Here is a 576,716-nt window from a genome sequence, read left to right on the forward strand (position 1 = left end):
CTGCCCTTGGATTCACAAACGCCCACCACGTGGCGGAACAACAGTCCCACGCAATCTCCCTGTCCCCAAAGAGCCTCTTGCTACATTAATTGCATCATTGATGCATTACAAAAATTAAGTGGCCTTTTCATTCCAAGGCAACCATTTGAAGGAGAAAATATCCTAGGCTAGCCTTTGTAACTGTAACTGATAACACTGCTTTTGTTTTACTTTACAGTTGTGGTCTCTCTGAGCAAGGAGAAGCATATCTAGTGTGTTTGTAGAGTAATGCTCTATAGTTTCAGTGCATTTGCTAGAAAAAAAGCTCAACAAGATTGCTTTAGCCAAAAGAGTCTCAAAAGTAGAAGGCTAGTTCATCTCTAATGGAATCAATCTTCAATACTTGGTTAGTCCCCAAAACACTGGTGACCTTTGGACAAAGGGAGGCTTTAAAAAGTTATGAATTTGGCTTGATTAAAAAACAAAACAGAAAACTTACATGATCACCTCATTTCCACAAAGAGTTAATAAACAGCCAGTGAATTAATTTGCCTGTCCAGCTAACAGCTGCAGTCAGAGCCCCACGTTCACAATGCAAAGAGACAAGTGAATCTGACTAGTGTGCCTGCACCTGCTCACCTTCCCAACCTGTATGGAGGTGCTCCTGACAAATGACCCCGACCTGCTAACTCCTGAGGCCCCTGCCTTGGGTTTAGGCTGCAGTGACCTGGGGAATTCCCAGCCCTGTGTGTAGATTTCACATGCACCTGCTGAAGGCGGCGGGGACAGTGCCTCGTGTGTGTGTGCGTGTGTGCACCTGCTGAAGGCGGCGGGGACAGTGCCTCGTGTGTGTGTGTGTGTGTGTGTGTGTGAGAGAGAGAGAGAGAGATCCCTGACAGGCAGGACAGATGTACAAATGGCTGTGAGAGCCAGGCGACTGAGATCATGGATGCGGAGTCCCAGCTGGGTGGGCGGAGAGTAGGGGCACTGACCTGGAAGATGAGCACCTTGAAATGGTTGCGCCTGAGGAGCTGGGCGTGGTTGTTCTCTAGCCGCTTCACTTGCGCGCACTGCCTCTCCAAGCGCTCCCTGACGGCGCGCGTGTGGGCGCTGACCTTGCGGGACTTCTCCAGCAGCTTGCTCACCGTGTTGCTGGTGGAGGCCTGGTACTTGGAGAGCTTGGTGAGGTCGTTCTGGATGCCCTTCACGGAGCCCTCCAGGCTTATCTGCCGCTGCTCCATCTTGTGCTGGTTCTCCTGCACGGCGTCCAGCATGTTCACCAGCTTGTCCAGGAGCGTGAGTACTGTGACGGCGTTCACCTGTGAGTTGTCTCGGATGGCCTCCTCCGTGCTCCCCGGGTTCAGGCTGGGGCTCGGCGTGGAGGAGGGCACCGGGCTGGAGCTGCCCGGCTTCTCCTGCCGCATGTCAGGACCCGGGTGCTGGAACTTTTCGGCTTGCGCAGCGTCCTCCCCCATAGCTGGACAGGTGCGAACGTTCTTCTGGCTCCGGCGAGAAAGACGGTGGACAGGGGTGCAGAGCGTGGCCCTCTGGTTTGAGCTCAGAGCACCGCTCTCTGGGACTGGCAGAGGTTCAGACAGGCAACAACTGGCTACACTGATGAGGGAAACTGCATTCCAGCTGCTCTTAAAAGACCTACTCCACCCAGTGGGAGGCGAAGGATACAGAACTGAGAACCACTCAGGGTTTAGAGGCATGCACACACTTCCTAACCGCGTACTCCTCGGCACAGGTCACTTTCCTGCAGTTTAGCTTTTCTTTCCTGTGCCTCTTCCCTTTTAAAAATAAGTTCAATGTCATGTTTCACTCATGACTTCATCTAGAGGCGGAGAAGAACACGCTAATTTGGCCCAGCTCCACAGTCTCCAATTGGCTAAAGCTAGTAAACTTTTCTCTGGCTGCTATGCTGCGTATGCTACAGAGTGCCTGTTTGTTTGTTTTTTTTTTTCCTGGATACAAGTTATTCTAACGGAAAGTATTGTTTGCCTTTGCCCTAGAACAGATTGATGGGCTGCAGAACGCCTGGTGTCCTAATGGAAGGGGCCAAGTTTAAAGGGTACTTGCAGTCAAGTTTGTAGTGTTACTTTTTAATTTCCAAAGGGATAGAAGTAACATAATGACAAGGAAAACAGCCCAGTTCTTACTCTTGCAATTGGTGATGCAAGATAAGATGAAAGAGATTGAAATTCAGGGATGTTAAGACATGCGATGCTGTTACAGTTATCATGTAATAGATGGAAATTTTTTGAATGACCACTTTAAAAATAGAGTTTCTTTTGAGAAGTAAAATTGACATAGGAAAAGCCAAAAAAAAAAAAAAAAAAAAAGAAAAGAAAATTATGTTTTCTTTAAGAACTTACCATGCTGATTTGTTTTAACTAATTTTGAATCAGGGCTGAGAGATTTTCTCAAATGCCCATCTCTGCAAGGCATTTATTGACACGTGCCCAGAAGTGTGACTCTAGGGCAGGTTGAGCTGGAGTTTCTGAAGTGCTTCTAATGTTTGACATTTCCAAATTCCTGCTCAGTGAAGTGGCACACCTGTTCTAAAATGTGGCCCTCCTCAGCTAAGCCCTTGGGACTTGGGGCTTATTTCCTAAAACGACTTTACATGCTTGAATTGGTTTTAAACTTATCTAGCCTTTGAAAGTGCTTTCAGCAGGAAGTTTGTAATAGGCCTTCAATGTACAATTTTAAGAAGAACAAATACCAGCTCATTTGGGGTCAGGGTTGATAATGGAAAAAGTGCCATTCATCAACGGCAAAATGTACATGTGAGCCAATCAATCAGGATGTCATTCGTTGTCACATTTATTGAATTTGTGAGTCCCCACTATCTGTTCGGTTCTATATTTGATGAGCTATCTAGAGGATACTAATAAAGTGTGATCTAAGACCCTGCCCTCAGTGCATATGCCTGCTAGTTAGGGAGATGAATCAAAGATTTTACAGAGGCCCCCAATTTTCCTGAGATAATTGGTACCCCCCAAACCCACTTAAAGTGAATCTTTTCAAAATAGGGAGAAAAAAAGTAAAAACATTTGGTTGAGAAAATATCTTTTAAAAATGTAAGAAAATTATTAAAATGGATTTACCTTACATTTAACAAAATTTAGTTGGTCGGTGATGTGTTAAACATTAGAACAAAGGATGAATCAAGTGTTAATTCTGAGAAGCATAATTTTCTAACAAAATTATATGGTATCATGACACAATATCCATTTTACATTTGACTTCTATGGGCAAATAGAAGTCATTATTACAAAAATATTTGAGGGCTTCATCAGTTTTCCAAGAGCCTCTCTTAAATTTTGACATTCTAATCATTCCCTTTTGAGGCACTTATTGTGCCATCATCTGTGTGGATATTTTCTTCTTCAAATGTTAAGTATTCCAGCTGCAGATTCTCATTTCCCAGAAGAGTTGCCCACGATTCAAGGGCTTCTCTAACATTACCTTCATCAACTTCATGATTTCTTAACATATTTTGAAAGATTTGCAGTTTCACACTATAATCACTTTGCCCTGATTTTGCATTGATTTGCACTGATTTTGCATTGCATTGTTGGGTATTGTATAATCAGTTAGATGAATAGAGACGTTAAAGACACGGGATGAGGTGGGAAAAGGAGAGAGGCTAGTTGTTAAACAGGAAGAAAGGTTTGCATGTGGCTTATTTATTTTTTAAAATCAATTGTGAATAACACAAGTAACTTAACAGTTGTCTATTGCTGTGTAACAAACCAGTCTGAAATTCAGTGGCTGAAAACAACAGCCATGAATTTTACCTACTAATGATTCTGGGATTGGCTAGGCAGGGCTTAGGTGGAATGGGTCATCTCTGCTAGGAATGTTCATATAGGAATCTGAGATGGTCTCAATCACATGTCTGGCTCCTTAGCTGGGATGACTAGAATCCTGGGATTTCTCTGTCCTCCATCTTTAAGCCTCCAGGGACTCTCACTCTGATCTCTCTAGTAGGGGAGTCACACTTCTTTACCTGATACCTCAGGGTTCCCAAGAAGTGGAAGCAAAAGCTGCAGGATCTCTTAAGGTTAGGCTCTGGGAATCTGTCACTTTCATCACATTCTGTTGGGCTTAGCAGGTCAGTCGGTTTCAAAGGGACAAGAAATAGACGTCACGTGTTTAGGGGAGCAGCAGCAAAGTCCCATGATAAAGGGTGAGCAGCATGGCAGAGACTGCTGTAGCCATCTTTGGAGAAAATCTACCTCAGCATGAATATATTTTTCTTTCAAAAGACTATTACAGGGCTTCCCTGGTGCCGCAGTGGTTGAGAGTCCGCCTGCCCATGCAGGGGACACAGGTTCGTGCCCTGGTCCGGGAAGATCCCACATGCCGCGGATCGGCTGGGCCCGTGAGCCATGGCCGCTGAGCCTGCGCATCCGGAGCCTGTGCTCCGCAGCGGGAGAGGCCACAACAGTGAGAGGCCCGCATACGGCAAAAAAAAAAAAAAAAAGACTATTACAGATAAAGCTGAAGACCCTATCAGTCACCATTTTCATTCCATTCCCTTTCACCTTTTGTCAGAAGTAATCATTTTTATGGATTTGGAATACATCTTTGGAAATTATATTTATAAGCGATCAATTCATTAGTGAATAGTTTCATGTTGTGTTGTAATTTGCTTTGTTGTACACCCTTATGGGATCCATGAGGAGCTGTATAATGGTAACCTATCCTGTACAAGATGGCATGTAACTAAGTAATAGAGTGTGACATAAATTCTAAGGGCATTGAGAATTTATGCAAGAGGAAAGCAAAGGTAATAAAAGAAAGCACTGTTGATGAGTTAGAATTTGAGGAAACCCTGAGCAGCTACACTCACCATCTAGCTGACCTTAAGTCCTATTTCTGTCTGAAAGAGATTAGTGAAACTCAGCAATCAACTCTTACAAGAAATTTTAAAAAAATTATATCTACTTATTACATACTATGATGTTCCTTAGAAATTAGGTAATGGAGTTTAGACTTGATACAGTGGCAGATAGGAGGCTCCTAGAGGTTTTTGAATATGTAAAAGTTTGTGTTTAAGAAGGATTAGTACAGAAATAAAAGGTAGCAAGGGTCACTTGGTTGGTAATGTTTGTTGAATGGGAAATAAGTGCTGGGCGTTGGGGCTGCAAAGGTGAGTGACATATATTTGTAGCCCTTTAAAAGCTCCCGCTTTACTGGGAGAACTAGGCAGGTAGACAAATACTGGGTATAGATATACAGGTGTGGTGCTGAAATGGGGTAACATGAGGGCTTTAGTCATGGCAGGGGATAGCTAGGGGTCTGAATTCTCTAACTGACCACCAGCTGCCTACTGTTACCTCAGGTCTCTAAGTCATATAAGCACAGAAGTCACTCCAAGAAAATGCTTTATTACTGGCTAGGGCATCCATCCCAATCTCCATGTGTTTTCCCATTCTGTAAGCCCCAGGTCTTGGTTAACCCTTCAGTATAATTTCTAAGCCAGAGGCAGAGGCAGCTCAGCGGCCGCCCTGGTTTGCCTTTTCCATTTAAACCCATAATCCTGGGAATCCTGATATTCTTGTTCTTCCTACTGTGGCAGGGATAGGAGACCTAGAATGATGAGCCCACAGAAAAGAAAGTTTTTTTCCTCAATGGCTAAGGAAGCAGAGAAGACTAAGCTGGCCACTCCATGCATCTTTTCCTTTGAACCTATATTGGTATTCAAAAGCCTTTCAAATGTTGGGTTCCTTCTTGAGTAGGAGGTCATATGAGTATATAAACCACCTGAAAGACGAACAACATAACACAGTTTTTTTTTTTTTAAGAGAAAGAAAGAGAAATAGAGAAAACAAAAGGAAGGTGTCTTCCAGGAAGAAGAGAAATCTTTCCACCTTTTTACTCTTAATGAAATATCTTTCCACCACCTACCATATAAATGTAAGGTCTCCTTTATGTCCCTAACTTCTGGCTGTTGAGAGGCAATTCTCCATGGATCTTTCATATTTCTGAATGTCTTTTGAGCGGATACACTGACAATCTTTTGTTCTGGACTGTCTTTTCAAAAATGTTTGTATAGTGAACAACTTTGGAAAATAGAGATAGTAGTAGAGGATATATAGAGAGAGCAGATGGTAGGGTTATTTGATGTCCAGTATGATAAAGATGATGTTTTCCTCTGGGGCGAAGGTTAGGCAGCTTGTTTGCCACCTCTTATAAAAGCTTGAGGTTTCCTAAACTTGGGGTTCCTCAGATGTGATGCAAATCCATGACATGTGCAGGATCCACCTATACCCACCTCTGTGTCACCCCCATGTGACTTGGAGGGGAGGCAAAGGGAACTGATGTGAACGTGAAGCTTATGTTCCTGCTGTGTCATGAGCAATAAAGTCTTTGTCTCGAAGCCAGGAGTCTCTGACCTTCTGCCATGAAAACTGTAGCAGGTTTAACTTGTTTGTCTGCAAGTAGGGTAAAATATCTGACCATTCGCAGTTCTTGACACTGGTCAGTTTTTCGGTTAACCATAATAGGTTGTATGAATGAAGTTAAGAGAATGAGGCTGAGAATATGGAAATTTGTTTAAAGGCACTGGAACCAGAAGGCTGGTTAACTCAGGAGCCTCGAATGGCATTTGCATCTGCATTTTTTGTGGGCTGAGTATTGCCTGGAGAGATGTGTCAGGAGATGATTTCTAGTGGTAATCTTGTCTTGGCCCAGTAGGGGTTTCTGCTACTAGGGCATGCTCACAGCTCAGTGCCTTTGCGTCAGGAGAGAGTGGCCCCTACACGCTAGGAAGGTCTCCAGTAGGTATAATGGAATCTTGGTGGTTACAGGTTTTATTTTAGAGGCTGGGGAAGATTCCTATCAAAAGAAGCAGAGCTTCCGTGTACATATTCTTGCTTGGTGGTTTTGGTTTTAGTGAGTGGCATGGATATTTGCTACCCAGATTTATTTATCAAGCTTCTAAGAGTGCATTAATTCATATATCCATTGAATAAATATTTATTGATCACCAATCATTTGCAAGGAATTGTACCCATTTCTGAATGCATATTATTGCATAAAATACATTTGTCCTTATTTTTACAGAATTTAACTTCCTTAAATTAAGGAAGGGAGATATATAGAGTCTGTGTTTTATATTGAGGTTATGTTCCAAGAAAATGCAATATGGTAGATTAAAATTACTTGCTACTCTTCCCACTGAGAGGTGGAGTCTAATTCCCATTTCCTTATATAGTATCTGGAATAGCCTTAGAGTGTGCCAGAAGTAACATTCTGGTACTTCTGAAGCTAGGACATGTGAAGGTTTGTAATTTAATCCTGGATTTCTTGGGACATTAGCTTCATGTAAAAAGAAAATCTGACTATACTGAGCCTTCCATGCTGTGAGGGAGCCCAAGCTAGCTACATGGAGAGGATATGAGAAGAAAAAAATGCCTGGCTGGCCCCAGTTGTCTCAGCTATCTTTAGCCACTTGAGTACTTCCTTTCCCCTTCCCTGCCCAGATGATGCCGCAGTCATTGCAGAGCAGAGATGAGCTATGCCCTGTCCAAATTTCTAACCTACAAAATTGTATGCCTAATAATTTTTGTTTTACGTCATTAAGTTTTACAGTAGTTATGCAATAATAGATAACTGTACACATGTAGTTTGCAATGAAAATGCAGTTCATTAAGAATTATTATTAACAGTATGTTGGTTCACAGAACTCCTGTATCAAATATTTTTATATGTCCTACTGTTCCCAGAACTTAACTCCTGAAATAATACTGTACGACAAAATAAAAGATTTTGTGTAATTATTCTTACCTTAAGAAAAACTTAACTCTGAGCTTCATACCAAAGGTGGTGGGATAAAAGCATATTACTGATAAAAGGAATTAGGCAGAAGGGAAGGAGCTGAAGTATCATTTGACCATATCCCCTTCACTCTACACTGCATCCTGGAGTGGGTACAGATGAAAGTGAGGGTGCAGTTTGGAGAAGGCCTGAAGGTCCTGCCTTTTCCTTATCCTTTTGCTGAGACAACGGAGAGGAATTGAGTGTTCACTTTCACTAGAAAGATTAATGGTGAAAAAGCACATGATCACATGACCCTAATCTCTCCCAATCAAGTCGCCATATAACCCATCAATGATGTCAGTGTGAAATAGAGCAACATACAAGGAAATCCTATATAAATGAGTGATGGAGCATAAATAATGTATAGCGTTGACGTAAGAGGTAGACTGTACTTCACTTCCCATGTGCTATCATTTGGGAAATATCACATTTTTGGAAAGTCTAGAGGGGCTTACATTCTTAAGGCCTCCTCTGCCTCTTGGACTCCCATTTCCCTGCATGCCATTTCCATGCTTCTCCATTCCTGCCCCGTTGTGAACTCCAACCCCTGCTTTAAGTGTGTCAGAATCCACTCACACAAAGCACTCACAAGTGTAGTGAGTGTTAATGAAACTTCAGGGTCATAGTCAGGAAGATTTCTGACATCTTACTGGTTCCTGTCTTCCCAGTTTCATGTTTTCTGTTTTCCCCTTACTTCCACTTCCTATTTCATGAAGGGAAATTTTACTCAAATACTGGCTTTGGGTTTTATCCTCTATCTCAAGGGGATATGTTATTATCATGAAAGACAGTTTTCTCCTTTGCTAAGAATTCTGGTGCCAGTTAAGATAACTAAACCAAGGAGGGAAAGTGGTGGGGTGGTGGTGGTGGTGGTGGGTTGAATTGGGAGATTGGGATTGACATGTATACACTAATATGTATAAAATGGATAACTAATAAGAACCTGCTGTATAAAAATAAATTAAAAAAATAAAATTCAAATATTCAAAAAAAAGATAACTAAACTCTTTCCCATCTTGTTTTATTGTCAAGATCAAAGGCAGGGAGGCAAGTTAGAATACTGCTTATTCATCGTTCATTCTTTCATTCCACAAATATTACTGAGCAACAAGTAGGTGCTGGGAACATAGCAGTGATCACGAGACAAAGTCCCTGTTCCTATGGAGCTTATGCTCTGAGAGGTGGTGGTGGAGACAGATGATAAAAAGTAAAATGTAATGTCAGACTGCTATAAGTCCTATGAATAAAAATAAAGCAGAATAAGGGGCCGGAGAGTGACATGGGTGCTGTGTTAGATAAGGTGGTCAAGGAAGTCCTCCTTGAAACAGGGCCATTTAAGCAGAGAGATGTTGCAGGAATCCAGGTGAGAGGACAGGGCCTTCTTCTGTCATAACATAGTGTTTTTAACACAGTGATGGAGTTTTAGGAGGGCACATGTCCACCCAGCTAAAACTACACTTCCCAGCCTCTCTTTGAGTAAGGTGTGGACATGTTACTAAGTTCTGTTCAGTGGATATAAGCAGAAGTGGTCAGGGTCACTTCCACAGGCTGCCCTTCAAAGGATTTGGTGTGTGCTCCACAGATCCCTACCCCTCTTTCCTCCATATTCTTTTCCTAGGAGATGGTAAAAGCTGACTTGGATGCAGAAATGGAAACCATTGAATTACAGATTGAAAATGGCAGCTCTTCCTTCTCTTTTCACTCTTGCTCCCTCATAACTCTCCCTCCCCCGCCCCTCTTCCCCTTTCTCTCTCTTTGTCCCTGCCCAGGTGAGTCAGCTCACAAACAATAAGAGCTGAGAGCCTGGACTCTCAAGCCAGATGTCCCAGGTTCAAATACCAGCAAGGTTGTATGACTTTGGAGAAATTGCTTTTCCTTTCTAAGCTCCAGATTCTTATAAAATGAGGATAATAATAATTCTTACTGTCTTTGTTATGAGGATTAAATGAGTCAATATTTTTGAAATGCTTGGACCAGTACCTGTAACATGGTAAGCAGCATATGTATGTGTTAAATACATAAAGTAAATAAATAAAAACCCTTAGTATAACTGTCTAGTTTAGCTTCTTGGCTTTGAAGATGTGATTTGATTTTTTTCAACACTATGTTCATGTCTTGTGTTGCAGATGCCATATTCAAAATGAATACTTCTGCCTTTGCTCATTTACAGAGCACTCCATGGCACACCCAGAGGTAATATATGGGGGTGCCTCAGCCTTCCCTACCAATAAATTAATCAACTACTTTGAGGTGCTACACGCTCAGCATAAACTGAGACTCTTAGATAACACGAAAAAAATGTAAATCAAGGTCTTCATCCTGGAGAAGTTCAGAGTCTTTGGGGAAAAGTAAGTTTTACCCCCGAGAAGCAATTAGAAGACAATACAAGGCAATACCTAATGAAGCGCTGAAGTTGTCCCTCTTCAGTCGCAGGAAACCCCTTAACCTTCTGATGACCTTAGCTTTGCTTGTCTCATTTCAGAGCCCTAAAACAAACAGGAACTGAGGCAAAGAGATTTAAATGAGAAGAGTAACTTAGTACTAACGCTTTTCTTAGACTACAGTGCTTTTCATGTATATTGTCTCAAGACACTGTAAGACCTTGTAAAACAATATTTGAAGGAAGTGGGCAGGAATTCCACTGTTTTTTCACGGCCGTACTGATACTTGGGAAGGCCTAGGGCTCTGGGCAGACTGAGATGAGCAGATTAATTTGTCACTCCCTTCCTCAGTTAGATAGGCCTTCTCCAGCCTTTTCTCTCCATTTCCCCTCTCCCTTCCCCAGCACCCTGCCACTGTCACTGAATCTTAAATCTCCCTTATGAAGGACATTCTAGAGATTCCCTTGGTCACCTGTTTCAGAGTTTAATAAGCCTTACTTTTAAATAATTTTGAGGCCTATCTTGTGAATTTGTTCCTTGAAGTATCACGGTGAAGGGATATTAGGAAGTCATACAATTTTATCCTCTATTTCATACACACAAAAAAACAAAAATCAAGGACAACAAAAACTTCTTACCCTGTCTTAAAAGGAAGTTATATTAGTTTGAAACCTTTAAAGAAGGAAATTCCAAAACCATTTTGGTAACCAAGTCTGGTATTTGTCAGGAAGTCCTTCTTCACAGATAATTTAAATCCTTGTAGCAGTAAAAAACCATTTCCTCTCATTCTGTCCTGTTTTTTTAGAGTCAATGAACATCTACATAATGGATTTCTATAAATTACCTATTAATCATATTTCTGTAATTTCCACATATTCATGTTAAAAGCTAGGATCCCTGATTGAGGCTGTATCTATGTAGAACCCACTTATATAAATATTTTTTATCAAAACTATTTTGGCAGTGCAGCATGTCTTAGCAATAAAATATTTTTGTAGGCAAATAATGGTGATAGCAAGAAGCACTTGCCTGGTGGTTTACACTTAGAAAGCACTTGAACTATCTTGAATTATCTCTGAATGCTAAAAATGTGCGATTCCAAATTCCTCTCCCTCTGGGCTCACATTTGTTGGCCTCAAAGAACTGTTATCTTAGTTGAAGCTATGGTTCTGTTCCAACTGAAAAAATAAATAAATACTGAGTGAGCCACAAATCCAGGTAACAAGCATAGGTGACAAGAGCAGAGGCAGGAAGTGTTTGGCTGCTTGTCCACATGTGCAGGACTGCTTTATTAGAACATATTTGAGTCTCTCTTTCTAAAACAATTTTAGGCTCTTGCATAGACATAGCCATAATACCCGGCCTGATTAATGGCAAACATGATGGAATGTACTATAATGCAAAAGGAACTTAGTGTCTTTAGGCCTTACTTTCCTCATTTGTAAAACGTGTCTACTTGATTTCTAAGGCCTTTTTCTAGTGATAACATTTTAAAATTTAATGAATGCTTTAACATATTTTTTGCAGAGTAATTTTGTTAGTATTGTCTGAGATTCTCAACTTTAAAAATAATTCTGACAAACATACAAACTCGTGGGTCAGGGACTTCTACGAGGGAGGGGCCCAGTCACTCTGCCCCACAGTCCTACACCTCCAACAATGGACTCTACTGCCCCTTCCTCTTTCTGGTGTGGGATAGGGCCTAGGCTGGGCCTGGGGTCTGACCCTGTGGCTCGGAGCCCAGGTCCTGGCCCCCCCACTCCATCCCTTAGCCCTTGGGATGAGCTGCAATTGGAGTCCAGAAGGCTACCTCCCTGCCCATGAGTCTTTCAGGTCCTGACCTCTCACCTCTCCCAGCACTTCCACCTGCCCTCCCCACCCAGCTTACACCTCAAGCCCAGCTCACAATGTACCTTGAACAGAGGGAGGGGAGGGTTCATGGCTCCCCCTCACAGCCTGAGGGACCATAGAGCCTCCTCTTCTTCTGCTCTTTGTATTTAATAAGAACTAAAAACAATCAAAAACAGAAACAACCAGCAAAATAAAATATGAATAGAAATCTGAAACAGACAGACAGCACAGCATCTTTTGGTTACTGGATCTCACCTCTGATCACAGCCCAGGTAGTTTGACAAAGTGTGGCATTTGAGTGGATTGGGATGTCAAAAGACCTGAACTTGATTTTCAGCTCTGATACTAACTGGATGACATTGAGCATTCAACCTTGAGGGACTGGGTTTCCTTATGTGTAAGACGAAAGGTTTGACTGGATGATCTAATTCAATTCAGTAAACCTTTATTAATAGCTTCCTACATTTGAGACTCTTAAATGGGACACAAGGGTGGAGTTGGGGGAAAATACAAAGATAAAGCTGTGGAGAAGCTCTCATTGAAATACAAATCCAATGGGAAGAAAGAGAGGGTTAAGGATTGTAATAGAAAAAATAAATCACAAAGTTCTAGGGGCACAAAGGGGCATGATGCAATTTTGAGTTCTCAAGTATTATGAAAGCTGATGCTCACCTATAGCTGAAGAGGCTTTCCAGGAAAGGTGTGTTTGGTCTGCATTTTAGACACTGTCACTAGTGCATACAGTTCATTGCAGTAGCTGCTTAGAACCGCAAGCTACTATGGTGATTAGGCATGTCCATCTCTCCCTGCTAATTGCACTCCTCTGCAGGGTGTAAGAAATGAAAACATGGGAAGATGGAGTTTTTCCAGTTCAGGGATTGACCTTTAAAAGAATCAGGGCAGAGAGAGGGTAATGAAGCCAGTAGAGGAAACTGGTGTAAATATCCCTGACATAAGATTGAACTAATTTAGTTTAAATGGGAGGAAGTCCAAACTAAATTGGAGAAAAATATTATCTGAATTATGGGATTTTTTAAAAGAAATGCGGTTATATTATTTTCAAGTATGTGTGGTAAGATGAACTGATTTCTAGAAAAGCAGTTGTAAGTTTAAGTGCTATTGGAATCTTTTAATGAATAGACAAGTTCTGATTCATTAGGACTATCTTTTGAATGCCTATAATTCATGTATTAACCTGTTTAAAATAAAATGACTAATCAAGCTCTTTAAATTTTGTTCATGCTGCTCCTTTGTTTAATGACTCCTCCCTCCCCTTTTACGTAAACAGTTCAGAGATAAACTGGAGTCCAACGTACTTCTAGTTTTCAAAACGTTACAAATTAGTGGGGTCTGAGCAAATGCTGTCTCACTGGTTCTTGTCTAACGTTGCAATTTTATTACAATCAAATCTGAAACTTTTATCTCTAAAAAGCTGTCCATAAAAGAGATCTCGCAGAGGGTGGCCAGCTGGCTGCTTCAGGCTGTCATATGCCATGACATAGTGAAGGGAGACATGACGGGAGAGCTTCTGGAAGCGCTTCTTGAACACAGAAATATTGGCAGCCATTGGGAAGATGGAAATAAAACAAAGAAGTAAGGAGAGTTCCTCACAGAGTCTGCTCAAGCTTGGCTAGTAGTTAGGAAAGAAAGAGGTCACATTTAGACAAGAGTTAAGGAGAAGCTGAGAAGACAAAGTTAAAAAGCACCCTGAAAGGCGAAGCGGTCTGGATGCAGGAGCCGCCAGGAGCAAGAAGCTGCCGGGTGGTTTTGTTGAAGAGTATTTGAATACGTGGGCAACACTGTGTGAACTTCTGGGGTCAGCTTTGGAAGCTATGAGAGTGCTATTAAAAAGGCAGGAATTGTCATATACCGACCTTCCACTCTGTCCAGTTTTCTAGTTTGTAGTTCCAGAAATTTAATCTTATCTGCTCACTCTTAGATGCTAAGGTTTGGGGGAAATTGACTCATACTCTTCAGACTCACAAGCGAATGATTTAAAAAGCATGTGTATTAATTAATAGAGAGCTACCCAGCATAACAATCCACAGTGGTCATTTCCTCTGTTCTGGCTCACTGTCCTGGAGGTTGTCCCTCCTCAGGTACAAAATTACATATCAGAAGGTAGCTCAGTAAGTGGTGAAATAAGGCAGAGGAAGACAAGTATTCCTAAAAAAATAATTTACTGAGGTGAGAGTGACTGTAGGTACTGCTCTTTCAGGTTTAGGGCATATTTCTATTTGTCCTCCAATTCGTAGCCATGGGGGTGTTTTCACAAATCTATAGTAAGATTGTTTAAAAAAGGGAAATACAATGGTCTTACCGTAAAACCAAATATAATTAACTTAATGTGCTTTATTCTGTGATTATGTCATTGTTATTTTTGGTGTTAAAAACCTTGATTTTAGGGAATTATAGTACTATCTTTGTAAACATTTTTTTTTTAACTTGGCAGAATGAAAATACTGGCAACCCTATGACAGTCTCAATTTTTCCTTTTCTTCGAGGGTGATTTATGTTTCCATGATATCCCAAAGTCTGAGAACCATTGGGTTAGAAAACTGAAATAATATCTGTACTATACCAATGGCTTTTAAACTTCTGATCAAGACCCACAGAGAGAAATGCATTATCACATCAAAAAGTACATGCAACCCACACATATATAAATATGGATATACAAATATTTACAGTAGAAAGTAGTTTCACAGAACAGTACTTTACCTCATGCAATATACCCTGGTCTAGTCTATCTTACTTGTTAAAAATGTCCGTTACTAAACAACAATTTGATTTCATGACCCACTAATGGGTTACAGCCCATAATTTGAAAAACACTGCTTTAGACTCAGAGCCCTCTCATCGCAGGACACAGCTGAATAAACACTGACAGGTGTTTCCTTTTTGGATATCCTTTTCTGGATTCCATTCAAATCACATCCCTCCTGCTGCACATTTTTTTTTGCCCTAGAAAGGTTACAATACAATTGATTAAATAAGAACTGTCTCTATGCTGGTTGTATCCCTGTCCTTAGGATATTCTCTTGCCACCTTGCTTAGACTGGGAAATATTCTCTACCTCTGTTGGATTTAGAGATCACATTGGTTCTTTTTACAACACAAGGAAGTCCCCTGGACTCATTAGCCCCACATTTACAAAATACATCTTACGGTAAGTCATTCTGCAGACTAGCAATTCACATCTGTTTTAATTGATTCTATTCACTTCAGTTGCAAAGCATGACATTTTAGTTACTACTCAAATTCAAGATTTGGGGAGGGACAGAAGGGGACATCTTATTCCAGCCCTCCAACACTGACGAAGCATGCAAGATAGAGTCCAGAGGAGAGAAGGCAACTCAATTAAACAAAAAGAATGGTTAAGAATAAGTTAAAATGTCCAGATATAATTAGTTTGGCTTTGTAAGCCTGCCACCAGAGTAATGAAGAACGGAAAATACGCCAGGCATGTTTTGTGGTCACTATCATTTTCTTTTGGACCCTAGGGTTGAAGCCAGTGCAGCAGTGTTATGTGATGGTTCAGAGCATGCCTGTGGTGACAAACTGTCTGCGATCAAACCCCTCCTCTGCCTTTTACCCTCATTAGTAGGTACTGTTTATGTCCCATTTTCAAATGAGGGGACTGAGCCCGCCTCAGAGAGATTAAGTGACCTTGGACAAGTTTCTTAACCTCGCTAAGAGCCAGCTATAAAACGAGAAACGCTAAGAGTACCTACTTCATAGGGTGGCTGTGAGGATTCAGTGAGTTTATATATGTAATGTACTTAGCCTGGCCACATGGTAAGCATTTAATAAAGTTTAGTTATTATTGTAATTATCGGCTAGTTGTTTACAGGCTGGGTTTTAGAGTCAAATCACCTGGATTCTAGTCCTAGATTCTACTTGCCAGCGGTATAATATTGAGAAAAGTACTTAATTTTTCTAAGCCTCAATTTCTTCATTAAAAAATTGTGCTACTACTACCTACTATAGTGTTGTTCCACATTTCACAGATTTAATAATACCACACAGTGCCTATTACGTAGAACATACATAAATACCAGCCAGCTAGCCAAAATTACCAACGTGCCCTCATTTTGCATTTATTTATTAAATACAGTCTTTCTAATATATTGATTGAGATCTTGACTTATACCTCAGAATCTTTGCTAAAGCACAGTTTGATAGCTCTTCATCTCTTTGTTTTCCTACAAGAGAACAGCATTCCTTCCCCCAAAGAATCAGATGAACATGAAACTTTAAATGAAACTGAAGAATTCACTCCAGTTCAATAACTGTCCTTTTGAATTTCCATTGTGTGCTAAACACAATATCCTATAAGGCAAATTTATGCCTGGCAAAGGTTGAAGAAAAGCCACATTGAAAAGACTACTATAATTAGAACTTTTGCTAATGGCACTTGAACTGATTAATGTCCGATAGTACCTACTCTACCAAAACATCATTTTTAGGCAGTTATACATTTATATTAAATTAAACATTCATTGAATAGATGAGCTTATGTAGTAGTGTTTCCATATAGCTCTTGGAGTTAATTCTGTAATGACACAGCCAGTGTAGCTGAGGGCCTTCTCCCTTACTGTTTTCTGTGCCTGGAACGTTCTTGCCATTTCTTCTCACGTGGCTGGCTTTTTTCTCATCATTCCGAGTAGTCTTCCCTGGCCGTTCTACCTAATGTGGGTCTTATTCTCAGCTTCTCTCCACCACCACCACCACACTCCGTATTTTTCGTGGTACATATCACTAGTTGAAATAGTCCTGTTTATTTGTGAGCTTGTTGTTGTCTCTTCTGCTAGATCTAAACCTCCGTGAGAGCAAGGACTCGTCTATACTATTCACTGTCTGTATTATTTTTTCTGTTTAAATTTAGCAGCTTAAAACAACACACATTTAACATCTTAACAGTTTCTATGGGTCCAGAGTCCATGCCTGGATTAGCTGGGTCCTCTGCTCAGGGTTTCGTGAGGAAGAAATCAAGGTGTTGGCTAGGCGGCAGTCTCATCTGAGACTCTTCTGAGCTCATTCAGGTTGCTGGCAGAATGTAATTTCTTGTAGTTTTAGGACCTAGGTCTCCTTTTCCTTATGGGCTATCAGTTGGTGTGATATTTTCAACTTCTAGAGGCTACCCAGGGTTCTAGCCATGAGACTTTCCCACAACGTGGCAGTTTATTTCTTCAAGGTGAGCAGGAGAGTCTCTGACATCTAGATCTTTTTTTAAGAGATCACCCGATTAGATCAGGCCCAGCTAGGATGATTTGCTTTTGATTAAGTCAGAGTCACCTGATCTAGGGACCTTGTTTACACCCTGCAAAACCTTCTCACTTTTGCCACATAAAGTAACTTAATCAGGGAAATGATAGCTCATCATATTCACAGGTGCCCCTGCACTCAAGGGGAGGGGATTATATAGGCAGGTACACGAGGGGTGGATCTCCTGGAAGCCAGCTTATAATTCTGCCTATCCCACTGTTGTGGCCCTGAGACCTAGAAGAGCATCTGACACTGAGTAGATATTTAGTACATACTTGTGAATAAATGAAAGAATAAATGCCAATGAAACAAGAACCAAGCAATCAGTGAGAAATGAAAATAAACTGTCGGCTCTGTATTCAGATATATGTTTAGCATCCTATGTTGATTTCAAAACAGTCATGTGATTTGATTGTCCATTTAATTTACTGTCCTTCCTGGGGGGGTTTATGACTATCACATGATATAAAGGGAAATCAATCAGTATTTGTTGTATTATATGAGCAAAGTTTCTGTAGTATAATCTTGATGAATTATTCTGCCCAGCAACCCTTTGAAGATGAAATCATTAAACCTAAGGATGCTAGAAAGGCTTGCACATGGAAGCCCAGCACATCATTAGCAAATCAGGAATAACTGAGATTAGAACTTGGACTTTTGCTGTCTGTTGTTCAACATTTAATACTGCACTGCTTCCCCAAATCAGAGAAGAAGGAGGCATTTTCATTTCTAGGAGAAATGATTTAAAATCAAGTTCAGAAAGATGTTGTCAGGGCTATATCTAAGATACAATGTTGTGAAATGACCCTCTTAAGGAAAAGTCAGCAGTCTCATTATTTGAGACCTAAACTGCAGGGATGAGGCAAGCATAGGATAGTGTATTAATCTGCTTGGGCAGCCACAACAAAATAGCACAGACTGGGTGGCTTAAACAACACACATTTATTTTCTCACAGTTCCGGAGGCTAGAAGCCCTTGATCAAGGTACCAGCAAATTCCATTTCTGGTGTGAGCTTTCTTCCTGACTTGTAGACCACCACCTTCTTGCTGTGTCTTCATATGGTTCTTCCTCCGTGCCTGCCCTCGGGGAGTGAGAGAAAGCTCTGCTCTCTCTTCCTCTTCTTATAAGGACACCAATCCTATCAAATTAGGGCCCCGCCCTTATGACCTCATTTAACCTAATTACCTCCTTAATTAAACACCCTGTCTCCAAATACAAGTCACACTGGGAATTAGGGCTTCAACGTATGAGTTTGGGATGCACAGTTCATGACAGACAGCCAAGGAAGTTAACAGGGGAACACAGGGAGCCAGGTAAGCAGAGCAAGTAAGAGCTCAGGTTTTGAATTTGAATTCCAACTCTTCCTCTTGCTTGCATCAGGGGCAAATCCAATTGTTGTGGGCCCTGGAAAATTTTGTATTCCCTGTCTTAAAGAGGACTTTAAGACAGGGAATACAAAATTAAGTATGGAGTCTTGGAAGCGGCTTATGAAAACACTGGGCTCTGAAGCTTAAACTTCACTAATTTGGCAGCAAGTCTGCCTCTACTTGCTGTACAGCTAAGCAAGTTACTAAACCTCTCTGAGTCGCGATTTCATCAGATGTAAAATTATTATATTTAAATCCTAGAGGTATTGAGAGGATTAAATTGCAACTTATAAACTCTCCTCATTAGCTATTATTATTGTTACCTTTATTATTGTCACCCTCATCATCATTATTCAGCTTCTTCATTTTACAGATGAAGAAATAGACAAAAAACGCTTATATCATTGTCCTACACCACACAACCAGTTAGCTAGGAGACTGGGCCAGAGTAATTCCTCCTGACTCGTGGTCTGTCTCTTTCTATGGCTCTGTAGAGATGGCCTTTTGTACTTTCTTTCCCCAGTATTCATACCTGTAAAGGGGATGTTGCTATAATCACAATCTTCACCCCCTTACATCTACTCTGTGGCTGTTATAGAATGAAAGAGATCTAAACAGCAGCTATTACTTTGGTTGGATTTAAGCTTTATTTTCATTTTTATCTACATCTAATGGGGTTGAGTCTATGAAATAAAAAAGCTATATACATTCAATCTAAATTTTTTTATCATTTCTAATTGGAAGGCTAAGTTTCCATCTGCATTTGGGATGAAATGATGACTTGAAAACAAAGAAGTTCTCATCTGGGAGTGATTCCCAAGTTCCCACATGCACAGATTTTGCCAGGGACTTTAGGAGATTTTCCTGGGAAAGTTCCGAGGAGTCAGTCCCAAGGGCTCTAATGCGCCCCTTGGAAATACGTACTGGATGACAGAACTTGGCTCTTCTCCATTCCCCTCACAGCCCCACATATGTGAGAATCGTTCCATGTTATCTTGACTCCGGCAGAACTCTGTGCCTCAAGCTAGTTTTAACACTTTTCAAGTACAGATAATGTTGATTCCAATGTACCGGAACTTTTTTTTTTTTACAGTGACCCACCACATATATTCTGGCTTTGCTCATCAGGGCTGGGCAGTTTCAGTCTGATTGATATTGGACCCGAAGATGCTCCTCCTTAAAATTAGTACAGTGTGGAGGATAAGCAACATTTGACTCAGGGCTCTAAACCTTTGGCCTCTGGGTCTGAATGAAAAAAAACAAATACAACCGAGTAGTAAATATCTTTCTCGTCTCTCTCATTTCCAAATGCACAATTATAGAATCGTGAAAGTATCAAAACAAACTATGTAGCAATTTATATGTATAGGACATGGTTCAGCCTGGGTTTTCCTGCTCTGCTGTTGGCTGTAATAAATATAGGTAAGTTATAATAGACATAGGTAAGTTATTTAACCTGTAGTTCTTATTTATGCATAAATAATAAAATGAGGTTCTTAAAGCTCCTAGAGGAAAGAATGTCACTTACCTACAAGGAGGCTATGAATATTATTTTATTATCATTATTAATATATCTATCAGAGATATGTTGCTAATGTTGTATGACTAGAAAACCAGTGCTGATTTTTGCTTTAGGATCTTCATGAGGACACTCCGGGTTTGTCTACCAGACCTGCTGTTTGTTAAACAGCCATGAGCATATAGTAAAACCAGATAGTTAGGAGAAGTGTAGTGACAGCCAAGCACATCTGTCAGGGGACCTCTCCCTTTCTCTTCTCCATCCTTTTAGAATTGTAGTGGAGAGGCTGGTGGACTCTTCCTCTGGACTCTGCACCTTTCCTAACCTCCTGCCTGCAGGTTCTCTGCTCCGCTGGTTTCGGGCAACTGCACCATCATCCTTTAGCTTCAGCCTTGCATCCCTGTTTACACTTCCTCCACAGCATCACAGTTCCTTCTTTCTAGTCTAAGTCTCTCTTTTTGGCCCCATCCTATTCAGTAGAGATTCTTAAAGGTATCAGGGCCTAATTTATCTGCCCTATTTTTTTGTTTTAACACCTCGTTATATCTTAAGTAGTTATTAAGGTGTTACATTCCTACAGACACAAGAGAAGTAAACGCTTGATCATGAGGACTACCAGTCTTTTCTTTGTAAACTCTTTTTGTATAATATAGGAAGATGCAAAGAATGATTTCTTGGTCAGTTACACATCGAAACAATAAAAAAGAAGTCTCCATGGATCCAGATAGTATCTCCTACCAAGGCTCCTCTTCTGATGCCCATCAGAAGTAGTCTATATGCTGATAGACTATATGCCGATTAGTCTATACGCTGATATTCGGCAGCATGGGACTGTTTACTTCTTAATATTTATGAGCAGAGTATTACATCCAGGAACAATATCGTCTCACACTTGAACTTAGAATAGTCATTCTCAATCATCATTTATTCAACAAGTATGTGCCAGGCACTGTTCTAGGTGCTTGGGATAAATCAGTCAACAAAACAGAGCCTCCCCCCCCCCCCAAAAAAAAAATCTCTGCCCTCATGGGGCCTGTTTTAAATTTAAAATGTTTATGTGAAAACACAGGTGAGTTTCTATACCTGCTTGCATCCTCCAGATATTCCTGCATTTTGCCGTTGGGTGCAGTAGTTTGTCTTGTATAGGAAATAGCGTTCCTCCCAGCACAGTGAAAGTTATGTCACAGGCTGACTTTTCAAACAGGATGAGATTGGCAGGCTTCTCTTGAAGCCTGTGAGAGACTTTTGCATGCTTCTCCAGAGTACCAGTGTGAAAACACTTTTCAACTGGAGCAGGGTTGTGCCACCGGCTGTGAAATGCTATAATCCCAGCTCAGGTTTGCACAAGCAGTGTGTGCTCAGTGTTACCCACAACCACTATGCAGAGTTTTCGTTTATTTTTTTGACAAGACAGAGTTCGAAAACAGTTAAATAAAACAAAGTTCACTGCAACATTTCCAAAAGTAGTAACTACTATTTGGCTATTTTCAGCGGTAAGAATAAAAAGTTTAAGAGTAGGCTTTAGATAAAGCATGGAGAATTGTCACTGCTTAGGAGATTTGGAAAGTAAATAATTATGCTTGGATTAAAAGAAGACTAATTCATTTTGCTGTGCAGTAGAAGCTAACAACATTGTAGAGCAACTATACTCCAATAAAAATTAAAAAAAATAAAAGAAGACTATTAACACACACAGGACGTGGATCAAAATGGATTGTGTGTGTGAGTGTGTGTGTGTATCTTAGGGAATAGAAGAAATGTGATTTGTGAGTTGGGGAAATGTAAGGTACCGCCTGGCTTCAGAACCGGTAATCTCTCAAATGCTTCGTAAATGCACAAGATGCTCCCTGGGCTGGATTTGAAAACCTCTGAATTTGCTGAAACAGCTGTACAATCACTTGGAGACAGTTTACAGTTGACTGCAAATCAAAGGAGGCTTCTATATGTCATTTGTTCTAGCAGGCACGGGGAATGTATTGAACTTGTGAAATGTGCCTTTGATAACCCGTTAACAAAATCTGCCTGGATTACAACCTCCAACCTTCCAAACTCCCATTTTCCCTTTTTACCCCCATATTAGGGATAGTTAAAATCCTCAGCCCTGGGAGCATGGAGGAGGCTGTTTTCAACACAGGCTGTGGTAGTTTGTTGAGTGCACCCGGGCTGTGTTCCTTGCTAGATCCTCCACATACCCAGTCTGGACATAGAACTGATTTCTGTCAGCTCTGATGTGCCTGAAAAATTTCTTTCAAGGCAGTTTCCTCTTCCAACATATCCCAGGGGAATTTCCCCTAGGGGGTGTGAGGCAACATTAGATTGTGACTGTGATAAGTTATTCCCATGTTGGAAGAGTTTTGTATGACAAGCAGCACGTTACATCTGTTGTTTTCCTTATACAGGGTGTATTTCACACGGAATGATATTGGAACACAACCCAGGACTCTGTCTTAACTCCCCTGCAGTCTTGTACTTCCCCCTCCTCAGTGATGGCAGACCCCGAAACACTTAGTGATGTATGGTACCCTATCTGTGAAGTGTGCTGAATGCAGTGCATTCACTTTCCGACTCTGGAGTATTGTGTTTCATTTTGGGCATCATATTTTTTAAAGGGATGTTGACAAACTGGAACTCAGCCACCAGAAAACTTTTTTGGAACAAGGTTGGAGAAAAAATAATTACATTCCTGTTTGCCTAACTGGTACCTGAGCAATAGAGGACTCCAAGGATGGTGAAGCGTCAGCAAAGTGCAATGAGAAACCGTTTTAAAAGAACTGGAGGTGTTCAGCCTAGAGGGATCCATTATTTATTTATTTTTTGCAGTGGGTGGTGGCCGTGAGCCAAATGTTTGAAAGGCTGTCATGTGAAAAAGCAAATTATTTTTTCTTTCTCCATGTAGTTCCAGTCAGCAGAACTAGACTCAGTATGTGGGATTCATGGGTAAAATGATTTTTATTCTATGTAAGGAAGATCCTTCTGCTTATTAGAGTCGTGCAGTGATGGAATGTGTCTGTGCAAATAAAAGATATAAGATCTTGTAAAGAGAATCCCTATACTGAATAAGTAGTCAGGTCAGATTTGTGAAGATTTCTTCCAATTCAGATATTCTATAATTTTCTGAATTAGGAGTTTCTTGTTCAATTTTCATTTGGACAGAGGATTGATAAAGGCTTGAAAGGCTTTTTTTTCCCCCTTCCTATGTCCCCTAATAGCATAAGACAATTGAGCCAACCAAGCTATTCCATGGCTTTAACAAAATTGGTCTTACATCTGTTTTTTTGTTTTTGTTTTTTGAGTTATTTTCCCTTTTGAAGCATATAATCCTGTATTAAGGAAAACTTAATCCATGGATCCTCATTGTAGCCTGGACAACCTCCTAAGATTTTCTTTTTTTTTTTTTTTTTTTTTTTTGGTGGTACGCGGGCCTCTCACTGTTGTGGCCTCTCCCGTTGCGGAGCACAGGCTCCAGACGCTCAGGCCCAGCGGCCATGGCTCATGGGCCCAGCCGCTCCGCGGCATGTGGGATCCTCCCGGACCGGGGCACGAACCCGCGTCCCCTGCATCGGCAGGCGGACTCTCAACCACTGCGCCACCAGGGAAGACCTCTCCTAAGATTTTAAGTGAACTTTGGTATCTTGTTACTTCCTTGCCTGTAGAGCTAACCTGTGGGTTTTGCCCACCCAGTATCCGTTCCCATTCTCTCTCGTTTTCCACGCCCCCACTGCATGCAGTCCTGGTATTTCCCTCAATCAAAGCTCCCTGCCTTTTCTAGGCCGAGGCATGGGGGACCGACTCACACTTAGCCAATCAGATTCCCTTGGGAATTTGAGTGATGCGTACTGCGACACAAGGACTGAGAGTGGTTGGTCTCACTGCAGCTCACTGTGAAGGTCAGGTCTTTTAGTTCTGGTTTCCTGGATCTACATGCAGATGGCAGCTTGATCTCACAGTTGTTTGTTAGGTAGCCACATTGCTTGATTGTTAAACGAGGAATTGATATCAAGATTCGGAGTGTTTCCTGGTTTCCAGTGAGAAGGGAAAATGATATATACGCAGTGTGTACAATTAAGCATCTTTCGGGGAGAGGCTTGTTTAACCAGAGGCCTTAGGGTGTGAGAATTCCTGCTTCCTGAAGTGCTGGAAAGTTAAGGTCAAATGCTGGATGTGTTTCAAGTTCTGAGACAATACCAGCCAATTTCAAAGCTGGTGTTTGTGTGTGCGTGCGGATGTATGTGTACAGAACTGGAGAGGAAAAGCAGCCTCTAAAACTTTGCTTTGAAAGATGCCAAAACACTGGGAAAGATCTGTGTTTGGATGAAACCTGTCTCTTGTAAATACAAGGCTCAGGGAAGCCTGACTCCTTTTGCCCTGCTTTTGAACTTTTGTTCACATTAAGCAATTTCCCTCACCTTGGCTGTTGAACTTCCCTTTGTAGTGAAATTCACGAGTACAGTGACCTGGCAAGAAAATGATAGAAAGATAGGGTGTGTTGGACTAGATTGCATTTTTCCTGAACACTGAAATATCAGGATGTATGGGACATGAGTCATCACTTTCTGCTGGAAACTTTTATGACCTTTACAGAGTAGGTCAAATTCCTCCCAAGCTGTGCTTCTTCACACCCCAGTGCATGACAGTAAAAGGGCAAATCGTAGGGAGGCAGAAGCATATTCATATTTTTTTCTTGCAATCTGTTACATATTATTTTTTTTTGACACACTTTGCTTCACATCATGGTACTAATGGTGGGAACTAAGGTCAAGTGTGATGGGGGATTTGCCTGGTCTGCCTTTTGTGAGTGTTCTAACTCAGGTGGGGTAACCTGGAGCCCTGCTAGACTTAGGATGGTGGTAGAGGGGAGGAAGGTCTCTTTGAGGACTTGGGAAAATCATTATAGGGGAGGCCCCTGAGCGAAAAGCCACATTCCACACTGCAAATCCCAGCCTCTCAGCACACTAGAACTTGATCTGATAAGCTAGAACAAACAGGCAAAAGTACTGCAACAGTGGTTAAGAGCCATTTTGAAGAGGGCCACTTAGTTCTGCTTCTCTCTCAGCTCTGAGGGCATCACAGTTTGACCAATGATGTCAATAGAGAAGAATCTGAGCTCTCAAGAAGAGTTTATGTTGCATATACTATACTTTTAAGAATCTGGGAATTGGGGTGTGGTGTAAGGGAGCAGGCTGGGAAAATGCCCTGAAATTTTAAGTTTGAGTAGAAGAACTTGGTCATGGAAGAGCCCCCAACTATGTCAGCCCCCATTTTTTTATTCTACAGGAATACTTCATCTTTCTAAAATCATTTAGAAATGCAGAAATCTACACAGTGGATTTTTCTTATCTAAAACATACCTTTAAGGCTTCTGACCACTTTTTACTTTAATCTTTTTAAAATGAATTACACACTTCTTTTCTTTCTTAAAAGATTTAGTTCAGATAATATAACATTTCCATTTTTCTGTTTACTGTCAGATGCTTGGCTGTCACTTCTTATGGCTGCCATTCCTGCCTCTAATGGACTTTCTCCCCATGACTAATTTGCTGCTTTTAAATGGCAATGGCTAAAAATTCAACATGGATAAGCTTAGAAATGTTGATGATATATGTCTTTGAATGGGAGAGAAGAAACTCTCAAGTCAAGAGTATGAACTTTAACGAAATGAATTTGGTGACAGGCATTGTCTCATCTTGGAGACCTTTGCAGACCTCTCCCAGAGGACCTTTTTTGTCCATCTTTGGTTCTCGGTGGTGTCTTAGACGTTTGCAGTTACCAGATAAGTCACCCTCAGCTAAGTAGGGACTTTTCTTCAAAGGTTAGAAAAAGAATCAAAGATACCCATCGCCCAGTTGGGAGCTGGGGTCAGCTGCAGAGCACGCGGCAAAGTCATTTAAATTCAACAGCTTGATCGCTGTTCCCGTGCTTTCTCTGAGTGAATGCAAAGGAGTCTTCCACAGTGAAGATGCTGTGCCAGCACGAGGAGAAGCAGCAGATAGCTCCTAAAGATGCTACGTATTGGGGACAGGCTGGAAGGGCAGTGTTTGGAAGTAACAGACAAAATGGGGAGGAGCCTTCTGCAGAGGGTGGCTGCAGACTCTGTGACCATGACCGAGGGTAGCACTTTGGGTTTTTAAGTGAGCCATCTATAAAACGGAGTGACCTGTTCTTTGGGGCTGTATTTATCGAGAACTCAAATGCCCTGTCTTAGAGCATCTAGGAGCTTGGAAAAAGCACCCTCCCACACCACCAATGCTTTTATTTTAGACTAAGCAACCTAAGCGGATGAGAACAAGTCTGTGCCCTAGGATGAGCTGGCCAAGAGCCCAGAGTCTGTGACTTCAGAGCCATTGATATTTTTTCTTATACCATAATGCTTTTACATGTAAAATGTGAATGCAACCAAAGATCTTCCACTAGAAGCAAACCTATTACTAGTTTCTGGATATAAAAATCCTGATGCTAAGGTTAGGTGATTTTTCACACTTAAGCAAAAGATGGCACTTGATCCTCTGTGGTAAATGGTCAAATGATTTAGAAAAGTTGTTTTTATATTTTTTATCTTATCAGTAGATGGCAGGAGATACCATCAAATTAAGATTTAAAAAGGAAAGAAAATGATAGAATTCAGCCTTTGTTCCTTGTATTACCTGGAAAAACTGGTATCTAGGGTAGTCAATATGCTGTTATGCAGTACCTAGGGAGACAGTATTTCTGAATATGGATTTGAGTTCAGTTATTAGTTTCCTGATTAATCGGGCAAGATTACAGTTGCTTTAAAACAATAGTCAAATGCTGGAACTAAATTGACTGTCTTTTGAAGAGACACCAGGAGAAATGATTCATCATTCATGTTGCTAAGATTAATTGGGCATTATAATTGTGTTAAGTGGATTCACACACCATGTAAAAATCTAGGAGCTTTTCCTATTTTCTTTCTTCCTTTCTTCCTCTCTCCTTTCTTTCTTTCTTTCTTTCTTTTTTCTTTCTTTTTCTTTCTTTCTTTCTTTCTTTCTTTCCTTTTTTCTTTCTTTCTTTCCTTCCTTCCTTCCTTCCTTCCTTTCTTCCTTCCTTTCTTTCTTTCTTTCTTTCTTTCTTTCTTTCTTTCTTTCTTTCTTTCTTTCTTTCTCTTTCCTTCCTTCCTTTCTTTTCTTTCCTTCTCTCTTTTCTTCCTTCCTTCCTTCCTTCCTTCCTTCCTTCAAGCAGAGAAGAGAGAAAATAGAGCTAGTTACCTTCAATGTTGAGTTAGGGAAATCCAGCATCCTAACTGGCTTTATCTAAGATTATGGGGATAGAGCACCAGAGTTAAAACAATACTAACTAAGCATAGGGATGTTTTCCACATGCCTTAATGGACTCTGGTCCCATGAGCTGATGATTTTCATGGTCATTTTCATCAAGATTAAATTTGATTTTACTTATTAGTTTTTCTGAAGTTCAGACTTCTCTTAGAAGTACTGGACCCATTTTCCCCTTATTTGGAAATTACAGAAAGTTGAAGTACTGTGGAATTTCCAAGAATTGAAATTGTCAGTCTTCGTATTATTCCTTTTTTATCTACTTGCCACTACTTAACAATGATATGATTCTTCTCTATGATACAAGCATTTGAACCAGCTACTTTATTATTTTTCCACTCTTTCCCCATTTGAATTTCTCAGAGAATTTTTAGAAAAATCCTCAATCATTTATTGGCTTTTTTTCTTTCTTTGACAAGAACTTAAAACCATCTATAGGTTAGGAAAGCCAAGTGTAACAGCATTCACGTGGGGATCACATCCATCACCGGTCTTTGTTAATGCGGAGCTAGAAGTCATCATGGGCGTGGCCCAAATGGCTCCCCAGGTTGGGAGCATTCAATCCTTGAAGACAAATGGAACTGGATTTGCTTTCAAGAGAGCCCTACTACTTTTCCTTATAAATATCTCTACTAGGAAAAAATCTTTTAATCAAAGATACATTATGTCCTCCTTTAAAAAAAAAATCCAAACTGTGACCAGTACCAGAATATCTTGTCAAGGACTATAACAAATGATCTGCCCAGTCTCTGTGGTTTGTCACCTGAAATTCCCACACTTGTCAATCATTGTTACCAAGCTCGGTACTGTGCTGTTGCACTGTTGGGTCAGGGAATGGTACCTCTAGGTGGGGCATGGAGTAGCCTGAAGGCCCTTTTTACAGAGATTTTTAAATTTATTATATGCTGTAAATTTAATATTCTATTCTATTTTTCAGGAACACTTCTTCTACTCTCTAAAGTGATGATAAATTACATGTCCACACTATTTACTGGTTGTCTTCTTCTCCTCACTTCCCTTTCTGATGACTCTACCTTCCTGTTTTGTGTGTACCATTATCTCTGAGCTCAGCTGCTAAGGATGCATGTTATATATCATCATATTCTCCCCTGTATAAACTTCTTTACAACAAAGGATTTTATAACTTATTTCACGTAATAAGTTACAAATGACTAATAAACATCATATAAAGTACTAACTCTTTTAAATGTATGCTGATTTTAATAGAAAAAACCCTTTAAAGCCAAAAAAATACATCTCTAATCAGATAATTGTGAGGCACTATGGAGACTCTGCGACTTTACCCTACTTGTACGCAATCAAGTTCGCCTGTCATAGTTTCATGGATGCTGGCAGAAGATATAAGACTCCTGGGTCAGAATTAAAGGACAATTTATTTCTCTCAGTGATATTAGTAACCAGATATTGGCCTAATTCTCATAGGGTGGTGCGAAGAGGGCTAGGTAATGGTAGCACATGCAGTGATTTGTATTACAGGAAGGGAATCCATAAGTTAGGGAACCTGAATCTTTTATAATGGGCAGTAAGCCTGTCTGGCCTTTGCTGTGGAGGGAGATACTATCTATTCCAAGGCTTTTCACTACACAAACACACTGGAGAAGATAGTCAAGAATACAGAAATGCAGAAACATGAGAGACCCATGGAGATTTGTCTCCCAACAGTAGTTGCAGATCAGTAAAAGGACTGGGAGAAGTCATTTAGGGAATCTGTTTTTGGCAAATTTTAAGTCTTACTAGAGGCAAACATGTACCTTGCTTATGCATGGGTCTGACTTCAGTTTTCTAAATTATCCCAGAAAACTGGTCTTCCTACTTTAAATACAAGTGTACCTCGGAGATATTGCAGGTTCAGTTCCGGACAACCACAATGAAATATCACAATAAAGTGAGTCACACAAATTTTTTGTTTTCCCAGTACATATTAAATAATTATTATTGGGCTAAAGTGTCTAATTTTTTTTTTAAGTTTCTTGATTGCTTTTGCCAGATTGCTTTCAAGAAAGATTACATCAATGTATACATACACATGACAGTCTTCGAGATTGCTTTTCTCCCTACATAGTCATTACAGTTGAGTGTTTTACTTTAAAGAATATTTTAATGAAATAGTTGAAAAAATATATATATATATATATATATTTCTTTTCGGTATGCGGGCCTCTCATTGTTGTGGCCTCTCCTGTTGCGGAGCACAGGCTCTGGACGTGCAGGCTCACCGGCCATGGCTCACGGGCCTAGCTGCTCTGTGGCATGTGGGATCTTCCCGGACCGGGGCACAAACCCGCGTCTCCTGCATCGGCAGGCGGACTCTCAACCACTGTGCCACCAGGGAAGCCCGAAAAATATATTTTTTACTTAGTATGTCTGATTGTTAGTGAGGAAGAAATATTTTATTTTATGTTAATTGGTTACTTAAATTTGTTTTTATGATTCATTTATTTGTGTTCTTTGCTCATTAATTCTGTAATATTTTAGTATTTTTCTTACTAAGGAAGAAACCTTCCATGTAACATTTTGTGTACTAGAATTTTGTCAGATATTTCCCCGATATATTATTTTTTAATGTGCTAAAATTATTTTTAGACATTTGGAAATTAAAACTAATCTAATAAAATAATTAACCATTATCCATATGATTTTTTCTATTGCTTAGATATACTTATCCACTCAGGATCTTAAATATTTACTATGTTTTTTTTCAGGTATTTTATGTTTTACTTGTACATTTTATTTTTTAAATCAATACTTCTGAGTACATTTTGATATATGATATTGTCAAGGACATTTCCTTCCCTGAAATTTAAGCCAATTTCCCCAACAGTGAGTGAGCTATATTTCTTACTCAATTATTTGTGGTGCTTTCTTGACTGTGTACTAAATGTAAAATTGTAGGGTGTCTATAAAATTTAGTGTTGGAAGTATATTCTTCTCTCCCCTCACAAATGTGTTGTTGAATGACAGTCTGTTTTGGATACAGGCTACATCTTATTGTTGCTTGTCTCGTGAGGACTGACATAGATATATTAGAAATATTTTATTTCATGTATTCATAAGAACAATTAAAATGACCTAAGACTCATTATAACTCCAACATAAGCTCTAAGTTCAACAAAAATATTTTCCAAAATTTAAGAAAATATTTAAATGGTAAAATATATCATAAGTTTTTCATCAGTTTTGCATTTTGAATTTTTGAGAAGTGAAAACAAACCGTATTCTTCTAGTATGAAGTAACCTGCTTTAAAACTCAGTTGCTTCATGACCTTTTTTTTTCTCTTAGATTCCATATATATGTGTTAGCATGCAGTATTTGTTTTTCTCTTTCTGACTTACTTCACTCTGTATGACAGACTCTAGGTCCATCCACCTCACTACAAATAACTCAATTTCGTTTCTTTTTATGGCTGAGTAATATTCCATTGTATATATATATGAAGAACCTAGGGGTAAGATGGGAGTACAGACACAGACCTACTAGAGAATGGACTTGAGGATATGGGGAGGGGGAAGGGTAAGCTGTGACAAAGTGAGAGAGTGGCGTGGACATATATACACTACCAAACGTAAGGTAGATAGCTAGTGGGAAGCAGCCGCATAACACAGGGAGATCAGCTTGGTGCTTTGTGACCACCTAGAGGGGTGGGATAAGGAGGGTGTGGGGGAGGGAGATGCAAGAGGGAAGAGATATGGGAACATATGTATATGTATAACTGATTCACTTTGTTATAAAGCAGAAACTAACACACCATTGTAAAGCAATTATACTCCAATAAAGATGTTAAAAAACAAAACAAAACTCAGTTGCTACCCATTTAGAGAAGAAAATTGCTCCTCAGGTGGTACAAGACTTTTTTTGTTGTTTTTTCTACTGTGGTGGAGGTCGGGAGGATTCCTTGAGAAATAGTTTACATTCTTTGGTGAGGAGAAATAAAAAAGTATGAAAGATTGAACATTTTCCTTTTTTATTCTTTAGAGCCACGTAATAATAGGCAAAGCCAGGTTTTATGGAAAATCAATGAAAGTGAGTTATTCTGACAGAAATTTTTCATCCTTCACTGATTATGTGATGCTTCAGATAATAAATATTTTAAGTCAGTACATGTTGGTAACTTATTAGGCAGTATGAAATAATGAAAACAATACGAAAGTCTGGAGATGAAAATACTTAGACTGTTGAAACAGCAAGTCTATATACCTATTAGGTACTATCTAGAGTTTTAATATTATAGGTTAGTGGACCAGAAGAACATGGTTAGTAAAAGAACTGGACATTTTCCATTTCTTTTAAAATTGCCTCCCTCTATATTTTTCTACATGGGTTATCCTTTTGCCCAAAAAGAGAAAAAACTCAGAAAAACATCTTTTGTTACAAGTCTGGGGATGTAGTTTTCTTTCTATTTTATTTCTGTTTTCCTCCAAATCAGACAATGCATTCACATCTCTAAGTTCAGATGTTGTTCATAAGGATCAATGCAAAAATTACATTCTTCACAGAATATAGAAATACTAGGGTCCATGAAACTTTCAGTAAATTCAAGTTATTATTTGTTTCACGCTAGTGCGTCACCAGCTATTGAAATCCATGTTGGAGAAACACAACTGCTTCAGAGATGCTTGGGATAGAAGAGTAGTGTGTGCTCTGACCTTGTAAGAGCTTAAGGGGGCCCCAGGCAAATCAATACGCATCTCAGAGAGAAGAGAGTCCAGGTAGAGTGGAGTCAAGCACGGACTCTAGACCCAGTTGCCAGTCCCATCCTGGCTCTGCCACTCAGCTTAAAACTTTGTATAAGCCACTTAACTTCTCTCTTTTAGTTTCCACATTTGTAGGATGGATATTGTTATGAGGGTTAAATGAACTAGTCTATGTAATGCACTTCGAACAGGGACTGGCACAGACTAAGAAATTGATGTAAATGTTTGTTAAATAAACAAAATAAACTTCTTGGGTAGGACATGAAGGCAGGAGAGAGAGAACCAGGCATATGGAGTTTCCATGAGCTTGTTTGTCTGTAATGGAGGATTCTGGGCTGGGGAAAGTGGAGAAAATGGGTCTTGAGAAGATTCTGCAGTCCACAATCAAAGTTTACATTCACTTCACAGAGTGGGATGAAGGCTGTTATCCAAGTGAAGCGCCCATTTCTGTGTGCAGAATGTGGGTGAGAAGGAAGACGGAAAGCTGAGGGACAGCGAGAGAGAGACCGTGCAAGGCTTCCTCCTTTGTTTTTCCGTTTACACCTGTGACTGCTTATGTGGTTCTGTCACTTCAGATTCCTTTTGAAAATAGGTGAGCTATAAATTGACTTATTTAATAAGGTAAAAAGGAAGTACAAGTAATAAATAATTAAAAATTAGTAAGTCCTGGGCAAGGAGATCATCGTCGGGCTGAAGAAGTGGATTCAGGGCTCTTGGGGTGACACTAATACGTAGGTCGTATACTGACTGAGTGGAGAAGAGGCAACATACACATTATGTTGAGTAACTGGAGTCAAGAAAAGGTAGTTATGACTAATCTACAGTAATAAGTGTGAAGATTTTGAATTTACTTTTAAGTAGAGAGGTCCTCAAAATAGTGGGCAATGTGGAATTGTATTAAGCAGAGAGAAAAGGAGAGGAGAGAACACGGAGAGCTATTTTAACATTGGGGCGGCTTTGCCCTTTGCCACAGATATCCAGAGATGCGGTGACTACAGTCTGTTACCTAAAAGGAACCATTGATGGAAATACTGTCTTCAGTGATAACTCTTGGTAGCAGTGAAAGTATGGTTTTAAATTAAATTTGAAAATTTCCTCAAAGCTGTTTCTTCAAAGACAAATGACCCTCTTATGATGTGTCTAGTTAAATAAAATAATGGGTGGGAACGGCTTTGGAAAACATTAACATGCTATATAAATGTAAGGTGTTATCATCATGTACTCTGTGTTAGAAAACATGCCGTAAAAAGAGATTATTTTTGTGGACTAAACAGGCAAATATGGGCTGCATGACAGCACTGTGAAGTGAGTCATAATTGATAAACGGCTGTGTCCAGAGAGGGTTGATGTGTGGCTGCTAACCTTGAAGAACACTGCCGGTGTAACACTACAGGGTTTTTTTGTTTTGTTTTCCTTCTCTGGCCCTTTCTTGTATAAACTATTTTTCAGTGAGTTAAAGACGTACTTATCAAACTTAACGATAAGTCTGCTATGTGGAAGGTAGCTCATATACATCAACCATTGGAAGTATACTGCTGGATGAATAAGCCAAGCTTCAGATAGCTAATAGCTTGCCCAAGACCACTCATATAATGGTAGATAGTATTATATTATAACTTTGAGCTAGAATAATAACTTGCCCCGTAGAGTAGTAGAACTGAGATTTGAAACTAGGCAATATGGAGCCAGAGAATGTACACCTAAGCCACATTGCTTCATTATTCATTCACTTATTTAACAAAGTGTTTATACTTGCACCAGGGATTGATCTGAGCCTCATACAAATGTTACTCGCTTAATCCTCATAACAGTCTTACGAAGTAGATTATTTCCATTTCATAGCTTAGAAACTGAGGCACAAGCAAGTTAAGTAACCTGCCCAAGGGCGCACAGCTAAGTGAGTGGATTCAAACACAGGAAATTTGGTTGAGGAATCCATGCCTCTGACCCCAGGACATGCTACCCCTGCTCTATGCTAAACTGCTTTCAACACTGCCCAACTTCACACAGCCAGATCTGAGGTGAGCGTGCCCGCTCCTTAAACCTGGGAACCAGAAATTCTTTGAGGTTTACAGCGGAAGCAGTGAGCATTTATGATTCAGCTGATTCTCTTTTGACCTACCTTGGAGCATCCATGCCTGAAGGCATCTTTTGTGATGCCACCAATTCAATCCTAGACTCTTGAATCCTTGTCTGTGGTTTTCAGTGCCAGACAGCATTTCCTCCTGCATAAAATACATCCTTATTCTCATTACATCTCCCCATAAAACTTTCATCCGTTTGAAAATTGTAAAATGCATTCCTTTTTATGCAGACATTTAATCTATGGTAAAATGACAATTGAGCAGTATATGCTCCTGCATACTCAAATACCATCCCAACTCTGCAGTTTGAAAATAAACTGACAATCTTAAAATTGGCATGGGTTTTAAGGAAATGAAATACTCTCAACTACAGACTTTTGAGAATGTTTATCTGCAAAATGAACTACAGGACACACTTTGGCTTGATCAACAGATTCTACTTGAGAGAGGTTTCAGATAGAACTACCAGGCTAGCAAATCTGATATGAACATATCACATATCTGTGGGCCAAATGCTGAGTTTCCTTCTTGTGTGCATGGATGAAGCCAGAACTTTCAACCTCTCAACCTCTGACTTTCAGAAAGAGTGAAGTTTAAAATATAAAGGTGTTGTTTTTGCTTCACACCCAAATGTCAGAGCAAGATATTCTGATTTCTCTTGATTGGCTCCAGGTGATGTTAAGTGGCATGCAGGAAATTATTGAAATCAATCTATCTTCAAAGGCTTTCTTTGGAATTACAGGATCTGAATCAAAATGTAAAATAAAATTATTTTTATTTTAAGTTCCCTTCCATCATTTTTCATAGCTCTCACTCTACCAAGGAGCAAGTAAAATAGCATTTTTTTTTTTTGCCCTCTAGAAAGGTTATTGTTAGAGCTTTAATATTTTCCAAAGAAATACAGTGTTTCTTAAACAATTTGACTCTTTCTTACTGGGTTTCTAAAGGGTTTAATTACTAGCTTTCTCAAGGGTTAAGAAAGAAAACATTCCCCACATCAGCTCATCAGCATAGTGACTTACATATTAACAATAAAATGCAGAGCATGAATCATAAAGAATCCAGCTGACACTGGGAACAGTAATACATGACCAACCGTAATTGTTAAAAAGTCTAGATATTCAAATACTGTCATCAGAGAACTTCTAAGCACCCTGAAAGATCAAGGGTCCTGATCAAAATCCAGATCTAATAGAAAGTGGCATATTCTAGAAAGCAAAATGAAATACAAAGTAATTAAAAATATAATTTTGAAAGTACTCTTTTTTAAAAAATAAATTTATTTATTTATTTTATTTTTGGCTGCGTTGGATCTTCATTGCGGTGTGCAGGCTTCTCACTGCAGTGGCTTCCCTTGCTGTGGAGTATGGACTCCAGGCGCGTGGGCTTCAGTAGTTGCGGCATGTGGGCTCAGTAGTTGTGGCTCGCGGGCTCTAGAGCGCAGGCTCAGTAGTTGTGGCGCACGGGCTTTGTTGCTCTGCGGCATGTGGCATCTTCCCAGACCAGGGCTCAAACCTGTGTTCCCTGCATTGGCAGGCAGATTCTTAACCACTGCACCACCAGGGAAGTCCTGAAAATACTCGTGAATGTCTTGTTACATGTTATGTGATTGGCCGACTGACAGTATTAACTTTTTACCTACAAGTTTGTTAGAAATGAAGAGGCTTAGGCCACACCCCAGATCCTCTGAACCAGAATCTCCAGGTGATTCATATGTACAGTAAAGCTTGGAAAATCATTTAAAGTGTTTCAGAGGATGGAATTATATGTATAATTACTGTTTTTAAAAAACAACATAACAGGGCTTCCCTGGTGGTGCAGTGGTTGAGAGTCCGCCTGCCGATGCAGGGGACATGGGTCCGTGCCCCGGTCCGGGAGGATCCCACATGCCGCGGAGCGGCTGGGCCAGTGAGCCATGGCCACTGAGCCTGCGCGTCCGGAGCCTGTGCTCCGCAACGGGAGAGGCCACAACAGTGAGAGGCCTGCGTATCGCCAAAAAAAAAAAAAGGAAAAAAATACCCAACATAACATACCAAGAGATAATGGTCACCCTTATTTTACAGGGGGGCCACCATTTCATAATGGGAAAAATCCTCGTATTCTGTTGCTCTGGAAAGATAATGACTGATACAAAATTATTTTTCCTGGAGGAGCAAAAGCATTTCTAGGGGAAGGGATATCACTCACCAATTTCAGTAACAAATGCCAGCTTGACCTGCATTGTCATTTCTGACGCATCACCTTGCATTTCTCATCACATTATGCTGGTGGATTCTTTTCCTTCCTTTTTTATTTTTGGCTCAGGGAAGGAAACTGAGCTAGAGGTTGCCACAGGCGTTTGGAAACATGGTCCTCCTTGTCTATTCTGTTCGATCTGAGGTATCTGCTGCAGCAGCTTTTTCCTGGGTGATTGTGAGAGCTTATCAATCATGAGACTGTGGAGATACCTGAGCCGTCAATCCAGCACCTCTCCCATGACATGAAAACTTGTGTTAATAATAAACTAAAGCTAGTTTATTATGATAGGAGATGTGGGAAAAATAGAAATCAGAGTGGTGCCCTGAAGGGGGCAGGGAGCAAGTGAGGGAGCTGGGACTAAGTGAGGAGAGCTGTATCCCTAAATCACGTGCGAGGATGAAGAGCAAACAGATCTTCCCGCAGCACTGGTTATGAGGAGCAGATAGCCACCAGTCACTCCCTGCTCCTTCTTGGCTGCCTGACAGCAGGGGTGGCACCTGCTACCACACATTTCTTGATCTATGGTCTTGGAGAAGGTTTATGCGGAACTTACTAGGAAAGGACATGTGGCTGTGAGACACAAAGATGGCATTATTACTTCTAATAGTTTACATTAGCTGGAGGATTAAAGGGGTGCAGGTGGCTTTTTAACCTAGGAACCATTTAGGCTGTGAATAGAGAGAACCGCAGTCCCAAGGCCCTGGGTGAGAAAGTCCACCACGACAGTGTCATGGACTCGCTCACATTGCAGACTCACTCCTCCTCTGCTTGGAGAGGTTGATGTTATAACTAGGACTTCTGAGTCATTCCAGCTAACTTTGCTATTTGTATGTTTTGAATGATATGATTTTCTGTCAGGGTCAAAATAAACTTGCAACCGTATAGCTAAACTTTTGTAAATGAGGAGGGAAAATTTTAATCTAGTTAGACTAGGAATAAGCACCTACTAATGCTATTTTCCACTTTTTCTTGCCCTGCCAGTATTCACATTCACAGGGTGCTCTTCTTGCATGTCGCTGTCATGTCTTGTCTCACTGTTGCTCTGGTCTTCTAATTGGTCTCTTGGATTCCATCCTTACCACCCCTGTCTGTCCTCCCCGTAGCAGCCATTGTATTCACCCCAAAATGTAAGGTGGGTCATATGCCAGCCCTCTGTCGTAAGCCCTCGAGCGTCTTCTCATCCCACCCAGAGGAAAACGTGAAGTCCTAACTCTGGTAGCCAAGCCCTGAGGGCGTGGCCGGCCACCACCCACACTCTGTGCCATCTCTCTGACATCACCTCCTGCCTCCTTCTCCATCGCCCAGCTACCCTGGCCTTTTCTGTCCTCAACCACACACTACACTGGGCATGTCTCACCTCAGGCTCTCTGCCTGGATTATAATTCCCCAAAATAGGTACTTAAACTTATCCTTCACTTTAGGTTTCTGCTCAAGAGTTACTTTATCTGAGAAATTCCCCTCAACAACTTATATAATCCCTATTTTCCAATACCTGTATACTTTAAAGACATCTGATGCATTATATGGCTGCCTTTTTCAATATATCTCTTCCCCAATTAGGAAATAACTCTGTGCAAGCAGAGATTTTGCTTGTTTTCTTCACTGTTGTCTCCCCAGTGCCCTGAAGAGTGCCATAAAAATAGTAAATATATGCTCAGTTAGTATTTGTGAATGAATGACTTTCAATGCTTGTTTGCATGCCTGGTACTTTGCTCATTTTCTCACTATACTTGGTTCAGAAGCACTCTTCTACCTTCATGCTTTTGTGTTTCCCTGTTTCTTCCAGTCTGGGGTGTCCTCTACTCCCCTGTGTCAGCATGTTCAAGTCTTCCTTTTCTTCAAGTACGCTTTCCTCCAGGAAACCTTCCCTCAGTCTGTTCTCAGAGGTGGCAGTGTCCCTCCTCTGATCCACCAGCACTGTCTGCTTCCTTCACTGCACAACTTAGTCCTCTCTGGCCTATATTAGTATGATTCCTCTTCTGGAAGCTTTGAAGAGGGGCGATGTCTGGTTTATCCTTACCCCTCTTTCCCCACAAACTCTATTTGCTGCTTTGTACATAGAAGGCGCTAATGCACATTTGGTCAATCAGTATCACTGAATAGATTTACTTTCCTGTAGCAGTGTTGATTTGATGGTGATGCTGTGGTATTTGGATAAGAAATGGTAGCAGAGTGATCTCGTAATCCTGTGGTTTCTCTTTTTCCATAATCTGCCCTTAATGACTGGTTGGTTTGGTGTTTTGTGTGTGAGAAGGGTAGAAAGATTTTTGCTCTTGGGTCTGGTTGTTTTGCTTTATTTTAATAAGTGCTTGAAAGAGAAACATCCATACAAGAGACAAAATACTTAATAATCAGAAAATCATTTGTTTTGCTCAGCTGACTCACTCCCAGGTTAGATTAGTAACTGGGGAAAAGGTTTCTATTACAGGGAACTCTGTTACCATCTTTCACTGCCTGAAAAATCCTTTTCTCTGCCTTTCTGATGAAAGCCTTCCCTATATCTTAGTGCAGGACTAAGGGAAAATCAAGAGCAGGAAATAGCTATGCTTAGAAAGTTACCTGTTTAAAAATCTGATTTTTCTTAGCATGGATTTTTCAACTCTAAACTGTCAAGTTTCTGCATTAGAAGTTCACAGTGTACTTTTTTTGTGAACAACTGCTCTAATTGGGCAAGTTTTGCTGTGGCGACATTAGGGCTCATTAGGCTTCTCTTATCAGAGGTGGAAGCTGTGAGATTTCAACCAAGCAGAGGATTTAGATTCTAAATGAGAAATATAGATTAGCATTTCACATAATGAAATAATGGACTTCAGTGTTACCTTTCTAGTGACTAAAGCAGGAACTTAAATCCATTGTAGGTTTCCTTGTTTAATCAATAAATAAACAGGAGACACAGAAGATTTATTTCTTCTGTGGCAACAAACAGCATCATTTTTCTTAATTATCATTAGGGTTGCCTCTCCTGCTTTCAGATTCTTTGCAAGTAAAAAGCTTCTCTACATTAAGGAAAAGGATATGAGATATCTTTTGTGTTTCCTCTCTCATACACCCAGAGCATTTTGCCTTTTCTGTGGCAATCCCTGTATTTCTTAATTAAAATCTAATAAAGTCAAAGGTTTCGCCAGGTTGTCCAGGCTACCTTAAAGACCAGAGGTTTCAGTGGAGGTGGACAAAAATCTAGGCAGCTGTAGGAGAGAAAACAAACAGTTCGAACTTTGGATCCACAGATGGTTATGCCTGCCAACTGTTATGAGCCAATGAATATCTGGCCTGTCATTTGTCATATTTATTGCAGTACATAATGCTGTAATTTCTCATGGCATGGTTATTTATCTTGCTGTGCTCTCTGAGCAGCTAAAATTGCAGCCATGTTGGAACGTATGTATACTTTGTGGGCTGCTCTTTGAAAAGCAGCCATGCAGACTGGCACACGCCTCCCCGTCCAATGACTGGAGAATGTTGCAGACGCAACTGACTGGCAGATTATGGGAAATTCTGACAACAATTGAAACTATGCTTCCAGACTTGTTCCTGCGTGTTTAGCCACAGAGCCTGAAGGGAGCAGAAGCTCTCCATTTCCTTTACTCCTTCTCAGTGGTGCCAGGCTGGTTTCCTGAAGTGGTGGAGCAGTGAATACTGCCATATCTGGAAGCTTCTCTGGAGTGTGCACCGAGCCCTCTAGTTTTACAGTAGGAAAGTGGGCTCTGGGAAGAAGAAGGTCGAGGGTGGCAGAAAGAAGGCACGAGGGACTCAGTCATTGATTTCTGACAGCCGTCTGTGGGCACCATGATGTCAAAAGGCGCAGCAGGGACACCTGTCACTACTGGCGCCTCCAGTGTTGGCAGTGGTGAGTCGATGAATAGAGGTCACATGCTGCTGAGTGACAGAAGGTATGACTCACAGGTGGGCAGAGAGAGTCTTCAGGGTACCGTTGCTCACCTGCCACATCTCAGCATCCATGATGAATCATTGGGTCCAAACGGGGCCTTTAGTTGCGGCAAATTTTAGTGCACTTTGGAGCCTCCATGAATGGCAGATGTGAAAATGTAGGTGCCTCTCATCTGTACGGGATTAGTTGTATTCACTCCCTGAGGTGTGAAACTCACAGTTTGTTATAGGTCACTCTGCAGTCTGTGATAAAGGGGCTCTTGGCCACTCAGACCCTGCAGCCTATCAGACCTCACTTTAGTCATTGGTTTTCCTTACAATCGTTTCAATCAGAAATGTAAACAGTAATTATTCCTAAGAGTCCGAGACCTCTCTCTTCCTTTCCCTTCAAAGCAATGACATGGCCTTTAGGTCTTCAGCAGAAGAAAGGAGAGGCAATGATGTCATTATTATTACGATTAGGGTAAATGTTAAAAGGCCGAAGATTAAGATGCCAAAATCCTTAACCCCTGCCGAAACCCTAATAGTCTCATCTCTCACCCCCTTTCAGTTGTGGAATATGTGGCATTCCCTTCTGCCTCGGTTCTCTGCGCAGCCAAGACTCTAATAGGCCAGGTAACTCAGAAGAGAAAGGAGGCTCTGAAAATCGAATTCTGAAAGTTTACTTCTGAAATATGCCTTTCTTCATGAAGAAATAAAAAGAGAGGTAACTGTGGAAGCTCTAAGGCTAACTGAGGACCAACCACTTGGGTTATCTCAGGTCTAAAAGGCTGTGCTCAACGAAAGGAAGAATGAGTGAATGGCCTAGTGCCACCATTAGAAACACACGGGAACCCTCATGAAGAGTCAGAAACAACAGAGACTTTTGAAAAATGCCAAAGAGGACAAGAAGCTTTTAAGGCATCGTCAGCACTTAGTGTTTGGAGCAGTGGTGCAAGGTCAACGAACAACTTAAAAATCTGTTCATTCATGTCCTTATTTGCCTGTCTCACTGGTTAGGCAGAATGCTTTTCTGAATAGGAAGGATGGGAGAGGAGCTGGTAGGCCAAAATATGGAAAAATCATCAGAGAGCACGGTTTAGATTTTCAGGTCTAGACACCTCTATTTCCTGTGAAGACGCGAATCACTGTCACAGCGCTTGAGGGAGCAGAGCCAATGGGGGAAGTGCTAGCAGCCCTAAACAGGGTAAATGTCTCCGTTTTCAAGAAGGAAGAGTATATTATTAAACAACCGTTCGGGTACATATAAAAAAGGAAGCACAGTTGGGAATGAGCGCCACAGTCACAGAGCTAAGAGAATCTAGAAGAGCAGCAGAGACAACACTGAATTTAGTTAAATGTGTTAATGAGAGCAACGTGGATGGTACTATGCAAAAACTTCAGGATGGGCAATCTGTGCACAAAGAACAAAAATCCTTACTGCAAAGCAACGATGGTTGTTTCAGGCCTTGGTGATAGATGGGAGGAGAGATTGTGTTTCTCCTGAAATCCCTCCATGCTGGTCTCTCCTACCCCCTGAAATACAGCCGGCTTTTAGAAGTTTTTTTTCTAGCGTAAGACTCTACTCTTTGTCCTTCCTCCTTTTCATCATTTCTCACACACTCACTTGAACTCATACATTCGGTATAAGGGTTATTTGTATTGGGAAGGCAATTGAATTGTGAAAGATCTGGTTAGCAACATTTGTTGAAAGGTAGCTGAGAGAAGCTTCGGTAAGTGTTTGCTTCCTGGTCACCATGGGCAAGCTAATGGCTCTGATCCTTGGTTTTCTCATCTTGGAAATGGGAACAATAGCTTGGGTGGCAGTCAGTGCTTTCTCCTCTCCAGATCCCTGCCCTCTCCTGTGTTTTCTTTGGTCTTTTCATTGGCTTTCCATTCATTTAATTTTTGGCTTATTACACAGCACATTTTATCAGATTCCCAGGATTTTGTTTCTTGACCATTCTAAGTAAATAACAAACTCTCTTAAATCACTGAAATGTGACAAGAAATGAAAATAAAGCAGAAATTCAATCAGAGCATGTTAGGTCTAATTGCTTTTTATACCGTTGTAAATAATCTCAAGGTGCCCTCCAGCTTGCTGCATTTCCTCTTTGCAGCTTATACCCTGTATGGCGTAATGGAAAGGCACTGACTGAAAGGGGATGCAGGTTCTAGCAGGAGCTTTGCCGCTAATTAGCAGTGTGACTTTGGACAAATCTTTTTACATCCTGCCTCTGTTTCATCAGCACAGTAAATGGGTTGACCTATATTATCTCCCAGGTCCTTTCCAACTCCAGAATTTAAAAGGTCCATGATTTCAAGCCAAAAACTATATTATGGAATGAGGTGACAGCATGTATAAGTGCAAGTTGATTAGGGAAATGGCATAGGATTTATCTTTTAAATTGGCTTTCACAATAATAAATTACTGAGTAAAGATACAGAAAAGAGAGATACCTTTTATGTAAGTGTTCAAGGAAGCATAGCTTATTTCAAACAATGGTTTCTGAAAATAACCTTTCATTCTTTGCCCTTATATTTTTCCTAATGGATGGCATAAAATGGATGCTCAGTCTGAATAGTGGCTTTCATTCAATTTTAAGTCACCCTGTCATGTTGTGTACTGCTGATTTCCACGATAGCTGACATTGCAGGATGTAGCACAATGCAGAGTGAAGAGTTAGAAATGTGACACGGCGTGTCAGAAACAATGCATGCCTTTTGCAGATCAGTTATCATTTAAAGGCTGGTATTTAGAACCATCTTTAGATAATTCAATAGCTCTGAGTCTCTTGTAGGGAAGATGTCAACCTGAGTTAATTTTTTTGCTTATCAGATATGATGGGACAAGATGGCACTAAAACGGTTGAAAGAAACTATCCAGAATGCATTTTTTTCTTTTTTTTTTTGCGGTAAGCGAGCCTCTCACTGTTGTGGCCTCTCCCGTTGTGGAGCACAGGCTCCGCACGCGCAGGTTCAGCGGCCATGGCTCACGGGCCCAGCCGCTCCGTGACACGTGGGATCTTCCTGGACCGGGGCCCGAACCCCTGTCCCCTGCATCGGCAGGCGGACTCTCAACCACTGTGCCACCAGGGAAGCCCCAGAATGCATATTAAAAACAAAATCAATTGCAGTTCTATTTACAATAGCCAGGATATGGAAGCAACCTAAGTGTCCGTCATCGGATGAATGGATAAAGAAGATGTGGCACATATATACAATGGAATATTACTCAGCCATAAAAAGAAACGAAATTGAGTTATTTGTAGTGAGGTGGATGGACCTAGAGTCTGTCATACAGAGTGAAGTAAGTCAGAAAGAGAAAAACAAATACTGTATGCTAACACATATATATGGAATCTAAGGAAAAAAAAAAAAAGGTCATGAAGTACCTAGGGGTAAGACGGGAATAAAGACACAGACCTACTAGAGCATGGACTTGAGCATATGGGGAGGGGGAAGGGTAAGCTGTGACAAAGTGAGAGAGTGGCATGGACATATATACACTACCAGATGTAAAATAGATAGCTAGTGGGAAGCAGCCGCATAGCACAGGGAGATCAGCTAGGTGGTTTGTGACCACCTAGAGGGGTGGGTTAGGGAGGGTGGGAGGGAGGGAGACGCAAGAGGGAAGAGATATGGGAACATATGTATATGTATAACTGATTCACTTTGTTATAAAGCAGAAACTAACACACCATTATAAAGCAATTATACTCCAATAAAGATGTTAAAAAAAAATCAAGCAAATCTTTAAGGAGCTTAGGAGTTGCTTGGATTGGTACTGCAACATGGGATTCAAAGAAAAGATGATAAGGGCTTCCCTGGTGGCGCAGTGGTTGAGAGTCCGCCTGCCGATGCAGGGGACACAGGTTCGTGCCCCGGTCTGGGAAGATCCCACATACCGCGGAGCGGCTAGGCCTGTGAGCCATGGCCGCTAAGCCTGCGCGTCTGGAGGCTGTGCTCCGCAACGGGAGAGGCCACAACAGTGAGAGGCCCATGTACCGCCAAAAAAAAGAAAAGATGATAATTGTCAGAGACCATTGTCCAGTATAAACCTAGATATTTCCCACTGTTATCCTTTGTCCTGATATATCACAGTCTTCTGTGACATCATCACAGTCTTCTAATTTTGATTGAAGTCAAGTAATGTGAAGGGAAAAGTGTTTTAAAGTGACTAGGGTTTATTCATTTATTTGTTCTCTGAATTGACTCAAGCTCACTAACCTGTAGGTACAATGCCGTCACATTATCAATAAAGTCCCAAATTTGAGGGGCTCTCACTATCACCTGATCAATACCTGTGTGGTGCTCCCTGAAACGGTAATTCCAGGGATTCCCACACATGCCTGAGAGATGCCCAGCCATCACATGCTGCTCTGCTCTCCCTTAGGCACTGCAGCCCCCTGCTGAGCACACCAGGTACAGGACAGAGACCTCTCAGCACCCAGACTGAAGGACAGTCTGTGGCAAAATGAGGGATGAGACCCCACTCCCACTTTGTGTTGGGATCTGTTGGAGTGGACGAACTTGGCAATGCTGGTGCCTCTGTCCTCTATCCACATGAAGTTATATAAAATAGGGTGTTGGGGTTTTACCTGGAGCCTCTTCTTCTCCTGGGTGTCAGACTGGGAATGGAAAGAGGTGAGTGCCAGTGCCTGGGTCGTCTCTTCAGCCAGTCAAATCATTGATTGTTTTGGGGTCATGTTTATTCTCTTACGATGACTTTCTCTGGAAAGTTCATTCCCTGAAGCAAATAAACTTCTGTCAGGTCCTCTTTACTGGTTTGCCTGAGATATCTGGACAGAGTTTTCTGAAATGCAGTAGCGATGTTGGCTTAAGTTAGGATCCCTGACACTGTTCATTTAACTAGCATTTCCCGAATGTATTTTCTGTGTGAAAGATTTTCTTTCTTCTTATTCATCTCCTCTCTAAAAAGTTTTTTTTTTTAAAACTTTAAAAGATTGGCTTGAATTGACATTCAGGACTCCTCTTAACTCCTTTTCGTGAGACCATGAAGCCGTTTCCAAATAAAAGACAATTCGTAGAGAAGGGATGTACTTTTGGAATTTGGGTTTCTCCAGCCAGCGCCTTTATATATACAGAAGGCTATTATTAAACAACTTCGATTTAACTGACTGATCAAGACATCTTTGTCGAGGAACAGAAATAATTAGAAAAGTGCAAAGTGTCCAAACTTTCCAGAACAAGCTAAGGATGGATAATGTATAATCTAACTTTCTCCTTAGTGTTTGAGTAGATCTATGTCTGTACAAGGAAAGTATGTTTTGGTTGTTTTAGAATTGTCCAGAATTTTAATCGATATTTATCTTAGAATCTGAACATTATTTCGGTGACTTATTTTTTATATACATTCTGGTACAAAATTATTTTAGTGCATTGTGTATAACAAATTTGCATCAGCGGAGTGTGAAACAATATTTACTCCCGCATGTATGTTGCTATTAAAGTTACCTGCATTAAAAAAGAGCTTTGTACTCACAACTTTTCATAAATTGCATGTTAACATTAATGGACTACAATGTTGATTTAGAAATGGCTAGGCACTGACATATTTTATATAATTGCTTATATAACATTCTCAGTTTCAATAAAGGATGCCTCTTGTCTGTGATCCTACTTTATATGGTAATCCTTCATATTAATGGCAAAATATTTCTGCCCTTCATGTTCAGAAATGGTGGTAATACTGACAAAGATATGTAGGAATGTATCTACCAGATCAATATGTGATCAATAGTTCACTGCACAGAGGCACACAGAGTGGGAAATACTGTAACCACGACTGGCAGAGTCTCACATTGTAACTTTGTCTTAAAATTGGGGGTTCCATATACAAATCAGCATATGGACTCCAGTAATCAATCAAGAATTAGTCTGATATATGTGTATGTGCAACACCTTGGTCTTTCATCTTCTCAGGCCTTTGTTCAAAAGGATGTGCTGCCTCTGATTTCTGCGGAGTTATGTGGTCGACCCAAAGTGTACTTCTCTTTCTTTTCTTCCGTTTATTTTGTTTCTCTTTGGTTCTCTACGGAGCTTGGGTTCATCTGTTGTCTCCCAGCACGTCTGACGTAGTCAAGTTGTGTTGGATGGCACTGCCTTTCTACATTGCAGGTCCATGCTTTTGGCAAGACCTATGGTGACCAGTGTTAACATCCACCATGCACGTTTCACAGCCAGGCACTAAGCTGTGTTCTGTGGATACTGAAATGAGTGAGCCTCTTGCAGTTCAGTGAAGGAGGTCGGAGAATACCTCTGCTGATTTTCCTGCCCAACATATATTCTCCAATTTTCTTCTTTTTTTGGTCCTAATTTTTTACTTCAGGGAAATAATCCTCCTCACAGATATAGCAATGCTAAGCTTGTCAATAATGACCAAGGGAGGGGACCCAGCCCAAGTTATACCACTGAGACTTCCAGGGAAAAAGAATCTTGAGCAGAGGGACTGAAAGCTGAGAATAGTTGCAGGCCATTCACCCTGGTGGTGGTTCCCTGACAAAGATATGAAGGAATGTATCGACCAGATCAATATGTGATCAATAGTTCACTGCACACAGAGGCACACTGAGTGGGAATGAGTTATCACCCATTTGTTCCTGCCACCACGACATCTGATGCCACTCAGGGCTCTGCTCTTTGTCAAGCTCTGTTGTTCGGCTTTTTCTTCCACCCTATAAGCTATCCTATTCCTTCCAATGATTTCCTTTCTAGATTAAGTAAGCAACAGTTGGTTCCTGCTGTATTGCCACCAAAGAACTACAACCAAGGTAGAAATGGGTGAAATGCCATAAGGGGTCAGGTCTGCCGGTCTTTACACCAAAAGAGTTTTTGTTCTTGTTTTTGATAATAACCATCGCAATGGGTGTGTTTTTGTTCTCTTCTAATCAATTAGTTTCTCCTTCATCTCTCTGTCTCTATCTCTGTCTTCCTCTCTCTTTTTTAAAGAGACAAGATGGTTCTATTTTTCCATCATCAGGGTTTTTCTGATTGCATGCCTATACTGCCATTGTAATGTAAGACTTGTAAAAACCCATTAGTCCTGAATTTGGAGCATCAGTGAGGTATGGACGCATGATATATTTTATCCTTTTTCCAAATTACATATTTCCTAACTTTGCTCCCTGTAAAAGCTTAGAAGAGTGACCAACCCAAGCAGCAAATGAGCACCACCAGCTCACATTTCCCCCCTATATATAAACCATAACTTCTTGGAGAAGAGGCTGATTTCAGGTCTGGGGTAGGAAATGCACAAGATGAGCATGGAAATCTCATCATATCTGAAGTCAAAGCCACTATCAAAGACTACTGAGATTGTTTCAAAAGGACTCTGGCTAAAGGTGGCCTAATTTGTGCATGAATAAAGATAATAGCTGCAATGGATTAAGACACATCAAATCTATTTAAAGAAATAAGTTCAGAATGACATTAAAATAAAAAGAAAGATTCATTAGTCACCTTTGGAGGACCCTCTGGATCCAATTCATTATTTTGAACGCTGGTAAGTAAATTGATACAGATTTTATTCTGCCTTTTCGACACTAACTATACCTAAGATAATCAAATTACTGATGAGATGGTTTCTCTTTATAAAGTATTGCAGTTCATAAATGAAGAAAAAATAATATTGTAGTAACATTTTGCAACTCCTACTGGCTGGGTGGAGCTGGGCATTGAGCACCAGTGTCTGCTACCATCACAAAATGGACGATGACCAGACGCATGCCTTCCAGTGGAAGTTCACAGCATCATCTCTATTTTTTTTTTTTTTTTTTTGCGGTACGCGGGCCTCTCACTGTTGTGGCCTCTCCCGTTGCGGAGCACAGGCTCCGGGCGCGCAGGCTTAGTGGTCATGGCTCACGGGCCTAGCCGCTCCGCGGCATGTGGGATCTTCCCGGACCGGGGCACAAACCCGTGTCCTCCGCATCGGCAGGTGGACTCTCAACCACTGTGCCACCAGGGAAGCCCCACAGCATCATCTCTTAAAGTCATCTTGCCAGCACAGTAAAAACTGAATCTCATTAAGCCTGTAGATTTACCTACCAGTTGACAAGACATATGGGTCACAGGGAACGATTATGTCTTTTCTTAAGTTATTTTATATAACTAATTTCAGAAATATAATAGACATTGAAACTGAATGAATGCATATCCATTGTACCAAGTAAGCCTAGACTTTTCCAGAAGTTTCATACAAAAGCACATAAGTATTTGCCTAGTTCAGATTTTTGTCTTACGAAGAGGTTTATCTTGGTGGCAGAGGAGACTTTTTAAAAGAGCTTGGCACTTAACATGATGCCTATTATTTCTCTCTACATCCTATCTTCTTATCTTGCTCTTGGTTTTGTGGAGTAAGATGAAAGAAAATTGCTAGCGCTGTCTAGCACTGTGTGCTTGGTTTTAGTAATCTCAGCTTTGGTTCAGAAATGTTAAATGTTTTCCCCTCTGAAAAAGGGGAAAAAAAAGGGTGAGATTCAAATAAGGGGCCAACAGGGAGAGGGACAGTTAGATTGGATTCTATAGTGTTCAGTTCCCTGACGACACGAATAATCCTATTAATAATCTTGTCTTCTGACCTTATGTAGTCCGGACTCTGTTTCCTGTCCTCTGAATACACACATCTTTCAGTGAATAGTGAAAATCGGAAAAATTTGAAATACCAACTTAAAAGTTATTTGCTTTACTTGGAAACCAAGGAAGAATTCTAGGAGCTATCCCCTATGTCAAGTCTAGGAATGTTAGTATATTATTCACCTTAATGATTAATACAGAATTCTTTTTGTATGAGAGCAAGCTGTAAACTGCAAGATGACTCGTGATGAATATACCTGAAGGCAAGTTATTTACTGCTTGTTTCAAATCTGTTAATGATTAATACTTATTGCTAAAAATGTATTATGTGGTATAAATGTAGTTCTTCAAACATTTAACAATTATTCTTTAAATATGTAGTGAATGCCAGCTCTGTACCAGGTATTATACTGGGTGATGGGACTATAGCAACGAACAAGATCTACATATTCTCTCCTCTCCAGGTGGTTATAGTTTGGTGGGTTTTCCAGGAAAGCACATGCCAAGATGGAATAAGAAGTGCAAGAGATTGGAGGAAATACCTGTGAAGGATCGTGGAGGAGGGAGTGGGAGTAGATGAGGAGAGCTCAGGCCATCATGCAGGTCTGACCATGTTGCAGGAAGAGAGGAAGGAAGGAGGATAGGGTAGGAAGAACCTATGTCTGCAGTGCGGCTCTGAGAAAGTCTTAGCTAGGCTGATGGGGAGCAGAAAGAGGAGCCACATCGGTCCTGTGGTCCAGGAATGGCTCAGCTCAAATACCTCTGCTGTGCTTAGTCAGTGGCTCAAAGCAGCTCTAGCAAAGTATGGCTTTGGTGTGAATGCCACGGTGGAGCCAGTAGGTGTGGCAGCTGGAGGCTGTCAGCAAACTGCACAAGTTCTTTCCTGAAGGCTGACCTAAAAGGTACAATGCCATGGCTATAGCAGTGGGGACGGCAAACCCTGAACAAACGGATATAAGATAAGGCATATTACAGTAGAGATATTGTGGGGGTGTTTGGTGGTATGGCCAGAGAAGTTCATCTGTAGTCACTGTCCTGCTGTCTGTCATAGGGAACAATGTTATTACCCAGGTTTCCTTCTCCTGCACCTTTCAGATAGATTCAGCCATGGGAAGCAGTGGCAGGAGATTGGAAGGCAGCAAGGAAGAGAGTCCAGTGTATTTCTCCCCTTCTCTGTCTGTCCCCTTGGGTCACTCCAGCAATAGCTCCATCTCTTCTGGGTTGCTAGCTCCTATCAGAGAGTCCCTCACTTTGTGGTCCTAGCTTCCTCCCAAAAGCCATGATTTCTGGAACCCTGCTTGTTGCCATTGTCCTTTTATTTCACAGAGGTAATAGAAACTTCCTGCTGTTATTAATCTCTGTTATAAATCTTTTGCCTCACTGTCCCCTGTGTATTTTCACAGCTTTTTCATCATCTTTGTAATTGATTCCTTGCATTAAATTCCCTCTGTTTGAAAGACCTAAGGAGCTCTAGTTTCCTGTTTATACCCTGAGTGGAAGACCTAGTCTGGAAGATGTCACAGGGAAGACTTCCCAATGGAATGATATGTAAGCTTAAACCTGAGGGATGAGAGGGGCTATCCAGAACGGATTTATCATAATACTATCATTGGTAAAGGACTTGTTCATTACCTTTTATTTTAGATGATTTGTTAGTTTTCAAACAGCGTAATGGTTCAAAGTACAGATTTTGCAGCTGGAGTGCTTGGGTGATACTCTCTAGATATGTGGTTTCAGGCAGTTTACTAAGTTCCCTGTGTTTCAGCATCCTCTTTACTAAAATAATATCACTTTCCATGGAAGCTGTGAGAAGTAGTAAGTTAATATATATAGGCAACGTAATGTTTGATATTATTCTTTTTCACATGTGTGACAGGACTTTGCAGAAGCTTTTCTATGAGAATGTACACTTTGAGCCTTCAAAAGAACATTATATTTAGGGTAGATTCTGTTTCATTTTCATCTAGAATCTAATGTTTCAGGGGAGGAGTCTGAGGCCAGCCTGATTTTTTGTTACTTATTCTAGGTCACCTTCTTTTTTTTTTTTTTTTTTTTTTTTGCGGTACGCGGGCCCCTCACTGTTGTGGCCTCTCCCGTTGCGGAGCGCAGGCTCAGCGGCCATGGCTCACGGGCCCAGCCGCTCCGCGGCATGCGGGATCCTCCTGGACCGGGGCACGAACCTGCGTCCCCCGCATCGGCAGGCGGACTCCCAACCACTACGCCACCAGGGAAGCCCCTAGCATTCAGGTTTTAGCAAGAATAAACTGGAGGAGAATGTTGGAAGCTTAAAGCCCTATTTCTTAAATGGCTTTGCTCTGGGGTATTCTATTTTCTCCTCAAGGAAGATCAGTCATCCAGATGTCAGATTTCTGCTGCTTGCTCTTCTATCCTTTTGGTCTGACTTTTTCATTTCTTTTTTCTTTACCTTTTCTTTCTGAAAGAACATGTCAAATTTCTCTCCACATCCCAGCTTTAATACACTGCAAGGTCACTTTAGTTCTTTACAGCTGTGAGTGATATTTTAAATACTGTCATGACATTATTAGTCAACCTTACATGCTTTACTTTTTTTCCCTAATGTCGTCAGTCCCTTTCAAAAATATCTTCCTATATCTTATCTTTCACTTTAAATAGTATAAAAACAATGTTCTAAAATGTTTGAATGTTTGTGTCTTGGAACATATCTTTGTAAAAATATACTGTTCCAGCTTTATCATGTGTTTTTTATTTTCTTGCCAAAACTTTTCAAAGGACTTAACACTGTTTATCTTGTGTGTACTTATCTTTGATAGAAGGCAGGTCTATTTTGATCTGTTATTTGAGCAAAAATTAAGATGGTACATTCTCTTTGGGCCTGCTCACTGCTTAGCTTGATGTTTTTTACTCATCCTTTTATATCTTATGATGAAAGAGGTAATATAGATTCATATTAATAGTTTGATTATTAGGCAGATGGATAGGAATGGAGAGGAAAATGGGGCATGGGAAGTTCCAGAAGGGGATAGCACTTTATATGCCTGTTGAAACCACCAGTCAGGTTTTGTTGTTTTTGTTTTTTTAAAATTAATTAATTTTTGCTTGTATTGGGTCTTCGTTGTGGCATGCGGGCTTTCTCTAGTTGCAGCGAGCGGGGGCTACTCTTCGTTGTGGTTCAGAGGCTTCTCATTGTGGTGGCTTCTCTTGTTGTGGAGCACAGGCTCTAGGCACGCGGGCTTCAGTAGTTGTGGCTCACAGGTTCAGTAGTTGTGGCTCGTGGGCTCTAGAGCGCAGGCTCAGGAGTTGCAGTGCACAGGCTTAGTTGCTCCACGGCATGTGGGATCTTCCCGGACCAGGGCTCGAACCCATCTCCCCTGCATTGGCAGGTGGATTCTTAACCACTGTGCCACCAGGGAAGCCCCAGCAGTCAGGTTTTCATGTCTGATTTTCCTTTTAACCTAGTGATTGCTTTTAGGTACATGATGTCATTTGTTATCTGCCAGCCAATCTGGGTAAATGTCCTTTTGTTTCAGGAAAATGCCTCAGAGTTAGGATGAATTTGTCAGTTGGTGACAAGCTGCCTGTCTGTGCTTTCTTTAGTGTGGCCTCATATACTTTCTCCACCCCATGCTTTTGCCTTGGAGTGTTTTCATGAAATGCTGAAACTGACTCTAAGGCAGGAAGTTCCTGTTTTTCCTAAATTTCCTCTGTCCTTTCCCTCCCTCCCCCCCCCCCCCCCCCCGGCTTTTTAGGAAAAATTCCCCTTTAATTTAGAAAAGTATTCCGTGGCATTGGGGAAGGGGAAATACATAACAGGAAACTGGGGTCAGCAGAATCTCTAATTCTCCTTGCTTGACGTGGTTTGCTCCACGACACTAAGGCAGTGGTGCAAGGGGATCCAAGTGAATTTGTTCCTCTCTGTACCTTGCCTCACTTTCTCACAACTCTGAATGGTTGGGTGAGGGCATTTGGCTGTGCAGGGGCTGAAATTCATATCCTTGCTGACCGAGCTGTGTGCCCTGGAGTAAGACTGCTTCCATCCAGCGGAAGAGGAATTATCTAAAGTTGATCATAAGTACATTGTTTACTTGCCCAGGCTGGGGGAACTGAGTTCTTCTCCCTGGGGTGAGGGTGCTTGTTTCTAATTTGCACAGTTTAGCATGGGCTGTTAGTGGCCCTTGCAACACTAGGTGAGTTTGTGGGCTGTGCTTTCTTGGAAAGGAGATTCTTTCAGTTAGCTCTTGATAACTCACTTCAGTCTTGTTCATCTGGGCCAATTCCAGAAGAAATTCCTTGACATACTTTACTCATTTTTCAGCTGATCTGGAAGAGGAATTTTGACCTACTTTTCTGTTGTCATCTTTCTGAGAAGTTACTACTTTATTTTTTTTTAAATTTATTAATTTGTTGAAAAACTTGAATGAATGAATGACTATATAGTGAAATGTCTTTCTCCTAACCCTCTCCCCAATTTACTGAGTTCTCACTCCACTTCCATAGATAACCATTATTAATACTTTGTTGTGTTCCCTTCTGTAATTTGTTCATACATACACAAATACAAATATAAAATTTTATTTCCCCATTAGTCCTTAAAATAGAAAGACTACAAATATGGCCTACATTTGAATTTTCGTTTTCTCTGTTATATGAGTTGTAAATTTTATTTTATTTTATTATTACTGGTTTATATTTTTGTCTTTATTTTATTTTATTTTGCTAGGTAGAAATATTTAAAAATGTAATCAAATTTATCAATCTTTTCTTTTATGGCTTCTGGATTTTGAATAATATTTTGAAATATTTTGAAAGAAATCCTTGAAACTAGGTTTATAAAGGTTATAAAGAAATTCTCTCATATTTTCTTCTTTGATTTAATTATTTATATGTAAATATTTGATTTGGAATTTATTCTTGCATAATGTATAAGTTATAAATTATGGATATAATTTTTTTTCCTAGATGGGTACCCACTCTAAACAGGAATAGATATCAATTCCCACTCCTACCACTTTTATTTGCCCTTGTACAGGAGGTAATAATTCATGCAATTAACCAAAGAAGGACAATAGAATTACAAAAATTTTAAAGAAGGTTAAAAAAAATTACTATTTCTAGGTGATATGATTTTATAGCTGGAAAACCCAAGAGAATGAACAGAAAAAGAAATATTAAAACAATAAAAGATTAAATAAGGTAGTGTAGTAAAAATTTTATACATATGAATCAATAGCTTTCATATGCAAATAACAAGTTTTAAGATCTAATGTAATTTTAAAAAATCCTTTATACAGTAGCAGCATAAAAATAAAATAGGGAGGAATACACCTAATAAAGTATATGCATGGTCTCTATAAAGAAAAGTTTAGAACACTGTTAGAAGGCACCAGAAAACTGCTGAACAAATGAAAAGATATGTCTTGTTTCGGGTAGCCATAGTCAATAAAGATATTCTTACTAAGTTAATTTATGCATTGGGATGCCAATTAAAAGATCAATAGTATATTTTAAAAGTATACACATTGATGCAAAAGAATATGTGGAAAAATAAATATGAATAGCTAGGAAAATTCTGAAAAAGAATATTGAAGAGAGACGAGTATTACCAGATATTAAACCTATTACAGAGCCTCAGAATTTAATGCCGTATGCTACCCGTGCATAGATAAGCAGACCAGAGAAATAAATAGGAAGTTCAGAAAGAGACTCCAAAAAATAATGAAAATTTTGTACATGATAAGGGCACAGTCTTCACATAGTGGGGAAAAGATGATGTTGGAACAGCGCATTTATTTTAAACGGCAAGTTGTGAATCATCCTATAAACATAGTGAAAATTCTGAAATGCACTACAACAGCCCCGCATCCTGGAAAAGCTAATGAGACTGAAGATGCACTCTGGGTTCTTAGTAAACCTACAGCTTCAGCAGAGAAATAACTTGTTCCTATGCCAAAATGAAGCAAGTTGCCATATTCCATCTATAGAGGTCAGAACAGAATTCGTATGTATCCTTTGTCCACTCCCCAGTGGATAGGTATACAGAAGGGGAGGGGAACTAGGCTTTTTGCAAAAGCAAAGCAGAATACTTATAACTTCTAGAAATCATTTGTAAAAATTGCTTTTAAACAATCTACTGCTTATTGGGGAAACAAGGTGGTATTCTTGAACGGTTTTAAAAATACCTGTTTCACTCAGCATAAAGGAAACCTTATAGGATGGTAGGATAGCTACACTTTATTGTCTTACAAGTAATTTTTGCTTGATTTTAATGCTGTCATGGAGAAGACATGTAGGCCATTGAGAGTCCACCAGCAGGCAGGATACAGGAAGGGGGCAGGGGAGGCAAGCTGTGTACAGTGTTTATTGCTTTCATTAGCGCTCAGGAATTCTTAGGGAAGTAGTTTGGCTTAGAGACTCAGCTCCGGGTTTTTCATCTTCAGGTGTTCTTATTCTAGGCTTCTTGCTTTATTGCCTTGCTTGCCTAATTTCACTTTCACCCATTTTCTAGGTTGAATTTGAATAAAATTCCTTCAGATCTTTCTGAGCTATTGGGCGAGGTAGCAGTGTTGTATAGATTAACTAATTCAGGGTCTTAAAGTCATTTGATTCAGGGTGCAGTATAAATGCAAAGCAGGATGCACCGGAAAGCAAAATGCTAATTATTGCAGGCAATGCAGATGCTACTTTTAAAGGTACCAGATGTGTATCGCCTCTCAATATCATGGGCTGGCTCCTGGAAAAGAACATGAGGCATATGAATGGTATAAACTGAGTAAAACAAATCACTCAGAAGAATAAAAACCACCGAGCAAGCAGAGCTACAATTATCCCCAGAAAAATTAGAATGCTACTTTCTGGAAGAGAGCCAGGTGAAATGGGCAACAAAATATCTGATAAAATACTGGATCCAAAATTTTTTAAAAACACTGATGAATTATACTTTTGTTTGTTTTCCTTGTACATTGTTGTGTGGTTTAATAAGAGGTTGGAATGCCACTTAGTAGATTTGGACACAATAGAATCTAAGTTATGAGAAGTTTCCAACATAATTTTTTTTCTAGTGTAGCCTCAGGATGTTAGAGCAAGACTAAGTATTTGGTTTATAACAGATTTATTATGTGCTGTGAAGACCAGGTAAGCAGTGTTCATGGAGAAATTGAATTGCTTTCCACTATCCACAAGATTAAGTTGGTCCTTTAATTAATTTATTTGTATCACCTATCCCAAAAGGTTTCTCCAGTAGGGACATATCAGTTCAGGCCACAGACTAGAGGAACTAGAAAAGGAGGAATATGTTAACTCTGAGGGTAATAGAGTTGCTCCAATTAGATGTAAGAATTCGCCTCTAGCTGTGTCAAAGGAAGAGACCTGGTAAATTGCATAATTTTTGTTATCAGGAAGGAAGGAGCGTATCAGTTCTTCAAAAGAGATAGTTTTACTATTTGATTCTGAATGAAATTGAATACATAGGATCTAATAAAGGGAGAGCTAAGCAACATAAGGTACTGTGTTTTTGATGAAAGTTTTATTAAAAAATTTGAAATATAAATTTGATTAAATTTTGAAAATTGTAATATCCTATTATAGAATATGGGAGAGTAGAAGGTGCTGCAACTTCACAAATATTTTGAGCTGGGCCTTTTTGTCTTATGGCAGAATTCTCTTTATAGATATTGCAGAGACCCCAAGGTCCAATATGAATATAGAAATAAACAAGAACAATGATGCTGGATGGTCCTAAAATCCATCCTGTATAGAAATATTGCAGCTGAAAAGGAGCTTTATAATAGGATAATTTCTTGATTTTTTTTTTTTTTTCTTGACGGGCTACATTATCTCCTTATGTAACTCCTTTCTGTCTAGCGTAATTTCATTCATGATATTTAATATTTAAACTATCCATTCCAAAATAATAAAGCAGGATGTATGTGAAGAGCTCCTGTTAGTGACTTGGCAGTTTCAGGGACAGAATTTATCTGCCCGCACAAATGGTCAGTGAAGGCGGCAAAGAAGAAGAACAATCTCTTCGGACCTTGCCCTTATCCTCTCTCTCACTCTCGGCCGATAACCTTGACCCCTGTTTCAGGGGAAATAGAAGCTATTATTCAGAAATGGCCTCCGCTTCTTGCTCTGCCCCTACCAAGTGCCTGCCTTCCATCCTTGTTCCTTCCGTCCATTAAAGATAAACTGAGGCATATTAAAAATAATAAGAGTTGATTTGAGCAAAAATCGATTTGAATTAGGCAGTGCCAAATGGGAAGTAGTTAGGAGGGCTCCACTGACAGGAGCTGGGGAGAGACTTTCATAAGGAAAAGGCAGAATTAAAGCAAGGAAATTATTGATTGGCTATAACTTAAAGACTCATTGGCTGTTTTGTGATTGGTTGTCCGTAGGTTTCAATTTTGTAAGCTTGAGGCATTACAGGCTTAGATTTTTGTTTGCCTCCGTAGGCATTAGAGCCAGCTCAACTGATTGTCCTCCTTGTTGAATTAATCCTTAACACCTCCTTTCATCTGGGCCAAAGGATCCCTCTCTACCTGGAATCTCAATCCTGCTTCTCTGGGATCTCTCTTCATAAACACTCTTTATTCTCTGCTCCTTTCCATCAGTGTTTGTGTTCACATCTTCTGCTTGCTTCTCACTGCCTCTTTCTGAGCCAAATCCTATCCCTCATTTAGGTCTCAAGTTACATGAAAGTTCTTCTCAAAGGCTGTTCTTGACCTGGGATCTGAGCTGGCCCCCTGCTCACTGTCATTGCATACTGTATCCCCATAACTTGGCACCTCCCATTCTGTATCAGAACTTCGCCTTTACTGTTGTATAAATGTCTTCCATTGTAATGGTACCACCATGAAGGCAGAGACTATGTCTACCTTGTCCACATTATTATCCCCTGCGCCGGGCATTGTATGTCCTCAGTAAATCAGTGAATGACTGAGTGTCAGGAACTTCTTTTCTTTAGGCAACATCTCACTAGAACAGAAATAATTCTGTGTAAGAGTAAATTCATCTATTTTAAAAATACAGTTTTGTTCATTTTCTCTTTTCTTCTGACATTAAGGTGGCTCTGCCTTAAATACCACTCATAACCCAAAGAATTACTAGCTTGGTCTTTGCTGTTTTCCAATTCAAATAACAAAAAAGAGGTAACGCATCTTCTAAGAGTGTGTGTTCGAAAACCTTTTCAAAATGTGAAGGGGTTTTCTCTGTGCTGGATGTGAGAACTGGTATGAAGGCATTGCTCTTGAATCTGTTATCTTTTTCTTTAAATTGAGGTATAATTGACATAATATTGTTGAATAGGTTGTCTTAAGTCTATCCCAAGATCCCTGATGGTGGGAATCTCAATCTTGGGCAGAATGATAGGGAAGAAACTTCTGGCTAGGAGCCTCTGAAACAAGGATCGCGGGGCAATTACTCGTTCATGTGCACACAGAGCAGTTCCTGTGTTTCAGACTTGAAGGCCCCTGGGAAGCACTTGATTCTCTGCTAGGTAGTTAGGTGCCGGGATTTCATCTCACTATTATAAATTATTCATCACCATTCATAAGTCCTTCCTAGGAGGTTTGTAGTAGTGCCTGTAGAGGCATGATGCGATACGCAAAGACAAAGACACGGTCCTGCCCTGCAGAAGTACAATCCAGGTGTCACCTGCTGCTCCTAAGAATCGCTACCCGACACCTTAAGGGAAATACCAATACCTGTCCCAGGAGTTTTACATGTGTCCAGGGAGTTGGCTTCATCTCGTCATCTCGGGCTCTGATTTCTTCGTGATGCTAGATTTTCATTATTTACTTTGTGTTTTGTGGCTGTTCCTTTATCTCTGCCCTGGCATCAACCCAGACACAGGACACTTTTCTTCTACTTCATTCGTTCCCTCACGTTCCTAAAATATCACATCTGCGAAGCAGCCGTGTGTGGTGGCATTTCACTGAAGAAATGGGTAACAGCGAGGGAAGTTATGTGGCATTCCATAGTCAGATAATCTAAAATTGAACATTGGGTTCTTTAAAAAGTCCCTCCGCCAGTCTCCCAACCTAAGTTCCGGATGCCTGCTATGTTTTTTGGCTCTCTCTCTCTCTCTTTCCTTTCTGTGCTGCCTTCCAGCCACTCCAAAAAGAAAAATAATATTTTCTCCTACTTGTTTATGCTGAGCAATCCAGCTGTCTCCATTTCCTACCCATAAACCTGCTTGGGCTTCCCCTGCATGGCTGTTACTCACCAATGCACTTTGCTAAGCAAGGCACTAACTACTCCACGTCCCCCCATCTCCTTTCTCCCTGAATAGGTGACTTACGTCACTGCCACCACCTGCACCTCTCCTCAACTACAAGTGCATATAGCCACATTTGGTTTAAATGTCATTTTCTCCCATTTCCCTTACAGAAGTTTGAGACCTAGGAAAAACTTGGAAGAAAAAGAGTTTGTTTATTGAATGCTTTACCTCAACTCTTGAAGGACAAGGACCAAGCCTTGTTCACCATTGTATTCCCATCTCCCCGTACACAAAGCAGCCACTCTCCACGTAGTTATTACATGAATAAGTTTACAAGCCCGGGAGAGCTACATTGGGGTTAAATGTGTTCCTCTTTGTTTTCTTTTCTGTTTTCTATTTTTTATTGACTTTGAGCATTAGTGGTGTGTTCCTCTTTTCTTTACATAGCTCAGCACCACCTAATGTTCCTATATCTAATCTATACTGTATTCTAGTATATTCAAGGCGCTGTTCATTTGAAAACAGGTATAGTTATCTGGCTTGCATTCTTTTCCCAGAGCTCTTATTGATGTCTAAGGCCAACAGTGAGGATCTGGCAAACGTTTTGACTTTGCTGAGCGTGGCGATGTTCTCTTCGGGGGCCCTGGCTGCCAGTATCCCTGAGATGGAATTAACTTTTGACTCTGGGCACAGCACAGTGCCTCAAGCTGTTCCCTGCAGGGGGGAGGAGCATGGATGGGGTTAAGGACTTTGATGGCTTCTGCTAATGTTGTAAGGCAGCTTCACCTGTGTTTGCATCAACAAGAAGGTCTGTGCCTGAGAAGCATGCATGCCCGCCCAAGATCAAGGCTTGTTTTGAATATGTCATCCAGGATTCCTGGGACACCAGCTATTGGAAACAATGTCTGACAATTATGTTTTTCTTTAAATAAACCCCAGCAGCTTTGCCACCAGCAGCTGTCTCCTGTGTGTTTTTAAAGCATCCATCGTGTCCTTGAAAGGAGTTTCATCTCTTACATATCCTGTTTATTTTCCCAGGTGAAATGATCTCACGAAACCATTTTAACCTAATGAAATTACTAGCCTGGGTGGAAAAATTCTACATTTAAATAGGGCATTTCTTTACTTCCAAAGTAGCTTTTCAATGAGAAAACTGACGGTGATATAGCCGTTGACCTTAAAGATGAAATATTTGCCCTTCCGTGCCGTGTACTTTCTCAGGAGAAAGTTATGTTATTTTCCTGGTCCTTCGGTGAAATAGTCTGGTCCTTCACAGAGGCAGAATGCTGTGGGTATTAGATCAACAATGTCACAGTTTTCTTTACTTTCATCACCCACTGCCTGCATTTTGTTTGGAAGCCTCCACAGCAGAGCTGCTGGTGCCGTGTGAGATTTCTGTGTTGTGTTCTCTTCTCATCTTGAAAACCATAAGAATTGCTACTCAATAAAAAAATAGCATTTGAGCTTCATTTTAGCATTGGTGTTGTGACTCTGGCAGTGAGCACTGTGGCACGCTTTGGAAGAAGCTTTTAGGGGACCCCGTAAGTTCTTCCTGACCCCAGCTGGTGATCAGTTGATGTCCTGAAGCTTGCGGATGAATAGCCCTTGTAATTCCCATCCTAGTGTGGTGCCTTCTTTCCCCTCTCTGAAAAGAAAATCTGAAAGTGACTGACAGTGTTTTGAAATGTTATTCCTCCTTAAGCAGGTGGAGAAACACCTTCGATTAATAGCCTCTTATTTGCTAAAAAGAGAAAGCATTTTTTGTGTCTCATTAGAATGCTGTTCAATGACTGTAACCCGTTAGGGTGTTTATGGTCCATTTATGGTTTTGTTCTCTCTCCTTTCCTTTAACATATTATTTTCATTCATTCAGTAACTTGATCATTCAATAATTCTTGTATTCTTTATTCATGTATTCTTTTATTCAACACACATCTATTAAGCATCTTTTACTTACAAGATACTGTATAGGATAATGGACTTGTCCTCCTAAAAAAAACAAAAAAAGCAAAAATAAGTTGCTGACATCCATGGGTTTACAAGCTGATAGGACAGATAATAATTGAATGTGTACAATGTAGGGTGGTTAAAAATACCTTTACATACCATGCTTTTAAAATGTTTTATTTTTTTACAATCGCCAAATTACTTCCCACCAGGTTGTCTGGTGTTCACACCATTTGCAGAGTTGGGATTAGAATCCACATCTTCTAATTCTCTTTCCTCTTGTGATTTTGACTTTACCATCCTCATGCCAACTGTTATCTTGCTTAGCATTAAAACCACACTTAGAGGATGCATTTCCTTTTCTGAAGATTTTTGCCAAGGAATGCGTCAGGACATTTTCTTTCATCATCATAATTCTCCGTGTCATCGAAGTTGTTAATTACGGTGTTTCTTTGCATGCCTGTTTATTTCACTCATCCTGAGACCATTTGGAAAAGGGGGCATATTGTAATTAGAATGTTCGCTGAGAAGAGCGGATGCCAGACTGCATTTCTGGCAGGGACGGCAGCAAGAGACAAACAACACCTTCTAAAAGGTACCAGTAACTACCGCTTAAAGTATGTGCAAAGAGAAAAGAATTCCCTTCTTTAGAAGATACAGTTAATTTGCTTTTAAGAAGGGACACAGCAATCTGGAGCAGATTGTACTGGTCGTTTAACCCACGAAGGGGAACAATAAAATTATATCTTCCAAATAAACTTTACTCTCAATTATAACCTCTATGGTCTCTCTCTTCTAGCTCTAAAATTCTATGATTCTAATTATGTTCTCTGTGATTGTGTATCTCAACTTCTCTGTTATAAACAACAACAACAAAAAAGACCGTGAGGCTTGGGGTAAAGTGGAGATATGAAAATAACCAGTTAACATGACAGCTATAGAAAGCGAGTGAAGGCAGATAATTCTTTTATTTTCTTTTTTTCCTGGCTTATGTGACTTTGTGTTGTATTAAGTCCAATCTGAAAGGAGATCCATATCGATGAGTCTGTGTTGGCAGAGTCCAAATAAATTATCGACAACAAATTATTCCACACTGCATGGATAGATATTTAGGTTACCTAAAACTGTCACAGAATTTGGGTTTTTTTTTTTGTAATAAAATATTTTTGTATTTGTTATCATAACAACCCTGTGATATAGGCAATGTGATAATCAGCATAACCTAAATCAGAGGTCCTAAAAAAATCTTTTTTTTCTTTCTCAGAGTACCCGAGTGACACAATACTCTGAGTCAATACTAGTGCTCGTGATAGCAGTGGTTCTCAACAGGAGGGCTTTTCCATCCTCTCCAGGATGCATATTGGAAATCTGAGGAAGGGGGTGGGTCTGCTCCACAGTGAATTTGATTTACACCTCACTATCAACCAAAAAAAAAAAAAAAGAAAAAATTAAGCAACACTCCTCCCAGCATCTTTCAGCCGTAAATTTTTATTTCTAGCTGAATGACCCTCTCTGATTATCTAGGAGTCCTATAAGTGTCAGTTGATGGACATCAAGGGAGTCATCAGGATTTCTTTACAACCAGAATGGAGAGGTCAGGAGACAGGAACACTGGGGGAGTGTCACTTATCCAGCTAATCTCTGCCTCAAGGTGGTTTGGGTGGACACAGAACCATGTGATGGTACTATGGAGGGAACCCTTTTGGAGAACACCGAGGTTAATCAGCTGGGCAAATCATATCTCCCAATTATTTGAACTTGTTTGCTAACCTAATTATGTGGATACCTTTCATTTATGGCATAGGGAAGAAGAGTAACTACATGCCTATGTGTGTGTGGTATGTTTCATACATGATCTTAGACACAACCCCTCCTAATCTTTCTTCCAAAGAAAGACAGTACTGGCAAAACGTATGTGTGTTAACTCATTTATTTATCAGGGTGGTTGAGTTAGCAGTTAGTTTACACGGGGGTTGGGGGAGGGAGGGGAAGAAAACTGGTAATACCTCCTGAAAGATATAGGATTTGAACAATCTGGAGGGTGGGTAGGATGTGACAAGAAGAAATTTATAGTTGGGATATTAGTGCATTCTAAGCAAAATGAAGTGACTGTTTTGAAAAGTATGTACTGTAATTCGTTGAGCAAAAGGAAGCGAAATGGAGTGGCTAGGATATTAGAGTAAGTGTGGAAGGAGGGAAAATTGGAGTAACAGGCTCCTGCCACGTTACAGAGGGTCTTTAATGCCAGATTAACCATTCTTGAGATAGAAACATTGTAGAAAGTTTTTGAGTAGGGGTATGTCATTATTAGATTGATGTTTTAAAAAGCTAATCTTACGGCAATGTATGTAACTAAGATCAGTTAAGAGGTTCTTGCTATGCTCCAGGTGGAAGTTTTGAGGGCAGAACTTAGGATACCAGCAGGACCTTATCTGGAGGTAACAAGTATAAGAGAAATGGAGATAGAGTAACAAGATTTGAAACTGACTGGATATAAATTTGGGGTATTGTAAACAGAGTCAAGAATGAGTTGATGTTGGTTGGCTGACAGGTATATAGACTATATTTTCCCTGAAATAATATTATAGTGGTTATATTCTCAGTTTTATCCATGAAACACTATTTAATTCATAATGTGGCTCCTAAATTAGAAAAACATGGTGGGAATGGCATTCAGGGATCAATACAAGAGACGTGACAGAGTTAATCAACAAAGTTCGCATCAAATTGGGTGTGGGAGACAAGCGAAAGAGAAGATGACTCCAAGGTTTTGAACTGGGTGCATAAAAAGATAGTGATGTTATTCACGGAAACAGCAACGTAGGAGTTTTGGACCTGTGGAATTTGAGTTGGTGGCTGTGTGTCAGAAGATATTGCTCTCCAGCTCTGTGGACATCGTTAGTGCCGTCCAAAAGGCCAATGAAGATTTGGGCCTGGAGTTTATAGATAACTGGGTTTTAGAGAGAGGTTGATAATCATTTCTGTAGAGGTGATAACTGAAATTGCAAGAATGAATGAGATGCTACTGTTCAAGAATACGTATAAAAAGAAGAGAGAATGGGCCAGGAGAGATATTTGGAGAAAGTATGAGAGGTGTAGTTGATAAACATTGGGTAGGTTTTGTTATATGCAGAAACCAAAAACTGAAAGTACACCACTGGAACATACAGCTTCTCTGGGATCAAAACATTGCATGTGTGTGTGTGTTCAAATATTATATCTTGGTTCCTACTTTTTAAGCCAAGCAGGGCAAAGGTGACAAGATTCGTACATGTTCTCAGTTGTCAATCCCGAGGTAGTGTTTACTTTCAGCTGGGGAATGTTTTCTCTGGTAAAGTTCAAAAAAAGCTAAAGCTCTAGGTCTGTGCACACAAAGTAACTCTCCTGGTTTGTAACACGCACGCTTCCCAGTTTGTTTAGCCAGTGACCTCCAATTTGATTCAGAAGGAGTAGTATTCACTGCAGAATGAGAAATGATTCATTTCTGGTTCAACTTTAGCCTTAGGCCTGTTCCTACATAAAGAATTGCCGGGCAAGCCTGATTATATGCAGTGGGTTAGAGGCTTGAACTTCCAGAAAGTGCTCTCTTAATCATTTCACTCAGGTCCTCAACCTGACAGGGCCAAGAGCCCCAAAGGGAAAATGCCAAAGGCTTATCTGTTTTCCACCGGCATCTTAAGGGGTTTTACTGCTCTTGGGGCTTCTGTGGCCTGTTGTGTCCTTTGCCTCGTCCCCTTTCCTTTCTCCCCAGAGTGGGTTGAATGTAAAGACTAATTGATTAAAGGCACGTCCCTTACCATCCTTCCTAACAGAGATTCTGAAACACCTCACTTAATCCTCGCTCCCTTGCTTGGCTCTGACAACCTCTCTATCTTGTTTCTATCTTTTTTTCCGTTTTATTTCCTCTCCCAGACCCCTTCCCACTCTCCCCTCCCTTCTGACAGCCTGTTTAGTACCCTGCGCTCCTGAGTGGAGAGGGAGTTGCTCGGCAGAGTGTCACGCTGTAATGGAAACTGGGTCCCACGGGTGCCCACTGACTGTCCCTGAAAGCTTTTTCATCTTGTCCCTTGTTACCCCAGAGAATAATTACCTCAAAGACCAGTCCCAGTGCCTGGCATTTCAGTTTATCTCATTACCTCCATTTTTGGCCAAGCCCGCCAGTGGTGCCAGAAATCAAATCAGGGTTGCTGGCAGGATTGTCTGCCTCGCATGTTCAGCCTCTCCATTGCCCGACACTCTAATGTTCCCTGATTGCAAACCCTGTCATCATCTTCTTTGAATTAGCTGCGCCTCCTGAAATGGCATAATGGCTGCGCAGTGCTGGAGTGCTGATGCAGAGTCCTGTTTTAACTGTCTGTCAAAGCCCAGGCTAATGAATTCTATTAGCATATTAGCTTGCCAGCTTTGGGAGCCCAGAAGGAGTTGGGCAGCCAAACGCAGTTGGCAGAGAATAACCGCAGTGCTTCAGAGAGCTCCTTAGCAGTTGTGACACCGGAGACTCCAGTAATGTAAATGTACAGACATGGGAATGTATGCAAAATTAGAAAGGTTATTTGTTATAATGTACTTGAGCAGGAGAAAATGGGATGAGAGATGACATTTTTTGACTGTGGGGACTACCTCAGGCATTTTAAAGAATAGGATAGCCTATAGAGCGCCCCAAGGCACTCATAATCTAATCTTACATTTTTGGAAATTAGAATGTATGGAAGCAAGGTATTCTTTCCATATGGCTTAAAAAAAAAAAAAAAGATGGCTTGAGTTACTCATCCAACATTAATTTCATTTTAACTGTGATGACCAGTGATTGGCATCATTGCTTTAGTAATTAGTCACCATTCTTAGAACTGCTCGTTGAGAGTGAATGGTCACTTAATGACCAAGACACCCCCTTCTCCACCTGTACATTGAAATTGAGCTCCCCAGGGTAGCAAAAAACAGAATCATTAATAACAGAAAAAGTGCATTTTTCTAGCAAACAGAGACTTGAAGTGGATATATAGTCATCTCTAATTTTACATTAGTGTTTAGGATAGACTTACTGTAAGTGCTGATACCAGGGTTGCTAGGCATCCAGTGGTGATTGTTATGCCCAATATTCAACTCTTAATGGTATGCTTAATGGGTGTATTCTTCGATTTAGTTTGAGATTAATTTAAAAATGTATAACTTGAAATACATCCTGTTAATAAACTTTTAAATATTGCAACATGGTATTGTTAAATGTATGACAGGCACTGAATTCCAGAAAGGTTTCTTAAAACTGTATTAACTTGTGGTTACAGCTAAATTATTCCGCCCACCAAAATAACTTCTGAAAAAATTAAGGAATTAATTAGCATTATCCTCAAAGACTTGGTGAAAACCTGCATATGTCTGGGTAAAGGATTGCAGACATAGCAAATGTAATTATAAAGGCTCTAGCTGGAAGTTCAGCCTTGGGTTGTTTTTCTTTAAGTCTCTTGTCTCTTGTTTTAAATATGATCACTTTTTAATCTTTACTGTCTACAGAAGAAATACATGAAGGAGCTTTGACTTACTGCATCAATGGCAGCACTGAAATTCTAGTATTTAGTTTGGAAAGACAACCCATGATAGTCGAACGTAATGTCTTTTCGCTCAAAGATCATAGCGCTTAAACTTCTTTATGATCTTATTTTAGTTTTCATTCATTTGCTTACTTTTTTGTTGAAGGATTATTCATCTGTTTCTTCTTTCTTAAAAGTAAATACAGTTGGGCCTCTTTTTGTGGAAAATACAGTTTACCTGTTGCTTATTTGACACTTTGGAAGTTGAGCGAGTGCAGTGAAATGAAGTTAAATAGGTCATTGTCTATAGTGAACACTACTTGTTGCTTATTTAATAGCAAATCCTGCCTGTGTCTCCCCACCCTCTTAAGTTTTTCTTCAGAACGCTGATTTTGTTCATGTTCCTGGGGAAAGATGGAACCCTCTCCAGCCCCTCAGCAAGGTGGACGTTGGTTAGTCCATGGCCGAGCCAGTCACTGTAATTCCAAACCCCTTGACTGCCCTTGGTTTAGGATTGGACACATGATGCAATTCTGGCCAAAGAGATATGACGAAAATATGAGAAAGAGATGTGCCCTCATTTCTCAGTCTGTCATTTGGATATTATGTGATCGTGTAATAGTCGAAGCTACTGCACAAATTATAACTGTGAAAGAGGCAAACAGGAGTGAAAACCTAAAGATGGCAGATAAAAAAGATGTCACTGTTGAGCCACTGAATTAATCAACCCTGGAAACCTGGACTTCTTATAGAGATAATACATTTTCCTTGTTGTTGAGGCAATAAACTTTCCATTTCTTGTAGCCAAGACATCATGACTGATATTCCCTTCCATTATTTTATTTTTAAGTAGGATTTATACAAAGATAAGTGTATATGATTTCTCATGTGTCTTATTCTCTTAGATCATTAACATTGCAGACAATGTACAATATTTTTCTTTGCTTCAGTTGACTGGCTCTATATGGCATATGCTTCCACACTTGCCTTCAATGCACCAATCAGATGAACTGAGTGATTGATTGTTCTGTTCATCAATCATTTGTAGGTAAGCCTCTCTGCCAGCCACCTAGGAACAGCTATAAATACAACACAATCCCTATAATTAAAGTGTATTCAAAAAGACAAAACTGTATTTTTTGGTATATACTAAGAATATATCTTTGACTAAAGAGTGGAGGAGGAAGATGCGTAAGGATGAGGCTGGAGAAAAAGACTTAATTTGTATTTTCAGCAATAAAGCCCTATTAGTAATTACATTTCCATAAAAATGCATCAGCTCTCTCAGGGTCAATTTTCCTTTTAAGTGTTTGCAACCAAGTGGAGCACAACTAGCAGTTCAGTCATGCAACATGGTTGCTCATGACCAGAAATGGCAGCATCAGATGAATATGGAGTGATAATCAGAGCTTCAGTTTGAACTAAAACTACACAAGTAGGGGAGCCCAAACAGATTCATTTCATCTCAGTAAATAGCCCCCAATCAGAGGAGTGATGGGTGGTTGATGTATAGACTCAGAGGACAGAGGCTTTTATTATTGTTCACTTTTCATTCCAATCACACCAAATTATTTACAGTTGCCAAAATACTAGGCTGTTCCACACTCTGTACCTTTGCACACTCTATGACCTTTACGTGAATTGCCCTCTGTTCAATTGTTCTTCAAAGACATCTCACCACCAAAACTCAGATAATCACCTCTTCTGAGCCCTTTCTGGATCCCTACCCCTAAAAGCATTAATAACCCTGTTTTGCTGCTTGTGTCTTATACAGTATCATGCCTTTCATACTTCGTGGCAATGATTGGTTTCTATGTCCTTCTTCCCCATCACCCCTGGAGCTTCTTTGGGAAGGGACCCATGATTTGTTCCTCGTGGTGTTTTCAGTGCCTAACTCAGTGCCCGGCACATAGTGGGCAGCCTTTACACGCTGCCATCCTGGTGTTAAGTCAGAAAGCTTTGGTGCAACGATATCATGGAGAATGAAAGAAATTAAGCTTTATTGTTATATAAATACACGCACTCCCCTTTCACCCAGCGTTGGACTACATTTGCCAGTCTAGGCCTCATACCAACAAATATGTTGAACTGACTCACTTCAGTGCATATTATTGAATTGATAATTATCTGTGCCTTTTGTTTCTCTCCTTTATTAAGTGCTATCTGGGACTTTTAGGCATTGGTAGTGCTTTGTAGTGGAACAAAGAGGAAAGGTGAGACTCAAAAAAGTTATTGTTAGTATGTGAGGGAAAAAAATGAAGTTAAACTTAAGAGCTAATGTGAGAGGTTTCGATTGCCTGTGGGGTTTCATTTTTTCTTTCTCTTTGGCGCTACTAATTGAGGTAATAGGCAAGTGAGGTCTGGACCAATATTGGTGGATATGATTGGTTGGGTCCCAAGGAGTTTCACTTTATTTTGTTATTAGGAGTTCACAGAACTACTGCCTTCATTCCCATTATTCTTGGGATGACCCCAGTGGAGTCTGTCTTTAGCAGTCTGTTTGCATCTTTGATAAACAGAGCGGTTAAGACAGAAAGAGCTGTGAAATGAATAAGAGAATATTGATGCCCACTATTTAATTGCCTTTTAAATCTATGGTAAATTTTTCAGTGATTTTTAAACTCTGAAAGAATAGCAGACTCATTGATTTCTATAATTCATTTATTTAGGGAATTCTATTATCAACTGAATTTGATTGATGGCTTCATGACAAATAGCTGTGTGCTCAGCATATACCAGCCCTCTGTAAGCTCACTCAGCCATAAACAATGTGTGGTATAATTCTTGGGTCCTTTTGCTGAGTCCATACCTTGCTATTTGGGGAACAACTGATTGAGATTCCTTAAGTGAATGAGGTGAAGTGAAACTCTCACTTAGTTCACTTAGTTCATATGAACCCTGAGAATCCTCAAAGTCCTGTTTTGAGATCCTGTGGCATTTTATTCCAAAATGTCAAACTCCCTCTTGTGATCCAGAACACAGCAGAGTCACTTGGACAAAGAAATAGTGGCATCCTCTGTGTGCTGTGGTAGTTGAGTGTGTCTCCAAGACTGTTTTGCTCAGTTATAAGGGATGGGAGGTGGTGATGATATGTCTTCATCAAAAATTAAAGTTGGAACGCTTTAGATTTTTAAGTTTGTTTTTCTTATAAAGGACTTTGATTCACAACTTCTAAATGGATGGAAATCAAGTGCATTTTCTATTTTAGAGAAAATGGGAAGTCATTATATAAAACTTCAGTCTTGAAAACTTGTTTGCCAGTGAGATATTATTGACTCTAAATATTCCTTCCAGATTATATAAATGGAAATCTGTGGCACCTATTTTAAAATACTCTTAATCTCTACTCAGTATTCTGTAATAAATAACCTATATGGGAAAAAAATCTGAAAAAGAATCGATATATGTATATGTATAACTGAATCACTTTGCTGTACACTTGAAACTAACACAACATTGTAAATCAACTCTAATCCAATATAAAATAAAAATAAAGAAAATACTCTTAATGCTTTTCCTGATTAAAGATCAATTAATCTGTATTTTTAAAATTGGAAAATATGAAGAAGGAAATTAAAATTATCAATAGAACCAGTAACCAGAGATCATCATGATTAATATTTTAGCTAATTAGCTGTTGTTACTGAATAATTTTCTTCTTGAATAGCAAGAAGGCAAAGGTTATTAGGCAAGGGTTAATATCGGTTATAACGATTTTTGCTATTTACCTGACATCTATCAAATAGCATAGAGATTGAGTCTGGAAGTTGAGTCAGGGACATTGTGGCAAGTTGGACAAGTGTGTAGCTGCACCAGATACCAGACATCCTTTCCCTCTTGTGAGGTAGCAAATGAAACCATCATCACTGTCACTTTCAGGAGAGGCACAGGAAGTTTCACTTTAACCTTACGTTTGGCTTTATAATTTATAAATTCACAAATACAGTTTTTAGCTATCTAAAATAAGATGAACCGATGAATAAGCAGAACTGAGAGATTATGAAATTATGCTATCTTCTTAGATATGAAGCTTGAAAATATTTGCTCCTGGATTGTGATTATTAGTTGATTTTTTTAGTACAGATTATGATACGATTGGAAAGTATTGCAATAATTTTAGAGAAAGACCAAATAAACAAATATCTTGATGGACAGCATTCCTATTGTCATTTTATTTCTATTTTACACTAACTTCCCTGAGTGTAAAATAACAAGTCCTGATTATCAGATGACATGAGTTAACCATTTCACACTCAGCTTCTTACTCAGTAAACATGGATCATACAGTATCACTCAAGCTTCTGTGATTCTATGCCAACAAGTTTTAACTGTCTGAATCTAATATGATACAATCTGCTCAGCTCTCTTACTGATTCTAGATGTTCTCCAGACTTCATTCAGTTTAGTTGTACTGTCACTGAGATGTGGTGACCAGAAAAAGCAGACAGTTTGCTGCCTTAGGCATAGCTAGTCTTGAAAATGTTTTATTTCTAAAACATTCTTTGCCGTGATTCTTTAGCGTTGTATTTTCTCTTTAGCCATAGAAGTAAAATAAGCTGATTTTAGGAGCAATGTTCATAGTTCTTCCCGAACATTTTTCTAGAATTGTAGTGATTGATAAGATCTCACATCTTATACATATATTTCTATATTACTATTTTCTAAAATTAATCTTTTAATACTGGTACACATTAAAGACCATCTATCATTTTTCTTTCGACTTAGGCAGACTTGGAAGGTATTTTTCAGCATTTTTTTTTCTCCCTATAAGCTTGGACAGTTCACTACAAATAATGTGTTTCATACTACCTACAAACTTGATTTTTCCGTTTGGCCTTTTTTTTTTTTTTTTTTTCTCGTATGAGTCTATATAAAACTGGCTCATCAGGAATACCACTATTAGCACTTCATTATCCAACAAAATTCCCATTTATCTTTCCCCTTTGCCTTTGTCTCTAGGGTGATTCCCTCTCTGTGAGAAAAGGTTTCACTATAAGTGATAAACCCACTTTGTGTGTGTGTGTGTAAAATGTAAGTGTGAAACTTTGTCAAAGTGTTTTTGAAAGTCTAAATAAATAGTACTCCTTGGTTTCTTTTTGGATATGTATTTATGTATTCCTATGTCCCCTCCTTGACTGACTTAACTTTATTAAGGAGATTTTCAAACACAAAAGGAGAAAGAAAAGGATAATAAACCACTTTGTACCCACTTATCAACAGTCTGCTTTCTTTCTTCTTACATCGTTTTTTCTTAACTTTTTTCTTCTTGGGTGTTTTAAAGCAGACCCCCAATATTATATAATTTCATTCATAAATACTCAGTCTGATTTCTAACAGATAAGCACTCAAAAAGAAAACTCAACAAAATTCTGAGAATTTCTTAGTATCTAGTTCAAGTATCCTAAATCATCTTAAAAAATGCCCCTTGTAGATTATTAGAGAAGACTCTTCCTCAGATAAACCATAAATCCCCCAGGTATGGCATTCTCAGTGTTTATGTAGATGCCATCACCTTATCAAATTTAGAAATCAGGCTGAGAGACTTTTGTTTCCAGAATCTCCTCTGGAGTCCTTCTTATGAACATGAGTCATGCCGGCAACCTGCCATTATTCTTCCACAGGGGCATTAATAAGAACAGGTTATACATTTTGGCCAACACATACATATTTCACCCTTGAGTTGCTTTGGAAGTCTTGGGTGGATGTCGTCTGGTCCTGGTGATTTATTTACATTTAGTTTGTCACTTAGGTGTAGGAAAGTCCTTCATTTTCCACTGTTTGTTTTAATACCTCTGACTTGTCTGCTTTAAAGGAAAATGGAGGTGAGACTCTTTCTACGGCCTTCTCCAGTCAAGAATGAGGCAAATAATTCAATGATTCTCCCTGCCATCCCTTTGTCATCCCTGAGTGACCTTGGCCTTTTCCAGCTGGCTTCCAGACTTTGTTATACTTAAGGGGGTTTGCATTTTTCTTTGAAGTCCCTTGTGAGGTGCTCTGCTGATTTCTTCATGGACCATTTGTTTTTCGTTTGCCTCTGACCTGCTCTATATTCTTTTCTTCAAGAGTAGCAAGTTCTACATTGAAAAATATGTGTATGGCCCTTTTATGTTACCAGCTTGGCATGAGTCTTTTTGTTTACATGCTGTCTGTTTTGATTGGTGCTCACATTTTTCCTGGCCTTCCAACAAGGTGTTTTAACTCAGTCTTCAGGGGTACTTGTTTATTTTGAAAACTTTTCCAAATGTGTACCTTTTCTCTTTCCTTCCTTTGCAAGAATTGCAAAACCACAAGATGAAATTTCAAGCGTTCCCTCTCCAGCTTGAACATCTGGGTCATAGATGTTCTGGGTGATTGCTGTTAAAGCAGTGGTTCTCCCACAAGATACTTCTGGCTTCATTTCACAATTGACTGCTGAGAATCATGTGACCTGTGTCTGGCTCTGGAAGGTACTTCCTTCTGCAGCCACAGACCTGTCTGGTAGCATCTCTCTTAGGCTGCTATTAAGACTGGCTTTTCCATTCTTTCATTTAACTGACTGGACAGTGGGGAAAGATAATTGGGAATTTATTCAGAATTTAGAGGGAGCCAATTTGAGATTTATGTTTATTATTTAACAACATGGATAACATCTTACAGATAATTAGGATTTGATCTTACATATTGTTTAGATGATAGAGAGCAACAGTATTCAGTAGAAATGTGCATTACATATGGAACTTAAAGGTTTTTGGAAACCATATTTAAAAAGGTGAAAAGCAACAGGAGAAATTAATATTAATCCTATATTTTTTTAGACCAAATAGCTGAAACATAATTATTTCAACATGTAATCAATATACACATTATTAATGAGATATTTTATAGATTTTATGCTAAATTTTTGAGATCCAGTGTGTACGTTATAGCACATTTCAGTTTGAGCTAGCCATCTTTCAAGAGCTCAATAGCCACATGTGACCGTGGCTACCATATTGAATCCTCCTTAGAAAACTCATTTAATGCTCTACAAACCATTCAGAATTTATCCACATATGTATTTAGTGTTTTTTCTTTTACTGACACCTGTGGCAGCACATCATTATAACTCCAAAGGAGCCATTTTACCTGACAAGAAGAAAGTTGATGAATATATATTTAACTGTGTTAGTCTAATGTACTTGGTATAGCTCTTCTAATTAAAATAAGATTATCTTACAACTTATGAAATGAAGATCTGGAATAATAGACTCAGAATGTGATGAAAATGTTTTCATTAAGCGCTAAGATACCCTGCAAGGCATGGCATTTTATCTCAAGTCTCTAATAACATTAATATACCCTTTTAATCTCTGAAGCATTTAAGACTTAGTAGGAACTCCTTAAAGAATAACAGAATTGTAAGACTTGCAAGGTTACTTTAACTTGAAAGTACTCATAGTCTTCCATGAATTTGAGTAAGTGTGAATTTTTTCATTGGTGGAAAGTACACGTAGAGTTGTGTTTACTCTGGGACAAGACTCAAAAGCCACACAGGTGGGTTTGGTGCAGAAGGGAGGAAACTAGGGGTTAATGGTGTTTTCCAGTAATTGTCCTTGGCTTCAGTTCTAGCAGTGTGACTTGGCTGCCATTCCTACTAGGGAAGTATAATGGCTGTGTGTGCACAAGTTGGGAACTCAGTACAAGTGATTTGGGGATGTTATTATCACTTTACCAAACAATTTGTGGGAAAACCACAGTTATGAATTCTCTCCCTTCTTTCACATTGTTTATTGTACATGTGTGTATTTATTTGTTGCTTTCCTTTAGTTGATGAGCTATGCACAGATAGTAAATATTGTGTTTTCTGTATTGCTGCAGGTCTCATTTTCCATCCAAATTACAGAAAGCAATATTGGTGGGGGTGTTCCACTGAGTGTTTTATGTAGTGTCTCACACTTGATGTTGAAGAGATATAGAAATCATCTACTGAGGATGAGGAGAACTGGACTCTGTTCCTTCCTTTACTAGTGGTTAATACCCACTTTGGATGACTCTGTGTTTACTTTCTCTTGTCTTATTTTTACAGCTATACTAATGGAGCAGCTTAGAGCTCATTAGGGGAAAGTTGCTACATTAATCCAAGAGACCAGTATAGTAATGCCTTGCTACTTTGGTAAGAAAATGATATATTCTGCAAATGTGTCTTTCTAGACATTATGACACCATTGGCCTGTACTGTTTTGGTCCTGTAACTTTTGTTATGCAAGAAACAGTTACTGGGGCTTCCCTGGTGGCGCAGTGGTTGAGAGTCTGCCTGCCAATGCAGGGGACACGGGTTCGTGTCCCGGTCCGGGAAGATCCCACATGCTGCGGAGCGGCTGGGCCCTTGAGCCATGGCCGCAGAGCCTGCGCGTCCGGAGCCTGTGCTCCGCAACGGGAGAGGCCACAACAGTGAGAGGCCCGCGTACCGGGAAAAAAAAAAAAAAGAAACAGTTACTGAACAGTCTACATCCCCATGAGAACCTTCACTCTGCTAGATTCAATACAGCTTTTCACAGGAACCGGATGAGAGTCCTGTGATAAAGACACTGACCTCTAATTGTATTGAATAAGATAGAAGGGGTGGAGGAGGGGGGTAGAATGAAGTGTGTTGCATGAGCCACTTACTTGGTGGGTCTCTATGAACACAGAGCTAGCTGCGGGAGTTCAGCCACACCCTTAGAGAGGCAATTAGTACACCTTGGTAGAGTCACCTGACTCTGCATTTTTTTTTTTTTTTTTTTTTTGCGGTACGCGGGCCTCTCACTGGTGGCCTCTCCCGTTGCGGAGCACAGGCTCCAGACGCACAGGCTCAGCGGCCATGGCTCACGGGCCCAGCCGCTCCGCAGCATGTGGGATCTTCCCGGACCGGGGCACGAACCCATGTCCCCTGCATTGGCAGGCGGACTCTCAACCGCCGTGCCACCAAGGGAAGCTCTGACTCTGCATTTTTAACCAGTGCTCCGGATGAAGTCAGTAACACAGAGACCTCACTTTGGAAAACATTGCCATGTTCAGCAGAAAGACCCCGAGGTACTCTTCTCCTGACTCCTTGGGTCTAGCAGCTGAGTAGCGTGGAGGGTATTATTTTTTGTCGTGCTACCTTTTAACTCCTCTGGTAATTGACCTTGGCTTTCTGAACTATATAGCTACTTGTTCATTTTTTGTCTCTAGTGGAACAAGAATTCACACTTCTTCCAAAGGCCTGTTTACTCAGTATGGAGCCCTTGGCCTCTGACCCTGCTCCTGGCCACATCTCTGTCTTACCTTCACCCCGGACCTGAATCCCTGAGTTTCCCTTAACCCTTGGCCATAAACGCTGGTCAGTTGAACCCGCATCTGTCATTCAATTTTACCAGCTCCACTTTAGCATTCTTTGCCAGTCCATCATCCTTGAAACCTGCACAGCCTTTGAAAGCCCGTCACCCTCAGGGTGAGCTTGGGTAAAACAGATAGGTCAGTTGTGCTAACTGCAGGCTTTTTAAAAAAGCACTTGGCATTTGAGGCTGTGGAAGAACAAAAAGAGGAAGCAATGCATGGAGATTACAGTGTCTTACATAAACACCTCTGCTGAGAACATAATGAAGGTTAAATTGTGCCTGACACACAGCAAAGGCAACAGGGCTGCAGGTCTTCAGGGAAGTTGTTTGATAACATCTTTCTAAAAGCAACCAAATCTATGGAGTTGGTACCAATAAAAGGATGCTATTTAGGGCTCATTTTCCAAACATGCTAAGCAGAAACCGTTTCTTAAAACAAAATGGTCCTTTTTCCTCATTTGCCTAGCATTTAGAACACTTTTCCTCAGCTATCGCTGAGCTTCACAAGCCTTATCATCAAGACGCTCAGAAACCCAGGCTGAGGGGCTCTCATGCTCATTCTGACCTTTTCTACTTCCTAGAGTTTTCGTTGCTTGTTTGACTTTGTGGCTGGCTGATCTTTTCACTCAGTACAAGCCTCCATGTCAGAAGTAATTCCTTTTGGACTGCGGTATGGCTCGGTGATGTGATTGGGTTCACAAGAATTAGAAGGTTTTTTTTGCTTTGTTTTGGTATTTATTCAGCCAAGAACTGACTGGTTTAAATTCTGGGTTTACTTCCATTTTTATGATTATTTCAAGGCGTGGACTGGCAGATGTCCTTGGTCAGAATCACCTGGGGGCACTTAGTAAGTATTTAAATTCCCAGGTCAATCCTGGGTCAGCTAAATCTGAATTTTTGGGTCTGGAGCTAGCACTTCTATCAAAACAACTTCTTTAGATGATTCTCAGGCACACAAAAATTGAGATCCATTACTCCAATTGCCAGATCTCCTCATTTTTATAATTTAAATACCTATAGATATTAAAAAAAAACCCCACAAAGCGAAGGACAATACCATTTAGTGAGCATTCTTTTAGCACAAGTTCACAAGCATATTGTACACATTTAAGCAAATGTACAGTGTTCCCATTTGTGTACGTAATAACTCCTGTTAAACAAAAGCCATTCAGTGCCTGCAGAGATACGTTTAAGACTTTCTCACTATTACAGCTGCTCTTGCCATTATTTGGCAAGAACATGTTAGAGTCTTACAGCTTCTTTCTTATCAGGCAGTCATTCACTGGCTGAACAAACATTACTGATAGTGAAAAGATGGGAATCTAATTTAAAAAGAAAATTGTACTTCTCTATTTATAATGTCAGAAAGCATCTCCAGGAAGCCTTTCTCCTTGTGGTACCCTGACCAAAGTGTGGTGACAGAGAGTATTACTGAAAAAAAAGGAGACAACTGTATAACAGATTTTAAAGCTTAACTCAAGTTTGAAGTCCATAAGTAATTATAAGAAAAAGCCAATTGGGAATTGTTACGAATTATGTACACATGTAGTTTTACGGGGTTTCAAAGTGGCCTACGCACTTTAGGTGTGGATTACAGACCGTTTTGATGAATTATCTGAACTTCAGATGGTAGTTTTAGACCCTGCCGAGATAAACCCTGAGTACTTGGTAGGAAGTACTTGGTAGGAGGTATCTTACCCCAGTGGGTAAGATAAGTCAGAGGAGGAAGACTGGGGGCAGAGAGACCTTTGGAAAGACATAGTGGTCTGTGGGGTACTGCCCTTGCTCTTCTCTTCTATGTGCTTTTTTAATCATGTAATACTCCCAACCCCCAGCTTATTGGTCAAGGGGAGGATAGCTGACCCACACCAGATCAATTCAATTATCTTTCAAGAGTATGAAGTCTTGGGCTGGGAGACCTGAGAAGGGAAGCTGGTAGCCCAGAGTTGGGTTTAGGGTGGAGCTGGAGAAAGAAGTTCAACAAACTCTTGCTGCTGACTATGCTGGCTCCTGACTTTCTTAGGCTTTTTGTGAAAATTTTGTTTTTGTTGTATTTATGAAATTCATGGTATTTGACCTTACACAACTGCAGGATCTGGTTAAGCAGTCTCCATAAGGCTGTGAACTGAGCACCCACACCTGGCCCGGGATTCAGAGAAGCTGAAGGGGAAGCTCCAGGGGGAAGACGGAGCTGTGGCAGGTCTGGCCACTGCCTCATGTCTATGGGTGATGGGTGAGCCAGCAGATCAGCAGTGGTGTGTGTGCTACACAATGGTGCTGCTTCATCTCCACAGTTCAGCTTGCCTACAGGATTCACAATTCAGATAACTTAGCCTTGAGATTCTGTTCCTTTGGAACCACTCTTGGATTCAAAATCTAAGTTATTTAGTGTTGTGTAATATATTATCATAATACATAATACAATACAAAACTTGGTAGCTGAAAATAAGAAACATTTATGTACTCATAGTTTATGTGGGTCAAGAATCGGGGAGCCACTTAACTGAGAGGTTCTGGTTCAGGGTCTCTCACAAACCTACAATCAAGTATTGGCTGGAGCTGCAGTCATCTGAAGGGTTAGCTGGGGAGGATCCACTTCTGAGTCACTCTTGTGGCTATTGGAAGGCCTCCGTTCCTTGTTATGTGGGGCTTTCCACAGGGTAGCTGGCCTTTCCCAGAGACAGTGATCCAAGAATAGATGAGAGAGAGCAAATACCTAAGATAGACGCCACTAAAAAAATTAACGTACTCTTGCGCCATCCCATCACTTCTGCCATAGTCTGTTTATTAGAAGTTAGTAAATCTAGTCGACACTCACGGGGAGGGGATTATACAAGGGCATAAATACCAGGAGGTGGAGACCATGGGGGCTGTTTAAGGCTTCCCACCACAACTTAAATTTATTTTCTTTTTTTCTTATGCTAACTTGAATTGTTTTCTGTTCGGTAAAACCAAGTAAATATTCCGTAATGTCATATGGTTGTAAGAGTTTGTGATAGTCTAAGCAAGAATTTGGGGTTTTGCAATGATAAGTGTAAGAGACAGACTAATACAAATAAATAATATTTTATACAATAAGAAAATATTATGAAGTTGGAATTGATCATATTGCCAATACTGGGTACTGGTTTAGAGTTAGAAAACTGGGTTTGCCTTTTGGTCATTGTGTTCACCAGATACATGACCTGGAGCAAGTTCTAAAGCAATGTAAGTCATGGTTTCCCCACCCATACAAGAAAACCTACCTCTTGGGATTGTTAAGAGGATTCTATGTGTGTGCTTCAGAGGGTCCCAGCAGGGAATAGCTGGCCCACCCAAGTCAAGTGATTAAGAAGAATTTAATAATGGGAATGTTTACAAAGGTATAGGCAGGGTTAAGGAAAGGAACAAGGGATGGTGAAACAGAGCAGTCACCACCAACAGGCCTGAAGGGGCAAGGGAGGAATCTGTAGCTATAGGAGATGGTTACTGGTTAAGGTTTTCCATGGAGGAACACAGCCAATCTGCTGTGACAAGGCAGACAGGGAATAATACCCTGATCTCATTTTTCTCCCTGCCACCGATCTGCTGCCAGTGACTTGTACATGTAAGCTCAACCCGTCCAGAAGTCAAAGCCAAGGAAGCCTAAAGATGAAGTCCAGAGTGGTCAGCCTCCCAGGGCACAGAGAAGGGCACAGAAAAGGGTGAGGACACATACAGAGTGGCTCTGAGGGGCAAACAGAAATTATTCAGCAATAAGTGCTTAACACCAATTATGTCAAAAACTAAGTGCCCAATTAATGTTAACTATAATTATCATTATTATTGCCTGCTAATGGGATACATGAATGGAGACCAGCTGGGTAGAAAGTGTGTGGGGGGAGGGTAGAGAGACTTCAAAGAAACCTCATTTTTCTACCCATGAAGATGAGGTCTGGCTATCCCAGCATCAGGAATTCAGGCACAGTGGAGTTTATTGAATTGTTTAGCATCATTTACTTAGGTCGAGCTAGGAGAAAAATCTCATTCATTACAATACTCTATCCACTGGCCCATTAAGAGGAGTTTTCCTCTTCATTTCCTAATCATTTTGGAATAACCGAAGCTTCCTACATGACATCTTCTAGCGACTCCTGAGCTAAACTCCCACCTTTGGGAGTCAGCCTTGCTAGGCACATGGCCCCAGCAAAGCTCTGCTTGCCAGCTTTCCTCCCACCCAGCTGCCTGCCTCACTCAGTTCAAATAGCTGTGAAAGGGGCCACTCCCACGTAATTCAGCACAGAGTATTCTGAGGTTTCCTAAGCAGCAGGTTGGCAACCAGCAACAGATGGAGAAGCTGTGTAATACTGGCTGCAAGGAGAGGTAGGCAATGAGGCAAGGAGCCAAGTGGGCAGCCTGGGAGGTGGAGGGCCAAAGAGCAGAGAGAGCTCTTGTTGCCAAAACGGAATGATTCCTATGAAGTTGCAGCCTTCACAGTCCCACACTCCTCTTCTCCTTCTCTGCCCCACAGCCCATCTCCAAAAGTCAGCAAACCTCACTGACCAATTTTTCTTGGGTAGTAATGTGCCATCTCTGCCCCCCCCACCAAGTCTGATTTTCCCTCTAAGGCTGTATTCATGGTGCAGATGGTAGTTCAAGCATATTTGTTTCTGTGTCATCTGCTCTGAATATAAATATCAATTCAGTAACTTCACTGTTGTAAGTGATAAGTTGAAACATCATCAGTTGTTTTTTACTTAAACGACAGTAACAAAATGAAAATCACCATTAAAAAGGCTATATTTGCATATTTTTATGCTGTCAAAGAACATGGCACTAATGTAGCACGAGGAGAATTCTTAAACAGAAACATTACAGTTTTCAAAATCTAAGGAGGATCAAAAAATAAATGCTGAAACTTCATTTATAAAAAGAAACAGGGAACAGTTATTCCACTTTCAGAATAACAAAAGCACTTTCTAGTGACATTTTTAATAGTATATTAATTCAAAATTATAATTTTGAGAAGGAGTGATCCTATCTACATAAACACTAAATGCATTTTAAATGCTTGGTATTATCATAATGACTAGAAATTAAATTAATAATGCTAGGATAGTTAAAATCTGACGTAACCTTCTTGAATCTTTTCTATTTACATGAATTATTTCTCATTCTTATTGAACTTTCGTCCTGAACTTCAGTTATTGTTTTAATTTTTCAAAGATCTAAACAATTCTTCAATTTTGGGAATGTTTCACTTTCGAAAATTACCTTCAGAAGGAATTTATAGTAATTTTGAACCCACCAAGCATTTTAATAGCTGAAGGCCCTGATTGTCAAACACATATTCCGTGCACGCATATAATCATGATGTTGCTGGTAATTGTCTTGCTACGCTGCTGTATTTTCCTGTATTTTCTAACCAAGATGGCTGAACTAAATAGATACCATTTCAGTGCTGAATGAAGAGAGAGGGAAGGCTGTGTTTTCAATCTAAGTTATAACATCTGACCAATGTTTCATACAATTAAGACATCCGTAAGTCAGGGGAAAGGTTTCTAATCCCATCCTGAAGAAGACTTTAAAAGTGCTGCACAAGGTTTTGGTAAAGAGATTCCTTAGGGAGAGTTCTTCGTTTCTTTTCTTCCCTTTCAGGTATTCATCAGGACGGTCAGCAAATCTAATCCTGCTGATTGTAGTGCCTTTAATGAGACATAGGGCAGCGGGCAGTCTTGGTTTCAACAGGTACGTACTATCTAGGGCTTCACAGACTCAAAGTCAAACTTAGAGTTTGGTTGTCTGATGTATGAGTATCTAGGGTAATTCACAGAGAGTGGATATTTTCCCCAGGAAGTGTAAACACAACGCAGAACCTTAAGCGGTATGCCTTGCCCTGCCTCCTCACCATTTGGTAAGCTTTTGTTTTTATTGAACAAATTCTCAGATCTCTTTGTTTCCTAGACTATATTTTACACAGCTTAAAAAGTGATTAGCACATGCGACTGATTCTGAAACAGCCTAAGACCAGGCAGATTGTGCTTCGCCCAGGATTCACCTTCCCTGCCAAAGCATCCTGCTGCCAAAATGCCACTGTGATGTAGTCTTTGGCCACAATAGCTGAGGCCCTCACAGCACCCAGACAAGACATTTCAAACGCTGTGCAAGATAACCACCTTCTCAAAGCTGGTATTTGTGCTCTCAGACTTGGGTTCTCATCACCCTTTCCCCCAGATCTCCCCAAACCCAAGTCTCAAGAATGGTACCAAGAATGGAAAAAACGTGGCAATGCTAAACTGTAAATTTCCACGATTAATTAGAAATCATATATTCTGAGTGTTTCATTGTTTTTCAACTGGAAAACTATAGTGATGTTTGTTTACAAAAAAAAGGAACCAGTGTGCATTATTCATAGGTAGCTTGGCTTCATGGATCTCCTTGCAATTTGTTTTTAGAGCAAGTCTCTACTCAGAGATTAAAAGTACATTGCTAACATTTTGCCTTGGTTTCCATGTACTCAGTGCTGAGGTCCTTGCAGTTGGTAAATCCCTTTATAGTTCGCTAAGGCTGTCCTTGCACTGAATTTGTAGCTCCTAATATAGTTCTGTCCCCATGGTCTCTTCCTGGAATAGTTTGTTGGACCTAGGACAGATCTGAATGGACCCAGTTCAGGTAACAAATACAACACAGTTAAATCTCCTTGGACCTCCAGTTTACTTTTCTTATACCAAGGAGGGAAAGAGTAATCAAATTTTAATAATAAATGTACAAACACATAATAATAATATATGCAATTAAGAAGAGTTTAATCTCCAATAGTATCTTATAGATTTTTCTCTCTTGGCACATGTTGGGTCTGATAGATTCAGTACCTTTTGCCTACTAATCATTTTTATTAACCATTAACTAAGCAGGTTCTTTTCATTTGAGATGTTAAAACAGGCAGGGATTACAATATAGATCCTTAGAATTAGGTCATTTCAAATGGTTTTTCCTCTCCTCACTCTCAACTTTTCCATATGACAAAGCTTGGCAGGTGAAATCCAAAGGTACTCGCTTTCCTCACCAGGAAGGGCTCTCTATTTGCCTTTGCTGGTGGTAATTTATTCGGAATACATCTCTTTCATTTATAGCTGACCTCATGGAAAGCAGGGTTCATTTTACAGTTTCTACCTCGGTAGCTTTGGAAGTACTGTTCTTAGGTAGCTAACATTTTTTTTCTTTTACTTGCGTACCTTCACATGAATGGCTAATGATAGAATCGGGACCTGTGTCTTGAACAAATGAAATCAGACGAGGTGCCCCTTGTTCCTTTATCCCTGCCTAGATTTGTGTTTGAGTTTTATCTTACATATCAGTTCTCCTTTTGACCATTTTGATCTCTGCCATGCAGAGCCACTTAAAAACTTTACCTCCTTGGAGAAGAGGTCATAAATAAGTGATATGAATAAGAAATAAGACAAGGACATGGTTCTGTCCTGACTATTCAAAGGGTATATATATGCCACCTCAAGATTCCAATTCTTAGCATTTACTTATTTTCCTAAGTGAGCTTTATTTTGCACCTTTATTTGGCAGTCATTGTGGCCGCAGTGTTGTCCCCGTGATGCTGCTTTGTACTAGGTATTGAGAGGACAGAATGAGAGACAGGGAAAGAGAACAGCTTTACAAATGAATCTTAGAGTGCAAGTGTCTTTCAGAAGCAACAAATCATTTTTAATCCGACAGCTCCTAATTAAATTGATTGTGAGATAAAATGCACCCAGTAAGTGTCAGACTCACATGAGTTAAAAAGCTTGGTGGGGGCTTCCCTGGTGGCGCAGTGGTTGAGAGTCCGCCTGCCGATGCAGGGGACACGGGTTCGTGCCCCGGTCCGGGAAGATCCCACATGCCGCAGAGCGGCTGGGCCCGTGAGCCATGGCCGCTGAGCCTGCGCGTCCAGAGCCTGTGCTCCGCAACGGGAGAGGCCACAACAGTGAGAGGCCTGCGTACCGCAAAAAAAAAAAAAAAAAAAAAGCTTGGTGGGTTGTGAAAGGCATTTAATGCTCCTAAACCTTCCTGAAAATGGATGCCCTTCAAAGCTCTCCTAGCAATGAGTTAAAGATCTCAGCTGGGGGGCTGCTGACGTGTTGTAATGACTATAATTTATAGCACACCAGCTCCATTCTACCCTTTGCCCCACCAGGGTGCTGCCTGGAAGCTGGTATGGCTTATGGAGGGTTAGAAGGGATAAAGGGAAAAGGGAAAAAAGATTCCAAGGCCCTTTTAGCAGCCTCTGTACCATCAACTTAGACTTTTGGGGCCTCTTTCAGAGCCTAGTAACTTTCAAACTGAACATGTCTTATTCAACTTCTACTGATTTATGCCATAGCAGCATAGTTATGTTTCTGACTTACATAGCCAGTTATTCCAGGTAGGTTGGCCGAAGCTCAGAGAAGCCTTTAATTTCATTCATTCATTCATTTGTTCAACAAGTATTAATTGAGCATCTACAATGTTCTAAGAACTGTACTAAGCACTGGGGTCATACGAACAAGACAGGCTTCTTGATCTCATGAAGCTCAACATTCCTTGGGGTTACAGGGGCCAGAGATTTAAAAGAGATAGAAAACCAAGTAAACATATACATGAACACGATAATATCTGATACAATATCATTTATAAAAATATGAAATTATCTTGTTTAATTCTTTCCTGCAGCCCCTATAACTCCAAGCAGAAAGAGCTCTGTGGCTAGCTGAGGTCCCTAAATTTGGAAGAGAGAAGAGGAGAGGAGAAAGGAGAGAAAGGTAGGAACCCAAAGGCAGCATCCTTATATTGCAACAGGTGTTCTGGTGTGGTTTATAAGTCGTCTCTGAGTATAATTTCGATAGCAAAAAATCAGAATAATTGGAACAATGGCAGCGTTATTGAAACAGGCGTTTGGCCAGCAGGTAAATTTGAATGATGCAAGACTTCTGACACGATAGTACCATAAAACAAAAAGTAATGGAAACAGTATGCTGTCGCAGAGCAGAATGGATTTTGGTTTTATCTGGGTTCAAATTGTGACTGTGGCTCTTCCTGGCTCTGTGACCTTGGCCAAGATATTAACAACTTTGCAGTTGTTACTTTACAGTTACTTTGTCATAAAAATGGTGCAGTAATATTATGTTTCAGAGGCTCATTGTAATACATAAGTAAAATAGTATTCTTAAAGTGCCCCAAACAATTCCTCTCCTATAAAGTATGAGTAACACGTCAATAAAGCAGGTTTTGTTTCTATACTTAGTCATACATTGTAATTTTATGTATGTCATACATTATCACAATCAATAAATCATAGTACCAATTCTTAAAAGGCCTCAGACATAGCTAGAAAAAAAAGTCCTTTAAGGACAGTTTCATTCCATGACTATCAGGTCAAACAAAGGGTTTTGTCTGAGCTGGAGTCTTGATTTTGTGTATTGAGGATCAAATCTGGTATAGTGTTCCTTTGAGTATGGCCACTGTTCAAGTCATAGCTTTTGAGGCTTTTTCATTCTGTGAAACAACAACTCAATGAAGGATCAGAGGATGCAAAATTCAAGGCTGATTCATGCATTTTAAAGTGAGAATGTCTCGTAGCATCAGGTACAATGTGAAGCAGCCAGTGCCAGGGAGATGGTAACTCAAGAGAACAGAAAGACCTTCATTTCAAAGGAGGAAGAAAAAAATCAACAACTTAATCTCTCTAAAGCCTCAGATCCTGACAGAAAAATTTGCACTGATGAAAAGAAGGAAACAAAACACAGATGACTGGACCAATTTTCCCCCGAAATTACCAGTGGCTGTATACTATCTCTAGCCTCTCCAAGGATGTCTTTGAAAATCTCCCCCACAGAAGCCCTTCTGGATTCCAGGGCTTGAAGAAGTTCTCACTGCTTTATATTTTGTTGCAGAATAAACAAGGAAGGATTATGAAGTAAAATAATTTTGTACAGTGTACCATGAGATGTCACATATTATATGTAATTTTTGGTTAATGAGCCTCTTATACAAGTCCTTGGCATGCTACAAGGTATCTAATTTATTATGCATAGCGTTTAAAGGTATTGCTAAAGAAATTAACTCAGGCCCTGAATTAGGAATGGGTTTCTCTGTTTTTCAGTTTTCTGAAAATAAGAACCCATTTGCCTAATTTCAGTTTACAGTCCTTTCCTGGCAAATGCCATCTGCTCTGACTATAAGCCCTTGCTCTTCCATGCATTTTCTTAGGAGCTTGCAGGTTATCTTGTCTCTCTTTTTCACTTCAGATCCCTTTCTTATGGTATCCGGTCCTTTGTGTACCAGGTGAAAAGAGGGTTGACAAGGTGGCAAAAGGAAATTGCCATCTTTTGTGGTCAGGCAGCACGGTGAGCATTTGGCCCCTTGAGGTATTTTTGTGCAGCTTTTCAGAGAAGCGTTGCCTGTCTTCACTGAACTGATAACGATGAAACTTCAATCCCCGTTGCCTTCAATCATTTTCTTACTGTGCCAGCTCAATGACTTGTCTTCTATTCCAGTTTTCTGGTACCGGGTCTGGCAGAGACTGGGAAAAAAAATGCTTTTGGTGTGGGTTGCACTGAACTTCACTTTTAATTCCCCGTTAATGTGCAATCTGAAGTCTTATTCAGAGAAAAATTGTGTTCATGTTTGTGGCAAAAAGGAATGCAGAAAAGTGACAGATGTAAGATGAGGAAAGAGGCAGCCTTTAATCATTTTGTTGTCAAAGCAGCTTTGGATCGCCCTTTGAAGAAAACGTTTTCCTCGCCGCTTCTGGAAAACTAGAGACTCGTTCTCTTGCCCTTTGCAGATTCCTTACCCAGACGGTTTAAATTCCGCACTGGATACAAAACTTCCAAACCCTAGCTCCTTGCTTCAGAGCACTCCAGTTTATAGGTTCACATTGTGGAGGAATTGGACCTCTGCTCTAACTGGATCGAGACTCTGGTGACTCAGTTTACACATAATCCTCACAGACAGGAAGACAACATTTGGTAAACCCCGGTGACGGAGGCACTTGTCTTCATTTGCGATTGGGCCAGTCGTATTTCACAGAGAGGCTAAGAGTTAAAGCATACAATGTTTACAAAGTAAAAGCCTTTTCTTCCTAATCCCTGCATGACTATAATTAAGCAGGAGAGTTAATTTTATGTAAATCATGCATTACTGTAATTGGGCACAAGTGAACATTCGTGTACATCTTATTTAAAAGAGAAATATAATGTTATTATGTGGATGCTGGTGCAGTGATGTCTCAGCCCTCTGGGGGGATGTCGACAACCTCACCGGCTGTTCACCAGACTTTGGTCTGTGAGCTTAATTACAAGTCGCCGGCTCTGCTCGTGCTGTCCAGTAAAGAACGGATCCACATGCCTTCAGAAGAGCTGAGAGGTGGGGCTTCCCTGGGGCTTCCCTTCCAGTTTCTTCCCTAACCTCCACTTCTAGAGCAGTCATTTTTCTCTTTCTACTCATCTTTTCACACCTAAACAATACTCTCCAATGGTTTGCTCCGCTTGGCAGCTCTGACCCATACATATTTTCCCAGGCAGACCACAGATGGATTTGTCTTCTGTAAGCAGGGGCTGGGCTGCTTCCCTTTTCAGCATGTCTTTTCTAAGGGTGCTCAGGGCTGCTTTATGACCCCAGGATTTTCTTTTGCAAGTGTAGCCAGATCAGATAGTAGCCAGCAGCCTGCGTGTGTTATGGCCACACCGCCTCCACAGCCCGACAGGGAGGGTTAGCCACTGCGTGAGCTGTTCCTTTGTTCTCTGTCTAGAGAGCAGATCCAGTGCTTTGGGACAAGGTTGTCCAGCAGAATATAAAGAATCTGATCTGCATATCTTTTTTTTTGTTTTTGTTTTTTTTTGTTTTTGTTTTTTTTTGTTTTGCAGTACGCGGGCCTCTCACTGTTGTGGCCTCTCCAGTTGCGGAGCACAGGCTCCGGACGCGCAGGCTCAGCGGCCATGGCTCACGGGCCCAGCCGCTCTGCGGCATGTGGGATCCTCCCGGACCGGGGCACGAACCCGTGTCCCCTGCATCGGCAGGCGGACTCTCAACCACTGCGCCACCAGGGAAGCCCTGATCTGCATATCTTGAGGTCAAGAATTGTGAGGAAGAAAATATGCACATGACAAAACTTTTATTTTAAACACATTCTCCTCCTCACCCGGAGGCCTGAGCAATCATCTTTGGAGTAGTGCCTTGGCCTCATTCTGCCCAGATTGCCAAGCCAGCTCCTTGCCTCCCAACCCCGTACACGCAGCAGGTTGGTCTTTTGAGACTTCAGGGCTAGAGGCCTTCCCAGGAGCACCACCTTCCTGCCCCCTGCTTACTTGCTGCCATCCCATATGCCTGCAATCCTGCTTAAATGCTTTAGAAGTGCTTCTTTCTGAAGGACTATTTGAACGAACCATCTCTTAAATTCCTCTTCCCATAATTGCCCCCCTTCTCCCAATCCAGTTGTTGGTTGTCTCCCTCCTTCTCACCTTCCCCCAGTCTTTGATTCCTCTCTCAGCTCTTTCTCACTCCTCTTCTTCTTCCCCTTCCCCCGTATGGTTAGTTCTCACTCTGAGGGTGTCTTACTTGAAATGCCGTTGGTCCAGAGGTTATGGATGTGAACAGAGGAAGTAACTTCCAGCTAAGAATTTTTTTTCAAGTAATTAGTTAGGAGGTAAGTGTGTTCCCTAGTGGCCACAGCATTTTCTCTTTGTTTTTGTTCTTGTGAAGAGACCCCTTGACATAACACATAGTAGAGCCTGTTAGAAGAATAGACTGCCTTTACTGGACTAGTTCATCCAGTAAAATTCAGTGCTCTTTTATAGTAGCTAACTTCAGCTCACTTGATGGGTGGCACCGATCTGTGCATTCCTTTCAGTGAAATAATATTCTTATATTATTTTTAATTATTTAGTTTTATCTTGTGCTCAAGTTTGGAAGTTGGTTCAAGTACCTTTCAGTATAATCAGGGTATCTATCTATCTATTTATTTATTTATTTTTGCGGTACGCGGGCCTCTCACTGCTGTGGTCTCTCCCGTTGCGGAGCACAGGCTCTGGATGCGCAGGCTCGGCGGCCATGGCTCATGGGCCCAGCCGCTCCGCGGCATGTGGGATCTTCCTGGACCGGGGCACGAACCCACGTCCCTTGCATCGGCAGGCGGACTCTCAACCGCTGCGCCACCAGGGAAGCCCCCAGGGTATCTATTTTTTGATAAATAAAAGTAATAATAAGTACATATCAATTATTGTTATTTAATGTTATACTACTTATACTAACTGCTGGTTCTGAACCAAATGTATTGCCTCAATTAATGCCAGGGAGCAGCATTTTACTCACAACATACAAGGCAGGGAAGAACAGCCCAGTTTGGGAAACAGCTCAGCTCAGAGGTTAGCACCCTCATGAGCTGAGTTTAACTGAAATGTGAACTGTTGTAGGAATGGCAGCTTTGGCATGAGCACTTTGAAGCTAAATGAAGGTGAAATGGTCAAACCCTTCTCTGGACTAGGAATCAGAGAGAGGCTTCCACAGAGTGAAAAGAGAATCAAAACCTCCTCATGGTGAGTGGAGGGTAAAGCTGCTCTAGCCTTTCTAGATCTAAGCAGATCCAAGTTAGGCACAGGGACGATTAAGGAGAAGCTCTGTCGATGAGGCTTTATGGGTAAACTTTGGACAGTTGCAGACTACGAGACTGAGAATAGCTTGCCAGTAGTATGAGAGCACTGAGACTGGAAGGGTACGTAGTATGGGAGATGGTGGGAAATTAGTGTTGTGGGGGAAAGAAAGATAAATGTGCAAACGGATGGTTTAGAGATCCTCATCTAAACTTTTCGAAGGCCTCAACTGATTCTCAACTGAGAGGGGTTGAAACTTACTTAAGAACCATACCATATATATGTGTAGTTTGATAAATCGTGCTTAAATGACTGTGAAACTCTGTAGCTTATTGTATAGTGAGCATTCAGTTTTTTAAAAAATATTTTATTCTCTTATAGAAACCTCAACCTATACTCACAGAAATTATCTGAAATGACATACATAAACACCATGGTGTTTATCTTTTGTTGGTGGGATTAATTTATGTGTTTGACTTACCTATATTTTCTAATTTTGCTAGTTAACCAAGCGCCATTCATGTAATATATTTATTAATCATTTGTTATACTGTGGTGACAATTTGGGTCATTACTCCCTGCTTTGTTATCATAGCCTGGCTCATAAAAAGGCCTTTGTTTTCAAGGACTAAGTCCACGGATTGTGGCAGAGAAGGGCTTTAACAGAGGATGGAGGCTTTGAAAGGGAGGAATCCCGACAAGCGGAGACACCCACAGGGAGGGAGGGCGCAGACCCCTCTGCAAGTGTGCCCTGCAGAATGGGTTGACTGCTTGACAGGGTGGGTCCTGAGAGCCGCTGCCTCCAGAGGCCACTATGGCTAAGCCTTGTGTAGAGGGTGTGCCTCTGTTGGATCAGGAAGACTGGCAGGTACAGCCATGGCAATGGGACCACTAGGAATAGAGGACCGGGAATGCTCCTGTCCTCTCTCCCCCTCTCTCCCATAATCCCTGATTTTGGACTCTCATTAACTCTCAATGAGGTTCTTGTGCTGGATTGAATTTGGTTACATTCCCAAAGCAAGCAGACTAGTAAAGTTGATTTTTGTCCAGAGTGAGGCAGGAAGGGGGCCTGACTCTGACCAGGTGGGCTGCATATCATCCCCGCCTTCCTGATGTTGATTTCAAAGGGCCTTACTCGTGTGCATATTCAGGCATTAGTTATAAAAACCAATACCATTGCCTTATATAATCCTTCGTCCTTCATGTAATATGGATGCTCATATAAAGACATCAGTTAAGGGCTTCCCTGGTGGCGCAGTGGTTGAGAGTCCGCCTGCCAATGCAGGGGACGCGGGTTCGTGCCCCGGTCCGGGAAGATCCCACATGCCGCGGAGCGGCTGGGCCCGTGAGCCATGGCCGCTGGGCCTGCGCGTCCGGAGCCTGTGCTCCGCGGCGGGAGAGGCCACAGCATTGAGAGGCCCGCGTAACGCAAAAAAAAAAAAAAAAAAAAAAAAAAAAAAAAAAAAAAAAAAGACATCAGTTAATTCAATGAAAAGGTTTTTGTGATTGATATCCAGATGATCAATTATGTAAGTGAAATGTCTGCTATAACTGAGGAACAGAAAGCTGGTGCAGGTGCTGCATGACTTTGGAAAAGGGAGTCTAACGTGACTTTGAGATAATCTCTGTCATATTTCAGTAGTCTGTACTGACTTTTCCTCAAGGATTCGTGAAAGTAAAGCATTTGGCCTTGCAAAGTCGCCGCAATATTGACTCACTCATCTCGTGCCTGGAAACACACGAGAGGTTTAACGCTATGTGCTTTATCGGGATACACCTCTTTTAAGATGAAAGAATGATCACTCTTCTTGTTCAGACACGATGCCAGTGGACCCATTTGAAAAAAGAAATAATAGGAGCGGTATTTTTTCTTAACTTACATTGTCTTATTTTCCCGGAAACAGCTCTCTTGTCCCCGAAGAGACAGGAAACGCTCCTTTGAGTGAGCATGACTGCTTGATTCCTTCTAACTCTTACCGTATGACTCCCGTTATGCTTTATTTAACTGATGACATATCGTTTCTTCTTCTTAATTACTTTTACAGCAAATATTTATTATATTCCTAAAAAATAACTTCCACATATGAAAAGTTCACTCTGTGCGTGTCCTTGTTCTAAGCAGAACATGGATTGTCTTGCTTCTCTCGTAACAGACAGATTGAGTGTGGGAAGCATTTTTCTCTTGATTTTTAAATACGAGGCATAAAGAAATTAGGCAGTTTGCCCAAGGTTAAGTAGTTTAGTCAAGTGGAGCTTAGACTGGGACCCATTTCTGTCTGGCTTCAGAGGCCAAGTTTTAAGTACTACACTCTCCTTGGAGGGACCCAGTCCCCACCAAACACAGTCACCCTGAATCACCTCATTCTATTTTTAATTTTTTGAATAGAGCTTAAAACTTTCTAGTTTTTGTTGTTATTGTCTATTGTTTGGTTAATCCTCACCTCCACTTCTTTTGCTAGGATGTGAGCCTGAGAGTAGAGATCTCTCCACTTCATTGCTACATAACAGCACCTAGAATCGTGTCTGGTATGGCATAGGCACCCAGTAAATGTTTATTGAATACATGGAAACAGTTAGCAAGGCACTGATTTTCTGCTTTCTTGCTCCCAGACTAAGGGAAAGACAGACTTGCGTGGACAATTAAGGAATAACATGCAAAGTACCATAACAGGATTAGGAAGACAGCCAAGGGGGTCAAGGAGGCCTCACTGATAAGCTATTACTTGCTCTGTGTATTATGGAGAGAAGAAGGGCATGAAGAGAGTAGGAGAAGTAGATAAAATCTCAGAAACAAGAGGTCAGGGTTTGTGTGGACAATGATGAAGTCATCCTGTGTGTCTCACATCCTGTGAAGAAGCGCGTTACTCAGCCCGGAGATTCCTCCTGGAGGGTCCCCAAGCACTCTGAACCGAATGTTACCGCAGCCTTTGTTACATTCTTTATAATTTACTATTTACTTCCCAGTCTTGCCAATGGGGCTGTGAGATTTTGATGCAAGGAACCAGGATGATCTCATCCCTTTCAGGCAGGGACTCTGCCTTATTTATCCTTGTCTTCTCATAGCTTAGTATGGTGTTGGTAGTTGGTGGCCCTCAGTACATGTATAATGTATAATAAATGGATGATGAATGAATGAGTGATGAATGAATGAATGAGTGAATGACATGACTTAATAGCAGTTTATTTAAAAAGACTTTTGAATTTAAGTTGAGCAGCAAAAATAGCTAATGTGGTCTTAGGTAGTAATAATAAAAGTATAGTGCCTGATTTCTGAATATCTAGAATCTTGGAATTACAGAGATTAGAAGTGATGAGGAAATTGAGACCCGAGATGTGAGATGACTTGCTCATGGTTCCACGCCAAATTTGTGGTCAAAGTAGGACTTGAATTTAGAGATCATGGCTGTCAGTTAAATTTGCTTTCTACAAGTTCTACGATATTCTGTGCTTGTCAGACCACAACTGTAGCAGACGGTGCAATTATGAGCTCTACACTTAAAGATATATAGTGACAAAGTAGAGTCTGTCCAAGGAAGGATGATGCAGATGTTAGGGGAAAGTGGAAACCATATCACATGGATATCAGATGAAGACATTAAGGATATTTCACCTGGAGAAGAAAATACTTGCAAAGGGTGAGAAAATACTTGCACAAGTGAGTGGGAGAACATAGTATCTGTCCTAATATTTTTAGACATGTAAGTCATTATTCCTTTGCTCCAGAGAGGAAGAATAGAAGCCATGGGTAGAAACCATAGCGAAGTAAATTTCAACTCAATATGAAAAAAAAAAGTGTTCTCAAAATTAGAATTGACGAAGAATAAAATTCCAAGTGATAGATACATGCAAGTAGAGGGTGGATGATTATGTTAGGACAAGAGTGTGAGTTCCTTTAGAGTAGAGGTCATGTTTTAGTTGTGTTTCCCTAGGACCTTGAATAGTGGCTGGCACATAGTATGTACTCACTTAAGATTTGTTATGCATCTTTTTAAAAAAAATTTTTATTGGACTATAGTTGCTTTACAATGTTGTGTTAGTTTCTACTGTACAGCAAAGATTTGTTATGCATCTTTTAAAAGGGATTCTTTCATGGGTTGGGTGAGCACAGAGGTGAATAGGAACGTACTGTATGTATTATTAACTCCAAGGACTTTTCCAACACTTAGGTTTATGATCCTTTGATAAAAATTCACACAACGTACTGTATCAATATTTAATGAAGCAAGTCATTTCCTACTCTTACAAGTAAAAGTCAGTGGAATTGTTGTTTCTTTCTAACTCTACTAAGCCCTGCCATGTTGTATTTTTGTTCTTCCTTTAGGAGAAGGCAAGGTTTGTTTGCCACGACTCCTGTCTTACACAAAGGAGATCAGGGCTAGTTACATCTCTGCACCTGGTAACCAAACTAAAGTTCCATGTGGAAGTTTAAATAGAGTTTGTTTGTACAAGTAGCCTACGACCAATTTATGGAAACACTTGAGTGACGGTTATGCTTATAGATTCACACTTTTCAAAGTGATGACTAACCTAGAAAACCAGATTTTTCACAGAGCCCTAAATACTATTTACATTGTCACCTTTTAAAAAGTGTCTTAACAAATATCTTAAATATCACTTCAGGAAACTTATTTTTCACTGAATATTTTATATTCAGAAAGTGTTGGTTTGACATTTGTCCTTTTTTCTTTTTGTGGACACAGAAGTGTCATTCCTTTCAGTATGTGCAGAGGACATTTGAAGGAGACAAAGAAACTTTTATTTAGATTTACTCTGTTAGCCACAGAAAGCTATGAAGGACTAAATGATAATAAGGCAATTATTTGATTTGTTACTTTCATCTTATTCTTTGAGAATTTTTACAGTTTATTTTTTTCCAAAGTGTTCATACATATTTGTGTGCTCAGAAATCTATATCAATTTCCCACCAAGGTCTTTCATATGCTATGTGATTCATTTTTGCTCTTATCATATATATAAAGCACATTTCATGAAATATTATCACCTTAGTTCCATTTCAAATAATGGTGCTGCATTAGCCATGAAGTTATTCATGAGGTATTTGTTTGTGATTATAATTTCTTTTTAAAGAACCATATACTGTAAATATAGCAAGGTGCTTCTGAGAATTCATGATTTGGTGTTACACATTTAATGATGCTATTAGAATTTCTTCCTAGTTGTTAATTCCACTCACCTAAATGGAATAGATTTTGTGCTCTGTGTATTCCTAATATGTAGCTTATTCAGGACCTTTCAGATATATGCACTTAACTGGGAGATTCTAAGATGTTTCCCAAATAAAATCCAATATCTTCTTTCCCTCTCCTTTATGAGTTATAAAGCACTTTCCCTCCCCTTCTTCTTTGATTTAATTTATATGCCAGAGATTTTTCTGCTCTGGGGATGAAAATGGAAGACCAGGGAAGAAAGCTGATAAAATAGAGACGATTCAAAGATCTGCAATATTTTTTCCTCACTCGATATAAACTATTTTTTCTCTTTTCCAATAACCATCATTTCCCTTGATCTTGGAATCACTCAAAACCTAGCCACTGAGTCCTGTATAAACTAGTGCTCTGTCTCAGGATGTGGAGAAAGATAAAATACTGATACTTGTACAGATTGTACTGGCTTGATTGTATTTACAGTTAGGAGGTACCGCAAATTTAAGAACGCCAATTTTTTTCTCATCACTGAGTATTTATTATATATAACAAATACATGGGAAAGAAAAAACTATATTGTGTGATATAAATAGTTTATTTACATTACAGAAAAAACATCAAGACAATGTATACTATTTCAAATATATCCATACATAATCAAATATAGCTGTAGTACATGTTTTCATTGGTGTAGATTACCACAAATGCAAGGCAACATGTGTAGATCTCATCTTATTCTTTTGTCTATAATACTGTATTGTGTAGTCCAAGCTCTTGGTAGTCCGGCCACTGTGCAACATGCTCCCTTTAGATTAACCTCGTGGACGCTCTTGTTGTGTTGTCTGAACTGTAGTGCCCTGTATTTTGCTTCTGTCTGTGAATTCTGTTGCTTCTGGGGCATTTCCTAGAAGGTTGGAAAGTTTACAGATCTTAGTCCAGTGCTGTTACCTAAAGTCTGGTCCCACAATCACAGAGTGAAGTTATGGATTAAGCAAATTATTAAAATATTTCAGATGAAAGAATTTATTGTTAGCAGAAGCTGGAATTATGTTGGAAGAGGTTTTGGTTTTTGGTTTTTGTTTTTGTTTTTGCTTCTGTTTGCGGTTGTCTTTAAGCATCTGTTGAGGAGAACTGAAGAACAGAGGTGGAAGTTGAAGAGGAATACATTTACCTAGTCCTCAACAGCTTACTCGTCAGGGCTCAAACAATGACTCAGCACAATGCAGCAGAGCAAGTGTGAGCTCATCTAATCTCATGTTAAAGGTCTTCAACAACTTGATACTTTAAATGTCCCAAGGATGAATGTTATATTGACATTTCAGGGCTACAGGTTTAAATCCTATCAAACCAGAGAGTGAGCCAACTGTTAATACGGGATATGTAATGAAAAGGGGTATTGTTTTGGTTCAGCCTAATATCACTTTGTATATTAATGTTATAAGCTAGAGACATAAATTGGTACCAATTATTTAGCTTCTATAAAAAGCTAAGACTCAGTCAAATTATCTGAAAAGCTCTGATCTAGTAGCTTTTCTCTTATAATAAAATAATGCTTTGACAATACAAATAAAAATAACAATATAAAGTTCATATAAAATCCTATTATAATAAGCTGGGGGTGTCAGAAAATATATATTCATATATATGTTCATATGTGAGTAAATGTATATAGTATATACATATATGGGTTTTTTGGGGGTAGATCTGTCAAAATGAACATGGAGCTGGAAGTCATATTCCCAGCAAGTGAGAGCTGGAGATGAAAGACTGAAAATACATCTTCTCAGCAGGGCACCTCTTTTCATTTCAGAACATGTCTCTAGATGTCTGTATTCTTTATGACACATGTTTATTTAGGAGAAGGACAGATATTTGACTAAAGTAGTAAAAACAAGGGGAAAGAACTAGGAAAAGAAAGAAAGTGGGAAGAGGAGAAGAGAAAGAAAAGAGAGGTAGAAAAGAGGAGAGACCAGGTGACAATGAGATTAAAAGAAAATTGAAGAGAATGAGGGGATCTCTGTTTCATGTAATTTTGTAAATCTTTTAGCAACTAGATGTTTTGGAACAAGTCTTGATGGACGAGTGTGGCCAGGTCACCAGGAAGAGAGGGTTTGGGCAGGAAGGGTTAGAGGGGAGGATGGCCTAGCTGCAAAGTCTGGTTTTTGAGCAGAATGTTTTCAAGTGAATGAAATGAATCCATACTGAGAATAGTGTAGTTTATTGACTAGTATGACTCTTGGATTTTGGAAAGCTTGGATTGCCTAGGAGAGTTTTATAAAATGCATTACAATAATGCCAGTTTAGTTCATGTGCTATTTCTCCTCCTCAAAAGTAAATAGAAGATAGGTTTTGTTTTGTTTTTACATGGAAAATGAAAACAGCCGTATGTCTTAAAAAAATGGCTTGCCTAATTTGGAGCTCAGTTAGGTTGTCTTGAGCATCAGAAAATAGACATCTTGACCAGCCAAGGGGCAGTATGACTGGTGGTTAAGTGCACAGACTCTGATACTAGGAAGCCTAGATTCCATTTCTGCCCTTATTGCTCAGCTGTGTATACTCAGCAATTTGCTGACTTCTCATACCTCAGAGTCCCTATCTTGAAAATGGGGATAATTGTTCCTTCCTAACGTTACCAAATGTATATATATATATGTATTGGTGTGTGTCTGTACAGATATACATACACACATACATACACACACACACACACACACACACACACACACACACACACAATTCCTGGGGAGATAAGGACCCTATGTATTCCAGTTGTTTTTATTACATATGGGAATGAAGTTGATTAATAAGACTTCTAAACATCTGCTGAAGTATTTAAAGTTCTGCATTTTTGTCAGTACATGAAGTAGCAAATCAAATTGTTATGATTTTATAGCTATTAAATATGAATTTCATTTTTCACATGCTGTTATTACTTAGATATTAGTAGGCTCAAGACCCCTGAAGTAATGTGGCACAGTTTCCTGTGCTTTAGATTCTTTTCTATCTTTTCTTTTATACTTAATATTTTTGGTTTCTTGAGTTATTTTTATGCTCCCCAGAATCAATTTTAATGTAATCCACTGACTCACTTGGCATCTAAACATAAGAGTCGAGTTGATGAACTCAACTTGGTTTCGAGTAGCACAGAGCTCCTGTCGATGATGTTCCCTTAAGCCGTTAGGCCAGGGAAGGATCTATGAACCATATTTTGTCTTTTTCAAGAGCAAATGCCACACTTGTCCTCAAAGAAGATAGAACAATACAGATATAGCGATGTATTATGGCCTTTATTTTCTAAAGATATGATACTTTCTTTTATTTTCTTGTCTTAAAATAATTTGGGGAGAAACATTCTGATTTACTGTAGAGCTGCACAAATGATTGAAAGTCCAAATGCCTTGTGAATTTGACAAAAACCTTGAAAAACTTCCTGGGAACTTCTGTCTCAAGCGGAGTGAAATCAGATCAGAACAAAGAATCTTCAGTAACATTTCTGGTTAGACAGGACATAAGTAATATGCATTCGGTTTGCAATCTAATTCTTGGTTACCATGAATTTACACGCTAATGAAGGTAAGCCATACCTGGCCTCCCTCCTTTACTCCAAGCCCGATGCCAGACATTACTAATTATTCATGGTTTTCTTTCCTGTTGAAACTGGATGAGATCTCTGTATTTCTCTCAACCTAACTCTCCAGGAAACAATTACTGTCTGATTGTTTGGGGGTTTGATATGAAAGCTTGTTGTGAAATTTGCTGCGTGTTTCCATATATCAAAGGTTTTCATGTACTACAACATAATCATTCTCATTATAACTATTTTCTTTGAATTTTGTGATTAAAAATTATTTTGTTAACTTAAGATAAAAATGTATTTGTGGTTTATATCAAATATGTTAAAAATGATTATACCTGAGAGTTATACTTGGAAATATAAGTGTCCTAAATGAGAGCTATAATTTAATACTTTTCTAGGCCTTGTATAAAATCTATTCTATGATCTCATTTGGCATACTAATCCGATAAGTCAGGAAACACTGCTCATTTAAATAGTCTGTTAGTAGTCTGAATGAAGACTGACTTTTTATAGCTAAAAGAGAAAAGCATATTTAAACAAAGATTGGTATTACACATTAGAAGGGGAAAAAAAGACCTTTCCTTAGAAAATAAATAATCCTCATCATAATGCAAAAATAAGGAAAAAAATTTGTACCACTCCAGCACGAAAGTCAATGTCTTTCCATTTGGCTATTCCAATGTTGTTTTGATGAGGAAATAGGACTCCAGAGAATGGATGGCTGCAGAGTCCGTGAAGGGACTTGTAATTAGAGAGCTCTAAGACAAGGAGGAATGACATATCCCTTCATGTGGGTGGCCACTGAGTACAGTTACTGACCTTGTGATGCAGAGGACCACCACACAGATGACGGCAATCTGAATCGTTCCAATCACAGCTGCGATTAAGACGTACTGAAATCGGACAGGGCCGGGAACAACGTATAGTACACTGTAGTCCTTTTTTTCACAGTGTTGTCCAGTATAACCAGCATCACACCTGGAAGAAATAGTGTCCAGTTACCTGTAGTTGCTGGACTCATTTTTATAGTTGGCCTATAGCTATTTATCTTAGGACCTTTTGTTTCCCTTTCCTGCTCTTAAAAATATAGTACTTTGTAGGTATGTCTTTCAAATACTTGTTTTCAATAAGATCTCTTTGTGTTTTTTATTTCAAAGATAATGCAGTTTCTTTTTATACTTTATGATATGAGTTTGAAGATAGGTGAGTTGGTAGATAATTTGTGGGGATAATATAGAGAGACGAGAGAAGCCCAGGAATAATTATTCTTTCTATATATATTTTTTCAGGTGAGCTTTACATTTTATTTAACTTGCTCTTTAATTAACCTAAGTCAACATAACTGCTTGAGAAAAGGCTTGTTTCTGATGACATGAGTATAAAAAATAGTACTACTTATCTATTTTTGGATAAAGCATTCTCTATGCTCCTGTTAGAATAAGTGTTAAAAAGTGTTAGGGCCAGAGGTACAACAAGAGTGATTTCTTTAATTTACTGGTCATAAAGTTGTCTGCTTATGTTAGAGAATTAAATTTCAGCAGGAAAAAAGTAATTATGATGTAGGCAATATGGTTGGTTCAGCAAAACAAGCCCATGCGCTATTCATCTGAGAATGAAGGCTGCCTCTCCCTCACTCAGCCCTCATCAGAAAGCTCAGGTAGACAATCTGCATGAAATGAGGAAACAGCTCACATGAAAACAATACTAGTGGGGATCAACTTGTCATTGACTTTGTGGAACTATTTTAGTACTTCACTTTGAATTTCTCATAATTACATCCTGGGATCTTTCCTCTCTGCATCAGAGGGGTTTAATAATGACGACCCTGCTGGGGATGACAGGGCAGCAGGTGCAACTTCTCACTGTGCCTGGCTGCTCTCCTGGAAGGCAAGTGCTAGTGTATTCAATGAAGGAAAACATGAAAGGAAGGCAGTTCTTGAGAAATAGAGAGAGAAAGGGAAAGGAAGAAAGAAGAAGGAGAAGATGAAGAAAAAGAAGAGGGGGAGAGGAAAGGAGAGGGGAGGGGAGAAGGGAGGGGAGAGAAGGAAGAGAACAAGAGAGAGAAACTCCTTTCACTGTATAGCAGCAATATACAACCTATTTCATCATTTGCCACTTGTATATTCCTTTAATAAAAAATACATTGGTCTTTTTCACTTTGGCTTTATCGTCTCTGAAATAATTATGTTCTATCCATGCGTATTCAGCAGATATTTGTATTTATTCTAAATCCAGACAAGCAATTTCTTTGTGTCTCATCTGGGTCTGAATCTGTGGAGGTATAGCTAATATCTCACTCCACAAGCCTTGTGGATAGTGGATCCTAGCAAAACCAAGATTGATGATATTTATTAGAAGACCTGAAGGACTTTGGAAAAGACAGCCTCCCAAAAGCAACCATGTTATCTTTAGCCCTCATCCATTCATTTGTTTGAGAAATATTTATCAAGTACCTGATCTGTGCCAAGCACTGCTCTGTGTCCGTGGGAAAGAGTGATGAATAAACCAGAGGAGGCTGGAACTTGTAATGCCCAAGGTACAATTTAAAATTCCACCAGAAGAGTGTATATAATGATGTGTTACATAGTACTTGGGTATGTGCACACATTTTGTAGTTTTCTAGTTTGTGCGTGTGCGCGTGCGTTCGTGCGTGTGTGTGCGTGCGTGTGTGTGTGTGTGTGTGTGTGTGTGTGTGTAGGAAAGGGAGAGAAAGGTATGGCTGCTGATCACCCATTCAGGCAGAATGCCATCCAATTCTCTGTAAACATCCAGAATTTAGTTTCTATATTTTTACTTTATACATTTAAAAGTTAAAGGGTGAAAACATTACCTGCAAGATGGCTCCTGCATATTGATAGAATGTTCACACTTCCCGTGCATGCAGAAGCCATTGTAATGTTCTGGGCAAGGTATGTGGTGTTCTCTGGCACTTTCCTCTAATTTGTTAGCATTCTCTGTGAATACAGATAAAAGCAACATCCCCTGTAAATACTTTCTTAGCCTGGTAAGATCAACCAGTACATTAAGAAGCAAAGCTACAGTAGGCAAAAATATTTAAAAGGGCAAGAATTAAAAGGCCATGCTTCAGAAGAAAGAGGGAGAAAGAATTGAAAGACAGATGTCTTTACAATTGTGTTTAGAGATGAAACTGCAAAATTACCCAGTACTTTTCATGCTTTTATGTAATTTCCTACATCTTTAAGAACCAGTGATGTTTCTATGAGTTGTCAGACAGCTTTAATTTTCCTTGTGTAGACACTGTACATTGATCATAAAATAATTCAAGAAGAAATATCCTATTTTTTGAATTTCAAAGCCCAGCATAATGTCCCTAAAAGTAAATTGCTTTAATACGTTGATACTCTCTCCATGTGAGAGCTTAAAAAAAAAAAAATGCCCATGTTCAATTGTTAAACAGAAGTTTTCCAAAACCAAATGCAAATTTCAACAAATGTATTCTTTCGGGCTTTATTCATCTACTGTGAACATGAATTTTCCTAGCACCCATACATTTTTTTATTGCCTAAATAATGCTATTGAAAGAGCAAATGTTATTTCAGAATCACTTATGTAGATACTAACACAGTACATACTGAATGCTATGAGTGTATTCTAATTCATAATATTTGGCCTATTTAACAGTGTCATGTGAAACTTAAACTTATGGTAAAGAAAAAAGCTTGTGTTCTAAAATGAACCCTTTCTTCTGTCATTAACAAGTTTTGTTTTCTCGTGTTTCTATAAAGATATTAAATTTTTTTCTGACCTCTGTTAGTCTAATTACATTTGCTTCTCATTTGTAATGCCATCTCTAAGTAGTCTTTGGATTCTTTATATGTTCATTTTATAACATAAAGTTTTGCCTTTTTTGAGTTTCTTCTATAATCTGAGACCTGATATACTTTAAAATTCTTCCCTAAACGCATGAGAAATATAACTCTCTTGACTTCAATCTAAAGATACTTTTCAAGACCACAGTAACTGGTCAGCAGTAATGCGTTCTCCCAGTGATGGAAGATTGAGAATAAATTACTATTTTTATGAAACAGATTATATCCTATCATTTCCACATAGGGGTATAGTTTTTTTTATTATGGTACATCCTTATAATTTTTACTGGCAGTCATGGATGATGACTATATTTATCATGAGAAAAAAAATGTACCTTTGGTATTAGTGAATTAGACAAATGTATTATTTATGTTTAAGCAAGGCTATAAAATATCTATACATTTTAAGATCTAGGTTGTCATCTGAAAAACATTAAAGTTTGAAGTAAATTGTTAAATATGTTAAGTGCTTTCTTGTGTAGGGATATTTATGCACATCGGTATGGTGGGTAATATTTCAAATTACATACCCAAATTCATAAAGGATTTATCATAAGGCTGCTGAAGAGACTGGCGATGGCATTTAAATCATTCATTTGTTTTATATCTATGTCTTTTTACCTATTTAGGTGATCTTTTGTTTGCATTATAATATTTCTACTTTGATAATTGCTATTAAACTGAAAAGAACCGCTTCCATAGAAAAGACTGAGAATGTATAGAACTTTCTCTTTTGGTTTCTTCCATTCTTCCAAGCTACTACGGTGTTTTTGGTAAGAAATACTGCTTGCAGTAAGCAAACACACCAAAACTGAAATGGATAGTGTGGGGTAAAATTTCCAATATGGGAGTATGTGACCAAAATAGAAGCAGAACGACCACAGTATTTAGATACATCTTGAGAGGGCTTGTGGTCATTCATGAATCCATGAAGACTGGGATCATTCTGTGCCCTGGCTGGGGGGCTACAAGCCAGAGTGGACAAACCACACACCTGCTATTGAAAGATGACTTTAGCTGTGGGGTTTGCCAGCCTCACTGCTGATGTAATGAACCAGCACTGATTTTCACTCTTATTTCTGGATCTTCTCCCCATAACAAACTATTCAACACTTCTGTTTAGTGTTCGTTAGTAACCCTTCAGTGCTTCTGCACACCTGCATGTAGGGGAATTTTCTGTAACTTCCCTACATTTCACTTATACACTGTGATTTCAGTCATAGTATTTTTCAAACACATCTTATTAGGGCTATTCTTCTGTCAGTTGCAAAAGAAGATCAAGAATTTTCTTAACTCAAAATCCATTTTTTAAGGCTATTTTATTTTTCACTCTGTCCCTCACCCCATACTGTTTTTGTTTCTGAATCTGTACCATGTCCACAATTAGGAACTGAAGTCCGAGGGCAGAATAGGAGCTTGTTTGAGTGAGACTGTTGCCTTAGTGTAGTAAGAGCTGGATATTTTCACAAAGTTCATTATCCAGACAGGATGATCATGTGGGAGGGGAATAGTTTCCATCATAAAATCTGCTAATTAGTTTACACATTCCTTATGAACTTGGAGTGCTCTGCTATGCTGCTCGTAGGATACTGTCAAATAAGAAAGTTAGAGAGATTGAAAATAAATGAGTAGAAGAAATGAACCCTGGGCAAGAAAATGAGGAATCGTCAATATATGTCAACAAATTTATAGTCAATCCAAACAAACCAGTTGATTGAAAACCTGAATATATAACCACTTCTAGTAAATGCAGTAGACACGTTTTAGAAATGAGATCTGAGTATATTAAGAAGAGTAGAAACATAGAAATATAATATACAAACCAAATATGTGTATGGACCATAATGGGTATTTGTGATCCTGATGTTTATGCATAGGTATTTAAGCAATAGCAAAGCATTTCATGATTTAAAATCATAGAAAAATGGGGCTTCCCTGGTGGCGCAGCGGTTGAGAGTCCTCCTGCCGATGCAGGGGACACGGGTTCGTGCCCCGGTTCGGGAAGATCCCACATGCTGCGGAGCGGCTAGGCCCGTGAGCCATGGCTGCTGGGCCTGCGCGTCTGGAGCCTGTGCTCCACAACGGGAGAGGCCACAACAGTGAGAGGCCCGCATACCGAAAAAAAAAAAAATCATAGAAAAATGATACTCTGGAAGTCTGTATGTTTTCTCTGGTGGTTGACGATTTAGACATCAACTTCTCTGTTCTCCATTTAAAAAAAGATTTAATGTAAGGATTGTGCTCTTTCTTCTAAGACAGAGAGTGATCATGGTAGAAACTCTTCGTGTCTTTGTTTAAAATCCTTGTCCAGTTTCCTGTTTAAATGTTTACCAATTGTTTATTCTGAACGAGATCCTGACTTTTTTAAGAAACAACTTCTGGTATAATCTGAGTTACTTGCAGCAGAGCTAATAGGGCTGCATGCCCATTGCTAGTCGACATTCCAATCAATAGCTATAAAAGTGGGCTGCTCTAAAGCACAGCTATATGTATTGTTTCTATCCTGGTGCTTTCAGGGAAAGAGACACAGCAAGCTGAAGAGACAGAGGAAATGGCGAATGGCAAGACCTTGCTTTAATCACAAGTCAAGTAAGAAAAGTGGAATAGAAAGTGGGCAGAGCCAGGCATAGCAGTTCAGATATTTAAATCAATATAGCCCAGAGTGTGGGGTGTGTGTAACACGTGTTTATCATTACCCCGATTTCTTCCCAAAAAGTTGGAAACAAGATGTTGTTCAGAGAATTAATCTATCAAAGCAACACATTATCGACTGAAGCAGAAATATGACTGTAAAATTTGACTAAAATTATCCTTGTATCTGAAGAAAGGATGTTTCCCTTTGGATAAGGGTTAGCATCTGGCAAAAGAAGCATCTGAATGTCATGCTGTGTCATCTATTCAAGTGCCCTCTGGGATGCTGTGCCCTGAGAAGCCAACTTGAACTAGCAAACCCAGAGTGCCCAGTTGCAAAGATGGTTGCACTAGATTATTAGTGTCTGATGCTATTAAATACTCAGTTAACCCATTTCTCTTGTTTTGATGCTCTGCTCTTTAGTCTTAAAATAGTTGGACTTCTGTGTAGCTGGCTCTGACAGTACCACCTAGATATCTTATCCATTTGACATTTATATATTTCATTTGAGTGAATTGATTGGTTCTGAGTTTCCATGCATTTTGGGGGCACAAGTCAGCTTTCTTCAGCCCACTGAATTCTTGGGGTTTGTAAAATCAAATTTCTGCACCTATAGGCTAAAGGACCAGATCCTACCCATGGTGTATTACAGTCTGGGAGGACATCTGGGGGCTGGGCAGATGATATTTCTCTGGAGACAGCCCTATCTTGCTTTAATCAGGCCTTTCTTTAGAATATATATACAAATCCTTTAGGCCTCTGATTCCCCATGAGGAGTCTGATTCTGTGTAAGGATTTTAGAGTAAGTTGGAAAGATCCTAAACTAGAGGTATCATCAGGATTTAGAGGATGCTTTAGGGAGGCAGATTTCCGCTACACATTTTTAAGCAACCAGAACTGTTCAATAGGGGAATGAGTTATACAGTGAAGTGATGAGTTTGTGGTGGTGTGAAAACTTCTCATATGTGTTACTATTTCTCAGATGTTGTAGAGTGTTACTGTATGGTAGATTGGATTATTTCAGATCTCTAGGTTCTTTGAATTTTAAGAGTAATATTTATTTCTATTCTTAATAGTTACTTATAATAAATTACGAATAAATATTTATTGCAAAATATTATTGATATCCTAGGAAAAACAAGTGGAGAAATAAGGACATTATTTAGGTAAGGAAATCACTTTGCCTTAATTATGGGGACATTTTACTTTTTAAAGAGTGTAAAATATCTTAAATATTTACTGGGTCTGTAATTCAGACACTCTAGCATAAAGTGATCTTTACTACATGTTGTCTTCCTTGTGGGGAACAATAGGCTTGTGGATCTTACTTTAATTTTTAACATTATGCTTTAGCATCATGAATTATCTTGACGAGTACATGCATGTGAGTTGTACAGTGTGGTTGATTATCTTTTCAAGTCTCTTTTCCTGTGGGCACACAAAATGTGACACATTTTTTCTGCAAAATGAAATTTCCATTTTTGATGTATTTATATAATACTTCTATTTTTCATGTTTATAACAGTACAAGGAAACTCCAGCACTGAGATATTCCTCTACTGATGATTACTTGATTTTACTGTAATTTCTCCTGCTTACTGCCCTATTGCTAAAGCAGTTTGAAAATAATTTTATTTAACCAACTAGAAAAACTGTCTTTCTTTCCATTATATTTATATTGTGCCTGGGACAGAAACAAATTATGAATTTAGAAGTAAAGTCATGATGGTCCCATTGTTGATTAGAGTTGGTTTCAAAGAAAATATAGAATTCTTATGATTTCCTGTCCTTATCAGGTATAAACATATGAGGTAGCAGTAAAACCTCCTATCTAGCTTGAATTGCAATCGAAGTTTTTTAAAGACCAGAAAAGCATTCCTATTGAATGGGTCCTGAATGTAATGCAATATGAGTTCTTGCAACTTAACAAATTCTATAATAGCCTCACCTGCTGTCATAGTTTCTTCAAGGCACAGATGAGTAGATGAGAAGAGTCTCTCTTTTTTTAAGCCTCTAGGACAGAGACTCAAATGAGAATGCTAGCTGAAAGTGACAGCTTAGCACAACGGATGGGGAAGCATTTAAGGACAAGATCAATTCTAAAGTTCTGTAGAGAGCAGAGGCCCAGTCACAATATTCCTAGTTATCTGTTAAAGATTTTAAAAGAAAACCCTTCAAAATAGAGATCAAGTCCTTCAAGTGCTACATTTCTTCTGCAAGTTGAACGTTATCCTATTTTTTCAGAAGAGTAATTGAAACTATTTGGACCCAGAACTTTGCTAATTAGGCAGAGGTATGGGTTGGGAGCAGGATGCGTGGGGATGCAGAGAAATTCTTTTTTTTTTTTTTTTTTTTTTCAGTACGCGGGCCTCTCACTGTTGTGGCCTCTCCCGTTGTGGAGCACAGGCTCCGGACGCGCAGGCTCAGCGGCCATGGCTCACGGGCCCAGCCGCTCTGCGTCATGTGGGATCTTCCCAGACCGGGGCATGAACCCATGTCCCCTGCATCAGCAGGCGGACTCTCAACCACTGAGCCACCAGGGAAGCCCGAGAAATTCTTTCTTATTGTACTATCGATCAGGCACTAATATAAAATGTGAAATGTGATTATCCATATTACCACTTGCATATATAAATATTCTTATTGGACATAAAATTAAATACAATGGAAGAAAACTAATTTTTGTGTTACTGCATTCTCAGGCAAGACCTTAATGGCATTATTCAAGAATTGCCTGAATTTAAATTGGAAAAAGTAACAGCATCTGAAATAGACGTAGTAATTTGGGGACTGGAGTGACTGAAATGCAACAATACTGGATGATTACTTGCATGGGCTTTTATTATCTCATTTTCTACTGGTAATATATTTACATGGATAAAAGCTGAGAAATCTGTAAAACCTTGGAAGAGAAACTTGTGTGTACCATTTTAACTTACGACATCCAAAAGCAATTTTAATAAATTGAAGAATTTGACATCACAAGATTCGTATAGATGTAGCCAGAAATTCTAGACCTCCAAGATAAAAAGAAGTTGTTTATTATTAGGAGGAAAACAAGCAGATCTTTAGCCATTTTCTCTGTCCCCTGCCTTAGGAATGCCCTGGCTGGCTTCTGATGGTGGAGCCCTCCAAATAGTGAAGAGAACAGGCAACTGGGGGAAACTGCACTCTGCCTATAATGGTCCTTTTCAAACTTCACCATTCAGTCAAGAGCCTATTAACTCTCAGCAAGTGGGTAACTCCTATAGGTTTAGAGGATTATGCTTGAAGACCTTTTAGAAATATAGTATTTTATGGAACTTTAGATGTCTTTGACAACACTGTGTAAACATCAGGCCTTGGGAAGAGGCAGGGATCATTAGCCTCTCAGGAGTCCAGAGGTGGAGTTGCCTTAAGCTTATCTGGGGCAATTTGCTACAGCTCTCCCCACTGAGCTTTTGCTGAAGCAACGCTGCTCTCTTCCAAGCTGCTCTTCATAGACAAAGTTTACTGTAAACCTTAGAGAAAGAAAAACTTATGGGAAGCCATTTTATGCCAGGTATACTCCCCTCCCCTTTTTTCTTTTGTCTTGAACTAAACCTATGCATTTCTGGCCAAACTTATTTGCTTAGTGGCTAATCTGGGTGTCCTTTCTTAGTGAGCTTCTTGGGGTAACAGTGCTGAAAATGACAACACAAGTGACAGAGGGTTCAGATCCTGTCCACTTTTGCCTTCGGGGCTATGTGAGTCAAGCTATTTTCTCCCTTATAGGCTACGTATTCAGCAATGGATAAATAGTTAAGATAAACCTTCTCAGGTGACACATTTGTTTTCCTCTGTGACTTTGAAATTATTAGCCAACAGAGAATGAGGAGGATTTAGGCTGGAACATTCACTGAAACACAGCAGAAATTTTTAAAGATTTTAATAACGTAGATAGGACCAAAAAATTGGTAATATATTATATGAACATTTCTTGAGTACCTACTATGTGTCTGGCCCTGTGCTATGTACTATACATAATGTACTGTATCTATGGGTTGTTTCCACATGATTTGGTGTTGTCTTCTAAACACAGCCAAGAAAACAGATTCTCAAGGCAGGATGATAAATCTGCAATTCCTGGAGAATCTACAACATGCCTAACATTGTGTTAATATTTAACATTACAAAAATGTATACCTTAATATAGCCCTTCAAAGTACATTTATAAAAATCTCATTTATATAGATGAGGAAACTGAAGCTCAAATAGGTTTAATTACTTGTCTTAGAAATTTACACAATCGATAAGCAGAACTGGGGTCAAAACTAGGGCTCTTGGGCTTCCCTGGTGGCGCAGTGGTTGAGAGTCCACCTGCCGATGCAGGGGACACGGGTTCGTGCCCCAGTCTGGGAAGATCCCACATGCCGTAGAGCGGCTGGGCCCGTGAGCCATGGCCGCTGAGCCTGCGCATCCAGAGCCTGTGCTCCGCAACGGGAGAGGCCACAACAGTGAGGCCCGCGTAACGCAAAAAAAAAAAAAAAAAAAAAAACTAGAGGTCTTTCCAGTGTAACATGCAGACCATGCAGACCATGCAGCTAAGAACTTTTTAAGCCACAAGACAAGCCCTGGTCCGGGAAGATGCCACATACCGCGGAGCAGCTAAGCCCGTGCGCCACAACTACAGAGCCTGCACTCTAGAGCCCACGAGCCACACCTGCTGAACCCCATGCGCCTAGAGCCTGTGCTCTGCAACAGGAGAGGCCCCCACAGTGAGCAGCCCGCGCACCGCAATGAAGAGGAGCCCCCGCTCTCTGCAACTGGAGAAAAGCCCGGGTGCAGCAATGAAGACCCAACGCAGCCAAATTTTAAATAAATAAATAATAAAATAAATAAATTAAAAAAAAAATTTAATGAGTGGGTTAGTATCCTCAAATTCCTCCTTTAAGTGTAATGTTGCTTGTTCTAGCACAGATACACCTTAAGTGCTTGTCAAAAATAGATTTCTAGGGTTTGGTTGGTCCTGATCACCTGAATCAGAATCAGCAGCTGATACACCTGAAGTTTGTCTTTTAAAAAAGTACCCCAGGGCTTCCCTGGTGGTGCAGTGGTTGGGAGTCTGCCTGCCGATGCAGGGGACACAGGTTCGTGCCCCAGTCCAGGAAGATCCCACATGCCACGGAGCGGCTGGGCCCGTGAGCCATGGCCGCTGGGCCTGCGCGTCCGGAGCCTGTGCTCCGCAACGGGAGAGGCCACAACAGTGAGAGGCCCGCGTACCGCAAAAAAAAAAAAAAAAAAAAAAAAAGTACCCCAGGCAATTCTGACATTCAGATGATTTGGATCACAATACTTTTGACACCACCTTAGCCGTTTCTCATCTCTCTGTCTCTAGCCATCTAATGCTAGGTTTTCCTGTTCCCTGGTTCCTGCTTCCTTCCCTTGATTACTACGCTGGCGCTGCTCCATCTTCATGGTCCCAAGTCTATCTCGGCTCCTTCTCTTAAAGGACTGATCTCAGCCAGCTGTTCTGTGTCCAGGAGTGTGTGAGCACTGGGTTGCCCAGCGCTGCTCTTCCCACACCCACCTTGATTGTGATGAGAAGTCATCAGGGGCCTTCAGCCCTCAAGCCTTCCTTGATCTTGGTAGTCAGCCTGAACACTTCATTTTATTTTAGAATACACTTCATATTTTTCTTTATAAATGTATTTATTTTATTTATTTATTTTTGGCTGTGTTGGGTCTTCGTTGCTGCATGCCGGCTTTCTCTAGTTGCGGCGAGCGGGGGGCTACCCTTCATTGCGGTGCATAGGCTTCTCATTGTGGTGGCTTCTCTTGTTGCAGAGCACGGGTTCTCGGAGCACGTGCTTCAGTAGTTGTGGCTCGCAGGCTCTAGAGCACAGGCTCAGCCGTGGTGGCACACAGGCTTAGTTGCTCCATGGCATGTGGGATCTTCCCAGACCAGGGCTCGAACCCGTGCCCCCTGCATTGGCAGATTCTTAACCACTGTGCCACCAGGGAAGCCCACACTTCATTTTATTATTTTATTTTATTTTAGGCCCCTTTTGAGAACACAACACTCAAAGAATACGCTGTCTGCCTGCAACAAATGCCAGCATCTGCAAGAGACTTCTAAATGTTGTCAGAATCCAGGTATCCTGAGACCAACTCTCACAAATCTCTAGGCTTCTTTAATGGCTCTGTTAGACAACTAACCAGAATAGCAACAAGAATTCTCTGTGTGAAAGCAAATGAAGCTTTCTCTTGGATATAGAAACAAATAACACCGCTGAGGAAAGGTGCAGATTATATCAAGGATTATGATTAGTTCAATTTCCAGATGGGGGTAAAGGAGCATTGGTCCATTGGTGGTATCTTTAGACATTCAGCTAGTCTGTAGAAAAGATAAAGTTATAAGAGAAGCAGTGGGAGCAGGAAAGAAGACAAATAGAGGGAATAAATGGAAGCCTAGTCACCATTTGTGGCAGTGTGACAACTGGGAGAGATGGTGCTACAACAAAGAGCAGGTGTCGACGGCACAAGAGTAGGCAGCTGGGGAGGGACATCTCTTTAGCTCCTTGAGCAGGACAAGACAGCCACCCTTTCTTTTAAATTGTGGGCCTTAAGGACATACTCTCCAGACCAGGGTTTCCCAAGGGGAGCTCTGTCAATGCAGTGCTACTTCTGGAGCAGGCTTCATGGAAAAAGGGATTCTATAGTCAAATAAGTTTGGGAAAGAGCGGATTAAACACAGCTATATGCATTTCTTTATGGCTTGTTTTCAGAGTCTTTAAAAGGCTAACCTGCATTGTGAGATGCCTAGAAAGGACACACATTATGGAGTGTTCCTAAACTCATTTGTCTAGGAAACTTCCCTCTCCCTTTTAGGAACATTTTGTGGGACTATTCCACCAGACTCCTTTCTGAGAAACATTGCATCAGACCATAGCATCTCCAAATTTTTCACATTACCACACACATAGAAAAGGATAAGATTTGGTTTTAGGCAAACAGAGGAGACAATCGGCCTGGGGGCTCTAGCCACTCAAGCCACCTGACTGCTAAAGTAGATTAATGAGTTTATACACCTGTTACCCATTCAGAGCACACAAGAAAACGTTGCAATAGATTATACTTTCTCCTAGGGCAGAGACTGTATTATTTACTGTAACATTTTTAGGGTATAGAACAAGAAGTAGCAATAAGTGGGCGTTCAGTAAGTAGCATGAATAAATGAGTATGACAGGCATAGGCAATATATTTGGAAACTGCCTGTACCTTGGTGTGGTGGCTTTCAAAAGATTAGTCCCTGTTAGTTGTTGCATCAAAGAGCCAGCTGCACTTCAGTAATGTGTCCTTAGAGAGACAGACAATCCCTACCTTAACTGACAAGGTAAGGTACAATACAGTGGAGAACTGTAGTCGACGCAGTAGAGTGTATATATTCAGCGTGACAGAATTAGATGCAGAGGTAAAAGCTATATTTGCTATGCACTTCAGGCTTATTCAGTGAAAGGCAAAAGGCTGGAGGGCAAAAATGTGTTGCTAACCATTAAAAAAAGATATCTATAAATGACTTGAAAGAGCAAGTATAGGCAATTGATGGGTTGATGGGTTTGCATATTTCTCCTGTATGATGTCATGGCCCAAAAAGGACAGTTAGAAAACCTACAGCGTAGATTTAGATTCATTTACAAATTTGGAGTACTGCCGTATGTTGGTACCTGACCAAATTAATGTAGTTGATTCTCATTGAGAACGTTAGAAGGTATACCATCTCTTCTAATATTCAAGGATAAGATGAAACAATTTTAAGAAACAAATGCAGCTGATTATGCTATGAGTATTTCTGAAAGTTGCTTTGACATTTTAAATAAGCATTCTAGATAAAATTGATATTGAAAAAGTCACAGAGTCAACCTCTAAGACAGAATTTTGTAGTTTTTCCTAAGAAGTAATTTCTGAACATAGCATAACCTCGGAACAGTTTCGTGGTGTTGAAAGTTATTCTGTTTTGATGATATTTAATACATGTCTATGAATCAAGTATCTTTGTATTTAAGCAGAATAAGATTGTTATTAAAGGTGGTATTGCTTTCTAAGATAAAACTTTTGATGATGTGATAATCCATCATAGATTTCCGTGTGGTCTCTCTGTTTAACCTGTTATAGAGACATGAGAATACCAATGAACAAGTCTTTTTCATGTTCAGTATTATACGTTTTTTTATCGTCAGTAAAATCTTTATCTAATGATTATTTGTAAAACATTAACCGAATATTTTATTGGTTACCGCATTGGGTTGAATAATGTCCTCCAAAAACTCCCCATCTGTCTGGAACCTCAGAGCGCAAGCTTACTGGAAAATAATTAGTTCAGATGCTTTCATACAGGATTAGAGAGGGCCCTAAATCCAATGACTAGTATTCTTATAAGGTCATATGAAGACACACAATGAAGGTCAGATGAAGGTAGAGGCAGAAATTGGAACTACGCTGCTATAAACCAAGGAATGTAGGAGCCACCAGAGCTGGAAGAGGCAAGGGAGGATTCTCTCTTTGAGAATGTGGAGGTACTGTGGTCCTGCCAGCACCTTAATTTCAGACTTTTACCCTCCAGAACTGTGAGATAATAAATTTCTGTTGTTTTAAGTCACCCAGTTTGTGGTAATTTTTTATGGCAGCCTTAGCAAACTAATATAATGACTATTTAGCAACCAAACACTCACATTGATAAAATATACTTTTTAACAGTCCATATGGAATTAATGAAAATGAGCTGAAAGATTGGCTTCAGCTAGTATGTGACCTGTACAATCTTGGTTTGTGTTTATTTTCCCAGCATAATGATTCATAGTGCCTCCTTTCACTCTCAAAAGTTTCCTAGTTAAGGTGGTAAATTATATGATCACCTTAGTTTAAGCATATATTGAAAGATCTATGATTCATTGCATTTGCAACGCAGAAATTATATTTTCAAGGTGCTGTGCTGATGTGTCAAAAGATGCTAATAACCACAGTAAAGAAGAAATTTTGAGAAGCTAGGGAAACTTTATAAAAGGGGCTGCATTCATTTTTGATTTATTAATTCATCTTATAAGAAAGGCAGTTATCTTACATTGTTTATTTTGTCATACAACAAATGATGCTGCATTTTACCTTTATTAGAAAGAAGCAAATGACCAAGAAGCAAACTGACATCAGTGACCTTTCAACAAAATTCCAGGTCACATCTGGAGTATAATCTCCCACATTATCTCTATCTGCATTTTTAGAATTCTTGAATAACTGATGCTATTATAGAATTCTGACTCATTAAGAAAACGCTGGAGTTTGTTTAGCATCTTTTGTTTAAGAAGGATGGGAATTTAGAGTACTCCATTAAGAAAATTTGAACATTAAATGTCCTCATCGTTAAAGCATTATCCCTTGGTTAAGTACAAATCTTTTTAATCTAGGACAACTCATTCCTCAAGTATTCTAAATAGCTATGAATATTCTCTCTCTCCCTCCCTCCCCGCCCCCTTTCTTCCCAGTTTTGAATAATTGATTTCTTCTGGCACTTCCTTCATTTCTAGTCAGTGATAACTTTGTGTGCAAGAACTGCTCTAGAAATAGTTAAGGATGAGGCGTAGGTCTTAACAGTTTCTTTCCACTTGGACAGCATTTACGACTTGAAATTAGTTATTAACTAAGTGGTACTTTGTGGTCTCATAGTGTTAGTTTACCTTTTAACAGGTCTAACACACTCCCAGTGTATAATTTACACTCCCCAAGTACACGGTTGGTTAACCACTCAAGAAATCAATAGGGGTTGTAAAATGTGTACAAATTTGAATTTGGAGAGCGTCAAACACCTAGTTTATCCAGCTGGCACTGGATAACAGCTGGCACTTAGAATTGGGGCTTATAGGGAACTATTTATTTTGAAACAGAAAAACCACAAAATGGCTATATCCAGAGATGCGAGTTGAGTGCGACATAGGTGATTCAAACAAGCCCCTCACTTTTGCTGCAGTGAATGCTGTCAGTATCAACCCACAACTTCTGGCTCTTGGTATGTGACCATGTAGCCCTTTGGATCCAGAGAAGGTAAGAAGCACATTTTTTCTTATAAGGTCTTAAAATTTACTAGTCCTTGCTCCTACCTGTACTGTACCTAATTAGCTCATCAATTTATTCATTCACTTAAAAAATATTGACTGATCTCCTCCTGTGTGCCAAATACTGCAGGTACAAAGTGCACAGTGGTGGGTCAAAGTTTCTCTCATAAAGGTCATTCACATCATAATACAATATAAAAAAGTAAAAACAAACAAAAACCTAGCATCTAAATGAGAAATGTTACAGAGAAAAAAGGATGTTAAGATATAGCAGACTAGGGTGGGCAACCTGTTTTAAAGAGGTGAGGAAAGGGTATTGAAGAAGGAAGGATGAGAAAAAGTTGGCCAGGTGAAGAGCCCTCTGAGTGAGTGTTATATACAGAAAAAGACTCTAATGTAAAAAAATGACATTCCAGGAGCCAACATTTGTACCTAGAGAAGAGGGTTCCCAGGAAAGTAAAGAGAGAGCTAAAACGGAGTGGAGAGAACAGCGAAGTCCTTATTACCATGTAGAACTTTGTACGCCACACTAAGGAGTATTGATTTAATTTGAAGCGCAATGAGAACCCATTGGGATATTTTCAAGTATATCTGACTGGTGTGGAGAACAGATCATTGAGGGAAAACAGAGGAAGCAAGGAGAACAAATAGGAGACCATTACAGTAGTGTAGGTGAAAGAGTGTCCAGGTTTTGGACTATAGTGGCAGTGGAGAGAGAAAAAAATACTTCTATTCCACGTATATCTTAGAGGTGGACTGAATGTGACTTGTTTGTGTATTGCAAAATGAGAGGAATGGATCAAAGATGACTAGGTTTTTGGCTTGAACATGGTAGTGCCATTTTGTATAATGGGGAAGACTGCAGGAAAAACAATTAAGCTCTGATGTATAAACATGACAGATCTCTGATTTTGATTTTTGAGACTGCATTGAAAACTCTGTTTATGTTTCGGTATTTCTACAATAGAATTGATATTAACTGAAAGAAATCAATAGTTTAGTAGGAAAATGATCGGGGTGAAATGTCTATATTCAGCAAATTTATGATTATTAAAAGGAAGTCTTCTACATGATATCTAAAGTAGGAAGGACATTTATAATGGTCTACAAGGGATGTGCAGAGGTCAGTTTAAAGGCAAGATTAGAAATATCATGAAATGAAAGGGAAAGATTAGACTATGAAGAAACATCAGTGAGGAATGCTTTTAAGTAAAACATTTTTCTCTCTTTTTGAAAAAGTTATCACAAGAAAATAAGAGTTATTAAAGATAAGAAGCATGTAGATTTGCTCTCTTCAATTTCCATTATGTAACATAAATTCTATTTAGGCCAAAGGATTACTAAATTACATTATTATTTTAATTTGTTTAATGATTTACATTTTAAAAAGTTTTTTTGTAGCTATTATTTTACTTGAGACTGCAACATCCCTAAATGTTAGGTAAGTTCAACATATAAATGTGTGTGTGTGTGTGTGTGTGTGTGTTTGTGTGTGTATGTGTGTATGGTGTGGTGTGTATTTTTTTCCTTGATATATTAGAGTGTGGAGGCCAGAAATATTCAATTATTCCCTAATGTCATACAGTGGGTCAAGGGCAGAAAGATAGCTCCAGAAACCATGTGTTTTCATTTTAAAGTAATTTTTTAAATGTTAGAATAGTTTATAGAAAAGCTACAAAGAGAATACAGAGAATTCTCATATACCCACAACCAGTTTTTCTGTGTGTTCTCCTTTTTAATCTGGTGTTTTCTTCACAATTTTTTAATGGTAAAGAATTGTCTTAGACTTGTACATATAGAGTTAAGGGGACAAATGAAAGAGGCAGTCATCTGGATAATTCCAGACCAGAAAACAATTTTGTCTGAAAGATACAGATAATTGAGACAGAAATGTTTTTTGCCTGGAGAGATCCCTATGATTACCTTCCTCCTTCACTTGAATTTGTAGGTATAGTCGTGACCATAGGTGTTTCACTTACTAATAGGAAACTGTATCATTCAATGTGAAGAATGTGTATTTTTTGAGAGGGCTAAATTGCTTAGTTCTATACTTTTTTTCCTTAAAAATAAAGTATATTGGGTATTTTCATTATAAAAGCAATTTCACATTGATTTAAGAATAGTAGAAAATATAGAAAGTAGAAAAAGCATAGAAAGACCTCATTGTTTACACCCTCAACAAAACTACTATCAACGTTTAATTTATTTACTTCCAGGCTTTTTACTACATGTATTGTTTGGGTCTGTGTCCTTAGATTGGACCATGTATAGGGCATTCATTTTGTAAGCTTCATATCAGGTCATGTCTAAAAGCTAATCTCAGATAGCAGGACAGTTAAATTGTTCAGCATGGTACCCTATAAGGAGGCCAGTTAGTCTATCTGGAGAGAAGCTATAATCATTGGAAATCTACATCTTATGTTAGATTGGGCCAGGGATAGATGGTACAGAGACAAGAATTTGAAATATCATCAGTGGGAGAGAAAATGGTACAAACATTGAAAAACTAATATGGTATTACATATCTAGAGCCTCAGAAGCAGACAAAGACTCATCAATAAATCAATTGCAACATCCTCTATAAAAGTGAAAACTGAGAGACTACCTAAATTTTCAGCAATACTATAATATAGTTAAGTAAATTGTGGTGCAATTAGATGATAAAATATTATTCAACTAGAAAAAATTATGAAGAGTTTTGATGACATAGAAAAATGAGTAAGATACTAAAATATATAATGTGTGGAAAATATAAAAAACTGGAAAGAGATTCACCCCAATTTTGACAGTGATAATGACACTGATTATTTCTAGGTAGTAGAGAGAATTTTCTATAATAAATATGTTCTATTTTTACCAGAAAAAATACACTAATTGAAAAATAAAGGTCATCAAGTGATTTTGTTTTTTGGATGGGGAGAAGCTTACAAAAGGAATGGTTAGGTCTTTGAATTTAAGATTTTATTCTTGTTCAGTGTAGATTGTGTACATTCAAAGCTGTTTATCACTTATTAACAATCTCTCATAGTAAAAATGTGAAATCTTCCCTCAGCCTATTGAAACTCTTTTAAATATTCACCATCATCTTTATGTCGTCATATGGTTTTTAAGAAACAGTTTCTCCAGTTCTGAGAGAGTCGATTTGACTTGACTGAGAAAGTCAAAGAAATCCACTTGACTGAGTGGATTTCCATGACTTTGGAACGCCACAATCTTTTCTATCATAGTTGGCAGTAACAGGAATGGGCTAATTGTTTTTGAGGGCCAGACCTCCTTTCATATTTCTATTTTTTTATTGGTCTTGGGTCACTGGAAGCAACTACTACCATGTCCTGTTTGTGGCTAGAGGTGACAAGCCTGTCCTTTCAGAACCGTGCCAGGCTTAAGCTCATATGATGTAGGACTCTTCATCTGAGACTTGGAACAATGAGTCTTCCATACGAATTAATGGAGATCAGTTTATATAGAGAAGATGAAGTATGCCTAGCAGAGGAATAGCTTTGCCGAGTCTCAAGACCCCATCTGTCTTTCTGCTAACAAAAGTTGGCCCCATCCAAGCCCTTTATCATCTTTTTGAGCTCGGTCATTCCAGAGGAATTAGGAGCAAAATATGAGCATGAAGTGCTTTAGGCCCAATCATTTCTCTCTCATTCTCTAATTATTTCTCAGTACTCTCTGAGGGGTAGTGAACGTAAGGCATGTTTTCTATTAGTCTCGTAATACACAATTTATATGTTATATGAGTCGAATCATTGTGGTAATCGACAGTGAATTTTTGGTAACACTGAAAAGAATCTCGTTTCTCCTACCCATGTGTCAAGTTGAGTTCCAAATCTAGCTCCTCCACCTACCAGCTGTGGGATTTAGAGCAACTCATATAACCCTTCTGTGCATCAGTTTCCTCATCTGTAAAATGGGGATGATTGAGTATTTGCATCATGGGGTTATAGTGAGGAATAAATGAAAATATCCATATAAAATCCTCTGAACAATAGCTAGCAAATAAGCACTTAATAAATGCTTTAGTTTTAATTAGATATTATCATCACATGTCCTCATAGTCATGCTTGCAAACAAATCTAAAGGAACTAAACAAGAATGGAACAATAGACCTAGAAATAAATAATCTTTGTGTCCTTTTGGGTCAGTTTGTTTTCGTTTTCATGGAAATGCATGTCCGCCAAGAAATGCTCTGGCTCACGTTTATAAGAGATCGTTCGGCAGAGGGAAAAAAGCAGACTTTGGAAGAGAGAGCCAAGCTCAATCTCAGCCCAGCCATTTAGTATTATTAACTTTTTCTGGCAAATTACTTAACTCTTCAAGGCTTCTGTTTCCTCACTGAAAAAGAAGGAAACAGAAAAGCAAACAGGCTAACACAAAGCGATGTGATAACTGGGTAAAGATAGGGGCCGAAGAGCACACAGAAATGTCTGGACTCCAGGGTGAAAGTGGGGAGGGAATGGGCTCCATCTCCCCAATTTTAAAATGGTTGAAATAACGGTACTACCTGTTAACACTTGTGAGGCAATAAGATCACAGGCTTGGGAGCTTGGCTGTCTGGGTTCAATTCTGTTTTTTTCCACCCTCCAACTCTGTAACCACAGCCAAGTTATTTAACCTTTATGCATGTTGGTAAAACATTTATAACAATGTCTGGCACACAGTAAGTACCCAATAAATTATAGCTGTTTTAAACTAATATGTGTAATAAGTAAATGATATTTTAAGTGTAAAGAAGCATTTATTTAGCACAGTGCCTGGCACATAGTAAATGCTTAATAAATGAAAGTGACGGTTACGATCATCGTCATTCCCAGAAGGATATCTAAGCTGAAACATGAAGGATGAACAAGAATTAGACAAATGAAAGAAGAATGAGTATCCCATGTTGGAATAATATATACAAAAAGTCAGATGAGAGCTAGAGCATGGCTTGTAGGGGAGCTGTCAGTTTCTGGAGCATTGAGAGTGAGGGAAATGAGGGTAGAGGGCATAGACTAAGGAGCGTAGTACATGCAGTAAAAGCTGTTGTACCAAGTTGGCACACACTCACTGGCACATGCAAATATGTGAAGTGCCCCCACTCATGGGGAGGCTCCCTCTCCAACAGGACCAGCAGATCCATGCCATGCTTGCCTTATCTAGCCTTTTGCCTTATCTAGCCTTTGAGTATGTATCATTGCTGGCATCTTATGGAAGAGATTCAGTTATATTCAGTAGTGAATTCTTGCAAGAATCCTGGGTGGCTGAAGAGCCCTTGAAAAAAGCCAGAGGGAAGGATTATAGGGTCCGTAAAGATACACTTTGTTTTAACAATCTACCAAGGGGACAGAAACCATGGTGTCTCTATCTCTAATAAAAGAATCTCTTTTCCATGACCTCTTGTAAAAGAATGGAATTCTCTCTTGGCAAAGCAAATATATATCAGGTTTAGTTTATTTCTCAAACTTAAGGCAATGTTAAAGTGTAATTTATGTCACTTATTAATAACAACAAATCTTATGACTTGAAAGGTATTCTTATCTCGTAGATACAACAGTTGCTGACTCGGTCTATTCTGATGGAAACAAGTTTGTTACAATAGGATAACATCCATATTCCTCTTTAAAAATAGCTTTATGTTTTTATGTTTGAAGGAATAATGACATTCTGTAATACACTGGAAAAATGCATGATATTCATTCATTGTGGCAGTATATCATAATTACTCAGCTTCCCTTTATCATTAATAACAGAAGATTGTGAATAAAAACATACTAATATCCACCAGATGTTCAGAAAAACATAAATATCTCCACATCAGCATATTTTAGCAAAAAGTCAACAAAATTTTCTCAACTTCTTTTTCCTTTTTTAGTTTTCTGAACATGTTCTTTGATACGATATTTTTAATCCTCATTAGGGATTTGCTTCTGTTTCCTTTAATATCCTCCATAAGACACTGATGTATAGTTTCAAATGTAACCAACATTCATCCTGCTACCTTTTCCCCTATTATTCTATGTATCAAGAGGCAGGCTGGTATAATGGAAAGAGATCAGGCAGCTTTGTGGTCAAAGAGATACCAGTTTACACATATTCTCATCTTCTTTTTTTTTATTCTCGTCTTCTTAATAGCTATGTGACCTTGGGAGAATTGCTTAAACTTTCTTAGCCTAAATTTGTTTACAATGGTGAAAATAATTCTTTTACTGAAGGGTCATTTCACAGAAAAGCACTGATGAAGTGCCAAGCATTCAGTTATATTCAGTAAGAGGTAGCAATTATATTATCCATCTGAAGACCATTCCCATTTCTTGGTTTCCTTTGACTATTGGATTTTCCATTTTTTCTTCCCCATTGATACCTTAAGCTTATTATAATTTCTTTTTTTTCTCAAATTCAAGTTTTTCTTTTCAGTTATCATTCTAGAAGCTTATCCTCTTAGCCCCAGCTTCTTTATAAACATGCTGTGCTAGGATGAGGGCTTTGTTGTGCTTTTTAATACCCAAGACAAAACTGTGGTGCAGGTGCTACCTGACAGATTGCAGATAGTTCCTCCTGCTAGGGAAACACAACTCCCACACCAGCTCCACGAAATGGCCAGTAAAAGTGGCATAAAATAATTGATTAATTTTTTCCTGTGGTGAATTCCACAGTCTCAACTTGGAAAGGAGCAAATGGCTTATTGTAAAAATAATACTTAGGAAACCTGGTGCCCAGGAATGGGCTGCTATTCAGGTGAGGCTAATTAACTCCTCCAGAAGCTAAAAGCACCAAACCAGTGTAGGAAAAACGTAATTTGTAGAATAGTACCCTGGTGTTCTGCAAGGATAGTTCATTTAATATAGGGCAGTTATTCATCCCCATCTGATAATTTACATACTATAGTTTACCAGAAGAATTTTCCCAAGGTGACCATCCTGTACCAAGGCAAAAGAACAAATATGAAAAAGGAAAGAGGTAAAAATTAAGTCTTTTCTTTTTTAGTCCAACCTTCAGAACCTCACATAAAAAACAATCCTGATATAGAGGTTAAGTATAGAAGACATTATGAGATCCTTGATTGCATGTCCACATTTAGAAGGAAGCAAACACTTGACAGGAAGTTGTCATCTTTTTGATCTGTGAATCCCTTTTCTACTGGTTCATATCCATTACCATTCAAGTACTGTGGGATTTGATTTCATTTTGGCCAGGTGGTCTTTAACCTGGAGTGCCACAGCTGTATTAAGAGGTAGTAAAGATGTGTTCTTACATGTCTTGACTCACTGCTACTCTATCAGTTTATTTTGATTTAGAAATTGGCTAATGCTACACGAAGTCTCCCTTCCCTGGAATTCAGAGAGCAGCTTATTTATATGTAGATATAGCTATATGACATTTTCAAATGCCATACATTTGCATATGAAGGTCTCTTTCTTCCCCTTTTAGTAAACAGACTCTGCTATTACTTCCAAAGCAATGTTTAGAATTATATTTTCTATACAGGTCTTTCCTTAAAATGTTTTTTAAATGCCCAATAGAGATAAAAAATGAAACCCTCAAGCCGGAATCTATTTTTTAGGGGTGAAAAAATATATATACATACACATACACATACACACACACACACATAAGGAGAGAGAGAGACAGAGAGAGACAGAGAGAGAGAGATTCACCTTCGGTTTCTGTGGCTTTGTGCTAAAACTTTTACAAAACGATAAAAAATATTATTATGGTCAAAATTTCTTAAGAGGAAAACAAAAGTGGCATTAATTTGACATGGAGGGTCCTTTAAAAATTCATATAGTTTGGTTTCTAGAGAGGTGACTATTAGCCTAATTCATTTATTCAACAAATAATTACTAAGTGTCTACTATATACCAGGCATTTTTTCCAGGTGCTGCGTTTATAATGGGGAACAAGACAAACTCCCTGCCCTCGTGAAGTACAAAAGAAGATAGAGAATAAAAAGGTAAAAACAAGAGTATATTAAAAAAATTCTGTTCTCATTCAATACTGTGAGGAAAATCAAACACTATTGGTGGAGAGAGTGCATGGGCTGCGAGTGGACGTTAAGTAGAGTGGTCAGGAAGGCTTTCTCTTGAAAGATATGAAGGGTCCTACCAGAGGAAGAGAACAGGGACACACGTTTTTTGTTTTTTTTTCTTTGCGGTACGCAGGCCTCTCACTGTTGTGGCCTCTCCCATTGTGGAGCACAGCCTCCGGATGCGCAGGCTCAGCGGCCATGGCTCACGGGCCCAGCCGCTCCGCGGCATGTGGGATCCTCCCAGACCGGGGCACGAACCCGCGTCCCCTGCATCGGCAGGCGGACTCTCAACCACTGTGCCACCAGGGAAGCCCAGAGACACACATCTTTAAGAGCACAGGAAAAGCTAAGGCTAAATAGTAAGCTTTAAACATAATTATACAGAAAAATAAGTTTGCAACAGGAAGGGCATTTTAAAATACAACTCTGAGAGTGAAATGACCCTTTCTTTGACATTAGTTTTAAGAAACATAAAGAAGGAAGGAAGGAAGGAATGGAGGAAGGGAGCAAAGGAGAGAAGCTACTGAGTGTTTCCATACTTTCCATTTGCTTCCAGGGCTCCTTGTTATGGGCCCCCACTGTTCCCCAGGGATTTATTCTTGGTTGTCTTTGCTTTTCCCTCACCTGAGTTCCCTGACACCCCAAACCTCAGCTTCTGTTTGAGGATGAGCACATCATTATTTTCATTCTACTTCTCTCCAGACCTCTAGCCCCATGTGTTCATCTCTATGTAAGGTCCTCGAATAAAACAGGTGAAAAATGACTCAATATTTTGCCCCCAAATCTGTTCTTCTTCGTACTGTTTTCCCTCTCTTAGAGAATGGAACTATCATTCATCTAGGCAGCCAAGCAAAAAAAACTTCACATTTTTCTTGATTCTCCCCTTCTCTTGACACTCATATCCAGTCAGTTGGCAAGTCCGATAACCTTTTAGCTCCTAAATCCACCCCTAATCTCTTTCTCCCTCTCTGCTGCCAGCACCGTCAATGGCATTCACGCTTCATTGTTCTCTGGTTAACGCCATGTTAACACCACGTTCTCCTAACTCATTTTGCCTAATGTTCCTTCCCTCTCTAGCCTATTCTTTACTTTGCTGCCAGGTTTTTTTTTTTTTTTAATAAAACAATATGACATCAATCATTTAAGATACCTCAATGGCTCCCTACTGAGCAGAGGGTAAATTTCAACTTTCCTTGAAAGACTCCTGATTGAAGCTCCACATCGCCATTCCCATTTTAGCACCTTTGTTCCCCTTCCTCACCCTATGCTTCAGACATTCTAGACTATTGGCCATTCCCTACAAAATGCCTGTTTATCAAAGCCTTTTTGCCTTTTCAAATGCTGTTCCTTATGTTTATAATGCTCTTTTCTCTTCCCACCAATGTAAGCACCAACTTGTCTGTAACACCTCTGACTTCCCTTATTGCCAGTCATAGTCACTCCATCAGCTTGAGTCTCTATTACATCAGCATCTCTGAGCTATACATGCTTCATTTCTAGAAAGGACTCATGATACCTCTCTCCCCAGGCAGGTTGTGAGGAGATATGACAACATGTGGTATACAGGTATATAATGCATGACACAAAGTATTGAAAAATAAATCTATTTTTCTACTATTTTCTATTATTTTATCTCTACTTAAGCACTCTGAATCCTTTATTTTCTATTTACTGTAAAAAGTTATTTGAATAATCGTCATTTAGTATAAGAGTGCTTGTTAGAGTAACATGGCTCTCTGAATTTCAAGTGAGAGAGAGGCTTAGGTGTAGTTTGCCTCTGAATTCTCTTATTTATAAAAAGTCAAAACAAACAAAACAGGATCAGTGAGAAATTGATCAATTTTCATAAAAAGTTCACTAATTAAAATTCTGCACTGCACCTTCCAGGTGAATAGATTTTTGGGGTCTTGGGTTGTTCTGTCACATCTGTGACTTTGAAGTCCTGGATTCCACAGCCCGAGAACCTTTCACAGATGTCACAGTTAAATTCATATCACTTGATAGTGTCTGAAAATAACTGGCACTTTTCTAGGCTTAGAACTTACCATTTTGATGAGTTCGGACAACAATGCTGACCATAGTAAGAATGGTTCTGAAGAGGCACTCTGCTAATTTCCTAATCGTTTTCAGGATTTTAACATATTTAGGCAGATTCTGGGGAAATTCACTGCACTCACAGACTGAGCTCTTTAGTCTGTGACTTTATATGTCATCACTGTCTAAAGTAATCAAAGAGATGGTTATCTGGAACAGACTTTGAGATCATCTATTCAAGGCCCATGATTTATAGATAAGCAAACTAATGCTCAAGGAGGTTATGGTCAAATCCAGGACCTAACACAGGTCTCCCTGGGGATTAATGCCCATTGCACATTAGTGCAATGACTAGAAAATCACAGGTGCCTTAAATCCCATTTCCGGGATTTTCCCACCTACATGGAAATAGCTCTGTTATTTAAAGATACTGTAACCCATTTCACAGGTGTTAGCAGAAGACAATGGAAACAGGGAAAAGGAAAAAAAAGTCAAAGAGAGTGGAGAAAGAGTTATACTAGGTTTAAAATTGAGTTAGATGTAAAATAGAAATGTTAAAATGATTTGAGATCAGTGAAAAATTTGACTTAGCTAGTTTTAGGGATTATGGCTTTTAAACTAAGAATAATAGATGAGATGTACCATCATATTGTTTAAGTTTCTGGTGCTGGATCATATTTTCCTACCCAAATGTCTATTTAATTTTAAATTTTGTATAGAACATAATATTCCTAGGCATTTGAGTGTTGACAGTTTTATCAGAACAGCTTTTCTTTAACCCCTTAATTTTAAAAGGTTTCTTTCCTTTGTAAGATGTGTTTTAACCTCTTGGAATCATTTCCCAAGAGAGAAATAACTGTGGAGTTTATAATGAAAGTCATTAGAAACCAGAATTCATTTACCGGAAATTAGATTGAAGTGGAACTTGAAGTAGACACAAGAACCCCAAACATCTTCATTTCCCATTAAGCATGAGGGGACATTGAGCAAAGAAATTTCTTGGTGAGAACTCTGGCCTAACTGTAGGATTCCACTGCCTCTTATATATTTGACAGTTTCAAAAACATCCTACACCCTAATGCTCTAGCAGAAGGGGAATGACCAATAATAGACATTGGTACATCGGGATAATATGACAAATTGGAGGAACTGACAGGCAGGTGATGAATAATTTTAACATGACCCTAAAAATAGTGAAGGGAAGTTTGCTCATTGACACTTCTCTAAAGGCAGATGGATATGCATGATCTGAGTTTTTAGACAGGTGTCAGGAATATTGATGGTTGGTATAGGAATGATCATTTTCTTGGCACTGTTGCAGTAGACAGTTTGCATGATTAATGATGCATCTTAGTCTTTTTTTCTCCTCAGGGCAGAAAGGGATATGAACCTTTGTCACCTCAAGGAATGTAAGAATTCTGCCTGCAGGGTAAGGCAGGAGAGCTTTATTCACCTAAAAGCACCATTTTCTTTTGCGGGGGGTGAAGAAATAGTAGTAAAATATATAAATGATCTTGACATATGAGATGACAGTGTCTGGTAGGATGATTATAACACACTTCTTATTAACAGGGTTCTACCCCAGGGTGGAGGAGTCTTGCATAGATCTGAACTGTGGAGTGCAGTAAGCCTGGGCGCTAACAAAACCAAAGCAAACTGAGGCTTTGGGACGGATCCGATCATATACAGGGCTTGAGTGAATATTTAAGGACCACTTTCAAAAGAAATAGTACAAGAACAGCGGCAGGAAATAAGAGGTGAGATCATCTTTCTAATGTTTATATTCATTTCAGGTTTTCAGAGACAATTTTCTGATTCAAATCGATTCAATATTGTTTCTAAATGCTAAATCTATTGAGAAAGGGCTTTTCTTTTCCGAGAATAATACTGTTTGCTCGGGTTTTTAAAATGTCACATAGAGCAGTGAATGAACTCAAGGCTCAAAATTAAATACAAAGTCTAATAATAGTTTGTAGATGTATTCTGCTAAGCTCTGAGCATCCCATCTACTAAAAAATATTATGGTAAATAAAGGTAAATACAAGCTATGGAGGTAAAATACAAAAGTTTTATTTCTTTCCTTTTTCTTTATCAAGGAATAAAGGGCAACCATGGAATTCGAGTTCCAATGAAAAACCTTTGGTGATCAAGGCAATCAAAAAAAAAAAAAACAAAAAAACAAAAAACCAGCAATCTATTTCTCCAAAGAAATTTAAATATAGAATAGAGGCTCATTTGTATGAGGGAAGGGGTAAGAATTTAATCTTCATGTACACAAATGAGTAGATTATCTATTTCTTTATTTTCTGTTTACTTGGAGAGAGGACAAGAGTTATAACTTAAAATCTCTCCTTTGCTGGTACTACAAATGCTTACATATGTATTTATTGATTAAATTCTCAATGGGTAAAACTCATATCCAAAATGGGAATGATGGAGTGTGTCTTATCTGGAATAGGCCTTTAACAATTTTCTTTTTGAATTTTTTGATTTTTTTTAACATCTTTATTGGCGTATAATTGCTTTACATTGTTGTGTTAGTTTCTGCTGTCTAACAAAGTGAATCAGCTATATGTATACATATATCCCCATATCCCCTCTCTCTTGCGTCTCCCTCCCACCCTCCCTATCCCATGCACTGAGCTGATCTCCCTGTGCCATGAGGCTGCTTCCCACTAGCTATCTGATTTACATTTGGTAGTGTATATATGTCAGTGCTGCTGTCTCCCTTCATCCAATCTTACCCTTCCCCATCCCCATGTCCTCAAGTCCATTCTCTACATCTGCGTCATTATTCCTGTCCTGCCCTTAGGTTCTTCAGAACGTTTTTTTTTTAGATTCCATATATATGTGTTAGCATACGGTATTTGTTTTTCTCTTTCTGACTTACTTCACTCTGTATGGCAGACTCTAGGTCCATCCCCCCCCCCAACAAATAACTCAATTTCGTTTCTTTTTATGGCTGAGTAATATTCCATTGTATATATGTGCCACATCTTCTTTATCCATTCATCTGTCAATGGACACTTAGGTTGCTTCCATGTCCTGGCTATTGTAAATACAAGCTGCAATGAACATTTTGGTACATGACTTTTTTGAATTATGATTTTCTCAGGGTATATGCCCAGTAGTGGGATTGCTGGGTCATATGGTAGTTCTATGTTTAGTTTTTGAAGGAACCTCCATGCTGTACTCCGTAGTTGCTGTATCAATTTACATTCCCACCAACAGTGCAAGAGGGTTCCCTTTTCTCCAAACCCTCTCCAAAATTTATTGTCTGTAGATTTTTTGATGATGGCCATTCTGACTGGTGTGAGGTGATACCTCATTGTAGTTCTGATCTGCATTTCTCTAATGATTAGTGATGTTGAGCATCCTTTCATGTGTTTGTTGGCAACCTGTATATCTTCCTTGGAGATATGTCTATTTAGGTCTTCTGCCCATTTTTGGATTGGGTTGTTTGTGTTTTTGATATTGAGCTGCATGAGCTGCTTGTATATTTTGGAGATTAATCCTTTGTCAGTTGCTTCATTTGCAAATATTTTTCCCATTCTGAGGGTTGTCTTTTCATTTTGTTTTGGTTTCCTTTGCTGTGCAAAGGCTTTGAAGTTTCATTAGGTCACATTTGTTTATTTTTGTTTTTATTTCCCTTTCTCTAGGAGGAGGGTCAAAAAGAATCTTGCTGTGATTTATGTCATAGAGTGTTCTGCCTATGTTTTCCTCTAAGAGTTTGACAGTGTCTGGCCTTACATTTAGGTCTTTAATCCATTTTGAGTTTATTTTTGTGTTTGGTGTTAGGGAGTGTTCTAATTTCATTCTTTTACATGTAGCTGTCCAGTTTTCCCAGCACCACTTATTGAAGAGGCTGTCTTTCTCCATTGTATATTCTTGCCTCCTTTATCAGAGGTAAGGTGACTATATGTGCATGGGTTTATCTCTGGGCTCTCTCTCCTGTTCCATTGATCTATGTGTCTGTTTTTGTGCCAGTACCTTACTGTCTTGATTACTGTAGCTTTGTAGTATAGTCTGAAGTCAGGGAGCCTGATTCCTCCAGCTCTGTTTTTCTTTCTTAAGATTGCTTTGGCTACTCGGGGTCTTTGGTGTTTCCATACAAATTGTGAAATATTTTGTTCTAGTTCTGTGAAAAACTACTGGTAGTTTGATAAGGATTGCATTGTATCTGTAGATTACTTTGGATAGTATAGTCATTTTCACAATGTTGATTCTTCCAGTCCAAGAACGTGGCATATCTTTCCATCTGTTTATATTGTCTTTAATTTCTTTCATCAGTGTCTTATAGATTTCTGCATACAGGTCTTTTGTCTCCTTAGGTAGGTGTATCCCTAGGTATTTTATTTTCTTTGTTGCAGTGGTAAATGAGAGTGTTTCCTTAATTTCTCTTTCAGATTTTTCATCATTAGTGTATAGTAATGCAAGAGATTTCTGTGCATTAATTTTGTATCCTACTACTTTACCAAATTCATTGATTAGCTCTAGTAGTTTTCTGGTAGCATCTTTAGGATTCTCTATGTATAGTATCACGTCATCTGCGAACAGTGAGTTTTACTTCTTGTTTTCTGATTTGGATTCCTTTTATTTCTTTTTCTTCTCTGATTGCTGTGGCTAAAACTTCCAAAACTATGTTAAATAATAGTGGTGAGAGTGGGCAACCTTATCTTGTTCCTGATCTTAGAGGAAATGGTTTCAGTTTTTCACCATTGAGAATGACGTTGGCTGTGGGTTTGTCACATATGGCCTTTATTATGTTGAGGTAAGTTCCCTCTATGCCTACTTTCTGGAGAGTTTTTATCATAAATGGGTGTTGAATTTTGTCAACAGCTTTTTCTGCATCTATTGAGATGATCATATGGTTTTTCTCCTTCAATTTGTTAAGATGGTGTATCACATTGATTGATTTGCATGTATTGAAGAATCCTTGCATTCCTGGGATAAACTCCAGTTGATCATGGTGTATGATCCTTTTAATATGCTGTTGGATTCTGTTTGCTAGTATTTTGTTGAGAATTTTTACATCTACGTTCATCAGTGATACTGTCCTGTAGTTTTCTTTTTCTGTGACATCTTTGTGTGCTTTTGGTGTCAGGGTGATGGTGGCCTTGTAGAATGAGTTTGCTAGTGTTCCTCCGTCTGCTATACTTTGGAAGAGTTTGAGAAGGATAGGTGTTAGCTCTTCTCTAAATGTTTGATAGAATTCGCCTATGAAGCCATCTGGTCCCAGGCTTTTGTTTGTTGGAAGATTTTTAATCACAGTTTCAATTTCAGTGCTTGTGATTGGTCTGTTCATATTTTCTCTTCCTTCCTTTTTCAGTCTTGGAAGGTTGTGCTTTATACGAATTTGTCCATTTCTTCCAGGTTGTCCATTTTATTGGCATATAGTTGGTTGTAGTAATCTCTCATGATCCTTTGTATCTCTGCAGTGTCAGTTGTTACTCCTTTCTCATTTCCTATTCTGTTGATATGAGTCTTCTCCCTTTTTTTTCTTGATGAGTCTGGCTAATGGTTTATCAATTTTGTTTATCTTCTCAAAGAACCAGCGTTTAGTTTTATTGATCTTTGCTATTGTTTCCTTCATTTCTTTTTCATTTATTTCTAATCTGATCTTTGTGATTTATTTACTTCTGCTAACTTTGGGGGGTTTTTGTTCTTCTTTCTCTAATTGCCTTAGGTGTAAGGTTAGGTTGTTTATTTGAGATGTTTCTTTTTTCTTGAGGTAGGATTGTATTGCTGTAAGCTTCCCTCTTAGAACTGCTTTTGCTGCATCCCATAGGTTTTGGGTTGTCATGTTTTCATTGTCATTTGTTTCTAGGTCTTTTTTGATTTCCTCTTTGATTTCTTCAGTGATCTCTTTTTTATTTAGTAGTGTAATATTTAGCCTCCTTGTGTTTGTATTTTTTAGTTTTTTTCCTGTAATTGATATCTAGTCTCATACTGTTGTGGTAGGAAGAGATACTTGATATGATTTCAATTTTCTTAAATTTACCAAGGCTTGATTTTTTACCCAAGATATGATCTATCCTGGAGAATGTTCCATGAGCACTTGAGAAGAAAATGTATACTGTTGTTTTTGGATGGAATGTCCTATAAATATCAGTTAAGTCCCTCTTGTCTAATGTGTCATTTAAAGCCCATGTTTCCTTATTTAATTTCATTTTGGATGATGTGTCCATTGGTGAAAGTGGGGTGTTAAAGTCCCCTACTATGATTGTGTTACTGTCGATTTCCCCCTTTATGGCTGTTAGCATTTGCCTTATGTATTGAGGTGCTCCTATGTTGGGCACATAAGTATTTACAATTGTTATATCTTCTTCTTGGATTGATCCCTTGATCATTATGTAGTGTCCTTCTTTGTCTCTTGTAATAGTCTTTATTTTAAAATCTATTTGTCTGATATGAGAATTGCTCTTCCAGCTTTCTTTTGATTTCCATTTGCATGGAATATCTTTTTCCTTCTCCTCACTTTCAGTCTGTGTGTGTCCCTAGGTCTGAACTAGGTCTCCTTTAGACAGCTTATATATGGGTCTTCTTTTTGCATCCATTCAGCAAGTCTGTGTCTTTTGGTTGGAGCATTTAATCCATTTACATTTAAGGTAATTATCAATATGTTTGTTACTATTACCGTTTTCTTAATTGTTCTGGCTTTATTTTTGTAGACCTTTTCCTTCACTTGTTTTTCCTGCGTAGACAAGTTCCTTTAGCATTTGTTGTAAAGCTGGTTTGGTCGTGCTCAATTCTCTTAACTTTTGCTTGTCTGTAAATGTTTTGATTTCTCTGTCGAATCTGAATGAGATCCTTGCTGGGTAGAGTAATCTTGGTTGTAGTTTTTTCCCTTTCATTGCTTTAAATATGTCCTGCCACTCCCTTCTAGCTTGCAGAGTTTTTGCTGAAAGATCAGCTGTTAACCTTATGGGGATTCCCTTGTATGTTATTTGTTGCTTTTCCCTTGCTGTTTTTAATATTGTTTTTTGTATTTAATTTTTGATAGTTTGATTAATATGTCTTGGGTGTTTCTGCTTGGTATCCTATATGGGACTCTCTGCACTTCCTGGACTTGATTATTTCCTTTCCCATGTTAGGGAAGTTTTCGACTATAATCTCTTCAAATATTTTCTCAGACCCTTTATTTTTTTCTTATTCTGGGACCCCTATAATTCGAATGTTGGTGCATTTAATGTTGTGCCAGATGTCTCTGAGACTTCCCTCAATTCTTTTCATTCTTTTTTCTTTAATCAGCCTGTGATAGTTATTTCCACTATTTTATCTTCCAGGTCACTTATCCATTCTTCTGCCTCAGTTATTCTGCTATTGATTCCTTTTAGAGGATTTTAAATTTCATTTATTGTGCTGTTCATCATTGTTTGTTTGCTCTTTAGTTCTTCTAGGTCCTTGTTAATCATTTCTTGTATTTATTCTATTTCCAAGATTTTAGATCATCTTTACTATCATTACTCTGACTTCTTTTTCAGGTAGACTGCATATTTCCTCTTCATTTGTTTGGTCTGGTGGGTTTTTACCTTCCTCCCTCATCTGCAGCATGTTTCTCTGTCTTCTTATTTTGTTTAACTTACTGTCTTTGGGGTCTCCTTTTTGCAGGCTGCAGGTTTGTAGTTACCATTGTTTTTGGTGTCTTCCCCCAGTGAGTGAGGTTGGTTCAGTGGCTTGTCTAGGCTTCCTCATTGAGGGGACTGGTGCCTGTGTTCTGGTGCATGGGGCTGGATCTTGTCTTTCTGGTGGGCAGGCCTGCGTCCAGTTGTGTTTCCGGGTGTCTTTGAATTTAGTATGATTTTAGGCAGCCTCTCTGCTGATGGGTGGGGCTGTGTTCCTGCTTACTAGTTGTTTGGCATGGGCCATCCAGCACTGGATCTTGCTGGCCTTTGGGTGGAGCTTAGCCTTAGCATTGAGACGGAGATTTCTGGGAGAGCTCTCACCGATTGATATTACATGGGCCTGGGAGGTCTCTGGTGGTCCAATGTTGAACTTTGCTCTCCCACCTCAGAGGCTCAGACCTGACACTGGGCCACAGCACTAAGACCCTGTCAGCCACATGGCTGGGTACGTTGGGATTTTCTTGCCTTTTGGGAAGTCTGAGGTCTTCTGCCAGGGTTCAGTAGTTTTTCTGTAGGAGTTATTTCAGTCGTAGATGTATTTTTGATGTATTTGTGGGGAGGAAGTTGATCTCCACATCTTACTCCTCTGCCATCTTGAAGGTCCCCCCTTTAACAATTTTAACTCATAATTTTAATTGGTACCCTGCTACATTCAAATTCTGTAAGAGAATTCTCTTAACAGGGCTAAATCATATTACTTTACACTAATACAGTTTTTACTCAAATTCTGAAACATTCTATACTTGTTTAGTACAGTGAACTCTTACATTACTTAGGAACACATTGAGAGAAAAAAAGTCATTGTAAAAATATGAATCGTTGCTCCAAATAGCCCTTGTGCTTTTAGAAACTAGAGCTTGAGCAAGATTTAAGCCAATCAGTGGGGAACAGATCTACCTGGGGCATAAATTCAAAGCTTTATATAGTCAAGGGAAGACTGAGTCTAACACAGCCTTGCCTTCTTTTTAAAATGTTTTAAATAACCCAATTAGTACGCTTATATACGGAAACAGGAAAATAGAAATCTAGAATCTAAAAATCTTCAGTTTGAATTTTTTTTTTTTTTTTTTTTTTTTTTTTTTTTTTGTGGTACGCGGGCCTCTCACTGTTGTGGCCCCCCCCACTGCGGAGCACAGGCTCCAGACGCGCAGGCTCAGCGGCCACGGCTCACGGGCCCAGCCGCTCCACGGCATGCGGGATCCTCCCGGACCGGGGCACGAACCCGCATCCCCTGCATCGGCAGGCGGACTCCCAACCACTGCGCCACCAGGGAAGCCCTTCAGTTTGAATTTTAAAAAAAATTAGATATAATTATGCTATCCAAATTAAAGAATTATTTCTGTCTTGAAAACAATTAAAACTTTGATAACAACATAAAAAGCATGTTAGAATAAGAAATATCCATGTCCTAAATTTGTTCTAATAATTCCTTATAACTGCATAGTGAGTCTCATCTCACAAAAGGCTTTCATTTTCAAAACATATGAAAAAAGCAGAAAAGGTATAATCTTCATTTAAAGATTCTCAGAAGGTTTAGGAGACTTCCCCAGATCATATAACATTTATAAGTTGAGCAGGTAGGTTTAGAATTTAGGTCTTTTGACAACCTGTCCACAAAGTCAAAACATTTCAGTAGGGAATTAACAAACCACATGCACAATAACATTCACTAAATGGATTATAGAACTTGTATGTTATTTCATTTCTCTATACCAGAAAGATTTACTTCATTTTTTTTTCTTTAACATCTTTATTGGAGCATAATTGCTTTACAGTGGTGTGTTAGTTTCTGCTTTATAACAAAGTTAATCAGCTATACATATGCATGTATCTCCATATCTCTTCCCTCTTGTGTCTCTCTCCCACCCTCCCTATTCCACCCCTCTAGGTGGTCACAAAGCACTGAGCTGATCTCCCTGTGCTATGCGGCTGCTTCCCCCAGCTATCGGTTTTACATTTGGTAGTGTATATATGTACATGCCACTCTCTCACTTTGCCAAAAGTTAAGTGACTAACTTTTGGCATAAAACTAGTGTAGATGAAAAAAACATTCCCATCTTTTAGAGATACTCTCCTTCCAGAAAGGACAGCATAAGTTTTTCAAAACATTAACACATATATCTCAGGTAATTTATTTACCAACTCTTCCTTCTTAGATAGATAGAAACATAGATAGATATTTTTTCTTCCAGCATAAAGGCCAATGGTACACATACTATATGAATAGGTGGTAGTATAATGTAAGACAGAAAATAGCATTGCTGTGAAAGTTATTCATTTGTTTCAATACTAAAGTAATTACTGTAGCAAAGACTTGCTCATTTATCATTTCCTGTTGTCTTTGCTATTTTTCCAAGTTGTCTTTTTAAACAAATATCCTCATTGTCCTTGTTGCAAAACCAATAACTTTATTTCACTAAGTAAGACAGCAAACCAATGCAGCCAGGTTTATTCCCCATCCCAAAAAGGATCCGTGCCTGGGAACTGTTAAACAGTAATGCACATTGGTGTCCTGCCCTGAGGGAAGAGGCACAGTCTAGCTCAGCGCTAAGTTGCCATTTAAGAGACATCTTCAGACTCCCCTTCATTTTCAACTATGAAGGTTTTCATGAATACCTGAGATCTAAAGCCATATCAAGCATTTTGTTCTGTGAACAACACAACAATTTCAGCCTTAAGAATTGCTGTTGGACACTTAAATAGAATTTAGCCAGTTGGTTTTAAATATATTCCTATGAATCAAGGTTTACAAAGATTTCTACTGTGGAAGTGCCAGATAATAAAAAGAAGCTTTAAAATGGTTTCCTCCTCAAAGAATATCATTAAAGATCTTTCAAACAGGCAATGTTTGGTTCAACAATTTAGTCAAAATGTGTAAGGAGTAGCTAATATGAACACAAAGATGACACAGCTTTGAACAGAAGCAAAGCAGGGACCTGGGTTATTAGACTACTAGTTAGGAATACTGAATAAGATAACAGATCCAGTTATGACTAGGTGACTTTCCTCAGTAACTTATGATAACTAAGAGTATAACCTCCTTTTTAGCTAGATGCATTTTCATCATTCTGATAAGCCTTTTCAGAAACAGATATTCCCTCTATTTGTAAAACTTTAAAGGACGTTTCTATTTATGGGACAACCATCATTTAAAAAAATGAGTGTGTAGGTTTCAAACAGTGAAATGAAAAGAAACTTGGACTAAACCAACGATCCTTGGTTTAGGATTGTATCTCCTCTTGGGGCGCAGGAGAATTGAGAAATGATTAGAGAGCCCAGATCTGGACTTCATAGTGCCACTTAATTTCTAGAACCTATGTGCTATATACTTAACTATAATTTCTAATGCCATAAAGCAAGGTTTCCAAACCTTGACACTATTAGCATTTTAGCTGGATAATTCTTTGTTGTGGGGACCTGTTCTCTGCATTGTAAGATGTTTAATTTAGCAGCATTCCTGGCCTCCACCCACTACATGTAACTAACACCCCGTCTTCCCCAGACAATCAAAAACGTCTCTAGAAATTGTTAAATGTTGCCTCAGTTGAGAAACACTAACATAAGTTAATGGTCAACAACTTTCCCTCAAGTTCATGATTTTTGAACTAAAGCTGTATACTTGATGATAGAATCCTAAATCTAGAAAGACATCGTTATAATCTAATCTTATTTTCAAACTTTACTGATGAGAGAACTTAGGTTCTGAGAGGCTAAATACCTATCTAAGTTTCGATGAGGTAGAATAGAGATGACACTAAGTCGAAAGTTTCTGCATTCCTATTTCTGGCTCTTTCCCCTACAAAATGCTCTCTGTAAGTTGTTTACTCTGAAATTAAAATGAAATTAAGAAATAAATACAGCTACCCATATCATGGGATAATAGCCTTGTAGAGAATCCAAAACAATAGTCAACACACATATAAGTTCTAGTTGATTTTGGAAAGAGCCAAGCGATCCTATTCCAGCGGTATTATTTTCCTGATATGATGATGATGACGACGATAATGATGATTATAATGAAGATGACAGTGGTTTTCTTAAAATAACATTACAATTATCTGTGTTTCCTAAGCACATACCAATTCATGGCCAATGTGAACAGCTAAGAAGCATATTAAATTGTGAAAGGAGTCAGCTTGAATGTTAGAATATAGTCCTGACGACGTGCTTAGATAAGTGAGAGTTAATGGCTGTCTATCATTGTTGATGGGCGCTCTGCTTACTATTAATTATTCTACATATAGAAGACAACGTGGACACTTTCTTAAAATTACCTGACAGATAAGTTTCCCTGGCCTGCCTGGTGGTTCTGTCTCATGTTTCCATTGCTACATTTCATTAAACATCAGAAACAAAGGCATATGTGCCAAATCTGGGGAAGGGTGAGTGGCTGGGCTTTGGGGATAGAAGTGAGATTTGCTCAGAGATCATTTCAAACAACCAGAAACCTTAAACTTCCCTAGGGCTCTTTAAATAATGGAAAAATAAATAGGAAAAAACCTCAGTGGTGCAAGAGTTGTAGAATAATTGTGACAGTACGTGAACAGTCAACCCGCAGAAGTGAATTTGGATGTGTACTGCCTGACAAAACACTAATTGCCTGTTGGTTTAAACTCTGTAGACTAATAACATGATCTTTCTGGAATACTTAATTTCTGGAGAACAAATGGAGCTTGTTTATAGGCTTCATTTTCTGAATGATTTTTTAAATTTATTCCAAAATTTTTTTAATTAAATAGACATTTATTTCCGTTATTAAATGAAATGCTCTTGGGAAGAGGTTTTCGAATGTGTGGCTGACACACACAGCTTTGAATCATAGAAAATGTGAAAGATTAAAAGCAATAGATTTTTCTTTTTAATCGGCCTGGAATATATATTACAGGAATATTATATAACACTACCAAACATTGATGAGGCATTCACAACTCTCTGTAGAATCTTCCATCTCATTCTGTTTGGGGTAATTAATAAACTTGTTGTGTTTGTGTTTTATGAAATGAAACATTAACAGTGTCACCATAAAGGACATTTATTAACACAAATGCTAAGAATTATTTTAGGACATACCCAAAGATATTAAACTTGCTTTCCAAGATTTACTCATTTTTCTCAGTTATTGGTCAAACCTCTTTGGATTATATGTTAAGGAAGGGCTTTCAAAGGTAACTTTGTGTAAAAACTTTTGCAGCTTTCACAATGCAGAAGGACCTATCAATCCAATATGGTTAATATTGATATTCATACCAATATTGTCATTTCTTGGGGGCTATTGGGAGAGATCCCAGAGGAACTCAGAAGTAGGGAGAACAGGATTGCCCTGTGCTTTTCCAGAGCACTAGAATGCCTCAGGGTTATGAACTGGCTTCTGGGAGAGCAGGTCTCAACTTTGCTGCATCTAGGAAAATAGGTAGATTGATCAAGAACACTGAGAAATGGAAACTCAGCAAAGGAGAGTTACATAGGCCAATAGTGTTTCTGTAAGCTCTAACCATGGAAGAGGAAGTCCTGGCCAAAGTCATTTATTATCTATATAAATTTGAGGACAGGAGTATCTCTATTGTATAGCCTTTTTCATCAAGCTGTCTTAGCTTGATGTCTTAAACATCCAAAGAATATATGCTCTATTCATGTTCACTAAGTGACCTCATTATAACTGGGCTTCTCAGAGAATTCGACTCTAAGAAGAGAATGTATTAGGCAGAGAACCAAATCCTCTAGGTAACTCTTTCTCATTGCAAATCCACACACAGACATTGAATTTGGTTAATCTCAGTTCACTGGGGAGCAACAGCTTACTCTTAGTGTGGTAAAAATGTAGATTTCTGAGTCCACAAGTCCAAGAGATTTGTCATGAATTTACTCAATATCCAATTCTTGCCCTGTCTTGTCCCAGTTCTCCATCTCCACCGAATCATCATCTCTATGATGTGCTGCCCTTGTTGGTTCTCTGCCCTTGACTAAACTTATCTCTGTGCCCCCAACTTCCAACCACTTCCCAAAGTTCACGTGTAACTGTGCTCCATGATTGGCAAATTCCCCTCTATCCTCAGATGCTTCACTGAAATTCTCATCTCTCTTCTTGCATATTGAAGCACTAGCTTTCCCTGAGAATACCAAGTCCCTTCAGCTTTCTCACAAGGTGGCCATATTCTCTACCCTTCTCCTCCACTCCCCCATCTCAGGACTCAGAGGTGAGGATGGGGTTCTGTCCTCTTTGGTCCTCATTACTATTTTCAGGTTACTGGACCACCACTTCCCTCAAGCCTTATCACTGATTTTCATCCACCTTTATGCCTGGAGCTTGTCTCATAAGTTAGATTTCTCTTGATTACGTTTGAGTTCAAACTAAAAGTCTGAGCGTTTTCCAAATGAACAACTAGAGGGAATAAGCTATGACCCATGAAACAAGTAGCAGAGTTTAGAAATGCAATTTCTCTGAGAGATTTTAGTTTCACAGATATTTTAAAATATTTTTAGTTGATTATGTTTGTACATAGTCTCAAATTGTCAAGATGTGAGAACTGAATTTTTAATGTGCTTGATAATGTGGGTTCATATATTGGGGGCATGTCAAACTCATTAACAAAAGCAGCAAATCAAAGCACTCTGGATATTTGGGGGTTCTTTTGAAACTGCTTGAATTCTATATATTAGTTTTATGGAGAACTATGTGTCTTGAAATTATACAGAGCACTTGGACATATCCTACACTTCTTTCAGTTTCACACCTTCTACCCATAATCATACTACTGTTCCTTAGGAACAGAAATAATATGTTTGAGGTAAAAAGGTAAACCATGGTGGAGATTTATGTCACTTTCACCAGTGATATCTAGATGTTTGCCTCTTATGCCAAGACTTGTTTTTCCTTGATGATCAGTTTTTGTTGAAAATATTTGTTCTGACTTTAACGCTTTCCCTAAATGTTTTGCACAAACAGAAATAAATTCTTCTATACCACATTCCTGTTATTTTTGTTTGATACCTCTCCATCACTATGGTCACCCATTACACAGGTTTTCTTTTAAATAATGAATGTGTAGGTCCTTCAGACATACACTGTGGGGTATAAATGACTAATTTAAAGCTCAACTGGGAAAGAAATATAAGTGATATCATGATCTTGCAGTTCTTTCAAATGTTATGTCCTCATTAAATTCCTATTTGAATCTCATGTTGTAATAATCTGGTGACCCTGTTATTTTAAAATGATCAAAATATTACCATACATAACATTATGTTGACTGGAGGAAAACTGAAAAAAAAAATGGCCACGTGAAAAATGTGACATACTGAGGTGTCGAAGACACAAATGGTAGGCCCTCAATAAATATTTCTTTATAGGTGAACTAAAAACTCAGCCAAAGTATCTCGCAAAAAGTTGTTATATGACTTGGGTAGGAAAAAGATAAACCTTTTGTAATTTTATGACCTCATAAATGACAATATATGTATAAAAACTCTGAACAACATTACATGAACAGACCATATCCCATACAATGTGTTACCCTTCCCATAAAAATAAATTATTTTCAGTTGTCAGACCCAAAGAAAAAGAACAGCAATAGCTAGCTCACTTGTTGCTTGCTAATGCCTTATGTAACATCTTTTAATTCAAACTTCAACTCTGTAGAAGTAGGCTTATTAGTTCCATTGAACAGATGAAGAAACTGAGGCTCAGAATGGTCAACTGATTGGTTCAAGGTAAAATAATCAGTAATAGCATGACCAGTGTTTCAACTCAGCGCTGTCTGATTTTTAATGGCTTTAACCACTAAACTGGCTGCCACACCTTTATGGAAGAGAAAAGTAGGTAAGTAACACTTCCTGGTGAACAATTTGTTTCAGAAAGGAGCGTTTCAAATAGGAAAAAGTGCACATAAATGATGCAGGATTCACTTATGAACTGGGGCATAAACACAAAGTTTTCCAGAGTGTCTAGCAGGGCCCAAGGCAACTCTTCGGTAGAAAACCTTCATCTGTATTGCAAATACTATTTCTGTGTTTATCTATAACCATGAACATAACATCATATTACAGATGACTGGCTACATGATTTTATGGGGAAAACAATGAAAGCACAGAAGTTCAAGAGAGCAGGAAAAATTGTGAGTTAGAGTTCATAGAAAGCTTTATGAATTTTGCAGCACTCTAAAGTAAATCCCAGAGGGGAAAATACTCGAATTGAGACGCTTTCCCCCAGAAATCTTGAGAAAATCTTGACATCTTAATTCACTTCCTGAGCTTAAATATTCTAGGCCAGTCTGGTGGCACTGTAATAGCCTGGGAAAACGTTTTTTATTTATTTCACTGTTGATGCCAATATTTGTGCTACAAGCTGCTGCCTGCATTTGCTGCTATTTATTTACTTCCTACAGATCAAATTATTGGCGTAGACATAACATGCTTTCCGGTGAAGTGCTCCTTGTGTCCACAAGCAAATGGAAAAAGCTTCCATTTTAAATGCAGATTTTTGCCACAAGACTGAATTAATTCGTATTATAAATATGATATGTGACCACTTGCTATTCGTGTCTATATATGTATAGTGGAAGAGCAATTGAGGCAAACAGTAAATAAACCAAGCAAGTGCCCTATTTGCATGGGTGGCTGGTCAATATGTCAAAATACTGTGACCAGCTCCAGGTCAGCCACTTAGCTTCTTTGAGCCTCAATTTTATTCCCCCTAGTATTTGTAACCCTGTTTTACTGAATTGACGCTAGAGCAGATGAGGTAATGTGAATGGATCTTTGTAAAACTACAAAGTATCACACACACATTTTCTACTTATGTAGGATTACTTGGTAACAAATCCTGTTCTCTTCGGCTTCTCTTGTGTATATGGATAAATAGGACACAGATGAGGAGAATTTTAAAACCAAACAATACAGTGCTTATAATATATAGACTTAAGTTCAAAGAGAAGAGTAACTCTGGAGCATCTCACAGCAATGGGGTTATCATGGCGAAACATTTTTGACTCTGGAACTCACAAGGGGTTAACTGTTAAGGTGCAGAGTGCATCCCCAAACCTCTAAGAATGTTAGGTAGTGACACTTCTCCCCTGATCCCTGACCGTTGACATTTTGCTGGTTTCTGAAATTAGCGATGATGGTTTGGACCTTAGCTCTATCACGTAATCTTTTTACTTACTCTTCCTGAACCTCCATTTCTCACCTGTCAAACACATATAATATCTGCCTCACATTTCAGTTGTTAAGACTGAAGGAGACAATACATGTGAAAAGCCTTTGTAAATTGCAACGGCTTCTACAGAGAACAAGTTATTATGACAATTTGCTTAGGCTATCTAGATACCCTTTCAAGATGTCAGTTTCCTCTCAGTGTGGAGAAATGGGCTGATGGAATAATAATAGGTTGGATGGAATTTGGTTTAGATGTGTATTTCTGGTTACTTTCTTCCATATTTCAGACCTGAGCTTAATATCTAAATTATTGCTTAAACATAAGGAAAAGGTTTCTAAAGAGAACATTTCCTAAAAATTAATCCTGCCTAAATATTATAAAAAATGGTGAATAGCCACACTGTAATGTACACCAAGTAAACACATGGACTCCATGCGTGTCTGTACCTAGACTCAGAGGTAGGGAGACCCTGGCTCCCTCCCAAGAGTGGGAATGACTCAGGGCTTACTTTTCTCATTAACAACTAATAAAAACGGGAAGTTTCTCTTCCCATATTCGGGCTATAATCTAACATATTCTGTATCTTTACTCAAGCTTTCTGACTGTTCTATTATCCAGTTCCCGTTGAACCTGTAGATACACGAGGAAGACAGACTGAGCGTGCTTTCTCTCGCAACCATTTTCCTCAGTATTCTGGGTTATCTTTTTCCAATTTGAAAATATACATAAATATAACTCATAACTTTAGTCTGCCATAGGAACTCTATCATTGAGTTATACATATTTTAACGCTATGCTCTAGAATGTTATGAAAAATTGATTTAAAAAAATCCCCAGCTATATGAAGAGCCTTTTGGCATATTTTGTAAAAATCACTGTCGAAGATCTTATCCATTCTGTATTTTCCAGTGATGCCTTATAAAGAGATCTATGCTAAATATTTCCTTTAGAATTTAATTCTGGAGAAACTTTGTCTTTGGTCTCTGAACTGATTATTTATTTTTATCAGACAATAAAAGACCTAAGTTCCATTTTAGCAGAGATCTTGGTTGATATATTCACCTTTGTAAAGCCCAGGACAGCAGAGTGTGTATGGCAAGGACTCTGAAAATATTTGTTGAATGAATTGATTCAATCATAATTTCTTTTTTTATATTGGTTGCAAGAATGCTTAGGGCTAAATGCAGTAACGATAATAGTCTATGTTGCTAATATGTTTATTTTCCTCAACAGTTCTGCTTTTATGTTTTCAATTTCTGTTTAAAAAATTTTGTTGAATATATTTTAATTATAAGTCACTGCAAATACTTTTGGAAACTGGTACAGAATGGCATTTAAAAATACATTTTATTTTCTAGATGATAAAACACAGACTAGTTTAACTACATGACTGTTTTGCTTGTTTGGTTTTTTCTTACATCTAATAGCTTATAAAATTAAGTATATTTTTATCAGAAAAAAATATAGCCACTTTTATGAAGCATGACCAGACTTTTAGACAGAAAAGCAACCCAATCAGAAAATACACATACCAGATGAAGAAAAACAAAAGAGTTGCACTTCATTTTTTTTTCATTATAAGACATGAGGGAATATATGTGTATATATATATATTTTTTTTTTAAAGAAAATGTTGCAAATTTCAAGAGGTATAAAACATTTTCTATTTAAAAACTTCTAGAAGGAAAGTTTAATATTAGCATTTTGAAACAATGGAAATCCCTGAAAGCCTTAGCTTTGTGGTTTTATAAAATTGTGTTCTCTGAACCTTTCTGTGAGTGAAGAGAAAGACCTAAATCTAAGCCCGTCTTAGACTGATGAAGGGAGAATAGCATTAAGTGGCTTGTTTAGCTCATCAGACAGGGATCCTTGTCTGCCTTGAAACAAAGAGATCCAAAGCTCTTGATTCAGGACTCACTAATGCCTTGGGTCTCATTAAAGGAGAGAGGGCAAAATAGAGACCAAAGTCAGACACAGTTGGAAAGTAATGCTGGCAGGGATGATTTGGCAAATTCTTTGGTTTCCTAGCGTCCACTTCAGTTATGTGCCTATGAGGCTCATGGAATTCACAGCTCTGCATAAGTTCGGTCAAGCTCTAATCATGTTAGGGGCGTGGCTCTCTTAGTTTGCATTTATTTTTTTGTAAATTAACCCCTGCTTGTCCTTACTTGGAGTCTCTCTTTTTAAAGTGATATAAAAAATGAGACACAGCATATTTTGTTTTAGATTTAAGCTTTCTTTAAAGTATGTTTCTATTTTTGTAATCAGAAATATATGTTCTTGTATTAATAGCTGCAAGGTAGGCTCAAAGGAAAAAAAGGGCGGGGGGGGGAAGCTAAAAGTTTAAAAACTATAGTATTAAGGACATGTTAGGGGGAAAATTAGAGTGCTTTAAGATCTGTACTTCCCTGTGGTGGGAGAGCGCATGAATGTTTGTTCAACGAGGGAAGTGACTGACATTAAATTAGCTGTGAGCACATAGCAAACTTCTAGGAACCATGAAGTTCTAGTTCCTGTTTTCCCTCCTTGGGGAGTTTTGAGCATGTGGAACAGAAATTAAGAGGACAATGACATACTGAGTCTCCATTTGGTTCCTTTTACTTTTTTCCAAAGTTTGAGTCCCAAAATTCAGGAAATGCAAATACTACTAGAAGCCTGGAAATGCTGAGGGACCTGACTGTTATTTAAATAATGTCTAAAAAAAGGGTATATATTGCATTTTAATAAGATCATCGATGAAGATAGACATATAAATTAAATCCAGGGGAATTTTAAAGTGTGCAATCAATGTTTAATTAGAAATTGCAAGCTTCAATTGACATTATCTTTGTTCCTGTCTTAAATTTGGATTTCAACAAACATGTATTTTTAAACTCTACTTTTATCTCAAAGGTTTTTCTTTGGGATCTACTAGATAAATCTGATGTCAAATTAGAACATCTTGGACAACACTGAGTGTCTAGATAGTTTTCACTTGCATGTATTTAAAAACACATTCTCACGTTCAATAAAGACCTAAGATAGGAAACAATGTCAATTAAAAGCATCGACACTGAAGATCAGAGATGATCTGTTTGAAACCAAACTCAAATATAAAATATTTTTTGGAATAAAAGTTCAACTCCCCAAGCTCTTTGAAAATGGACAAACCGTTAATATGCAGTATGCATAATATAGAGAGAATAGCAAACTCCATTATATTTATTGGTGCAATGTTATAAATGCAAATATATTTGCACATTGATGCTAATCAACTTGAAGAGTTGTTTCAGGGACAGAATTCTCAGGGAGATGTTTGATTCTGCTGTGAGCTCAATGGAGAAGATATTCACAATATGTTACATTTTTGAAGATTTTTTTCAAAATGAATTACTTTGCAAAACAGGTATAAATGTATTTTAAGTGCAGGGTGTTAAGTTACTCCTTGTATAAAAGTGAGATCATTGTAAAATTTCCAAACATTTTAGGTTACAGTAAAATTAAATATGTCAGGTAGTGACTTAAAATGCCAATATATAGTTACTATTTTTAATAAAATATAGAATTTAACTTTTATATCATTTAAAATTTAAAATATATGCTATTAGCTTCAGACCTCAATTTTTCATGATTATCTTTTATCACTTTTAATATTTTCCTGTAGATCAGCATATTCCAAAGTGCATTCTTGGTTATACTAGTAATGAAAAATGTGCCACAAAAAATGTGCTATTCATCGAATAAGTTTGATAAAAGCTATGTGTTACTAGGAATTATTCATAATTATTTTAGGTGTGATAATGACAGTTTTATTTAAAAAGGGTTAATCTTTTAGAGATGCAAGCTGAAGTATTTATGAATAAAATAACAAAATTTCTGGAATTATTTCCACATATTTTGAAAGTGGAGAAAGATGGGTGTGGGGATGGGGCTAGGTTAGCCATGGGTTGATGTTACTCAGTTTGAGTGATGAGTACATGGGGGTTCATTTTACTATACAGCCTACATTTGTGTGTATTTTGTATGTATTAGAAATTCTGCACAATAAAACATAAAAAACATTAAATAAATAAAAGATGCACATCTCTTAAAAATTTTACAGTGCATATAAGAGCCATGAAGAGTTTTGGGTAAAAAATTAATTTGTTTATCTGGACTCTTCCCAAACCTACTGACCATGGACTCTTCTTTTCAAGGAACACCTATTAATATCTCTCCTGAACACTTTGGGAACAGCTATACAATATCTACGTAGAACTAATGTTTTTTCATGTATCATTGTCCATGATAATTCTAGACTTCTAGCACATGCAAATTTTATTTACATTGTTGAAAATCATTAAGATAAAAATGGAAAATTAAAAAGAAGAATCCTTTTGTTATTTCCAAATTCTGAAATGTTTGAGATATCTATGAGTAAAACATCTGATTGACTAACTTTAAAAAGTTTCATCAAGATTTATCATGTTTATAAATATAATGGCAGAAATAGTGTTCAAGGAGGTGCAATTTCAAAAAGAGTGAATAGTAATCCATATTTCAAAAGATAAGCATTTTTTGATTGAATATTAGCCATAAATCTAGTTATAAATGTTTAATAGCTAAATGGAAAACTGCTTTTTTTAAAAAAAACTGCTTATCATTATCAACCTCAATAATTTTACTTTTATTATATTATATTTTTTATCCTAAATTTCTATGAAATTTAAGAATCTGTTAAAATCTTATTTGAATACCCATAAGTTATTTCTCACTCAGGAAAACTATATTGGGTAAAAATATTCCTCAAAATAATATTCTGTAATTGCTAAATAAGATTTACATGTCTACATTAAATGCTTTATAATTTTGCATGTGTCAGAGTATAATTTTACTCTGTATAATTTTGCATTTTAGTTTCTAAATAAAGAATTTTATTATTTTTTAAAATAAATTACCTATACCTTTTTAACTCTGCATCAAAATAGCCTGTATTACTATTTATAGATGTCCTTTCTTTCTAAACTTTTTTATTGTTGACTTTTATAAAAATTCAAACAAGAACATTTGCATTAATTATAATATACTGCCAAAAATTGCATTAATTTCCATTGATGCCCATTAATTTGATAAATGTTGTCATTTGTACCGTTCGCACTGTCAAAACAAGTTAATTATATCTTACTGACATTTTTGACAATTGCTTTAACTGTGGCAAAAAAAAAAGTGTCTTATTTGCTTCGACAAAAATTCAGTCTTGTCTATTGAAAATTTGAACTCAGCAAGAGAAGACTAGCACATGTCAGAAGTCTTGCAAGATCAGCTTAGGATCAATGGTAAACAGTGGTTCCCCAGAACTCTTTAATAGCAGTGCTCATATTTTGTAGTAGAAAATATTACGTACCTGTATAATCTGTTCTTGCATAATGCCCATCTTCAGATTTAGTAGCTGTAGTTGTGTTATCTGTGTTAAAAAATGAACAATAAAGATGAACTGTTTCCTAGATATCCTTCTAACAGTATCTTCACTACAATTAAGGAATTTTCAACTATATTTCCAAGCAATCTTTATACAAAGCAGATTTACAAGGTCAATTTCTGTTTGAGAGTGAATAATAGAAGGATATAGACTTTCTAAGGTTTAGGGCAAGGAGAAGGTTCACAGTTATAACTGAGATAAGTTGGATAAAAGAATGACCAATCAAAAACCAAAAAGATGTTTGTTTCTGAACGAGAAACAAGATAGAACGTTCCAGTACATACTGCTTATAAAAATGTACTTGAAATATTTCTGTTGAGTTAATACCTAAAAGTGGTGTGATTTGCTTTTGATTTCAAGGTTGTCTAATAATCTTTAGATTCTTTGCTAAAAATGATTTTCACTTTCTTTTTTCCCTGTGCAAGGAGTATATCGGCTATCTTCTGAATATTGGCCTCTGGGTTGATGGCACTGTGAAGGTACAGTCCCATTATATAGAAAAAAATATGGACTGTTGCCAATAGGCCCTCAAACTCCTATAATCACCACAATTGCTGCAGTAAAATTTACTGCCCATTGTAAGTCAGAATTGTCTTTCAAAAATGAAGCTGCTGCCTAATAAGGAGTTATCTCCACTTTTCATTTCTACACAAAGACTAAAGACATTCTTTAAAATTAATTTTGGTGTGAACATTACCTTGACATCGACCCAACGACATGACTTCGATTTTCTCCTGTTTCTGACATGATGCTTCTTTGATTTGACATGCATTATCATAAGATTTCCCATCAGAAGCACAGAGGGGATTGAAGTTGGTTTGAGAACAGTCAATGTTGCACACACACCTAAAGGAAGAGAGAAATAAAAATGTGTGACATCAATAGTGTTGTTACCACATTATAAATAAAACACAAAGTGGAAGAATTGCTAGGTTGGCAAAATGCAAGTTGGCAAAATTGAATTTTATCCTTCCAGGGGAAGTTCCTTCACTCTTCTACCTGAGGTGAAAAGAAACATAGAACAAATCAAAAATAATTCAAAAGACTGAGCAATGGATAAAAAATAAAAAGGGAAAACTCAGAAAATAATCATCAGTTAATCTTTGCCACTGGAACTTTTAAAACATGTATATAAACTTCTGTGCTGATGCCTGCAGAATTTGAATAAGCTGAAGTAGCCATGAAACTCTGCTTTACAATTTCCTTAAATGAAATCTTGCTGTGTTACTTCTTTTCTCAGGATATTTGAATGGTGAAAGCTTGAGGAAAATGATTCAGAGAACATTTAAGAGAAAGTACACACGGAGATTATTTGGAATACAATCAGGAGTTAAATTTCTTCAGCATATATGAGGATACACATAAGATGTGCTAAACAGGAATCTTCAGTGGTCCTTAACGTTTTGAGGAGATAACCAAACCCTTTGAGAATCAAGTAAAAGGCATGGATCTCTCCTCAGAAATACCTATATTCATATAAACAACTCTGCATAATATTTTAGGGGTTTCATGGGCCCCTTGAAGTCTATCCCATGGAGCCCTTTCCCAGATACATACTACTCTTTCTATTTTCAATTTTAAATAATTATAAGTTGATTATCACTCATGATTTTAATATTTTTACTAATAGAAATAAAAATTTGGTGCATTAATGAAAATTAGGTCACCTGAATTAAGAGAATTAGACATTTAAAGCAAGCTTCTTATGATTTTTCCTATGTCCTTATAATTCTCTGTATTTTACAATCTACTTTGTTACTCAGAATATCGTGTTTATGTGTGCAAATATGTTAGTGCCTTAGAATATAAACCCATTTAAAATTTTTATTAATATTTCTGTTACTTTTCTAAATAGATGATATGCTTCTTGAAGTGATGAATCACACATTTTAGTTTTGTATATCTACTTGGAGCTGAGCATAGGATATAGTGATAACAAAAACAAGCAGCTGACTACATGCTGGGTTCTAAACATGCATTGCTTTCTTTAATCTTCAAAACAGCCATTTTTCAGTCCAGTGATATTACATAATGTCAGAGAGCTAGTAAATTGTGGAACAAGGACCCCCCACAGATGTGTTAAAGTAAAATACAACCCCTTTCCTCTTACTGCAGGCTGTGTATGTTTCCCGGAAAAATTTAAACATAGCTATTTATAAGCAGGTTTCTGGGCCTCTGTAAGTCTAGGGGAAAAGCCTAGGATTCTGTATTCGTAAGCAGTCAGCCTGGCACCAGACTCACTTCCTAGGAATCACTGCTTGATCGGTTTGTTGGCTGAGTGCAAGAGGGTTTGTCTACACATCAGTGCTTCTCAGAGCATAGTCTTTAAACCATCTGTATCAGAATTACCTAGATCTCTGTTAAAAGTGTTGGCAGATACTGTACTAATTCATTTAATATTTTTTTGGTAAGAGAATTGCTTTAGGAACACTTGGTTATTTTTAATATTTCACTTATTTAGATACAAATAAGACAGATGGTAACCATCCCTACATGCTTAAGTCATTGAGAGTGGTGTTCCTACCTTGGCCATGATGGTGCTACATGATGACAGCTACTGGGATCGCGACATTGCTTCCTTGGCTGATTCTTGGCATCTGAAAAATCTGAGATCAGGAGCTCCTACATGTTCAAAGAGCTTTTGGTCCTTTTCATAAAGGATTTGGAGAAGTGACTTGTAGCTCAGGCTTGTTCTCCTTAACCATTTGTAATAAATAAAGAGGGGAAGGGACTGACTTTTTTTGTATTTTTAAAAAGACAGCTTCATTTAGGTTGAAGACAGTTTAGGTTTTGACTGTTGTTGTGTTAGACTCTAGAGACTATCTCCTTGAAAGACACTGAAATAATTATCTGTTAGCAGCAGCAGAACAGAGAGGAAGGTATGTGAGAACCTCTGTCCATCTGGAGTAAACTATGTAAGATATCAAGGGCTTTTCAGGTTTCTCCAAATTGAACACAAAGAAATTCAGGGATGTACACCATATATAATCTTGACAAAAAATGACTGGCAATTCAGAAGTCCATTTAATAATCGTAACAAAATGGTGAAATGAAAATAGAGATGGAAAGAGAAAATTTGATTGAATCGAACTGGCTAGATTCAACGTTTCAGTGAAGAATTCACTTAATTAAGCCATAGCACCAAATTAAACAATTGTTCAGGATATCTTACAAGATCTTCCTTTTCCAGTTGGCTTTTTTTTTTTTTTTTTTAGTTTGACTGATCTGATCTTAGTCCCACAGACTTTTTGATGCCGACATCTTCTTCCCTTTCCTTTTCTAGCATTGCTCATTCAGGTATCTCCTTTCAAGGTTTGTTTCCCCTTTGGCAATTCCTTATTCTTACTGCCTCAAATAAAGCCTTTCAGGAAATGCCTAAGATAAAAGTGTAGACATTTGGCATTTCTATTCTCATCTCAAAAGGAGGACCTAGATTCTTTGAGGTGAAAGTAAGATGGAGTTTTGCTGGGCTATAAGCTTTCGGAAAGCATGGGTTATAATTATCTTTTTCTCTACTGTATAGTGTTATCATACCTTCTCCTTCCTCCCTCCTCTTTGGGCCTTGCATATATTAAATAAATGCATGAGTATAATAAATTTGCTCATGAATTTCAGCAACAATTGGAAATTGGAAGTCTGTGAAGAATGTTTTTCTTTCTTTGAATAAGTGGAAAAAGCTTCATTGATTGCTGAAATGGCTTTAAAACTATGTAGCTTAGGGAAAGGGAAATGTTGGGACTGGCTTACAAAGACCTACCATTTCTACGTTTATGAAAGACCAATGAACTCTGATTATGTGATCGTTACTTACTATATATTTTTTGTACCTAAGTTTATTAGGCTTAATTCATTAGAAAACCATGCAAGATTTCAGGACCATGGTCTCAGACTGTTAAGTCTATCTTGATTTTTATCAGTAGTGGCTAAATCATCTTTGTGTTCCCTGTTCCGCCCAATACCTTTCACACACTAAACTTTCAGTAACTGTGGTTTCAGTACATACATAAATGAAACGAATGAATACAGAAACATGATTTTATATTTTTAAAGAAAGGATAAAATTAATATAAATTCTCATCACTCTACTGCCATAGAAATAGACATAGGGTAGCTAAATAATTTTCTTGGCAAATATTAAATGTCCTCACTGAGATCAAATGAATATTCAGTTGAATTTGAGGATAATTATACTAGCTTGTTTAATGATAGTGCCTGTCCTAGTGTTATGTGCTTTATATGTTATTACTCCTTTCATCCTTCTATCTCTATGAGGTAGTTACTTTTACCATCTCTATCTTACAGATAAGAATATGTAGGCTTGGAGAAGTCACACAGCTTGTACGCAGAAGAACCTAATTTCGAATATAGGCAGTCTGATGCCAAAGCCTGCACTGTTCTACATATTGTTCAGTACAATGAAAAACAAGAAAGATCCACATGCCTACTATTAACTAATTAAACGAATGCTTTGGGTGAATAGGGCTTGAAAAAACAAGGCTGTGTCTACTTTTGGAATATTTATCATGATTTTATGAATTTAAATAACATTGACTCAGTCTCTGTCTTCCCAAACAAGTGATCCAGGCTTTTTAGTATCATAGGGTCATGAGGATATATCAGAGAATATTAGTTTTAAAAAATTCTGAACTAACACTTGGTATTAGAATGAGTAACTGATACATGTTAAATTAATCTGTTTATTTAAGGCATCAATTGTTCAGAACATTTTATCCTTAATGAAACTCTATATAAAGTTGGCTCCACATAAAAACACACACAGACAGACACACATATACATACAAACACATTCCAACTGACTCTACTGAAATTACAAAATTGTCATGTTTTAGCACAAAACCAAAGTCTCTGCTTCAAAACGTTTAAAAAAGTTTTGGAAGTTCATATTCATCCGGCAGCAGGGTTTTGTGTCTTTATATCAGTGGATGAATTTGTGTATGTGTGTGTGGAGAGGGGGCTCCCTGGTGGCATTTACTCCATTGTTAATGTGCCTGCTCTCTAGTTCATATTTTTACTTTTCTGCAACCTTCTCAAGGGCGATGTGTCCTTTTTACCTTTGAATTCCTGGTACCTAATACAGTGCATTATAGCAAGGCTTTAATAAATGCTTGCTGAATGAATTACTGAAATTGTGACAGGATGGAGTTGGAAAAATTTAAAGAAAACAGTCATTGTCTAGATATTAACACATAGGAGAGAGAACCAGTGATATATTCAGATAAACTCTCACCTAACTTTGTGTTACTTGGCACATGGCATCTGTAAGGAAGGAGAAGGACCTTGAAGAACTAAGGTTCACCTTCCTCCTTTTATTTGTGTCTGCACAGACAAAGGAAACAGAGCCCTCGCTAGCCCTTAGCCTCCTCAATGGCATGGCAGTCCAAGTACAAAAATGTTTTCACCAGCCAGGTTACTACTTACATTCTGTGGTATTTGGGTGCTGTTTTTAAGAACCAATATAGTTTGAATGTGGTCCTGACTTGTCAGTTTAGTACTGTTTCAAACCATTGAAAAGTATAAGGCTCTGATAAAAAGGTGACAGAATTATCATATAGTGTAATAGTGAGAATGCAGGTTACTCTGTGCTTTCACAGCTTATGTAAACTAATCCAGGGTTTTGCTTTCTACAGAAATGAAAGGCGAACATTTTTAAAAACAGAAACTATCCCTTCTTCCCTGCTTTTGGCAAATAATTGCATTATTATTCATTCTTAGAGGAGTAACTAGTTAATTACAGCATGTCACAAGTATTTTATGTGAGCCAAGGATTTGTAAGGCTGAGAACTGCATGGATGCCTTGAAGGTTTTTTGTGTTTTCTTTTCTTTTCTTCTTTTTTTCAACCTATCTCAGTCTTTTGACACTTTGACACTGCGATTACATAGATCTCTTTTCTTCTAGGCTACAAAGAGAAAGAATCAGCCCTACTTGAAAATAATAATTTCAGGGGTCTCTATGTGGAAATACTCCCCTCTGAAAATCCTTCAGAGAAAATTAGCATTGACTGAAAACCTTAGCTCTCTGAATTGTAAGAAAGAAGAGAAATATCCAATAAGCTTAAAAGACCGCTTGATGGAGCGAAGAATCTAAATTATAGGAAGTAAAACTCACATACATTTATAATTATTTCATGAATATTTTGGAGGATTTGACATTAATTCAATTCCCTGCCTCTCTTGAAATGCCTCTTCCAAGAATGTTCTGAAATGAGTTAAATAGGCCTTTCCCGTGTATTTAAGAATGTCTCGTCATCCACCAGAGTGTGAGGATGCAGACACTTCCAGGTAGCAAATTACTTATTCATGTGTCTGGTTTGTGGCTGCCCTCTAATTTCACTAGATTTTGTTTCATCTATCAAACATGCCTGTCACTTATTCCTCTCCCAAGGTTCTTGATCTGATGTCCATTCAGAATTTTGACCATACAACATTCTTAATCAGTTTTAAAGCACTCAGTTGCATGGCAGTGATGGTGGTTTCGGGGTTGTTTTGGACCTTGACTGGTTTGTTTCCCTGGAGCTTGTCTGTCTCTGAGGTTACGATGCAGACCCCTTCTGACCTGGCCAGTAAATGAGGTCAGAGCTGCTGTCAGTGTTCTCCGTCAGAACTGTCATGGGTGAGCTGTGTTATAGTAGTAACAGTAAAAACAGTGTGTACCTTTCACTCAAGACTCCTGTGATACTTTAAATCCATTTACTCATTAATTTTCATGTCACTCCTTTTGATGGAATTTAATTATAAATATTTTACCTGTAAAGAAGCTACAATTCAGGAACGACTGAGTTGTGGGGAAAAAATAAGGTAAGAGATGTGAAAATTCATTGAAAAGTTAAACCCTCTGTACAAAGGGTGGAAGAGTGTTGACTGAGAGGTAAGGTGAGGAAGTCTACCATATTGTTACTCAGGTGACATATGTAAGCTTGGGCCAACACTTTTTTTTTTTTAATTTGAGAACAGCAATCCTTTTTGTTTCGAAACCTAAGAGGAAGGAGCAATGCCCTGCTCCAGACATGTAACCTAGGATTACAGTGAGGGGGACCAGGCTTCTCTTGTACGTGGAAAAAGTTCAGTTGCTATTAATATCTATCTTTTTATAAGGATTAAAGCATAGAAATTGGCTTTTTAGATGGAAAGGATTGAGAAAATGTCTAGAGCTACAGATAGCCAGTCAATGGGTGTGTGAACGAAGGGAAACTAAGCTGAGGGACACTTCCGCTAGGTGATGTCAGAACTTTCAAAACTAGAATCACGTATTTAACAGGAGGAACAATTCCAGGGAAAGAGACCGACGGCCATGTATTAAAATAATGTCTCAAATAATAAAGGTAGATGGGAATGGGATTAGAGTTTGGAGTTTTGTATCAAATAGACCTGTGTTTAACTGAGGCTTGGTCACTTACTAGTTGTATGGCACTGGACTAGTTACTTAACTCCTCCAAACCTATGAGCATCGTTTATAAATGTATATAAACTGCTTAACACTATTCCTCGAAGTCGTCATTACCTAATAAATATTGGTCATCATTAACTTTTGGCTTAGTGGTTTCCAATCCTGGATGCAGAGCAAAACCTCTTGTGGGATATTTTGACCTTGGGTGCCAACACAAAGATTCTCACTTAGGAGGTCTGGTATGAGGTCAAGGTAACTGCAGTTGTCAAAAATGCTACAAAATGTGATTCTGATGTGCAGCTGTGATGAGTTGTAATCATAGTAAATACTCTTTCTTACCCTCTAAGACTAAGAGATTTTCCAATTTTAGTGTGTGTAAGATTCGCCATGAGAAATTCTGATGCAATACATCTGGGATGGGACTCAGAAATCAACATTTTAAGCAAATTCCTTAGCTCTTTCTAAGGCAGATAGCTTGCACAGCCTACCTACCGACAAATCTCAGCCACACCCTTTTTCTCTTTCTCTTTTATTCCATTATAAGGAGTTTAATATTCTTGTTTAATGTACATGCTTCAATGACACGTATTCCTCCACATGCTTCAGGTGATATGTGTGTGGTTTCAGGTGACAGGAACAGGTGATTAAATGCACTGATTGAAAAACGTCAATAGTGGAGAAGTCAGAAGGACTGATTCATCAAGCAAAACCAAGATGGAGTGGTGAGAAAGGAGATGAAAGTCTGGAGGGGCCCCCAGTGCCAGGCACTTAGCTCCAACTTCCACATGACTCCCAGGTTTAATGCTCACAAGGTAGGGAGGAAACCATGGAGACTGAACTATCTCAAAAGATGGGTAGGATTTAACAGAATTGTGATGGAAGAAACGACATGGGGAAATGTGTGGAGGCAGACAGTGCACCGGGTGCTGGGGAACAGGAATAAATCAGTCTGATTGAAATGAACTCTTCCCAGTAAAAGTGGCCGAGTCCAGCACTCTATAGACAGATTATAAAGGGCCTCAATTCCAGTCCAAAGAGTGGCCTTTATCTTCTAGTCAGTGGGGAGTCCAGAAAGCTTTCTGAGCACAGGGTGATGAGAAGGTCAACGTGATGAAAGGGGTGCTTTAGGAAGATTAGCTGGTAGTGGAGTGTGGGCAGGGGGACTAGTCACCAGGCTATCACCGTCAGCTAGAGGGACTAGCAAAGGAAAGCGCAAGAGTGAGGCAGTCACTCGAAGGAAGAATCAATAGGGCTTAGTGGCTTGATACTTAAGGCATATTGTAGCAAAGCACTAAGGTAAAAAATGTCACCCCTATGCATTTCCTGCTCTACCCTTTCCTCCTTTTTTTTTCCTGACCTGTGTTCTGTTCCAAATCGGAAACTTTAGAGAAGAGCAGCCAGGCTCAGGGTGGCAGCTGCATGTGGGATTCAGGAAGGCATCTTTTCCTCTCCCGGTAGGGAGAATTTTCTTTCTTTGCTACTGGGACAGAGGCAAACAGGGTTCTATCATGATGTAGATATCATGTAAGCACCCTTAATTGTGGTTTAGAGAATTATTCCTTGGATTTTTAACATACACCTGGCCTGATTCCAGGACTGATTGATGAGGACTGTGGCAGCAGCTACGATTAGTGTCATCGCTTTAGAGAGCAAACGAGGCTCCCTCCGAGGCCTCAAGTGCTCCCACACCCCTCTTCAGTATATAGGATGTAGTTGAAGCAGGATTGAGCTCGTGATCCATTTTCATGTATCACAGTTGCATTTTTCTCAGGATTATTTTTTCCTTTTTGAAGCAGCTGCATTTACATCTTAAAATAATCTGAGTAAACAATTCTTCTTACTCATATACATTTTTAAAAGTATCTTGAAGCAAAAATCCCTCATTAGCATCATGTGTATGCTCTTGGTCATTAAGCTGGAAAACATATTCAATAACCAAGGGTGACTCTCTGATTACTAAGAAGCATGGTTGCTCTGGCTAGATGGGTCTTAGTACACAACAGAGTCAGAAAGCATGAAAACCCCAGAATAAAAAATTGGAAGGAAAAACAATATAATGAAAAAATCGCATTTGCATAACGTGATAGACTGAATTCCCACTCACTCCTTTCTGTCACAATCCATGTTGACTGTTTTAGCACCTTCCTTTATGACCAGCTGTGGGATTCCCACACCCACTGCAGCCAGTGGGGTGGCTTCATGTTTATATTTTACAAACTGGCCCTCTGGTATGCTTTCCTTTGCCAAGGGACTTTCAGGAGTAAATATGCATGAACATCATTACAGTTTAGATTTTCCAGAAAGCTGCAATTTCATATCATGCCCTAGGATTTTATCCATGAGATATAAGAAACAGTAGATGAAAAATAACTCTGCATTGTGGTAAAATTGCTAGTTTGAAAACACTGTCCGTTACATTGTTCAGGTGGTTTTCATTTGTCTGTTTAATTTTTATTTAGTTTCCTATAAGGACACTCATGATAATTCTTTTCAAAGAAAAAAGGTAGTGTTACTTGATGATACCGCATATCTCCTTTTATTAGGTAATGTCACCTTAAGACCTGATGTGTTTTCCTTTACTCCTTGGCTCTCAGGGAGCTAAGAACAGTAAGTGAGTAAGAGTGTGTGTGTGTGTGTGTGTGTGTGTGTGTGTGTGTGTATAAATGATGGGTGATAAATGGGAACAATAAAATACCTATCCAACAAGTTTCAGTCAGTTTTATTGATCTTATGATATAAAGGTAGGAAAATAAGGTGACCTTTGTATACTTGCAGCGTTTCCTCATGAAATTAATTCTCGGTGCTTTTATAACATGTTTTTTTTCCAGACTGATGTCCACAAAAGTTTATGCTGTTATAATTGAGTATAAAAATAAAGTGTTGATTAAGTTATGCTGGCATGAACTAAATACATTCATAATTAAAACTTGTATCAAATAATCTCCCTTTATGATTATATCATCCTTTATCTTTCACTTATTAATTTTAGTGTCAATTTAATTTAAATTTGTTTTTAAAATAATATTTAATACATATTATAACATGCTATCATAAATTTCATTATTTGAATAATGAAAAATATGATTAAAATATTCATAAGGATGTTATATACCAATCCTAGAAAGAGAAGTTAGGAAATATGATTAAGGAAGGAAGATGCCTTTAACTTTATCCATAATGTTATATCTCTTAAGAAAAGATCAGAAATAAATATGGTAAAATGTTTGTTAAAACTAGGTGGTGGATACACATATGTTATATTTTTGATAGTTTCAAAATATAATTAAAGATAAAAATATTAGATTTGACATTTTGCTTAAATGTCAAGCTTAGTAAATATTTTTTGCATCGATTTAGATCTAGATAATCTATTTCTAAATTGTTTAAACCACATTTGAAAAAAATAATATGAGCATGGAGAAATTCCAGTAGACTAAAATGTGCCTTTGTAAATAACAACTGTTTATGTCTATATAAAAGTGACTTTCAAGTAGAGTTTGTTATATGAAGGGAATCATCTCCATCCTTCTCTCTCTCTCTCTCCTCATCTTAACTTGTTCATCCACTGAAATGTTAAACTTGCAAACACATGGTGGCATTTTAGTTTACAGGCCAAGCCAGCGTTCTTCATTGACTTCCTGCAGTGTTGCCAGTGAGTTTTGATGCTCTGAAACAGGGCTGTATGGCAGTGTTGGCAGCCAGAAATAGTCGTGAGCTATTCCGAAACCCTTGGGATGAAGGACTTTAAGTAGAAGTGTTTGAACATTTTGCCTTGAAGTAAGAATGCTTTAGAGTTTCTCAAACATATTAAGCTTTAAAAGGTAAAAAGTTACAGGATGTGTGAATACCTCCCTGCTGCGAACTCCCGATAAGGTCCTCTTATTAAAGGTGTTTGGGGGTCTGCAACTATTACTGCCACACTTTTTTTGTGTTTTTGTTTGTCTTTCATTCCTAGGCACATGCATTTTCATTTATCAGGGATCTCACTGAATTCAGTCTAACCTCATTCGTGTAGTTGACCATCTACTTGGTGCCAGGTACTGGGCTAAATATCACAGACACCAAGATGGCCCATGTGATCCCAGCTGGCAACAGAGATCACAGTGAAATGAGAAAAAAATAGTATCCACAAAACTGTCGTCAAAGTTGGCATAAACAATGTGTTTTGAGAGCACTGAGGAGAAACAATGAGTTCTACCTGGAGGATCTTGAAAGGTTTCAGGGAGAATATGATGCTTGAACTAGAACTTGAAGGAGGAGTAGAATTTTAACAGGTGGTTTCCATGGTGACTTGTAGCAAGAGAACTTCTAAATCCTTTACTGCACTGAAGTTACCTCCATAACAATATCATTTCTTATTCTCTTCCCTCTGTTGACTCTCTCCTCAGTGTGCATGATAAAACATCTTGCTTCTTCCCTAAAACTCATGTCTCCCTGTTTCATGTTAGAAATGACAACATATGCCTTCTGTTTGGAACCCAGAGCCCTAGAGGCTTCTGCAAATCAGATCAGGTCATTGAAGGAAACTTGCACCAGGAGTCAGGACTCTGGTTTGGGCATTCTTCCTCTCTAGCTGCTGGGTATCTGGCCGCAGGTTACTGAAGGAGGACAAGCTGACCAAATAAGATGATGTCTAGGGTGGTCAATTCTAAAATTCTGATACTTTATTTCCTTACATTCATATTACCTATTACTTCTGTTTATCCAGCACATCCTCATTTTCCTACCATCTTCCCCGTTTTTGTAGCTTCTTCTCTGTTAAAGCCTCTGCTCAATGAACTTGGCATTCTCCCCTGCCCTCCCTGGCCCCTAGCTCAGTGATTTGCACATAATAGACACTCCACATATAATTGTTGAATGAATGAATGAGGATTCCTGTCTGATTTTTCAGTGTTTCCTTAATGTCCTTCTAATCGGTGAGTTACTCAGTGATTCCTAACTCTCCAGGGCTCCAGCCATGCTGTGTGTCATCTGAGAGTGCTTCCTTCCTGGGACTGCTGCTGCTTCTACTAGGTTTCTGGCTGTTTCATCATCTATAGCCTTACTCGCTTGCTCTCCATCCTGTCCTCTGTCACATGTCCCCACAGTTTAGTGGAAAGAACATGGTCCTTTGGATATTATTAGGGTCTTAGCCGGTTAGCTGTACCTAATAAATGCTTGTTGAATGAACAGCAGACCTGAGTTAAAATCTTTTTTAAAAAATTTATTTTATTGAAGTATAGTTGAAGTATAGTTGTGTTAATTTCTGTTGTATAGCAAATGATTCAGTTATACATATATATACATTCTTTTTCATATTCTTTTCCATTATGGTTTATCATAGGATACTGAATATAGTTCCTTGTGCTATACAGTAGGACCTTATATAATAGTTTGTATCTTCTAATCCCAAACTCCCAATTCATCCCTTCCTTCCCCTGCTTGTCAACCACAAGTCTGTTCTCTGTGAGTCTGTTTCTGTTTTGTAGATAAGTTCACTTGTGTCATAGTTTAGATTCTATATACAAGTGATATCATATGGTATTTGTCTTTCTCTTTCTGACTTACTTCACTTACTATGATAATCTTTAGGTCCATCCATGTTGCTGCAAGTGGCATTATTTCATTCTTTTTTAATGGCTAATATTCCACTGTATATATGTACCACATCTTCTTTATCCATTCTTCTGTCAATGGACATTTAAGTTGCTTCCATGTCTTGGCTGTTGTAAACAGTGCTGCGATGAACATTGGAGTACATGTATCTTTTTGAATTATAGTCTTCTCTGGATATATGCCCAGGAGTGGGATTGCAGGATCATATGCCATTGAGTTAAAAATCTTAATTTTGCAAGTTAGTTGACTGATTCATAAAATGTGGAAAATAACTCTTAGCTCATAATAATACCTACCTCTAAAAGTTGTCTGAGGGTATGAGTGGAGAACAAATATCATATGATATTTGGTGCATAGCAGGTTCTGTTGCTTCCCATGCTCATGAAGAGTTCATTCTTCATCTTGTATTAAATTGGTCTAGAGTCCATTCCAGGCTGGCCATCACTATATTACCTTTCCACCTACACCTGATTAATCAACTGCAAATAAGCTTTGATCAGTTGGATAAAAAGACTATTTGCCATGCATATTTATCTAAAATCTATAAATTGAGTTTTTTTCTGCCGTGTTTGGAAGTACAAGACTAACATTTCTTTCTTTTTCTTTCTTCCTTTTTTTTTTTTTGCTTAAAAAAGAAACTGTTAACAGATAACATCTCCAGTATATTCTGTTTTAAAGATGAGATATTTGGCATTGTCCTATAGATTTTAATAATTTTTAACTTTATATAATTTTCAAAATACAGAAACCATTAGCTTATTTATCTGATTTTCCAGAAATATTACACATTCTTGGAAATTGTAAGAATATCATCGTACTGAGTAATGCTAAAAATAAGTTCATTCACTCCTACTCCTATTTTTTCTAGTCCTTGTTATCTCTGTCCTTCACTTCTTCCTTACTTATCTCTATTTTTTTATTGCTTTCTCTCTCTTCAAATATTTAAGCCAAGTATACAATCTAAGTACTGTGGACAAAAAATATTACCTGCCATTTCAGTAAACAAAGAATGTTGCCTGCCATTCCGATAAACAACTAATGTTGCCCACCATCAAGCTATCAGCCACGGCAGCCGCCCTACTGGTGCTCCCTGAGTGGAATTCAGGGTGGAGAAAAATAACATACTGGCCCTAGATAGTTAAGACACATATCAAAAGAATAATTTCAATGATACCAGACTATTGCATCTTCCCATACATAAAAAGGCACTAAAATCATTAACTTGAGATGGCTGGGGGTTTTTTTGTGTGTGATTAGCCATAATCTTTTGATGTTCAACATGTGTTTTTGTTTGTTTTTTCAGCAAAAGCTCCTGTATTTCCTGGCTCCTCCCTTACCTCTCTGGAACAGTTCCTCAGAGCTATCTGAGACGCTTATTCTGGGCTACAGTCCTCGGTAAGGCCACCGAATAACATAATTCTCAACTTTCAGGTTGTGTATTTTTTTTCAGTCATCAGTACTTAGGAAAAAGTCCCCTGCCATTCATGGAGCTTACTATCTAGCAGAGAAGCTTGCTATTTAGAACATGGGAAGGTTCAAAATTCTTGATAAAAATGTAGAAAAGCATGTCTTTAATATTTGTCTATGAGATGTATTTATATGCAGAGACAATATACATGAAATGAGAAATGAATCTACTTGTACTCTCAAACATAGTAGAAACAAACTCAATTTATAGATTTTAGATAAATGTACGCGTAGCAACATGCATAAAGCCACATTGAATTCTTTTGCTCTCATTTATTTTTTCATGCTAGAGTTATTCGCTAACAGTGCTATTCTTTTTATTCTAATTAAGATATCAGCATTTCTATTCTTAAACATGGCCGTGCAAAATGGTCCTGCTCTTGGCTTCATCTCAGAAGGCTTTTGAAGCTGCATAATCAAATGTGGACTTTTCTTTCAGTAATAGTATGTGGCCACTACAGGAATACATTATGTTTTGTAAAAAAACTATTTTGAACTTTTCTAAGAGGAAAAATCAACAAGCTATTGACCATAACAAATACCGGGGCTATCATAAGTTATTATCTGAAACTTGGCAATATTTTTAACTTTATGGTGACTATATATTACATACAGTCTATATTAGGGATTTAATTTATCCTTACCCATTCTACCCATCCATTTCATAAGTTGCCAGTCTTCTATCTGAAGCAACCTAAATTATAATTTCTTTGAATTCAAAACAGTATTTCTTATTATCACATATTATCTTTTATTTTTTTCAAAATAAGTACATTTATGTTCCACACTATGAATTCTATTTAAATAAATCAGCCTATTTAAATAAATCAGCCTATTTAAATAAATCAGCCTATAGTTGATTACAATTTAAAGTCATTGGATGATAACTTCTGTTTATGCCACTGAATAGAAATAGCATGTATTCTATACCTTTCTAGCTCCCAAATGTTCTACCGAGATTTGACATCTGTCAGCCAGGCAGACTTGGGGCTTGCTGAGATCATTATCAGACTCATATCAAGGCACCAAAGAGACCAATGCCAACAAACCATACAGGATGCTTTCATTACTCATCCAGATGTTGTATCAGTCAGGGGGCCCCTGAACAAGAATTGGAGTTTAAGCTCTATTTTCCCTGATAACATGCTAGCCCTAAATCAGTGAACTGGTCTGTTCTTAAATTTGGGGTTTTTCTAATATGAAAAATACTTTTTAAATGTAAAGTTCTAATCAAAAGTAACAATATAATTAAAAACATATTTATATCTGGAAAGAACTGGGGTGACTTTAGCTTTGTATTCATACTCATATAGATCAAAGAGTAACTTGGATCATAAGAGATTTAAAATATTGTACTGAGAAAAATTATCAGTATATAAATTGGAATGACAAAGTATAGAAAAATTAGTAAAAGTACATGCAAATTAAAAATTCTCTCCTCTGACACAGAAAAGAAATAGAGGCTAATCCAGAGTTAAGACACTAAGATGCTAGGAATTAAAAAACAGCTAAAGATTAGGGTGCATCTACTCCAAATCGCCAGGGAAATGAACGAGCCTCTGAACTGCTCTCTGCGTTTCTACTCTGCCTCTCTAGAGTCAGTTCACAGAATAGCCAGGGTGATGCTTTAAAAACGGTAAGCTGGGACAAAGTGAGCTTATGTGGAAAGCAGTCGCAGAGCACAGGGAGATCAGCTCGGTGGTGCTTTGTGACCACCTAGAGAGGTGGGATAGGGAGGGTGGGAGGGAGACACAAGAAGGAGGGGATATGGGGATATATGTATACGTATAACTGATTCACTTTGTTATGAAGCAGGAACTAACACACCATTGTAAAGCAATTATACTCCAATAAAGATGTTAAATAAATAAATAAATAAAAACGTAAACGAGATCAAATCATTTCCTTGCTCAAAACCCAGCAAAGTCTTCCCATGGGCTGTAGGATAAATTCGATGGTTCCTACCATGGTTTATGAGGCCCTACATGATCTGGCCCTTGGCTACCTATTCAATTTCATTTCCTATCAGTCTTGTCTGCCCTTTCCATGCTCCAACCACACTGGACTTTTTACTGTTCTGAGGACACACCAAATATGCTTGTGGCACCAGGATTTTTCACTTACTGTTCCCTGTGTCTGGAGTGCTCTTAAATCAGATATTTGCATGACTCAAATATGACCTTTTCAGAGAAGCCTTCCCTGACTACCCTATCAAAATCAGCACTTCTATTTCTGAATCCTGACATTATATCACATACTTGATTTCTTTTAATTGTCTGTTTCCTCCACTTCAATATATGCTACATGTGGAAAGCGGCTTAGTCTGTTCTGTTCATTGTTATATTCTTCAGGCCTAGAACAATATCTGGAACCTAATAAACACTAAATAAATATTTGTTGAATAATGAGTAAATAAATGAATACATTTCTGACTTAAAAATATGCTTATATTTTAGCAGTTTAGACAAAGTATTTTTTAAATCTCTTTTTTATTCGTTATCTATTTTATACGTATTAGTGTATACATGTCAATCCCAATCTCCCAATTCATCCCACCACCACCCCCCACGACAGAAGTTTTGATTTGAATTATATAGTTAATTGATGGATTCATATTATTTTGCTTCAATTTTCAAGAAAAGCATTTCTTCATTCTTATGTAAAATTAATATTTATTAATTTTTGTTAAATGCTTAGCTCGTAGTGGATGTGCAATAAATATTTGCTGAATAAATGGAGTGCTTACCATGTACAAGTTATTAGACATTTTGGTATTTAATTAACGAAAAGAAAATAGACCAAATCTCCCTGTTACGTGGACTAGGTTATTTTAAACATGATGATGAATTTCGTGTCCCAAGGATCAGTGTTCAATAATCAGTAGGAATGGTAAAAGTCCCCACAGTTTGACAGTCCCTGGCTATATGCAGTGCATACAATTTGCCTTTTCGTTATCTATGTACATTTTGGGCATTGAAATCCATATTATAGCACTTCTATCTTCTTTTTTTTTTTTATTGGGATGCTCAAAATGATTTAGACTTCCTATCTGTCAGAATCTTCTTATTCTGAACAAAAATTCCATCAGTGTTGTTTCTTTTAATGATTATTTAATTTGTACCAATCTTTGATATTACTATCCTTTATATCACGTATCCTTCAAAATATGAGTCAGTGTTTACTGCAGAGGTAGGAAATGATTGAAGGTTACTGTCTGCTGTAAGCCTTTGCCAATCAAGCAGTTTCTTCATCTTTAGGCAATTCATTATGTGTCTAATTTAAGTCATTTGATCATTTGATCATTCTGATCTAACTTCCAATTATACTTGTATCAACAGATCTATTTCATTTCAGAGATGCAGCAGCAGCTACTGAAAACTGAATAAATGGGCCTGTACTGGTTGAAAGTGCTTTCTGTAGATTTAGATATTTACATAGAACGAGGAGGAAATGTATGTCAGTTTATGGCTTATATGCAGCTATTACTAAATCATGAATTGGAATCAGTAGACATGTTAAATATTGCATATAAATTTTGAAGTGAAAGATTTTGCCTTTTCCCAGGCATTGTTTTTATTTTGACTATGGTTTCTGGAGACTACTAGTCAGAGGGTATGCTCTGCAGTATGTGTGGGTAATAAGGAAAGCAAGTGCAAAGCAGACAATACCTCCCTTTGCTTAGCAAGATTTCGTAGGCAGCAACGCTCTTTTGCTTTCCTAATATGTATGCTGTGCCTGGGCAGACAGCATGCTGTTAGGGTGGTGGTTAGTTAATATTAGGGATTGGACTATATGTCGCTCTATACAGTTTTATCTACAAAAATAATGTATAAAAAATCTGAAATTTATAGCTGTGACTTGTCATTAGAATATTTTTGTCGACAGAGGGACATTAAAATGGTCGCATGGCATTCTCGAGGCTGTCATTGATGCTTTCTTTGCCAGGCTGGTAAGGACTAAAACAGTTACAGGGTTTTAGATGCTAATTCTGAACTTGTTCCACTTGGCTACATATTCTTCAATATGTGTGCCCTTTGAAAGAATTTATGATTAAAGACCAAAGCTGTGGCTAAATCACACAATTTGTAGTCTATTTTTTAAAGGCTAAAAAAATGATCATCCTTTGGTAATGTTTTTAAATAGCAGGAAACACAAGCCTGTTAAATATAATACACTTTGAAGGAATCTTATTCAAACCATCAACACTAAATAAAAGGACTACTATATCTTTAAGAGAATAATGTATATGCAGAAAACAATGGGGTTCACTTAAGTAGCTCAAGCCTTTTGAACAGTAAGTGTGACATTTAGAAGATGTCTCCTTTCTGTGAGAAGGTACACACCCTTTTACTTGGTATCACATACAGGAAAGTGGAACCGGAGCTGTCAGCTTGAGAGACTCGGGTCCATTCTCTTTTCCTTGAAGCATAATGCCAGTGTCACAAAATGTTGGTGTTGTCTCACTATACCGTAACACAGTGCCATAGTTCAAGCAATCACTATGTCAGCCTAACCTAACTGCAGTGTATGCTTGCGGTCAGAGATAATAAAAAGTTTCACAGGACATGACACTGAAAATGAATGTTCGCTAAATATAAGGACTGTACAGAAATGAGCCAATATATCTATACCAGACCTTAAGTCACACTGGTAAATACTCACTTTTAACTTATAAATTCTAAAGACTACTTTAAATGGATAATGATGATGCTACCAATTTTTGGAGGGGTGGCCACATCGTAAGAAAGAACTTGTGCATGGACCAAACATGACAGAATCCCATGAATTGAGATATGATTAAATTAACTCTGTTAGAAAAAAATTATTAGAAATATACAGAGGTATCAGGCTACAAGGAACTGAATGGGATGACTCATTTCAATTCAACATAGTCTAATTACCTAGTGATTACATATCTACCTTTGTTTATTAACAATTCATAATTAGATTATATTGGTCAAGGTTCATTTATTCTTGGAATCACTTTGAACACTACAGATTGACCATGGTAACCCCAGATTCTTAGGAAACTATCTGCATATGGCACTCAATCAAATAAATAATATTTTAATCCCATGACTCATCAACTGAGACATGAACTGTGAAACACTGATACTCACTCCTAGCCTGAGACCCTGCTCTCAATCAGTGAAATATACCTAGGATCCTGTGAGTCCATCTCAGAGCCTTTCATACTTTCCCCTATGTTCTTTTATAAGCTAGTTATTAGAAGTTCAGTGAAATTGGACATTCCTCTATTTCAGCCAGTGAATGGGGTTCAGAGTCCAAAGGGTGCTTTCCTCAACTGGAGGGAGAAAAAAAGAAACCAAGTTATATTTTCTTTAGCATTTCTAAATATTACATCTTCCAAATAAGTAACAATAAAGCAGCATGGCCAAAAGCTCTGAAGAAATTACAAAAGGCAGAATTTTGGTGTACTCATTCGTTCAGTCATTTATTCAGTAGATTTGTGCCGAACATCTAACGTGTGGAAGCACTGGTTTAGGGGATACAAAGGTGAACAGGACGCTACCTAGAGTGAAGAGCAAGGGACAAAAATTAATCACAAAGAACTGATTTAGAGGCAGAGACAGGGCTGAGATTAACTGAGCTTGGGCATGGTGGAGTGTCCAGGTTTCGCAGAGAAGGAATGAAGGTTGAGTAGGACATGGTTGGGCACGGGTGTGGGAGACAAATAAATCTTCCAGCAAGAGGGAAGAGTTTGTGCCCAAGCACAGAGACATGAAGGCTTGGTCAAGGAGCTGCAGGTGGCTTAGTAGACCTGGAGGTCCCGGTGTGCCAGGAAAGTAGTAGAGTGAGGCTGAAGAGGTGGGGCCAGATCCTGAGGCAGATCTGGGACCTGCTAAGGACATTGAACTTTACTGTGAAGGCTCAGAGAGCTTTGAAGAATGGAAGCAGAAGGGGACATTGAACTTTACTGTGAAGGCTCAGAGAGCTTTGAAGAATGGAAGCAGAAGTGTAACAGGAGTAATGGGAATGGACTGGAGAGACTGGGACTGGAAGCAGGGAGATCAGTTCAAAGGCCGTGTATCAATACGGAGGAGAAATGATGAGGCCTGAGTGACCTGATTACAGCTGTTAGAGCATTCACTCTGTTGACCGTTCTTTGCTTCTTTCACTTCTGGTTTCTCCTGGACTTCTCTGGCTCCCCCTTCTCAGCCTATTTAATGTCTCTTTCTCTCTCTCACACTCTACAAGTTGGTGCTCTTCAAAGCTCAGTCCTAATTTCCCCATTCTTCTCTCTTTATAGTCTTTCTCTAGGCAATCTCTTCTATTCAGTCTGACAAGCTCAAATTGGTTTCTCTAGCCTAGCATCCACTAGAATTCAACTGCTAGAATCCAACTGCCTACTTGACACACCCACTTGGGTGGGTGCCTCCTAGGCACTGTCAGCTAACCTTAAAAATTAAACTCTTGCTCTTCTCCCAGAAATTTACTTCTATTTCGGTTTTCCCACCTCAGTAATTGGCACCTACATTAACCAAGTGGGAAAGCCAGAAGCCTAGGGGTCAGGATTGATACTCTCTCTCACCTCTTACCCTAATCTTTCACCAAACCTACTCCTCTCTTCACTTTCCTGCTGCCTAAGATGACAAGCTCATCTGAGAGAGTAAGCCTCTGGCTTGTTGACAGATGAGAGCAAGGGACTAGAGGGGGACACCGGTTGGGAGAATTTGTACTATTTGATTCTATGAGGACAATAAGTTTTATCGGAGCCTGTAAAAATGCAAGCTGTGTTAGAGGCAGTTCTAGTTTCTCTGAGCCTTAGGTTTCTGTTCTCTGTCAATAAACAGATATTCTTTCTAACTGGTAAAGTCAGTTGAGATAGCCAGGAAAATAATTCTATGTAACTGTGTTGGACTTTTTACTCAGCAAAAAGTTAAAGTGGTTCAACATTTTCCCTTTGATTTAGCTTATCCTTAGTATACTTAATTTCCTTTTACCCTTACACATTAAGATACCATAAATATCCACTTCCTGGTTCTCCTTCCTTCTCAGTTTTGCAAGCATTTTTCATTTATTTGCACTTATCTTTGAGCATTTAATCTAGTGTACTTGTCTTTCTTCCTCTCATTTTATTTTCTTCAATCGCTATTTAAAAGGGGATTTGATTGACTCTGTCCTATTGAATTGGCATCCTGCAGCTTGGCAGCGCCAGATGCGGGGAGGTGGGAGTGGTGCTAGATCTTCTCTTTCCTTTCTCCCCTCTTGCCCTTCCCCATTCAAGCCCTCTGATGATTTCTGTGTGAAACTTTGATCCAATATATTTTCATGCAGCAAAAGTATAATTAAGTATTTAAACATTTCAAAGTCATGAATTTGAAAAACTCATAACTAGCAAAATTACAGTTTTTTTGTGAATTTAGACAAATTATGTTTTTGGTTTATTTGCAGTATTTTAAGGTAGCAAAATTAACCTTGCTGCACTTAGGAAGTAGCCAGGATATGCTAAGATCTTATTACTTAATTCACTGTATCTATGTGATCAAACCAATTCCTTTTAAGGCCAATAATAGTAATATTATTACATAATATTGTGACTCTCCCTTACACATATTCCCACAACATCACTATAACGCTTGGTATTTATTTTAAGGCAAAATATTCTTGGAAATAATTCTTCTGGAAGGAAAACACTGGTGAAATTGTCATGCTAATACTTATTTACTTTTGTTTTATTTATAAAAATAAATTGTATTATAAACAAAAGTAAATAAATATCTAGAAGATTGACGTTTCACTGCTTGTCACTATGGAGATGGTTACTATTACTATCCCCAAATATTATGTTTAATGAGTTCTTTTTTACATTAACGATCATCTGGCAGCTATTCGATTTCAGTATAAGAGTCACCCAAAGTGGATGATACCTTTTTTTAAAACTTTTATTGTTAGAACTCTTAAAGCATAAAAAGTATTAATAAATTACGGAACACACTTCATCAGAAGCATTGTTGGAAGTACTGGGAGGATCTTCACATGGATATGTTCTACAGAATTTGCCTTTTCAGCTCACAGTGCCTTCAAATGTATAAATAAATGGGCACTCTAATCTAACTTTAGCTAAACCATTTAAATAACAAAAAATAAAGGCACACTGCATACCAGGAAATTAACTTTGACAATTCTGAACTTAAGGAAGGAAAAGATAACTCTACCATAATGGGTGTACATTTAGAAAAAAATAATGTTAGTGTAAAAATAGCTTTGAAAATTTGTTTTCAGAATTGCTTCCTTCCTCTGAAATGATGATTATAACATGCACAAGGTATTGCATTTATAAATATTGTCTTTGTTTCTTTTTTTCTCTTCAGGGTCCTTGTATTTTGCATTGGCTTTTCATGATCGCGTATCTGTGTTAAAGTTTGCACATTTTTCTTTACTAAGAATAAAGGGCATCGAGAAGTCATTAGATGGTGATTCAATAGGACAGACAAGGTTAGTCAAATAATTAGAATAATATATAAACTGTGTTCAAAATGATCAGAATATTACATGGGGAATTGGTTTTACATGATGAAAATTATTTTAAAGGCCTTCACTTTTCATAATGTGAAGAAACTTGGTGTAATTATGCTATTTTTGCTTGCTCATATAAAGTGTTCTCTTTTGGAAATGTGTCTGAACAAATACAGACTAAAATAGTAGGTTTCATACTCTGCTTCTAGGAAACAATTCTGTTGGGAGCTCAATCAAGATGTTCTGCCACTAAAATAAAATAATAACAGTTTTTTTCCAATTCCTTAAGAAAAACAGAAAAGATTTTTTTCTGATTTGTAAATTTTTCTCCTACACCCCTCCTTTTTTTTGTTTCATTGCTTCTTCAATTTGTCTAGTGACATGTGCTGCTGTAAGTTGACAAAATGAATGAGCCAAGAACACATAAGAAATGACACAAAACCTTGTATGTGTTAATTCTCAAGTATATGTTATGAATCATTACTTTTTACGTGTAGAGACTTGCATACAATATACAAACTGTCATATTTCTGCAGGTGAATTTCTTCCTAATTCCTTCAACTCAATCAAAATATCATTACTTCATGGAAATCTCCAAAGAATGTCATAAATTTTCAGGTGTTTGAACATTTAAGCATGACTGAGAACCACTGAATTAAAATGCTAAATTTATTTACTAGTTTTTATTTTTTGAGTGTAAATGTAATCCAGAGATTTTCAGCTATATTTCAGAATCAGGATTGATTATGGTGATCATACTTTATATTGTTTGGGCTCAAAACTTTCTCTGAAATAGCAAAGAAAATACAAAGAAGATAGAAAGCATGTTAGCTCATGTCTGTGTTGGGAAAGTTATTTTCAAAAAGCTTTATATTAAGTGATACTATTAATGGCTGCACATCTAACCTAACTTGAGACCTTGAAGATGGTCTCTAGTTTGCATCCCATTAAGTTTTTAATAAGATTTCAACAAAAGAAATAATAAAAAAGCATTCTATTTCACCTTTGCTTCTCCTTAACAATTCAGAGTATCAATTATAACATAACCTTCATTTGACTTGCAACCATCCCTGTGCTCTCAACAGCATATTGAATTGTATGCTAACACTTAAAGGGCAAAATATATGTCTTGCTTTATTTTTTAACTTTTGTTCCATTTTAAAATGACCTCTCAAATGTGTAATACTCCTGTCCTTTATCGATTAAATAGTATTTTTAGGCATTTGTCTTCTTATCTTCTGATCATCTCAAGTTGTTGTAAAAGCATTTTTAAAAGCTCAAGAATACATATTCCTCATTCGTATCTTAAAGAGAGGCTATATCTTTCCAAACTCAGGTGCTGTCTTTCTTTCTATATTATTGCACTAATCCTATTCTGGGATTGGAAGGGTTGCTTACTCAACTTCCTTTTATTTTACCAGTCACTTTCCAGGAGGACTGATCACAGGACTCTTAGAAGAATTATAGGGTGAAGCAGGATGTCAAGGGAAGAAAGAGAAATTTTCATTATTGAAGCTTCCAGAGTTCTCTACTTCTTTAAAGAAGTGTAGAAATTAAGAAAAAAATTTTGAAGAGAAAGAAAAATGAGAGTATATGGTAAAAGCTGAAGGACAAAATAGATTAAACATTTTGGGTGCCCAGAGAACTATCATTTTTCAAAACAGACTCAGCAGTCCTTATCCTTTGTTGATCAGCCAGAAAATATACAATAAATCGTCTTTCACAATAGTGTTTCTCAAAGTCTGGTCTGAAAAAAGGATTAAATGAGGGCGTCCTGGGAATCTGCTCCAAGTCGGCAGGGTCATGGAGAGTGAGTCCTTTCCTGGTGGTGGAGTTAGCCCCAGTGGGAACAACAGATAAGGCATGGGGACTGCAGTATGACTACCTAGGGTAGTTTGCCTGGAGGATATAAATATTTTAGGAATATTTTTGTTAATTTAACTTCCTAAGTAGAAAATGAAACTGAATTTGTCAGTTGTTTGTTAGCAGCAGGCAGTCAGAACTATTTGAACGTTGGTGAGAAAAGCTTCCATACAGCTCCCAAGTGACACCAAAGAAAGAGCTAAGCCTTAGTATTATACAAATCAAAGTTCATATTACAAACAAAAATCATACAAAACTGATTTATACTCTATTTTCTTTTTGTTGTTGTTGTTAGTTTAAAAGGGGGAGATTTAATTAATGGTATCTTGCTGATGCATCTCATTGATTGTAATTCGGAGCGAATGAATCTGCTAGTTTTTTTCCTCCTTAAATTCAGTATTTAACTTATACATTAAGTTAACTGATTTAAGGAGGATAAAAATAAAAACAAACATACATTATAGATATCTATAATTTGTGGGGTAAATATGGTGTCACACTGGGAAACAAAGTTTAAGAATCACATGAAGAAAAGCAGGGCAGGAATTGGGATCAAAAAGGCAATTACTCAAGAGGACCTGGGATTTTGTTAATGAACAAAGCTTGGATGACCTAAAGACTGATTTTGTGGTAAACCTGGGCCCCTGATTGAAAGAACCATAGTATACCAGAAGCTGATTTAAAGGATGACTGTGGCTGAACATGAAATGGAGAGAAAAGATAGAAAGATAAATTTTATTAGTAAGATTCAGTACTCCATGTACCATAACTAAGAGTGATAAGACACAAGTAGAAGTGTGAAGTTTGGAGAACTGCCCCAGGAGCATCATCATATATGGTAACACTGAGCTATTGGAAAAGGATTGCAAACAGAGAAAGAACAATGGCAGATGAAGGTGTGGGAAGCCTGAGAACATTCTGAAGATCTGAGTGAGCTGAAGATGACAGATGTCTTCAAACAGGAAAAAAATAATACAGGAACTAAATCCTTAGCTCATAGCTTATTTCTCTCCTAATTCAGTTGTTACTGTTCCACTGTCTTCTGGAATTTAAATTTGCAGAGGAAAAGTCTGAGGTTATTCTCATTTTGTTCTTTTGCAGGCACATAAACTGGAATTACATGAAATTTACTGGAATAAAAATGGAATTACATTTCCCAGAATTTGCTTTCCTACATTGGTTCTGGGCCACAGGAGAATCAGCTGGAAGTAAAGCAGCAGCTATTTTACTGTGAAGGTTCATAAAAGGTACCAGAAGCAGCTGCAGGCCACAGTGATTGTTGCTGATCTTCTGGTACCTCACTTCATTATTGTGGGCAGCAGTGGAGGCTGCAGCATCTCAAGCTCCCACTAGATTTCCTCCATCGGTTTCTCTGAGTCCTCAGCCAGTGGGTAGGCAGCTCCATAATAAAAAGTAACAACTTCTTCTGCAAGTCACCCACATCACTGAGGTTGGAGGCTGTGAGTGGCAGAGATGCATTCCAGTTGGTCCTTGCTGTCTTCCCTATCTCATACCCAGCTTCTCTTCCTGACCAGTGCCCTTGCTGACCCATAGCACTATCAGGGCCAACACCAGATACAGTAGCAGCAGACTTCTTACTTCTTCAGCAGCTCCCACAAATGCATAAGGTCTTATTCCTATAAAAAAATCCCTAATTCTGTAACATTCATAGTAACACTGTTTTTGTTTTTTTTTTATTGAACCCTTTTGAGGGAGTAGGTAACTTGTCTCTTTCTACCTGGATGTTTTCAGGGTTTTTTTTTTTTCTTCTTCTATTTTTATGATTAAAAACATTTTCCGGGATATGTCTGGAGTGGGCATGTATTCACTAATTCATTGATTCTGCCTGGGAATTTGTCTTTTTTTAAAAATTAATTTATTTATTTTTGGCTGCGTTGGGTCTTCATTGCTGCGCGTGGGCTTTCTCTAGTTGTGGCGAGCAGGGGCTACCCTTACTCTTTGTTGTGGTACGCAGGCTTCTCATTGTGGCGGCTTCTCTTGTTGAGGAGCACGGGCTCTAGGTGTGCAGGCTTCAGTAGTTGCGGCTTGTGGGCTCTAGAGTGCAGGCTCAGTAGTTGTGGTGCACGGGCTTAGTTGCTCTGTGGCATGTGGGATATTCCCATTGCGGTGGCTTCTCTTGTTGTGGAGTGGGAATTTTTCTTTTAATCTGTACTCAGTTGTTTTGGGAATTGTTCATTTACACTCAAGTAAGTAGTTTTTGATTATCTGTTTTATTATTATTGTCAATAATAATACTGTTTATCGGATTTACTACTTGCCAGGAGCCAAATGCTTTAGATGCATTATATTCTTGATCTCATTACAAATAAAAATGATGTAGATATCTCCCAATGAGCAAATTAAATATTATGTTGGATTTCCCTATGTTATAGAGTATGAAAAATGAGAAGATGTTGGGAATTTTTTTGGTTGGTTTGTTGGCTTGCTTATTCATCTTTAGAACATGTCTTGATTTACCTAAAACTAGTTTGCCAATATGCAAAGTGTGTGGATTGTGATTTATCCTACTCCTTGTCCTTTTTCACGTCTACATACTCCTTTTTCATGTCTACATACTCCTTTTTCGTGTCTGCATCTGAGTGGTGGGTTGATGGCCACATCTCCTAGTCCAATGTCCAGTACCTAGGCTTTTATCTAAACGAGACAGCCTTCCCACCTTTTCTCTAAGACACTTTGAATAGATTCAGACACAAAAATCGACAATCATGGATATGCCCAGCATCCATGACTCTCTCTGTATGCCACAGGCAGGGTCATCCATGACCCTCCTCTGCCTGTGGCATTTTTTTTTTTGTGGGAACTACACCAGCTGCTGGTATACCCACTTCTTGCCTACTTATATTCTAGGAATTGTGGTTTCTGCCTGCACATTGAGAGGGAGAGAGGTGGTCATGGGAAAGAAGAGGGGCATAGCAGCACTTTGGCTTTCTACGAAAGCATCACTGATCTACATGGAGAAGGCCACCCAGTTCTCTGACTGGTTTGTCCTTATGTTTTTCAAAACAGGCTGGATGTAGGGGTGGGTAGTCTTTGTTTCTTCAGGCAAAGAATTGGTAGATGTTGATCTCATTTTAAAATTCCATTTTATTGGTCTTTTAGTTAGTAAAATATCTGCAGCTTTTGATAGTTAAAAAAAATAGCTGTCTATCTATCTATCTATCTAACATCCATCTATATTTCCAGTTGTTTTTTTAGTGGGGAAAAGTTTCATTAGCTTTGCTAGCTGGACACAATATTAAACTGGGAGATCTTTCCCCTCACCACATCTATAATCTCCTTTTTAGTGATGTTTCTATTATCCTTAGATTACATGAATTTGGGACAGACTATACTTGTTGGAGGAAGGCCTAGAAACTCTCATTGATTAAAGATAATCACACATTTCAAAGTAATTAAGAAGGATGTTAAAGAAAGATTAACAAAATGAGTCTTTCCTCTGAAATTCTGTGAAAGAACACTGCAGAAGGGAAGAATTTGGGATCAAAGCATGACCAGCTTACAGATATACTTTGTGACAGTCAAATATCTCTTATACATGTATTTATTTTAGAAGCAGAATATTCCCATATTTCTTTATTCATGGGATAATTTTGAATATATCTCCCATACATAAAGGTTATCCGTAGTTGATTTATCATAAACACTAAAATGGAATTCTATTTTATGGATACTTCCTGCTCTTCATTTTGCTACAATTTGCATTAAGTCAACACAGACTATAATAAGCCAACACATTATTTCAATTTAAATATAGCATAAGGTTGCAGTCTGTAAAAAAATCATGAGTGCCCTTCAGTGTTTTGTTATATATTTATTTATTAATAAATATGGTAGGTTCTTGTCTTTTCAAGAGTAAAATCAAAGAGAAGCTGTGAAATGTATCAAATTAAGTGGAATGTTTTCTCAATGTTAGTGTCATACTCCATAGAGCTGTGTCAGGCATGTGGAGAACACTGGCAGTTCTTGAACAGAACTTTAAAACAGTTATCCTACAGTAAAACTTCAAAATTTGAGTTAGAATTTACCTATTGTAAATTGTGTGTAGCAGATTGTAAATTTTGTTTAATATTTTCTAATATTAAAGACACAAGTTTTAAAATATATAATCTCAGAGTATATGGTCAATGTTTTATACGAGTCTTTCCACATTAAGGATAAGGAAGATGGATGCTAGAGTTTTGCTTTTTTAAGCACTTAATTTAGACTCTATCCTCAGATTTCTTTATTAGTTGTCCAGTGGCTTCTGCAAAAAGATTCTAAATCCAATATCTATTTCTTTTTCAGTGACCAGTGAGAAGCTTCAGCATGAAAGTAAACATAGATGGGACTCTGAGAAGAATAATGTTGCCGCTTCTTTATGCAGCTGAGTTTTCTAAATTAGGTTCGTTGCATGGATAATTTCCTATAACCACAGGGGGCAGAGCTGGCTGGTTGACTGTGAGAAAATTAATGAGCAGCAGAGAAGCCTGAAAAAAGAGGGAAGGAATGAGGTATACTATTGCCTAATGTAAAGGAAATACACTAATGTCCAGATGAAGGGAAGTGATCAGAAGTTTACTCAGTCAGGACTAAATAATTCACCTGGAGAAAATGCAGTGGTAGTCAGTGAGAAATCCAGACTTCCAGCTATGTCGGGCGTTGAGTTGGTGACTAAGAGGGTGCTGATGGTTGTTTTGCTTGAATGATGCCTACTTTTCTAGGACTGTTAATGGTGGTTCAATTTCAATTTAAGGCATTTCTATTGAGCTTTTGAATTATTGAGCAGGGATGATAAGGGATGTGCCTATGATCAAGTGTGAGGTTACTAGTTAAGTTGGTGCTGGGTAAGGTCTTATCTGAGGAAGAAATCCGCAGGACACAGGAAGGGCTTTCATTATGATACAGGGTTTTTGTTGGAGAAAGAAAAAATACTGCTGGATGGGGAAGACATAGAAAACAGCACAGTTCAAATCTAAGAAGTTGGTGAAACTTAGGCACAGTTATAAAGGGTAGAAATGTTTTTCTGTGTAATGAAAAGCAAAATTTCTGCTTGAGCATATTATCATGGGATATAGAATTCAGTACTTGCATTTTCCCTGGGAAGAGATCTGAAGTTGTGCCACAGTAATAGAAAAATCTGTCTGGAAGCAGTACACTGATTTTGGCATATATCTTTTTAAACTGGGAGATTTAGAAATGCATAAACAGATTCCTAGTGTTTCCTTCCTATCTAGGGGTGGTACTAGTCTAAAACGAAACAGGATATGGGATGGGTGCCTGCTCGAGGGGGTGTGATACACAGTAGGGAGGAGGAACGTCTGAACGTAGCAAATGGCTGCAGCACAACTGCTTTTGTAGCTTTGTACAAAGAGAAAAATACGTACTCGATTGAACTATTTAACTAACACTTATTTCTAAACTACAGAGTTGAATTGTTCCTTGGTTATTCATACATTCTTACATGAAACATGATAAAACTGCAATGCATTTATCGCTAAAATGCTGGTGAGAAGTTGCTAAAGAAATAAATATACATTGCTTGTGAACTTCTGCCCCTCTCTCCCAATCCCTTGCGTGGCTCTCACTTTTGCTCAGTGCACAGTATCATAAATCCGAAACAATAAATACCGTTCCTCTCTTGATCACACATTAGCTGATAGGTGTTCTATGGTACGTAAATAGGCCAACATGAGGACACCAGTTACTGTGCTGCCAGCACTTCCTTGGAGTTGCTGGTAAGGGTACAGAGTGTTTTGCTTTGACATAGGAGAGGAGGGAAGGCTGAAGTGTGAAGACAAAGGTGAAAGGAGGCATAGCCCTACTCATAACCCGGCTCAGTATGGGCACTTTGCTGCTGTAATAGATGACTATGTGTCAATGCATATTAATATTTGATGTGCATCATCATATTATCCTTTATGTGCACTTTCACAGTATTTGGAAAGCGGTAAGGCTGTTCTGGACAAGGATTTCTATGGCCAAGTGCCGTGGCTTTTACTTGGTGAAATTAGCACACACCCTGTCCTTACAACGTCAAAAGGGATGCTTCTGTTTATACTGAATAAACAGGCAGAGGCTGGGTCCAGCTTTTTTTAAAAACACAGTATTATCTTGAGTGCATAAATAAGATTGACAAAATAGTTCTTCTTAAATGGCACACTGATGCATTTTGTATTCTGATCCTTGGAAACAAAGACTTAGCTTCTGTCCCTTGAAACAGATCTGGAAGTGAAAGCTTATGCATTGTGGGATAGACCAATGAAGAAAACTGAAGAAAATGCTTAGATCTACAAAGGCTTCTGCCCATTTTTATTTTCTTTTTCTGAAAATTGAATACAAGCTCTGGGAGGCATTATTTGCTCACACAATGCCTGACCACATGTGTGAACCATTAAAAGGGCGTAGCTCCCCTGCCATTTTGATGCGGCCCAAAATAAAAATGTAAATGCTAATGGAACAGTTTCTCCAGATATGCTCCAGCTGTCTTTTGTATCATTAATTCTCTTCTCAAATACAATACCCGTGACAATAACCTAAATAAGATTTTTTAGAGGTCAGAAAGAACCTATGCTTGAAGAGAGGACAGTTCACAACAAAGGGGTAAAAAGAGAAATTAGAATATGTGGTTTGTGGAAAGATAAAAATCTGAAATCATAAAGGCGGTCAGTCATGAGATCTGGCAACACCTGAGGAAAATATGAAGGTCAGGTTCTCATATTGATTGTTTTTAACAAAGACCACTCATCAGAATATTAATCAAACTTCCATTGCATCATTTATTCATTCATCCATTCACTCATTCCATAAGCATGTTTTCAGGGCTTGCTAAGTGTTGCATATTATATAAGACAAAGGAGTGCCAGGATATATATCAGAGAGGGACCTTGTCCTTAAGGAGGTTACCATCAGGTACGGTACCTAAGATAATATGCACGAAAGTCACTATAGCATACAAGGAAGAAAGGAACAAATCAAGAGAGAAAAATGATATTGGATGATGTAGGAAGCATCTACCATAGCCCTCAATGACCCCTGCCTCCTGGTATTCATGCCCTTGTGTAATCCCCTCCACCTGAGTATGGGCTGGACCCAGCAACTCTCCGCTAATACAGCAAAGGTGGTGGGCAGGGCTGACTTCATGGGCATGTGGACTGCCCACACAGGGACCTGCATTTGGTTTAATGTTCTGCTGTCAGCAACTTGAAATTTTATCTTCGAATTTCATAAGCAGAGTCCAGTGATGCAATGGAGTGTACACATGAGCAGAAGAGGTAGATTCAACATGTGTGTCTGCCTCCTTTCTCGGCCACCCCATTCCTATGTAGGTGTTCTCAATATATATAGGCACAGGAGTCTGTGATTCATAGGAGCTCATGAGACTCAAAGCAAGTACGCAGTAAATGGCCTACCTCTACAACTGAGTAAGTGGGGGCCCTGACAGCCCGACAAGATGTCCTTTCCTTTCAACCCAGAACTTTTTTTAGCAGATACGAAGAAGGCAATGAATGACCAAGGAACTCCACCATATTTTTTTTTCATGTTACTCTTTTGGGTTAGCCAGCCACTCGTGCTAAAAATTATGACTTGATAAGAAAGAGAAAAGACAACCCATAGTTCCTGTTCTTTTCAGTCCTTTCTTACTCATCAGTACACTGAAGGTAGAGAGGGTTGGTACAATGTGTAAATATCAAGCAATGAATTAAAAACATTTGAGTTAGTTTTATGCAATAGTTTCTACTGTTCTTGAAGGAACAAAATGTATGGGCCTGTATGAGCTACAAAGTATGATCCTGTAGAGATTCTGTATACAAATTTAATGTTCTTACACTTGCATTTAAACCTGGCTTTGTACAATATAAAAATTAACAGTAAAAGTCATGCTAATAATTAAAAAATTTAACCTTTCTCTATTCAGAATGACAGAGCAAATAAAAATCACCATGACAACTGAAGAAAGAGACTAACAAAAGAAAGGAAAAAAGCTTTTGATAGAACTTCTTTCCTGCTTTTTGAACTATGGGCTTTACATTTTCCTTTTGCCTTGGGTCCCACAAACAGCAGGCCCTGGCTTCAATCTTTCTTTCTCTCGTTCTTTCTCTCTGTCTCTCTCTCTTTCCCCTTCTATGTGAAATCTTTCTCTGGGGGTTGAGGTAGAGAGCAAGCTACCATTTTGTGAGGAGACTTAGCCAAGAGCGCAGAAGGACCCGTGTCTTGTCAGCAGCCATGGGAGTGAGCGTGGGCCTCATCTTCCCCCAGTTGAGCCTTGAGACGACTGCAGCCCCAGCTGACATCCTGACTGCAGGCTTGGGAGGGACCCTGAGTCAGAAGCACATGGCTAAGCCACACTCAGATTCCCGACCAACACAAGCTATGAGGTAAATATTGTTGTTTCACGCTGATGAATTTTGGGGTAATTTCTTTTGCAGCAATAGAAAATGAATGCACTGGGATTCAGTGGAATAAGCAAGAGCTTACTTCTAAGGACTGAGGAAGATCATTTGACATGTCTTTTTTTTGTTTTGTTTTCGTTTTTGTTTTTTTTTGAGGTACGCGGGCCTCTCACTGCTGTGGCCTCTCCCACTGCGGAGCCCAGGCTCCGGATGCGCAGGCCCAGCGGCCACGGCCCACGGGCCCAGCCGCTCCGTGGCATGTGGGATCCTCCCGGACCGGGGCACGAACCCACATCCCCTGCATCGGCAGGCGGACTCTCAACCACTGCACCACCAGGGAAGCCCTGACATGTCTTTTGTGATAAGCATTTAGTGATGGAGGACACAGCTTTGAGGTAGAGGAGGCTGTGTAATTTGGGCTAGGGCAACACTTCTCAAGCCTTTGGTTCTCAAGAGCCCTTTGTAATGTTAAAAAATATTGAGGACCTCAAAGAGCTCTTATTTATGAAAATTATATCTATTGATGTTTATCATACTGGAAAGTAAAACAGGCATTAAAATTTTTGTATTTATTTCATTTAAAAGCAATGATATATGCATTGCATATTGACATTAACATATTTTTGTAAAAATCATTATATTTTCTAAAAATATAATGAGAAGAATGGCAATGTGTACATTTTTGAAAATCCCTTCACTGTTTGGCTTAATAGAAGAATGCTAGATTCTAATGCCTGCTTCTGCATTGAAACTGTTGGATAACACATATCAAGTAGCCTCTGGAAAACTCCACTGTGCGTTTGCGTGAGAATGAGAATGAAAAAGGCAAGTGATATCCTAGTCCCTGGACCACCCATTGAGAACAACTGATCTCGGGCATGGAGATGGGAGAGTTCAGAGCACACATTGGCTAGAGTATGCTATAGAAAGAAAATCTCGGGAAGGTAGATCTCAGAAGGCTTGAATATCATACTCGATAGCTTATGCAATACAGGGTTTGGCAGAAATTATTTGATGTCAATCCAAAAGCCGTTCTTGCTCTCCTTCCTTGCTAAAGAATCCTTGATTCTATTCAGATATTGGAAGTGTGTGTATTGAGGGGGTGCATGTTAACTGGGCTTCCTTTTTCCCATGATTGCTATAAGTGCAAACATGTGACACAGCCATGGCAATAAAAAAAGTCTGCTGTTGCAGGTGTTCATGGCAATGTGTACGTTTTCATTGAGACAGAGCTTGCTCCTTTCTGACCTTGGACACTGTGCTGAAAGAATAGGATGTTGTAACCACCGTTTCAATGATGAGGAGGCCCAGAAAATCTGAGTGAGCTGACCCAGAGCCTGGATACTGTTGAGCCACTGAGTTGTTGAAGATTTTGGAACTGTGAACTGACAAGCCCGTTGACGTATGTGGAGATTGAACTGACTGCCATCGACTGGGCTTTGAGGCACCAGCTAGGTGGTTATTAAAATAGTCCAGGTAAAGGTAATATGGGTCTGAAATACACTGGCTATCAACAGAAACAGAAAAGAATAGAATAGACATGAAAGAATTGTAGAGGTAAATTTTGTAGGACTTGGCTGCTGAATAGATGGATATTGGTGTGTGTGGATGGGGGATGGAAAGGAAGCATCAGCCATGACACAGTTAATTGCCTGCCTGGGTAATTAGAAGAACAGTGGTGCCAGAAACACTGCACATGTAATAGGTTTGGGAGGGAAGATGATGGATTAAATTTGGACATGTGGAGGGAAGGAGATACCTAAAATACATGGTGCACGGTTGGTACTCAATAAATGTCTGTTGTGATATAGGACAAAATTAATCTGATATCCTTAGGGTTTGCTTCCTTGCATCCTTCACACTTTCACTAAAATGTTGCCTTCTTATGGAAGCCTTTTTTGATCACTCTATCTAAAATTATATTCATGCTTCACTTCTTAACATCCGTCCAAAATGTCTTAATAAGTCCTATGTCATTTGTACGCTCTTTTTTTTTCTTACCTGAGCACTTATCTAATAAACTATATATATGTTTACTTACTTATCATGTTTTCCTAATAGAAAGTAAGCTCAACAATGGAACTTTTTATCTGTTTTGTTCACTGCTGTAACTCCAGCACCCAGACTAACACCTGACACTTAGCTGATAATAAATACGTATTAAAGGAGTGAATAAATACTCAGAGCATGAGAGTCAGGCCTGCAAAAATATTTGTCCATCATATGCCTAAAGTTAGCAGTTGAAGCCTCAGGACTAGATGAATGTATGGTAATTGAACACTGAACTCACAAAGATAACACCAGATATTTATTGAGTAACAAGGATCGTCTTAAACATTTTATTATATACAGCTGAGCAGTTACCCCTTATAAAAATTTTATGGGTAGACAGTAATCGCTCCCACTTTATAGGTAGAGAAGCTGAGGTTCAGAGAGGTCAGAAACTCAACTAAGGTTAAAAAGTTAGTGAAGGAGCTAGTCCTTTAGGTAAAAGACCAAGATAAGCTCTTATGCAGAACTTTTAACAAATTTTATCTAATGGATGGAATTTTAAATTGTGTTCAGTCATGGTATGTAGTTTTCAAGGAAAATGATCCAGAGTTGTTCTTGCTTTCTGGCTTTGTATAAAGCAGAAGTCACTCCTTTCTTAAACTTTCAAGAAAAATAATCCCTGACTTTAAAATCAGAAGCTCATTCAGATAACTATACATCCTTGTAAACATCTCTTCTAGTGTCTGAATAAAGCAAGAGTAAAAACTGATCAAATGAAAAAAATTTAAAGTTAAAAACAAAATCAATTTGCCTATTGAAAAGGCAAAGCATTTTTAGCCCCATTGGTTTTCTGGCTGGAACTATAGTGAAGTGATATTGGGGACCTTATAAAATGCATAACACTAGCTGTGTAGGAGAGATTGTACTTTTCTTAAAGTCAATGTGTTGGCTGTAAGTTTAAGTTACATGACGTTGAAGGCGAGTCAGCACATCTTTTTCCTTAATGCTTCAGAGATGTTCTTCACAAGAAAATGACCACACACTTATTTCATTTAAAACAGACTCAGCCTAAGGATGGTTTTCCTCCTTCTATGAAAAAGCAGGCTATTAGTGAAGATAAGGACTCTTGGCTTTGCAATACAGTTTTACATTTCGTTCATGGGCATGAGATGGAAAAACAAGATGAAATGATTCTTTTATTGGTATTCAATTAAAAAATACCATGACTATGCCATTAGTTTGTATAAATCCTAGAAATGTGTTTCAAACGAGAGTGTATTATGTTGAGGAAACGACAGAAGAATATAACCTTGCGCAGATCGTTTAACTTCTCTCTACTTCTACATTTACAAGCAGTAATACAAAGAGACAGGATTATATGATCTCCAAGGTCCCGTCCAGATGGATTAAACACACTATGATTATTTGAGAGGCAATTTAGTGTAGTAGTAAGCAGCCTGGGCTCTGGAACCAGCCTGCCTATGTTTAGATCCTGCTTCACTTCACTTTCTAGTCATATGACATGATGTGGGTACGCTGTAACCCTTTAAACCTCAGGCTCCTTTTTGTCAAGATGAGGATAGCAACCCTTGTACGATCTTTTTGAGCATTAAACATAATCATAATTGTAAACTATTTAGCATTGGATTCAGTAAGGAATCAATAAACAGTATTGTGAACAACTGCTATTTATAAGTTAAACTTCTTTTTACCCTCTAACAAAAATTTTTCTTTTTAATTTATTTATTTTAATTTATTTATTTTTGACTGCGTTGGGTCTTTGTTGCTGTGCACAGGCTTTCTCTAGTTGTGGAGAGTGGGGGCCACTCTTCGTTGTGATGCGTGGGCTTCTCATTGCGGTGGCTTCTCTTGTTACGGAGCACGGGCACTAGGGTGCGTGGGCTTCGGTAGTTGTGGCGCACAGGCTTAGTTGCTCTGCAGCATGTGGGATCTTCCCAGACTAGGGCTCAAACTCATGGCCCCTGCACAGTGGGCAGATTCTTAACCACTGAGCCACCAGGGAAGCTCCAACAAAAACTTTCTTAAGAATACAGGATGGTATGATTTTTCTTGGTCAAACTCTAACATATTTACACTGTTTTAAAAATCTATTTAGGGCTTCCCTGGTGGCGCAGTGGTTGAGAGTCCGCCTGCCGATGCAGGGGACGCAGGTTCGTGCCCCGTCCGGGAAGATCCCACATGCTGCAGAGCGGCTGGGCCCGTGAGCCACGGCCGCTGAGCCTGCGCGTCCGGAGCCTGTGCTCTGCAACAGGAGAAGCCACAGCAGTGAGAGACCCGCGTACCGCAAAAAAAAAAAAAAATCTATTTAACTACTACACTAATATTGGAAGTATAAAAAAAAAAAGGCAAAACATTAATTTTATTTATACAGTCCCGAACAATTGGCTTGATTGCTTTCACTCCCTCCACCATCCCCACCTCAGGAGAATAGGTGTTAAGATTTGAGGCTTATTTATTTTTATTTTATTTTATTTTTATTTTATTTATTTATTTATACAGCAGGTTCTTATTAGTCATCAGTTTTATACACATCAGTGTATACATATCAATCCCAATCGCCCAATTCAGCACACCACCATCCCCACCCACCCGCGGCTTTCCCCCCTTGGTGTCCATACGTTTGTTCTCTACATCTGTGTCTCAACTTCTGCCCTGCAAACTGGGGCATCTGTACCATTTTTCTATGTTCCACATAAGTGCATTAATATATGATATTTGTTTTTCTCTTTCTGACTTACATCACTCTGTATGACAGTCTCTAGATCCATCCACGTCTCAACAAATGACCCAATTTCGTTCCTTCTTATGGCTGAGTAATATTCCATTGTATATATGTACCACAACTTCTTTATCCATTCGTCTGTCCATGGGCATTTAGGTTGCTTCCATGACCTGGCTATTGTAAATATGCTGCAATGAACATTGGGATGCATGTCTTTTTGAATTATGGTTTTCTCAGGGTATATGTCCAGTAGTGGGATTGCTTGATCATATGGTAATTCTATTTTTAGCTTTTTAAGGAACCTCCATATTGTTCTCCATAGTGGCTGTATCAATTTACATTCCCACCAACAGTATATGAGGGTTCCCTTTTCTCCACACCCTCTCCAGCATTTATTGTTTGCAGATTTTTTGATGATGGCCATTCTGACTGGTGTGAGATGATATCGCATTGTAGTTTGGATATGCATTTCTCTGATGATAAATGACGTTGAGCATTCTTTCATGTGTTTGTCGGCAATCTGTATATCTTCTTTGGAGAAATGTCTATTTAGGTCTTCTGCCCATTTTTGGATTCGGTTGTTTGTTTTTTTGATATTGAGCTGCATGAGCTGCTTGTATATTTTGGACATTAATCCTTTGTCAGTAGCTTCATTTGCAAATATTTTCTCCCATTCTGAGGGTTGTCTTTCTGTCTTGTTTATGGTTTTCTTTGCTGTGCAAAAGCTTTTAAGCTTCCTTAGGTCCCATTTGTTTATTTTTGTTTTTATTTCCATTACCCTAGGAGGTGGATCAAAAAAGATCTTGTTGTGATTTATGTCAAAGAGTGTTCTTCCTATGATTTCCTCTAAGAGTTTTATAGTGTCTGGTCTTACATTTAGGTCTCTAATCCATTTTGAGTTTATTTTTGTGTATGGTGTTAGGGCATGTTCTAATTTCATTCTTTTACATGTAGCTGTCCAGTTTTCCCAGCACCACTTATTGAAGAGACTGTCTTTTCTCCATTGTATATCCTTGCCTCCTTTGTCATAGATTAGTTGACCATAGGTGCATGGGTTTATCTCTAGGATTTCTATCTTGTTCCATTGATCTATGTTTCTGTTTTTGTGCCAGTACCATATTGTCTTGATTACTGTAGCTTTGTAGTATATTCAGAAGTCAAGGAGCCTGATTCCTCCAGCTCCATTTTTCTTTCTCAAGATTGCTTTGGCTATTCGGGGTCTTTTGTGTCTCCATACAAATTTTAAGATTTTTTGTTCTAGTTCCGTAAAAAATGCCATTGGTAATTTGATAGGGATTGCATTGAATCTGTAGATTGCTTTGGGTAGTATAGTCATTTTCACAATATTGATTCTGCCAATCGAAGAACATGGTATACCTCTCCATCTGTTGGTATCATCTTTAATTTCTTTCATCAGTGTCATATAGTTTTCTGCATGCAGGTCTTTTGTCTCCCTAGGTAGGTTTATTCCTAGGTATTTTATTCTTTTTGTTGTAATGGTAAATGGGAATATTTTCTTAATTTCTCTTTCAGATTTTTCATCATTAGTGTATAGGAATGGAAGAGATTTCTGTGCATTAATTTTGTATCCTGCAACTTTACCAAATTCATTGATTAGCTCTAGTAGTTTTCTGGTGGCATCTTTAGGATTCTGTATGTATAGTATCATGTCATCTGCAAACAGTGACAGTTTTACTTCTTCTTTTCCTATTTGTGTTCCTTTTATTTCTTTTTCTTCTCTGATTTCCGTGGCTAGGACTTCCAAAACTATGTTGAATAATAGTGGTGAGAGTGGATATCCTTGTCTTGTTCCTGATCTTAGTGGAAATGCTTTCAGTTTTTCACCATTGAGAACGATGTTTGCTGTGGGTTTGTCATATATGGCATTTATTTTGTTGAAGTAGGTTCCCTCTATGCCCACTTTCTGGAGAGTTTTTATCATAAATGGTTGTTGAATTTTGTCAAAGCTTTTTCTGCATGCATCTATTGAGATGATCATATGGTTTTTCTTCTTCAATTTGTTAATATGGTGTATCACATTGATTGATTGGCGTATATTGAAGAATCTTTGCATCCCTGGGATAAATCCCACTTGATCATGGTGTATGATCCTTTTAATATGTTGTTTGATTCTGTTTGCTGGTATTTTGTTGAGGACTTTTGCATCTATATTCATCAGTGATATTGGTCTGTAATTTTCTTTCTTTGTAGTATCTTTGTCTGGTTTTCGTATCAGGGTGATGGTGGCCTCATAGAATGAGTTTGGGAGTGTTCCTTCCTCTGCGATTTTTGGGAAGAGTTTGAGAAGGATGGGTGTTAGCTCTTCTCTAAATGTGTGATAGAATTTACCTGTGAAGCCATCTGGTCCTGGACTTTTGTTTGCTGGAAGATTTTAATCACAGTTTCAATTTCATTACTTGTGATTGGTCTGTTCATATTTTCTATTTCTTCCTGGTTCAGTCTTGGAAGCTTATACCTTTCTAAGAATTTGTCCATTTCTTCCAGGTTGTCCATTTTATTGGCATAGAGTTGCTTGTAGTAGTCTCTTAGGATGCTGTGTATTTTTGTGGTGTCTGTTTTAACTTCTCATTTTTCATTTCTAATTTTATTGATTTGAGTCCTCTCCCTCTTTTTCTTGATGAGTCTGGCTAATGGTTTATCAATTTTGTTTATCTTCTCAAAGAACCAGCTTTTAGTTTTATTGATCTTTGCTATTGTTTTCTTTGTTTCTATTTCCTTTATTTCTGCTCTGATCTTTATGATTTCTTTCCTTCTGCTAACTTTGGGTTTTTTTTGTTGTTGTTGTTCTTCTTTCTCTAGTTCCTTTAGGTGTAAGGTTAGATTGTTTATTTGAGATTTTTCTTGTTTCTTGAGGTAGGCTTGTAAACTTCCCTCTTAGAACTGCTTTTGCTGCATCCCATAGGTTTTGGATCGTCGTGTTTTCATTGTCATTTGTCTCTAGGTATTTTTTGATTTCCTCTTTGATTTCTTCAGTGATCCCTTGGTTATTTAGTAACATATTGTTTAGCCTCCATGTGTTTGTGTTTTTTACGTTTTTTTCCCTGTAATTCATTTCTAATCTCATAGCATTGTGGTCAGAAAAGATGCTTGATTTGATTTCAGTTTTCTTAAATTTACTGAGTCTTGATTTGTGACCCAAGATGTGATCTATCCTGGAGAATGTTCCGTGTACACTTGAGAAGAAAGTGTAATCTGCTGTTTCTGGATAGAATGTCCTATAAATATCAATTAAATCTATCTGGTCTATTGTGTCATTTAAAGCTTCTGTTTCCTTATTTATTTTCATTTTGGGTGATCTGTCCATTGGTGTAAGTGGGGTGGTAAAGTCCCCCACTATTATTGTGTTACTGTCAATTTTCTCTTTTATAGCTGTTAGCAGTTGCCTTATGTATTGAGGTGCTCCTGTGTTGGGTACATATATATTTATAATTGTTATATCTTCTTGGATTGATCCATTGATCATTATGTAGTGCCCTTCCTTGTCTCTTATAACATCCTTTATTTTAAAGTGAATTTTATCTGATATGAGTATTGCTACTCCACCTTTGTTTTGATTTCCTTTTGCATGGAATATCTTTTTCCATCCCCTCACTTTCAGTCTGTACGGGTCCCTAGGTCTGAAGTGGGTCTCTTGTGGACAGCATATATATTGGTCTTGTTTTTGTATCCATTCAGCAAGTCTGTGTCTTTTGGTTTTAGTATTTAATCCATTCATGTTTAAGGTAATTATCAATATGTATGTTCCTATGACCATTTTCTTAATTGTTTTGGGTTTGTTTTTGTAGGTCCTTTTCTTCTCTTGTGTTTCCCACTTAGAGAAGTTCCTTTAGCATTTTTTATAGAGCTGGTTTGGTGGTGCTGAATACTCTTAGCTTTTGCTTGCCTTTAAAGCTTTTGATTTCTCCCTGAAATCTGAATGAGATCCTTGCCGGGTAGAGTAATCTTGGTTGTAGGATCTTCCCTTTCATCACTTTAAGTATATCATGCCACTCCCTTCTGCCTTGTAGGGTTTCTGCTGAGAAATCAGCTGTTAACCTTATGGGAGTTCCCTTGTATGTTATTTGTTGTTTTTCCCTTGTTGCTTTCAATAATTTTTCTTTGTCTTTAGTTTTTGCCAATTTGATTACTATGCATCTCGGTGTGTTTCTCCTTGGGTTTATCCTGTATGGCAGTCACTGCCCTTCCTAGACTTGGGTGGCTATTTCCTTTCCCATGTTAGGGAAATTTTTGACTATAATCTCTTCAAATATTTTCTCTGGTCTTTTCTCTCTCTCTTCTCCTTCTGGGACCCCTATAATGTGAATTTGTTGTGTTTAATGTTGTCCCAGAGGTCTCTTAGGCTGTCTTTTCATTCTTTTTTCCTTATTCTGTTCCACAGCAGTGAATTCCACCATTCTGTCTTCCAGTCACTTATCTGTTCTTCTGCTTCAGTTATTCTGCTATTGATTCCTTCTAGTGTAGTTTTCATTTCAGTTATTGTTCATCTCTGTTCGTTTGTTCTTTAATTCTTCTAGGTCTTTGTTGAACATTTCTTGCATCTTCTCAATCTTTGCCTCCATTCTTTTTCCGAGGTCCTGGATCATCTTCACCATCATTCTGAACTCTTTTTCTGGAAGGTTGCCTATCTCCACTTCATTTAGTTGTTTTTCTGGGGTTTTATCTTGTTCCTTCATCTGGTACATAGCCCTCTGCCTTTTCATCTTGTCTGTCTTTCTGTGAATGTGGTTTTTGTTCCAGAGGCTGCAGGATTGTAGTTCTTCTTGCTTCTGCTGTCTGCCCTCTGGTGGATGAGACTATCTTAGAGGCTTGTGTAAGTTTCCTGATGGGGGGGACTGGTGGTGGGTAGAGATGACTGTTGCTCTTGTGGGGCAGAGCTCAGTAAAACTTTAATTCTCTTGACTGCTGATGGATGGGGCTGGGTTCCCTCCCTGTTGGTTGTTTGGCATCAGGCAACCCAACACTGCAGCCTACCTGGGCTGTTTGGTGGGGCTAACGACAGACTCTGGGAGGGCTCACACCAAGGAGTACTTCCCAGAACTTCTGCTTCCAGTGTCCTTGTCCCCATGGTGAGCCATAGCCACCCCCTGCCTCTGCAGGAGACCCTCCAACACTAGCAGGTAGGTCTGGTTCAGTCTCCTATGGGGTCACTGCTCCTTCCCTCTGGGTCCTGATGCACACACTACTTTGTGTGTGCCCTCCAAGCGTGAAGTCTCTGTTTCCCCCAGTCCTGTCAAAGTCCTGCAATCAAATCCCACTAGGCTTCAAAGTTTGATTCTCTAGGAATTCCTCCTCCTGGGGGTCGCCGGACCCCCAGGTTGGGAAGTTGAGGCTTATTTAAACGGATGCTTTGGAGACGTAAGAAGAACTTCTGAGATAAGCTAGGACACATCTTACGGGTCACCAACAATGAGAGAACGAGGGACATTCCTCCAAATCACAGTATCAGCAATAAATTATAATATAGGCAAGAGAAACACTTTTGAGATACAAGTTTTTAAGTAAGAAATTCAAAGAAAACTGAGGTTAATGATAATAGTTATTATGTATCTTCCACACACCCTCATATAATAGATGTTCAAATTCTCCTTATATGGATGAGAACGTGGAGGCTCAGAAAGGTTAAGGCACTTGCTGAAGGCCACACAGGAGTAAATGGCAGCACCAAAATTTAAGGCAGTCTGACTTCAGCATCTGCTCTGAGCTCTTAATTAGACGGCTTTTAAGCACAAGAGCCCTTCATTCAGGTTTGTTTTACACAGTCTATGCTGTTTCAAGACATGAAGCTGCCTCATTATATAAATCTATCCATATACTTGTCCATCCATCCATCCATCTATCAAAGCATGTCTTTGTCTATTAAAATATGATCAGCAGGATTTGAACTCTTGGTTCAAGGATGATGAGTAAAGTGAGAATGATTTGTTAGACTCTGACTGATATAGTGTGATCAACACACATGTGATTTAGGTATAATTCAACGGCAAATTGAGCATCTGCCCTGGTGGGCCTTTTTGTTAGGCCATGAGAATTCTCTTCTTGTGAAAGGAATTTGCTAACAGAATGAGTTTTACTAGTTTGTTCCACTTTCCTCTTTTAAAAAGAAAAAAAAGTTTTCTTTTTTAAAAACATGATTTTGAGTTTTAAAAATAAAAACTGATAAATGATTCTTATTTAAAGTCTACAATGAATCTTAGAATTCCATCTAAAATATTAAAAACACTATCTCAAATACAGTTTTAAGTATAATTCCTCAAATCTAAAATTAGGTCACTACAAGTAGTCAAAGATTGAGCTAAAAGAGACATTCATTTCCTTGCCCTTTCACCCTCCTCCTCATCCCTCCATGGGAAAAAAAAAATTCACTAATATGTTGCACATTGCACATCTCTTTTCCTTTTACTAGTCCCTATATTTGTAGGCATCATATGGAAAATCAACTCCTGCTTTATTCTTGTAAGCTTGGTTTTATCTTCCTAAATATATCCTTCTTGTCAGAAGCCAATCAAGCATTTTGTTCTCCCTGTTTATAAATTGTTCTACTTTATACTTTTGGTTCTGATTATCTCTGTTTCTTTTCTCGCCTTTGTCTTAGGCACTGTGGAACTGGAGATCTGGAAGCCCCACTAGCTGTCCTCTCAACTTTTTGATCCTCAGGTAAGTCAACCTAACTCATGTTAGCTGTGAAGAGGAGGCAAGGAAAGTGACACAGCCAGCACTCAGAGAGCTGACCAGAGGCCCTGAAGGAGATGGCTTATCCTACTTTTCACTGGGTGAAGCATGGATGAGTGGGTGAACTCACCTGCAGCTGCGTTTCCAGGGCCACGCTGTTGCAAGGCCTTTGAGGATAAGCGGGTTAGAAGCTTGGTCAATGTCTTAGTCATGGGTTTAGTCAATGGGCTGCTCTAACAAAAATACCATAAACTGGGTGGCTTATAACAACAGAAATTTATTTCTCACAGCTCTGGAGGCTGGGAAGTCCCACATTGTGGCAGCAGCAGATTTGGTATCTGGTGAGAGCTACTTTCTCATGGACGGCCGTCTTTTTGCTATATTGTCACATAGCAGAAGGGGTGCACTAGCTCTCTATGGTCTCTGATTAGGACAATAATCCCATTCTTGAGGGCTTCACCCTTATGATCTAATCATTTCCAAAGACCTCTTAACACCATCATCACCTTGGGGTTTCAACATATGAATTTTGCAGGGGGATGCAAACATTCAGACTATAGCAGTCAGTTATCATTTGCCAACCTGTGTCTCTGCCTTGTTTAACAACTCGGTTTCTCCACTACTTGTGATCAAGAGTCTTTCTCACTCCAAATCTATCTTTTCTCACTGATGTTGGCTTCATCAGTTATGGTACGATGTTATGCTGCAGCAACAAACAACCTTTACATCTCAGTGGCTTAAAACAACAGAGATCTATTTCTTATTCATGCTACGTGTCACCCAAGGACCTGGGATGACAAAGCAGGCGCCTACTTGAACAGTGCCAGTTACCATGCCAGAAAGAGGAAAGAACACTGCAGAGTCGTGTATTGGCAATCAAATATTCAGCCCCAGGTCAGGGTCTTGAACTAGTTACATGAGCTTCCCCAACTTCAAGGGAGCCAAAAGTACAAACTGTAATGTAGACCTATTTCCCTTACTCTGGAGGTGGGAAATCAGAAATGTTCAGTGAGCAGCAGGGCAGTAATTTTATCTTTTAATTAAACAAATAGAGGATAGCAGTTCTTAAGGTTTTTTTTTCCCCCTTTGGTCTCTTTCTAATTTATTGTCTCTTAATTAAAATATCCTAATATCTTTCTATTTTCCATTACTTAGTTTGCCCTTTCTTTCCAGTCTCATGTTATTTGCAGTAAATATTTTGTGTCCTTTTGCCCAGCAATCTAACTTTTTCTACCCAGTGTCTATTCTCATTCCTCAGCCCCAAATCCATTTTCTTTATTAGATTCCTCTGAACTCCTGCAGCTCTTTTTGTCTGTACCACACAACTTAACCTTTAATTATTTGCCTACTGGGCATTGCAATTGGTTCTGCCTTTTGTCAGCTGAATCAGAACGTAACTTTCTCTCACCACCTCCCTCCCCTACTCCAAATTGACTCTACCTCCCAACCCCTATTTCCAAAGTTGTTCCATTATTCTTCCCAGCACTCAGCCTCAAAATCTTCATTTCTCTCTGACTCTTTTTCTAATGTCTTGCTTCTCATAATTGTGAAGTTGCCAAATGCTTCCCCATGCACCCATTGTGGATCAAATGACATAGTGAAAGTGAGAAGCATGTTGCAGGCTCTACGTCAAGGGGATAGTGCTCTCTCTTCCTTTAGCTATTTTTCATTCCCTCCTTCATTTATTTATTCATCATTCATTTATGCATGCACTTATACTGGACCTAAGTGCTTCCTTGGAACTGTGCTTGTTACCGAGGGAGCCACAAATTAAATATAAGTCTCTGCTCTCCAGGAGGCTACTTTCTGGTTGAGGAAATCTCGTATCCATATTTCTGGGGTAACTAGGTACTGATAGGATTGAAACGAGGGAAAATGTTCTGAGATCTGGAGAAGGGGGCAATGATGATGTTCTGGAAGGGTCTAGTAAGCCTCCAGCAGATGGCAGATGACTAAATCAATTACTCGCAGATGAAAACATCTGGAGGCCTCTCAGCATACTTAGAATAAAAACAGCTTACTCCATTAAAGGTTACTAGAATCTTCATGATCAAGGACCTTTTCAATTTCATCTAAGACTTTCTTATTTTCTGGGCTCTAGCCACACTAATCTTCTGCCAGTTCCTTCAGCACACCAAGCTTGTCAGCATTATTGTGTCTTTGGACCAGAGGTTCTCTTTGCTCAGAATTCCTTTTCTACAGATCTTTGTATGGCTGGTCTTTGCTTGCTGTTTGACTCCAATGGCAATCCTCAGAGAGGCATTTCCTAAATACCCGATCTTAACTAGCATCCCCCTTTCCCAGGACGTTGTTGTTCAGAACTCTTGTATTTTTTTTTAAAAAAACTTATCTGGAAGCATCTTACTTGCTCACTTGTTTATTTCTATATCACCTATCTCCCCCTCCTCTTCTCAGGATGTCTATGTCACCATCTTGAACCAGAACCTCCCCAGGATGTAAGCTCTTTGCAGGTGTGGACCTGGTCTGTGTTATACACTGTATCGCCAAGGCTGAGACAGAGCGTGACACATCACATGTACTAACTAAATATACACTGCTACTGTACAGCTTCCTTGGCTCCAATCTTTCTCTCTTTTAGGGACAGTTACCAAACTTCATTACTGGGTTCTTTCTCCTTAATGCTCCTTTGACTGTGTAACATGTTCTGGCCAGAAGGACCTATGTAGAAGGGAGGAATGCCACTTCCAAGACTGGCCGATAAAAACTCCCATGTATGATCATTCCTTCTCTTTTGTTTTCTATTAAGTAAATGAATAGGACCTTAATGATTTAGGGAATGTCAGGCCCATGATATGGAAAGAGATATGGTTCCTAACAAACCATGTGTAAGATTACCTGATTAGGAACACTTGCCTTGAACTGTGATGAGAACAAGAAGTAAATGTGTGTGTGTGTGTGTGTGTGTGTGTGCACACGCGCGCATGTGTTATACCTCTGAAAATTTAGCATTTATCTGTTTTAACATTTAGTGTTACTTATCCTAATATACTTGACAACTAAGTCTTCAATCATTTGGTTACAGGTACCTTTCTAGCTCTTCAGGTGCTACACACATTCTCAGTCATAAGCTATTCCTTTCTTTAACTACCTTAATTCTACCTTAATATCTTCCCTCTAGTGTTAAACAAAGAAAGTGCATGGACCTTGGAATTATCTTAAAAAAATCTGAGGTTGAATTCAAGAATTGCCCCTACCTAGCAACATACACTTGTCATGTTATTAACCTCCCCAAAACCAGTTCCATCCTGTGTATAAATGGAGGAAAATAATACCTAGCTCACCACACTGTTGTGAAGAATGAAATGAGATGGTGTACTTGACTTCCATGCTAATTAAACATGCCTTTCTTTATCTGTTTCCCCTTCTCTATACCTGTAAAACTCCTCTGAGTCTTGTAAGTTCTCCACTGTTCCCCAAGTTGGCCTCTGGGTTCAAAGCTTGACTTTGACCCTTGCTAGCCAAATAAACTTAGACAAGTTACTTAACACCTTTGTGCCTAAGTTCCATCCTATTTAAACCTGGAATCATCCTAGTACCTAACTTTTAGTGTTCCAGTTAATGTTAAATGAATTAATGAATGCAAAACCCTTGGAGGAGAGCAGGGCACAAAGTAAGTGTTCACTAGTGCTTAGTGGTTATTTTAAAATTATTCTTTCAAACCTTTCGAACCTAATTATCCCAGCTCATGCTGACACTGCTCTTCTCTATAGTTAAGATACTTGTCTCCATTGTATTACTTCCCATTAAAAAGAAAGTCTTCTTGACTAGTAACTTTGCGGGCTATAGTTTTCAATATCCATAGTTCTCTACAATGACCCTAACAGCCAATGTTAGGCAGCACAAATAGAATTAAACTAAATTCCATTTAAAAAACTGCATGCTGCAACCAAAAGACATAGACTAGCTGAATGGATACAAAAACAAGACCTGTATATGTGCTGGCTAAAAGAGACCCACTTCAGACCTAGGGACACATACAGACTGAAAGTGAGGGGATGGAAAAAGATATTCCGTGCAAATGGAAATCAAAAGAAAGCTGGAGTAGCAATTCTCATAACAGACAAAATAGACTTTAAAACAAAGACTATTACAAGAGACAAAGAAGGAAACTACACAATGATCAAGGGATCAATCCAAGAAGATATAACAATTGTAAATATTTACGCACCCAACATAGGAGCACCTCAATACACAAGGCAAATACAGCCATAAAAGGGGAAATCGAGGGTAACACAATCATAGTAGGGGACTTTAACACCCTACTTTCACCAATGGACAGATCATCCAAAATGAAAATAAATACGGAAACACAAGCTTTAAATGATACATTAAACAAGATCGACTTAATTGATATTTATAGGACAGTCCATCCAAAAACAACAGAATACACTTTCTTCTCAAGTGTTCATGGAACATTCTCCAGGATAGATCATATCTTGGGTTGCAAGTCAAGCCTTGGTAAATTTAAGAAAATTGAAATCGTACCGAGTATCTTTTCTGAGCACAATGCTATGAGACTAGATATCAATTACAGGAAAAAATCTGTAAAAATACAAACGCATGGAGGCTAAACAATACACTACTTAATAACGAAGAGATCACTGAAAAAATCGAAGAGGAAATCAAAAAATACCTAGAAACAAATGACAATGAAAACACGACGACCCAAAACCTACAGGATGCAGCAAAAGTGGTTCTAAGAGGGAAGTTCATAGCAATACAATCCTACCTCAAGAAACATGAAACATCTCAAATAAACAACCTAACCTTACACCTAAAGCAATTAGAGAAAGAAGAACAAAAAACCCCCAAAGTTAGCAGAAGGAAAGAAATCATAAAGATCAGATCAAATAAATGAAAAAGAAATGAAGTAAATGATAGCAAAATTAATAAAACTAAAAGCTGGTTCTTTGAGAAGATAAAAAAAATTGATAAACCATTAGCCAGACTCATCAAGAAAAAAAGGGAGAAGACTCAAATCAATAGAATTAGAAATGAAAAAGGGGAAGTAACAATTGACACTGCAGAAATACAAAGGATCATGTGAGATTACTACAAGCAACTATATGCCAATAAAATGGACAACCTGGAAGAAATGGACAAATTATGAGAAATACACAACCTTCCAAGACTGAACCAGGAAGAAATAGAAAATATGAACCAATCACAAGCACTGAAATTGAAACTGTGATTAAAAAGTTTGCAACAAACAAAAGCCAAGGACCAGATGGCTTCACAGGCGAATTATATCAAACATTTAGAGAAGAGCTAACACCTATCATTCTCAAACTCTTCCAAAATATATCAGAGGGAGGAACACTCCCAAACTCACTGTACGAGGCCACCATCACTCTGATACCAAAACCAGACAAAGATGTCACAAAAAAAGAAAACTACAGGCCAATATCACTGATGAACATAGATGCAAAAATACTCAACAAAATACTAGCACACAGTCCAGCAGCACATTAAAAGGATCAGACACCATGATCAAATGGGGTTTATCCCAGGAATGCAAGGATTCTTCAATACATGCAAATCAATCAAAGTGATACACCATATTAACAAATAGAAGGAGAAATCCATATGATCATCTCAATAGATGCAGAGAAAGCTTTTGAAAAAATTCAACACCCATTTATGATAAAAATCCTCCAGAAAGTAGGCACAGAGGGAACTTAACATAATAAAGGCCATATATGACAAACCCACAGCCAACATCATGCTCAATGGTGAAAAACGGAAACCATTTCCACTAAGATCAGGAAAAAGACAAGGTTGCCCACTCTCACCTGTATTATTCAACATAATTTTGGAACTTTTAGCCACAGCAATCAGAGAAGAAAAAGAAATAAAAGGAATCCAAATTGGAAAAGAAGAAGTAAAGCTGTCAATGTTTGCAGATGACATGATACTATACATAGAGAATCCTAAAGATGCTACCAGAAAACTACTAGAGCTAATCAATGAATTTGGTAAAGTAGCAAGACACAAAATTAATGCACAGAAATCTCTTCCATTCCTATATACTAATGATGAAAAATCTGAAAGTGAAATTAAGAAAACACTCCCATTTACCATTGCAACAAAAAAAATAAAATACCTATGAATGAACCTACCTAAGGAGACAAAAGACCTGTATGCAGAAAATTATAAGACACTGATGAAAGAAATTAAAGATAATACAAACAGATGGAGAGATATACCATGTTCTTGGATTGGAAGAATCAACATTGTGAAAATGACTATACTACGCAAAGCAATCTACAGATTCAATGCAATCCTATCAAACTACCACTGGCATTTTTCACAGAACTAGAACCAAAAGTTTCACAATTTGTATGGAAACACAGAAGACCCCGAATAGTCAAAGCAATCTTGAGAAAGAAAAACGGAGCTGGAGGAATCAGGCTCCCTGAATTCAAACTATACTACAAAGCTACAGTAATCAAGACAGTAGGGTACTGGCACAAAAACAGAAATATAGATCAATGGAACAGGCGAGAAAGCCCAGAGATAAACCCACGCACATATGGTCACCTTACCTTTGATAAAGTAGGCAAGAATATACAATGGAAAAAAAAAAAAAAGAATATACAATGGAGAAAAGACAGCCTCTTCAATAAGTAGTGCTGGGAAAACTGGACAGCTACATGTAAAAGAATGAAATTAGAACACTCCCTAACACCAAACACAAAAATAAACTCAAAATGGATTAAAGACATAAATGTAAGGCCAGACACTATAAAACTCTTAGAGGAAAACATAGGCAGAACACTCTATGACATAAATCACAGCAAGATCCTTTTTGACCCACATCCTAGAGAAATGGAAATAAAAACAAAAATAAACACATGGGACCTAATGAAACTTCAAAGCTTTTGCACAGCAAAGGAAACCATAAACAAGACGAAAATACAACCCTCAGAATAGGAGAAAATATTTGCAAATGAAGCAACTGACAAAGGATTAATCTCCAAAATTTACATGCAGCTCAGTATCAAAAAAAAACAAACAACCCAATCCAAAAATGGGCAGAAGACCCAAATAGACATTTCTCCAAGGAAGATATACCGATTGCCAAGAAACACATGAAAGAATGCTCAACATCATTAATCATCAGAGAAATGCATATCAAAACTACAATGCGATATCATCTCATACCGGTCAGAATGGCCATCATCAAAAAATCTACAAACAATAAATGCTGCAGAGGGTGTGAAGAAAAGGGAACCCTCATACACTGTTGGTGGGAATGTAAATTGATACAGCCACTATGGAGAACAGTATGGACGTTCCTTAAAAAACTACAAATAGAACTACCATATGACCCAGCAATCCCACTACTGGGCATATACCCTGAGAAAACCATAATTCAAAAACAGTTATGTACCACAATGTTCATTGCAGCTCTATTTACAATAGCCAGGTCATGGAAGCAACCTAAGTGTCCATCAACAGATGAATGGATAAAGAAGATGTGGCACATATGTACAATGGAATATTGCTCAGCCATAAAAAGAAACGAAATTGAGTTATTTGTAGTGAGGTGGATGGACCTAGAGTCTGTCATACAGAGTGAAGTAAGTCAGAAAGAGAAAAACAAATACTGTATGCTAACACATAGATATGGAATCTAAAAATAAGAAAATATGGTCATGAAGAACCTAGGGGCAAGACGGGAATAAAGACACAGACCTACTAGAGAATGGACTTGAGGATACGGGGAGGGGGAAGGGTAAGCTGGGACAAAGTGAGAGAGTGGTAGTGTATATATGGACCTATATACACTACCAAATGTAAAATAGATAGCTAGTGGGAAGCATTCGCATAGCACAGGGAGATCAGCTTGATGCTTTGTGACCAGCTAGAAGGGTGGAATAGGGAGGGTGCGAGGGAGGGAGGCACAAGAGGGAAGAGATATGGGGATATATGTATATGTATAACTGATTCACCTTGTTATAAAGCAGAAACTAACACACCATTGTAAAGCAATTATACTCCAATAAAAACGTTAAAAAAAGAAGAAAAGAAAATGCGAGCCTACTACCTTGTGCACTGTACTTTATTACCATGTGTTGTTTCATCCTTAGTGAAAAGATTTTTTTCTCTTTTAACACTGCAGTACAAGATATTAATTTGAAACTATACTTTGATTTGGGACAAACCAAATTTGGGGGAAAAAGGTGCAATCAATGAATAATTGAGTTAAAATTTCCAGAAGCTTGATTATACTAATAAAGGGCTACAAATCCCATTATGAAAATTTAAAAAATATATAGTCAAATATATCTAGCAAATTATTGGTTTTATATTGATTATCTGAGGAAAAATAGAAAAAGCAGAATTGATAGTAGGAAGTCTTATAAGCAACTGTATATCTTAAGTCACATTTCATATTCTAAACCCATAATCATAATTGTTAAGCTCTATATTATGATATATTGCTATTGTTTTGCATATTTTTATCTTTGCTTCTCATTTCTACTTATAATCTTTTAACTAAATATGATCAAAGGTAGGATACTTGTCATAAAAATCTGATCAATATTTTCCCACTTTGCATGAACTTGTGTAACAACCACATCTTTTATTCTTAATTAATAGTAAAATAAAGTATTTACAGAAAACAATGATATAAGGAAATGACACTTTATTGTCACAAACCAAGTCATCTGATTTCCAATTTTTTCATAAATGGCTTAGAGTAAATCAGAGAATTGTTCAAGAAACACTCTTCTACGACCATCTGAAGACCTGGCACTCTTCCTTTCTCTGCTGCTTGAACAAATGATTTCTCTCTCAACAGCTGCTTAGTTTTGTTATCTGTACTTGGGAACTATAATCCTAGAAACTCATATGAAATATTTTAGGAGTTCTGCCTAATCTCTGCCTGAGATAACAATAATTAAGAGAAAAAGACTAACAGACACATTGGCCATCGATCTCGTTTTAACCCTGCACCGAATCAGATACCATAACAATAACATATCTGGATATCATTATTCAGGTCTTATAGAGAATCACGTCTACAGATATAATCTCACAACTTTAGAATTTATCATTAATACATTACATTAAGATCCAATATAAGTAATTTTGTATAATTTATAAGGGAGTTATCAAGGATGTTGTATTTTATTTTGTTCAAAATGTTATTAAAGTCATAGAGTATAAATCCTTGTGGAGTTCAGAACTTCTTAAAGTATCTTTTGATGAACTAGTGTCTTTTCTAATTACATCATGAGAATTATTCTTTTTCTTCCTTACCTTGAATCAGGGATACTCAGAAATACGGTTTTAGCATATTCTCTTAGTTTGATTTTTCTTTAAAATTACTTTTTCTATCCTACTTTTCTCCTTCTCTCTTCTCCTCAACATTGTTTTATTATTAAATTCTTGAATATTTTCTCTTATTTAAATAACTTCTTTGTATTTCTACCTTTTGCCACCACTGATTCATATCCTTTGAAGAGCCTCCTGTTTTCTGAGCTTTCTAAAGAGATGATTAGCCAGTATGAAAATCTTATTTCTGCATGAGGGTTAAAATACAGAGTTGTAAATGCTACCTTCTGGACACAATAGACCATCTTTTCTAATTTAAAACTGACAGTAAACATTTTAGTTTGAAAAGGAAAGAGGAACAATGCCACTGGGGCCACTGGGGATGCTTGTGAAGTAGGTCTATATAGCTCACAGTAATTCTGTTCCTATCTTAGGTGATGTTTGGATTCAAAAGAACCATGGACATTATCTAGACCAACACCCTTATTTCCTATAGTCTACCTATGAGAAAATGGAGTTTATTCTGGCATAAGGATAGACATATACATCAATGGAATAAAATGAGAACTCAAAAAAAAACCCTCACATACAGGGTCAATTGATTTTCTACAAGGGTGCCAAGAAAATTCAATGGAGAAAGGATAGTTTTTTCAATAAATGGTGTTGAAACAGCTGATTATCTACAAGTAAAAAAATGATTCTTGACCCTTTCCTCCCTCCATATAAAAAATTAACTCAAAATGAATCAGAGACCTAAATATAAGAGCCAAAGCTATAAATCCCTTAGGAGAAGATATAGGAATAGATCTTTGTGACCTTGGGTTAAGCAAAACCTTCCTAGTTGTGACACCAAAAACACAAATGACGAAAGACAGACAAATTGAAATTCATCAAAATTAAAAACTTTTGTGTTTTGAAAGGTATCGCCACAAAAATGAAAAGACAACTCCACAGAATGGAGAAACTATTTTCATATCATATATATTTGGTAAGAGGCTTATAACTACAATTAAAAAAAAAACTCCTACAGCTTAGTGATAAATAAATACCTCAATTAAAAAATGGGTAAAAATCTGAAGAGATGTTTATCCAAAGACATACAAATGATCAGTAAGCACACTGAAAAGAGACTCAACACAATTAGCCATCTGGAAAATGTTAATCAAAACCACTATCAGATACCACTTTATACCCACTTGGATTTTATTATTCAAAAAGATGGTAATAATAAGTGTTGGCAAGGATGTGGAGAAAATTGGATCCTCATACATTGCTGCTAGAAATATAAATGGTGCAGCCACTTTGGAAAACTGTCTGGCAGAGCCTCAAAAAGTTAATCATGAGGTTACCATTTAATCTAACAATTCTACTCCTAGGTATATACCAAGAGAAATAAAAACATATGTCCAAACTAAAACTTGTACTTACACACATATACAAACACACAAATTTGTATACAAGTGTTCATAACAGCATTATTCATCAGAACCCAAAATTGGAAACAACCCAAATGTTCATCAACTAACTGATAAATGCATAAACAAAATGTGGTATATCTACACAATTACTTTTCATCAATCAAAAAATGAAATACTGATGCATGATACAATGAACCTTGAAAACATTCTAAGCGACAGAAGCCCAGTCACAAAGGACAACCTGTTGAATGATTCCATTTATATGAAATATTGGAATAAGGAAATCTATAGAGACATAAAGTAGATTAGTTGTTGCCTAAGGACAGAGGAGGGAAACTTGGGGAGGAAATGGGGAGGGGCTGCTAAAGTGTACAAGTTTCTTTTTGAAGTGATAAAAATATTGTGAAATTGATTGTGTTGATGGGTGCACAACTTGGTGAATATACTAAAAACAATTGAATTGTATACTTTAAATGAATGAGTTTTATGTGAATTGTACTACAAAATGACTATAAATCTATCATCTAATTATCTATGTAATCTAATTCGTCTATAGGAAAAAAACAAAAACAAAAAACAGAGACCAAGGGAAATGATGTGATTTTATCCAAGATGAGACCTCACTTCTCTGAACCCAGTGGTCTTTCCACTATGTCATACCAACTCTTTTCTCTCTCTCTTTTTAAAATCTCTCTTGGGTAGCTTTGATGAGATAGTGGCATAAATCACTTGAGCCCTTCTCTTTACTACATGTTGATTACCCTTAACCTTTCAGGGGTTTCATGTATTTTTTTTTTTTGGCCACGCTGTGCAGCTTGTGGAATCTTAGTTCCCCAACCAGGGATCAAACACATGCCCCATGCAGTGGAAGCATGGAGTCCTAACCACTGGACCGCCAGGGAATTCCCAGGGGCTTCGTGTATTTATCTGTCAAATGAAGATAACATTACCTGCCCTAACTACATCCTAGAGATATCAGAGGATCAAAGGAGAGGAGAAAGTTGGCTGAAAAGAATTAGGTTTTAATATGTTAGAAGGTTTCCCTTTTCATCTGGCTGTCCCTTAATGCCACGTGCATCTCAAAAGGGAAATACTTTCTCCAACAAAAGACAATTGTTAAAAGACTTATGAATTCAGTGTAAAACATACCATAACATATCTCCTAAGCATGTAATAATACAAAAAATGTCAGGTACAGATATACTGATCAATACAGGGCTTCTTTTAATTTATTTCCCCTCCCAAGTCTGACCATCCAATGTCACTGTAATGCAAGCATCTCTGTTGTATTCTCTTTTTCCCAAATCAACAAATCTTTTAGAGAAGGAAAAACATATTCAATTAAAATTAAACTGCATACTTTATTCAAATATAATATTTTTTTTTCTTTGTCATAATTGATAATTTGATGTTATATTTGAATGTCTTAAAGTATCACATTTATGTACATATCAATGTTTAAACAGAAATACATCACTAATTTCTGCTAAAGTGAAGATAATATTTTACTTCATTTCTTGCTTTTTCCTCAATTGTTGCACACTTCTCCCTGATATACATCTTTTAATATCTGCTGATTATAGGCACTTATGACTACTTGGAACCGAGCATTGCTTTTATTACCCTGAATAATACAATTTTGATTATAGAAAGCTCATTTTAGGATGAGTTCGGAGAACAGAGTAAACTATTATGTAAAGACTTTGAAAAGACTGCAATGAATAAAAAACAGCTGTGGTAAACAAACTTCAGAAGATCACTCGTCCCAAGTGCATAGTCCTGAGTTCTTATGTTTCATTCAGAGCTTAGTAGTGAAGGGATGAATGGACCCACTCCTGATTAATTTTACTTTGCATTGGGGGGAAGCTAGAAAAAACAGATATTTGTTTCCTTTATTTATTTTCTTCTTTATACTATAATAAGTATTTAGTTCTTCAGCAGTATTGATTTTTTTCAATTGGATGTTGCATATAATTTTACAATTTGTTCAATCACTTATTAGATATTACACATACTGCTTATAGGGGCATATTTCTGGAACAGACTGATGTGGGCTGCCGAGGACTGCTTGCTGATTTGTTGTTTAGGTGAACCAGCATATACAGTATAATACTATTTGGGAGTAAACCACTGAAGGCCAGGAGCGGTTTCTACCCAATTTAAAACACCTGTGGGAGGACAGTTTCTCAGTAAATAATGCTTATACCTCAGAAAGCTATTTATTATGAACGCTCTGGATACAGACAAAGGAAGAGTTTTCAGTACACATACTGTCTAACCTCTTGGAGTTAACCAAGAAAAATGTCTAAGGTAGACTTAGAGGGGATTTAGGTTTTGGTAAATTCTTTAGATCGCAAATGTTAGGACACTGCCCTCAACTCCATGTGTCTTGAGAAAGGCAAAAATTTTGAAAGAATAATTAGAATTTGGGCCCACGGAAATTATATTCAAATCTAAATATATTACTCATAAATTTGTTTAGCATTTGTAACAATCTCCAAGCACAACCTCAAGGTTAAGTAAAATTTTCAAGAGAGAGGCTTTGTTGATATATAAAATATGATTCGACTCATCAAAAATACATACACACACATGTGCATGTACACACACACATAGACAGGAGGAAAACACACCTCCAAATTTTACGGTAATTATCTTGGAATGGTGGGATGACATTGTAATATTTCTAGGCTTTTGAAATTTCTATGATAAACGTGCAACTTTTATAATCAGAAAAAGCCATAGCAAATTCCATTTTAATGTAACCATTAAAACATACATTAGATTGGGAAATAAGAGGCTTGGCATTATATTTTTAAGTGTTAAATAAAAATATATAGCAGAGCATTGTACTAAGATAGGGATTAAAATCCACTGGCATATGGGCCATATTTATTTGCCATTTAATTTGGTGATTCTTCCCTCTTTCTTTATATCTCATCATTTCTATTCTTGCAGCAAGAATATTCATTTGTAATAAACCTTCCTTTACCACTTGGAAAGGGGCATGTAGTCCATCAGCTATTCCCAAAGATACTAAGGAATGAAGTCCCACCTTTCTTAACAAATGGCTTACTGAGCAGTGCCCGTGCTCTTCTGGGTTCCCCAGTGCTCCTCTGCCTTTTGCACAGCCCTTTGAAATATTGCTAGTAGTGGCACCAGCATTAAACGAAGGGGGAGTATTATAATGGCCACTCTCCATGTTGTATGCCTCTTTTCTGGATAAAAATCTAAAGCCTATCCCTAGTTATAAATATAAATAATGTTCATCCTGGTTCATAATCAGAGTTGCTATTGCCTTACTCAGAACAAGCAAATTGAAGTTGAAACAACTCAAAGAACCAGGTTTTGGTGAAGATATGTCTCTTCTCTGCAACCTCACAGTTAATAACCTTCTCAACCTAATTGGGCACACATATAGTCATAAGGATATGCTCCATAGATAATAATTTGATACCTCTACAAAAAAACACATAAAACCCACACAGTCTGCAAAAAATAAGGTGTATATATCTAATGGGAAAAAAATATTTCAAAGGACATCGTAGGTGATGTGAACCTGTTAGTGGTAGACTTTATCACAAAGTGGTTGTATTTTCTATTTCAACAGAAAAAAGTGTGAAATTCTGTACTGAATATATCCAACATGTTATACGTGTATGGTATACACCTAATGCACGCTACACACACACACACACACATGCAGACATATAATTTATGTTATTAAACATATGAGAAGATAATGAGTGGTGGTTAAGAGCATGGTGTCTGGAGTCAGCCTGGCAGGGTTCAGATCCCAGCTCTTCCACTTACTCTTTGGCTTTGGGTGGTTTGCTTAACCTCTCTGTGTCTCCTTCCATGTAAAATGAGAATTATTAGTGTATCTAACTTCATAATATTAGCAGGAGGATTAAATGGCTCCACGAATGTAAACAATACCATGGTACCTGCCGCATAGGAAACACATGCTTGTGAAAATTCTGTCATCTTTTGATGATCACAATGAGATTCATGTTTTTATCTCTGAGACTGGGATGTTATGTTGTGATGTTGGAACACGGAGCATGTATTTCCTGGTTTTAAGACACAGGAGTCTCTGACTCGGAACGTACTAGAAACTGAGACTTAGAAAACTCAACACAAAATTGTGGGTGAGAGTTTGGTGAGTGAGCACCAGAAGTAAGGCAGGAGTAGCAGGGTATAGTCTACACAAGCAGGTAAAAGAGAAACAAGTAATGAAAACAGTTAAGTTAGTGGGAGAAATACAATCTATGCTTTGGAGTTTTGTTTCCTCTTGTTCTGCCTTCAGGTAGTATTTCATTGTTTTTATATAAAATCGAAGTTACCTGATTTCTACTGTCTGAGCTAAATAAAAATTGCAAAAACATATAAAACGTATTAAAGTTTTCAATACTTTATTCCTGTATTTTTCGATACTCTACACCAGATCCACATTTGCACCCATCACATCCTAATTAAGTTTCATTAATCATTGTGTGATAACTAGCACAGTTGAGGCATACATAATTACTGAGAAAAATTCAAAAGACTCTTCAGAACTTATGTGAAAATCCAATTCCTTCCTAAGTAAAGTAGCCCAGGACATAGAAGACCTGAGGTATGTCTTTGTTTGAAAGACCATGATTTATTTTCAAATTTCAGTTGTATTTAAAAAAATCTTACTTTTCACAAAGCTCAACCCAAATTTGGAGGGTGGGTTAGTTGTATATTTTTTTGTTTGTCTCTTTTTGGAATGGCCTGCTGTGCATTTGAAGTGGCATCGTTATTTATTCATCTTTCTAAGTAACACTTAAAGTGTTGTTTAGATTCAGTTTGCAGACTTGGCTATTTATTGGCAGCTATTGGCAGAGGGAAGTCTGGGTCACAGACATGGCGTTTGTAGGCACAGACCATTGTACAGACCATGTTACAAATACTAGTCTTATTTATAATTGCACTTCTAAATTGTGTGAAATTTTTTAAAAGTACAAATTATTTTTTCTTGTTTAAGATAGGTGGATAAATACATAAAAGAAGGAAATAAAATCAAACTCAAATTTTTACATTAAGCCATAGATTTGCTAAAAATGTCAGCATTTTTCTCTTGAAATTATGGGAGTGGAAAGAGGTATGTTTCCCCAAATATACAGCAGAAGCTGTATATTGCCCTCTTCTCTGGAAAAAGTTTCTGGGCAAATGGAAGTATTAAAGGAAAGGGAGATGTCTTTACTCTTCAGACCCCATCTATACAAACAGACAATACTATGGCAGTTTTCACAGGCTACCACACTGTCTTCATGGTGAAGGAAAGGCAATTTGAGGGAGGCAGCATCTTAACTACAGGAGTCTTAGAACTAAGAAGGTTTTATCATAAAGCCTACAACCCACCCAAACCTTAGATTTTCTGGACTAGACAGACCTATTTTCTGTTTGTGTGTGTGTGTGTTTTATTCTCTCCATGAGTAAACTCACATTAGAAGCCAGCCCTAATTACGGTAACCGCTTTTACAGTTCTAAGGCAAGCGAGTAAAGGAAATCAATATAAAGAAAACACCGTAGGGGAAGACTGAATGAACTCGTAGTTCAGTAAAATTCTGTGACTAACCAGCATCTTCTTCTTTAGAGCCCACATACAACCCCAAATGATATTCTTTTTACTTAGTAGAAAACAGTTGGAAACTTTCCAATTGCAACACAATCTTTTTTGTTCAATTGTCGACCAGTAGTAGTTTTAAAAAGAAATCATTTCTAAATCTTAAGACTCAGAGGTGTCTTATTTTTCCCTATCAAACTCGTAACCTAATACTGAAGTCAGCAGGACCTAATGCCTAATTTGCTTATATGTATGGTGAAATCTAGTGCCAAGGATCATCCTTGACTGTTGCCCCACTTCAAATATTCATGATTCTCTACAGTCCAAAAAGCATTAAAGGTGGGAATGATTCCAGCAACACACAGTCTTCCTAGTGACAAGGAGCCTTCTTAGATCAAAGGAGCAAGATGTTAAAAGACTTCAAACTAAACTGTCTTTGTAAGAGAGGCTCACAAAAGTAATGCCAAATCTCACACCCTGTTTCAGTTATGGAACATCAATGAAATAAAGGAAAAAATAGATGCCCATTCATTTTCTCTTCTGAACTCTTTTTACTGAACTACTTTGCTTTTCTCCTTTCTTACCATTGCAGTCAAACACTAGGATGTGATGCACTAAAACTGGAAAACATCATTAATGCTCTCAAAGACAAAATGAATGACTACCGAGGAATTAATAGCATTTAAGCCATTATGATTTCGCTAATGGGGCCTAAGTGGCATGTTGAGAGTAATACAAGGGCAAAGTTAAAATGGGCACAGGAGCTATAAAGCATACATATGAAGCAAATACACATAATGATTTAAGTTGTCCCTTTATGTCATTTGTCACCCAGCTGCATCTGCTCTTACACCTGGGCTCCCTTCCTTGATCTATCTTGATACCCTGGAAATGTTAGGCCTGCAGCCAATTTCATACCCAGTCATTTCTATGATCAGACCCAGCTATCAACTTGCTCTTTTCTTATATTAAATCAAGTATCAACCCCAGGGCTCTGAACTACTTCTGACTGACAGGACCAACAGAAAGTTCTAGGATAATTACTTCTTAGGACTAGTTCCCAGTGCAAAGAGTTACTACTGACCTACTTTGGACTTACTGAAATAATTTATCAGGTAAGATAATTAAGGGAATATAAAGCTGTTTCTAAAACCAAGCAAGTATCAGAAATATTTGTTGAAATCATAAGTTAGTATTCCCAGTACTATCAGATGGGGCTTTATTACTTTGCTATGAGTCAAATTTATTATGTTTGACTTAGAAGCCCTTCTTTTTCTTTATAAATTATACTTGGCAGGAGGTATCTGAGAGTCTCTTTGATGTATAAATATATTAGTTTTGACCTTTTTTCAGTCTAGATATAAAGAGAAACTGTCTTTTAAGCCCTTCTTTTCTTTGCCTTTTAACCCTTTCCCCATAAATAGGCATGCATATCCCTTTGCACTGGTGTTCCAATTATTTTCGAGGTCCATCCTAAATAAAGAGATGCCTTGATATGAGAGTGGATATATCTGTGGTGTGGACCACTCACCATGTGGACTTTTAACCCTCTTTTGAAAGCATGATCATTTCCTACACATAGGTAAATATCTATAACTGAAGAATCTTTTGTAGCAATGGTCTTTCTTTCCTTTTGAGAAAATCTGACCAGTTTCTTATTTCTACAGCCTTGATGTTCTCCATAAGAAGAAGAAAAAGGCAAGAGAAAAACCTTGAAAGGAAATCATAGCACATAAGGGAGGAGCTTGTATAAGCTTATAAACCATCTGTTTTTCTCAAAATAAAGGCATTAAATTTTACGTTATTAGTATCATGGTTTATCAATGTCATCCTCTATTATTTTTTCTCCTTTTCCTCTACTCTCCTTACCCTTCCCCCATTTATCGTTTTTTCTTTCCCATGTCCAATGTACCTTGCTTCTTGACTCAAAAACTCATCTAACTATGGAAACAAGATCAGCTGATTGTGTACTGGCTTTTTAATCCTAACAGAGGTTTACCTTCATCTAGAAAATACCTGAACATTTTTGAATAGCTAGATTTACCCCTTGTGGTAAAATGTAAAGTATTAATTTCTTAGGCTAGGCTTAAAGAAAAATCAGGAATTAATCTTTTACATTTGTTTCAATATTGCAGTTACAATAGTAACATTATTTCTCAGTACTCCTTATCCACATCTTGTTATTATTTCATAATGTATGGTTGAGGAACTTGTATGCATAAAATTGTAGTTTAGTTAATGTCAAGGGAAAAAAATAAAACTAAACACTGGCTTATACTCTTTGTTCCCACATAGCATATGCAGTATTTTATGTTTGTGAGAGGACCTGGCCATGGTTTCATCCGGAACCAATAGCACATCCAGCTCCCCTGTCAGTTGACTAGTTCTAGAGTCAGATCCCTCCCCTATTGCTTCTTATCTTACTTTATAGCCTCTTTCATTCCATGACTATTTAATTTCATTTATTGCTTTATTCTTGTGTCCTTCAGCTGTTTCCAGTCTGCCCTTCATGGCCATAACTAAATACAGTATGTAAACATGCAAAGGTATTTATGTAAATGAAAATCAATATGCTTATCATTTCAGCACCATTCCTTCTTGCTTACATTGGACATTTTAAGTACATTTTATTTGAACGCTAACAACTTTTCATTCTTGCCTGGGAAGTATAATGATCTTCTTGGCTCCCTGCCCCCTGCATCCCTCTAATCTTCACAGCTATGGCCACTTAGCCTCATCTGGAGGCTCAGCCTTATTCTGCATTTTGGAACTAATCTTGTCTCTAGGCTGGGGGCATACAAGATGTCCTAGCCAAAAGCTAACGGATTTAGCAACCAGTCATCCTTGCTGCTGGCTTCATTCTGACCTTGTAATTTATTTCTGAGATCTAGGGGCTTGTCCCAGCCTTCTGTAGCCAAGGCTTGGCTTTGTACACCAGTTCTGGTAGGTGGGTATCTATCCAGTATCTGCCCCTGATTAGCTTTTCAATTCCTTGATGACTGAGGTTCTGCCTTATCCTTCTCCTTGCTCCCTTTGTAACCGAATTTCTTTTCCTAACTCCAGTACCCATGGCTGTTGAACCTTTCTGTTGCCACTTACCATGCCCAAGTCTCCTAATCCTGTATACCAGAGATCTGAACTTTTGCTAGAATACCAGGAGTGACACTGCTTGCCTGAACATTTTCCCATTGCCTGCTGCAAGCTTCTCTCTTGTCACCAGCTCTAACTCTGCAGGTCTTCAGTCACTGGATCTAAGCTGCCTGCAATCTGGCCATCTCATTTTTCCAGACATGACAGGAAAGAAATACTTTAATTGCATCTTTGGTTGAATTGTTATGCTAACATCCTCTAGTTACTTTCACCTCATATCTTCATCTTGGCCCTGCCACTTAAACATTTTAAAACTCAGTTTCCTCCTTGTAAAGTGATCATAATAGAATCTACTCTAGGGTATTTTGAAGATAACTGAGGAAAAAAAAAAGAATGCATACAAATAGACTAAGCTCATAGTAAGAAATCAGTCATTTTTATCTGCTATTATTGTCTCATTTCTTAAATCTTTGCAGTTGTAAAGTGAAACCATGTCACTTAAAGGTGATCATTAAAGAGTGGGGAATGGAAAATTCTTAAGAAAAAATTAGGGACCCATGTGAATTTTTAAAAAGTAAAATAGCTGACAGCAAGAAAATTTACAGCATTAAAAATAAAGTTGAGCTACAGATGTAGTCATCAGCAAACATTAAAACAAGATATTTTAAGGACACATTTCTTATCAATGTGTCTTAATATGTAATGACTATGACTATACAGAGCCTTAAAGCATTTAGGGAGGAGAAAGATTCTCTGAGTCAGTCATTTATCTTAGAGCAGTATTTATACAACCATCTGGGGGAGTTTTAAACAAGTAAAGTTTTAAGCCCCACTTCTCTGAAATTCTGATTCATTAATTTTGACATGGAACTAAAGAATCGATGTGTTTTAAAAATTCCCAGCCAGGTTTGGGGACCATAAAGTTCATCAGCCATTAAGATGTCCAGGAGGTTCCTAAGAAAACATATGTCTGTTTACCTCAAGATGGTCAAACCAGTGCATACACTCCCTGACTTGACTCCTAGCTGACCATTGGTTAGAAATGTTTAACAGGTATGGAAATCCTACTGATATCTGCTTTTATTAATGGGTGGCTAGTTCACGTGGCTAGTCAATAGCAGTGTTTATTGTAAGTACCTAGTTAATTTACCCTAAGAATCTCAGTTTGCTCAGTTGGAATCCTCAATTTAATCTACATTCAAAAATATTCTAAAATGTTTTAAGTGCAGACTGTTTCATTCTTGCCAAAATTATCTTGCCTTAATTTTTTCTTTCTGTTTCTTAGATGAATTGCCCCCTCCACCCACAAAAGTCTGATGAAAATGATTGTGTTTTTCCTTCAACTTTACTGAGATATAACTGGCATATAACATTGCATAAGTTTAAGGTGTACAACGTGTTTGATACACTTATATATTGCAATGTGATCACCACCATAGTGTTAGCTAACACCTCCATCACCTCACATAACTACCACTATTTTGTGTGTGTGGTGAGAACATTTAAGATTTACTCCCTTACCCACTTTGATCAAAATGATTGTTAACTGCTCTAGGCAAACACAGTCTGCATATTGAAAAAAAAATGAAAGGACACCTGGTTGTTTTTCTGAAGTTAATGTGTGTAAAAGAAAAAGAGATAGAAAGAAAGAGAGTCTGCCTCTTTCCACTGTCATGCCATACAAAGACCTTTGGGTTGCTCACTTTAGGTATGAGATCAGGGTAGGACCAATACACGTGGCTGCCCTAGAAGACTAACATTTTGGGACCCATTCAAAATAATGAATATTATACATAATCTGTTCAGCATATCTTTACAGGAGAGGCTGAGTATTGCTTGGGTGAAGGGAGAAGTTGATCCTACGGGGTGGCTCAAAGATTATTCCTTGCCCTACCATCTCCCTAATTCAGCTATGAGAGTGCCTATGCATACCCTTTAAGTAAAATCTGTGCAGTTGCCCAGATCTACCATTTTAGGAGCAGATTAGCAACTATCCATTGTTTCTTGACCATGCTTTTTGAGAGATGTTCTGATACGTACAGTTTTTCTCTCCATCTCTTAACATGACGGTATTTGGGGGTCTCGGTGATATCTTATTGTACCTTATCAAGTGATGCCCTGGGCAGCTGCTTGGCTGACCCAACTTTTAGTTCAGCTTCAGAAAGTCCTTGCTGTTATTGTAGCCCTCATTTTTTACCCCCATGAGAACTGGATTAAAAAAAAAACCATAAAAAAAAAACTGCTGAAAATGTCTTCTTTTCGGAAATAATTGATAAAGTAAAAAGAAATGAATTATTGTCATTATTTTCTTTAAAAGAATAAAATAGCACATTACCAGACATCCTCAGCGTCTTCATCACATTCTGCACCAAACTGGCAAATATCACAGGTGGATGTCTCCTTTTGACTGGTTTCTCCTGAGCCTTCATGGACTATAGGACAGAAGAAAGGGAACAAAAAGAATTCAGATAAGTGTACACAATACCAACAACTTCAAGACTATTCTATATGAAACCTGCTACTTTTCCAGTGGAGCTATTGGAGCTCCATTAGGATCGTCATATTCGGCTCCCTTCTTCCCTAAATTTGAAGAAAATTAACAATAATATGCTAGCCATTGGTATGTGGTGAATAATTCTTTTTACAAGAAAAATAAACGAGAATACTGGATTTATCAAAATTGTTTGGCTAATAGACCATATGAAAGTTACTTAATTAAAAGGGATTTAGATTGTTACTTGCCTAGAGGAAAAACCTAGTGTCTATAAAAAAATACTTGACATTTTCTCATTCTTAAATTATAGATATTTTTTCATTCAAAGGCTTTAATACATAATTTAAAAAATTTAGATGGGCAGCCTTGACTTTTTAGATACGTCTTTTCCCCGCCTCAAGATGCTAAGTACTTACACGGAAAAATATATTAATTATGTTTTCAGAAAACATCTTTTAATTGGTTTTTACAGTAATTTCTTGAATCTTACATAAATGGTGCACAGAGCTCATCATAGTGATTTCTTCTATGAGGGCTATGAACATATATTTCATTTAAAAAATATATACTGTCGCTGATGATGATTATTGATATTGGTCCTTTTTACACACATAAATTACAAGTGTAAAAATATACTATATACAACCTAATTATAAAATTAAGCTTTCAAATCAGGAAAGAATAGTGTAAGTCAAGAAAAAAATTTTAGTATTTGAGTTCAAGAAATAAAAATCTGAGCAACACTTTTGAGATGATGGATTACTGTTTACCCAATTAAAAAAATATATAGTTGAAAGCAAAAATAGTTTTGCTTATAGATGAAAAATTGCAACAACCTAAGTACTGCATAGATAATCTTATTCCATGGACGTCTTATATACTAAAAACATGTGTTTAAATCAAGAGATCCTTAAAACGTGCACTCTGCAAAAGGTTATACATTTTCAGTAGAAAAAGAACAGAGGCAATTAAGTATGGCATTGGCTCCTAGCATTATGAAGCCTAATAAGATAACGTTTTTAACAAAACATCATTGATTAACATGCACCCTAAACCTAAGAAATTTAACCTTACTTATTTTATTTTAATATGATATTTTTCATAATTTGTTCTTTGTCTATTAACATGAGAGTTATTAATATTTACAAAAGCAAAGGTCTTTATTCCTTGATTTTCCAATTTACTGCTGTGCAAATGAGCGATCTGATTTACCAGAGAAAAAAAAAAATAACAAGAAGACATCTCTAAGAGAGTTCTCTATTTTATAGTTTTTCCAGGAAAGACAGAGAGATTTATTTTTTCCAAAGCAACATTTTTTCCCCTGTACTTGATTTGCCCTGCACTTTTAAAAAGTTATGAATTAAACAGATCAACTTCAATTGCAAAAGTATTGATGGTATAGTTTTAAAATTGGAAGTCTAAAAAAATGGTGTTCCTCCCCAGAAAGAAGAAGGAATTTTAGACTCTGCTAAAATAGACAGCACTTATTATCCACTCTATTATTTTAATACAGGCAAGACCATTAGAGTGGACTATGGGATAAGAAGGAAGCTGGGGACCTAACCTCAGGGGGTACTGAACAGCTGAGGTCCATCTCTTTATCACTTTCTTACTATTAATGCAACACAGAAGCTGTTAATGGGAGAGAGAGCCTTTTAGTGTTAGCAAGATTAGCAGCTTCTAGACTAAAGCTTCCCATCACTCAGGAAACATACTAACCCAACGGGAAGGTCCTTAATGAACAGTTATAGCCATTTATGGGCAGCCCTATCTTCTTTCGCAGCAGGGATCCTTGGTTAGGGATCTACTGGAAGTAATCCAGGGGATGAATTGTGCTACCTCAGCAAAACTAACAATAATAATTCTACTGGAAGTCACATTACATACATTTCTATAAAAGGGCAGTTATTGGTAGACTCGAGATGTTTGGAAATTCTCCCACATGGAGAAGTAAACCTAGAAGTAGCAGTAGCAAAACCTCTATCAATAAACGTTCTGGGAATAAAATGTGAAGCAATCACAGTGAAAAATAAAGTAAAATCTTTCCATATTTCCTGAAGCACAGATTTGCACCTTTGTAATAAACAAACAGCTCAGTACACTGCTTCATTTAACACTATAGACCAAGATTCTTAAATAGGAGTGGGCTCAGAAGCTCTGGTAGATTTGGTTTGTTCATTTATGTATTGTTTTTTAGATAAATGCCCTGAGGTATCCTAGGAGTTACTGAATTTGTAGGCTCGAGGCTTGGATATGTATACTTTAAAAAACACATCCCTAAGAATATCTGCCCTAAACAATACTGAAAAGACTTCCTCTGGCGCAAACGTCTTCCTCATGCAGTGAATGTCTAGCACAGGACTTCTGTCACTTTAAAGTACACAGGAAGCACCTGGAGGTTTTGTTAAAATGAAGATTCTGATTCAGTAAGTGTGAGGTGTAACTGATGCTGCTGGTCCACAGACCACATTTTGACTAGCAAGGTTAGCACTGCATTTTTCCCATCAAAATTCACAATTTATTAGTGGGTAGTGCAATGGAGTCAGTGGGTCACTATCAGCATTTTTGTAAACATTTTTGTGTACATGAAGCAGAATATACTGGAATAGAAAACACAGAGTGCATCTTATTTAGCAAGCATAGGTTTTATTTTATAACACTGTTTTAGTTATACATATGTACATCCATCCAGCACTGCAATGTAAATTTCATTTCTTACTAAAGGTCATAGTCACAAAAGCTTGAACACTATTGATTTAGCACATGCTAGATGCTCAGAAAGTATGTGTTGAACAGGAGTGTTCCTTTTTCCTGTTCTTTTTACAGTATCAGAAACAGGAAGGATCGGTGCTTATTTGCATTCATCCGCTGATTATGCAGGAATGAAATTCATTTATCCTAAAGTATTATTTTAACCATGCACTTGCATTTTAAGCCTTTTATTTTGAGTTGTAAAGTAAAAAAGAATTATTTCCCTCTATTCTAAAACAACAGGTTTCAGCGTGTGACTGAGGGAAATTTGAGGAGCAAGGGAGGCAGAGCTCCTGAAAGCATATTATACCTAATATGCTACCGTACAGTTAAAACTGATTGAATTAATTCCTTTAAGAAGATCCTGGATTGGAGCATTATAAGAGATGATCAAATTGACTCTCTCTCAAACTCTCCCTGCCCTCGTGGTTTCATCCGGAAAATTGTTACCAAAATTCCCTTATCATGACCTTGTTCTGGCCCAAATCAGTGGGTGTGCCCACCCACTGGGCCCAGTTCTCTTCCTAACTCACTATAATGCCTCCTGGGCCTCTTATAATATTCCTAACCTATGTTATACTATTTCTGAAAACATGATGAAATAATATAATGTTCAAACACACAGTTATTCAATGTCATTTATTTGGTTCAAAATTTCACTAAAATTTACATTCAGTGAAATGCTCATATCTTTCAGTCAATTTTGAGGAACGCATGCCAAGACAAAGAACTCCATCATTCCAGAAAGTTTGCTTCTGCCTTTCTCAGCCGTTTCCCTACCACTACTATGTCTCTGTATATAGGCTGGTCAGTAATCCGATCTGTCACCACAGATGGATTATTTTAGAATATTACATCAATGGAATCATACAATATGTAATTATTGTGTTCAACTCCTTCCACTTAGCATCATAGTTTTTAAGATGAATTCAGGTAGTTGCCTGTGTCAGTAGTTTATTGCTTTTTATTGCTTGGTATTCAATTGAGTGAATATACCACAGCTTATTTTTCCATTATCTTGTTGAAGTACATCTTGTTGTTTCCAGTTACTGTCTGGAAACAATAACTGAATATTTATGAATAAAGCTGTTGTAAATAGTCTTGTAAAAGACTTTTTGGGCACACAAGTTATTTCTCTTCGACAAATACCTCACAGTGGGATTATGGTATTCAGATAGCCACACCAGCTTTCTTTTGCTTATTGTTTCTGTCTTTTTTACTTTCAACCTGCTTCTTAACTTATGACTAAAGTGTGTTTCTTGTAAACAATATATAGTGGAATGTCACTTTTTTATCTAGTCTGAATCTGTCTGCATTTAATCGGGGTATTTAGTCCATTTACTTTAATGTAATTATTGATATGTTTGCTTTTTAAGTCTCCCAACTTGGTGTTTGATTCATTTTTTTAAAAAATTCTTGAGTTACAGAAATTTTTAATATATTTTAGGTACAAATTTTTGTCAGATACATGTATTGGGATATATTTTCTCAGTCTATTTTCTTGAACGTGTTTTTTTTTTTTTTGTAGATGTGCAGAAATTTTTATTTTGATGAAATCAATTTTTTTCTTTTATGATTTGTCATTTCTAAGAAGTCTTCTACTTGAAGCTTATGAAGATATTCTTCTATGCTTTATTCTATTCCCCATTTTTATTAATTTTAAAATTTTACTTTAATTTAAGTTTATGGTCTATCTAAAATTGGATTTTGTGCATAATGTGAAGTAGAGGTTGGGCTTCTTTGTTTTTACCACGTGGACATGATTTCTCTCTCTTGACCTGTCAGTGTGGTGAGATATGTTGATTGATTTCCATATGTTAAGCCAACCTCACATTTTGGGGATAAGTCAAACTTGATCACGGTATATAACCCTTTTTATATATAGCTGGATTTCTTTTGCTAGTATTTTGGTAAGTATTTTTGTGTCTATGGTTCACAAGATATGCTGGCTATAATTTTCTTGTATTGTTCTTATTTTGTTTTATTATTATGGTTAAAATGGCCTCATGATATGAGTTGGGAAGTGTTCCTACTTCCTCTATTTTATGAAAGAGTCTGTGGAGGATTGGTACTATTTCATTTCTTTATACAAGGCTATTTAAATTTTCTATTTTATTGCTTCCTACTCTTACTATTTCCTTTATGTTATATACTTAGAGTTTATTTTCTAGTTTCTTAAAATGGAGGAAGTGCTTGATTTTATACCTTTCTTATTTTCTAATATAGGTATTTAAATCTGTACATTTTCTCCTAAAGACTGCTTTAGCTGCATCCCACAAATATTAATATGTTGTGTTTTCATGTATTTTTGTGAAAATATATATTGTAATATCCTTCAAGGTTTCTTCTTTGACCCAAGGATTATTTAGTAGTGTATTTTTTTAACCTCCAAATATTTGAGGGTTTTCAAAAGTACACTATTTTTATTTATCTTTAATGTAAATATCCAAAATTCATTGGGAATCATTTTAAATATACAAAAGAGTTGTGTGGTCTTAAGGACACAGAGAAATGCAGGCTTCCAAGAGCCACTCAAGGTCTTAATATTAAAAGGAAAGTTATAAATATATAGCATAAGGTTCCATTAAATTCAAAGGACTTTAGAGTTAGGTAGGAAGACTTTTATATCTTTTTACTCCACCACCCCCCAAAGCAAAATTCAATCAAATGATCAACCTGGATGAGAGTTGAGATAAAAAGTAGATTGTGTGAGCTGCAAGAGTAAATTGTTTTGAAGTCCTGAAAAGTCTGAAGTATTGAAATGAGCTCAGCCTGATTGTCCAGGCTTTGAAACAAATCTCTCTGGAGTTTGACAGCTCTATGTCTCGTGTTCAAGATGTTATAAAAAACTGCATCCATGGTGATCTATCCATCATGGTTAAAGTAAATATTCTGTTTAATTTAAGTCCTTTGAAATTTATTAAAACTTGTGTTTTATGGGCCAGAATATGATCTATCTTCTTGACTATTCCATGTGCATCTTAGAAGTTGTAGCCTCTTGTGGGGAGTGATTTTCTGTAAATATTAATAACTTAAGTTGATGGTCCAAATCACCCATAACTGTACTGATTTTTTGTTTAATTGTTCTATCTATTACTGAGAAAGGTGTGCTAAAATCTCTACTGGTGACAGTAAAACTGTTTCTAGTTCTCTTTTGTTTTGTTCTTTTGTTTCATCTTGTATTTGGGAGCTCTGATATTGGGTTTATAAACATTTAGTAGTCTTATGTCTTCTTTAATAAGTGACCCTTTAGCATTATGAAATGCACCCGTTTACTCTCTGGTCACACCATTCATCTTGAAGTCTACTTTGTTCTGATATTCAGATAACCACACCAGCTTTCTTTTGCTTATTGTTTCTATCTTTTTACTTTCAACCTGTTCATTAAGTTATGTTTAAAGAGTGTTCCTTGTAAACAATATATAGTTGGATTTTGCTTTTTTATCTAGTCTGAATATGTCTACATTTAATCAGGGTATTTAATCCATTTACTTTAATGTAATTATTGATATGTTTGTTTTTAAGTCTACCAACTTGGTGTCTAATTCATATTTAGCTAATCTTTTTGTTTTCCTCTGTTTCCTTATCTGCCATTTTTTTAGGAAAATCAAATATTCTATGGTATTTATTTTATCTTATCTCTTCTAATAATTATTTTGTTATATTTTGGGGTTATTATTTTGATGGCTACTTTAAGCATTATAATATACAACTTCAAATTATCCTAATCTATTACTTCATGAACAATTTAAAAACTTTATTAAAATACTATATTTTTAATTACCTTAGTCCACCCTTTGCATTCTTATTGTCATATATCATACTTCTACCTGTTCTATAAAACTCGTGTTCCTTTTGAAAATTAGTTTTACTTTAAACATACACCCTACTCTAATTTCAAAGGAAAAAAGCCAGAGATGTCAGTGCTAATGGAGACTCCTTCCTGTCATCATTAAATAATTATTTAGCTGCTGACCTGTATTTGCTCTAACTTTTCAAGACTTATGAATAGTCTCACATTCTCCATGGAAGACACTATTGGCATATGACACTTATAGCAGATTGAATTATTTTCCCAATAAAAGGATTATACGTTCCTCTCCATAGCTATATGACTTGAAGTTCCATGATATCACTGATAGGCTTATGACTTGTTTTTGCCATTGAAATGTCAGTGGAAGTGAGAAGATATATAAAAGCCAACATGTAGATTTCTACTTTCTTGCTTGTTCCCTTTGCATAAAAGAAGACACATCCAGAATAGGAGCTGTTTCTTCAACCAGTCCCAGAATGAGAAGATACATAGAGCAGGGCCATAGTTGACCACAGCCATGGGAGCAAGAATTATGTCACTTACTGATGCTGTAAGCCTTTGAGGTTTTGAGGTCGTTTGTAACTATAGCTTTACCTAGTGAAAGATGGTTAATAAGACATGAATTAATGTTATTAATGAATTCTAAGGAAATGTTTTCACATCATTTTCCACACTTCATATTTTGGTAGCATTACTATACAACCCTAGATCTGCTTTTACTTGTCTCCAGATCTCCCTTTGAATTTCTATTTCCTTTCTATATTAGCATATATTCTGCAATGGTTAAGCCATGTTTATTCTATTATATTTTCGTTTTTTCCCAACATAGCACTATCTTTCCCAGTCTATTCACGGTTCCCATTTTATTCTCCATGTAGCTCTAGCACATCACTTTGACAGATACATAAGTTGTCCCATTTAAATTAGGCATAGTATACACATTAAACATAGTGTATGTAGCAAAGGAAGCCATAAACAAAACAAAAAAGCAACCTACAGAATGAGAGAAAATATTTGCAAACAATATAACTGACAAGGGTTTAATTTCCAAAATATACAACAAATTATACAGTTCAATATCAAAAAACACACAACCCAATCAAAAAATGGGCAGAAGACCTACATAGACATTTCTCCAAAGAAGACATACAGATGGCCAACAGGCAAATGTAAAGATACTCAACATCGCTGATTATTAGAGAAATGCCAATAAAAACTACAATGAGGTTTCACTGCACACAGGTCAGAATGGTCATCATCAAAAAGTCTACAAATAAAAAATGCTGGAGAGGGTGTGGAGAAAATAGAAATAGACTCATAGACATAGAAAACAAACTAATGGTTATTAACGGGGGAGGTGGGGAGGGGTAAGCTAGAAATTTGGGACTAAGAGATACACACTACTATATATAAAGTAGATAAACAACAAGGACCTATTGTATAGCACAGGAAACTATTTTCAATGTCTTGTAATAACGTATACTCGAAAAGAATCTGAAATACAATATATATATAACAGAATCACTTTGCTGTACACCTGAAACATTGTAAATCATCTATACTTCAATTAAAAAACCCACAAAAAACACAGTATAAATATGCATAAATATAAGCCCAGGACCAGATGGCTTCATAGGCGAATTCTATCAATCGTTTAGAGAAGAGCTAACACCTATCCTTCTCAAACTCTTCCAAAGTATAGCAGAGGGAGGAACACTCCCAAACTCATTCTACAAGGCTGCCATCACCATGATACCAAAACCAGACAAAGATGTCACAAAAAAAGAAAACTACAGGCCAATATCACTGATGAACATAGATGCAAAAATCCTCAACAAAATATTAGCAAGTAGAATCCAACAGCACACTGAAAGGATCATACACCATGATGAAGTGGGGTTTATCCCAGGAATGCAAGGATTCTTCAATACATGCAAATCAATCAATGTGATGCACCATCTTAACAAACTGAAGGAGAAAAACCACATGATCATCTCAATAGATGCAGAAAAAGCTTTTGACAAAATCCAACACCCATTTACGATAAAAACTCTCCAGAAAGTAGGCATAGAGGGAACTTACCTCAACATGATAAAGGCCATATGTGACAAACCCACAGCCAACATCATTCTCAATGGTGAAAAACTGAAACCATTTCCACTAAGATCAGGAACAAGATAAGGTTGCCCACTCTCACCACTATTATTCAACATAGTTTTGGAAGTTTTAGCCACAGCAATCAGAGATGAAAAAGAAATAAAAGGAATCCAAATCAGAAAAGAAGAACTAAAACTGTCACTGTTTGCAGATGACATGATACTATACATAGAGAATCCTAAAGATGCTACCAGAAAACTACTAGAGATAATCAATGAATTTGGTAAAGTAGCAGGATACAAAATTAATGCACAGAAATCCCTTGTATTCCTATACACTAATGATGAACAATATGAAAGAGAAATAAGGAAACACTCCCATTTACCATTGCAACAAAAAGAATAAAATACTTAGGAATAAACCTACCTAGGGAGACAAAAGACCTATATGCAGAAAACTGTAAGACACTGATGGAAGAAATTAAAGATGATACAAGCAGATGGAGAGATATACCATGTGCTTGCACTGGAAGAATCAACGTTGTGAAAATGACTCTACTACCCAAAGCAATCTACAGATTCAGTGCAATCCCTTTCAAACTACCAATGGCATTTTTCACAGAACTAGAACAAAAAATGTCACAATTTGTATGGAAACACAAAAGACCCCGAATAGCCAAAGCAATCTTGAGAAAGAAAAATGGAGTTTGAGGAATCAGGCTCCCTGATTTTGGGCTATACTACAAAGCTACAGTAATCAAGACAGTAGGGTACTGGCACAAAAACAGACATATAGATCAATGGAACAGGAGAGAAAGCCCAGAGATAAACCCATGCACATATGGTCACCTTATCTTTGATAAAGGAGGCAAGAATATAAAATGGAGGAAAGACAGCCTCTTCAATAAGTGGTGCTGGGAAAACCGGACAGCTACATGTAAAAGAATAAAATTAGAACACTCCCTAACACCACCCACAAAAATAAACTCAAAATGGATTAAAGACCTAAATGTAAGGCCAGACATTATAAAACCCTTAGAGGAAAACATAGAGTACTCTATGACATAAATCACAGCAAGATCCTTTTTGACCCTCCTCCTAGAGAAATGGCAATAAAAGCAAAAATAAACAAATGGGACCTAATGAAACTTAAAAGCTTTTGCACAGCAAAGGAAACCATAAACAAGACGAAAGGACAACCCTCAGAGTGGGAGAAAATATTTGCAAATGAAGCGACTGACAAAGGATTAATCTACAAAATATACAAGCAGGTTATGCAGCTCAATATCAAAAAAACAAACAACCCTGTCTAAAAATGGGCAGAAGACCTAAATAGACATTTCTCCAAAGAAGAAATACAGATTGCCAACAAACACATGAAAGGATGCTCAATATCACTAATCATTAGAGAAATGCATATCAAAACTACAATGAGGTATCACCTCACACAGGTCAGAATGGCCATCATCAAAATATCTACAAACTATAAATGCTGGAGAGGGTGTGGAGAAAAGGGAACCTTCCTGCACTGTTGCTGGGAACGTAAATTTTTACAGCCACTATGGTGAACAGTATGGAGGTTCTGTAAGAAACTAAAAATAGAACTACCATATGACCCAGCAATCCCACTACTGGGCATATACCCTGAGAAAACCATAATTCAAAAAGAGTCATGTACCAAAATGTTCATTGCAGCTGTATTTACAATAGCCAGGACATGGAAGCAACCTAAGTGTCCATTGACAGATGAATGGATAAAGAAGATGTGGCACATATATACAATGGAATATTACTCAGCCATAAAAAGAAATGAAATTATTTGTAGTGAGGCGGATGGGCCTAGAGTGTGCCATACAGCATGAAGTAAGTCAGAGAGAGAAAAACAAATACTGTATGCTAACACATAGATATGGAATCTAAAAAAAAAAAAAAAAAATGGTTCTGAAGAACCTAGGGGCAGGACAGGAATAAAGATGCAGATGTAGAGAATGGACTTGAGGACATGGGGAGGGGGAGAAGTAAGCTGGGAAGAAGTGAGAGAGTGGCATTGACATATATACATTACCAAATGTAAAATAGATAACTAGTGGGAAGCAGCCGCATAGCACAGGGAGATCAGCTTTGTGCTTTGTGACCACCTAGAGGGGTGGGATATGGAGGGTGGGAGGGAGACGCAAGAGGGAGGAGAAATGGAGATATACGTATATGTATAGCTGATTCACTTTGTTATACAGCAGAAACTAACACACCATTATAACGCAGTTTTACTCCAATAAAGATGTTAAAAAATATGCATAAATAGAAACCTCCCTGTGCACCAAGTCTGAAATAAAGTAGGTGGTCCCCAAAACAATCAGATTGCATCAACAGAAAGAATGAGATATCTAAGCTTAAATATGATTCATAGAGACTGGTTCTACACTCATTTAAATTATTGCAAAGTTTAAAAATAAATATACACAAATTTTATATAGACCTTAATCTGAAGTTTTCAAAATTTAGAATGCATTTTTTCTTTTTTGTATTTTAGAGTCAATATCAATCCAGTAGTCAGTGTTTTTTGTTTTTTAAATAGGTAAGATGACAAAGTAATCATGCCTTGGTAGGCATGTAATTTTTTCCACTTTATTTACATAGATAAAGAATTCAATATATCTGTTGTAACTAAAATTACTTTGATTATAAAATTATAAACAGCAATTTTTCTTTCTGAATAACTTACATACATTACTGTCTCATTATCACCAAAAAGCTGAACTTTTGAGTTTATCCTCTGATGAAGGAAAAATTCCACTTAAAGAATAGAAAGAAAATTTTAAATCAAAACGCTCCATCCCATTTTTTAATTTGTACAACTTGTCTATTTTGTCTTTTGTATGCCAGTTTTACCTCTCACATGCCTCTCCCACATGTAAGTTGAATTTAAATGATGGAAGCTGCTGACAGTTCCTAGAGCTCAATTCTAAGCTGTTGTTTTTGAGCTACAGTCATGTTCTCTTTTACATTTTCCAACATTTTCCTAGAAACCTCAATGACTTTAAAGAAAAATAAGAATAAGTACTTTCTTTTTATTCATATTAAAATGTGATGATATTTGTCATGTGAATAACAAGTACACTGTTACATCATATTATTGAAATGCTAAAACAAATAGCATTTTGATCTGCTATTTACAAAACTAACACAGATTAATTTTTTATGTGTATCAGTGCCATATGCAGTAAGATGTGTTCAGATTTTGGGAAAGAAATTCATTATCTTTGCTTCTTTTTGATTAAAAGAAGTACAAACCCACTGATAATTTTTAAGTGGTTTAAATGCCAAAAAACTAAAGGAAGGCTGAAATTACACTTACACAAAATGGTTTAAAACAACCAAGCGCATGACTGAGCAAATGTGATTCTATATTAAACACTCAAAAGAAGAGATCATTACAGAAAATTTAATTTTTCATAATTAAGCTAGTTTGCTAGAGCTTGACACAGATTCTTTAGAAATCACATATAATTTATCTTCTGCACAGCTTAAAAAAATTTAAGAGATTAATACAATGTTACTATGTTGAAGCAAAATTCTATTGTCATCATTTAAGTCTGACTGATTTCACTCAGTCCTATCTAAGTTAGAACTGAAGATACTGTTGATTAGAAAAAAGAAAAAAGACAATGAAGTAAAGAAAGAAGAAATGAGAGAAGGATGGAAGGAAGGAAAGAAGAAAGGACAAAAAAGCTTATTCAGCTTGATATCAGGCATGGCAGAATTCATCCGAGAACATTACCATGCCAAGACTTCATGAAACTCTTATTGTATCAATCATATGATAATTATATGCAAAAATATTTTATTATTCTCAGTGTAATTAATTTATATCATTTTATGTAAATTCATAAAAATAATTAAATCTTTTCCATATTAAATGCGTAAAAGGTAAGAAATGTGTTTTTTATTGGTAAGTGATGAAAACTGACTTGGGCTGAATGAGCTACTGTAAAGCATAGAGGGTACCAAATTCCAATTAGAGGATATTGAGAAAAGACTAAGAGTTAGTAAGTGGAAACAGTAAATGTACTTGATACTTTTGCACAGATTTGTGTTGAGGAAAACAGAGAATGAGGCATTAGTTGGAAAATGATGTACGGTCAAGAAAGGGGTTTTTTATGGAAGGACAGAGTCGAAGCATCATTGTCATGCTGAGAGAAATGGTGCATAAAAGAACAAATTTATGCAGAAGAGAAAGGGGATAATCACAGAAGCAATGTCCTTGAGAAGGGATGGGTTTACAAACAGGTGCAGTGGTTGGTCTTAGAGGTACAAATGTCTTCTGCTCGAGGAGGGGTGGCAGAGTATGTGGGTACAGATGTAGGAAGGAGGTGACACTGGAAAGAGGAGGATGAAATAGATCTCTTTTGGTTGCATTTATTGCCTGTATTGTATTTGTACTCAAAAGCATGGTTATCAGTTGAGAGCATGTGATAGGAAGAGAATGTGAAATATAAGGGAGTGAACGTAAATGAAGAAAGACCAAAGTCTTTCTAAGTCTTTTCAACACTAATTTGTTGCTTTCCAACTTTGTGTTTAATTCTTCTAATTAGTAAATCTCTGATAACAAAGATATAGCTTTATTAACTTGCACTTCTGTATGTCATTAGTACATGACCTTTGGTATTGATAACTTCAAGGCATTTTCTGATATAAGAAGTTTTATTTGAATCATCAAATGAAGACTAAATTGCCAATACAGTCAACTCTAACCTACTTAATGTTTGTTTTGGTAGAGGGGCTTTGCAATCTGGTAACAACTTACATGTCATGTTTCTTTCCTATTTTCCCATTCCATCATCACAGTACTAGTTCAGATCTTCATCATACTTGCCTAAACTTCTAACTACCTGATCTCTGCACTTGCAAACTTGCCTCTCTTAAATATATGTCCCATGTATCTTATTAAAATGCAAATCTGATCATATCATTTAAAATTCAAAATGACATGAAGTAATCTAAAGGCAGTTACATGATAGGCAAAGTTCAGGGATAATGCTAGGAGAGCTGGATTTGGGTTGCCCAGAGTCTTTTCTTGATCCCCAGATTTCTTATTTGTAAAATGAGATGCCTGCCCTGCTTGCTCACAGGCTGTGGTGCAGATTAAACCGGAGGACATGTGAAAGTGCTTTGCACCCTCTAAACTGCTCTGCCACCCTGCGGTGTTAACACTAAGAAAGTGTTAAAGTTGAAGGAAACTCATTATCTTATTCCAAGTAAGAAAGTTCTTTGAAGGAAGTCCAAGCCTGGGCATCACAAACGTGAATTTTTGGCCCTTGTGAGTGGCCTTATAGTGATACTGAAGTAGGAGTCTTTGAGGGAGCAGGGAAATAAGAATCACAGAACAACATAATGAAATAGAGAAATAAAAATATTGAGAAACTTGTAGAAGAGGTCTTGCACCAAAACATCCTCATTTGGTTTCTTATATGAAGGGCTAAAAGGATTGAGGGAGGAGTAGGTAAGAAGTGGATGAGAAGTCTCAGATAGGTTACCTCAGAAATTTCCCAAAGAGCTCTAGGCTGTTTGTTCTAGTACACTGGGTCTTGGAACGAAAAAAGCACTAAAGTGATCATTTTGTTCTTACTGATGAAGATAAGAATAAAATAAGAGCTTTACATTTTCTTTTTCTACTTGCCTATTATGGGCACTGGATTTCACTGTAAAGCCTGAAAAACATACTCATCTAAGTCTAATTTCCAAGTCTAAATGAGACTTAAAAATAAAACTTATAAAGATCAAGCCTTGTTTAAATATATAACTTATTGATATAAATAGGCCAACATAATAAAAGAGCAGCAGTAATAATGAAGTCAATTTTAAGAGGTCAAGGCATTTCATAGAATTGGTAGTTGTAGCAATAATTTTTCTGAATTTTCTATAATATTTCCAGCCTATTTTTGCTATTAAAGATCCAGTCCCTAATTTTTGGAATCACAGTAGCCAAAATAATGGGAAGAATGTCAGGGCTGGACTTCAGGGTTTGTGATTAGTTTCAGTCTTGGGTTAGATATAGCCTCACTCTTTTCTCCACCCCTACTTGTTCTATATTGAGAGACCCTGTTTTATTTCTACAAGTTCCCTCTGCCTATTGGCTCTGGTTGGTGGAATTTGGCTACTCTTGTTATTCCTTTTTCCAGTCTACAGCTGTCTCTCAAACTCTGGTTTAAAATCTGTAACTTATGACCTATTCCCTAGCACTCTTGAAAACCTTTCTTGTGATGCCCCATCTTGGAATCGGCCCCCACTAGCAGCCACTCAAGGCCGGCTCCACTATGCTCAGTTTCACTCCCCGCCCCTGGAAAAGTGCTTTCAACTATATTATTTCGAAGCAACATAAACAATAGAAAGCAATGAAAATATACACAGTCAAAAGTAAGGATAGGCCTTCCCTGGTGGCGCAGTGGTTGAGAGTCCGCCTGCCGATGCAGGGGACACGGGTTCGTACCCCGGTCCGGGAAGATCCCACATGCCGCGGAGCGGCTGGGCCCGTGAACCATGGCCGCTGAGCCTGCGCATCCGGAGCCTGTGCTCCACAACGGGAGAGGCCACAACAGTGAGAAGCCCACGTACCGCAAAAAAAAAAAAAAAAAAGTAAGGATAAAAAGGTCTGAATTATCCAATCTGAAATGTGAAAGAAGACATGAACATCTTCCACAAAGTGGGAAAAAAGAAAATACAAAACCAAACCAAACCCACAAAATGGTCTAAGGAAGCTGGAGTGCTGGAATAGGTTAAAAATTGACTTCAGGCTAATCAATATGACTTCTTTACAGAACCATTACCCCAGTCTAAAACTGTAAAGTGGAGGGAATGAATAATTGTGGAAAAGACATTTAGATTTTTAAAAATTGCATGGGATTTTAGAGAAAATTTTATCACCATTAGATTGCCAGGGATTTCCAGAAATAAATGGAAAGAGATAAATTTTTAAAAATTAACAATGCTCTATTTAGAATTTCATAATGAGACTGATTTTCTAAACTTTAAGTTTTTAAACTCAAACCACTTTCATTTATAGTATCATCAAGATTCATGGACCTTTCATTTTTACATGCCTTACACCTGAATTGTATGATAATTGGAACTAAAATAATTTCCTGGTTTTGCAGATTTGGAAAAAAAAATTCTTCAAGTTTTGGGGAAATTTGCTGGTGAGCCTAAACCATAAAGATTTAGGTTTAACAGGGACTGTAGCTTATTACTACTGTTTAATGTTTGTTTTAAAAATTATAATATTGAAGGACATATATGCTAAAATTCTCAGGCATAAAAATATGATTTAATTTGATGAATAAGTAAAAACATAAGGATGAATGTAATAAATCCAAGAAAGAAACATTTTAAAAGATCAAAACATTTGTATTATTATAACATTGTGGGTTTAATTTATGGAATTAATAACAAAATAAAAAAACATATTTTTGTAAAGCTTTGCTATTGTTCATTTAATTTGGTCAGTGAAGTATGTCTAATGACTATGAAATATTGGTCAATAAGCAAACTTGAATGATACTTTAAAAACACAAATCTTGGTAATGATACAACCCTGTTTAGTTCAAAGTTTCCCTATACCTTCAGGATAAAAATCCACAGCCTTTATCATTGTATTCAAAGACTTTCATGATTTGCCCCCAACCTATCACTCTACCTTCATCTCTAGCACCCCTGGCATGCTCTTTTTGCTGATAGCTACTTGTCACTTTGCCGGGCTGTTTCCACTGTCTATAGTGGCACGTCTGTGGCTAATTCTGATTCTAACTTGAAGATTCAGCAGTAGTATCACACCACCCAGGAAAGATGTCCTCATCTTTCACCCTCTTCCTTCATCCCTGGTCTGTGTTGGGCTCTTGGTTTGTACACCCGCCCATTCTCAGAACATCTCACATTGTAGAGGTTTCCTGACTCTTCCATTGTCCTGAGAATTTTTCAAGGTCAACTCGTATGTCTCATTTGCTTTTATATCCATTCTTAGCACAGGGCTTGGGAAATGACAGAAAGTAGTGGTCAGAGAGGGGAGTTTCAGAATTCCAGATCTTTGTATTGTTGTACTTCTAGGTAATAACAAGGTGTGACCACATTTCTAGACAGCTAAACTGAATTTGAGGAGACTGAGGAACCATGGGGCCAATGTTGAGAAGAAATATCAGATACACCCTTGATAGTTATTAATGTTGTGCATTAAAATGTCCAGGCACAGGGCAAGACTGCATATCTTGGATGCCCTGTGGTTGAACAGTCCATGTAACTAGTTCTGGCTAATGAGTTGTTGAGTGGAAGTGACACGAGTCAATTCAGGCTAGAGGATTTAATTGCTAGTTGGAGACCTTCCCTACTACTGAAGGGTGCCTAAGATGGGCAGGAAAGGGAGCCAGAGAAGGAGGCTGTCACAGGGGGATAATAAATAGCAGTCAGATGTGGCACATAATTTGGAGAGAGAATTGACAATATTTACTGATGGATTGGGTGCAGGTAGAAAGTCAATGCTCAAGATAGCTGTCCATTCTATCGAGGTCCCTGAGTGACTGCAATGGGCAGAGCCAGCTGCCCCCAAATAGTATCTCACCCAGCCAACCTGCGGTGAACATGGAGTGAGAATAAGAAATGAACCTTGATTCGTTGAAGCCACTAAGTTTAGGGGAATGTTTGTTACTACCACATAACCTTGCATAACCTAGCACAACCAGAGTATGTCAGGGAATGAGGTTAAGAGGCATGGATGCCATCTGTTCCATTGTGTTGATGGATCTCACCAGCAACTCCCATGTACCCAACTACTGATGGTTACTCTGGAATAGAATATATGAAAATAAACCAAGCGCCGAATTATTGAGAAAAATGGCAGTAATGGGAAGTTCAGCAGGTTATACCAAAAGTGTGGGGAAAAGGTGGTATCAGCAAATGGTGTGAGATTTGAATAAGAAGTGGTTTATTGAGTGACAGTGCCAGACTGCATTGATGGTAGTCTGAAAATGACAGTAGGAAGCCAGAAATGTATGGCCTGAGATGGGAAAGTAGAGCAGCAATAGATAAGGTTTGGAGGGGTGTTATGCTGCCACTGGGCAGAAGACAAGAGAAAATTGTTGAAACATTTAAGACAATTTAATCTTACTCTTTCACTAGAGCTAATATTGATAATAACTATCAAAAAGTACAAGAATATACTAAATTCTTGTATCCTTAAATAGGCCTAATTTTACTTTTTCAGAGCATACAGGAACTATTTCCTGGTAATTATTGGTATTTTAAAAGGCTATGTTCACATGCATGCTTTTAATGCCTTAAAGTCCTTTGACATGAAGGTTGGACTGTGACTGATTCGGGGTATCCCCAAATGGAAAAACACTTTTTTCCTATCTCAAAACACATTTTGCTTCCTGCCCAAATTCATACCCACACAACATTCTGTACTGTTGCTTTCATTTTCCCCCAATGCCGCTTAGATTTCTTCATGCATATTTGTATTTTTAGATCAGATAAAATGAATAGAAGGTTCTTCCCTTGAAAAATGTGTAGTGTGATTCAAAGAAAATGTTAATGAAAAGAAATACTACGTCTTGTGAAACATCGATATGTAGCAACTAATTGGAAAAGCAACTCAATTGCTTTTCCTTTGTGTTGTGTCTGAAGCACCGTTCTTATGGAATTATGCAGCTGTGCAAGCACTGGTATCGACAGATTTCTTAAATGGAAGAGATAGGGGGTGGTGAAACAATGTACTAAACACCATTTCTTTCAAAATACTCCTAAATATGGAGGTAGTATGTAGGGACTAATACTATCTTTACTGCATCATATTCATTTTTAAGAAAACCACCTCCATACAGAACTACTTTCCACCAACACAAATACAGGTATCAAAATGAAGACGACTTTTCCTGGGTTGTTAAATTCCTTCAGAAACATGGGCTGTCTTTCATGACAACAGTTTCCTTCCTCCTCTGCTCCCACACAGCTTGACAAGCAGGTCACAGAGAAAGGTTGTTAACCACATTCCTTTGCCTAAAAAGGGATTTCAAGAAAACAAGTACCTTAACTTCACTCTTAAGAGAGGGTCAGACGGCTGAGGCGGTGATTTGTTTGTGTACATATGGGCTAGTGCAAAGGAATGGAAAAAATATTCGGGTGAAGAATTTCTAAATGGGAAGATGTGTTTTAAAGACAGCTTCTATTATATGTCAGCTACACCTGGCAGAGTCACAGGGCAAGGTGAATAAACTATAAACAATGAAGTCTCCTTAGTGAAAACCTCTGCATAGTGAGAGAGATCTGTGGGTGGGATAGAACAGCCAAGAGTGTCACTCGCATTGTATATGTTTTTTAAAGCGGGTTTCACATCACTTTTACTGTAACTGGGAAGGATTTCAATTTTTTTTTTAAGATAAATTACTTGGACTTAGCTTCTACTAAAAAAACCCAAGACGATATATGATCGGTAGACACATTAGATTAAAAATAAAATTCAGTTCAAGAACTTCAATAAAATTAAGAAGCCAGTTGCATTCTTGGTGCATAGAAATGTACGCTAAAAAACGTACTAGTTTAGTGCATCTGTTAAATGATACAATATACATATCTATAATTATTCCAGAGATCAAATTAAGTACATTCCTCATTTGTTCGTTTGCCTCTAAGGAAAATACAGGAAAACAAATGCTAATCAAAAGATTAATGGACTTCTCAATGTATAATACATTAGCCGCTCCTTCAATCTTTGGGAAACAAAATATAAAAAGCAAATAAAAATAAGGCGTTGTCTCACATATTCTTGGTAAATTTCATGAAGTTTTAAGGTTCTTGTATGAATTTGATTTAAAGCTGTAAATCTTTTCTGAATATTTCTATGGCTATCCAGATAGAAACATCATACATAAAAATGTTCTTTATTCCAGAAAAGATAAAACTCCCAGTGGTAAAAGAAGATTTAGGTATCTCTGAAGGTTTCTTATCACCTGGCAACATAACTCTCTGATGGTTCAGTGCCTGAGAGGGTTGTCTGAGATCACTCATCAAATAAATCAAATAGTTGGCTGGTGAAAAGAGGGGGAGCCTATAGTAATCTCATGTCTTTGCTTCCAGACATCAAATCTTTCTTCTGATAAGCCAGTAGAGAAGTTAATGTCACTTGATGTGGCATATGAAAACCTGAGTCTCAACCTGTCTTAAGTTTCTGCTACTACTTCTGAGAATGTTTGACTTGCCCAAGCAATGATTATATTTAGTTTTAACATTTTAAACCACAAATTCCAAAATCCTGATGTGCTGAGGAAGATGTGGTGCAAGAAGGCTGGAAACGTATTGAGTTTTGTCTCTAAACTTCTTGGAGGAATTTTATGGCAACATAGAAAATCCACTTTGGTGGGGTGATCTTTAAATATTCTATAAATATTTGTTGATATGATGATGAAGCTAGATTTATTTTATATATTTTTGGTTAATATTTTACTGAAAGCTCTATTTTACATTTCGACTGTAAAAAACAAGTCTTTTTTTTTTTTTTTTTTTTTTTTTGCGGTACACGGGCCTCTCACTGTTGTGGCCTCTCCCGTTGCGGAGCACAGGCTCCGGACGCGCAGGCTCAGCGGCCATGGCTCACGGGCCCAGCCGCTCCGCGGCATGTGGGATCTTCCCGGACCGGGGCACGAACCCGTGTCCCCTGCATCGGCAGGCGGACTCTCAGCCACTGCGCCACCAGGGAAGCCCCAAAAAGAAGTCTTTTAAAAATTAGAAATCAAATACTTTAGAACTGTGTGGTCCAATATAGTAGCCAGTAGCTACATGTAGCTATTTAAATCTACATTAATTAAAACTAAATAAAATTTTAAAATCCAGTTTCTCAGTCGCACCAGTTACATTTCGAGAAATTCACAGCAGCATGTGGCTAGTGATTACTGTATTGGACAGGGTGGATATGGAACATTTTCCTCAGCATGGAATGTTTAGAGCACTTCTCTAGAAAGATGCGTAATTCAAGTATGGCATATAATAGTATTCACAAATCGATCTTCCCAATCCAGTGTTTTTGTTTTAGAGTCTTTCAACTTATATAGAATAAGAGATGGCATGACTCTCATTCTCATCTTCCAATGAAATGGAGAGAATATCTTACCATGATACCTGCCTGTGTGGTTTGACTATGTGTGTCACTTTTGTATATAATGTCCCTCGATTATAAATAAGCATAACAGAAATTCTTAATTAATAAAACCTCTCAAGTGCCCAAAACATAGCTGTCTTCTAATTTAGTGTCTGAACATCCTGATAAGAACCAGTATTACTGTGGCTTGAAGTTCACAGATTAGATGAACAGAAGTAGGCATAATAGAGCAAATGTGCTTTTAATGAACATTTTTTGTTCCTCTGTCCAAAGCTCTGGCTACCAATTATATTTATAGTTTGGGTTAGCATGCCTACCTCATACAATGAGATTAGTTATTGTGCCTAGAAAACAGCACTAATATATACATACTACTTAGCATATATCCTTGCAAAAATGTTTCCTTTTCATGGGGACCTAATTGTTCCATACATAAACTTAGCCATGTGACATAGGAGCCTTGAGCAGTATATTATTGATTTGATTTTTGGTGGCTAAAAATTTCCTACTGAAGAATTATCTTCCCAACTGACAGCAGCAGACCTCTCATTAGTACTAACAGGTTGAGGAGGGAGATTAAAGCAAACTGAAGGCATAGAGAGATTTAATTCCGTGTTCACACCTAGAAGTGGTGATAAGCTGGGGATCTGCCATTACCTTGATATTTTGGAGATAAATGGGTATCTGAATAAATAGAAGCCTTCAGTCTCTGCAGCCATCACTAACATATTTCACCCTAATTGCAAAATATTCATTTTAAACACTAAAATACACATTGAGGAAGCTAACCTCGGCTGGTGAAAAGGAGATTTCAATTGGTAACTTTTCCAGATTAATTCAAATAGCGTGGGAGATATTGAGGATGTCATTTTATCCTTTATAGTTTGACTTTGTATTCTGTATATGAGGAAGGAAGGAAAGAAGGAAAGAAAGATGGAAGGAGCTACCTCTATGGTTTCTCTGTGGCTAAGAACTTTTTGGGTCACTGGCTGGTTTTTTATTTTGCTCTGTGCCCTAGCACCCACATATTAATTGGCACATGGTATGGCACTTAGGAAATATCTGTTGAATAAAAAACACTTAATAGATCTTGCAGAGACAAAAAAATGGTAATTTTTAAAGTTAATGTTTATGGGTATATTATAACATTTCTTGATTAAAATATACATATTGTTTTGTTATATTTGAGAAACTAGTATGTAGTGTTTACTGAACACATTGTATCTAGTAGTAATAGGGATAAAGCAGTGAACTAAAGCAAGCCCCTGCCATCATGGAGGTCAGAGTACAGGCACGTCTTGTTTTACTGTGCCACTCTTTATTGCACTTCACAGATACTGCATATTTTTTTAAACACATTGAAGGTTTGTAGCAACTTTGCATTGTCAGATGTCAGTTAGCATTTTTAGCAATAAAGTATTTTTTAGTTAAGGTATGTACATTGTTTCTTACACTTAATGCTATTGCACAGTTAATAGACTGCATAACTTTTTATGCACTGGAAAACCAAATAATTCGTGTGACTTGCTTTATTGCAGTGATCTGAAACCGAACCCGCACTATTTCTCAAGTATTCCTGTATTGTGAGAAAATGTCTTTAAACATTTGTGGATACTTTAAGACCACATGTTGTCTCATTTGAAAATCAGCAGGTTCACTTACTCATTTAGTCCAGTTTATTCTCTCTACCCTACGACCACCACCTTATTAGGAAGTGATGGGGAGAATGAAATTGAAGGAATAAATTTTGTGTAACTGGATGTTGATATTGAGGAATCTGGGTTCTGGGGAGTCCCACCACAGGTGGTGATGTAGCATACGGGTGAGCAGGGAGCAGCCAGTGAGCCAAAAAGTCTACATAGGAAGTACCTAGGTGTGTAATTAGGGTGCGAGTGAGGATATAGCTCTAGGCTGAGACTTCTGACCACAGGCCACCTCTCCCAATTCTCCACATGGGCCAATCTGAGCTTCCGTTTGGCCCTTTGCCCACTCTTTGCATTTTGTTTTCTTTTTCAAAGAAATCTGGCTTCAGAAAATGATATCTAAATGATAATGTGTCATTGTGCTGATAAGTAGGGTTACAATGCTTGAGACAGATAGATAAAAGCAAGAAAGGCAGCTAGATGGCAGATCAAAGGCATTTCCTGAACAGAAGGTGGAAATTAGCAGTTGGGAATTTTAGCAAATGCACTTAAGAATGTAGAGGAGCTTCTCAGCCATTTATTAGAAGCTAATTCAAACCCTTCAAGTTATGGAGGATTCTGTAAAAAGCACCTCTTAACTGACCAACTGTCAATTAGCAAAGGAGAAAATGACTCAAGTACTCCATTATGATGATGATCAAATAAATGAGCTTTGATTACTATAATAATGGTAGTATAAGTTATAAAAAATCTCTGGTTTTAGATATGAAAAGAATTCATAACTGGTGATCATCTGTAAAATCTACTGTAGAAAACTACAAGTATAATTGCTCAATGATGCCAATTTATTTTTTCTTCCTCAAACTTTACAGGTGATCTAATATAATGAGAAATAATAATCATTAAGGTTTGATCATGCCAATCTAATTTTCTGGATGGCTTATTAACCTTGCAAAGATGTCTTTCCTTTACTTCTTGATCATTAGATCAGGCAATAATTAGAGCAAGAATGAGGAATGTCAATTACATAATGATGTGTGAGAGGATACAGAACGGTATCATGGATATTTAGGCTTATGTGTCCAAGTCTGGCTACATTCATGTACACCCACGTAAGCACACTTTTCAATTTCTTCTAAGAAAGAGATTTAACAAAACATTGTATTTCAAAATAGGATTTAGGTGTTTTTTCCTAAACTGAATCTGGTTCCAGTGTATGAGCTCCAGAAAATAAACAGCAAAAAGTTCAGAGTCTACATTAAACAGCTTCTCTCACCACACTGTCTGAAAACTATATTCCACGTACTGCCAGATTATAAATAAAAAATAAATCACACATTTGACAATAAAGTAGACCCTATTATCAACTACGTGAATTTTGGTCTGAAAAAAGGAAAAAAAAGTATAAATGTTGCTCAAACTCAGAGGAGGTATGATACTACCCCTTCTTTTTTTTTTCTTTAACACCTTTATTGTAGTATAATGGCTTTACATTGTTGTATTAGTTTCTGCTGTATAACAAAGTGAATCAGCTATACATATACATATATCTGCATATCCCCTCCCTCTTGCGTCTCCCTCCCACCCCTCTAGGTGGTCACAAAGCTGATCTCCCTGTGCTATGCGGCTGCTTCCCACTAGCCACCTATTTTACATTTGGTAATGTATATATGTCAATGCCACTCTCTCACTTCGACCCAGCTTACCCTTCCCCCTCCCCGTGTCCTCAAGTCCATTCTCTACATCTGCATCTTTATTCCTGTCCTGCCCCTAGGTTCATCAGAACCCTTTTTTTTTTTTTTAGATTCCGTATATATGTGTTAGCATATGGTATTTGTTTTTCTCTTTCTGACTTACTTCACGCTGTATGACAGACTCTAGGTCGATCCACATCACTACAAACAACTCAATTTCATTTCTTTTTATGGCTCAGTAATATTCCATTGTATACATGTGCCACATCTTCTTTATCCATTCATCTGTCGATGGACACTTAGGTTGCTTCCATGTCCTGGCTACCATAAATAGTGCTGCAATGAACATTGTGGTACATGACTTTTTTTGAATTAGGGTTTTCTCAGGGTATATGCCCAGTAGTGGGATTTCTGGGTCATATGGTAGTTCTATGTTTAGTTTTTGAAGGAACCTCCATATTGCTCTCCATAGTGGCTGTATCAATTTATATTCCCACCAACAGTGCAAGAGGCTTCCCTTTTTTCCACACTCTCTCCAGCATTTATTGTCTGTAGATTTTTTGATGATGGCCATTCTGACCTGTGTGAGGTTATACCTCATGGTGTATGATCCTTTCAATGTGCTGCTGGATTCTATTTGCTAGTATTTTGATGAGGATTTTTGCATCTATGTTCATCAGTGATATTGGCCTGTAGTTTTCTTTTTTTGTGACATCCTTGTCTGGTTTTTGTATCAGAGTGATGGTGGTCTCGTACAGTGAGTTTGGGAGTGTTCCTCCCTCTGCTATATTTTGGAAGAGTTTGAGAATGATAGGTGTTAGCTCTTCTCTAAATGTTTGATAGAATTTGCCTGTGAAGCCATCTGGTCCTGGGCTTTTGTTTGTTGGAAGATTTTTAATCACAGTTTCAATTTCATTAGTTGTGATTGGTCTGTTTATATTGTCTATTTCTTCTTGGTTCAGTCTCGGAAGGTTGTGCTTTTCTAAGAATTTGTCCATTTCTTCCAGGTTGTCCATTTTATTGGCATATAGTTGCTGTGGTAATGTCTCATGACCCTTTGTATTTCCGCAGACACTACCCCTTCTTGATAGATTTAGCAGGTTTCATCCAGTGGTTAAATCTATACTTCTTTCTTCTTTCTACTAATGAGTAACATATACTGTGTCAACTACTAGTGCTCCCTAAATCCACTCTCCCTTTTTACACAATAAGGCAGCTATGGAGGTACCCAACTCAGATTTCAAGAAAGAACTTGCCATTTAGCTGCAAGATATGCAGTTATTTGGGAGCCCCCAGCCATCAGTGACTTCAAGATTCACCTCAGCTTTCAAGCCCAGGCGACTTACTTGTACAGCCACAGCAAAATACTGAGCATGGTGGTGACACTAGGGTCTGGCCATTCCTGCTCAAGATAAGACTCCCCTAACGTGCAATATTTACTCTGGAGATGCACATAGGGTTGACCTATTTTTTGCCACGTTTGTGTCTTGGTTGGAGGTTTGCTCTGCCCAATCCTGCTTCTCTTCCTCTCTACTTTCACAACTATCAGCTCTGCATCATAGTTTGTGGACTTTCCCCGCCCAATTCTGCTTTCTCTGCATTTTATCTTTCACTTCCCCAATAAACCTTTTTCACTCCTAAATTTGTCCTGGCATCTACTTCCCAGAGGACCAAACTGACACATATAGTGATAGAATCTTAGCAGGGTATGTGGGAATCTGCTTAGAGACTTCATTTGCCAGCCTATTTTATGCCTAGATGGCCATATGGCTAAGCTCTTGGCACCAGAATATGACTGAAAGTGACATGTATAACTACTGCTTCACTTCCTTAAGTGGAAATTGCTTGCCTTCTATGTCAGTTGTTTTCCTCCTCCTGAAAGCTGGCACATCGAGGTGGCATTGATTGAACTTCTAATATGCAGGAAACTCCCTTGAAGAAGGAGTCAGCAAACTATAGCCAATAGGCGAAAGCTGACCTGTGGCCTATTTGTATGGTCTGTAAGCTACGAATGGTATTTACATTTTAAAAGCATTGTTAAAAGAATAAAAATAGGCAAAATGTGTGGCAGAAACCGTATATGGCCCACCAAGCCTAAAATATTTATCATCTGACACTTTATGGAAAAAGTCTGCCGATCCTGCTTCAGAGGACTGCAGATCAACAAGTTAGCAAAAACCTGGGTCTCTGAATGATCATGTGGAGCAGAACTATTCATCTGTCCTGCAGGGATGTACTGTAATGTGAGAGCAAAGTAAGCTTCTGTATCCTTGGAGCCTCTGTATTATTGTGTCTCGCTGTTATGGGGACAGGCCCTAGCTAATATACATATGAGTAAATAAAAGATCAAGGTTAAAATGATTTTCCCTTCCTTCCCAAATGTTATACAACTCAGTCATTTCTTCATCTAAGCTTTGAGCAGATTTCTAAAACTAAGTTCATCATTTGTTTATTAACTTTTAAAGACCTAAAGCATTTTCATTACTTGGTACTTGTATATCACGTTGCACAAACACTGCCTAGGAAGATAGAAAAATATGTAAACTTGAGATACAATGGTAAGTATAAAGTCTACTTTATTAACTTCCCTTAATCTAAAACACATATCTTAACATTATTTTTAGAACTGGCCTCTACCTTACACAAAACCGTGATGATGGTAGTGATGGAGTTGAGGTTGGGGGAACAAAGATAATTTTACAAATGGCTAAACAATGATTGCATATGCTAGAGAGTAACTTATTATAAAATAGAGCTATTAACTCACATCAACTAGACCATATTATGACAAAATCATTTACCATCACATAGGTGTTCTACAGTTAACTCAGTTACTTATTATATCAGTTACTTAAGTTAATTCAGGAACTTATGTAGCACATATTTCTTGAATACTTTTGTGAGCCCTGTGTTGAAGTAGAGAAAGTAAGTCAATTTGGTATTTCTGGATACACAGCAACTGCACAGATTATATACATATCAATTTAAATGACCAGTTTTGCTGCTCCATGGGTTTCTTTTTTGACAGCAATAAAGACTTGAGTTATATAAAATAATCTTTTTGCTGAACCTAAAGCCAAAGCTTGTGCTCATTTAGACAATGTTTTATACACTCCAAAGCTTACTTGTTTGCCAAATTCTCATCTGCTTTTCATTACACATAATGCTTTGCAAAGTATTTGATCAAACAGATGTCATATTTACAAGCAAATCTTAAAACACTCTACCTTTTGTAATTTTATTTGTGCTACCTGAATATACTATTTTTTAAAATTAGGAATGTTGTAAGAGCAGAATTTTTTGTTATGACACATAGTGAAGAATGAAAAGAAGAACTTCTTGTGATAGGTATTTTCAGCCCAATACTAGGGCTTATCCAAAACATATTTAAATAACTGGAAGGGTAAAGTGATGCTCTTTGTTTTTCTAGCAGCACCTTGGTACACAGCTTATTGGTTTACCACAAAGCTGTAGGAAATTCAGTATATTTTGTAATTTAGTCTTGAAGCTTGTTCTGAAAAATTTCTTTGCAAAAATCGTTGTCTGCTTTAATGCTGAGCCAAGAAATGCAAAGCATGAAAATACGTTTCGCTCTTAAGTAGTTTGAGGTTTTGTTTAATAAGCAAATTTCGCTATAAAGAGGCATAAGATGGAAGTCATTTCTTTCTAGTCATATTAATTCTAATTTAAGAAAGATTAAACAATCGGCCTGATGACGTGACAATTTGTTAAATTCATATACCTGAAACTTAATTTCTACACAATTAACTGTGCTAAAATATCAGGCTTTCCTTTCAAAAGAATCAGGGCATCATAACTACAACGAAAAATGCCATGCGGGAGGGAGATGATACAAAACTGATTTCAGTGGCAGAAGAGTCCTAGTTATGGGCATATTATATGGAGAAAGTATTAAGTCTTCTATGTGATCTTTAAAACTATACTTTTTAATACATTAAAAATCAATGATGAGACATCATAATTTATTAACCCGTTTTACTTGCTTTTGAAGTTGCCCTTTTTTTTTTTGGCCATTACATAATGTTAATTCTGTGATGAATAACTTCATAAATACATCATTTCTTTCTTGTGTTGAAACATGTGCTTAGGAGTGGAGTCTTTTTAATCAAAGAATTTGAAAATCTTTTATCTTTACTTCTTACTGCTGTGCCCTTACCCATGGCAGATGTTTCGATTCAAGTCTAGTGCTCTTTCCTGCTAAGACCCCATGTGGTTTAGAATTCTTAGAGCACAGTGCTCCCAGCAGCCACTATAGTTAAACAGAAAGTCAGAGTTAGCACGCTAAATATGACCCTCTCTGTCATCTTCCGCCTATGATTTTCTAAAACAATCATCCAAATTCCAATGCTACTAAAAACAAATGAATTTAGTAACATCACTGAAACTTTGCTAACATTTTATCACTTTTTATCATTTTTTAACATTTTTTATCATAAAGTTATTGCATTTGTGTTCCTTGTACCATGTGTGAGGATAAACTTTCTCCTATATGTATGTTTGCTAATTATCATTACTCAAGAATGAGTTTTTATTAAAACTACTTTGCATGTTAACTGGGTTTCTATAGACAAATGACCTTCCTCAATAGTCAGATCTGGGTCATCATTACCCCATCTGGTATTTATTTTGGTGCATTTTCCCAAACTGTTATCCCTGAAAAACGCTTTTTATCACTTTGCGTAATGGTTTATTTTTAACCTTAAAATATGTTTTAAATGAAATAAAAATAGAAGACATTAAAAGATATCAAAATGCTGGACAGAACATTGTATTTTATCAGTTGTTTCCTGCATTTTGGAACGTGTCTACCCAAGCAGGATTTTTAGAGAGCTTTAACAGAAATGTTGTTTCAAAATCAAAAAGCAGTAGGAAAAAAATCCTCTACGTAGTCGTTACCACATGTAGTGTTTAGATAGCGCACCAGCTTTCAAAAGCCATATGCAAAAACTGCAAAAAAAAAAAAAAAATCCAGTATATTTTTTCTTGAATGCCCTAATTGTATTTTCAACTTCCTGACTTTGTTCATTCTTTATCCACATCTGAAATGTCTGTCTCCATTTCTGAACTTCTACGATCTATTTTGATTCAGGTCTAACTCAAGCAATTAGAGAATTAGATAGTATTGTAGGTAAAGGGAGGGCTTAGAAAAGGGAACTAAATTTCATTCAGGGCCTTTTCTATGCCAGGCTCTGGTCCCAGGAGTTTCAAAACTGCTCTTAATACTACCACCACTAGAACCATTGTTACCACTGATTTGCTTCTACTAAGAGACAAACCCTGGAGTAGGTAGTTATGTATACTTTCTAATTTAATACTCAAAATGACTCTATGGGTTAGGTATTATCATGCCTACTCATACATGTGGAATCAGAGAAGTTAAAAGTCCTGCTTAAAGGCATACAACTAATAGTGGTAGAGATGGGATTTGCAGTCAGGTCCATTGGAATCCTGTAGTCAAGTTCTTTTCACTGTCCCTCACTGTCTCTTGTGCCTCTACTCTGATCGGGCTAATTTTTTTTTTTTTTTTTGCTCTACCATTATTTATTTCTCATCTTATTTACTGTGTGTGCCACTTATTTGGCATTCTCTTCCTTGCATCAATGATGTAAGCTTGTATCATTAAATGTATCCTCTGTTCTACAATCAGATTATAACTTCCTTGAGAGAGGAGATGATATTACCCAAATAGTGTCAAATCTGATGCTTTGCACATGGTGCTTAATAAATGATTTTTGCTGAGAATAATGAAATTGTATGTGAAAGAAAAGTGAATGTTCTTTATATATACATAGATATATATATATATAAAGAATGGATTCAGAGTAGGACTTTTACTGAAAGAGAAGAAAAATCACAATTTATAATTTCTCCACTTTTGTTTTCACCTTTCTACCTCTTGACTGTAATCTTAAACACACTTTTATGTTGAGTTTTTAATTCTTGTGGTATTATTTTGTACTGGGATATATTTATAAGTGGTTACTTTATTGTCATTTTAATTCTCTATTTAAACAGAAATTGAGATCCCACCAAAAAAGGGAATCAATGCTACGTAGTTTATGATGACAGAAACTATTTTAAAATGTATGAGTGGGTGTCTAGCACAAGTTGATTTTTTTATTTAGTTTTACATTAACTTTTAATCTGGAGGAGATTCATTAGTTTTCTGCCACTGAATTACAGGCACTTTTAAATTGCCTTGCCTTACCTACTGCTAAAACATGCAATTGTAGCTATGCTTCACCTTAATACTGCTTGGTTTTCCTTTAAATATTTTAAACCAAAAACTGGAATAAAAGCCCTTTTAAGTTGAGCCAGCCTCTGATACAAGTAAAGGTTTAACTTCTTTTCTTGTCTCCTTCTCAGAAATGAAATCTGTATTCAGGATGTAACGCTTCTTCTGAAGTGCTTGAAGAATCAGAGAAAATGGTCCATTTTCATTTTAATGAATCATGCTGGAGAATAAATTTACATGATGTTAATACTGAGACCTGGAAGATGGTATGGTATAATGCTCATAATAAAGGATTTAGGAACCATGACAGTTCTGGGGTATGAATTCTGGTAAGCCACTCATGTGTGACTTTGGATAAGTTACTTGAGCTCACAGTTCCTCAGTAAATTGAGATGGAGTGGTAGAAAGAGGCAGCCTGTAGCTGAAAACCAACTCTGTGAGGCCAAAAGGAGATAAACAAGGCATCAGGGCTACATGTTCCTTGTGCACCCTAGGATTTTCTGCACATAAAACAGCACCACATAGTCAGGCATCACTCACTGTGGGTTCTTTAAATAAAACTGACAGCAGCTGAAAGGTCTGTTCAGAGAGACGGCAAGGCAGAATCCCATCTCAGGCAGCCATATGAGAAGTAAACTGAGAGAATGCAGACCTCCAAACAGTACGCTTGGCTCTATCTCCATCTCAACTCTGGAACTGTGAGCAGTTATATCTAATAACCATATTAAAGAGGTATATGAAGGGAAAATCCATATCTATAGAGGTAGGGAGAAGGTGAACTCATGGAAGCAGGAAAAAAAAACCACTAAGAAGGTTAATTTCAGGATTCAGTAAACAAAGTTGGGTCAGAGAAATCTAGGGTGCAAATGTATGAATCTGATCACAAAGCTCTTAAGGGATGACTTTTACCATCATCTCACAGCATTCACTCATCATGCAGTTAGCACGCCAGAGAGTTCTGCATTTCAAAGGATTTATTCCTATGGACAGGATCCATTTCCCAAATGTGCCGCAGAGCCACTGAAAATGGCTGCTGTGATCTTTAAGAGATTGTTTCATCTTCCTGTGTGTCAGTTCCCTCATTAGGAAAACCAACCCTACCAAATTCCACAGGCCAATGTAAAGATCAAAGGAGTTAACATATGACAAATTAAATGTATTATTATTTTGGTTAAATCTGCGCCTTTGGCCAATATAAATCATCAATGATATCAGAAAATTAAAGGAATTATTTAACAAGTTATTGGTTATAGAATTCATTGGTATCTATCCATAACTAAGAACATTTAAGTTTTTGGTACCTTCAGTTATGTGTTGGTTTGTTTTTGCCTTCATAATTGTTATGCAGTATCAGTGAGACATCATGAAAGCTGTATGAAAGTACATCTAGAGTTTTTTTGTTGTTGTTCAAAAATCATACACGAGTAAAGGTAACTTCAATTATACTGCAATCTATCCTGGTTTCTTTTGGAAAAAAAACAAACAAACAGCTTTTTAACAAGGTTTTGTCCTGAGTCAAGGTTTATGTAGATTTATTTCAAATTACTGATGATGGACACTGCTTACAACCTGATTGACCATGAAATATTCCTATTGCAATTCTTGTCTTTTTAGTAGTACATCCTCTGTAGTATGTGTCACCTTGGTAACACTCCCCAAAGGGGAAAGGACTGTTAGCTGAAAGATGAGGTGGTATTCATGGGTTATAAGTTTGGGTTGTAAAAAATGTTCATAGTAATGATCAAACCTTATGATCCATCTACATTGCGGTAGGTGCCAAGCTAATGCAGAATTGGACACACCTCCTAGCAAAGGACAAGCAACCTTAAGTTCACATGTCTTTTATTCCTCTGGACTATATCTCCTATTGTATTTGGTCTGTATGCAACCTCTAAAGACACTTGCCTTGAAATAGTTTTACTCTGTTAGCATATATTGCTGCAATTTATTCCCTAGGTGTTATACATGACAGAAAAATATATTAAAAAGCAATTTTTCTTTTAATGTAACATACATATAATAAAAATTGAGGTATCATTTGCTAGATTGGAGTTGGGAAGAAACAAAATTGAAATATACAACTTTTCGACCCAAAAAATTCCACCTTATACATAAAACTAAGTTCCCAATCTGAGAGCTCATAGATAGATAGTTATACTCTACTCTGGACAGGAAGTCAAGGAAAAAAAGTCCAGCTAATCAGTGAATGAGGAAGACTTTGTTCATTGGGAAGAACTATACAATAATTCATTCATTTCCTAACTCTGCAAAATATTTAATACCCAATCATGTTCTAAGGCTCTAAGGAAGTATATGTAACACTCTGAGAAAAAACAGCTTATAATTCTATTCAATAAAATGCAGGGTTGTGAAGTAGTTAGGTAGAGAAAAGACAATATCCAGGTTAAAAAGAGGAGAGAAATCTAAGGAATAAACATTGGTCCTAGAGTGTATGGATTCTCCTTTCACAGTATCCTGAGTCCCAGCACCAGCAGAGTGAAAAGTCACCTCAGGAGCAATACTACAGCTGCAGGAATTACCTGAGGGGCTAGAGTTTAGAGACAGCCCATCAAATCTTTGTTTGTTTAATAAACCTAAGGCATAGTGCCAAATTGGTTAAATGAACCATGTCTGTGTTCACTCAAGCATGTTACCGCAGTGAAATTAAAGAAGAAACGAAAAGGGAGCTGATCCGTTATAACTAGCTGCAATGAAAGAGACTAAAGATTATATTAGAAACTTGTCTATGTTTAACGTACGGTAAGTGTGATACTGACAAATAATATTTCTGAGTAAGTTCTTTATATCATCTCTGATAGACTCAATCCCTGTATGATGTCTGTTGACTTCCTCTGTTAATATCTTTATTAATAAAACCATATTTTTAATCATTCATTATTTTCCACATCGGATATTTCACATGTGCGTTTGAACCCAAAATAGAAATAGCTTATTTATTAAACCCCACAGAATGTATTTATGAAGAAGTAAATGCTGGGAGGCAATAGTTCATATAATTAGTTCCTGTTCCTCACTTTGAGCCGAACATGGATTTAGAAAAGACAAACTCATTCCAGCATGGTTCAAATGCCTATAGCTACCCGATTCACTAAGGAACAGCAGTGTTTCTGTGGTGGATTTTTCTGTCTGTGGCTCAACAATGAGTAAACAGATCCTTGTAGAGGTTCTGCCAGGCAATATAGGTGTTGGGACTTCAATTCCTTCCATCACCTCCAGAAACTTGCTATCAGTTCAAAGCAAATAAGATTTTTTTCCTAACAAGGAGGCTAACTTTTCCCCACAGGTAAGAAGGGACTGAGTTCATGAAGGGACATGAAAGATGGAAGGGGTAGTGGGAAAACAGAGGCTCTCATTTTATTAACGCTATTTCCAGGACCTATCTGTACTCCAGCCATAGCGATATATGGTTCATGGATTTTTAGCTGATGGAGTGCCTGCATTTTTCCAGACCACATCTGGCTGCAGAATTTACAAAGAGAGGGGGTCTCATTCCACCTCATTGGCAGAAACAGTGAGTGACATTTGGGTCAGGGCAAGCTGACCCTGATAACATTACTGGTGGTGTCAGCGTCAGCTGCTTTGAATGAAACAACACCTATGCAGAATAGAGCACAAAACTGAATCAATTATCCGGATATTTTCTGAAATGTTCATGTCCCCAGTGCTCTCTAGGCAAACTCAAGGACTGTTTCTTACTCATATGTCACACTTTCCCACTTTTCAGTCTTTTAACTCACGCTATTGCTTTGGCCCAAAACTGGTTTTCTGTCTTCTACCATTTCTTCTGCCCAAAGCCTATCACATACATTTCAAATACCACCTCCAAAATATTTCTTATGCTTAGCCTTCCACCTACCCTTGCCCCTTCTTCCGGAAGTAAGTCTTCTACTGGACTCTGAAGCACTTTGCCCCTAACTTGGGCTTTCAATCACGTTCACCTTGGCTGAGAGGTTAATTATGAGTTGGTGGTCTTATAATTCTCAATGAACACTTGGAGGGTAGGATCTATGTCTGATTTATATTTGTATCCCTTTAGCCACTTACCATAGTAGGTCCTCAGTAGATTTTAGTTTAAAAAACACACATATTGGGCTTCCCTAGTGACGCAGTGGTTGAGAGTCCGCCTGCCGATGCAGGGGACACAGGTTCATGCCCCAGTCAGGGAAGATCCCACATGCCGCGGAGCGGCTGGGCCCGTGAGCCATGGCCGCTGAGCCTGCGTGTCCGGAGCCTGTGCTCCGCAATGGGAGAGGCCACAACAGTGAAAGGCCGCATAACAAACAAACAAACAAAAAAACACATATTGAAAAACCAAGGCAAAAGTGAGATTTGGAGATTGAATTATCGAATTGCTCCAATTCTTCACTGAATTTAGGGTATCTAGACAAAAATCCTGCTCCCTGGGCTCCAGCACAGTCTTTCCTAACCTCCTTTCCTTTTCTTTTGAAATCCCTCTAGGCTCAGGTATGGCCTTTCTCCCCACCTCCTGACCTAGTTACTTTGATGGAAGAACTAGGTGAGCAGTCTAGGGACCAACAACCTCAGCCTTTTTTGTTCCCAAAGGTGAGGATGACTGATTATTGGACTCTAAGTGGCAAAGAGTCCTGCTCTTGAAGTTCCTTGAAAACTCTGAAGAACATAGGATCTAAGAGAAGAGACGCCCCCCTCTCTTTCTGAGCGAGTCTCAGAGTCAGCACTCAACTTCCAGGTCGAAACCATGCCATAGAGTCTTGGACAATTCCCTTGCCTCTCTCCATATCCAGATAACCCTGAACATTTTCTCCTCGAGAACAGCATCTGTGATCTGGGTCCATCTCCGGGTTCCCAAGGCCACCAACCCAGACTGAGCCTGCATGTGCCCGCCATGTGCCCTGTGCTCATCTCAGGCCACATGCCACCTGGCCCTGCCCAAGCTGGGTCTGAGTCCAATTTATTCTGCTTCCAAGCTATGTGACTTCGTAGAACCTAAGTTTTTGTTTCCTACTCTGTGAAATGGGGATGATGATGTCTACCTTACTGAGAGGATTAAACAAGAAAAGGCATGTAAAACAGATGGAACAATGCCTAGAACATGGTAACCTTTAAGCTTAAGAACTGGCCTCACCTGTTCCGTGCATAACCACGTTCTTCCTCCATGCATTGATCTCCCTATCTAAGTTGCCTTCTTTTCTCCTTTGTCTTAACAAAATTCTATTCATCCACTAGTTGACTATCAAATTGTTCTATATAATTTTATTTCTACTGATCTGCTTCTCTTTTCTGTAATTAACATTTATTTTTTGTAGCAAGCAAATTAGAACTAGTATGTATTATCTTGTATTGTTTTTATGTTGCCTTATATAAACTTGACTAGCAGATCTTTAAGGATGGGATCATGTTTCTGGTGAAGTGTTCTACATGGGCCTAGCCCAGTGCTAGCACATAAAGAGTAAACGGTAAACATTTATTGGCTCAACAATTAAAGGAAATGCTGAGAGACAAAAATTGTGCATTCTTTAGTGGAGTGACTCTGAAGTTTCCCAGAATTGTTTATTTCTGCTCTGGCTTGCTAATTTTAAGTGTGACAAAAATGCACTAGCCCATTCGTAAAGTTCCCTGGCATCATGACATGTCTTTAATCTTCTGTAGTTAAATATCATCACAGCCAAATGCAGTGAGATAATAGAAAGCAATCTATTATCACAATAAGTTGCCAGGAGTACAATCAGTCAAAATGGCAGCTCTCTGCACCTTGCCATCCCGAGACTCTCCCTCCACAATGTGTGACATAAGCTAATTAACATGTTTTCTGTATAAAGAAGAGTCAGGGAAGTCTGATAGTTGACGTAGAAATACCAGGAATAGCTTAAAAATGGTAACATCAAATTTGCCCATCATATCCAGGAGGCAACTCAGATGTGAGCATTTGTATGTTGAATTTGTTACAGTGTTAATCAATTCTGAAAATACCTATCTCCATAGTCCAAGTACTACAGGTAGTTGAACAGCCAAACTAGTGTAAGAAATTGAACAGAGCAGGTATGATGGCCCAGGGGTCTCATTAGTTATACAGGGATTCTTTTTATAGGATAAGAAAGACTTCATCGCTTTGACAAGAAGTTATTCATCTACATTTTAAAACTGGCAAGACATTACCAATTTCATGGTTCTATTCCTGTCACTAAGCATGCCACGAACTCTAATGCTCTGTTAATGTGTTAGAAATATTACACGTGGGAGCTGGTGAATGCAGCAAGAAAGCAGCATTTGTCTCACACGCTCAAGCTGTGTGTTCTTTCGCCTCTAGTCCTTTGGACATTGTTGTCAACTCCCAGCTCCCAAGGCTCCTTCTGTAAGTACTATCACACCTCCTGCAAGGCTTAGGGATTCTCTGCAACCAGCTCGTGGCAGTACTTGTGGTCGGTTTTTGCGTGTGTAGCTGTTTAATGCTTTGATGGTTGTTTAATGGCTCTTCTCAAACACCTCTTCCTGAATGACAGAGTTATAAATCCCAGCCTAAGCAAAAGTCACGTAGGAGCAGAAACGTCAGGGAAACCACAGAGGTGATTAGGACAGAGGCATAGCTACTGAGCAGGTACGCTCAACACCCTCCTCCTCTGCCCTACCTGCCACCTTCACACCCCCACGTCACCTACTAAAGTTGTAATTGCATGAAAGAGAGAAAAGGATAGAATATCAGCTAGCTCTCTAAATGAGAGAAAAAAATATTTACTTCCTTTGCTTGTCTGCAATCTAGTAAGAAACTTATTCATGCATTTTAAATTAAACCCTTATTTTAATAGCTAAACACGAAGAGCAAACACTCGGAAAGTGGATGGTCTCTGTAACATTTGCTGGGAGAGTTTTCCACGCTATAGTTGGCATTCTGGTTTTATTATGTCACTTTATGGGCAATAAGATTAGATTTTTTTCCATTGCAATTTATCCGAAGGAAAATATTAATTTGGAGGTTATTATCACAGTACTGAATTTCAGTGTAATTCTCCAACTCATTAAAAACCATGAACTGCTATGTGCACTTCATGCTAAAGTATCAAAACACTGGAGAAAAAAATGGGGAAAAAATTCCTAAAGTCCAGTGACATCTACGTCCTGAAATCTTGCTCTCTTTCCAGCAAGTGTGCATTACTACCTCTTCAGAATAATTTGTTTTTTTATGATAGTGTGACTACTTTCTCTTAAAAGTTAGTCTTAAAAACATATGGCTTGCTTTCTTCATCAGAAACTTAAACATCTGAAGTCCACGTACTTGCCCAGGATTTGAAGCTTCAATTTTTCAGTTCCTTCTCTCTTATTAAAGCTCAGTTACAAGAAATGATATTCCTGGATGGTGGGCTAGATATTTATTGGTAATGACAATTCCTGTTGTATTCTGTGTGGTGCTGTCTCCTATTTCTGATTGAAAATAAAGTGGAATCAAGATCAAGTTTGACTTTGCTACTCAGGAATTCTCTTGAATATTCTCCTTTGTTTATTTTCAAATATGCAGGGTTCTGTATATTTATTTTCAAATGTATAAGATTCTTGTATATGAACATGTGGTAATTTGCATTTACCAAATGTGTGGTATTTAAAGATAATTGATAGATTATCTGGAATTTTAAGAAGAATTTTGGGACTATATAAATGGTCAAGAAAAGAACGTTCCATATTTTTTACAAGTCTTCAATGTTCCCAAAGACCAACATTTTTATCATTGATTGAAGTTTGGCTGGGAAAGTGGTTTGTGGTACTTTGTTACAGCAGCAATAGGGAACCAATACAAACCCCAAAATAGAGGGTTTACCTTGGAAAGCTTCTCTTGATATTTTCTCCAGCTGCCCCTTTCTTGAACAGATGCACATCGCTGCTGTTTGTTGAGCTGTTCTTCCTTTTCCCAATTTGTTCACAGACTAAAAGTCACTTTAAAGGCATGTGCTCTCCCTGCACTGTGTCTGTTCTCACGGAGCTCACATTTTACTAGGAAGGAATAGATGCTAACAAATGGAGTAATAGATATAAGATACAGTAGGTGTTAAGAAAAATAAATCAAGACAAGGAGATGGAGAGTGATATTTTGGTGCTATTTATTTATTGTGGAGGGAGCATTTGACCTAGTTTAATAACTTTCTTCTAGAATAAGTCTCAAATTCTGTTCCTATATTATTATCAATTCTCTGTCCATAAAAAAAGTATTCATTTGGTACTTCCAAACAGACTCTCGCCTGTTCCCAAATAACATCTCACCTCTCTTCAGATATTAGAAGGCTAGGTGTTCCTCATCTCTAAGAACTAGCCATCATTGAACATGCGGAAAGTAGAATAAGAAATCATTTGGATGTAAGTTCCAAATCTGAATTCCAAGACCTCAACCACAAGAGCACAAAAAACATTTCTATTCTATTCCTTAGCAGTGGCTAGATGAGACTCAGACAAGAGCTTGTGCCAGAAATCTCCAAGTAAATTTTACCATTTGATGACATGTAGACCCAGCCAATTAGACCTTACCGGTCATTTCTAGATCAACTGCAGTAATTTTAAGAGTTTAAACCCACAGTGGAAGTCTTTCAGATCACATTTAAACCCCGAGAACTCTAAGTTAGGAGGAATAAACAGCAATAAAAGGAATAAAGAAATAGAACAAAAAGAAAAAGGGAAAGGAACGTATATGATAAAGAAGGGATGGAAAGTTCTGGGTTTTCATATATGTTGGGGCTGGTCTTAGGGACACAAACATTAAGCCTAAGACTAGATTTTTGATGTGTTTTGTTTTTCCAAGCCCCTGGATTGTTTTTAGACTCATGGTATTAGCAGTACATCATGGTAATTCTCTACATGGAACATTCAAGTGCCTTGACCTTTGATCTTCCAAGCAGTTACTTTTGAATGTACTTATTATTAATTTGGCTTGAAAGAAGCTTATCTGCTTTATTTACATAATCTTTTGAAAAGGAGGAATGTTGATAAACTGTATTCTGGTTGAGGTTTATGAGGTCTGCTTAGACTGAGAGGATAAGGTAGAACTGGTGCTCAGGACACAGATAAAAGTTTCATATTATATGACTTTTATTATACCGCTTTTCACATTACTTTGCTTTTGGTCTTATTTTAATGTGTAATTCAGCGTCTCAGCCTTCCTGTGTTTCTTTAATGTAACGTAAGTCCAGTTCCAAAGACACCGACCCAAACACATTTCAAGTGGCGTTTGAACATCCACCATCTGAAATAAAATTCTACAGCACAGCCAGGGGCAAACATTCTTAATATTGATAATTGTGTGTGTGTGTGTGTGTGTGTGTGGTTGACATGTCCATTTCAAATCTTATCTTGACTTTATTTGTAGCTGATGAAATGCCACTCTGATAGAAACAAGAAACAATTTTCAACTTGAAAAGAGAAGTCTCCCCTTAAATCAGTATATATTTGATTAGAGATCATGTTCTAAAATTTAGCCAGATTTTATTTATACTCAGTTGAAGCCCTTTAAAGGTATCCTGAGATTTTAATATGTAATTAGAAAGTATTTGGAAATATCCTTCCTCCCCTCTAGTAAGTGTTAAATTCATCCTTAAGAATTATTATACTTTCTATTTCTGTCTTGATTTGCAAAGGGCACGGTAATCAATAATAACTGTAAAATAATGTGGAACAATTAGTTTTTCTTGCATGCTCATAATTTGTGTTGACATCAGTTGGCATTAGTTAATGCATATACTGGCGGGGGGGAATTAAGCTGCCATAATCAAGTTTCATACTCACTGCTATTAATAGCGTTTTTGCTCTAAATAAATAATTTTTGAAAATCTGTATTCTAGCATCCCACTAGCAACAGAAATGGATGCATTTACTTCTAGAACCCAGTGATTTTCCAAACATAATGACTCAAAAAATGAGTCAACATATTTCTCTGAGTTTTAGCAGATTAACCACTTATGCCTATTTCAAAACTGAGTCTCTGCTGTCCTTCATATTCCTAGAAGCTCATGGTAAATTCACTTGAGTAAGGCTGACTTTAAACATTCATGCAAGCACAACGTTTGATCACAAAAGCTGAATTTAAACATCAGGGTTGAACTTTCCTCAAATATACTTGGTTCTCTACAACCACTGATGGTCTGCCATGTTCAATTATCTGCCTCATCATTCCTTTCTTGCCTTTATTATGTCCTGAGTAGGTTTGCTATTGTTTTCTTACTCTCCCTTCATCTAATTTTTCCCCCCATGTGATTCTGAGTCACCCAGAGACAGCTTTCCTTTCCCTATACACAGGACAGTCCTCTCAAGCTTCTCCCTTCAGATTCTATATAGGCAGGAGTTACGGAAAGTAACTTGAATAAGGGGACACAGCTGAAGCCATAAAGAGGGCCTTGCTTTGAGGCTTAGTGTCTGGCCTGATGATATTTTACAACTAAAACCCTAGAGATCAGCAGAGTTGATTATATATAGTTTATTATTTTGGCTCAGAACTTGCTGCTGATTTTGCTACTGAGCTAAAACCCTCAATGATCAATTACAATTTTTAATTATATTAAAGAGGGATATAATTCAGTTACTTTCAGTACCATATTTATTGGAGAAGTTGAAATATTTTGTAAATATAAAGGAAATAAAAATTGATTCCAATGAAGGACAGAAATGGATGGAAATATACCTTTCCAGCAAGATAGAGGCTTTCTTCTACATGCACCCATGTATCATTTTATGTATATGGCATGGTAGTAAGGCCTTAAGGAGGTTTTGAAATAACAACATCATGGAATTCAGTGAGAGAAATATACAGTCATCCTTCTTGCCTTGAAAATAAATTCTAAATGTGCTTTTTACTGACGAATAAGGTCACACACTTATTCTAATTTCATTTTCAAGCATGTTTATGGAAAAATTAACATCATAAAGTTATGTGGCCACCCAATAAACCCAACACTTTTCCTGCAGCAAAAGAAATATAGAAAACAATTATTTAAAACAAAAAGACAAGGAACAACAATAACAACACAAATCCTCATGACATAGAGAATCTTATCACTAATTTACTTTAGAGGTGGAGACCAAAACACTTTCCACAATAATACTGGGGATAGGCTAATGGCAAAGTCAGATATTATCAGAGTATTCAATTTAGGATTTCGAATTCAAGCATAGTGCTTCCTGCATTCTGGGAATAAAAGTCTTCTGTAACTTACTTTAAATATAAAATAAATAAATAATCAACTGTCAAAATATTTAGAAACCACAACCAACAAATGAAATGTATGTAAGATAAATATGCTTCCTAGTTTTTGACATAATCCATAATTTGAGGTTAAGGTATATTCATAGTTCATATGCTAACTTGAAAAGCTGCTTTGGGCATTTGTCATGGTTTAGTCTTCTGTTCTTAGCATGTAAACTGTGAAGAGGTTTTCATAATGAGGAGAAGTGGTATTACGGGATTTGGAAACACTGCTCCATAGAACACAGAAAATGGAATTTGGATGAGTGTTCTACTGCTCTGAAAGAGGAAGCAGTTGATATTTAACTTTCTCTTCTGCTCAGGCTGTGACTTGGTCGTCCATTAACAATGATATCAGTGGAATATTAATTGAGTGTTATTCATTCCAAAGGACAGTTGGGACTTTTTACATGAGGAGATTTTCAACTGAAGTTAAAAATTTTATAGACATAAATGTAGATGAAGCATTAATAAAAAACAACAGAAATGTGACTGTATTTATTAGACAGGTTAATTTTTTTAATGGTTTAAGAACCATTTTAGGAGCTTATTTTTTAGGCCATTTAGAAATTAGATACTCATTCTGCATATCATAAAATATTCCATGCATGACTGATTTCTTTCAAATTAATCCTCTATACCTGTTAACTTGATCTCAGTTTATAAATGTACTCATTATTTTGAAAATTATAAAAAGAAAAATATCTTTTAAAATGTGAATATATCTTCAAATTTGAGGTCTTTAAGTGCTCTAAAAAACACAAGTATATTTTGCATTGATTTTTAATATTATTATTTCTTTATATTAGCGTATACAAACATAATATTTAATAAAGAATTTTTGGATTTGTGTATACACTAAATTTTGTAGACAGAATAGTTTTAGGCACATACATTTTTAAACAATTTAAGGAAATCATGTTGACTTCACCTTGGGTATTTATTGAGATGATCTTTTAAACAACTGCCTGTGCATTTCTCCATGTACGAAGCTCCCTGATTGTTCATTACAAGCACACTTACCACACTGTGCACAGCGTGCTTTGCAAAGGATTGCAAGTAAGGACATCTCACAATGGAATTATGTGGATTTAGTTATAAGTCCAGTGTATTCGTTTCCTAATTCATGTATTATATCATCTTGTGTACTCAGCCAGAGCCTAGGAAGAGCATATATTCTTCAATGTAGTCCCTCTTGGGCTATGCTAACAGAAATATATTGTTAGCTTGGATAGGAATCACCTGTCAATTTAGACAATAATTCACTCAAACGTTTCAAATAGATTTTAAGATACAACAGATACCTTCAACTGACCTACCTTACCCTCTTCTCTTGGAGAAAAAAGCATTTGACTGCACATTTTTAATCTAACCAAAATGGAATAAATCTTCGTTGCAATTTTAAGTACTGCTTTTTCTCCTTGTGGAGGGGCAGGAGTAACTACAATTGCAGGTCATCATGTCTTAACTGCACTTCACTGTATGTTCTTTGACCTCCATTGTTAATATCTCTTAAAGTTCTCACGTTTTTATTTTTAATTGGATTATGCAAAAATACGTTCACATTCAGAGCTCATGTTAGCCTAAAATTTGTCTAAATGAAATGAAGAAAGTGCAAGGCTAGGATTCTAGGTCCATTACATATGCTATCACACTTAGACTTCACCAAAGTGGTCATGATAGTCTCCATTTAAACAGCAGCTTAGAGGACAGGGAAGATAAAGAAAGGTCACAAGCATTTGGCAAATGACAACTACATTTGACTCAATTAACCAAATACAAGTGTGCAATGTATATCATTCTGTGCTTGCTATTTAGTACCATATATCACCATTTGTTAATGCTTTAAAACAGGAAATGGTCCCCCAGAATAATAATCTCTAACTTTGATTTTAACCACACCAGCAGAATAAGGTAAAACACTAACATACGGTCTTTAAAAAACAAAGTGACTTTCTACCCAGTGAGTAGTATCAAATGCAAGGTCATATTCTACTGAGCAAAAACACTCTCAATCTAAATTTTCTTTGACTGGAACTCTGACTTCCCTGTGTAGAAAAAAAATATGTTTTTCTCTTTTATTTATGTTAATTTTTGAACTATTTGGTCAATATAAAATCAATGTTTTTAAAGTACTTAATTTGCCTGTCATTTAGAATTAAAACAATTTGCTCCAAAAAATTCTCTTCATTATCTGATAAGTCAAGTGTTAAAATGAGACTAGGCAAAATGCTAAGAAATCAAGTCTTTAAGCAAACACTTTGGTTTCCCTGTAGATAATTCCTGACTATACAGGAGAATTTTAAGAATAAGGTAGAACCAAGGTTCTACCCCGTTATCCAGTTTGGATTATAGCAGGGCAGTTGAGCTAGAGGCAGAGGCAGTCTGCTGCTCTTCTCTCAACTGGGTGATAAAAGTAAAATTTGAAAAACAAACACAAATTAGCTAAGTTGGCAGTTCCATAAAATTTCAAATTCTGAAGATTTTTTCTTCTGGGTATATGGCAACCCTATGAAGAGTAGCAGAATGGAATTCTCTAAAAGCCTGTCTTTGGCCAGCTGATCCTCATAACTCATTGTATGTATCTGAGTGAATAATACAAAATTTGTTTAGAGTAAGTATTGAGAAAAACTTTGGCAAAATATTATTTAGTTTAGTTATTGAAAAGGAGTTGATTTGAATTTTTCAGAGTATTTCAGTTATAGAAACCAGGCATGAAATTGTGTTTAAGTATGAGTTGGTTTTCAAAAACAGAGGTATTATATTTTTGAAATTCTCAATAATGTCAAGTTTCTAAAACTACATTAGCACTCATTTAATATTCTTAAACACAGCAGGTAAGAGCTACAGGGCTTCTACACTAAGAACTGAGCAAAAATCAATACAGGCTTCCTTCCTTATTTTTCCTTCCCTTCTTTCAATTTTTCCAGTTGTTTCTATAGAGCAAACACATGCTATTTTTTCTTCTCGCTAGAAATGAGGACAGAAAGCCTTGAGTAATGTTCATAGTTAAGTTGCATTTTTCAGTAGTCAACAAGCCTGTTTTATTTGTTTCTTTTTTAGGGTCAGATAATATCTAGTTAAGTGTCATTCCTTGAAGATAAGTCCATGAACTAATTCTTTGGGAAGCCTAGGACATTAGGAATACAGCTTTCAGATCTATTTTTAAAAAAAACTCGAACCAGATGTGTTTGCATCTGGTTTGCATATCTCTCGTTACTGCTGTGTTTCAAACTTTCTTGGATTGGTTATGCTCTGTTTTCCTAAACCCTTGAACTCAGACCAAAATGAATTTTCTCATTCACAATTATGTAAGCATAACTTAAATTGTCCTGATTATCTGATAGTTCCAGATGGCTCACATACAGAGCCCCACAACTTAGAGAGATTGGCTTCAGTTTTTTAAGAACTATATCAAATTAATTACTGGCAGCTTCAAAGGCTGTTTAAGGGAAAATGGGTTTTCCACCCAATTTTCTCAGTTTGGTATGTAGAATTGCATCATATGCCTCAAACTGTGCTGCTGCCCAACAGATTCGCGTCCTAAAAGCACACAGACATGTATGTTCATTTCAAGATTTATTTTCCCCAACTTCTTTAGGAAGACCTAAAACCACTGGCTCCTTCAGTGTCTAAGGAACTGTATCACAAAAGTATTTAGTGAATTTCTCCAGATCACACTGGCAATACAAATGAAGCTTGGATAAGAAGTTAGGGTATTACCTCCATGCCTCTGCATTCCCTCATCAAGTGATAACAATTTTATCACTTTTTTCCACCTTAAGAGTGACAGTATATTTTGTTTCAATAGTGCTTTTCAATAGGCATAGTTTGATTAATGGAAAAAATTTAGACAGCTTTTAGTTTTTTGAACTGTTTTTATAGGTATTACTCAAGTATATTACAAATATATACACCACTCTGTGTCATGGCCAAAAGTTATTGACAAATACTCACAGAAAGAAGAAATGTCAGCCTAATAATGAATTATGGTTCTGTTCACACTTTTATTGTCAAAGTTAGTAACTGCCTTAAAATAGCCAAAAAATAAGTTTTACATTCAACAAACATCTTCATATTTTATACCAAGGAACCAGCCTTACCCAATTTAATTCAAATTTAATTCAATTAAGCAAACATATAGAGAGTGCCTACAGCAGAGTGGTTTTGCTTAAAACCAGTATGTATGTATATCATGCACACTTCAAGGTAATTTCTTGATTGACTTGGAGGCTGAAAACCTGATCTTGTGTGTGATGTTACATTGGAACAGTGGCCCACTGGAAACCTTTGTCCAGAAAGACCTGACTCATCCCTGGGCTTCCAGGAGAGTCTGACTCCAGCTATTTTCCAACAATCCTTACTTGTGTCACTTTGACTGTTAGGCATAAAACAAGAATATTGCTGTTTTTTTTTTTCTGGAGTTTATAATATTTGAGGCATTTGTCAGCTATCTTAAATTTGTATTTTGCTATGTTTTCTTTTCTCCTCTAAATAAATATTCAATTTTTGTACCTAATTTTGTATGCATTCTCTTACAACGTGACCTCAAAATCTTATTGGTTTGGATGCTGCTTTAGGTACTATTCTTTTACAGAAGAACCACAACTAGACACTGGGAAATCCTGCAGAGCTGGGAAACGGATGAGCTAGGATAGGGACCCCGTGTTCTGATTCAAATGCACATATGCTGAGTCACTAGACTATACTGTGTCTCAGGCAGTACCTTAGGCTGTAATAAACGTCTGAGGATACAAATGGTGTCTTCTCACTTAGAAATCTAGTTCCACATGGAGAATGTACCCTCTTCTAACTAAATATTAGTCAACCTAAAGAAAATATCTGAAGAGGGAACTTGGGTCCATGAAAACAAGTATTATGTCAACCATAGGCAAGGCAAAGTTCTCTGAATTACAGTTTCTCTCTCAATAAAATTGAGATAATGATTATTCGAAATTGTTGGAAGAATAAATGAAATTCTGCATATAAAGCAGAGAGCACGGTACTTGGCACATGCAAAAGCTCAATAAATGTAATTTAATTTAGTTGTAGGGCAGCTGATCTAAAAACATTAAAAGGAATTACAATGTTAAATAATACTAGCATGTCAGTGAAATGTGTACAAAACAGCACACACACAGTCTTGAAGCTCATGTAGTAAAAGACTATTACCACATAAAAGACAAGAAACAAAATTAAAGCCTCCATTTGCTTCTTAAAAAGATGACATTAAAGCAAAAATTTAAAGAGATGAGGGAGAGAGGGCCATGGAGGTACCTGGGGGGCAGAGCATTCTAAATCCCGTTTGAAGGATTGCAAGAAAGTTAGTGTAGCAGGAGCAGAGGGAAGATGGAGAAAAACATGGAAAATGAGGTTGAGGTCAGTGCACATTCTGTAGGGCCTTAGATGCCATCATGCCACGTGGAGATTATGCCATTTATTGTGAGTGAGATGGAATGCCACTAAGTGGTTTTTAACAGGAGAGTAGGGGATCTGTGCGCTGGTTAAATGTGGCCTTTATTCTTGCACTAACCGTTGCAGAATAGCTAACTAAAAGCTAAAAGGCATGATTATTAGATTCCCCCCAAATCCTGTCCCGCCTATGCTTGGCTCTTGGCCAGCATATGGACTTTTGGTTTTGGATTCGCCTTCAGACTTGTGTCGTCATGTGTTGTCTTTAGAATAATTAGTCTTTGTCTTATTTCCATTTCAGAACTGCAGCAATCTTCTTCCAGTTCCCTGAGGAGTCAGATCTAACCTTTGTATTTTGTCTGGATTTTTTGCCGATTATATATTAACAAAACCTCAGTTGTGACCCTGTATCTAATTCTTAACGGTACAGAAGCTTCATTAAGGAGGTAATCTTGCTTTCAACTCTGCAAGTAAAACTCCTAGCAGAGTGCTGTATGAATCATCAATTATTGTATGTATTGAGTCAGACAGTCAGTCCGTTAGCATTTAGAGCCGGGTTCCAGGGTTCTGTCGGTGAGAATCAAAGCAATGGTGGGGTCATTAGCAGAAGGAGAAAGAGACTGAGAAATTCTATGTCTTTATTTTATATGCAGGGCTGTTGTAGCTTTGAGGTGAGAGCACAGTTGGGGTGTTTGAGGAAAGAGCTGAGGAAAAAAGAGAGTGGTAGGAGATAGAATCAGAGATGTAGCATGGATTAATTAGCTCATTATACTGCTGTGAAGTTCATTTATAAGACCTGTGGTTTTTACTCTGAGTGAGATGGAAAGACATTGGGAGTTTTGAGTAGAAGAGTGACACATTCTGACTTCCATTTATAAAGGATCATTCTGCCTGCTCTATCAGAAGGAGACTGTAGGAAAGCAACTGCCAAAGCAGGGAGAAGCAGTAAGAGACTACTAGGATAATCAGAGGGAGAGAGAGACTATGAATACGGGAGAATGATGGTGGCTTGGGTAAGGGTGGCAGCAGTAGGCGTTTGTGAGAAGTATACTGGATATGTTTTGTAGGTAGCTTCTGACAAGATTTACTGATGGCTAAGGTATGGGGTTTGACAGAAAAGAAGTTAAGGTTTTTGGCAAGACTCCAAAGGTTTTGGTATGAACAACTGGAGAATGCTTTGGGACAGAAATGGGGAGAATAGGGTGAGCCAAATTTGGGGGAGATAATCAGAAGAATTTCCAGTTAAGTTAGTTTTCTTTGAGCGAACACATGACCTACCTATACACGAGATTTTATTTTAATGTCTGAAGATGTAGGTCAAATATTTAGAGCTCTGCAAACACGTTATATTATGTACTTTATCTTAGTCTTCTAACTTGTACTACAATCTATAAAACCATTAAAATAGTAAAAAAAAAAAAACCCAGAAAGTGGTTATCGGCAAACATTTTAATGCAAAAACCTGACAATTTTAAACCTCTTTTATTCATATTGTATTCATCTTGGATAATTTAACTGGATGAATTAAAGATAACATAAATTATTCAACTGTAAATGATTTAAAAGCAAACAGCACATTCATTTCATCATTTTTTTTTCTTAGAGCCTTTCATTAAAATTCAGTCATTCTGCAATTAATTGTCATAATTTTCTGGCCAATACATTCATTTCCTATCAAATTCAAAGAAAATTATTTGAATTAAAAAAAATCTTACTCTACATGTAGTTATTGAACATTTCAAGTCTTGACAGTTTAATTCTATATTTGTGTTATGAAAGGCAGTTCTTTTCTTTTTGCCTGTCTTATTTCTTTAAGTTAGTTATAGGTGAAATTGTAACCCTGACTATTATCTCATGTTAACTCAAGACAAAAAATTATCTATGAATATCGTGAAGAGATTTGACCTGTAAACTTTTCATTTATTGAAAAGACTGCTTTTGGATTTTATCACATGAATATTACCAGAATTCTTTAAATATTCATATGAAGTCTAATTGATGTAATGTTGAGCAACACACCCTTTTCATTTGACGTATTCCAAAATGACACAATTTTTTTTAACCAAATTATTTTAATGTTCATGAGATAGATTGATTATATATGTATTTTATGACGGGTTACTGAAGTGAACATACAGTTTAATATTGTTTTTGCATGTTTCCTTCCCTGAAGTAATGTATCATTCTATAATAAACAAAACCATTCACTGAACATACCTATCAAGTAATGAACCTGTATTTTAGGCAGCTATTTTCCAAGCACTGTAGGTAAAAGTAATAACAGCTACTATTTTTGTGAAGATTTTCTAGGTGGCAGGCCCTGGGCAATACGCTTTCTATGCATTATCTAATCTAGCCCCCACAACCACCCTGCAGAGAAGTTACCTTCATTATTTCTATGTTGTGGGTACAGAAACAGTAGATAAGACCTGTTAGGCATTTGGCCCAATATCACACAGTGATAAGCGGCAGGTGACAGTTTAACTAGGCAATATAACCCCAGAACTGGAATACTAAAAGCCAATGGCATGCTTCTTTAATTCAATTGGCATTACTGAATTTGCAAAATTGAGTTACTATTTACTACCTGCCATTAGTGGGTTAAAATACAACTAACTATAAAACACGTATCTTCAGATACGTAGAAAATATAGGATAAAGGAGAACCTAAGTTATTATTAATCCAATGGCTTTTTCTTTAGCTGGGACTTCATCGCATGTCTTCCAAGCAGATAAGAATTATGACATATCCCAATTTTTTTTAAATCTTTTTTTCAGATTTTAGTGGGGGTTTTTTGTTTTTTTTGGATTTTTTTCCATTCTTTTTTACATCTCTACTGGAGTACAACTGCCCCACAATGGTGTGTCAGTCTCTGCTTCACAGCAAAGTAAATCAGTTATACATATGCTCCCATATCTCCTCCCTCCTGCGTCTCCCTCCCTCCCACCCTCCCCATCCCACCCCTCCAGGCAGTCACAAAGCACCGAGCTGACCTCCCTGTGCTATGCAGCTGCCTCCCACTAGCTATCCACCTTACATCTGGTAGTATATATATGTCCATGCCCCTCTCTTGCTTTGTCACAGCTTACCCTTCCCACTCCCCATATCCTCAAGTCCATCCTCTAGTAGGTCTGTGTCTTTATTCCTGTCTTACCCCTAGGTTCTCCATGACATTTTTTTTTCTTAAATTCCACATATATGTGTTAGCATACGGTATTTGTCTTTCTCTTTCTGACTTACTTCACTCTGTATGACAGACTCTAGGTCTATCCACCTCATTACAAATAGTTCAATTTCGTTTCTTTTTATGGATGAGTAATATTCCATTGTATAGACATATCCCAATTTTGAGGAATACTTTAGAGAATGCAGCTTGAGTCAGCAAAAAGATGGTTAAGGAAGTCACTACTGGGCACTCTAAAATACTACTGCTGCCAATAGAAATTAGCAAAAGAAAAAAAAAGTTTGAAGGGAAAGTTATTAATGCATATGGATAGTTTTAACACTATACACGTACGTCCTGGGTGAGACAATTCTGTCTCTAGGAAATAGAAACTAAGAAGAGCATAACATTTAAATCACATGAATGAAAGTTAAAGTGATTTAGCTGTAGTAAAAAAAAAACCCTAGGACTCAAAATGTTCAAGTATGGGGGTTACATAGACAAGAAAGCAATTAAAAATAAAAGCATATTTATTGATACAGAAATAACTGGCACATAATGACATACATAGTGTTATTAGGAAAACACAAACTACAGAAAAATATATAAACTATGCTCCCCTTTGGGGTGTTAAAAATGTAACTTGGTATATCTGGGGCTATCTTCGGTATTGCAGGTAAAACTATTTTATTCTTATGTATTTTTTTGCTTTTCATTATTTTTTATGATTATCAATAAACTTGATAATAAAATCAAAAAGTTATTTTAAGAAATCCACCATCCATGTTTCTTCCTTTCCTGAAGCACTGCCACTACTTAGCTTATATCATTTTCAAAAGAGGTCCATGATTTACTAATTTCCTTTTTGTTAATTATTTTACTTAATGAATAATAAAATTTACCCTTCTTAAAATGATCTTTTATAATCTATACTTGAGGATGTGAATTCCATTCAATTCAAAATAATAAGTACTTCCTGTCTGCATGACACTTTTCTTAGTGCTTTGGGAAATTCCAAGATGAAGAATCTATGGCCCCAGCCCACATGGAGCTCACAAATAGAAGAAATAAGGCACAAAAATGTAAGACAAAATGTAAGAATTATGTCAATAGTGATATATAATCTCACAGTAGCAGGGAAGTGGAAATTATTTCCCATCTAGTGAACCAAGAGAAGTTTAATAGAGATGATGGCATTTGACCTTGAAGTTGGACTTGAAGAATGGGTTGGACTTTTATGGATGAATCCTGAGTTAGGCATTGCCACTGGGTGGGAATTAGATGAGAAACACTTTGGAGGGAATAAAGCAGAGTGAATCGTATGGTTTGTCTCACATATTGAATATTTAATAAGTAACAGTGAAATATAAGGCTGAAAAGGGAGTTGAAAAAAGTTCCAAACATTCAGAAAAAAAAGGCTAAGGTGTTTGGACTTTATTATCTATTGATTAGGGAGCTAATAAGAGCCTTTGAGTAAAGAAATGACATTATCTATGTTAATTATAAATAATACTAAGGTTAAGTACACTTAGGATCAAGGGACTGTTAGCTCACGTACAGATCAACTAAGCTCAAGATTCTGAGTGCTTCAGCATCACATGAGAATAAAAAATCTTGATATCTCGATAGATTAATACAAAAGTAAAAGGGAAAAATATCTTCAGCACTTCCTTCTTTATTTCAAATAAAGTACCTAGGAAATTCTTTGTTCTCTTACTACAGATTTTTTTTTTGAGATTCTTAAATTTACTTTAATGTTCTAAATCTTACCATGAAAGTGCAAATACTTATGCTAGATATAATCATTTGTGTAAAATTAAGAACCGTAATTAGTAAAAATAGCCTTTCTAAAGCAGAACTGCCCAATTTATATGATATTATGTGCTGAACAAACAGTCTGTCAGAACAAAGATCAAGATTTTTTGTGGACTTGGAAAGTGTTCACACATTCACAAAATATTCATTCTATGTTTACAAGACACTGAGGTCTTTGTTAATTTCCCAAATACAATAATTCAAGTGACTTCTCCACATATGTCAGTATGAGTGCATACGCTTCAATAGACTTTACATTTCTGTATTCCAAATAAAATTGTGTCAATACATTAGTAGTGTTGGATAGTCAAGGAATCACCAGGCAACAAGGGAAATTAAGAGATCACTTGTTCATCTTCTGTTTATAAATCTCTCTCTCTCTGATTCTGCACCAAAGATAGAAACCATATGACTTCCTTCTTAGAAAATAATTAAAACAGATACCTTGTTTAATAATGTCACTATGACTATCTGTTATAAACTAAGTTTCTTTTTTTGTTGTCATTCTGGAATTGAAGGGAAAAAAAAAGCAAATAGATAACCAGTCATCCATTATATGTGATCAATTACCTCAGCTAGTTCAAACAGGTCAACCTTTTAAATTGATTTTCCTAGCAGGCGATTGCTCATCTCCACAAACAGGTTACTATTCTAGCCAGCAAGCTCAAAATGGGCACCTTTGGTCATATGGAGCTTGGACACACAAAAAAGTATTTAAATCAGAAATATTTTTTGATTACCCTATCAACAATTTGAATTGCATACCGTAATCACATGGGTTGTTAGTATAATCCATTTCTATGAATGACAGGACTTTACTAAAATATAAATCTTTTTGTAATAAAAATGAGTGTTAGATAATTCCATAGCCCTCTCTAGACTAAAATATTTTTCTAGGTCATTGTGCTATGCCTTTTAACTTTCATTTTTAAATTCTTTAGTAATCTTTGTTAATCAATTGCAACAAAATACATACAGCAATCCTAAATTATTAAGCATTAAACTCATACCATCATTGAAAAGGTGTCAATGAGAGGAACACTTGTACACTGCAAGCACAAATACAACACGGTACAGTTGCTGTGGAAAATAGTTTGGCGATTCCTCAAAAAGTTAAACAGAATTATTATATGACCCAGTAATTCCACTCTTTGGTGTATACCTGAAAGAACTGAAAGCACTAATTTAAACAGATACCTGTATGCCAGTGTTCATTGCAGCATTGTTCTCAAAAGTCAAAAGGTAGAAACAATCCAAGTGGCCCTCAACTGCTAAATGAATAAACACAGTATGATATACACATACGGATGAAATATTATTCAGTTATACAAAAACAATGAAGGTCTAATACATGCTGCAACATGGATGAACCTTTGAAAACATTATGCCAAGTGAAATAAGCCAGACATAAAAGGACAAATATTATATGATTTCACTTATATGAAATATCTAGGATAGGCAAATTTATAGAGACAGAAGGTAGATTAGAGTTTACCAATGGGAAGTTATCATTAATGGGTAGAGTTTCTGTTTAGTGTGATGAAAAAGTTTTCGAAATAGGAAGTGGTGATGGTTGCACAATATTCTGATTATAACTAATGCTACTGAATTGTATACTTAAAAATGGTTAAAATGGCAAAGTTTATGTTATATATAGCTTACATTTATATATAAGTGCATCAGTGAGAGTTATGTATAATAAATAATTAGTATGAGAGTCCATGTACTGTATTTTTATTTATGAATCCTATATTCTGCTTTTAAAAAATCAATAGAGCCATATATTCGATCCACATGCAGTCTACTGCAGGCTGAATCTCTGCAAATCCCTTTCTGCTATATTGACGCATTGCTGGTTGCCATTTCTTATCAATTTCCCATCCCCTCAAGGTATTTTTTTCTTTAGTACATTGATCCCCATTGCATTTATTTCTAACCACTTCTACTTGAACTACACATGTTAAATTGTTAACCAAGTAAATGGTTAATTATTGAAGATGTCTCTGGACTCAATGAACATTTTTCTTATAATATTATCTTTCTTACAGATGATGAAGAAGGGAAGAAGTAGACAGCTTCAAGACAGATTTTGAGTGCCAGGTCTATGTTACCTGGTGCTAGATAGCATATGGTTGGGAGGTTTGAGGGAGGGACAAATATCATAATGACTTCTAAGTTTCTGGATTACAGAATTAAATTCAAATAGGAAACTCTGGAAAACCACATTTTGATATGTGCATGCCTGTGTATGGGAAGATAACTAGTTTAGTTTTGGGCATACTAGGTTGTAGGTGCTTTTAGAGCACTTTTGAGACATACTTGATGGTTATGTTGTGTAGGCAGTTTCACTTCCAAGTCTGAACCTCAGGGAATTGTGTACTAGAGACATAAATTAGGAAGCCATTAGCATATACAATAGATCACAATTAAAATCATAGGTATAGGTGATATGGCTTAGGGGGAAATTTTAGAATAAGAAATGGAGATGAAAGGAAAAGACAGAAAAGGAGAGAAGAGAATCTGTGACTGTCCATTGAGGAACTCTAATATTTAATGCCTAGATGATGAGGATGAGCCAGCAAAAGAGACAGAGAAGTTGCTGTCAGAGCCATAAGAGGAAATTAGACTAGACAAGTCATGGAAACGGAAGAAACAGGGTTTTCGAAGACTAAGAGGTCAATGGAGTCACCTCCTTCTAAACAGTCAAACTGACGACTAAAAAATGTCCATTGGATTTCATGACCCAGAGGTCACTGATAACTTTATAGAGAGCTGTGTATGTGGCAAGATGAAGCAGAAAACCAAACTGAAGTGGGTTGAGTGGTGAGTAAGAAGTGAATTAGTAGAGTTGGAGAGTATAGACAATTTTAAACAAGAGAAGAAAAGGAAGTTGGTACCTAGAGGTAGAGGGAGATTTCTTGTTTTCATTTTTAGCTGATATCCTTCATCTCATCTTTAGAATAAAAATCCAACTGTACTTTTATTCTTCTTTTCTGCCTAAACTTATCTCTCTTACCTTTCAAGACTAAACCCTTGCCCATCTCTTCCTGCCTCCTCTAGGGTATACAGAACTTATTAAGTATTTACTATATGCTAACTTGTTATAAAAGGAATTTTAAGATTTGTTGCAATTCTTGCACATCCCTTTGTATTAATTTCTCATTCATTGCTACTTGTTTCTTTTGAACATAGCTGAATCAGTTCTTTTTAAGATGCTTTGTCTCTTACTCTGCATATATGTAGCTTTTTTGGATAATAACTAAAAGCATACATTCCACAAATTTCATGTGCTTCCATTAATGCTGAAGGTCATATAAAAGCATTTAAAATTAATATTACCATTTATTAAAGGTAGTTGTTCATTTCAAATGTTTAAGCTTATGTACTATTGAAAAAAATACTGTTAATGTAGCAAATGTCAGAATTATTATTTCAGTTCTATTATGCTTATTTTTACCAGTGATTGCTAATAATGAAAAGATTAATAATTGGGCAGTTTGCATAGACAAAGTTCTCATCTTGATATTTTTCAGGTACATTACAATGTTCTACAGAAAAAATTAATCATTTTCATATATTTTTGAATGTCTTAGTTATCATATATGTTAACACTAAACAAGAAAACTAATTTACATAAATTAATACCAGTCTTATGATTATGAAATGTAAATGGATGCACAAATAATAGAACATAGTTTTGTTTTGGATATTTCTTTATTAAGAAATTTCTTTTCTCTTAATAGAAGTGGTATGAAATAAAGCATTTAATCACATTAAATCAATTCTAATAAGCTGTTTAGATTGTTTTATTTACTATTTATTTATTTTTTACATCTTTATTGGAGTATAATTGCTTTACAATGGTGTGTTAGTTTCTGCTTCATAACAAAGTGAATCAGTTATACATATACATATGTTCCCATATCTCTTCCCTCTTGCGTCTCCCTCCCTCCCACCCTCCCTATCCCACCCCTTCAGGCGGTCACAAAGCTCTGACCTGATCTCGCTGTGCTATGTGGCTGCTTCCCACTAGCTATCTACCTTACGTTATGTAGTGTATATATGTCCATGCCCCTCTCTTGCTTTGTCACAGCTTACCCTTCCCGCTCCCCATATCCTCAAGTCCATTCTCTAGTAGGTCTGTGTCTTTATTCCTGTCTTACCCCTAGGTTCTTCATGACATTTTTTTTTTCTTAAATTCCATATATATGTGTTAGTATATGGTGTTTGTCTTTCTCTTTCTGACTTACTTCACTCTGTATGACAGACTCTAGGTCTATCCACCTCGTTACAAATAGCTCAATTTCGTTTCTTTTTATGGCTGAGTAATATTCCATTGTATATATGTGCCACATCTTCTTTATCCATTCATCCGATGATGGACACTTAGTTTGTTTCCATCTCCTGGCTATTGTAAATAGAGCTGCAATGAACATTTTGGTACATGACTCTTTTTGAATTATGGTTTTCTCAGGGTATATGCCCAGTAGTGGGATTGCTGGGTCATATGGTAGTTCTATTTGTAGTTTTTTAAGGAACCTCCATACTGTTCTCCATAGTGGCTGTACCAATTCACATTCCCACCAGCAGTGCAAGAGTGTTTCCTTTTCTCCACACCCTCTCCAGCATTTATTGTTTCTAGATTTTTTGATGATGGCCATTCTGAATGGTATGAGATGATATCTCATTGTAGTTTTGATTTGCATTTCTCTAATGATTAATGATGTTGAGCATTCTTTCATGTGTTTGTTGGCAGTCCGTATATCTTCTTCGGAGAAATGTCTATTTAGGTCTTCTGTCCAGTTTTGAATTGGATTGTTTGTTTTTTTGTTATTGAGCTGCATGAGCTGCTTATAAATTTTGGAGATTAATCCTTTGTCAGTTGCTTCATTTGCAAATATTTTCTCCCATTCTGAGGGTTGTCTTTTGGTCTTGTTTATGGTTTCCTTTGCTGTGCAAAAGATTTTAAGTTTCATTAGGTCCAATTTGTTTATTTTTGTTTTTATTTCCATTTCTCTAGGATATGGGTCAAAAAAGATCTTGCTGTGATTTATGTCATAGAGTGTTCTGCCTATGTTTTCCTCTAAGAGTTTGATAGTTTCTGGCCTTACATTTAGGTCTTTAATCCATTTTGAGCTTATTTTTGTATATGGTGTTAGGGAGTGATCTAATCTCATATTTAGATTGTTTTAAATACATATGACAGTAAATAAAATTAGCATCCCTAAAAATAGTAGAAGAAAATGAAAGATATTTTTCAATAAATAGTGAACTTATGAAATGAACATAATACAAGTTCTGCAATAGTGATTTTAATATGGGCAGTTGCTCAAAAGTAAGTGACATTAATAGTAGCTAACAGTTGCTGAGTACTTAATATTCCCCAGACACTTCATTTTATTGTTTGTCTATAACGTCCTAATGAGGTTAGTATCAATATTATTATCATCATCCTCATTACACTGACAGAAATTGAAGCTCAGAATAGGGCACATCACTGATAAGCTGTAGAACAAGGATTGGAACTTGGATCTGCCCAACTTAAAGTTTGGCTCTTAACCTCTACAATCAATCTGTTTATGCTTTATTTATTTTTTAAAAAAATAAATTTATTTATTTGGGTTTGGCTACATTGGGTCTTCATTGCTGTGCGTGGGCTTTCTCTAGTTGCGGCGAGCGGGGGCTACTCTTTGCTGTGGTGCGTGGGCTTCTCATTGTGGTGGCTTCTGTTGTTGCGGAGGATGAGCTCTAGGTGCATGGGCTTCAGTAGTTGTGGTATGCGGGCTCAGTAGTTGTGGCTCACAGTCTCTAGAGCACAAGCTCAGCAGTTGTGGCGCAAGGGCTTAGTTGCTCTGCGGCATGTGGGATCTTCCTGGACCAGGGCTCAAACCCATGTCCCCTGTACTGGCAGGCGGATTCTCAAACACTGCACCACCAGGGAAGTCCCAATAAATCTGTTTAGAATTACTCTTTTACCTGAGAACAATATTGGATCAAGCCTGGAATATGTGTGTGTGTGTGTGTGTGTGTGTGTGTGTGTGCGTGTGTATGTGTGTGTTATAGCCCTTAACCAATATAGTCATCCCTCAGTTACCATGGGGATTGGTTCTAGGACACTCACCCCCGCCTCCCCCACCCCTTGCACACACACACACTGCAGATACCAAAATCCATGGATGCTCAAGTCCCTTATATAAAATGGCGTAATACAGTCGCCCCTCCACACCTGTGGCTTCCACATTCACAGATATGCAGGGCTGACTGTACTAAGTTTGGGGTATTTTACATTAAAAAACAAAAAATAAAAAAACCCAAAGCAAATATCAAACAAACAGCTCAGACTGTGGAGAATATGAATATAGTCCTTAATCCAAAAGTTATTTTAAGTTATATGAAAATAAAATTCACATAATATTACCTATTTTTGTAGAAGATAATTCTACTTTATCAGTATAATATTTAATCTTGAATTCTGAGAATACATTTGGATTAAATAAAAATTTAAAATATAATGTAAGCTTAATTTAATAAATACATTTAATAAAGTAAAAGTAAATCATAAGACTTGTTTGATAGCATTCTGAATGTTATTCTGCAAGCAAAATGAAGATAAATGAATCAATCAATTTAATGAATATTCAGTTAAGTTACTATATTTTACTAAAATTGTACTATATGTTGATATTAGTCATTGGGTATAACCATAAAGGAAATATTTTTTTACTTTTTGTTGTTGTTGATATGAACAGATTGACAGAACAGCTACATGATTTTATTCAAAATACTTCTTTCTAAGAAAGTATTCCCTGAAAGCTGGTCTGAATCTGTGTGAGACTTTTAGAAATATTTTGATATAAATTAAGATTACTGCCTGTGATGTAAGAAATGAAGGAATCAATTCTTACTTGAAGATTGGAATTATTAAAAATGCTAAATCTCAGTACAGCATATTATTTATGATTGCTAATAAGAATTTGTAAACTTTTTATGTCAGAGATCAAACATCTAAGTCTCAACAGTCATTCAAAACAATGACATTTTATTTTTGTAGTTATTTTTTTTGAAAAAATAATTTTTTCTTACTTTCATCATTATGTAACAGCTCCATTTTAATACGTGCTACTACATATATTCCCAATTAAGTGTTTTGTGGTTTTAAAAAAGTCATTCTTTTTCTTAGCTCTGATATTTGTGATTTTTAAAAACCAACTACTTTTTAACAAATAAGACTTTATGATTTCCAACTGATGGGAGTTATCAGAGAATGGCTGATATCTGAGGTGGTAAAAAAAATTACGTGTTTCAGAAATCTTACAAAAGTGTAGTGCTCTCTCAAAGTACATTTAAAGATAATTTTCATAAACTATACATGGTATAGGATTTATTTCTGAGACCTATATTCAACTCAATGATAAGTAAACTTAAAAAGTATTTAATATCAAGTTGGTATATACTCACATAAACTTGTCATAAGAAAATTAAAAATACTGGTAATATAGGTTAGTTACTAAGTAGAACTGAAAGATTCTTGAAGTGGAGGGAAATGGCAAAGAAAACCAGGGATCCAAATAGAATATTAGGAAGGAAAAACAATGAATTAAAAAGAGTTGAAGTAAATGGAAGTTCTTGGTCTCTATTGATAAAGTATAGAATTGGAATAAAACTAATCTACTAGAGAGTAGTTTGGTTTTATTCCTTTATGACTTACACCTTAAAGATTATGAACATTTTCAGTCTCAGTTTTGTCAACTCAACAGTTCTAATCAAAATAGAGCGTTTTGTACCCAAAAGTTTAGAGTACAACTCATTTCATAACAGATGTATGTGCCAAAAGATTCCTTTGATCCTCTTGAATTGACTACCTAGAGTGACGGCTAGTTTTTGAACAAGTTCTCTGAGATTGGGTTTCTAACAGGCAACCGCTTTGTGGTGAAAAGTTCAGGAATGACATAACTACTCCATTGTAATTGCTCTAAGAGAATCAAAGTTTCTACACAGAAAATTGCTTTGTCTTTAAGGGCTATATACAAGTCATGGTGAAGTAAAACGCCTTTCCACTTTTTCCAGCTCTGAAGAGCCATTGACATGCGTTCAGAAATGCTTCTATATGATGAGACAAACAGTAAACAGTGAAGAGATACTTGCTGAGTTTAATTATGTAAGTTGTTTCAGGAACTGAGGGCTTATTCAGCACACCTAAATATGAAGGCTGTTTTCAGCTTCTAAAAAATTATAACAATTTACTGCCTGAAAGAGATAAATTCCCTGAAGACTAGGTTTCTTTATACAGTAGATCTAAAATGTTTATAAAGTAAATTTGATCTAAACCTGGTGACTATTCTCAGAAAATAATTCAAATACATCTTTAAAAACATATTTTTGTTATATATTTTACCAAGATTATTTAGGAAATATGTAAACATACTATGTGATAACATAACTTCTAAATTGGTGAAATTGTCTACACTTTATTCCCTGACTTATTAAATATTGATTTGTTACCCATTTTTTATCAAAGCATAAGTTGACTTAGAATATTATATTAGTTTCAGGTGTACAGCATAGTAATTCAATATTTTTATAGATACACACCATACAAAGTTATTATAATTTTGTTGGCTATATCCCCATTCTGTACATTACATCCCTGTGACATCCATTTTATGACTAGAAGTTTGTACCTCTTAATCCCCTTCACTTATTTTGCCCATCCCCCTACCTCCTCCCCTCTGACAACCACTAGTTTGTTCTCAGTATCTGTGAGTCTCTTTCTGTTTTGTTATATTTGTTGGTTTGCTTTTTAGATTTCCCATATAAGTGAAAACATGTTTATTCTTTCTGTCTTTGGTTCCAGAACAGAGGTCAGCAAACTTTTCCTGTAAGGTGCCAGATAGTAAATATTTTAGGATCACAGGCCAAGAGGCAAAATCAAGGACATTATGCGGGTACTTATATGACAAGAGAGAAACTAAATTTTCACAAGTTTTATATCGATGAAATTCAAAATATAATAATAAAAATTGTGTACGGTTTTGTGTAATACAGATTAGTGAGAAAATACAATTTTGGGGGGGAGGGAGATAGTATTTTGCTTAGCTGAGGTCCAAAGTTCTCTATCATCAAAATTAATTGCAAATGTTTTTCTGTAATGTGATTTTATATATTACTTCTTTGAATATGTCTTTTCACCCACATAGGTAGTGCCAAATACTGATGTAAATGCATGAACACACGGTTTCAATTGAGCATATTTATTGCTTGGAAGGAATTTATAGAATTGTATTAGATCATCTTGGTATTTGCCTTTTAGCTTGTCTTTAAATTAAGTTAATGACTTCCAGTTGAAGGTTAGGTGGAAGCTCCTCAGTTGCACAGTTAAATGCATTTTGAAATATGCACATTTCCTTGGCACTTGCATCAAGGCCTGGAAAGTGCTTCGGGAATGTAGTCTGAGCTCATAAAATATATCCACTGCAGATATGTGTGGGAATGAAGATCATACTTCTTACTTTAACTTTGCACCAGGATTGTCTAAAGCAGCTTGACATTACTTGTGATTCAAACAATATTTGTTGTTCTCGAAATTACTTTATAGCAGTGTAAGCTGCATATATAGATGCTCTTTGCCTTGTAGTTTTAGGTTGAATTTTTTTTTTTTTTTTTTTTTTTATGCGTTACGCGGGCCTCTCACTGTTGTGGCCTCTCCCGTTGCGGAGGACAGGCTCCGGACGCGCAGGCTCAGCGGCCATGGCTCACGGGCCCAGCCGCTCCGCGGCATGTGGGATCTTCCCAGACCGGGGCACGAACCCGTGTCCCCTGCATCGGCAGGCGGACTCGCAACCGCTGCGCCACCAGGGAAGCCCTAGGTTGAATTTATTAAGAAACATTATCAAGTGTGCAGCGAAAGCTAATCCCTAAAACCAACTTGGCTTAAATCACAGTGGCTGAGGGCTGGACTTCGCCCTCGAACTGTAGATTTTGGACTGTGGTTTCCCTGTTCTAAAGGATACCAAAGGTAATTGTTTAAATTGCCCTACAGTAAATCTTTATTGTTTTTATTTGCTTTGAGCAAGATGTAGAGAACCTCATAGTGTCCATTCTTTCATGAATTTCTTGAACAGTCATTTGTCAAGGGCCTACCATGTTATCTGAATTCTAACGGGTATCAGGGAAATAAAAACACAGTATAGTGAGGGAAAAAGACATGTCAGCATATGATAAGTATTAGAAATATGTAAAGGTACTATAGGAGCAAAGAGGAGAAAACCAACTGATTGTGATTTATCAGATGCCATAGTTTGAAAAGAAATGCCAGATGAGAAGATACTTGGTCATAAAGCATTTGTAATAGTTTCTTAGGCAGAGAAATCAGGAAAGGAAATTCTAGATAAAGAGACCACTTTTGTATACAGGACTGGAGGCATGAAAAAAATCATTCTGTGTCCAGAGAAAATGAGAGCCAGTGGAAGTAATGTGGAAGGAGGGAACGGCGGTGGTGGGAGGATGTGCCTGGAGAAGCAAGATGGGGCTAGACTGACGTGGCCTTTGGAATGAGGGCTTCACAAGCTTTACTGTGCAAACAAATCACCTGGATAATTTGGTCAAAATGAAACTTCTGATTCAGTTGGTGGGGCCTCCATTCTGCATTTCTACCATGAGCCCAGAGGGTGGTGATGCTACTGGCTGGAGGACCACACTTGAATAGCAAGCTTCTACACAACACTAAGGGTTTTAGCCTTCCTCCCTCTTCCTATTATCATTCCCATGATAATGATGATAAAAGTTTTAAAAACACTCAACAGGTAAATATGCAAATTATGTGGAATGGATGGATAAGGAGAATGAAGTGGCAACAGCTATGTTCCCTGAAAAATATTCACCATGCAGCTTTGATAAAATCTGGCTCCAGTCCACGCCAACCCCTCTATTCTCCAGGGAAAAAGCATAAACAGAATTTGATTTCCTTAGGGCTAAAAGAAAGTACTTAGCAACAGGACTCATTTGAACGGAAATATACAAGAGAAATATTTTGGCATATAACAGCTAACCTCCACTCTGCTAAAACTGATGTCAGAGGAATTTGGACTCTGCCAATGTAAGACGTTTATTTTAAATTCTAGAAAAAAAAATCAGATGGTAAATTATACAGCTTTTCTTAAGAATAGGATAGGCATTTCTCCTTTTGGAGTGGCTAAGTCCTGCCAAAGAATTGTGTGATTTTTATAGTCCTTTTAAAATCCAGTGCACGGCACTGCACTGTATGGCTTCTGTTGTGGTCAATAGGTGATGAAATTGAGTTTGTTCGTGAAATTAACTGTATATATCTGCTTGGTCCAAAGACTAATTAAGTGTAGAAAAATGAGATCAGAAGATTACCTTTACAGAATGAATATACACATAAACACTGCATAGAAATGAAAGTATCCTTTTTTTATATATCCTTTAAAAGAACGCTATCAGATTTTAATAGGTTGATAGAACTATAGGCTTGCCCTATTCAATGTGATTCAATCATTTGTAAATAAAAAAACAAAAAACCCATAACAGAATGGCAAAAATGCAAGGTGAAGGTATAAAAGTCAGATTGGAATCCAGAAATATAATTAGGGAATGTATATTATTTTAAGATGTACATGTAATAACAAGGCATACAAATTGGGCTCTGAGCTTTACAGCAGCCAGGCAATAGATAAAGCTATTTATCTGTTTTTCCATGTGACTGTTAAAACAACTTCTCCCTCATACCAAATGGGAGAAAACTGAATAAGCCACCACATAAAATTATACTAAGAAGAAAATTACTTTCCAACCTTTGGCAAGTTACTTGCTCGTTCTTGATGTGCTAATAGCTGCTGTTTTATAGTTTCTCTGAAGTAAAGATTTGTTCTTTAGCGTATTTACTGAGGCGATATTTGTGATAGTTGGCAGCATCTTTACTTCACATTTAGTTATCCTGTGCTGAATTCCTGATGTGATGCGCTAATTTGATTTTCTCTCATTTGTTTTGATAAATAAACTTACATTTTCTTCTGCAGTCAAAAACTGATGTACTTCCTCTGAGTTATAAAAACACTTATAATTGAGTGAATCATGGGAAGTCAACAACACTTATTAAATCTTTGAAGTTTAAAACATGACTTATAACATGTATACAGAATTGGTTTTCCTTGTGCAGTTGTAGCGAAAGGCAAGGATTATATAGTAAATCCACATGATCATTATTAGAAGGACAACTAGGAGATACATTATTAGCATTATTATTATTTGCTGTTAGAGAACAGAAACTAACACAGTATTGTGAAGCAATTATACTCCAATAAAGATGTATTTAAAAAAAAAGAAAAAAGGGGCTTCCCTGGTGGCGCAGCGGTTGAGAGTCCGCCTGCCGATGCAGGGGACATGGGTTTGTGCCCCGGTCCGGGAAGATCCCGCATGCCGCGGAACGGCTGGGCCCGTGAGCCATGGCCGCTAAGCCTGCGCGTCCGGAGCCTGTGCTCCGCAACGGGAGAGGCCACAACAGTCAGAGGTCCACGTACCGCAAAAAAAAAAAAAAAAAAAAAAAAAAGAAGAAAATAATAGTTTAAAATTGACCTTGTTACCTTGGTACTGATTTTCTGCTATACCACTACAAGGGATTCCTTAATGTAAGGTTTCAATGTCTGTATCAAGTGCTATTCTCAACTAAAACATATTCTCTTAAAATCAATATTCTTGTTTACAAACTAGTTCTCTGAGTTATTACAAATCATCATGATGCTTTGAACAAGCTAATGGTTACAAGAATGTTAATCGATTTTCCTACTTGGAAAAAAATCATGCAGATAGCTGCCTTTTATTCAATATCGAGTTGGTTCATTTGTAGACTGATTTAATTTTGAATCAGTAGGATTATGAGAAATAAGAAAATGTTTGAATTTTCAACTCACTCTTTTCTGTTGTGACATTTTGTTCTTTCATTCCATCATCTCCATTAGTTTGCCAACTGGCACTGACAGGAGTGTAAAACTACTGCAAATTGTTACTTCAGCAGTACTCCACCTGCCAAGAACTGATCAGCTGCTCCTCTAAATGCACCTTTCACTCTTTCCTAACTGAAGGAGTCTGAGCTTACAGTGCCGCTGGGTAATATATCTCATCCAGCAGCATTTGAATTTACTCACCTGACCCCTACCACTTTAAGATAAACATGTGTGAATGCAATCATTATGAAAATGAATGTCTAGTCTGCAAATTGGAGGACGTGTGGGGTACAGGACCACAGGGGTGAGTGCTCACACTCTTTTCTATTTATGGCTTCATTTGAACTGATTTATCCATCCCTTTCTCATCTCCCCTGTCTTAGCTGTTATCAACTGCATCAGGTTTTCTTAACCTAAGGAGGCAATCAAGCTTTTCCCTATTGAAGACATTCTAATGGGGCTCTGTGGGTCACCTGACAAAAGGCTGGCAGGAGTGATGGATGTTGCATTCTCTCTTCTGTGGACCTGAATGCTCTGCACCTTCTCTGGGTCAGATTAGTACTCCTGAGAATAATAATTGGATTCCCTACACAGTTGTGAAACTGCCAGGTTCTTCTGGATGGATAAGATCAGCAAGTATTTCAAATTTATGTAGCCAACCTCAGAGATGCAGACTGAACGCTTATAAAAACTTTTCAGATGACAGAAAACAAGAATAAGCAAGTAGAAAATGGGTTTCTTGGCTGACACCTGGCAAATGGAGTTTAAACATGTAAGGACAGAAGAGTAATTCATATTGACCATAAAACTAAGAGGAAACACAGACATATTCTTCCAGTATTTCAAATTTTGTCACAGTCATGGCTGCCTCCTTATTTCCCGTAACCCATCCTCATTGCCCAACAAGCCATTCCTTTTGAAGACTACATATTAGTCACTCTAGGACTGTTTTGCCTCTTGCATGGTAAGTAGTGCCCCTTTTATTTCTTACCTATACTATACTCAGAATTAACTCTTCCTCATTAGCTAGTCTTATATCCTCTGAAAAGATGTTATGACCAAACTTCTCATAAAAGAGTCATTGATTAACTGAAGAAGCATACTATGAAAGTGTCATTACCATTCCTTGTCCCAAACAGCATCATGTATGTGAAATCATATAGTAAAAAATTATTATTCTTTTTTCAGTTTTCTCATTTGGAAGGGGAAACATTTGGAAACTGGCACGTCTTAAAGACTTGAGAAATTTCCCTCCTTGTCTTTGGTCGAACTAAATATTATTTTAAACTAGAAGTCAGGTCTTAAAATATATGTAGCCAAGAAGAGATAGGCAAATAAGTAAGATAAATAAAATTATTCTCAAGCTATTATATAAGGAAAGTCCATCTATGAGTTAAAAAAATTCACCACAGCTCTAATTTTAATAAGTATCCTTCATAATTTTTAAAACAAATATTAATTTTATTTAAAGTTCAGACAGAAGTAAAGTACTTTAGAGAAAGTGAGTTTAATAAAAATTTTTTTTTAAAAATACCAATAAATATGGACGTATCTACCAAAAATCCAGATAGAAATGGAAAAGTTTGGTTGATTATTCAGATATTTGAAAAGGAATCAGTATTCTCCCTCCCTGCAAACAAACAAAAAATAAGGTATTTATAAGCCACTTTCTGAAACACTTTTAATCTCTGTTCATTACGTCTAGTTGAATATTACTTTATACATAAAATGAGTCCCTAATATGCTGTGCTAATTAATTAGGTGATAGAGAAAAAGTATAATCTGAATAACTTACTATTCCTTTTCCATGGAAATGTTCCCAGTTGTGAATACATTTGCCAAGTCTATATGACAGCTTGGGTAACAGAGAAAATCTTATAAATTATTCACGTATCTCAAATACATTCAATTATTTGTATGGAGATACTGTATGATATATTTCAGAGAAAAAAATGCATCAGGATTTGTATGAGGACAATAAAAGGTGACAGCTAAAACTGCTAGTCATGGACTTGAAGACATGGACTGCACTTTTCAGGTTTCATGTCACAGCTTGATATACTCTAGATATTGCCATACTCATCACACTTGAGAGAAAGGAAAAGACACACTTGCAACTAGAAGGAGGGAAAAACAACTAACACCCAAATTTTTTGGTGTTTTATACTCAGGACGTTGGTGCCTTCACCTTACAGTTGTGTTAGGGAAACTGAGTCTCAGAGAGGCTGGGTGACTTACAGCTTGGTGAGACTCCAAAACCTGTCCTCCTTCTCTATGTGGAGCTACCTTCCAGCTACAAAGAAACACTTCAGCTGTTCCCTCTTCCCACTTTGGGCAATTCACTTCTCCACTGTATTTATTTATTTTTATAAATATCAAAGTGATTCTCACTTTGGGTTTTTGAAGTTTGTTATTTTGCTAAGTAACTTAGAACTACCATATTTAGTTATGTGCTGTGTCAGCGAAGCATTCTTAACCTGACAACTGTAATACTAAGTACACGAATGAAATTGTTAGCGACAAGTGACCCTTCCCTCCACCAGGCTTTCTGACAGAGTCTGCAGCTCCTCCCTCAGTCTTGGGAGGATCTAGTGCACTAATGGAATTGTCATTGCCTCGGATGACTTCCAAATGATTCTCTATCAGCAAGGAGAAAGAAAAATTTACTGGACCTTATTGTTCACCAAGGTATAATTCCATAAATGCTTACAGAAAGCCACATATTGACTAACAATACAGCAAATTATACAAGGTTCATTAAGTATCACAAGCCACCTAATTCACAGCTGTTATTGGCATGAATTCTTAATGGCATTAAAATATTTTCCCTTCTGTCTTTAAGTGCTACCCCTCCTCCCTTCTCTCCTACTTTCTTTCCTAAATCCAAGATGTAAAGATTATACATTTGGGGAACATTTGAGAATCAACAATGCAGTTTTCTGTTTATTTGTTTAAAATAGATTAGAAGTCCTTCTATTTGTTTTGGAGAAATCAATGACTTGCCAGCATGGAACAATTATTTGGAGCAAACGTTGAAGCACTGTGCTAAGGGATGACAAGAGCAGTGTGGGCCATGTCTAAAGTAAAAAATGGGGCAACAGTATAATTTTGTAATTTTAACTTTGGTTTACATTAATTGAAAAGCCCAATCCTTTTAAGTATTAAGTATGCTAGTTCAAGAAATCCTGGGCATTTTAAGTTATAATCTTTATATTTGTATGTTGTTCTTCCTTGTAATAGTTGACTCTCAGCTTAGCAAAAATTCTTAAAACTACTAGAAACATTTTCTACCCAACACAACTTATACTTTTACATCCTTCTAATCTTAATTTTTTAAAAAATTTATTTTATTGAAGTATAGTTGATTTACAATGTTGTGTTAATTTCTACTGTACAGCAAAGTGATTCAGTTATGCATATATATTCATTCTTTTTCATATTCTTTTCCATTATGGTTTATTACAGGATATTGAATATAGTTCTCTGTGCTATACAGTAGGAACTTGTTGATTGTATTCTAACCTTAATTTAATTTTAAAGGTGATGCCATATGTATGTACTCTTTGGCAACTCTTTAAAGTTTTGAGATACAGAGGTCTGGGCTGTTTGGTAGTATTTCCTAACGCAAAGTTACACAATTCTCCTGCATGGAATTGTGTAAGGATATGATTCATATTTCCAACCTTGATTCGCCACTGTTACTTTAGATTTCAGATCATTTCAGTTTTCAGGCTTTTGTATAAATTTAACTTTTCACTGATTAAACTTAAGTCCAAATAAATTGTATCTGTCACAAATTTTTTTTAATTTGCCATTTCTGATAATGCCTATTTTCAGCAAGCTAAAAGTACAATTTTTACTCAATGTCTATATATTTTAAAAAATTTTTTCTAATTCAACTTTAAAAATATTAGAGAACTGACATATGAAGTAGCAATTCAGCATTAGCATAATATAATAATATTCTTAGTTTTTACTTAGATTACTGACAAATATTCTAATCAATCACCTTAACCTTCCAATTTACGTTTAATATTATCTACTATAAACATGTCCAAATTGGTTTTCCTTTATAAATTATTACACAATCAGATATATTTTAACAAAAGATATGCTAAAAATACTTGAATTTACAGATAGAAAATTAACTTCAGGACAAGTTAACTATTGCTGCCTTATCTCAAGAAAAAAGTAGACAAACAGCATCTATTTTAATTCTGTGCAACTCACTTCTAATAAGAAAGAAAGTGCTGGGGTAGTCAGCATTAGTGAGGCTGCAAGATTTTGAATATGCTAGAAGCTTATCAGGTATAATACATTAATTTTTTCTAATAGTGTAATGAAGTCTGAAGCTTTCAGAGTGATGCAACTCTGATAATGGGTCTGTTTAAAACAACATTAAGAAAATCTTGATTATGGGTTGCTCAGCAGCTTCCAAATGCTTAAGGAGAAACTAATTTCTTCATAGGAGGTTGTTACTCACAGAAAATGCATTTCCATTCCAAGTGATGCAGCAGCACATTTCGGCACCCCCAGGAGGGAATGGAACTCTCCAGCATACAGCACAGATGGTACATTCTGGGGGATTGCTGTATCTGATACATAATTGCCATAGTACTTCCTTCAAGAGCCACATATTTCCCCTGGGACATTCCTGGTTGTCCCATATGTGTGTATTGAGCACAGAGTAATGTTAACCTGTTCTGGTCTGAGGCACCCAAATTAGGTATTTTACCTCTGGTGCCAGTTTATATATGTCTACCTGGATGGCCCAAGAATGAATAAAATACTAGGAATCTTGGGGTCTTCATGCAGGCCTCAGAAGTGCTCCTTGAGTTCTCCAATCGTATATTCTAGATCTTATTTATTTATTTTTTTAATGTCTACCAATTCTCTGATTTGGGTACCTCTAGTCATCTTGAAAATAAAACCCAGTGGCAAGTTTATAAAAGGAGGGAGTGAAATAGCCTGACACTTTTTACCAGCTTGTTAAAAAAAAAAAAGGAATTATCCTCAGAGCAATGCATTCTGGCCATGAAGTAGGTAGTTCTTGGGCTACCCAAGGAATAAGAACACTTTTAGAGGAAAACATTTTAATATTATACTTTAGTTCATATCACCCTGAAAAATCCCCCATGCAGTGGAACAAGAGTTTGAAAACCTCATAGTTGTTCTTACATTTCAATTTTAAGATGCATCCTGATTTCAAAAATGTTAAAGTATGAAAATACTATAACACAGAATTAAGAAAATATGACATTTATTATTAGGGATTTGCCTATATTGCTCCACAATTTCCCAGTCTGAGGACTTGATCTTAATGTGCACATCTATTGGAATGAAGCCCTTTTTAATATGTTTGTAGGAATAGCTGGAAAGATGAAGGCACACCACACTGTATAATCTATTTTATGCACATAATAAAACAGTCCTTTAATTTTAGTTGTGTAATTATTTGCCATACCAATAGTCATTAATTTTTTAAAAAGGTCTCCTTTATTCACATTTGTTTACATAGCTCTTCTAAAAAAAATAAACTACATAACCTTAAAATATTACATTGATGCCAACATAGGTCACCTACCCTAATTTAACTGCAACTACATTATCTTCCCTAAATATGCAGCAAATACATACAAAATGTCTATATGTGACTTAGTTGTGTTACACTGTGATCTATAATCTGGAAAAAGTAAAATTGTATTTAATACTATTATTATTATTGTACCATTTTTATTATTTCAGTAGATATATTAATAATATTAAGTTTTATGGGGAAAGAAGAACTTAAAACTTACTAATATTTTCTTTCAAGATTAAGGGTTTAAAATAATTTAAATTCAATAAATATAAAATTGGAACTCAAATTTTTCTCAAAATTTCATACTATTCCATTATTTTTTGTGTTTCTTCTATTTCAAGATTTTTTTTTTTTACATAATGGGACTTCCACAATTTTAAGTTTAGACTAAAATTTTAAAGAGTTTTCACATAATATTTTTAAAAATTCTTTTTCTTTTTTTTCAAAATAAATAGCATCTACTAATTAAACTCAGTATTTCATGATCTATTAATTCAGCAGTTATTATAATCCATCTTTAATTGGATTAGCTATAATTACAACTAACTGGCTCTCTGAGTCATAAAAGGTTAAATACAAGTCATTTTCCATTAAAATACTTAAATATGAGTTGATCATGGTAAGGAAGGAAAGATACTTCATCTTAAGGTTAATTGCTAAGCCTTTTCCCCTATTTTCATGAAGTCAGCTTCCTCATATCTTGCTTTTTTATGATTCATAAAACCTCTCGATTCTACAACATACTGTCCAAATACATGGTATATTTTTAATCATTTTTTATCATTTATAATTTTTATAATATAACCACCACTTACCTATACATGTGTAGAATAAAAGAATTATTTTCCTATATTTTTAGCTCACATTTCCTCTTAAATTGAGTGTTTGTTAGTGGTATTACTGACAGAAGGGGAAAGAAAGATTGAAGACCCATATGGCCAACTCGTTCTTTGTGAATTCTTTCTTTTTTCTCCTCTCTCTCTTCCCCCCCCTTTCTCTCTCCTGCACCTCCTTCTCTCTCAATCTCTCTCTCTCATACACACAGACACACACACATTTATTATGTCATTTTTGTAACATCAAGTTTTTAAATTAACATTTTCTACCATTTCCATTTGGAAACAAGTCATTCAAAGGTGAATAATTAACTTTAGACTTATCAAAAGAACATTATACTCAGGGGCCAGTCATCAAAAAGGTAATACATTACTGTATTGAATCACTAAGTTCAAATAATTTTGAATTTCAAATCAAGCAAAGCCCTTGATTTCCTGTTTAGGCACTTTGAAATTACCTATATCCTTTGAGAAAATTTTAGGAGGGGAATAAAAGGGAAAGAAAAAAAATGCCTAGAAGAAATGAATTGCTACAGCATGACATTTATTTCAATTCCACAAATATTGTTTAGGGTGAAAGATGCATCAGACGTCCCTTCTTAATAGAGGTGTATGATAAATCCCCAATCATACATTGTCCAAAGTTGTATGAAATCAGGAACATAAAATACAACATTTTATGTTCCACTGGTGTTCAGCAGAGGAAGAGGAGGAGAGATGATATGAGGTAAGGATTATAACAAGAAAATGAAGGTAAATGGCATGTCAAGAGGAAGCAAGAGCATGAACAAAGGCCTGGGGGCAGGTAAGTCCCAGGAACAAAACTTAGTTCCATTGAATTGGAATGTGGGCTATGAAGAAGGGGTTCATGAAATGAAATTCTGCAGAGGATGGTTGAAGTGGTATTATAGAGAGCCTCAAATGCCAGTTTGAGGTGTTCAAAATCAACAAAGAATTTCCAACAAGGAACTGATATAATTAGGGCTGTGTTTCAGGTTGATTCGTAGAGGAAGAGATCAGAGTGAGGGGAGTCTGGGGGTAGAGGGAGCAGTTATAAGGTGGTGATAACGGTCTGAGCAAGACCAGTAGAGGAGACAGTGCCAAGAAGTTCTCAGGAGTAAGTAATCCTGAATGAGTCAGACTACATGAAAGGCCTCAGATATTTACGTACTTACACACTGAGCCTGACGGGTAACATATTTTTGGAAACACTGGCAATTTAATATTACAAGTTGAATTATCTTACCGGTATCAGAATACTTGTTGGGATTCAACTATGTCTGTGATATAGAAGACTGCTTGTTCAAAAGGAATATATCAATAGAAAAGGCAGATTCCATTTGTTTATTTTGGTAAAAATCGTATATTAACGCATATATGAGGAATCTAGAAAAATAGTACAGATGAACCTATCTGCAGGGCAGGAATAGAGACGCAGACGTAGAGAACAGACATGTGGACACAGTGGGGGAAGGGGAGGGTGGGACGAATTGGGAGATTAGGGTTGACATAAATACACTGCCATGTGTAAAACAGATAGCTAGTGGGAACCTGCTGTGTAGCACAGGGAGCTCAGCTCAGTGCTCTGTGACGATCTAGATGGGTGGGATGAGGGGGTGGGAGGGAGGTCCAAGAGGGAGGGGATATAGGTATACATATAGTTGATTCACTTCACTGTACAGCGGAAACTAACACAACATTGTAAAGCAATTTTACTCCAAAAAAATTGTTTTTAAATAATAAAAATAAAGCTAATAATTAATTTTTTAAAAAGGGCAGGAACATTCTACCACGTGGTAAGAAGATGTACATCTGCTTGTAAACATGTGACATTAGTAGACAATATCTGAATCAACATAAGTGACTAAGGGATAATGTTCTGCATTGCTTCATAGTCAGAAGATGTGGATGATGCTTTACAACAGTGCTTCTCATACTTTAGTGGGCAGGAGAATGATCTCAAGGGCTTGTTGAAACACAGACTGCTAAGACCCACCTCTAGAGTTTCTGATACTGTAGGTCTGGGCTGAGAATCAGAATTCACACATGATGCTGATTTTGTATTACACAAATCACACAGATGTTAAAAGAGACAGCTTGTGGGAAATTCAACCACTTGAACATTTACTAGAAAGCCCTTTCTCCAACAAAGGGCATCAGAAAATTGTGCCGTCTTACTGAAACTACATTCCTCAGGTTGAAGACAAAACAATGAAGGGAATTTTTATTCCTGATTTAATTTTACCAGCAAAGAGGAGCTTATTCTTGAAGCTGAAATAATGGAAACTTTTAGAGAAAGCATCCATGACATTTTAGTAATCAAGAAAAGGCTACTAAAGCATACCCTAGTTTTTAGGAAATTATATTGAAGAACAATTTAAGAAGCAATAGCTATCATAGTTCCCCTGGGGGTTCTGTGGCCAGAAAATTTAAAGGAGGTGGAAAGTAAAAACTGAAGATCTGATAATACAATCACAAATAATACTGATGAGGAAAATAAAGAATCGGTATCCTAGGAAACCAGCGTGGTTGCTTAAGGCTCTCTTTCTTCTGATGAGCTCAGATTTAAATGAAACGTGTACAAAATATGAAGGGAAGGACATATAACCAAAGATGAATACAAAAGAGAAGCAACAATCTTTAAGAATAGGACCAAGAGGCTGAAATATCTGACATTTCTTACCTATACTAAGGACACTAAAGAGTTTTCTTTTAAATGTGCATGGAATACATGTACATACGATATGAATACTATATCAGAGTAAAAAAGATTTTTTAAATGATGGATACGATCACTGCTTGGGAAGAATGATATGCTGTTAACTGTGGTAAAATGGTGTTTGCTTCCACTTCTCTCCACTGGGAGAATTATCTTCATGTTAGGCAGGATAGCATCGTAAAGAAGTAATTAAAGCACAAAATAAAAGCAACGATTATGAGAGCTTTTAGTCTTTTAAAATGAATGCTCAAGTCCAGACACAGATGAATTACATTTGAAAGGTTGTGAAACAAATCATTCTGCGTAATCACTAGGAAATGATGGTGAATAGAGGAAATCCCATAAGATGAGATGAGCAAATGATCCCATTTTCAAAAATGGATAAAATCAAAGTGTGGAATCCACAGACTTGCTAAGGATAACTTTGAAAACAATCTATAAAAGGATGGTCAGACTATCAGTTTGGACCCTCTAGTAAGTGGTGAATGTGGAAACCAAATAAACAAATAAATGAATCAATAAACAAACATTTAACACCAAGTGTGCACTCAGATAAACTCACACCACGTCAATCTCATATTTCATGGGCTTTCTATCATATTCTAATTTAGACACTGAAAGAAAGTTCACGATGCCCTCGTAGCTATGACAGAGAATGTGAAACAAGTGCTAGAACATTTAGGTGAATTTGGAGGTATATCAAAGAGCCCTACCTTAGGGATTCTAATTATGAATCTGTAATGGACTCTAGAGAGGTAGCTCCCCTCCTTGGCTTTGTTCCATCAATTAACATTTTTTTCTATCAGCGTCTTAGTTGAAGACTAAATCATGTCCTTATCAAATATGTAGTTGACTCGAAGCTGGGAAAATTGACTACTATCTTTGACACCAGAAACAGGATATAAATTGATCTTGACAGGCTAAAGAGATGAGGCAAACCCAACATAATGAAATTCAACTTGGATAAGAAATGAGACAATGCCAAAATAATGAAATTTAACTGGGATAAATGAAAAATCCTAGATTTGTGTTGGGATAGCAATTACACATGTTGAAGATAGATCTTTTCTTGACAGCAATTTGTGTGACAATGACTTGGGAGCTTTAATCAGCTACACATTTACTGAGATAACATATGTGGAAGGGCCTTATTGTGCCTGGCAGATAGCAGGCACTAAGTGGTTGTTTTTTGTTGAAGCTATGAGCCAACCACGTGATTTGGCTGCTAATGCTGTAGGCTAAAACTGCAGGACTGTGGCTCACACTTAGGGAGATAATATTTCCAGTGCATCCTGGACTGGTCAGATCATTCACAGAGCAGTTTGCCCTTTTCTAGGTTTCTCATTAAAAGAAGTAAAATGATAAAATAAGTAACATCTAAAAAGAGGGTGACCAAAATGGTGTCATATTAGGAAAGCAGAACGTGGGAGTCGGGGGTAAGTGAGGTTTAACAGGGGAAGAGAATGACTAGGGTAAGCCCTATATTAATATTTAAAACGTTGCCATGTAGAAGAGGGAAATGAGAAATTTTTAATATTTAAATTCCACAGGAAGAACTGACAGCAAGGTAAAAAGAAGAGGAAAACATTTCAGGTCAAAACAAGAAAGAATTTTCTAATCATTTCAATTTTCCCACAAGGGAAAAGACTATATCAGGAAGTAATGAGATTCCACATATTTCTACCAGAAGCCAGGCAGCGGGGAAGGTATAGAGGGGTTTTCTGAATTGGGTAGGAAGCTCATCATAATGGCTCCTATGGTTTCTACCAAGTCAATTCAATAAATATTTATTGAATGTTTACTATGTGGAAGGCAACCTCCCCCTTTTGTGGGTACACCAAAGTGAATGGGTTAAAGACATTATCCTAAACATGCCTGTGGTCTTATAATAGACCTGAGGTGTGTACTTCATTAATTTTAGGGCTGTAACACTTATAAATAAGTGATTTGAGCCACTCAGTGCTCTGCTAGTAAGGAAGGGGAAATACTTTGCTGAACTGGGCCCCAAGGATGAGTAAGATTTTTATCAGATATAAATGGTGAGGAAGAGAAGTAGGAAAATAATTCCAAGTAGATGGGAAATTGGGGCAAAGATACTGACCTGAGAGAGAAGCTAAATAGACAGCTGTTCAGTTTGGATAAAACATGATGGTAAAGAGGAAGCAATGGAGAAGAGGCTCAGAAAGGCTCTCTGAAGCTATGCCCTGTCTTTTGGAGGCAGGAAGAATCCATAGCACATGTTGGAGTGTACAATTACCATGATCGGAATTTTGCTTCAGGAACAGGCATACGGGTATGTTTGACAAAATAAGTGCATTTGGAAAGAAGGTGGCCAAAACAGAGGCAGCTAAGGATATTTGTATTTACTGAGTATCATCTATATTCCAGGGCACTATGTGAGGTCCTTTACGTAAAACATTTCTGTTAATCCTCACAGGTTTATAGAGCACATGTAACTGAAAAAATGGTATGGAATCCAATACATATGATCACACTGTGATAATATAAGCCAGAAACACAGCCCTAACTTTCAGGCAATGAAATCTTCCCAGGAAACATAAGAGAGTAATCCATTAGGATACATTTGAAAGACCCTCTCTGGAGAGTCAGAAAGAAAGGAAGAGTTTCATGTGTGTTTTCATTATATCTAGGATCAAATTATTATATCTGGATCTTGTAAGAGAATGTAATTTGTAAAGTTGAAGCATTAAATAAATGTTAGGTATCATGTGTTTGTTACCTGTAGATTGAAAATTTGGGCTGTCCTAGAAACGAACTTACTCTGGCATCTACAGATAACTCTGGTGAATGAATCACTTTTCAGTGGGTCAAATGTGGTGACTTTTGGTTTGAAAATCATAGATATTTTATAAAACTGAAGATACCACCTTTATTTTTCTTATTCTAAAACCATGAAGGAACGAGTGTACATTAATTTGTATCACAAAGACAGTGGTTCCTTGCTGTTATTGGATTGAAAATTCTGTCTAAAGATTGACAAATGATGAGAGTAGCAAATAGTAAATTCTCTGATTGGAACCTATTTAAACTTCCATTGTGAACCATAATTATTTTTGGTTATTGTTAACAACAACAAAAAAATCAATGGTATGGAATGCAAGAACTGATAGATGGGATTTATTGTGTGCACTTGAGATCTAGTGGCCTCATGAAAGGAAGACTTACACCTACAGACTGAAGGAGTTATCATTTATTAAAAGCCACCACTGATAAAACACAGTAGGCCATTTCATATTCATAAATCAGAACTGAGAAAATGCAGTGAGTCAAACCAACTAATTCCCTAATTGGTCAGATTTTAGCCTACTTATTAAAGACAACTCTACATGAAAACCTCAAAGGTCACAAACTAGTTATTGACAGTAGTTCTTCTGTGGCCCACTAGATGATTTCACCTGGCCACATTTAAAATTAGGACTTATTGCATAAAAATCTAGATATCCAGATTTCCATGAAAATCAAATCTAGCATGTGTGGATACAAACATGCAGGACAAGTATTAGAGAAATTAACTTGCTCATTTAGACAAGGCATGAACTCTTTAGTTTACCATGGACCTTACGAATCCCTATTACTCCTTCAATTAAAAAAACAATACCCATGTTGTTCACTTATTTGCCTGATCTGTTTCTCTAATCTAATCCAGATCTGTTATTTCTCTGAGAGTTAGTAGCAAAGCGGGGCATTTGAAAACTGCTCAAATTCCTGAAGATGTGATGTATTGTTCAGTATTACAGCAATTTTTTACACATCACATAACTTTTGGTGTATAGGGGCTATTAAATTTACTTTGATTTATTTTTTTCCTATTAAAAAATGCCAAAAGTAACAAAAATCAGCCTTCTATTTTTATAAACGTATTTATTTATGTAAAAACATGTGAAAAAATTAAAGTCATCAGTGAGTAACTCTATCTTGTATTTTCTGTGATCTTCGATGACAAAATGTGTCTAATTTACATATACTGCAAAATTGGTATTCATTTTTTTAATATCACGGGTGGCTAGACATTCACATAATAAATATCCTTTTACCTTGCATCAGCTGAACTTCAAGAAAAATTAATTACATTCATTATTTTCTGATTTATTTCTTTCTGTAATTTAAGTATCCCCATGACAACCACAAATTTTCACTAATTTCTGAACAGTAGAAGCACCTTCCTGTAGCATTCTCCACATTTATCAAGTGGCTTCTTTGAAGGATAGAAAACCTAAAGGCTTTTCTTAGTGATATTCTTTAATAGTCACCTTTAATTTAGAATGAAAACTCATATGTACATCACAGCTGTTTATTTCACTTGACTTTTTTACTTCATTATGTCCTGTTCTTAGGCAGGTCTATATTCCATTTAACCATCACTAGGTGTTTACCCAAGCAGTTACATTAAAAAATAACTCTACACGTATGTTGGATTCTTTTGAAACCATGGTTGATATCAAAACACTTACAAAATTGTAAGTCTTGAGTTATCTGGTAGGAAAAACATATAATTCCTATTTTTTAAAAAAATTCTGTTCACGTATGCTAAGGAGAACAAGGAAAACTCTCATTCATAAAGGCTTATAGTCCTCCCCAAATTGTCACTACCATCATCACTCTCCTCATTTTCTGACTTCCCTTGTTAAATATCATTTGGGAAATTTTCCCCTCCTTTTTCTGTGTTTTAAGAAATATTAGAATGAAAAGTTAATTTTTCCTAATTATCAAGGGCATGATATCGGAGAATCAGTAAGTGGATTTATCCGATGTTTTAAAAAATTTGCTTTTACACTTTTCCATCCCTCTATTCCCATTCCATCTTCTATTTTCTCTGAGTACCACATTGTTTGTCCAACAATGATGGAATAGAGATAGAAGCCACTTTTAGTCTTAGCTCTTTTAGTTAACCTGTCACCCTTCCTAAAGTATTTATACTGAATTGTTTCCCATACTTCTTTTAACTTGATTCAACCCTTTGTTTTGTAAACATTCATAAAGTTGACTGAATTAATATATGTGTGCACACACATATATATGTGTGCATGTCATGTGTGTGTGTGTGTATATTTCAAGGTTGATCTGATAATACCCTGAATTTTGTTCAAGTGAGAAACAGCGAATGACAAAAGGTTAAGTAAATTATTTAAATGTAATAAGGATAAATGCAGAATTGTTTTGCTATCATTTAGTTTTTAAGGTCATCTTATTCAGAGAAAATAATGCTCATATACCTGTGCCAATTTTTAAGATAATTTTTCTTTCAAATAAGATATTCATTTTTATATGAACTTGATAGTGGCATTTTTTCTTTTTTTGATAGTAGCATTTTTTAAAGTCTATATTATGCTTAGAATCAGAGTGATTCCAATTAATGACTTTAACATTTTTAAAGTAGCATGTCCACCATCTGATAAAAAAGGAAAAACACTCATCTTACATAACCTTATGGGAATATCTCTTCTGTGCCTCAGTTCTCTTCTATGTATATATTTTGTGTTTGTCACAATGATTAAATGTTTGATTTCACCTATAGAACTTAGAATAGAGAGCAGGATAGAAACAAGTACCATATAAATTCTGCTCTTATTCTGTCAGTGTGGCACTTCTAGAAGTGGGAGTCCTTTTGAAGAGAGAAGAAAAAATGGAAAAGCTACTTAGCAGTTGCTTAAGTGAACTGACTAACGGAAAAGGCCCTACATCCATATGGTAGCAGGTACATGAAACAAAGCATGTTTACTTCTCTATTTATTATCAGGACACATTTGGAAGAATGAACTCATGAAAGCAGGATATAAAAATAAGGCCATAAAGAATCTTTGCAAAAATGTAAATATCACACAAGACAAAATAACCGAAATCCTGCCAGCATGCAAGGTGTCATCCCTATAGCAACTATAAGAAATTTAAAAATCTTTATAGTCAGAAAAATATAGATATTCTCAGAAGAAGATAGGCCACTGGCCAATAAAAATATTGTGGAAAAATAATAACAGAAACTCCAGGTTTGGTTTTTAAAGCGTTCCTCTGATACCTGATGTTTTTGATATTGGGCTAGATACAACATGACAGAGGATGGGTATGGAAGGAGGAAGGGATCTAAGAACTAGAAAATTAATGGCCTAAAAAGTATTTTAATTAATTTTCCACACTGACTTTCTTTAAGTGATAATTATGTTAGATTTTTAGAGTCTGATGACAGCATTTTCCCTACAGCCCAATTTGCAAAAGCTCTTCTGAGTGTCTGCTTAGTCATCTGCTTAGTCACGTGGCCTGCTACATTTCTGATTCATTGAGAGAATGTGAATATCCTATTTTCTGAATCTGTAAGCTTTATAGAGTCCCATAGCAACAGCCTGTAATTTGTGTGTGTGTCTGTATGTGTAAATTATTTTCCAATTGCACATTTTCTAGCAACTCTTTCAAATCTAAAAAAAAACTCTTCCAACAAACTGTTGGAAAATACTGGCTAGAGGAACTTGCGTAAGAGCACCCAATGCCAAATTAATGGTTTGGTGATTATCCTTGAACTACTTTCTACATTTATGGGCTAGCGAAGGCTAAGCAATGTTGGTTTCGTTTGAAGCTGCATGGGAATATTTTATTTGGGAAATTCAAAGGAGGAACTGCAATCAGAACAAAGAAAACATAAGTATTTTAATTTTTAAGATCTCATATGCAGTTTTAATTTTTAGCCAGAGTAACATATTAAGAAATATCATTAAGGTACTATGGGTATATAAAGAGATCACAATTGGACTCCACTCTAGGTTGCTAATCTTGGGGGTCATCCTTCACCTTTAAAAAAGCTTAGGGCTTCCCAATCCAGTATTGTTGGTATCAGCAGCCACAAAAGCAAGCAGGAACTCTTGTAAATGTATTAAAAATATGGACTGTTATCTAACAGTTATGTCAAAGTCTAAATCACAGAAGGTATACATATATTCACTATACATTGTAGGCTAGAACTAGCATACAATAGTTTTAAAGGCTTATAATGACAAATAATGCACTTTGGTCATCTTCCCTCACGTTTTATTTTCAACTAACATTAAATAGAATTAATATCCAATTGTGCTACATCTTCATTCAATTTCAACTTACCCTTCCGTCTCATTACAACCAATCCCAGTAAGCATTTTCCTTTCTTCCAACACCACACCATTAGTTATTGGATGGCTATGATTTTTCAAGCAGTAAGCAGTTCGCTTTTTTTTTTGCCTTACATCCCCAAGGTACAAGTAAATAGATACACCACTGTATTAATGCCTGTTTTACAAAACTGCTTCAGTTGTGATATATATTTTAATATACTAAACTGACTGCATTGTGAAGAAAAATTTCAGAATGAATAAACTCATAAAAGTTCATTGGTAATGCCTGTTCGATTAGGGAAAGCCTGTCTATCGAGCTTAGAATTGCTTGTTATGAGAGGAGACTTTATCATGCTTCCCACAATCACTGAAGCTAATGCTTACCTTCAGGTTGCCTAGCTATTCATCTGGACTATATTTCAAGGTCAAGTTCCATCATCAGAACAAGAAGAAAAAAGCCTGATTTTTAAGGTCCTGTTACTATTCCATTTGGGAAAGCAGCAATGTTATTTGTCCAGATATAACATGCATTCTGAGGAGAAGGTACTAGATCTGAAAGGTGTCATAGTTTCCACTATTACATGAATGTCATAGAAGGGGAAGACAAGGTTATCAGAAATTATAATCATATACTTGAGTGACAGTCCATGGAGAAAGTTGAGATTTCTGCTCCCCTAGGTTTCTGTTTCCTTTCATTGTCCTTCTTCCCACACCTGACATGTTACAGAATTTTGACAATTGAAGAACATCTCTGGAGTACTGATTACTCTGCCTTTGATCTCCTCGCCTAAGAGGAGCTGTGTGTTAAGTCACTGATTATCAGAAGAGCCTTTAAAAAGACAGTTTACTCTTTATTATTACTGAAGAATGTTACCTTGAGTGATCTGAGGAAGTCCAAGTGGCCAAAAGACACATTTTAAATTTGTTTTGTTCCAAAGCATTACAGAGTAAAAGCATGGTGCAAAATTAATCTGGTCAGCAAGAGAAAGCAGAGCACACAAAGTATCTGCCGGCTGCCTCTGGAATAAAAACACTGCATTTATCTAGACATTATTTATGATCTGTTTCTGGCATAACTAGTCGTTACTGCCAAAAGCCAAATTATAGCAGCCTTGTGTAACAGATTACCTCAAAAGAAGACAAATTCTAGAGTGGATGGCTTTTTAAAGTTTTAAACAAATGGATTTTTAGACTATCTTCTGTGTCCAGGAGGCCCCTAAGTCCTGCAGCATCTCCAGCTTTTTTAGAGTGGCAAGAAAACCACAAAAAGAAGAGAGAAGGAACAGAAGAACGGCTTATTTCTTCCCTATTTCCCAGGATCACAACCCACTACTTTGTGACTACCATGTTCAGGACTTTAATTTGTCCTCCAAATCCTGTCCATTGTCTAACAAGCTTTGAAGGGACAGAAGGTCCTGTGCCTCATGTGTGTGGCCCTGAGAGGAAGGGAGCTGAGTTCCACAGGATGACGTCCAGTGAAAGCTTTTCCAGAAGCACTTGTTAGTCTGATGAGTGTATTTCAGCTTCACATCAACATTTTTTTCTTTTTGCAATTTAATTTGCACAGAAAGCAAGCAGTGCTCTTCTGCCTCCAAAAATATGTATGAGTGGGTGTGTATACAAGAGTGAGAGAGACAAGCACGGTGAGGGGAGAGGAAGGAGGAATTCAAGAAAAAGCTCAAATTATGCTTGTTTCATCCTTCAAGCTTCATTTGGGCTTTTCTTTATTAGAGAGTAGGGCTTATTAGAGACTATTCTGGGAGATTTTTAGTATTTGAAGAAATGGAGCTTTGGACAAAGAAGATGGAGAGGAAATATTAGAGCACACTGAATCTAAAAATTGCCTTAGATATGAATTTCAGAGTAAGAGATGAGTCGGTGAAGTTCTTTCTGTACGTGCACCATGTAATTGGACTCAAAATTAGTGCTTGTGGTAATGACAGTGGTGGTTATAGTCTTAACCCCTGAAGAACAGTAAATAACCTGTAATAAAATGTGTTGCAATCACATGTTCCAATGAGAGAAGGGCGTCATAATAAGTATACCTGATACTTAACATCATATGCTTCTATACAATTTCTTGGTAAAGGAGGTGACTACACACATGGTCCAATTAAAGCAAAATATTATATAACTTCATGGCTAACTTTCAAGTACAATAAATTAATATTCTGGTGCCTTATTAGGTAGAACTTCCACCTGGTATTGACTGGTTCAGAAAGGTCCACCATAGAACAATCCCATCTTAAGCTCTGGAAACCAATGGTTCATCGCCATATACTATCCATAGCTGACATTAATAAATTGTGATTTTTGAGACGTATCTTATTCTTCCATATACATATGGCTGAAAAATTAATTTAAAAATTAATTACTGAGCAAATGAATGAACTACACTATCTTTTTGATTTTTTAAAATCTGTGTTTTTTCCTTAATGGAAACTCAGTTACCAAATTGTGTCTAAAAATATACATAAACAAGGATGGTGACACGTAGGAATTGTTATTACTGACAATAAAACATAGGCCTACATTGACCAAAGGATAAATGGAGTAGCCAGGTGCCAGCCATCCCCTGAAAATAAGAACCACTGTGGAAGTTTCATTTGTCTTACTTAAGCTTTGATTCAACATCTTGGAAATACCCTCATTTGCTCAGCCCAACACTGTCCAGTTGAAGGCTCATTACAATGTTAACGAAACAAATCTAAGTAACAGAAACTAAAGCCATCACTCACAGGGTGATTTTGGTGTATCCCACAGTGCACGATTCCACAGCGATACGCACAACAGGTATAGCCACCTTTACATTGCATCCTAAGGTCTTTGCTTCACTCTTAGTTCTCTTCTAATTTGGGTCATTGTTCCTAATGTGTTTCACTCGCAAGCCATTGGAAATGCTCCCTGGGCACACACTCTGTGGTCCAAGCAGCACGTACCTCACAATTTCCTTTGACATTCAGTTCTATTACAACTTCCTAGGGAACAAGGGGCAGAGGGGGAAGAACGTCCCACCTGGCATGCTTCTTTTCAGCCTCTCTCTGTCTTCGGTACAAGTCCTTGTCACTATTCCAAAGCTTTGTAGAATAGGCTGAATTTAAGACATTGAGTTTATATTTTCATTCTCTTTAGAAAATTCAGGATGAGGTGGGTCTTCCAGCATTATTTCCTTTGAGCTTTTCTCCCCTAGAGATGACTTATTACCTAGGTTAAGAACATATGCATCAGGTATTTTTTAAAAGCTCTCCAGGTGATTCCTGGCTTTCTGAGTGATATGACCAAAGAGAGTTGGGCCCAAGAGGATGAAAATGGTAAACGTTCCACGTTGGCTGAGGCTAATTGTTCAGGAATCTTTTTTTTTTTTTTTTTTTAAGGAAAACACATTTCTTTTTTACATCTTTATTGGAGTATAATTGCTTTACAATGGTGTGTTAGTTTCTGCTTTATAACAAAGTGAATCAGTTATACATATGTTCCCATATCTCTTCCCTCTTGCGTCTCCCTCCCTCCCACCCTCCCTATCCCACCCATCTAGGTGGTCACAAAGCACTGAGCTGATCTCCCTGTGCTATGTGGCTGCTTCCCACTAGCTGTCTATTTTACGTTTGGTAGTGTACATATGTCCATGCCACTCTCTCACTTTGTCACAGCTTACCCTTCCCCCTCCCCATATCCTTAAGTCCATGCTCTAGTAGGTCTGTGTCTTTATTCCCATCTTACCCCTAGGTTCTTCATGACATTTTTTTTTTCTTAGATTCCATATATATGTGTTAGCATACGGTATTTTTCTTTCTCTTTCTGACTTACTTCACTCTGTGTGACAGACTCTAGGTCCATCCACCTCACTGCAAATAACTCAATTTCGTTTCTTTTTATGGCTGAGTAATATTCCATTGTATATATGTGCCACATCTTCTTTATCCATTCATCTGATGATGGACACTTAGGTTGCTTCCATCTCCTGGCTATTGTAAATAGAGCTGCAATGAACATTTTGGTACATGACTCTTCTTGAATTATGGTTTTCTCAGGGTATATGCCCAGTAGTGGGATTGCTGGGTCATATGGTAGTTCTATTTGTAGTTTTTTAAGGAACCTCCTTGTGAGTCAGGTCCTTAGGGGCTTTTAGAGTAGCCGGGAAAGATTTGTTCAGGGAGAAAGAGGACTGGAGGTCCCATAATAGCAATTAGGGGGTGGTAACCGGGAGAAATGTGTTACCTGCAGAAGAGTAATACATTCATACATAATCAAGAACTGAGTGCACTAGGATGGCTGCCAATTTTTATCTCATGCATAACTCAGGGACCCATACTGTCCAGCTCAGGACAACACTGGGGTGACTACGAGTGACTGTGAAGAGCTGTCTTTTGTGCTGTTAAATACTAAATGCAAGGCTTGCATCAAGATAGAACAATTGTCCATAGGATCTCTTCACCTTCCTATCTTTACCATTTTTAAAGGACTAAAATACGCACTAGAATCAGAGAGTTCTCTCCACTTGTATAGGCACAAATTATTTGGTAACACTGCTGTTGGAATTATTTCTAACCTCATGGAAGGTAAGTGAAGCAAGAGAGAGACCAAGACATCATATAATTCAACAGAGTCATGCAAAAAGGATTTGATGCTGCTGTAAAAGTAATGAGTGGCCTCAGGGAGCAGAGTCACACTTATCAACTGCAAAACTTCTAACTGGGAGTTGTAAAGATTGCCAAAGATAGCATCTATGAAGGTAGCTAGTATGGTGCTTGCATGTAGCAGATAGTCACTAAATACTTATTTTAGTAGAAATGAGCATAGATTATAGATTAGTAAATGGAAAAATATTTAATAAAATCAGAGTCATCTGATTCATTAATGATATCTGATTTTTTAAATAAATTTATTTATTTTTGGCTGCGTTGGGTCTTCACTGCTGCGCGCAACCTTTCTCTAGTTGTGGCGAGCAGGGGCTACGCTTCGTTGCAATGTGCGGGCTTTTCATTGCGGTGGCTTCTCTTGTTGTGGAGCATGGGCTCTAGGCATGTGGGCTTCAGTAGTTGTGGCTTGCGGGCTCTAGAGCACAGGTTCAGTAGTTGTGGTGCATGGGTTTAGTTGCTCCATGGCATGTGGGGTCTTCCCGGACCAGGGCTCGAACACGTGTCCCCTGCACTGGCAGGTGGATTCTTAACCACTGCACCACCAGGGAAGCCCATGATATCTGATTTATTAACTAACAATTGCATTTGTCTAATATGTTCAAAAGAACTATGTTGGAATAACCTACAGATTACTAATATTAAAAAGTTGAGAAATGCTGAAAACTGTTTTTAACTTTTATTATAAGCAGAGACAACTATATTTAGAATACGGTTAATCAAAACCTTGTATGAGTGAATTAATTAGCATGCAGAGTAGGAATGAACTAGTCATGTCAGTCTCCATTAGAACCCTACAATTTAGAACCTTATGCATAATATAAATTTGATATCTCATTTAAACTGCATAGTAATGTTAAGTTTAAGAAAATTCTTCAGTAGTCAGTGGAGAGTCTACATTTAAATATTTGAATTATTACTTTTGATAAAATTGTAAGTCTAAGAATTAGTTTTTGCTCAAGAGACCTTTATAAAAGAAATATATTTTAGATATGAGCAAAAGGTAGAGACTAAACCAAATTATATGTTCATATAATTTTTAATGCTAACACTTGCAAATAATTTGAATGCATTTTATACAGTAGGGTATACCTAAATAAGGGTATTATTTTTGAGAAATCATGGTTTTTCATAGATGATGGTGCATCCTACCTTCCACTGAATTTTTTCCTGGTATATATATTCATTTCATATCTGCCAATGTATTGATGCATAGCTAATTCTTAGTGCACATTTGCTGATGCATCACCACTTCTGTGGAGACTCACTGATGCTGGCCAATGATCAGGTGCCAGTGTCAACTGTACTCTGCCCATGAGAGACCAACAACTATTTAGCAGGCTGACCATCATGTATTTTGCCAATCACGGGACATTTTAATGAGACTATTTTATATCGTCATTCAGAAGACAGATCCTAACTCATGATGGCTAATATCTGTTGATTTGCCATTCTTATATTTCCTGGGGGAGAAAGCAACACCTGTGATATGAAAAATGCATACTATAGACTGTCTGCAGTGTTTGTTTTCTGTTTAGAAAGATGCTGATCTGCCACAGATGCCGACGTACATTCTAATGTTTGAAATACTGTATACTTGAATAGGGCGAAAGTGCTGATGCTACTCAAATATGCATGAGATGGCTGATGCCTACTCGGGAATGCACCAGAACTGCTGGCACAGGTTCCATCAGTAAATAAACATAAAATAGCATTTTCATTTTTAGATACAATTTTATCAAAACCAGCTTATATTCTTTCATGGTAGAGGAGAGGGTGAAAATAAAACTGTACTTGTATCTTAAATTTGAAGGCAGAGGAAATTAAATGCAATGCTAACTCCATTAACAGTTTTTGATTAGAGACATGGCTGTTCTTAAAAATGGGGAAGATTTTCTGTGTGTTCCCAGTGGCTCTCTTGGGTTTCTTTGATTAGAGGAGTCAAAGGCTGTAAGGAAAAGGGACCTGACTTGGCAGTGTTAACACTTCAGTATTTAGAATCTGGGCTTGTGACTCGTCTTGCCCAGAAATGGTAGGTGTGCATGGAGGGTAGGGTGGCGCGGGGTACTGAATATTACATAACGTTGTATCAACTGTCTCTAATGGATAGAGCAGAGCTCGTTAGAGCTTCCTGTAAGAGAGAGATGGTTCTGACTGAGGGTATGGCTTGAGTACGTTAGGACATAATAACATGAACACTTTACCTCCCACATTAGTGTAATAAGCATGCTAATTCAAATTTCTGATTTAGAATAACTGATACTCATTCCTCGAATCACACAGATCAAGAATAGCTGAGAGTTTCTATTTAGAAACTAAATACTTCAATGATGCCTGTGTTTCCTATGACCACGGAGAACTTTGTATCAACTTTAACAAATTTTATCATTTTATTTTGTGTTTCATTTGTTTGGGGGCAATTAGTAAAGTAGAATCTCCTTTTAATAATCCATCTAAATTTTTTGTGCCTTCATATTGCTGATAGCAGTCATATTCTTTTCTCTATTTTGTCTGGAGGCTCTTCAGGCAGTCTCCAGAAGGTCGGGTCTGCTTGGATTCCACCTCCACGGTCTACTAAAACACAGGAGTATCCTCATGAGGCTGGGGACAGTGCAGCCACCATCTGCATGCGACTGATTTTGAAAACTTCCCTTCTCTTCCCACACCTGCCTTTGGAAAGCACCTTCCTCCATTCTGACAGGTTTCTGTAAACTTGCATCTTGGGGAGAAAGGCTTTAGAGGAGCCTTTTGTCTTTTTCCTGCCAGAAAGCCCATGAACTCTTTATGCAAAAACTTCCATACCCTTCCCAGAAACTTTAAATTGTATATCCATAATTCTTCCTGCAACAAAAAGTGAAGTTTCTCTCATGGGCCAATGCACCTCACCGGATGACAGTCATCAGATTTTGGTACTGTACCTATCTCTTTCTTTTCACAGCTTCTGCTTCCAACAGTCATTTAGACAATAATAAAATATTTAAAATAGTATAAAGTTAGAAGTCACCTTAAATATCGGCATGTTTTTGACTTAGAGCCTACTGGGAGGAATAATTTAGTTTCATTAACTAAAGTGGCTGTCCTTGTCACTCTGGCAAGTCAACAGTGACTTGGGAACAGTGTCTGTACAGGAAAGAATAAAGAAGAAAGCATGGGTTTTTAATAAAATAAGATAAAGACTGTGAAAATCCTATAAACACTTGGTTTACATAACTGTAATTCTGAAGTATTATTATTAAAACTAAGACTGTATGTAAAATTTTATCAAAGTTAGACTATTCAAAACAAGCATGAATTCGTATCCAGAGGGTAGGATCCTGAATTTGGAATCTATGGTTCTAGGTTATAGCTTCTAATTGGACAAGGGAAAAGAGAGGTGGATCAGTATGTCTGGAATTTCTGGATTGCTCTTCTATCTGAAAGCAGTTTAAAACCATCCAGAGTAGTTGGCAGTGCTGCCCAGCAGCTGCCCAAGTAGCCACTGCAACAGCTGGACCAATACAGCTACTGCCCAAAGAGGACTGCAAAGACCCAGGAAATGGCTAAATAGAGGTCTGATTTTTTCTTACTTGTCAAAAAAATAAAAAAGATGAAACTTAAAAATTGTTTCCATGATATCTTAGATTTCCAGATATTTCTTCTTACAATATCACAAGAAACTGAAACAGGAACCAATCTAGAGACTAAAGCTTAGTTATCATTCATTATGTTATATGATTTATAGCATATGGTATAATGCTTTTGAACATAAGAAACATTAAAACACAGGGGAAAGTTTGGAATAAACAGGATAACATAACTTTCAACACTGTCTAGAACTGACCTATTCTTTCATTCAACAAATATCTACAAAACACCTAATCTGAGCCAGGCACTTAGGTTGCACTGAGGATATAGCTGAGAAAGAAAGATATAAAAACCCCTGGTTTCTTGGAGTTTACCTTCAATATTTGTATTTCATCCATTAATTGTATAGTTTCTCTAATTCAAATAAATGATCTCTTATCCAAAAATGCTAACAAGAAACATTTTCTGAATGTTCCTGTGGACCAGGTATTGTTCTAGCTACTATATATACATTGGCACATTTAATTCTCACAGCAACCCTATGAGGCAGAAACTGTTTTACAGATGAAAAAATGAAGGCACAGAGCATGGAATTCACTTGCTGAAAGGCCCACAGTTGGGAAGTGACAGCACCAGGACTTATACCCACGGAGTGTGGCCACAGAGCCTGCAGCCTTAACCCCTCCAACCTACTGCCTCCCCAGATTAACTGGCGTTCTGCAATGCCACGTACTCCTGATTATTTTGTTTCCATTGATTTAAAAATTAAACACAGGCACTTTGTTTTTAAAGAACAATTTTCTGTTTATAAACCAGGTATATCACCAGTAACACATCCTACAGATGCCAGAAATATGCAGGCCATGAGAGTACTTAAAAATAAACACAAAGATCACAGTTCTCAAATCTGATTCTGAATTTGGCAGTTATAAATAATCACAGCTACAGTGTTCTCTCACCTCTGAGACAGCATATACTGTATCTATAGAATTAAATGCTATTTATTTTGGACTCTGTGCAGAAACCTGAGGCCATGCAAAGGGACTCTTGAGGTTGTTAGTCCAAACCCTTCATTTTGGAGACGAGGAACTGAGATCAAGAGACATTTCCTAAGGTCATACTCAAGAGCTTCGTCTTACTTAGAGACTTTGTAATACTCCCATTTATTCTTTACCCTAATTTGAGGATTAATGGGCCAAGATACAGTTTGTATAGAAAGCTGAAGATCAGATAGCTATGAAATTCTCTCCCTGGCAACCTCCAGAATGTTTAATGTAAATATTGTGATTTAGGGAAATCGACGTTAACATTTCCTGACACATGGAACAGTTTAGGATTTAAATTTCCTTCAGAACAGAGTGTGTTCACATCCAAATATGATATAAAGGAAGCCTGACTAAGGAAGAAGTGTCAGCACAGTATAAACCATTAACCTTGGTGATGGGCAGATCTACGTTTGAATCTTGATTTTGTCTCTTAGAAACCTGGAAATCTTGGGCATTTTTTCCCTTGAGCCTCAGTTTTCCCATCCGTAAAATGGGGAGATGAATGTCTATTATGAGGTTGTTGTAGAAATTAAATAGAACAAGGCATTTTAAGTATCAAAACAATAAAAACACACATAAAAGTGAGTTTCAGTACCCTCTGTGGTCTTCTTAATTATTTGAACTGAACAGGGAAATAACTAGCTCACAAGAAGACATCACTTTGATACCACATATTGTACTTCTAGGCTCAACTATACCATTTGTTCCTCCTGTACTGAATCTTTCAAATTTTAGTAAAAGTAAAGCAGCTTTCCAGACTATGGCAAAAGGGACAGATAAAATCTTTGATAATACAGTCTTTTTAAACTTAAGAAAATCTTTCATTGTCTGGCTTAAAATAACATTTTTAGCATCACGTGCACCCTTCCTCTCCCTGCATCTTACTTTCTAGTCATGCCAAACCATCTGTTGTTCCCTGAAAATGCCATGCTGTCCCACACTTCCATGTATTTACATGCCATTTCCTCTGTCTCTGACAGCCCTTGGCTTCTTAATCATTTGCCACACTCTTGCCTGTCCTCTTACACTGGTGCTGAGTTCCTCAGAGGCAGGATCTATGCCTCCCTGGCACAGGGCCTGGAACACTGAGGGTAGGAAGACCATGCAAATGTTTGTCATATGAACGAATGAGGCAGGTGACCAAGAAGGGCAATGCCATTTTTCCTTAAATTAGATTTCACAATAAAGTAAGGAAATTTGTGCAGTTGTATACTGGCTCTCTAAGAAAGTCTAAAACACAGACATAGAAAATCTATTGACTGATAGCATTATTATTCAAGTGTGATTATAGTTCCATGAAGGAGCAAACTGAAGAACAGCCCTTATTTGGATATATGTTTTAGAGATTATACATCTAATATACCATGTATCAAGAAGTTTGTAAATCTAGATGTATCATTTTTAATGTGAAAACTAGCCACCTCTGATACTAGCCAGCATTTTAGCCATCAGAAAAGTAAATTACATGGCACATAGTTGGAGCTTATTATCAAATCTTCAAAATAGTACTATATGATACTCAGTGGAAAATTATATATTCAAAATCTACCTTAACGCATTTATATCAGAATATCACAAGTCATAAAAATTACCTATGGTTATAGTGATGAGACGGAAAATTGCTAACTTTCCTTATCTTTTTTTTTTTAACATCTTTATTGGAGTATAATTGCTTTACAATGGTGTGTTAGTTTCTGCTTTATAACAAAGTGAATCAGCTATACATATACATATATCCCCATATCTCCTCCCTCTTGCGTCTCCCTCCCACCCTCCCTATCCTATCCCTCTAGGTGGTCACAAAGCACCGAGCTGATCTCCCTGTGCTATGTGACTGCTTCCCACTAGCTATCTATTTTACATTTGGTAGTATATATAAGTCCATGCCACTCTCTCACTTCGTCCCAGCTTACCCTTACCCCTCCCTATGTCCTCAAGTCCATTCTCTACATCTGCGTCTGTATTCCTGTCCTGCCCTTAGGTTCTTCAGAATATTTTTTTTTTTAGATTCCATATCTATGTGTTAGCATACGGTATTTGTTTTTCTCTTTCTGACTTAATTCACGTTGTATGACAGACTCTAGGTCCATCCACCTCACTACAAATAACTCAATTTCGTTTCTTTTTATGGCTGAGTAATATTCCATTGTATATATGTGACACATCTTTATCCATTCATCTGTCGATGGACACTTAGGTTGTTTCCATCTCCTGGCTATTGTAAATAGTGCTGCAATGAACATTTTGGTACATGACTCTTTTTGAATTATGATTTTCTCAGGGTATATGCCGAGTAGTGGGACTGCTGGGTCATATGGTAGTTCTATTTTTAGTTTTTTAAGGAACCTCCATACTGTTCTCCACAGTGCCTGTATCAATTTACATTCCCCCCAACAGTGCAAGAGGGTTCCCTTTTCTCTATACCCTCTCCAGCATTTATTGTTTGTAGGTTTTTTGATGATGGCCATTCTGACTGGTGTGAGATGATATCTCATTGTAGGTTTGACTTGCATTTCTTTAATGATTAGTGATGTTGAGCATTCTTCCATGTGTTTGTTGGCAGTCTGTATACCTTCTTTGGAGAAATGTCTGTTTAGGTCTTCTGCCCATTTTTGGACTGGGTTGTTGGGTTTTTTTTGATATTGAGCTGCATGAGCTGCTTGTAAATTTTGGAGATTAAACCTTTGTCAGTCGCTTCATTTGCAAATATTTTCTCCCATTCTGAGGGTTGTCTTTTCGTCTTGTTTATGGTTCTCTTTGCTGTGCAAAAGCTTTTAAGTTTCATTAGGTCCCATTTGTTTATTTTTGCTTTTATTTCCATTTCTCTAGGAGGAGGGTCAAAAAGGATCTTGCTGTGATTTATGTCATAGAGTGTTCTGTCTATGTTTTCCTCTAAGAGTTTTACAGTGTCTGGCCTTACATTTAGGGCTTTAATCCATTTTGAGTTTATTTTTGTGTGTGGTGTTAGGGAGTGTTCTAATTTCATTCTTTTACATGTAGCTGTCCAGTTTTCCCAGCACCACTTATTGAAGAGGCTGTCTTTTCTCTACTGTATTCCCCTATCTTTTTGTCTCCACTATAGTTCCCTGCAGCAGAAGGTATTACTCTACACTTCAGTACCTCTAGAATCAGTAAGAGACTCAAAACTAAGCATTCAAAGTATGAATCCTCTCCTAGAGCTAGAAAAACAACTAAAACCACTCATAAAATGATCAGCTGAAACCAGGAATAAAAAATAATTGTGCACTATCCATGTGTCAGGAGGAAATGTTTAGTGTGTGCATTTAAAAAGAAAGCAAATCGGAAAATGACAAAAATGCTAAATTTTTGAAAACCTAAACAACTTTAAAGTTTAACTCATGTCCTATTTTGTTTTTGAGGTTCTCCCTGCTGACTACCTACCATCTTACCATCTGATCAATCATTCCTTTCTGAATGACTATACATCACGCTTGTTGGTCTGATTGTTTCGTATATGCATGTTTTCACTCTCTTAAAGGACTATGAGTTCCTCTTCAAAGAGAAGGGATTATCTTATAAGATTCTTTCCTAACCCCACTGTGCTGTGAACATAGTAGATGCATAATAAATATTTGGTTCTTATTTGTTAACAAATGCAAAATGGGGAATTGCGACCACAATAATCAAGATTGTTTCTGCTACTATTATTTGTAGTTAAGGAAAACCCTCAAGGCAAGCGTGTATTCAAGAACGAACAGAGCAGATAGTGTTGAGAAGGGAGTCAAGACAGAAGGATGGCATCGGGGAGTGTTGAGAAGGGAGTCAAGACAGAAGGATGGCATCGGGGACTAATTCTTCATTTGAAAAATAGATTGTCTCCCTTTCCCTAGGCAGTCTGCTGCTGAGCAAAGATGAGCTACAGTAACCAGATTGGTTCATTAAAATGTGGCCCCTTTCATTCACCATGACTCATCTTTATGAGAAGCCGTGATTCAGGGAACTGAATGTGCTAGTTTTTCTACTCTCATGACACCCAAAAGAATAACATAAAACTGCATTTTTAATGACTTCATATTCAGTTTACTGTCTTGTATAGCTTAACCTCTGTATGGACCTAACATCTAATAAAATTTGGTAATGCAAAGAACTGTCATAGCAGTCCCTTTGAGCAATGGGCTACTCTAACTGCTTAGTATTGAAAGTTTGTAGATCTGCCTCAAGGAAATACTCCAGATGATTAAAAAGTCCTTCCCCATCCTTCAACCTCTCTCACCTCACTGCCCCGCTCCACTAAACTTCACTACCACGTTAATATTATTGCCTGTTTTATTCACTTCTATATCCCCAAAACAAGTGCCTGATACATAAAATGTTGAATTAATGAATGAAAGTCATTTGCCATAGCAGTGTTTTTGAGATCTAGAAGTCGAAACCAAGGACTTGAACTCCAGTTTTGTCTGAGACCAGGGTTGATGACAAAAAGTGATAGGGCCAGTGAGAAGTACTGGGTCACCACTTCCTTTAGCAATGCCTTAGACAGACTTTATGATTGCCAGAGGCTTAGTGTTCCGAGGATGTTTTCCACTGTGACATTACTGCCTGAGAAAGGGGCACCCTGTTGGAACTGCCTTCTAAAATTTTGAGAGCCTTAGACCCCTGAGGAGGAAGCAAATATGTGTGTATATGTGGGAAGGAGGTCAAGGTGAGTGGAATTGAGAAAATACCCCATAGATTTTGCAAGGAGCCTAGTTTCAAAGTCACTATTGAGCCTGAAATATGAGTCTCTGAGTGAGTCATCTTAATGGTGTATATCACCATTTGGTTTGGCTCAAATGCCATGCAATTTGTTGAATACGTTCGTGCGATATCTATATCATAATTCCTAGTGATAGAGCTTTAAGATACCATATTTTATCAGGATTGTTGAAAAGTCCATTAAACTCTATTAGAAAACCTTCTGACACAACTCTGGACTAAGAAGCTGCTTGGGAAAACAAAAAACGAAATTAAAAATATTCATTAAGGGCTTCCCTGGTGGCGCAGTGGTTGAGAGTACGCCTGCCGATGCAGGGGACGCAGGTTCGTGCCCCGGTCCGGGAAGACCCCACATGCTGCGGAGCGGCTAGGCCCGTGAGCCATGGCCGCTGAGCCTGCGTGTCTGGAGCCTGTGCTCCGCAACGGGAGATCTACTTACAGAACCACAAAACAACAACAACAGCAAACAACAAGATATCGGGTTGGCCAAGAAATTCATTCGAGTTTTTCCATAAGATCTTACAGAAAAACCCGAACAAACCTTTTGGCCAACCCAATGATTGAAAAGTAAGCCAAAGATCTGATTACTAAAACTCATGGGCAGAGACAGACCCAAGTTTCTGTAGAGCCTGAGCTTATACAATTTTGTGGCACTTCTGTGGAAAAAACTAAAACAATGTCGCAAATGCTCAACTATGCATAGAGGCCTGGAAGGGGCCTGTGCAAAGTGAGGGGCCCTGAAGTTGAAGTTACATGCATTCCACAATATAATAGCCTCCACACAAGGCCATGGTCAGTCTGCCCGTGCAGGACTGCCAATGCTTATAGAACAGCTTCTTCGGGTAGGTCCAAGTCAGGAAGAATAAGATACATGGAAAAAGAAATGTGAAAGGAACAGGGAAAGAGGCCACTGCTGCAGCACTGATGCCATAATAATTAAGCACTGAAGTGGGACCAATAAGCAGCAGCAATGCTGACAGTAGAAGAAAGTCTATTTTGAAGAGAGAGGAGAAAAGAGCTTTGCCTTGTGGGAACCAAAAAGCTATTTAAACTTGAGAATCCAGTCTAGGGTCATCACTCTGTCATGCTAAAGCCTTATCAACCATAGGACAGTTATTTTCTTGCTAGAAAATTGCTAGACGATTGTGGAGCTCACCCTGAGGAAGCAGAGTAAATACCCAGGAACATTTCACCATCTTCCAGTTTCCTTTTCCCATCCCCCTCACATTCCTCCCAGCTCCTCCCTCCCACTCTGCCACTTCCACACCAGGGTTTCCACAACAGATTCAACCTGTGAAATCGCACATTCATTTGGATGAAAATTGTATGACAGAAGTGGCTACATAAGTAAAGTCCATCCAAATGCAGCATTGTGTACTTTCAAATTCAAAGACTTTCAAATTTGTTATGCATAATGTAAGCAATTAGTCAACTGGCTTGAGTCAGGAATGGTTTGAAAGTCAAACATTCGGACCAGCTTGGAGACAACTGTGCCCCTTTCTTCTGATGAGCAAAACAGCTTTTTGGAGCCATCCTCTTCCAAACACACCAAGTGGAGAAATGCCTAGATCATGAGTTTGTTGTGGGTAGAGACCTGTCTTGTTCATCTTTGATATGTAATCTCTTGTCTCTTGCTCAGTGCCTGGCTTTAAATAAGTGCTCAATAAAGTGTAAAGAACAAGCATTTCCTGTGAACATGTTAAATACGGGGGAAATGGAAAAGTACATTCAGTGCAATGAGGGGCTTGATGTTCACATATTAGAGATTCCAGAATTAGAGAGAGTATTCTGAAGGGTGCTGACAACTCAAAGGACAGTCAAAATCTTACAGAAGAAAAAGGAGTGGGAGAAGGGTGCTTCAGGCCCTGCTTCCTTATTGAGTTGGGTGAAAGTTAGCTAATCATGATCTTGGTGCCCATCAGACGATGCTTGACACCAGTTTAGTGAGAAAGGCATATGGCCCCAAAGCAAACTTGCTAAAGAGATATTTATGAGAAAAACAAGTTTAAGAGTGCAAGCAGTATCCATTCAACCCCATCTCCACTGCCACTCACACCTGCACTTGTCATGTTTATATTGACCTATAGTCATAAACGAACAAACAAAAACCCTTAAAATCAGGGGCTGTGTCTGCTATTTATGGAGGGAAGTAATACATACTAAGATGTGTGTATTACTTTCTTGATAATACATACCAAGAAAGAAATCTTTCAACATGTTATAAAGCCTCCATATTTCAGCTTTCTGAAAAATTCAACTACAGCATGCAGATTCATTAACCAAAGCCACCTAAACTCTCACTGTAATTGAGATTTACAACTTTAGCAAATTTTCACTTTTCAATTGGAGGAAATAACTTTTATTCCAACCCAAAATCTTTGTTGCTTTTAGAGTTAAAATAGCTCCACCCTAATGACACAAACCTACAAAGTAGCTTTTCTACAACCCACAAAATAGGCATGATATGAGCTCCCCCTACTGGTACAACACTGTTCCCACTTCATGAATCCAGTAAGGAATCCCTTCTGTGAGTTGTAGAGCAAAACAGAGTTGCAGCTTAGGGTTGAAGAGGAGGAAAAGCTAAACACGTTTTTTTAAAAAAAACGACAACTCCAAGCAAAACAAAACAGGAAAACAACTCTACTCACTCTCAAATAATCTCTCTGAAAGAAATATGCAAACGACATGCTTACAAATATTTGACAGTACCTTTTAAGCTCCCATCCAAGTGGACAGGTGACTGAACTAGATGGCTGTCACTATCAGTATGCTCTGGTGTCCTCACTTGCATTCAGATGTAGTAACAAGCAGAACTTAACTGTAGTGATGCTGTATACAAATAGTAGAATTTTCCCCTCTAACAGCACATGTGAAGGGCTTTGGAGAAATAAAATGGTTGAATAAAGTCTATCTGAGGGCCTTGGGTTTTCTGCATTTGAAAATGACTTCACTATATTGCTATGTGAAATGGAAAACTAAAGGTGGAACCATAAGTTTTATATTTCAAGCCACTCAAATTGGTTGTCTCCAGAGGAGAAAATCCAATGCAATAATCGATGGCAACTATAGGTAAAGTGCTATTGTGGGGACATTCACACTGACAAAGCAGGAGAATTGCTCTAAAGGTGCTGCGAGTGATAAGCTGTTACAGAAAAAATATAATGAAAGAAGTGGGACACCCACTCTTTGAGTCAGCAGAAGGGAGCTGTTTCATGATATTTGCTATATTTGTAAGGCTGCAATTTTATTATACCTGATTCTGTTATCACAATCTGTTACATATCCTACATAGAATATAAATACGTAAAGCCATTTAAAAGCCAAATTATAGAGCTGTCTATTTTTATATTTTACTTTTTACTGCCATATCAGTGATGATGCTTAAGTGGTATAAACTTAAAATTGTAAATGAAAAACAAAAACATCAATAGAGGCAGGCTTTACTGAAAAGCCACTGGTTGAAAATCCCAAAAGTACATCAATCTGCTTCCCTCTTGAAGTCTGAGAAAATTGCCTTAGATGAATACAGTAGGCTTAATGCATGGGCTTTGGATTTTTAAAATGATGCTTTTTATGAAACATTTTCATGTCTTAAAAGTAAACTTATATATTCATTCATGCTGAATGTGTACGGAGAATTTCAAGAGCACAAAATGAGGTATAGGATTGTTATCTTTTTTCCTTCTCCTTTCCAGATCCTTCTTTGTATTGGCATATAACATTTTTGTTCACACCAATGCCAATATGGAAAGAAATGAAAGGTAATTTGAGTAGACTTGGGACACCAGAATATCTGTCACCATCTCACCATCTTTTTTGCCACCACCCTAGTTAGATCAGGGCCATCTTTACCTATTCTAGGACAATAATCCTTTTTGCTTATTTCTTTGCTTCCCCTCTTTTTTCATCCATACTTCATTTTCCACACAGCAGCCAGAGCAGTCTTTTAAAAATATAAGCCAGATTATATTACTCTCCTTCAAACGCTTCCCATGACACTATAAATAAAACCCAAGTTCTTTATCACTTCTCCACTCTCTTCTACCATCTTCCTGCTCAATCACTGTGCTCAAACTACACTTACCTTCTTTCTGTTTCCAGGTTTAACTAAGGTCTCCCTCAGGGCACTGGCATTTGCTTTTCTCTTTGCTCTAAGTACCCTGCCTCGGGTTCTTGGTGCACATTTCTTATAATTCAGGGGTTCATTGTAAATCTCACTCTTCCCATAAAACCCAGTCACTCAGAATTACGTCATCCTGTTTTCCTTTATTAAAAGAAATTATTACTCTCCGAAATGTTCTTGTTTATTTATAAGAAACAGCTTATGCCTGTTTCTTTCCTTTAGAAATAAGCTTCACAAACAGGGACTTTTTTTCTGTATCTCAAGCATCTAAAACACGACTGTCACAAAGTATAATATTATGCCATGGTGTCAAATAAAGAGAGTATTTAGTGTAACACAGAGGCAAGTACTGTATTATCAATAAATGCTAGTGGAGTAAATGCTCTTAACTAAAAAACGAAACTGTGTATGTGTGTGCGTGTGTGTGTGCAAAGGACTACTAAGCCAAAGTCACATCACACAAAACAAAAAGCGTAGATGTTTCTCTGATTAGTGCAAAATTCCTACTAAACAGCAGGAGCCTCCTTTTAATCAAATTAATAAATGTTTAATATATTTTAATATGAAAGCTTATATATTTTCATTTTAAATCTCTGACTTTTGAATATATGGCAGACTACACAGGAAACAGTGGAGAAAAGAGTAACCATGGAGTTTCAGGGGCCTGGGTTTAAAGCCTGGCTGTGCCACTAACTACATGGTTGTGGATAAGTAAATTAACCTTTGTGTCTTTACTTTCTTCATTGGAAAATGGAGATGATATGTCTTTCTTGAAGAGTTATAACAAGTATTTATTATGTGGCTATAAAATACCTGACACAGAGTAGGTGATCATTACAAGTATCTTAATAAAAGACAGTATAAATCAGTCTTTAGAGTGTTATACTGGGCTTATCAATTATTGGAACAGATAAGCTATATGAACTTTAGGGATTCATGTGATTATATGTATATGTAAATTAGCACTGATGTGTCTCTATCAGTGTTTCTATAATTGCCCAATTTGAAAGCAGCACAGCTAAAAGCAATACACTATTTGAAGTACTTTTCCAGCTATTCCTTTTCATTCTCAGTAACCTCAGGGAGTAGTATCCAGCTAAAGCATTTTTCTTTTGCTTGGCCTTGTCCCAGAGGTACAAAAATTAGAAATTTTGTCAGAAGGAATGCTCCCTCAGCATTATCAGTAAATACAGTGTGCTAGAAATGTCAGAAATAGTACTTTTTAATTCTTAGATATTTAGAGCTGAAAACTACTTAGAAAAAGTTAGAAAAAAAATCTCTGAATTTAGAAAACTTTAAGTCTTTGTTGAAACAAATACATTATTCAGTGTAACGGAGTCCATTTCATGAATCCACTCAGCCAATCCTTTGTAGTTCATTAAAATGGGCTTTGCCTTCTATGACCAAATTTGCAGGTGCAGGAAGAGGCACCTGTGCTAGTTTGTGACGCGGTGGCAAGTATAGGTTGTGCTCGACCATATCAAGCCTTGAACTGTTGGCTAAAAAAAGAAAATGGTTGAATGGAACTAAGTGGCTCTAGATCTGAATCCTCCTCCCTTCCCAAACATTGAAAAGGTTTATATTCCATTCTAGGCATTTTTATCTCCTTGTCCTCTCCCCTCAGGTATGGTTATTCCTACAGAGAGAGGGATCAGAGGAGAGTTCTATGAATGCTTATATTGTCATAGAATGGCAGCCCCCAAACTCTCTACTAATATATATATTTTTAATGTATGCATACTGCCCAACATATATTCAAGACTCATCCAGAATTACATAATAGCAAATAAGAACTTGGAATCAGATCTTTTAAAGATTTTCCTTACCTTCCTGTAGAAATTCCTAAAAGATCTGCATTAAGACAGGTAAATATTTGTGAAAGAGACTGAGAAAAGAAAATGATTTCGAAGTGATGAAATACTTTCTATATGGAAATTCTTTTAAGTTTCCAGCTTAAGGCTTAAGTAGTCTAAGGTTCAGAAGGAGACTCAAGCAATTACAATCAGTAGATCGTTCCTGAAGGTTTCCATATGCCCTGCAAGACAGGGCAATAAAGAGAATACCACTAATGAGATTGCAGGGGCAAAGAGACAAATGGATGGGGTTGAAGCAGAGTTTCCCAAAGTGTGTAATGCAGATTACTAATTCCTTTGATTTTTAATATATCTGTTTAAGAAAAATGTTTCATGGTCAGGTGTTCTTTTAAAATATTGTTCAAACAAAATTTAGCAAGCTTCTTTACTGTAAGATTTTTTAGCCTTGCCCACGTGATTAAGGTGACCAATCATCCTTGTTTTTGCAAGACTGTGGAATTTCCTGGGATGAAGGATTTTCCATGTGAAAACTGGAAAAGTCTTGGGCAAATTGGAGCAAGTTAGTCGCCCTATCTGTGATTCTTCAGAATGGGTCAAAATATGCTCCATTTCTCCATCTCACTTAACTGGATACCCTCTGGTATAATAGCATCCTGAGGCATTCAAGTTCTACCGAACACATTTCAAAAGTAAGGGAAAGTTGTCAGATCTCCTACTTAGCAGGATGAAGCATTGATTTCAGCCTTTGTTGTCTGGCAAGAGCAAAATCTATTTTTCCTAATGAAATATCCTCTGGCAGCCTTAAATGGTACATAGGTGAGAAAAATCTGTGTGGGGTAAAGTGAGGAAGAAACTCTATGCCTGGAACAACTTTTTCTTGATTTTCTTCTCAAACATGTATGTGTTGGGGTATAGAAACTATTGAGGGAGAAATACACTAAATGAGTAAATATTTGCTGTGTTAATATGGAAAGAAATGTTGAGTTGGAACATATAAGAAAACATTAGCACAGCCTACCCAAGTCTGAAGCTATTTAATATTCCACATTTTTGTTCCTTACACGGACACTAAAAAATCTCTTTCCACAAAACGTTGAAAATCACCGCTTTCTCTCTTTTTCTAACATTTTACATTGAAAAGTCCTTTTCTCTCTTACCAGATTGCTCTCTTATCTTGTTTCTCCAAACTCTCCTTTTTATCACCTATAAATATCTTCTTTTATATCTGAGCACAACATTACCATATTGTTCCAGTTTCATTCATGGGGGAAATAGATGGGATAAAAAAGAGTATGGGGATGTGGGGAAGAGCTGTGACTCAGAGTTAGTGGAAGAAATAGAATCACTCTGTGGATTTCTTGAGGAATGACATCTCATGGTATTTCTGGTGCCTACTCTAAGTGAGTCGAGGGCCGGGAGATGGGAGAGTGGCCTCCTTGTTCACACATGCATCAGTTAATTGCTATTGTAGGAGCTGACATTGTTCTGCCAGTTCATTCAACCATGTATTAATTTCACAAATGTTTATCAAGCACCTACTACATGCCAGGCACAGTTCTATGAAATTCTGCTGGTTGCATCTTTACTTTCAGTCTGATGACAGCGCAGTGACTTACTTTAAAATCATTTCCTCTAGAATCTCCATGGCATCATATGGAGACTCCCCTTTTCCCCCTCCACATACTGTTGCATATTTCATAAGCTGAAAGCTGAAGCTCACAGGGTTCTACTTTCGTATTTCGTTAAATTAAGAAACTTTCTACTTCTAAAGAACTAATACCCAGTGTTTTATTTTCCAAGTAATATTATTCTATGGTTAAAGTACATAAGTACATTTTATGCGGGGTAATCATTATAATTCCTTGAAAACTCAGAAAAGACAGGCTTTTTTTTCCAGGTTTTTTTTTTTTTTTTTTGGTTCAATGTCAAATTAAATGAAGGTACCAAATGGACTTCCAGACAATTCTATTTTCTGGCCAAAGTCATTTGGTATTTTAATAAGTAATTTGGATGTGGGATAAAGCATTCACATAGGGTAAAATTACCTCAATTACCGACAAACTAACTAGAATCTTAAAATAACTTCTTTTTTTTTTCTCTGCACACTACTTTTAGGAGAACGAGGTAAATCACAAACACAAATGAACAAATTGATATTACTAGTATCAGATGCCATGTACTGATAGAAAATCCAAAGGAAATACAAAGCCTTTTAGCTTAAACTTGCAGCCTATATTTTTGCTAGGCTCCTCTTGGATTCCCTTGATTTTCTTTAGGTCCTGATAAGCGGGTGCTTATTTCTGAAGTTGTTTTAGGCTTGTGAATATCATCTTCTTGCCTTATTATTGGTGGAATGGATCATTCTCTTACTTTTTGTTTTGTTTTTTCTAGTCCTTTTCTATTAAGTTAAAATAATTCTACAGTTATTTTAGCACACGAAACTCTTCACATTTAACTTTTACTTCAGAATTTCAAATAATTTAAACTGTAGTACAGAAATGTGAAGAGAAACATTTCAAAATTTAAGCACACTTTGTTTTGGTTGGTTTTAGTTCAGCAGAGCAAATATTTAATGAGATCCTACTAAGTACATGGCCTTGTGGTCTGCATTTAGGGGTATTAATAATTAGCTCTAGGCACATATACAAGCAGGCTATTTCAATGAATCAGATTGGTGATACAAAGTAGAATTGTATTTAGTCCAATAAGCAGATTGAAGGAAATCTTGCTGGATTATATTATCCCTGATTTAGTCTTGGAAGATGAATAATATTTAGGCAAAAGCATGGGATGGGTTTCAAGAAGAGGGAAGAGCATTAGCAAAGCAAAGAGGCATGAAATCTATTGACGTTGTATCCCAATGAACTACTCTCAGTGAAAAGGTATACTGGAGTTGTCAACTCTGAGGTGAAGAAGATTAATGATGAGGATGGAGAGGCAGGTACTGGAGCAATTCTGGAGGTCTTTGTACCTCCTACTGTGAAGACTGACTTTTATTCTAAGGATGATGGACACCCATTGTTGGGTTGTAAGCAGGGGAATGATATGCTCAGATAAGTATTTTCTATAAATCATTCTGACTGTGTAAGTAAGAAAACTTTTAGGACACAAAACTGGAAGAAGGGAGATGTGTTAGGAAGCTTTTTTTAACGTTACAGATAAGAGATGACTAGGGACTGAAATAGGGGATTGGTGAAGGGTCTGGACATAGCGGTCTGAGAACTATTCACAATAGAAAATTCGCACAGTTCGCTGATTTATAGGGTTGGACTGGCTTTATAACTCTGCCACATTCTATTTCAAAGCAGAGTTTGGTGTGAGGAAGCTCTCTCTTCATGCAAGGTCAAGGGTGTTTCCTGAATCCGTGCCTGAACGTGGTTGGGCAGCATGGACCTCAAAAGCAGTGAGAACATGAGCTTCCAGAATATAACCGCTTAATATCATCCCACTATTTAAGAGGCAGTATAATAACTCTACTACTAATTCCCTTTTTTTCTCTAAACTGTCAGCTATTTCTCTTTAATTATATTTAAAAATAACACTTACTTTCAAAGATAAGCACATTCAAGCTACTATTATGGTTGTCTTTTGAGTAACTGAATAAAATCTTCAACATTGTAAACTCTCCAACCCTTAAGGATTAGATCTCAAACTGCATCAGAAAGCTTGAAGTTTTCAGGAAAGATGATACTATACGACTCAATGTGTCTCTTCACCAAGTTTCCACTACTACCACTTAAATCAACGTGTCAGAAATTCTGCTTGCCAAAGGTCATGGTTTTCTGTTAGTGCTACAGTCTCTGGAGAGGATGGTCCATGTGTCCAAAATGACTCTCACCCTAATTCAACGCTTCCAAGATGATGCAAAATTTCTCAATTTAACCAGGATCAAATATGTGCAGAGTACCTGAGTTTTGTGTAGAGGCCATACTAGAAATGGTTTCCCTCTTTAATTGATCCCACTAATACTGATTTTTCTGTTTGTGGCCTTTACCATCAGAACGTAATGTCAGAATAGCCATCCAATCAGCCAAACTATGGAATTAAGGGGTTAGAAAAGCAGCTGGAAAATGCGAGAAAATGGGGGAGAAGGTTAAGTTTGTAAGAAATATATTTATTTATTTTTTTATATTAAATAAATATTTAATTAGGAATAGATCCAGTTTTAATGATCCATCTCTAAACAAGTTCTTAGAAGCATCGGTCCAGCTTTATTTAAAATCCAATTAGTTCTCCTTTTATTCTTCTCAGAGAGAGATCAGAAAAGAATGTAAAACTAAAATATCTTCAGAACCAGTTTACTAACTGAAAGTCACTGGAATAATTCTTCTGGTTTGACTCATTGAGCCAGAATGCTGATATTATTTAAATGTATAGTTTTCCATTTATTCCTGGATTTTTTTAAATCCCAAAGCTATAACAAGTATGTAATTTACCAGAGAAAATGAAATTGCTCTTTGTTAAGTACACATTGAAAATCATATGCTACAATATGTATTGTACATCTAGTACAGTAAAACAAAAAGCTATATTTTCAAATCCAAATTTGAAACAAAAGTCAAATGCAATTTGGCATGCACTGCAGCATGCAGAGAGATTCCTATGTATTAAATACTGTCCGGTAATACCTGAAATGTTCTGCTTGCTTACAAATACCAAAGCAAGAGAAGGACATCTTAAATAAAGCCCTAAATACAAAAATACCTTAAGAGAAAAAAATGTATTCGACTACTGCACAACCTAAGATATCTATTTGTAAAGGACCATAGACAGTGGTCAGATGAGTAGCAGACTGGTACATCTGAGATAGACAAGGGATACTCTGGAGAATACACCACAGACTCCTGAACAGCAATGAAAAGCAGACAAAAAAAAGTTATCTTTTTTCTTTTAATTACAGAAGTCTTCCCCACTTCCTTCAACACAGTGCACTCTCAACCCAGATCTTGTAAAATCACCAGTCAGATCACAACATTCTCTATGCTCCAGACATTCAATGGCTCCCAGCTCACTCACAGGAAGAGCCCAACCCCATAGGAGTGTCTGCAGGGCCACCCCCATGTCTCTTCCTCATCTCCAAGCACCCTCTCACTCACTTCAGTCCAACTAACATCTGTGATCTTCTTGGAACACCCCAGTTATGCACCTGCTTCAGAGCTTTTGCATGGCAGTTCTCCTGGAAGGCCCTTCCCTCGCTTATTTGCAAGCCTTGTTCCTTCATTTCCTCCTCATCTTTGTCCAGGCCTTCCTGATCATCCCCAATATATTAGCAACCCTCCATCTTCCCACTTTTCCCCACTTACATGGCACTCAGCATCTAACAATCTATATTTTTTCTTGTTTATTTGTTTACCGTTTGGCTCTTTTCACAAGAAGTAAACTCTACAAGGGCAGGAATTTGTCTGTTTTGTTCCTTGTTTTAAATTTTACAGATTGTAGAGGATGCCATGGTGCAATGTGCACATTTCCCCCTTCTCAGCTTCTGGGAATATTGTACACAGACAGCTCACAGCAGAGTCCCTCTCCAGGTCTAGTCTGTAGCTGAAGAGTGCCACCTGGCCAGAGGTAACGCTCTCTTTTTGAGGTCACCCACATCAGTAGTGATCAGTGGTGGGGTGGGAAGGCCCAGCCCCATCATCCTGATTAAACACACTTTACAGGGGCCATCCCATATCAAGGGCTCCTTATGGGCCCTCCTGTGGCTTTTTAAAACTGCACCAGTCCTACTCTATCTGCCCAATCCTACATTCTTCCCTCCCACAGATGCTGATCCTGAGAGCACTACTCAGTGAACTTCGAATGTACAAATCTCAACCTCAGAGTTTACTTCCTGGGGAACACTGCAGGGATCACAGATGAAGAAACCAAAACAGATTGTGTAAGTAACATCCATGGTTACATAGCTAGTAAGTGGTGGAGCTGGGATGAAACCCAGAGTCTACTTCCAAAGCCTGTGTTTTTAACTACCAGTTCCTGCTGCTACTCACACAATCATATTTCTCCAAGAAGTTAAAGTATATGAAATACCCAGGCTTCCCTGGTGGCGCAGTGGTTAAGAATCCAGCTGCCAATGCAGGGGACACGGGTTCGAGCCCTGGTCCGGGAAGATCCCACACGCCATGGAGCAACTAAGCCCGTGCGCCACAACTACTGAGCCTGTGCTCTAGAGCCTGCGAGCCACAACTACTGAGCCTATGTGCCACAACTACTGAAGCCTGCATGCCTAGAGCCTGTGCTCTGCAACAAGAGAAGCCACTGCAATGAGAAGCCCACGTACCGCAATGAAGAGTAGTAGTCCCCAGTCACTGCAACTAGAGAAAGCCTGCATGCAGCAACAAAGACCCAATGCAGCCAAAAATAAAATAAATTAAATAAATAAATTTAAAAAAAGAAAAAGTTATCAACACAAGAAGAAAAACAATGTGTAACTATGTGAAGTAATGTATGCTAACTAAGCTTTAAAAAAAATTAAGTATATGAAATAACTTACAGTGAATACTTATCAAAGAAAAGAAATGGGATTAGGGAAGGGAGATGAAGGGGAAAATTAATAGAAGAGAATTGATGACAAACTATTATAGACTGATGAGTATGATTAACTTAGATAACAGACCACCACAAAACCCCACAGGGGTTTGAGTACTATACTGAATAGAATAGATGGTTTCAGAAATAAAAATGAGAGAGGGAAGGGGGTAAGAAGATGGCATAATGAATCTCATATGATTGTTGATAGGATTTATGATTTATATAAACCACAGACTATGGGATCTGTCTGATATAGACGTTGCAAACAGCTACTGCAAGAGGTAGGGTAATCTTGTAGACTATAGTCTCCTTCCTTCTTAAAATTCAAGGACTGGCTTAGTTAACATATGTACTGTTGTTGGCATTGTGGGTAAAATGCTATTTTTTTTCTGATTATCATCCACACATCCAAAGATTGCTGTTGTGATTAAATAAGTTAATGTTATGATAGTGCTTTTTATAAACCATAGAGCATTTTACAAACAATTATACCTGAGTTAGGCATCCTTATGGATTTATCTAATTCATGCTCTGACATCAAGCAGAACGATAATAAAATCTTTCCATCTATTTTAAAAGAATCTTTCTAAAAAGTTCAAATCCCCTTAGAAGAGCTCTGCAATGCTTAGCATCCTGATGAAAAGTCTTCCTTGTAAGTATACTGAATCCCTCAAATTGTGAATCCCTCCCATTTCTTCTTTTTTAGATTTCTATGGAAGCAATATGCCTGCCATTGTAGTTTTAAGAATTATTTACTGTTTTGAATTTTAAAACGTTATCCCTTATTTCTTATTTAGCTTATAGAACTGCAGTTCCTTTCATATCAACACTATGATTTCAGTCCCCTTCAAGGTGCAGAGCTAGCTATCTCCTCTAAATACTGTGGTTGGATTTGTAGAGTTCTTATTATCTCAGCATCAGTACTTTAGACCATGAACTTAAAAATCACTAATTTAAAGATCCAAATTTCTAATTAAACCCTTCAGAGAAATTATATTCTTAGAGTAAATGGGAAAAAAGAGCAAAGGTAACAGATTCTTTTAATTTCATTTTTTGGATTCCAAAGTTCTTTGTTTATTATGAGTTTTAGTTTATTATAACCATCTTTACTATAAGCAGATATTATTCTCCTTTACCAATAAAGTAAATGAATCTCTAAGGAGCTTGAGAGTGAAATCAAATAGGCATCCTTCAAGCCAATTAAAAATCTAGAATACAAATTACCTGATTCTTAACCCAAAGCCATGTCTACCACACTGCACACAATGATTACATTTATTTTCCTAGATATGGTTTTTAAAAACCTAAATGGGTGATTCAGAAAAAAATGTTTGTGGTATCCATTTCACATTCCCAAGCAATCTTCTCCGGAAATTCAATCAATTATTACCATTCTACTGGGAAAAAAAGTTACTTTTAAGATGGTAGTTATGTGTGAAGACAAAGTACAGCCATGTTGGTAACAAAGGCTTCTTCTCCTCCCTTTTCAGTTTCCATCATTCTCACTTTGTTTCCCTCCTTCTTTTATATTTTTCCAATTTCATTTTCCATTATCTTCATTCATCCTACCTCTATTTCATTACTACATCACAATATTGTTTCTCTTTGAGGTATAGAGAAAGCAAAATGGATTCTACTCCATGAAAACCTGAGATAAATTTCAATTGTGGTTCAGGTATCTATAAACTCATCTCCAGGCAGAAAAGCAGCTCTAAGGTGTAGGACAGCAAACGCAAGAATAGTTTCTGCTTCCTCCCCGTATGTATTGCCCTGAAAAAATCTCAAACCTTTCATACGTGGTAGAATTTTTTAGTTGAATCAGTATTTCAGATGAAGTTGCTTACAACTGATGCCTGTCAGACTTTGGCTGTAATGTGTACCCAATGGAGAAAATACATGGTGAGGCACATTGTGCTTGCCAGAACTTGACCATGACAGTAAGGTGGAGGAGGTACGGATCGAGGTCAGGAAAGGGAATGGGTATAGCAACATGGAAGAAAACATTACTTAGCCTGATATAAGAATATTTTATGGAATGAATATTCAGTTCCTTGTTATTTATAGTATACTTAACAATTTATTTCTACAGGGGATTATTTCTCTTTTGATAATTAGAATCATAATTTTCCCATTGTGTGATAAGAAAAGAATTTACATGTAAATCTCCTTGAATGTAAAGAACTGTGTCATATTCAGCTTTACAGCTCCAGAAACCTTACCATGGTCCTCAGGTTATAGGAGGCTTGTTCAATTTGACTTAATTTCTGAATAGCATCAAATCCACATTAGAAACAATGCACATTAGAAAATTAGAAAGAATTTTTAAGAAATAATTTAAGTTCTCAAACTTGTTACAATACTGTTTTCTAGTTTTTAGCAATCTACCTATCAGAAACAGCCTAGGGTTGACAGTTTGTTGCAATGTAAATATTTCTTGTTCTATCCAAAGTATATATGAAATAAATGTCTTAATTATGTACATCCAAGTAATATTATACAAATATAATTTGCACAGGACAATTTTGCATTAAATAGAAACATACTATAACCGACTCTGTGCGTTAAAGTCATCGTAATAACAATTATCTGGATTATTAAAATAAAAATCAGACTATATACAAATAATGAATGTAAATTTAATTTGATTTGTTGCTGTACATATCTGACATTAATCTCTTAGTTAAGAGATTAATTATTAAAGAATTCTCTTAAAACTATATAATTGTATAAGTTGTATAAGTAGGCCCAGTGCTTCATTTTACCTCATGAATTAAAAATATACCCACTGTATCTATGCTGTATCTCTTAGAGACATTTTATTTATACAGACATTATCATACAACTTCCCATAAGATGTTACTAAAATTTAATCGTGAATTCTTCCAGACTTCTAGCAGGATAATATATTTATAATTATTTTAATAGTTAAAATATAGTTGTTATTTTACTGGACTTATTTTTTGTTTTTAGGGGTCTATCAAAAGTCTAGTTATTCCAGAAATAATTGTTAAGAGTAATGGAAAATATTAATGGTCTTATCTTTATAATATGACTGAAAGACTATGAAAGAAAAGCAGGTGTTAAAAACTATCCCTTGATCACCCACACACCCTTAGATTTTGAAAGGAGGCTCCTTTAATACTTCTTTTTTACTGCAGTGTTTGTTGCTTAAGGAAGTCTGTGGGTGGAGAAGATGTTATTAACACACACCTGTTTTCTTATTTACAGCATTCAATCTCCACATATATAAGTCCTTGAAACACCAACCCCTTTCTTTCTACTACTTTCTGAAATTCTTTGGAATTTGGTCCACATATGACCACATATTACCTTCCTATCGGACGCATATATAATTAGTTATAATTTATCCTGAATTGATTTTTCGAGTATGAGGCTATCCAAAAGATTCTTTGATGTAGATGCCTTTCCAACTAAACATTTTTGTTTGAAAACAAAGAATTCCATAAACAGCTGGTCTGATGTTCAAAACTAATAATACAAAAGTATTCTTTGTATTAATGAGTTTTCTTAAACACTAAAAGAAGAGGATACAGTCACTGAAATGGGAAAAGCCAACCTTTAAGATTTGTATTTGTTTCTTATTACTCTACAAATTACCTTGATGAATGAATGCACATTTTGCAGACCATGTTGAAGACACGGTAAACATGTTTTACTAAGTAAAGTAATAAGCCCTTTGAATTGTTTCATCTGAATAAACAAATCGATAAAGATTTTTAAACCCTCTATAAAATGTATACAAACAAGTTAACGTAAATTTTATGAAACATTTAGATCCCTTTTATATTGTAGTAAAAATGTTCCCTCAAGTGCAGTAAATGACAGATATGCCCTTGTGCAAATAAGCTAAATTTAAATTATTTTTAAAATAATCAGGTCTAATCTTCAATGGTAATGTTTATTCGTTTAAGAATATAGGACAATCTAAAAAGTAAAAATTGATGTGTTTTTAAAGTGATTTTGGATTTGGAGCTTTAATGATATCATTTATGATAGTCATACATATAAGTGTTCTCCAAATAAAATTGTTCGCTTCACTATTCAGATCAGTGCACTCCATTTGGGAATTATATTAACTTTTGTTGAAAGAAATTAGAAAAATAATCATTAACCATCCAAAGTGCTTGCAAAGATGCCCCAATTATTAACCAAATACACGTTATTGAGAATATATCCTACAGAGACCGGTTAGAACGATCACTAGCTAGAATTGTTGGATTAACCAAACAATCACAGGTAATTCAATCACTTCTGGTTAATTCAAAGGAAACTGATTCTGGCTCCTCTGATATTTTGGTAATAGGAACTTGGTCAGAATACAGAGCAAGTCCATCCTCTGTATAGCAGAGGTAGCAAGTCAAACGTACTTGATGTACAATCCAAAGGATATGTGAAATGGAATTGTGCAGGTCACTCTATGTTTTTAGGTTCTAGTTATTAAGGTTTTTGTCATTTTGTATTAGAGTAAAAAAATTACAGAAAATTAAAACCATTAGTATTTCAGAGCAAAGTAACACATAGACTAGAAAAAATTAATTCAGTAAAAACAAAACAAAAACACTGTTGTGTCTCTGACTAAAAATGAAAAAGGATTATGCAGTTAGGAGTAAATACTCGTTTACCACAACTTCCAGAACAACAACTCTTTAAAAAGAATACAACTCAGAATTAAATGGGTTATATGCTTTTTTTCTTCTCAGAGCAAGGGTTATATGCTTTTTTTTCTTCTCAAAGCAATTATCTCTTAAGAAGTTGCTTTGTTTTTTTTGTTTTTCTCCAAGTTACTATAAAATACCTATAATTGAAGGGAAGAGTAAAAATAAAAAAGGAGAAAAAAATAAATGAAAGTAGTTTCTAACTAATATATGAAAATTAAGTTATAAATGTCATATTCATGAAATTAAAATGATTTCCTAAAAAATCACCTTATTCAGATCACAAGATAAAATAATGAACCTAAGATTTCAATATAAAATGCAACAAGGAAGAGTGAGGTTGACTTCACTGTCAATTGCCTGTGCTAATTACAGTGAACAAAAAACTGGAAACTAGGGTCTGAAAATCCACTACACCTTATTATTAAGAAAATTAAGAAATGATGTATGACATGAGGAGAAGACTCAGAAAAACGTATACCATGATGCTTTAACAAAAGGAGCAACGAAGACACCCTGTTTTGTTTTTAAAGATGCTAAAAAATTAACAAGACACTGTGTGAACAGTGGAACAGTTGAAACAACACAGTACCTGCCAAATTCAGTAGTCTACACATAAAACTAAATAGCTGGGAAATATATAGAATTTTGCATAGAACTGCTTCCTTCCAAAATCAACATTTAAAAAAATTGATTAATTTCTTAATATTCCAATAGTGAAATATCTACTCAAGGAACTATCTTTTTTCCTTTCTTTTTCTCTTTAAAATTTAATTTTCCTAGAGCTCTTCTTTTCAAAACTTCTAGGGAAGTTTTTTTAGGAATACTATATTAATCAGCTAGTGAAAAAAAATTTATTAGAAATAGTAAAAGACTGTCTTAACATTAAATGACGGCCTAATGTCATATGCTTAATGACATGGAAATAAATTCATACTCTCATGGTACTGAATCTTAACTCCTATTCAGTTTTAATCTTTATGAAAAAAAATTGTGCTCCAATATGCTGCTCTAATTTTATTCTCTGGGTGTTGCTTATTTGAACTAGTTAAGCCTTTCATTCATTACATAGGGTGACTTAATAAATTTTTAAAGTGTTGCCCAAACCAGATAAGGTGAGCAGTAGAGATCTGACTTTCCTGACTCCAAGGCCTTCTTTTCCTCATCTTTTATCAAATTCTTCATTTAAAAACTAAAATTTACTTGAAACATACATTTAATCATTTTATACAAGGCCTTGAGAGAATGTTTATGTTTTACTCATTCTATTTTCATTATTATTGTTGAAATTATATTTAGTTGTTTCTATTTTTTCTTGTTGTGTATAAAGGTAGAATCTTGTTTGGATTTCATTTGGAAAAGCAGTTTGGGAAATTTACAATGAAGGTTCAATCCATAAATAAAATCTTATTTGACAGTAAGCATGTCAGATCAAATTTTGAAAGTTTCTGCCTGTCTCTTATCTTACATACTTCTTTAAATGCACAACTAAATCATTAAAACATATGTCTTGTTTTAGTAAAAATAACTATAGATTAATCAAAGAAGTAAAGACACTATCTTATTTTCACTGGTTTAAAGTTTATCTTTTTTACTTTTATGAACTAAAGCTCCTTCAGTTTCAAACTATTAATTTGATAATTATGTTCTTATATACATGATAGTTATGTATGTGTTAATATCAGCACCTTGTAATTATGTATTTTAAAAACCCAATATTTAAATTATTTTCTCATGAGTTTTCTGTCCTGCCAAATATGCTTGGAGGCTTCTGTTAGGAAGTTTGACGTGCAGATTTATCTCAAAGTTAACTCAAACACAAACACATAAATGAATGTGATATATTCATAAATATATCAAATAATTTACATGGTATATACATTTACTTAGTATGGAGAATGACTTTTTTTGTCTTCCCTTTCCTAGAATGCAAAATGTGAATTCATCTCAGATATTTGTAATGGCAAACACATAAGTAAATATCCATGAATAATATCCACATGTAAGTCTTCAAATATATAAAAAGGCAACTCCTACCTCCATCTCCAGATCCTGATCCTGCATCTGGGGGGAAAAAAGGAAATCATTTATTTTTGCTCGAAAAACATCTTCAAAAAATGTGTATGACTTTATTAAAAAAAATTCATGTTTATTTTCTCCATTAATATGGTACTATAATTTTAAAAATTACTAATATTTAATTTGAAAAACATATTCACATCAATCTAATTTCTATACTATAACTTATAAAATAAATTCCTTATTATTTTCGTTCTTAAACTTCATGAACAAAGTATTATCTAGCTTTGGAATAATTCCTAAACTTGACTATGTTAAAACTTCTCATTTTTATTTTAATCAAGATGAATTTGGTGCCTTTAACACAAAAAATTAAAAATGAGATACTTATAGCAATCAGTGAGACTTAGAAATTAAACAGTCTAAGACTTGTGGCAAATAAACACATAATTAAGGCTTATATTCTTGTACATTGCATTACAAAGGGAAAAACAGTTTAAAATGAATATCTTTTTATATAGAGATAATATGTTTTCCAAATTCCACAATTGTGGATGAGTCTATCTGCACCCAAAATCATCTTTCAGTTTTGAAATCGGTGGAAGAGTGAGCTTAACTTTTGCCTTTGTGATTAAAAGTGGCTATACCCTAGGTGATGCTGGCAGAAAAGACAATAACCTCCCTCTGCCTTTCTCTTTGTCCACATCTCTCCCCTCCCTTCCACACAATTACAACTCCTGAAAGTTGTCAATTTCTGAGAACTCATGTCCCAGAAACACTCAATTTCCTAGTTTAGAGTCAAGACCATGGAGTTTCCATTTGCTTCCACCTGTTAAGTGGAGACATCATCTTCCTTTTGTCTCCCCACTTCCTTCCATTCTAAATACATTTGGCTATGTATTTTTAATGTTAATACTGGGAAATAAGACTAATACTAGTATTCTTTGTCTGATATGTCCTCAGTTTACACTGAAATCTCAACCAGCATTCAAGACCTATGTCAAATGTCATTTCTATGAATTAGTGTTTGCTGTTGTAGACCAATTAAAATAAACTACTACTTCTACTTGTTTGCCTCCATGACACTTTGTTGAGAGGCACTCATAGAAAGAGGCATGGTGTATGAAAATCTACAGAAGGCTGACACAGGGAAGAATGGATGCCTCCCCAGTAGTTTTCTTTGTCATTATGTTAGACATTAGCACTGTCATGAAGGAGCAGTAGTTTGAATTGTCACCTTGGTGGAGACCCAGACTAACTTAATTCACAAGGTTTAACCCTTTATTAAATCAGAACATCAAGTCATTAACTGCTTACATGACTAAGAAGCAAGTCACTGGGCCAGGCTATCCTTTCCTTAAAGGCAAGCTAATTGGTAAAACAATTTATAATAAAAACCCTTCATAGTAAATGTAGACTCAAATAAGGATTCTAATCATATGATTTGATTGTTTTAAGGTAACAGATAAAGAAAGGCTGATAACATTCATCTCTATAATAGGAAAATAGTCCTGTCAACTGAACTGAGTCCTAGGTCACAGCACAATCACTTTGGACAGGACAGTGCTTGAATGGTCAATATTTGTCAAGTCTCCTTTTTGTATCTTTTTACAGCTAGAATTTTAACTGACTTTATTTGAATTAATTTGAAAGCTTAATTCAGTATTACTTATCAGATCATCAGAGGCTAATAACAGGTTGTACTATTACAGCATTAATACATTCTACCTGTGTTTTAGTTGAATGTGTATAGTTTCTTATTCCTTTCCCACTAAGTGTAAATGTCTTTAAATCAAGAACCATGTCTTGTTTAGCTCTCTATACTTCCACACACATAAGAGAAAATGCATAAAAGCTTATGTATTCCAAGCTCCAAACATACTCATTGGATAACATAAGGAACATTATTCAACCTTCTTAAGCTTATTGGTCCTCTAGTCAATGGGTATAGTAATGTCTATCTCATTAGACTATTTTGAGGATAACTGCACAACAGCACATTTTAAATGCTTATCACTATGTCTAGAATATAACAGTTAAAATTTTGAGTGAACATCTTGCCTATTCATCTATACGTTTTCTGCTAAGTACATATGGCTGGAGAAAATCAAGAAAAATGGCAGTAGTATTTTGGCTTGTATTACTCATGTATGTTTCTAAAAATTCAAGGACCATGATCCTTAAGACAATTTGTGTTTGATTTGACCCAAATTAAGTAGCTAGTGAAGAAAGGAGGAATAGGCTGAAAAAAAAAGGTCACTTAAGTCCATGGCATCATTATAAAATAGTGATGGGGGGCTTCCCTGGTGGCGCAGTGGTTGAGAGTCCACCTGCCGATGCAGGGGACACGGGTTCATACCCCGGTCCGGGAAGATCCCACATGCCGCGAAGCGGCTGGGCCCGTGAGCCATGGCCGCTGAGCCTGCGCCTCCAGAGCCTGTGCTCCGCAATGGGAGAGGCTACAACAGTGAGAAGCCCGTGTACCACAAAAAAAATAATAAATAAATAAAATAAAATAGTGATGGGAAGCTTTAATGGTTTCTTCACTATAAAATGAATCATCTTTGCAAACCAGAGACAAGTAGCCTACTAAAGCCTTATTAGTGAGACAGAAATACCTAAGAAAAGAAGTCATGCTGTTGCACCTGAATCTGGGCTCCTAGTCAATACATTTCTTATAAGGCAAAAAAGTGAAATTGACAGTGAGGCTATTGAGCAGACTGCCCAATAGGAAACCATTTTCCAGACAAAAAATGATTTGTAAGTTCAATGAAATGTAATAAATATAAAGTTTTATCTTCTACTGCCTTTTATTCCTAGAGATCAAAACTTGTCACCTCCATTCAGTGTCAAATAGCATTAAAAAAAAAAAAAAAAGGAGGGCTTCCCTGGTGGCTCAGTGGTTGAGAGTCCCCCTGCCAGTGCAGGGGACACGGGTTCGTGCCCCGGTCCGGGAAGATCCCACATGCCGCGGAATGGCTGGGCCCGTGAGCCATGGCCGCTGAGCCTGCGTGGCCGGAGCCTGTGCTCCTCAACGGGAGAGGCCACAACAGTGAGAGGCCCGTGTACCGCAAAAAAGAAAAAGGAAAATCTATGAAGAAAAGAATGAGAATCTCTTTTAGAACAAAAGTCAGAACTCCAATTTATTTACAGTCAGACCTGGTTAATCAAAATTACTTTGGTCCCGCCATCATTATTCAGATCAAAACTTTTAGATTTACAAGTCAACAGAAGATGCATTCAGCAAGACCAACTTACTAATTAAATCCTGCAGAAATCTAAGTCTGTGAATAAGCTAGGGATGGATTACTCAGTTGTGATTAAATTTTCTACTTAGTCAAGTGTTTATTTTCATAGTACAACCAACACATTAGGGACTAGAATGGAAAGACTGAATGAATAAGAAGAATGTGACTGCATGTGCTGACAAGAACTTGGAGGTTGGAAAGTAAGAAAGAGAGATTTTGCTACTGTTGTTAGCCAACCTATAACTTCATGACTGCTTATTGTGACTACTGCCCACTGATCCTCATTGGCTATTGTCAGAGACACACAGATATCCTATGTGATCTTGAATAAGTAAATCCATTCCTCAGTACTCTCTAGTATTTGCCTACATCACTCCTGGTCTAATAACTCTCACATGTTGCTCTTACTTCCATGCATTACTTCTCACTCATAGATTGAATGGCAATGATCCGTTAGCTCTAGCAAATAAGCAAGTGATGCACCAGTCCAACTTGCCTCCCAATCACCTTTGCAGGAAGGACATCCACATTGTGAGGCAAAGAATCAAATAGGAGAAAAGACTACTTAAAAACCAAAACGAAAAAGCCTACATCATTGCTCATGAGGAATGATACCTTTCTCTTCTGCTAATTCTTAGAAACTTCGGTAGTCACCAGTACAACCTGGAACACTGTCAACTGCTGACAATCAATAGGCCTAAGATAATCTTTTAAAGCAGCAGTCTCCAACCTTTTCGGCACCAGGAACTGGTTTTGTGGAAGACAATTTTTCCATGGATGGGGGTGGGGGGAATGTTCAGGCGGTAATGCGAGCGATGGGGAGCAACGGGGAGCGGCAGATGAAGCTTCGCTGGCTCGCCCTGGTCTGTGGCCCAGGGGCTGGGGACCCCTGTTTTAAAGAATATGAGACTTTCCCTTGTTCATTTACCACCCTGCCCCAGCCATCATACACATAATTTTAAACATAATTCCCTAGAATAGAAATACCTGTTATCTGAGAGAGACTTTCAATAAAATAGATCTTTCTTGACACTATTCTATATTTCCATTTTTGAAGAAAGTCCTTATATCATTATTATTTTTCTTGAATATGCTTATACCATCCAATTCCTCAGAAATTATGACTTTCCAGGAAGATGTTTATTTGCCATTAAGAACAACTCTCAAGGGACACTAAAGTTTCTTTAATATATGTGATTTTAGTGTTTCAAGCCTAACCTGAAGACTCAGCTTCATTTTACAGCATGGCTTTATCAAGTTGGGCTGTATTCCTCTTTTTTTTTTCCTTCCTGTAATGCTATTCAGCTCTAATAACCATTGTACTCAAAAGGAAAACCTGAAAAACCAAAGAGCCTATGAAGTCACTCTTCTTCCTTACTTTCTTTAGAGCATTCTTGGTACAATATAACTAAAAAGCTTTGTGGGAGCCCAGGCTGACTGTGTCAGAAAGGACAGATGTCATTAGAAGTCATGTCTATCACTGATACATTCTTCAATATAACCAGCTCACTGTTAAGAGGAGTATTTTGTAGGGCTGCTAAGGTTAGACACATCTTAACTTCCAAACCCAAATCTGCAAACTGCCTTCCACCAGACGATCCTCTTGTTACAAACAAACAATCAAACAAACAAACAAATGAACTTTATTCATGCATAGATAAGTTTCCTATGTTTGGAAGCTGAGCAGTCAATCTAGATTTCTAATTATGTTATTCAGCTGTCTGTACTTCATTAAATAACATACATATTAAAATCTACCAATGTCCTTATGGTACATTTATCTTTCTTCCAGAAGTGACTTGAAATGTAAAAAGACATAGAATAAGAATAATGTATACTTTGTACGAAAGAATAAGAGGCTTGTCTAGCTAATAATATATAGTCTGGATTATTTATTTGGATAACGATAAACAGGCCATAACGTGAAAAGCAAGACATGGTTTTTGGATTCAGAATCCATTCCGAAGGTTTTCGGGAGTCTTTAGGATCACATACATACCTGTGGCACATGATCCTTCAGACACCACCAGTATCTCACTCTGCTGTTTGCACGCAGCCTGCCGCAGGTAACACTCATTCTGGTAGCTCTCCCCATTGGAGCCACACACAGGCACATAGTCACTGTTGCACTGGGGAGCACACAGATGTAAGCCTATGGTTAGTACTGGAGTCTGCATGCCTCTGACATCTTGAACAGAAATCATCATTTACAAAAGAAAGCACTTGTCTTCATTTTCAGTGATCCCCCTTGTATCCAGCAAGTCTCTGACCTTGTAAGGACACCATTCAAAGATACACAAAAGCAATGTCAAGTCATCTGATTCAGATAGGGGGAAAAAGAGCTTCTAAACTGATTGGGCAATTCCAACAAAGTGATAGGACAAGCAATAATAAAAAGATATAACAACAACTGCATCAATATTATTTAATTTTTTTCTAATATGTGGCCCATATGGTTTGGTGGAAAAAAATCAGAACATGTTATAGTATTCAAGCTATTCAAAAATAGTGTCTATCTGTGTTTGGAGCAGAAGTATATAGCCGAAATGCCAAAGAATTCAGTTACTCCTTAGTATGTTTTTCCTCTGTTGAATTTGAATCTTTACAAATTTCTAAATATTTGGATAAGACATTTGAATTATTAATTAATTTTTCATATATTTTTAGACCATTGGATATTGATGTAGATACAGTGTAGAAAGAAACAACAGACCATGGAATACAGAAAAAAAAATCAACAACTACTGAACCATATGTAAACTTGATTGACTACTCAAAAGTATGACTTAACCTATATTTCATAAAACAAAAAGTTCATTTTTAAACAACCTCATTACAAAAATGTACACATTTTACAATGGAAATTAGGCAACGTACAGGGTGTACTCATGATAATGTGATCACACTCTAAGGCATTAGAGATACTTGGCTGTGTCCTATACCTGCTAATTACGCCACTGATGTGATCATCTACTGATGTGCTACATTGTTTAATTAGAACAGATGTAATGATCAAGACGATTATTTATAAATACTCACCCATGCCAGAAACTAAGTAAAACAAATCATACATATACATGTATGTGAAAACACTTTTCTGTTTCCTACTTCTTATTAAAATATTTGGATTTTTGATGTGCTAATTCATAACACATATAAAATAAAACAATAATTTAGTGAGATGGCTAGGGTTTTAATATATATGATAATAAACCTAAAACTCTATCAAAAGTTAAATTCAACTCAAGGATTTATGCAAAAAAGCAAATTCTCAATATGGTTATAATCTGATGATAAAAACCTGAGATTCATTTTCTTACTCTATTTTCTTACAATATCTGTACTTCCTTACCAATCAACCGTTTAGGTCTTGTTCGTTGCCTTTTTGTAATAGCTTAACCATCCTAACCATTTTTTAAATGGTATAAGACAGTGTTCTCTGAAATGACAGTTTTTTGAATCTGACTCTACAGCTATTATTGAAAAACTTAAATATAATTTTAAACTAATAGTTATGTACTATTCTCCTAATAGTAAATTCAAATTGTATGACACTCATAATCACCATAATTGCTAACAAGATAATTTAGATACTAAATCATATCTATTTAGAAATTATTTAAATATGATTAAAATGATTGAAATATTTTAAATATGCCATATTTTTAAAATCTTTATTTCTACAACTTATAATCTAGACATTCTGGAAGGTTCTGTATAATAATTTCTTTCCACAGTTACACTATACAGCTACCAGACTCAGTCTATCTACATTATTATATTTTAAAAACACTATTTTGATAGGAACTTTTCACTCATGAGGATCTTTAATTCAGTAGGCAATTCACTTCTGACCAGGTGATACCTGTGTAAGGGCTGTCTTTCACAAGCTTTCCAAATATATATATATATACCTAAAAACTGACCTACCATAAAACTGAACATCTTTATCACTACTGAAAAATAAAAGGCAGTAAGAAAACGTCAGTAAAGAGTTGAGTTTTCCAATAAGCAATACTGAAGAAACACCAAATAAATAGAGGTGGTACTCATGTCAGAACCATGGCCAGGGAGGCAGGTGGATGGACAGGTGCTTGATAAATGGGCTGTGTTCAGTATCAGGGACAGGAGAATGTAGGGAGGATTTATGAGGACCCACTACCACTTCAATGGTATCTGAGGACATGGAAGAGGGACAAGAATGAAGTGACCAGCTGGTAACATATTATAGTCAGTAGACTTGCTGACCTTTTCAGTAGGCAGATGAGAGTCATAATTAGTGTGAACGGCTGGGCTAGTTAGCTTCTCATGCTTGGTTCCTAGCTTCTTGTCCGAGGTTACCTTTTAATCTCCATCTCCAGCCCTGGTTACAATACTTTGTGTGTAGATTACTTGGGCCCATGTTTTCTTCTCTCTAATACCTAGAATTTCACTATTTATCCTTCTCATCTACTTCTGTAGATTATTCAGATGTAGTCAGAAGATGAGGAGTGAGGGGTGGGAAGTATTTATTATCTCTGTCAAGTGCTAGTACACAATGCTGATATGCATCTTAAAATATCGAATAAACTGATAAAGCGCTCATATGCCACTTCTGAAGGATGTAGTAAGCCAAATGTGAACAGTGCTAAAAACAGAGCTGCCAAGTTCTATGCACAAGCCAAAAGGAAGATTTGTATGGAGTTGAAAAGAGCTTAACTGTAGATAATCAGCACGATGTTTTTGGCCCTTACTACCATGACTTGCACTCATTAAAATGAATAACACATGGAGGAAGCACACTCTAAATCATTAAGGCTCAGGAGTGGAAGTCTGGTCCCAGGTTCTCCCATTTCTCTCACTGCCTTAGTGTAGGACCTTGTGTATATCACTCAAAAATGAAATATTTAACAAGTTTATAGCTTAGTTCCTCCATTCGAAATGGTTAACTGGGGCATTTGGGAGGATTAAGAGTCATGCTTCAAAATGCTTTGGAACACTCATTTATAAAAAGAAATGTAAATTATGTGCCTTTCATGATATATATTTTAACTAGCAGAGTTACCATCTAGCATCGACACTGAAGCATGCATGTCTAAAATTAGAAAACTAAAGGAACACGGGCTAACCCTAAGTACAAAAAATAAGCTAACTACTACATTAAAATATGCCAAATTATTGGAAATAATTTTCAGTGGTAATTATGAATACTGCTCAGTTTCAGAGGAAGGGACAGATTCAGATGTTAGATGACTTGCTAAAGGCCACATAGTTGGCTGGTAAAGAAAAAACAAGACTCAGGGCCAGATGGTTAAGCTCATAAATGTATGTGTTGTCCAAACTTCCTCTCAGGGGAAAAGTGATTCTGCTTCCTTCAGATGTTTTAAATATCTTAAGTTTATTTTCCAAATATGTGTTTTTTCAGTGAATGATTTTGTTCCAAAATGTCCACATTGCTTAAGAAAGCAGCAACATGTCACACCCATGGATTCAGTGAATATATGGAATTTGTTTTGCTACAAATGAACAAAAAATTTATGTGAGAAATTTTTCATACGATGTATTGCTTGTTTGGTTAATAAGAATTTCTTTTAACTGAGATTTCAGCAACTAGAAGCTATGTATAACTTACATTTTATATATTGTCAGCACCTTCCATAGAGTCTGGCATATAGAAGGCGCTCCACAGATGTTAAGTGAATTCTGTTATATTCCCGGTTGTCAAAGGCTTAGGAATAATGGCTTAGGATATGGCATGTTTCTCTTCTAAAAAAGAAAGCGATAAAAAACCCACATATGTCCCAATCCTTTGATCATTCCATAGGTAACTTTTACTTTTCTGTGACTACAATTTTTCATATGGAAATTTTTTTATGATTTTAAGTGAGTGGGCAGGCCTGTGACTATGGTGAAAGTGACTCTGTGTGACTTCTGAGGCTAGGTCGTTAAAGGATACAGCCTCTACCTGGCTCTTTCTCACTCTCTGGATGCTTGCCATTGAAACCCAGCCACTGTGCTATGAGGAGGCCCCAACTAGTCCAAATGGAGAGATCCACATGGAGAAGGACCAAGGTCCCCAGCTGACAGTCCAGTATATGAGTGAGAGTCCTGAGAAGAGTACAGAAACAAGTCTTTGAGTTCCCTCCCCGGCTCAGCTAACACCAAGGGGAGCAGAGATGAGCTGCTTCCATTAAGCCCTGTCCAACTGCAGATTCATGAGCAAAATAAATGTTAATTGTTTTGAGCCACTAAGTTCTGGGCAATTTGTTATACAGTCCTAGTTACTGGAACAATTGCAGATCTAAAGTGTGGCTTATTAAATGAAAACATTTCACATTTGAATTAAATGATACCTAAAAAACATAAGGCTTCATCATATTTTTAAATTATAAAGTGATCATTGATCATTACAGACTAATTGATATGACCAGTGCTATTAATAGCTGCATATGTGTCTTCTTTTCGTCCCCCTTCCTTCTTTTATTCATCCACCCATCCATTCATCCATCCGTCCATCCACCCATCCATCCATTCATCCATCCACTGTCTCTAAATTTTCAAACCACAGCTGATTTACCAGAATGACCAGGATATCATCTGGTATATAGAGAGGAAGGTAGGATGCATGAGGTTGCAGGCCATTTCTGGAACTTATATCATCATCCAAGAATTAGTTGTACTACTTCTGATATCGAGTTGTCTACAATAAACTGGTACTTTTGTTGTTGTTATAATGTTTTTATTTGCATGTATAATGTCCTAGAAAAAATTAGATTGGTGTCAAAGGACCTAGGTTCTGGCTTTAGGATCACCACTTAATGGTAAGTTATTTATATTTATGGGTCTTAATTTCCTTATCTGTAAAAGGAGGAGAAAATAATTATCTCACTCAATTGTGAGAAACAAATGAGATAACATGTTTGAAGGGTAGAATATGCGTATCATAAATCATCTAAGAGAAGTGAAGATAAATATTTGTTCACCTTAGTGCTCCAACTGTAATCCAAACTGCAAAACATAGATTATACACTCATATACCCACTTCTCTTTGAAATTTATCTCTCAGCCAGAAAGACCACATTTGGCACCCATTTTGAATAGAAGAATTTGGACCTGTTTCTGAAAGCAGGAGAAACAGAGTAGATGACCTAAGCTAGTTTAGAACAGTATATAGAAAAATAGATTTTTCAGGACATCTGCCTCTTCATCAGACTGGGAAACAAAAAATTCTCAAATTCATTTGAAAGTATTGGAAAGTACTGAGTCAAGATACTCTTAGCTTAAAATACCTATTATTCTTTCACAACTTGTTATCTTGAACTTAATTCTGCCACTCTCTATTCCTGGTATGTACAGAGTCTAAATTTTCCACTAGGGAAATGTTTATTTTCTCCTGACAACTTTGCAACACACAAACTAATAGCAGCAGTAATCTAGTAGTAAATTTAAAATGCAACAGGCATTAGGAAAAGGAAATTTACATTTTAGTTTCTTATTCAAACTTGCATTCACTTCCCCCGCCCCCTGCAATCTATACCACTCAACGATTTTTTAAATTAATGACAAATGTAACTGGCAGACCGAATGCGTAAAAAACATAAATATCTTTGTTGATAAAAGTTATACCAAAACCCTCTGTGCAACCTGAAAACTGAACACAATTTCTTTAATAAGAAAATTATAAATTTTCTTTTAGTAGCATGCATCCATTTAGAATTTTGTGAACTCATTTTTTTTTTTCTCTTGGTGAATCTTGTTATAATTATGGTTTTCCATTTGAGGAACATCCTTCTTGGTTCATTTTATACCGTATATGAGTTCACTTCTTATGTCTACCCATGGTTACGAAAATAAGAAAAATTTCTGGGAATTACAAACTGAAAAGGGAAAAATCCACAAAATCCTGTGGGCCTTTAACTAATGATTTATCCAACTATATTTTCCCCTTAGTTAATGTTTGTATGAAGTATGACTTGCAGAGTTCTTATGCTCCATCTCTCTCAAGTAGTTCACTGAAAGAACATAATTACATTGTTCAGTATGGCTAGAGACCTTAGAAATTGGTGTTGCATGAATATTAAATATGCATTAATATTTCCAACACTATCGTATGGTCTAATGACTGTAACCTGGGCACAGCAATACTTACCCACCAGGTGGTGGTGCACTTTACAAATATCAACGTTTATTACTTTTCTTAGGAAGAAAAAAAAGTCCAAGAAGTTTCTAGCTTATCTATAAGCCATTCAAAACCATATTTAAATGTGAATTCCCTTCTTTTTCTCACTGGGAGGTTGAACTTAACCTAAAACATTTAAATTTCATCAGCAATTCTAAATATTACATACAGTTGGTCCTCCAAATCTGGGGGTTCCAAATCCGCAGATTCAACCAACTTCAGATAGAAAATATTTGAGAAAAAAAATTCCAGAGAATTCCAAAAAGCAAAACTTCAATTTTCCACTTACATAGCATTTACATTGTATTTACAACGTTTACATTGCATATACATTGTATTATAAGTAATCTAGAGATGACAAAGTATACAGGAGGATATGCATAGGTTATATATAAATTCTACATAATTTTATATAAGGGACTTGAGCATCCTTGGATTTTGGTGTTTGTGGTGGTCCTGAAACCAATCCCCGTGGATACTGAGAGACAATTGTACTATAACAAATTTTAGACCTGAATTTGAGTTCTAATATTTTATTTGTTTTATAGCCTTTTAAATTTTTTTTTTAAAGTTTTGCTTACAATCTTGGAAAAATTTTCCCTTATCCCCGGTATATACTTTCATTAATGGGAATATTTTCTAGTTGAACCATTTGTTAGATTTGATGTGTATTTTAAAAAGTAATTCAACAACACTCAAAGGTGAACGTAAGATATCAGTACAGCATCTCTAATACTTGAATTATAAAAACATATTGAGAGAAAAAAAGGCTTATACTGCACATGGTAGAAAGCATTTGTTAGATGATGACTATAATAATGACACTGAGTTCTATCTTTAATAAATACTAATAACCTAGTTTTGGTAATACCACAACTGCAATCTCTCTCTTTTAATTTTTATTTATTTTTTTAACATGAGACAAAAGAACATCTTCCTCATGTTTATGAAATAAATTTTGTCTATTTGCACTCTTTTGGATTCCTGGGAGATTCAGTTGTAACTGAATGTGGTATCCATGAAAAGTTGACAAATATTAATAAGTGCTGTGATTTCCAAACTAGCATAGTAGTTTTAAAGTCACATTGATAAGGAGCTCATTTAAAAACTTAACCAGATTGCCAGGATAATAAAACCCAAGACCATTAAAACAGAGAAATATGACCGAAAGAAGATAGCCCCAATCAAAAAAAACAAAAGTATAAATCCACACTTCTAATCCAGCCATGATTTTGACTATTATCCCCAGTAGTTGACTTATAGCATGCATGTTAGAAGGGGCACAGAAACATAATTTTTCTTTGACACACCAAAAGAACAACCTGAAGCTTTCTACCTCCAGTGGCATTTATAACTGTGGCACATACATTTCTCCAAAAAGCTGTGCCTTTTTGACATCAGTTGGCTCTCTTGCCAGTACTTTTGTTTGGTGCCAGCTTTCCTCTTAGCTTGCATAGCTATAAATTGCCAAGTGATGGGCTGTAAAAGAAGATCTCTGCTTTGTCGTCTCATTAATGAATTAGAAGATGCAAATACCAGACTTCTTACCTTGAACTGACAGACGCATGTCACAGTGTCTCCAATTCTTAAACATTCCCCATCAAATTTACAGGTGTTGGTGTCACAGAGGAAGAGATCATTTTCTCTGTCATCATAACCTCAAATTTAAAGAGAACACGCCAGTCATTAAATGTTATAGACTTGAACAAAAAAAGAAATATCTTGAAGCTTTAAAAGAACTGCCCTAAATTTTAATTCCAACAACCACAGCTGTACTGCAAGGTCATTCTTTACTGACAACCTAAAAAATTCTAGTTAAGTGATTAATGTTAGTTTCTTTTTTTCACTATTCTTTTCTAGTCAATTGTCTTTTAATATGCTTTTTTGATAATGCTCTTTTATTTTAGCTTGGATTAATACTGGCAGTGGTGGATGAATATCTAACACTTGCTTCTTAGCTTCCTTATTATTTTCTCATTAAGTAGACTATAGTTTATGACCCCCAAACTTCATAGTTTAGAAAAGAGCTGGTGATGGTCTCGGAATGCCTTTTACCATTTCTTTACCTTTAATCATTCTTTTGCTTTAAGGTCTGCAACAACCCCTTATTTGGAATTTTTCCAGACAAAGAGGAAACAAAGCCCCAATAATAAAGATAAACAGGCACAGTGTTTTCTCTGATGGTCTGTCTGGCTCAAATGAAGATTGATCACCTCCAAGTTAAAAGGGGTAAAAAGGGGTGCCAGGTTCTTGACAATCTGCCTGGAAAACCAGTTTATTTTCTTTAGTTTCTGCAGATCCTTATAAGATACCTGGTGATAATGAATTTCTTGATTGTCAACCCCAATTTCATATTTAAGTTAGTTAGTTCCTAAAACAGTACCATAGTTAGGGATGAAACAAACTAGTCATGTTGGGCTACAAAGCTATCAACATTCCAAACAATTGATTTTGCAGGTTACTTAATATTCCTATGATAAAGCACCTAAAAAAGTGATTAGGTACCTGCAAAGTGGAACTTAGTCTATCCAAAATAACATATATGCATGCATGAACCACGAATAAGTTAAGGAAAACATGCTGAGTTTTATAAAAATGGCAAATTTAGAAATTGCCAAAAACAGAACAAGGGCAATATATTGACCAAATCTAACAAGGTTGCAAATCTCAACTTGTCTTTAAAAAGTGCAAACTACAATAATGTATAATAATTTTCCTTGTGGAATTTACATCAGTAACTACCCAGGACGACATATTCTTTTATCCTATAAGTTACAGTTGGTCATTCCCTCTTCTCCAAAGTTACATACACTTCAGATCACACACATCCCCGAAAGCCACTTTATTCAGAGCTAGATTCAACTTCCGTGGAATTATATATACAGAAGATGAAAAATTACATACACACTTGCTAAAACTAGAACAGACCAGACCTTGGGGACAATACCCAGGCATGTTAATGCAGTTTAAAATGCCAGTGAAATCACACCACAATCCCGCCGGTAGACTATGGGCTGTCATACTGAAATGCGAAGCTACTCGGACAGTGCAGCAACTCCCATCCTCGGGCCCTATTTAATTAGGAGGCTTCAGCACAGCAAAGCTTGCCAAGCTCTCGCGTTCAGACTCGGAAGGGACCCGAGCAAGCAAGAAGAGCGCCTGACGCACTCCAAGGAAGCCTGCCCAAAAATGGAGGAGTCAGCGCCCAGTGGGGTCAGTTTTGCCCTCCGCCCGCCTACGCGTGAGCCTGGCCGGCCTTGGTCATGCACAGTCCGGCCTGGTAGACGGGCGAATGGTTCTTGTCTCAACTTCCTTCGACCATCTAGGAGCCTGGGGAGGGAGGCAAGAGAGAGGCAATTCGGGGATGCAAAAACAACGTCTTTTGCAGCCAGCTAGAGAAGGAGGATGTGTATGCATGTTTGTGTGTGTGTGTGTGTGGAGAGAGACAGAGAGAGAGACACACAGAGACAGAGAGAGAGAGGCAGAGAGAGAGTAACTGAATCTCTTGAAACACAAGCTCCTTTAGAATTTCTGTGACCTGGTCTTGAATGCCAGACAAGTGCACCCTCATGGCACTTTTGCCAGTAATCAGTGTTTCCCCTGCAGTCAACATTTGATTTATTGCTTTCTCGCTCGTTCTTTCTCATAAACTTATTTCTCTCTCTTTTTTGCTAGACTTTTTTCTTTAGTGACAGAAAAGGTTCTGTTTTAATGTTTGCCCAAGGATTGGTGCTCTTTTCAGTGAATCCACAAAACCATCCCGTTTAATATTTCTTAAAATCTCCGCAGCTCCAGTTTAAGTGCAAGGATGCAAAGGTTCCTACACCTGCACTTTCTGTCCTCCCCAGGACCCCCGCCCCCTTCCTTAGCGGCCTGGAACAGTTCTCTGTGCTCCTCTGGGTGGAGGTCGGTGGTCTCAAGGGTTTGGAGCGGTTGGAGTCGAGGGGCTGGGGAGACGCACTTGGGGAGGTTGGTCTGTACTGGAAACGCGCGTTTCCTCTGAGGGGTTAAGGGGTCGGGGGGCTGGGGTTCTGGACTTACCAGAGCAGTTCCAGCCGGTGGGCGTTTGGCAGTCACTTAAGGAGGTAGGGAAAGCTGCGAGCTTCACCGGGCGGGCTACGATAAGTAGCATTACAGGCAGCAGCAGCAGCCAGCAAAAGCCCTCGCAAAGTGTCCAGCTGCTGCACTGCCGCGGGGACTCCCACAGCACCATGACTAGTTCGCGCAACTCTGCAGCAGCAAACGGCTTCCGAAGAACACAAGATCGCGGGGGTCAGGCAGCGGGCTACTGAGCATCCCGCGGACAGCGGCAGCAGAGGCGGCGGCGGCGGCAGTGGCACCTGACGGGGAAGCAGCAGCCAAACCCGCGCATGATCTCCAGAGTTTCAGCAACATCCAGTGACCCGGCTCAGCCACGGGAGCGAGAGGGTCGTGCACCGAAAAGCCGCACCGGAGACGAGGTAAGCTGCTGCCATAAGCAGAGGGCTCTGGCAAGCCGGGGCAGCAGGAGGATACCGGAGTCCAGAGGGAAGAGGAGAGGAGCCCAAGGGGGCTGGGTGGAGGGAGAGTCAAAGCGCCCAGCAGCCTAGCAGCCGCCTCTCGCGCTCTGCCGCCCGCATCCCTCTGGCGTTTGGGAAGCAGCAGGTCCTTAGCCCGCCCGGGATCACGTGGGAAGAGGCAGTCGGGCGTTGATTGGCGGAGCTGGATGCAGGTCCCGGAGGGAGGGGTCGGCGAGGAGGTGCTAGGAGGAGACGACGGCCGACGCCACAGATGGGCTCGCTCACCAGGCGCTGGCCCGAGTGGGGCTAGGCGGGGATGGCTCAAGTGAGAATCGCGGGCTTCAGAGCGGGCGACTCCCACACCTTTAAATACCACCTGCCCTTTCACTCTCCGACGCAGGACGCCCCCTACCGAGCGCTGGGTCAGATCTCGCGCCCCTCTTCCGTGCGTGACCCCAGGCGGCGAGCTCCCGCCGCGTCTGGGTGGCGTCTCTCTGAGCTGGAGCTGGTGAGGGTGGAGGTGACTGAGGAGCGGTCGCAGCAGGGAGGAGAGGGGAAAGAGGGCACAGAGGAGAGAGCGTCCTGCTGGCGCCCGGCGCTCTAGCGTGCGGGAGCGCGCCGCCTGGCTCTAACGGCATGCAGCTGGGAATATCGCCGCGGAGAGCCCACGGACGTTTCTCTAGGGAGCAGCAGGAAGCAGGAGAGGGTGAGAGGCGGTGGTGTGAGTACAGCTCTGGCTGGCCTGGAAGAAGCAGCAGTTCCCACAGGAGCCTGCGAACCTCAGGCTGCTCAACGAGCGGGCTCAACCAGCCAGCCAGGCTCTCTCTCCGCTCTCTACTCTCTCTCCCCTCCCCTCCCTGGCCCCTCACAACCCGGAATCAGCCCGAGGAGTGGGAGGTTTGAAGCCCTCTCCCCACCAAACACTCGTCTCCAGCCGGGAGCCTATTTGTGTGGCTGGCTGCCTGGGAGGTGCGGGCAAATGTGTTTCGAAGGTCAGATGTGGTCTGGACAGGTGGTCAGAGAGTGGCAGGAAGGCTGCTCTGCATCAGCCACGGCGGGTTGCCGGGCGCATCCGCCGAGAAGCGGCGTCTGAGAAGAGCGGCTCTCTTTGGCGGCGCAGGTTGTGGCCTTGGGAGCTTTACGCGGGTCTCTGCCGGATCGCCAGAGACGTGGGCGAGGCAAGAAGGTCTCACTCGGCAAGTCTCTTGTTCTGCGCCTTTTCTTCTTTGGCCGCAGCCAGCGCCTGGCAAACGGCGTAATAGGACCCGCCTTCCGTCTGCTGCATTCTTCACGCAGTTAGACAACACTCTTTAGCCTTATGGTATTTTAGTCTCTAGTAACGAACGGGACCCAGAGCTTCCCGGGACACGGATGGAGAGGAGCATCTTTCTCTCGTGACCCGGGTCGTTGTTGCACAGTGTTTTGGATGAGTTTTCTATGTGATTATTCAGTGTCTTCTATGCTGTGTGATTGTTCTGTGATTCAGGTTTTTTTTTTCCTTCTCTTCCCGTACCCTCCTTTCTCTATCCCCCCTCTCTCCCTTCCTCCCCTCCTTCCTTTCCCTCCCTCCCTCCCTCCCTCTCTCCCTTCCTCCCTCCCTCCCTCCTCCCTCCCTTCCTTCCTCTTTCTTCTTTCTGTTTTTCTTTCTTTCCTTGATTTCAAGAGCCCTCATCTCCTCCTTATTTTTCTTTTTAAATCTTGCCTTTCTCCCTCTCCTGTGTCCCTTGAAATTAGAAGAACATTGCGTGATAGCATCTCACAGGCAATTAGCGTCCATTCCCAATCACTTAACAGAGGCACCAATACCCTTTGAAAACAGGGACTATCTATCCTTTGCAGGCTCCACCAGAAACACAAACTATACCCAAGCTATCTTTTTAAGTACTTTAACCTCCAAACTGCTCCCACTTCCTTGCTTTTTAACTTCTCCTTTGAGAGATGTGATCGTGCAGCACCTCAGTGCCTCAAAGAAATCTTTTTTTTTTTTTTTTTCCTGTGTGAAACCCATCTCTTTATCTTATATCTCCGCCTCCGCCCGGAGGTTCCCCCCCCCCCCATTCCCCCGCCCACCTCCAAAGATTTCTGAATCTCTGTGTCTCTAGCTCCTGGCAATTAAGCAGCAGATCCCAGCATTCTAGTCGGTGGCATCGCACTCCTCACCGACGAAGACTCCATTAAAACAGATCAATTTGACCAGACGTTGGAGGCATCAGAAAATCGGCTTCTAGACAGTGCAGCTAAATTCTTCAAGGAAACGGAATGCCCATTAGATAGAGCTGACAGCCGATATGGCAAAAACAAGGAATCAGAGATGTCTTTTCACTGCACTCTTTCAGCAGAGAGGGCAACATAAATACACGCCTAATGTAGATCAAGATTTAACAACTCCCCATTTCAAAGTGAGGACATGTCATTTTCCATAGCAAGGCTGGTGTGGTAACTAATCAGGCTTATGAAAATAAGTCATGCTTGAAACTGAAGGCAAAGTCCTTAAAAGTGTTTATGCAGGAATTATGATAATGAAACAGGACCTGCTAGGGTATCAGTGCTTGGCTATAGCAGTAGAATTTTACGGAACCTCTTAGCTGAGTAGAACTGTTTCTGAATTCTCTGCTAAGTAAGTTTTTGGCATGCTTTCTAATAATATGTACTCTTCCTAAGACATTTTGCCCAAAGTAACTTAAAACTCCAAAGGAGTTAATTACGGGTTGTGACTAGTTAACAAAAGCAGTTGCTTCCACAGACGTTCTTTAAATTATTAAACAGTTTGAAGCAAAGCCTTTCCAATAGGAATGCTGTGATTTTGTTCAGCTTACTTTGTACTTACAGTGCCACCAAGAAACAAATTCTGAAACTGGCAAGCACCACCAAGTGGCAGAATAACATCATTCACTGAACAGAGCATCGTATTATTGAATACGTAAATAAAAATATATACACTATTTAGCCTCATCATTAGTACCAAGGAAGTAGATGGGCCTTAATTTTTATGGCAATGAAGATCGGATTAGTGATTGGATTAGTGCTTCAACTTTCCCCCCAACAGGATCAAATCCGTTTACTTATTAGAATCGAATTTAAAACTAGGTCTATGAATTGTACTTTGCGTGGTGCATTATATGATTACTAGTGGTACAATCCAATCATATCATGCATCTGTAAAAATTTTTATTTTAAAATACTACACCATATTTGCTTTCAATATTCCTGAGCTAAATCAGTTTATTTGCAGTATACACACTCTAGAATTAGCTCTGAGGGGGTCAAATTGTCATTTTTTAGATAGAAATAGCACAGAAAAATTTTTTTTAAGTTTTTTCTCCCACATGGAAAGGACATCATTAAGAAGTATGAGATTACTCAGAGCTTTAATGGGAGAGGGGGAGGTTATCCTAGAACAATAATAATTTAAGATAAATAAACGAACCTGGGAAAATAAGACACACTGACAGAGCTCTGACTCCTTTCTGCTCTCTAATACTTTCTGATGCTTCAATAATGGTAAAAGATGTAGTATGCTTTTTAGGTATCAGACCTTGTGTCATACAGTAAGGAATATATTGTTTTTATTTAATTCCCACAACACCCCAGCACCTACCATGAGACAAGGAATGTCATTATTCTTATTCTACAGAAAAGGCATATGGCTTTTAAAGCATCAAGCAACTTGCCCCACTTAACAAACTAGCAGTGGCACAGCTAAAATTCAACAGTTCTGTCTGGTATCAGAGCCTGAGACCTAAGTCACCATATTCTGTTGTATGGCTGCCTCTTAGCCTCTGAGAAAGGAAACAGTAACTGGGAACACACCTGCTCTGTCCATGCAGCCTCTTTGTCTGCCCTTTTTATGGAGCACCAGTAAGACCCACACTCATTAAATCTCAACCATGAGGAATGAGATCCAGTAGTTTCTATACTTGGAATTCATACTTGAAATTCATATGAATTACTTAAGAAGCTTTTTAAAAGATAGACACATTCTAGGCCTCACTAGCATGGATTCTAATTCAGAAAGCCTGGGGTTTGACTGTGGAATCTATATTTTAGTATTCATTTTTGAAAACTAAGGCTTCTTGCACCTATATGAGAAGTGAAAGGATATCTGGGTTCTTGCTCAGTTTTCATAGGACTTTTGGCACAGAGGTTTCTAAAACAGGTTCTAAAAGGCTTATACTCAGTGTGCAGACGAACTGTTGTACACGTCTGACTCTCTATCTACCATTAAGGATTGAATTTCCATATGCATGTGTTTACCAAATATGTATTAAGCTTCTGTTATGTCTGATTTACTAACTTTGTGACTGCAGATGGTTTCCTCATTTGTAAAATGTGGGTAATAATAATACCTATCTCCTAAGGTTCTTTTGAAGATTAAGGGAGATATAATGTGTGATTTAATGGTAATGGCCTTGGGGAGAATGCCTGTATAAATCAATGAATGAATGAATACATAAATATGTGTGTGTAGTTATATATATGTATATATATATAAGGTAATTAAAGATATACAATTTTGATATCTGAATATATAATATATTGATACTGATAATGAAGTACTGTATCATTTTCATATCTAACCCAATACCCTAAAATTTTGTCCCTTAATTTGTAGCCTACCTCAGATAGATAGGTATAATGTCCCAAATCATTATTCCCTCAGTTTTAAATAATTTATTAACATAAAGTACATATTATATTATCAGTAAGTAATAAATATATTGAACATTGTGGTTAATTTTGTAGATCAAATGCTATTGACAATGTTTCAGAGAAGTCATCTTCATTTCTGGTTGATATTTTTAACTGAGAGTAATTAAATTTGCTATTTCTCCACCCTTTGCTACTATTAGTTAATGATGCATAAATAACGAGCAGTAATTTAAAGTAATAATTTTATAGAAGAAAGTTTTCTCCTTGCCTCATCGATTCCTGTGTCTTTATTTTTGATAGTTTATGTTTAGATTTCAGCACTGGTGAAATAGTTTATTTCCTCTTAGGGCAGTGGGCCCCAGTCATGAATGTACATTGTAATCACCTGGGGAATTAAAAATAACTGCTTTAGAGTCCCCACTCCAAGACCTGGAATCTCTGCAGGTGAGGCAGAGGCATTGGTATGTATTTTTAAAGTTTCCCTGGTGATTGTAACGCATAGCCTTTGTCGATAACCACTGCCAGTGGGAAAGTGAAATCAGTAGGCATTTCCTCATTATACAAATATCCAAGTTTCAGCAGGTTAAAGAGTGATATTTTTCACTTAAAAATTTTAAAATAAGCATCTCACAAAAGCTACTCCTTGATTAAGATATTTAACAAAAGCAATATGCAGCAGTTAATGTTTGCCACTAGTTTGCCAATAGTTTTTGGGGAAAAAAACCCTATTATTTAAAAAGAGCTAGATATGCAAAGCAGTAGACACCTCAGTATAATTTGGTGTCTTTTTATTTACAAACTCGAAACAGTTTTCAATTGCTATTTTATTTAATCATAGCCTTATCTTGGAGTTTAGTTTAATACTGTTCTTCAAATCATTATGAAACATTTTTTTCTTTTCTGCAGTCAGAAGCAGGAGCTTGAATCAGTTTGGGATGAAACTGCTTTTTATGTCTATCTTTGGCTACCTGTGGCTTTTATTGAACTAGATTAGAAGTGGACTACACCCTGGCTTTGTGAAAAGAATTAGTAACAGGAGTTCTTCCAATCTGTGTAATTAGTATCATTTCTCCCTCTATTATCTGTGACATTGAATTGTTTTTTGTTTGGGTTTTTTCTCCCTCAAATTACTTGTCTGTGGCAGAGCAGGTCACTCAAGAACTGATGTTCTCAACCATTTTGCTGCTCCTTCTAAGCAAGTGTTTCTCCCCTGCCTCACCCCCCAAGAGAGGAAAAAAAAGGAGGGACAAGGCTTCTGTCATAAAATAAATTTGGGAAATGCTTCAAGTAAAAACTGCTCAGCACTTGTAGCTTCACGATGCACATTTGCATATTAAAGGCTCTGAGGAGCCCTGCAGTAAAATCAGACTAAAACACATCAAATAAAACTAAACACCTGGGGCTTCCCTGGTGGCGCAGTGGTTGAGAGTCTGCCTGCCAATGCAGGGGAAACGGGTTCGAGCCCTGTTCTGGGAGGATCCCACATGCCGCGGAGCAACTGGGCCCGTGAGCCACAACTACTGAGCCTGCTCATCTGGAGCCTGTGCGCCGCGACATTGAGAGGCCCGCGCACCGCGATGAAGAGTGGCCCCCGCTCGCTACAACTAGAGAAAGCCCGCGCACAGAAACGAAGACCCAACACAGCCATAAATAAATAAATTAATTAAAAAAAAAAAACAACAAACAACTAAACACCTGTGTAACTTTACTGAATTCAAATTTTTCCAATATTATTTGATCATGGAATCCCTTTTAGCAAGAAAACACTACAAAAAACCACGGCAATGGATTTCTATGTCTTACACCATTAGTAACAATAGGTTAGAGGAATGAGGCTTTTTAAAAAATGGTGTCAGTGTGTTAGATGAGAATGATAATCATTTCCTCTGACTTCTCTTTTCACAGAAACAGTAGTAAAGTCGGGTCACAGTAGGGTAAATATTCCTCGACCATATCGTCCCATATGACTTTCCCTGTCATCATAAACATGTGGGAAGATGATTAAAATGTCAGCCCTACCACCTTACAACCTTTAACATTTTTCCTCAATTTTGTCTTATGTAAACTCAAAATTAGATGCTCTAATATCCTTAGCAGTGATTGTAACATAGGATCTGATACAGATTGTGTCTGATAACACTACTTTCTGAAAAACTGTATCTTACATTGTTGAACGTGCTAAAAATGTTTAAATAGAAATTTTCACAAGATTTTAAAGAGAATTTAATTGACTTCTTTACACCTCTATACTTATCTCTTTGCTGTACAGCAAAAATCTGGACACTTAGCCACTCACTGGCTATTATTAGAGCTTATGATATAATGGCAAGGCAAGGCCACACAACAGGGGCCAGGCATCTGTACACACATGGGCTGGAGTCTTTGCCCTGACACTTACAAGCTGAGTGTCCATGGGCAAGTTACTTGGTTTTCTGTGTTGGCCAGAGTTCTTTTCATCACTTGAGTAACGAAGAAACTTAGCCTGTTGTAAGAGGGAGAATATGTGGTGGAGCTCTAGCGGAGGAAGGAGGCAGGCTACAGGAAGGATTGAAATCTATAAGTAGAAAGTCATCCAGAAAGTTAAGGCAGACGGTCATTTTATCTTTCTGCGGCAGCGTCTTCATCTTATTTTTCCTTTTTTTCTTACTTTAGCTATTTCCATCCTTCTTTCTCCCCATAGACCAGTTTTGTCTGCAATCCTAACATCCCCGTCTCACATGTGAGTGTTTATAAATTGTATCTTACTGCATTAGATGTCTACTGTATGTTATATATGTATTAGTATGAAATTGTATATATTTTAAATTTTAGTACATCTAATAATGGAGAAGAGATGTCTCCATGGAAACTTATTTAATAACTATAAAACTAGCTTAGTTTTTAATTTATGTAAATTCTCCAATTTACTTTTTAGAAGTCCTGATTTTCGTATGTAAGATTTGCTTTCCATATTAAAATAATTAGTCAAATAATGTTGAATTTCAAAGATCTTTAATTGCAGCTCAGGGACATAATTCTTTGTCCATGTGTACCTCAAGGTGTACCAAAATCCTTTATACATAGTTGACATTCAATGGATGATGCTAAGTTAAATTAAAATGCTAAAGCTAAGCAACACTCCAGAAAGGGTGCACCAGAAAAGTTGGTGAAATCACTTTGTAATAACCTGGAAGTTCAGTGTAGACCTTTTTTCTTTAGGCAACACTTTTGTTTGTTTGTTTGTTTGCCGTGTGGCTTGTGGGATGTGGGATCTTAGGTCCCTGACCAGAGATTGAATCCGGGCCCTCAGCAGTGAGAGTGTGGAGTCCTAACCACTGGACCGCCAGGGAATTCCCAGCAACACATATTTTGGATTAAAAAAGCAAGAACTGTGAAGGTGATGTTTGAACACACCAGGGAGCACCTCAGCAATGGTTAGTGTTGTTGAATTCCTACTTCTGCCTAGGTGTTCCCTCAGGAGTGGTCATTAGTCTCAGTGTCTCATGTGGGCAGAACTTTATTCATGGTCTCAGCCTGTAATTGTGCCTTTATTTTTCTCTACCTTTGTATTTCCCATTGCTTCAAGTCAGGAGATCAGCCACCCAATTCATCAGATCATAAGCAAAATAAAAATTGTCTTGATGTGAAATTTGAGATTTTCAAGTGACATGAACAAAGAGAGAGGAAGGTAAGCAGCAGGTGATATTTGGGGGCCTCTCTCACACACTACATGTGTGTGTGTATAAGCATATACATATATGTAAATAATATACATGTGTAAATATGTTTGTGTGCATGTATACATCTACATGTGATAAACAATTCAAACCATAAAGAACAGATTATACAGAGTCATCCTGCCTTTCTAGCTTCCAGGTCTTCTTATTCCACAGAGGTAACTGCTGCTGCTAGACTTTAGAACCCTTCTAGATTTGTCCAGGCATATATTCTCTCTCTCTCTCACATTAAATACACAGACTCATTTAAAAATGTGCTGAGTACAATGATCTTCCGTTTTTTATATATGTGTGTGTGTTTATATATGTGTGTACATATGTGTCTATATATGTATATATGAGAGAAATCAAAATACAAATGTATACATATAAATATATACAGGCATACACACATATAAATATATATAGGCATACCTTGGAGATACTGTGGCCTCGGTTCCAGAACATCACAATAAAGAGAATATCACAATAAAGAGAATATCACAATAAAGTGAGTAACACATTTTTTTGGTTTCTCAGTGCATATAAAAGTTATTTTTACACTATGCTGTAGTCTTTTAAGTGTGCAATACATTATATCTAAAAAAGTAATGTGCTTACTTTAATTAAAAATATTTTATTGCTAAAAAATGCTAACCATCATCTGAGCCTTTGACGAGTCAATTTTTGCAGTAGTAACATCAAAGATCACTAATCACAGAGCGCCAGATCAAATATAATAATAATGAAAAGTTATGAACAAATATAATAATAATGAAAAGTTATGAACAAATATAATAATAATGAAAAGTTATATTGTGAGAATTACCAAAATGTGACACAGAGACATGAAGTGAGCAAATGCTATTGGAAAAATGGCGCCCATGGACTTGTCACAAACTTTCAATTTGTAGAAAAATGCAATGTCTATGAAGTGCAATAAACTTAAGAGCAAGAAAATGAGGTATGCTTGTTTAAATACATTTTTGTATATTTATATGTGTGTGCATGTGTGTATCCTTTTGATTTCAAATGGATTCTTACCATATACATTGTTCTATTTCTTGCTTTATTCACTTAACACAAGGAGAGCTACTTCATTTGGCTGGGTAGAATTCTATGTTGAATATCTCATAACTTATTCAGTCCATTATTTATGGACATTTATTTTATTTTATTTGCTAATTAAAATTAATGTAGCAGTCTGCTGTCTTTTCAACAAGGATATCTACCCCATTCCCCCAGTAAAGAGTCTAAAGGCCACAATGACAGCATAACTATGCTTTTAGGGGGAAATAATGAGGTAGCTAGCAAACAAAGCCTTACATTTTTGTTCTTAACTACTCTTAATAAGGAATGCATTTAACCTAAGTACAATATTGGAAATATTAGAAAAGTCTTTCAAATTTAATTCTGATATTCTAGCACACAAACGTTGTAGTTAGAACATAATTTCTTACAAGCTGATTTTCTCCAATTGCTGGTATAGTACATAATGATCCCACTAAAATCTAATGCAATATTAGTTGTCGTATTATAAAATTCAATGTAATGTGGGTTGGTCTTGAACTCTTTCCAAGGGAGCTTAATTATATCATACAAAGATAGTTGCATCAGTTAGAAATAGTGTTTAACATGACACATCAGTGTAGACAGAGTGAATTAGCTCTTTCCTCTCATAAAGCCAAATCTTTCTTTTTCTGAATTATAGAAACTTTAAATATGGTGCTTTCCCACATACACAGGCATTTGGATATGGATTAGCAATCACACAGGCAGCTTTAGGGTAATGGCCAGGACTCTGAACTTTGGTTGGAATCTAAGTTCTGGCTCTGATTCTTGAAGCCACGTGAGCCTCATCTCACTGGCCCTCTTTGTATCATCCTCATATATGTAACTGTCCACTTACATATGTGAGGATTAAATGAGATCTGTTATCTGCAAGGCGCTCTGCAATTGGACAGGTATTATTTGCTATTGATATTTGCTGAAGTGTGTACAAGGCAAAGGAAATTTATGTGATTTGATCTTTGCTGCTGAAGTCTGAGTCAGAAACCATGAAAATTACTGGTGATGTCTCAGCCTTCAACAATCTGTATTGAGAAACTGCTCCTAACTGAAGAGCAGGGTAGTTATAAGTTTATTATTAAATCACTGTATATATGATATTTCATATTTTTTACATGTGGACTAATGAATTCCAGAAGACTAGTAAACTTTAGAAAATAGGGCCTATATACGTTATTTATTTTTAATTTTTTTTTTGATGTGGACCATTTTTAAAGTGTTTATTGAATTTGTTACAATATTGTTTGTTTTATGCTTTGGTTTCTTGGCCCTGAGGCATGTAGGATCTTAGCTCCCCGATCGAACCTGTGCCCCCTGCATTGGAAGGCGAAGTCCTAACCACTGGACCGCCAGGGAAGTCCCAGGGCCTATATACTTTAAACATAATTATATCACATTGTCTGAAGTAGAAATTAATGGATGTTCTTCATAACTCATCATTTTTTTGAAATTCTGATCTGTGATTTTCCCTTAAGCAAATGAAACAATAATTCAGACATTTAAAACATCTTTTTAAAGAGTTTTGTAATTTACTTATATGTCTTTAAGATATTTGTGATACATGATGCCTTGTGTGAGTGAGGAGAGAAACACAATGTTGTTGGTGACTGTGGAACAAACCAATGTTAATTTTATGACCAAATAATTCTTTTAGTAGGTGAACTTTTTAATTATGTATTTGTGTTAATGTTAATCGTATTTACACAGCACTTGCTTCTTACAAAGCTGTTCAAATAATTCTCATCATTCTTACAACACAGGTATTTTTATTGCCATTTTAGGGGTCTGGAAATTAATATTAAAAGATTTATCCTATGTTTTCTAACTTAAGATTCAATGTTCTTCAAGAATGAACTTACTTTTTGAGTTGTCAGGATAACTACCAAGAATGGAAAGAAAGCTTTTCTAGCTAGACTACATGGATTGTAAATATCAGTTTTTAAAACTGTTATTATAAGGTAAGTGATTGCTTCCTTGTTATGCACATTCTCTCACTTGCAACATTGTACTGGAAATGGATGCTAATAACTTGCATTTGGCTTGTGCTTTAATGCAGTAGAATAGCACATTTCTTAACTGTATATCATTTAGAATGGTCTAGCATTTAGAAGAAAGCTGTTCAGAGGATTTGCACACACGACTGGGAGGATATTGTGGTGAAACTATCAACAATAGTTCCATTAATAAATAAAAAAGATATCAACAATAGCTTATACCTTCATCTAATGGGTACTAATGCATCATACATGACATATGTGAAGATAAATTTACAGCTTTAATAGGCTTACAGTCCATAACAATAACCTATTTCACTAACACGTTCTACTTCTCTAATAAAATATTGTCTTGCCAGTGTCATTTGATTGAAAGGTAAGAAGATAGATGATGCTGCTTTTATTGACATAGCAACAAAATGCCCTCATCTTGGTGAACAATATGTATTTGTATTACATATAACATATTAAGAGCATTGCCATTTTGTACAAAATTACATTTCATAAAAATGTATATCTAAGAAACATTAATTTATCTGTCTGGAGCCATAGGTCATTTCAGTTCAACTTTTTTTTTTTTTTTTTTTGCGGCACGCGGGCCTCTCACTGCTGTGGCCCCTCCCGCTGCGGAGCACAGGCTCCGGACGCGCAGGCTCAGCAGCCATGGCTCACGGTCCCAGCCGCTCCACGGCATGTGGGATCCTCACGGACCGGGGCACGAACCTGTGTCCCCCGCATCGGCAGGCGGACTCTCAACCACTGCACCACCAGGGAAGCCCAGTTCAACTTTTAAATGTTATTTATTTTTCCTCCACTTTATTTCAGAGAAGATTTAAGACAAATTTAAGTGAGTTGATTTGTCATTTTGGTATGTCTGAAATTGTGCACACGAGGTGGCAATCAATCGGTTCACTCTTTAAAATTCTGACTTCTACAGACATGCTGAAAATTATTTCAGTCATAGATTCCTGTTCTTAAAATTACTTATCACGAGTTTTAAACACATGAAAGTCTAAATAATGTTAATTCAAACATTAAATAAATCTTAAATTTATTGTTTTCCCCACTTTAACATTATGATGACAGCCTTGTGTAAAAAGTCTTCTGAAATCTCATCAATTTCATTACCTATTTCACTGTGGAGTTGTAAGCTCTTTTCTATACATCATTTGTACTTATATTTTAGAGGATCACATAACTGAGAAGTGGTTAAAAGATAAGGTTCTTCCAGAAAAATATTCTTAAGCTTATACCACAATATTTTGCCTGTAGTTTCAGGAGATTAAAAGACCTTTCCAAAACCCACATATGACCCTTAGAATAAACACTATTTTATATGAGTTTTATTTTTTATGGGGAAAATAACACCACCAAATTATATAAGCCATTTTCATGAAAAAGAAGCAATTTGTTACGGAAACATGATGGTTTCTTTCCAGATGACTTGGTTCACTTTCTATTTCCATCATGTAGATCTTTCGAGCCCTTTCAAGCATTTCAACTGAGGAAGTTGGTTGCATATGATCAATTAACTAGTTAGCATTATAAATAGTTTTATTATTAAATTACATAAGATTTTCGACTGGGAAATATTGGAGGTGAAATACAGTACGAAGAACTAGGAAACTATGTTGAATGCACCTCTTGTATCTTATTACCGAAGGACATATTTGTATAGTATGTATAACATATTTGTATAATTGTTTAATATTTGTTTTTATATCAATCTAAAGTTAGACAAGAGAAAATATATTTCAAATATATGTACATCGGTATAGCTTACAAAGCATGTAAATCAATATCAATGTCCCACTTCTTTCATGATCAATACTGTCTTTAGAAGTAAAACTTCAAACTAAAAACAAAAAAACAATGTCATCAAAAGAATTTTATAGACCATTTTAAAAATTATGGTGACTTTGAGAATATTTCTGTATCTTTGAATATATTATATCTCAGCATCTAGAATTAGATGGTATTACTAACAAGCATGCAGGCAGTAGAAAAGTCCACTCCAGTTGTTGCTTGCTACAATTTTTTCTTGATTCACATCCAGTGAATTTATGATAAGATAAAATAAGTAAAGCAAAGGAACACCTCTTATAACAAGAGGGAGATGAGAATACAAATTTGATCTTTATATCAGTCTTGTATTTAATTTTCTCAACTTTCAGCCTCATTTCTCTTCTACATCCTCTCATGCTGCAACTTTTTTTTATTACTATCTGAGTTTTTTTTTTTTCTGGGTTAAGTTAGGGTTTAATTAGGAAGCACTATTAGAACAATAAAATAACAGAAATACTTAAATCTCTTATCAATGATTTTTTTTTGGGTAAAAATAGGAGACCATGTTGCTGCAGGATTAACCACAATTTACAAATAGTTTTTATTTTCAGTTGTTGGGTCGCAACCTCAGCAGTTTCCTGGGTGAAATCTGAAACTGACCTCTATACATGGAGGGCAAGGAGAATCTGAAAAAAGGCACACAGACCACTCCAGACTGGTAGGTAGTGGGTTTAATAAGCCAGGGAATGTATAAACGAGACTTGTCTTGGGAGATAGAAAGACAAGTAGATCTCCACAATGACCCCCACACATCACCGAATCTTAAAAGTTTATATAGAGGTCTTAAAGGGGTTTGGTCACATATACGGTCCAAATGGTCTCAACACCACCTTACTCTCTTAAAGCTTCATCCTTGAGACCCATTCCCACTGTGGCAAGGGTGGGGAGAATGTACATTCCAAGGCCAGGAGAGGGAGTGAGATGCCTCAATTGCCCTGGTCCAGCTCTTGGGTCAAATGGAAGTCACGTCCTTTGGATGACCTCCTCCAACATCTGTATATTGATTTATTGTTAGCAATTTAAGGGCATTCATCTACCTTTCTCATCACCTGGGTGTCATACACACAATCACACAGCTACATACTGAAAAGTATGTAGATGAGTGTGTGAACATGTTGTCAGATTGTATATTCATTTCTTCTACCATGTTGAATGTCTACTATGAGTCAGATCCAAGTTACCTCTGAGGACATACAAGGGAACAAGATTGACAATGTTAAGGGGTTTAATAGGGAAATGGGTTTAGTGGGAAAGATAAACATTAAATAAGTAATTACCCAAATAAGTCACTCTGAAAGTTTCCATGGAGGAGCAGTGCAGGGTCCTACCGCACTTGAATATATAGAGTGTATAATACACCAATCTTATCTAGGGACTTAGGAAATTGGTCATTCTTTCCTTCACTCACTCATTTAAATATTGGAGTTTCTCAGGGTTTCTGTCTCCCAAACTTTTTTCATCTTCCACTTAGGTAGAGTTGAGGGTGAATCGTTATGGGAAATTGAGAAGGTATCTCTATTTAGGAAGGGGAAAATCATGACATACAAGTGTTTATAGAGGACTGAGTGAACAATTTGTCATAAGTTTTGGAGATGCTAAGTAAGATGAGGGTTAAAAATGTGCCACTTGGGGCTTCCCTGGTGGCGCAGTTGTTGAGAGTCTGCCTGCTGATGCAGGGGACACGGGTTCGTGGCCCGGTCCAGGAAGATCCCGCATGTCGCAGAGCGGCTAGGCCCGTGAGCCATGGCCACTGAGCCTGCGCGTCCGGAGCCTGTGCTCCGCAACGGGAGAGGCCACAACAGTGAGAGGCCCGCGTACCGCAACAACAACAACACAACAAAAAATGTGCCGCTTGACTTTTCAATGTGATGTTCATTGGTGACTTACCAAAGACAGTATTAATGGGATGGAATCCAAAGAGATGGTGGGCTGGGAAGTGGTATCAAGAGATTGACTCAGTTCATCTGACTGACAATGCAAGCTCTATGAGGGCAGGAATTCTGCGTCCCCAGCAACTATAACAATGTCTAGTGTATTTTGCAGTCATAAATAATTGTCAAATAAGTGAATGATAGGAGTTCTGGAGGGTGAGAAGAAATCAAATCTTATAGATTATGTGGGGAGTTGTAAATCATGTTAAAGGCATTTGGTTTGCTGCTTCCTAAGTATAATGCTTTCAAGGATTTAACTCAGAGCCTAGCCAGATTGTATTTATGTTTTAAATTGATCACTGTGGCTTTTGGGTGTGAAACAGATTTTTAAGGGAGCAGGCAGGCCAGTTATAAGGCTTCTTCAGTTTTCCTGATTGGGAAGAAGAAAATCTGGAATAATTGAGCAAACAATCAAGCCCAAATGACCAGAGAATGGGTGAACAGAGTGTGGACTGTTTGAATCATTTTAGGGTAATGACCCGATCAATGACATTATCTTGCAAATAATAAATGATGAAAAGTGAAGTCTCTACTCTTTAGATTACTGACATTTGCAGGTAGCATAGTTCCTGTTGCTTTTATCCTTTAACAAGTATGACCACTCTGTGACTGAGGAATGGGGCTGTCACTGTATAACTCTGAACTTGTAAGGACTATTTCAAACCTGTCCTAGAACCTGAAATTATTTGTTATTTTTACAAAGCAGTCATTCTGTACTAACTTATTTAGCTCCTACCCTATTCAAGGCACTAAGTATTGGGGATAGAAAGGTAAACAATATAGACATGGTCTTTGCCCTCATGGTTTAGAAGGAAAGACAAAGATGAAATTAAAATCAAGTTTGAGGAGTAGTATGAAAGGGTAAGAACCAGAAAATGTTTGCAGACGGCATAAAACATGGACCTTAACCCTAGTGTAGGGGGTCTCGAAACCCCAACTGGAGAAAAAATTTAAGCTGAGATGTTGTTATCCAAGGTCAAATGGAAATGGGGAAGGGTGACATTTTTGGTAAAGAAAAGATGAAATATTAGGTCCAGGATTTATACAGTTTGGCTCACTAACAGGAATTCAATAGCTAGGAAAATATGAGCCATGTACTCCCAGAATAATGGAGAAAAGAAGAGGATTTAAGCAAGGCAGTGATGCCACTCACAATTTGGAATTGTAAGCCAGATGTCATATCAGAATTTCTTACTTTTGAAGATTTTGTCTGGCTTGGCCTGAATTCCAATTCCTCCATCTGTGGTGGATTTCAAGGCCTTCCCCACAGTTTCTGCAAATTTCAAAAGCTTACTGTCTTTTGCTTCTCTCCGATTCTGTGCTCCAGGCTGCTTAGGGATTGTATCTGCATTTCTATCCATTGGCACAGGGATTTACAATTCAACTGCTTCACCTATTCTATAAGCAATCTATACATTAAGTATTTCATGATTCTAGTGGACTTTACCAGGGCTTAACTGGGAAGAAACTCATCTCAAAATAATTCTCTTTTGCCGTCTTCCTTGCTCTGTCTCATTTTCTCATCTTTTTTTCTTTCAAGATGTCTCAAGCAATGTTTTCCTCTGTCTTAATTAGAACTCATAATTATAATTCTTAGGATTTTACCTTCTGTAATCAAACACCTATCAATATATTTTCCAAACCATACAGTTCTCTACCTAAGATGAATTTTGGTGACAGCTGTTTACATAGACCATAGTTTTCATCCTGCAATAGAATAAACATTCTGCTGTGTAGAAAAATTATAGCTTGTTAGAAAAGATGGTAAAAGGAAAGATTCACAAAGATAGTTTAATCTAATTCTATAAGAGATGAAGACTAAGCTCAAAGAGGTCAAGTTACTTGCCGTTTTGCTAATGGCAGAGTCTGAACAAATATTCAGGCTCTTCCCCTAATCTAGTATTCTTTCTCTTGGGATGCTGGCCCTTCTTATTATGACTTTTATCTCTCAGGAGAACACATCTAAGTTCATAAATCTTCTCCGTGGATATACTTTTGCCCCTAATTCCAAACTGCCTATGTGCCTTAGCCAAGATGTTTTGGCCATCCAAGGGAATGATACAGGGCAGCTTTTTTTTTTTTTTTTCATGGTACGCGGGCCTCTCACTGTTGTGGCCTCTCCCGTTGCAGAGCCGGACGCACAGGCTCAGCAGCCATGGCTCACAGGCCCAGCCGCTCCGCGGCATGTGGGATCTTCCCGGACCCGGACACGAACCCGTGTCCCCTGCATCGGCAGGCGGATTCTTAACCACTGTGCCACCAGGGAAGCCCAAAGGGCAGCTTTTATTGCACTAACTTTGTTGCAGAACCATTCCTGCTCCTTCACACACCAATGTTCTGCCATCATATGTTTATTTCCCACAATACGATCTATCTCAACGTACCAATGTGTAGGTTTGAGATTGCAACCTGGTGCAGACATGATGAAATTTAGATTCAAGGTTAAAAACCTAAATGTAAGAACCCTGAGCTAGTGGTACAAAGGAAGTGAAATAATGTATGAGGAGATGTTATGAGGACTCATCCATAGAAGGAAAATTTTAATGGGGTGAGGGTGAATGCACAGGGAACAGTTATGAGGCAAAGGCACCATCTTCTGGTACGGCTTTTCAAGATCTTTTTTCTTGACAAAGTTTTCTGTACAACACATAAATATTTCAAATATAGAAATAAAATAAACTGTTATGTCTGGGAAATATAAAAATTATAAAGTACTGATAAATAGTTACAAGTGGGTCACAGGATCAAAGTGATAATAGCAGTGTTGCCTTCTTTCTTAAAGAGAACAATGAAAAGATTGCTTATTTATTGAAGCGTAGATCAGCACATATGTAAAACAATCAATATTAGGCTTTGCCTAAGTTCTGAGGTTTAGTCTTTGACCCTTCATCCTGTACTTTCTTGTCTCTTTATGATTCTGTGCTCCAGGCTATTATTTTGCTTCATTTTCAATTAAAATTATTCCCATTAAAAGAACAATTCTTAAATCTATATCTATGACTTCATTCTTATCTTTTTCAAATAAAAATTTGCATTTTTAACAGCCTTTTGGAAAATTTGAGGTGGATATACAATTATCAGTCTCAACATGTTTAAAACCCTCCCTGTCATTCCTCCAATTTTCTTCTAAATGTTTTTCTAACTCCATTCTCGTCATTCCATCTTATGGGCTATCATCCTATTAGCCTTCCATAAAAGCAACTTTATCATTATTCTTCAACCATCAGGAAGGGAGTGTACCATCTGAGCCCAGATGTTGAAAAGACCTTGTAATAAAGAATTCTCCAGGGTCTTTATTGAAAAACTCCACCTGATACCTATTTACCTGAAAATGAGAGAGCATGGTTATTTTTTCATCTTACCAAGTGAGATTGTGATTGCAAAAGCTGTCTCTAAATTCTAAAGAAAGACAGAAACATGATGTGTTTTTATCATTAAGCTTATTGAACCCACATAGAATGCCACCAAGGTGAAGCAGGAAAATTGCAAATATTCCACGTCAAACAATTGCTATAGGTAATATCTCTGGAAATAGGTAAATTTAGTTTCTTTTATTTGTTTTGCTTCTTGAGCTATTAATTTTTGCTCTTTTACAAACAATCCTATGTTCTATTTTAAGGATCATAATGCATAACATAAGTACATAACATTTTCCCTGCTTACGTTTATTATATATTAAATTGCCTTAGAGCAAAATGTAAATATTTCAAGAGTAACAAATTTATTGTTTTCCCCCAATCAGAAGACTTCCATAGTAGCTGTCTTCAAATGTTAGTTTTCAATTTCTCATTGGTCCCTTAGAGTTGAAGAAACTTACCTAAACAAAACTGTAGACAAAGAGTTTTTTTTCTTAAGTAGAGAATTTTCAAGACCGATGACTCCAATCTCTACATGATCCGAATACCAGTTATAAAGACAATTGAGGAAAAAAAACATGTACTTAAACGTTTCTGATTTTGTTTTCTGCTTAATGAAAAGCCTTTTGAAAAAAATCTTTAACCACTCTATTATCCTTGGAGAGACATCAAATGCTATACAGCCCTGGTCTGAATCCCAGTTCATCACTTACTAGCAGTATGACTTTGAGCAAGTTAATTAACCTCTCTGTGTTTTTGATTTCTCATATGTAAAAAATGGGGATAATAAGAAGGTTGTAAAGGAATTACACTGGGTAACATATAATAGACAGTACTAAATAACTGTGTCTAGAGTCTGCCACAGAGTAAGTCCTCACTAAGTGTTAGCTGCTATCATTATTATGAAGAAAATACTATAGGATAAGGAGTTGGGAACAATTTACAAGAGAAATTCTCTCATTTCATTCATATCACAGAGTGTCATAATTGTTCGATTTACTAGCATAAAGAAGGAAGATCCACGTACTTAGCACATTTTGTAATGAGTCTGCGTAGGTTGCCTTAATCCATTACAGGTGTTTTCTGATTCCTCCTTTACCCAATTCCTGGTATCTGATATGGAATATTTAGGCCTTCGGTCTCCTTTTCTTTTATTTCCATTTGTGAAGGAAATATATCTAAGTCATGATAATAGGAACAATAAGATTATAAGTACTTATACCCAGCTTAATATCAAATGAGTATCCTAAAATTAATTGTATTTAATAAAGTGCAATGTCGTCAATATATCATATATTTTAAAGCCTTACTGGAACATGTAAAATTTTCATGATCAATAATGATAAAGTAAATTTTAATTCTGAGAAATTATAGTGTCCAAAACTTTTTCCTAAAATTGAACAATGTTTTGTTGACTGTATTTTAAATTATGAAGCAGATTATTCACAAACACCATAAATCCTAAAGAAATGCAGTACTTATTACACCCAGGAAACCAATATAAAACGTGGCCTGAAAAATTTAATCAGGCCTATAATTAAGCTATTTTAAGCCAATTAGTTATTCTCTAGTAAGCATTTCATTAGGCAATAATATTTTGTGTTTATATCAAATCTCTTTCTTTCTAAGAAGAAGGAGAAGCAGTAAAAATTTTTGATGGACATTTATTTATCCTTTTAAAAGTTACTTAAAAATCAAAAAAAAATTAATGTGATGTTTCTACTTATAGTTTCAGACAGATCACCTCTTTGCCTTTAGTAAAATGGGAGAACTGAGTAGGATTCTTAGCTATTACCCTTATAAATGGGTAGTTCACTACTCAGATTGTGCCAGGAAAGAGAGATGGCATCCCTTTCTATAGGTCTAGCTCACTGCTTCATTCACATGCTTCCTTAGAAGAGCAGGTTGCCCTAGATATTGCAAAACAATGGTGGCTTCACCATCCAACTAGTTGCTCAAGTTGAATAAAATTCCGAGGATTTTATCTAGTTCTCCTGCTGAATATCTTAATAGTATTAGGATGAAAGAGGTTTGTTTCTGAGGCTGATTTCTTTTTTCTTCTTAAAGCATAAAATCCGAACAGATGGGATCACAGATTCAGCTTAGTGAGAACTGAACTTGTTTCATACACTTTTTTTTTTGTCTTTAGAAACAAAAACCAACAGCATTAATTTAGCCTGAATCTGTACAGTACCAGTATTGTCCATCATAGCTCAATGATGGAGTGTTAACTGCAGCTGTAGATTCAGCCTCTAGGTCTTTGTTGTATTTTTCAAGAAGCCATTAATACGGCTTCTTTTTTGGTTTAGGGCTTTCTCCCTTTTTATTTGCATGTGCTCTTTTAACAAAATACTTAATTTGCTAAAACCTGGCATCAGTAATAAGAATGACACTTAAACTATTTTGAAATTAAACTTGAATTAACTCTGAGTTATCTATTTCCTTAAGAAGGAGGAAAGAAAAGATAATGCGTTGTTAAATTTATGATTATATTTATTGGCAGCTATTTGTAAACTTCTGTCTTGCTATTGACTAGTGGATTGTAAAAGATTTCTGTTATTTCCCTTCTTGCTGGGTAAGTCATTATAATTAAGTCTCAGAATGTCTCCTGTACTAGGTGTGATATAAGTTAGAATCTCTTGGGTTCTCCTGTGCCAAAAACGTATTTTATATCCTTACACTTTAAGAGTCTTTCTCAATAAATCTCAAGATATTTAGGGCATTAATTAGAGATATAAAAATGTTCAATGTTATCTCACACAGTGCTTTTATGAGCAATGATCATATATTCATTCATCAGGCAATAGAAATTGTTACTTCATACCCAAAACATAGAGCTCATGTAACATACCCCTTGGTTTTCAGATGAGGCAGCATATTTCCAGGTAGGTTAAGTGGAAGGCTGCAGTTCATATACCTGCTTAGTGACAAAGCCCAGATGAAACCCCTGAATGCCAATACTATCTGTGCTTTGATATCTCATAAGAGTTCTCAGTGGACTTGTTCCCTTTGTTGTTGCTTTTTCCCCCAATACACAATTACATTCATTCAAGTACAATTCACCCATTGCATGAAAGCAGAATAAAGCCATTCATACATGCCAAGGTTTAAGCACACTTTGGACAATACAGTTTATTGTGTTTTGTGAATAAAGACATTAAAACTTTCATATCCTGTGAGCTGAGAGCTCATGTGTACCTCTCAAGCACAGAAAGAAAACTTCTCAAAAAAAATGAAATTCTTGAAAATGTCTTATGTCAATTGGTTGTGTCATTCTTTTTTTTTTTTGCGGTACGCGGGCCTCTCACTGTTGTGGCCTCTCTCATGGCGGAGCACAGGCTCCGGATGCGCAGGTTCAGCTGCCATGGCTCAGGGGCCCAGCCGCTCCGCGGCATGTGGGATCTTCCCGGACCGGGGCACGAACCCGTGTCCCCTGCATCGGCAGGCACCAGGGAAGCCCCGTGTTATTCTTTTTACTCACTACCTTGATGTCTTTATAGTTTATAATCACTTACCCAGACTTTTGGATACAATTCTACATTTTTCTTTACCTGACTCAGGCAATGAAAACAAACGTGGATTAACCTTAATGAGATTCATTAATTCTGGATGATGCTTACAAATTTGTCACTGGCTCAAAAGTTTTGGGGAAAAGATTCTTAATTTTTGCTCCCACCTCTGCAAAAACAACATATTCTTTATTGTGACTATGAAAACGTTGCAATGGGCAGAACCACCAACCATACTAGGTAATAAATGGATTTCTAAGTCTGGGATACTTAAAGTGAAGCACTGAATTCTAAAGTATTCTTATGTATTTTTATGTATTGCTTTACCTTATGTATTTGTATTACCACTTTATCACTTTAGGTAAACATTATATCTACATAGATATAGATATCAGCCTGTATGTAGAGTTCCAGTTATAGAGATTTCACTTTCTCTCTCTTCATATATATATTTATGAAAAAATATATATACCCATCTACATGTTACCTCTAAGGAGAATATTGTCCAGTCTCCTCTCCAAAGCTATATTAACTTAATTGCTCCTTTTTGCTGTATCCTGACAGCGAGATGCTCAATTTTATTACCTATTTACTTTTCTGAATCTTAGTCTGGACTGTGAACTCTTCAATGATGGACCCCCATCATATTCCTATTGTTTATCACATTGCCTGGAATATAATGTACACTTAACTTTTTTGCTGACTTGATAAAATAATAAGACAAATTAATTATTAAATCAATATTTTAGCACTTACATAACTACGTAGAAACTTCAGGAACTCCAAAGAGAAGGAGAAAAAAAAAAGCCTATATGTAGATGGTTAAGTGGTGACGTAAAACCTGAATCTGTTAATGTGTACGTTGATGATGCCATCAGATTTCCAAAATTATATTTTAATTCAAAAATAATTTTGCACTGTAAAGAAATATGACTTATCAATTTAGAAAAGTCTTATTTTGCTGTTGGTCCCTAACTACTCTTACATTCACTTATTTAAAAAATTAAATCCAAAGATACAATAAAGATATTATTTCTTAAATGTCATCAGGCTCACAGTTTTCCTGAGAAAATTTTCTGCTCTGTCCTGTTCTTGGACTAACATGCTAAAAATTACTCCAGTACCTTTGAAATATTTATTCCCAACATAAAGAAGAATCTTTTATGTAACTATTATTTTAAAATTAATGTACTGGGCTTCCCTGGTGGCACATTGGTTGAGAGTCCGCCTGCAGATGCAAGGGACACGGGTTCGTGCCCCAGTCCGGGAAGATCCCACATGCCGCGGAGTGGCTGGGCCCATGAGCCATGGCCGCTGAACCTGCGCGTCCGGAGCCTGTGCTCCACAACGGGAGAGGCCACAACAGTGAGAGGCACGCGTACTGAAAGAAAGAAAAAAAAAAAATTAATGTACTTAATTGTATCTAATGTACTAAATTGTATTTAAAATATTGACATTAAAATAAGCCAATGTGTTTATAATTCAATTATCCGGTATTTCAATCTTGTCATTAATTAAAAGAAATTAAATTCCATGTTTGATCTAGTTGTACCTATACTAGTTGAGGAGACAGAAATTGCAGTTTGTAGAGGTCAAGACAGCTCTAATTTGCAGTGTACAATCCGTAAGAGGAAAGCGGGGAGAGAGAGAGAGAGAGAGAGAGCTATTGGTTCCCCTGAGTCTTTGGCCGAATAGCAATCTATACGTACATAGACAAAACCTCATGAGGCCAGACAAGCGCAACTTCTGAGGAAAGAAAAATTACTCTGGTGCTGTAAGATAGAAAATTCCCAGAGATTATGTAAGACTGGGAAATGTTGTACCTCCTACCTTGACTAGCTATCCTGGAAGGGTAAGGCCTTGTACAAAGTGTTTTATCAGTCCTAGAATAAAGGCCACTCTAGACTTGCCCTAAAATAATGTAAGAGAGAGGTCAAAAGGTCACAGCAATCTGCAAGTAATTTAACTGCCTGCCAGGAAGAAGAATACTAAAAAATCCAGCGCTCAACAACATAAATTCATGTCTGTCATCCAATAAAAAATTACTAGATAACAAAGAAGTAGAAAAATACAAACCAACTTCAAATGTAAGTTTTTAATTTTCTTTCATTTCAATTAGCCAAAAGTGGACATTCAATTATTAAATGAATAGTGATATTTTTACTGTCGTATATTCTATATGCAAACACCACATGTCATGGACACTTTCATATAAAAGCAAGCAATGTATTTATAGCACATCATCACTTACCAAGAACTTTTCAAACTTTTTATCTCAATACATATTCACAAAAAGCTTCATGGTCACAATTATTATTTGCTAAAATTTATACTCAGGACCAGTGAGGCTCAGAAAAGTCACAATGTTTGAAATGTCAGAACTCGGACTTATATCCACCTAACTGAAATATACTTTATTTTTTATCCCATCACATTATCTTAAGTAGGCTTACAATTATTAAAAGTTTTGTGGTATTCTGATAAATAAATATTCCTAACTATTAGTGAGGTTTATAGCTTGTCTACTAAACATATCTCTCATATAACTCATAATGGTACTGGGTTTGAGGCAACCATAAGCTAAAAATAAAATATATGTGTATATATATTATTTATACCTGTATACATATTTACATTATATTTATATATTCCCATGCAACCTTAAAATAATATTAAGTTCACATCTACAAGTAAGTCAACATGGAGCTCAATGGTGGTTTCAACCTCAATTCCAAACAAATGAGCAAGAGATCATTAAATATTCATAAACCTTAAGTAGGTCAGAATGGGATATTGAGAAGAAAAAGTGAAATTCAGATAAGAAAAGATTTCTTGGAGAAATCTAAAAATCACCTGTGAGGAAACACAGCCAAGGGTAATTGACCTCCCGATGGTGAAATACATAATAGAATAGACACTTATCTACCTAGTAGTTTGAGTGTTTTGTTGACTCTCCTACTTTTAACTTAACAACAAAAGTTTTGACTATCTAGTCCTTTCCAAATTCTTACTGCCTTTGTAAGGAAAAAGAATTCAGATTATCAAAATCACTTTCAAACCCTACAATTTTATTCCTGATTTCAGACAACACAATTGCCATCAATGAAGTAAATGAAAAGCATTATTTTTGATATGCAAATTAGAATATCAAACGACCAATTTTGTGTATACTTCACATATTCTGAAATGCCATAACAGGGAACATTTGAAATGTAGAAGGCCAGGTGTGCAATCAGAGTTAGGCTTTTTACCCCAGTAAGAGTAATCAATATAATTTAGTACTCTGACTTGATAGGAACTTGGCTATATGATTCCATCCCAAAGAAATAACAGTAGGAAAAAGCTAAGAGAGTGGATTTGGGTTTTCCCTAGTTTTTATTTTTCTAGTTTTATTGCTATTGTTGATACTACTTTAGTCTCCTTTGACACCTCATTTTCTGTTTTATTCTATGGGTGGGAAGATAAAGCTTTCTATAAGGTTGATTAAGAAATAAAATACAAGATATTTAGATGCATAGCCACCAAAGATATTTTTGTGTAGGAAATTTAAAAATTACATAATTACTAGCTTATTTTACCTGGTTTGTAGCAATGTACTTGACCAACCTAAATATATGCCAGCAATGAAGACACTTATCTGAAAAATCCTTTTTAATAGAACTCTCCAGTAATTCATTTTAATATTCATTTTAACTATTAAGAGAGGTTTAAAGATGTGATTCAGAGGAATACAAGTTTGAGTGAACTGGGTTTTTAATTCTTATTCTGACCATATCTGCATGCATCAAATCAAGTTACCTAATCATCTTGGGTCTAAGTTTTTTTTTTTTTCATCTGGAAGGTGGAAGAGTTGGCCTTTATAATCCCTGTATATAAAAGTTTATGCTCTGTCCAAATACCAAATACACTGCTTTTAATGAAGACAAGGTACATTACGGCATTTTCCCCTTTATCTTGCTAATACTAGTACCAAGATTTGATTGGAGTGGCAAGACAAATTTCAAAAACTAGAAGAAACCTTACGACTGTGTCTTTTTAGGTCAACCAATATGTTCATTGAGTTCCTTTGGCTGTGGTGGTACCACAAGGAATGCAAGGAAACATAAAATATAGTCACTGCTCCCAGGGAATTTAAAATTACCACATATATAAAAGACCAGTAAAAGCATGGTATCCTGTACCTTAAAAGAGTGACATTGACATATTAGTTTGATATCTTTTAATTTCTAGTGTAGAAATCAATTTTGAACTAATTTATAAGAAAAAAGAATATAATAATATCCAACATAAATCTAACATAAAATGTCACAAGGGTTCAAGGGTATATAGATGGATCTCATACGTGATTAAAACTGAGGTTACAGGGCTTCCCTGGTGGTGCAGTTGTTGAGAGTCCGCCTGCCGATGCAGGGGACACAGGTTCGTGCCCCAGTCCGGGAGGATCCCACATGCTGGGCCCGTGAGCCATGGCCGCTTAGCCTGTGCATCCGGAGCCTGTGCTCTGCAAGGGGAGAGGCCACAACAGTGAGAGGCCCGCGTACCGCAAAAAATAAATTAATAAACTGAGGTTACAAACACTGTACTCCAAAACTCTCAGTCTCTCTTGGTCTCTCTCTCTCTTCTGTCTGCATGTCAGTTTTATTCTCTGAGATTAGTCACTTCAATATAGTTACTAGGAGATGGATCCCAAGTTCACATTTTTTAGATCTGCTATAAAAGATAGACTATGAATGATCTTCTCTCCTGTTCCAGGTTAAAAATGAAACAAGAGAAACACACTGACTAACAGAACACCAAGAAGGAGCAAATTGGCCAGGCAAAAGAGTACAATAATAGTCTGGCCTAGTGCTGGTCAGGTGCTTACACCTGATTACTCCATATTGACCAAATGACAGTGGGGTCTGTCATCAGAGGCTGAGAGGTTGAGCAGGAAGCAAGGAAGGAGCTTGCACTAGATGAGGAGTACTATCCTCGGCGACTGGAAAAGAGCTACCAATAAAAATAGATAACAAGCTTATTAGGGGAACAAAATGATCAGCCCCAGCTCCCGAACAAGGAAGCCATTATGAAAGAGCTGGAGACTGTATGTAATCCAGCTGGGTAACAACACAAAGTTGGGAGGACAACAAGAGCACCAGCATGAGGAGTGCAGGTGTGAAATGTGCTTGGGGGCTGTCAGTGGGTTAGTTTGGTGGGAGCCCTGTACAAATCCAATCAAGCAAGGTCACTTCCCCCTGGAAGTGCTACTATTTTTATTCTCTCTCCAAGTTTCCACTTCAGAGCACATTTCCAATCTCTCTACCTTTAGAGGTTTCTATGTGGTTGCTCTTTTCCTTTGTCATAAATGATATGACACATGCAAAAAACATGTACACTTGTTTTTTGAAGAGACCAGGATTAGTATAACCTGGGAAGACACAACTGCTCTAATAGGAAAGACTTGGAGAGCTCATAAAAAAAAAAAAAAAAGAGTACTCAACCTAGGTTATCTGAGCCAAGAGAGAAGAGGGCTTAAAATTACTGCAGGCATCAGGTGGAGAGCAGTGGTCTGCTGGTAATTCTAATGAAACACAAAGAACTTAGACTTGATAAATAAATAGAGCATTTCACTCTCCATTGGGGAAAATTATTTCCAAAGAAATAGTAATTTTTCTCTCCTAAATACCAAGGGAACTTAAATGTCAGGTAAAATTTTGCATGCTTGGGTTAGTTTAAAATATACATTTTAAACCAAGTCATTATTGCAGCTATTTTATTTTATTTTTAGATCCCATTTAATATTTTCTGAGAACTTTGACTTCTGTTTTATATATGATAAAAACACATAACAGCAGTAGAAATGCAGCCCCAAATTGATTATCTTCCATATGAACTGTCTCTTGGGATAAAAATGACTTTCTCACTCCAAAATAAATATGTATTTCTTGTCTTTTAGGACTAAACCTTTGATTATACAGCACTGTCTTTGTTCTTTCTCTGAAGTGCTTGGACATTAAGCTTCCCTCTTTTCCTTGAGTAGTTCACTTCCAAATGAAGCCCCTTTGAAACACCTATTAAAACCAGAAATTAGTTTTCATTAACAGAAATTGTGGGTTCTTCCGTGACTCAGAGAACAAGAAGGAACTATATCAACAATGGATTTATCAAAACCTGCAAGCAACCACTTCTAAAGCTAAGAGGCTCAGAGTGGAGGGAGTAGTGTGGATTAGTGCGTCTTTCCAGTAGGCCTGATAGAGTACCAATGAGGCCGACTTTTGGCTCAGTCCTTATGGTAAGTCTGAGGTTAACTGCTCTTCATTCACTTGCTACATCAGCTTCATTGGATCTTGATGTGTTGAAATACTGCATCAGACCACATATTAAAGAATTTTTTACTTAGAGTCCTAACAGTTACTTATGTCCTCATAACTTTCTTTCAGTTGTGGAATTTATTCCTTCTTGCTCTCTGTTTGATTAATTGGGACTTTCTACTAAAACCTAAAATAGAAATAAACAAAAAATTACTTCCAGGGAAATTTAATTAGGTGCAAAATTACTACTTAGTGGGAATATTGTTAAAAAGAGTCTGGGGGCTGATATCTCAAGATGAAAACTGAAGGACAACCTGGATTCCCACTCCTTCTGTCTGTCTGTGGAATCATCAAATTTCTGATTTGTTGAATAATACTGAAACAAGTGAAAAATATGAAAATAGCACCAAATCTTTTTTGGAAAACTCAAATTAAACTTTATTAATAATAAAAGTTTTATACATTTGAAAATAACAAAGCCACATTTATATAAAATAATATCAAAAATATGTTCATTTACCAATAAACAGTATATGTATATAATTTCATTAATCCTTCACAATAACCTTATGAAGTACTATTATCTCCTTATAGAAATAAAATTGGGAGTATGTCTAATTTCTCTAAACTTCGAGTTCAAATGCTTAAAAAAATGGTTATCCCAAGATTTTAAGCCAAGAATGTTTCACTAAAAATGCATGTTTTCATCCAATCTGTCATGTGGCTCCTTAACACTGAGATTTAAGTGCAAACCAGAAGAGGAATATTAATTTTATGAACTAATTTACAGCCTTTGAATGCAGTCAAATACATTTCACATGAAATCCAGAGACATATAGAACTTAGGTATTTCTTGAGAACCCAAAGGAAAAAAATTACAAAAATTTTGGAGGAGAATATTGGTCCAATAGAGATGAAAAAATTACAAAAGAGATATGAATAAGCCAAGTTTTTTCATCATCCAATCAACACTGAAAGCAACAGAAAACTAAAAATTCATTTAAAAAATGTGTGTCAGGAATCAACAGGCAGCTTGTTGATATCAACAATCACTCTTTTAAATTTCATTGCTATGTCATTAAGAATAGAGTCTGCTGCTTGCGGTTTTCCTAGAAAATAAAATATTATGCATTTATTTTAATTAAAATATTTTTATGCTAGCCAATCAATACTTGATGTCTGGACACACAGAAACTACAATTTATTTATTTTAAAAATTTATTTTATTTTATTTTATTTATTTATTTTTGGCTGCGTTGGGTCTTTGGTGTGGTGTGCAGGCTTCTCATTGTGGTGGCTTCTCTTGTTGCAGAGCATGGGCTCTAGGCGCGTGGGCTTCAGTAATTGTGGCATACGGGCTTAGTTGCTCTGTGGCATGTGGGATCTTCCCGGACCAGGGCTCGAAACTGTGTCCCCTGCATTGGCAGGCGGATTCTTAACCACAGCGCCACCAGGGAACCCCCCAGAAACTACAGTTTAATAGAGGAATAGGGATTTATGGAATACTGGTGCAAAATAATTCCACAGGAATACAAACAAGGGAGATACTAGTTTTAATGGGAAGATTAAGGCTTTATAAAGAAGGTGAATTTGGGCTTCCCTGGTGGCGCAGTGGTTGAGAGTCCGCCTGCCGATGCAGGGGACACGGGTTCGTGCCCCGGTCCGGGAGGATCCCACATGCCGCGGAGCGGCTGGGCCCGTGAGCCATGGCCACGGAGCCTGCGCGTCCGGAGCCTGTGCTCCGCAGCGGGAGAGGCCACAACAGTGAGAGGCCCGCGTACAGCAAAAAAAAAAAAAAAAAAAAAAAAAAAAGAAGGTGAATTTATAAAAACAGGAAGAGAGGCCAAAAATCACATGAAGAAACATGTGCGTGTTAACCCATTTCTATCATCTCCAAAAGCAAAGAGTTACATATATTTAAGGAAACTGTGAAGAGCTGAGTTTGGCTGGAAGTTGAGGAAAAGCAACAAAACTAATTTTTACTGACCACCTAACATATGGCAAAGATCAATATTGCTGTTTAACATATGTTTCCTTATTATATTATTATAATCACCTTCTAAGTTAAACATAACTTTGCATTTTTCTGCAAGAAACACAAGTCTAAAGACTTACCTGTCCAGGGTCGAACCATTGGTGAATATCAAGCTTGGAATCTGACTCCAGGGCCATCAGATTCCAAATCATGTGCTCGTCCCACCACCTCAATTTTTCTTAAACTATCTCCTTCAGAACACTGTTCTCAATAGGTACTTCATTTAAAAAAAAAGTGTTTTTTGAAAAAACTCATTTGGGAATATTTCACTCTATATTCACTCCCCAGCTATTCTTAATTCACACTAGTATCCTAAAGGGTCTGAGAATTATAGAGAAAAAAAAAATGATTAAATTTGCTTATCATATCATTTCTCAAATGTACTTGATCTTGGAGAATTTTTTTTAAATTAAAATATAACACCTATTAGCCTCCTGAAATTAGTGTTTCCAGGGACATCCTGTGGGAAACATGACCTTCCTGGAAACTAGCATAGAGTACATGAGTGGTGCTGTGGAGATTTCAGGAGATTAAACAAGAGATGTAAATCAGCACCATATCACAGAATACTTACAATGAAGACTGAGGAGAATGGACTTAATTCTGCAAGCAAGCTGGAAAAAAATCTTGAAGGATTTTGGCAAAGAAAGTGATGTGGTAATATCATACCCAGAAATACCCCATGTATCCTGAATATTTAATAATATGTACAGGTATTTCAGTAATAATTTTTCAGACAGCAAACCTCTGCTAACATTAGTGCCTCCAACTTCATACAAGAAAATTTGCATCTCTTGAGTAGAGTGAGTGCCAAACTTTGTTAGAATAATGGTCCTTCTTTTCATAGTCTGCCATCACCCATCTTTTAAAATCATTATTTTAATGGATTTATGATTTACCACAATGAAAAATTATTGAAAATAATACCCAGGATAACTTTAGTAGAGGCAGCTCTATGCAATTAATAGCTAAAATGTTTTCACCCTTGACACATCAATTGAAGTTTGCTTTTCTATAAGTTGTGTGAATTGTTTTTATTGATAAGTAATGTTTTAAATGGTCCAATTATAGCTATTTCTATTATACCTGCATGTACCACAGACGTATAAACCCTTTATGGAAAGAGACTGCTCATAACTAAGTTTTTAAAACCACTAAAGTGACAAAATTCCATGTAGCTCATCATTTGTTGTTGATATAATGTTACTCAAGAGTGTGGTCATCAGAGGACCTTCTCAAAAGTGTCTGGAATGTCAGTTAAAAATACAAATGGTGGGACTTCCTCCCAGACCAACTGAAACAATATCTTGGATGGGGCTGGGGGGAAATATAGGCATTCAGAAATTTTTCCAGGAGCTACCGATGCCCATGAAGGTTTGAAAAACCCTGGCCTATTAGGTCAGAGAAGGAGAGAAAAATCTCATTCAAATTTCAAAAGTTGTTGCAAAAGAGCAGTAAGCCACTGAGTCAAGACTTATTAAGCAATCATTATGTATAAAAGCTCCATTGAGACTCCATAAGATGCTCTCATATAAGATTACAAAGTTGTAAAAGCAGAAGAAACTTAGCATAAATGAAAAAGACAATAAACATTGGAGGTAATCTTCTAAATGCATAGGATACATATGTGCAAATATTATATATAAAAGTCTCAGATTTTTATAAATTTTGATAAATTACTCAACCATCACATTTTATAGATGTGAATGCCAAGACTTAAGAGCTTAGCTGTGTCTCAACAATCCAAGTGTGCTCCTGATTCCAGGACTTGAAAATTTCCTCTACCTACAAGGCTCTTTCTGTAGTAATTTTTCCTGGGTTTCTCATAAAGAAAAGCCTAAGGCAAAGCCTTATGTGTTATGATATAATTTGGGAGCGCAGTCCCAGGGATTCAGGAGTGAGGGAAAGACAGACTAAGGGGAAGGGAGTAGAGAGAGGAAAACTAAAAATGCTGTGTTACAAGGTTGACCACAGCTTGGTATCAAGTGCAGCTAATGTCTCCATCTCATGGGGCCTCTGAGGGCATAAAAGACTGTGTCTCAGGATTTACTTCTGGGATGAAAAGAGTGAGAAGAATTTACCCTTTAGCTCCCATCTCCCATTAGTCAAAATATGCATCCTGAGGCATTGACTCCTCTGTGTTTCTAGATCACATGTGAATGGATACCATGCAATTCAGGCAGTGTTTCACGCCTCAGCATCAACAGAGAAGCTGCCATCTAGGGTGGTTCTGGGGCAATGCTGTGTCTGCTTGAAGGTGGTCAGAATCCATATGAAGTTAGTTTACATAGCAACAGCTGGAGAGAAACAAGTGTCTGAAAGACCCAGACAGGTGAGTCTGAGAGGTTCTGTGAGCATGGCTTCATCTCCCAAACATCATTTCCATAAAAAGGACTTTCTGATCCATTTAGTAGAGAGTAATATTTGTTGTAGCAATTAACACTTTGTGGTATTATGTCACATATTGTTTTTGCATACTATTTTCTTCTCTCACTAGGATATAAGTTCCTCGAGTTCAGGGACTTTGTTTAGGTCATTGCCTTCTCTCCAGTGCTCAGCACAGTACTTTAAACATAGCAGATGCACAGGAAATACTTGTTGAAAAAATGAGTAAATGAATCAATTAAGTGACTTGTCCAAGGTGGCTCAGTCAATGACAGAGACCAGAGCAGAACTTAGTTAACATGGATTCAAATCATTTAACATGGTCTTGTGCTGAAACAATGTTATAGAGAATTGGATTATAATAAAAGGAATAAAATAAAGGCAAACAAGCAATGTTTCATATGTCATAAATATTCATAACATTCCTTTATGTCTTCATTTATCTAGGTCAGCACTGTCCAATATAAATTTACTTGATGATGAAAATATTCTATATCTATACCGTACAGTATGGTAGCCACTAGCCCCATGTGGGTATAGAGCACTTGAAATGTGGCTAGTGTGACTAAGTAACTGGATTTTAAATTTTATTTAACTTTAATTAATTTAAATTTAAATAGCCACATGTGGCTAGTAGCTGTCATATTAGACGGTGCATCTATAGGTATTTATCTATAATTTAACAAACTAATCTTTTAAATAACTGCCAACTTGACAAACGAGTCAGTTTTAAAGATTTAAATCAAGTAGGAGCAACAATTTGACCCATATTTTGTATTTAAAATTTTTCCTCTAGAAACTTGCATGAGGATTAAATAAATAAAGGGAGAGTTTGATTCAGAACATTGAAACTATAAGTGTTTGGGGGCAGGAGAGGCAGAATTCATTGGATTGTTTGAAGAGTCTAAGGCTTTTTTATTTCTTCCTGAATTATCTGGTTGGATTCAGTACTAACAAGACTAGGTCAAGGGTTCCTGCAAATGAAGTTTAAAATTTTTAAACTTAAAACATTACTTTTTTTTTATCCCCCCGAAAAAAGTATTATTTAAGTCTGAAGCTACCTGCTTCAACTCTGCTCAGACAGCTTGGTGAACTTGCTTGCTAGGAATGGTAGCCTGAGGGCGGGAAACCACAGGCATACTGGTCTTGAGGAGGGCACAGTGCCTTGAGCCTTCCCCAAGCCTGCTCTCAATACCACTCATCACGGGTAGAGGAATGTTTTAAAACTCTGCATAAGGGCTTCCCTGGTGGCGCAGTGGTTGAGAGTCCACCTGCTGATGCAGGGGACACGGGTTCGTGCCCCGGTCCGGAAGGGTCCCACATGCCACGGAGCGGCTGGGCCTATGAGCCATGGCCGCTCAGCCTGTGCGTCCAGAGCCTGTGTTCTGCAACAGGAGAGGCCACCGCAGTGAGAGGCCCGCGTACCGCAAAAAAACCCCAAAAAACCTCTACATAAAATTAGCTGAAAGAACACTTGGAATATTGTTTCATTTTCTCCCAGATTTCATTCTTCCTAGAAGCAGTCAAGCTGTCCTAATCTCTTCTAAAAGTGAAGTCAATGTGGAGATAAGAATATTCCCTAGAACATCTGTGCTGAAAAGAACAAAGAAAAAGACACTGGGCTGGCACAAACCATTTTGGTTTTATTCCTTGTATATTTTGCACATATTAAAAGGAGAGAGTGAAAAGCATTCAGTCAAAGGAATAGATGCCATGATCATAAAAATATAATTTGTTATAATGCCAAAATAACAGGGGCAGTAATATGACAGCACTGAAGGAAACGTGACAGAAAATTAGAGACAGCATTAGGCTTAACCCAATTAAGATGGCATACATTTAATGACCTCCGGAGAAAGTTAATTTTTAGACCACTCTCTCTCTCCCTACCTGGAAATATCTCTTTATGTCTAACTTAAATATCTCATAGTGCAATTTAAATTCATTTCCTTTTTGTGATGCCCAATGGAGTAAAAAGTATGGACTACTTTCCTTTGAGGGATAAGCCATAATTTGTTTAAAGATCGATAAATAGGTAGCTTCTCAGATTTCTCCAGGCTAATGACTCTGTTTAATGTTTCCTTAGAGGTCTCCATTATTGTTGTCATTCTACTCTGAACTCTGTCTAAATTCCCTCCATTCCTTTTAAGTTTATGAGCCTCACAGTTACTTTTTTAGACTGCAGCTGTGAAAGGCACACAGCACTCAACAACTAGGCTTGGCTGCCATACGTGCCCTGCCATTAAACATAATCTTCATTGTACCCGTTCTGCATTCTCGTAATGTACTACACTGGAGTGGAGTGAAGTATGAACAGAGGTGCCAAGCATCTGACTCCACTTCAGTGATATTTGTAGATCTATAGGTAAAAGCAGTCTGTCAAGTATTTACCTTTCCCACTTGATTTTTTTTCCTCTTTCTTTTCTGCTCTCTTAAAAGGTGAATTGCCATGATCTGGCTGTATATGGCTTGGTTGCTATATTTTAGTTTCCCCCTGTGTTCCTTTGAAAGCACTAGCAAATAGATGAGAACACCCGGTTTGCTGCATTTTCCTTCCTTATTGCTGTTTTCTTTTTAAAGCCTTGAGAAAATGACTTGACATGGTGTACGAATGTATGCCTTTCATTCCTGTATGCTACCTCTGACTTTTATGGCTCTATTTATTTTTCTTCAAATTATTATTTCGTTAGTTATTTTACTGCTTCCCTACTGGTTCACAAGCAGATTTCTCTTTTACTTTCTTACAATTGTACTAAAAGGTAGCAAAATCATGATTAGCCTGGAGCTTTTAAAGGCAGAATGGGTGTTAAGTGGACTCAAGTAACTATATCATCTAGGCTGGGGAAGATTATTGAATTTGGAAAACTGAGCACAAGCACAGTAAGGAAGCTTTGTGAATGAGCAAAAGCTGTATCTCTCAAAATGTTACTTTGTATTTTTGCTTCTATCTTCCCTCTTATGAATATAGTGTAATGAGTTACAAATTCTCACTCAATTTGTAATTTTCTGTAGAATAACTGAGGTTATTGCTGGGGAGTTTTCTTTATATTTGCAAATTAAGCACTTAATTGTGACTTGTCTAATAGCCTACACTTGATGACCGTAAGAACACATTAAAGAATATTGCTTTAAAAGATCAGTTGATCTGTGCAGTATATTATGTGTTGTCAAGGCATGTCTTCAACAATAACAGTTTGAGGTCTTTTAATTTCACAATTTCTTGAGTAATTTTCACTTCAAGCTCTGGAATGCTGATAATTTTCACTTATTTTAGTACAATTGTCATAATTTGTTATTTTTGTTAGGAGATCTGTTATATTCACAGTTAAATCTGGGCTTACTAGTTTTCTTAGAATCAATACAATGTCTTCTAAGGAAACAAAATTTTTACTTTTTTGAGATGTCATCATTTACCTCCCCAAAGAACTTTGCATTGCAGTTGAGAATGCTAAATACCTACAATTACTTCAGAAACAAATACTTTACCATAAAAAATTAAGATGGGTGATTATTCTTATTTTGTGTAGTGTCCTTATCAACAACTATTCCTTTCTCTAATAGCAATTTTTATAGCCAATTTTAGATTACTATGGATAACAACTTATGCTATCATGACAAAAATTAACCTAATAAGAATAAACAATATTTTACATGGAGTTCAGATAGAGTCCACGGCTAGTTTTTCTACTGGACAAAATGCATTATTCAACCAGACACTAAAATTGATTTTTTTAAAAAAGACATTATTGCAGTCCTAAAAATGGTGAGGGTCTATGTTTAACACAACTGATACTACGCATAAAGAAAATATGAGGCCATTTACAAAAATACTTGACCAAAAGCTGGGAAATATTTACTTTATTAATAAATTTATTATGTAATTACCAAGCCAATAGTACCTTAGCCAGTCTGTGTGGTGAAAGAGGTATGGGTTTTGGATCAAAATACATGCTGTGCCACTGAATAATTGTGTGATCATGAACAAATTACTCTGTAGAATTTATTTCTTCCTGGTATAAATGGTAATAACCACTTCATACAATTAAATGAAATAAATGTAAAACTTCTGATAAATGAACTATTCACCCAACATAGATTTTTTTTTTTAAGGAGTCTACCATGTGGGGAGATAAAGCATATATGAGACAGCAGTGTTTTTCACCCTCTGCTTATTGTTTTGTCAAAAAGACATTACTTAGATACAGGCATACCTCATTTTATTGTACTTCAATTTATTGTGCTTTGCAGATATTGAATTTTTCACCAATTGAAGGTTCGTGGCAACCCCGCTTTGAGTAAGTCTTAGGTGCTATTATTTTCAATAGCATTTGCTCACTTTGTATCTCTGTGTCACAAATTTGATAATTCTTGCAATATTTTAAACTTTTTCACTATTGTTATATTTGTTATGCTGATCTGTGATCAGTGACCTTTGATGTCACTATTGCAAAAAGATTACGATTCACTGAAGGTTCAGATGATGGTTAGCATGTTTTAGCAACAAAGTGTTAATTAAGGTTTGTACAATATTTTTAGACATAATGCTATTGCACACTTAATAGACTACAGAATAAGCATAACTTTTATATGCACTGTTAAACCAAAAAATTGTGTGACTTTATTTAGTTGCAATGTTTGCTTAATTTCAGTGATCTGGAACCAAACCCTCAATATCTCCACGGCATGCCTGTAATTATAATTTATTGCAGGTGTGATGGGTACTATTAGGGAAAGGCAAATAGCACCAAGATGGTACCTATATCTGGGAGCTAGCCTAGTCTCAGGTGTTAAGTGCAGCCACACCCAAGGAAGTAGCATTTACATTGGGATTTAAAGCAAGAGGAGGAGGCATTAGCCTGATAAAGAATCAGAGAAGTCTCTATACCAGAATAGCTGAAGTTTCTTTGATTCCAAGTTGAAGGTCAGTGACATCATGAGAGGCTCTTAAATTTCTCTTTTATGTAACTCACCTGTTTGTGAATTCCCTAGCATTGTTTACGATCTTCTTTCTCCCTTTAATGCTTACTTAATATGTAGTATTGTGTATGACAGAGACAAAATAATTGCTGAATTGAAGTTCGGCTATTTTAGATGGAAGGCCCAACCAAAGTGTGCCTCGCTAAATATCAAACAGCCATAACTCTATTTTAATTTGACAAAAAATTCTTTTGCTCCTTTATATGAATGAGAATTCATTGACTGCCAGGCTGAAGCCATCAGGAATTGCAGGAATCTCATGGGCCTATTCCACATTTTAAAATTTGTTATTATTTGTAGTTAATAGCAGTCAAAAAAGTGCATTTGGGGCTTCCCTGGTGGCGCAGTGGTTGAGAGTACACCTGCCGATGCAGGGGACACGGGTTCGTGCCCCGGTCCGGGAGGATCCCACATGCAAAAAAGTCCATTTGTACTTAGTGCTCCATTCCTTACCAAATCAGTTGGGATATCTCCAGCTGAAAATATGTTTTTAAAACATGAGGAATTTTTACTAAACCTGTATAGTTTGCTTTTTTCTTTTCAATCCCCTAAAGAATTCCTAACTTAAATTTGTTAAACTCTTTATGTAGGAGACTATTTAATATTTTGTTTTGAAAAAAAAAAAAAAGAAGATTGCTGAACTATCTTCCAGAAGCCCTATCAGTAAATAATGTGCTCATTATTTTTAGTTTAAGCATGAACAGATGTGAATTTTTCCTTATTTATTTCAGCTAAGAACTACCACTATCATAAGCAATTTAACAGCCTTTCTGCTTTGGGCCAAAGGACTTAATAAATATTTATTGTGATTGTCCTTAGTGGTCACTTCTAAATTAACCTCTTCTACTACTACTACTGACCTTTAACATACTGTCTTAAATATGGAATTTAAAAGGGAAATTAGCAAATGTAGCATAGCTATCAAAATCAAGTTGTTTTAGTTTTTATACTTCTTTGGTATATTGCAAATCCTAATTTCATATTCCATGTGTTTTCTGAGGGCACAAAACGTTAGTTTAAAAGTGTTATTAGAGGGAAGACATATGGGAACATATGTATATGTATAGCTGATTCACTTTGTTATAAAGCAGAAACTAACACACCATTGTAAAGCAATTATACCCCAATAAAGATGTTTAAAAAAAAAAATTAAAAAAATAAAAAATAAAAGTGTTATTGCTAAACAGCAAATATATTCAGACTAAAATCTATCAAGTCAACCATCACCGAAATGAACAGGGAAAAGTGTGACAAATAGAAGTACTAAAATTGTATCTTTTAAATCAGTAACATCCAGTACCAGTTGAAGTTGACTCTAATTGAAATGCATTTTCATGTATTCAATTCATTCCAAATACAGGCTTTATGTAATTACCTCATTAGCCAAGAATGGGCAAACATGAAAACATATTTCTGTTGACATTTAAAAGTTTGGATATTATTGACATACACTGATTGATTGCCTAGGCTATGCAGATATATCCAGTTTCTAAGGAGCAAAACTGCAAATCTGTCTGTAAATTTTTGTTATATTATGATTTTATTTTGGTAGAATGTCATGCTTTCTTTCCTTTCCTTATAACACTTTCTTATCTCATTATATCCTGTTATTTCATTTTCCTCTGCTCTCTCTTTTTACCAATCTGGCTTTCAGGTTTTTTGTAATTTAAAATCTTCCCAACATAATGAAGAACTTTCCTCTTTCGTTTTATTCTTTCTCGTTCCATTGTTCACATTGGCTCTCTGTTTTACTTGACACTCAGTCCTGTCAAACCTTATACTTATTTCTATTATCGGAAATGTTTATTCTAATACATTGAACAAATAAAAGACAATGCTGAATGTAATATAATATGATCTTTCTTCAGTTGTTACCACTGATGTAATGTTTTCCCCCTTTATTGATACTCCAGTCTTAAACATTACCTGATATTTTAATTCCGCTCCAATTCTCTAAATACTTAAACATTTTATATGTATACTTTCACATTATTATTAAAAATTCCTTAATAATTCAAAATTTGTCTTATTCTTTCTTCCAAATATGAATGACTGCTGCTTGACTTTTTCAAGATTCCCACTTCCTGACATGCTTAATGGATTAAAATGTAATAGGGATTCATACCACAGGTATTATATGAGAAACAGTATAAGACTGCTTTCTTTTCCAGTGGCAGTAACTTTGTTAATGAATTATGAAACCATATTAACATGAAAGTGTTATCAAAATTTCTATCAGCCATTTCAAGAATATTCTCATCCTAAAACAGTCCTAAGGGGCTAGAATATGAATTATTTTGTCAGTGCTGTTTATTATTATTATTATACTGGATAGGAGAGGATAAGGTGGTATAACAGAAAAAAAAATTCTTTGCTCCCCAGGGTAGTGGAGGATTGGGAGTAGCTGGGAGAGAACTTCAAGAGATGAGATTATTATCCTTTGGGCCTTGGGGAAACACTGAAGAGACATTGTTTATTTTCTAATTTTGCTTGAGCATGACAATGGAAGAAAGGGATTTTATTGTTCTTACCTTTCCTCTGTACCTCCCACTATTTCACTTTGAGTATCTCACGCCTTCAACTCTGGACACCCCTCTGTCTCCCGCATTTCTTTGTTTTTCTCCCTTTCCTGTGACCCTGATTTAGAATTTCTCTCTAACAAGTAGTATAAATGTTTGGAAAAATATTTTGGCACAAATGATTACAAACTTACCCCATGTCCAAGAGACAAGACTGTTTCTACACATAACCACATCTATATTTAAAATTCAGTTCTTTGGAGTACTACCAAATTCCCAACATATTCTTAGTACTATTCTGCCCTCACCCTGAAGTAATAAAGTTATATGGATATTGGTTTCCCCCTGATTTTTGTTAGTATTTATTTCCTTGTAACACAATGTACCCTTAAGATGGAGTGTTCACCTTGATTTTGAGTTTCCTAATATAACATTTTCTAAAATAAGACTTGCATTTTTCATATGGATGTATCAAGAACGTGTCTATTGAAATTAAGATGATCTAATTTTGTTCTCCCTTTCTTCTATATTTGAAATCCTAATGCTTATCTTATATTGTAGAACTGTATCCAACGATGCTTTGGGAAAACAAAACTTGACTAAGTCAACTGTAATCATTTTCCATTGGAACAATCTAGTTTTTCCATTGTATTAACAACAAAAGTAAAATATTTGAAAAATGTTAAATGCATTATTAATAATTAAAGTTAGAAAACAAAAATATTATACTATGTCTAGTTACAATTGTGTAGAAAATTTCTGGAAATAAAATAATAAACTATTAAGGGCATTACTCTCTTGAGCAGAGGACTTGAAGTCTAGACTAGGCAGAGATTTATTATTGTATACTTTTCATTGTTTTGTTTAAATGGTTTGGCTATTATAATAAGCAATTGGTTTTTATTTTTGAATAATGGATGATTAAGACCACTGAAGAGCACATAACATGTGAAATACATATTTGTATCTTGAGCAATAACAAAAGTACCAAGCCAGAAAATGTATTTGCTGGAAAACACAAAAACAAAAAACATGTTTTCCAGAATGTACTTATATTGCACACACAAAAAGACACACACACACACACACACACACACACACACACGCACACACACACAGAGCTGTATTAGAGCTCAAATACTGGCTAAAAAGTTGATCATCATTTGCAAAGTAATATGATTTCACATGTATATCATATTTACTCAAAAATCTGAATCATGGGCATCAATTATCATTATTTAGAAAAAATATACTAATCTTTTAAAGTGTGATTTTGTATATATTTGTTTCTAATATTGATCACACTCCTGAGCAGCTATGACTTTCACTCATCAAGGATTAATCTCAAAGCCAGCTATCTAGTCCCTTGCAGAGACAGTACATGCCAGGAATTCTGGAGGCCGTCACAAAGACTCATGGAGGCTGAAGTCTCACTCCCCCTTTTGAAAGGATAATCTTGCCCCTTACCCTTTTAAAGATGGGCAGGCTGTGGTCCCTCTGGGGAAAATGGAGCAGGAGACAATGCTATCTAAGCCTCATCATGACAACTTCTCCATTTTGCTAGGCAGGCCAACCCTAGTCGAACTTGTTGAGAGAAATAAAGACAGTCAGTTTTCAAAACAATTAGGACTTTAATGCTCTTTGGAGATGAAATTCTTGGCTGAGAATCTAAATAAAATGATCATAGTTTAAACTACAAAGAATTCAAAAATAGTTTATGTTGAGAAGAAAATGGGAATCACCAGTGGTATTCTCGTAATGTTAATTTGATTGCATGTTGGTCTGCTTACGGCCAGATGTCCTCCTTTGCTATTGAGCACATTGAGAAATTAAGATTCCATGCATTTCTCTAATTGCTCCCTTGAAATGAAAATGTCTATGCCTTTCTCACAGTCACATCAGAGATGAAAACTACACATCTATGTTAGTACATTCATCTTTTGCAACAAAGATTGAGAGATAAGAGTATTATTAGTTTAATCATGAGTGTGTATGAGGATAGCAATTATATTTTCTCCCTGAAAGTGTCAGCTGCCCATATGAAGTGAAAGTCTGAAAGTTACAGCTACATTTTCTCACTTGCCTAAGGAATGCAGACACATATAAATGAAGCAGTGCTCTTGGCTAATTATCTAAGCAGTGGCCACTGTCATATTCCTTACTAAGAAATCAATTTTTAAAAGTCAGAAGGAGATATAATAAATACAGATTCAGTCACTAACCAGCAAAAAAGCATGCCAAGTTAAATAGTCTTGGCCCTAGGAAGGAGGATGTTAAAATGTAGAAATTTTGAGTATGTCCATAAGAAAATTTAGTTAAAGTTAATTTAAAAAAATTCTGCCAGTAGCCTACATTGTCAGTTGTCTACAAAAATGCTATTCTGTAATATTTTATCTTGGAACATTTAATGTATTAATTTCACTTTTCCTTTTAAAAGTTAAGTTCCAAGCTATGTTCTATCTCTGTATAAGGAAAAGGTTAAGAAGCTTAATTACCAAAATCCAAACAATTTATCTAGAATTAGAGAAATATTGAAATATTGTGTATGCCAATTATCTTCCCATTCTCTAAAAAGAACTAATCTAATTAATTATAACTCTTTAATTGTACTTTATCAATCTGCTTATGTACGTTAAATTTTCTTTAGGTGGACTTTTCCATTTGCTACAACTACCCGTTTCATAATTGCTTTTGTGGTATTAATTCTCTGATTTACGCTAGGCAATCTGAGGAAGATGAAGAGAGAAAATTGACACATTAGCATTGTGCTTATATTTGAAACAGGCAAAGAAGGTATTCTTTTCTTACAATAGGAAATAAAAATGTATGATATAAAACTATTACTATAAATAGAAAATATGAATCAATAAAACCACGAAAACTTGAGTTTAAGATTTTAAGAAAAACCTGGAGAAAATGGAGCAGATCTGGAGGACAGCTGCTAAAATGATAAGGTGAAAATCATGTCATATGATAAATAATTAAAGAAAATGAATATATCAGGTCTGGAAGTTGTAGATTTAAAAGAAAGATAATTCTTGAACTTAAAAATGTAAGAATCCCAAAACAGAGATCACAACTGACACAGAATAACTAAATTTATAGGGAGGCAATATTTCGCTCCTCATAAAGTATAGTGTTCTAACAGCCGCTTTTACTCCTTTGATTTGTTCATGTTTCTTTCTATTGTCTACCCCCAATCCCCCACCTACCACCCAGTTTAAGACAGACCCTATTTATCTCTCACTTGGACTATTGTAATAGCCTGCTTACTGACATCCATGCCTCAAGTTTCGCAATGCTAATGTTAGTCCTTTATTTTGCTTTCAAAAGAACTTCCTGAAATACGTATATGAGTATGTCTTTCTCTTTGGAAAACTTCAGTGGTTTGCTTTCACCTAGAGAATAACATCTAAACCTTGAAACACATTAAAACCCTTCACAATCCACCAGGAAATACATTTCAGGTGTCTACTTTTGCCTTTCCAGTCACTCCATGTGTCTTGTATTTGGATTACCATGCACACTCACACTTCTAAACATTTATCACTTCTCCTATGCTTATTGGGACTACACTTTCTTCTTTAATTTTTAGTTACCTGGCAAAAATTCCTTGTAATCTAGCTCAAGTATTATTTCTTTTATGAGGTCTTTTCTGACTTTCCAAAGAGATGGTCTCTCTTTACCTTCTATTGATTTGACTTCATTTTGACACATATCCTACTATTGTCTAGTTATTTGCTTATTGGTTCATTTCTCCAAGGAGAAAGGAATCTCTCCGGGAACCAACACTCACAGTATTCCTGTTGATAGCTGAAGCAATAAGACAGTGTCTGGAACATAGTTGATTCTATATCTATCTTTTTTTTTAAGTGTAAAAAAAAAAGAAGTGTTCATGCAGGAAGTAGATGTTGGTTTTTCAAGACTGTCAGAAGAATTGGCTATATTGACTGAGACTGAACTTGGAATCTCCCTGACACTAACAAAACACTAAGATCCTATGTTTGCAGAGTAATTTCAGAATATCAGGTCATACACACACACATACACAAACACATACATAAACATACATATATGCACAACTGCAACAATAACACAAAAAGGTCTCTCCATAGAAAATCACTAGAATCAGTAATTTTCATGAAGTAATCATACTGGAGACATAGCATGTTGGAAATTTTCGTGCATTATTGCTTTCTGCTTAGTCTGTGGTAAAAATTCATTAAAAGAGCAGGTAGACGTAATGAACATGAAATGTAAGTATTCATGAGACATTTTTGACTAACTGGTGTGGTAAAACAGAAAGTTTCAAAAGTTGGAACAACTTCTTTACCAATAAAGAGCATAACATTTTTTTACACTGTTAATACATTATTAAATAGAGAAACCCCTACTGTTTACCCCCTCAAGAAAAAGTGGGACTTTTGTAAAAGTCCTACAGTGAAAACATATATGCCATACGTCCTGAATGATAACTAGATGAAACAAAAAAGAACTCTCAGAAATTCATAAAATAAGTTTGAAACATAAACAGATTACATTAGTTTTTGGTTTTAATTGCTATCAGAAGAAAGAATCATATATTAAGACAAACACTAACATATAAACATAAAGAGACCTGCATACAAGAAGTGTATACATTTAAGATTCAGATAAAATTCAAATTTGATTTCATTATATACTAGTATATTAATACAGCCAAATGTCTACTATATTTTAGTTCTTTGCCAGTCCTTTGTTTTATCTGTATATTTTAAAAGATGCATAATATCAATTACATACTTAACAGTGATAACAATAACAAATCAGTGTATTTCAAATTTGCCTGTGATGGGAAACACATGAACCCAGTGATACATGGTTGAAAAAGCTGTACTAGCATTCTAAAGCTATTACTTCCATTGTGACACAATATATTTTTTTCTCTATTCTTAAAGAAAAACAAGTAAACATTTTGCAGGAGAAGATATGTACAGATGGAGGTGGACAGCGGCATCTTAACTGTTAAATTAGTTCTTCACAACTTAGTTCCCAGATGTTTGTTTCTCATGCTCCCTGCTATATTGAGGAGAATTTGCTATTGTCTGTCAATGAGTCATATACGATCTTCACAAATTTGGAGAAAATGCAAAGTTACAGTTGTGTAGAGTATGAGTCACTGACAGACAATTGAAAGCTCCAAGAGGATACACTCAGAGCTACTTTGCAATTTTTTTTTTTTTTTTTGCAATACGCAGGCCTCTCACTGTTGTGGCCTCTGCCGTTGTGGAGCACAGGCTCTGGAGGCGCAGGCTCAGCGGCCATGGCTCACGGGCCTAGCCGCTCCGTGGCACGTGGGATCTTCCTGGACCGGGGCACGAACCCGTGTCTGCCTTAGCTCTGCCATATTAATGTGTACAAGAAGAACAACTTAACAGTGAGATGTTATTATATATTAGAGTTCATCATAGAGTACAAATGTGCAAACATAAAAATTTATTTAGCCTAAGCAACTACTGTTCTTTAAACTTCAGATATCTGGATTTTCAAAAACACATATAAAGTTACTGAAGTTTTAGCTTGAATAAAAGAAATGAGGGTAGGGTGTGGATGGGATGCCACAAGGAAATATTCAGATATTTGAAGGGCAGCCATATAATAAAGGGTGCAGATACATAATGTGTCATTTAGAGGAAAAGGCTAAAACTAACGAATGTCCTTCATAGAAAGATAGACTTCCATGCAATATAAATGAATATTTTGTCCTATGAAGAAACATGACATCATATGGGGTCATAATCTTCCTAACAGTGGCTAAAGAATTTGTTGCCCATCTGTCCTGGATTATTTGTAGAATTTATTGGAATGTAAACTTCTCGAGGGCCAAGTTTTTTTGTTTGTCTGTTTGTTTTGTTTATTGCTGTCTTATTCCCTTTGACTAGAATAGTATCTGCCCCATGGTAGACACTTAATTTGTCCCACAATGAATCAAAAGAATTAAGGACTCTAAAGATTTTGATGGAAATGTTTTTAGATTTCCCTGAGAAATTCTCTTTATATTGAATCTCCTTGCTTATAAGCATAGACTTTAATAAAAACTAAAATTTTGATGTTATTTTAAAACCAAAAGATTTTTTTTTTAAGGTTAGTCAATATAAATGTATGGGGGGCTTTGTTTAAATAATGTTCAAAGTTGCTTTCATTTAATTTTGTTTTTTTTTTTTTTCCGGTACGCGGGCCTCTCACTGTTGTGGCCTCTCCCGTTGTGGAGCACAGGCTCCGGACGCGCAGGCTCAGCAGCCATGGCTCACGGGCCTAGCCGCTCCGCGGCATGTGGGATCTTCCCGGACCGGGGCACGAACCCGTGTCCCCTGCAACAGCAGGTGGACTCTCAACCACTGTGCCACCAGGGAAGCCCAATTTTTATTAATATTACCAAGAGCTAAATGTGAATTGTAAATGAAATTCAGAATGGAGGCACTGACTGTGAATGATGACCAATTAGGCATCACCCTTTTGATGTCCCATGGGCAACTAAATGTACACTTAGACATTTTTGTTTTTACAGCAAAATTTTTCTATCAGATTTGTACCATGGAAATGGTATAAGTTCTCTATTGTTCTGTAGCAAATTACTTTGAAATTTAGCAACTAAAAATAAAAATATATATTATCTCACACAATTGCTGAAGGCCAGGGATCCAGGAGTCACTCTGGCTCACAAAGTTGCAGTCAAGCTGTCACCTGGAATTGCAATCAGATCATGGCCTGGCAAACTCGTGTGTTTATTGGCAGATCTAGGTTTCTTAGTTCTGTGCTGCCTGTTGTCCAGAGGTTGCAGTCCCTCAACATTTGGGCTTTTCACAATGAGAGATAGAGAAAGAGAGAGAGAGAGAGAGAGAGAGAGAGAGAGAGAGAGAGAGAGAGAGAATCCAAGATGGAAACTGCAGTCTTTTATAACCTAGTCCCAGAAGTGGAATATTTATAACATTACATGTATTACAACATATATTATTGGTCACACAAGCCATCCCTAGTACAGTGTGGGTGTGGACCTACACAAGAGTGTGAATACCAGAAGAAAGCAGTCATTGGGGATCTTCCTGGAGGCTGCCTACCATAGAAATCAATGGATCAATAATTTGTCAGTTACTTATAGACACTATGATTGATCACACGATTGAAGGTAGAGATTTGGAAACCATGATGGTGGGAGAGGGAGGCCAAAATGAATTTTCTAGTTTATTGTCTAAATGGATCAAAATCCTGCAGCTCACATTTATGTGATTTTCTTTTCTATTTCCTTTTAGCTAAAAATTTTTATATCTCTAAAAATGTAGAGATATGTAAAAGAGATGGCCATTTTTATTGTGTAATATGATACTGCATTCTTTAAAGAAATAAAAACGGAAACAATAACTATTAATAGTCCAGAATACCAAAATAGCTCCTTTCAAAACAATAGAGTACATAGTAAAAATAGGTCTGTCTTGGCTCTTCCTCTAAAAGTCCAAGTAGTTGAAATAATTAAAGTACTGATTCTAGAAATTATTCTTCTGTAATGCATACATATAGTATTAAAATATCACCCTCATGATTATTAATATCATCAAGCAAGCAAAAGAATGTTCTTTTAACTGTGGGTCAGAAGCAAGGTTTTCTTTGGTTTCTATGCACATGTAACAGTTCATTGGCAATTTTTCTAGAAATACATATTCTCCTCAAGTGTAATATCCTTGGGAATAATAGACACAGAATGAAATGCTGTGTTTGTAAAACCTTTTGAGCTCTGTGGGGAACAAAAGTTGGAAGGAAAGAACAGAGTATTATTAGGATCAGATTCACAATTTATTCTGATTCTCTCCCCAAATCCTTTCCTCTGCCCTGAAGGAAGAAAGTTCCAATAAAGAAGAAGGTGGGGCCCAAGTTGTTAAGTCCAGTTTTGTCCCCAGGATAAAACATCATCTGGGCTCCAAGATGCACAAGAATCCTCTATATCTGTCAGGATTCTTAGTTTCAACAACAAAACTTGTCTCTGACAAATTTAAGAAGAAAAAGGCATTTGCTAAAAAAATGTTGGGCAGCTCAAAGAATCCCTAGGAGATCTAGAGAACTGGGCTTGGAAGATAAGTGGCCCAAGATAATTTCAAACTAAATAGGAGAGTGATAAAGAAACATGGCTTCCCCATTTAGCAACAATATTTTGTTTTTCAGCCTTTGGCATACATTTCATAGCTAAAGACATAGTAAGCAGGAAAAATTATCTACACATTCATTATTCAATATGCATTTAACAATACATATTGAACCATGAACCAGGTATTGATTTAGGTATTGGGAATAGAGCTGTCAAAAACAAATCAAAGCTCTTGCCCACATGGAGTTTATATTCTAACAAATTTTGTCAACTAAAATCCTGTTTATACTGCTTTTATTGATATATTCAATTTTATCCATAAATTTTTTATTGATTGGATTTTATCAGTTAAAATTTCAACTATACTCATTAAGTTTATTGTGCTTCTCTTATATTCCCACTCCTTTGAGATTGCTGGAAATTGTGGAAGCCAGATCTTACCTGGGCTTCTTCAATATGATCTCAAAATACCAGACACAGTTAAAAAAACAAGATTTGATGTAAGCATTTGAAGCTTTTTCTTTAAAAAATTTTTTTTTAAATATCTTTATTGGAGTATAATTGCTTTACAATGTTGTGTTAATTTCTGCTGTATAACAAAGTGAATCAGCTATACATATACATATATCACCATATCCCCTCCCTCTTGAGCCTCCCTCCCACCCTCCCTATCCCACCCCTCTAGGTGGTCACAAAGCACTCAGCTGATCTCCCTGTGCTATGCAGCAGCTTCCCACTAGCTATCTATTTTACATTTGGTAGTGTATATATGTCAATGCCACTCTCTCACTACGTCCCAGCTTCCCCTCCCGCTCCCAACCACCCCTCCCCCCGCCGTGTCCTCAAGTCCGTTCTCTACGTCTGCATCTTTATTCCTGCCCTGTCACTAGGTTCATCAGTAATGTTTTTTATAGATTCATTATATGTACTTTAGCATACGGTATTTGTTTTTCTCTCTCTGACTTATGAAGCTTTTTCTTTATAGCAAAATGATAAGCAAAACCTTATTTGTAGGATTTGCTAAAAGTTGTTTTATGGTGTACAAAGTAGTTAATCTAAGTATTATTTTTAGTTATTACTGAAGAAGAAAGTTTCTATAAGTGCAAATATCATTATTCCATGGACTAATACATAAATATAATCAGTAGTTTAATAAATTCCACTTTTTCATGAACTAATAAAATGTTTTATGTAAGGACAGTTCCATCTGTATATTTTTAGTAGATCCTTTGGAAATTATATAATCAGTCTAACCCATGTCAAAGCAGGAGGCATGACTCTTTTATCCTTTATTTACTTCAGCTTGAGTTGAAGTCCATTGGAATCAGATGATTAAAGCTCTTTTAAGAAAGCTGGAGCTGGAGGACAGAATGTTTGTGAGGGCTCTTAGTTAGACTGGGAGAGAAAACTCATTACATCTGACTCATGATTTTCTCATAATAAACTCACACAGGATGTTATTTGCCACAGTGTATCATCTAGTTTTGAAGGATAATTGTATAGCAAATCACTAAGTTATGAGACATATGGACGACTTAGAAAGTGGAGGGAGAGATAAGTTACTTTGGTGCTGAAAAAGAGATGTCAGAATTAAAAGAAAAAAAAATCCATCTAACCTAGAAGAATTTGAAAGTCATTTTGTAAGGCAAGACTTTTCTTGACCTAAGTGCTACATGATGGGGAAAGGACATATCTCCAGCAATTGTTCTAGCTGACTCTTGTATTATCCTAAAACATGCTGTAATCTCTGTAATCATTATAAAAATATCACACACTTTCTTAAGCTCCATTTTCTCTTTAGTTACAAGCACACTTCTCTGCTCCCTTTTATTACAAAAGTTATTGAAAAGTTGTTTCCAATTCACCTCTTTGGGTTCTCCCTTAAGCTCACCTTAATATTTCTTTTTGCCCACAGAATTCCATTAAAACTACTCCTATCAAGTCTACCAATGGTGTGTGTGTGTGTGTGTGTGTGTGTATAGGTATTGCCTATCTCCAATAGGCAATACTCAGGCCTCATCTTATTGATTTAGCAACAGTACTGGAAGAAGCAGATTTATTTGAAATACTTCTTTCCCATTATTCTACTGGTTCCCTTCCTTCCTCACTGGCCACTCATATCCCTTAAGTTTCAATGGCAGTCAGATCTTGTATGTCTTTTCTTCATTTCACTCACTCCTTAAGTGCCCTCACACAGTCTCTTGGCTTTAAAACCATCTGTTTACTGATGGCTCCCAAATGTTTATCTCCAGTTTAGACTTCCCACCTGAAATTCTGAGTTCTAGATCCGTTTGTCTGCTTCAGAGTCTGGGATTTCTTTACTTTGTTCAGTCTCTAATAGACACAGTCTCATAAGAGACTGAACAAATTCAAAGGCAACTCCCAATCTTCCCTTCTAAGCTTTCTCCCACATTCCTTCCCACTTCAGTTATGGGTGTTACAGTGAGTTCTTTCTTTCTGTCACACACATTTAATGCATTAGCAAATCCTGTGGACTCTCTCTTCCAAACAGATTCAGAAAATGACCACTTCTTACCACCTCCACTGCTCCCACCATAATTCATTATACCATCTTCTCTCATGAATCATTGCCTGAGCCCCCAAGTTGTCTCCCTACTTACGTCCTTGTCACTCCTCACACAATTTATTTTCCACACATCAGCTAGAGCAACCCTTTTAAAATGTATGTGGGATCACACCATTTCTCTGATAAAAACATGCTGTCTTACTCAGAGTAGATGAAGCCATTACAATAGCCAGCAAGCCCACATTTCAGTGGTTCTTGACACAGGCTGCATATTAAAATCACCTTGGGAGATTTTAAATGATACCAGTATCTGGGTCTCATACTCAGAGATCCTATTGATAATTTAACCAGTATTGTATGAGATTTGGGCACTGATATTAAAAAAAAATTTGTTAGGTAATTATAGTGAAAGGGCAGCCTGGATTGAGGAAACACTAACACTAACACCTTTTCCCCCCTGCACACAGTCTGATTTATTAGCTCAAAAAATATGGAAAGTTTTTTCTCATGATCTGGACCCACTGTATCTTTGAACTAATTTTTTCTCCTTCTAGTTCATTCTGCTTTAGTCCTATTCAGCTTCTTTGCTATTTGTAAAACATAATAAACATTTGTCTGCCTCACAGCCTTTTCATTTTCTTAACTTTCCTGCATAACTTTATTACATTCTGACATAGTATATGTTTCAATTGTTGGTTTATTTCAGTTACAGTATAGTAGAATATATGCTCCAGGAGGGCTGGGATTGTTTTTCTGTTTTGGTCACTGCTATATTCCCAGCCCCGATGACAGTCTCTTGTCCATAATTGGCTCTCAATAAATATTTATTGAATAAATGGGCTATTTCATAATCTTTAGCCCAATGCCAACATGTGAAATACAAAAAAACTCCTCCCCACTTTTTTTTTAAAGAAAGACAGGTTTAAGAGGAGTGGAAAAGGAAACACTCTCTTTTTGATGTACTGTTGAGTCACCAGTTAAATACTCATGTGAAGATATTAAGCAGGAAGATGAAATATGACTCTGTAGTTCCTGAGAGAAGCCCGGGGTTTAGGCATATACTTTGGTAGTTGTCCAATTAGAGTTGATGGCTGAAACCCTGGGAATGAATTCCAGTTCCAATAGAGAGTATTTAGAGGGAAAAAAAGTGATTGATTTAGAAAAAGAAACATTCACAAGAGGTTAAAGAGAAAGGATTCATAAAAGGGACTGACGTGCTACAAAACCCGTCTAGAGGCACAGGGCAGCCCACTGAGAAGAGAGCTTTCCGCATGAAATGGCGCGGCTTCCTCTGCTTCCCTGGCCGTTGCTCCTTGCCTGCTTCATCGCTCCCCTTACTTTCCATGATCGCTGAGTACAGACGCCAGGAACCATCTGCACAAATATTGTTCCTTATCCTGTTCATGCTGCAGTATGAGATCAATGAAGCTACCGGAGGCCCACAGAGGCCTCAATCTCTGTGTGTCAACAAGGGACTGATGAAGAGTCTCCTTTGTCTTACTCAGGTGAAGTTCGGGACTGCATCACGTGAATTTAGCCGGTGCTCTGAGTTTCCGTGAGGTAATAATACTACTTTGTATTCAAAATGGAGTTTAACTGGTAATGATAAGCCTGTGCAGAGACTTCACAGCACCCTCAGCAGCAGGGAACTGTGGAGTGGAAGGTGCTAAAACTGTAATTAGAACAAGGCATCTGTCTCCCAGCTCCTACAGAGCAGCTACTAATCAATGTGATCACTCGCTTTGAGTGGGGAAGTGCTCACCCATGGTTCTGCTGGACTTTTTCCCAGCCACTAGCAGACTGAATGCTGGTGGAGAGCACCCTTGGCTTTGGAGAGGGAGAAGGAAGTAATATTGCTTAGTAAATGTAGCAGTTTACTTTTAAAAAGGTGTTTGGTGGGGGCATGTGTTGATTTACATTTCCTGTAAATAGCCTGAACAATCTGGAGGCCAATTATTGCTAAAAGTATGGTTCACTTTGAAGCACTTTCAGGCTGATTATCCAGGACTTTTGACTCCTTCTCCCATATGTTTACTTGCCCTTTGGGATTTTGATCTCTTTGGGCAGGTTTATCAAGGAAGAAAAAGAAGAAGAATGCAGTCATATAAATTTTCTGTCTATTACCAATTTGATTTGGGCAGCATTTTCCAATGTATGGAAAATTAAAATTCATCTTCTATAAAATTCATCTCTAAGAATCTTCTTGAAAAAAAGGGTGCTTTAATCCAATACGTTGGAGAATGCTGGCTATTATACCTCCCTTTGTAGAAATTCACAGTGCGCACTAGGGTATTAAAGGCATCTAGCTGTCCTGCAATCAAGAAACTGGTTTAAACTCTGTTGAACCCAGTACTGCCCAAACTTATTGCTCTAGGGAGTTTTTCTTTTTCTTTCCTTTTTTGGGGGCATAAAACAGAAGTAACGTTCCAAAGAAAAGCTTTTAGTAAAAGCTAGATTAAATATTTTTTATCATTGACATTTAAATTATGCCTAAAATGAGGTACAGAGATTTCCTGAGAATTTCTTCATCTTCACTTTCTATTACCGCTGATAACTGCATGTTACATAATCATTCAGGATAAGTGGGCCAGGACTCCAGCTCATTCTTCTTCTCAAAAGAATAAAAATATAAGTCAATCCTTTTATCATTATGATCAGCCAACTTAAAAGCTGACTCCTGTTCTCATCCAATTTAGCCCCAGCAGACAGAGTCCTGGTGTATAGTCTGTGTCTCCCACAGATACTGATGCCTGCTGTCTCTGAGAATTCTACATGCAGACTAAGACAGCCTTCTCCTTTAAATCTTCACAGTGGAGGGTGTTCAGGAGCTGACAGCATTTAGGATAATTTCCTAAGAAGCTGAAAAGGAAGGCTCACTCATCAGTGCATTAGGTTATATGTTTATGTAAAGAAATAAGAGGAAGAAATGAATAATGTAGCATATTATCCATTTCCATAAAGAATGAGTGCAGGACTTCCCTGGTGGCATAGTGGTTAAGAATCCGCCTGCCAATGCAGGAGACATGGGTTCGAGCCCTGGTCCAGGAAGATCTCACACGCTGCGGAGCAACTAAGCCCATGTGCCACAGCTACTGAGCCCGCGTGTCACAGCTACTGAAGCCCGCGCGCCTAGAGCCCGTGCTCCACAACAAGAGAAGCCACTGCGATGAGAAAAGCCTGCACACCACAACAAAGAGTAGTTCCCACTTGCTGCAACTAGAGAAAGCCCACACGCAACAATGAAGACCCAACACAGCCAAAAATAAATAAATTTTTAAAAAGATTAAAAAAACAAAACAAAAAGCAAACAAAAAACCAAACTTGGTTCTGCACAGCTGACCAGCTTTGTTGATCTTTTCTCCACATTCATTATCAATCTCTGCACAGAATCATAAGTGTCTCAGTCAATGTTCTCCAGAGAAATGGAAGCAATAGGATGTGTGTGTGTGTGTGTTTGTGTTTGTGTGTGTGTGTGTGTAAAGAGATTTACTTTAAGGAGTTGACTTAAGTGATTACAAAAGCTGGCGCATCCAAAATCTGCAGGGTGGGCTGGCAGGCTGGAGACCCAGAGAAGAGTCAGTGCTATATTTCAAGTCCAAAGGCTATCTGCTTTGGATAAAGAAAAGGATAAAAGATAAATAAAGACAAGAAGATGGTGGTGATGTAATAGGAACAACAGCAAGGGAAAACTGTCTATAATTAAAGCAAGAAAAAACAATAAGCCTTCATAGGTGTTAAAAACTGTAGAACATACCACTGAGATTTTTTTTCATATTTGGTATTTTATATGTAAAGAGCAATGCTAAAATTATTTTACACACACACACACAAATAATGACAATCGAAATGAAAAATAAATATGTACAAATAAGAAGCAAACATGTATTTGTAGACTGCTGGTTTGCTCGTTTTACTTGAACAACACATCATATGTTCCTTTATTTTCCAATCACCCTCCTGGAAGGAGAAATTTTACCATGTTACCCCAGACTCATAAAAATCCAAGATAAATTCTAGATCTAAGTAAATAGGATTTAAGTGTCACCTTGCCAGTAGAACGTGGGATTCTGCCAGTAGAAGTGGGATTCCACCATTTCAATAAATGCTGTCAAAAACATTCCACTTTGATATTCTTAAACCTAAAAGATTTAAATTCATTTAATATTTTTGAAGAGACTGTATCTGTTGCCTCTAGGGAACATTCTCTGTTCTTCTTTCCCCAGTCCAACTCTATTCTCCATAGGGTGTCTATATTATTCTCAAATTTTACTATCTTTATTCCACTTACTTTAAACTCTCCAATAGGTAGGGTGTACACAGCAGGACCCAGCAGCTACTTGTTCTAAATCTGTTCAGAATCCTTCTATGCTAACTGCTGGCACGGCCGGGTCCAGTGCCAATCAGATAGTTCATTGTTCTTGATAGCTCACACAGCTGCTCATCAAATGCACAGCTGTGGCACTGACCTTTAATAATATTATTCAGAGAATCAGCCTCATTTTATGAAATAGGCATGTCCTCACTTAAAATTCCCAAGGATCTTCTATTGGCTTTGTAATTGAATCTATATTTTGTTAAACTGTCAAGGAGGGTTTTTTTTTTAATCAACAATCAATATTATATTAGTAAAACTTGTCTAGAACCTGTACAATGCCAGCTAATATAACCAGGATCAAAATGGTCTTTCTGCATTATGTAATTCAGGGAAAGTAAAACAGAAGGGGCTTAAATGACTTGAGAAAGATGTTCATATGTTGCCGCCTCAGCATTCCTGAGGAAACAGAGAAATATTATTAAGAAGTCTGTTTAAGATATGGTTTGAAGCAAAATAAAATAAGTCTACTATTTATTGGAATGAGAATTTTAGGTAATTGAATATCTATCATTGTCTAGGTCGCATTTTTAGATATTTTGAGGCCTATTTTGCAACTTTATAAGATTTATGTGAGATGATTTTTTTTACAGTGACATGACTATTAAGTAAATGCATATTCTCAAGGGGATGAGGCCTGGTACTTCTTTTTTAAATTTTATTTTTAAGTTATCATACACTAAAACTGACTTTTTAGGGTGTATAGTTGTATGAACTTTAACACATGCATAGATTTGTGTAACCACCACAATCAGGAGAGAGAACTCTTACATCACCCGTCAAAACTCCCTCACGCTATATATTTAGAGCTTCATTTTCCCCAACCTCTCTACTCTTAACCCCATCACTACAGTTTGTCTTTTTTGACAATGTCATAAAATATAATTATAACAAATGTGATCTTTTAAGACTTGCTTCTTTCACTTAGCATAATGGCTTTGAGATTTATCAACAGCTTGTCCTTTTTTGTTGCCGAATAGTATTTCACACATGACTTTACCACAATTTTTTCCTTTTGCCCATTGTAAGACATTTGGACTGTCTCCAGTTTGGGGTAATTATAGAGTTGCCATTAAAATCTGTGATCAGGTTTTTATGTGAACATGTGTTTACATATTTCTAGGCTAAATACCCAAGGATAGCGATCTGGTAAGGATGTTTTTAACTTTATAAAACACTGCCAGATTATTTTGTAGGAGGGCTATATCATTGCTGGTATCATACTAGCAATGTGTGAGAGTTCCATTTGTTCTGTATCCTCGTCGGTACTTGATATTATCATACAACTTTGGTGTTGTTTACCTATGTCATTCTAATATGTGTGTAATTATATCATATAGTGGTTTCAATTAGCATATTATTAATAGTTAATGATGTTGAACAACTTTTCATATGCTCATTAGCCATCCATAGAATCCCAAAGTATCTGTTCAACCTTTTGCTTATTTTTTAATTATGCTATAGGCTTTCTTATTTTGAGAGTTCTTTATCTAGTTTTAACATGTCTTTTAGTGATTGATAATTTGCAAATATTTCTCTCAGTCTGTGGCTTGTATTTTCGTTCTCTTAACAACGTAATTCACAGAGCAAAAGTTTTTGATTTTTGATGAGTCATTTTATCGATTTTTTTTCTTTTGTGGATCAAACTTTAGATGTTTAATATACATAAGATCTATTTGTCTGGTCCCAAGTCATGAAGATATTTTCATTTTTTCCCAAAAGTTTCATAGCTTTATATTTTCCATTTACATCTGTGATCCATTTTGAATCAATTTTTCATATAATGTTTGAGATTTAGGTTGAGATTCATTTTTTTGCATATGAAATTTTTAAAAAGAGTATTCTTTCTCCATTGAATTGCTTTTTGCGCTCATGTCAAAATCAAATGGCCATATTTGTGTGGTTCTGTTTCTGGACTTGTTATTCTGTTCCATTGGTCTATGGGTCTGTCCTTCTGCCAATACCACAGTCTTGGTTACTGATATAGATACCTATTAATATTTGATACCCAAGGAGTGATATCCCATACACAGTTGTATTTAAGTCTGAAGATGAGAGAAGAAGTTGAGGTTGGAGATCTAAAGTTGGTAGTTATCACATAGAGAGACTATTTAAAAATCATGGGACTGAAGGAGAAAAAAGGAAAGAGGTGAGAGAGAGAATGGCAAAGAGATAATATGAGTTCAAGTTAAGCCCTTTTATGCTCCAACACTTGGAAGTAAAGTAGAAGAGGTTTAGAAGGAGAGGCCTGTTAGATAATTGAAAAATTAAGAGAGTGTGATATAGTAAAATATGGAGGAAAAACATTTCAAAAAGCAGTATGTGAGAAACTGGCAAACACTGCTGAGAGTTAAAGGAAGCTGAGTATGAAGAGATGACTATTATACTCAGTACCAAGGAAATCATTTGTAATTTTCATAAGCATATTTTTATGTAATGAGTGAAGCAAATCTTAATTTTCATATTTAAGGAATAAACAGGAATTGAGGAAAATGATAAATGGATAATAATAATTTTTTGGAGAAGTTTCAGTGTGAAAGGTAGCACAAAAATGGAGAATTAGCTGAAGGGGGATATCAAGGTAAAGAGGCTTTTGTTTTTGTTTTTGTTGCTGTTTTTGCTTTTTTTTTTGGTTTTGTTTGTTTGTTTTGGTAACATGAGAGCATGTTTGATACAAATGGTCATGACCTAATTGGGCAAGAAAATTGTTGATTCAGAAATGAGGCACTAGGGACTTCCCTGGTGGCCCAGTGGTTAAGACTCTGTGGGTTTGGTCCCTGGTGGGGAACTAAGATCCCACATGCCATGTGGTGCAGCCAAAATGTTAAAAAAAAAAAAAAGAAAGATATGAGGCACTAGATATAGTTTTATACCAATGGGTATGATCTAATAAGGAGAAATTGCTGATGGGAGGGAAAGATAAAATTCAGGGAGGACATATTTCAGGAAATAAAGAATGAGAATCTAGAGCACAAGTGGTATTTGACCTTTGATAGAAGCAAAAATACTTTTTGTGTTTAACAGGAGGGAAGGCCAAATTTTTTTGGAGGAGTGTGGACTAATATTTAATTCCTAACTTCTACTATGGATCAAAAACAATTACAGATATACTGATACTTTAAATTATTTCAGATAATGCATATGTTAAAAAATAAGAGAACACAAAGAAAATAAAGGAGGATCTAATAATCTTGAAGCAAGTACATGCTTTCTAAACATGAGACTCAAGACAGAAAACATAAGGGATTATAGTATGATAGTTTAGGTTCATTGCTTTAGTTGGGTGGACTTGGGGAAGTTATATGATTTTCTTTAAAAGGCTTTTTTGTTTTCCCATGTATAAAACATAGAAGAAAATAGTATCTATTTAGTAAGCTGTTGTGGAGTTAAATAACATAAAAATATATAAAGTACCATCACAATGCTTGGGAACATTTAGTACTTGATTATTGTTAGCTATTATTTATTGATTTAATAACAAAAAATAAAACTTTCCAAATTTCATATCTTTTTGAATTTTTAGTCTCTGTCAAAGCAGTATAAATAAAATTAAAAGGCAAACTGAAAAATAGTCTAGTAATCTAACCGAGAAAGGATCAGTGCCATTCACATATAAAGATATCTTATTAATCAATAATGACACATGAAAATATCAATAACAAAAAATAAAACTTTAAATGGATAATAAATTTGTAAAATTAAACTTGGTATTAAATGAATTTCAAATTATAGAATAGTATGGTGGTTGCCTGGGGTTGGGGGTGGAGGAAGTGGGGAGATGTTGGTCAAAGGGTATAAACTTTCAGTTATAAGATGAACAATTTCTGTGGATCTAATGCACAGTATGGAGATTATAGCTAATAATACTGTATTGTATACTTGAAATTTACTGTGAAAGTAAATCTTAAGTTTTCTTACCACAAACAATAAAATTGGTAATTATGTGAAGATGTGTTAATTAGCTTGATTGTGATAATCTCTTCACACTGCATATGAATATCAAATCATCACCTTGTACACCTTAAATATATGCAACTTTTATTCATCAATTACACCTCAATAAAGCTGTAAAAATACCCAGAAAACAAAACAAACAAAATTAACTATGTAATTTACCAAAAAAATCATCACTATGATACCATTTTTTGCTTACTAATTCAGTAAGGGTTAAAGTGAAATAAAATGGCATGCTAACATCATGTGTGGATAAACAATTGGAAATCCACAGCAAATGTAACCACTTAGATCCCTTACTAATAGTAAATTAAGGAGATCGGTGGTTATTATTCAATTGCACATGTCAGATATTACCTTCTAGCCTACATTGTCATGCCATCACAGCAATGATTGGGTCACTCTTGTCAATGCCTAGCACAACATTATTTACATAGGATATACAAATAATATTTATCAAATCAAATAAAATTATTTGACTTAATATAGCTTTTATAAAATAAGAAAATGAACTTAGGATACAGTGCTGTGTCCCTTTACAATGATTGAGGACTTGCATGTTTTCTTGGTGCAAACATAGATGGTAAACTTTGTGGCAAAGCAGATGATGATCAGGGAAATGGAAAAAATAATACATGAAAGCTATGGCATATCATTAAAAATTGTTCCAAATAAAAGTGAGGTTTTCTTTCCTTAGCACACTATTCATAGGGAATTATGACCACTCTAATTTCGTAGCTAAATTATCTATTTTATATGTGGAACATGATTGCAAACTATTTCTTGTATAAGGAGGGGGAAAAAATACTTGCTTTTCTATGTTCTATATATTGGCATACATCTATCTTGCTTTTTCTACGGAAGATTTATATCGGTAGTTCTATAGATGGTAGAGGCTATACGGAGGCATAAAAAGCATTCGGTTAAAACTGTTGCAAACAAATTTGCTGGCAGCATAAACTCTGTTGATTGAGTCTTGTGAGTTCATATATCAGATATTCCCTAAACACTCATTCAAATTACAAAGCCAAAAAACACGTGAATTCCTGCTATATAATTTGTTTTGGACTTTTTTTCCTACATTTTTAAAAATGATTTTTGAAATATGTGAGTTTTTGTTTTGAAATTCAGACAATAAAAACTCAATTCCTATACCAGTTACCTCCTCAAAACATTATTTGTATAAATTTTAGTTTTATTAAAGTCATAGTTTTATATTAAATAAATCCAACAAATGTGTCCCTTTTTATTACAGGGTTTTCAAAAAATATAAGTAGTATGATCATTTATTTTGTTTGTTCTAAAATAAATAGTGGATTCTTTGGTTCCTAGATAATGTTTCATGACCATATGGTGACTCATTTTGAATAATGCCTGGCAATCGAAGTGACAATAGCTATTTCTTCATAATTCCCAACAGAGATTAAAAAGTGAAAAATTCAATCTTATGAATCTTTTCAGAAATCTTGGTGCCTAATTAAAAAAATATGTAAGTGAGTTTCTTTTTTATGTATTGCTTTATGTATTGCTTTGTCTGTATTTAGACAGGGTCATGATTAACCTCTTATTTTCCTCAAAAATAGAAACAAACAAAAAACTTAGGTCTTCTATGCTTTTACACAAAAGGGAATAGAGTGTGGAGGAATAAATCCTGGGCCCGAAGTCAGTGGAGTTCAAGGATAGGCTCTGTCACTTTCTAAGTGAGTTGCCTAGACGCACTCCATCTCTCTAACTGTCAATTTTCTCAACTGCAGAGCAGGGTTGTAGCACCACACTCTTCCTGTGTCACAAGGTGATGGTAAATAACAGATTGAATGAAATAATGCAACCTAGCTAATATCAACTGGGTGCCTAACAGGTCCCAGGTACTGTGATAAGTACGTTTTCACATGCTCTATTTCTTTTGATCCTCTCAACAGCCCTATGAGGTATGCATTATGCTTATCTCATTTTAGTAGTAAAGAGAGTCGGCCTAAGAGAGTTTAAACAACTTTTTCCAGGTCACATGAATAGTGGGGCCGAGACTAGATCCCAGATTTTGTGACGTAGGAAGCCATGCTCTTGCCACTAGCACTGGCTGAGAGAATTTGCACATCAAAGTGACCATGCTTAACAGATTTTAATTGTTTTGAATAAAAAGATTCAAGTTATTTGATAGCTATTTTCATTAAACAACATGTTATAATAGATTTTTAAAGAAACATTTGGAGAATCTATTGAATTTAGTTCCTTTCTCATCTTGCACAGAGCACTCTCTTTGCCTTGGTTTCTGCCAGTTAAAAATAAGGGAGCTATTAATAGGTAACCTCTTCTAAATTCAATCAACGCACTAGATTGAAGAAAAGAGATAGCAATTATCAATTTTTTCAAGGATGACTTTTTAAAAAAAAATAACTTGGTTTTACCCATATCTTAGAAGTAAGGTGACCAACTGTCCCAATTTATCCAGGATTCAGGAAGCAGGACATGGGATTTTGAATGCTAAAACTGAGAAAGTCCCAGGCAAATCATGATGAGTTAGTCACTATACTTATAAGCTTAGAATTAATCTTCTTTTATTAAATAAGTCAAGGCTTAATTTCCACCCCACCAGGTACCCCTTAATTTCCTTCCAGTTGATCAAAGAGTCTCTGCCAAAAAAATTTTTTTTTACTGGAATTCTGACCCACACCTATTGTTCAATCTAGAACTAAACTGGAATAAACAAGTAAAAAATCTCAAGTCCTGATGAATTATATGTCAACCACATAGTTTTTTGGCTACAAGCAGTAAAAACTAATTCAAGATTGCATAAACAAGAAAATCAATTCCTTTATTATAATGATATGGGGCATCTCATGGAAGCCAATGCAATAGGAATGCAGTTGTCCCAGGAATGAACTGGAACCAGGGACAGGAAGACTTCCCTCCGTTTCTCATTTGTTCTTCTTTTTGTATTTCCTCCTACCTCCCTCTGTCAGCCTTGTGAACCTCAATCTCACATGATGAAAAACATGACAGGTACAGCTAAGGTGTAATATATTACAGCTAAGGTGACAGACCTTAAAAGAGAAGTCTCTTTGGGCCTAATTTCAAATTCCTAGGAAAGAGACTGATGTCTATCCTTCGATCACTGGCTCAATCTTTGCCCTGAAACCAGGGCACAGGGTCATGATATAGGAACAAGACTGCTGAGAATCACTTCTGTAACCAAGTGGATATGCCCAGGTAGGGCTGGTTCCCAGAAAAAGAAAAGGCTAGGCAGACAATATATATGGTGTCTAATATGCTATCTTACTTAGCTTTCAGAGGCAAAAAATAACCCACACACATTTGCTGAAAAATAAAATGTTAAAATGAAACTGCAGGTTCATGTCTAATGGCAACCAAGAACTTGTCCAAGTTTCTCTGGTCTTCATCTTAAAGTCGTTATTTTTTATTTTATTTTTTTGTGGTACGCGGGCCTCTCATTGTTGTGGCCTCTCCCATTGTGGAGCACAGGCTCCGGACGCGCAGGCTCAGCGGCCATGGCTCACCAGCCCAGCCGCTCCGCGGCATGTGGGATCTTCCCGGACCAGGGCACGAACCCGTGACCCCTGCATCGGCAGGTGGACTCTCAACCACTGCGCCACCAGGGAAGCCCTAAAGTTGTTATTTTTCAAAATTGAAAATTCTGGTGCAGAGTTATGTCACACAGACCCACAAAGTATCCAACACTATCATTTGCAATAATTTTGGAGAAACAAGAACTTACTTCCTGCTCTAGGAAGTCACTTCACAAATAAAATAATTCAACTTACAAAGAAGAAATATGTTTAGATAGCCTCACCAAGTTAATGTTGTTGAATGATGTATATCAGACTATTTTGAGCCTTTCAGAAGAAATGAAAGATAAAGAAAAGCAATGCTATTATGCAACCGATACCTTGAAATCTTATGACTAGGGTCAGCTTCTTTAAGAAGCCTTTTCTGACAATTTCAGTTCTTTCTCTGAATTTGTTTATATTTAGAATTAGTACCATTATATATTACTAGGTTATTTTAATTGATTATTATAATGTATTGGGAGAATATAAATTACTTGAGAGTTGAGCTAATATTTTTATACTTTTTAATGTCTCTTTTTCTTCTTGATCTTTATTTTTCTTTTCTTCCCAGTCTCCTTTCTTGCAATCTCTTCTTCACCATTTATGGAACAATAAATAAATTTATGGAACTATATACCTTTCTATAACCTGGGTGCTAGAACAGACATAAAGAATAAGTAAGAACAAATACTTATTGAGTGGTTACTATATACCTGGCAACTTTCTAAGTGCCTTACATTGATTGTCTCATTTAATCCTCCTAGAAAACTAAGGTGTTAGGTGTTATTATTTCCCTTATTTTACAGATGAAGAAACTAAGAAACTAAACTGAGACTTTAGTAATCTGCCCAAGACCCCAGGTAATAGGGAGCTTTCAACACTTGGCATACCCTTAACTACCATATTATATGCCATTGCTACACTTTAGAAAATTTTAGATTCCAAATAAATTTTGTGACAATTTAGGATGAGTACTCCAGTAATTTTATTCTCTCCTCTACTCCCACATTCTATATTGCCTAGTGGCTAATTTGAGATGTAGATATAGTTGGATTCTAGTAAATATTTTTTGATTACTTAATATTTTACAATAAAAAAATTAATAGGAATTACATTGTATACACCTGGAATTTGCTTGCTTTGATCTGATGCTCTATTATAGAAGTTTGCTTTTTGTACTCAGAAATCTTGTTTAGTTTGAATCCTCATGACATACTGTGTTTCATTGCCAATGTCTGACTAATTCTCTATACAGAGATGAAATCAAAATTATTTATTTCCTGTACAAAGTTTATGAATACAAGAACTAGTTTTAGTCTAGCTGGGTCACAGACTGAAAAAATGATGTACATTCCCTGGTGAGGTCAGGGAGCATACATTCCCCAGAAAGAAGAATCAATGATTAAGTGAGTGATCAAGTTAATATAAAAATATTTACATTAAACATAATTTATCTTCAAGCCATATTTTCCAGCACGTATATAAATACAGATGGCTTATTAGGCTTGGAAAATTAAGATATGGAATTTACTAATAGAACAGGGCTAACATTTCAGTGGAGAATTCCTATTTTAGTAAGATTTTATTTCTTTGCATAAAGTATCTTTTATTCTATATGTGCCATCTTCAGCTCACTTTCAATCACACCAGATAATTTATAAAGGTCTTGTAACATCAATTCCTTCACAGTGTTTCAAACAGAGTCAAGGCAGGGGTTGTGGTAAATTCTATTGCGCTCATGTTAAGCCTTTGTTAACTTCCTTTAATAAAAATGGAACAAACAACAACAACATAAAGCCAATTATGCCAATAAAAATAAGGATATCTATTTAAAATGAGATAAATTGTTCAAAGAGTAATGTTGTGTTGAGAGTTTTGCTTGGATAACCAAAATATACTCATCACTACAAAATACTTTTTGAATGATCAAGACTTGAGTTTTTTATGATTTATCTAAAATGGTAATGAAGAACCAACAGTTTGGCAAGAAACCACAGAACTAATGAATCCTACCTAATGTTTCAGACCTGAAATCCTCATCCTCACAGGAGGCAGGAAAACATGGCAAAAGAATACACAGTTCTCACAACAAAGACAGCCAGCTGTGCCCATTTAGAATAGGGGTGCACTCCCTGGAGAGAATGGAGAGGGGTGGGATATTCAAATGGTCCCAATTAATGTTTCTGTTGTTGGCAAGGCAAACCAACAGCAAACCTATGAAGAGAATGTATGGCACAGAAGAGGTCCAGAATTTTCTAATTCCCTGTTGGCAGAAGAGAATCTGTGGAAGGAGGTGGAACAGAATCAGAGAAGGAACAGAAACGCCAGCTGTTGAAGGAAACTAGGAGCTCTTTTAGTCCAAGAAAAAGCTGAAGTCCAGAAAAATCAACTGATATGCTCGAGTTCACATAACTCATAAGGAAAGGTGCTCTTTTTCTTCCAACTCTAAAAGTCCTTTCCACTACATCTTGTGGCTTGCATATCTCTTGCACTCCTGTTAGCAAGGGAGAAGCCTCCTCCCCTATCTCCACCTCCTAAATTCCTTTAACTGCAAGCAATTTATCTTGTGATTTCAGGAAAAGGGGCTATAAATATTCTTTGAATCTCTCAAGATCTGCCAGCTAATTAGTTGATCCATTACTCTTTTAAGCAAAAGGGAATATTTGTTATTCTAGTTATTCTATACATGAGATGCTTTCTTTATTTTTAAAAAAGCACATTTTTGCAATTTATTGATTTATTCTGGAGCTACACTAACTAGTTATGCAGAGGTGTAAAGACAAAAATAATATTTTCTCTTGAAGCTTAATTTCTGTAGGGAAGGTTATTAAGATTATTAAGATATTAAATTCTCCAGACATAAAATCCTTGACTATCTATGGGAATATATTCAATATAATTTTCTAGCACTGAAGTAAGCTGGAGTAAGCAAGTCATGTGCAGATAAACATTCCGAGATCTTTTATGACTTCTGAATCGGACTCCACTCTAACATTTCAACTTGTTATCCAACTTTATGACTCAAAACCCACTCAAGCAGGCTAAGCGCTAGAGATGTTTTACATTATTGAATGTGGTATTTCAGGTACTAGGTCTTGTAACCGCAGTGCATGCATTATCCCATTATATACTCAAAGCAGCCTTATAAGTTAGATAGTATTCTAGACATTATTTTCAGATATAGTGATCAGGATGCAGGATTTATGCTACATTTATAGTAAATGGAAGAACCAATATTGGCCCCCACATCTGTTTGAATCCAGTGTGCCTGTACTTAGTCACTATGTTATATGAAATTAAATTATTTTTTATGTCCCATTCTCAGGACATATGATGCCTTGTTATGCCCCCGTGTCCTTAGTTATACTAATCGCTAGAATTCAATTGACCAGTATTCAGTCTGACATTTTCTACTGTTGAAATAATTTCACACTTTAAGAGACTCACCACTGTCAATTTTTATATGAACCCTACTTGGATGCTTCTAATTAGGATTAATCATATCCACTTATGAGTTTCTCAAGTAGTGTTACACAACTTACGGGACTTTGAAAGGCTATACATCAGTTTATATAAACTACTTAATGGTAGAACTAGAATCTACTTGTCCTTAAATTTCCATGACCTAGGTCAGCATGTAGAAATAGATATGGACTCAAATTAATTGAAAATAATTGAAGAAAAGCCTGTACAAGACTGTATTTTATAGCTCCTTCCCTATTTGTCTTTCTGCTGGTGTTGCATGTGGAAAAGAACAGTTTTGGAACCAAGTCAGATATGTATTTCCCTTTGGTGAAAAACTCTTCTGTCTCTTGTTTTTCTTATAATTTTTTTATTTTCCATGTTAAATCTTGAGTTAACTTATTTCAATACAGAAAATTTCACATAAGAATGAACCGAAGATTAAAAATTAGGTATTCAAAACAATGTGTGAACATGTGTATATGTCATGTGAGTGTGACCATGTATAATGAGAGAGTTACGTCTCAGGAATCGGGGTATCTTTAGATATGCTGATCGTCATCCCCACCCCCCAGGAAAGACCTTTTCATCCTACTGTCTGTTTCTGCTTTTGTGATGGGTGTGAAATGACAAGATACCATTATAAGATTGTTGGCTGTCAATATCCTTACGGGATTTGATGAATGTGTCAAGCAGTAGAGTGCATAACACGCTTTAAGAAATAGAACATTTGTTTCGGGAGGTAAATGTTGACACTCTTTTTGGTTTTGTTAGGGAAACCAACTCCTGGAACACTTCAGAAGGTGAAATTCTTGTATGGAGCCTGTTGAGCATTTGATTTTCTAATCCTTTACCACTTGTAAAGCTAAATTAGAGTATGCCCAGATTTTCAAATATCTTACTCAAGAGAATAGCAGTAATTATTAGAAAAGCAGCTTGGCAACATTTCAAATGCATGAATTTTGGGGTTGTATTTGAAATTTGATAAGGAATATATATTCGAAGAAGCCAAACCTAGTCAAACAGGGCCAAATCTAACCAAACTTATTCTTGATTCTCAGAACTATTGACCCTGATCTTACAGAGAAAGGTGTGATGCTCTCAAACACTGAAATATCTGTAAAGTATTGCACAAACTCACATAAGTAATGTGTCTCCATGACCTGGCAGATACGGTAATGTGTTAAAGCACTTTGGTAGTGGGCAAGGGTGACACCAAAGGGCTTCCTGTCAAGACAGAATATTATTTGAAAACATTGTTACACCCTCTGTGTGTCAGTCCTGTCACGAAGCAGAGTCTGGTTCAGATAGGTTCAATACAGAGATTGAAATGAAGGAATTTCTTGTGGAAACCAGGCAGAGTAAGTTACTACCATCCCTAACCCTAAAGGCCGGAAAGAAGAAACTGTGTTATAGCGAAAACTGAAGCCTTTGAGGAAGGACCTCTAGACAGAGGCTTAGTCATCAAGGGACACAGCCTCTAACAGAAATGCAGTTCAGAGCAGGGTGGGAGCAGGAAAGATATGCCCCAGACTCTTTCTGTTTTTGCTCTCTGATCTCCTCCTTGTGTCTGCCTTGGAAAAATCGAAGGAGCTTCGGTGACAGATTGTGTGAGACTCAGCTTCTTGAAGTATAGAGACAGGGAAGGGCAAACAACTAACCCGAGGAGACAGGATGCTAACAAAATAGAAACAGCACATTCTCTGCTCCACACTACATTGAGAAAACAATATATGAAAAGAGATGACCAAAGCCTTATACCTAGAAAAAAATCAAAATGAAATTCTCTATCGAACAGAAATTGAGCAGTAACATTAAAAAAGGTAAAAAGGAATGGAGCTGCAGACCAACTGCTAGTAATTTGGTACCTACAGTGAATGCGGTTGTGAAATGTTCAGTGCCTTTATTAGAGAAGGGGCTAGAACTAATACACAGCTTGATTTACTCTCGTGGGTGTCATCTTCTCTCAGAGGGGTAGCTGAAAGAATTTGCTGTCCACTGAGATACAGCCTTGGGGATCAGCAAATGACCCAAGTTCAAAATGAGCAAATCTGACAAATCTTATGAGAAAAAATACTGTCAAAAAAGATAGCGAAAATCAATAATAAAAATTATTTCACTCCATATTCCAGTTGCTTTTTGTTATAATTTGCAAAATTATTGCATGTCAGTATAGTCAGGATTCTCAAAATGATATTAGAAATAGTAATAAAAATTATAAAGAACATGAATTTACGAAGCAAAAATTGAGAAATGAAAACAGGTCAATAAAATATTGAATATAAACATATGTTTGGATATTTAAAACTCCATAAACTTATAAACTCTACACAATAGTTGATACAACAGAATTAGTAAACTTAAAGGTAAACTGTGGCATTCTCCCCCAATGCATAAAGATACACACTTGAGTGTGTGTGTATGCACAAAGAAATTAAGAGGCACTGAGGCTACATGGCGAACCCCAACATACAATGAATCAGAGTTGCAGAGAAAGAAAATTTTAAAAAATAGCGGAGAAGCTATAGCTAAAGAAAAAGCAGTGTTGGTAATTTTTCGGAATTGAAGAAAGTTCTGAGTTTTCAGATAAAAGTGCGTGCCCAAAATCAAGCAACTAAAATATATAAATTAATCCATTCTTGTTACATGCACAAACATCAAGGATAAAGAGGCAGTCTTAAAACCCACCGTAGTCTTTCCTACTAAGAAATGGCAAATAAACTATCAGCAGACCTCTCATCAACAACAACATGAAAACAGCAGATAGATCTACAAAGTACAGGTGAAAAACAGAAATTGTACTTATCCAAATTAGCATTCAATAAAGTGTAAAATTTTAAATATTTTAGGTGTTTCAAAGACTAAGAGAAATTACAATGCACAGACCATCACGAAAAGAATTATTAAAGGGTTTTTTTTTTTTTCTTCAGTTAGAAACATTAGCAAGTACAGGCAGGGAGGGAGGACCTCTGTAGTTTACTTGGGTTAGGCATATCCTATTTAATGTTTTATACCTTTTTTGAATCTTGCCATACTTAGTACTTGCTATATAGCACTCCAAAAGATCCAGATGGATCTCAGTGCTTGTGATGTCTTAGTATCAAGACCTCTAATTATACACATGCATATAAAGCACATACATTAGATAAGACAAGTGCCTTGGTTAGATAAATCCAACATATCATGGGCAGGAGGGGAAGTGGATATTTTAAAAATTTTAATTTTTTTACAAGTTCCATGGGGGCAGGGATTTTTGCCAATTTATACTTTTATTTTTTTAAAAAATTGACATGTAAAAGGACATCTTTTTAAGGAGAAAAAGTAAACCCAGAGGGAGAACATGTGATATAAGAAACATGGAGCAAAGGAACCAATGAATGGATCTAAGAGGGTGGTACATTTAGTTGGCTGTTTATTATAAAAAGGAACAACATTATGTGTGTGTAAAAATAAGTAAAACTGAAACATTGGACGATAACAAAAAGATTTAAAAAGTGAAGAGTTGTGTAATAGTTTAAACTTGTTAAGGTCCATGTTGTCTTTAAAAGGAGATTAAAAAATGAATAACTTTAAGAGTTTTATAAATGAATATTTATAACTAATAGTGCATTTAAAAATTATATTTTTAAAGTTTAAAAATATTGGGAGAAAGCAAAGAGAAATACATTTGTAGCATCCAAGCTACAAGGATACAAAGGCTCAATAGAAAATATTATTAATTCAATATGGTAGGAAGGGAGAAAAGAAGAAGCAATGAAAACATAATAAACAAAAGATATAAAATACATACTTTTACATCAATAATTTTTAATAAATGTAAAATCTGTAATATTATTAATTGTATAAAATTAAAACCCAACTATAATCTATTTTCAAGAGAATATTTTAAGAGAAAAGCATACAGAACAACTAAATTAAAGCTGGAAAATGATATATTATTCTAATTTGTGAATTGTAATTTTATGTTACATCTTCTTTACCATACCACAATAAAAACGTGTACATCTCTATACCTCCATTTAAATAAAGTCAGGCACAGACACACACACACTCACACAAAATGACAGGTCTTACTGGAAAAATAACGTTGAAGCAGACTACTCAAGTCTGTGTAACTTCATAGGCAATTAAGAGGGTGTAAAGAAGTCCAAATATGTCAGTAATCAAAAATAATGTAAATGGACTAAATTAGCAACTTAAAAATAGAGATTGTTATAGTGTATTTTAAAAATTTACAAATTCAACTCAATAAAAGTTAAGCATTAACTAAATGTTAATTTATGCTAATTCAGTAATTACCACTAAATATAAGGAAAGGTTGAAAAATATGTAATATTGATACTAAATTAAATGGACCAATGAGAAAAGATAATTAGGGAAATATTATACTCCTACACATCTATCAGGATGGCTAAAATTAACTGATACTAAGGATTGCTGAAAAGGTAGAAAAACAAAGTGGTTGTATCAATAAGAGCTGATGCCTATATAACACTTTGAGACCGAATTTTGAGAGTTTACTTGCAACATGTATCAGTACTGCTAGTCAAAATACTCACCACAGTTCCGAGCCAAAATTTTATTGATAACAGCAAGGGTAGCAGTATCTGTTTCCTTGTCAAGAAAGTAAAAACAGGATTTCCCACCTTTCACAGGAGCAAAATGAGATAAGCACTTATCCTTTTTGATTGTTTATTGGTAAAATTGGGTAATGCTAACAATTTAGGATTGCTTATCACAGATGGTTAAGATAGGTAGTGTTTCACTTTCTGTGACAAGGAGGTGACAGCTGTAGCAAGAAGTGACCCCATCATATTTGTTCAGGTAGTTAAACACAAGATACTGTCATTGAAAAGAAATGGAGTTTTATTTTCAGGGAGGACACAAACGTCGGTTAACCATGGAGATTTTTGCCCTGTTTTACATTCTTTGTGAAAATTGATAGACCACTTTAAAAATTGTAGAGAAATATATTGATTAGAAGTAAATATATTATTATTTTAGCCATAATACTTTCATAATCAGGGTGATTTTATGAGTCACAAATAAATAGCAAATAATCAGTCTAATCACATTGGCTATTTAAGGGCTCAGTGACCAATTTAATCACATAAACAATGGCTGTGGTATTTGGTATTTAACATGAACAGAATGACTGAATCATCCACAACACAGTTAATTTTATCTTATATCAGTATTTATCTATCTATCTATCCAACTTTAAATGTGTTCTTTTTTTTTCTTTTCTTTTGCGGTACGCGGGCCTCTCACTGCTGTGGCCTCTCCCGTTGCGGAGCACAGGCTCCGGACGCTCCGGCTCAGCGGCCATGGTTCACGGGCCCAGCCGCTCCGCGCGGCATGTGGGATCTTCCCGGACCGGGGCACGAACCCGTGTGCCCTGCATCGGCAGGTGGACTCTCAGCCACTGCGCCACCAGGGAAGTCCTATCTATCCAACTTTAAAAGGTTGATACTCCTTTCTCTATTGACAAAGTTAAACATAGTAAGTATCTTATGTGAGGGAGGAAGTTTTGTATTTTCTTTATATATTTTCATGTAACCTAGGATCTCAGTAATTGGCAGACACACTGAATACATGTTTATTATAGTAGTTAAACAAATTCTGTGTAATACTGTTTCTGACTAGTTTGTAGACAGTGCACCATGTAATGAAGAAAAATCTGTAAAACAGAACAAACCCTTCTATCTCTTTTCTGTCATAACATATGATTCACACTTTGTATTAACGTACAGATTGAATAAGTTATTGGGAAATACTCTTATCTTATTATAGAAGTCATCATTGTAGCTGGATGCAATTGAAAACCACAAACCTTTGTTGGAATTTGGTGACAACATAAATTTGTTGAATTAAGTAGAATTTACAAACTTGCCATACAGATTAACGATAGAAATTTATGAAGCAACAGAAAAACAGAAAACTATGTCACACAGACATTTAGATTCTGTTAGTTAGCAAACAATACACTACAAAATCCCCTGATTTCTGTAAATTAGTTGCTCTGCTTTTTCTGAATGCTTAGGATATTTTATCTGCAGCTTGGCTTTACATACAACACTTAGTTCTTGTCAAGTTCGTTTTCGAGTTAGAAAGTATCTAAAGAAATAAATAGTCGCAGAGAATCCTGTTGCCTAAATAGCACTCATATAAGGAAATTATCTAAATATAGTTTTGAAATCATGGGGGATGCATCACAATCCTGTCTGTGAATTTGAGAGGTGAAAGGCACCCACAAAGCCGTCTGAAGAAGAACATTGTTTCCAGCTTTTCATTCTTTGCCCTGTATGTATGTAATATTGCTGCACTTGAAACTTTGTAAAACAGAACTGATCAAGACTGTTATTGCATAAGGTGGTTTGTCCAAGAAAAACATGATGGTTTGTTATCTTAGCCATGAAAATTACTTACATAGTGAATTGCCCATCTGCCCAGGCTTGGAATAGGAACAATACAAATGTCACATTTGAACTGATTTTATCATTTTATGAGTTTTCCGGTAAACCATTCATAAAATCAGTTTCTGCGGTTGATCTCAGTCACTAGGTTTCCTGAACATTTTTCTTAGGAAGAAAGCTTTCTACTTTTTTCTTTATTGCACTGTTCACAGAGGAGTAAGCTTGACCTTAAACAGACTAAGGACCTAATCATCACATTATCCGCTGTATGTGGGACATGGGTCAGAAGGTTAGCTGGATGCTATGCACAGCACACTGGGCAATTGCCCAAGTCCCTGGTGCTGCTGCTTTCTTTATGCTGAAAGGAAGGATTCTGAGTGGAAAAAAACACAGACTACTATGGGCTCTAATTTAAGAATTCTAAGAAATCCATTAAGGTCCACTATTTCTAGAATCATTGAGATAGATATTATGAAAACTTAATTTTCTTTATGCATTTCTTGCTTATTCATTATGGCTTATGTTCAGAACAGGCAAATATAGAGAGGCAGAATGTTGATTATGCTTGCTAAGGGTTGGGAGTGATAGAGGATTGGGGGATAATAGCTAAATTGTACAGTGTATTTGAGGTGATGAAAATGTCCTAAAATTGATTGCGATGATGGTTGACAATTCTGTGATTGTGTTAAAAACCATTAAACTAGACATATTAAATTGGTGAATTATATGTTATATGAATTATATCTCAAAAACATAAATAATAACCTCTTTCCAAGCACATGGCATAAAATATTGTTTAATCTAGTAAATATTGTTTAATCTAGTAACATATAATTAATATATGTTCAGTGCTTAATATGTCCCAGCTATATTAATATATCCTAAATGCAATACATCTATTTAATGCTTTTCATGTATTATCTCATTTAATATTCATAACAACACCATGATGTTAGTGAATTATTATTATTACTATTATTATTCTCATTTTATTGATGCGAAAATTGGGACACAGAGGAGTGAAATAACTTTGACAAGAATACACAACTAAATTAGGTATCTCCTCCTGGGTGGAAAGTAGCAAGTCTAGTAAAGTGGGACATACTATAGTGATAGTAATCTGGAAACACAGTTCAGTTTTTAACACTCTCCTAAAGCACAGAGCAAGAGCTTCTGTGTACTCCATCTTTTCCCAGGTTACAAAATTTCATTTAAACCTTGCAGAGAAAAATGGATCCAAATGATAACACTGGTACCTGAAAAACACACCTGTAAAGCACCTCTAAAACAGCTCCTACATTTATTTTTATAAGTCACAAATTCTGTGTATTTGTTCATAAATGCACTTTTAAACTTGATTTTGTTCATCAAAGAAACAATTGTATGAACAGCAGACTTAGCTGCTCAAGCAGAGTTTTTTATGTGGTATGTGGTTATGTACTTAAGAATATGAAAAAAATATATGATGCATAATTTCAAGAGTAGCAAATAAAAATGAAAGGTGATAAAACTAGGTACTGACAGACAAATTAATTTATTAATTTATAAAATGAGTCATTTATCCTGTGCTAATCTAGGTTTTATGGTTGCAATTTAAATTTTCGAGTGAGCTTTAAAAATAGATTTATTAAAGGATGCAAGAAGTAAACACAAACATCCATGGGGAGGAAATGAAATCCAACTAAACTCTGAACTGAAAAGTCATAAATCAAAGTTTCTTTCTCAATCTTCATCTAGCTCTCCATCTTTTATCCTCCGTTTATCTGCTTCTTGAAGTAACTCACATTCCATATGTCCAAATATGGCAGTCCCAATTTTATTTTATATCATAAGTTCTAAACACTGGCTAACTATAAACTGTGTCTTTTAATTCTGAGTCTTGAAAGAAGGAATCTGACAAGTCATTGCTTAGCCAATGGATTGTCTAATTTTGGATCGAATTTCGTATATTCCATGGCTGAGGGTACAGAATCCTGTACCATTGGCCCTCTGTCTCTGTGGGTTCCATATCTGCAGATTCAACCAACTGCAGATCAAAAATATTTGAAAAAATTCCAGAAAGTTCCAAAATGCAAAACTTGAATTTGCCATGTAACACTATTTACATAACATTTACAGTGTATTTGCAACTATTTACATAGTATTTACGTTGTATTAGATACTATAAATAATCTAGAGATAATTTGAAATACACAGGAGGATATGCATAGTTTATATGCAAATACTATGCCATTTTATAAAAGGGACTTGAGCGTCTGAGGATTTTGATATCTGCAGGGATCCTGGAGCCAATCCCCCGAGGATATCAAGGGACAACTGTAGTATGTAAATGTGCCCCCCTGAGGGTCTACAGACAGAGCAAGTTTCTAGAAGCTTCCCTGGGATGGGCATAAATGAAAGATTTGAGAAAATACACCTTTACTTTTTTGCCTAAATTTGCAGCCCAGAAGAGTCAGAAGGCCATATTTCCAGAAGTGTCTTAGCTTTTTGTTCTTTATTACAGGTTATGTCTAAAGAAAGAAGGTTAATATTTTCTTATCCAAACTATTAGTTCTTATCCAAACTATTGCCAGATATCAACCCTGATATAAAGTGTTACCTCAGACCTAAAATTTATGTGTGGGAAAATATAGTTTCCCTTAAACAAGCAATAAAATGAAAATTCAAAAAGAGGAAAAATTACTAGTACCATTGCCAGACAGCTTTTTACATATTAGAACAAATTATTACAATGTGCCTATTATAGGAAAACGACAGCAAAAATAACAAAGTGTTAATGAAGACTGGAACCTGTCATGGTTTCCTGTGCTGTACACTTGATTTTCTCCAATATGGGGTTAGTCATGGCACAAGTTTTCAAAGTCTTAAAAAAAACTTCCAAAACAATAACTCACAAGAATTATAATAGCAACCTTCGGCATTAACAAAAATATTGTATTTTGTTGATTTATCATATGAAGGTGTGCCACACTCTTCATCCTACAAACACATAGCTAGCTGGTGTATTCAAAGTCATTTAGTTTGCTTTTGTATTTGAGGAAGACTACTACGTTGGTGAATATTCAAATGTTAGAGAAAGTTCTTTACTATTAAGATAATAAAGTACTTTACAATTAACAAATGTGACAGTAACTATAGCCTTTTTGGCAAGAATTTATATTCTGTAAATGAAATATTTAACCTTTATCATAGTCTACTCCAATCATGTCTTAAGTACTGACAAGATTGGGAGGTACTGTTGTTCCTTGCAGAGAGCAGCTAGGATAAACTGACCAGGGTTCTAGAATGAGAAATTGTGAAGAGGAAGAGTAAGGGCTACTAAATAAATATTTTTAAAAGGTGATTATCTTTCCAAATTGGTATACTGTCTGGATCACTAGAAGTACAAACTCTAACAGCTGTTTTCCAGACATGCACAGCTGTTAGGAATGTGTGGGACTTTCAATTTTGGGTTTCTGTAAGGCAATCTAGAAACATCCTTAACTGCTAAACCAACCCCTAAAAAAGTTTTTTTTTTTTTTAATTGTTTGCTTATCCTTACCCAGTGTAGGAAAGTTTCAGAATTTTTTAGTAATTGTCATTTATAAAATGAATACAGCTAAGTCCTTATGTATAACCCAAAACGACTCAGTTCATTTATTTAAAAGTATTTGAATTTAATAAGAACCTTTGCCTGTAGACTGAATGGTTCTACATAATGCCACATAATTTGTTTAATCTTTTTCATTTTTAAGTTGGTAGCTTTGGCATTTCGTAGACTGACAAAGGGGCAGAGTTGCTTTTAGATACCACTAACAAGTTGATGTTCATTAGATGGGGAGAAAGACTGTAAATGAAAAAGTTTGAAGTATCATATTTTTAATATTTGAAATGTTATCTAGCTCTAAGAAAATTCTTTAAGAAATTATTTGAGGTCCTAAAAGAAATCTATTAGTGCCAGGAAGTATCTTGTCCACTCTTCTTCTGGGAAACAAGAAAAAATAGTGTTTACTAGCTGAGGAAATACAGAGCAAGAACAGGAATCAATGGATGTTTCCTATTTTTCTTGCCCTGTTTATTTGAGACACTCAGGTATTTTAGACAAGTTGGAGAAGAAATGTTTTACAAGGTTTTTCTTACAGATAGGGTCCTAGCCCTTAATAGTTTTCATGTAGTTAGAAAGTAAGAGAGTGTGTTTCTGATAATGGACTCCTCACGGTTCTTCCTTGGGCAATAGGATGAGGTGGGAGGTCATAGATTTGAGTGGAGGAATTCAGGCTTCAACAACAAACAGACCTTGGTTCAAATCCCGTTTTCACTACGTGTTAACTATATGTTCTTGGAAAGTTACTTGCCTGCTTCCGTGAGTCTCTGTATCTTATTATTAAATCATGGGGGGCTTCCCTGGTGGCGCAGTGGTTGAGAGTCCGCTTGCCGATGCAGGGGACACGGGCTCGTGCCCCGGTCCGGGGAGATCCCACATGCCGCGGAGCGGCTGGGCCCGTGAGCCATGGCCGCTGAGCCTGCACGTCTGGAGCCTGTGCTCCGCAACGGGAGAGGCCACAACAGTGAGAGGCCTGCGTACCGCAAAAAGAAAAAAAAAAAAATCATGGGACTGTAGACCAACTTTATAGGACTATTGTGATGATTGTGTGACAACATGCAGGTAGACTCAACATGTGTCGATGCTGAATACAAATAATTTCCATAACCTTATCTCTACAGAAGAAATGGGACAGAAACCTTCTCACATTGTAATCACTTTGGGGGCAAAAGAGCAATTGTACTTTTCTATCCTTTAGAGTTTCACTTCGTACTTTATTCACAATCTATATCTATGGATTAAATTAAATTAGATCCACTCCTTACATTAAGCACAAAATTATTAATAGGACAATGTATATTAGTATTCTTCTGGAACATAAGGCCCAAGAAGATGCAAATAAGAGTCAAGAAGCATTTTAAAACCATAAAATTAAAACTATAATTTGAATTTTTAGCACTTAAAGCAAATTAATTGATCAAAGTCTGTGCCATACTGGCCTTTTTGTGTTTCCATAATATTCAAGACATTTGATTCTATAAATCATTGTGACCTTGATAAATTACTCAGACTCTAACTTTTAATTCCTGCATTTATAAAACAAAAGGATTTAACTAACAGTCAATTAGATGATGTTCAAACTACCTTTGATTAAAAAGTATTATAATTGTGGGACCTATAAACACTGAAAGTTTTTCTGTAATACTTGGTTCTCTCATGCTGTCCATACAGTATTTTTCTGGACTTGATTTTTTTCTTTCAATTTTATGTTCATAAGGTTTATCAATGAGATGTCTGTGGTTGTATGTCATTCATCTTCACTGCTATATTATTATAGTAGTAATATTTTATTACTCATTTTATTATTCACAATATAATATTTTATTATGAATATACTAAAATTTATATATGCCGCCTTCTGTAGATTACACATTTAGACCTACACATATTTTCATAATAATTGAGATCAAACTGTATCTGTAGTTGATATTACTTTTTACTACTTACATTTTAAGATAATTCTGCATGTTAATTAAAAATTCCTTGTGAAGAGAATTTTCACTATATGACTTTTGTTTATGTATCATAATTTCCTTATGCCATTCTTTAATGATAGAACTTGATTTTCCTCCAGTTTTCCCTGATAAGAGTAACATCATGAATATCTTCACATTAAAAAATGTTCTTTAATGCTTCATTTTATATTATTTCCTAAGGAAAGATTCCCAGAAATAGAAATATTGATTCAAAGGGAATAAGTGTTTTTATGACATTTTACTACTTATTGCAGATTGCTTTTATGAGACTGAACTATATTTTACTTCTACAAATTCTATATGAAAATAGCTTTTGACTGCATCCTCTTGTCCTTGGGTATTTTCAGAAACAAACAAATAAAAGGCAAATAAAAACTGCCAATTTGTTAGGCAAAGATTTGTATTATATTATTTTCATTTGCATTAGTAAAATGGATGGTAATTCATTATTTGTTTTCTTCTCTTTTATAAAGTGTCTGTTTATATAATTTGCCCATTTAATCCACTGCACACTTCCTTTTTTTTGTTTTTTAATTTTAAAAAGGAGGCAGGATTACTATTCTTCAGTGACTCATTTGATCATGCAGATGGTGCCAACCATAAAATGGTTTGTTTTCTGAACTGAATTGATTACTTTCTTGTGAAAGAACCCAGGGAAATGAATTCTAAGTGATGTGACTTGTCCAATTCCCAGAAGCATAATGATTTCCGTAGAAAGAGTTATTTTTGGTGATGGAGTTTTCAGAAGAAAATATTTATGTATCTCTGAAAAGTCAGTTTTCACATGCAAATTTACTCTTCTGCATTATATAAAGAGTCCAGTTGTGGAATTGCCTCATATTTTTTCATCACTGACATTTCAATATCCTTTTATCTCTTTCTAATCTCTTTTTCTGTTTTACTCAGCTCATGCAAACCAACAAATATTGGACCCAGACCAAATTTCTAAAGATGTTTACTAAACTTTTTCCCCCTCTTACAAATGAATAAGCATTGCTTTCAAAAACCCAAGTATATGAATTAGATCTTAGCATTACATCTGTGACACTCACTTTTCTAATGACTTCTCTCATCTTACTACACATTTTAAATTACTCCCATTTCTACTCATTCAGTGCAATGATCTCTTTCTAATCATAATTAGTTTTACTACAGATACTCATTAACAAATAGAGGTTTTAAGCATGTTCAAACAGATGATAAATTTCATTATTTTATTGATGTTTAGTTCAAGGATGTTGAAGTCAAACCATTCTGGTTTAAAATCCCTTTAAAAAGTAGTAAAACTTTTTTTTTTTTTTTTTTTTTTTTTTTTTTTTTTGTTGTTCCTTGCAGATTTTATTTTATTTATTTATTTATTTTTAACATCTTTATTGGGGTATAATTGCTTTACAATGGTGTGTTAGTTTCTGATTTATAACAAAGTGAATCAGCTATACATATACATGTGCTCCCATGTGTCTTCCCTCCTGCATCTCCCTCCCTCCCACTCTCCCCCTCCCACCCCTCCAGGCTGTCCCAAAGCCCCGAGCTAATATCCCTGTGCCTTGCGGCTGCTTCCCCCCAGCTATCCACCCCACCACGTTTGTTAGTGTGTATATGTCCATGACTCTCTCTCGCCCTGTCAAAACTCACCCTTCCCCCTCCCCATATCCCCAAGTCCGCTCTCCAGTAGGTCTGCGCCTCCATTCCTGTCTTATCCCTAGGTTCTTCATGACATTTTTTTCCCCTCAAATTCCATATATATGTGTTAGCATACGGTATCTGTCTTTGTCTTTCTGACTTACTTCACTCTGTATGACAGACTCTAGGTCTATCCATCTCATTACAAATATCTCAATTTCATTTCTTTTTAAGGCTGAGTAATATTCCATTGTGTATATGTGCCACATCTTCTTTATCCATTCGTCCGATGATGGGCGCTTAGGTTCTTTCCATCTCCGGGCTATTGTAAATAGAGCTGCAATGAACATTTTGGTACATGACTCCTTTTGAATTTTGGTTTTCTCAGGGTATATGCCCAGTAGTGGGATTGCTGGGTCATATGGTAATTCTATTTGTAGTTTTTTAAGGAACCTCCATACTGTTCTCCATAGTGGCTGAACCAATTCACATTCCCACCAGCAGTGCAAGAGTGTCCCCTTTTCTCCACACCCTCTCCAGCATTTATTGTTTCTAGATTTTTTGATGATGGCCATTCTGACTGGTGTGAGATGATATCTCATTGTAGTTTTGATTTGCATTTCTCTAATGATTAATGAGGTTGAGCATTCTTTCATGTGTTTGTTGGCATTCTGTATATCTTCTTTGGAGAAATGTCTGTTTAGGTCTTCTGCCCATTTTTGGATGGGGTTGTTTGTTTTTTTGTTATTGAGCTGCATGAGCTGCTTGTAAATTTTGGAGATTAATCCTTTGTCAGTTGCTTCATTTGCAAATGTTTTCTCCCATTCTGAGGGTTGTCTTTTGGTCTTGATTATGGTTTCCTTTGCTGTGCAAAAGCTTTGAAGTTTTATTAGGTCCCATTTGTTTATTTTTGTTTTTATTTCCATTACTCTAGGAGGTGGGTCAGAAAGGATCTTGCTGTGATTTATGTCATAGAGTGTTCTTCCTATGTTTTCCTCTAAGAGTTTGATAGTTTCTGGCCTTACATTTAGGTCTTTAATCCATTTTGAGCTTATTTTTGTGTATGGTGTTAGGGAGTGATCTAATCTCATACTTTTACATGTACCTGTCCAGTTTTCCCAGCACCATTTATTGAAGAGGCTGTCCTTTCTCCACTGTACATTCCTGCCTCCTTTATCAAAGATAAGGTGTCCATATGTGCATGGGTTTATCTCTGGGCTTTCTATCCTGTTCCACTGATCTATCTTTCTGTTTTTGTGCCAGTACCATACTGTCTTGATTACTGTTGCTTTGTAGTATAGTCTGAAGTCAGGGAGCCTGATTCCTCCAGCTCCTTTTTTCGTTCTCAAAATTGCTTTGGCTATTCGGGGTCTTTTGTGTTTCCATACAAATTGCGAAATTTTTTGTTCTAGTTCTGTGAAAAATGCCAGTGGTAGTTTAATAGGGATTGCATTGAATCTGTAGATTGCTTTGGGTAGTAGAGTCATTTTCACAATGTTGATTCTTCCCATCCAAGAACATGGTATATCTCTCCATCTATTTGTATCATCTTTAATTTCTTTCATCAGTGTCTTATAATTTTCTGCATACAGGTCTTTCGTATCCTTAGGTAGGTTTATTCCTAGATATTTTATTCGTTTTGTTGCAATGGTAAATGGGAGTGTTTTCTTGATTTCACTTTCAGATTTTTCATCATTAGTATATAGGAATGCCAGAGATTTCTGTGCATTAATTTTGTATCCTGCTACTTTACCAAATTCATTGATTAGCTCTAGTAGTTTTCTGGTAGCATCTTTAGGGTTCTCTATGTATAGTATCATGTCATCTGCAAACAGTGACAGCTTTACTTCTTCTTTTCCGATGTGGATTCCTTTTATTTCCTTTTCTTCTCTGATTGCTGTGGCTAAAACTTCCAAAACTATGTTGAATAAGAGTGGTTAAAAAGTAGTAAAACTTTTATGCTGTGTAATCTACTAGTTGTATAACACTGGACACTTCTCTGAGCTATAGCATTGTGAGGATTCAATGACATACTTAGAAGAATTGTTTTGCACAATGGATGGCAGAGAGGAAGCACCCACTCACTGGTTGCTATCGTTAAGTTACCTAAACAATTTTAGTATCTTTTGTTTGCCATCATTTGGGGAAGGGGACCAAAACCCCCCACACTTTATAAAATAAAACAAAAAAACTCCAAACAACAAATTGTTTATTTAAAGAAATGTGTGCAAATTTTAGTTGTTAGATTAGTGGAATACCTTCTGGATATTTATTTTTCTGGTTTGTAATGAGGGTAAACCCTAAGGCAATGGTTTCCAACCTGTGTTTCATAGAGTTTGAAGATTCTGCAGACTTAACTTAGGGGTTCATAGCAGCAGAGACCAAATGGGTAGGAGTCCATCCCTCCTCTACCAGAGCAGCTCCACTTTTATCTTTTTTTTTATGTAAAGAGAGTATTTTGTTTTTTGTAGGAGGCTGCTGTTTTGCTTCTAGATGTCAAAACTTCTCTGAGATTGGTCTCTCAACTCTCTGAGTCTATCAGATATTTTGGAAGATGGGCAGGAGAAGAAGCACAATTTGTGGGTCCCACGCAAAATGAAAATGCAGGGCCCTTTGCTGGAAAATTATTAGGATGTTAAGACAGTGACTGCAGGCTCTTGAAGTTTGGGGCTTTTCTAAGTGTACAGCCCCATACAGCTATACAGGTAGCACACCCATGAAGCCAGCCCTGAAGATGGGACAGAAAGAGGCCCAGACAGACACATCCGTATAGGATTCTACGAAGGGAAGGAGGCAGCGTGTTGCCAAATGCTCATCCAAATCTGCGGGTTCCTCTTCCCCACTTCTGCCACCAGGACTGCTGAGCTTCTTAGTCACTGACTAACATGCTGACATCATTTGCAGGAATCACACCACCATAACCCTGTTCTGATGGAAAACAACGAAAAAGTAAATCAGCTTTAACATGTCAAACTAGGAGAAATGGAAAGTATTTGAATAGCTGTTTTTAGGTTACAAATATTCTTAAAGTACTCTCTGCTTCATTAAAAAGACTAATAGGGCTTCCCTGGTGGCACAGTGGTTGAGCGTCCGCCTGCCGATGCAGGGGACGCGGGTTCGTGCCCCGGTCCGGGAAAATCCCACATGCCGCGGAGCGCCTGGGCCCGTGAGCCATGGCCGCTGAGACTGCGTGTCTGGAGCCTGTGCTCCGCAACGGGAGAGGCCACAACAGTAAGAGGCCCACGTAAAAAAAAAAAAAAAAAAAAAAAAGAGACTAATAAAACATTTTAAAATATCCATTTCAAACTGGGCAGATTGACTCTGGGAGGTATCCAACCCCTAGTAGAGAGAATAACTTGAGCATGAGTGTCCAGTAAACTGCTGCTTCATGGTTAAATTTTTTCCTTTTTTTTAAATACAGGCAGAACCATAAGTCTTGTGTATTTCATTGGACTGATAGCCCAGCAATGTCAGAGCTATATCCATGATGATGCAGAGCACATGTGATGATGTTTAAACTTTATGTGTCTCTACCTTAACTTGAGACAAAAGCTCTTGTGGCAAAACAAAACAGACAAACACAAAAAAGTTTCTTTCCTAGACAAGGGTTCATTTTTCAGCCTCTTTCTCCTGGATCTATTTCAAGGATGCCATAACTGAAAGATTTTCAGATTCCACTATCTATGAGGTTTGATTTAGTAGGCTTACTCTTCAGGATATCAGGTTGCCAGATGTCAGATCCTGCCAATTTCTCTTTGATAGGCTATTCCCTTGCAATGTGGAAGCTGTATTGTAAAGAGTCTTTTTTGTCGGGGGACTCTTATAAAAACAATACAAAATTAAAACAGTAAGCCCTTGAAATCTGTTAGAGAGGTACAGCAAATACAACATCTGACATAAGGTCCAAACTTCCTTCTTTACTGATTTAGATGCTGTGTTGATCTGCCCAGATCTCCCCTCAGGACTGAGGCATTCGTTCCCCAGCCGCAGGAAGGATGTCCGCTCAAGGCTTGCATCTGAGTTCCTCCCTGGGAGTTGCCCTGGTCTAGGAGGACCACCTTCCCAGGTCACCCTGCCTTTGATGACTGGCAGACACAGAGCATAAAGGCTGATCCTCTCACCCCAGCTGAGAACACCTGTGAAGGCTATGCCAGCTTGAGGGCTTCCTGTGGAGTTCACTGAGGCTTTTGTTGTAGTTGAATCACAGACTTCTCCCTCGACCCAGTCGAGTCCTTCTTTCCCCTTGGTCCCACAGGTGTTAATCCCAATAGCAGGACCAGCTACATAACTTGTGGCACCCAGTGCAAAATGAAAATACATCCCCTTGGTCAAACAGCAGGAAAAAAGTTCCATTAAATGTACTAAAATATAAAGCTTTTACCTTTTTTCCATGGTCTCTCTCTACTTTGTTTAATTTGCTGCTTGATGTTATTCTAAGTAAAAAAAATTAAACATTTTAATTATTACAGTGAATTTTACTGTTCATTTTATATTGTACAATGTCTGTTTTAAATGCAAACATAAGAGCATTTAAATCACATGTAGAATCACTGAAATTACACAATTCAATTTTTTATTCCTCATGCATACATTCTAGTCATCTCTTCCTTTGTGCTCCCTTTGTATCTTTATGTCTTCTATGCAAGGACTTTGTCCCACCATTACATAAGATAAAGTAAAGGCGTAATTTAGACAGTCATGGGTTGGGAGGTATGGAGAGCTCACTAATATATTGTTCTGGAAAGTATTTTTATCAATATTTCTTTCCTAAATTTTTATTAGCTATGATTCCATTGTAAGAAAAGCTTCCCCAAAGAAGAGAAATATTGGTTTCCCTTTAGAAATTCCATGACAGGCCATAGTATTGTTTATAAAAATCATTTAAAACATCTAATGCTTTTTGATTGTGCATAATATTTAGGTAATGTGATCAGTAATGCACGCAGCATGCCTTCATATCAAAGTAATTCAATTTGGAGAATAAGAATTTTAATTATTTATGGGTTAGATAAATGAGACTGGAACCTATTCTTTAGGAGGTAATATACATCTTTGAGAATTTCTTTTACAAGTCTCAAAAATAATGAGCTATATACATTTGTCACCAATTATATGAATCAGAAATTTATGAGAGTTTTCACAGTTTCAGTGCTACATAATTTATTTCCAAGGCATATTCTTAGTGTATATATGACTTCTATTATACTTCATTAATGGAAAATAGAAATATGTTTATTAAAAGCATGACCATAACAACTTTAGTGGAAATAAAATATACGAATATAATCTTTTGAGAAATATTTTGTTATATTATTTGGAAGGGCGTATTGATATTCCACTAATTATGCTAAGAAAGAAAGTACAATTCTCTGTTTATAGATCACTACTACTTATTACTGAATTAATTAATTAAGGTCATATTTATATACTGTTTTCTTTACTAAGTTCAGGAGAGATATTATATTTGAGTTTTTCTCTAAAGTAAAAAATATTCTTCATTTTACCAGTCAAAAAAGGGAATCCTTTTAAGAGGTGTTTCACAACCAGTGCACACATATTTCATGGAAGGAGACAAGCCTAAACCTACTAACCATTTAGCACTGTTTTTGATCTTCCCCAGTGTGCTTGAATTTCAATGACAGTTTTCACCACCCAAGTAGAGTCTTACTTTACACGGTCTATGGACACTTATCTTTCTCACTGGAATTGCAATTGGGATCTTAACTACCTTAGTCATAGGTGTTTGTTTTCTATTTAGAAACATCTACACGGTTTGTTTGGCTTTAACATATACAAAGGAAATTTTTCAGGAGATGGTTTTTCAATTTTAATCTAATGCTTTCTTCAGCGGGCAGCTTTATTTAGAGGCTCTTAGTATTGTATCATTGCTCTTTTCAGAGCATTAACTCTGTTTATTCTTTCTGATTTCTAAAGTTACCTGTTGCCTTAAGTCATAGCACCTTAATATAGTAGGGGGCCCTGAGGACAAGGTTACTGCAGGAGAATAGGAATATAATATTATCCAAAATCTATCCGCTTTCCTATCTTTGATAAATCTTAGGCCTTAAGCTACCCATCATTACAAAAACAGACCTACTTATGGATGGGGAAATAGGACCAAATTCAAACCTTTATAAATGGACTTATAGAAAAGTACATTTGAAAGTTCTCATTTGGAGTAGGCCCCAAATGAATCAAATAAATTATTTCAGGGTGCTTTGAAGTCATCAGGCCATGAAAGTTTTGATTCAGTGTCATGTGGAAGACCATGTTTAGTGGCAGATGCAACAAGAGAAGGAAGAGGACAATGGGCCAGAGCAAAAAGCTGGGATCAGCAGATGGAGCAGAGCTATAAAGTATATCTCATCTGTATCTATACCTATAAGGATAGATACAGTTGAGATATACTTTATAGACATTGATATATGTATATCAATGTCTATGTTTATACCTAAAGTCATTACCATGGACAACAATAAATATAGAATAAGAAGTTGGTAAATATTATGTATAAATAGAGCCAATCCAAGGTAGGGGATATCTAATCAGACATGAGGTTTGAAACTAGCAAGCCAGCTTTACTTCCCTCAATCAGTGAGAGGACAGAAGCAGAGTGTGGGAATAAACAAAACTTTTGTACTGGGCATGAAAGAATAGAGGATGGTAAAGTTAAGATAAGAATAAGATTTTACATTCAATATAGGTAAAACATTTTATTAAAAATATAATCAGAGTTGGATTATTTCTATTATTGTAGGAGCTACCTACTTCTGGTTATTAGTAACTCATTTGGCAAGTGTGTGCCAGTACTGTGAGGCATTCTCCATGTGAGGTGTACTCTAAGATTTAGGATATCCAAGACGAGATGGCCACACAGTTCCAACATATGGAAATATGGCAAATCTTGTTTATTAACTCAATAAGAGTTAATAAACCTAATGGTCCCAAGTGGCCTTACATTACCCTCTGAATTTGGAACAGGCCACCAACCCTTCTTTAATAAATTTAATCAATTTTGTAATGGGAAAGTTTCTGCACACAAGATATAAAATGTTTACCATGCATTCACCTCTATTTAGAAATAGACAGCAATTGATACATATTTGAATGAAGCTTTAGAAATTGAAATTTATTTAATTTGATTCTGTCAATACTTGTTAAAAAAAGAAATAGTGATAATACTATCTGCATTTTGTAGATAAATGAATGTTTCAGAGATCACATACCCAATAACTTTCCTATGCCTAATGTAGAAGAAAGCCAAGAATAATTACGAGAAATACATCTTCTCATCACTGGCTAAATAATACTAAAGCAAACTTACATTCACTAAAGCTACCAGATTCCAGTCACTCACCTTTTCCTTACTACTTACCTGATTTTGTTTTTGTTTAATTAAACCTATATAGAATACATGTAGCGTACTATTTAATTTTCTTAAAATAGAACATCAATGGTATCCATTCCATTGGTAGTATGGAAGTAAGGGAACTCTCTGGGTCAGCAAACTTTTAATACTGTAAAGGGCCAGAGACAAAATAGTATGAGTTTTGTTGACCACATGATCTCTGTCACAACTACTCAACTCTGAATAGGCAATGTATAAACAAATGGGCATGGCTGTCTTCCAATAACATTTATTTACCAAAACAGACCTTTGCTTTAGATGGTGAGGTGAGCAGTTTTTCTTACTGAATGTCAAAATACCTAAATCGTCCCCAAAGCAAAGGAAACTCTAGCCTACTACTTACATACTTTAGGAATGATTTTAATGTCCTATACCTAAATTCAGCAGTTTCTACCCAGAAATCAAGAACTCTGCATGGGAAAATAAGGCTGAAAAATAAAGGGTGAAATCAGATCACATATAGCAAGAAGTGAAAAATATTTCCAAGATGGCTTATGAATTTTTATATATACATTTACAGTATATCTTTTTTTAACCATTATATTATTATCTGAATTTAGTGTCATTTTAATGGAGACAATGGAATTTCTAGGAAAATTTTTTGGAGTAATGTACATGAGTAGTTAAAAATGTTTCTGGAATAATATATTAAAATTTTATAAATAGAAAGAATAAACTTAAGCTTAGATGTTGGCAAATTCTAATGATAGATCAATTTTAAAAAATGTTTTCATGAAATATATGAGTGTGTTTACAATCTAAAGATTAGTTTATTTTAAATTTGATTTTATTATTCTATTTGTCATATTTATCAAAGATTATCAATTTTTGAGAAATACTTTAATTCAGAGATTTTAGTTAAATTTTTGAACTTTTGTAACTTTCTTTGAGGTCATCATCAAGGTTATTTTTCTTAGGTGTATCTGAACTATAAAGCTGGAAAAAGTTGATGCAATTTAGAAATGAATCACATTCGCCTCCAGATATTATCATGACAGAAAGGCATGGCCAAGAAAATTGGAGAGTATACGTATTCCATTGAGATTTTCTACATTCATATAAAAGCTAAGATACTTTGAGTACCTTAAGTAGCTTTCTACTTTGCCTAATTTATAATATTACCTCTAATAATATACTCAAAATTCATATACATAATTCAATAATTTATATAGAATCCAGTAAAGTATATTTATATCTTATAGTGAGAAAATCTAGGAAATCATGATTCCTACACACATATACATATCTAATTTTTTAATAGGGCCTTTTCTTTTTTTATCAACATATGTAAAAGTACATGCAATATACTTAATAATATTTTTATTTATATATTTTTCTGATTTTAAATGAATTTGTGCACATTTAAAATGTTTTGAATAATATGAAAAGGAAAATAATTATTTAAAGTTTGTCTATAATCTCATTGTAGGGTACACATTGTTTTGTGCTTGGTTGGTTTGCTGCCCAGTAGCCAGTCTTCTTTTTCAGAGTAACAGCTCAATGACTTTTTTTAATAGGAAATCATAATTTCCCATTTATCATTTCATATGGTGGAGGAGCAAGCATTTGACCTAGCCTAAACTAATCAAATTTATTCTTTTCCCACAGCCACACCGACTGGTTCAATATTAAGCAAGTGACCCAATTGCTTAATTGAATGAGGAGGAATCAAGCGCAGGACTTTTGTTGGAAATATTGGGAAATAGAAGTGCTTTTTTTTTTTGATGGTGTCCACTAACAATTAGGACGCAATCTTGTGGTACGGGGCCAATATGTAGAGTTTGAGAATCAAGTCAAGAGAAGAAGAAAGGGAACTGTGCATTGAAGACATAATGGAAATTTTCAGTTATATCAGATAATAAAGCCCACGCTCCCTCACCCACTTAACTTTTCAATTGTTTGTTTTTTGCTTAAGCAAGTTTGAGATTGTTTTTGTCACTTACAACTGAAAGTGTCCTGACTAGTATACCCAGTATCTACAGATGATTACTAGACACAGTTTATTTTCTTTCCTTTAAGTGTTTACAGATAAATATATAGATACACTTATCATTATAATTTTTTACCAAATTATATGATAATTTAAAACAATTAAACATTAAATTACATGGCTTTATTTTATCTTATATAGCTTTAATTAAATAATATGGTATATTGACAGAAAAAGATAGGTAAATTCTCAAAGAACTTTTTGTTACTAGAAGAAAAAAAAATCAATCTATCTTTCAATTTAATACAAGAAAGACAAGAAAAAAAATAAAACATAGAACAATATATATAAAACACAGTAAAGAACAAGGCAATATAATAATCAATCAAGAAGGTGGAAAAAGACAAAACATATCAATGGTAAAATAATATAAATGGCTTAACATTTCTCATCAAAGGGAAACACTTCATAATAGAGACTTTTCATTTTATTAGTTTGAAAAAAATTTTAAATATCATCGTTGTTAGAGGTTCCATAACTTTATCATTCTTGTGCTACTAGATGGAATTCAAATTGTTTTAACCTTTCCAGAGGACATTTGGTGAAGAATATTGTGATCTAGAGGTTTGACATGTTTTATTTTAGATCTCATTCTCCTTTTTTTCTGAACTTGGGAACAACTTTTTAAGGTTATACTCTATACTATAGATTTAATTTTGATCATATCATTTCTAACCTTTACGAACATGGGTCCTGTATCCAAAGTGCAGAACTCTGGAGGGCAAAGAATATTTAATATGTAATTTTATACCCACAAAAACTATAAAATGGCTTTCATGTAAATATATTGTGAATAACTTTATTTTGATGCTAATATTTTAGACACACATGATTTATGTAAATAAAATATATTAGTCCATTATCTTAAATAACTCATTGATAAACTGCTCTTTTTTTACTCAAGACAAAAATCACATGTATCAGTTGGTTTGAGACGTGCCATTGTCAGAATAAAGTTAAATAAACCACTATTTTAATTTGTGTGATGTTTATGTGAACTTAGTAGAAAACTTTAGCATTGGAAATTAGAAAAATAATAATAGTTACTTTATTTTGAATTATCATGTGCAAGACAATCTACTAAAAGACATATGCGTTCTCATTTAATTTTCTAACAGGTAGATGTAATTATCATTGTGTTGGTTTGCAACCTTGGGAGCTTCCCCAGGTGAAATCTGAAGCTGGCCCCCCAACACAGAAGGCAGGGAAGAGACTAAAGAAAGAGGCAAACCACTCCAGATTGGTAGGTGGAAGGTTTAATAAGCCAGGGAACATACCTATGAGGCTTGTCTTGGGCAGCTGTAAGACAAGTAGATCTCCCCCACCTGCTTTGTATCAGGATTGCCTGACATTAACTACTATGTTAATCTGCCTCAGAGGAAGTAAAATTTGAGCTAATTATTAACAGATAAATAGGGAACAATAAAATAGAAACAGAGGTAAGGAGGAAAGGAAGGGCATTCCAGGTAGAATAAATATCATATGGTTATAAAGATGTGTTATTAAAGTAGCGAACTTCTAGCCTTCCCACAGAAGTGTGTGATAAATTAACAGGAATATATATATAGATCAACATCACTCTTTGAGAACAGAACATATTATTATGGTGATGGAAATACAATTAAGAGTAGGTTAATCATTTCAATAAAACGTTAATTGCTGTCTATTACATTAATATCATAAAACTTCTTTAAATTAGATATGGAAATTTTAAACAGCTCCTCAAATATCTCCCCCCACAAAAGAGGGTAAATATTGACTAAAACAAAATGTGATGTTTAGTTCACCTCACTCGTTTAACATTTTAAACTACTCAATGTGCATTTTTTATGTTATTTGTAGCTCTGGAAATTATATTTGTATTTTATAGAATCCATTAAACATCTATATCTGTGCCTTCTAATATAGTAGCCTCTAGTCATGTATGGCTGTTGGACATTTGTAATGTGACTGGTTAAACCAGTTTAATGTGACCAGGAACATAATTTTGAATTTTACATAGTTTTAATAAATTGAAATGTAAAAAATGAAGCAGTAAAAAATATTCATCCATTAAAAACAGCTTTATTGTTTTGGTAAGACTACATGGCACTTTAACCTTTGCAAGACATAAAACATTATTATTGTGTGTACATTGGGTATGTACTTCATTTTTAGTATTACACATAAACACATAGCTGATTTAGTTGGTGTTAACAGATTGAATGATTATTTCTACACAGTGATGGAACACTGTAATATATTTAATTGAACATTTTATGCAGAGTTATAGTGATACCTAAGTAAATCATAATTATTTAAAAAATGGAAATACTTATTATCTTAATTATAATATATTGAATTTTTAAATAATTAAAAAAATAATTTAGAATAAGTATGCACTACTGATGCAGAATCAAGTGGAGATGTAGAAACTATATAGTTATAGCTAGAAAACATCAATGGAAAAGAGACTAGTAGAAGGTATTGTTATTGAATTGGTCGACAGGACCCACGCTGGGGTCCTAGCCTGTGCGGCGTGCAAGACCCCTTGTCTCTGCCACAGAGGTTCTTTTTCCAATCAGATTCGTGTAGCCAATAACAAAACCAGTGCTGAGACTGGAACAGCACAAGCTTTATTCGATGGCCAAAGAATGGAGAAGTGGAAACCTAGCTCACAAATCAACTTCTCAACCCAATTCAGGCAGAGACACCAAATACATAAGAGGGTCCAGCTAAAAGGGAGGGAATTGGAAAGAAAGGGAGGAATATTCATGAGTTACCCAAAAACAGGGGTGTGGTTTGGACCTGGAATTGATGTAACTCTTCTTTTCAGTCCTTTTTGTATGGGATTTTCTGGTTGATGTCATAGCAATCATCAACTGTCATGGCACTGATGGGTGTGTCATTTAGCATGCTAATGTACTACAACGAATGTATAATGAGGCTCAAGATCTACTGGAAGTCTAATCTTCTGCTATCTTGGGCTTAGCTGGTTCCAACCAGTTCTTGTTTTTTCCTCTTTGTAGCTTCCTCCTGAAACTTAGATAAGTGTACAGTAATTGGTTTCTATTCAAGGTAGGGCCAGGGGTATGATTCTGGGGCAACAGCTTTAGTAAGAGTATGTCACAAATCTAATGATGAATGGCAGTGTGATTTGCAGTGGCAAGAGCAAAATGATAAAGCTGTTGTGTAAAAAATTTTAATGATAATAAAGTGGACAACAAGAGTTAATATCAGAAAATAGAGAATTTGATAAGATGTTTTCTCTCAATAGTCTAAAAAGAATCAATGAAATTGTTCATCTGAAATCAAAATTAAATTCTAAAAAAAATTTAAAGTAATTATAACAGGATGTGATCTTTCAGCTTTGACCAGATATAAAATTGCTTATATTCTTGCATGTGTACACACACAAAAACATACACACACACATTTTTAGATCAAAAGATGGCAAATTATTATTTTAGTTATTAAAGTTTTCTTACAAAATTATAAGCAAAAGATTAAAATCTGTTTTGTAAAAGGTGAATGATCTTAAGTTAAGCCACCAAACATTTGCTTGTGGAATATAAATCCTTTCTAACCATAAAGAAAATCAACTGATTTAAACAGTTAAAAAAAAAAAATCAAGTACCTGATGAGTCATGCAATATGAGCTACAGCTCAATTAATACTTTGGTTGTGTTTTGTCTCAGAGGTCTGACAAATGTATGGTGACATATACATTTATAGCCTAAAACATCAAATTTGTGGAGTAAATGTTTTGAAACTTCAACATAACAATGAAGAAGTTTACCTAGAAATGAAAAAAAATTAGTTCCATTTTGATGGACAGAGTTCCAGCTATGTTAAGTTAAAAAAAATCAAATTTATTGCTATTTTATTACAAGAGATTGAAATATCTTTTATTGCTTTATTCTATTACATGATATACTTTAAAATACTGGAGCTCAGTTTTCTGAGGCAGATCCTAAGAAAAGTGTCATGGTTACAGTTGTCAAAAATTGTTCAGCATATGTGAAGGCTATGACTCTTCACCAGTTTATAGAACTGCTGAAAGAAATAGAAAACAAGGACTTTAATGATCTTGTTATTTGTCAATGTTATTGATTGAACTATGGAAAAGTTTTACGATGAATTACTATGCTGTTATTTTTATTTCGAGATTTTCTTAACAACAAAAGGAGTAATTGAAAAATATTCAAAAATGGCCGCATGACTTATATTCTCTCACTGCTTATCACACTATATAGGAAGAAGATACTTTCAAAGCTCCAAGGAAAGGAAAGCTTATTCGTCACCTAGACAGATAATGTTGACAGAATTTATGTTGAATTAAAAATTTTTCATAATACAACTCAATAATAAAGATTTGACATTTTCTACCATGAATCTATGTGGAGATTTAAACTGTAATCCAGTGTTATATAAATTGACTGCCAAAACGACAGAAGAACAATTAAAAATTGAAGAACAATTTTTAATATCAATACATTTAGAATTGCTTTTCAACTTATTCAATACTTTGAATTCAATATTAATAACATTGAGTTGACACAAGACTTAGTGATATAGGTTTGAAACTAATATACTTTTGCTTCACAGCAAAATCAATTCTAAAAAAGGTAATACATTGAATATATTTGGTTTAGTAAAATACTTTAATTTCATGTATCTACTTTTTCACTGTGGCTATTAGAAAATTTTAAATTATATGCATTCTTCATGTTGTATTTATATTGAATGGCACTACCCTACATAAGCTAAAAAAATTTTGATTGTTCTTCTAGCATTACTGATGAATGGATTATTTTTCCCTCTTTTATATTTCATTGGAAAATCAGACAGGATTATGCAAATTCCTTCCTATCTCACTACTTTTAAATATTCACTAAGCAGGAAGAGTCATATAGCTCAGGCTCTGTATTGAATAGTCATTCTTTGGTCTTTTTCAAAGTACAGTATACAAAAATACAAACTGAACAATATGATAGATACATTATGAGACTGGAAAATCTCTATGCTTATTTATATGTGGAATTACCATAATTGCTTAGGTCATTTTCATCAACTTGTCTGATTCTCTTGTGGATCAGTTTTCAATGGCGGCTTTCCAAATAAAGTCATATTCCTTGCCTCAACACCTTGTCTCCGATTTATTGGCATGTCATGAAGCAAAGAGAGCAAGCTTGGACTTGGTAACAGTTGTAGTAGAAGTAGTAGTAGTAGTAGTAGTAGTAGTAGTAGTAAGAGGTAATATTTATTGAGTAGATATTATGTTCCAGGCATGGCTCAGATGCTTTGCAAGTATTTACATGTCTAATCCACACAACCACCTGTGGAGGAGGTACTATTACTGTCTGCATTTTATATACAAGTAAACTAAGCACAGAGAAACAAATTGACTTGCTGGAAGTCAAACAGCTAATAAGCAGTAGGAGTTTACTCACTAATACTCTGTGCCCTAAAAAGTAAGAATATGTTAATAGAAAGTATCAGTGACATTAAGGGATGCAATCAATAAAGACCTAAATGTAAGACTGCACACTGTAAAACTTTTAGAGGAAAACATAGGAAGAACACTGTGACATAAATCACAGCAAGATCTTTTTGACCCACCAGGTAGAGTAATGGAAATAAAAACAAAAATAAACAAATGGGACCTAATGAAACTTAAAAGCTTTTGCATAGCAAAGGAAACCACAAACAAGACGAAAAGACAACCCTCAGAATGGGAGAAAATATTTGCAAATGAATCAATGGACAAAAGATTAATTTCCAAAATATATAAACAGCTCATGCAGCTCAATATTAAAAAAACAAAAAACCCAATCAAAATTGGGCAGAAAACCTAAATAGACATTGCTCCAAAGAAGACATATGGATGGCCAAGAGACACATGAAAAGCTGCTCAACATCACTAATTATTAGAGAAACGTAAATCAAAACTACAATGAAGTGGGCTTCCCTGGTGGTGCAGTGGTTGAGAGTCCGCCTGCCAATGCAGGGGACATGGGTTCATGACCCGGTCCGGGAAGATCCCACGTGCCATGGAGCAGCTAGGCCTGTGAGCCATGGCCGCTGAGCCTGCACGTCCAGAGCCTGCGCTCTGCAACGGGAGAGGCCACAACAGTGAGAGGCCCGCGTACCGCAAAAAAAAAAAACAACAAAAAAAACTACAATGAAGTATCACCTCCCACCGGTCAGAATGGCCATCATCAGAAAATCTACAAACAAGAAATGCTGGAGGGGGTGTGGAGAAAAAGGAACCCTCTTGTACTGTTGGTGGGAATGTAAATTGATACGGCCACTATGGAGAACAGTATGGAGGTTCCTTAAAAAACTAAAATAGAATTATCATATGACCCAGCAATCCCACTACTGGGCATATACCCAGAGAAAACCATAATTCAAAAAGAGTCATGTACCACAATGATCAATGCAGCACTATTTACAATAGCCAAGTCATGGAAGCAATCTAAATGCCCATCGACAGACAAATGGATAAAGACGATGTGGTACATATATACAATGGAATATCACTCAGCCATGAAAAGGAACGAAATTGGGTCATTTGTAGAGACGTGGATGAATCTAGAGACTGTCATACAGAGTGAAGTAAGTCAGAAAGAGAAAAACAAATATCGTATGTTAACGCATATATGTGGAACCTAGAAAAATGGTACAGATGAACCAGTTTGCAGGGCAGAAACAGAGGCACAGATGCAGAGAACAAACATATGGACACCCAGGGGGGAAAGTGGTGGTGGTGGGGAGGTGGTGTGATGAATTGGGAGATTGGGACTGACATGTATACACTAATATGTATAAAACAGATAACTAATAAGAACTTGTTGTATAAAAAAATTAAATAAAATTAAATTTAAAAATTAAAAAGATAAATAAAATTAAAAAAATAAGACAGAAGAGAAAATAAAAGTAAAATATTTCCTTTCAATTCTTTTTAAATTTAAAAGGACAACATGTTTATATTTCTTTTATATCAGTACACATTTTCTGCTGGTTAGGTTACCTGTGACAACCCTCCATTTTACTATATGGAGCATTTTTTTCCCAGATTAAAGATTTACAATTGGAAAACACCTTGAAAATGTATTTAGCTATGATTGTGCTCACTTACCGCTTTGTTTCTTTATTTGGTTCCCAAGTCAAGAATCAATTTTTGACAGGTATCATGCTGCTCAATATGAGTGTGTGGGAAAGGTAACAGTTTAAGGTCATGGATCTTGCTTTCAGTTGTCTTCAGCTTATAAATAGGCTTCTTGGACAATATATGTTTTATACACACACACACACACACACACACACACACACACACACTCATACCGTTTATACAACTCAAATCCTCTTGAGTCCTCTTGTATTGGCCTTAGGTCATTGATTTCCAATTATGAAACATTCCTCCATTTCAAAACATGCTTTGCAAAACCAAGCTGACACTGGGGAATTTTAGGTAGAGCTACTTCTGGAGGTCCGGTAACATTTTCCTTTTGAAGCCTTGAGGATGAATTAAATAACATTCAAAAGACATTTCTGAAAACAAAGTTCTATTCTGAGAGCAACCAAATGATTGCCCTCAAATAGTTTCTTTAATAAGAGTATGCAATTTTAATTACATTTCTAAGGAGACTATGCCTAGAGTTCTGAGAGAAATAACAAACATAGCAGTATTTGCATTTACATAGTACTTGCTTATCAAGAGTTTAAAGTATTTAAATAAATGCCATTGTGTTTATTCAGATAAAATCCTGAACAGAGGCGTCTGAGTCACATTATCAGAGGGGTTACTTTTATCTGTTTGTTCTCTGTATTTGTTAAGGAGAGATTTTCTTTTCCTTGTGGGTCTCAGAAACTGAATCATTCTGCCTACCAATAAAGAAGAAAAATGAATTTTATGTCAAATATCATAACATAATAGAAAATATTTACTGTCACCGTCTAGCTAATAGCTAATAAAAATCATTAGACAATAATACACTCATAACTGTTTTTAAAAGAAATGTACTTACTTGATTTCAATCTTTGAGCTTTCTGCTCAAAAACAATGTTTACTAGCTGTTTTCAATTTTAGCTGAATAACATTATTCTGAAGTCTGTACTGCTACATACATGTTCATAGTTTTGTAACCTCCTCAGGCAGGTCATCACGCTATAACTTGTGATTCATCCTATCATTTCATTAATATAATTACCATATTCCTATAAGTATAGAAAAATCATGACAGAGTCCTTTCCCTGTTAGATTTTTTTATCATCTCTTTATATCTCCCATTTATCTCTATGAGTATATGAACATTGTGGCTAAGTTGGATATTATTTTCTCAAATATACTAAAGAAAAAAACCTTTTAGTCACAAATGCTTCCATAATCCACTTTATGCATGAAGAGAGGCAAATGAACTATAAAATGATATACCTAAAAAAGCAATCATAAATAAAACACTGGTTTCTAGTCTGATAACTTTTTTTTCTTTTTCTTCAATTATATTACTCTAATTTTAAATTTGGGTACAAATCAATGTTGCTGATTGAATACATTTTTTTGAAAGTGCCTAGCATTCTTTGCAGCCAAACAATAAATGTGAGTGTCATTCCTTTCTGCTTCCAGAAGAAGACTGATTAGAGAATAAAAGTTGAAATATGCTCTTGGGATTTAAACTGCTGAGCTATAACTAAATTCAAAACAAATAGATATATCATAACACAGATATTTATCACTGTTTAATGAATCACTTTATACCTAATTACTTTAAAAATAGTCATGATGATCTTTGAGGAAACTGGAAGACAGGAAAAGTTATGAAAGATTGGGATAGGAAAAATATGCTTGTTTGTGAAATAAGGACTCAGAGAACATTACACAGATTATAGAATAGATTCATAAAGGAAGGCTTTGCAAGCACCTAAACAGATAGGAGAGCATTCTTCAAATTGCCTAGGTGTGTCAGAACATTGTGGGCAGTTACAAATTGGAAAAGTTGCTCCCCACTTCCTTCTTATGACCCAGCATCTAAGTAGCATGAACACCCGGTGGGAAATCAATGCATGTCATAAAAAATATTACTGCTTCCAGGTACAGTCAATGCGATGAAGTCTGAAGGTACTGTTGAATGTGCTGGCAAGGTGATTTTGACACATCTGCTGTCTTTCTACTAGGTCTTAGACACCATAATCTGAGATATAGGGGCCAACTCTGACTATAAAACTATAAGAAAGAACCCCCAAAACTAATGATGACGAAAAAAAACATAAAAACCTCTATGACTAGAATTTTAGTGGTGTGGCATCTACTTCAAATGCACATCAGATATCTTGTTAATTGTTAGTCACCATAGGTTTTAATGTTCAAGATGCTAAATGTGAGAAAGTAGCATGAAGTGTTCTCCCACAAAAGCTAATGGTAATTTGGTCTGTAGTAAGATAATTGTAATATTGAGAACAAGAAAATGTTATAATGCTCTGGGTTGCATTAATAAAATATGTTAAATACATTGTTCTTATTTATTTTTAAATTTTTTTATGGTAAAAACCCACATGAAATCTACCCTCTTAATACATTTTTAAGTGTGCAGTACTTATTGTTAACTATAGGTATAAGGTATAAAGTATATATAGGTATATAGGTATAATACAGCAGATGTCTAGAATTTATTCATAGGGTTTAACTGAAACTTTATGCCCACTGATTAACATCTCTCCATTACCCCTCCTCCCAGCCACTGGCAACCATTTCACTCTTTGATTCTATGAATTTGACTAATTTAGATACCTTATATAAGACAAATCATGAAGTATTTGACTTTCTGTGACTGACTTATTTCACTTAGCATATTGCCTTCAAGGTTGATCCATGTTGTCACATATTGCAGAATTTCCTTCTTTTTTTAAGGCTGAATAATATTCCATTGTATGTTTACACCAGATTTTCTTTATCCATTCATCTTTTTTTTTTTTTTTTTTTTTTGCGATACACGGGCCTCTCACTGCCATGGCCTCTCCCGTTGCAGAGCACAGGCTGTGGACGCACAGGTTCAGTGGCCATGGCTCACAGGCTGAGCCGCTCCGCGGCATGTGGGATCTTCCCAGACCGGGGCACGAACCCATGTCCCCTGCATTGGCATGTGGACTCTCAACCACTGTGCCACCAGGGAAGCCCTATCCATTCATCTTTGATGGACATTTATGTTGCTTCAATGCCTTGGCTATTGTGAATAATGCTGGAATGAACATAGGCGTGCTCATACCTCTTTGAGACCCTGATTTCAGTTATTTTGGATAAATACCAGAAGTGGGCTTGCTGGATTATATGGCAATTTTATTTAAAAAATTTTGAGGACCCTCTATACTGGCTGCACCATATGTTTTCCATGCTGGCTACACCATTTTGCGTTCCCATGAACAGTGTACAAGAGTTTGAATTTCTACAAAGTTAGAGGCATCACACTTCCTGATTTCAAAACATATTACAAAACTACTATAATTAAAGCAATATAATACTGGCATAAAGACAGACATATTGACCAATGGAACAGAATGTTAAGAATGCAAATTGAGAGAAAAGATAGTCTCTTCAACAAAAGGTGTTGGGAAAACTGGATATCCACTTGCATAAAAATGAAATTAGACCCTTGTCTTACAACATACACACAAATAAGCTCAAAATGAATTAAAGACTTAATCACAAAACCTGAAACTGTAAAACTCCTAGAAGAAAATGTAGGAGAAAAGCTTCATGACATCGGTGTGGGCAATGATTTCATGGATATGACATCAAAACATAGGCAAAACAAGTGAAAATAGACAGGAAGCATACACCAAACTAGAAAAGCTTCTGCATAGCGAAAGAAACAATCAACAGAGTGAAGAGGCAACCTACAGAATGCGAGAAAATATTTGCAAACCATACACCTAATAAAGTATTGCTTTCCGAAATATATAGGAAACTCCTATAACTCATCAGCAAAAAAATTAATAACCTGATTTTCAAAATGAGCTAAAGATTTGAATAGACATTTCTCCAAAGAAGACATACAAATGTTCAAACAAGTATATAAAAAGGTATTCAACATCTTTAATCATCATGGAAATGCAAATCAAATCTGCAATGAAATCTCACCTCACATCTGTCAGAATGCTTATTATCAAAAAAACAAAAGACAAGTGTTGGTGAATATGTGGAGAAATTGGAACCCTTGTAATTCAGTTTTGAGTATTTCACTTTAAAGGTTATATATACAAGCTATAATATACTTATATGACTGTTAGTAGGATGACGAACAGACAAAAAAATCCTCAAAAAGAAAGGTTTAAAGAAGGAAGAAGTATTAACTTAAAGGAGAAAGAAAAATTATTTTCTCTAAGGAAGTTTAGGACGTAGTAAATCTTGGTTTGAAGGAACACCAAGTAACTTGTCCTGAGGTTGCTTTTGCACAGGAAATGCTGGAGATAAATATACTGGCTAAATCCACTCATATCAATAATTACATTAAATGTTGATGGCCAAAACACCCTAATTTAAAGACATATATTTGCAGAGTGAATAAAATTCAAGACCCTACTTTATGTTGTTTGCAAGGCACTAATTTCAAATATAAAAATAATGTAAATATAAAGTTTAGATAGGTTGAATATAAATAGATTAAAAAAGGATATGTCATGAAAACCGTAAATATAAGGATGGAATAAATATTTTAGTATCAGATGAAATAGAGTACCAAACATAGGATTTTGCCAGATAAAGAGAGGAAAATTTCATAAATAGGAACAATGCATCAGCAAGACGTAACAAATATAAATGTGCATATATCTAATAATAAGCCCTCAAAATACATAAAGAAAAACTGACAGATTTAAAGGGAGAAATATATAAACCCATAGTTATAGTACATTTAACATCCTTCTCTACAAAACTGACAGAGAAAGTAGTAAAAAAAATTAGTTAAGTCACAGAAGAGCTGAACAACAATATTAAACACTTTTATTTAGTTGACATTTATAGAACATTACTTCCAACAACTGAAGAATTCATGTCCTTTTAAGAGTACATGTTAAACTCACTAAAATAGAGCATTCACTGGAGCAGAAAACAATTATCAATAAACACAAAGTGACTAAAGTTTTACAAAGTATATTCTCTGACCTTAATGGTATTAGGAAATCAGTAATAATTAGAAATTTATGAAAACTTGAACATATGGGCATCAAACAACACACTTCTAAATAATTCCTAAATCAAATAAAAAAATAAGAAGAATGATTAATTTTGAACTGAATGGCAATGAAAATGAAACATAAAAATTTGTGGGATGCAGCCACAACACTTATTAGAGAGAAAGGTATACATTTAAATGCTTATATTTAAAAGAAAGATATAAAAAAAAAATGAACAGAGTTTTCTTTGTTAAAATGATAGAAGATAAATAAAGAAACCCAAAGCACATAAAAGGAAATAAATGGTAAAGAGCGGAAATCAATGAAATAGAAAACAAAACCAATACAGAGGAAAAATAACAGGGTTTAAAGTTTTTCTTTTTTTTGAAAAGGTCAACATAATTGACAAACTCGTAGCAATACTGAAAAAGACAAAAACAGAGAAAACATAAATCACCAATATCGTGGATGAGAAAAAGGTCACAGCCACAGGTTCTATAGATATTAAAAGAATAATGAGAGAAAAGCACTGACAAGTTTATGCCAACAAGTTTGACAGCTTAGATGTTATGCACAAATTTCTAGAAAAATTATCTCACCAAATATGAGACAGGAAGAAACAGAAAATCTGAATAGCCCTATATTTAGTAAAGCTACTGAATTTGTGAACAAAACCCTTTTCCCAGTGAAACTCTTGGCCTAGGTGGTTTCTTTGGTGAATGCTGTCAAATATTAAATAATGAAACAGCATTAATCTTACACAAGCTTTTCAGAAAATAGGGCAGGAGTTTCACTGTCCAACTTGCTTTAGGTGGAGTTACAAGGCCAGCATATAACCAAACGAAACAAATAAAGTACAAAAGAGGAAATTGTGGATCTGTATTCATCATGAATTGAGATGCAAAATTCTTAATAAAAAATTAGCAAGCTAAATTCAATAGGATAATAAACCACAACAAAGCATGTTTTATCCTGGGAATGCATGTTTGGTGTTACATCCGAAAATCAATGTCATTCACCACATTGATAAAATAAAGGAGAAAAAACACATGATAATTTTAATAAATGCAGCAAATGTATTTGAAATACTCAACATCCACTAGTAATAAAAGTTATTAGCAAACTTGAAATAGTTGGAAACTTCCTCAAATTGAAAAACGGCGTGTAAGAAAAACCAGGGCTAACAACATATTTGATGGTGAAAAACTTGTTTCCCCTGACATTGAGAACCAAGAAAGGATGCTGGTTTTGGATTCCTTAGCTATCGTAATAAGACTAGATAAAGAAATAAAGGCTAGAAGCCAAAAAAGAAAACCTAAAGCTTTTCTTATCATCGGGCAATGTTATTGTTTACATGGAAAATGCTAGACAAGCTACAAAACAATTTCCAGCAAACAACTGGAAAAAAATTTCTAAATCCATTTATGGTAGTTCCCAAATGGTTAAAACACCTAGAAGTAAATCTAACAAAATATGTCCAAAACTTCCACACTGATAATTACAAACCATTGCTGAGAAAAATTAAACATGATCTAAATAGTGGAGAGATATATCATATACATGGATTGTAACACTCAATATTGTCAAAATGGCAAATGTGGCCAAATTGATCTATGGATACAATATAATCTCAATTATATTGTATACTGCTGCTCAAAATTGCAGCAGTACTTGTTTTGTAGAAATCATCAAGCTGACTCTAAAAATTATATGGGAATGCAAAAAATCTATAGTCACTTAAGCAATTTTAAAAAAGAAGGTCAAAGTTGTGGGTCTTATTCTGCCTGATAGATATATAGCCCACACATATATATTTATTTTGACAAATATGACAAGCAATTTAATAGAGAAAGGAAAATCTTTATAACAAATAATATAGAATCAATTAGATATCTATGCAAGAACAAATGAATATCAATTGTTACCTTACTTACAACATAAGAAATTAAGTAAAAATGGATAATAGACCTAAATGCAAAAGGTAGAATTGTAAAAATTCTAGAAGAACAGAGAATAAATTTTGAGACTGGTAGGTTTGAAACAAAGAAAGGAAAGTTGATAAGACGGACTTCATCAAAATTTTAAAACTTTTGTTTTCCAGAGTCACTGTTTAGAAAAGAAAAAATGACTGACACCCTGAAAGACAATATTCACAACAAAAAATTAATAGACATGTACTGTGAATTTATAAAAACTCTTACATCTAAATAATAAGACTAACAACCTGATTGACAAATGGACAAATAATTTGAACAGACACAAGAGAAAATATATTCATAGCAGCTAAACACATTAAAAAGATGCCTATCATCATCACTCAGAGAAATGCAAATTAAAACTCTTTAAAACTACAGTGAGGGCTTCCCTGGTGGCGCAGTGGTTGAGAGTCCGCCTGCCGATGCAGGGGACACGGGTTCGTGCCCCGGTCCGGGAAGATCCCACGTGCCGCGGAGCGGCTGGGCCCGTGAGCCATGGCTGCTGAGCCTGCGCGTCCGGAGCCTGTGCTCCGCAATGGGAGAGGCCACAACAGTGAGAGGCCCGCGTACCCCCAAAAAGAGCCCAAAAAAACAAAAACAAAAACTACAGTGAAATACAGTGAGACGCACCTATTAGATTGGATAACATTAAGAGGGCTGAACATGCCAAGTGTTAGTGAGGGTATGGAGCAAGTGGAGCTCACCTACAATACTGATGAGGTTGTAACATGATAGAGCCACTTTTCAAAACTACTTGGCAGCATTTTAGAAAGTTAAAAGTTACATCTTCCTTACTGTCTAGGCATTCTGTTCATAGGTATTTACCCAAGAGTAAGGAATATATGCCCCACAAAGACATGTTTAAAAATGTTTACACCTTTGTTTGTAATAGCCAAAACCTGAAAACTACTCAAATGTCCATCAACAGATAAATGGATAAACAGATTATGATGTACCTGATCCTTGAGAATTACTTGGCAAAAAAAGGAAGTAAATGCTGGTAAACGAAATGACATGGGATAAACCTCAATATTATTATGCTGAGTAGAGGAATTCAGGCAAAAAAATGTGTACATTCTGTGTGTTTTCACTAATACAATTTTTTAAAATGTAAACTAAACCATAATGTCAGAAAACAAACAGGTTTGAGGGGAGGAGGGATTACCAAGGGGTAGGAGAAAAGTTTTGGGAATAATGGAAATATTTTTTACTTTGATTTGACAAGTGTAGCTATACGTCAAGACTGATTATACAATTTAAATGTGTACAGTTCATGATACTTCAATTCTACCTTAATAAAGTTTAGAAAAATACACCTATGCATTTCATTTGAAGACACATGGAGTTAATTAATTGTTACAGCAATTAAAATAGCACAATCCGTTTTATAATTTTATTCTTAATCTGATGTAATTTTTTCATTGAAATAATTTAATCATTTTATTTCTATTTGTTCCATTTACATTTGGATCTAATGTACAGTTTATTTTATAAACATATATAAATATTATAAAAATCTAAATGTTTCTTCTTTGCTTCCTTCTTTCACTTTCCCTCTCTTCCTTCCACTCATTATCTTCTAGATGATTTTAAATTAAATTGACTAATTTTCTAAGCTTAAAATTTTCAACTATTTTCACTGGTCTCTATGGATCATGCTTTTGGTATCCTATCTAAAACTCTTTGCCTAGCTCAGGTTACAAAGATTTTTTTCCAATATTTTCCAATATTATCCAATATCATATTTTCTGCTAGAAATCTTAGAGTTTTAGGTTTTATATTTAGACCTATAGTCCATTTTGAGTTATTTTTTGTTTATGGTTTAAGGTATGGGTTGATGTTTGTTTTGTATATGGATATTCAGTTGTTCCAACACCATTTGTTGAAATAGTTATCATTTTTCCACTGAATTCTCTTTTCATCTTTATAAAAAATCAGTGACCATAAATATGGCACCATTTCTGGGCTCTTCATTCTCTTCTGTTATCAAGCTGTCTATACTGACACCAATTCTGCATTGTCTTGATTACTGTAGCTTTATAATAAATCTTGAAATTTGGATAATTTAAGTTCTTCAAATTTAAGTTTCTTTTTCGAAGTTGTTTTTGTTTGCCAGTTTCTACCCCCAAAAAGCCTACTGACATTTTCATTGGAATTTGGTTGAATCTGTTGGTCAGTTTAGGGATGTCGTAACAATATTGAATCTTAGGAGCCATAACACAGGGTATCTTTCCACTTGTTTATTTCTTTAATTTCTGTCAGCAGTGTTTGTATTTTTAAGTGTAAATACAGGTCTTGCACATCTTTTGTCAGATTTAACCCTAAATATTTTATTTAAAATGGAATTTTAAAAATTTTATTTTATGATTTCTTATTGCTATTATATAGAATTAAATTGATTTTGTATATTGATCTTGAGTCTTACAAGCAAATTTACTCAAACAATACTTCTCTAAAAGAAATGCAAATTTATGGCCATACAAAGATTTGTACATGAATGCTTATAAGACTTTATTTTATTTTATTTTTTTTGTTTTTTCGGTACACAGGCCTCACTGTTGTGGCCTCTCCCGTTGTGGAGCACATGCTCCAGATGCGCAGGCTCAGTGGCCATGGCTCACGGGCCCAGCCACTCTGCGGCATGTGGGATCCTCCCAGACCAGGGCACGAACCCCTGTCCCCTGCATCGGCAGGCGGACTCTCAACCACTGTGCCACCAGGAAAGCCCCTATAAGACTTTATTTGTAATAACCTCAAACTGGATATGACCTAAATGTCCATCAGCAGGTAAATGGATAACCAATTTGTGATATATCCAAAGAATGAAATACTAATCAGCAATAAAAATCAATGAACTATTGTTACACTCAAAATACATGGACAAATATCAAAATATTTATGCTTCATTAAAGAAGCTAGAGAAAAAGTACATATTGTATCATTCCATTTTGATTAAATATTAGAAAATGTAAGTAAATTTCAAATGACACAAAGGAATTCAGTGGTAGCCTGGGAATGGGGTGGGAGGAGAGGAGGGTGGGAGAGATTACAAAAGAGCAGTAGCGAGTTTTATAGTAACAGATATGTTTAATATTTTGATTGTGATAATAGTACTCATGTGTAAAATTTTATCAGGTTGTTCAAGTTAAATATATGAGGTTTATTGTCTGTCAATTACATAGCCAAAAAAAAATAAAACCAAAAAGATTCTAAGTTTCTGAAGATGTCTCAAAATATCAGGGCTGTGAAATGTAAGAATCTAATAGATGTCATAAAAAGAAAAAGAAAGCACCATTAGGATCTTGGTTACTTCTCTATTCAATCTTTAATTTCTTGAGCCAATGAAAATAAATAGTTACTGTAAAAATCAGAATATTATAATAGCTTTTTTTTAGCAGAAAATCATGTTAATTACCTCTTTCTGATCGCTTTTTCAAGTTAGTGAAATATTAATATAAGATACCACACCCAAAAAAATCAGGGTAGCTCATGGAAAGCAGATCCCCAATTCATTTTTTTCTTTTTCTTTTTTTTGGACAAACGTATAAGATTAAGTCATACTTACTGCATTATTCAAGGTAAGTGTTGGTTGTGCAAAAGGTTTCTAACATTATATTGTATACATTGTGTGAGTCCCTGCCTCATACTAAATTTACATACAAACACCTTGAAGTTATCTACAATGAACTATATCAGCCATTTGCATTTCAAACTTAAAAATAAAGCCAAAACAGCTTTGTATGGTAACCTTAGTTATTTCTATTCCTTAATTACTCTGATAGCACCATTGATAGTGCCAAATTTTCTATGAGAATATTGGCGGAAATAAAGACTTCAAAAAATTTTTTCAGAAGCATTTGGAATGTGACTAACTGAATTATATATATATATACACACCCATATAAATTCAAATGTACATTAGTGAACAATAATGAAGTAAGTATTTAAGGGAGAGCACATTCAGAAATATTATATATTGTAGCTTCCTAGCATGTTTTTCTTGGATTTTCTTTTTGTTTTTTACAACCAGTCCCTGAGGTATTTTAATTTTCCTCTTGCAAATTATAATCGAATTTTAGTCCAAAAATGTGCTTTTATTATTGTTTTGTAGAAAATTTCCCCTTTATGAATAGAAGGTATTCACTGTACTCAGTATATACTGAAAAACAAAACAAAATGAAATAAATGTATGTATGTATGCTTTAGGTTTTTCATTTCTAGTTAAAATGTATTCTTTCTTGGGTAGATATAATTTTTTTTCTGAGAATAATGATTAATCATGAAGCATTTTTCATAGAGGTACACAAAATGAATTTTAAATACTGAGGCACGATGAATGTGGGGACATCATCACGGCTATAAATCGTTGGATACACTGACAAGTACTTAACAAACTAACACAATTTTACTTAATTCCCGTAATTATAAAGAGATAAAAATTTATTTGACTAACCGTGCAATAAGGGGCATTTTGACTTACATTATTGGTTCAACTCCAAGTTAATGATTAAGAGTTTTAATATTCATGCGGGGTGGAATTTTTTAACATAGTAACCCTTCTGAATGTTTTTCACTGCCAGATGTCAATTTTAAGAAGCTTCAGATCATTTGCACACACAGATTTTTGTCTTTTCCCAAAGTCTAAGCCTTAAATTAAATTATCAAGGAATGACTTAATAAATTTCTGAATAAATGCCCTATGGAGAGATGTCTTTTAGTTAATTTTCATGCAAAACAGACTTACTTTATAAATAATCATTATTCTGTCAGAGCACACATTTAAAAAACATCTGAGAAACCCAGTATAAATTGTTGAAAATAAATGACATTGAAAAATTAGTGTTAAATTGATTTTTGAGAACATTAATGTCTTTTCCTCTGAAATGCAAAAAAAAAATGGAGAAGTCAGGGTTTGACTGCTCATAGAATATTGCAGTTTTTGAGTTTGAAAACATTACACAAGATTGAACATTTTCGACAGATATGCAAAATGCAAGAATATTTTGTTATGTTTTCAGCAGGATGCAAAAAATATTTTTTACTAAAAATAGCCATATTGTTAGCATTTAATATTACTTGTAATTTTAACATAAACTTTAAAATATAGTCTATGATAAATCTCTTTCATGAAATGATAGTACATAAAGTACTACATCCTTTTTTCCCTTTGAAGTTTTGAATCTGAATGAGATAAGCATACTATGCAAATATTAATTTATAATATTGTAACACAGGTAACCATTTGCACAAATATATTATCTAACGTACTGTGGTTTAAACACTTGGGAGGATTCAACAAATTTTCTCCCTATCACATTCACTGGAAGTGTATATTGTGATTACCACTCACCAGGCATTGTGTTATTTGCCTTAAGTGTGTTGCCTCATTTTATCATCATAACAACCACATGGGACAGATTTTAAGATTCCCAATTTAAGAATATGGGAAGTTAAGAATGAGTAGCCAATGAATTTTGCTAATACTCCACTGTTTGTGATTTAAGCCCAATCTGCTTTGTCTCCAAAATCCATACTCTTCCATCTTTTTACTTCTATTAGGTTCTGGGGATAAAGACTACAAAACATGAATCCCTTGCTCTCTAGGGCCTTATAATAAAGTAGTTGATCCAGATAAGCCAATAGATGAAAAACACGAGAGTTTAATATATTATAACCTAGTGGTTAAGAGAAAAGAAATGCCTGGTGGGATAGCCTAGAAGAAGGACGATCAACTCAGACACCATTGGAAGATCAGAAGAACATGGAAGTTTCCCAGGGTAATTTCCTAAGGTACGAGGGAACATTGGCCACTCTAAACGTAACAAAAGGGAACCGAGAGGTCATTGTGTAGAAGAACCTCCTTGTAGATGTTTAAAATTTAAGGAGCACAATCTAAAAGTTGGTAATATTAGCGAAACGTTTTAGACAGTGTGCCTAGAACTTAATTCAAGGCTGTGAAGAGCAAAAGAAATGCATGGGCCTGAGGGTGAGAGTAGGTAGAAAGATGGCTATGGGCAAGAACATTAAGATACACAGTGATATCTATAGCCATTTTGCCAACAGCTAGCCTAAAAAAAAAAAACAAAAACAACGTTATGGGTCTGAGATTTTACCCTACTATGCAAGCTAACATGTTAGCTCTTCAGTATTTCATGCATGCTGAGAGAGAGCATAAGACTCTTGGGTCAGAGGCTATAATTTGTTATCCACAGTAATAGCAGTAGCTGGCATATTAGCATTTGGGGGTTTGTTCTCTGAACCATGGTTCCCTCAAGGTAACACTAAGAGGGCAAAGTGACTGCTGCACATGTAGCGGTTTGCATCACAGGAGAGGATCTGGGAGTTTAGTGAATCTGAGTCTTTTCTAGTGCACAGTAAACATGCCTACTCTTTGCTCCTGAGGGCAGAACTAGCTCTAGCTTTCAAGGCAGTTTGCTATATGTACATCTTTGAAAAGATAGTCCAGAGCAAATCTAGTCAGTGCCTCACTCACAAGATTTGGAGAAATGTGAAATACTCAGAAAAATTGGCTTGCAACTCTGCCAAATAATAAATGTAACTGTTTTCACTCACTATAACTTATTGATATTTCTAATGGCAAATGGACACATTGATTTAAAATAGAATATATTTATTAATATAAAATGAGGTGTACAATTATTTAAAAGAACAAAACAGTAGTGGCAGTTAGTTTTTACATATCTTGAAATAATTTTCTTAATTCTGGAATGCTGTAAAACTGAACTTAAAATAACATCTGTAGTTAATATTTTTTACGGCTTGACTACTCCCCCCTTTTCATGTATTAAAGTTTTACTTTTATTTAAAGAGTACCTTTATTTAAAATAAAGTTTTAATTTTTAAAAAGTTTTTAACAGCACAAACCAACAGCATCATAACAATGAACTCAGGCTTTTCCCATTTTTCCTGTCTTTTTAAAAGCACTTAAATTCATTCTTTTAACTTAGTCATCAGATTTGACATCTCATTGTTAAGTACTTAAGACTCAAAGTTTTCATAACTGGCTTTGCATATGTTATGTATTTACTATGGAAGAATTTTAACAGTAGTTATTACTCTACTTACACAACAGGAACTAAACAGTTAGAAACACCATACCTAAAACGAAAAAAAAAAATTAGTAAGAGATTTAGAAACAAACCCTTTTAAGGGCCACTGCCAGTTCCTTACTTTTGAGAAAGTGACACAGTTTTAATTAGGAACACACATTGTATTTCAGGGAACACTGACACTTCATCTAACACTACTGAAAAGACAAAGCACCTTATTGTATGACCTGATGTCTTCATAGCTGGGAAGCGACAGTAGAAAGACTCTTACATTTTACAGTGAATGGGACTGGTGTTCTTCACTTAGCATCTGATTTCTTTCATTGAGCAGTGGGTCAATAGCTCCAATCAAGTACAACATATACTGCTGCTGGTGGCAACTTCTGAAATATCTTATTATAATAATGCTATATTTAAAATCACCTTGCAAACAGAAGGGTCTCAAGGCATTTTGAAAAACTTTGACAACTAATTTACAATATACATATTATAGAAATTACATTGCTTGCTTCTGGAATGCAGACATTTCTTGGGTGAAACATGGCAAGTGATTAACTGAGTACAGCAACACTACACAAGTGGTAAAGAATTCTCCACGTAGTGGGAGTTGGGGGCAGGAATCTTAAGATCATTGACAGAATACATACTAGTAATTAGTGGTTGGCCTAGGCTCTAGGGTTCACATTCTTACTTTTGAAAAGTTTTAATAAGCATGAAAAGATCTGAGCATTAGAAAAAGAGAAGCTGTAATAGAACATTGTACCAAATAAATAAGAGAAATACTACTTCATTGAGCTACTACAATATGGAGGCATATGTTTAAATTTAAATGTTTCCTTCTTTAGTTTTCAACCACCTACAAGATCCCCTTTTGTTGATGTGCATTTGTGAGTACTCTTTCTTATAAACAATAAAGTTTTTCAACAAATATTTTGGGGGCATCTACAAAGTGACAAACACTGTTGAAGATACTAGGATACAGACATGAATAAGGCTCAGAGCTTGAGAAATTCATCACACCTCTATATTTTATGGGAAGTGTTTAGTGTCAGGATTTCCTAGGTAAGATGTTAGAAACATTTGAGAGAAACATAAATTACAAAAATGTATTCAATTATCAAATATTAGTATGGATATTTTCAGAATAAAAGTTAATTAGCTTCACTTTTTAAAATATAGCAATGTATATTTTTGAATGATTTTGGTGCCTATTTTAAAAGATTAAATATAAACAGTGGCTTATTTTGATTCTCTAGTAAGTACTTCAGTACTATACTTTTTAAAAAAATTCAGAATTTGAGACAAAATTAGAAGAGGCTTTTGGTTAATCAACTATTATATAAAGTGGGAATTATTGGTGACACTCATCCTGGGTCTTCTTAAAGATAAAAAGCATACACTGAATTGAAATAAATTATTTTAATGTGTGAAAATGTCAGAAAGGAACGTACTTTGCTAAGGCTCCTTCTGTAAGGGCTAATTCTGACTCAGTTTGCCCATTCTGCCTGCTCAGGATTTGATGGTGATGATGTGCTGGACCCATTTGACCATGTAGGGGGATCTTTTGCATAAGATTCCACAAAATAATTCTTATATAGCTTATTGGAAATTACTGAACCTACATTTGGATTGAAATGTAGAAAGTTAAAAAAATGTATCCATGTATTAATAATATTTGCAACTTAGTGGGGAATGGTCAAGACTTTATCTGCACCTAACTCTTCTCTGTTCAAGTTTTTTTGTTTTGTTTTCTTTTGCTTTTGTTCCCCCATTTCTGCATCAGTAGTGATGATGATAATTTGATTTAGGGTTTTTATACTAATTATAAAGGTTTTTTAGAATTTATCAGAAATCACTCATTAATCAATGGAAGGAAAATATTCAAAGCCCTCAAAGGAAGGAAGGATCTTTTAGAATTCATTCCTCTGCCTCGTTTTACCACCCTAAAACCAACTGATATACTATATGAATGGATGCTTTTATATCTTTAAGTCATGTGCTTTTGTTTGGGATATTTAAGAGGAGAGACCAAAAGTGAACAGAAGGTTAATATCCATGTGATGGCAAGTGTGCAGACAGAATGGCCCACTTAATTCCCAGAACATATTAATATGTTACCTGACATGGCAAAAAGGGACTTTGCAAATGTGATTAAATTAAGGACCTTGAGATGGGGATATTATCCTGGATCATCTGGGTTTGCCCAATGAAATCACAGTGGTCCTCTTAAGAGAGAGGCAGAAAAGGCAGAGTCAGAGAAGACGATATGACATGTGAAAAAAGATACAGAAGTTGAAGTGCTTCAGCCAAAAATCAAGGCATGCTGGTAGCCTGTAGAAGCTGGAAAAGGCAAAAGAACACCCAAAGTGAATCCAGCCCAGCCAACACCTTAATCCTAGGACTTCTGACCTCCTGCCCTATAAGATAATACATATGTCTTATTTGAAACCACTACATTTCGGCAATTTGTGATAGCAATGGTAGGAAACTAATACATCAAGGGACACTCTGGTTAGATATTCTTTATTCCTTATCCTGCAGATTTTTTTTAATATGATAATCTTTTAAACAAAAATGGGGTTACAGCTATTTCCCAGAAAAATATTTATTATACAAGATTAATCACTAAAGGACATTCTTTGTTTTTAGATGAACAGAGAACTGGCCCTACATTGCATGTGCACATGTGGTTGTTACCTTATACACACCTCTCCCAAGAATGGAATGTGGTCTCATGGAAAGGAATTTATCCATCCAAACCCATCCGGCATTCTTTGTGAAAAATTGTCCTGATAGTTTAGGATTTAAGCACTTTTCAAGATTATATTGTTCTCCCATCTTCCCCTTGAAAAATCCAGGTAGTATAAAATAAAGTAGCTGCATAACTGCTGGAATAGTTAAGCTCAAAGTCATAGTCAATTAAAATATGACTCAAATAGGAAGAATTATCACAGAGCTCAGTTAGAAAAAGAACTTTAAAGGCAATAACTTCACTTTTTTCTTAGCTTAGCTATATTAATATTCTAGATTTGGACATTAACAAGCCAAAATCATCTAAAAGATTAATGAGCAACTTCAAAGGACTGTTAATGACAAAATGAAATCTCTCGTTATGTTTTCTTTCTTTCCTTCTTCCATGTTTTTCCACATCACACCTGTGAGATGCTCAGATGAGACATGTCCAGATGTTTTCAGTTTTGAGTCCCTTTGTTTTTGGGAACAGCAGATAGAGGTGAGATAAAAGAGTAGAAAAATTTAATGCCTACAACACCATTAATTGTCTTTTTTCACGTTCCCTTTGAATAATGCAATGCTTGAAAAATATAGACAATTTTTGTTCTCTGGACAATTCAACGAATGACTTTCTAAATCACTGAGTAGTTTATGTAAGTAAGCTGAAATTCTGAAGGGTAAGCTCATTAAAACTTTCAAAATTCTTATGAAAGCTGGAAGCCATTTTGAAACCTCTCAACATGAAAGTTCAGATTTGAAGATTAGATTAGTATCAATATATTATCAGTTATCTATTGACTCTCATGCAATGTGCTAGAGAGGGAAAAGGGAGGTGAACAGCATCAAAGAAATCCAAATGCAGTGGGGAAAGCCTGCAAAAGAAAACTGTGGTGAATTCAAACAGGCCGACTGATATTAGAAGAGTAATCCTATTATTAAGTGGTCTGGAGAAATCAGTAATGATACTGGAGGGGATAGAGGCTAACACAACATAACTCCTTTTGTTTTTCCTTTTCACAAATCCTGTTTCTATAATTAGTGGAAATAACTAGAATGTAGCTATATTATTGAATATGAAATTGCATACTTCTAATATAAAAAACAGCCCATTTGAAGTATTAATTAGAAAGTGGTTTTATAGCTTATATGTGTAGTATAGTAATACAAATTATAAGGTGATAATATGAAAGAAATTGGTATCACTTTTTGCCTTGCTCTTATGTGTCCTTTGGTATGTGCTTTACACACACAGTCTCATTTGATCTTCACAGTGAAACAATTATTTTAAAATAAATACATTTAATGACATAAACACATAAAGTATATTTAAATAAATTTTTTTTAAAATTAAAAGTTATTGAAATCTGTATTATCATAAATAAATGCTCAGAAGGAAAGGGGTATTGGAACTGTTTCTTTGATGTGGGAATGTTCTATATGAATTAAACGAGGGAAAAAAACAATGTTAGCTGAAGGAACAATATGAATAAAACTTGGAAGATGGGAATTAATAAGGTGTTGAGTGAATATGGATTAGGTAAAGCATGAATTGTCAGTGGGAAAGATATTATCCCCAAGAGGACAAAACTGAGTTGGGTGGGGTGAGGAGAAGGTAGGAAAAAAATCTTATTACAATGGTTTGTGGTCCTCCACAACTCAACTATATTTGACAAGATCTTCTTTCTTAATATTTAATTTCTTTCATTAGGTAGATAGTAAATTAAATTAAAATTAATGAAATGAAATAGATTTTCTCCTTGGGGACATGACAATGAAAAATAGGTTGAGAAACACTGGCTAAAAGTCTAATAAGTTTGAAAAAAACTTCATAGTATTTTTCCAATTTATTATAAATTCAAGAACAAAGAATTCAAAGAAAAAATATTTATTTTAATTTCCTTGGTAGCAAAAACATAGGTATGAGTATACCTAATGAAACTTACTGTAATGTACATTACATTACTATTGTTTGTGTAAGTGTCTATGATGCAAAGGACCCAGTCCATTGGTTTTATAATGTCCTAGAAGCTAATCCAGTTTAGGTCCCCAGTAAAAGCTTGCTGAGTGAAAAATCTACTATAATAGCACTGTCAATTGATTGTCTAGTCCATACCTAAACCTACAATCACTGATAAATGATTTAACTTGTAAAGGGCCTTCTTGAAGTGGACTGAACACAGAACTCCCACCATGTTCTAACCAGCATAAAGTAAAAGGGGATTGAGATCCTACTCATTCTTAACTTTCTATTTTGACAGAAGCCTAAGGTATCATTGGATATACCAGCTGTGACATCCACTGTTAATTCAAATCTCACTTAACTTCAAAAATTACTCTTCAATCTATCTTATATGTGCTGTGGAACTATATTTTCAGCAGCCAAGATAGAATATTTAATAAATAAAAGAAGAATACTTAAAAAGTACTTTAGATTTCCTTGGAAGCACAAACATAGATATAACTATATTTAATGAGACATTGCAATGTACATTAAAAAATAATAATGAAATTTTATCTTACTGAATTCAGTCCAACATCTCAGTCTGGTTTGATTTTTCTTAATGTGAACCTTCCACCTGTATACCTTCTTTAAAACATTATGCTGGGGGCTTCTCTGGTGGCGCAGTGGTTGAGAGTCCGCCTGCCATTGCAGGGGACACGGGTTCGTGCCCCGGTCCGGGAAGATCCCACATGTCGCGGAGCAGCTTGGCCCGTGAGCCATGGCCGCTGAGCCTGCGCGTCCGAAGCCTGTGCTCCGCAACGGGAGAGGCCACAACAGTGAGAGGCCCGCGTACCGCAAAAAAATAAAATAAAATAAAAATAAAAACATTATGCTATTTGATCATTTGATAAGATATCCATTCTTGTGAGCATCTGAGTGAGTTATCAAAATGATTTAAGAAACCTAGCATTGCATATCTTACTCTGGGTTTACATCCCTTCATTAGTCATCAATCTTGGTTAGAAACATTTAATAAATTAGAGAGGCACTGAATCATATTATTGTCTATCTCACTTTTAACCTTCTAAATCTCAGTGATATAATAGGATACGTTTAAAAATACATTCTAATTGCTAAATCCAAAAATCATGTTTAAAGCAGCCTACTGATCTACGTATCCAGCACCATCAGAAAATAAAAATAAAAAAGAAAGAAAGAAATAAAAAGAAAAGAAAAGGAAAACTGTTTGAAGATGGTAGAGTAGGAAGATCCTGAGTTCACCCCTTCCCATGAGCAAACCAAAAATAAAAATTATCAATTATTTTAGAAGACACATGTATTAAATATTACTATTAAAATGCAGAGACTACCAAGTTTTGTTATTTTCACCATTTCCCCAAAATATGAATTATCTGTGGCTCTATTATGTTTACAAAAGATATGTTCAAAAAAAATTGTGACACAAAGGCAAAATTAAGGAATTTTTAAAAATCACAAAAAAGTAAAAAGAAAAAAGCAATGCAAAATGCATGAATGGCAATACTACTATAAGATTAAAGATAATTCAAAGTAAGAAGAGTCATTTATTTTTAGAACGAAAAGGTTTATTTAACTCATATATATATATATGTTAGCGTATATTTACTCCAACAAGAAAATCTACCTGTAAATCATCTTTATACAATAATAAAGCACCAAAATACACAAAACAAATCTGTCTCTATGTCTCTGATCAAATGCTTTTCAACAATAGTTTTGCTTTTAACTGTCTCCCATGTTCATTTAATTCTCAATATTGTATTCTTAGGTTAATCTGCACGACTCCCAATCCTACTCCTCTGTTTTACTGGGCTACAACCCAGTGTACTCTGGGTCCTACTGAGACAGCAACCTGCTCCACCCCCATCTGCTTCTGCACTGATAGAGCTCTTGTCAAACCACGATTTCATGCATGCTCAGCTACGTGATTCCCTTTCTCTGTCTCTGGTCTACAGTACTGTATATATGGGGATTACATTGTCCAGAATATACACACTCATTGTTTCTCTTCTGGTGATTTCTGTTCAGATCTTTTCTGTCTAAAATAGTGTAATGATAGGAGAGAGTACACAGGATCAGAACCTCAGAGTAACTACCTACCTCACGGAGGTGGAGAGCCTAAACTTTTGCTGGTCTGTGTGCCATTTTCCCCAAATCATGAAAAGATTTTGGAAGTGGTATAAAGCTGATGTTTCCTACTCAGAATTCTGGTTACATTTTGTCCTGTCCAGTTCAAAATGGTCAATTTTCTCCAGAATTTACTTCTTATTTAACAAGTTACATTATACATTAATATCCTAAAGCCTCTGAGGATTTCTAATATAAAACAAACAAACTTCATTAACAAACTTCATTTAACTAAGAATTTCTCAACTATATTTGCCAAAGTTCCTTTGAATTAATAATATGTGTTAGCATCTTAATTTTAGAATTCATGGAGCTCACTTTGAACAATTCTGACTTAGAAGAATTTCTTTGTTACAAAGTAGCTTGGGCTATTTAATACATCTCTCTTTTAACCTGGCCCATGGTTTTATTATTGAAAATGTCAATATGTGTACTATTAAAAGCTCATTTCATAATTTTTCCTACACATAAGAATTTTTAACAATATCTGACAGATGGCTGTGTATCTAGTTAGGAATGTTTTCCTGAGAAGCTATTCCATAATCTTCTCCAACCACCTGTTCAAATATCTAGCTGTCCCTCCTAATCAAGAAGTGTTTATTTAGATTTAACCAAAGAAGAAAATTAAATGTTTAAAAGTGAAAAAAAAATCACAATGATTCCTTGACATGTCTGTTTTAGCAACTTATTTGAGGAAAACGAGGGAGACATAGTTATTTTCTAAGAGATTTAGAGTCTCTAGAGCTATTTTGAAAGTTCAGGTTCTGATTCTAGTAGTATTAATATTGAGACAAAAAAATGTTCATTTCTCTCTGAATTGAGCCTGTCCAAAAATCTATAGTCCTCAGTGAAAAGTTTTGATATAATTCACAGAGTGGTACTTGACTTACAGGTCCACTGAGAACTGCTTGGTATACTTCTCTGTATAAGATATTACTAGTTTCTTCCAGTCAGTGAAATGTAATCATACCAAAGGCTCTTGAACCATTTTCTGGAATGAGCGTAGCTCTGACCAAGGACTCTGGAAGTTTGAGTTGTGGAAACCCTTAGAGTGTGAGGAAGAAATGCCAAGATGTGCAGTGGGTTTTCCAGCACTTCCTTTATTCGTGTTGATGACGTCAATGTTTCATAGCTCCTTGAGAAATTTTATTTATCCACATTCTGAGCAGAGAAATGATACTATAAAATAACACTCTTCGCCCTTACTTAAAACTCTCAACCTAACCTGTCTCCAAGACATGTGCTTCTGATACATTTGCTTAGACGTTTATGAATTCTCATTTGAAAATACATTTCTTAGAGGGTAGGCATCTCCTTTTGAATGCTGGATTTCAGGCCTCTATTTAGCACCTCATAAAGCATTACATATGTTCAGGGATTTAACATATACTATTTTAATTGTTTTGATTCTAAATTTATCTTAGTCACTTTAAACAATTTATTCTTTAGTCTCTGGAGATAGAGAAGATTAAGACTGCTCTTCAATTCAATGAACATTTGTATAAGCTTAATATAAGCTTCTTGTATTTTAACCTTTATTACTCTCCCAACAAGAATTGAATGTGTTATTCTTTTCTCAGACCTTTCTTTTAATCAGAATTTTTACCCTATCCTTCCAGCAGTTAAATCATCTCCCCTAAAATTCTGGTACAAAACTTGTATCTGCCAAAAAGATTTTCCAGATTAATTTTACCAGCTCCAGTCGTCTTATGCCATTTTTTTTTAGCACCTATATAATTTGCTAGCCTGAGATTGTTATCCTTCTTAATATGTAGTTTATATAATTATAATTTATAACTTTATCTTAGCAGGAAGAAGAAAATTATTACTGTCTCACAGGTTCGTATATAGTGTGTTGAGACTAATCTCACGTCTACATGTGTTACCAACAAACACTGTACTTACATCTCCCTGAGAATATCTTAGCATTTCTTCACTTGCTATATAGTCTCTTAGTTTAATTATTAGAGTAAGGGCTGGTCCAAAAGTGGAAGAACAAATGAATTCTGAAGGCACCTCAACCCATACACCATTATTCATGGAAGATGATGTATTCTCAACTGAAAATAAATGTCCCAGAATTTAGGAGTTTACAAAAATTCATTGAGAATTATCATAAGCATCCATAATTCAGCCCCTTTTGTCCCTTGCTCCCTTTTCATCTCTTTTAATCAAATAAGGAGAATAGATAACCTATATTATCAAGAATTTCAAGGCTTAAAGGAAACCTAATTAACAACCTTCTGATTTTTAAATTTTTATTTTAAAATTTATTTTTAAATTAATTGATTCTGAATCAAATAATAAATCAAGAATACAGGAGGAAATTTAGTTAGCATTATTTTTTCCCCCTGGATTGAAGATCAACTTTGGACCCAAGAGCTAAATGGCCCTATTGTTACTTACCCAGTTGAATTGCTTTTATTCACCCAATTGCAGGAAAAGCAGCTGGAGAGCTACAGAGGCAGAGCAGTGCCAGGGAGCATACATTATAGAGGAGACTTGCCATTAACAGTGAAGTATGTCTCAGAGATGGAGCTACACAAGCAATAATTTCTAACACATTAATCTCATGTGATGGAGTGGCCAGAAATGTCGGTGTCTCTAGTATTAATGAACGTTGGGTTGATTGAAGCAGGTGGGACAAAGAGTCCAGGAGTTTACGTTTTGTGTTGCCTCTGCTGAGAAGTTTGCTCATGAAAAAATGAGAAAGCAAGAATAGTGCTTCTTCTAATAAAGTGCCAAACGAAGACCCAAAGGGTATTCAAGTATATTGTACTCACACTGTTTTTGGAGAAATGGTCAATGTGGGACAGGATTTTCCATGTTTAATGATAAACCATAAGGAGAAAAAAACCACATACATGGCACCAATACAAAACAGAGTAAAGTATAAGAAGTAGAATACCACACAAAAGAGAGTATTCAGAAGACTGCTTCTAGAAAGCAGTTGAAAATAATATTCCTAAATAAATTGTATTTGCAAGGAAACGAAAGAAAATATAGACTAAATGAAACAGGAATTGAAAAAGCAACAGAAAGAGACAAAAAATGATTTCACAGGGTTATGAAAAGAAATAGGGAAATAATGATACTAACAACTTAAAAACATTTACATGTAGCAAGATGCAGAATAGATATGCAAAAAAAACAACAAATAAGCAAGCAACAACAAACAAGTCAGTGAACTAGACCATAACTTCAAGAACAATCATGGGGAAAAGCATAAACTACAAAAAAGATGAAAATCAGCAGAGAAAAGCAAACAGACATGGCAGGTGGTGGAGGGAAGATGATAAGACACCTGTATGTTTGCAAAAGAAATCCAAGCAAATGAAATGGACACAAGTTCAAAAATAAAATTACATTTTTATGTAATGAAAGAAATGTAGTTAGTCTAAAGGAAATCACTTTGTATATTAAAAAGATCAATTCCAAGGCACTTTCTGGTAAAATTTTTGAACCTGAAGACAAAAATATCAGTTTCCATGAGTGTTCAGTCCTGTGCAGCCGATCAATACAAAGGAAATATTTAAAAACACAAATGCACGCTTACTGCATCTAGAAGGGAGTTTAAAATATAGACAGTTCTGAAGAAAGAGGGCACTCTGAGAATTGTGTGAATGGTCAATTTACATACAAAACTAACAGTGAGATGTTCTTACATGTGCGAGAGCTCAAGATTTTTCACCAACAGTTCCAGGGGTGCCACTCACATTTGTTATGTGTATAGATGGCCCTTGTGAAGCTATACCTCACCAATCTGTGGGCCTGCCTGTGCTTCAAAATAAAACAAAACAAAAGCAGTAAGATATGATACAGTTAACCAAAGAAAAATCAAAATATAGTATCCACAAATGAAAAGCCTAAGGCTTAATAGTTGTCTAGCAAATAAATGCAGTGAGGATATTAAATATTATTATATAAAAAATCACGGTCTTCATGCTTTTATAACAAAAAAGTTAAATAATTAGAACAAACACAGATCAGGAAAAATTTTTATTTAGGACAGAGAACGAAGACATTAACATACCATTGGAGATTTTTTTAAAAAGTAAGAAAACACAAAAGCCATCTGTTTAAGAACTAATTCTTTAAAAACAATGAAAGAGATTACTCCTTGGATTAACCAAGAAAAGGAGAGAAAATACATACCTTTGTAATTAGGAATGAAAAAGTACACAATCACAGAGGAGAAATAAAAACTATTATATTAAAGTGATTTTTACCGAAAATATGCTGCCCGAAATGAAAATCTAGATAAATATATCCATTTTCTAGAAAAGTATAGATTTTGAAAATTGACCCAACACCCCAAAGACATTAAATAGAACTGGATCTATTTTAATACTCCTTATGTATAAGCTCCTAAACAAGTGAAAAAAATCAAATTTTCAAGTTCAGATAGTTCTAAATATTTAAAAAAATACATTTTCTGCTGTTTAAATAATATTAGAGAATAGGAAATGAAAGAACACTTTCCACTTGTTTTAGAAAAGCTATGTAACTTTTAAATGTGAACAGTATAAAAGATAACATAAAAATCTTTATACACAAAATATTAAATGATAAATTCCAGCAGTATATCAAAATCAGCTTCACCTGGTCCCATCCCTACCCTGATATCCCTGAGAATTATATGGTGCTTTAATATTGGTGAATAAATTATTGTAATTCACCATATTAATAGGTTAAATGAGAAAAGCTGTATTATTAAATTTTTATTCCAGAAAGACATTGAAAATCATCTTGCCAAAACTCATTAGTGAAATAGGACTAGAAAGATTTTTTTTCCTAAAGGAAAGTATTATGTTTAATAGGAACATTTCTTTTAAAAGCAAGACAATATAAGAATGTCAGTCTTTATCATTTCTAGACATAGCACATTAAGCAAAATGAATTGAAATATAACTAGCCAAACTGAAATAGTAAAATTTAAATCATTTGTAAAGAAAATCAACTAAAAAAAAACTATAAATGTCAAAGGAACTCAGTAAAGTAGCTTATCATGAATTAACTATCTATAACCCCAAAGGTTCTTTTTGTTTTTGTAGTTTATTTTCATTAAAATTAGAAGCTTATATGATTTTCAAAGTGCAATGGATATACAAGGTCTTTTGACAACAAAAAAAAAAATTAAAGAAAACAGTAGAAACAACCGATTTGACTTATAGTAGTTGATTATTGAATATTTATCTCCACATCTCTATGGAGTGTCATGCTTTTTTTAGTTTTAAGTATATTTTTGAATTCTTAGTAGGGAGAAAAGACTTAGCTCTCTTTCCTATTGTTGCACATGATTGTTCACTTTCCATTCCATCATCCTCCTAACAGAGGTTTATGGTAATTTTGGTTAGATGGATATCCATCTATTATTATGATTACATAAGTGCCATTTACAGTTGAGTGATCTACTAAACCATTGTTAGCTTCTTTTTCCTATACAAACCTTGAATCACAAAGATCTTTCTTAGTAGGTGACAAAAAACAGAAATCATAAATTAAATGTTTGACTGATTTGACTACATAACCTGGAATGACAAATCCATGACACATAGATGTATATATCTCAAGCACATCCTAGAAACACTTTAAAATATATTACAGTCAAAGGTTTTATTTCCTTAATAGACTGTGATCTTTCAAATCAATAAGAATAGGTGAATCCTTCACTAAAAAGGAGAAAAAAAATGGACTAATGCAAACCAAAAAAGACACATTTGAAAGGAACAAAAAGCAAGAAAACACGTGAATTTCTCTAGTAGTTTTTTAAATGCCGATAAAATACTCACGTATGTATTATTATTCTTGTCAAATTACCAATAATTAAAAAAAAAGTAACATCCATTATTGAGGACGGTTTTGACATAGACTGACACGATGTCAAAGGTGTGCTCCTCTAGAAGCCACGGAGGCAAGAATTTAAGTACAAAGGGATCACTTTGGGAGGAAACAACCCCATTCAGTGAGGCAGGGAAGACAGTCAGGCTACCACTACGCGAAACTGAAGCTCATCTCTGCTGAGAGCTCTGAAGGACTGTGTACAATCCACCTCAGTTTTCCCGTCTAAGGGACCAGGAAGCTGGGATATCTATCCTCCCAATCTCCATCTCTCATTGGCAGAGAACTACCCCAAAGAGGAGTGTCTGTCTGGCACTACCATCCTGTCCCATGTATATGAGCCTAGGGAAAGCCCTGGCGCGGAGAGTTACAGATGCTTGCAGTTGAATGTCACTGACAAGTGCTAGACCAGTGAGTGTTAAGAAGGTGTGGATGGGACTCCAACAGTGTCAATTTTACACAGTCATGCTATGAAATGTGTTTATAAACTAATATGGTGTAATTTTGCCATACGATGTCCATTCATCTATCACTTTGTCTATTATCCTTCTAGCTAGCTAGCTAGCTAACTAGCTATCTGCTGGCTATCTATCTGCTAGTTATCTATTTACCACATATTTGTCAAATATATGCCCATTTTATAGTCATATATATGGGTTCATTACACAGTATTTTTTTTTTTAATTTTCTCTCTGGATTTGTTATCTCATGACCTATACCAATAAGTCTGATTCATTGTTTCTCTATTATCATGTTAGGGGAATCATTTCTTAAGTCTTTACACCAATTTTTCAATTTTCTGCTTTCTGTATGCATGTGAATATGTACCTGTTAATCTAACAATCATCATTCAGTCACACTACCTGCTTCCCAAGGGTAGGGGTTATTTTACCAGGATTATTTGGGACTGGTTTATTTAATTTATGTATTTCCTAAGCCCATGATACATACATTTCTTGAAAACACATATATTTCTATTTTCCTACATTTTATATTTGGGAATTCCTTTCCAGTTGTAAATTTTGATGAAGTTTCAAATGGACATTTCTCAAAACCCAAAATTATTCTTCTGTGTAACCATTTTTTGTTTTAATATTATGATCTTGAATCCCTCTTACCTACAAATTACTTTGCATAATTTTAAAAGAATTTGACACTTTAAAACAGATAATTTACTAAAAAATTAATACATTTATAATGTATTCAACAAATGACATCCCTATTCATAAAGTATTCAGAGATCTTAGACCCTCATCTTTTAAAGTTTTTGATCTCAGATTTTGTATGTAAAAAGATAGCTGCTTTATTTTTCTGTAGTTGGCATTTTCTTTTCTTGAGTTCTGTTATTAGCCTTCTCTCCTTTGAGTTGTTTGCTTGCTCTTTATTTTTGCAAGTTGCATTTAAAAATTTTTGCAAGTTGCATTAAAAAATTTACTTTTGTCCTTCCTTGTTCTTTTTATCAAAATAGTAGGCTTTTCTTCTATTTATTCCTAGTAACCTGACCTAATTACCTATTGATGTTTCAGGCTTTAATAGCAACAACTTTCAATTTAGCCAAGTTGATTTCTTCTTTTATTTATAGTTTCTCTTATTTATTAGTGGAACGTTTTCTTGCACCCAAGTCCTAAAGAATATCTTACTTCCCTGAATTAGTTTGTCTCTCAGACTCTGTTTTTTTGGAAACTGTCTGCATATTTTCCTAAGTTTCTCAATGGCTGCATAATTAAAATTCACTTTCTTAGTGTTTCTGGTTCCCTGTCTTTTCCTTGAAATCACAAAATTCATTAATTTGTAAGTATGTTAATTAAGCTTGTTTCCTTCAGCTTTAATTGGTATAAAGCAACACAAAAGAGCAATATCCATAAAGGAAATCTGGGACAATAAGACCTAGAAACCCAATTCACTTTACTCCTCCCTCCCAATATTTTTCTATACAGATTAAATTACTGAGATATTCTGCCCTAAGAGAACATTATTTCAAGTTTTTATAGCTTGGCTCCCCAATGCGTCTACAAAATTCATAAGGAAAAAATATCTGCCTTCAACTTGTTCACCTACAACATTGCTACTTAAAATGTATACCCAGATGTGCATATTTGTCTTCTCCAGAAAGTTTGTTAGAAATACAGAATCCCTGGCCCACTACAGACATACTGAATCAAAATCTGCATTTTACGAAACACTTCATGTGATTTGCATGTACAGCATATAAATTGAATAATATTGTTATATATCATGGCTTACATGTGATAGGCACTGGTAAAATCATTGTTGTAGGATTTTAGTCATCTCTGAACTAATCAAGATTAGTAATCAAGATCTAATGATCTTCATAGGGTAACTAAAATGTTTGCCTTCAAATTCCCAAACCTAAAAAAACTTTGGGTTGCAAAAATAAATCTATAATTTTAATAAAAATCATTAAATTTTTAATACAGGTTTATTTTTAAACTTTCAGTAGTCAAATTTTAAGTTTGATGTTGCAGAGTGGAAACATGAATTTCTCAGTGCTTTCAATTGGTACATTTATTTTGTGGTCACTTTAATGAATATTTTTGATTAAATACTGGCTTACTTTCAAGTGATATCAATTGTGAAGCATGATATTTTGGGGATATCTTATTTTCCTCAAACATTTCCTTCTTTTTTTTTCTGTATGGTTTATGTTCTCTATTATGTCTAGATTGAAAAAGGTTGATCATGGGTATTGTCATTTACAATTTTTGGAATTATTTTTTTCTTCTTCCCTCACTTAACTCATGACCTAAATTTAGTTAAATAACTTAATCTAATTAGTTCTTATAGATCATTTAAATTATTATGTTGTAATAGTAGAATAGACAATTCTGCAAAGATTTACATTATTAAATATCTGTTTTTTTGTTTTTCATTATTATCTTTTTTACAAGTTAAATCACAAAAGCATTATCCTTAAATCATTTCACATACACATTCTCTTAATACTTGTATTGTCAATTTATTTCTCTGTTTAACTATTTTAAAGTGATTACTCATGGTTTTTGTTTTTTTTTTTCATTTTGGGTTGTGTTGGGTCTTCGTTTCTGTGCGAGGGCTTTCTCTAGTTGTGGCAAGTGGGGGCCACTCTTCATCGTGATGTGCAGGCCTCACTATCACGGCCTCCCTTGTTGTGGAGCACAGGCTCCAGACGTGCAGGTTCAGTAGTACTCATGGTTTTGTATACCAAATTAAGAGTTTTTACATCATCATTTCTCACTGCACTTTACTTTTGCAATAGCAATCACTAATTTTTAAGAACTGTATTTTTATTGAGATAATTATTGATTCACATACAGTTGTAGGAAATAATACAGAGAGATCCCATGTACCCTAAAACCCATTTCTCTCAATGATAATATTTTGTGAATTATCTGACAATATCACAACCAGGATATTAACATGGATACAATCCACCAATCTTAGAGTTCCTCAATTTTACATATACACATTTGTGTGTGTGTACATTTAGTTCTATACAGTTTTATCACGTGTAGCTGCATGTATCTACCACAACAGTCAAGGTACTGAAGAGTTCCACCACGACGAAGATTCCAATATCATCATTTTATAACCTCTCTGCTATCCTCAACCCCTATTGTTTCTAACTCCTGGGAATCACTAATCTGTTCTCCATTTCTAAAATTTTGTCATTTCAAAATGTTATATAAATAGAATCATCCAATATGTTACCATTCAGGATTGGCTTTATTTACTCAACACAGTTCTCTGAAGACACATCCAAGTTGTTGCGTGAATCGATAGTTTGTTCCTTTTTATTGCTGAATAGTGATTCCTGGTATGGATGTACCACAGTTTGTTTAGCCATCCATCTGCTGAGGGACATCTTGGCTGTTTCTAGATTTTGGCTGTTTCAAGTGAAGCATCTATGAATATTTGTATACAGTTTTTTTGTTGACTATGTTTTCATCTCATAAGTTTTAATTTAATTTTTACTTCAATTGGCTGATAATCCCAACATGTAAAGTACATAAGATTTTTACTCTAAGTTATAATTGAAAATGTACAATCATATAATGATAATTCTGAAGCATGTCTTGTCCATATTACTCATTAAATGGATTACATAAGATGGTAATCAGTGTGATTACATGATCATAGTCTTGCACAAGTTTGCTGTTTAATATGACTTTGGTTATTTAACCTTTCATAGGCCAAGAATGAAACTACACTAAATAGCAGATTTTATACAAATTTTGCAGCCAAATGTTAGTGCATTCCTAACAATGCCTAGAACAAGCCTAACTACTGTGCCTATTAAACTTTGAACAGTTGCCACCATTCACCTGGTAATAGTTATGCACATTACATGCTTAGTTCAAGTTAGTGAATAAGGAAGAAAAAATGAATCTCCTATATGACAGATACTTTACAGACTTCCAATAATTATGTGTGTGTTTGTATATTGTGTATAAAGCTTCTAAATTTAACTCATCCATTATCCATCCATTCAACAAATTACTACTAAATGCCTGTTATATGGCAGACCTAAGGCTAATGCTTATAATTTAAAGGTTAAATAATATGATCTTTGGTATGAAAGGGTTCATTGTTTAAGGCCTATATATATATATGGCTGAAATAAAAAATGCCATGTTTTAGTTATGACTAATTAGTATTACTGGAAGGTGGTAGTGAATAATTTTAGTGGACTTACAACTATATAGAGAAAATCATTTTTTTAGTACTGAGCAGAGAACCAGAATTTCTTTCTGTGCAGAGAAAAAGAAAGACCAATTTTTATTAAAAACATGTTTTTCTGGGTAGATCCTATTTTGAGATATTAATTTGTATTTTAATTCTTCCTCCTTGCTTTATTTCCCACATAAGTAGGTGACATTTGTTACTTAACTTCCTCAGTTATGTGTCAGGAATAAAAACCAAGATAATCTGCAAATTTAACTGGATTTAATTTTCTAAAATTAAATTCCCAGGGAATTTAGGTTTGCCCAAATGGAAGAAGAGGCTCCTTGGGTAGAGACTGAGTCTATTAAGGGACAAGAGGATTGGTTGGTGAGTTAAACTTTTTTCCCAAACTGAAACAGATTCTCCTGTACTGGAAGACATGTATAGAGAGATCTGCCTTTCCCTGAGTATTGATAACATGTCTTGACGTCCTGAGGTTAGCTTTCTGGTGGAAACACCAAGGATGTGGGAGACTATGAGACGAGGAGGGCTACCTGGTGCATCTAGGCATCAGGGTTATAGTGCCCATCACAGATTTCTTTTACTCATAGTGTAGCATCCCCAGACTTGAACAGTCATTGAGGAAGGAGTGAGGGACATCTCGGTGACTATAAAACTGCCTCACTAATGTGGTGTAAGACCTTGACATGTGGCATAATGTGGACAAAAGGAAAACTTGTGCAATGATGTAGATTTATATTTCCTCCAGCTTGGGAGAATAAGGCACAAAAGGAAAATTACAGTGATTTATAAGGTACAAAGAGAAGCAATGTTTTATTTGAACACTTGAGTTTGTGGCCTGAGATCATGTCTGCTTATAGGGCCACTCTGGGACAGAAATGAGTTTCTCTGTCCTGGGTATTTGTCTGATGCTCAGGGTTTTCAAGGAAAAGGGCTGTGCTCTTTTCAGTGGAGAAGAAGGAAGAGCTGGTGGAGACAACCACAGCTCAGGGGAAGAGCTAAAACAGAGGAGGAGATAAGTTTGGCTACATTGAAGAAGCAGAGCAAGGAGAACAGAGTGTCTAAAGAGGAAATGGTAAATGTGCATGATATAAACCTCTCCTCGTCTTTCTTAACTGATCTTTAATAAACCTAAAAACTAAAATCCTGAAATGATGAGTGTGACAGGACTGAAAAATAAAGTAGTGAAGGGGCTGATGTTTGTATAGTGATTTGAATGAGCTAGACAGAGACAGGCTGTGAGGCTAGGGAAACACCTGACAAACATCGGGGGTACAAACTGATTATTAAGGTAGCTAAAATCCAAGTTCACCATGATCTCAGTAATACAGATATATATATAATAAAAACATAATATACATTGTGTGTGTGCATGCATTTGTATGTGTATGTGACTGTGAATTTCAAAAACAAATTTCTGTCTGCTTAGCGGTTGCTGATTTTGTTTTCTACAGCATTGGCTTTACTGGAAAGGCTATATGCTATATAGACTTTTTAGGAAGGAACCAAGGTAATAAAAGTAGATATGTATTTTGGAAGTCACTACTAGAATAATCTATGGAGTCTCCTATCACTGTACTAGACCCTTTGATTGTGTGCAATGATATTAAAAGAAACTGCAATTTTTCTCAATGTAGTAAGTTCGTTGGAGACCAAGCCTTGATATAGTTTTCATAGTATTATCATTTGTGTTATAAACAGATGTTTTAAAAAACCCAACAGTGTATTACTGAGATTTCTCTCTGGGTGTAGAAATAAAGGAGAAGAACATGAACATTTCCTATGCTGTAGGATCTAGTTACTATTGATCTTATATTTTTCTTCTCCATTCATCACCTGGAGAGTTTGACTTTTACAGTTTGCCAGTGATGAGTCTTAAGAGGAGAGAGATGGGTCAATCTGATGTTAAAATGAGCAGAGGCTATAACATTAACATCAATAAAGTCAAACGATCTTGATCTTGACACTCTCCTTCTTAGCCCCTTGGTTTTACTTTTCCCGGGAGCACCTGGGTGCTGACAGATTTGTGTAGTGCAAGGCTGGGAGTCATTTAATGCAGGCACACTTCACAGCCAAAAGTTTCACATTATAGTCACGTGATGTTAAGACAAGTGGAAAAGAGCCTTCTGGGTGTGTTCTGGGACAAAAGTTTGCTCTTTGTTACCTCCTAAGAAAGACTCATCCATGGTGTAACTACCTCGCTTGTTCAAACTTGACTTCAGATTAAAACCTCGCCCAATCTCTAATTTTACAAAATAGTGTGAAATAATCTTGTCCAATTAGAAGTTGCACAGGATGGCAAAAGAATAAATTGAGAGAGAAACACAGCAGAAAGGTTTTAGAATTTTAGAGAAATTGCTAGGGGGAAAAGTCAATAATTGTATTTTTGATTGATGGAAAATTATATAAAAAGAGTAGAAAATAAAACATATGCTAATTAATCAAGTTCTTGTCAACTGACAAAGTCCAGTTTACCAGTTATTTACTACACTTCTACACTGAACTGAGAACTTGTCCTTAAATAGTTAAAATCATGTCAGGGAAGTGAAACATTCACAGGCTAAAGAAGTTAAATAATGATTAAATTCATATAATTACAACCTAAGAGTAGTGACAGAGGTAATGAATTAAGACTTTGAGGGGCAAGAGAGAGTTTGGAAGGGTGAGCATCAGTGCCATCTCTCTGCTGGGGAGCAAAGTGCAGAAGAGCCTTTGATAATGAGTGGGTAGTCTGAATAAAGGCAAAAATGTTCAAGGACTTTTTCCACCATAGAAAGTAGAATACTACTGTATATTCTTGGACATGGGAAAACTAATGAAAGAAATGACACTTTAGGAAGATTAATTTGACAAATATTCAGGAGAGATGGAAAGGGAAGAGACTACCTATTTTATACAGAGTAATAAAGCCAGTTAGGTAGACTGCAACACATGAGAGGGAGGAGAAAATATTGTCGCAATTATCTTTGTTTGCTAATAAAAGGGAAAGCCATTCCTATGTTGTGGTCTCATTGCTGAATGCTAAACTTGAATCTGTCCTGATCTGAAACCACCTTTGGGATCTTCATGGCTTCTGATTACTACAGCTCCCATGGGCCATGAATTTCCATCTAAGTGAATTCCTACACCCTGTATAAGGGCGGAAGACACCTGGAATAGTCTGTCCCCAGGTACAGGACAGAGCACATGTGTCAAGTCCTTAGAATAGAAAGTCACCTCATTTGTGCTGTCTTGAGTTACACTTATCTCTATCACATGATGAGGTTTAGTTCATTTTTGCTGTTGTGTTGTTCTGAATTGCCTTTATCACTCAAAATTTAGTGCCCAATTTCAGTTATTAGATGTTCACCCTGATATGCCACTACCTCTGTACTCATGTCCTGTCTCTTCTCTGGACACCAACTCCAACCCTTGGATTCGCACCCTTCTTTCCCAGCTGACCCCTTAAGGACTTACACTGGCCTGAATGAATGTAAAACTCTACTTATTCAGCTGAGTTTACCCTGAGCTCAATATCTCTGAACTTGCCTTTGCCCTTGGGAAATATGCTATTTTCATATTCACTCTTTCTGTATTTGATTAATTCCTACTTGTCTTTCTTGGCTTGCCTGCCATGGTCCCACCTCTGTTTTAGATATTCTCTGCTGATTTCGAACCCTATCTTCTGTTGGGGAGGGGGAAATTTCCCCCTCTACCCCTCTTGAGTTCTTGTGGCTGGACCAGTAATCAAACTGGCACAAGACAGATTAAGAGGGGAAAAAAAAGAAACAATTTTAATTCATGTGCACGAAGGTCTCATAGAAATGGGACCTAAGAAATGGTCAAAGCAGGCAGCTTTTATACTTTTTAAGACAAAGAAACAATACCTTTGAGAGGAATTGACAGGACAAAGAAACTTAGGTTTGGGTGCTTAATTAGTAAGGAATTTAAGCAAAGTTTGGGCTTGGGTAGTAAATTAGTAAAGAAGTAACAAGGTTTGTTTATAGAGGCTTCTCGGCCCTAAATTCCCTATCTCTGGTGATACGGATGTCTTTCTACTTCCCAGTACAGGGAGGGCACCTTTCGCTTGAGAGATTTATTTCCTGCTTTCAGGGAAACAGGGAGGAGGGTCAAAGCTTCCCTCTTGTATCTGCTGGCCACATCCTAAATAACTCTAGTTGAAATAATCAAAATGCAATTGAAGCATATTTTAAGGTAACCTGCCCTGGGCCCCAACACTTCTTTGAACCCCTTCAAACTGCTTGCTGTCTTTTGACCACAACTTGATCATGCCCATCTTTTCTTCTGCAATCGCCTTGTTTTTTGTTTGTTTGTTCTGAAGGGTCTTTCCATATTTTTATCATCGTGGGTCCCTCAAACATGTTAAAATCCATTTCAAAACCCACTGATTATAGAAAGCATTTTTGTTTGTTTATTCCCCACTATTATGCATTTTATTTAATTTCATTATTTAACACCTTAAATAAATTTAAAATACACATTTACATTCATTTCTAACCAAATTTATTCCAAAACTGGTTTAATGATTTGTGTATTCAGCAAAGTAAAATTAAAATATTTTCAAATTAAAGCAAATGAAAAAAAGGAGCACAAAATAAGATGAACATTATTATGTCCTAAACTCTTGGCTACAGATTGGACACACAAACAATAAGCAAGAGAGAAACATATCAGTTATCAGAATTTATTTCTAAAAACAAATTTTTCAGAAAAGAGATTAGACAGTTACTCATATTTGCATCTTCTCATAGAGAAAATAATATACAATATAAGGCTAAATATCTTTAAGAATACCCTTACAGTAACCATCTGCAAATTCTGAAGAAATAAGTAAATCTTATGACCTGTCATGCATGTCTTTAATTTTGTAGGTACAAAAATGGGTACTTCTTTTTTGGAAAATATGTTTAACCACACATTATATTATAGACTATTATTTTTTATTCAAAAATTGAATAATATATTATTTCAAGAAATGAAAAATAAAACTTCAAAATTAAGATGCCAAAGTCTGATTTCAGAACAACTTCAAGCTGAAGACAATCCAAAAAAGAAAATAAAAAGAAAGCAAGCAAGGCCAACTCTTAGAAAATGTCTTCCAAGACTAGTCCTAAAGGTTTCCCTTTTGCATATTCTTTCTTTTTCCTCTGGCTGATTCACCAAAAACTAATGACTTGATACATTGACCCAGTGAAAAGCCAACTCTGAAAAGAAGAGTGCTGGCAGTCCAGGGAAAAACAATGAATTCATTGGTCAGCTTCTCTGGCAGCCTTCTCATTTCCTGTAGGCTTCTAGGCTTCTCACTGGTTGTGATGTTAAAAGCCAGCAACCCCTTGTTTATTAGAATCCGAAGCTAGAGAAGTGTCCTGGTTTATACATATCTACTTCCTATAAACACACAAATTCACATACACATGCATTTTTCATTTTCTTATACAATATGTCAGGATGGAAGCCCTCTACTTTTAAGCCCATGAGAGTTGTGCAGTGAATCATTGCGCTTGAATCTAGATACAAGTGTCTTTCTGAAAACATTTTTAGATGCCTTTAAACATCTCCGGATTCTTGTTTCAGTCAGATGGAGGATTCAAGTCTCAAAATCTACAGATTTTTTTTTTTCCAGTGCTGCAGTTCTTAGCTATCACAATTTTCTCTTATTGGAAATACAAAATTCTTAATATCCGCAATGGTCCAAGCTGATCATTTAGTCCTAGATATGGAAAGAAATCACCCAAGTTAGACGGTGTGACTTGCCCAGATTTAGATTAATAGTTAATAGAAGAATCACACAACCAGAAATAAGGAGTGATTTTCTTTTTCTCTTCCTAGGGGAACAATATCCAAAATTTGGCTTTTAGATTAATATTTGGAGAATATTTTACTTTTTTTCATTCATTTATAGCTTTCAGTGGCTTCCTATCTAAGGAAGGATTTACTTCCTGAGTAAAATCCAAAGTCTTTCCTACCATCCACAAAGCAGGACTTGACTCCCGCACACTACTTCTGTGATTGCACTTTGAGTCCCCTGAGTTTCCCTTACTCACAGTGCTTCAGCCATACTGGCCTCCTTGTAGTTTATAAAGAATGACATTACCTCTCAAGATCTTTGCATTTCTTGTTATTCTTTCTGGAATGCTCTTCTCCAAATACTTGCATGTATTTTTCATTTCTTTTATGTCTCTCCTAAATATCATCTAACCAGTGAAGGGTTCATGCCACCCTATAAAAATAAACCCTCTTAGCCAATGCTAGTTAATTTTCATTCCTCTTACCCCACTTTATTTTTCTTCACAGTTCTTATCTCACCTCAAAATATTATATATTTGTTGATTTATTGTCATTGTTCTTGATAGAATCCAAGTCCCTTGAGAACAAGGACTTCATCATTTTTTTTCATTGCAGGTTCTCAGTACCTAAAGCAGTGCCTGACACATAGTAGTTTTGCATCAAGGATTTCTTGAATGAGTAAAAACTGTATTTATTCATTCATATAATTAATCCATGCTGAATACTTACTTTATGCCAGGTCCAGTATTATGTAGGGGCAAGAAATAAAGCAGATAAGATCCCCACCATCAAGGCTGGTGGGAAGACAGATATTACACATGTTAAAACACATATGAAGATAAAGAACAATCAAGGAAGAGAGCAGGTTGTTATGGTAAGTAGTAAAAGGGTGTGATCTAGTTTAGATTGGAATCAAAGAAGAGATCTCTGAAGATATAACATTTAAGTTCATATTTGGATAATGAGGAAAATAAAACCAGGCAAAGAGTGAGAGTAAGAATGCTCTATGCACGTGAAAAAAGAACTTAGAATATTAGAGGGACAAAAAAGAAGGCTGGTTTCACTGTACTGTCTGCCAAGTGAACTAAACTATACAGTTAGATATGCTGGTCTGGAATCCAGAAGAGACATCTGAGTTCTATATAAATGTGGGAATTATTAGCATAAAGCTGATTTGTAAAAGCCTGGTAATGGATAATATCCCCCCTAAAGAGAGCACAGAGAGAAAGGGTCCTGACCAAGACTGAGAAACTACACATTAATAATTAGGAAGTGAAGTGTGAAATGAGGGAGAATGCAAAGAAACAGCCAGACTAGTTGAAAGATGCTGTGGATTTCTAAGATTATGGAAGACAAGGAGGAAAGATTCTCAGAAGACACTATCTGACAGTTTTGAATAGCTGAAAATTCCCAGGAAAAAACTCAAAATTGACAATAGATGTGAAAGAACAAAGGCTAGTGTTGCCTTTCCCCAGAGCACAGTTTTGCAGTGTCATGGAGAAGAAAGACAAACGTTCCTGAGAGAATGAGAAAGCGGAAGTTGAAGAAACAGAGACTGTGTGTTTATAAAATCTGTTCCAGGAGTTTGATTAGTAAGAAAATCTAGATAATTAGTGGGAGAGTAAAAGGGGATGTGTGATAAAGGAGACTTTTGTTTTGTGTTAAGAGGGAGTTATGGGAACATGTTTGCCAAATGGAAGAACCCTGAAGAGGGAGAAATTTCTTTATAAAAAAATCACATATACACAAAATCCTGCCTTGGATTTCAAGGAATTCATGAACCTTGTTAAATCCTTTTAGAATTCATGGATCTCAGTTTACTAACAGATGAGCAATGTGGTAGTGTGATTTATAACAAGAAATATATATTTGGTCTTTGTCCTATTTGTGGCACAGAGTTCCTAAAATCTTTTAAAATTTCTGATACAGGTGTCTTTTGTTATGTGAATGAGGCGATTTTTGGGACACATTTAAGGATGGGGGCTGGTTGCCAGGGGAACCAACCATGTGATTTGAAGGTTGGAACTTTAAGTCTCGCCCTCTGACATCCAAGAAGGAGGGAGGGGTTGGATTCATTTACCAATGACAATTGATTTACTCAATCATGTCTATGTAATGAAGCCTCCATAACAATCCCAAAAAGACAGGGTTTGGAGAGCTTCTGTGTTGGTGAACACCTGGAGATTCAGGGAGACTGATGTGCTGGGAGACGGCTTGGAAGCTCTGTGCCCTTTCCCCATGCCTTGCTCTATACATCTCTTCCATCTGGCTTTTCCTGAGTTACATCTTTTTATAATAAACCAGTGACCTAGTAAGTAAAATGTTTCTCTGAGTTTTGTGAGCTACTCTGCGTATTTCTCTAGTTCTGGGAAATCTACAGAGAAGGGTTATAAAGTTTAAGGAGGTGCTATTTTTAGAAGAATGACTTGGGGTGCACAGTTCAGTATCATGCTCATTTTAAAATGATTTCTTCTGGTAATAATGGCTGAACTGATTGTAAATTGAGAGTGCGTATGGCCCATTGGTCACCTCTGTGCTGAGCAGTTTTGCTTCTGGGAGTGTAATAGGGAAACTTGAGTACATCTATGTTCTGTTGTAATATGAATCCAACTTTCCACACCCCCCGCATCCAAGAATGATACAAATTAAGTGTAAATGAGAGGAAATATGCTATGCTTTCCAATATGAAATATAATGAAATGTTTTCCAACTGAAGACAAAGAATACTTTCATGTCAGTATCAATAATGGAAGAATTCTTTATTTTAAAAGCAGAAATCCTTATGCGTGATCTACCCCAGCAATTGGGGAGAAAGAATGAAGGTTTTACTTTGCTCTTTCAGTCCCAGTGCCTTCTAGTATCACTCTGCTAAAAACTTCATGCCTATTTGAATGTTGCTATGACTTCATCTTTTTGAATGTTGCTATGACTTCATCTTTGGAGAAATGGTTCAGAGCACTGTTTCAATAGAACTAGGAACCAAAGTAATGTACAATTTTGCCAGTGTTCTAAAGGTGATGACTATGGAGAATGCAACGTGGCAGGAGGCAAAACTGGAGACTGGAAGAGACCCTCGAATGAAGTGCTCTGGCCCTGTTTTTAATTCCCTATCGTCTCACATGTAGGTGAGATGTTAGTAGCGATTAAGGCTTGGCCTGGTTATATAAAGTCTTTCATTTATCAAACACATTATTCTGCTTCTGTCTGTGACCAATATCTGATAAAAATTCTTATCATCTACCAGAACTTTGTATCTTCAACGTACTTTATAGTTATTAATGATACATGAGTATCTCCATGTGAGGTGCAATTTGTATTATATCCATTTTATCCTCTACTCCTAGCCTGTACTATTTTACTGATAAACAAGTCTATCTCAGTAAGGTTTATTAGTGAAGTATGTTCACTCAATAAACATAAGACAGTCTTTAAGTCTCTAGCAATTTAAAGAAATCTCTTTATAGGTAAATACTTCAATGTATATTTATTTCCACAGGAATGGGATCATACAACACAAACACTTTTTAAATCTACTTTTCACTCAATTAATTATGGATACCTTTTTAAAGATCCATTTGTATAGTACATATTACCTACAAGATTTGATATGAAGGACAGTAGTTTTTTTGTAGCTCTTTTGATTGTCAGCAAAACCACTAACTCTTGAAGTGTCTTTAACCTCAGTTAGCCCCAGAAATGAATGCAGGGCCCCAGACAACAGCCTGGGAGGGCTTTTCATGGACATATAGACTTGACATGATATGGTTGATAGGTTACACCAGTAAGGTGGATGTGTAACCCTTATATCACACACATATCTAATTACTAACTCTCTGATGTAGGAGTTATTTTCCTATTTTTATAACTAGGAAACCAAGACTCAGTGATGCTCAGTATCTTGCTCATATTCAAGCAGCTAATAAATACTGGAAACTTAGATGTGAGGCCAGCTTTTCAAAGCAAATCCCTTGTAATGCATACAACCACTACTTTTATGATTATCATCAATAGTTATTTTGTCCTGTTAACTGAATCGACTTGAAAAGTAGTAAACCTAATTTTAAAGAGTAAGAATTCCAAATTCTAAATTATCATCAGTTTTGAACAGCTAGATATTAGCACTGAGTTAAACGTTTGCACTATAGCTGTGCTCTTAATATATGAAACAAGAAAAAGGCAGAGACGGATGGATTTGCAAAGTGGTTAATCAATACTAGTTATTGTTTTGTTTTAAATCTTGACTTTATAACCTTGGATAACATTTTAAAGAAAGAAGAAGAACTGACTATATGGAACAGGAGAGCTGTGAAGTAAGTGCTCAGGTGATCTGTGGTCAGGTGCTGGCCCACAACTATCAGTCACATTGTAAACAAAGTAAGTATGGAAATTGAGAGTAGGCACTTAGAAATGTTTATAGCAATTTGCAGAATAATTCTGTGTTTGTTAAAGTTAATAATAAAAGAATAAATTTGAAATTTTGTCTTTACATTTAAATTTCATTTATTTAGTAATTTATTTTAATGTATATTATAGAAGTTTTAGTTTTCAATAGAACATTATTAGTTCAGTTTGTAATCTCTTTTATTTTTTAATTTTAGGCTTTCATTATTTTATTTTAAAATATATTTCAGAACTATTAGTCTTCAGGGGATTGGGGTAAAAATCACCCTTCACTACAAAGAGTTTGAGGAATACCGACAGAAGATTTTGTAGGTGCTGTGAATCCTCAGGACAAAATCATGGTCAGCAATTAAATTCTCAAATGAATGAAGAGACTGAGAAGATAAGGAATTTGAGGAATTACACTAAGAACTCTGGGGACCTACATCATGAAGGAGAGCACAGGCAGAGGCTGAGCACAGTTGCAAGAGGAGGCCAACATCCAGAATTTCAAATTAGGTGGAAGGACACAGACAGAAAGGTCATAAAATATACAAAGTGTGGAGAGAGGGAAACACACATGCTGATGGCAGGCAGGTCACTCAGTAGTTTGAACAACCTAAGGACAACTGACGCATCTTATTTTTCCTCACAATTTGCCCTCTCCATTTAGGTGTGGTCAGAAAAAAGCTGGCTGAGGCTATTTCTCTCCTCAGTGAGACTGGGCCAACCAATTTCCTGGAATCAGAAGAAAGCACTTTTCTCTGGGACATTCCATAACTTTACTATCACCACCACCACCAAAATATTAGCAAAATCCAACCCTAAACAGAATGGTGAATTGTAGGGCTTGTGAATACAATCACATTTTGGAATAATGCTTATTCTTAAATTGAAAAATATTTTGTCTTTATGAAAGTATGTGTTCCCAAATTTAAAAAGAGATATAATCCTACAATCTAGAGATAATCACATAATTTTAAGTGTTCCTTTGCTGTCATTTTCTCTGCTTGTATACTGTTCAAAATTTATATATGTCTGTCTGGACTTTTGCCTGTGTAGATTTTCTACCACATATTATATTGTAGTTGTATTGGTTTGCTAAAGCTGCCGTAGCAACGTGTCACAAACTGTGGCTTAAACAGCAGAAACTTATTGTCTCAAGCTCTGGAGGCTAGAAGTTTGAAATCAAGGTGTTGGCAGGGTTGGTTCCTTCTGAGGGCTGTGAAGACTGTGAGGGAGGATCTGTTCCATGCCTCTCCCTTGCTTTTGGTGGTTTTTCTGGCAATCTTTAGCATTGCTTTTCTTGTCGATGCATAATCCTGATCTTTGCCTTTGTGCTCACATGACATTCTCACTGTGTGCATGTCTCTGTGTCCAAATCTCCCCTTTCTATAAGAACACCAATAATATTGGATTAGTGCCTGCCCTTATTAACTCATTTTAGCTTGACTATCTCTGCAAAGACCTGATCTCTAAATAAGGTCATGCTCTGAGATTCTAAGGGTTAGGACATACCCAACATATCTTTTTTGGGGAGAGGACAAAATTCAACCCTTAACCTTCATTCTTTTTATCAATTCTGAAACTGTTCTTTGAAAATCTCAGTTCTAATGACTGCATAATATTTTTATTGCTTAGATAAAACATGTTTTATTTAACCATAAATAACCCTTTTATTGGACATCTATTTTTTAACGTTTTTCAGCTTTATACATAATAGTGCTATGAATATCTTTACATAGGAATATTTTGTGTATCTCTGAGTTTATACTTAATTTAAATTTTTAAAAATAAAGACATAGCATAAGAGTATGAATATTTATGATAGTTTCAATATTTATTTCCTAATTTATCCTATAAAATTGTAGGTGTTAACAAATATTTAAAAATCTAGTCAGCAAAAATTTAAGTCATTGTTGCTTTAATGTGAATTTTTTTGCTTTTAATGAGGTTGAATATTTTTTATGTTACCGTGCTATTGCCCTTTTTTGTATGGGACACTCAACTGCTTTTCTTATTTTAGTATAGGGGTATGTTAGTTGTCTTCTTGCTGATTTATAGGAGAAAGTTTCAATAAATATCACTTTCGTCTAGAGAGAGCTTATTTTAGTTGCCATGTTTGGATATACAATATAAACTCAAATGCAAAATTACTCAAAAATATATAGAGGTTCATTGTTTCATCAACAAAATTAAAGTAAAAAAAAATAAATATTTACTCGATAGTAAATAATCTTTAGGAAATATTTAGGATTTTCCATTCTGATAGGAAATATAATTCTAGTTATCCAGTTGCTGTAGAAAAAAGCTTATACGTCAATGAAAGTTAATTATAAGTTTTCTCTGACACAGAAAGGTGAAGTGACTTTCCAATGTCATAAAACTAGAGAATAGCAGAAGTGGGAATAGAATTCAGGTCTACTGAATCCCAGTGCAATACTTCAGTGAGTAGACAACTATGACTTGTTGTGAAATAATAATTGTTAATTACTTTGGGTATTCCTTTCATCCTTAAAAGATCTAATAATGCTCACAAGTTCATAAAGGTGTTTTATCCAACGGACAGCAATGCCTTATAAGAGAATTTTTCCTTTAATATTATGTCAAATAAACTTTTAAAATTTGATGACAGTTCCAACTGAATTCTCTAATGGCATGTGTTGACTTTCTGTCTAAAGTGGGTGATGGGAGTATACAGGGTCTCTCCACCAAACACGCAGAATGCTGACATTTATTGTGCTCTTTCTCAGTGCCAGGCATTTACCTTGGTATTTAATTTATTGACCATAAAATTCCAAGAGCTAATAATTTTACAGATTAGATACTGAAGCTGAAATTAGTCCCAAGTCAAGCAGAGCAAATAAGAGAGTCAAACTTCGCACTCAGATCAAACTCCAAAGATCCCATCCTTTCCATGACACTACAGTCTTCCTACTCTCTACAAATGAGCACAGGTAGTTTATCTTCTATCCTGACTAACCACTGAAGAAAGCAGAGACAGAAACTCAGATGGTATAATGAATTCTGTGGGAATACAATTTTTAAACAGCATAATTAGACAAAAAGCAAAAGTGAAAGGAAGTAACATTTATTAAAGGTGTACAAGGTATCATTTAATCTTCACATTCACAACTTTATTATGGCTGTTTCATTCATGGGGGTGTTGATTTTCAGAGAAGTTAAATAAATTGTTCAAGATCATAAGGCTAGCTAGTGGTAGAACCAGGATTGAAAGGACATATGTCTGGCTCCACAATCTGAGAACTTTCCATAACTAACTTTTTTATATTGCCTCCTTTGTTAGAACAGATTTTTTTTCCAAATTGAAGAGGATATATAGACGGTTGATAAGAGTTACCTCTGATTAATGGATACATACATGATTTTACCTACTCATCAATACTATTACTGTGCAGTGTGGAAAATAGTTTTAGGTTTTTTTTACTTTTTAAAATGTATATTTATTAACAGACAATCAGAGTTCATAATGCGTGAGCAAATATAATTAGTCTACAGTAAATCTTAAGAGACAAATGTAACTGTGATTTTATCTACATAATACTTGAATTTTATTTCTTTTAAATCTCTTGATTACTGCTATCTATTATGGTAATAGTACTTTAATATCAGTATGCATAAGACTTATCCAAAAAGAAAACATGCAGATACCTTGGCTCCAACTTACATATTTGGCTTAAGTATCTGGGGAAGAGCTTCATAATTTTTAACAACTCCCTCTAAATAACAAACATCGCTGTATTGTGGGGAAAAAAAAACCCTCTAAATAAATTCATATATAAGGCTAAATTTTAGAACTTCATGGAAAATTCTCAATGGAAAATCCCACCTTAGACAAGTAATTCTCAGACTTTGGTGTACATCAGCATCAACAGGTTTGTTAAAGGTTTGGCTTCTGGAGATATCAATTCAGAAAGTCCTGGAAATGGACATGAGTGGGTTACACATATTTATCGATAAAAAGCTCACCAAGATATTTTATATTATATGAAAATTGGGGAAATGTACTATAGAATTATATAGATTAAAAATTATGAGATTATTGATAAAATGACTTAGGAATACTAATATACTTCCTCTGGGTGGTTTTGGTAGAAAGAATTGTGCACTAAATTCTGTCTAGTCACATCAGATTGGTGATATCTGAAATCTATTAGGAATGAAAACTATGTATACTGACAGAATGAGGACTTTTAAATGCAATGCATTCTTGGGGACTTGGCTACCAAATGTTAGTGGGCCTTGCATTACCCATTTCCTAAAGTAGACACACAGTTTTTGTCTGGAGTGTTCAGAATCCCATCTCCTCAGAAGTGTAGAATAGTCAATACAGGAACTCTTCATTTCCTGGCTTCAATTTTCATATATCAACTACGGATGTCAATACCAGCTAAATTTTTTTAAATGTGAATTCAATATAATACTTAAAAAAGGGTCTAAAATACCTTTCCTGGACTGAGTCAGAAAAATCAGAGGCCAGAGTACAGAAACTGCATAATTTTAGAGCATCATAGAAAAACTGACTGAACTTCATTTAGAGATTATGTAATAGGGCCTCATTGAGAGGCATTACCAGAAACATCACTAAGCAACTTATTGGTGACTTTTATTATTGACGCTAAGTATGATGCTGAATGGGTTGTTCACCAAACAAAGAAACACAAGGAATTTGTTATAAAGAAACACAAGGAATTTTCCTCTCAAGTATAAGAATAAATATTCTTGACCAGATAGTTTACTTTTATTTTATGGACACTAAGAATCATGAGTGATTGAGTTTCCCATTTGAGTTAGCCTCCAGAAAGCTCAGAAAGTTATAACCTACTTTTTAGTAAGAAATTATGTGCCCTAATATCACCCCTAGATATACTGTACTTTTTCTAGACTTATTTTCCTTTTTGTCCCATTTCATTTATTTTAAATGCAAAGTCAAACTTCTTGTAAAGCCACTACAAATCATATATTATGACATGATCAGGTAAAAGTGAATTAAACTAATGAATAGTAAAAATATTTTTGATTAAACTATTAATAGTTAAATTTTTTGTATGTTTTGTTGCTTCACATTAATCTAAAGATTGTTTTTTTTAAAAAAACAATATATTAGCCATGGTTCCATATTGTTATCAATATGCTCTTTCTACGATGAATATTCTTATTTAAAATCTGTGTCTTCACTGTCTTTATCACTTACAATTTCATGATATTAAAGAATATTTGTCGGGCTTCCCTGGTGGCGCAGTGGTTGAGAGTCCGCCTGCCAATGCAGGGGACACGGGTTCATGCCCCGGTCCGGGGAGATCCCACATGCCGCGAAGTGGCTGGGCCCGTGAGCCATGGCTGCTGAGCCTGTGCGTCCAGAGCCTGTGCTCCGCAACGGGAGAGGCCACAACAGTGAGAGGCCCGCGTACCGCCAAAAAAAAAAAAAAAAAAAAAAAGAATATTTTCATCAATTATTTATCTGCTTTTAAAGAAGTAACAAAAATATCACGCTCAAAAATTATGATCAGATATTTTTTAAAAATCACTTATGATTAAGAATAGCATTATTGTGTAGACTGTGACAAATGTACTCAATAAATAATTGATAGCCACTCTTCTCACTGCTAACTTCAGAAAACCCATGATGGCCCTCACTTGAGCAGGATAGCCCCTGTACTCCTACGTGTAAAAACAATTATCTCTTGGATATTACCAGACCAGGTTTCTTCATAGAGGTGTGGAGCAAAGGGTAAGTTTAAATAATTTTAACGTGGGAGAAAATTCGGAAAGGAAGCTATAATGTGTAGGTGCGTGTCATAATAATTAAGCATTTGCATAGCTGACTGCAACCCCTATTAAGCAATGTGCCAAATGCCAGGCTGCTTTACATAATGGATGTGGGAGAAGAAGTGACAAACACCAAAGTAATGGAACACATTAATAAAAGTTTGCACAGTGTGTGTCCTTCATGCAGGCTGTGGTGACAAATATCCATGCCTTTACAAACTACATGACATTATGTTGTTTAGTCCTCTGGGATTCGCCTGCCAATTTGCTGTCTATCATTTATTTTCCACTGTGGTGTGTATGCTTTGAGTGATCTCAACAGAAGGTCACAACCAGTGAAGCTTCTTTACCAAACATTTCTTTTATTCCTGTCTGGGGCTTTGAGTGGTTCATTTTTAAAGTTTATCATACTTCATTTTAGTAAACGTCCCAAGGAGATTCAGAGTAGGTCCTGGAACCCATGTCTTCCATCAATGTGTTTGCTCTGTGTGCTCCTGTGGTCTTCCCAATTCCCATTTCTATAAATAACTGCTGGAACATTTGCAGTAACACTTTTATTGTCCTTAACCTTATCTCTTGTTACGTTTATGGTTCTTATAAAAGGGGGAAAAAAAAAAGAAAGGAAGAAAGAAGCTTTTCTCAGTCTCTATTTTGATGCTTATTGGCTATAAGCAGGTGGGAAGCAGTATATAATACTGCTCTTAAAATTACATCTGTCTCCATCAAAGTTCTCCTCACTCAGGCTCAGCCATCAAAGTAGAGATGGGTGACTTACTGATAGTTAAATAGCATATCACCAGAGATCAGGATACAGTGTTCTCACTACATAAAATAACTTTGCCTGTTTTAAACTGAACAAGCACAGCAAATTATCTTTTTCCCTCCGTTTTTATTTCCAAGCCAGTGTTTAACAATGGACCTTTTACAAAGGGACATATTAAAACATCACCCTATCATCTCAGGTTTTAGTTGTCCAATGGTGAAATTGAAAGAGGTACACACACAGGGGGAGGACACTGTGCTTTTCCCAGAAGAGACAACCCTGTAATCTTGTCTAAAGCACTCAATTATAGCCCTGTGATGGGGGTAGTGGACATTAACACCAGGGCTGCTCTGAGCACCCCCAAGGCATCAACACCTGGATAGTCTTTTATCCTCTGCCTCATCATTTCCAGTGTGGTATTTTTAGCACCTCACAAAGCTGGCATGCTGGGCATCTGTCCCTCCTAGTTCACTATCTCTCACCCTCTCTCGTTCTGAGGCAGGCAGGCACTGGTGTAACAGCTGAATGGTAAGCTAGCTCTGGACAGATGCACTGTTTCTCTACCTTTTATGCAAATATTCTGAGCTTGGCCTGGAGAAGAATCAGAACAGAGGAGAAGAAGAAATTTGCTCATCTTTGGGCCAGATTTCAAGCCTTTTGAGTGTGGTACTCATTTCATTTGATGTGGTAAGCAAGTCCTTGATAAAACCCCATTACTTGCAACGTGTTTGAGGCTTTTCTTTCCGGGAGCAGAGGGAACCATACTACCTGTGGCAATACATCATTTTAAAATATACCAAATATGCAACTATAAGGCATGAATTCTGAATTAAAGGGCTTTATGTTATTGAATTTTTTAAAATGGTTCCTACCGTTTGACACATCTTCTATTCAATCCATTCCAAACCTGCAGCTCTCAATCATGTTCTATTTTCAACATATTCATTAATATACATTTTAAGTTCATGTCTAAATCAACCAACTGTGAAACCACATTTGATCTGTGCTTTCCAAACTACCAAATTACTGTCAACATGTTTTTGTGAATAAAATTTTTATTAACATGCTTATTTCTTATGCAGTAAAAAAAAAAGAATATCTAATATTAAAAGTATTACACCTATTGCTTCTCTGTTACTGATTGAAAATATGATTTTAAATTGAGGGTGGGTCTTCCCTGGTGGCGCAGTGGTTGAATCCGCCTGCCGATGCAGGGGACACGGGTTCGTGCCCAGGTCCGGGAATATCCCACATGCCGTGGAGCGGCTGGGCCCGTGAGCCATGGCCGCTGAGCCTGTGCGTCTGGAGCCTGTGCTCTGCAACTGGAGAGACAACAACAGTGAGAGGCCCGCGTACGGCAAAAAAAAAAAAAAAAAATTGAGGGTGTCTTTCATAAAAACACATTTTATCTTTCCCAGTAAAGTGGCCTAAGTAACTTGTAGGCACTTGATTATTTTGATGGCCATTGTACTAATTTGTTTATTCAGTATAAGTCCAAGATTTTTTAATCCCATGATTTGCTGTGCCAATCCTGGGCTGGTTCCCTCCCAAATCCATTGCTGACACTTCCCTGATCTGCTCTGTACCACGGGGCTCTGACCCTGCAATATCCTTAGTGTCCCTTGCCAATAGTTTACATTTAAGTTTGTACCATGAGAGGTATTGGAAGGAGACAAGAAGAAGGAAGGAAGGGAGAAGACTCCCCTCTCCCTCTGCTTTGGTAGATGTCTCTGAGAGTGACTGAAGTCTCTGCTGTGAACCCAACTTTCAATAGGCAGTCCTTCCCTCTACCATATCAGCTCTCACCAGGCCAGAACCTGGTCCTAGATTGTGTCTGGTGGCCCCAGCTGCTGGTCTCTACTAAAACCCCTGCTTCTCTTGACTCCTGAGGGTGTTGGTAGCTTCCTGCTGTCCTCATCTCTGGTTTGCTTCATGATTTCAGCTCAACCAACAACTTTTTAACAAATCCAGTCACATGGCCATTGGAGTGTTCTTCAAGAGAGCCCACTGTGGGGAGCATAAATGACTGACAGCTTCCAACTGCTGCATGTTTGGATACACTGTGGGTTTCATACAAGTCTACACTTATCCCAAGCTACTCTCAGCCAATGACTACGAATGATGGGGTAATTAGAATCAGGCCATTACTGTACAAGGCAGGGTTCCTTTAATGGGCAATCTTTGCTTTGGTGCCTATGACAGTTCCCAGAACTGTACTGTGATCTGAGACTTTGCCTACCCAATCATCCTTCCTTCCTTCTCTCCTCACATAGTTGTAGGCGTGCCTCATGATTTGATGGCTCTCCCCACTTACTCTTGCTCCTTCCTCCTTTTCCTTATTGTTATAATGTGTACTGTGAATCTGTAAGAAAGAGGATATCAAATTTTTCAAATGTATTTATTCATATAACACTATTTTAGAGAACTTTGGGGGGATATTATTCTATGCAACATTCTTTGTGGGAATAGTCACATAATTTTGAAACATAGTAATTTATCACCTTGAAAATTTGCTACTTCTTTTCTAATTAATCAAGATACGGAAGGTGAAACTGCAGAGTTTACTGCAATTAAGGCAGGAAGGAGCTCTTGTTGAACTGATGTTAGATGGCAGTGTGGGGAGATGACTGTGTTTTAAAAGGATGAATATGGTCAATTCAAAGAGAAAGGAAATGATTATATTGTTAAGTGTCTCCAATGTGCCAGGTTATATAGTAGGCTTCCCCATAACAGCAAGCTTTGTCTGACCCTAAAACCTTTCCATGAAAGCTCTAAACCTGATTATTATCAAGACAGTCATTTGGTATTTCAACCTTGTGTTGAACACTTTGGTGAAAATATTTTCCATGAAACATTTTGTTCCTATCATCACTGTATCTTGATTGGATTGATTTCTATGTTACTATAAGATGGAAATGAATTTAAACATTTATTTTAACTATGTGGAAATAAATCAGTTTTATCATGTATGTCCTTTGGAAATGTGCTTTTTTGTTTTCTTTTTCCTTTGGAACCTGATTATGAATTAAATGCATTTAAGCATTTAGTTTCCTGAAGGATCTAGATAATAACCTCTCATTTTCTTTCACAATCTCCTTTTTGATTTCTTGTGATGCTCTTATTTTTGTATATCTAAATTAAATTTTTTCTATAGGCCTATTAGAGGATGACAATCTGATATTTATTTGTCTTTATTTATTGGTTGAACCAGTACATCACTAAGGTTGTACTACTTGAAGATCAGAGCACACTGAACACACTGTTAAATAGCTGCTTAATTATAGTCAACAGTCAAAATTAACGTTAAGCAAAAGTTCATGTTCATTAAAATAAATGTGCAAATAAAAGGCTTTCCAGCAAATAATTTATTTCCCTATAAAGCTTTTTGATTTTACTTATTTAGTAGCCACATAGAGATTTCCAAAATGTCATTCATTCATTTATTTATTCATTCATTCTTTCATTCATAAGTAAAAACAGATTGAATGACTCCTTTGATCTTATATTGAACAGCTAATAGGGGATATAGAATATCTATTTATTCACTGATTAATTCATTCATTCAGTATGCATTTAATTCCTACTATGCACAAGATACCATGTCAAGTGACTGTGGATATGCATGTGATAAATAAGAACTAGCCCTGATGGCCCTACTATTTTTCCAATGGACTTTCCTGAAGCAGACCAGCTTGGATCTTTTGATATTATTTTGGTTTCCTATGATCGTATTCTCTCTAACTCTCCAAATGACTTCCCTCTTCCTAGATTGACTACCTCGTTATGCCATACTTGTTAACTAAACAGCTGGATTTCTTCCCATCAAGATCATCTACAGCCTGTTGAAAATTTTTTCAGAGCAAGACAGTGCCATTATATTCCTTAAAAATCCTAACATTTTTAATCAATGGAACAGTCAGCCCTTTTTGGTTTGAGTGATTGCAAGTATCAAAGGAGGTAATGTATGTGAAAATTATTTGAAAAAATATATGATGAAACTAATATTTAATGAGGGTTTGTAATTGTGCTGGACAACTTCCCAAATGGGGAACTCAACTAGTCCTTCTAACGAACCTGTGAAGTAAGCGGCAGAGGTGGAAACTCTCACACTGCTCATGTCTGGCACAGCTGAAGTTCCAACCTCAGACTTCTGGTGTCACTGGAGCACAATTTCCCTGAACCACACTGGAGCTTTACTAGCAGGGACTTTAAATAGCATCTGATAACTTTGTGTTAGGCATGTGTTTTCATTTCTATGTTTCCTACTGACTTCCATTTTGGAGAAAAGGATAAAAGGATATTTAACTTGTCAAGATACTTTGTTGTCAGTCTGGTTTAGAGGTGCATTGAGCAAGGGACACTATTAGTAAAAAAGTGATTGAGAATAAAGCTACTGGCAGTGACATCAATTCAAATCGATTCTCTTCCTATAAAATGCCAATTATAAAGCAAAAATGAAAAATATGGGCTGGAATGATGTATTAGAAGTACTTTTCCCTTCTTTAAGATTTAATTATTATCATTATATTTAATAGGGTTACATCAAAAGGAGACTTATTTCCTGACTGTGAATGTGCAAGTAGAGGTTTTACTGAAGCATTTTTTTTTTTTTTTTGTCAAAACTGGTGAATAGAGTAGGAGCGATTCCTTTAGTCATTGTAGGAGTATATTATCTTAGATTATACAACATACAGTCTTGTACAACATTTAAATAATTAGCAACTTGTGTCTTTGTGAGCTTTTATAGTTAAATTGTTTTTGAAAGATATTTCAAGTTATAGCACATTCTCCAGCCTTGATGACCATGTGATTCTTTGCCCAGTCTTTCTCTTCCCAGTCTGGTGAGTAATGGCCAAGAGAGGCACTGACACTACGATTTGCATAAAGCATAAATGGGAATAGGAAAAATAGAAACATGTGCTTTCCTCTGGGAAGCACATAATGTTTCCCTAGATGCTATAAAGGAGTGCAGAGGTGAAAAAGTACTCAGAAACAGACACAGAGCAAATGAAATAAATATATGAATGAATAAGCAACTTAACAGGAAGTCTACAGAAATCTAGTGGATTAAAGGAATCAAATCTGCTCCTATTTGCATTGGAACATATCTCCTAATTGGACTTGTATCTTAGCTTCTTTGTACCTGTGGGAGATAATAGTTAAAATGAGCACTTTGTCAAGTTAAAGGAAAAAGAGCCATGGATAGATGGGTGGACCCATCTTTATAACAGGGATGTTAAGACGAAAAAAAGGAGTACAGAATGCAAAGAATATGGACATGTGATTAGAAGGAGTTAGGAAAAATGATTCTAAATAGAGTTATAAATAGAAAATTTAGTAATTTTGCTTTTATTTCACCAGTGCCCACCATATATAAAAACATTTTCTCTATGTATTTTGGTGGTATCTTAGTAGTTTCCCCTAGTAGTGGTCAAAATCCATGCAAAATAGATTGTCAGTATAAACTATTGCTACATTGAGACTAAAGTAAATTACAAATCCTTCTTAGAAGTTTTATTTTTTTTCCATATACTACACAGTGATTTAATAAGCAGTTTTCAAGCATAAATTTATTTCAGTTTCTTCAGGCTCTATTTGGTTATAACATTATTGATCTATGACAGTGTATAAGCAGCACGTAGCCACCGAACAACAATAGAGGCAGCAGTAAAAGCAAATAGTTCTGAGTCATAAAGAAAAAAAAAGGAAAAAGAAACTTCTAATAAAACCTAATATCATTGCAATCTAAAATAACCAAATATGATAAATAAAAATATGAGCACTTGAAAAAGAAGATTCACATTTAAATCTTATTCTCAGTCTAGAGAAAAGATGTGGGTAACTATGTTACAGGGTCTGGTGAGGGTGCAAAGTGATGGTACAAGTGCAAGTGCTTGGTAAACTAAACTGCTAAATCAATGGAAGTACTTCTATTGTACGCAAATACATTAATCAAGTGCTGAAATGAGATTGGTCTTTTCCTTTATAGATAGAGAAGTCTTCCTACATTGGGATGACCAGATTGAATTTACGCAGGCATGGGGAGAGAAAAATTCCTCTGCCCTAACAAATGAAGAGTGAGATCATATCTGAAAGCTTTTCATTCTATAAATAATCTGTGGATGGTTGGGTTTGGCAGGAGACTCAGAGGCAGGAAACATACTAACTTTGTGCCAAGTAACTGAACGCTCTTACTTTCTATAAGTCTGTCTTTGCAGAAACAGATGTTTGGACAACTGGGAATCCTTCAGCTAAATGAAGCATAAATCCTGGGGATGGGATGATGGTGGTGTGGTATTGGTAAGATCATTCAACCCGTCAGAAACATATAAACTATCTGAGATGAGAATATGTTTATGCTTGGCCAACTTGGGGGTTATTTGGTTTGGCCATCAGTAATTCAAAATAAGAAATATTTTATGAATAATATTCAGCAGAGAGAGCATTAAATGCTAAATGCCAGTATTGTTCAGTTGTCAAAAACTATACTCATGTCACATTTAAAAACACTGTATAACTCCAAACCCCTATGCAAACATAAGGTATAAGTCTCAGTTTGTAAATTATGAAAATGTACTAAACATTTCTTGGCAAAGTATCTCAAGATCTACTGGAAAATTATAATTGTATTTATTTTATTATCATGGGTTTTTCATGGGTGTCATCACACTTTGAGCAGCTGTGACAATTTACTGCTGGAACAACTCCATCCAAAATTATTACTGCAAATTGAAGTCCTATTTTTCCATCCCAAGAGTATTCTTAATATTAGCAGTTGGTAATTAGTCTGTCCTTTGGAGAGACTCTGAACAGTTCTGAAGAGCATTCTGTACGTTTAATCAAGAGAACACTACCCCTACAAAGGCGGACAGTAAAATATAACATTAATTGAATTGTGATAGTTTTCACTAATTGCTGATGCTACCTCTATTTGTTGCTTTTAAAGTATGTTCTTTAATATTCTAAGGATAACATTTGTTTTGGCTGTAATTCCTTCTCGAAAATCTGAATTTAGAGAAAATACAAGATACTTATAGATGTAAAAGCAAAGAGTAAGTCATTAGAAACTGTTCTTTTAAGAGGCAAATATATATGAAATATTTCTTTCTGAAACCATTAAACAAACTGGTCATTCATTTTAATAACACTTACCTTCTTGGAGCATACGCAAGTGAACACATACTGTTTTTCATACCAGTCTAGGCAGTTGCAGTCTGGTTTTAGATAGCATGCTTTGGATTTAGACAGCATATATGAAATAGAGTTATCAGTTCAGAATAGTATTATACCTTTAAACGTCTTCATTATGTTTTGCTTAAATCATTATGTTCTCCAAGCACTTTTACTTGATGTTACCTTGCTGTTTCCATTCAGTGCTGCCATGAGACTTAGGAAGTAGATGAATATTTGAAAAATTTTGTTATTTTATGTCATTGAGACAGATTGTCTTTATAATTTATTTGATTTTTAAATATGAGTGCTCCTTCCAAACCCATGCTACTTATAACCAAGTAAACTAAAGCATCATCAATCTCTTTATTAAATTCTAAATTAAAATTTTGTACCAGAGGATAATGGATGGTTATGACAAGTTAATGGGTAGAGTAAAATAAGATAGTGAACAAGACATAATAAGTGATTTTTAAACTTCCCATAATAATATATTTAAAAAATTGATTTCCCTAAGGACTGAAATAAATTTTGTTAAACGTAAAATTAAAATTTGGCTAAATTATTTTCCTTATCTTAGATTTAGATACAAATTTGCTTTTTTATGAGGTTTTATTTATCTGTAGGCACCATATTTATGTTTGGCAGTTTTGTTTTGCAGCTACTTTAAATGGTCACCAGTTACAAAATGGATATGGTTTTATCAAGTAAACTCATTTATGTACTTTTCTTTTTTATAATCACAGTTTAGAAATATGTGAGAGACTTAGAAAATTATCTCATTAAAATAGTTGCATATAACGAAAAGGCACATCCTGCTGGCACCTTAATAGATCACTCAAATGCACATATCTGTGCTCACAAGTTGGGGAATATACTTTATTTAGAATAAAAGAACTATTAATAGACCCTTCTGCAAGGTCTTATTACAGAAATTTAAGAAATTTTTACTAAACCAACCCAGCAAACTTACAGATGAAGAAATCATCAACTTCAAGCTTGTCTTGAAGTTACTGCCATGTATATATTACTAAAATAGGTTTTACTGGAGTCAGATAGAACATATGGGCTATACGGTTCAATTTAAATTATACATACACTGTTTCATTTATGCCTAACCATTTTAATAGTAAATGATTTGGGTAGTAGTTAATATCTCCTGGATATGTGCCAGAGAGAGAGTGATTATGATAATACATTCGGTTACTAAATAGGTTGAATACTTCCAAGCTTCCAATGATACAGCTGTTAATGACAGTGGCTTTGCTAGTTAATCAGATGTTTTGCCACTGGGGATTGCCCATGTGAATCGAATCTGACAGAGGCTTCTGCTTCACCTCAAATGTAATGACACAAGTGTGTCACTTATTAAGGACTCCAGGAAAAACGCACATGGCATTCACCCTCAAGCAGCTAGAGCTCCTATACAAGTATCATCCCCATTTATGGTATGATAATAAGTCATTCATTAATTGAATAATGATTCAAGAGTGAATGCAAGTGCTTTGCATATTTAATAACATATATTTTTCTTTTGTATATGCTTCACTTTGAGTTATTAGAATTTTAATGTCTAGCAGCACAGACAACATTATTTAAGAGACTGAGTTTGATTTGTTAGTATTTCCCAGAAGTGGAAATGAAAAACTCATTTGTAAGTAAAATGTGAACTATATTATCCATGTCTTCTCAGCCACAGTGCTATGAGGTGGAAAAAAATTCTGGCCTTAAGTCTACTTCATATTATATGAACTATTTTATATTTCAGCTGACTTTTGGTTTACTTTTTCTGAAAAACTGTGTCTGTTAATTAACCTGAGGGAGGCTTTAAATAAACACACTTGTGACCTTTTTATATTGAGCAAGATTGTGTTCTTGGTGGTGTATCTGACGCATTGATTTTTTTCTAGTAAATTTCAAGGTTGTGAATAAAAAACAGGACAGAAGCTGCATTTTGTGGGTTTTACAAGAAACCAGATTCTCTTCCTCTTTCAGTAAGAGCAGTGAGCTGCCAGAATATTGACTGTTTCGATGTGAGAGGTAGGACTTTGGGTTCAGGGCTGTCCTTAGGGAAAAGAACAATTTGAGGTCAAGCAACACTTTCCTGTGGTACAGCATTTGTAAGGCCATGGTAATAAACAATAATCCACAGATATGAGAGCATCAGCTAAGGATTTGTTAATCATATGAAAATAGAAACAATTCTTTAAACATGCTTTTGAAAATCAACAAGATTAAAGTTCATTTTGAAAACTGAATCTCATTTCTCTTCATGACTAATGATAAAGAGCTACCATGCTCAACAATTCAGATTTTGAAAGAAGCCTGAAATGAGACCAAGAAAGTTCAAAGGAAATGATTTCTATGTTTGTAGGGAATCAGTGATGAAATAAAGCATCTTAAAAATAGCCTTATAATGGTATAGGGCAAATATCATCTACAAGATTCTTCCTCTTTTCCATCAGTTAGATTGATTGCTGTTAGTGACCTGTTAGTCTCCCCGGGTCTGCATTATTCATAGACTAAGCCTTACGCAGACATAACTAGGTCACCTTAATTACCTGTGGAAATAAGGTGTAGTTGTGAAAGTTTCACAATGATAATTACTCTAAAATGCCAAAATAGTATATGCAAACCTTGGAGGTATATGCTGTAAATTATCGTACAACCAAAATCAATCAAAACAAATGGTTCATTCTTTTTCCAGTTCTCCAACATTCTTCAACACCTTTCTTTTACCACAATAAAAATACAATCCTTGCTGAGCAGCGCATTGATTATACACCTTGTGAATTAGTCGTTAGGATTTTTTCTTTTCTTTAAATTCCTTTGCAATATTTAAGAAAATCAACAGGCTATTGTAAAGGAAACAAAAGAGACCTAATCACTTTTTTAAAAAAAATCTAAAATGATAGCATGGAACCCTTGTTAATCAGCATGTTTTTTCCCTGCAGACAGTTCTGTACCTGTCATTTTGTCATAGAAATAAAGTGCGGAAGATTAGAAAATGTATGGTCTTTTTAAACAGTGAGGGAATGAAAAGTAGAAATGTTTTGCATTTTCATATGAGTAGTTATAAAATATTTTAACTGTTCACCAATGTTTTTAAAACAATAACAATTTCACTGAAGATTCAAAACCCTTGTAGACACCTAGCAGATGACACAATGTGACAAAGACCAAAAGTAACACTTCCGTTTGGATAACACCAGCAATTTTGTTTTTTGAATTTTATTTTATTTTTTTTTTTTGTACAGTAGGTTCTTATTAGTTATCCATTTTATACATGTAGCAATTTTGAATTCTGAAAATTCCTTGAAATTTTTAATGGATTAATCTTTAGAACTGATGAATAATATTGGAGATCATTATTTTTAATAGGAATAATGAATAAGAAGTAATTATTCCACAAAAAGCAACTGAGTATTTTAAAGCCAATCAACTTTATATAAAAGGAGGGATGATTTTTATATTTGAATTATAACATATTTCCTGAACTTTAAAAAGGTAAAATAGCGTAAACATTTTACAAAGAATTTTGAAAAAAAAAGAAGTTTCTGAAAAGATTTTTATTTTTCACCTTGAAAGTGAGTGGATTATAAGGCCAACTAGCGAGTATTTAAAGACCTGTGGCTAGTATTTGAAGACCTGTAGGTAGATTTGAAGACCTGTAGGTAGTCTGAATTGATCCATAAGAGTGAACTTTACAAATTTTAGCCTTCTGATATGAGACAGAAGACCAGAGAATATTTCAACTGGTTTTTTTTCCTTAAGTGTTCCTATGCTGACGAAGGTCCCCAAAACAGTGTTTTGTTTTTGTTCCTTTTCTTCATCAGAGTCTAAATTGGTAGTGCTATAACACGATTCTCCTGAAAGAATATATTCAGTGAGAATTGGTGCTGCATTGGGTGAATCTTAAGGAAAGTACATAATTTGATTTCTGGGATTTTTCTATTTTAAGAGCCTCTTCACACTCCCACCTACTCAACAAAGAGCTTTACACATATTTAACACTTCTTGCAACACTGTTTGTTTATGTATTGTCTGCAAATCTAAACTGTGCTTTAAGCTCCAGTGGCCTTATTAATTTATTTTTGTAATATTCATCTATCAAGTAACTTCATGATGCCATATTAGTAACTTCCTAAGACTCTAATCCCAGCTGCTATCTTAAGTGTTAACACTCGTTATGGAAAAGACAGAGGGGAGCTGTACTGAATATCATCATTTATAAGAAATTGTGATTGCTAACATTTATCAAGCACTTATTCTATACTTTATTAATTTAACCTTATGAAGCTCATACTGTCATTATCATCATTTTACCGATCATGAACCTGAGCCTCAGAGACAAGAAACACATCCAAGTTTGCTCAGTTGAGGATGGAATTTGACCTCAACTCTCCCTGATCTAGAGTCTATGAGTTTAGCCTCCAAAGGTGCTGATATGTCAGCAATTGCACAAGGACAACAACTCTCAGGCTGCTCACCTGCAGTTTCTCTGATTGCGTGGGAAGCTGGGAGGAAGCTATTTTCACCAAAGATTGTGAGAGGCCATCCCTTTGGAATCATTCGACATACAATCTTACTTTGTTGTTGTTTTTCCTCCAATGTGAGATCCCAGAAAATGTTCTAATAGAGGGCCCACTGAAATGAAAAAGTCACCAGTTTTGCTACTGGGATTTCATTTAGGTCTTACTCTGTGAGTAATTTGCTTGCTAGCATCTAAATTTTTATGTTCCAAAGCCAAGAATCATGCAGGTGTATCATCTAAGATTGTGGAATGGCTCACAGGAGAGTATGGCTGCACTTCAGTGACATGATATAGTTATCATACCTTATTTGACTCCTTTTATAATAGAGAAATTTACTCGTTAATTTCTCATATTATAATAATGCCTTATATTTCTGCAGTGCTTTTCTATATATTATCTCCTGTGTACAGCTCAGCAATGTTATGAGGCAGGAATTATTATCCCCATTTTAGAGATGAGGGCTTTAAAGATGAGAGTTGTTGAAGTGATTTGTCCAAGGTTATAAAACTAGTACGTGGGGGGAGGATTCAAGATGGCAGATTAGGAGGACACAGATTTTGTGCCTTCACACAACTAGGGCACCTACCAGGCACCAGTGGGGGACCACGGAAACCCAAGGGGACAGGAGGAGCCCCCAGCGACTGGGTAGGGCACGGGGTGTGGGGGGAGTGAAGGGGGAGGAGAAGTGGAGGAGGGGTGGGACCGGCTCCCTGGAGGGGTGCCTTTGGGAGTGGAGGAGTTCCTACATCCAGCAGGACCCACCCACAGTTAGGGGTCCAGCAGTGACGGGGGAGACCCTACGGAAGATGGTGGGGTGTGGGTGCAGAGGAACAGAAGGGAACGCAGCTGGCGCTTTCCTTGTCCACTTAGGCACCAGGGAGCCTTTTGGGCTCCCGGGCCTAATCCTCTGCCCTTGGAGCCTCCCTCCTACCCCGAAGAGCCCAAGCCCCACCTCTATACCCCCACCCAGGGCCCTACCTCTATACTCAGAGACACCCTTTGAGACCCGCTCTACATGTGCTGGGCCTAAACCCCACCCACACACCCTCACCCAGGGCCTTACCTCCAAACTCCAGAACTCCACACTCTGGAGGCCCCCCTTTGGACGTGCTGCCTCTCCCCTTCCATGTAGGTCCTAAGCAGAGGCCCTGTCCCGAGCTTGAAAGTCGCCCCGCCTAGATCCCGCCCCAAAGGCCTTTTCCAGCTGCATGGATCCTGAGCCTGGGCCCTGCCCCACGCTCAAGTGTCACCCCCCCACCCACCTAGGTCCCACCCCACCCTAAACCCCGCCCCTGCCTAAGTTCCACCCCCACCTAAACTCCGCCCCACACAGCCAAGGCTTTTTTTTTCTTTTTGCCTCCTTTAGATTGAGGTTCTGTTTTACCTTCTTGATTCATTGATGTTGATTCATTTATATTTTCATTTTTCCTAATAAATCTTTTATTTTTCTAATTTTATTTTACTCTTTACACTTCATTAATGTTCTCTCCATTTGGCTTGTTCCCCCCTCCACCCCCCTTTCTTTTTTCTATTGTGGTTTTATTTTACCTTGTTGCAGTTGTTTCAATTATATCTTTATTTTCCTAATATATTTTTATCTTTCTAATATTTTTGTTTTTTATTCTTTGACATTGTACTGCTCCATTTTTTCTTTTTTTTTTCTTTCTTTTTTTTTTTTTTTGCCATGCCACGCAGGTTGCGGGATCTTACTTCCCAGGCCTGAGGTCAAGCCTGAGCTCCTGTGGTGAAAGCTTCAAGTCCAAACCGCTGGACTAACAGAGAACCTCAGACCCCAGGGAATATTAATCGGAGTGAGACCTCCTGGAGGTCTTAATCTCAGCACCAAGTCCTGGCTCTTTCCAGCTACCTGCAAACTCCCGTGCTGGACACCTCAGGCCAAACAACCAGTAAGAGAAGAATACAGCCCCACACATTAAAAAAAAAAAAAAAACTTAATGATAAAAAATATGTTACAGATGAAGGAGCAAGGTAAAAACCTACAAGACCAAATGAATGAAGATGAAATAGGTAACCTACCTGAAAAAGAATTCAGAGTAATGATAGTAAAGATGATCCAAAATCTCAGAAACAAAATGGAGAAAAAACAAGAAACATTTAACAAGGATTTAGGAGAACTAAAGAGCAAACAAACAGTGATGAACAGCACAATAACTGAAATTAAAAATACTTTAGAAGGAATCAATAGCAGAATAACATGAGGCAGAAGAACAGATAAGTGAGCTGGAAGTTAAATGGTGGAAATAACTGCCAGGGAGCAGAAAAAGAAAAAAGAATGAAAAGAATTGAGGACAGTCTCAGAGACCTCTGGGACATTAAATGCACCAACATTTGAATTATAGGGGTCCCAGAAGAAGAGAAAAAGAAAGGGACTGATAAAATATTTGAAGAGATTATAGTTGAAAACTTCCCTAACATGGGAAAGGAAATAGTCAATCAAGTCCAGGAAGCACAGAGAGTACCACACAGGATAAACCCAAAGAGAAACACACCAAGACACATATTAATCAAACTATCAAAAATTAAATACAAAGAAAAAATACTAAAAGCAGAAAGGGAAAAGCAACACATAACATACAAGGGAATCCCTGTAAGGTTAACAGCTGATTTGTCAGCAGAAACTTTGCAAGCCAGGAGGGAGAGGCAGGACATATTTAAAGTGATGAAAGGGAAAAACCTACAACCAAGATTACTCTACCCAGCAAGGATCTCATTTAGATTCTATGGAGAAATTAAAACCTTTAGAGACAAGCAAAAGCTAAGAGAATTCAGCACCACCAAACCAACTTTACAACAAATGCTAAAGGAACTTCTCTAGGCAGGAAACACAAGAGAAGGAAAAGACCTACAAAAACAAAGCCAGAACAATTGAGAAAATGGTAATAGGAACATACATATCTATAATTACCTTAAATGTAAATGGATTAAATGCTCCAACCAAAAGACATAGACTGGCTGAATGGATACAAAACAACACCTGTACATATTCTGTCTACAAGAGACCCACTTCAGGCCTAGGGACACATACAGACTGAAAGTGAGGGGATGGAAAAAGATATTCCATGCAAATGGAAATCAAAAGAAAGCTGGAGTAGCAATTCTCATATCAGACAAAACAGACTTTAAAATAAAGACTATTAGAAGAGACAAAGAAGGACACTACATAATGAATAAGGGATCGATCCAAGAAGAGGATATAACAATTGTAAATATTTATGCACCCAACAAGGGAGCACGTCACTACATAAGGCAAATGCTAACAGCCATAACAGGGGAAATCAACAGTAACATAATAATAGTAAGGGACCTTAACACCTCACTTACACCAAAGGAGAGATCATCCAAAATGAAAATAAATAGGGAAACACAAGCTTTAAATGACATGTTAAACAAGATGGACTTAATTGATATTTATAGGACATTCCATCCAAAAACAACAGAATACTCTTTCTTCTCAACTGCTCATGGAACATTCTCCAGGATAGATCATATCTTGGGTCACAAATCAAGCCTTGGTAAATTTAAGAAAATTGAAATTGTATCAAGTATCTTTTCCAACAACGCTATGAGACTAGATATCAATTACAGGAAAAAAATTGTAAATAATACAAACACCTGGAGGCTAAATGATACACTGCTAAATAACGAAGACATCACTGAAGAAATCAGAGGAAATTAAAATACCTAGAAACAAATGACAATGAAAACACAATGACCCAAAATCCATGGGCTGCAGCAAAAGCAGTTCTAAGAAGGATGTTTATGGCAATACAATCCTACCTCAAGAAAAAAGAAACATCTCAAATAAACAACCAAACCTTACACCTAAAGCAATTAGAGAAAGAAGAACAAAAAATCCCCAAAGTTAGCAGAAGGAAGTAAATCATAAGATCATATCAGAAATAAATGAAAAAGAAATGATGGAAACAAGAGCAAAGATCAATAAAACTAAAAGCTGGCTCTTTGAGAAGATAAACAACATTGATAAACCATTAGCCAGACTCACCAACAAAAAAAGGGAGAAGACACAAAACAACAGAATTAGAGATGAAAAAGGAGAAGTAACAACTGACACTGCAGAAATACAAAGAATCATGAGAGCTACTACAAGCAACTATATGCCAATAAAATGGACAACCTGGAAGAAATGGACAAATTCTTAGAAAAGTACAACCTTCCAAGACTGAACCAGGAAGAAAGAGAAAATATAAACAGACCAATCACAAGTACTGAAATGGAAACTGTGATTAAAAATCTTCCAACAAACAAAAGCCCAGGACCAGATGGCTTCACAGGGAAATTCTATCAAACATTCAGAGAAGAGCTAACACCTATCCTCCTCAAACTCTTCCAAAATCTAGCAGGGGGAGGAACACTCCCAAACTCATTCTATGCAGCCACCATCACCCGATACCAAAACCAGAAAAAGATGTCACAAAAAAGGAAAACTACAGACCAATATCACTGATGAACATAGATGCAAAAATCCTCAACAAAATACTAGCAAACAGAATCCAACAGCACATTAAAAGGATCATATACCATGATCAAGTGGGGTTTATCCCAGGAATGTAAGGATTCTTCAATACATGCAAATAAGTCAATGTGATACACCATATTAACAAATTGAAGGAGAAAAACCATATGATCATCTCAACAGATGCAGAAACAGCTTTCAACAAAATTCAACACCCATTTATGATAAAAACTCTCCAGAAAGTAGGCATAGAGGGAACCTACCTCAACACAATAAAGGCCATATATGACAAACCCACAGCCAATATCATTCTCAATGGTGAAAAACTGAAACCATCTTCTCTAAGATAAGGAGCAAGACAAAGTTGCCCACTCTCACCACTATTATTCAATATAGTTTTGGAAGTTTTAGCCACAAGAATCAGAGAAGAAAAACAAATCCAAATCAGAAAAGACAAGTAAAACTGTCACTGTTTGCAGATGACATGATACTATACATAGAGAATACTAAATATGCTACCAGAAAACTGCTAGAGCTAATCAATGAATTTGGTAGAGTGGCAGGATACAAAATTAGTGTACAGTAATTTCTTGCATTCCTATACACTAATGATGAAAAACCTGAAAGAGAAATTGAGGAAATCGTCCCATTTACCGTTGCAACAAAAAGAATAAAATACCTAGGAATAAACCTAGCTAAGGAGACGGAAGACCTGTATGCAGACAACTATAAGACACTGATGAAAGAAATTAAAGATAATGCAAACAGATGGAGAGATATAGCATGTCCTTGGATTGGAAGAATCAACATTGTGAAAATGACTCTACTACCCATAGCAATCTACAGATTCAATGCAATCCTTATCAAACTACCAATGGCATTTTTCACAGAACTAGAACAAAAAACTTCACAATTTGTATGGAAACCCAAAGACCCCGAATAGCGAAAGAAATCTTGAGAAAGAAAAACGGAGCTGGAGGAATCAGACTCCTGGACTTCAGACTATACTACAAAGCTACAGTAATCAAGACAGTATGGTACTAGCACCAAAACAGAAATATAGATCAATGGAACAGGATAGAAAGCCCAGAGATAAACCCACACACATATGGTCTTATCTTTGATAAAGGAGGCAAGAGTATACAATGGAGAAAAGACAGACTTTTCAATAAGTGGTGCTGGGAAAACTGCACAGCTACATGTAAAAGAATGAAATTAGAACACTTCCTAATACCATACACAAAAATAAACTCAAAATGGATTAGAGACCTAAATGTAAGGCCAGACACTATAAAATTCTTAGAAGGAAACACAGGCAGAACAATCTATGACATATATCACACAAGATCCTTTTTGACCCATCTCCTAGAGAAATGCAAATAAAAACAAAAATAAACAAATGGGACCTAATGAAATTTAAAAGCTTTTGCACAGCAAAGGAAACCATAAACAAGACGAAATGACAACCTTCAGAATGGGAGAAAATATTTGTAAATGAAGCAACTGTCAAAGGTATAATCTCCAAAATATACAAGCAGCTCATGCAGCTCAATATCAGAAAAACAAACAACCCAATTCAAAAATGGGCGGAAGACCTAAATAGATATTTCTCCAAAGAAGATATACAGACTGCCAACAAATACAGGAAAGTATGCTCAACATCACTAATCATCAGAGGAATGCAAATCAAAACTATTATGAGGTATCACCTCACACAGGTTAGAATGGCCATCATTAAAAAATCTACAAACAATAAATGCTAGAGAGGGTATGGAGAAAAGGGCACCCTCTTGCACTGTTGGTGGGAATGTAAATTGATACAGACACCATGAAGAACAGTATGGAGGTTCCTTAAAAAACTAAAAATAGAACTACCATATGACCCAGCAATCCACTACTGGGCATATACCCTGAGAAAACCATAATTCAAAAAGAGTCATGTACCACAATGTTCATTGCAGCACTATTTACAATAGACAGGACATGGAAGCAACCTAAGTGTCCATCGACAGATGAGTGGATAAAGAAGATGTGACACATATATACAATGGAATATTACTCAGCCTTAAAAAGAAATGAAATTGAGCTATTTGTAATGAGATGGATAGACCTAGAGTCTGTCATTCAGAGTGAAGTAAGTCAGAAAGGGAAAAACAAATACCGTATGCTAACACATATATATGGAATCTAAAAAAAATAAAAGGTCATGAAGAACCTAGGGGCAAGACGGGAATAAAGACGCAGACCTACTAGAGAATGGACTTGAGGATACGGGGAGCGGGAAGGGGGAGCTAGGACAAAGTGAGAGAGTGGCATGGACATATATACACTGCCAAATGTGAAATAGATAGCTAGTGAGAAGCAGCCGCATAGCACAGGGAGATCAGCTCCGTGCTTTGTGACCACCTAGAGGGGTGGGATAGGGAGTATGGGAGGGAGATGCAAGAGGGAGGAGATATAGTGATATATGTATATATATAGCTGATTCACTTTGTTATAAAGCAGAAACTAATTAACACCATTGTAAAGCAATTATACTCCAATAAAGATGTTAAAAAAAAAAAAAAAAAGCTTTTGCACAGCAAAGGAAACCATAAGCAAGATGAAAAGACAACCCTCAGAAAACAAATACCGTATGGGAACACATATATATGTAATCTAAAAGAAAGAAAAAAATTGATTCTGATGAACCAATGGGCAGGACAGGAATAAAGACGCAGACGTAGAGAATGGACTTGACGACACAGGGAGGGGGAAGGGTAAACTGGGACGAAGTGAGAGAGTAGCATTCACATAACACACTACCAAATGTAAAATAGATAGCTAGTGGGAAGCAGCTGCATAGCACAGGGAGATCAGCTCGCTGCATTGTGAACACCTAGAGGGGTGGGATAGGAAGGGTTGGAGGGAGGCACCAGAAGGAGGGGATATGGGGACATATGTATGCATATAGCTGATTCACTTTGTTATACAGCAAAAACTAACACAACATTGTAAAGCAACAAACGCCAATAAAGATGTTAAAAAAAAACAACAAACTAGTAAGTGGAACTCTCTGTACTGGGTCAAGTGCTTTTTCTTCTCCAGTGTAGCTCTTGTTATTTACTTTCAAGTGGGGGAGTGTGATTAGTGTTTTCCCATCCCTGGCTGTGTGTAAAACCATAATCCAGACATACTGAATCATAATCTATAGTACTAGGATTTTGACATCTGTATTTTCTGAAAACTACCCTGCTCAGCGTTGGGAACTAATCTCCTAAATAATACTCTTTTTTTCTTTTTGCTTGTTGGTTCATTTGTTTCCATTTTTTTTAGTGTGGCAAAAACTGAAGAACCATCTTAATCATTGCTAAGTGTACAGTTCAGAAATGTTAAGTATAGTATTCCCACTGTTGTAGAAGTCTTTAGAATTTTTTCATCTTGCAAATTGAAAGTCTAAACCCATTAAACACTAATTTCCTCTACTTCTTTCCATTATTTTATTTTGAAATAATTTTGAACTCACAGGAGAGTTGCAAGTACAGTACTGAAAACTTTTTTTCCTTGAATTATTTGAGGTTAATCTGCAGTGTATTTTCTACAAACAAGGACATTTTCCCACATAACCATAGCACAACCATCCAAACCAGGGAATTAACACTAAAACATTACTACTATGAAACACACAGACCCAGTTCAAGTTTCACCAATTCTCCTAATAATGTCTTTTATAGTAATAAGATCCAGCTGAGGATTACATGTTACATTCAGTTATATGTCTTTCATTTCCTTCTCTTTGAAACAGTTCTTCAGTATTTGATTTTCATGACCTTGACTCTTACAAGTGCTATAGGCCAGTTATTTTTACAGAATTGACCTCAAACTTGGATTTGTCTATTTTTCCTCAATTTTCAATCAGGTTATACCCTGCAAGAAAAACATAGAAGTGATGCTGTGTTCTTCTTTATGAATCCTGTCCAATGGTACATGACTTTGATTTGTCCTGTTACCAGTGATGTTAAATTTCATCACAAAATTAAGTGGCACTTGCTAAGTTTCTCCACTATAAAGGTATACTTTTAAACTTTGTAATTAACAAGTACTTTTGGGGAGATACTTTGAGACAACATGTGTTTCCCTTTTCTCATCAATATTTTACAGGCTAGTTTTAGCATCTGTTGATGTTATGATAATTATGACTATGGGAGTTTCCAAGTGGTGATTTTGTAAATTTAAATTTCATTCTACTTTTATTAGTTGGCATTCTACTATAAGGGAAAGCATTCACTTCTTTCCATTTATTTATTTGTTTATTTATATCTCCACGTACTCATAGATTGCTGTTTTATTCAATGAGCTATAATCTGTAGTATCATTATTATTTCTTTTGGTACTGAAGTTACCCCAGCTTTGCATGGAAGAAACTCCTTCAAGCTGACTTCTATGCTCTTTTGATATACCACATTTTGTTTTGAGTCCTTCATTATTTTTTGCACAAGAATATATTCCAAGTTTTTTTTTGTCATTCCCTGAGCCATTTCTTGCCCTAGCTTTGAAATCAACAATTTTTCAGTGAAGCTCTTTTTCTTTTTCATGAAGAAAATATTTGGAAACCAAGGTATGGGATCTCAGGGTACTCACTGATTTGGGAAGGAGGTGGGTCACCGCTCCAGGCCTTCTCAACACACACACACACACACACATATATATATATATATATATATATATATACACACACACACACACACACATGTAAAAAATCTCTTCACATATATATTGAAAATCATGTGTTCATACCAGTATTTCCAATTACACTTTTCCACCACAGTATTTATTCTAGTTCTCTTTCTCCCTATAATTGTGCCCCCCTTCTTGATCAGTGAAAACCTCTTTTTAATATACTCACTTATGATGAGAATCCTCCCTGCATGTAACCCGTCTTCCACTATCAGCACTGCCTCTGTGTCCTCTTGCACAGGTGCCATTGTCAGCTCTGCTCAGGCTCCAACCCCTCCCCTCCCTCCACAGCACACACCAGCTCACCTCCTTCCCCACGTGAATCTCCACTTTGTGGAAGATACTATGAAGATTGTTGAAAAGACAGCAAGGGATTTAGAATATTATATATACTTGGTTGATAAAGCAACATTAGGGTTTGAGAGCGCTGGCTGCAATTTTGAAAGAAGTTCTGCTGGGTAAAATGCTATCAAACATTGTCGCATACTACACAGAAATTGTGAAAGGAAGAGTCAATCAATATAGCAAGCTGCATTGTTCTCTTATTTTAAGAAATCACCATAACTCCTCCCAACTTTCAACAATCACCACTCTGATCAGTCAGTAGCCATCAACGCTGGACCAAGACCCTCCACCAGCAAAAAGATTATGACTCGCTGAAGGTTCAGATGATGGTTAGCGTTTTTTAGCAATAAGGTATTGCTATTGTGTACTTAATAGACTACCATATAGTGTAAACATAACTTTTGTGGGCACTGGGAAACGAAAACATTTGTGAGACTTGATTTATTGTGATATTAGCTTTACTGTTGTGGTTTGGAACTAAATCAACAATATCTTTGAGGTATGCCTGTGTTAATATTGTCCAAAATATGGTGATAACTTCTAGTTTAAATAATTTATTTCTGCTACTAAACTGGCAATTTTCCAGCAATTGTAAGGATTTCAAATTTGAAAAATGGAGGCAGGGTTGTTGAAAGAAAGAACACAACAATATCTGGTGCTAAGTAGAAAGTTGCATAAATGTCTTTAATGCATATTTGGAGGAACTTTCTGAGTCCATCCTTTTTCCTTTCTCTTTTCCTCACTGCTTTGCTCAGCTGAATAATAATAAGCTTATTCTCACAATATATTTTTTGGAGATTGGTAGATCAAAGACTTGAGTTTTATTCCTCAGTCAGTGATTATATGAGGTTGAAAAACTACTTTCATATTTAAATATTGATCTATTCATCTATGAAAGTGTATGAGATGTACATTCAGTGTTTCAAAGTGCTTCCCAAGTACAAAAATGTTTCACTTCAGAGCCCAGTAATTTGAATTTTAAAGGTATATAAAGCCTTTTAAATTGTCCATTATTATTATTTATTTACATTGTTCAGTCACTTTTTAAGTGTACATATTGGATTTTGTGGTCAGTTTTTAACATCTTTATCAATAACATTCCTACTCAGTTGAATTTTTATTCTGGTGACTTCTTATTTGACCTAAGAAACTGGAATAATTCCAACTAGCATGCCAAAGTTTCCTCAAAAATTAATATTTTTGAGCCGTATATCCCCTGATTGTATTTTACTTTGGAAGTTACACATTAGTATGACCTGGGTTTGGAAATATCTGATGAAATTCATAGGAAGAACCCCACATCTATTAAGATGTACGTGAACAAGAGGTATAGAAAGCACAGATGTAATAATATGGAGGGAAAGAAGCCACACACAAGAAGCTGTACCATGTGATTTCATTTATATAATGAACAAATACACATAAAGCTAATCTATGCATTTGGTTGTGGGATAATATAGATAGTGACTGGAAAGGAGCAAAAGGAAGCTCCCTGGAGTGCTGATAGTTTTCTATTTCTTATTCTGAATACTGACTGCAAGGGTGTGTTCTGTTTGCGAAACTTCAACTAACTGCATGTACAATGTCTATACTTGTGCTCGGTATGTTATCCTTCAATAACAAGTTTTAAAAACCTATGTCCATGTTTCACAACACAGAGGCGTCTTCACTTGCCTATGCTCATCTGTTTATCAAACACAATTTTACTAAAATAGAAAAAGTATTGTTAGCTATTACAATTTTGCCGAGGCTCTCACAGAACTTGTGAATCATCCATTAGGAGATGTTTCTTGGGGCCAAGAACTCAATAAAGTCCGAGGTGACTTTTTGGCAAAGTCATTTGTCATTTTCAAGTCAGCATGGTTTTGGCACCTGTTTGTCAGCAAAGACTGCCACTATTAGAAACTCACTTTTAGCAAAGGTTTTCTGCTTCTGACCAAGTGGATTGTGATACAGCAGAAAAAGTCAGTGAAGTTGTCCTGGCCATATTAGTAATCAATACAGGTGGCTGATTCAGTAATTTCATGATTGATATGACTTGTTGATTCTATAGTTTGGAGACAGACTATAGCAAGCAGTATTGTCTGGTCACACTAGCCTACAAGAATGCATCTTCTATAGATGTGTTCAAATTCAGCTTGGACTTACTTGCTAGGTATTCTGGATGTTTACCTTTTAGTGAGGTATATTTCTCCCTTTGATCTGTTTTTTCTGTTGTTGATAGTGGTGATGATTTTTTGTTTTGTTTCTTTTTATTTTTTACAGGATTTTTTTCAGGCATTAGAGATAATATCCTTATGGACTTTATCATCTTTCATATTAGCTCTCAATACAAAATGACATGCTTAACAGCTACAATGATTTTATCCAATCTTCTCTGGAACAATTTGTGACTGCACTGGTGAGTATGTGATGCCTAAGGGAATGCTAAATATGGTCAATGTTGAACTTTCTCTCATTTCACTTTCTCTCTTGTGCACATATGTAAAATAAAATTGCACATTAAAACTGGGCTGCAGAATAGCTGTTCATAAAAATAATCAAGGTAGGCATCTGGTTAAGACATGTGCTCAACTGTTTTGTTTAGCTTATTTAGAGCTCAGCATTTTTAACATTTCTGTAAGTAATTCTCTAGTCTTTATAAAGCATATTCCAGTCTGGATTGTTTGTACCTCCAAAAATAACTCATTAGAATAACTTTCAATAGTGACTATCTTCTATTTGTTAATATATTTAGTTGTGTTGTTCTCATGCTCACTTCCAATTAAGGTAAAATTTTAAGCGATTATCCCCATGTTATCATTGGTCAGAATGCAGTTCTGTTGAATTGCATAAACCTTACGTGTTATTAGAAAGTGGAGAACTGCCTTTCTCATTAGAGCTTCTGAGGAATTGCTATAATTGATCATGCTTAAATGCTTGATAAATCTTCAAGGTTTTTTGTATTTCTGTTAAACTCAGCTATAATTAATGCCAGAATCTCCCACCAGGTGTAAATATTTGGATTTATTTTTTAAATCTAGTAGAAAAATAAATTTTACTTCTTGGAGGGTTTAGGAGATGGGAAGAGTAGATGGACATTCACTTTTACTGAAAATATGCAATGTTCTAAATATTAGCAAATATTAGTTGAGGTAATTTACATGGTTTGGTTATTCAGCTTAAATTTGAGCTGTGGTTTATATTACACGTTGTCGATGTACATTGTTTCTAATTATTATATGGTTTAAAAAGTATGTCTTTAAAAGAAATTCAGAAAATTCGCCTGACATACATGCTTTGACCTCCTAAGAAATGTACACTTGTATCAGTATTGAATATTGACCAGTGCTCCAATATAAGGAAGTTACTGTTTTGAAATAAAGCAAAGTTTTATTTCCCAAAAAAACCCCAAGAAACTCAGTTTTCTTAAATCTGATAGATCACATATCCAATTGATTCAGTTTTTTTTAATGAATAAATTTAGCTTGTTGAATAAATAGTCATACCATTGAAAGTATGTATCAGTAATCATTTCATGCCTCAACCAGCATGGCTCACTGGCCAGTGAATAGACTAAATTTCATCAAATGGCTTAAATGTTTGGAAGTTTTATCATATACACTAAAATCCACGGTCAGAGTTGTCTAGTAATATTACTTCTAAACTTAAATAAGTCCTTAGCTTTTGAAATAATCATCTTTTCTGTCTATCTGAAGTACTTTCTGCTTAGAATGACTGTGAAATGATACTAAACCTGGCCTGCAGTTAAGCCGGTACCACATCACCATGGACAGATCTAGCTGTGAACAAAACTGAATGAGCATGAATTTAGTAACAGGAAGATCTGAATAATCCAAAGAGAGGCAGAGGGGTGGGGCTTGTTCAGGCAGGATTCTGATCAAGGCCTTATGAACAGTGGGACAAGTAAGGGCATACTAACGTAGGGAAAATCCAAACTGTGACAGAATAAGAGAGGCAGACCAGATGCTTAGACTATAGCTAGTATTATTTCCGTGAGTGGTCTTTAAAAGGCAGTTCAGAACCAGAGCTCTGTATTTTCCATTTTATTTCATTTTTAAATATATAAGTAGACAGTGTTTTTTTTTCTGTAATTTTATACCCCTTCACCTATTTCTCCTTCCACCCCTGCCTCTGGCAGCCACCAATCTGTTCTCTGTATCTATGAGCTTGGGTTTTTGAATTTTTTTTATTTTTCAGAATCCATAAATAAAAGAGATCATGTTTTTTAAACATGAACTATTTCAATCACATAGAAAAGTATAGAGAATAATTTAACAAACACCTGTATACCAATAAAAAACTTTAGAAAAAATAATGCATATTTTCTTTAGATGTTTTATATTTTAAGTAAAGAAAAAAATTACTATAGGTAGAGTTGAAAACTTCTGCATGCCTCACCTGCTTTCATAGTCTTCCCTGTCTTCCAGAGTTTTCTACAACCCTAAGATTCATGTGTACTAATCTCATGCTTGTTTCTGTTATTGCACGTTTTTGTGTGTGAGTTTTTAACTGGGTTTTGTTTTCTTAACTTTAAATAATAAGCATTATTCTCATCGTTCTAAAATCTACCAGTTAATTTATTATTACATCTGTTAACATATGTATCTTTTGTTCAGGCAATTTAACTGCTGCGTAGAATTCTATTGTATGGATATACTAAGCTCACTTTTCCTATTGATGAACTTATATCCAGGGGATATATATACCTGATTGCTTACGTTTAGAACATATGCTCAGTGAGAGCAGGGACTTCGTTTCATTCATTACTATATTGACAGTTCCTAGAAGACTCATTCAAAAATCCTTTGTTCAGTGAGTGAACAAATGCATGAATAAATATTTACATTTTATCCAACTGATATATTGCTCAATTTTACCATTGAGCAATATATCAGTCTAATTATGGCAGGAAATAGACAGTATGTTCAAGCTGAATTCTTTGAGAAAGAGTTCGATAAAGGAACTATTTTAAAAGAAACAGACAAGGTGTAGGAAAACCTCAAGGGTTACTTCACAATTTCAGGGCTAATCACCAAACTTAAGCCTGAGGGAAAAGGAGGAGTGAGTGGTAATGAAAACTAGGTAGAAAGATCTCACGGAAAGGACTGCGTTAGCTGTGACCTTAACTAGAGACAATTTAACAGGAAGGAGGCTGGTGTGTGGAGTGGAAACACTCTGAACTCCCTCTCCTGTCTTCCATAGATCTCTCGCTTTGTGTCCTCTTTAGATGAACACAAGCACAGCCAAGGATGCCAAGGGCGCCAAGGAGTCCACTGATACTTGTTCTTAGAGTTCAGCCCTACAGGTACATGGCTGGCTAGAGAGTGTCATTAAAGGGGCAAACAGAAGCTATCCAGTTCCAGCACAGTGTTTCAGTGAACTTCCTTACACTTTTCCTTATGCATATTATTTAGAGCTGCTTTAGTGTAAATATCAAGAAATGAACTTAGATAGTAGAATTTTCTCCTACTACACCAAATAATACAAAATTGCTATCTACACCTGAAACCTGTGATCCAATCTCACTAAAACTGGGATAAACAGACATTATCTTCCTCATGATGTAAGGAAATAGAAAGCACATACCACCACCCATGAAATAGTCATGCCTAAGATGTAAAATGTCAACCTAAAAAAGATGCAAGATCAAATTATCAATTTACAAGAATGAATGGCATGGGGAACAAGTTAAGGCACCCTAAGAAACCATTCAGCCATATCCAGGATGTGGGGCAGTCTATAAGACAAGTGACCCAGTTTTTTCCAACATACCAAATACATGGGGATAAAAAGGAAGGAAAGAGCATCTTACCAGTTTTAAGAGACCTAGGAGACATGAGCACTGAATACAATATGCAGACTTCAGTTGAATTTAATCCAAACTTACAACAACAATGATATTGTTAAAAGAGTTTCAATTATGGTCTGGGATTAACTGCTCATTTTTTAAGTGGGTATTAAAAATGCCCATGTTAGTAAGAGATGCATAGAAAAGCATTTAACAGATTTTTTATCTGTTAAATAACATTTGTGGGATTGTCTTTAAAAGAATCCAGTGAACAAACAAGCAAGCAAAAAGTTGGGGGGACTGGAGGAGTAGCAGAGGGTAAATGACATAATTTGACAAAATGCTGCTAATCATGGAAGTCAAGTAATGTGTACATGGAGATTGATCATATAATTCTCTCTACTTTCATGTATTTGATAATTTCCATAAAAAGCTTTAAAAGAAAAGTTAATAAAGATGACTCTAAAAATAATCAAGCCGATTTATTTTCACATTAGCAGAATATGAGTGTTTCCATTATCCACATCCTCCCCTTACTTACTATCCTAAGGTATAAGTATTTTAGTGAATCTGGCATAGGATTAATACTATTTCACTTTTCTTTAAATTTTTATTTCCCTGGGTAATAAAGAGGCCAAACAAGTATTCATGAGTTTACTGACCATTTCAGTTTTCTCCTATGTGAATTGTTTATATAATTTCTGTTTGATTGACTTTTTCCTAATGATATCTAATGGCTTTTTGTACATTTTGTATGTTGCTTGGCAGCTACTTTCATTGAAAATATCCTCCTTCAGTTCAGTACCTGTTTTTCTTTTTTTACATTATTAATGTTGTCATTTATATATGATTTTTTTTAAAGGTAATCACATTTCCAATATTTTCTAAGAGAAAAAAAATCCCCCAAATATATTTTCTGCTATTCTTTTTCTAATCATTTACAGTTTTCTTTATCTGGATTTTATTTTATATAAAAATATGAGATGAAAATCTGTATTTTTTCCACAGATGGGTAATCCATCAATCATCTAATTTACAGAATCATCCAGTAGTTCCCTACTGATTTGCAGTATGACTTCTTCTATGTACAAATTTCCAAATCATGTGTGAGTCTGCTTCTAGATCCTGTTCCATTAGAGTATTTGTACATCTCTGTGAAATTACTATACACTGAATTACTATAGCTTTACCATAAGCCTTAAAGTGTGCTTGTGCACATTCCCTGGACAGTTTTTTTCTTCTTTAAAATTGTCTTGTATATTCTTGTCCCTTATCTTTCTATGAACTTTACTGTCAAATTGTCAAGTTCCATAAAACAGTCACTGATATTTTGTGCGTGGATTGAAAGACTCAATGTTATCCGGATGGCAAAGTTTACCAAATTAATTTATAAATGCAATGCAAGTCCAATCAGACATTTATCTCTTTATATTCAAGTTTCTTCTATGACCTTCAGTAAAGATTTATCATTTTCTCCATAAAGACTTTTTGCATTTTCTTAGATTTGTTTGAAAAATACCTTACATTTCTATTGCTATTGTGAATGTTTTTTAATATAATCTTTCACTCATTTATTGCACATGCAGAAGAATATTAATTTTGCATTCTTATGTTGCCATAAATTTCATTAAACTCTTTTATTAACTGTAGTTATTTTACTGTAATTTTTTTTTTTAATATTTTTTAGGTAAAAACACAAAACTCAGCTCATGGGTGTGTCAACACTTGTATTTCTTCCAGTCTTTATACTTCCCTCCCCACCCCTAAATCTTATTTTGCTTTGCTGGCTAGGACCTCCAGAGCAGGGTAGAAAAGTGGAGAGCATAATGAATATGTCATTTTTCTTCCCAGTTGAAATGTCGATGCTGCTAAAGTTCTACCAGTAAATATAAGAATTTTTAATCTAGTTTATGTTGCTATCGTTTTGTTTTTTGTGCATATGCCTAACAGCTTAGGGTAATCACTTAACTATCTCAAAATTTCTAGGAGTCTATATCAGGAATAAGTGTGAAATTCTGTCAAATACCTTTTCAGGATCTATTGGAATGATTATCATATTTTTTCTTCTTTAATTTATTAATATGGTGTTATATATCAATTAGTTTGGTTAGCTGAATTATTAACATGGACAACTAAAACAATAATAAATATCTGATAAATTTTACATGCTGTTATCTTGCCTGGAATTTTTGAATCTGTATTTAAATATTGTCTATTTTTCTCATTAATTTATACTTTGTTTCTTTCTTTAATTCTCTTTTCCCTTCCTTCCTTTTCTTTCCTTTCTACATATTTTTCCTTTCCCCATTTTGTGCTCTTCATTTTTACTACTATTATATGTATTACATCTATATACAATATAAATACAAAAATGCCTTGTTATAATCATTGCTTTGTACAATCAGATCTTGTAAAAAAGTTGAGAAGAAATGAGAACAAATCTATAGAGTTCTTTGTTATTTTTACCCATATATTTAATATTTATGGAGCTCATTTCTTCCTGTAGATTTGATTTAATATCTGATAACTTTTTCCTCTCAGTCTGAAGGATTTATTTTAGAATTTCTTGTAAGGCAAGTCTGGTAACAATACATTCTCTTAGTCATTGTAAAGGAAAGGTTTTTATTTGACTTCCATTTAAAAATGGATATATAATTCTTGACATTTTTTGTTTTTGTTTTTGTTTTTAAACACTTTCAATTACCATTCCACTGCCTCTGCCCGCTATAGTTTCTGAGGGAAGTCAGCCTTTATTCTAATTGTTGTTCTCCTAAACATGTTATTTTTCTCTTGCTGTTTTCAAATTTTTCTTTTGATTTTTTTTTTCTCAACAGTTTGACTATATGTCTAGGTGTGAATCTGTTTGTCTTTACTCAACTTGGAATTTGTTGAATTTTTGACATTTACTGTTAGGTAGTTTTCAGCTTTTATTTCTTCAAATACTTTTTCTTACATCTTTTACTCTCTCCTTTCCTGTTGGAACTCATTATTATTTATCCATTGGTACAATTGATATTGTTTCCCAGGTTTATGAGGTTTCCATTTTTCTTCAATTTATTTTTTTCTCTCTGTTCTTCAGATTGGATAATTTCTATTGCTCTATTTTCAAGTTCACTGATTTTCTTCTGTCTTCTAAAATCTTTTGTTGAGCTCCTCAAGTGAACTATACATTTCATTTATTGTACTTTCCAACTCCAGAATTTTCATTTACCCTTTTTAAAAATAATTTTCATCTCTTTTTTAGATTATTTATTCACTATATCATTGTTGCTATATTTTTTAGCATAGTTTCTATTATTACTTCAACTTATTTATTATAGTTGCTTTAAAGTCTTTGCTTAATTTAACATCTTGAGACACTCAGAAAAAATTTCTATGAATGCCATTTTTTTTCTGTGTTTGAGCCACACTTTCTTGCTTCTTTGAATGTCTCTTGATTTTCAGTTGAATATTAGATATTTTTTGATAATGTATTAACAACTCTAGATTTGGCTCTTACCTCCCTCTAACCTGAGTTGTTGCTATTTGCTTGTTTGTTTATAAACTTGCCTAGACTAAATCTGTGAAGTTTGTTTCCCTAGTAACGTTATGACCATTGATCTCTGCTCAAATGTTTGGTTGGTTTTATTTTTAAGCAAGGGTTCCTGGGTTGGCATAGGTTAGAGATCACCCAAAGACTGGCTAGAGTTAGTGCTCAAAAATTTCAAGCCAGTAAAGCTTCAACTCTCGGCTGATGAATCTGTGCAAGGGCTGAGGGTGCATTCAAATTTCAGGTCATTTTCAAATCTGCATCACTTCTTATATTCTGCTAGGCTCTCCCTTGACTATTCTGTGTTCATTTGCTGCCCCCGCCCAGTCCTGTGGACTGGATATGTATGGCTGGCCTGTGTCCGCTCTGATCACCTCTGCACATGTGCATAGCCTCTGGTAGATCCTGGATATACGGCAGATTTATTATGCTCTCTATGGCTGCCTCATTTCCTGGAACTCTCTGTTAAATCCCCTGTTAGTCTGCTGGCACTCCCTGTTTGTTTACTACTGAATCAACACCTTGACAACACAAATCAAGTGAGTCTCTTCCAGCAGCAACAAAGCTGCCAGTAGTACAGCTTGCCATGTCCATGCTTTCGGTGAAGGGCCGTGATGACAGAACTCAGCTGCAGGTAGGGAGAAAGAGAAGCAGCCTAGGAAAGAATGCCACATACCTACACTGTTCTTTCTCAACCTTCATTAATAAATGTGTTTTTCATGAATAAACACTTCTCAGTTTGTTGTATACCTTTGGTCAAATTCCAGAGTGCTGTTGAAATTGTTGGCTTTGGACATTTTGTCCCACTTGATAGTTACTTTTAGCCAGTGGAGTTGTCAACCTCTTTACTCCATCATAGGGGAAAGTCAGATCTCTATTATACTTTTTTATGCTCTACAATTTATAGGACAATCTAATTTGCCAAGTGATTACACCCTTTGAGTTCATTCATAAGTGTTTCAAAAGCCTCTGAGGTCTGAACACTTCCCTTTCAGAGCCCTTTAATTGTGGTCCCCTGAATCAGCAGGATGTCTTACTGTCGCCTAAATGGTTTCTGTTTCCAATGTAGAGTTGACCTATACTTGCTCTTTCCTGGCCAAACTAGAGTTTTCTTCTGGGTAAATCAAATTTGGTTTATTGATTTATCAGCTTTTAGTAGACTTGAGATGTTGCTCAGAAAATTATTTTATCTTAAATTTCTTCCACCATGTTAATAAATTCATAATTCTCAGCTAGCAGCTCTGCCTCTGCCACAGCTATCCCACATATTTAGTATGGCCTTGCTTTTAATATACAAATTTATAGTGAACAAACATGGACTTAGCTTTGCTGACACATATTTACTGCGCTATCTATAATTTCAGTCTCCAGTTCTGCATTACAATGGTTTTTCTTTTCATGAACAAATGATTCCTACATAAAATTTCAGGTAGTAGTAGCTTCACTTATTATTAAGCAATAAGTGACAAGGAAAATGACTGTGAGATTCCTAGGTGATAATAAATATCAGTTACTACCTCACCTTGATGCTAGTTTCAATGATCTTGAGGGTTAATGGGAAGAGAGCAATAGCTATTAGTCTTTGATTACTTAAGTATACCAGATGCTATGGTTTAACTGCATTATTTTACTTGAATTATTTAATGCAGTTCTCACAATAAAACTATGAAGTAGGTATTTTTAAAGTTAAGAGATTTTTAAAGTTAAGAGATTTAAGGCATGGGACATAGGTTTGAAATCTTACTGAAGAGACCAGTATGGTAAAGTCACATACTGATCAGAATAGATGCTGGCTTCATACAACCAGGATGGCTTTCCTGATGCTTACAGAACTAGAGTTGCTGAGGGGGAAAGTGATAAAAAGGTGAATCAGTATTGCATTTAGCTGCAAATGACAGAAATTTCAAATAATAACAGCTTATTAAATAAGGGATTCTATTTCTTTCATACAACAATAAATCAAGGGTTAGAATGGTCCTGGATTGCATATGTCTTCACTATAACGTGTCCATGCACTTTTTATCTTCTTACTTTGTCTGTGGCTTTTGTCCTCATGATCACAAGATGGAAGCTGAATCTGCAGACATCATGTCAGTATTCTCAAGAGAGAAAAAAAAAACTGGTGAAGGGCAAAAAGTCAAAGAGATAGGCTTGTGCCTTTTATAAAGCTTTTCTTGATTCTGTCTCCTGAATGCATTGAATACTAACAGCACCAGACATTAGGTGCCTCCTGATGTGATAAGATATAAAGTATCCACATAGAATTATATATTATTTTTTATAAAGTAATCTTGCCAAGAAGTTGGACTTGAATCTAATGAATGAAACCTTAGGCTAACTTCCAATTACAGTCAATACAGGGCTAAAGAAACAAGTTAAATGACACCAAGAAGAAGCAATCATATATATTCAGAAAATAGGCCATTCTATGGGACAAGTAATGAGGTTTCATCAACAACTCAAAGACATGAAGAAAAGTGGCAGAAAAAGGATGGGTAAGATGATTCTAGATTAAAAGAGGTTTAGGAGACACCACAATCAAATACGAGTAATCTTTGTTTGCATCCTGATTCCAAATGTCATTTTTTGAGAGAGAAAAATTTTAATTAGACTTAATTTTAAATGGTATTAATAAAATAATGTTGATTTTGTGGGTGTGGTAATGGCAACCATGTGGTAATGGCATCCAAATAGTTTTGTAAAGAAAATGTTCTTACTTTTGAAAGATGTATGTGGACATATTTATGGGTGAAATGATACAGTTAGATATTTGCTTTAAATATTTCAGTAACAACGACAGCAATAAATAGAAAATGGGGTTTAGGAAAAAATGTAGAAAAAGGACAGGAAGCACAGCACCAAGTCACAGGATCTGCCCAAGTACATTTCAATGCATGAACTGAAACAGAAAAAACAAAAAAAAGGAGGACAGAAACTGAAAAAAAAAAAAAGTGTTAAAACTAGGCAACAGTCTCAAAAAGTTAGGTTTTTTTTTCATTCCATTTTTTTTGCAGGGCTATGCTTGGGCTAATCTGCAAATTCCCTGGCATCTCACCTTTGGAGGCTATTCACTTCTTTCTGCTGTGCCACTCAGATGTTACGGTTACTCACTCTCCCTTGATTTCACCAATAACCACAGATGTATTGGAATATACAATACATTGGAAGGAATATGACCACACTTTACTGATGTTCGGGGACTTAGCAGATGATCACATAGCAGAAACACAACTTAAAATTAGGTTCAGGCTTTGGCTTCCCAAACTATTTCTCAGCCCCCCCATCCCGCTCTCCTCATTGTTTTCCCTGACAGTTCCCAGAAAGTTCCTATACATTATTATACAGAAGAATGTAGATTTCTACGTCCATTTGTATTTCCAAATATCTCAATGTATCTGGTAAATGATACACCATCTCTTCCTAGTTTCATCCTTTCTCTTTCCCCTCTGTAAGAAGAGGAAGATATAACAAGATTTGCTTCCTTACTGATATAAACTATGTTAGGCCACCACCTCCCTACTCCCAAAAAGCAAAACTAGCTATATTAATTTTGGTTTTAAATACTTTTTTCTTTCTATGCCAAATGTGTTTACCTAATCAAAATCATACTTTATATCAGGTGGAATACCGTGCATCCATTACCAATCCCAGGGGAGGACTCTAAATGCTTTTGCCCATTGTCTCCTGGTATTGAGAGTCACCAAGGAAACCATGGCACAATCAAGCACTGAATGAAATAATGTTTTACTTATACAGAGAAGAGACAGAGCAAGATCAACTTTAGTAGTGGGTGTCCGTCGGCCCCCAGGGCAATTAATCCATGCACCGCCCACCCCCTCCTGTGCCTGGATGCTATCCCTTCCTTGCAGAGTACAGATATAAAAGTAGGTTTGGCCAGGTACGCTATGATGCACTTTAAACAGAGATTAAAAAAAGGTGCTGATTGAGCCTTAGTAAGGAAAGATATTCCCACCCAAGGTAACAAGACTGACACAGGTTGTATGGGCTCTTTTCTCTCGGTAAGGATGTGTTCCAGACCCAAGGCCCATTCTCATGTGGCTGACTGGGGGTGGAAAGACTATGCACATAAGACTGCCTTTCCTAATACTTTATATAATATTTTAATTTTAATTTTGCATTTTTCATGTTCCTAAGTGTTATTGGCAATTTTATCATTCTTGTCTTTTATCAATTCCCAAAAGGAAAAAAAATGTTCTTACATACTCTTTGTTATTGTCACCCACCGTGGAAGATAGATTAGCTATATTCTTCTCTGTCTTCACAATCATGTTATTTCAGAACACTTTGATACAAAGACTTTTCCTTACTGTGATTGCTGGAACAATGTATACTCCATAATAGTCATGGCTGTAATAATAATATTAAAGAGTAATGATGAGCAAGCAGTTCTGGGTTTCTGTTTTCCCATCTGCAAAAGGAAGAATTTAGGATGAGCAATAATAACACCTCCAAATTTAAGTTTTTATTCAAAACTGTATATTTTTTTTATTTGCCAAATTGAGGAAACTCCATGGCATAAAAAGATCAACTAACCTCCCAAAGACAGAATTAGAAGACAAGGTAAATATTAATTTCTGTCCTCTTACTATATTTGTCTAAGAAGATAAAATTCCTAAGATTTACTTTCCCAAGTTACAACAAAATTCTATATGGACAATAAACCCAGATATAAATGTTATGGACTAGCTTGCTCTATAGAAGTCACACACACCATCGAAACTTCTGTATCCACACACAGAGTTGGAAATGGAGGGCCATTTTTCCTTTTGGGAGGAGTGACTTTAAAGAGGCATCCAGCTGGACACAAAAGTAAAAGTCTATTAAGTGGTGGTAATGTCAGACCTCCTCAACACCTTTTAGGGTAAAGTATTCCCAGCCTTTGAATCAATCTGTTTGAGCAGCATCCCCTATAAGCTCTAACAAATGCATATAAATAGAGGACAAGATTAGCATCCACAATGTCTTTGCCAGCACTGAGATGGTGATTAATGAAACACTGCTGGGCTGGAGATTTGTAAAGACTGGATGGCAGCAGGATTCCCAAGGAGCTTTTGAATTGGAATTGAAGAAGATAAGTTCAAGCAGAGAGGGCAGAAGAAATGTTTTAAGGATGAACAAAATTGCAGCTTCAAGTAATGTATCCTAGATGTGGATTGCTGGGAAACCATGAAGAATGGGGTCATTCTTTTTGTTCAATGCTTCAGGTTGACTAAGTCTAAATTGTAGACCCGTGACTAAGAGCAGGCTAAGTGGATATACTAGAACCACATGGATTTAGACCCATAAGTTAGAATATATGAATAATTTAAGCAGTGCTCATCTGCTGTCTTCTTCTGAACTACCTGTGGGAAAACCTCCTTGCTTAATCATTTGCAAAGTAAACACATTCCTGAGCCTACACAAATTTTAATTAGTTTTAGAATCAACAATTTTAAACAAACAGTTGCAAAGTTACAAATAATTCCATTATTTGTAATTACAAATAATTCATTACAAATAACCCTTTTACACCTGTAGTAGGTTTCTTATTTTCTTTTAAACCATGAAACCCCTTGTTCATCGATTTATTTTATAATCTTGAATCAATTAAATAATATTTTTATCATTTAGGTTTCCATTTAATTGAGAATACATTTCTGCATTTGTCTTAATTGGCTATAATTTATTTATTTTTAAGAATTATCATGAGCTTACATGTATCACACACTGGACTAAAGACTTCATTTCTTAATTCATATAAAAACCATCTTATTGGGGTTTCCCTGGTGGCACAGTGGTTGAGAGTCCGCCTGTCGGTGCAGGGGACGCTGGTTCGTGCCCCCGTCCGGGAAGATCCCACATGCCGCAGAGCGGCTAGGCCCGTGAGCCATGGCCGCTGAGCCTGCGCGTCCGGAGCCTGTGCTCCGCAACGGGAGAGGCCACAACAGTGAGAGGCCCGCGTTATCGCAAAAAAAAAAAAAAAAATCTTATTAAATATTTTTGTATTCGCTCCAATTTTATAACAGGAATCTGAGGAAAAGTGAGGATAACTAGTAGTGAATGGTAAAGCCAGGCCTCAATCCTACATCTCTCTATCTCCCAGAATAATCATATTCTACTATCTCATATAAGTTATGAAAGCACCCAAATCATGTTTTACCAATCCCAGGAACTCAATGACTCTTACTGATTTTTTTCCACTTTATAAATTTGCAATATAAACAGATTTTTAATCATTCATCAATCAACACGAATTTAGTAAGTTTCAGCTAATTTTAGCACTTCTAATATAGTCTGTGGTTGAGTCCCCAGTATTCATTCAGTTCCTGCTGATAATATAAACAAGTCACTTAATCTCAATCCTCTTGCCTGGTTAGGGAAAGGAAAGGCATGTCTCTTGGTCACTTTGGGTAAAGAGAGGAACACAGAGCATGAGGATATTCTACTCTCTTGGGATCAACTAGCCTTAGATTGAGGACAGTAGTGTGAATGAGAGAAAGAACTTAAGTCATTTGTCACATTGTGAGCCCCTGAATCTACTGCCTCTGAGCCCAGCCCTACTTATAAGCCTCTGTGAGCTTATACATGTAGTATTTTAAGCTAGCTTGAGTAGGGGTTCCTGTTAGTTGCACTCAAAAAGTAGGAGTAGTAAGAACTCAGGATTGGTAGGTATCATAGGATCAAATTAGAGTGTATCTGAAAGCCAGCAAAGTGGACAACTGGTTCTGTAGAAAACAAAGAGACATTCTCAGTTATCAAAGTGATAATGGCATGATGCAAGATGTCATTAATACCACTGGCCTGGCAGTGTTATGCAACATAAATTGGTATCGTGTGGTGATACTTTGGCCTAATATTTAAGGCCTAAAGTGAATAGAGCTTGTACCAGAGGGAGGACAGGAGATGAACCCAAGATGTAGTAAGGAATTATAAGATTTTTATTCTCTTACACTGAGTTATTAGCTAAATTCTTCAGATAAAGAAAAAGTAAATAAAAAAGATGAATATGAGTTTCCCAGTTTGGATAATAATAACCCTTATATAGAGTCTTTCAAGGTGCCTATCATTGTTCTATATATTGACTCATTTAATTATCAAACAGCTTTATCATTATCTCTCTTTTAAAGATGAGAAAACAGAGTAAGTTGCCCAAGCCTCCTAGCTAGGGAATGGCAGAGGTAGGATTAAAATTTATGTACATAAATATCAAGTTGGAGTTTTGCAGGAAAGAATTCGGCCTTGGGAAAATGAAAGGTCTTAAATATATTGGGTCTGAGATGGTGATGAGGCTCCTAGGTATCCAGGACCAGAGTTTAGGTGAAAGAATGGTCAAGGCAGTGAATAATCTTAGAACTTTAGATTTCACACCTGTGAATCATAAAAGCAGTAACCTAACAATATTTTATCAATTTAAAAAGCACTCAAGACTATTCTTGGCAAGAATTCAAGAGACTTACTGAATTAATAAACCTTTAATTTATACCAGAAATATAAAGAGTAAAAATTTTAAAAATACCAAAAAGAAAAAAAACAGACTTTGGCAGTGACTTACTTTGCTCTTAATATGATGGTTATAAAAAAGTGTGTTTTCAAACAGGAATAGGGTTATTGTGTGATTAACATTTACCAGTTTATCTCACTATTATTCTGTTTTCTATCTAACTTGTTAGAAGCACTAAGCTATGACCATATTATACATATGCTGAAACAGCCTTCATTCTTCTTCTCACAATTTAGCAGTTAATCTATCACTCTGCATATGATTCTCTTTTCTTCAAAGATGACTCTATTTTTACTAAATTCCTTTAGTTATATAATCACTTGAAAAAGTGAGGAAGAGTTTGGGTGTGTGATAAAGTCTGCTTCTGTGTATTTTGTGTTCAGGTTTACTTGATATATATGGAAGGAAGGAGAAGGAAGTGCCTGCCATTTTATGGATTAAGAAGAAAGCCTGGAGTTATGCCGGGGAAAGTCATCATTTCTTACTCTATCAACTGGAGATCTTTTATAGTTTTGGGATAATTAGTAAGATTACTGATCTATCATTAATTCAAATCTGAGTTTTAATTAATTTAATCAGACTATCAGATGGAAATCTAAGTAACTTGAGGCTTTGATTCAGTGGGAAGATAAAAGAAAGAAGGAAAACAAGGAATAAGGCATCAGACTCTATCTGTGTGGACCAATACTATATGCTGGCTGTATCACACTGCCATTTTAATTTTAAGACATTTTTAAAATTTGGATATACACAAATAATGTGATGTAATTAGCTTTATCAAATGAAACGTATACAGTAAACATTATTAATGTACATATGACCTATGAGGAATGTTTGATCTTAAGACTAATGTCCCCTCCAGGGGCTTCCCTGGTGGCACAGTGGTTGAGAATCTGTCTGCCAATGCAGGAGACACGGGTTCGAGCCCTGGTCTGGGAAGATCTCACATGCCGTGGAGCAACTAAGCCCACGAGCCACAACTACTGAGCCTGCGTGCTGCAACTACTGAAGCCTGCATGACTAGAGCCTGTGCTCCACAACAAGAAAAGCCACCCCAGTGAGAAGCCCACGTACCACAACAAAGACTAGTCCCCACTTGCTGCAACTAGAGAAAGCCCGTGCACAGCAACAAAGACCCAACGCAGCCAAAAGTAAATAAATTAAAAAAAAAAAAAAGAAATGCCTTAAAAAAAAAAAAAAAGGACTAATGTCCCCTCCAGACAAAGTGGTTTCAAGGTGCACTATTCAGGCTGTGTTTCCTTAGCATCAGTTCATTTCAGGGAAATGTACAGCTACTCAGCTTAAATTTGACCACCTAAACTATTTAAGCCATTAGAAGCTTATTATAAAAATCTGATCAGTTAACATGACCAATCCATGTTTGAGAGTATATGCATGCAGATATTTAGTAGAGCATTAATACCATTTGAACTTTTCCTGGTTTTGTTTTTTAATACTTACTGACACCTACTATGTGCCAGGAATGAGGATACAATAGGAAAAGCTGCACTGACCTCATCCTCAAGTCACTTAGTGACAGTCTAGTAACAAACACAGATGACATGGAAACACTTAGTGACAGTCTAGTAACAAACACAGATGACATGGAGACACTTAGTGACAGTCTAGTAACAAACACAGATGACATGGAAACAAAATGTTTTACTTCCAATTTTTTTTTAATAGATTTGGCCAGTTCTTATTAATGAACCATTTTATGTTATCATATGCCTTTGAGTTTTGAAGTTTTCACAAAAGAATTCTACCTCTGAAGCCCTCAGGGATAACTCTCCCATTTATAAATTTTCAACTTCATGGGAAAATATGCAGTTTCTACTTGAACTGACTTTCCTGAAATATTCTTTATGTCAGATAATTTATTACTACTTCAAATATATACTTTATGTAATTTAAAAACATATTTATGTCACTGAATTATTCTATTTCTGACTTTGGATTAATTTAAAATAAGTAACTAAAGGAAATACAGTTAGGGAAATGTTAAAAAATTTTACGAAGGGAACATATCATATGAAAATAAGTTCTGCTCCTTTCCTCCATTTTTCTCTTTTCTGGAAATTAAAGTAGGGCTGCTCCCTTGTTACTTCCCAAGGTAAGAACTGCAATCATTCAATTGAATCAGACATTAATTGCAAGTTACTATTCATATGTTTATCTGGAGAGGATGAATAATAAGATATACACCCCCTGTAACAAAAGTAATATGAGATTATTTTAATCTAAGCATAAAAGCAAGTATTTAAGAGATAATTTTTAAATGACAAATATCCCAGATGTCCACTTGAGTTACATTCTGAAGAAGAAGTTGGAAAGTCTAATATTTGTTTAAAGTCTTTAAGAATATGTTTGGATAGATTGCAAAAGAATTATTATGTCCTCTTTTTTTTTTTTTTTTTTTTTGCGGTACGCAGGCCTCTCACTGTTGTGGCCTCTCCCGTTGAACACAGGCTCCGGACGCGCAGGCTCAGCGGCCATGGCTCACGGGCCTAGCCACTCTGCGGCATCTGGGATCTTCCCGGACCGGGCACGAGCCCGCGTCCGCTGCATCGGCAGGCAGACTCTCAACCACTGCGCCACCAGGGAAGCCCTATTATGTCCTCTTTTAACACTTTTCAGAATTTTGACACCCTTTACTCTGCAGCATTCAGCAGAGGGTTTTATGTAAAAAGGGGTGCTAATGAATATGTGGAGAAAATGAATAAAAATACTTTTATTGAAGAGAACATGACTTAGGTCATGTTTCTTTCCCTCCCACCCATATCTCTGAAAATGTAGCTGAAGGCAATTGAATTTGTGTTTTATTTGAGGTGATGCACTGCTATACATCCACTCCGGATGGCGAGGGAGCAGCAAAGGGGGTTACTGAGGCAGAATTAGACTAATCAAGTTTCGGTTTCCATTCTGCCTAGAGGGAAAGATGACACCTGCTTGTTGCAGTTTCAAAGTATTGAAATCCCTTCTGCTTTCATGTGGTTACTATGCATATTCTCTGGTGGATTAAATGAGGGGAATGCATTATAGTTTTAAACTTTGATGCCCCATTAAGATGAATATGCACCTAATGAGCTGAAAAATTACCAAGGCTGCTTCCTCCCACCCCACCCACCCCTACTCTCATGGGGAACTAGCTAATCAGGATGAGAGTGTGTCTTCTGTGTTCTTAAACCACTGGCTATGAAATTTGGCCAAGGACCATATTCAAACACATGTTTAGTATATTAACAATATAAGCAATAAGTGATGCTTCAAGTTTGCCTTTTAATAATGAATGCAGTAGTTTCATGTGATTTGGATATAAACAAGATATGAGCATAAAACCCAGTGGATATTATTCATTGGCCAAATATACTTACTACTGTCAGCGTTTCATAATTCCAGTAACCACCTTCACATATACACCTCACCAAAACATATAGAATATTTTGAGAAACAAGCAATTTTTGTCACCCTAGTAACACTTGATGTTTATTAAAAAAAAAACAAAAACTGTAATACAGCAATTTGAGGCTGTCTGAATTTAAAATAATGTCCTTGCTGCATAGGTCAGGCGATATAAGAATGAAGCAATTTCAGGGGACAACACCAGGACCTGAAGCCAATTATATTTCAGTGTTATTCACGGATATTCCTACCTGCCAAGTGAAGTGTGGCAAGTTGTATTTACACTGTGATCTATGAGCATGGGTATGAAGCTCAATTTTCTCTCGAGGGAAATCTAACAAACAGTTGACAGAGCAAAATGCAGTTAGAAAGGAACAAATGAAAAATCTAATAAATATGATGCAAATTTTTCTTTAAACAGAGCATTTTATAATATGTAATTCAAAGCAAAAGTTCAGCTTCTATATAAAGAAATCATGGCAGGAAACATGATGTTAACACTAAATCCTGAGCAAATTTGGCTCATAAGAGATCTCTTGCTTGGAGTGGAATTTGTATTTTTCCTATTTACTGACTTTTGATGTAGTTGAAGAGGAAATAAATGCAAATATGTGTAGTTAGCTATTTTACTATTAATTAGAGTAATGCAAAGCAGGCATGATAAATACTGAAGTAATATACTGTCCTTAATCACATGTATAATTTTAATCTAGTTCAAGAACATTAATTCATTAACCTCAAAGAGATAAATTATGAGATAATGTTTTTAAAATTTTTGTTTAACTTCCACTAAATGTCAGAGCAAAATACAAATTCCTAATTCAAGGGTAAGAATTCATAGTTCTTTTAGAGAAGACTTACAAAAAATATTATTGCTTATGGATAGGTAAAAATCTGCATGAGTATGGGGTTATCAAAGCACAAAACAAACTACAGTCATATGATTTTGGAGTCAATCTTTTCCAAGGTTTTTGAGTAATGCATAAGAGGTAACATTTCAGAGTATAATTATAACAAAAATGAAGATGAGGCCAAGCCACATATTTCCAGTTAAAATTAGTAAATGAGTTGGAATTTATTAGTTTCCTAAACCCAAATTTTCATGATTATGTTTGGTGAGTATAAACACTTCAAATCACCAAAACTTAATGTTTTTATAAAAGTAAAACAAAAATGAATACAGCTTCAGTTCAAATATGTTTCTAATTTTTATAACTCTGGAGCATCCCTCCTTATAAATTATTTAGAATCGATTGGGAATTATTCACACTTCTTGCATTTAAGCTGAATATAATTGTCCAGCAATAAAATAGCATGATGCTCTTTCACTTAATAACGTTTTTCATCATTGTATTGTTTCCTGGACAACTTTTCCAGTTTTTACACACTGAGTTCTAGAATCATTATGAATAAATGCATAGAAAAATTTTCTTCTTATCAATAACTGTAAATGCTTAATAATTTAGACACAATTTTAGTTCTCAGTAATTTCAAAATGAATAAATCAGAAAATAATTGTGTACATTTTATTCACTTAAACATTTTTATAAAGGTATTTTCTTTAGACTTTTTCTTTCATTTATCCTTGGTTGTTAAATATGTTTATAATGATAATCTGGCATTATAAATAAGAAACCATTTTTTCACATAGGAAATATTTTAATTGAAACTTAAAGCATGCATACCACTATTAAAAAGTCTAGACGCATATTTAACTTTGCTTTTATGTTCAACATGCAACACATTTTGAGTATTTACCTGTATTCAATCTTTCAAATTCCCTTTTATGATCATATACTTTATCTATGTTTGACAGAAAACATAGATATTAACAGACATGAAATACATGCTGACAGAAATATGAATGTATTCAAAAGACTTTTGACAAATTTATGAATGAAAGATCCATGAATTATTGAGATAATTATCTATGTTGTAGAGAACAATGACTCTTTTCCAGAAAACATTTCTAGTGTGCATAAATATAGGTGTTTACATTTATTTTCAAATTCTAGAGAATCTTTTTTCAATTATGGATATTATTGCCTTCAGTTCTTAGCTGGAATAAATACCTCTTGGTCATTTTTATTTCCCATCCTTGCCTTCAAAAGAAAAATGTTAGCCTATATGTCACATTTTGAAGAGTTCAGCATTGCCATTGATTCAGAAGGTCTACCTGAAAGAAAGAAGCTCCAGTCTTGGTACAGCCATTTTATGATAAACTTGTTAAAGCCATTAAAATACGTGTGAAAGATTTTAGAAAGTGTAATTATACACCAGTGTGCCTGTGTTTGTCAGAGTAGTGCTTTATTTTTCCAAGTACAATTGATTTAGGATGTATATAAAATCCTCTTATATGCCATTATCGTATGTCATATTCCAGTAATTGTTTCCATTTACTTAAATACCAGTGGAGACAAGATAGACAGGAGCCCTTCCCAAACTGTCTCTTTAAAAAAATATTATTAGGAAAACAGCAACTATAGTCTACAGACAATTCACACAAACTCTAAACATGGGAATATTTAACCACGTTGTATTTTATATAAGTGTATCAAAAAATCTCTATAGTTTGCAGTGCTTCGTTGCGAAAGTAGGTATAGAAAAACGATATTAGAGATTGTTTGCTTGTTCTATATCACAGGGGGAAAAAAGATCAGAATAGAACAATAGATTTCGTAGAATTATCTTTCCCCTTTGAATTCTATTCATGTCTTGTGTGTGTGTGTGTTTGTGTGTGTGTGTCTAAACTATATTTAGGATATCTAAAATTCACGTATGGAAACAATTACATTAGGTGCAGAGTCAGATGAAAACGGAACAGCAGCCATTTATATGATAACCTTCATTTATTATTGTTTGTATAACTATGCAGTTATATGTTTTCAATATGATGGGGGAACTCTCTATCAATTCTTAACATACGTGTTTAATATCACAAGTGGCACTGATCCTTTCTGTGGTATCATTAATTTAAGAAAAAATTATGCCCAATAGGGATTAGAATCCAGGAGTTCCTAACCATGTCTTAAAAGTGAGTACCAGGCAGTACCTCACACATCCAAGTTAATTTGTAATGATTCGACTAAGTGCTGATGTGAAAGAAGCCTTCAGTGACCACCAGTGCTCTTTTTTTTCCCCCCAGTGACTCTCTACAGATCATCTCAGGTACCACAGCACAAGGCTAGAAGCTAAAAAAAATGAATACACCAGTAATTTCTTTTTGACAATGCTTTGACACTCGGCTGATGGCAGTAGCTAACAGTATGACCTCCAGACTCTTAGCTCTGTTAAGAGATTCACTTGAAACACCCATGGGGTTATGGATTCCTGCTAACAGCAGCAACAGGATGGATGATAAGTTTATGGCAGGACAGAAATGCTTTCTCAATTAATTTCCCATCATGGTAAGGCCATTATCATTGGATGTCATCTAGTGAAATGGGGGGAAACTCTCTGAAAGTTCCTCTTAGAACAATGTATTACAGCGGGTAATAGAAAACCAGACTCTTAGAACTCTTTACCTTCAAATAAAAGTTATAGTATTGATCTACAAGCACTGACAACTGAATTTGACTTAAAAGTTATGCACATGGGAAGGGATAGAAATGTGCACTTGTGGATGAGACAGACTTTAAAATGAAAAATTTAAGAACTTGAGTAAGTTACTGGCCAAAGCAGCAAAAAATGATGAATACATATATATATATATATATATAGCAGCAGTGCACTTTTTTATGGGTTTCTTATGGCTTTAGGGTGATTCCCATTTAGGCTACTGGCTTCTGATGAACAGAGGTAAACAGAAAAGGAATATCCTTTAATACTATGTCATTTTCAAAGTGAGAGAGTGGCATGGACATGTACACACTACCAAACGTAAAATAGATAGCTAGTGGGAAGCAGCCACATAGCACAGGGAGATCAGCTCGGTGCTTTGTGACCACCTAGAGGGGTGGTATAGGGAGGGTGGGAGGGAGGGAGACACAGGAGGGAAGAGATATGGGAACATATGTATAGCTGATTCACTTTGTTATAAAGCAGAAACTAACACACCATTATAAAGCAATTATACTCCAATAAAGATGTTAAAAAAAAAACTATGTCATTTTCATTTAAGCAAACTGTACAAGCAGTATTACTCAGTAGCTATTTAAATTCCATGACTATTTATTGAATCACGCTAAAAATGTTGTGTGAACAAAAGGAGTTTCCTCCATATTAGGTGGGAAAAAGAGCTATCATGGACAAAGTCACGTCTTATTTTACATGCATAAAAATGTAAAGGGAGACAGATTAAGAAACTACCTTAAAACTTTGGGTATACATTAAGTTTTAGCAAAGTGATAAGGGTTTTTTTCCAGCAAAAATGGAGCTCATTAAAATCTAAATCACAAATTATTTTTCCATCATCAGGATTACTTCTTGTCACCATTCCTTCTTTGCATAATAACATGCATATTATGTAAGTATGTAAGTTAGTCAACAACTAAAATCGCATTTGTTGATCTGTCTTAAATATCCAAGTAGAATAAGGTATACTTAGTTAAGAAATGATTTAAATTTCTTTATATGGGTCAAGATTTCATTTGAAATTCAAGAAATACTTATGCTTACAAGAGACTCTATTTAAAAAGAAAAAAAATCCAGAGTCAGAGAAAAACTCTAAAGGGATTTTTGAAACTAAGAACACTAAATGGTACAAAGATTCTTTGCAAATCATTTAATTAAGCTTGTGACAGTACAGCATTCATGTAATGCAAACATGCTTTTGATTCTTTTCATTTTTTATATTGGGATATTCTAGATATTTAGCATCCTCTCATATCCCTAAAGAGTTATTATTAAATATAAAAGCATGCCCTTAAGAGATAACAATTATGAGGCTAATTCTATATTTTCCCCTTTACTTACATTGGTATGTATACTCAAATGTCACAACTGTAGGCATTGGTCCAGATAGATATGCATATCTGACTGCTTTGTATAAGTGCATCTCACTCAATTCTAGTTGCTACTACTGTTAGTTTAATAATTTACCCTTCCACCTCCAGCTTTTTGATAATATATTTTTTGTGTGTGCAAAAATATTTAGCACTATAAAAGAGGATGCATAGATAATCGAAACTAGCCTCCTCAATATATTGATTAGAACTCTACAGCTCAAAGAAAGCAGTTACTTGAGCTTGTTAGTAACAGAATAGAGACTAAATCCTCGATATCTTGTTCAGTCCTATTTCAGTAACTGTTGAACTATCCCTACACTATTGAAGCCAACATAAAATATGTGAGTTTATGTCTATATTTAAAATCTTTTGTTTTATATTTCAGTTTTTACCTTAATTAAATTATATCAGTACATAATACATTTTAACTCCTCTTTTTATATAATAAATGAACTCTTTTTAATAATTTTCTCAATTTTTATCATATATAATAATAGCCTTTTCAATAAATGTTTAAATTTTGCATATATGTAGTCTCAGGATACAAAGTCCAAAAAGACAGAGATTCCTGGAAAAATGAGTACATTGAGGGCTCTACTGGTAATTTCAGTATAACAATTTTCAGGCTAACAATATTTTGAATTCTCTAGTAAAACACATAGTAGTAAATTTGTATTAGTTATAGTTTAAATTTCTTACAGGACAAGCAGTAGTTCAGAGATTATGCAAGGAACACCAAATATCATTGACTGGAACAATGAGAAAGCACTATTTAGTAAAAATCTGGAGAGTATTGGTTTATATGTGTTGTGTGTGTGTGTTTCTTGTGGTGTTGTGTCCATATACTCAAGAGTGGATCAAAGTGGCAAAATGACACAATAATTAAGACTCTAAGCACAGGAAACAGATAGCACTATGTTGGCATTCTAGCTTTGTTATTTGCTAATTGTGAAACATTAACTACTGCTTAAAAATCTTCAAATCTTGGCTATCTGTAAAACTGGTCAATAATTCCTAATGTGATAAGTTCTATTATTGTTCAACAAATTATCATCCTTTCTCTCTCCACCTTGGGATAAAGTACACTTCCTGGACCACTGATGTTGGGTTTGCTATGTGACTTGCTGAGGCTATGAAATATAACAAGACATGGTTTGCATGATTAGGATTGTCCTCTCTTGCTTCCAAGATCCACTACAAAAAGAATATCCCTCAGGTATCACTGGACCAAAGAGGACAGAAAAGCACTTGGAGAATACCTGAACAAAGTTGGTGAGGAAGTTCAGGGAACAAAAACAAGAAGCATTAGTCTTGTGAGTGCTTGAAGAAATAGTCTATAGTCCAGTGAGGCATAATAAATACCTTCAACACTTTCAATTTGGGGCATACATCTGGGTTATTATTTTTTGTCTCCATGTTACATTGCATTTAATATTTACTAACTAACTATCCCATTCATTCTAAACTTCTTGACTTACTTTTCTATTTTTGGGGTCTTGCACAATGAAAAAAAAATCTGTTTTGAATATTCTTTTCTTTGAGGGATTTACTTCTTACCCCCACCCAGGAGGAATCAAATTCTATCTCTTGACCATATTGCCGATTATCTTACAGTATTTTCTTCCCTACATTTTCCACTATTTTCTTTCTGAAACTCTTACCAATTTTATTTAGTTTTTCTCTTATTCTACTAATTCGTGGCTGAGCATGTTCAGTGAAGCACAACTATCTTATGCAATGAAACACTTGTCAGTTTCTTTCTGCTGCTTACTTCCAAGGAGTAATTAATTTACGGCAGCTATGACACATAAAACCTATTGTGGTTAAAAAAAATCAATTAAAATCCTTTTATGTAAAAAGTAACCTTTAGACATTGCTATGTAGCCATTGTGGTCAAATATTAACAGGAAGATGGTAACAAATTTATGTATGCATAATTGAACAAAAGCTAAAATGAAAATGTTACTTTCTAAATACTGACCCATCAATGTTTATTTTACTTCATTTTAGGTAAGACCTTAGTGTTATATAAATTAACGTTTTCCCTTATATCAGATTTATAGCTTCATTTTTTAAATTATAAAGTTGGAAACACCCCCAAAAGAGAAATATTCAGTAGAAGGTTGTTTAGCATCACATGTAAGTTATACTGTCAAAGATTTGACTCCAAGATTATTTCAAAATTGTAAAATAATGATGGTAGATATTGAAAATTTTACAGTAAAATATATAACACAGTTTATTACATTTGATATATTTTATACATGATTATAAATACATATATTTAATACATGTATAATATATAATAGATTTCATAATTAATTTATTTTACCCATGCTTTCTCTTTGGACCTCTCTTTCTTCTCCACTGGAAACAGAAAGCCAAATGTGTATTTTAGGTTCCTGAATACATCATGATACCCTGCATAACCACCCATGTGAATTGACATAATTGGTAGTCCATGTTTATGGGAATAGCTTATCTCCACTTTCATTCTCAAGCCTGTGAAATGGAGGCCACAAAAGAAGTTAATGTAGTTAGAGTAATCATATTGGGTAGGCTTCTAGAATAATATAAAAACAAACAAATCACACCTGTCCATGCAACCAGTCTAACTTCATAGTTACTGAATGGAAAATGATGGTTCTTCATGAGAGAAAAAAAAAGGGGTTGATTGATGACTCAGTTTTAAAGCACAGAATATGAACCAATTTTAGTTGATTACAACTGAATTCAGCCTTAAATCAGTTTTATTTGAAGATCAATCATACTGATACCAAACTACATTTTCAAACCTTTCAAATTTCTCCAAAAACTAAAAATGTAGGTGTATATAAATCTGTGCAATGCCTCTGGCTTCTAACATACTTCTCTAAAGGAAGAGCCTCAAAGATCGACAAACCTTACTGTAAAAATCCATAGAGATTTTGTGCACACTTTAAATAAAGCATGTGACATTTTGTTTTGAGACTCGTTTTTATGTATTTCACTCTCTCACATTAGCCTCTGAAATCCTGAAGAAAAGAGCCATGGGATTTAGCACTGTGCTTGCATAGAGTAGGTATTCAAGGAAGGTTTGTTGAATAGAAATGAAATAGAATTATGCTTGGGTTCTATTTATGCTGATTCTCTCTCATATTCTCACCAACTTTACCAGCTCTGTGAAGAAGAATAGAAACAAGTTGGAGAAGATATATGGCTAAATAAACTTTAGATAGTTCTATTTGTCTCCCTTTTCAGGCAGTTTGTAATTGGGGAGATTTTGAGGTCGGACTATCTTTTTTAAAGAAAAAAATGTTTATATCAGATGATCTAGAGGGAAAAGAAAAAACTGAAGGAGAAAATAGGTTAAAATTATATGAAGTGAGTTGTTTGAGATTCCTTTTACCTGGATGGATAATTAAGTAAAAAAAAAAAAAAATTGAGTTGGCATAGGAAGAATTTAGGCTTCTGCATGGCATCTTAGACTTGTGCATGTAGAGATATGTGGGTAGGTATATGGGTACCTGTAGAGAGAATAAGGCAAGGATCTGGAAGGAAATGACACCCAATTTCACAGCTAAAGCAGGTCTTTTCTTGACTGATATTCAGCTTGGAGAGCTGAACACACTGGATTATTGATTCATAGAGTAGAGGAGTTTTGATTTCTCTGGCTTATATTTCTTTATACATTATTGCAAAAGGTCAAAGGTGTGCAAGCTTACAACTACTGCATCAATTTTTCAATTCTCAGGAGACAAGTGTGAAGGTTGCTATCCAGATACTACCTTTCTCTACTTAGGCATTTGTTGGAAGAGAAAATAGGCGTGTGTAGTGAAAACATGTCACTGCCATGCTCCTGTATAAGGTAAAGTAGAACACTGGAACTACTGGAACCAATATATTTGCAGTAAGTCTTGGAAGGAACAAAAATGTCTGCAGAAGACATAATTCTACCACACAAACTACTCTAGTACTCTTATTTTGAATAAGGAGTTGTTCAGTAATGATGAAGAGAGTCGACAATGTACATGAACTTTTCACCATCCTTGTAATCCAGACTAGTCAACTTTACATTGTCAACATCTTTTAAAATGAATACCCTTTCTCTTTTTTTGCCTTTCCTCCCTAACTTTGTTTCATTTGGCCAAGTATTTGACATGGTCTGCTTCGTGTTTGTAAATGATTGTGTGTGTGTGTATATGGATTTAAATCCAGATGCTGGATGTGAACTCTGCAATCCTCTCTGGGGCTTGTACAGATATTACTCAAGTGAATAATTTATCAAACAGAATCTTAGTAAAGAAACTGTTCTTGGTTTCCTCAGAGCTTTTAGAGCTATCCTTTTAGGATATGTATAAATTACTCCTATATTAGTAAGTATATTTCAAGATAGAATATAAATTACCTCCACATTAATAATTTTTGTATTGCTTAAGGACCAAAAGCAGATGATTCTCATCTTGTTGAGCATGTATTCAAATGAATTAGTTACATTTACTTCTGTATTAATTGAAACAGTTGCTATAACTGAGCTACCACCAGACAGAGATAAAATAATGATTATGGGATCTTAAAAGTAAAAAGTTACGTATCTATTGATATCTGAATTTGTGCCCATTTTAAATTTTAGTGTCTGTGTATGTTGATCAGCATAGGACTCTACATAAAATTATTATTTAGGTATCAAGTATAATCCTTTTGCTTCCAAGAACATAGTTACTTGTACTATAAACCTTTACTTATTTTTTCTTTTTTCTTTTTTTTTTTTTAGTAAGAATCAGGGTATTAGAGCAATGATAAAGAATGAAATTTATGGGAAACTAGGAAGTATCAAATTACTACAATATTAACATATTGTTATACCCTTCATTTTTTTTATGATTTGGGGTTTGAAATACTTCCTAGTTACTTCAAGTTCATAGATGAAGAATAATACACATTTTGCTGAGATATATTTGTATCATAATTCTCTCAGAGGAAGTTTGGTTGTTTGAACAAGTTATAGCATAAGGAAAAGTGTTAAGAAAATAAAAGGTAATAAAACAAATAATACTGAACTTCAGTTTTCTCATCTGTATAGTAGGAATAATAATATTTATGGCTTGCAAAACTTAAATGAGAATGCTTTTTTTTTTAAACTAAGGAACTAAGGAAAACTTAAATGAGAATTTTTTTTTAACTAAGTAAGGCTTTTTACTTTCTCTTTAATGTTAATATACATTTATATTATATTATGTTATATTATATATTCACAAGAGTTTACTCTCAGTTTCACTACGTACTGAATAAACACCAGACATATAGAAGTATAATTCTCCACTGTTCACAGAGAATATGAGTTCTCAGAATAGAAGTAGAAATGGATTCTTGTTTTAACTTTCTCTTATAGTATCTATGTCACAAAGCCAGGGAATTGTTTCTTAACCTGAACAGCACCCTAAAGGTCCTCTACCTTGCTGAACACAATGGAAGGTAATTCAGATTGCCTTTTCGGGGAACTCTCAGCAACCAGAAATACTCGTGAGCCTGAAAGTTCCCTTTGGGTTACCTGTGGGAAATGGGAGCATAAAAGTTCCACTTCTCCGTTTCCCTAGGAGAGAGGAGGTGTGGAAATTGATTTTCTGTCAGTCATCACAGCGACCATTCCCCACTCCCTTCAGGAAGCTTAGAATAGTTGTCTCTTTTATCTCCCATTCATTCTCTCTTTCTCCCTTCCTCCCACCCCCATTGTAATCTAATCAGAAGAATTAAGTAGATGCTTAGAATTTCAACTATAATTTTATTAAAAGAAAATGTTGATGGTAACTTCTACAATAAAATAAAATTTAAATAACTATATTTTTTCATAAGTGTAAATGTTAAGGCCTTTTTTTTTGTTTTATGTATGTTTTTTGCCTGAAAAATAAAATAAGTAGGTTTGGTTTGGACTGGTGTCTTTTTGAAATATGAATTTTCTTGCTCCAGGGAATAGACAGATGCAAAGAATATGATCTCTTATGTAGTTAAAATTTATTAGCTAAACATAAAGATTTAATTCTGATCATTTTTTTATGCAGAACAAGCTTGCTTACAATAAACCTTATCACAAAGCCATGGATCATCATCAAACACTTTAAAATGAATGCAGCCTAGCAATTTAAAGCGTCCTTTGACAAATCATTTTTTAAATATTAGTTTTACAATAATTTGCCTTTTTAAAATTTCAAATTGATGGCTTTATAGGCTTTATATAATGGGTATATCTTATGAAATACTTTCACCAGACATAGAAGTATAACCATTTGTGTATGGCTGTTAAAATTAATATCAAAACATGGTTAACATAGTATTTTATCAGCTTTATATTTCTTATAAGTAAACTTTCTCTTTAAGTAAATATCCATAGAAAATAGCATAATGATTAAACATCTGATTCACAAATAATACTGCCATTTAAAGATAATGGCGGAATAGTAGACTCTATCTGATTTATATGAATAATGCTTGAATATCTCCCTTTTTGAAAATAGCAGTGTAAGACTTGTGAACCCACTGAAATTTGTTTATGTGCTTTGGTGTCTTTACCCACAGAAAGTAAAAGTATGTTGATTTAATCCCTTGTTCTCTATCACTCAGTTATTTTATTACAAGGAGACAGGATGATGACTGCAAATAACATTAAAATCTGACACAGCTCCTCTACTATTAATCAAAATACAAAATTCAGAATTAATGCTACTTGAAAAATCTACTAGGCTAAAATTCCTTCTACCACATTCAGATTTCCATAATACTACACCAAATACAGATCACTGTAACCAGATAAATTGGGCCTCTATCCATAAAATGCTGAATAATTTAATTGACTAAGCCTAAAAAAAAAAAAACTGATTAGCAGAAGAGGATGAGAAAATACAATAAAATATGAAACAAACATCTGTATTCAAACTTCAAAACTTTTAAATAACAATATGTCTCTCAAGTTTCCAAGACCACATTGTGCCAGAGGCCTCAATGAGTCTTTGTCTAGAACCAATTAAATTTCTCCAAAGGGGAAATTTATCATTAATCTTTAATTTACATTCTTGTGCATTTTTAAATAGAGCACTTCAAACTTTTCTTTATGGAGAAAATTTCCACGTTAATCCATATTCTCAATGTTTTAGGACTGGAAGAAGTACAAATTAAGGATCAGAATGTTAGTTATGAAAGTGGGTTTTGTAATACAGATATAGTTTACTGACCACAAGTTAAAGTTACTGCCTTATACTATATACAGTATTAAACACATTTTCCACCTCTTTAATTTTATGCTAGTCTTATATAATTCTAAAATTATTAACTCATATATAAGTATTGTATTACCAAAAAACACAAGGAATATTAGGACAAACCATATGAAATTACTGTGTTTGATGAAGAAAAATGATTAAATATTGGCAATTCAAATATATGGTTCAACTTAATACTGAAATAAATTCTTCCAAGTATATATTCCTAGATTACAAAATATTTTCACCAAGGTTTCAGAACCCTTAGCCAGTACAAGATCCTCTCCATGCATTAAACATTTAACCCATTAAAAAAAAGCCTATTTGCTGGAAACAATTACTGGCTCCATTTTACAGATAAGGAGCCTAACATTTAGATCTTACATTAATGTGTCCAAGATCACACAGAAAAGATGTGATAGCAGTAGTCTGGATACAATCTGTCTGGCTCTAAGACCTGTGGTCTCAAACACCACAATAAAAACAGGGCAGATGGTAGTGTAGCTAGTTTTTCTATATTCTTTTTTCAAATGTGAATTTATTTCAGTGCAATTGATATATTAGGGAACAATTTGGGCATAATGCAAATTTCGGTTTGTTTATGCACGATTTCATCTGAGAAACACTAGGTAAATGTAGAATACTGCACACAGGTGAACCAAGCCACATTGGGATACATAAACCACATACACACATCAAACCTCTATCACTACCTCTGATGTTATGACCTTCCTTCCAATTTCAGATAATCCTCCTTCCTTCACCATTTCACAATGGTTAGCAAGCTGGAACACTTACCATGACAACTACCACAAGCAAACGTCAAGTACTTTTCAAGGTAAAGAGCCATATTTGTTATGGCAATATGTATTTCTTAACCATTTAATAAGCATAAAATTGCTCTACAAATATTATGATATGTCTCTACCAGTTTTAGGTCTTACTGATGAACATTTTGAGTATGTGTTACTAACTGCATTTTCCCCATAAACCCTGTGATTTTTATTGGCTCATCTTGTACAGTGCAGTGATTCTTAGGAACATACATGTCCCATTATAACAAAACCAACAGCATCCTATTTCATAAATAGGGAAATTAAAAGGTACTTCCTCCATTTCACTTACCTGTAAAGCATGGAACAAGGTTTTAAAATTGGGTCTTCTAATTACAAATGCAGAATTATTTCTATTACATCTCAATATTTTTACCTGAGGAGTAATATAGCTCAACTGACATATTCAGATCAGAATTGGGTTTTTTTAAGCTGCATTTATAGCATCCTCTAATATCTTCTTGCCTTGTCCATAAGTTAGAATTCATATCTTGTTTAATTCTAGAAGCATAACATATTTTTAGCCTAAGAATAAGGACTGGTGTATGTAAAATATATTTTAAAATTTCTTTTACTAGTTTTTTGAGAATAACTCAAAATGCCCATTTTAATTAAATTGTCTATTTTATTTTATTTGTTTTGTTTTAATAGAGAGGATCGCTGGTTTTAGAAATCAGTTATCATATATTTGGCTGGTATCTTGAGAAGCTGGCATATACAATAAAGAGTCTAAATTCATTTTTGAATGTTTGACTTGATAGTTTTCTATCCCCACCTCTGCTTCCCATACTCTTGCCTCACTTCTGGGCAAGCCAGTCAGAAAGCCCAGGTGCTCCCGCCTTTGACAACAGTTCAAACTATACAAGCCCCAGTCCAAACGTGGGAAGCCTCACCCGCCAAACCACGTCCTAACCACAAAAAAGCTAAAGCCTATCTCTTCCTGGCTCTTATTAGTCATTTTCTGACCTGCTTGGGAACCTCCCCGTGTCTCCCCAGAAAGCTTCCCCAGATGAGTAATAAATCTCTTCATACCCTATTGGTGTGTTTGTGGCATCACCAGACTCAACATCCAGACCAATTTGGCGTGGCAGGGTCTCCACCCACCTCTCTAGGGTTACAACAGCGTAAAACCATTCTAGGACTATTCTAATATTGAACCCTCTCTTAGCCAAACAAAAATATTTCTCATCTCTTTGGAATATTTCTCAGAACCACTTCACTGCTTTGTGTAGAAGCATGGCCTGAATGCCATACACTGTACTTTGGTGTAATGGAGAAAAGGGAGAGATGTTGGCTAGAGATGGAAAGATATTTATACAGAAGAAAGTGAAAAACTGCAAATGGATGACAAAAATGACACCCTAACCTAATTAATGTATCAATGTTCTGATCTTAAAAAAATAAATAAGTCAACCCTTATTATATTTTATAGCCCCCGTAAAACAAAAGCTTAAATTAGGATATTAAGAAAATACACCATTAATTGGTTTTATGTCTACCAGATAAAGATAACCCACAAAGAAAAAATAAAACCTAGCCCTCACAACTACTGTGAATTTATAGGTACATCCAACATGACTAGAACTCGAGGAGCTATCCATGTATGAATGTACAAGTGTGATTAGCAAGAGAGGAGCATTCCTCAAATGAGCAGGAGAATACGTTGTACATACACGTGCCCTTTACAGCCAGATTTACACAAAAATGCTAATTTACACAAGGCATCTGCATTTCAAAAAGAATTAAAAGAAAGAAAAATAAAATAAGTCTTTTGGGAACTTAGGATGGGCTAATTGAAAACAGGGGATCAATTTAGAGATGTGACGTGTACATCAGAAGAATAGCTTGCGATTTGAGCAGGAGAACGTGGCAGTCAGTCATTAGGAAGTTCATGAGGCATGTGTCAGGTTATGGTCGAAAAAGAACTGGGCTTCCCTGGTGGCACAGTGGTTGAGAACCTGCCTGCTAATGCAGGGGACACGGGTTCGAGCCCTGATCTGGGAGGATCCCACATGCCGCGGAGCAACTGGGCCCGTGAGCCACAACTACTGAGCCTGTGCGTCTGGAGCCTGTGCTCCGCAACAATTGAGGCCGCAATAGTGAGAGACCCGCGCACCGCGATGAAGAGTGACCCCCGCTTGCCAAAACTAGAGAAAGCCCTCGCACAGAAACAAAGACCCAACACAGCCTAAATAAATTAATTAATTAATAAACTCCTACCCCCAACATCTTAAAAAAAAAAAAAAGAACTGACTATTGACAGACTGAGACATGGAAATTTTTACCCTCAGAAGAATAAAAGAAAGCCCTGTTATTTCTCCAGAGAGATCAAAAATCGTTCCAAAGCTCAAGTATAGACTCCAAAGATTGTCTGATATATATGTATACGTATACACATGCACACATGAAAATGGAACAAAAGTGAAAAAAAGTAAAGGAAATGAAACAAGAGAGCTGCCATAAATCAACATTCAGTTGCTCTAAGATAACTGATCAATGCAAGCTTGTGTACCTAACCTGTTTTTAATTTATTCCTTCCTAGTCCAGACCAATGCAGTATGAGTGATGATACACTTGAAATGATAACATATGTGTTAAGCTGAGGTAGGTATGTTTTCTGAGTATTAGGGCTATAAGAAGGGAGAGACTAGAGAAAGCTGGTACAAAAAAATGTCTTAAATCTTAGAGTGACTACTTTTTTTTCAGTACTAATACGAAAATGAAGTTCTAAATGTCAGCTGCTAGATTCAAGTTTAAAAATCACAAATATCGTATGAGTATTCAAAGCTAGGGAAATATATTTTTCTGAGGCAAGTTATCTCCTGGTTTTAAACATATGTTCTCATAGATGATTTCTTAGAAATACATTTTAGTATTATATTTGTTTATTATACTTTAAAACTGAATACCATCGAATTGAATAAAATCTAGTTTAACATACCTATGACTAAACCTATGGTCTATACACAAGGTTATTAATCACTGTCCTTACATGGCAGGCATGTTGCAATTATTAGTAAGCCCTTCGAAAATGGGAAAGTAAAGACAGACCACTGAAGTATTTCAGAAACCCTCTCCAGTACCAAACACTTGAACAAAATCCTTCCTCATTTCTGGTGCCAGTACTATGTGGAATTCTTTCCCCTTAGAATAGTGTGATTGGTAGTTAGGATGTCTGAGGGTCAAGTGTTTGGACAGAATATTGACCCTTCTGAGTAGTTTCCAACATTGCTTCTCTTTCAAGAAAACCTTGTGTTGGGAAGTAAGCACCCCTACCCCCAAAGTTAATCTCCTTGATAAATTCCCTTATGCCCACAGTAGAGAAAGGGAAAAAAACAGGTGATAGCTTTTAAAATAAATTAAATACAAATGTATACTCTGTTCAGGATTTGAGGCCATCTAAATAACTGCCTCTAATACCAATCAAATACTACAAACCATCCCTCCCCTCAAATTTTTCCATCCAGTGTTGTCCTTTTCAGAAACTCAATTCCTTGCCAATTGATGAATATTTCTTACAACAGAACTTTTTAACTTTGTTTCAATTCAGAGTAAACTATTCAGAAAGATGCGTGTTCCATCTTTTGAAAATATTTGGAACAGATAAAAGCTTCAGTTGGACCTGGAAAGGCAAAAAGAATGTGTAAGATGATGTAATATTTTCTTGTTCATTTGTTTTTATCAAGAATAATTTATTCTTTGTTTTGCAACAGGGAAAGATCATAAAACTGGTCCCCTTTTTCTGAAAATGTAGGGTATAAGCTGTTTGCCAGTTGTTTAAGTTAGAACTTGATAGGAAGGAAGTGAACCTGTATCTAGGGGCTTATTTTATATCTCCACATGGTTGTCTTTAAATCACCTTTGTATGGGAAAAATATGGAATACTTTCAAATGAATTTAAGAGATTATTAGGTATCTTCAATAGAAAATTAGGTATTGTGTGATGCATCTTTCTAATGTACCTTTCATTGTCTCTGAGCTTTACCACTTTGTAAAATGTGGATAAATGATAGAACTGCAAATTATTCTTGTCCCTAGACATGAAAATGAATTTTGTCTCGTCAAGTGCAACTGATTTCTCTTCTCCTCTATAAAAGATGCATGCTTTGCACCTACTTAGCAAGCTCATTTCAGCAGTCCTAATTGCTTCTATATGTGTCTACTCTTTTGGATGTCCCTTTGAACTGGTTGTAACATCCTACTGGTTCCCTCATTAATTAATGATTTAAATAGACTGACACATGCTTATTTCATATTTGTATGAGAGTCATGACTTTACCTTTTTTTAAAAAAAAAAAACCTTTGAACACCTCATATTTGCATCAAGTCTATTCCTGGTCTTCTTCCACTGCTCCCTCTATCAGAAGCATTACTATACATTGTTTCATTAATATATGAAGTCAGGAACTTCAGCATTTTCTTTCCATTCTCCTCTATTCTCCCTACTTTGTATCAAATCTATTTCCAAGTCTTTTGTTTACAGGTGCTCCTATTCAAATGCATCAGATCCTAATGGACAGTGTATCCAGGTTTTTGGTAGTGTGAATGCATTTGTCATGACATTCCATACCGAATTTTGTCATTTATACTTTCTCTGCACAATTTAAAAACTTTTCAATGAGCAATATTTCACAAAGACAGCCTCACATTCAATTTCCATGTCCCATATATTCTACTTTCCAAACATCTCTTCATTTCTCTACTTTGTTTCTTTTCCACCATTACTCTAGCTGCAGTATGGATAGAAAATTGATTTGGACAACTCTGGAAGGAGGTTGGTCAGTTAACAAGAAGTTATTGTTAAGTTTAAAGAAGATGGGCATGGCATGGTGTGGTAAAGATTACCATGATATAAGTTCATACGTGTTGCAGGGCTCTTGTCTCCACTCTCTATTAGAATGCCATGTGTTTGTGCAGAAGCGCTCGTGAGGCAGTGAAAAAAGAATGAGTAAATCATTTGGCACTGGCTGGAAGAGAACAATTTACTAATCCATCAGTTTATGGAGCTCATGGATATCAGAACAAAAGCCAGGTGGCTGAGTGTACTTAGTATCACTGTATACTGACACAAATATCCTTTATTTGATTACTTTGACAGAAACCAGCCCAACCTATACTTAGAAAACAGGATTGCTATCTACATTTGGCTGTGTTCTGAGGAGTAACTGAGTACATTACCTTCTGGGAAGAACAAATAGGGATCTTTAATTACAGTATTGCTTCAAACACACATACAACTTTATTGTGGATCTTTTTGAAATGGGAAACTAATTTTTTAAAAGATTGCATTAATTTGCTCTTAATGCAAATCCACATTTTAGTTACTCTGCATTTTATTCAAAAATAATTTCCAATAATTCTCTGCTGCTAAAGTCTCAGACTTTTCAACAGCAAATTCATCAGAACTTTCAATCTTATATTTTTAGTCTCAGGAAAAAGGAGAGGAAACAAGAAAGAATGGAAGAGGGGACACTGAGATTGTAATGCACCTTATATCAATACATATGAGAGTCCATTTTGGCTCACAAACCTAGTCATGAAGTCCCTGTTATTCTTTTAAAACAGGCTTTAAAAATGTATTGGTGAGTTTTGTTTTTGTTTTGTGTTTTGGAAGAAACATACAAAAACCAAATCACCCCTTACTCAGGTTTAGAAAAAACTGAGGTTTCTAAGCTGGCTAAGTTTATGAATACTCTTAATAATATCAATAATTGTTATCTGAAGGGAGCTACCAATCCAGTAGCGTATAGGTGAATGAACCAAGGGAGTGCCTTGAAAACATATTCCTTTAAATAGACATGCACTGGAATTTGCACATTCATGGAAGAGGTAGTCCATAATTAGGTGCGAATGATTTTTCCCAATCATTCTTCATCTATTGTTTCTGATTTTGAATAAGAAAGCTGCACATATTATGAATATGAAAATGAAAAATTTCCTAGCAAAAGCATCAAGTGGAGAGGAATTACAAAATTACAGCTATAACTTTTTTGGCTGATTGAGAATGGCAAGGTAGCAAATTAACAGCTTTTGGCTGTTCTATTGTCAGTAAGTATTTTAAAGCAGAACTTTCACTTCTGGTTGTACTAGTCCTTCCTTCCACAAGGGACTCCAAACAAGGGGGGAAGTGGCAACTAAAATCCAATCCATGTTGTGTTTGCTAAGTCATGAATCCTGGTGAGTGAATGTGTCCCTCTAAGCAAGGGACATTTTTTTCTTTAATTTGTGCAAAGTCTACCAGTGTCCCTGTTTAAAGCTTAGAGCTATGCCCTAAGGAGCCATTCTGACATACTGGAAAATAGATCCAGTTTAATGGACAGTCCCTCAGAAGACAACTCTGAGGAAAGACTCAAGATGAGCTTATGCTCCTTTAGTGCCAGATTGCTTTCAGTAATGTTTAAATTCAATTAGGCTATTTAAACTTTAACATGGCACAGATTTTTAACTATCTATAGGATTTGTGTTTCTTTAAATCCTGCTTTTAGGATCATTTCATTATTTGTACTTACTAATAAATCATTAAGTAATCACGTTTTAATTTTGGTCAAAAATCATGTGGAGAGCTGTGCACATAGCTGCACTCTTTTAGTTTACGTTGCCTGTGAAAGTACTGACACTTTGATTAATGTATCAAAAATGAGGTACCAGTCTCTTTGCCTACTGTATCAGTACTGTAGGAATATTAAGCTGATGTTGAAAATTGAAATCTATGCTATGGTAGCAATATCAGAAATACATACGATATCACAAGCTCTAATAATTACTTCCTTTGCTTGAAAATCTAACGAATTTCAAGCCTTAAAAACAAAATGAAAATATGAATGTTGTGCTTTCCAACAATGTAAAGGAATAAAGAATATTGAAAAATAATATGAAATTACACAAATGTTTGTTTTGCGTGTGTGCGCACACATGTGCCTGTTCCTTGACTGCTTAAGAACATGGTTTGTGTGCATGTTCAGAATTAGAGGTGGTTTTCAGGACATATTTTAATGTTTCTCTCTCTTGGAGGCTGCAGTCAGTTAAAGCAAGCAGATTCAGCAGGACCAGCTTTCGTTTTTCTTTCTGCATATGCTTTCTTGAGTCCAAGAGTGCCTTGCTACATAGAAGTCATATGTTAGACATTATTTCATGTTGTAGAAGTGTATTATTTAAGCTACTTATTGGGCTGACTTTATACAGGACTTGGAGCAAGGGAAGCTCCAATGCATGACCGGCTGTTGGCAAAACTGCAAATTTGGGTGAAGCTTGTTTTTACCTTGACATTCTTCCGTTTCAGTATCTGTCCTTTCTTCCTTCCTCTAACCCTAAGCCAGCCCTCATAGCCAGTTGATACATCATCTCAGGCCTTTGTAGCAATGTCATACTGTTCTCAACCCTCCAAATCTTCTCATCTAGGCCTGCTAATGCCGTGCTACTTGGCACAGACAGGTGTCTGCCTTACCGTTCATCTCTGTAAGACCCAAGATATCCCTTTGCTAAACTGATAAAATAATCCTTGCTAGTGCCCATCAGCAAAATATGTCTATGATAATAGCATGTATTTTAATAGGTCCTTATAGAAACAATATTTTTCTTCTACTAAATAATCATGTTGGGATTTTTTCTGTGTGAGGAAGAAATTTTTTGAGTTTATAAGATCAGACAGCATAATTGACCAGCTACATAATTAGAGTACATTTTAGAAGTGAAACAGTCATCTGGAAGTCAAAAGACTTGGCTTGTAGTCGCAGCTCCAGCACTACGCACCTGTCAGATCTTGGAAAGACACTCAACTTCTCTGATGTTCACTCTTCTCATTTCTAATCTACCGGAAAGTTGGACCTGGTGATTTTTTAAATACCTGGATATTTTTAAAATAGCAGTTCTGATGTGTTTCTTTGTAAGTCTGTAACTGTGTAATAATAATCCATCTCCATAAGAAGGGAACTGAATGTAGACCACATAATCATTTCAGGCCATTCAGTTCAATTCAAGAGTCAAGGGATCACATGCTCAAATCTCATTCTTTAGGCAGAGTCTCATGAAATACATGTTTAAATGAATCAAAACAAAGCACAGAAATGTTTGAATGTCCTTCAGACTTGCAAAGCTAGTAAGTTTTGAATGATGAATAGGACTTGAGTTTTCTGATTTCTAATTCAACCAAGGTTAAAGTGAAATCTGGGGAAGATTTCCAGAGATGATTTCTCATTCTCTGCAAGAATTAACACATGTGCCTGCTTAATGATTTGTTAATGCCAAATCTTTCCACTATAAAGAACATTTCGTAGTGCTTACTATACTGTAAGCAGTTGGCCATAGTGCTTGTGGAGCGTATTGTGGCTGCTCTTACCAGCATGGTCTGGCATTCAGACTCTTAACAGATTCAGTATTTGCCTGCACTAATTACAAAGAATTTTGTGCCCACAGAACATAACTTGCTTATCACTTCTATTCTGTTTACAGTGGTTGAGGTCAAGATTAGAAGGAAGATGGGAGGGAGAGGGATGGGAGGAGGGAGACACAGAGAGAGAGCGAGAGAGCGAGAGAGAGAGAGAGAGAGAGAGAGAGAGAGAGAGAGAGAGAGCAAGAGAGAGAGAGAGAGAGAGAGAGAGAGAGAGAGAGAGAGAGAGCGTGTCTCCAGGTGAATACTAAGGGGAAAAATGAGCTTAATAAGGAATAAACAGTAATTTAAAAAAAAATTGAACCTGATCATTTCACAGGTGAAATGGATAACAACACCACAGAATTATTCCTTACATTTGTCCAAATGGGAAACTGCTTCTTCACCAATTCCGTGAAGAACTGTGAAAGTCAAGATTCATGTAAAAAATCATAAGAATGCAGACAATACCTCTTTGTTTTTGTTGAGGGACTGGAAGCATCTGGCTTAGTTAAGCATATTCTTCATATTGTGTTCCATTATTTTCATCCTTTCAGACAAAGATCTTATCTCCAATATTCAACATATTGATATTGGGTTTTGTTCCCCTTTATTACCATTTCCTTCCCACCTCATCAGCGACTATATCAATATAAATACCGATATCTAATGTTGGTTTGTGATCTTGTAAAAATGTGATTATTTTGTTTGAATATACAGTAAAAGTACTTAAGTGGTATTATGTTATATATCATTCTATTTATTAATATAACCATGATTATTATTTTATACAAAACAATAATTCTGGATCTATATATTGTTATATGTTTATCAGGTCTATCATCCTCTGATTGTGGCATGGTGTGCCTCTGCCACATATTGTCCCCCCACCTTTCCAGGGATGGGCACCTGGATTGCCTCCATCTCTGGGCCACCATGAACAGCACTGCAATTCACATAACTATATGTGTCCCTTATAGACTGTGGGGTAGTTTCTTTGGGGTAGAAAGCCAGAGCAGAATTGCTGCCTGATGGAGTATTCATCTCTTTACTTAGGCTACACCAATCCCATCAACAGGGTATGAAGATTCTTCAGCCCATGTTTCCAACCACACTTGACATTGTCCACCTTTCTGATTACAGCCAGTCCAGAAGGTTTAAATCGGTCTATCCTTATCCTTATCTTCATCTGCATTACTCTGAACAAATTTGAACATTTCTTTATATGTTTGTTTGCCTTTGAATTTTATTTTTAAAAATTTAACTTGATTTTGTAAATATACTGTGCCTCTTCTAGTCATTAGTTTCTTGTTGGTTTTAGATGTTTCAAATATCTTTCCCAATATATTATTTTCTTTTAAATTTGACCATTGTGTATTTAATATTCCCTTAATATATCGATTATACATGATGCTACATTTTTAGAAAGAAATTGGAATAGTTTATATATGAACAATGTGTCCTCCGGGGGGAAATTTGACAGAGAGACTGACCAGTTGTGTTAGACCCAACGTTACTAAAACATGTCAGGTAGCTGGAGGAGCCCAGACAACCCCCTCCTGTCAAGAAAAGGTAGTGATCATAAGACCTTAATTTGGGGTATAATTAATCAAGTTTTTCCTTAGTGTTTTTGACTAATTTGAAGACATTCTCCTACATTTTTGTGTGTTATATATAAAAATTTTAAATAACAAAATTTTGTATGACATTTTTATTTTATAACTTTATAGTTATACATGTATAACAAACATATGTTTTGGTTTCTTCCTCTGAAATTCTATATCTTTGTCCTCTCAGGACTAATACAGTGTGCTCCCAGTATGTTCCTGCAAATATATTCAGTTTGCTAGTAAAAATCCAGGGCACGTGAAAAAAAACACCTTTGAGTAGTTACATGCTACAAATTCTCAGTTTGTCTGACTGGGTCTTAGCAGCTCCTAAACATGGTGTCATTGACATCAACTTAAAATTACGTGTTGTCAGAGGATATTGTGTTCGCTCTAAGCACCTTTGCAACATCGCCTCTACTAGACGGGAGTCTCTCAGGCAACTTCATTTCTGAGTTGTTTTTTCAGTCACTTATGTTCATATGCAAGGGAAGTGAATTTATTGAATTATTCAAGAGAACAACAGAGAAAGAACATGATTTAGGCATATGTCACTATCCTTTGTTTAGAAAAAAGTGGTGAAGATCATCTCAGTGTCAAAGGGATTAAGAGGACAGGTAACAGGGGAGAGGATTATCTCATTCTCCTTTCCAACTGGGCTGGGTTCACCTTATCAACCCAGCATCAGTGGCAGCAGGAGAAATTTTATAGGCTGTTTCTCTTCACTATTTATAGAGGTGTGGTGCCTGGAGCATTTCATGATCATTTTTATTTGCACCAGTCAACCCTCATTACCCTACTTTCCTAGGACAATAGAATTATAAAATCACTATGTCAGTCTGCCGTATCCTTTTCCACTAATAACTTTTGATCCCAGAGGCTAATTTCAGCCAGAACTGGCAGACTGGCAAAGAGCTTATCAGTTCTGTAAAAAACAAAGTCACTCATAGGAAAGTATGGCAGCCTGCACACCTCGACCCATGAATGGACCTAATAGGGTAGGCTTAGCTAAAAAGCCTGAAGTGTGCAAACTGATTACACACAAATTTCCTGGGTGAGCTTGAAAATAACCTAATTTCAGCGAAGTGTGTTCAATTGAAATCATCTGTTTGAAATATATTTAATAAAATCCAGATCCCAGAGCCTATTCACATAACCCAGCAAAAGTATTATTAACAAATATAAAAGTCTTTTTTAGCATATTTTGTAACCTATTTCAGTTTTATCATTACCTCTAATCATATACTGCTGTATTTTTTAAATTATCACTACAATGTAAAAAAGAAAAGATGTATAAAATCATCATTTATTGTTATTTTTATCTATTTCAGAAACTACTAATTTTAAAAATCAATGGCAAATACTAATTTCCCTCCTAATGGCTTTTTTTCCCCACATGTATTGACTTCCTTTTCCACTCTATTTTCTTAAAAAATATTTTTTTCTTTTATTACTATGAGTCTATAAAGACTCTGTTTGACAAGCTTTGTCATGTTTTCTTGTTTTTCTGAAATTTATTGTGATCAGTCATCTTCAACTAATCCTGAATTCTTTTTTAATATATAGTCCCAAATTTCTGATATTTCTGTGTCCATTGCTGGTTTGCTTTGTCATTGGATTTTTGGAAATTTATATTTTCCCACCCAATAACCAGGTGTAATCAAACAATAATTTTCTAAGTAAAACATGGTATTTTAACTAAGTCCCCACAAAAACAAAAACAAAACAGTAATTTTAAGAACTTACAGTGCTAAGGACACTTAAGTGTTGTCTTCTTATTTGGTTTATACTTGACTTTATGAATATACTTGCTCTTATTGTACTTTTTGTTTATGAAACGGGAGACTTTGAGTCAGGGCCTATAGGGAACCACCTCTCCATTTGCCTAATATACATATATACATACTGAAATGTTATGGAGACTGACATATTATTAAGAAGGAATTGGGCTAATGTACATGTTACACATATAAGCAAATGTTCTCGTAGGGGAAATTAATGGAAACATTGTCCAGTTGAGTTAGAGTTTCCAAGTTATTTATTAAAGCATGTCAGTTGGAGGAATAGCCTCTATCAGAGCCAAGTGCCAAGAAAAGGTCAGGAAACTGCTGAAACAGAATTCAACAAGAGAACAGGAGGGGACGCCTTCTCCACAAAGATGGGGTCAGGATGGAACTGGAGTTCTGGATCTGCAGTACCCTTGAGATTCAAACTCTTCATGACCCAAGCTTCCTGACCTTGCAGGAGTATGCCTTTGGGGAATGATTGTGTTGTATTACTGACAGCAATTTTATAAATAAGCCACGGAGAGAAGTATCATTCCTTGCGCATGAAGACCTTCTACATCTCCATTAAAGCATCAGTCTCAGGAGTGATGGTAGTACCAAAATGAGAGGCACAGAGTCACAGAAGTTTGCTCTTCAAGCGTCCACCAGGTAGTATCACTGAGCTATGCACTGACTGGTAGCAAGAGATAGGACCACTTCTTAGAAATGATCAGGGTTTTTTGTTTACTTGTTCTGATTTTTATTTTGTAACTCTAGGTCTTCTCTGCTAGTAGAAATGGTAGTATAGCATCAGCTTTAGGAACTGTTTGCAGCTGGGGCAGAGGTGATATGTTTCTTCAAATTTCACTGGCTAGACTAGAATAGCCAGGAATGCTTTTTGGATATATGCAAACATTCTTTAGAATGCATTTTTGCTCCTTCTTTTTCTCCCACCTTCCCTCCCTCCCTTCCTTCCCTTTGGTTTGAGACTTTTCTTTGCCTTTTTTTTTTTAATCCTCATGGAGGCAGTCTAAATTAGCTTGCAATATTTTCATAATTTTTGAACTTTTGCTACATATATTTGATTCTTCAACTATATAGCATTATTTTGTGTTTGAAAGTTTAAATAATGTACTAACATTTTACTAAACCTTTATCACCTAACTTATTTTAGTCAATATTGTGTTTTTTTATACAGTCCTCAGTGTTGAGATATTTATATGTAGTTAGAAGACTTAAATGATTTTTTTTCACTATCAAAAGCAATGCTGCCATGAACTTTTTTGTACATATTTCCTTATACCCAGTGCCAGAGAGTTTCTCCAAGGTAGATATATAGGAGTGGAGCTGCTTCGCCAAGGATATGGATGGGAGTCTTCAAATTCCTTTGTATTGCTGAATTGTTTTTTAAAGTGATCTTAATAACTTAGACTCCCATTTTTAAAATGTTACTGCACTGTAAACACTCTTCTGATTTCAGATATCTAATTGTTTTAATCAGTAGAGATAGCAATGTACTCCAGTATTCATTGGCCATTCAGTTTTCTTTTCTAGCTTACCTGTTCATATTTTCTCTTTTTTTAAATCAGGTTTCGGCCTTTTAAAATTGAATATATATATATATATAAAATTAGGGCTGGTTCTATTCTGAGGGTAGGTCACAAGAAGATTTTTTAGCTTTTACCTTGGTCTCTTGAAACATGCTTCTTGGAGCCCTGAGCTTCTTCCATGCAAGAATTTGAACTACCCTGAGACTGCCATGTGGGAAACCATGCAAAGAGACTGCATGAATATGTCTTAAAATTACATCAAGAAAGATGCCCATGGAACGTAGAGTAGAAACAAGTCATCCCTGTCAAGTATTGTCCATAGTGCAAATTAGTGTGCAAAAATGAATGATTTTTGTTGTTTTAAACCATTTTGTTTTGGGGTGGTTTACTGAATGGCAATGTATAAATGAAACTATCTATTTACCTATCCAACATCTATCATCCATGTAGCTATCTATCTATTTCTATAAGCTCATATACATTCATGCTTTGTATACAATTTTATCATTTATATGAATGCAAATTTCTCATATATTATACCATTTTTTCACATTTTGTTTTTCTTCAAGCCTCACATAATGTTTTCACTTTAGACAAATTTATTATTTTCCTTTATGGTTTTTACTTTTATGTTTTTTAGAAATTATTTTTTTCTTATTCTACTGATATAGAGATATTTGTCTATATTCTCTTATAAAATTTGCACTTTTATTATTTTACTTTTTACCTTTAGTCATTAAAACCTATGAAAATTATTTTTGTGTATAGTGTGATACCGGGATCTAAGTTGATCTTTTCTCATTTGGGTAACTAATTTTCCCAGAATCTTCATTGGTTATCTACATTTCTTTCATGATTTGTATTGTCACATTTTCTATTGTTTCTAACATTATATCTGAAACTGTTTCTGGGTTCCTAATTTTATTTTATTGGTTGCCAAACCCACACTATTGTAAATGTCTTCGGCATTCTGTTAATAGACTCCTTATATCTGGTAGTTACCTTCTCAGTTAGTTCTTAGTTCTATTAGTGATCTTCCTATATATTTTTTTCGTGACTACTTGAGCTCTTTCTCTTGCACTATGAAATTGGACAGTTAGTCAACATCTGTGAAAAAAAACTGTTCAAATTTTTATTAGAATTCCCCTATAATTATAATGATGGAGATGAATTACATAAGATGTGTCTTCCAACCTATGAAGTTTTTTTGTTTATATGGATCTTCAGAACAGGGATATTTCAAAATCGAAGTTGGGGGAAGATTTTATTTAGTGGTGAAGCTGCATGACGGGTATCATAAAAGGCAATCCAGCACTGGATGGAAAGTTGGACTGCATAACCTTCAAAGTCCCATCTAATTTTAAAGTTCTAGTTGTAAAACAAGTTATGCAGAATAATGTTTGAATATTATTTCTGACTGTGAAACTAGGAAAATTGTTGAGCCTTCCTGAGCTCCTTTTATCATCTCTAAATAGGGGTTGATCATATTATTTCAAAGTATGCTTGGAAGGATTAACCTAACACAGTACTTGTTTTTCTGCCACTCAACACATTTAGTTTCCTTTTCTATCTCTGAAGTAATTTGCAGTGTCTTCAGAGACTAAGGCACTCTTTGTAAAGTAATAATGGTCACAAAATTATAAATGATAACCTTAAATTTATATGATAAATTATCAGAATCAAATCTCAAACTTTACATTAAAATACATATGGTTTCTGAAAACTCAAGAAAAGATTAGTTCAAACTATTGCATGGGCATGCTTTTTGAGTGCTGAGGAGACTTATTTCTAAGTCCATATCGGACTACTCTTACAGAGCTCTTGCCAGAGTTCTATATGCAGAATCACTCTCTAGCAATATATTCCCCCAAATAAAAAATAAACAAACAGTTTTTAAAACCACCATAATGAATATTATAAACCTTTGGTAATTTATCTGCTTTAAGTGCATCAAGCTTTTCACCTTTGCCAAAGCCATATTCTTTATTCCTTTTCTCACGCTCTTTTTCTGAATCTATTTTTTTTTTTTTTTAGAAAAAGGAGAAAGATTAGTATTACACCAAAATTGCAAACACATTTTCCAGCCACTCCCAATCTGCAGGTTCTTTTATTATGTTAAATATTAATGAACTGATTATTACTGGCATACAAAATCCTAAATAAAACTGAATACTTTTTTGCCTTTTAATACTTTTCATTCTTAAATTCTCTCCTCTTCTTTACACTCCTTCTGACTACCTATTTTTCTTTTTCCCTCTAAAATGTGCTTTCTATCCCCAAATTCATTCTCTCTCTCTATGCAGACACACACAGAGAAAAATTTGCAAGAATGACATAAGTCCTGATTGTATTTATGTGGGATTTACAGGGAAAACAAATCAAACTTGTCTTTTTTACAGATGAGCTCACACTCTTCCTTTTTCCCAACTGAAAATAAAAAGTCAGGGAAGAAATCCAAATCAGAACCTTTATCCCAATGCCAGTAATTTGTTTCCAGCTTTTCTGCTTCTCCAAAAAATCTATTCCTGAAACTTCTCACCATTGCACCCTACTCAGAAAACAAAACAAAATGCACAGAACTAGAAACTCAAGAAGAAAGAACAAAGCTAGGTAGTTCAAACCTTTGACAAATTGCTATCAAAATATTGTATTTTGTTTTAAGTTCATCATTCTCTTTTTTATTGCAAATAAAGATGGGGTAGGAATCGTGCCACTTCCTGATGTAAAAGCTGTATATAAACTGTGTAAAAATCCTCAGTGGCTTCTTATTAAATTTAAAATTCAGATTTTAATCCAAACTCCTCTCTATGAACTGTAAGACGCCCCCGCCAGATGTAATTGGACATTTCCTGTCACCTTTCCACTAACTCCATGACCAGCACAAAAGCCTCTTTTGTCTCCTTGAACACACTTTACTCTGTTCCTGCCTCAAGGCCACTTGCTGTCACTCCTGTCTAGAGCACAGTGAACCCGGTACCCCTAGATCTTCCCAAGGCTGGCTCCCACATATCAACCCCTTAAATGTCCTCCTCATCTAAAAGTTCACTCCCATTAAGACGCTGTCACCTTCTTCTTTTCACTTTCTTCATAATATTTACCTTTACTTGAAATAACCTATTTAATTTTTTACTTGGTGTTTCTGTCTAGCCCAGTGGAATTTAAGTTCCTTGAGATTAGGACACTTGTTTTGTTCTCTTTACTCACAACACCTAGGTGAGTTCTATCATTGTATAGATTTTTGATAAATATTTTTAGTTGTATGAATAAATGAATACCTACAAAGGTAGTATTTTAAAAATACACTATTTATAAAAGATACTAATAAATGAAATTTCTCATAGCTAAGTTACCTACTGTTCCCTCATATATGGATTTACTTTAATAATCTGTTTCTTCCTGAAATGATTTGTCTACTGTATAAAAATTTGGTTAAAATGGAAGAAATTAAATTATTATCTTATTAATACTATTGTTACTGAGTAGGATTATGATGCAACTTTTAAAATTTTCTGTTGTGCATATATTAATAAGATTTATAAAAGAAAAACTTGGTATTATAACAATAATAAAAATATAACCTAAGAGAGAAAAAGAAGATAAGGAAAGCTGGAGAACAGGGAAACATGACTTGATGGTTGGTAGGGTAATAAGAAAGCTGTTCTGCATATCTTAACCAATGGACTTTTATTACAACTCCTGGTATATTCTCCAAATGCCACCTTCACCCTCAATGTTACATTTTCAAGTTGGTACTTTTCTAAGGCTTGACTCACAGGTCAGCAGGCCAGTGCTCGATCCCATCTTGGTATCAAAGGATTGTCCTTCTTCTTCTTCCCAATGGAAACTTAAGGCCTTTTAAGGTAAAAATCAGTTAATTTGATGAACAAATCCATACTAACTTGCTAATAAAAGATTCTTAAGGCAAAGCATTTTGTTCCAAGGTCCTTCCACTTGGGTTCACATTTTAAAAAGTGACGTTCAGCAGACTGTGTACTGCTTTGACTTATAAGTAGATGAATGTCTCTTACGGTGGGAATATAAAGACAGCCGGAAGGGAGAATTGTCTATTTCTTTTATCCTGGTGGAACTAGTGATTAGGGTACGCAGAGGCTCACAGGACCTTATGGTTTTCCTTTAAGATGATCTGCTATAGGCTGTTCATTTATTCAGTTATCTAATAATTTGCTATCACTAATCTTCCTAGTCTTTCTGTGTGCTGTGAACAGAAGGATGAAGTCCCTAAACCTGAGTAAAATTGCCCTTTACTTTAGGGACAAAAATCATACAAACCTATAAACATTAGAAATGTTTAGAACATTTCTTGATCTTTCTCACTTACATTTGGCTTTCCATTAATCACAGTGCAGTTGCCACTGAACTGTGGTTTATTTATTTATTTATTCAGTCTCTATACTAGAGACTTAATTATCTTAAGTCTCTATTATATATTTTCAAAGGGGTGAATCTAAATAAGTAATATTAGCTCCATTATATTTGATTTTAGTAAGGATATCAAGTTCTTCCAGGTTCTCAAAGAATGTTGGCTATAATCTAAGTCCCCCAACAGATCAACATCTTTGGTATGATCTGATTTCTTGAAAACACTGGTGTACACAGGGAATCTTGAACATTTTGCACATGACCTTGTTTTAGTGATATGACCCTAGGGAAATGGTGAGTCAGTTAACATTTATGGAGTCTAATGCTGATTTTAAGTTCTATTGTATCATTAAGTAAGAAAATTTCTAGTCCATTTAAAAAAATATATACTGCATGTAAACTGGTTATATACTGGTTATATACATGTATAAGTAGAAACACAAATGCCTAGTCACAGTATTTCTGCTCCTTGCAGGCTCTTAAATCTGAGAAGATTTTGAAGACAGGGTTGAAAAAGATCTTTAGGAGTTCTGAGGCAGCTTGGTAGCAAACCTAGTGAAAGAAAGGGCATAGTGAGTATGGAAGTGAGATAGCAAATTAGCCTGAAGAAGTAGAAAAGCAGGTAGATCAATGGCAAAGGACCTGGCTGGGAGGAGCTGGGAGTAGGGGCAATAAATAAAACTGATGTATACCCTTGAAGACCAGTGTGTGAATAAAAATGCATATCATTTGTCCTGCCTAGGGGAGGAAAAGACCCATAGCCAGAAACAGGTCATCTGGCTAACAGGACTCTGGAGCGAGCCCAAGTCAACCTTCTGAGTGCCAAGCAGACAAAGCTAATTAAAAATATATCATTTAGTAACAAGTGGGCTTACAACAGCAAATACAAAAGAAACCGAGTTATACATAATTGAATATGTAGTTTTATCTACCAGGCTGCTTCTTCCCAAAAAGATTGATGTAGTTACATGAAAAGACACAGTGAAAATACTGAATATAAATCAGAATTAAAAATTGATGCCTCTGGTATATACAGAGGTTAAGTTTTTTTTCCGTTATAACAAGGAAGAATATCTACGCATCTCAAATGCAGCCCAGCTTACTTTTCCAGACAACTGCAACTTGACTATTCGAAGGTGCTTGATTTCCAGCTCATGGATCCTAATTATTTCTCTTCTCTACTCAGGGTTAAATATACCTTAATGGATCTTAAATCTGCCTGACAAAGAGGCTGACTTAGAGACTCATCTTACCCATGACATACAATTATTAATTAATGAGTGTCAGCTGCATAAGGGGATTGCGGCTGATATGTGTAATAACGGAAAGTATTGCAGGCTGAATTATGCACTGTAGAACAGGAAAGATTACATTTTATTAGAATCATCAAAATTTCCTGTTTCCAAACTAATTAATTTAACTCTTTCTGTTGTTTAAACAAATTGTATTTATGTCTTTCAGGTTACTGCAATTTCCTTCTCACAAATAAAATGCCTGTGTCTTTTCATTAAGAGCAATAAGCTTCCTTCCTACAACAGTTAAATTCTGTTCTGGTATCACAGTTTATCCTTTTTTACTATTGGGTGGGGGTCAAGTAGAGTGTGCACTGTTAATCTTTGAAGCTTTAGTCAGTGTTGGCAGCCCAAAGTGACCAAGAAGCTAACAGAGAGAGAAATCTCTGTAGGCTCCCCCAATCCTCTCTCCCAACCAAAGAAAAATGCTTTGCGACAGAGTGACAATTAACCCTGCTTTTCCCTTTTTGGGACATTCTCTCCACCTGAACATACTCTGCTTATCTAATATTATCTGAGACTTTATCTGAGAATGTTCATCTCATGAGAGTATTCTTTTGAAGTTTGAGATCTTATTAAAGCAAAGGATGTCTGATGACCTTAGCTTCAACCAGCTGAACTATATCACAGACCAGATGTGCAGAATCTCCTGGGGAAAAGATCTGTTTAAAAACCAAACGAAAACAAAAATCACAATGCTTCAAGCTAACTATATTGACTTGTTTCCATTAGGGATATCACAATTTTTGGAATGCATTCTTTGTAAGAATTTACAATGTAGGCCTCCTTGTCCAACCACTGGACTAGGTAGACATACCGAATAAGATTTTCACACTTTTTGATATAGAGCTGCATGAGCTGTTTGTATATTTTGGAAATTAATCCTTTGTCAGTTGCTTCATTTGCAAGTATTTTCTTCCATTCTGAGGGTTGTCTTTTTGCCTTGTTTATGGTTTCCTTTCACTTATCTAATCATAAGTGAAGAGCTTTGGTGAATATTCCAGGCATCCTGCAGGTTTCTTGAAGCAATAACTTCAGACAAGGGAGTAATTTTGTACATCTCAGTTCACAGCATGGAGAGGGAACTATATTCAAAATGAAATATGCTAATAATACATGTTTAAACAGGGATTTAACTTTACGGTTGTAATTACTTGCAAAAAATAAAAGGTTTCACATATAACCCAATATTTGTATCAACATAGATAGACTATATAAATAATTAATTCTAAAAACTACTTAATTTCTAGTATGAGGGATTATATTATCCTCTATTCTTCCCTTGACTTTGCTTTTTTACACACAAGGCCTTTAGTCAATAAGCCCTTCAATATTATCGAAATCTCTGGGAAAAAATTTCACACTTATTGCTTAATTATTGCTGTCCTTATTGTGGGAGGTGTGAAGAAAGTACACAGAAAGCAGGAGAAACTTATCACTTTAATGGTAAGAGGGCTTCATAAATATGTCTCTATCTTTGCTCATGTTAATTAAAATGTGTTGGTAGAATCAACTGAGGCAAAATGCTACAAATAATTTTTCCTGGAAATTCTTTTATTTTCTTTTCCTCTTTGCTCAAAAATAATAAGAGTTTACTAAGTATATATAACTAAAAATTTTTTAGATATATTATCTGATGTGTAAATATGCATAGTTATGAGCCAATCAATGTAAGCAACAGGTTTATTATTTCTGAAAGTGTTTAATACTGATAATATTTTGAGCATGACTATTGTTGTATTGTTGGTAACACAGTACCTTGAACTTATATAGCTCTGAGTTAGTTTACCTTGTTAATAAGGATTTCAATGATTAACATTTATTCATTCACTCAAAAGAAACAAATGTTTCTTGAGTTCCTACTATGTGCCTGGCACTCTTCTAGGCAATGGAAATACAATAGTGGCAAAGCATAACAAGACAAGCAAAAGGAAAGCAAGAAAAGTAAGACAGCCAGAAAGAGGGAATTAAGTGAACTACAGTGTATTCATTAGAAAGCCCTCTCTTAATATCGAATAGTTTTACATAACCTAGGTATTGACACTAACACAAAAAATTGACATATTTCACATTTTTTTTTTTTTTTTTTTTTTTTTGCGGTACGCGGGCCTCTCACTGTTGTGGCCTCTCCCCTTGCGGAGCACAGGCTCCGGGCGCGCAGGCTCAACCACCATGGCTCATGGGCCCAGCCACTCTGCGGCATATGGGATCCTCCCGGACCGGGGCATGAACCCGTGTCCCCTGCATCGGCAGGCGGACTCTCAACCACTGCGCCACGAGGGAAGCCCCCATATTTCACGTTTTAAAAGAATAAGTTAAGCATAACTTATTTTACATATATGTCACTGAATTAACAAATTGTATAAAACGTGTTAGAAAGCAAACATCAACATGGCACCTTGGTTTGGGATAGGAATAAACACATTACATTCTCATCAGTATAATTGTGCTTTGACTTGGAAATTGTAATAAACGTAAAATCTTAGTAAATTATAAATTAAACAATGAGTTAAGCTGTTATGGAAACCCATACAACCTGTTCTTAGCTTCAGAAATCAATACTTTGGAATTTTGAACGGAATAACTAAATAGTGCATATTGATTTAAAATCAGGGCCTATTTTTGTAAGTTGGATTTTAACATATAAGCTTAAAGATAATGAAAGATAAAAAGTAGTTTGCCAAAAATAAGAAATTTTTCAAAGCAGTATTTCTAAAGTAGGGATTGTTCATGTTGCAAAAACCCTTTCCCTAGGGATTCCTGCCATATCACCCTCACAGCAGACCCCAAAGTGTGCTGTCTTTCATGAAGTATCCATTTGTTTGATCTATAAAGGACTAGCTCTTGTTTTCCTCCTCTCAACAACAATAACACACACACACACACACACACACATCTTTTCTTCTGAAGATACCTAGAGTTTCATTTAAATTGCTAATTGAAACCAACTTCAACTCTATTCCTTCAACACCACTTCTTTTTATAAGTATTTAAATTATCATATATAAAAGATGGAGAGACATGGGACAGATAGAAAGAACAGAGAAAGAGAAAGTTAAAAGGAGAATTTTGAAGTGGGTACTTATGAACTCATTCCAACATTATGCGTTACCTTGACATAAGGGGTACCGGGAGGTTCTCAAATGGCTGAACTGCAAGTTATCCTCCCCTCTCTGCTCCCATGGGAAAGAATCTCTACCCAAATAAGCCCCACTCACTATCAAATGGATCAAGTGCAATTCCCACCTATCTCTGAATAGCAAGTTTCTGTTCCCTGGCAGAATTAATGCAAATAAGCCAGTCACAATCTCCCACAGCAAATGAGGACAGTCCACTCTTTTGATACTACATAGCTTCTGGCTTTTCACTGTTTCCAAGTGCAACCTCCATGTGGTTCTGTATGGCATGAGGTGTCCTCCTTCCCTGGCCTGTGAGTACCTGTGACTAAAAAACTGCTGTTGTCAATCTAATCTGTCCCGTGCTGGATGTCCTGTGTTCAGGCAATCCTATAACCCTAGAATGAGAATCCCTCCCTCATCCATGGAGTAAACAGAAGGCAATGAAACACCACTGCACCATGATATACATAAGAACTTTAAATATAATAAAAACATATCCCCCAAAACCCAGGCTTGGATATTTGGAAACAACCCACTTAAAATCTCACATCACACACAAAATATATTAAGGAATTACATTTTTTAAAAAGACATGCATACAATTAGAAGAAAGTAATAACAAAATGTTCAAATTTCTTGAAGAAAGATTTTAAAGTGTAAGTGATTTCTGTATATCAAAAAATGTACAAAACCAAATAGAAAAATAAATGCAGAGTGATAGAAGCAATAAAAAAAGAAAACAAGATTTAAATTTCTATGTGTCAGAAATCATAACTAGAACAAAATATTTGAACATTTGATAAATTTTGGAAAATATCTGAAAACATATAATAGGTATATATAAAGATAGTTTGTTACACAATAAAGGAAAGACAAATGCCACATAGAAAAAGCAGAAAATCTATGTGAGATTTTAAGTCACAATAAAAGAATTATAGTTGGTTTATAAATATATGTCTCTGTTTCATGAGTAATTAAGTTGAACATTTCCTCTAACAATGATTGCATTTTCCTGTGTCATTAGCAAAGATTTTAAAAGTGAATATATTCATTTACTTGTGAGTCTAATGAGACAGACTATCTCCTAGTGAGACTATATATTGCTAAATCTTTATAGAAAGCAATTTATATGTATTAAACTTACATATGTTCATACCTTTTATCAATAAGAAACAAGAACAAAAATTGTACACAGAGTTGGTTATCACAGCATAATTTATGAAAATGAAACAGTGGAAACAGTCTTATTTTCAAGAAGGGACTATTTGAAACCATGCTGATGTATACACAAATGATGGAAAACCATGCAGCCATTAAAAGTTGTTTCATGAATAACTTTGTAATGCAGTGACAGTGACATGTTATAATATGTTGTAAAAAATAAATTATAATGAACTTTGCATAAACATCATATTTTAACTATGATGGTGAAATACACTCCTAGATAGAACATAGTTAAGAAATTATCAAAATTCTAACAGTTGTTATCTCTAGATGGTACTTTTGAGATGCTTTTTGTTACAATACATTGTTTTCATGTTGTGGTTTCTCCAGCGAACGTGTGTTATTATGTAGAAAAATCAATTTCATAACCAATGTCCTTTTTTTGAATTTAGAAAAAAAGTATAGCGTTGGGTCAAATGCTTCAGTAATTACCAAGTAATAGAAAATACAAGACAACATTTACTGTGACAAAGATAAATTTGTTACATGAGAAGTGTAAGTTGTAAGTCAAGGTGCATAAATTATTCCAAGTTCCTAAGTAAAAAGTAAAGGATTTGGGGGCTTGTTTTCTTAACTTTTGCTTTGATTTTTTGTTTGTTTTTTTAGTTTTGAAGACTGGAGAGCTGAATAAGTTTCTAGGGTAAGTTAAAAGCCCTAATGGAGGTCAAGGTGGAGTACTAGGAAGGTGCCGTATTCGCATCTCCTCACAACTAGGGCACCTACCAGGCACTGGGGAGGAGTGAGGGGGGAAGAGAAGTGGAGGCTTGACGGGACAGGTGCCCCTGAGGGGCGGCTGGGGGAGGGGAAGGGATCCCACACCCAAAGGGGTAAATTGGGGAACCATTGGGAGGGCAGAGGATCAAAAGGGAGCGTGGCCAGGTTTCCCCTGCCCACTTGGGCCCCTAGGAGAACCTGCTGAGACCCCGGGCCTGATCCTCTGCCCACCGAGGTCCCCTCCAGCCGTGCAGGTCCTGAGGGAGCAGGAGGGAGGGAAGGGGGAGCAAAAGTAAAGGCCGGACCTCCGGAACCGGCACCCCTGAGGGGTGGCTGGGGGAGGGGAGGAGTTCCTACACCCAGTGGGACCCACCCACAGTTAGGGGTCCAGCAGCAATGGGGGACACCCTGGGGGAGACAGTGGGGGAGGGGTGCAAAAGTACGGAAGGGAGTGGGGCCAGTGCTTTCCCTGTCCCTGTTTGGCTCCCTGGCCTAATCCTCTGCCCTAGGAGCCTCCTCCTGCTATGCAGAGCCCAAGTCCCACCCCTACACCCCCACCTAGGGCCCTACCTCTACACTCAGAGACCCCCCTGCAACAAGCTGGGACTAAACCTCACCCACACACCCTCATTCAGGGGCCTACCTCCAAACTCCGTACTCCACACTCCAGAGGCCCTCCTTTGGGTGTGCTGCCTCTTCCCTTCCATGCAGGTCCTAAACAGAGTCCCCGCCCCACGCTTGAATGTTGCCCCGACTAGGCCCCACCCCATGCTCAAACATCACCCCCCGCCGCCTAGGTCTTGCCCAACCCTGAACCCCACCCCTGCCTAAGTCCCACCCCCGCCTAAACTCCGTCCCCGTAGCCAAGACTTTTTTTGTTTTTTCCTCTTTTAGATTGGGGTTCTGTTTTACCTTGTTGGTTCATTGTTGTTGATTCTTTTATATCTTTCTTTTTCTTAACAAATCTTTTATTTTTCTAATTTTATTTTATTCTTTATACTTTGTTATTGTTTGCTCCTCTGGCTTGTTCCCCCCTTCTTTTTCTTTTTTCCTATCTTGGTTGTGGTTTTATTTTACTTTGTTGTAGCTGTTTCACTTATAGTCTTATTTTTCCTAATATATTTTTTATCTTTCTAATTTTAGTTTGATTTTTATTCTTTGATATAGTACTGCTCCTTTTTTTTTCTCTGTGCCACGATGTTTGCAGGATCTTGGTTCCCAGGCCGGAGGTCGGGCCTGAGCTCCTGTGGTGCCAGCTTCAAGTCCAAACCACTGGACTAACAGAGAACCTCAGACCCCAGGGATTATCAATCGGAGTGAGGCCTCCCAGAGGTCCTCATCTCAGCACCAAGACTCAGCTCTATCCAACTGCTTGCAAACTCCAGTGCTGGATGTCTCAGGCCAAACAAACAGTAAGACAGGAATATAGCACCACCCATCGAATAAAAAATGAAATGACAAAATAATGTTACAGGTGAAGGAGCAAGGTAAAAACCTACAAGACCAAATAAATGAAGACAAAATAGGCAACCTACCTGAAAAAGAATTCAGAGTAATGAGAGTAAAGATGAGCCAAAATCTGGGAAATGGAGAAAATATAAGAAAAATTTAACAAGGTGCTAGAAGAACTAAAGAGCAAACCAACAGTGATGAACAACACAATTACTGAAATTAAAAATACTCTAGAAGGAATCAATAACAGAATTACTGAAACAGAAGAATGGATAAGTGAGCTGGAAGATAAAATGGTGGAAATAACTGCCAGGAAGCATAAAAAAGAATGAAAAGAATTGAGGACAGTCTCAGAGACCTCTGGGACAACATTAAATGCACCAACATTCAAATTATAGGTGTCCCAGAAAACGAAAGAAAAAGATAGGGTCTGAGAAAATATTTGAAGAGATTAAAGTCAAAGACTTCCCTAACATGGAAAAGGAAATAGTCAATCAAGTCCAGGAAGCACAGAGAGTCCCATACAGGATAAACCCAAAGAGAAACATGCTGAGACACATATTAATCAAATGATCAGAAATTAAATACAAAGAAAAATATTAAAAGAAGCAAGGGAAAGCAGCAAATAACATACAAGGGAATCCCCGTAAGCTTAAGAGCTGATCTTTCAGCAAAAACTCTGCAAGCCAGAAGGGAGTGGTGGGAAATATTTAAAGTGATGAAAGGGAAAAACCTACAACCAAGATTATTCTACCTGGCAAAGAATCTCATTCAGATTCGACAGAGAAAATAAAACATTAACAGACAGGCAAAAACTAAGAGAATTCAGCACCACCAAACCAACTTTACAACAAATGCTAAAGGAACTTCTGTAGACAGAAAACACAAGAGAAGGAAAAGACATACAAAAACAAAGCCAGAACAATTGAGAAAATGGTAATAGGAACAATAGGAACATACATATCAATAATTACCTTAGGGCTTCCCTGGTGGCGCAGTGGTTGGGAGTCCGCCTGCCGATGCAGGGGTGCCCCGATCCGGGAAGACCCCACATGCCGCGGAGCGGCTAGGCCTGTGAGCCACGGCCGCCGAGCCTGCGTATCCAGAGCCTGTGCTCCATAAGGGGAGAGGCCACAACAGTGAGAGGCCCGCGTACCACACACACACAAAAAAGACTAAATAAAATGTGAGTGAAATTTAGGAGAATAGATGGAGGGAGATAAGATTAGTATATTAAGTTTTACAGATCCAGTGTGAATTAATGTATATTTTTAAGGTCAAAGGTTCGCTCACAGGTCTTAGTAATGATACAAACTTCTCTTGTAAACTTCTTTTGTATCTCTTTAATTAGGTAATGTTTGGGTGTCTGTGAATGGTTTTTAAATGACCTAAAAATGTAATTCATCATGATTTAGATGCCAAATGTGGATATTTGGGGAAGAGCTATTCGCCAGTGTATTAATTAAGATAATATTTGAGCTTCTATTTCAACAATTAAGGATTTATTAAAACAAAACTTAAGCCTTGTGGAATGTACTGAGAAAATATTTCCTGAAGCCGGGCCTTAGCTAAGTAATTTAAGACTTTGCAATAATGATGCTAGTAAAATTCTGATATATTACTTCCTTCTATTATTGATACTAGTGAATAATTTTTAAAAAAGAAAGAAAAAAAGAGGTCTCAGTTAGCCCAAATCATTACTGTTAGCATAGGAATGTTAAAACAATTCTAATTAATCAATAAGCAAAATAAGCACACTTATTATGAGAAATCTAAATTGCTTGTTTAGGCTAGTGTGAGTATGCATGTGTTTGTGTAGGTGTGCATTTCTTCTACGTAGATTTTGTTGATATTTCTTTAAATATTATTAATTGTGACCTTCAAACCAATATTTCCTAAGTATTATGGACTTCAATTGCTACTATGGTTAGCCAAAGCAAATTTCATTTCACTTTATGTTTTTAGTCTAAGGCTGCATACAGCTGAGCTATTGAAAATAATAGTAACTATCATTTGTATATAATCTTTATAACTTAAAATTACATTTAATTCTTATATGGCAACTTTTGAAGAGACTTAAACCAACTTAAAAATATGGGAACTCCCATAGTCAACTCTGCACAAATCATATGTAACAAATCACAGTGCAGAACTGAAAATAATTTAAAAATTGTTTCTAAAAGTTTTACTTTTATATCTCTAAGAACTTTAGAGAAAATTAATTTCATAGCCACAATATAACCTAATAAAAACACTGTTGCTGTCTTCCCTGTTGCTCCCTTCTCCACTTCTGGAGCCTCTCCTTTTATTTCTTAGAACTTACTGTGGAAGTTTGCTTCCCCTTTTATTCTTTGCCTCCTTGCTCTCCACCCAGTATTTTGCTTTGGAATCATAAGATACATACTGGTGACAGGTGAAGTTTCTTTGTATTGGAATAAGAGGGGGGAAAAAAAGGAGAATTTGACTTGGCAAAGATAGAAATTTTATGAGGTAAGGATGGAATGAAAAATCAGAGACACTCATATAGACATCATAATTCTCATTTTTCAGATTTGGAATCTGAAGGTCAGAGAAACAATTACTAGCTGAGGAGAAACTAGAAGTATGTGAGATCATTGCTATTCCAAACTTTCTATTTCAATCTTTGTGCCTTTCTCTGCTTATCACATAGATTTTGGCTACTCTTAGTTATAAAAAATATTTTAAAAATAAGAAGAAAATTATTTTAGATAATCGTATACTGAAACTCCCTTACCATCTTCAGAACTTATTATACACAAATATGCATGTGAGTCACACATGTGCATATATGTTCACACACATACACCTTTCCATCTCAGTTGGCAAGTAACTCTTTTGCTGTCTACAACACTAATAACTGAAAAATGGAAAGAGATCCATTCTTAAAAGTGTCTGTGTAAACTCCATCACTGGATTTAACCCGCAATCCCTGAATATTTCAGAAAGACAGACAAAATAAAAACAGAGTAGCCAGAAAGAGTGACATGGTAAACAGATTTGTGTCAAAGACTGGTAGTGCTCACATATATCTGACTGATTCTCTTTCCTGGTTATACAACTAGGCTACAGGTTCTGACATCTCTTGTAATCAGATGTGACTCTGTGCTGAATTCTAAGTGAAAGTAATACATCCATACTACTACCAGTGTTGGTTTTGTATATCTCCCATGCCCCAGTCAGACCTCTTACCCATCTCCCAGCTGAATAGATTGGGCTTCAAGGATCTGGAAGAGGGTGAAGCTACAAGATAGAAAGATTCTGGGCTCCCAAATAAACCCATAGGAAGGTGTGAATAAAAAATAATCATTTACTTTGATAACCTACAGATATTTGAGAATTTGTGTGAATTATTTAGAGTAGCTAAATCAGGCTCTGAAGGACAGTGCTGACATGAAAATATAGAATAATATTTAGGAAGGATATTTAAGAAGAGAGAAGGTGGGAAAGAAAATGTTTCTTTTTTTTTTTTGAAAATGTTTCATTCTTTTTGTCACTGTTTTATTTCTTTCACTTTTTTGGTGGTATTTTCTTTAAGGTCACCAGTTCATTCTTACTTTTCCTCTTCGAATCTCTTTGTGACAATGGCCACAAAGTTCATGCAGTCTCTACCTTCTACTGTTTATGCTATCCTTTGGTGTTTCTAAGTTCTCGGACACACTGACTTACAACAAAATAAAACAAAACAAAAAAAGACTTGGTTCTTTCACTGACAGTCCAACATGTGGTATCTGTAGGGTTATTAGATTTGGCAATGGAAGTTAATTAACCATAAGATATCTACAGGATGGATAAGAAACATTTGATTAGGGACAAGGCCCTGGGATCTGCCTCATAACACATAGAAGCCCAGGAGGCCCTTGAAAATGTAAAGACATAGTAGGAGCCCAAGAGTCCATTGAATGTGCTAGGATCCAGGCATCTATCTACCTTAGGAAGAAGGCTACAGAATTTGGGGAACTGACATGAGGTGAACAGAGTGTTTCTATGTTCACCACAAGCGAAAATATGAGTCAGAAAGTACAATTTCTTTTATATAAACACCATTATGAGTGCAGATGCAGAGAGCAGATCTAAAGCTGTATCAGATTGCAAGACACATTCATGCTACAGAGGTTTCTATATTCTAAGGATCAGCCCAAGTGTTTGACTATAGACTATGTACATTTACATCTGGATAGAGATATAATAATTGAGACAATCAGATAAATATGAACATATCTTGAAAAACAGACTGAGGGGGCATTATCATCCTGCCTTGAGTATAGCCTACACTCCTCTCCCACTTAGTAATAATATTAGCTAACAATTACTGAGTGTCTACCATGAACTCTGTATAATAAAACACCCCAGGCTAGACTTTTAGAATTAAAAAACAGATTCAAATATGCTTGCTGGGTACAAATTAATAAGTATATACTGTGTCCAACAAAATGAGATGAGGTATCGGTAGATAAAACAAGCAAAAAAATCATGTAATCTTTGGAAGCCTAAGAGTTCTGGCAACAACAGCCTGATGAATCAAATAACAGGAGAAGATTCTGACTGGAGCAAACTGAAGCCTCATTAGTGGTGTCACATCTGCTTAGGGATACAGCTTTCCTTATGGTCTGAATTCAAAAAATCCCCAAATAGAGCAGTCACGCACTCCACAGAGATCATTCCTCACAGTGTCTGGTGCATGCCCAGGGGGGATTCATGCAGAAAGTGTTGGCATCACAATATGTTGCCAGGCCAACATGAGGATTGGGCTTCCAGCCCAGTAGCACTAAGTACCAGGAGGAAGGAAAGGGGAACTGCTGGCAGCGGTTATGTCCCCACGCAACAACCTCCCCCCACTTTAGTCTTGAAGGATGCAAACAGTCTTCTTACATCTGGGACAGGAGTTGCCATCGCAGCTCATGTAGCCCTGTCAGGGGGCTACATCTGGAATAATATAAATATCAACAGAGGTTTTCATCCAGGGACAGCTCAAAGCTGTCAGGTAAAAAATGAAGGGGAGCACACAAGTGTTCAAGGGACTCAAGCAAGCATGTTTCTGGATTATATCCACTTTTGTTATGAGACACAGTGAAGCTTGAGAAACTCTCCTTCCACAGTAAGACCTGATCATTAACAATGTATTTTAGCAACTTCACTTGGATGCAAATTTTTCATTCTTTTACTTCTCTAGCCTTAATATGGTCCTTAATCTGAAGAAATGGCTCATATTAAAAAAATTTATTTCAACATTATTATGCATATATATACTAATATCACCCATGAATATGTGTTATTATTTGTTTAGAACAAATTAGGATATGTAAAAGGCAGGCACTTTTATGCCCATCTGAAAAGTGGGTCTACTCCTAATTACATTAGAGTGTGATGTATTAAAATAAATAATACATGCTAGAAGTCTTTAGACGGGTTCTTGAAAATAATAATCGCTAAGTAAATGTTATCTTTAAACTGCTCATTTTTTCAGTATTCTGACAGGTCTTTATCCATATTGCAATCCTTTTTCATGTTCCTTGCTTCTATCTTTTCTATTTTTTTCTTTTAAATAAATTTTTATATGTGGGATTTATTCACAAAATACTAAAACAGATTATCTTTGTGTAGGTCTGGGCACTCTGCATATTTAAAAATGTTCATAACCTTTCTCACACTTCTGAGTTAAAGATGTAGCATTAATATTTGGACATCTCTTAATTATCCACGTTTTCTTCTCTTTATTTCTACACTACTATAAAAGTTGATGCCTTCTATTTTAAATAAAGGAATCACAAACTTCTTAATCATTCAGACATAAAATCTTGGTGTCATAATCATCATTTACTGCTAACTCACTACTGTCACTCCAAAGTAATGGCTAAGTCCGGTAGAGCCTATCTCTGTGGTGCCTGTCGACACTGTGGATTACAAGTTATGTGTTCCAGTCAGAAAAGTCAATTTCAAATAACAGAAAAGCAGCCAAATCTGGCTTAAAATTTAATAAAGGTGATTTGTTGGCATATGTATTTCCAGCTTACAAATGTAAGGATGATATCAGGGTAGTTTGATCAAGGTTTCTGCTCCATCTCTCTATGATTCTCTTGGTTACTCCTGCTTCTGTTGTAGGTTTTTTGTTTTATTTTGCTTGTTTTTGATTTTTGTTCTTTCCTTTTATTCAAGATGGCTGCTCCCATAGCAGGAAAATGGCCATAGCAATTCCAGTGTCAAACACACAAACCACCATACCCAGAAGGTGAGAGGATTCAGGTTTTCACAAAGATCACAGCAGTGTATTGTTCTGCATTCTGATTAGTCTAGTCATGTACCCATCTTTTAACAAGTCTCTGTGACTAGGTAACTGTGATGCACTGAGTGATTAAAAGCTGGGTTATGTGTCTCTCCTGCTCAACTTGTGTCTATCAGTGTTTGACCTGTCTTAGAATCTTCCTCATCTGAGTGTGGAAAAGTTCCATTCATCTCTACAGATACTGTACAAATGACTAAAGGTATGTTGATGCCCACCAGCCAATGACCACCAGGGACACACCTGTAGTCAAGGATGTATTTTTTGAGGCAACGATGGAGATTGCTCATCATGAAGAACTGTGAGATGTCTTGGTGAAAGGAGTATTGGTAGTGGAAGGTTATAGTAGATGGGATTGTGTTTAGTGAATTTAATAAAGACTCAAGGAAGTAGAGGTTTCCTCTGGATTGAGAATTGTCATAAAGCTGGGACATTTCAGTGATTGGTATCTTAAAATTTAATATCTAGTAATGGGGGTGCATGAAGCTGCTTTTATCTTTCTCAAGTGGAATGGATTCTGAGCAGGCAACCACAAAATTTACCATATTCTATAAATTGTATAAGGATATGAATCACATTTTACTAATTCTTTAAATCACATCCACAACACATTAAAATTGCTGCATATATAGTATGTGTTAAATTCTTATTCATTGACTCACATTGAAAATTATTCTTCAGATGAATCAAGTGACCCTATTGAATTTTATGTGGTTTACTCAAGATTTAGCCTGATGATAAAAATACCTATCAGTTATAAAATGTTAATTTTGACATGAAGTATTTTAGGGACTTTACATTCATTAAAACATTTAGCCCCCAACAAAATTAATATATCTGTACTGTTTTTCTCATTTTGTGAAAGGGCAAACAAGACTGAATAAAGTCTAATACTTTAGTCAATGTCATGCAAATAGCGTATGGTCATATTTGTATTTTTATACTAGGTACCAATGTTTCTCTAGAGAAATACGAACATTCTGGATTTATAGAAATATGGTTTTGCAAAAGCTTTAGCAGCAGCACGACACAAAGCATACGATCCTCTAACCAGCAATATCTGACTTCAGAAACTATATGCAATTCAGAGTGCTCTTCATATTATGGGAAATGTTAATCTACTAAATAACACTCAGCTTCTCTATCATTGACGGACCATAATAAAGATCAAATCTATTTCATTATAAATGGAAAAATAAAGAAGCAGAACAAATGGGACATTTTCTTTGGTTACCCAATATCATAAACTACTGCATTTTTTATGACTATAGTCTCAGTATTAATCTCTGAAGGTATTTTATGTTTAGTTTACTGAGCTTATTTCTTTGATTAAATTCATTTTCGTGCAGTGCAAACGTCATACATCAGGGTTGATCTTGCTCTAACGTATGATTTTTTTCATTTTAATTTAGCAATTGTGAATAAGTCCTCATAACATGACCGCTGAACCTGGATCTCAGCTTCGCTGAACTAATGCACACAAATGCACCCAAACCTTGAAAGTGCTCCAAGATGTAGACATTTTAAATAGGAAAGTTCTGTTTTCAATAAAGTCAAAAATTGTTAAGATATCTTTGGTTTTGCCAGAGATTGAGAAATAGAGGAAAGAAAAAAATGCAGAACTCAGAGGAAAATGATTACCAAAGAATTTTTTTCGTGCTGCATGGTATATTTTTTTAATTAATGAATTAATTTATTTTTGTCTGTGTTGGGCCTTCATTGCCGCATGCAGGCTTTCTCTAGTTGTGGCAAACGGTGGCTTCTCTTGCTGTGGAGCATGGGCTCTAGGTGCGTGGGCTTCAGTTGTTGTGGCTTGTGAGCTCCAGAGCACAGGCTCAGCAGGTGTGGCGCTCAGGCTTAGTTGCTCCGCGGCATGTGGGATCTTCCTGGACCAGGGCTCGAACCCATGTCCCCTGCATTGGGAGGTGGATTCTTAACCACTGTGCCACCAAGGAAGTCCTGCATGATATTTTTCATTGGAGTGTAGTGTAAACGTATTCTTTCATTCCTTATGACCAAGAAATGGACTATGGTCAATGTGGGAAAATGTAGTTTAAAAGAACTTTACGGTACCTTCTAAATCATAGAATATATAACCTACAAAAAGATAAATC

General features: G+C 36.5%; 2 protein-coding genes across 2 annotated transcripts in view; both read right to left on the reverse strand.

Annotated features, from left to right (window-relative positions):
* The window catches only part of CAVIN2 (caveolae associated protein 2), a 13,688-nt gene extending 12,099 nt beyond the window's left edge, over nt 1-1,589 (reverse strand). The window contains exon 1 of the mRNA XM_065880927.1: nt 972-1,589. Coding sequence (XP_065736999.1) covers nt 972-1,454 — 483 coding nt within the window. The 5' untranslated portion in view covers nt 1,455-1,589. The remainder of the gene's footprint in view (nt 1-971) is intronic.
* A 93,698-nt stretch (nt 1,590-95,287) lies between these two features.
* TMEFF2 (transmembrane protein with EGF like and two follistatin like domains 2) lies at nt 95,288-343,934 on the reverse strand. The gene is made up of 10 exons (XM_065880489.1): nt 343,352-343,934; nt 340,859-340,968; nt 333,152-333,281; nt 327,923-327,949; nt 213,441-213,537; nt 147,770-147,918; nt 146,998-147,057; nt 101,119-101,242; nt 99,108-99,266; nt 95,288-95,615 (listed from the first exon to the last, which is right to left on the reverse strand). Exons 1-10 carry the CDS (start codon nt 343,521-343,523, stop codon nt 95,519-95,521), a joined length of 1,125 nt encoding a protein of 374 aa, XP_065736561.1. The 5' UTR covers nt 343,524-343,934; the 3' UTR covers nt 95,288-95,518.
* Between the last annotated feature and the right edge of the window lie 232,782 nt (nt 343,935-576,716).

The sequence above is a fragment of the Phocoena phocoena genome, chromosome 7 (genome assembly GCF_963924675.1).
Source record: "Phocoena phocoena chromosome 7, mPhoPho1.1, whole genome shotgun sequence".
NCBI classification, from domain to species: Eukaryota; Metazoa; Chordata; class Mammalia; order Artiodactyla; family Phocoenidae; genus Phocoena; species Phocoena phocoena.

Bases quoted from the DNA above. Each gene is read 5' to 3' on its own strand.
- TMEFF2 (XM_065880489.1), bottom strand. From the start codon at position 343,523: ATGGTGCTGTGGGAGTCCCCGCGGCAGTGCAGCAGCTGGACACTTTGC. The intron at 340,969-343,351 runs GTAAGTCCAGAA...TTTAAATTTGAG, and splicing joins CACCGGCTGGAACTGCTCTG to GTTATGATGACAGAGAAAAT. The intron at 99,267-101,118 runs GTAATGTTTTCA...TATTTCTTCCAG, and splicing joins ATGCAGGAGCCATCTTGCAG to GTGTGATGCTGGTTATACTG.